We start from the raw sequence: 523,409 nt of genomic DNA on the forward strand, positions 1-523,409 counted from the left end.
GCAAGCTGAGTACATCAACAATACAAACTAAATGCTTCATCTGCACAAAAATAGGCCTTGAAAACTCTAAATTTGCTTGCCTTTTATTCTCCCTGAATTTTACGTGAAATATAAGATGATGATGATGATGATGAAGCCCCAAAAATCTATATTCTCAGGTGTAAACAATTAATTTAACTTGAATACAAATAAATACATGACATCACAGTCTGTTTTACTCTTTACAACAAGGAACAGTCGCCTCACTTGGCTTGTCCTCCATTGCAGAAGACGAGTTGGTAATGACCCGACTGAAAAGTTTCATCCTGTGCGACAAGTCTGCATGCTTTTTCCATCCACCTTGCTTGTACTCAAACGCACAAGTTGCACCACGCTCAAGCAGAAATAATCACGCAAGCTTTGGACACGGCGTGTTCATTAACATCTCAGGATGTATCACAGAGCAACACTGAATTCTGGGTGTAGCGTTCACTGGCCATTCAATGGTGATCCATGACACAGTATATTACTATATAGGCAACTCAATACATTCAGGCGGGGCGTGAGTTTGTGCAACTTCTATCGACTTGTCTTGTTGAACTGTTGGAAGTAGGCCGCCGTCGGGGGGTTGGTGTAGACTTCTTTGTCGAGGAATTCATTGCTGTGAAATCAAGGGAAGACAAATGGAAAAAATTGAAGATTTATGTAATCGTATGCTTCACACATAAACAGAGAATGAGTGTCATCAAAACAAACCAACAATATCTAGGGAATGTTGATTGTTTTTATTCACATGGATCACTATCTATTACAAATGTGAGCGTTTATTGGTTCCGTTGTTTTTATTCAGATGGACCACTATCTATTACTAATGTGAGAGTTTACTAGTTCCCCCAGGAAAGAGTAGATTAAAGCTTTGGACACTGACATCTTTGGTCCATCTTAAGAAAATTTTGGCAGTTTTGCCTTCTCAATGAGCGCAGTTCCAATCTGATTAAAGCAGAAGGCAAGAAAAATGCATGCATGCATGAAGTTTTATCACAACATTAAAATCTCTGTGAGGTATGCACATATTCCAAAAAATATCACAACCTAGATTCAACGGTGAAATGATGACCAACTGGAAGTAGCGCCATCTGGCTTTTGAGTTGTCGTCACACTGTAGTGTAGCTCTAGTATCATGCTAATGATGTCAAGATGATGTGCTAAGAAAAAACTTGAGTACTAGTGTCCCCAACTTACTGTGCCTTCTGCTCCTCTGAAAGCCTGGAGTTGGCCGCCGCCTGCTGCCGCTCCAACTGCTTGCGCAGCCTCTCTTGCTCCCGGTCCATCAGGATGCCGGCCCGTGCGTCTGCCAGCCTCTGGTCGTTCCACTCCTGCTCGCGCTGCGCCTCGTCCTCCTTGATGCGATGCTTCTCCTGCCGCTGCAGCTCCTGGGTGCGTCGGATGTCGGCCACCTGCTCGGGGGACATGCCCTTCCAGCGGTCGGTGATGACGCGGTGGGGGCCGAAGGCGCTGCTGGCCACGTCCGGGTTCTCCGTCAGCATGTCGCTGTTGATCTGGTTGGCGAGCTCAGTGAAGTTGTCGTCGAGATCTTGTTCGCTTCTCAGGCGGTTCTTTTCTGCTTGCTCATCAGCCTGATGAATTTGAGAGCGCACACACAAAAAGGTTCTAATTTAGAGATAAGTAACCTGATAAGTCAATCACTTACATGACAGTCGTCTTACCAACCCTGAGTATACCAGGTCACCATCCTTCATCCCGCTGCTTCAATGGCTATACATACACACGTGTACAAATATGTCAATAGAAGTCACAGTTCACATATACTTCAAAATTGCAAATATTTAGGGTATTGCTTGATTTGCATACAACTAGAAATTTATTCAACAACAGGGCAAACACAAAAATTTCCTTTGGCCACAATGCTGTTTCAATACTGGTTAAATCAGAATGCTCTATCAAACATCTGTACATGAGAACATAGGATCTATCCAGCATGTACTTAATAGACCATCACAAGCCTTGAGCTATTACTCGCATTCACTCACCAGTGATTTGTTGTAGTCCCTCGTGGCCTCATTGATGGCCCTCCTGCAGGCCTCCTCTGCTGCTTGCAGCTCGCAGGCCCTCTGGTCCATCTCCCGCCGGTGGAGGTCGTAGAGGCTGTCGGCCTCCTCCTGCCTCTTCTTGTTCAGCGCCTTCTCCTTGGCCTGCTTCATCGTCCACTCCCGCATCTGCTCCTCCATCAGTTTCTTCCGCTCCTTGCCACCGAGGTCCTCCCCGTCGAACTTCTGGATGCTGGACGGGCCGCATCGCGGGTCATCGTCCGACACCCGGGCGGGCTTGTCCTTCTTCTTGGCCTCGGGGTCATAGAGGTCCCACTCCCGGCGGCCCTCGGGCTGCTGGTGCAGGTCCCGGAACTCGTTCAGGGCTGTGTTGAGGTTGCGCATGTCCTGCTCTTGCCTCCTCTGGAGCAGCTCGGCAATCTTGTCATTGCGGATCATATCAGCGGCTGCACAAGCATTGGCAAAGATGGTAAACAAGGTTGGTATGGCTCTTGCTTTTTAGTAAAATTTGGATACCTGCGTCATTTGATAATACTGTAAAGTTAGGTGTTTTATATAATGTGATAACTCAACTGATTATTCTTTCCACAAAAAGTTACAAACATTGTATGAGACACACAACCTTATTTTACATATCGTCGCTAGGGCGACAAGACCGCGTATCTACAAAATGTCAAATGTTCAGGAGAGCCAAAGAACATGGCGGCCAAAGCACTATACCGAATGGGACAGCTGTTCCTTTGACGTGCCATGGTGGCTTCATTTTTGGGGTAAGACAGCTAGGGTTTGGACAGGACATCACTTAACCGATTATTTGACCATAAATGCAAAAAAGTCATTTTCACAAAAATTGCAGATACAGTGTACAAGGTCTTGTCACCCCAGCGACGATATACATTTTGACAAACTGCGAAATTAATCAAACACAAATTATTTCTTTCGTGCACAATTGATCTTTCTTTTTTCAAGGTTACTGTACATGCATGTTCCATTACTTTCTACAGTCTCATCAGGACATATGATAACTCTAATACATTTACTCAATATTCAAATCCAAATTTGAAGAGTACCAGCAAAGAGAAACAATTACAAGTCAGGGAAGCTGTAAGTAATATAACCACTGAAACATGGAAATCGGCAAAGGACTCAAATGTGATCTCTTGTGTACATCTTTAGCTCCAATATTCAGTACACTTCTAGTTTACAGTTGGGTAATTCCCTCACCAAATGACTCATGTCTCTCCTTCTCTCTCTGCTCCTGTAGATCCCTGTCATGAACTTGTTCTTTGAGTGACTGGACATCAACCTGTGATGGGAAATTTTTAAAATGAGACAAATTGAGGTTAGCATGGGGGAAATATCTGCATACATGTACATGTAAGTACCTGCCAGATGTTTGACAAATTGTGGGTCCCAAAAATCTACAGTGTACATTTTGTGCAAGTGCATCACACTACCAGACATTTTTTGCATTTTTTTTCCACATGATCTAGAACTTGAAAATGCTAGTACATGTGAATTAATATCATTGTACCTACACTGTACTATCTTTCTAATAAATATTGTGATATTGTAACAAACAGTGTATAAGAATCAGACTTTTCTTCTGGTTTTTATTTAGATATACAAAACTTGTGTGCAGGGTTTACCTCCAGTCCAAAACTTGGCTGAATAATCAATTGAGCATCATCAAGCTTTCTTCAGTTAAATCAGTGAATCAATTAGTATTTGATTTCACCACTGATTGACATCATTTTCTCAACAGACTAAACTGGTATTGCAGAAAATAAACACAAAATTTGGCAAATGTGAGCAACAAATGAATTGCTGAATGAAAATCTATTTTAGCATATTGTGTACTCTTAAAATAAATTGGCAAATTTAGACCCGAATGTAGACATTTTCCATCCAAGATTCCCAAAGTTTATTCCATATGCCATGATCTGTAACTAAAACTAAAGGAAGATTGACTAACCAGAAATTCAAGTTCATACAGTAAAAATAGATCTACTCATTCATTCATTCATTATGATCACAAAGAAATTAAAATGAAAGGGAGAACATGAAAGAGCTGACACCCTTAGTACATTTGTACATGCACTTTTAAGACTCCCACTCCCAGTCCTCCAACATTTAAGTTACAAATATGGATTCATGAATTCACAACACAACTTACACATTTATGATGATTATCTATTTAAAATGTTAGTGTTAGATAGACCGCATCTATGGTACGTAGGTGTCCAAAATATGGATTCATGAATTCACAACACAACTTACACATTTATGATGATTATCTATTTAAAATGTTAGTGTTAGATAGACCGCATCTATGGTACGTAGGTGTCCAACACATCAACACTGCACATTGAAACCGACACCCCTCTATATACATGTAGAATCTCTAGCATTGCGCGTGCAAAACAAACATTCCCGCATAAGACTACTTGCAGTGGTACTGCATTCTTCACTGGGGATTTGAAGATGTCCAAATATTATTGTAAAACTCAACGATAAACAAGATCAACAGCAAGACAATGATACCATAGATTAGGAAAAGCATTAGAGTCTACATGCATTTCACACATGTTGTAAAGACAAGGTAGGGTGCGGTTTCAAAATTACGGTGCAACAGAGTGCGTCAAAATAATAAACACCCCACACGTTCAAAGCAGTTATCCTGGACTCAAGAGTGTGTTCCGGTACCGCAAATCCCATAGATTCTATTTGATTAATGTGCGCTTGTAAATTCAAGAGGCCACCATTTCTTTACATGTGCTCAGTAAAATTTCAAGGAAATTGTGAGACAATTTATTAAATTAAAAGTTTCTATTTTGAAAGAAAAACGTCAAATCTGACAAAGGTTGGGGGGGGGGGGTGTCGATGTACTGGACACCCAACCATCCATCCATGGACTTATGGTCATGATAGTAAATTTAGCTCTATTGTACACGACACTGACTGTGTTTAATATAATGATAAGATAGAACGTCTAGTAATTCTAATCAGTTACATTGTCATTCTGTTCGCCATACATAACTGGCAGTCGACAGTCCCACCATTTGATGGTCCTTATCACGTCTAATAATAAGTTCCAAAAAACAAAGCAGTTTCTGGCAAAGAATTAGACCCTCTAGTTTGACTACTCTCTAGTTAAATTTAACATCGACATCATTCATAGAACGGTTACTAGAACCCCCCATGCAACTTACGCCAATCGTGCGGACTTTTGCGTTGAAAATCCTGCTCTGCCTTTCCAACTCCAGATTCCGTCGGCGCTCGATGGCAGCCTGTTCCTTCAAATCGATGGGAAGATCAAGTTTATACATTTTGTGATTTTATTCTGTTCCAAGTCACGTTTCTTTTAGGTTGATATATCAATGTTGCGCGACGACTTGCTGTACGAAAATTGTTCTTGCTGGGAAACCGGCGAGTATTTACCTCGCCTTTCGTTCGCTCGGTGATCTCCGTATCTATTATTGTGTGTTATCCGTACCGCGGGGCACCGTACTTAGATCTACGAGTTGTCATGTGTGTGTCGTGTGAGCCCATTGTGCAAAGCTGTTGTCAAGGTACAAGGCACGTAAACAAATGCGTTCAGCTTGCTCCGGATGATGGTATGAAAAACGGTGCAGCATTGGATATCGCTAGTTGCTCTGCCTTCTGTCGACCAATGAACAAGAGTCTTTCATTCCGCGGATACGTGACGTAGGGTAATGAGATTTTAACCTTCCATTTCAGCATCGTAGATGGCGTCGCAGTGTAAATCATTCTCAATCAAAGAGAATTAAGTCATTTTATGGAGGTTTTTCTTTTTGTCATTTATGTAGGCCTATACTCTCATTAACGATTTTTTTTTCTTTCAGGCAAGTCAAGTATCTTTCAATACGCTAAGAAGAAGAACATTTGGAGTTTTCTTTTTCCGTCGTATACTTGAATAATTCATTGAAAACTTCTCAGCCCGAGAGCGGAGAAAGCGCCAAAAGTTAGCAAATTAATTCATAACTTATGAACGCATCATAATAATGATTTTCCTAAACTTCACTTATCACTATGATTCTAGCGTTCACCGAATTCACACTATGCAATTGATATAAATTAATCTTTACAGATAGCTTTAAAAAAATGGAGGGGAGAAGAGAGGGTCGTAGGAAGAAGAGGGGGAGAAGAGGAGAATTAAAGGTAAAAGCCATAACTTGAACAAAAATATGATGAAGAAGAGTAGATAAAGTTGATTTTGTTTTTTATTCTCTTCCCTGATCAGTTCGCCGTAATTGCAGAATTATCTATTTTAAAAAAATCATCACAGGGAATGAGAATAGTTTAAAGAAAATGACAATAGAAACAACAACTGAGAAACAATAATCACAAACAAAAACAAATGAGCTTTAAAAGTATGATGCACCTTGCCCATCATTAAGATGTTGATGTCTTATGTTAAAGAAATTGAACAACCATGCAGTATACGTTCTTTCCACCGAAATTGAAATATTCAGAGGCATTTGATTTTGTTTTCAATTTAATTCACTTCATTTTAAAGTTTATTTCATTTTTACTCCTGAAATACCTGAGAGAATTCACAAAGTCAATTCCGCGATCCAACGCAGCAAATGAAACACAATACCTGTCATAAATAATAAAAGGAAAGCTTGGCGCAAAATTGAAATCAATGCACGTCGCGTTTTTATACCACTCTTGGAGTTGGGAAGTAGGCCTATTATCCACACTGTGCATCGTTTACGGACGACTTTTAATTTTGCTTTCATGCTGATGGCTTGCGTCAAATTACTGGGAAAGTTACAAAATGAGTCCTTTCAAGACGTCTCAGTTATGTAACTCCGTCACGTTGTGCTGGAAACATTGAATATCTAATTACCATGTTTCATGTCGAGCTCCCCATCAGTGATTGATGGAGAGTTTGGGCGGGCTACGCGAAAGTTAAATTAACACGACCAGAAGCCGTAAAATCATTTTCAAAGTGAAAATATGGCATTCATATACGCGAAAATGCATGCATTTTCATCAAATACAGGATATATTCACTTATAGAGGAAATAGTGTTTATTGCCATAACAGATTGCAATATACACGTATAGCCTACATATCATAACGGGCATCTTACCGTCATAATATACCTAGCGTGAACAACTTTGTCTTTAGTCTTGACCAGTCCCTAAACGATTATGATAGTACAAGCTTTTAAACGTGACATAAATGTACTGTATCAAAAGTTACGTAGAATGGACTACTTCAAAGGTCATCTTTGTTATTTTTTTTTTCATAAGTACTAATTTGTAGGCCCTATCCTGATCCTGTCTTGCTGGATGCGTCTGGTGCGGATCGGGTGCGAAATTGTATCACTGTCAATTCACCAACAGAGGGAGGCCTTCAATGTAAACATGAGCGTACATACTGAAAGTACTGTTAGCTTTCTCTCCACTCGCTGCACACGTACGAACGGACCGATTATTCCCGCCGAGCCGCGAGTACTGAGACTGGTCCGCCGTCGTGAAGGCGATGTATACCGCTGGTTGCCGTTACAGCTACTGGTATGCCGGTGGGTAAGCTGCAGGAAATAAGCGACAGTGAAGTGCGGTAGAGTACACATCACCCGCGTGCCAAAATCTTTCTCTTATCGGGTTCACCTTTGTCCAGTGAAATCATTAAACGGTCTCACGAGGCGGTGTGAGGAGAGATTGTCGTACTGGATACTTTGCCATGAATTTACTTCCTGGAAAATCTCTGTACTTCAAAGTTGTAGGTAGGATATAGAACTGCATTTAATCGCGATCCGTTTCCTGTCAGTGTCCGCAGCCTTCGGCGTGAAGGTACTCTCACTAGCCCGAGAACTGCGGCTACCACTGCTGCCTGCAGCTGCAGCTTCCCGCTGCGCTGTAAACCGCCGACACTCCTCATATCATATCCTACGACGGAGGAAGCCTGATCGCGATCGTAAGGTGGCTTCTGGCAGTGAAAATAGAAGCGCAGTGGTGGAGCTCCCATTATAAAAAGGTGAACATCTGTTAGATCAACAATCTGTTTTCACATTTAGACGTGCTCATGTTTTTGATTACCGTTTTCCAATGTTTTGTTTTTGTTTTTGTGGTCTGTTGGTTTTTGTGTCATCAGCTTTAACTTGTAAGTTGTAAATTTACTGGTACTTGTAAATTGTGAAATTCAGTGCTTGGTGCAAAGGTCAAGATATCTTCCATGACAGTAATTGCCTTCTAAAGAAAGCTTTACTTGTGAGGTTAAAGAAATAAGTTATGAGTTTCTCTTGGTTTGTTTGGTTGTTTTGTTTTGTTTTGTTTTGTTTTTTTTCACCCGACAAGAAATCTTGGTCTATTGCAGTGATTGAGGTTAAAACAGCTTACCACAAGGCACAATGATCACGTGGGAGATTTTATGTAACTATCGAAAAGGGAAACAAAAAGCTGTTTTGTTGCTGTTGTTGTCATCATTGTGTTTTTTTTTTCATACTAACTAGAAACTTTCTAAACTCTTTCAAATGCTAGGGATTACAATTGTAGCTCGCTTTAACTGCACCAGCGACCCCAAAACGTAGTTACAGGCTTACAGCGCCCTGCGCCGGGATTAAGCTCACTTTGAACTTTGGTGTAACTATCGTGTGCATAAGACCTTCATATGCACAATTGTCCAACATTGTTCAAGCATTCCTCGAAGCGATGTTCAAATTTTGGCTCTCTTCTTCCTCTGTCCTCTGTAGGTGTTCAATTCCTTTGCGTGTAGTCTGTAGACAACGTTATCACAACCCAAGAACTGGACTTGATGCAGTAGGGGAAAGTTCTGCATTTGCTGTCAGGGCACACCCACAAGTCATAGCGCTGGTGTCATTCAAGCTGCTAGCTGCAAAGTTCCAGGATAATGTGACCACGCACAGTCATGATGCACCATTGTGCGGGTCGTCTCCTGCGCCGACATGCCCGCAACATCCTCCTCTTCGTCGCCATGGTCACCGTCATCTCCCTCTGCCTGTCTTGCGCTGGCTCGCCGTGGAAACTGGACGTGAGGAGAAAAGCGGTGGTTGTCGTGGGGACAAACCCGTTGAAATATGGTGGCGATTGGGGAGGGGATGTTGACGGGAGGTTGACAGATGAAGACAGGAAGGGAGTAAAGGAGGAGGATGAGAAAGCGTCGGGAGCTTACAGGAACATCCTGGAAGGGGTTGACTACAATGCCATGGATGCGGTTAGGAGCAATGATGAAGAAGGGAAGGCGATCGGAGCGCATCAGGATGCTGCAGAAGAAAATGATAGTGGAGCAAGGAAAGATGACTTACAGAGAAGTCAATTGTACAATCACCTCAAAGAGGTAATTCAGTTCATTATTACATTTGTTAGAGTCTCCTGTCTATAATGGATCCCCATAGCTTCAAATCAGATAAATCTGTAATTGACCCACCAATCAGTACAATTTATTAATTTTCATAATATCAATTAGATAATTAGAGTCTACTTATGAAATATTCAAGAGCATAGAATTATAAGAAGAATTCAAAGTGTATTTGACAAAAATCGGTTTGGGAATGACTGAAATATCCAAGAGCAAATTTAAAAAAAAAGTGATCCTAATAAAAGGCAGGTCCCACTTTTTATCAGGATTGCTTTGTTTTGGATATCTCGGCCATTTCAAAGCCAATTTTCATTAAATAAACTTTGAATTTCTCTTGGAATATTGCCTATATACTCCTTTATATTTCATAAAAGGTTTCTCATTATCTCACAAATAATTACCCACTCCCCCTCATCTTAACCAAAACTATCATCCCCTTAATGGTATAAGCAGGCTGAAGACTGTATACAGGCACTGCAGAATAAATGGCAGTGTCTTCTAGTAAAATTATGCACAGTACATTGTATATCAAATGTTTACTCGGCTAGAACCCCCTGAATCAGCACAAACTTGTCAGCCAAGAATCTCTCAGCCAGCTTGGATGTGTTTGACATTCATAAGTGGTAGAAAGACACAGGTCCCAAACATCAGACCTGGAAGTCCCCTGAAATCCAGTAAAGCTCATTCCCTCAACCACTCCACCCCACCCACCCCACCCCCAATTTTTATGAGTCATCGCCAGGGGGTGTAGAGCACTGGTCCTAAATGCATCCCATGTTGACAGAATCCTCCCCTGGCACCCATTTTCCCTCCCTTTCTCTCTCTTTTTAGTAAGTCCCGACAACTTTCACCCCACACTGATGGTCCCGCTCCATCATCCCAACACAATGATGCCTCTGTCTAGCAATCTAGCTCATCTTCAAGCACACTGGAGAAAGGGTCGCCATTCAGGCCCCACTCTTTCCTGCAAATCCAAACAAATACTTTCCACCACTCATTTTTCTGCTGTAGTATAAGCAAAGAAATTCCAATACAACAAGAAAATGCTTGGTGACCTGAAAGTTTTCCATAAGGCTCTTGTGAATGTTTAAAGGCATGTTGTCCTGTTTGGGGGAGGGGGATGAATCTGAAGCACTTTGTAAATTGTGCCTCCATGATGAAATACATAATTTAGCAAAGTAGTTTTCCAAAGTTATTTTTAGTCTGGTGTACCTGTAGAGTCTTGTGAAGTATTTGTAGCACTGGTGGCATTACATTTTTGAGGGAAAACAAAACTGAAACTGGCTGTATGCTATTCTTTCAAATATCATTTGGTCAGAACCGTATCAGCAAATTTTAATATACCGTACAAATTATTACAGACTTTCTGAAGATCTTGCTGGTCAAGATGAAAGACTGCTGCCATGTGCTGACTATGTGTGAGATTATTATGTACACAGTATTTGTAATAATTTATGTCAATACATACAACCTGTATTTAGGCCCTATAATTTGTAGCTTACTCAATGATGAATGGTAGTGCTACATCCCAAACTGATGGTTTTATCTAAAATCAAACTTTCTTGAAATTCCTCTTCTAACCTTCAGTCTTGATTGTGATTTTTTTTTTACATATCTGCAATAACGAAACACCCAACAACATTTTAAAGTGTCTTTGTAAATATTTGTATTAACTTTCTTGCACCTTTATCAGGATATTGTGAGAAATGAAATCAGATATTTAGCAACTGGTCTGTCAAAGTCTGATCAGGGGTGACAAACAAAAAATGATGCTACCAAGTCTGTCAAATCATACACTCAAGAACAAAGTACACCTGTATCTGATTGTGTCTACGAAGTATATAGGTACCTCCTCATGCTTGTAAATTCATGTGTATGCAGTACTTATGCCTTGTTGACCTGATACACAAAATGACCACAAATGCCAAATATTTGATGCTTAGTTTTCTATGCATGAATTGATTTGATTTACTACTGTCTGTTGAGACTGTATGTGAACATAATACCCTCAATATATCCGGACTTGCTCAGGCAGGAATTTTTTAAAAGACAATTTGTACTTACACAGATTCATGTTCAAATCATGTAAAAAAAAGAAAGAAAAATATCTGGCGACTTTACAGTCGAGAATCACTGCATTTGTTAACATCCACCAGAATATCTCAGATATAAAGGTATTACAAAAAGACATAAATCGGTAGCACAATGGGTAAGACTTGCATTTACACTGTATTTGCTCATGAACAAGAAGTTGAATGAATATGAGACAAATGAATGGAGTCATATTCCTTGCGTATCATATTTCTCAAATAACCTGCGATGGTATTTGAACAACTATGCTCGACAAAGGTGGGGGGGGGGGGGTTGAGTAATAGCATGAATATAATTGGGAAGTTTATACGAATTTGACCCCTTAGTACAAGAGGGTCAAAGTCCCGATGAATCAATTTTTTTTATGCGTCTAATGCTCCGATTTAGAATGGTATTATTTTAAGTTCATCAGTCCACAGATATATCTGTCTGACATGCTTTTAGCACTGAGTTTCCAGATGGCTTGCTCAGAAGAAAGACAATTCCTTGTTTCGCATCTCAAAATGCCTCAGGGGATCCTGTACTTGTAAACATCCTGTATCAAACACCCCATTTTTTTTCTTTTGAATTTTATGCTGTTTAACAAATATTCTTGACTTCATATTTTAGGCAGGCTGTGCATCCTCGCACCTGAGAATGAAAAGTTGGGGCTGTTTTTGTCAGTGTTTTCCACCTTTTACAGGCACATACCATATGCTCTGTTCTGAGATTCTTAATTAGGTTAAATAACGTGTGTGATCGCGGGGGGGGGGGGGGGGGGGGTGAGAGTGTGTTGCTTTGACTGTTTATTAGATCAATAAGTATAAGGTACATTTGTGAGCATGAACAAGATGCAACATAAATGTACTTTTTCTCCATGTATGTGCTTTGAAGTGATGCATTTTGACTGTCCCAAGTACTTCGTTTGATGTGTAAAGATCAAATGAACCCATGCACTGTGTATCATAGTTTTGAGTTTTTGCAGAGTTTATCTGCAAGTTGTTATGGACTTAACGCTGCATCAATTAGCTTAAAGAGAATTCCCCTCTGTGCTTCAAGTTCCTGACAAGTTGGTAAGATTTTTTATCTTTTATCCAACAGCTGGAAGATGCTTCTCTGAAGAGATTCCAGGATGCAGCCAAGGTTGCCGTGGTGAGGGGAGAGGAGGACCTCATCCGGCGAGACCTCCCACTCTACCAGCAGGCCTTGGAGGGGCTCGGCTTCCGGATGAGGGTGGAGAAGATGGAGGAGGAGGAGGATGAAGAGGGGGTCGAGGAAGCTGAAGCAGTCGGTAAGAGCAGAAGCTTTTAATCAGTGGTAGCAGACATCGCGTGATGATGCCAATAAGTGCTAATCTGTTGACGAAGGTTGCTTGGGTGATTGTGATCGCCATGTTATTCTCATCTCCTTTTTGAATTTTGCATTTCTGCTTGTCCATTCAGAGTGATTATTTTCATTTGAGGAATTTAGACTGTACTGATATGTTGAATTCTATATCTCTACATACTGTAGGCTGCATTGCATCCAACAATTGGATGGTTTGATGGTTATATCACAAGTTCACCTGCAAAAAAAACAAAAACACCCTGAACATATTAACTAGAAAAATACAAGCAGATTCACAATGTAAGTGTTACTCTTGTCTTGTATTGATTTTTTCTCTCTCTTTTTTTTTTTTTTTTTTGGGGGGGGGGGGGGGGGAGGGGGTGGTTCTGTCGTTTCTTTAAAGGTAGGGAATCCCATTTGCACGCCTTAAATGAAGAGTTGTATAAATACAGTGGTATGTTGAAGAGAATATCATTTTAGAAACTCCCATAAAGTATTGAAAGTGGAAGGTAACATTTAGTACATTTTTTTTTGACGGTTAGATTTTGAATTGAATTGTTTTCGGGGCTCACCGTAAATTCCAGTACATTACTAGGCTACCTTCGCAGACCCATGTACTGCATGTGTGTCCATCACATTTTGTGAAGAAAGTTTGTCAACACTTACAAACATTTCTATATACATTCTTACCACACACTCTATATGTTATTACATCAATTCTAGTACTTTTAGATTTGTGTTTATAGATCACAAATACAGAAGAATGCAACAAAAAGGCTTAAGTGTGGCTGACACACAGAACTACTGAGTAGTTGAGTTTTGTGCATTATTCAAATTTTAGATAACGGTTGACTTCCAAATTTCTAAGCAGTGGCCTAAGCAAGTCCCCTGAGGTTCATATTTAATGTTTTGCTGCATTTTGGGAGGTCTGTAAAAGGTATCCCCTACCTTTAAGGTCAAGGACATTTACACCGAATTACTTATTTTAAGTTCAGCAATGTTGAAGTCTTGTCTTCCATCACTTCTTTTTGCTGTTAGTACTGAACTAAGTTGTCACAGTACACATGGCAACCAATCATTTGGATTTTCATGCTCAGAAGAGATGATTTAAATCATGTTAGATGTTGGAAATCAGGAAAAAAAAAGATCAAGTAAGATTGAGTAAGACTAGAAATGTATGGGAACAGAAATGATCAACTTTTAATGACAAATCCTTCACATGGTTTCCAGGGAGGAACATCAAAATAGCCATCATTGGGGCTTGGTCATGCATCAATCAGTAACTATGCATAGCATGCTTATTTGTTTAGACTATTAGCAAAGACAATTATTTTGTAATAAGAATTAACAGGATCAACATCTCTTTACATCAGTGTCAGCAACTTTATTAAACAAAAAAAAAATGTGTTCTTTTCAACATAAACTGAACCTTCAAACTCCATTCTTGCTAGCTTCCCCACCCCATTCCAGTTGAGTCACAAAGTTATGGGGGAAAAAAATCATCAAGTGGCTGTGCGAGTGGAATGCTGAGATTTCTGCTGTTGGGCAGTTGCTGTCAGAATCAGATTTCTTTCAACGTTAAAAGTTATGTGGTCATTTTTAAGATATTCAATATTTTGGACAGAGTTCACTGGAAAATTCCCAAGGTGACATTTACGAGGTTTGGGTCGAATTTCAGAAGATATTCGTGCTATAGTATCCAAAACAAGAGTAATTTGACAGCTACGATTTATCATACCGATCAGAAAGTGGATTGGATACAGTAGATTCAAAATCTTGAGAAATAGACCCAACTTCCAATGCAGTGAAGGTGAGCAATTGTTTGAGGAGGGGAGGGGGATTGCTTCTGTTTTATGGGGTTGAGGGTTTATTTCATTTGTCTATTTCAAACCTAATTTATCAGCGTTTTTACATTGTAGATGGATGGATGGATGGATGGATTGAGAGGTGGATTGATAGATGGATGGATGAGTGATTGGATGGATGAGTGAGTGGATATAGAGACAACAAGAGAAAAGAGAAGAGAGAGAGCATGAGAGAAGAGGAAAAATGATTGATAGTAATAGAAAGAACAAGAGCAAGGATAGAAAGGAAGGAGAGAAAAAGAATTGGATGGATGAATTTAGAAAGGTAGAGAGATGTGAGGAGAAGAAGGAACTCCCAATAAATAGAAAGAGGTGTGCATGGATCAAATGGATGTATAGAAAAAGAAGAAGAAAGAAGAGGGGAGGAAAGAATGATAACAAGAGAAAACAGTCAACCTGGATTCAGTAGGCGTGTCATCATCAGACCGAAATTCGTACTAAAGGGCTGTTTTGCAGTTTAGGAAGTAGCCGATATTACGAATGTGTGTCTTCATCAGGTCAAAGACAGCTCATTTGGGAAATTAGCCCGAAATGAAATATACGTACTTTGCATCATTACTCGGCTCTCACACGGTTCGAATGATGGCACAAGAAAATTTCAGGCCGATAAAGATGCAATCTTATAGCACACTAATTCACAAATTAGCACGCTATATCACAAACTAGACCAAGATTTGGAGGGAAATTTCCCTAATCAAATAGTGCTACCCAGTATTTGCGTCTTCATTGTACAAAATAGCAGGGGCTAATTTCATAAGCACATGATAGCAAGCTACTGTAAAACGAGGAATGTTTGCGTGCACTTGTAGTTTCACAAATTTCGCGAGTGCCAAGATTCGCGAAGTTAAAATGCACGCGAAATTTCTTGTTTACACTATACGCATTGAACGCCAGTGGCAGTTAGCAAAAATTTCATGCCACGATAAAGGCAGTCGGCTCCAATTAGCGAAAATTTCGTGCTGCGAATATATCATGTTTTACAGTATTTTGAGACTGTAAGGTCTCGTGAAGACAGGCCTATACAGGGGTTGAAAATCAGAGATTTACGTGTTGGCCACTGCAACACTCCATGGAGTTTTTGTGATCATGAGTCTGTCATCACCACTGTTAACTATTGACCTAGGAGTTTTTAGTGGTACTCTGAAGAAGTGGTTTTGAAAGGGTCATATGGGCCAAGGTCATGCACTTCTTCAGGAAGGTCACCTGACTCCAAATGTTTGGGTCCCCAAAGCTTTCAGCAAGAGTGGTTTTGCTCTATGACACTTTTGTCCTATGTTTGCTTCTACATTTATGATATGATGGATGTTTTCCTTCTTTGGCTGTTACTCCCTTTGTACATCTTTTAACCAGTTATAGTATTAATCTTGTTTCTATAGTAAATTGATTAGTATACAGTTATTAGTCTATGCTGGTGTTTTCTTCCATACAATGTACCATGTTGAAATATGGTTTTTATCATGCAATACATTTCTCCTTGATCCCAAACTGCTTGTGACTTTTTCTCTGTCACATTTGCATCGCTTTCACCAATCGCGGCACAAATAGTGAAAGTTTGTGAACATTTGGGATGGTTGAACTGTGAATCTCGGCAGATGTACATGTATTTGCCGCATGCCTAGCCTGCATAGCAGATGATTCTCGAGCAAAGCTTACCAAGAGCAAGAACCCAGTGAATGGATCATACCTGAAAAGTGATACGAGGCGGTCCCCTCAAAGGAGTTTTGTTGTTGGTGCAGATGGATTGGGAAATGAAGAGATGACTCTTTGCAACCGGCAGAGAAAGAGGGGGGTTTTAAGCCTCCCTCGTTGTAGAGTGAAACCTGCGTGCTCCATTGTGAAACTTTTTCATGTGTTGGCAAGTTGTTCGTGATTGAAATGAGTATTGGCTTTGGGAACCATGTTCACTATCCCTAAACATGTGACACAATGACTTTGAGAATTCATCATCAAGTGCAAACACCAGTCTTTCTGTCAACCAAATTACTTTAGTACATGTTGCTGTAGTCACTTGGGTGGTATTGTAAAAAGGTGCCCATTCATATACTGTACACTTGAACCAATTACCAACACAGAACTTTCAAAAGTTCAAGCCTTGCTCTTGTTTGCGAAGATTAAAGGTGAACCAAGGCTTGGGTAGTATGATGGAGAGAGATGGTGAGAAACTTGCACCTGAGGGGCATTTCATGAAGCGTTTTATCTGACAAACTTGTCAGACAAATTTGCTCTCAGCCAATCAGATGCAAGGATTTCAGTAGCTTATAACAGTTTGCCAAAAAAAATATCTGACAAAACGCTTCATGAAATGCCCCATTGAAGGTTACCTTGCTGTCATGCTTCAGCAAGTATTCAATGTAGCACTGTTACCTGTTTAAATTTTTTTCACAGTTTACATGTGGGTAATAGTACCATTCGTCCATTTCACATGAAAATGGACATTCTGAAGTGGTATCCATTCTGAACTTATAGAAGACTTAGTGCTCATGCCTTGTGTACACAACTTGCAGTTCTTAGCCTTTATACTTTGTAGTTTTGAAAGGGAACGTTGATGCGGAGTGAAACTCATGCTGTCGTGCTTCAACAAGTATCCAAATTCCAATTTACTACTGACACCTATTCACATTTCTTCTGGGTGCATTTGGGTAACAGTTCCATTCATCCATTTCACTTGAAAATGGACATTCTGAATTGGTATCCATTCTGAACTCATACATTTGTAGTTCTAAGATGTATTGATTATGCCTTGTATGTCACACAGCTTGTGGAAGGCTTTATACTTGGTAGTTTTGAAAGGGAATGTTGATGCGGAGTTGATAAAGTACGTTTACAAGATGGATACATCGTGGCCCACACGAAATGCTCTTTTAAAGGGATCTCTGGTCTTTATCAGTGGAGGGGAGGGGGATAGCAGCTGATAGTCGACCAATTAAAGTTCCAGCCATCAGTGCAAGCAGCTGTTTCAGCCAGAAGGCCCATGTTCTCAGGTTGACAGATGACATTAACACGTCCTGGCTTTTTGATTAGCCTGGCAACGACTTAAGGAGCATTTACTCTGCTTAGAACTGAAATGGAAAAACTCAGAGTTTTTTTATGTACTATTCACACTACCAGAACAACCACAAACTTCCAATTTTTTTTCCGGAAAAAGCACACGCATGGAAAAAAAAAAAATCATTTTTTTTTTGTAAGTACAGCACACTGAAGTGCATATGCGCAACTTGCAGCTGTCTTTGACTGGATGTCACTAATTTTATGTGATTCTTACATCGAGATCAGTGGTGTAGGTAGGTGGACAGGAAACCCTCCTCATCCAGGGTGGATATCATGTGACTAAAAACCAGGGAAAAAGCTGGCAAGTCATGATTTTCTAAGCTGATAGCTTCAAGAAATGGTCAAGTGCTTTCAAAACTGAAGTAGGAGAGCTGCTTACAGCTAGTTTGCAGGCACAAACCCTTGTTGGTCGTAAAGGAGTCTGCGCCAAGACTACTATATGCACCACTTCGGCACTGCCCCATAGACCCTGTGTTGTAGCTTCTCCCAACAAGGGAGAGGCTGCAGTGTAGTGGTGCGTGTATTAGTCTTGGCGCATGCAGACTCCAATACGACCAACAAGGGTTTGTGCCTGCAAACTAGCTTACAGCTGTAACACTGCATGTTGCATTTACTGAAAGCAGTACTGATTTTAGAGTATAGGCCTATCTGTTCTCAGGTCTGTGATTTCTCGAGATGTAAACAAACTTTCTTTGCATGATTTGAAAATAATCTAGATGTACATTCTTATAGCTTTCAAACTTGCTCCAGCCCCCTTCTCTGTTCCTCCTCTCTCTCTCCCCCTCTCTCTTTCTGTCCGCCTGTCTCTCTTTCTCTCTTTCTCTCCCTCTCTCTCTCTCTCTCTCTCTCTCTCTCTCTCCCCTTTCCTCTCCTCCATGCATCCTCCTGTAGTGGCTACCATCTGTAAGATAGCTTATCAAGGGATGCGGGGAAATTCCAACTTTTGTGTAGGATGAGTGCAGATGCATTACTGAAGCAGTTTGAGGCCTCCATCTTCGCAGTTGGTTCTTTTCACTATGTTTACAGCATGTTCACACTCCCAGCTAGAACCCGTAAAGAGCTATTAAGGATTTGTTGAAGCTGAACATAGTTCAAAATTCATCTTCCACCTTTTGGAATTAAACTGTAGCTTGCAATATATCGAAAGAGTCTACCAAGAAACTTCTCTGGCTGATGTGATTTGCCAGGATGATGAGCTGTTTTGGAGTATTTTTGGGATGAGATGTATTCAATAATTTAGATCGTGGCACACAGCTTTTATTCCTGAAGCACCCTCACCATTCAACAGAAGGTTGGGAGAACATTACGAGTATGTGATGATCGAATCTTGCCGTAGCAGTAGTATTGAGTGGCATGCAGCCGAGCAGGCCACTGCATGCGATTCACACTTGTGCGATGGATACTGCTATCGCCTGAGAAATTGTTTCTGATGTAATTGAATGTAAAACATCCCCTAGCAAACACAACCTTGGGGTGCTCCTGTAGAAATGGGGACTGTTCTTATGATTTGAGCATACTTCGGGTTGACTGCTAGCCTTTGCAAAGGACCCTTTCATTATAATGATTACAAGAGACGTGAGCAGAGGGTCTCCATGCTAGACTGAGACAAGTCACCATCCAGAGGACCTTCAGAGACCAATCTGAATTTCTAAATTCATTATTAGTGAGGGCCATTGAAAAAGGCTATTTAACTTGAAGTATGTTCTGTTACATCACTGGCGTAATAACCTGTGGAATTATTTCTCACATTCAAAATATTGTGTACAACATTTCTTCCCTACGTGCCCATATACCATACCATTCATAACAAGATAGACCTACAACGTATATGCCTTGTTACATGCAAAACCCATGACTCACAAGTTTGGCAAATTTAGATGAACATCCATTTCTGTTTTCAGAAGGAAGTATTTTATTTCAGCAGAATTTTTTGGCTTTGTCAGTCAAGAACGATGTATCATGTAATGCAGAAGTATGACCCCGTTTACAGTGCGGGGCCGGGCTCGGCCGCGGCTCGGCCGCGGCCGAGCCCGGCCTCAATTGCGCGGCCGAGCCTCGCAATTTTGTCCGTTTACACTGCTGGGCTCGGCCGCGCTTTTGATTCAAACCTTTCAATATTTTGTCGTAGTGGCGCTCTGCTTGTAAACAAATGCAATTTAGTATTGTCTGGTTTTCAGACCCTTTGCCAAATGAATTCCGTGGCGACGAAGTCGCCGTTCGGGCAAAGGCCTTTGCTGAAGGAAAGGATCCTTTGCAGGACAAAACCACCTTAAACTATACTAGTTTTCGACGTTGAGGGGGTTAATATCCTAAATAGCGAAAGATACAGGCAGAGGGTTTGGAAGCCAAACTAAAATTGGCCGCGCAATTGGCCGCGCATTTGGCCCAGTTTGCGTTTACACCAAGAAAAGGCCGGGCTCGGCCGCGGCCGAGCCGCGGCCGAGACCACCTCCAGAGCGAGGCCAAATGCGAGGCCGATTTTGGCCTCGCATTTGGCCTTTTGCGCGTTTACACTGAAGCGGGGCTTGGCACGGCCGTGGCCGAGCCTCGCACTGTAAACGGGGTCTATGTGATGACTGCATGTAGCAAAATGCCATAGGATGCACGAAGTCCTGCATAAGATTGTTATTATTATGCATGCCACATAGGCTTATGACTATTGTGACATTGATTACTGTATCAGCTTTTGGATGGATGCCTACACTGTACTTACCAGTCAGTCTGCAAATTCTCAGTAAACTCACTCATTTAGTGTTAGCTTTTGTTTTAGGCTCATCTTTTTTAAAATCATGTTGTACTGGCTACATTTAAATGCATTTCTTGAACAAATAACAAAGCAGGTCAATCAGTTTATCTGAAAATAAAGTGAAGAAACGTCTTTGTAGTTCTCACTTGTTCAAGTTCAAAGTTCAAATTTATTTTCATATTTCCATTTCTCAATGATGACATTACAAAATTATTGACAACAAAACAAGAATACAAAATATATACAATCATGTCTTTTGATTGTAGAAGAAAATAAAAAGAAAATATACTTGACACAAATGTACAAGGTCATATCGTGTGAAAATGTCACTAGTTAAGTATAAGAAATATGATGGGGCCTACATAAAAGCTTTAAAGCTTGTAAAACTGTAGGTTCCCGAGTTCATAGGCATATAATTTTACACGGAGAACGGATATGTTTGTTTTGACAAACTAAAATTACACGAGTACAAAAAATCAATGAGTAATAAACTAATGAACCACATATAGATATCGCACAAACCAGACTGCATACAAATCTCGCAGTGTTTGAATAACAAAAATGCTATATTATTGAAAGATGTATCGGTACCATGAAATAACTTGAATGACTTGGTGCTGCGGACAAGGACAAAAGACTGGGAGCATAAAAGGGTTGCTAAAAGCTTGGTAGTGTGTATCCACTAAGTAATAACTGTTTTAATTTGCGTTTGAAGGTGAATAAAGATAAGGAAGAAGTGATATCTAGAGGGAGATCATTCCAATATCTGGGTCCAGTAAATATAATTGTTTTCTTTGCAAAAATAGTGCGAGTACGGGGAAGGTGATAGGCGTCACTCTGGCGAGTGGGATAACAGTGGATAGAACGATTCCTTTTGAACATGTGGATAAAAACAGATGGTAATTCATTAGTTGTTAGTTTATACATGAAAATTCCGAGATTGTAATAAAATAGGTCTGGAATTTTCAGAATTCTGTTTTGATGGAAAAAACAATTGGTATGGGCAAAATATCCGGCGTGGTTTATGATTCTTATTGCACGCTTTTGAATACGGAGAAGGGAATCTAGTAATGAGTGAATTGCATTTCCCCATGCCAAAATTCCATAATTAAAGTGTGGAGATATTAAACAAGAATATATACTCTGCAAAATATGAACAGGAAAGAAATGTTTGAGCTTATTCAAAATTCCAATATTTCTAGACAAAATTTTACTTACAAAATTAACATGAGTTTTCCAGGATAATTCTTGGTCAATCCAAAGCCCTAAAAACTTTGTGTTATTAACCTGCTTTAAACATAAATCATTTATTTTGATATCATATGGAACAACATTCAAAGAATTACTGAATACCATATAATGAGTTTTTTCTATGTTCAAGGATAATTTGTTCGCATAAATCCAGGATTGCACAGACCTGAGCTCAGTATTCATCATATTTATTAATGCATTAGGGTCTCGATGTGAAAAAAACAAGCTTGTGTCATCGGCGAAACAAATAAATGACAAAATTTGCGATGATTTTGGAAGATCGTTTATGTATAAGATAAATAAAAGTGGGCCCAAGAGGGAGCCCTGCGGGACTCCACATGAAATCGGCTTTAATTGCGAATTATGGCTATTGATATTAACAAATTGCTTTCTTTCTGTTAAATAACTCTTAAACCATTCTAAGGGGGTCCCGCGGATTCCATAGTGACACAATTTATAAAACAAGATTTCGTGATCTATCGTGTCAAAAGCTTTAGAAAAATCAAGAAAAACTCCAATTGTATGTTCAAAACTATCTATAGCATGAGCTACCTTGTCTATAAAAGTAAGTAAAGCATGGGTTGTGTTGTAATGTTTTCTAAAACCAAACTGAGAATCTGACAGAATGTTATGATTTGTGAGAAATTTTAATAATCGTGTATAAACCACCCTTTCAAGAATTTTAGAGATTGAAGTCAACAAAGAAATTGGTCGGTAATTATTCACCAAATCTTTCTGTCCCTTCTTAAAGATAGGGACAACTTTTGCGACCTTCATCGTATTGGGGACTTTGCCATTAAATAAGGATTGATTGAAAATGTAGGTAAGAGGAGTAATGATTTCGCTTGAAACATTTTTTAAAAGAAAATTTGTAATTCCATCATATCCTGGACTTTTTTTATCGTTCAAATTCTTAATAATATCTACAATTTCTTCTTCAGCAATAGGTTCAAAAAATATTGATTGAGAATTCCTATTTCCTAAGTATCTATGGAATTCAGTTGATGATTTCGGGATTTTACTGGCAAGATGTGGACCAAGAGTTGCAAAATAATCATTGAAAGATTCCGCCATAATGACTGGGTCGTTAATCTGGCGGTCGTCCACTGAAATATATTTAGGAGGATCGGTATTATTTTTATGTTTGAGCGCCTCATTAATCACCTTCCACGTACTCTTCACATCAGATTTATATTTAACAAACTGTTGGGAAAAATAATTTCGCTTGGCTATACGTATTATGGATGTCAATATATTCCGATAACGAACATATCTCAATTTGTTTAAAGGCGATGGATCTTTACGATACTTATGAAAAAATTTATTCTTGCGGTTAATGGACCTGAGAAGAGATTTTGTAACCCATGGTTGTCGTGGCACTTTTTTATAATTAGAATGATGAGGTCTTCGGAGAGGAACACAAGAATCATAATTAGTGATTAAAATATTCATAAAATTTTCAAAGGCTAAATCAATGTCGCTTTGACCGTATACGGTGGACCAATCCTGTGAACTTAATTTCTCCCTAAGTTTATTAAGGTTGGATTCAGACATTACACGAATACTTGGGTTGTGGGTGTGAGAAACATTGAGAAACATTGTACCATCAAGAATATAGAATTTCATAGAGTACATGTAACATCTGCAATATAAATTGACAAGCAAGTACAAATACATGTACAAGTGTATAATGCATTGTGAGACTTATTTTCAATCATCTTTGCACATGAGAACTCAGTATGAGAAAACAGAACCATAACACTTGTTTCAGAAATCGATATATTTCATTAAGCATAATCTGACTTAAAGTGCAAGGGCACACTCCTCTTTTTAGACTCTTGGACACACATATAATTTTGATACATAAAATTTGTGTCCCCTCTTGTAGGCCTACCCCTCAAGAAGTGCGTACATGGTCAATATACAGTCAAATACTGGTCAAGGACAGATGCGGAGCTTGGGCTGTTTATTCATCTTCAAGTTGACAAAAGGATGTGACACTGTCAACTGTCAGTGCAGTGGCAAGGGGTGTGCTTGAAGATGTCGTGAAAGCTGTCACCTTTTATTCCCACATTCATTGCTTTGTTGATGAAGCCCTAAAATATTTGCTTGGTAGCCTGAACCTTGTATTTGGGAGGAAAATTGTTTAGAAAGAGTATCCGTTCAATTTTTACAAAAACAAAATTCCATTTACTGTAATTGTGCTCAAGTACAATGTACATTGTAGACCACCATATGTGACCGTGCACCTCAAAACGAACATAAAGTCGCACTCACTGATCTTGCGTGAGGACTGAAAATAAGTGAAATGGGTCAACCTAGCCGAATTTGACTTTTTCATATTTTCTGAAAGAGCGGGTCTTCGTTTACATTATGCTAAGATTTGGTATCATAAAACGGGCAGGAAAGTGTGTTTTTTAGCAGTTTATCTCGAACATTTTTGGTAGAATAGTGTGATTAGGTGTGTCTTTAGAATCCCTTTTTCATTTCTGAAAAACCTTGTCCACACTCTTCACTTTCAACTCTAATAACTTTTGAAAGGATAGTGCTACTGCTTTGAAAGTTGGCATTAATTATGGACAGAAAGTGTTAATGGTACATGCTTAATTCCAGTTTAATCTGATAATCCCTTCATTGTTGTTACTCTGGTGGTTTACTTCCTCTTTTTTGTCCCATTCATCGCACAGCCAGCACGGTTTGGTAAAGATTAAGCGCTTGAATAGACACTGTACTTCAGAGCCTCTTTTCTCAGTTTACACTTTTCCTGACGTTGTGCTTTCTTTCCAATATTAAGATAGGTTAGGAGAGTCCATTTGATTTGAGTTATACATCATTTTAAAGCTTAAAGTCTGCTCTTTCAGAATATGGTCTTCACTAAAAATTCATGTCTGGCGACTTTTTGTTTGTTTTGAGGTGCAGTGTCACATATTGAAACACACACACACACATTATTATCATTATTATTATTATTATTATTATTATTATTATTATTATTATTATTATTATCATCATCATCATCTTCATCATTATTTGTTTAACATGTAAGTAAAAATATTTTGACATTAAAATGCAGACATGTCACACAGGTATCCATAGGCCTACCCATGATAAGTGTGACAGGAAGAAATGATAATGTCAATCAGTGCCCCTGTCAAAATTGTGTTATCATGAGGCAGTTTTCCTTTTCTTCTCCTCATTCACATTGATCATTGGATCTTTTTCCACCTTCTGTAAACTCCTGTTTGTTTGCATTGTTTCGTATTTGCCCCAAATGTTAGGCCCCCATTTATTATACAGTGAGCTAATGACCATTGCTTGGGGTGCATTTGTTGTTTGTATTCAGTCAATCAAGAGGACAAGGAATCACTTACATAGTTTTGGTTGAGATGGGGATTGAGGTTTGACTTTTTGTGAGATAATTAGAACCCAGCTTATGTAATATTAAAGGGCACACAACTCAAAGAGGAATTCAAAGTTTATTTGATGAAAATCAGTTTTGAAATGGCTGAGATATCCAAAAACAAAACAAAACGAAACAAAATCTTCTTAATGAAAGATGGGTCCCGTCTTTCATTAGGACAGGTCTCTCTGTTTTTGGCTATCTCAGCCATTTCAAAACCAATTTTCATCAAATAAACTTTGAATTCCTCTTCGAATTGTATGCTCTTTAATATGTCATATAAGTGGTTTCTAAAATTTATCTCACAAAAAGTTAAAACCTGAATACCCATCTCAACCAAAACTACACCATCCTTTTAAAGGGAAGCAGTCCTGAGATTTTCACTGTACTGATAATTAAGAAGAGTAAAAAATATAACCTTTCACCAATTTATACGCGTGGACATAAAAAATTGTATCCGTACGCAATTTTTAAAAAATAATTCCTGTAAGCGATCGTGTAAGAGCCTGCCAAAAGGTGCACCGTCATTGATGCCCTACTCTCAAGTTGACAGCCGTGCCTCAGAAAACCAATTTAAGTGTTCAAAATGATCATATCTGATTTTTTCATAAAATGTGACAATCCAGTTTTATTATTTCAAACAAAATATTTCAAGTTTATTTATATATACAATTAATATGAAAATAAATAGTAAACATGTATTTATAAAATAACTAGGGAGCGTACGCATGACGAGCAGAACACCGCTGGAAAGAGTTGTGCATCGATGACGTATGACTCTCCGCCAAGACTTGCTCATTAGCATATTCACCATGCAGAGTCACATTTTTTCAAACAAAATGTACGAGCCTATTTGGTGATTTGAAAGTTTGTTTTTGGTGAAAGCAGTTCATTGGAGGTACCAACAACAACATATTTTTTTTTAATTTCTTGAGGACTGCGTCCCTTTAAGCTGCATTAAAGTTGCCATTTTATCTCTCATGCATAAAGCTATTGATTCTGACCCCACCTGGGAAACTACTGTACATGGACATTGCTTAGGTCAATTGCACAGAATTGTCATTGACATTGTGTGATTGATTTTTTGCTTAATAATTTGTATTTTATATCTATATCAGATATTTTGTCTGTGATTCTGTGGTAGAGTGTGAACATGATTTCTTCATCTTTGACTCACAGCGAGGAATGGTTCCGGGCCGCAGGAGCCGAGGGAGTGGGAGGGCTGGCTTCTCCTCCTGTGCCTGACCTTTGGTGATGCGGACGAGACGGGATGCCTGCAGAAGTCATCGCTACGGCGACTGACCGATCCGCAGAAGGTAGGCCTCCCTCCTCCCTCCTAGTAGCACTTTTTGTTTTCTCATCATCCTCACTAAAGTTGCCATTAACTCTTCCAGTTGGCAAAGATATCACTGAGGTTATCACTGTCCTTGATTGGGTGCAGATGACCAAATTTCTAAACATCTCGATTGGTGGAATGCGGGGGGCAGGCTATTTAAAGAGTGAATGCTATCTTTTTTCCCCCTTCGTTCTTTTTTTTTTTTTCCTCCTGTCAGATTTCGAATGGTTCACTGACATTTTAATTAAGAGCAGGAGATTCCATCAACTATTGGTGTTTGTTTCCATTTTAGGTGATGTTTTTGTCACGATGTACATTTTTATCTCCTGCCTGTTGAGCGTTTGAACCTATCTGTAACCTGCAGGTCATCCCCAACCCCCAACCCAGGGGCGGATCCAGGAATTCCGTAAAGAGGGAGCACCCTAACAAAATTAAAGGGGGCGCACCCACCCCCCCCCCCCCCAATTTTTTTTACTTTTTATTTCTTTCGTTTCAACAAAAAATAAAGGGGGGGGGGACCGCCCCCCCTGGATCTGCCACTGCAACCTCCCCACCCCCCCCAAAAAAAAAGAGATAGTGATAGTGATGAAAAAAAAACCAGCACATACACATTCACACATTCACACACAAAGAAACAGACAAACAAACAAAAATAAAAACACCCCACAGTGTTTGTAATAGATCTATAATTTTTGAAGTAATATGTGTTGTAATGTTTTTACAGTTTTTGTGCCAATGCACGTGGCTGTGGCTTAACTACATTTAAATTTTTGGTTTACTAATTTGTGTTGTATGTAAAGAATGCAGTCTTTATTTCTTCATTTACGTATAAATGCGAACTGGGTACCACGGTATAAAGAATAGATTGTAAACATTTAGGCCTACAGAACTTCTGGATTTAGCCTTTTGTGATCAGTTAATTTTGTAGATGTTTTGGTTGTTCGCTATGATTGATTCAGAAAAGACACTGTTATGCATACATGTACACTGTGTATGAATGGATCAGACTCAGAGGAGATTGAACATGTAGATGGGAACTGTACAACTCTCGGTGGTTTTTCATTCTGTCTAAGAAAAGATAAGTGTTGGAGCAACTCTTATTCTCTGTGCCTTTCTGGAGGATATAGGTTAAATACTGGTACTCTTTTCATATTTTTTTGATGTTGTAGAAATATGTGTGTGTGTGTGTGTGTGTGTGTTTGTGCATGGACCCGTGTGTGAGTGTGTGTGTGTGTTTATTGTGTTAATTTTTTTCCTCAAATATTGTATTATTGTGTGAACGCAGATTGCTGCAATTTTGCACATTATTAGTAGAGGGTGGCACAAGGAATAAACTACAACTTTCAAAATTCATAATGTTTTTTTCCCACAGACTTCCCCCATGCTTGCACTGCTTTCCTGCACTCACTGAATACATATGTGTGTCAGTGTTTGGGGGAAACTTCCCTCTTTTCCTTACATGAAGTATGAGCTTATACCTAGAAATAAGCAAGGAGCTGATGGAGCGCTTCCTAAGTGCAATTCAGCTAGAATCTTCAGACTAGGTTTTATGGAGAATGAGTTCTTGTAAAAACAGTTATGCACTGGAGGACCATAAAGATAATCTGGACGTCGGGGTGGTCTTGAAATCTAGTTTACTCCAGTTCTCCAACTACAACTATACACTGCACACTAGCCCACTTTGCCTTTGTTCACCCTTCAAACTTCTATCCTGTTGTGTTGGCAGAACCATGGATCCTACATGGCAGAACTGAGCCATTATCATTGTCCCTAGATTCTTTAGCTGATTCATTTTGTGTGGTCTTTATCTTGATACATCTAGATTACTTTCTGTCAAATAATGTATGGATCGTCCTTATCCCCACCCACCCCTTCCTATTCATATGTTATAGCCCTGTTCACATGCACACCAAATTTGATACTTTTAAAAAAATCGATATTTTTATTCTTTTCTCGAAGAGATGAAAAAAAAAAGTAATTTCATATGTGTGGAGTAACAGAAAAAATAACCATTTCAACTGATGTAATTCCCACCTCGAAGCAAAAATCAGTCCATTGTTATTATTTTGATTTGTTTTCAAGCCCACTTGCAACCAATTGCCTAGCACAGTGTGTGTGAATGATATACCACACATACACACACAAAGTTTTTAATCCCATAAACCGACTCACCACATTAGATCCATGCACTGTGTTTTCCAGGGTCATACTTTGATCATTGTAAAGGCATGTGCAGTTCAGATATTCAAAATGCTTTGCTTACATCAGGATAAACTTTCTAGGCCATATATGAATGATGGCAAATGAAATTAATTTTTGCATCGCAATGCAGAAACCGATAACTCTTTGGTCTGAACGGGCCTTATGAGGGGTCAAAATGCACAGAGCTGTTTTTTGCTCTCTCTAACCCCATGTGAGGTTACTGCCAAAATGACACATCTGCATGGCAAATTCATCAAAGATGTCTGTTAAAAGCACCCCCCCCCCCAAAAAAAAAATTATTATAACTTATTTTGAATATTAGTATTCATGCTTATGACAAACTGTTCTCTTTATGTTTGTGCCTACTTAGATCGTATTAATGTTATGTATAGGACGACCCTATTTTCCTTTGTAGACAACGTTATATTAAGAGACAACGATAAAATGTGTAACTGCAATATTGCAACAATCTCCACAGTCAAATTGTTCTATACTGCCCTCTACAGGTGCCCTCGTGGACTCAAGCAACGGACAACACGCTCACCCTTTAATACGCAATTCTATAGACACAGCATTCAATTCAATTAATGATGATGACTTTTTTGATTTGGCAGGACCTTCTTTTGGACAAAACGAATCAAATATCAATCAAAATGACAATTTTTTTGATAATTATGTTTCTGACAGTTTTAATTCATTGCCGCAAGAATTAGATTATGATTTTGACACAGAGAACCAATTGCAAAGTCCGTCTTCTGAATATCTTACTCAATCCCAATTTACCAATGTTCTCAAGGAATATGATAGTACTACTTTTTCTCTTTTACATTTTAATATTAGAAGTATCAATAAGCATTTTGAAGAATTGAGGTTATTTTTAAATAGTCCCATCATGCATAATATCTCGGCGGTAGGTCTAACCGAAACCTGGCTCTCTCATGACTCCAGTCTTCCCTTCGCTCTCGACGGGTACGATTTAGTGGTTAATAACAGACAAAATAGGGTAGGTGGAGGCGTTGCCATATATGTTAAACAAAATTATGATTATGTAGTCCGCGATGAGTTCACCAGTATGACTGATTTTTTTGAGTCTTTATTTATTGAAATCACAGTTCCAGGCAGCAAAAATATAATCATAGGTGTAGTATATAGACCACCAAACGCGAATACTAAATCATTTTTAGATTATTTTTTGGATCTGGTTAAAAACCCACTTTTTATCAACAAAAATTGTTTTATAATGGGTGATTTCAATATAGATTTGCTAAAACAGAATAATATGTCGCAAGATTTTTTGGAAATATTTTTGTCTGCCTCTTTTTTACCCTTAATATCTAAACCCACACGTATAGTTAATGAATCTGTTTCTTTAATTGATAACATTTTTTGTAACATTCTTCCTCCTCCTGATTCTTTTGTAGTACTCTCAGATATCACCGATCATTTCCCCATCTCGACTGGTTTTTCTTTAAATGAAACAGTTAATAATAAAAACAACAATATATTTAAACGAAGAATTACTCATGAAAGTATAGCTAGGCTAGGTGCTAGCTTAGACACCGCAGACTGGTCCTGTATCTTTGATACAGATGATGTTAATTTATCTTATGAATATTTTATGAAGATTTTTATCCAACATTTGGACATTTGTATTCCAAAACGTAGAGAAAAATCAGCTAATTACAAAAAAATACCCAGGCTCCCATGGATTTCAAAATCGCTCCTGCGTTCAATAAATAGAAAGAATAATTTATATTACAGATTTAAAATGAAACGTACTGAGCAATCAAAGTTGAAATACACTAGTTACAAAAATACTTTGACGAAAATTATACGAATAGAAAAGAAAAAATATTATACTAATCAGTTACAATTTTACAGGCATGATATGCAAAATACATGGAAAGTTTTAAAGCAAGCCATGAATATATCAAATGTTAAGTCAAATATTACAAAAATTAGATTTGATGGTGAAATTGTTGAAGATTCTCAACAAATTTGTGATGTTTTGAATAACCATTTTTCTTCAATTGGGGAAAGCCTGGCAAGTAATATTCCTCCCTCCACAAAACATTTTTCCGAATTTTTGGGTCCCCCAAATTCTAGTTCAATATTTTTTAATCCAACATACACTCAGGAGATAATTAATATTGTCTCTGATTTCAGTTCCAAAAAAAGTGCTGGACACGATGACATCAGCAATTTTCTTTTAAAGGGGGTAATATCGTCAATTGCGGATCCCTTAGCTCATATATTTAATCTATCCCTTTTTAATGGCACCTTCCCCGAAAGTATGAAAATAGCAAAAGTCATCCCCTTGTTTAAAAAAGGTGACAAATTAGATGTAAATAATTACCGACCAATTTCTTCGTTAAGTGCATTGTCAAAAATTCTTGAAAAAATTATTTATAAAAGAACTATTAATTTCTTTAAATTTAATAATATATTTACGAATTCTCAGTTTGGATTTAGGGAGAAACATAGCACCACACATGCATTATTGAGTTTTATAGAAAAAGTGGCACATGCTATCGATAAATCTTCTCATTTGATAGGTTTGTTCCTGGACTTCTCCAAGGCCTTCGACACCATCAATCATGATATTTTACTTAACAAATTACACCATTATGGAGTGCGTGGGAAGGCCTTGGAGTGGTTCAGGAGCTACCTCATGAACAGGAAACAATATGTTTCTTTAAATGGTTGTAATTCACAAATATTAAATATTAAATGTGGGGTGCCACAGGGAAGTTTATTAGGTCCACTGTTGTTTACTGTTTACATAAATGATTTTTGTAGATCATCAGATGTTCTTTTATTCTTTTTGCAGACGACTCAAATCTATTTTTTTCACACAATAATCTTTTTACCCTTGTTAATACAATAAATTTAGAATTAGAAAATGTTGCCCAGTGGATAAAAGCAAATAAGCTATCTCTTAACCTTCAAAAAACAAAATATATGCTCTTTAGTAATTCTACTGAGGCATTACCTGTTGATATTGTTTTAGATGGTACTCCACTCGAAAATGTCTCCCATATAAAATTTCTTGGAGTAACGGTTGACAATAAGCTGTCCTGGAAATTTCATATTGACAGTATATGTAAAATTATTTCACGTAATATTGGTATAATTAATAAGCTTAAGTTTTGTTTTCCTTTGTCGTCCCTGCTCGTATTATATTCATCCTTAATATTGCCATATTTAAGTTACGGTATTCTCGCGTGGGGAAATACATATAAAACATTCTTAGATAAATTACTTTTATTGCAAAAGAAATCACTCCGTGTTATATGTCATACTGCATTTTTGTCCCATACTGACCCACTATTTTATGAGCATAAAATATTGAAAATTAATGATTTGTATTTGTTTAATCTAGGACAATTTATGTATAATTATAATAAAAATAATCTCCCAAATATATTTGAAACAATGTTTCAAAGAAATCAATCCATTCATAATTATCCAACACGGCGATCAAATGATTTCCATTTGCCATTTCTGAGAACTTTGTTGGCTCAAAACACATTTATTTACGACGGGCCAAAGTACTGGAATTCACTTCCCAGTAACATTACTACTGCTCAATCTCTGAATTCCTTTAAGAATAAATTAAAATCATTTTTATTGAAATTTTACAACATCCAACAGAGTTAGTTTCCCTTTATCATCTCAGTCAAGTCATCATTCTTTTTTACATAAGTCCTCCTATTAAACTATGTCCCTCTCTGTGTTCTAAATATAATGATGTGTTTTTTTTCTCCTGCATTCTTACCAACATAACTACGTAAAATAAATGTTTTGTATTACATTCAATCCAGCTTGTATTTTATCACTTATTTTACATTATGAAATCCAGATTGCTTGCGTCCACGATGGCACATGCTGTAGTTCCCTCTTTTTTCTCCCTTTTTTTCCTCTCTTTTTTTCCTCTTCTTTTTCCTTTCCTTTTCTCTCTTTTTCCTCTTCCCAATCATTTTGATGTCAGTTGACATCGGTTCGTTTATTGTGTTTTATATTGATGTTTTGTGTATTTTTCTGAGGGTCCCATATCGTACAAGCTTTGCTTCTTAGTGGGACCCTCCACTTCCATCCTCATCCTTAGTTGACTTGTATTATACGCTTTATGTATTTAACAAAGATGTAATCACATCTACTTTTCATTTTCATAATTTTCTTATGTACCTTTTCAAGTTTTGTTCTGTATCACAAATATCCCGTGTATAAGCAATGTACATAAATTTCTTTGTTCATTTTGATGGAGGTGAAAATAAAGTTGAAAGATGAAAAGATGAAAAAAAAAAATAATAATAATAAAATAAGAAAATCTTGGAAATGACATTTTGTATTATTATCATTGTGGTCTCTGGAATTCCAATTCACTTTATAGCTTGTTTTGGGGCTTCAGTTCTCTGTTGACAAATTCATATTTGGTTGTTTATGTGTTATTTGTAGTGTTGGCTTGTTTGGACATTTTGTTTGTTTGCAGTAAATATTGACAGACTGTTTCATTATGCAGTAGATATCAGTAATGACAGTTAAGCCAAAATGGTATACATGTACTAATTACTATACATTGCAGCATTTGTAGAAATCAAAAACACTGCTGTGAATAATGAATCATATTGGGTCTGTGTGTGCTAGACTACATTAGAGTGAGCAACAATTTCTGCTTGACTATACTGGACTTATCAACCGTACAGCGTGTACATCTCAATTTCTCTCTATGACCCCGTTTACAGTGACGGGCTGGCCTGCTTTGCGGTCCTCGGACTCGCATTTTCGTGCGTTTACACTGCCTTGTCGAGTAGCGGCCTCGGAGAGAAATCCCCTCCCGCGTGTTTACTTTTCGTCGTTTGTGGCGCTCTAATGGACTGGGACTGTTGTAAACGAAAGGTTACTGTATTCTGTTGATATAGACAACATTACTTCGACGTTTGATTACAGAATTTTAATCGGAAAAATAAGGGTAAACAAATCAGATGTACAACAAAGATCTATACCCGTTAAGAAGGAAATATTCTAAAAAATTATTGAGACAGCAGCCGGTTTTCTATACGCAGGCCACCGGTTCCAGCTGCACAAAATGACACAACAAAATTGAAGTGAACGCAAAATGAAACCAAAGATCGTACATAGTGTACGATCTTTGATGAAACCAAACCGGTGCGTGACGTCAGCGCGATTTCTACAGCCAGCTGAGAGGGCTACTTAGGGCAGGTCGCGCATTAGGGTCCGCTTGCGTTTACACCAACGAAAGGCCGGCCCGAGGCCGGCCCGAGACTACCTCCTCGAGGTAGTCTCGGGCCGCCATTTGGTACCGCATTTCGACTTTTGTGCGTTTACATCAACCGAAAGGCCGGCCTCGGGCCGACCCAAGACCAGCCTTTCGGTTGGTGTAAACTGGGTCTATGATGCTACTTATTCCATGAACAGTCATTGTCATCAATCTTACTTTTCATGTTCAGTGAAGTTCTCATGCAGAATTTTCAGTCCCATGAATACCTGATTTTTGTGCATTTTGATCTCTTGATCAGGCAGACTAGAATAAGCCAATGAATACTTAGTCTCAGGTGACACTCTCTATTCCATGTTTATGTTGACTTTGCAGGAATAGAGGAAAATCAAGTAGAGGAGTAATTAAGGGTTTTTGTATTTGTTTTTTTGTTTTGTTTTGTTTTGTTTTGTTTTGTTTTGTTTTGTTTTGTTTTGTTTTGTTTTGTTTATTAAATCAAAGTTAAGGCCCAAGCATGGTTCTTCTTGTGACAAAACTCATCTGGATGGTTCAGTATAAATTTCTGATGCATTCTCTATATCACGTGCAAACAAATTGTTGACAATAATAAAAAAAAAACTCTAGTCTGTGTCTTGCTTAATATCAGTTCTTACATATGTAATATCAGTAATATTAAATGAAACTGATAAGGGTATGGCTTTACATACTTGTCCTCCTTCACAAGAATCATTCATGTCAGAGATTGGTCGTCAAAGTTTGTCATCTTTACAGCCAGTTTTTCTTGTTTTTCTTGCGATAGCCTGTTTACCTGATTTTATTTGTGATAGCCTATTTACCTGATTTTTTTTTGTGATAGCCTATTTACCTGATGTTTTTTTGTAATGGCCTATTTACCTGAATTGATGCTTATAGATGCTCGGTGATATCTTTATTCATATAAAATGATGATGCGATAAAAAATAATACGATGAAACTTTGCAATAATTCCTCTGGCAGCTTGCCCCATAAATACAGATTAAAGGAGGCACAAGGGAACTATTTCTACCTCCAGAAAGTTGCAAAGGAAAAAGGAAGGGAGCTACAGAAAGAAAAACATAGGCTTGTTTAATTTTCTGGTGAAACAATGCATGTCTGTGTTTCATCATTTTTGTGGTGTTCACAATTTTGAACACCATCCAGTCTCCCCAGCTTTCTTTTTGTTTTGTTTATGTAACCCAAACAGGACACTACACAGCCAAAGCAAACAGCAAGAGGAAGTGAAGAGGAAATTAGGAAATTTATCAAGTATATGGACCTTCTTGTTAACTCTTAATGTGCCAGACCCAAAACCCCTAACGTGCCAGACGTTTTTACCTAACGCCAGAAAGTTTGCGAACTGGATTGACAATGTAATTTAAAACTGCCATATCTTTGAAACTATTGACTGTTTTGAAATGAGTTCTACACAACAAATATCAAGAAATAATTGGTCTTTCGTATCATGTAGTCAGTTTGCTGTAATATCTATCTGAACCTGAAATATTGCAGAAATAATCGATATCATTAAAAGATTAATATAAATTTTTGTGTAGTATGTAAAAAAAGAGTCAGTCGTGTTTTTTTTTTCAATAGAACGCTCCCTTGACTCTGTGAGAAAGTTTTAGAGCTACATTTCCTCTTTCAAATGATAAAAAATTTGTCTCCTAGAGTTGTATAATTACAAAGATATTGGCAGTTCAATTTGTCTTTTCAATTTCTTTTTCTGCCTCGGTAACTCATTCCCAAATCTGAGTCCTTTAGTCCCAGATCTTGTATTTGAAACTAAAGTAAATCCCGGGTCCTGGAATAGTGTCTTTTGTCCACTTGAGAAGGAAGCACCTACTAATCCTTCTTTTGTCTATGTGGACTGCGGGCGGGCGTACTCTATTGAAATCGGCAGACCTTTGTTTACAGGTCTACTTTCCGTCTGCTGTACATGTGCATAGACAAGAACAAAAGCGTGTTCTTCCTTCGTATATGCTAGCATGAGGACGATTAGTGAAGTTCACCAAGACAAAAGGATGAAAGACTTGACCGCAGAAGGAAAGCTTGACCCTCTTTGAGGGACAAAATGAAAGCTGCTCCCGCAGGAGAGCACCCAAGCAGAACAATGCGAGTGGAAATGCATAGACAACACACGCATATATTCAGTAGCATACACACGCGTGGTTTATCAATGAGAATTTGATCTATACACAGCTCGCAGAGGGTGCGCTCTCTGCGGATTTTCCCGACGCGAAAAAAATACATCTAGCTGAAAAAACACATATTTACTCAAAATTTTCCTATGTAAGTATACTCATATTTTTAGTGGAAATGATGGCTATGCTAATCAGCTACTAGTACATATCAGTGGCAGTTTCTTGGTGTAACATATTATGGTACCACAACAACTTAAATGACCAATGTTTTTCTCGCTCTTCTTAGTCGCCAATCGGCGACCATGGCACGTCAGGACTAAGGTCGCCGTTCGGCGACCATGGCACGTTAAGAGTTAAACTAGCAGAATTAATGTCACTACACTTTGGTTTTTGTTTTTCTCACTACTGTAAAGGCTGTTATTTTTGTGTTAAGATATTTTAGCGAATGAGGAGGTCACAAACATATCGCGAGATGTTGTTTTCACGATTTGACACCCAGGCTATTGAAAGTGCACGCCACTGTACTGTTCATGACGATATTTTCGCTTGTTGTAAATTCGCGGCCCAACATGGCATTGCTTTGAGCAGTAACAAAGACACACTATGCAAAACTATCATGAAATCTCAAAGTTAAAATGCAATACTGCTGAAATGTTCATAGCTTTAATCATATTTAATGTCATATCTATTTTTGTTTATCAATGTCCAACTGTTGATGTATGTGTACATTTTTTTAATTTTCATTTCTCATCATGTTCTTGTTTCATTAACCTTTCTCCTTGACGTTCTCTCAGCACCCCTCAAAAATGATGCAAAAAAGGATATTCATTGTAAGTCATTTCTAAATGCATAAAATACTTTGCCTTCAAGTAACAAAATGTTTGTGTTTGCAGCTTTGTTTCGAATTTCAGCTACCTTTTTCTTGTTTCTTGGGTGTTTTTTTTTTTGGCAAAGCTTATCAATGGTGTGAAAGATGCCTTCTATATTTCTGTGGTATCCTTCCTCTTCCAACATTGCTCAACACTCAAATTTCATCCCATTCAATTCTGACCAAGTTTACTTTCTATGTAATTTCTTTCATTCAAGCTCTCCATTTGACATTCAATATTTTGTATTTGTTTTTGTTTGCTAGTCGAGTCGATAAGTCTCGTGAGATGAATCTGTTTTTCTCTTTTTTTTTCTTTTTTCTTTTTTTTGCTCAATAAGTTTGGATTTTTTGTCAATGCTGGTTGTTATGCCATTTTGTCTTCATGTAACTCTGTTGTGTGCTGTGTATTGCCAAAAAAAAAAGTACATGTAAATTGTATCACAGGGAATAATTTTCCTTGTATCACATAGCAATTTGCTATGCATTTTGGTATGTCATTGGTATGTCATTTGCATAGCAATTACATTACATACAATATATAGACTTGTACACCATTTTGTTTAAAATTTTGTTCGAAATGTATGTCCATCGACTAAAACTGCTATTCTATTTCGAGAAGGAAAATTATTCCCTGTATCAAATCATTTACATGGGTATGATTATTAACTCATTTTCTATTCTACAAAGACTGTAAACTTCGCAAATGTCATTGGATTCAAAGGGTTATTGTTTCTACTTTCTTCATTTGTACTGCAAACAAGTCACAGAAATCACTTACCTTTGGTTTCATGCTTGTTTTGTTAATTAATCTTATCAATCAATTCTGGTCTTTTGTTTTAATATGTAGAATAAAAACTTTTTCACTTCAGCTCAATTATTTGTCACACTGCTGTTTATTTTGATGAAAGACTTTACTGTACCGATGCTTAAATATTGGGAACACAGTTTAGGAGAAAACAGTGTTAAAGTTAATATTTCTGTCTTAAAATTTGCATTTCTTTGTGCAGTTTTCTGATTTTGGCAGATTTGATGAATTTAAAGGGACTGTACAGTTCTGGTTTTGGTGAGGTTTTATCTTTTAACGTTTTGCGAGATATTCAGAAACCACTCTATGAGATGTCAAAGAGCATGCAATTCTAAGGGGTATCAAAATTTTATTTGATGAAAATCGGTTTTCAAATGGCTGAGATATCCAAAAACAAGGTGAAACAAAGAGATCCTAATAAAAGGCGTGGCCTGTCGCCTTTTATTATTATCACTTTTTGGATATCTCAGCCATTTGAAAACCAATTTTCATCAAATAAATGTTGGATCCTTCTTAAAATTACATGCTCTTTCATATTTCGTAAGAGGTTTCTCATTATCTCACTTAGGAATGTTATAAACCTGAATCCCCACCTCAACCAGTACTGTACAGTCCCTGTAACAAGATCAATGTAAGATCCTGTTCCAATAAAAGACATGCAGTGAAATTCAGAGTTGCCAAATGGTGATATTTTACGAGATGAAAATTCCTGCAGCAAAATCCCCTACCCCCCCCCCCCCCAGACTAGTACGTTTGTGTGGACTAATGGTGGTTTTATATTTCCTTTCCCTGGTTTATGTAATCATGAAATTCTCCTTTTTCCATAATTTCCCTTTTCAGTCAATCATCTCATTCACGCTTGTCAAAAGATGATTCCATGCTTGGTGCTTGGCTTTGTGTAGTTTTGCAGAAAGAAACTTTGTACTTGTACACTGTGTATATGTATTTTCAAAATAAATGCTACTCAAGCTTAACTGTGGCATAGGAGTGTCACTACTGTCAATTGTCATTCATCATATGGCTGATCAATGATACTGACAGGTGATATTTTGCTTCTTTTTGAAGTCAAAACTAATTTTAGATTTTGTCATCCAAAGATAGGCTAAGCATGCATGGAATCATCTTGCCGGATCTTCTGTGGTTTTCTTTTCTTTGTCGTTATGTGTAATTGTGTGACTTAATATTGCCTGTAATATTTTAGAGCCGTTAAGTGTTATTCATATCTTCTGTATGACAGTCAAAATGAAATTATCTGTTGTGTGTTCTCTTGTTTGATCTTTTCTTGATGTATGTGCAGATTTTGGTGGTAAAGACATTATTCACCAAGCATTTTCCACATATCTTATGTGAAATTTGTGAGGCATACATGTAGGTTGTATGTACTTCTACTGTTTGTTGGTATTTGTTCTGAAATCTCTCTATTTCATGTGAAATGCAAAAAGTCCACACCAAAGATAGGTTTACTCTAAAACTTTTACAAATGTTTGATGTTATTGTTGTTTGTGTTTTATTTGTGATGTGTGTGTGTGTGTGATATTTTTTTTTTTTGTAAAGGTATTCTTGAAAGCATCTAAGAAAATTGGTAAAAGGTTATTGAAAATGCACACCCTTGGAATCCTAGTAATTTTTGTAATTACTCTGGTTTCTTTCAGATCAACAGAATACCGGGACTAAGAAATGTCTTGTGGCGCAAGGATGCCTTCTGTTACACCATGAATGAAGCCAGGCGGATTCTGAGTAAGGATGGATAAATGAGATAATAAAATAGGCTTTAGAATCTCTGCAATCTGATTGGTCAATTATCATGCATTGATTTTTACTGATCCACAGTGAGCCATGCGTCCGGTAAAATCCAAACGCATGGCCCTGCGTCTGGTAAAATCTTAACGAATGGCTCAAGTCTTGTATAGTGTTGTAGGTGTTCCGGACCCATGATGGGGAAAATGGTTGTATTTCATGAATTTATGGGCCCATTTTATAACACAAATGATGCACAGGCCTATTTCGTGGATAATTTAGAATTGGATGCTCTCGTTTAACTTTGGAACAGTCTAAAACCCACTCGCTGCCCTCGTGGGTTTAAACAGTTCCAAAGTTAAACTCGCGCATCCAATTCTCACTGATCCACTCTGTCCTGTGCATCATTTGTATACTAACACATCAATCTAATTTTGTGCCTCCTTTGACCTAATATTTTGTTTTGCTTTTTCATATTGGTTGAACAGTGCGATAATTTCACTTTGTGTGTTGAAAGCTTAATTCATTTTATGCAGAAATCACATCATGGGTTTTGAAAATTGTGATCATGTATAGTACAAATCAGTTTATCAACAGAATCAAAATTTTATGCAAACGTACAAATTTATGCAAACCTACGAATGTTGTTTCTCTCATCAAAAACAGCTTCCCAGATGCTTGCCTAACATAATAATCAACTATGCATACATTGCTGACTGGATTCCAAGCAGTACAAAAGTTTGAAGCCTTTACCCAGCACTTCATCGTGTGGTGCAACTATCTATTACCCCGTTTATACTAAGGAAAAAGCGGGTTCTGAAACCCCCTGTAGCCGCTTCGAGCAGGCTTTCAGCTCAGTATAAACAGACAGAATTCAGACGAGACATGAAAACTCGTCACATTGAGGACGAGTTAGGTGATACGCTTGTGGTCATCAGATGACAGTCATCTGTGATCGACAAAGAAAAGAATGTGATATAGGCACCTTGAAGTTATATTGAGCGTACATGCGAAACCGTTTCTGTAACCACTCGGCCACGGGTCATCCACGGAAATGGTAAGACAAAAAAAAAAACAATGTATAGATATAACAGGGGGAAAGTCAATGCCCACTCAACCAACGTGGCCGTGTGAACATCTATTGCATTGCTAGACGGAAAAGCGGCCTTGTAACGACTGAGGTCGCTATGCCATTTCTGGCAACTTGGGAAAAATACGTCCCGCAGACATAAAACCTATAATCGGCTGGTTTTGATACCTTGCCTTTAATCACAATTTTCAGTGTAATGACGTCATCAAATTACAAAACAATGACATCGTCTTGAAAGACAATTGTTCAAAGTACAACACCTCAGTCGTCGTCATTACATACTATGATCGGTTTGACAAAGTCAACCTGCAAAATTGTGCTGCAGTCGAAGCAATGTGGTCTCCAACACACAAAAAAGAGGGATATGGCGTGTGTGTGTGTGTCTGTGTGTGTGTATAGGTGCGTTTATATACGTACGTGATTTCTACATGGACGAATATGTAATACAAAATTGAAGAAAAAAAAGTAAAATAGCTAAGTATTTTGTTTCGTGATCTTGTGGGGTTCCAACCCGCAACCTTACGTCTCTGAGACGTCGCCTTTAGCCACTCGGCCATACGTCTCGACGAGAAAATATGGGGAACGTAAACTTATGTATGTGAAAGATACATGAGGAATCGTTTTGTCCACATTCCATTTTCATTTTCAGTTTTAAACTGCAAAATTGTCAATCTGATGAGGAGATTTCAAAGAATAAAATGCATGATTACTGCAGCTTATTGTCTCAGCTACAACATACTAAAGTTTCAGAGGAAATGAAGCAAAATCAGCTGAGATAGAGGTGCTTAAACGTTGTCAAGTCAATGCATGGTTTTAAAAAAAATCACCTCCCATAGACATAACACGTAAACTTGTCCGATTTTGTGTCTTTACTTTTATCACAATTTAAAGTATGATGACGTCATCAAACTAGAAAACATCGATATGGATTTGAAAGACAGTTGTTTAATGTATAATATATTAATCGTACGTTGTCAGTTTGCTATTGACATGACGATCAATCACATGAATATGAGGCAGCTATTAGTACCTGTATGAAATTATTATAGGCATGGTTATCAAATTCCCTTAAAATTTCCTTATTATTGCTTTATTTTTACACACAGTTAAGCTATCTCTTTAAACTCGTCACAGTTTAATGAGAATCATGAACATCATACATTAGTACCATATTCAGTTCCATAGCTGATCGCGTTTGCTAATTAATTAAGATTTATTGTCTAGAATGTGCCATATGGCCAACCTGTATACACACGTGGACACACAAACACAATGCTAAATGTATGTATCAAACCTCTGTAACACAACTTTGAAGTAACTGTAGAAAGTATCGCTGCACTTATCATACATACTTTTTATCATTATCTGAAACTCCACAAAAACCACTAATTGACAAATAATTATCAATACAGAAGACTGACTTAAAGGAACAATTCAAATACCTTTTTTTACAATGTATAGCTTCTTACATGTATAAAATCAGCACAAAGTAAATACGACTACATTGTGTTACTGAATTGATATGAACAAATTTCATTTTGTTACAATATACCATGATCATCTTGAAAAGCCCAGCCTGCAATATTTTGCAGCAGTCGAAACAATGCAGTCTCCAACGATAAACAAAGTGATACTGTGTGAGTGTGTGCGTATAGGTGTGTTTACATGCGAACGTGACTTCTACATGGACGAAGGTGTAGTACTCCATTGAAGAAAAAAAGTTAAAAAAAAATTATTATTTTCTTTCGTGCTCTTGTGAGGTTCGAACCCGTACGTGTGCAACCTCACGTTTCTGTGACGACACCTCTAACCACTCGGCCATACGTCTCGACGAGAAAATTAGAGGAACGTAAACTTATGTACGTGAAAGATGAATCAGGAATCGTTTCGTCCGCATTCCATTCTCATTTTCAGTTTTAAATTGCAAAATTGTCAACTTGATGAGGAGATTTCAAAGAATAAAATGCATGATTACTGCAGCTTATTGTCACAGCTACAACATACTTAATTTTCAGAGGAAATGAAGCAAAATCATCTGAGATAAAGGTGCTTAAACGTTGTCAAGTCAATGTATGGTTTTTAAAAAAATCACCTCCCATAGACATAACACGTAAACTTGTCCGATTTTGCGTCTTTACCTTTAATCACAATTTAAAGTATGATGACGTCATCAAATTTCAAAACCATGACATGGACTTGAAAGGCAAATGTTCAAAGTAAAACATATCTGAATTTGGGGTGATATTAAGCTTAAACAATAGAGATACGAGTAAATGAATGTCAGAAAGAGTACCTCAAAAAAATTAATTCTACTTTTTTGATTTCAGATGATGATATGATGACGTCATGAGTTTTCCTGGCAATATTGGTACTTGAAACGTTATTTCCAATTCATATGCTTTTGTAATATGCAATAGAAATATAGGGTCAATGGACGATTTAAAGAGCTATGGCGACATAAACAAAAACATGTTTTTTCACTATATTTGCAGAAAGACGCGCGCGCGGAATTTCAACTTTGACGCCAGTGCATTCCTTTGTTATAGGTCAAAATCGATCGGAAATCAATGGATATTGTTACTCAAAGTATCAGAAATCCAAATCAGTCAAAAAAATTGCATTTTCATGTTGGTTACGCCCTCTGCGCGCGAAATTGCGCGGACGGACGCGCACGCGAGAAAATGTTTGAAACGCTTAGAATTGTCTGAAACTTCGAGATTTCCCATTGGGAAGTCGTTTTGAGCCTTTTAAAATTTTGACGCGCGCGCGCGCGTAATGATGACCTTGGTAACTAGCGTTAAAACGTAAGATAGAGCCTGACCTGAACTTTATGTCCACCGAAAATGATACAGAAATGATATCTAGTTATGAAGTTATGATCGATCATGTGACAAGGTCCGAAAATCACAAAATGGCGCCTAGATGACGTCATAGATATGTTACTGTCATGAAAACCTTATTGTGGCTAGATATTGTTATGAGACATGTTGACTGAAAATGTTATGTTATTCCGTAATGTCATTGTTGAGATATTGACGACACAAATGTGGCAGAAAGAAACAAGAATAAAAAACGAGACATGAAAACTCGTCACATTGAGGACGAGTTAGGTGATACGCTTGTGGTCATCAGATGACAGTCATCTGTGATCGACAAAGAAAAGAATGTGATATAGGCACCTTGAAGTTATATTGAGCGTACATGCGAAACCGTTTCTGTAACCACTCGGCCACGGGTCATCCACGGAAATGGTAAGACAAAAAAAAAAAACAATGTATAGATATAACAGGGGGAAAGTCAATGCCCACTCAACCAACGTGGCCGTGTGAACATCTATTGCATTGCTAGACGGAAAAGCGGCCTTGTAACGACTGAGGTCGCTATGCCATTTCTGGCAACTTGGGAAAAATACGTCCCGCAGACATAAAACCTATAATCGGCTGGTTTTGATACCTTGCCTTTAATCACAATTTTCAGTGTAATGACGTCATCAAATTACAAAACAATGACATCGTCTTGAAAGACAATTGTTCAAAGTACAACACCTCAGTCGTCGTCATTACATACTATGATCGGTTTGACAAAGTCAACCTGCAAAATTGTGCTGCAGTCGAAGCAATGTGGTCTCCAACACACAAAAAAGAGGGATATGGCGTGTGTGTGTGTGTCTGTGTGTGTGTATAGGTGCGTTTATATACGTACGTGATTTCTACATGGACGAATGTGTAATACAAAATTGAAGAAAAAAAAAGTAAAATAGCTAAATATTTTGTTTCGTGATCTTGTGGGGTTCCAACCCGCAACCTTACGTCTCTGAGACGTCGCCTTTAGCCACTCGGCCATACGTCTCGACGAGAAAATATGGGGAACGTAAACTTATGTATGTGAAAGATACATGAGGAATCGTTTTGTCCACATTCCATTTTCATTTTCAGTTTTAAACTGCAAAATTGTCAATCTGATGAGGAGATTTCAAAGAATAAAATGCATGATTACTGCAGCTTATTGTCTCAGCTACAACATACTAAAGTTTCAGAGGAAATGAAGCAAAATCAGCTGAGATAGAGGTGCTTAAACGTTGTCAAGTCAATGCATGGTTTAAAAAAAAAAAAATCACCTCCCATAGACATAACACGTAAACTTGTCCGATTTTGTGTCTTTACTTTTATCACAATTTAAAGTATGATGACGTCATCAAACTAGAAAACATCGATATGGATTTGAAAGACAGTTGTTTAATGTATAATATATTAATCGTACGTTGTCAGTTTGCTATTGATGTGATGATCAATCACATGAACATGAGGCAGCTATTAGTACCTGTATGAAATTATTATAGGCATGGTTATCAAATTCCCTTAAAATTTCCTTATTATTGCTTTATTTTTACACACAGTTAAGCTATCTCTTTAAACTCGTCACAGTTTAATGAGAATCATGAACATCATACATTAGTACCATATTCAGTTCCACAGCTGATCGCGTTTGCTAATTAATTAAGATTTATTGTCTAGAATGTGCCATATGGCCAACCTGTATACACACGTGGACACACAAACACAATGCTAAATGTATGTATCAAACCTCTGTAACACAACTTTGAACTAACTGTAGAAAGTATCGCTGCACTTATCATACATACTTTTTATCATTATCTGAAACTCCACAAAAACCACTAATTGACAAATAATCATCAATACAGAAGACTGACTTAAAGGAACAATTCAAATACCTTTTTTTACAATGTATAGCTTCTTACATGTATAAAATCAGCACAAAGTAACCACCACTACATTGTGTTACTGAATTGATATGAACAAATTTCATTTTTTTACAATATACCATGATCAGCTTGAAAAGCCCAGCCTGCAATATTTTGCAGCAGTCGAAGCAATGCAGTCTCCAACGATAAACAAAGGGATACTGTGTGAGTGTGTGCGTATAGGTGTGTTTACATGCGAACGTGACTTCTACATGGACGAAGGTGTAGTACTCCATTGAAGAAAAAAAGTAAAAAAAAAATATTATTTTCTTTCGCGCTCTTGTGAGGTTCGAACCCGTACGTGTGCAACCTCACGTTTCTGTGACGACACCTCTAACCACTCGGCCATACGTCTCGACGAGAAAATTAGAGGAACGTAAACTTATGTACGTGAAAGATGAATCAGGAATCGTTTCGTCCGCATTCCATTCTCATTTTCAGTTTTAAATTGCAAAATTGTCAACCTGATGAGGAGATTTCAAAGAATAAAATGCATGATTACTGCAGCTTATTGTCACAGCTACAACATACTTAATTTTCAGAGGAAATGAAGCAAAATCATCTGAGATAAAGGTGATTAAACGTTGTCAAGTCAATGTATGGTTTTTAAAAAAATCACCTCCCATAGACATAACACGTAAACTTGTCCGATTTTGTGTCTTTACCTTTAATCACAATTTAAAGTATGATGACGTCATCAAATTTCAAAACCATGACATGGACTTGAAAGGCAAATGTTCAAAGTAAAACATATCTGAATTTGGGGTGATATTAAGCTTAAACAATAGAGATACGAGTAAATGAATGTCAGAAAGAGTACCTCAAAAAAATTAATTCCACTTTTTTGATTTCAGATGATGATATGATGACGTCATGAGTTTTCCTGGCAATATTGGTACTTGAAACGTTATTTCCAATTCATATGCTTTTGTAATATGCAATAGAAATATAGGGTCAATGGACGATTTAAAGAGCTATGGCGACATAAACAAAAACATGTTTTTTCACTATATTTGCAGAAAGACGCGCGCGCGGAATTTCAACTTTGACGCCAGTGCATTCCTTTGTTATAGGTCAAAATCGATCGGAAATCAATGGATATTGTTACTCAAAGTATCAGAAATCCAAATCAGTCAAAAAAATTGCATTTTCATGTTGGTTACGCCCTCTGCGCGCGAAATTGCGCGGACGGACGCGCACGCGAGAAAATGTTTGAAACGCTTAGAATTGTCTGAAACTTCGAGATTTCCCATTGGGAAGTCGTTTTGAGCCTTTTAAAATTTTGACGCGCGCGTACGCGCGCGTAATGATGACCTTGGTAACTAGCGTTAAAACGTAAGATAGAGCCTGACCTGAACTTTATGTCCACCGAAAATGATACAGAAATGATATCTAGTTATGAAGTTATGATCGATCATGTGACAAGGTCCGAAAATCACAAAATGGCGCCTAGATGATGTCATAGATATGTTACTGTCATGAAAACCTTATTGTGGCTAGATATTGTTATGAGACATGTTGACTGAAAATGTTATGTTATTCCGTAATGTCATTGTTGAGATATTGACGACACAAAATGTGGCAGAAAGAAAGAAGAATAAAAAAAAAGAGAAATTTTGACAATCACAATAGGTGATACGCTGATAGCGTATCACCTAAAAAGGCGATCCGGTTGGGTCGGGTCCGGTCGGGTTCTGAAACCTCCTACGGGGGGAGGTTTCAGAACCCGCTATAGCAGGCTTGAGGAGGCTCGACAGCAGTATAAACGCTAGGGGGTTCGAAAAGCCGCTTTTTTGCCGACCTGGAAGTTATCACTGGAGGTCATCGCGCGTTCATGATGTAAACAAGCAACTGCACCGGATCGAGACCCACGTTGTTATAAATTCGCGCTCAGCAGTCACGTTTCCGCGCGAAAGTGATGCCACGAAAGCGCGCGCCAGTTTTTGGAGGGGAATTCGGTTACCATAGGAACGGAAGCCGTGACCCTGCTAAGACCCGCTCGGGCCTGCTTTCGCTCGCGCAGTATAAACAGACGAGAGCCCGCTTTTTCGTAGCGGGTTTTCGAACCTCCTCGAGGCGGCTCGAAAACCCGCTCGCAGTATAAACGGGGTATATGAGTTTGAAGACATGAGAACTAACCTACCGTGGGGGGGGGGGGGGAGAATGGTCTCTTAAAGCAATACACTTATAGAGTGCTTGAAATAAATTATGGCTCATAAAATTACAGATTTATCCTGTAGGCCCCCTAAATTATGATCATGATTGGTATTTACCTCTTGGATGTGACATCAGCAATATTTGCGTAGAAATTAGCACAAAGACATGTTAAGCTCTATGCCACTATCGATTATGTTAACTTTCAAGATGTAAACTTCATTTTTATAGCTAATGGCTACTTATGATTAAAACCACAATCCAAAGAAAATATGGAAAGCTGCTGGGGGGGGGGGGGACATTGTATCAAATTACTTCGTGCTAAATTTGTCCGAATTCACTTCAGAGCATCATTCTAACGGTAGAATGAATATGTGTTTCCATTTAGAAATCCAAGCCTGATATCAGCATTATACATGAGTGGATTGTGTGGAAGACTGAAGACTCTTTCTTTTCAAGCCGTGTATCTTCATGGTGTGCTACTCAAATGAAAGTCACCTCAAAACGAAAGTCGCCAGAGTGCAGGCTTGGTGAAGAAAGCTGTGAGATTAGCTTTATCTCTGCACAAGCAAACATTTGAGTCACTCTAATGAGCTAGGGATGATGTTGAAGTTTATTTGCGAAGGCTTAGCAGCAGCGCACTGTAAAAACTGTGATGGCATGCTGTCACTTCTGCAGTAGCTTCCCTCTTGAGATTCCAAGATAGCTTGTTATTCCATGACAGACAATGCATGATTTGAGTAATTGGGGTTGAGATGGACAAGGCAAAAGGGATTCTTCTTTTTCTTCTTCTCCTTTTTTAGGTGATCCGAGTATCCTCTCGGATCACCTTCTGTATCTGTACTGATTCTTTGTTTTCCTTCTTCTTCTTCTTCTTTATTTCTGGACAAAATTTGTGTATCGGTTAGCTCAGAAAGTCCTCTTCCTATCAATGTCAAAATTATACCATATATGTATCATGTCCCAAAGACGCCATTCGGGGTATGTATTGCATACGAAACGTTTAGGCTGTGCCTATTATCAGCGCTGTGCACGTACAGCTGTCGACGGAGCGGCGAGTAGAATCTTCTCGGTCCTTGACTGCTCACTAGTCCTAGTCCTAGTTCTAGTCTAGAGTCTATATGTACTGAGTGCCGTTTTCTTCTAACTAGGCGTAAACCGTGATTGCCGTTGACTATTTTTTGGATTTAGATTTTAAAAATCACTCAGTCCTCATCTTCGTTAGATAGTTTGAACTGTGATGTCGAACCATTAACTATCGCTCATCATCAATGCATAGTTAGTGCAACGTTACTTTTTTTACACACAGTTTTCTATGGGCAGCACGTTCGGACAATGATGCCAATTTCATTTTGCATATCTGGGATATTCCCCACAAATATTTGATCTAAATAAAAAGCTTTTGAAGAGATTCCTTTTAAAAATTAATAAATATTGTTTAACATGTTTATTTCAGCTCCATATTGCAATTTTACTAAATAACAGTTTTTGCAGTACTTCGTGTGAGATTTCATCAGTAAATTGACATGTGTAGAACCTTTCTAGTTCGTTTTGCTACAGTCAGTACATATTTTCTGTTGGCGCAAAAGGGCCGATAACAATATTTGAATAGCGGAATAGAGATGGCCGTGTGTAAGCAAAGGCTTACACAGAAATGAAATAAAATCACACAAAAGAAATATCAAAGATTCATTTTCTTGTGATCTTTATTGATTGCATTTCATATAAACAGAAAACATCATCCAGGTGAATAGGTACAATGTTCCCAAAAACGAAATATCGCAGACGATTGTACACAGGTAAAATAATGACTTACTGATATCAAAAAGCTTCAATTTCTACGGAAATGTTATATTACTTTGATAATCCCGTAGTTTTAAATCAGAACTTTACAGTGACAGATTTGATTTTACTAAACTTCCGAGTTTCCTGACGATGAGGCGATCGCGAGCAGAAAAACATAGATCTACAGTCTAGCAATGCATATCACATGCATGCAGCTAGCTAGCTGTCAAGCGTGCGCGTGCAGGCTCGATACGGTGACGTCACATTCACAGCCGTTTCCAGATCGACTCGCTCCGTGTCTGGTGCCTGCCCCGAGTTGTCCGAGAGAGGGCGATTCTTTATGCGGGCCTACTTTAATGGAATGGAATTTTTCAATGAAATTTATGTCACGTAAATTTCAATTCAAGGGAATTCTACTCATGTTTTCAAAATTCATTGCATTGTTAAAACGTGCGCGTACGCGCGCGTTGAAATATTCGTATGCTCCAATCGAACTAAAAATTTTTTTGCATACGTTTCAGACGATTTGGAGCATTTTTTGAAAAATTGAAAAAATTGGACGGACGCGTACGCGCGCGCACATATACGCACGCACAGCTCATATGCAATAGAAATTTCCCGTTTTTTTACACTTATCGGATGCCTGAAATGTAAAGGAATATTTCTACCAAGTTTCAAGTCAATCCGACTCAATATGACGTCATACGGGCCCGTCAAAGTTGAAATTCCGCGCGCGCGTCAATGGCGATATACAGTGCAACAATGCCAAAAAAACGCCAATTTTAAATCCGATATTAATCGTCAGGATGGACGGTGACCCTCCATTTTCTTTTTATATTCTGAAAGCTGATGAGTTGTACATGTCATTTCATGGGTTGGCGATGCTGAAAAAAATGATTAAAAGATATCAAATTTCTTAATAAAGTAAAAAAAGTAAATTTTCAAAATGACGTCATCAAGTTTCAAGTTCACTCGAGCGTATCGCACTAATCCTTAGCCAATTTTCACCCAGATTTCAGTATGATGTAGCTTATTAAATACTCTTTCATTAATGTAATAACAACATTTTGATTGCATGACGGCATCACCTCGTAAAAATGGATTAAATGTAATCTTGTCAAATTTGACCAGTTTACATGTTATCTCTATGGGAGTGCAGTTTTTCTGGATATGAAAATTGACATGACTATCTTTATCGAGCACTAGCTCCCATATGCTTCGATGAATTTCTCCCAGATTTTAGTATGTTGTAGCTGAGACTTTGGGCTATCGTAAGTGTGCCCTCTATTTTTTTCTTTGATGTCAGGATCACGTCCAAAAACTTGGTTGAAATTAAAGCTTATCTTCGATGTATTGAGATATTCCTTTCTTTTTCCAACTTTCTTTGCAATAACTCAAGAAAAACACGCTCTATCAGCATAATATTTTGCACATGTTTAGTTCATGTCACGTACATTATTTCATAAGATAACAACTACTTGATCAGACACCATCTTGGGTATGTAAATTGGGGTCAAAGGTCATAAATGTTTCATCTTGTATCTTGGTGAATACATGTCCTATCTTTCCCATATTTTGCACACGTAAAGACCATGTTACAGGGATCATTTCATAAAATAACCACATTTTGCTCAGATGCCATCTTGTCTGTGCAAAGTGGGGTCAAAGGTCAAACCTGTACTTCTTTTTCTATCTTCGTTATGACGTGTTATCTCTATGGGAGGGAATTTTTTAGATGTGAAAATTGACATGACTGTCTTTATCGAGCACTATCTTACTTATGCTTCGGTGAATTTCTCTCAGATTTTAACATGTTGTAGCTGAGACTTTACACTATCAGGACTCGAATCATTGATTTAAAAAAAATCGGATCACCTAATTTGTCAGTGTTGACAAATTCCGGTTCTAGTTCTTCTTCTCCCTTTATTTCTGGACAAAATTTGTGTATCGATTAGCTCAGAAAGTGTTCTTCCTATCAATTTCAAACTTATACCATATATGTATCATGTCCCAAAGACGACAGGTCTAATAAAATCATAGTGATCAGTCGACCGTGACGTCACTATGACGTCATTATATGAAAACACATTCTCAAACATATCTCATCAATGGAATGGAATTTTTCAATGAAATTTACGTCACATATATTTCAAGTTATGCGCATTCTACTCATATTCTCAAAATTCATATTTTCTCTTAAAACGCGCGCGTACGCGCGCGTTAAAATATTTGTATGCTCCAATCGAGCTCAAAGTTTTTTTGCACACGTTTCAGACCATTTGGAGCATTTTTGGAAAAATTGAAAAAATCGGACGGACGCGTACGCGCGCGCACATATACGCACGCACAGCTCATATGCAACTGAAATTTCCCGTTTTTTACGTTTATCGGATGCCTGAAATGTCAAGTAATATTTCTACCAAGTTTCAAGTCAATCCGACTCAATATGACGTCATACGGGCCCGTCAAAGTTGAAATTCCGCGCGCGCGTCAATGGCGATATACAGTGCAACGATGCCAAAAAACCGCCAATTTTAAATCCGATATTAATCGTCAGGATGGACGGTGACCCCCCATTTTCTTTTTATATTCTGAAAGCTGATGAGTTGTACATGTCATTTCATGGGTTGGCGATGCTGAAAAAATGATTAAAAGATATCAAATTTCTTAATAAAATAAAAAAAGTAAATTTTCAAAATGACGTCATCAAGTTTCAAGTTCACTCGAGCGTATCGCACTAATCCTTTGCCAATTTCCACCCAGATTTCAGTATGATTTAGCTTATTAAATACTCTTTCATTAATGTAAAATAACATTTTGATTGGATGACGGCATCACCTCGTAAAAATGGATTTAAAGTAATCTTGTCAAATTTGACCAGTTTACGTGTTATCTCTATGGGAGTGCAGTTTTTCTGGAAATGAAAATTGACATGACTATCTTTATTGAGCACTAGCTCCCTTATGCTTCGGTGAATTTCTCCCAGATTTTAATATGTTGTAGCTGAGACTTTGAACTATCGATAATAAGCCCTCAATTTTTTCATTTGATGTCAGGATCACGTCCAAAAACTTGGTTGAAATTAAAGCTTATCTTCGATGTATTGAGATATTCCTTTCTTTTTCCAACTTTCTTTGCAATAACTCAAGAAAAACAAGCTCTATAAGCATAATATTTTGCACATATTTAGTTCATGTCACGTACATTATTTCATACAATAACAACTACTTGATCAGACACCATCTTGGGTATGTAAATTAGGGTCAAAGGTCATAAATGTTTTATCTTGTATCTTGGTGAATACATGTCTTATCTTTCCCATATTTTGCACACGCAAAAACCATGCTACAAGAATCATTTAACAAAATAACCACTTTTTGCTCAGATGCCATCTTGTCTGTGCAAAGTGGGGTTAAAGGTCACATGTACTTTTTTCCTTTATCTTCGTTATGACGTGTTATCTCTATGGGAGGGAATTTTTCTAGATGTGAAAATTGACATGGTTGTCTTTATCGAGAACTAGCTCACTTACCCTTCAGTGAATTTCTCCCAGATTTTAATATGTTGTAACTGAGAGTTTGGGCTATCGTAATGTGCAATTCGTTTCTTAATACAACGTCGGCATCATGTCAAAAAACTTGGTTGAAATTAAAGCTTATCTTCGATGTTTTGTGATATTTTTTTCTGAAACTTTCTTTGCAATAACTCAAGAAAAACAGCCTTTATCACCCCCATATTTTGCACATGTTTAGTTCATGTCACGTACATTATTTCATAAAATAACAACTACTTGATCGAACACCATCTTGGGTATGTAAATTAGGGTCAAAGGTCACAAATTGTTCATCCTGTATCTTGGTGAATACATGTCCTGTCTTTCCCATATTTTGCACACGCAAAGGGCATGTTACAATAATCACTTCACTAAATAACCACTTTTTGCTCAGATGCCATCTTGGGTGTGCAAAGTGGGGTCAAAGGTCAAATATACTTCATTCTGTATCTTCTTTAGTGGATACGGAATTCGGTACCAAAGATGGCAAGTCTGACTTCTTTTTCTAAATGAGAATCCAAATATCACACGGCCAATGTCTCCTCGACACAAATGAAACCGGTATGGTCATGCCTATTGGGATCAGGACTCAAATCATTGATTTTCGAAGAGATCGGATCACCTAATTTGTCAGTGTTGACAAATTCCGGTTCTAGTTTCTTTTTCTTCTTCTCCTTCTTCCTTGTCTTTCTTTGTTGCTGTCCTTGCTTTTCTCCTTTTAGTGATAGATCAGATAATGGTATGTGTTGCATCCCAAACATCTAGAAGTACTGTGTATTTAATAGGAATGAGATACATTATGCCACTTACAACTGTATATCTGTTGTATGTAAATGATCCCTATTTTATGTAATGATATATTCAAGATACTAACAGTGAATGAAACTGAATATATACATAGCAGACTCAGAAATTTTTGGGTAGATGCATACAAATATTAAAGAATGCAGTGAACGTCAGGACATATTTGTTTCTATACACTGTATTCATCAAATAAATGCTATACAGGCATAACTGTATCAAAGAAGTTTCCAAGGCAGTCAGTTATCATTTATCACATGGCTCACCAGTGAGTGATATTGACAGGGGATATTCTACATCTAACTTATAACTCATCTAATCAGTACCTTGAGTTTTGTGATTGGAACATAATGTATGCATGATGCTCCTTTCATTTGTGCAAGAACAAAAAAAAAAATCTTTTCATGTTTATTTGTTGAAAGATATACACTGTTTCAGACTCACGACATATTTGAGGATACTGTGTGATTATTTATGCATCTTCTTCTGCTGCTCAAATGCTGACTGATGTGTAGCGCATTGACTGTTTTTCTTTTGTCATTGGTAACCACTCTCAATTCTCAGATTTGGTGAGACAAAATTAGCATACACATTTGTCTTGTGACTGTTTTATTACAGCATAATCACGTCTGTTGAGAATGAGAAGGGTGTTAAGTGGTCGTGAACACTATGGGTTTAGTGGCAACTTAACGCCCTTATCATTCTCAGCTGACGATCAGTTTTACAGTAATTGTAATGTGGTGACTGTGAATATTTTTGATGATATTGCTGTCTATAAGAAATTGTAGAGCAATGTTATACACAGATTAAATCAAATCAAATCAAATAAAAAAGAATATTTACAATAATTCCATGAGTCACAAGTTGAAGTGATTATCAGCCTCCTTCTGCTTCGGATTTATCTCCTATACTAGATCTGTATTTTCTACAGAAATAGAATAAAAAAGACCAGTTACTAAAATCTTCAAGTACTGAGAGGTCCTCCTCTTTGAAATTAAATAGGCATTGAAATGTCTTCAGAAACTGAAAACAAGAACAGATGAATTGCAAAGGTTGTACTGGGTCCTTAGTTTGGACACAAGGAGAGTATTCACAATGTTTGAATTTATTCAGCCTACTACTTGATGCTTCCCTATTTTTCACTTTTCATTTCTTTTCTTCCCCCCCCCCCCCTTCCTCTGGTAGCTCTGAGGAGAAGTCAGCTGGCTCCGCTGTGCTGGGTGATGCCTGCCCAGTACGAGGACTTCCTGGCAACAGCCAACGCCCTGGGGACCGACGTGAGGTGGGTGTTCAAGTCCCCCAGCCCCGAAGGTGGGATCCAGGTTCTCCAGCCGACCAGAGAGAGGGACTATGCCAGGGTCATGCAGTGAGTGAACTTTGACCCTTTAATTAGCCATGTATTACTGGTATTGTATCATACTGGTGATGTATTTTTGGTGTAAGGAGGTGATGTTTTTGCCTGTGTGGGTTTGTTTGTTTGTTTGTTTGTTCGTTTGTGTATTAGCGTGGTATTGTTTGGTTTGGTTTAATTTCTGCTTCCAAACGAATGCAAATTCAAACTCAAAGTCCAAATACACCAACAGTGACAAATGCAAATGGATGGGACCTCAAAATAATGGGATTTGCAAAATAACTCCGAAAGTTATGAATGAATTTGAAAAATGAAATTCTCCTGAAAAGTTGATAATAACACAAGGAAGAGATAATCTAATTTTGGTAGTGATCCGTATTGCTGGCTGGATCCAGGAATTTGTTTGAATTTTGTAAAGTATTCTTTATTACTGAAACTATAGTATAGGTTGGAGATAACAATGAGGGTGGAAATAAGGTGCTCGATGGAGGTGTGCACTCTCTGAGTGCTTTTCTGTTTGTTGTTGTTTCCTCACATTTTCATTATTCGTGTGTTTTCTGTCAAGGCTGCTGTTTTTACTTCTCTCAACATCTTCCGATCATTGTAGTGTCGGGATTTTAAGTTTCATCCCAGATCCCAGATATGACAAACAACAGACATCAGCCTGATCCGTGCTGCTACTTCTCAGGACAGAACTTTGGCCCTTCTCCAGTCTGCCTATAAAAGATTCAAATCTCGGAACAAAACAAGAACAGAAAAATAGAATAACACACTGAATTCCAGTATAGTTACGTTATATGTTCACAACAGTTCTCAGCAGGCTTTTTCAGTCACAAGTTTGGCTAGGAAACAAGTCCATTTGTGAATTTTGCCTGAAGTGCTTTTGTAGAAAAGGCAGCATTTTTTTGTCATGACTGATCACTTTCCTCACGGAAATTAGTCATATCAGCTAAACTGTTACATTTGCTTCTTTCTTTGTTTTGGTTTTTAGACTGCAGACATTGAAAATGTTGACAAGGTTTTTTCTTCTTTTTTATTTGTACAATGTCATTTGTTTTCTGGATGAAAACTCTAACAGATGTTTTTCTTCACGGAGCAGCATGCTGTTTTCTCATTTAAAGAAAATAAACAGAACCAGAATGTGCACATAGCACATTAATTCATAAAACATAATTTTTACTTCTTTTGATGTGTTCTTTTTTTTCCACTACCAGATATCGCAGTCAAAGAGCGGTGGTGCAGCAATATTTCCCCAACCCACTGCTTATCTTCGGCTCCCCAGTCAACATCCGGGCCTACGTACTGGTGACGGGCCTGAATCCCCTCAGGGCCTACATTCACTCCCAGGGCCTGGTCTTCTTCCGGCAGGACTACCAGAAGGGCTTCAAAAAGGTCAGAGGTCAACCACGGTCATGGCAAAAACAGATTTGTCTCGTGTTTTTGTATTCTTGTCAGACATTTTCTTCTATGCGTGATCGGTAGAAGTGCTTACTGTTATTGAAGGTATCCCAAATTTCTGTAGCCTTTGATAAAGACTTTGTGGCTGAGGTTTATTTTCCACATTGTACATCTTAATTGAGACTAGATGTGCAGCAAAGGGGTGGAAGTGTAGGGAAAGTGCTGTCAGCCACCTTATTTATCCCTTGCCTCACCTTTTTTCCCCTCACCTATTCTTCACCTTGAGAAGCTAGTCTACAGTAAGTGGTGCAGTGTCGAATGTAAACATAGGCCAGAAGGCCAGACTAAAGACTACTTGCAATTTGCAGAACTGTCTGTCCATAAATAGCATAATCACCCCAAGCATATACTGCACTAGGAACACGTCTTCACTTGCTGCTATACTATGTTGAAATATCTATGGGCTTTCCTTTCGTTTTCTGAAGAAAAAAAAATGACTATTGGGGACTACTGCAATATGCTTTTGTGGAACAAGCTATTTTTTTTTTCCTTGCACAGTTTATATGTCTTTTGGTGATCATATCAACATGAAAGTAATAGTTATATATTACCATTGCCAAATACTGTGACATATTTCCCTGCTTAAGTTGTCAGTGTTTGGTTGATTTTGGCCTTCCTCTTGTTACCCACAATGCTTTGGAAATGAGGGTTATGACCTTTGACAGGTAATGTCACTATGACTGCTAGCAGAGAATTCTTCAAAACACTTGGAACACTGTTCATGTGTCATATATGCAGTACATTGTATCTCTTGGGGCCTTTTCAGAGTATCTAGCTTTTTATATGTGAAGCTATGACATCATGTTTGACTTTCCACAACAGTAGTACACTTAAAAATCTTTGTTGGGAGAGCATATCTACTTTTCACCTATCTGTGCATATTTCAGCAAACTTGACAAGGGTTTAATATAAGAAAGGTCTCAATATTTTGCTGCCTTACTAAGCTTCACTTCTCATCCTAAAAATAATATGCTTCCCTTTTGCCTTCGTGTCACTAACTGTTCTGAAAAATCATTTACGGACTTGATCTCATCTAGATCCCAAGCAGGACTTGGGACCTGGCCCAGTTCCGGCACCACCTGGTCCACAGCTTCGGGGCCCGGGTCGCTGCAATGGCGTTTCGCAACATGGAGACGGTGATTGTGGAGACGCTGCTGGTGGCAGAGCCCTCGCTTGTTGCGGACTTCTCGCAGTTCACTCACCCCTGGGAAGATCCTTACAGGTGATGCCTCCCTCTATCTATCTCTGGTTAACCATTTCTGTGCCAGCGACTTTATTCAGTGTGTACACTACTCTGGGGTTTTCTGTACCAATCAACACTCAAAGCATACAAAGGCTTAAACTTGAGTGTGAAACTTAAGTTTAACACTCAAAGCATACAAAGGCTTACAACTTAACTCGAGTATTAAACTTGAGTGTGAAACTTAAGTTTAACACTCAAAGCATACAAAGGCTTAAACTTAACTTGAGTATTAAACTTGAGTGTGAAACTTAAGTTTAACACTCAAAGCATACAAAGGCTTAAACTTAACTCGAGTACTAAACTTGAGTGTGAAACTTAAGTTTAACACTCAAAGCATACAAAGGCTTAAAGGACAAGTTCACCTTCATAGACATGTGGGTTAAGTGAATGCAGCAATATTAGTAGAACACATCAATGAGAGTTTGAGGAAAATCAGACAATCCGTTCAAAAGTTATGAATTTTTGAAGTTTCGGCTCAGTCACGTCTGGATGAGAAGACTACTATAGCTTGTGATGTCATATGAGTACAACTATATAAAGAAAGTATAAAGAAAATTCAACATATTCTCACTTTTCTCACATAATAAAAGAACATTCGACTTCTCTCTTTCAGAAGTCAGGGGGAATAATATTACCCCTAACATAAGTCAGTAACAAGTCGAGGAAATGTGCACTTTATTCAAAAAGTCAAGTTTTGTGAAATTCTCTTTTTATTTTCCTTATATCGTTGTACATATGTGACATCATACACTGTAGTAGTCTTCTCCTCCAGCAGTGATTGCACAGATATTTTAAAAATTCATAACTTTTGAACGGATTGTCAGATTTTCCCCAAACTTTCACTGATGTGTTCTACTAACATTGTTGCCTTCACTCAATCCACATGTATATGAAGGTGAACTTGTCCTTTAAAGAAAAACACCACCCCCATATCACTTCACTGACTCAAGTAAAACAAAATAAGTAAGAGTTAAACTTTTATCAAAATATGACACCGTTTCTGTGCCAGCGACTTTACACAGTGTGTACACCGCTGTGGGGTTTTCTGTGCCAATCATCACTCAAAGCATAAAAAGGCTTAAACTTGACTCGAGTATTAAACTTGAGTGTGAAACTTAGCTTCAGCACTCAAAGCATACAAAGGCTTAAAGAGAAACTCCACCCGATATCACTTTACTGACTCAAGTAGAACAAATTAAGTAAAATTCAAACTTTTATTAAAATATGACAAAAACAAAAAAGGTTTTAATATCTGTTGCATTCAATATTGTATGACTACTGTAACTGTTCCCTTGAAAACATGTAAAAAGTGTCAAATCCTATAATTTTCTTATTTTTGTCCAAGTTTGAGAAAATTATATACAGTCATGTTAATTTGATATTACTCTTGACATAGATGTCAACGTCAATGTATAATGGAGTTTCCTTTAAATGCTTCCAGGCTCTGATATCCTCCAACTGTTTACACATTCCCAGACATAAAACATCTTTGTTTCAGCAAACCATCCTTTACACTGGCCCTAAACTCTGGAAAAGATTGACAAGTAGTCATATCAATCCTGCACTGTTTCTTTTTTTTTTCCATATGACTTTTGTTTTCATTGTTTATCTGTACATGTATGGTTAGTTGTTAGGCATGCCCAATACAAGCTGTGTTTTTTTGTACCACATCTCTAGCAATGTAGATAAATTGTCATTGTATATACATTTTCATTGTAGTGATTTGTTATAGGAAATCATTTGATCCATCTAATACTGTTATCATAGATCTGCAACTATATTAACTCATTTAGTTGAACACATGAAGAGGTTGCTTGGTGCAATGTGGTTCCACTCTTAATTTTGAAGTGTTATACTTGTTGGAGGCCTGTATGGATTCTACACCAGCATTAGCCTAGATGGCTTTGATATTAGACTGCGAGATCTGTGCTTTTGCGATCAATGGTTCTAAAAGTAGACCAAATGAAACAACCAACGGTAGATAGATACGTGGTTATCTGTTTGCAGTAGAAATGTCGTGTTTTCATCATTATGCCATTTATTGTTCACTGTTATCAGTCGCAGCCTGAATGTCAATATTTACTATAGTTGTTGAGTCGGATATGAAATGATACTTTGGAGCTCTCTGGTGGATTTCTGCTCTTTGATCCCAATGATAAGAGACGGATTGATCATTTAGCACTTTTGTCATTGTTATCAAAATGTCATTCATTGCATATCAATACATAACACCAATCCGTGCTAAAGGTGTGTTCAGTCAAAGACAGACAATCTCGGTGATAAACAGTTTTTCCTGCCATATTTTCGTGGTCGTTGGCAGCGTTTATTAGCATGATAAGACGTTTGTTTTCTTAGCAGCGAGATAAGATTTTCAGAGGAAACCATTTTAAAGGGCAACTTCCCACCAAATTCAGGTTGGCTTAAATTTTTTTTGAAAATAAAGACAACCAAGAAATGATAAAGATTCCATAAAAGTTGGTCATGAGATAAGTTTAATAAACATCTTTTCAGAAAACAATGATGATAGTTACGACATAATATGCTAATTGGAGGAATATCGATGATGTCATGGCTGCGTAACTCTCCAGTTTACTTGCACGAAAACTTCATGACATAAAGACAAAACCTTTTATCTTTTGCATCAAATCAATGTGATACATATTATCACTTGGCAGTGATGGCTTGAAGAGGGGACACAGAATGTAGTTGCTAAATTATTGACCAAAAATATGAATTTTATCCTTTTTTAGGCAAACCAATGAGAGATCTGTTAGGGGATGACTTTATCACCTTTTCTGAATTGCATGCATGGTAGTGACCATCCTCACTTTTTGTGAAAAAACATCAGATTTTGATATCCCGTAACTATTATTCTTATGTATTATTGTGAAAGAACTGCCACCATTGTGTTTATCAGGTTTTATTCTACTTTTGACTTGAATATAGTATGGAAGACCTCTTTTAAGCTCATCGCAATATTCCTCTGAGTCATAGGCTATAAACTAGCTTTAATATTGTTACTTCTAAGCACAAACAAGTTGCAATATGGAGTGTATGTGTGCAATGCTTCAATTCACATGGTACTGAAATAGTCACCTATCATATTTTACCACATCATTTGACCTCATTGTTCAAATATGTATTGGGCAGAACAGTAGTCTATGGTAAGTGATATAACATCCAGTCCTACGCGGTTGTGATGTTTTGACTGTAATGACAAGTTGATCTGGTACTCAAGTGCTATCCCATCATATTTCCCCATGACCTCTGACCTCTTGTATGACATCACGTCTAGGTGTGAGCACTGCTTCCAGCTGCTGGGATTCGACATCATATTCAACTCGACGTTGCATCCCATCGTTGTGGAGGTACATGTAATACTACGTTCTGTGTAGACGGATGAGGGCTGCCAAGTCTTCCTAATTCTGCACACTGTATCTTGACAAGAGAATCTAAAGGCCATACTAATTTGGGGATTATTTTCTGCCTATATTGATCCATGAGATGAATGGCGAACACAAGGATCTCCCCGATTAGGCTTTGGGATCTCCCTGATTTTGGGATGTGTGAATGTGGGCAGCCGTGCTTATGTGTACATGAATTTTTATGAAGGCATACAACATTCTTATAGGGACAGAAGACAGATCACTTCTGTACAAGTAGGAAAGCATGAACATGATTCAATGTGTACTGGACAGGTTAAGTTGCCAGTTAGGACATAGCAACTCTACAGATTCAGTTGCCAATTTAGAGATACATGTAAGCCATGTTTACATGTTTTATACATTTCAACCCATTATGTTGACAGAGAATGCAGCTGTGCTACAACGTGATGTGGAAGAGATTCTGGACTACTTATTTCTCTGTTTTGCTTTGGTTCTTATGTACATGAATCGGAATAGCTGTAATTGTTTTGTGAAACCTGTGAAATATGTTTCAAAAATCATTAGAATAACAAAGAAATGAAGGCTAATGTACAAGAGGGTATTCAAATACTTGTAATGTTGTCCCTCAGCCTGCCCTGTCACTGTCAATGGAACATTCCAAACCAATGAAAAAATAAATTTGTAACCTTTGGATACAGGTGACTGGACAGCCGCACCTCCAGCCCAATAATGCTGACCAGCAGTGGGCGAGCACCAACATCAAGCAAACAACTGTAAAGGAGTCTATGGCCATGCTGTTCTCAACCCGGAGAGTGGCTGGGGAGGTGGCAGACGCTTTGGCAAGCATTGCGCCGGGAGTGGGAATCGAGGTGAGAATCCTTTCCCTTAGATTAACTCCCACATGCCTGTAGGCAATATCTTTATTTACAATACCAATAAGATTGTAGGTTGACAGTCTGGAGAGGGTTTAGTGGGTATCTCATTGGCCTGGAGACTAGGTGGTGCGCTGGTGGTGACTCATGTCTCCACGATGTCTCCTGGAGTCCATCCAGGTCTCCAGGGAGTCTTGGAAGAATTGAATGTGTTCAATTCTTGCAGAGACTTTCTTCCAGTCTCCAGCTGGTGTCAGAGACATCGCCACGTTGTCTCCATCAGTTATTGCCACATTGTGGAGACTGATTATATCTGTGACATCTCCAAGATGTCTCTCCAGCCTTTTGGAGACAGAGGATATGGGTCATATTACTGTTTGATTGTCAATTGCATAATCTAACATAATGGCTGAGCATATATGTTGTAACTGTCATATTTTGGTGTGTCGGAGTAGAGAATAGTGTAATTCCTGCATGTGTTTCTCTTCTCTTGATTATATGAGGGAAGGATTTTGAGGTATTTCATGTCAGTTGTTTCATCAGTGTTGATTAGTTATTCTATTTCATTAAGAGGATGGAATGAAGTAAAGTGAAATTAAAAGAAATAATATGATTGTGTTTCATCAGTGTTGATTAGTTATTCTATTTCATTAAGAGGATGGAATGAAGTAAAGTGAAATTAAAAGAAATAATATGATTGTGTTTCATCAGTGTTGATTAGTTATTCTATTTCATTAAGAAGATGGAATGAAGTAAAGTGAAATTAAATGAAATAATATGATATGTGATAAAGAGAAGTTCATGGTATGCTCTTTTTTTTTTTCAGGGAATAAACTGTGAGGATACAGAAGGCCCTTGTCTGAGTGAAGCTGATCTTGGGTTCCTGCTGTCAGCCAGGAGGGAAAGCCACAGCATGGGCAGTTTCAGACGGGTATGGCAATAGATTAATGTCGATTACGCTGTCATGTGTGACAAGTTTGCAGTGTCACCTTGTAATGTTAGAGTCCCAAGACGGACTTACAGTCTTCCTTCTTGGTAGCTCAAACAAGAGCTAAGCAAGCTTAAAGGGATGGTAAAGTTTTGGTGGAGACCTGGCTTCAGGTTTCTAACTTTTTGTGAGATATTGAGAAACCTCTTATGAAATATGAAAGAGCATGCAATTCCAAGAGGAATTTAGTGTTTATTTGATGAAAACTGGTCTTGAAATAGCTGAGATATCCCAAACAGATCAATCCTATTAAAAGGTAGGACCCACATTTATTAGGATTGCTTTGTTTTACTTTGTTTTTGGATATCGTAGCTTTTTCAAAACCGATTTTCATCAAATAAACTTTGAACTTGGCGTAGAATGGTATGTTCTGTAACATTTCGTGACTGGTGTCTTAGTATCTTGCAAAAAGTTTAAAACTCGATCCTCATCTCCACCAATACTATACTTCCAGGCGCTGAGTAGCTGCTCACGGGGTCAATGTTCCAGAGTGAATTGACTACCCATCATCAGGATGATGTCTGTTAATGATAGTTAGTCTGCTCCGAAACAATTTTTTGAATTTTTCCCTTGCATTAAAGACCAAATGACTGTGCAGCAATCAACTTGTGATAGTTCCATTTCTGCTGTTTTTATTTTGTTTTGTTTTTTATTAGAAAGCTTTGAAATACTGGTAAGTACATCATTTTGGAATTACATTGGAGCAACTGTTTTTTAAATTAAATTCATTATTATCAGCAGCTGTTTAATTAAGTATTTTAGCATTGTGAATTTATTGGTTGTCAACAAAATTCATGGTCTTTAAGTTCCTGTACCACCAAGGCATATCTTGCTTCCAAAGAGAGAGAGAGAGAGATTTAGAGTATAAGGTCTGTGCATCTGTTCGTAGCAGGTGCAGAGCTTGACAGGTGCTTTTTGTGATCAACTGCCATTTACAGCACATGAACAGCTTTGCATTTCATGCATGGCCTAATCACAAAAACATGAGTATTTACAAACATTTTAAAAAGGAAAAAAAAAGTGAGAGTCATGCTATGAACAGGATGACACCAGCAGCATTTTTAGCGATCCTTTTCTCAGTCAAGCAGACAGTTTAGCTGATGTAAAGTCCAGGCTGTTCTTTGCTTTGAATTGTTGACCAGTACTCTTTTTATCCCATGTACGTACTACAGCATTCTTTGTTTTTCATTTATTGTACTGTGTAAGTACATACATGTATGAAAAGAACAAAATTGTGGGAGACCTCCTATGGAAAGGGAATCTGAACTTTTGAGAAAGACATGACTTGATTGAGGTTGTTTTGTATTAAAGAGTAGCTCTTATTCTTATCTCATCCATTCCCACGACCCCATCTCGTTTGCACAAAATTTGTATGAATGTCAAGTGTTAAGCAGATGATGGGGTATTAAGGCAACAGAGGTTTACAAATATTGCGGGACAAGGGTAGATTCTTCATACACCATTACGCAACCTTGTACACAGTGTTATACATGTACTTGCTCTGTGTTTCAAACTTAGATCTTCCAAGATGTCATCAATTCCCTGTATATTCTCTCCACCCCTCCAGCTCTATCCATGTGAAGACATCCAGAAATACACCCCTCTTCTCCATGACTTGGAGCACTTCACTGCATCCCACCTCGGCTTCAGACATGCCATGCCCAGTGGACATCTCCGTGGAAACCGTTCCCCTTCCCAGAATTCCAAGCCTGTCAAACATTCCACGAAGGACATGCACCCGATAGTCATTGCCACTGAGCAGTTTTATGCCAAGAAGGCGAAAGAAATTTATGGGAGCTCCAATCCTGGTATAGCACCGGTGGAGAGAATGGCTGCAGAGGGAGAAGTCTTGTCACCGAACAGGATGACCCATGTGGATGGTCGCCGTGACAACAGCCTCATCAAAAACATCTTTGGCTTGGGCCCTCCCGAGAGACATGGCAACTTGAAGAGACTTAGCTGCAGTGAGGGTACGATTCAATAGTGTCATGTGTATCGTAACAGATGGTCTCAATTGCCGTTTTTTTTAGTGTTGGTGTCGCCATCACTGGATGAGAGGACTGCAACATTTTGTGACATTACACATGGACAATGATATAAAGAAAGTATAAAGAAAATTTGACATATTTTTACTTTTCTGGCATACTGAAAAAGCATTGGATGTACCTCTATCAGAAAGCAGGGAAATTGATATTACCCCTAACATATGTCAGTAACAAGTCAAAGGAACATGTACTTTTCATAGAAAATGAAATTTTTAAAATTGTTTTGGGATTCTCTTTGTATTTTCTGTATATCATTTTTCTGCTGACGTCACAAACGGTTGTGGTCTTCTCATCCAGCGATGGTGGCTCTAAAACTTTAGAAATTCTTAAATTTGTGACTGTATTGTTGAAGCTTAGCTATTCTAATCGTACCATTTGCCGTATGTGGAACTGAATATAGTTAAGTCTGTGGAAAGCAACCACTCATGAGAAACATGAACGGTAGTCTTTTAAATAGGTTGCCACTACAAGCAGGTTAGTTATTAATGTGAGCTTATCAAGTCGTAAATCAGAAATAAATGAGTTTGAAAAGCAGTTTCTTTCATTTATTCACACTTCAATAACTTTGTTGGCTATAAACAAAAACAAAACAAGAACACAGATACTTAGTAGCCTGTAATATGATGTGCAGAAGCCCCAGTAAACGGCATGTTGACTGGTACACCAATAGACAGGGCTCAATCCAGATTCTTGTGGTCACTATACACAGTTGAATATTGCCTAAGGCAGATAATTTTGATAGGTGGCTGCTGGCTGCATTAAAACAAGCGGTCATTGTATACAAGATTCTAGCGCATCATTCCTCTCCAAAAACAACCAATGTATGTAGAATGAATATGACAACTTGCTAGAGGTGATTGCATAACACTGACTGTTGAGCAAAAGGATCGGATGTGGGGATGCAGTGAATGAACACATCTGAATGAGAAAAGGATGAAGGTGATGAGAGAAGTAGAGTAGCGGTCAGTGAGAATTGATGGCAATCTAAAGACCTATACAAACTGAACTGAACTAGATATCAAACCAGAACTGGAAAGGAGTGAACCAAAAGGGAATTCCAGTGTCAACTCGGCTGTCTTGCACCATTATAGACAGGTGGTCGCTCTTTTACACAGGGTGGTCGGCCTTTTACATAGGGTTGTCACGCAGGTTTGACTCTTACCATATCTCCCTTAAACCCTGATTTTACAACCTCCTCTGCCACCACCCACCACCACAGACAGGGACGCCATGCCTTACTTGGCGTCGCTCAGCACCTTCCCAGCTCTGAACCTGACCTTTGAACCCGGGACCACGGAGTACCATTCCTCGGTGCCCTACGGCCAGGTGGTGCTGCAGGTCGGGGCGTTTGCGAGGAGCTGCGACTGCGAGGCCAGGCTGGAGGACAAGTACGGTGTCTCCAGGTGGGTGGGCAGGACGCAAGGATTGAGAGCAGTCCAGAGCTGGGAATGCATGAATCTATAGTGCTTCACCACTCCAAGGGTCCTAGGGTACTTTTTGCAGCAGAAGTTATCAACTTGTCATCATCAAATTGGCACCTCTTATGATTTCACTATATATCTTAACATCAGTAAAAGATTAGTTTGAACTGGTTAAATTCATTTATTGTGAACAAAATTAGAAGAATAAAAAGTGCTTATTTGACACAGGAACAGTAACTTTAAAGGGATAGTACAGTTTTGGTGGAGATGAGAATTGGGCGTTTAACTTTTTGCGAGATACCAAGAAAACACTTATGATATGGTACAGAGCATACCATTTTAAGAGGAATTCAAAGTTTATTTGATGAAAATCGGGTGTGGAATGAATGAAACATCCAAAAACAAAGCAAAACAAAGCGATCGTAATAAAGTGTGGGTCCCACACTTTATTAGAATAGCTCTTTTTTGGATATCTCAGCCATTTCAAAACCAATTTTCATCAAATAAACGTTGAATTCCTCATAGAATTACATGCTCTTTCATATTTCATAAGAGGTTTCTCATTATCTCACTAAAAAATGTTAGAAACCTGAAATTAGGTCTCAACCAAAACTGTACTATCCCTTTAATGTGTTATCCCTAACTAGGCCGGGCTATTTAGGTAGATGATAGAGCCGGGGGGGGGGGGGGGGGGGGCCTCCCAGATCCCCCCTCCAGATCTCGGCCGTCGACCGTGCTATCGTGACGAAAATTGGCACACACATTGCCTATGATGTAATCTAAAGTACCACAAAGTTAATTTATGCAAAAATTATCATTTTCACTAAATTATGCTAATTTATGCATAATGATGCATGAAATCAGACAATTTGGTATAAATCACTAAATAAAGCTTAAAACAGGCACATTTTTTTGTGTAGATATTCTTTTTAGTGTCCTTAGCAAATGTAAGCGAAAAAAATTGCACAATCAGAAAAAATTTCCTAAGTATTTTATTGTTTTTTGAATTTCTTATGTATTTCTTTGTTTTTCGACTTTATGTTTTCCATTGTTTTTTCGATGAAATTTGTCCGGGACATTGTTCCGAACAAGAAAATATGTTATTAATTGATTTTAATCCATAAAACCCTAAAATAATCATGCTTTTATGAAATTTGCCTGTCAACACAGTTTGCATTGAAATTGTACACGAATTCACGTTTTTGAGCAATTTTTGGTCAGACATGCACGTGCATATGTATGTGCAACTTTGAAACCGCGCGCCTGGGTATCGCAAATTTGGTGTCAAAAGATGCGGGAGACTCGAAAGAAAAAAGTCATGAAACGTCGCGGCGATAGCTTCTCGCGATAGCGATACATAGCGCAAAACGTCGAGGGGGGCCTCGGAGGCCCCCCTGGCCTAGTTAGGGTTAAAATATGTTGCCAAGTTGAGGATCAGTTAACAGATGTAGTGATTTTTTAAACTTACGATAACTCTGCATTAAAAAAGAAAATGAACTAGTAAGCAAAGGCATTTCACAAAAATAGGGCTCAAATGGAAGAGAAAGTGTTTATTCTTCTGTACTTTATTTAATACTAACCATGAAGAGTGAAAATGACAATAGGAGGATGCAACATCCCGTTAAAATGCAGTGTCTGGGACATGATGGGTAAAAGCACAATCATGCACCATGTTTCAGCTGGCTTTAAAAGAGTAAAATCAACAATACAGAATGGTAGAGCAATCATAGATATCAGACCTAAAATAAGAAAGTCATGCAATTTCAAAGTATCTTTGTCTTTGTCTATGTCTTTTATTGAAAGAATGGTGTTAGTATTAAGCATCTGTGAAATTAGATGAGGATGTGGTTCATCGACTGTTTTAAGAGAACTTTAATGTGATAGACCCAGAACTTTGTCGTTAGAGCTATGCGTTGTTTACTGCTTTGTAATGAGCCACCAGTTGATTTTTTTTTTTTTTTTTTTTTTGGCGGGGGGGAACAGTATGACAATAAGGGTTGGATATTTTATCAGAACCCCTTGTACAGTTATAAAAGTTTCAATCCAGTGAGCACTTGTATGATACGAAATGTTTTACTGCAGTTAAAGATTGTTTTATCTTTGAGATTTTCTGTGGTCTTAGATCACAGCATGAGCCATTTTTTTTTTAAAGTCATAAAACATTGATTCTGTGTATCAGACTCTTTGATGTGATTTTCTCTTTCCTCCATGCCCTCCCCGACAGACCGGCAAATTTCACTCTCGGACTTGGCCACAATCGCATCAACATCCTTGTCGTCGACATGACGCATTCGGAGCCCTGGGTCCTAAACATGTACACCCTTCACATCCACCGTGCACCAAGGAGCAACCCATCTTTGCTCACCACCGATCAGGAGCACGAAGTCTGCACTCTTGTTCAGGTAAACAGCATCCTTCAGTACTATTAAAAACTATGATCTCGTTGGCTCTAGTATTTCGAATGAAATCAAACGATGAGTATGGTACAGGTTTCAGCCACAATGAACGTAACAATTATAGACCTACACAGAAACGTTTGCTAAATTTTCCCATGTGGCATTGAACGGGCGATAAAGATTTTTGATTGTGCATAATTCATCTACCCATATACATGCACTATGTGTGCATTTTGCACCAAAAAACAACCTGATATTCATTTTGAAATTATCATATTTTTTGTTTTGACTCACACAGATAAATCAAAAGAAAAAAACAAAAAACAAAACAAAACAAGGTGCATCATTTCATTATATGATGTTTTTGACTTTCATTTCAAATCTTCCTTACCAGGATTGTGAGCTTAGATTCCTCCCCACCTACAGCTGCGGACTCAGAAAGCTTCCCAGAGTGAAGTGGGTGGAGGTCGTATCCAAGGCAACCAGTCTTCCACTATGCCACAATGGCTTTGCTCCAGGTGAGTATTAGGGAGTCGATCACAACTTTCCTCTGTGATTTATATAACCTCAAATCATATTTCACTCACGTTTCTTGACCCGTGGAATGATTTGTGGTTTCCTGAAGTGCCCAACTCAAAGTGATTTTATGTAGACGTTCACTTCATGATGACTGTACCCTTAGCAAGAGGTGTTATGCAACTTAGCTTTGTGCACACACTAGTGAGGTATTGCTTTTACTGTAGCACTCCTGTATTTGGTGTTGACATAAAAGTTCTACACCAAGACTGTGATTTACAGTAACATTACACATGAAGACCATCTGTGTAAGTTGCATGTGATGCTTACACTGTGTAATGTTTAAACACATATTGGACCTGATGCTCTTAAGACGAGAGAAGACCAAGAAATCATTAAATGTTGCGAAAATGCAAGGGATACCTGCTATTGAGATGCTCTACATACATACTGTAAAACCATCACGGCATGAAATTTTCATGAATTGGACCCGATGTCCATTTTACCGGCATGAAATTTTCATCAATCTTCGCTGATCAAGAAATTTCATGCACATGAATATTTCTAGTTTTGCAGTACCTCATCATGATTTCTTTTGCGAGGAGGATTTTTTTTTTTCACTCTTCGGCAGGTCAGTGGCTGGTGCCGTGTGCCCAGTGCTCGGACAACGAGTCATGTGACTGGGAGAGGGCAAGATGGCAGCCACATGGCTGTCGGCATGGAGAACTGACCGGGTTGGAGGTCAGGCAGTGCCTGGCTGGCAAGAAGGTAAGCTGTCAGAGGGTAACTCCGACACTTTGATTCTTAGTCCCATGGTATATATGTGCATGTGGTGTTAGCTTTGCTTTATAATGGGTGAACACAAGGTCAGTTTTTATTAACCTCCCTTGAGGTTTGGGCTGCTGCATTAATTGAATTTGTTCCACAATATGTAATGATACTATTTTTGTTTCAAATGCTTTTATTTGTTTTCAATCAATGAAAACATAAAACACAACAAAGTAACATAATATATAGCAAAATTAAGTAACATCAGTATACAAATAATGAATGTTTATGAGTGTAATGGACAGAATATTTCATGAGGTGAAAGATGAAATGATCCATTCAACGAGGTGCAGCTGAGTTTAATGGATCAATAATTTCATCTTTCACCGAATTAAGTATTCTGTCCATTACACGAATGAAAAACATATATTATATGTTTTATATAACACCTAAAATAGATTGATGTTTTATGAATTTAGAAACAAGAGAAAATGTGCGGGGTCTGAGATCAAGAAAGTGCTCACTGAGCGCTTTATGCTAGCTCGCTGTCAAGGTCGCATAAAAACACACTGCAAACGCGAGCATTTTACATGCGTAGTGTGCTGGGCTTTTGGCATGCATGCAATCGAGCAAATCGTATGGATCCAAATTTGCACGGTAAATGGAGCCACAAATGCACGAATGATGAAGTCATAGTGAAATGGGACAAATGATCGATAGCAAACAACCAATCAAATAACAAGGATCTATCTAGGTGTTATATAATATACAATAATATATGTTAATCAAGTACTCAAGATCACGTTATAAAGATAGCATACAATAGATTACAAGTTCAAAACCTGTGTTCTTCAGTGGCAAACTACAGACAAATCACAGAACATTTCATTACCTCCAGTGAAATGTATTGTTAGTGTTTCTGTCATTTAAGAATCTTCAAATAGTGGAAGACATATTCTGTCAGAATGGAAGAATCATTGAGACCTTTTGTCACTAACTGTTCTACCACTGTTATTTGAAAACACATGGAAAATTATTCTCTCCAGTGGTCTTTATGCAAAGCGTAACAATCGAGATGTTGTGTGCATAAATTTTTCCCTGAAATTTATGCCGTCACTGCTCTGAAAAGCTACATAAGAATATATTGGAGAAGTTTATACAAACCGAGACAAGTGTGAAGGTCATATAGCATCTGCTCATCAAGCACGCCATGATGATTTTATTCATTCTCTATTTAATAAATAGCTTTTATTCCTGGGAGATTCGACCAATCGGGGCATGATGTACTACCTGATGGAGCGGATGAACGGCTCCCTCTACGAGTGGGACAAGACGCACGACACCAAGCACTACACCAACCTCAACAGCGGCCGCACCTCAGCCAGTTTCTCCTACTACCCCCAGTTCTGGCTGCCGGCCGCCCACAGACCCCTGTTTGACCACGCCCTCTACCAGCTGGTATCCGATGTGGGCCCCCTGGGTAACGGCTCGCAAATGGTCCTGGTGGTGGGCGGGGTCCACTGGTTGGCGCTGCATCACCTCACGGTATTGGAGCAGGCCCTGAACAGGTGAGGGAAGCAATGAAGTCACACGCTAGACGGATTACTGTATATGGTATATATTTTGCAAGGTTTTTATTTTCGCGAATTTCCCAAGTCGGAATCCATTCATGCATTTTAAAACATTTATTAGTGGAAAAATGAACAAAGTGTGAAAATGTCAGTTCTGATCCTGACATGAATGCGATGTGGACCTGTACATCTCCCCACCCATTGCTGTACTCCTTGATCGCTAATTCAACCACTTGCAAAATTGTCAGGAAGTCCCGATTTGCGAAAAATTAAGACTGGGTATATGTATCTGTATACACTAGTAGCTAAAAAAATCATTAACACTTGGAAAATGTACAAGAAGCAAATACTTTTTGAGAGAATTTAAATGAAAGGTTGTACATAGTTTTGTGTTTTGTTACAATGACATTCTATATATCTCTGTGTTAATGTATTTCTTCCAATCCATAATGACATTCTCTATATCTGTATGTTTGTATATTTCTTCCAGTCCATAATGACATGCTATATATCTGTGTGTGTGTATATTTCTACCAATCTATGAATCTGCCGTCTCCCTCTATTATGTATTTGCAGGCTTGGGCTGAACCAGGCGCGGACGATAGTGAAAGGTCTAGGGGCAGGCTTCCATCAGCCGGTGGATGGCATACACTGCTTGACCCAGGTCAGTTTATCACGGGACAGCTGTGTGCTTCATTTCAGGTCATTGCATTCAGGTCACCTGTCTTGATACTGGTATATTGAACACAGCTTTTTCAGAGGCCAGGAGAATATATTGCTAGATGTAGTTGCATTGGTAATGGATAAGTTCAACATGATCATAGCAAAGGCATTATCATCTGGCTAATTTTAACCCTTAAGAATATTAACAAATAAAGGTGTAGATTTATAAATGTATAAATGAAAAGAAAAATAAGTACATGAATAAATGCATGAATAAGTAAATGAATTAGAAATAGATATTTTTTTTAAATGAAGAAAATTATTTTTGTCATTAAAAACCAATGTGATAATATGAATTAAAGATTGTGTAACAAAAGTATTTACAATTTTCACGCAAGTACCTATGCCTGCATCAGAACTCACAGGAGTAGATGATATGCATGTTGATTGTTCGACATTTCGACATTTTCCGCGACCATTCTGTCGCGCTAATTTTTTTGACCGCGCCACTCCCTGACTTTGTACTTTCAAGTCTCACACATCTTATGACACCATTTTCGTGAAAATCGGACATACCGTTACGACGCTACACGACCTTTTATACATGCTTGTCAGACCGAAAATGGTTCAAAAACATGATTTTGTGTACAAAGTCTATATTTTCTCACCTTATTCAAAAAGATATGATTATTTTCACTTTCAATGGCTGAAATCAATTGATTCTAGCATAATTATGCGTAAAATTGGTTCTATGATAAATTTTGTGGAAAAAAAAACAAAAGGTCGAAAAACAAGGAAATACACAAGAAATTCATAAAACAATAGAATAGATAAGACATTGATTTTGATTCCAGATTTTTTTTCAAGTACATTGTTAGGTATACTACAAGGAATAATGTCACCAAAAATTAGGATGCCATTAGCTTTATTGTCTGAATTAGGGCAAAATGTATTATTTCACGCATATTAATATAAAATATAAAAAATGAAAAATTTAATTTTTTCTTTTATTATTTGGTAGATTACGCGACAAGTACAATGTATGTGCCAATTTTCAGGGCGAATTTTCGGCCACAGAACGCCCCAAAAAGCCCGGCCTGGTTAGGGTTAAGCTTTACCTATATCAGTGATATCCACTTGAATAATATCAGAGCATGATTATTTATTTGACACACTCTCTGTGGTCAGGTCAGTGTAATCCCTTCAAAACTTCACCTGATTTTCCCTCTAATGATCAAAAGTTTTAAATTTCTAAAGATGCAATACCTCATTGCTCTTTTTATGAACTGGTTTGCTAGCAAAAATAATTGAATGTAATATTATGTCATTACCATATTTGAAATGTAGTTTTGCACATGATTTAATCTGTGAAACCCTAGAACCCACATTTCTACATTTTTATGCCTCCGCCAACGAAGTGGCCGGAGGCATTATGTTTTCGGGTTGTCCGTCCGTCCGTCCGTCCGTCCGTCCGTCCGTCCGTCCGTCCCGTTTTGTTTTTGTCGATATCTCAAGAACCGTGAGGTGGTTTTGCATCAAACTTGGTATGAGGGTATATCCTGGGGGGATAATACTTTGTTTGGATTTTAGGGTCACGGGGTCAAAGGTCAAAGGTCACGGGTTATTTTGTGAAAAAAAGGTTGAAATTTCATGTTTTTCTCCATATCTCGCAAGTGGTTCAAGGTATCTTCATGGAACTTAGTATATATGCATGTACCGATGGGCAGTGATTATCTAGGGAAGTGGGGGGTCATGGGTCAAAGGTCATGGGTCAAAGGTCAAGGTCAACTCCTCAAAATATCACTGCTTTCCTTATATTTATGCAATGCCTGAAGGATTTTTTTAAAACTTGATGTATGCATGTATAACCCAATATATATTCTGTGGGAAGTTTCTTGCCAAAAGGTCAAAGGTCAAAAGGTCAAAGGTCAAGTGAAAGTGCTAAATTGCACTTCTTCCTCCATATCTCAAAAGTAACTCAAGGTATTATCATGAAACTTACATATTTATGCATGTTCAACCTAACAGTGATTCTCTTTGGAACTGTGAGGTCAAAGGTCAAAGGCCAGGTTTAGATAATACTATTTTACCATTTGATACTGAAATTATACTTTTTCTCAATACCTTGAAAATTACTCAATGCATAAACTTATAAAAGGGTCAAAAGTTAAGTAAAAATCATCAGTTCCCCCAAATACCTGCACTCTGACGTTTTAATCATTCATCCAATTGAACCTAGTTCTAGGAAAGTGAACATTCAGCACATTTGTGGCAAACCTGTCATTTTAATATTTTGCCAGCCAATTGTATGAAACTTTCATCACACATTGTATGCATTATGGCGGAGGCATACACCAGTCGCCGTAGCGACATTTCTAGTTTGTTTATTTTTTTATGTTATTTGTTTTAATTTGTACTATTCATTGCTTGCTTTGCTTATTAGGTAGAATAACAACTTCTCTTTAATTTAGCCTTAGTTTGATCATACACCAATTTTTGTTTTAGATGCATGATTATCAAAAGCCTTCAAGTTTAAAACTGATCCTGAAATTGGCAGCCCATTGTAGAAGATGAAAGTTCATGTGTTTATCTCAAATTTGGTTTGTTTTTATTTTTCTGTGCAAAATAAATGAATATAGCCAGGTCCATCTTATCTTTCTCTGATATACAAATAGAGGATATGTAGTAAACTTCAGAGTTGCCAATTTGAAGAGGATAAAGTGATGATTTTTGCAGCGAAATAATCTCGGTACTTGATGGATAATTGTTCAAATCATACATTGATCGTCCCCATCCCTTCTTCGTGCCCACACCTAGATGGAACAGAGGAAGGTGTTCCTTCACAACCAGGGCCTCAGGGAGCGCGCCGTCCGGTCAGGCTTCGGGTTCGTCGACACGTTCAACATGACCATGGCCAGATACAGGGACTTTCTGGAGGGCAAGTGTGCCTGCCACTTTCACAAGGTGAGACAGGAAAATGACAAACAAACAAACAAACAAGATGGCTGCTCCATGTCACATGATTTCGGTCTAAGCAGTGTAGAGCCATACCGATTTTTGCAGATCTCAGCCATCATCTCAAAATCTTTACATGCATGAATTGAGTGTTATGTTGGAGTTTACTGAATGTCTCATCCACAAAATCTTATCAGTTAATTGGATGTGCATTTATTTTTTTCTGAAGGCCCTTTTGACCAATGAACACTCACGAAAAGTCCAGAGGTGGATATCGCCTTCACACCCTCGCATAATCTGTTTTCTGATCTAGTTTGTGAGACAAAGCTTTGGTGTTTTGTTTTCTCTGATAATGATCCCATGAATATTTTCTGCGTTCAAATGTTAAATTTTGTGTTTGTTTTTAAATGTGCATTTCAATTAAATGATATGGACCAATTTTCAGCTCATTAGGCATGTTCAAATATTCAAGACTTACTTTAATTTCTTTATATTTGCTTGTTTTTGTTTTACTTGGAAATGGTATTGGCTGGTAGGGGAATAGATATGACTGCAATTTGCAATCAGCACATCCATGCATAGCTGTAAAATGATCTATGGTTGGAGTGTGCCCATTTGCTAATAGTATTGTAACCTGCAGAAAATGAAAAGAAAAAAAAAGTGTGATCTTGATTTCTAATGTAATAACATCATAAAGACAAAAGAGTTTCCATGTTGTGTGTATGTGTGTGTGTGGGGGGGGGTGGGAGATTCTGCCACAGTATTGTCATCCACTCTCACAGATCACATCCAATATGGTATGAAATGAGTATATGATTAGTGAATTACTCATGTCATTTGTTATCACATTATCAATAGCAGCACATCCACTAAGGTTCTGTTTTTGCATTTTATGGCTTTCAAGGGGAACATCTGTGTACTCTTCTTTGCAAATATTTCTGCATCTGGGCAGCCTAGAATGGTTTCTTGGATCTGACATTTGATACAAATCCTTGGACAATATGTTCAATGTTATACTGTAAAAGTGGTTTCTTTCGCGTACAGATACTTTCGCGGTTTCCATCGGTGCCGACTTTTTCGCGTGTGTTTAAATTCGCGGTCGGCAAAATCTGTGAAATCACAGTCGGCAAAAACTGTTTTATTTTGCACATGGAAACCCGAAGTATAATCCAATTATTCTTTTATATTAAATAGAAATTAAAATTAAATGCAGGATTACCTGAAATCCCACCTCTCAAGTACTTTATAACGTGCTTGTACCTATGAATGCGCGGAATCTTCGAGTGTGCATGTGCGCAATAGCGTTGTAACAAGTGGCGAGTCCAAAACATTTCCTTGAGTGGTTAATTTCGCGCGACTTTTCAAAACATTTTTGCGTGATGTTTAATTCGCGGTTCAACCTCAAAGCGCGAAAAGTGCAAAAATAAAACCACCGCGAAAGAAACCACTCTTACAGTAGTTAATGCATCTGAAGCTCATACTGAGCAGCTAGTTTGGTTCACTGAATCAAGATTACCTTCATGAAACGAGTAATGATGGTTTTGAATTATATATTGTTACACTTCATATGCAACCAGAATAGGGAACCGTAAGAATATTTGCTTGAATGAAGTAGTATGTTTATTAAAAGCTGGCATGCTATCTACTTCTTGTTCACAGTATTGGGTTAAAGGTTGATTTATTAAATGTGCTTTCAAGAATGGTGACGAACACACTCACATGGTGTCATGTAAGTTTTTGTCCAAACATTTCAGAAGCATTACAAGAATAATTTGAAATTTAACATAATTTCTTTTTTCGGAAGTGGTGATGAAATCAATGCTGTTATAAAGTGCAGTAGAAAACAGACACCTACCAGGCTTTCCTTTGAACATTGTCTTGTTTGAATTAGATCATTAAAAAAATAAAAATCCAAAATGTGGTTCTAGGAGAGAATATGCATCTCTTGGAAGAAAATATCACCAGGAAAAAAAAATGGACTTGTAAATTGGCAGCCACGATGTTATGATGTTGGATAACTTGACGTGTTGAATACAGAAGAAATAGTATGTAGAAGTTTCGATGGTGAAAAATGGACCTGGTTCCACAGAACTTCATCACATACAAAGCGGAATGGTCAGTGGTACTCTTCCACACAACCAGTTAGATGAAAAGATATCGACACCTTGACTGATCTTTCATAAGTTTCTCTTTTTTTTGGGGGGGGGGGGGTGGAAGTGGATAATAAATAATGACCCTTGCGGTTCACCCAAGATTTAATTCAAATCAGATTTTATTTCCAATATCATATTTCGGGGGGAAATACATCCATTACAACTATTCAATTTAATGCAAAACATATGAACAGACATTTGAAAGTAGAAAAGGAACATGAGTAAGTGCATGAGAAATCACTATGAAGCTCTTTGTTCAAAATCATCGTGCTATTGGAAAAAGAGGCCCTCTTAAAGGATAACAAGTAGTGGTCTCTTAATAGTATCAAACAAATACATTGAGTAGGGAAAGGAGAAAGAGAAAAAGAACCAGAACTGGAGGGAAAAAAAGGAGGAGAACAACAAGAAAAAAAAAAGGAAGAGAAGAATATGATTTTGTTCCTGTTGTTTTATTTTCTGCTTGAAAAACCTCAAATCCACATTCCTATGTAGTTACAAAAATAACTGACAAATGAACTTGTCTGTCATTGGTAGGCAACTGTGACTCATAGAACTGTGTATTCCGTCCCCTCGTCTTGGGAGGGACTCTCGGTTTTGGCATCCCATTTAGCATCTGCAAAGTATTCACAGACGTCGTAACAATTGCAGATGAGCAGAACAAATCAGGGACAAATTTTTATGAAACTCGATCTGCCTTGACTTTTGGGGGAAAGAATGATAACAATTTTGTTTTCGTCTGTGTCTGCCTTCTCCGTGAGCTTCGATGAGAGCTGACGGAGAAGAGTTTGGAGACGGGAAATGGAGTGAATCTTTCAGCACTGTGTAGTCTGGGAATCAGATTCTTTCCATCTTTGCTTCTATAATAGAACCAGCTTTCACTTTTCTCCTCTCCCTCTCCCTCTCTTGCATTCTGCCCCTCCCCCTCTCCCTCACTCTCTCCCACTCACCCTCCCTACCCCTCCCACCATCCCCATCTCCCTCTGTCCCTTCCTGAAGCCCCATTTCAACCCGTTGAGGATGAGTCCTGAGTATACTCATGCAGGGGTCTATGGGAAACGTTTGTTGTAGCAAAATCCGTTTGTCCTCAGTGAGTTAACAGAGCCTTTCAAACTAGAGTTACCACGGCAACATCCGGGTAACATCAGGGTAGTTGTTTTTTCACCCTGCCTGTTAAAATGGTCACCGCAGAATGTTGATCGGACATTGTCGTGGCAACTTTTGCCAAATTCTACCCTAGCATTACCGCAACATTACCCTGGAAACCCTTCTATTAGAACGCAACCGTGGCAATATTCCTCTGAGACACTGTCTCAACTCGCATCCGCAATATTGCAGGCAGAGAATGATTGACATGCGCCAATCACGGGCATGAATTGTAACCACTGATCTCTATGTAGTTGAGATCAGTGATTATATGTGCACAATTGAGAACAATAGGCGGCGATGGCCAGTAGGTGTTGTAGTCGTGTCAGTGGACAATCCCTCACTGTGGAAACCTACCCGGAGAAGTTTTTTGGTGTGTGTCGGCTAAATCGGTACCCTGCTCTTTTCAGCGGTTTTATTAGAATTTTGGAGGAATTTTGGAGACATTGTTGCAACATTGCCACAGTAAGGTCTGTTAAAGCAGGGCTTCAGGCTCAACCTGCCTTCACTCTCATTCTCTCTCTTCCCCACTCTCCCTACCTCCCAACTTCCCTCAACCTCTCCCTTCCCACTCCCCTTTCTCTCCCCATCCCTCCTGTTCTTTCCCTTTCTCTCTGTCCCTCTCTCTTTTCCATATTTGTCCAAATCTGTTTCTTTTACGTCAGCATAACCAATTCCTGACACATACCCAAACAGTGCTCATTCTATGCCTTCTGTCAGCAGGTGGATTATAGGAGCTGGTTTCAGAGCTTTGATATGTAGAGAAGGGGGAGGGGGAAAACTACCATTGTTTTGTGGAATTGAACAAGACCTAATTCTTTATGAAAGAAATGCAAGTGGAGATTTGAAACAATAAATAATTTGCAGGTGGTGAATTGAAATCTTGGTTGAAATCTTTGCTACATTGTATATTGACACAAGAGAAGAATTTGTGATAATTAACATTGACAGCATTGTTGCGTTGCATGAAAAATATTTTGGGAGCATTAATGAAGCAGATGAACGAAGTTTCACAGGGAGATACTTTGTACCTTGAGGTTTAACTCTTGCTGAAATGTGTGGAAGAGAAAAAAATGTGATGAAAGGTGATAAATGTTGCTTATAGTTCGGACTGAACATTTTCTGCAAAAAGAGGGAAGTTGGTTTGTGCATGCTGTGTGTGTGTAGTGTGTGTTAGTGTTAAAAATGAACTTATCAGACAAATTCAGTTGATGTTTACTTTATACATTTTCCAATTTGTGATAGGAGGGTACCGCCATTTCAGAGTACTGTACGCTAACAAATCAAATTACCTAGAACCCCTCAATGTGTGTTCTCGACATGATTCACAGGTGAAGGAGGTTGGTGTCAGTCCACCAAGAGAGGGCAGTGTTCCCGGTCGGCAGGCCACCAACGTGTCTGGCGAGGTCAAGGATGGCGGGATTGACGTGTTGGACCGTAGATATCATGTGACGGGAGGGATCAACGCCATCTACTCGGAGATTCTCCTCGGCCAGATTTGCGGGAGGGACAGCAGATGACAGGACCGGTGCTGAAGAGGAGGGGAGGGTTGGGATGGGGATTAACAAGGGGGTGGGTAACTTTGGTGAGGACGCAATATTTGTTGGTAGGGGTAAAGGATTGGATGGGATGGGGGATGGAAGTGGGAGGAGAGGAAGGGGTGGTCATGGTTACCAGAGAAACAATAGTCTTAAAAGAGGTTTAACTAAACCATGGCTCTAGCGAATGCAGAGATCATGAAGTGCCTTCGGTGTAGCTGGCAGCTTTTGAATCATGAATCAAAATTCACAAGCTCACAAGAGAAAAGTGCTTTTCAGTATGATTGTGCCTTTTGAATGATAAGTTTTTCAGTTGGCTCTTTTTTTCTGTTTTACCATGGACCAATCTGTGATCTAGAGAAACCTTTTAAGCATATTGACCAAATTTGTCTCTACGGAAGGGTAACCCCTATGATGACAGGTCTTCACATACTGATGTTATCTTGTTGTTGAAAGGGATAAGAATCTTCCACTTTCATCGCCTATTACATTGTGATCGTTGTAGTGCAGTATTAATAAATGCATAGGAATGAACCTCTCGCAGAGGCAGAAATCTGAATTTTCTCTGTTGTATGAAAATGAGTTATGTGGATTGACCTGTATCTAAAGAGACTGATTGCATACACAGATAAACACCATTTTCAAAGTTTTTATGCCTCCGCCAACGAAGTGGCCGGAGGCATTATGTTTTCGGGTCGTCCGTCCGTCCGTCCGTACGTCCATCCGTCCGTACGTACGTACGTCCGTCCGTCCCGTTTTATTTGTTTTTGTCGATATCTCAAGAACCGTGTGGTGGTTTTACATCAAACTTGGTATGAGGGTATATCCTGGGGGGATAATACTTTGTTTGGATTTAAGGGTCACGGGGTCAAAGGTCAAAGGTCACAGGTTATTTTGTGAAAAAAAGGTTGAAAATTCATGTTTTTCTCCATATCTCGCAAATAGTTCAAGGTATCTTCATGGAACTTAGTATATATGCTTGTTCCAATGGGCAGTGATTATCTAGGGAGGTTGGGAGTCATGGTTCAAAGGTCAGGGGGTCAAAGGTCAAGGTCAACTCCTCAAAATATCACTACTTTCCTTATATTTATGCAATTCCTGAAGGTTTTTTTTTTTTTTTTTTTTTTAACTTGATGTATACATGTATTACCCAATATATATTCTGTTGGAAGTTTCTTGCCAAAAGGTCAAAGGTCAAGTGAAAGTGCTGAATTGCACTTTTTCCTCCATATCTCAAAAGTAACTCAAGGTATCATCATGAAACTTACATATTTATGCATGTTCAACCTAACAGTGATTCTCTTTGGAACTGTGAGGTCAAAGGTCAAAGGCCAGGTTTAGATAGTGCTGTTTTCCCATTTGATACTGAAATTATTCTTTTTCTCAATACCTTGAAAATTACTCGATGCATAAATTTATAAAAGGGTCAAAAGTCAAGTAAAAATCATCAGTTCCCCAAATTACCTGCACTCTGACATTTTAATCATTCATCCAATTGAACCTAGTTCTAGGAAAGTGATCATTCAGCACATTTGTGTCAAACCTGTCATTTTAATATTTTGCCAATTGTGTGAAACTGTCATCACACATTGTCAAGACATTGTACTATAGACCTATTAGGAGAACCATGCATTATGGCGGAGGCATACACCAGTCGCCGTAGCGATATATCTAGTTTTTTTTTAAAGTAAAGTTATCATCAAATAGAAATAGAGAAAAATATAATCTTTTCAATAATACTACACTCATCACATAACAGGAAATATTTCTGAAGATAGTATTACAATTTTTACGTATATGTGATATATTTTCTCTGTTTTTCAGCAGCTTCAATCTCAAATATCTGAAGGTGATAAAGATGGATTTATCAGTATTTGTATTTAAACTTTTCATTTGCTTGTCATGAGGTCAATTTCAGCAACTGAGAATGTTGCACATACTCGCTCAATTGCTTTCAGACTGATGTTTGTGGGAAAAAAAGCAAAAGAACAGAAATACTCTGTTGACACAGAAAAAAGCAAGTGATATTCTGTGTATTTATTTTTGCCAGATTTTTTATTCTGTGGTCTTTCTGTTATTTTCCTTCAGTCAGTATGTTCTGATGTCTCATGTAAACCTGCCTTATGCAGTATTATGCAAGATTGTGTCGGTACATTACAATGTCATGCTTTACATTAGAGGGGGAAAAAAAGAGCTGCACATTTTTGTGTAGAAGGCAGCTGATGTATTTTGTCTCATTATCAATGATGTAGTACTGGTATGCGTATAGTTGATTCTGTCGTGCAATACAAAGAAATGACACGAAGATGCCTTTACAGTTGTGAATTATGATAATTTTCTAGTCTCAAACAATGGAACCTTGATGATATCCTGTGGGATTAATTTTTTAAAAACCTTGCAAGGACACATACTTTCAAAGGAGTAACAAAGGCTAGATCAAAGATTGCTTTACAGTACAATAATGATGTGACCACGAAGTGAGGAGTTTTCTCCAAGGTCATTGAACTCACAATTATGCCCATTTCATGTTTGACCATTGACCAATGAAGTATTGTGATCTGAATTTGTGTGATCTGAATTTTTGATGTCCAGTTGGTGATTTTTGTGTTATGTATGTGTGCCAGTCTTCACAGAGGTGGTCCTTCTGTTAAGATGCACTTCTGTTCAAACTGTCATTGCAATTTGCCATCATTTAGTACAGTGTGTGTGTGTGTGTGTGTGTGTGTGTGTGTGTGTATCTGTCTGTCTATCTGTCTCTGTGTGTGTGTGTGTGTATCAGTGACTGATTTCTGTGTGACCGGTGAAATTCTAAATTGACTTGCCAAAATTTGAGTAATCTGTTTGCCAACTTTATCAGGGCTTAAGGATGCCTCTCTGTGTAGAGATTTCAATATCACAGAAATGGGGAGGGGGGGGGGGGGTGACATGGGGATATAATGGAAGTCCAATAATCGATTTGAAAAGAAAAAGGAGAAATGCACAAACTTTAATGCTTTCTGTGCTGAACATACTGCTGCAAGATGAAACTGATGTATGAAACTTACCATAAGCATTTAAAATGAAAATAGTGTTCACTCGAGACAAATTATTAGTTTGAAGAAATACACAGTACTTGCTGCATGCTACAACGACTAGAACCAGCACTGGCCGTCTGACAGAAGCTCGGTGATCTAGTGGATAAGACACCTGTCCAGTGATCAGGAGGTCATAGGTTTGAATCCTGCCCGAGTATGTAATGACCTTGATTTTTATTGTGGCTACTACTAAACACTGATTAATTTGTTGCTTATTTATGTAGATGTAGGGCAGTATGTTCATTAGTTGCAATTGTCTTGTTGTCGAAATCGTATGCAAACATGTATTGTGTGGAATGTCCTTGTTAAGATTAAAATGGGCAAAATGACAACTTTGCTATATTTTGGCAAAGCGTTTTCCCAGAATGCATCCAGGCAGTTCAACTTTTCCTTGTTTATTGTTATTTATTGTTATATGATTGAAAGGCTAACCTCATTTGATTTCAATGATACTTTTCATAATGACTCGCTGATGAAGTTTTTAACTGATCTTTGCTGATAGTAAGTTATCTTGAAAATCTCGAGCAAGATGAAGACCTTGTACTCTAAGTCCGATGGTCTCGTATTATTTCCTTCATTATCATTTAACGTGTACCACATTCAAAATAGCTCTATGAGGGTTTAGATAAATGCCAAGGTAGATTGAAGCTAGTTGTCATGGCAACCACATCTCTTGATGCGATCTCAGCTGGGGTCAACCAGCACGAATAACCTCTCAGAAACATTCACAGAACGCGTGATGATAATAGTAAGTTTGTTCGTGGCCTAGCGGAGCAAAATTCTCATTATTTTCCACCGATTGATACCGTTGATAGATAATAATACTTGTGTGTTGCTGGTCGGAGGCTATTCATGGAGGGAGCACAGAAAGTATGCCTTAATTTGGATTACCCCGATAATGGGAATTCATTTAAGATCATAAACAGATTACCCAAGAGCCTATGGATATATTTTAATTCTGTCGTATTTCTTTTCTTTTTTTTTCATCGAAACCTCCAGGCAAGACAAAATAATACGTGCTCCAAATTGCAGCTGAATAATCGCGCTTATCTGGAAATTTCATTCCTCTCCAATCCGCTCCCTCAACCCCGATGTATCCCGCGTTCATCCCTAGCAGTCCGCAAAATGCTCATTTTTGTTGTCCGCTAACAGAGGGCGGGATTATGGGAAATATTTTCCAGGCCACACCAGAAATGCAACGTGAAAACTTTTAAGCCTTCGTGATAGCTTATCAAATATGCGAGGAAATTTTCGATGAGAGAGAGAGAGAAAAAAAAAATCGAATTTGTTTTCTCTGTCTGTCTTTCAGTCTCAGTTCTTCAGTAAATCTCTCCATCGCATACATTCGCCGCATCTCGTATTCACACGTCGTTTATCAACCAACTTCTTTTCCTTCTTTTTTTCTTCCTCCCGAGTTCTTCCTGCTGTTTTTTCCCCTCTCCCAATCCTTTGTCTCTTTTTGTGTATTTTCTACATTCAATCCTCGTCTCATTCCTTATCAAACCTATCTGTTTGTTCGTCATCTTCATCCCTTCTTCCCTTTCCTTCCCTCCCTCTTCTCTTTCCCACCTCTCCCCAGTCTTGTGGTACGTTGTCCCGAGTCTTTCATCAGAACACGTCTCAGAACTCGAACAGGAAATATCCCAAATTGCACTTTGATCCGATGAATGACATCTTACGATCCTGGGTGCATCATTCTCTGCTCAGTATTCCCTCTCAGATTTTTTTTTTTACCTTTTTGCAACATTCGCTGACTTTTCCGTCTGTCACTTCTCTAATTTCAACAACTCTTCCGGAAAAAGAAAAAAGAAGAAATGAAAAGAAAATGTGATCGTAAGGACAACGCCTGTCTGTCTTGTGGTCTTCAAAGTTTCAAAAGTTTTATACACCCCCTCCAAAAAAGGAATGCAAAAGTGAAGTGGTAAAAACACCAAATCGCAAGTGTCTTTGGTTCATTCCATCCCCGATGTCATTTAACCTCGTACTATGTTTAAATCATTGTTTATATTTTTTTTAGTCATTGTTTTTTTTTCATTGTATTTTTACCAAATCGTCTCTCCCCTTTTCTTATCACCCTCCACCCCTTCTTTATTTATTACTATTGAGTACAAAAAATTACTGTCTTCTATGTTTTGTGTCACGAATGTGTTTATTGGAGCGAGGGTAAAGTTGTACATTTCAGGGCGCTCATCACCATCACAATGATCAGTAATTACACAACGAGATCGAACGTTTCTTTGGTTGCGCAAAATGTTAGTTCCTTTAATGTACAATTCTCCTTCTGCAGAATGTCACTATTCTGTTGAAATTACGGACATTGTTGCTGCGAGGGGAATTTCTTGATTTGTATGTGTTTTTTTTTTCTTTCGTATCATTCCCATTTCCAGGGCCAAATCTGGGTCAGGTTATCCGTTCGCAATCCACGAAGATAGATGCGATTTCACGTAGCCTTAGGGCAAAGGGTCGAATTTCTGTTAGGCTCAAGTAAGTCTTCCAAACTCTCCTTTCTTTCTTTCTTTCTTTTTTTTCCACTTTATTTGAAATGATTCCAGTACGTGTGCATAATTCCATTGTTTGGGTTTTTTCGCTTTGTCTAACTTTATCAGAAGAGGAAAGCCCAAACAGCCGCTCTGTCTCTTGAACTTGTCATCTTCGTCTCTTCTTCTTTCAAGGTGTCAATATATACTTCAAATCGTGTTTTCCATGACTAAGAATGTTACTCCATCTTCGTTTGCTCACTTCATGCAAAGCCACATGTAGTATGTTCTGACCGTTAAAAGAAATGCATTTTGTTTAACTTATATATACATCATTCACCATTGTCTTTGTATCAAACGTTGTTTCAAAATTTTATTTATGAATTAGTGGTATTAAGGTACTGTCCGACATTATGTTTTATCAATATCGGAAAGAGATTTCTTTATTTCTTTGTAGATGAGACCCGTATGAAATAAATACCTTCCATGCTCTTACATGTGTTTGTGTTTACGAGCGGCTATTGTAAAAATGATTGGTTTCGGGGGGGGGGGGGGGTAGAAAGACGTACCAGAAGGAGTACATTTTATTTGTAGCATATATTCAGACATAATTTTATACTGATTATCGGCCGCTCGCGTCGTAAAGAACACATTGCATCTTGGCGTTCAATTTGTTTTCTGTACGTGGCATTACTAAGACACGGTTATATGGACTGTCATTTCTCATTGCCCAAAGTGTATGAAGTAAACCATGAAATTCAGCTCGTATTAAGAAGGAAAGCCACGTTATAAATCAATCGCCGACTGCTTCACAATTTGGTACACTCGTGGCTGATCAAATTTGTCACAAGCCATTCTTCCAAGTGACGTTGATTTGTATCGGGCTTTGTACTTGGGTGGCATTTAAAAGAGGGCGCCCTTTATGGTTGGTTGATCATCGAATACATGGAGTTATTATTTTGACCCAAACACAATGGTGCAAGTGAAACCATGGATGATTGTGCTAATGTGCTGAACTTGTTAAGTCCACTATTCCATACAATGATAATGCGTGGGATGTGCATAGTATATTAAGTTGGACTGTAGATATTTAACCATAGTAGCAATTGCAGACAAATTTATATATTTTTGTGTCATATTATTATGTTCAAATCAGTGTCTTGCCAATCTAAAACCACACTCTTCAGGTAACATGATACATCGTATATATACTGCTACAACTGTACTTAGAATCCGATTCCGAATTTATGGCATTAATCCTGTTGATATTGCCGTTACATTGAGATGGATGTAATATCTTGAATTATGCTATGGTGTTTGTTTGTTGTTTGATTTTTTATTGTAGTAATGACATAAGTTGACAGTTGAGGTTCCGCTGATGAATGGAAGGATTAAGGATTCTTTCGACAGTATCGGTCAACGCATTTGATTTTTAACGCTATTCGTCAGGATGTACTATCAATAGCATAAATATTCATACAGTATAATGATAAAAACCTCATTATTGAAATGTTGTCCGAATGTAAACAAGTATCATAATATGACTTGTCGTTATGCATAAGTCAGCAAGTAAACTTAAAAGAAATTAAAAGATTTTGCAAAATCAAAGGAAAAAAGACTGATATTGATAAGGCTCTTGGAAGAGCGGAAGTAGCGCTATGTTACACCACTGTTAACCTTTGCAAATGTCACGACACATAAATGCGGTGACTTTCTAGCATACATCTTTCCCCATTGCACACGGGATTTCGATTCGTCATGTGCAAGTTCTGTGGGGATTACCAGTAGCTCGAAGGCAAAAGGGGTCAAGAAACTACAGCTCGTAGAAATCAAGCTCCTTCGACGCCGTGTAGTCATCAATGGAGTATACATGTATTTTATATTCTTTCGCAAATGTCTGCCTGTTGATGGTGATTGAAGTCGTAATTGGTTCGATTTGTCGGATGCCTTGCCAAGTACACTCGTCATTCACGAAATCAACACTTTCATTTGAGTGTGTTGTATGTTCTCTCGTGTAATAACGTGCAGAGATGAGTGAATATTATATGTGACAATCAATAAACTGACACATTTTCTAGTAATGATTCTCGTACTCTCCGTTTTTTGCCGTCAGTGTTCCTTGGTTTGACATAACTCTCTTTGAAACCGGCTAGAAAAAAAAGATTACAAAATATTGTCCGTTCTGACATGATTGCATATTTCCATGGTTGTCACAGAGCTGGTTTCAACCGGTTAGAAAAAAAAGTTTACAAAATAATGTCCGTTCTGACATGATTGCATATTATCATGGTTGTCACAGAGCTGGTTTCATTTGTTTGTTTGTTTGTTTGTTTGTTTTTATGCCTCCGTCCGCGAGGTGGCGCCGAAAGTTGTATGTTTTCGGGTCGTTTGTCAGTCTGTCCACTAAGATCTTGTTAGCACGAATTACAAGAAAAACCCTTTCATTGAATGTTCTCGACACTTCGCCCAGGTATGCTACACGGGATGTTAATGCACTGACCAGATTATAGGCAAAGTCTCTCTATGCCAAAGATCTATATTACCACTGAACTCTGGGTAGAAATATGAAGATGTAAAGTAATTTGAAAGGAAGAGAAGAAATTAATGATATTTCAATCAAGTGACAGAGACGACAGATCATGCCTTCGTAAGTTCGAAGGTTTCCATGCATTTGTTGAAATGTCATTATCTGGACTGGTCTTCAGGCAGGAACTTCACTGGGAACGTCACTAGTAATTTTGTTCGGACGGAAATACATAAGAGCATACAGCCGGACTAGGCATATTTTTTTCAAAGGGGTTAAAGGTCAATCCTCAAGTACAATAGTCAATATAACAATGCGTGTGAATGAACGACCATACTTGGTGCAAAGTGATCGCATAGTAATGAGAAAGCGGAGGTGCGCGTACCGCTCGACGACGCGCTGTAGGCTTGTTTGCTCAAATTTTGTCTGTTTTGTTTCAACATTTTCAAACGTTCATGATCGAAGATAGGAATCGTCGCATATTAACTTATTTCATTTGGTTGGGAACATTTTGTGGGGGACTTGTAAATATGATCCAAGAAATGTGTTCAAGGACGTCTCCAAGTATTTAGAAGAGCGAGACAAGATGCCGTCAAATAGAGTAGCTTTGAGCCACACCGCACGCCATTACTTGCACCCTGCATGAGACAAGATACAAAAGTTGGCTTGTGTCAATCATGCAAACGATTGGCTGACCCCTTAATGAGCGTCTTGAAACTGTTTCCGTTTTTCAAAGCAACCGAGAACTCGCCAACTATCAAGTTTAATTGCCTTTGATGTTTGGGAACACATTTTTGCAACTAGCCCCTCGCTTGGATGTTCAAACTTGGGCCATGTTCTTCGCGCCATGTGGGTCGGCTTCGTGCCGTCTGTTGTCTTTTGCAACCTGCTGCGCGCGCAGTTGCACACAAAACGCGTGCTAATTCGCCGCCACCACTACGGCATTTCCAATCCTCCATCCCCCGTCCATATCTATACTAGAAAACCTTGTAATATCACAAAGAAAAAGATACCAAGGAGGGGAAAAAAATACCTCCTCTCGATAGAATGGGTGTTGGGTTCCAGCAGATCGAGTCAGAAAACAAACACACGGGGCGTCGGAAACTTTGCCGAAACGGCTACATGTATCTTTACTAAACTGTGCCGGTGTCTTTTATTCAATTTCCACCCTCGCAAAACCGCTTACACGCCAGGTCCTTCGCTACTCAAAAGAGCAATAGACAGAGAAAGGGGGGGGGGGGGGTTAGGAAGAAAAAAAAATGATTGGAATAAACCGAGAAGGACAAATAGATCTTGTGAATTTTGGCAATGTAGCGGATCACAATATCATGGCCACCATAATGCTCTTTGGTATACCCTCCAGCTAAGCTGCTGCCAGACTCGCATAGAAGGTCGTGCGCTCCATGAGAACCGGGGAGTTAATCGACAAAGTTGTGGGGAAAAAAACAGTGTGTTACAGCTTGGCGTATCAACATCGCTCTAGGTCAGGCGTTTTTCTTCTCCCTTTTTACAAATTGAATCCTTTGTGTGGGCAGGGGGAAAAAATCGACTTTCAATGAGTTTCGTGAATAGCGATAGGAAATTGGTCATCGCCAGATTGAATGGTCCAGAGAGGCGGCGGTGTTTGTTCTTGTCAGTACCACTCGAGTTAGGAGACGAGTTCCAGATGATTTCGACAACATTGAAAGTTCACTCACGGACGTGGTGTGAACATTAATACGGGCTGAATATTTACAATATTTACATAAAAAGGATTGCCCTTATGCTGTGTACAAAACGATCAACGTCCAGTTGAGTCCTTTCTGAGGCTTTTTCTCCATTTCATCTAAACTGATTTTGTTTTGGGTTTTTTTTTTGTCGGTTGGTTTGTCTCTAAATGCAATGTATATAATATTGAAAGTGATTATTGATTTGTAGTATTCGGTTATAGAAATGCATGGACGTTGTGATGAATTTACCTGCAGACTTCTGTTTCTCTTATAGGACGGATCTTGGGAAAAACTTGCATATAATTAATTTTTACAGTTGTAGACTTGCACTATCAGTTGTGAAACTACTTGATGAACCAAACTCGAGCATCCAACAAGTCTTATTATTGTAAATCCAATTCAAGAAGCGTTATTGGAAGATCATCCGCGTCGGTAAAGAAGACTTGGTTCTTCCGTACACCTCGAAACAAAACAGTTTTTTTTTACCCTTCCACACTAACCAATCCTTGAAACAATCACGTGGTTTTGTTTTTCAACATGTCCTCTTTAGTATATGCCGCTTTTCCCTGAATACATGTAGTTTTTATAAAGACATCGCAGACAAGCGACACCAACGCCACCCTTTCGAAACTAGACACACCTGCCTTGCATTTTAGGGTGGGTTTGTTTTTCTCCAAAGTGTTAATTGGGTTCAAAATGTGTGACGGTCGTGTCTAAAAAATGAATAATAGATAAAAACGTGACGAGAAAAGCCAGCCATCGTCTCGTCACGCTCAAGTATTCCTTGTAAATTGTTATCTACTTTGAAGAAAGGGGAGATCCGCTCAGCTAGGCTGCTAATTGTTCCCGTCACGCACCAGTAGATATATTGTTACCTTCTTTTAACAATATTTTTCTCAATGTTTAGTGATATTTTTAAAAAAGAGTCCCGAATGTTTAGTTTTTTCTCTATATGTTACGTTTTTGCGTGTAGCAGATAATCATGTGCAATGTATAGGTTATACATTCTGAATGGTTTATTGATTAATCGTTGTCTTTTATATTCATTCGATCATTATTTATTTATAAAAGTCAAATTAGATACATATTCGCGTGGACAAACAGTATTTATTTCATGTATACACTGGCAAGACATTAACAATCATCACACCTTTCCAAATTGTTTATGGGTTTGGTGATGGTTATATTGTGTTCAATGTGGATTCATATTCCATATCTCCATCTTGTGTGTGTGTGGTGGCGTTAACATTTTCTCCCAATGTGAATTGTTCCTCAGATATCTGTCCTTTTTTCTTTCTTTCTTTCTTTCTTTTTTTTTGGGGGGGGGGATGGGGGATGGGTGGGGGAGGGGGTGGGGAGGCTGCTGACGCTCATGTGTTCCTTCGACCAAAAGAGGGGTGATGAGCAGGCCTACAAACGCATCCTGCAAACATGGTTTGTTCTCGCATATGTACTACAGTATTTCTCTGAAAGGCAAGATCTATGACGTCAGGATACGTGTACACTGACTGACTGTCAGCGTGTTTCATCTCTTATTTGATGAGATTTGGTCCATTCGAGTCAAAATTCAGTGTCTCAGTATACATTGTGCAGTCATAATGATACCATCACATTCACGTCGGATTGCTGCTGCTATGGATTATAATCACATTATTCTCTCGAGCAAACATGTTTTGATCTCGGGGGAAAAAAGGCACAACATTTTGCTAAGGCTCAAGCTTATCCGCGCAATCTCCATGCATTCACTCGCGAGTTTTCTCTGCCCGGACCTCCCGGTGTTCACACCTGCAGCAGAGGGGGTCTCACTCGTAGAAGAAGGGGGAAAAAAGAAAAGAGAAGAAAAAAAAAAAATGTTCCGCTTTTGTCGGGCCACAAATCTCATTTTTCCAGAATTGAAAGGGAAAATATGTCAACTGTTGCAACCTCACAATTTTATTAGCACCATTTAGGATCATTTTGAAAATGAAGAATCGGACTAGGCATCTGCCGGGGGAGTTCCGTGGAGCATTTTGACATAATATACCCTGGTACTTTTTGCTGTTGTTGAATAATCGTGAGAAATTATGCGCCTTGGAAGTGGATTGGTGTAGCAAGCGTTTCCTATCACGTCGCAGTGGCCCACTTTCATTTTCTTCCATCCTGGGCCCTGTTTCATATAGCTGTTCGGAAAGTTACGCATGACATTACGAACGACTGGAAATGAAGTGCCAATATGTATGTCCATTTTCTTCTCCTTACGTTTTAACAAGGTACGCCTGTATGTCAATATTTTCATCTACAGTGGGGGAAAATACACTTTCAACTAAAATTGTGTGTTAACATGTAAGAATAATCATTATCATCTGCAAATTTTAACTTTAGCTATTGCAATAAACAATGATTTGGAAACCCACTTGGCTTGTCATATTTAAGTCGTTCGTAAAGTCGCGCGTAACTTTACGAACAGCTTTATGAAACAGGACCCAGGTGTCATTAATCACTTATGTGATAGAGAATGGTCACTGCCAAATTATCGCGCTTTTATGACACGGCAGAGTTAAGAGGTAGTGCCATCGTTCGCAGATTTGTTATGTGGAACAGCGTCACGCACTCGATGACGTCACGAGAAATTGAAATTCACTTTAACTCATCCGCCTTGTATTCGACAAAGTTTTAACCAGTTAAATCCACCGGTGGTTTGTTCTTCTTTTTTTTTCTGACTCGCCTTGACACGCACGCACACACACAATCTATATATAATTAAATCCGCCTCTAGCATCAACTCCGAACACCTGACAATAGTCTTTGTCAATATGTAACTGTTATGACACAATTAGTAAAAACTTTTGGAGGAATCTTGATCTCAAACGGAACTTTCATTCATCAACAATGATTCTCATGATGGAGGCATAGACGTGGCCACGAGGTATATCTGATAAAAAAGGCTCTGAATTCTGATTTCCATACATGAGTAGATGAGACTCATTAGTCCAAAGGTATGAAGGTAGGCAGTTCATCTGGTGCAAGGTAACATTGATCCCAAGAATGTTAAATACAAAGAGACCTTTCCAAAAGTCTGACACTATAATACGATGCTCATCGTTGTAGAAAGGCAGTTATATGATTATAGCAACGGCGTGGCTCGTATTCATGGTAATATGTTTTGATCCCACGCTCATATTGTAGTCATTTGACCGTAGCATGAAGTTGATAGCTGATATGATACACAATATTTCCAGGTATTGTAATGAAAGTAAAGAAAAAGACATACTGTACTGATAGTCACTGACAGTTTGAATTTCTTTGTATCGCCCGTGCCTTGTTACGAACTCATAATGTCATTAAACTTAATTCGTCTAAATGTTTTGACATAATTATTTGCGTTCAACCCATACAAGAGAAGCAACGCAAAATAGAAGATAATTATGTTAATTATATAATTGCAATAATTGTGTTATAATGACTTGAAATCGGATGTACTTCCGTCGTGACCTTCGCTATATACAGGACAGGAAGTAATGATTGCAAAAGATTGAAAAGCTGTGTGCTCCACTTGACTTATTGGTCTTTACAACTTCCCCTGCCCTACCCCTTTTTATCCAGCAGCGAGGGTAAACATCACAGATTGATAATCATAACCATGACCAGGTAAATACTGCCTTTGTTATCGTTATTGTGTCACGCTCTTTTGTTGGGCCCGCATCAAACAGATAATTCCCCCGATGTTTCCATGGCTTTTCAGGTCTCGAGACAATGGCTGTGGTCTGGTGGACTAGAAACAAAAGAAGAGGGGCAAGGAAGGGGGCATGAGAAAACTCCATCTTTTTGTCGATTGATCTATTGGAGGACCCGCGTGTTTCCCAGAGTTCAACCTTTTGAAAATGGTTGCGCAAGGAGCGGAAAGGTTTAATGAGTTCGTCTCATTGTGCGACATAAAGACACGTTTCGAGTCAATTGTCGCGAAGCAAGCACCTCTTTAACCCAAGCTGACTTGGACGCACTTGTTTCCCATCGGATCGGCACATCGCTGATAAAACAGCATGGGGTGTACAGAGAATTGCACAAAGAAGACGGTATTCTTTATACCTCACAGTAGATACTGTCTTGATCATTTGTTTTATTCTTGTTTCGCGCTCGATAATCCATAATAACGATGTTCCCTAATTATTGCTCATTTTGAAGCGAGTTCTCATGACCTCCGTTCAGAGATACATTACGTGTACATCCACACGCAGCCATGAATACTTTTGTGACGAGCGAGTCGTTAGTCATCGCTCATTGTTCATCGCTCATTGGTCGATACTTATCCCCCAGTCGACCAATCACACGAGACTTCGTAAGTTTGCATGAAGTGTTTGTCTCGTGCGCATATTCGTATTTGAACATGCTCGCGAGGATTGGTAGTGTTTGCGGTGTTGTGTACACGGCGGCATAGTGCGCAGGCGGCCAGCTCAAAGCGATTATTTGACACAATCGTCGAGGGATATCGGTTGCAAATACATCTTCGGCCCAAACTCTTTCTTCACCGTTTTGAAGTCACCTTACTTCATTTGTGCACGATAACAGTGTCGCACTTTTGAAAGAAGAAAGGGAGGATAATAATATTTTCGTTTTTGCACAATAAATTGCTGACAGTGTTAAGTGAACTGAACTGCTGTCACAGAGGTGGACAAAAATATCCTTGTTTGGAATTAGGGACGACCACGACATTTTCAGATTTTCCGAGGATACATTACGAGGAAATATCATGGATAGTTCGGTGGAAGCATCCTCGACGAGACTGATTGGGAGCTCAAAGCGAAGGACTGGTTACTGTGGAAACGGAAGAGAGGTCCACAAGTTTGCTTGTCGCATTTGTGCCGTCTGCCTCTTGTGGATTTGTACCTTTCTCTCGGCGCCAACAGACGTGCATGCCACATGGATGTAAGTAGCTACATTTAAAAATGCGTCCTTTCTTCGCAGCGAACTAATGTAGTCAAGAAACGGTTCACCGTCACACTGTGAAAGCACATTACCTTACCTTTAAGATTGATATAGATATACTTATGCGATATTGCGACTCACAGATTGTAGATACACCCACGCATGCTCGTTTTCTTACAAAAATGTATGTTTACTTTGAGTTGTTTTGGCGATGTCAAAGCTACTTATAAGAGAGAGGGGTGCCTGTATTTCGTGACGACCGTAATGGACTCGTGGGGATCTTATCATCATTAAATTTAGTCCTAACAAATACTTCACCTTATCTTAAAGTCTATCCTCCGTTTTACATGATCTGTTTCCTACAAGCTTCTGCTCTGCCGTTCCAAATATCATAAATATCGCATTAATGTTCAGAAAGCCGCAACGATAGCACCTATCTGATTGTATGTTTGTTTGGGTTTTTTTCCCTCTCATGTCGCCAAAGTGCAGCTTGTGCGGAATAAACGAACTCCTATTCCTTAACTACATAATGTGACTCTGCTGTTTTGAAAGACATGACCACGCTCGTTCATTGATCATATTATTTACCTTATCCGGGTCAATATTACAACCACACTTTACAACACATCTCGATATGTTTATCAGTGGTCGAGTGACTGCTGGTACAATCCTTTTACTCTTTTTTTCCCTAAACAGCTGTTGGTCATTTGTTTTTCCTCTCAATTTTCCCCCCAACTTATTGAGATCGATGTTCCTCTCCCATGCGGGATGATACAGCAAAATGCAGTGGTTAAGATTACGGTATCATCTGTCATGTCTTGTGTGCATCGATATACAGTATGTTTTGAAGGTCCCCATTTCCAGATTTTATTTACTTCTCTTCTCTCCTTATCATGAAGAGACCATCGCTATAGTGATAGGTTTGTGTTGTTGTCACTCTTGTTAACCTTTTTTTTTGGGGGGGGGGGGGGCCTGTATACGGGGGATTGTTTTTTTCATCTGTGATACACCTACTCCCCGTCAGTCACACAGATGACGCTGAGCTCTGCGGGTGAAGATGAATGAGATACTTGACTCGACGTTGAAGTTTGCGGACGGACGGAGAAGAAGTCTGCCGCGGAGCGAAGAACCGGGCAGTTCCGCTTCAGCGTATGGGGAGATTTGCTCGAAGCGAAGTATCTCGCCACTTTGTCCGTGACAACGTGAGAATTTCTCCCCCATCGTGGTCCGTGCGTTTTTCTCCCGCTAATCCTGCAGCTAAGCAGAGCTGAAGGACTGGTGACAACATAAAAAAGTAATAATGGAGTCTAACTTCAGCTGCCACTTAACAAAACTGACGGTTGGGAAATGAGTTTCGTGCAGTCATAAAGGATAACCCGATAAGTAATTTGTCCTTAGGTAACGAAAATAATTCCTGACAACAAGCGGTGTGCCGTTCATGGAATTATGCACCTTTAATCTGGAAAATCTTATGAAATCTCATACACCTATAAAGCTTTTAAGCATTGTTAAGTAACAGGATAAACCTTAATTCTTGACACTCATGTAAAATTTAACGCTTATAGTATACTCTCTTTGAAATACGAATATTAGAACCTCTTCTTCCATGGTTCTGGCATCAAGCTGAGAACCACGTTTGATGTACTCGTGTTAAGTTTGTTTTTGTTCGTTTATTTTTTCCCCTGGATGTGAACAAGGCATGCTGCTTGTAAGAAGTGAATGTTTTGAATAATCTGTTGTGTAATATTTCTTCTTCCAAGTAAATTTCTAGCAAATGCCGAGTATTACTCAGCCAAGATGTGATTCATGGTTGTGTGTGTTTTCTTAAGAATTCTGATAAGAACCTTTTAACCTTTCCTGTGTCAGGGACTTTGGACAGTGTGTACATATACAATACTGTGGAGTTTTCTGTGTCAATTGGCAATCAAAGCACACAAAAGGGCTATAAGTTTACAAACTGAATTGTTTGAATATCAAGATGCATGAAAAAAAAAGGACGAAAGTAAAGACGCATTGACACGAGGCTATCATCATGCAGAAATGATTCCATTGCTCCCATGTTATTATTGTCAGGTAAAAATGATTCGATTGAATCTGACGGGAAGGAATGATGTAACCCCAAGACAGCGTCTCCTCAGTTTTTCATCCCGAGCTTTCCTAGTTTCTGGCAGCGTATCACGCAGTATACATCAGGGCAGACTCAACTCCCGTGGTTCTCTGTGTGAAGCCAACATTGTAACGGAGTGAAACTGTACATACATTGCTATTTGCCGTGAACTTTGCACAATTAAGGAACGTTCATGTTTACATACCCACACTTGGACACAATGTAAACGGCGAAATTTGAAAATGCTTATCTAAATTCCGCAATATGTGTAAACGGTACCTTTTGTTTTGTCGATAAACCGATGACTGGATATCAATGTAGGTGTAATTTTCGAACTACTATCTGTCAAACAAGATAAGGGGGGGGGGGGGGGTGGGAGAAGACACGCTTGCGCTGTGCATACAAAGTAGCTGTGTTTACATACGTATCTATCTCCATAATAATACACTCAATGTTCCATTTCCTTTGGGGGGGAGAGGGGTTTTGCTTGTTTTTGTGTTTTTGGTTTTATTTCCTTTCGCCGATGCTCTTCTAAGGAGTCTTGAACTGACATTGCAGGCAGATATATGTTGACCAGTCTGTTCCAAATGAGAAGTACTCACGGACCACGGCAGCGACTTTGCAGAAACGATCAGCAGAGGCACCGCAAGGCGGGGGGGGGGGGGGGGGGGGGGGACATAGACAGGAAGTGACAACAAAAGGCGAACCGGAAGTAAAATCAGCAAAACAACGCGATTGTTCGCTTTCATACCTGCATATTATGGAATGTACGGGACGCGACGAACGTTCGCCTGACGACTAACAGGAAGAATCCACCTAAAAGAAAGACGGTAGGGGGTACCTATAGATTAAAAACGTAAATATGTACTTGGAATTCCTGTAACATTAAAGGAGCGAACATCACTACATCTTAGAATGTACATCCCTCACTTGGCTGCGACGGGACTACTGATGTTTATTACATTGATACTTCTAATTGATACTAATCGTCTTATTGCATCTTCTCAGGGTAGCCTCTTCTCTTTGAGGTATTCTATCCGATGTCCCTGTAGACTGCATTATAGAGTTCTATTATCACTACCTCGGCATCGCCAAGTAGGCCTAGGCCTACCAATCTATTCACCTAGGCCAAGAAGGACAACATGCACAAATCATTTTGTCTAAGGATTAGCATAAGAGGCCTAGATAGGCCTACATGTACCACCTATAGCGGGACTCGAACCTCCGATCTCCTGTTAACGCATGCAGAGCCGCATCCACTAGGCCAACAGTTCCGTGCTCCCGCGGACAACGCGTAACGCACTGTTCAGTTGTGGCTGTCCCGATACTCAACAACCGATGAGTCTTTAGGGAAAGGGGGGAATTTAGAATTACTGGAGTAACGATGTGACGATGTCACAGTCTTTTGTTATAGCTTGGGTCGAAACCAGATGCGAGCATGGTTAGCAACAATAGTGTTCACAAACCGGGCTAGGAAGGTTGACTTTAGAACCAGTTTCTATGGCGAGAAATAGCTATGACATTTTACTTTGATATTCAGTGGAATTGTGGAAATTATTGCAATTGCGGTCATGGTTAATAACTGATAAAGAATAGAAACCCAATTTGTCAGCGTAATGTAATTGGTAATAGGGGGCTTACCTATAAGAGCCTTTTGCTGTGAGTAAGAATATAGAAACATGAAATTAGATTATAAAAGTCGTTCTGCGATGTAAACACGTATATAACTTGTCATTCATAAAGAATTTTGTTGTTGTTGGTTTTTTTTTCACTCCAACAATCAAACTAAAAGGACCGACGCGACGAAAATTACCAATTCTGAAACAAACACACACTGTCAATCATACCATTTAAGACCTAATTTATGAACGTTACGCCCCGCGCTGATTTTCATTGTCCTATGGGAGAGGGGGGGGGGGGGGGGGCACTCTTCACGTCCGCTAATGCCAATGACATTGAGGTAAGTTATACTGAAATTCCTGACAGGCATAAACTGGTCTTAAATTAGGCGATTTATGGTGTCAAACCCTACCTATACGCCCTCGTCACACCTGTGGCATGAACATCAGGGCGAGGATTAAGGATCAGCTGCGCAGGAAATTGGTAATGGTCTTCTTTTCCTTCGCCATAGGAACAATCAAGGGTGAATTGATGGTAGACCTTCTCAGAAGAGGGAAAAGAGCATTCTTTTTATTGAGGAGATGTTCTTTTACACTACATCCCTCCATATCTATCTTGAGCATTATCACATTAAAAAAAAAAGAAGAAGAAGTGCGGTAATAATCGCACCTTGCCGTCATGGCGGTTTAAAGGCACAGTGAAGTTGCTCGAGTGAGTATTCACAGCTCCTTAAAGGACAAGTTCACCTTCATAGACATGTGGATTGAGTGAATGCAGCAATATTAGTAGAACACATCAGTGAGAGATTGAGCGAAATCGGACGATCCGTTAAAGAGTTATGAATTTTTGAAGTTTTTGCTCAGTCACGGCTGGATGAAAAGACTACTATAGCTTGTGATGTCACATGAGTACAACGATATAAAGAAAGAATAAAGAAAATTCAACATATTTCCATTTTTCTCGCATAACAAAAGAACACTCGACTTCTCTTTTTCAGAAGGCAGGGGAAATAATATTACCCTTAACATACGTCAGTAGCAAGTCGAAGAAATGTGCACTTTATTCAAAAAGTAAAGTTTTGTGAAATTCTCTTTTCATTTTCCTTATATAGTTGTACGCATGTGACATCATACACTGTAGTAGTCTTCTCTTCCAGCAGTGACTGCGCAGATACTTAAAATATTCGTAACTTATGAACGGATTGTCCAATTTTCCTCAAACTTTCACTGATGTGTTCTACTAATATTGCTGCATTCTCTCAATCCTTATGTATATGAAGGTGGACTTGTCCTTTAAAATCAATGCCTGAAAGGTACTGTCATCAGGAAAACTCACGTTCAATATTTACCATAACACCAATACAGAAAAGCAAAAATACAATGTTGTGGTCACTGAGATTAATCTATTGTAACATTAGGTGAAGTGGATAAGCGTCCCAACGCCTAAACAGAAAGTCCTGGGTTCAAGTCCCTGCCTCGCGCATTATACGTTTTTGGAAAAGATGTTTTGCCCGGCGTATCCTTCTCGGCCGAATTAATAGTCAGTATTTTTGATTGGTATACCCTAAACTATGTTTTGCGAGTGAAGCTTATGAGTATTTAATGAGATAGGAACAATTGACTCTTTCGTTTCCATGGGTGACAGACTTACGCTTATCCCGTCGTGTTTAAGAGTGTCTAGAGCAAGGCAGATTCGCTCTCTATTGTTTGATGAAAATTAATGGGGATAATCTCTTACAGATTGCTAGAAATTAACTGTTTTCATCGACAGGCACTGGCTGTCTTTACAATTTAACCCAGATATCAGATGTTTTGCTATCTTATGTGCCCTTGTTTTCCTTGCTCCGCTCATCTTCGTAAATGAAATGCCCGTCGCTGCCAGAAAGCGCTTGATCGCTGACACGCCGTTGCGTTTGTGCCCAGCCGATCTTTGACTTGGTGACTTTGATGACAGTTTATGGCAGTAGATTGAAGTTGTCACTCTTTGTTTTGTTCTGTTTGGGTTTTTTTTTTCACTATCATTACTAACCCAAATTACATTCATCTCATTTTATCCCTCCTAGGATGACTCACGGATCACGGTTACTCTATATGCTTCCAAAATGAAAAATACCGTAGGTTGTAGGCGTGTATAAAATTCCAATAAGCGCAGTAAGCCACTATTTACGCAAGGCGAATTATTTCTTGCAAAATGTGTGATAAGTTCGCACAGCTGGTTGGCGCGTGTTTGTAGCCGTGCATGGTTGTTGCAACTCGGACCATCCCCTTTGATTACCGGTATGCAGGACTATAAGACTTTGGCATCCGTTATACTTTTATACAGTAAATAGGTAAGCTGCTCCCGTCATGATGTCATAATATGCATGTGCCAGTGGAAAAGCACGTCACTCTTGTATACGCACGTACATTCCAGGAGCCCCTTCCCCCTTTCCACACGCAAACATATGCACTCAATCAAAATATTCACATCCCTTCATCATCCTCCATGTTCACATAGGCATCCCGGGTATGTGAAGACATCTTGTTATAAGACAAAATAGTACGATGATTTGCTTGACAGTTGATCATCTTTCATTGCCAGTCTTGAGAAGAAAATAGAGCAGAAGCTTTTCCAGCTAAAAATTATTCAAAAAAAAAACAAACGAACAAACAAACAAACAAACAAAGATTAAAATTTACAAGCACAACGCTGAAAATTTGATCCAAATCTGATTTTGATTGGGGAAGTTTGAAATTATGAATTTGAAATTGTGCTAATTTTCACAAAACATTTGTTGAACAGTCAATACGCATATGCAAAGAGTGAGTACAACTTGTCAATATAGTTTGTAAATAAAATCTTGAAATTTCCAGTTGTTGTTTTTTTTATGTTCAAGTGCATTATACGCTCCAGTCTCAAATCCTAATTTTTGTGACTGATCATTATTTGAAGTTATAATTCAGCTAGGAATAACATGTTTTACACGTTTATAGCAGAAGAACTGAATTTTCATCATATTTGGTGGGTTTTTTTGTGCACACAAGCAATGGCAACAAAAATTGTGAGGTGATGACATCATCATCTCACTCATTTGCATATTAATATCAACTGTTCAAGAAGTGTTCTGCAGAATATGAGCGCAGTCTTGAAGAATTCTATACATCTGTAACTCCGTACTTTTGATGCGATTTTCATCGAATTTGCACTGTTGTGCTTTATTATTGTATGCTTTCTTGTCAGACTAGCTTTTAAGTGGTCCGGAATTCCCCCTTTAAAGGCAAAATTACAGCAGGTGATTCTTACAGAGAAAGAACTATTGTACACACGTATAAATCACACCCTATTATGATTATTCATGATTTTTGACATCATATTCGCCCAGAAACGATACCAATATCTTCGGCTCACCTATTCAAAATAGCACTAGAGAGAAAAAAAAAAAACACATACACGTATATACATTGTACGAACGTCTAAAAATGTCATCGACTCCACACAGATCAGTAGTAGTACAGACTGTAGATTCTTCAGTCCCGATCGGTCATTGAAAGATTCCGAATTTACTCGACCTTCCCAGGGGAAACGTCTGGGACTGTCTTCGTGAAATATCGTGATATTGCAGTCACTATGGAAACGCGACGTCATCCACTCTTCCAACCGTGATGTCGAGTCATGTATCCCGGCACAATGAAGATTTTCTCAGATCGTAAGCAATTAAAGAGATGGTATAGTTTTGGTGGAGATGGCGATTCAGGTTTTAACTTTTTGTGAGATCATTAGAAACCACATACCATAGGCCTATAAATATTTAAGAGCATACGATTCTAACAGGAATGAAAAATTCATTTGATGAAAATCGGTTTTAAAATGGCTGACATATCCAAAAACAAAGAAAAACGAAGTGGTTCTAATAAAAGGTGGTACCAACCTTTTATTAGATTTTTTTTGTTTTATGATATCTCTGCCATTTTAAAACCGATTTTCATCAAATAAACTTTTACTTCCTAATGGAATCGTATGCTCTTCAATATTTCATATAAGTGGTTTCTAATTATCTCACAAAAAGTTAAAACCTGAATCCCCATCTCAACCAACACTATACCATCCCTTTAAGGGGGAGGTCTTGGTCCTTATGCGTGTCTGACACCAGATTCTGAGAGAATGATACCAGAATAATATTTTGTTATCTCCTTTGACTATCTCTTCACATTTGTCAACTTGCGACCGGAAGTGCTTATCGTTGTCCCGAAAAGTTTATAAGCACGTGCATGCGATCAGAACGACGATGACTTGTGAAAGCAAGCAAGTCTGGGGATGAGCAGGCCTGTGAGATTGAAACTGTGGAACCTTGATGTCGATGTGATAGATACAATGATGCTTCCAGCAGGTGATGCCTTAAGTTTATGACTTCTTGGAGTTTTTCTCTCTTTTTTCTTTTCTTTTTTTTTTTTTGAGGGGGGGGGGGGAGGTGGTCGTCCCAAAGTGATTTGAAGATGGGACGTGTCTGACTTGACAATATGCTACTCATCTTTCTCGTCTGCTCCAGAAACATCGTCCTGCATGGGAGCTTTTTATTGCCTTGAGTCATCACTTGCCGATTTTTGGGCACACTTTTCTTGCCTGTTGACACATTTTATGCCAGGATTTTCCCCTTAGTGTTGACAAGCTGTTGTCATTCTCATTTTTGTTTTCACCTCGCCTCTCACCCACCCCATACACCCCCTTCCTTTGATCTATCATTCTGTTGTTGTTTTTTGTTTCTTCTACCATCTAATTTCATCAGCTCATTATCAACAGTTCATCCTCTCTCACTTGTTATTCCCGTTACTCACACCCGCCAACGTGCAGCTCGAACCTCTTAAAATCGAATCGTCTACTCTATTATTCAATCTATCAATGATCAACATCACAGAGAGTCGCTATTATCCCCTTTCCGCTCACGTATAGATAGGTCATAAAGATCTTCTTTTCTTTTCTTCTTAAATTCATTAATTACCTGGTAAAAGTTATTGGTCCCTCACACCCTCATCTCCTCTCACTCCATTGTTCTTAAAGTAGTGACGCACCTTTCAACGTTGGGAGCATTAATGAGGTGGACACATCCCCCTCCCCCCCCCCCCCCCGCACTCTTGTTGCATCTCATTACTTCATGCTTTCAGTGACGGACGTTTCCGCCAATTTACGAAACGTGGATGGGGAGTGTCACCTTCTTTCCGGATTGGTTCAAGATTCTCTTTCTCTCCCTCTCTTTCTCTCTGTCTGTCTGTCTGTCTCTCTCTCTCTCTCTCTCTCCCTTTCCCTTTATCTCCATTTGTTCTCTGGAACCCCTTTTTTCAAATTCTTTTCATATTATAGACGAGGAGAACGCAAAGTGACGATCCACGATCAGCTGAATCGTGAGAAAATGGTTGCAGATAGCGCGTCGTTGTTAGATTAGATATCTGTACAGCTGTACATGTGCTATGAAGTGTTTAAATGCAAAACCAGATATATCAATTTCGATCTATTTGAGGTATTTGAGATTATTTACAGCTGCAGAGAAACAAAGAAAATAGTCGAAATACGATTTATGTAGTTATTTATAAATCATATTTAGATTATTTTCTGTTTCTGCAGCGTTATCTTAATACTGGCATATCATATAATAACTTTAATAATATTTTTTAATGCTTGTTATGTAACGAGTGCAATATCATTGACAAGTTTTCATTTTCCTCATTGCTCGTTACCACTGAATGACACGGAATATAATTATATACGGCATCAACCACACCCTCAATTTTACTCAATAACCCCATCTTCACCCATACTACCTCAACCTCCAGATCGTTCGTCTTTTCATCTCCTTACATTCAACCGAGTTGGAATATGTTCGTCAGGACATCCACTTAACTTCTTTGTTTCACAACACCTCCTCATTTGCTCGACTTGCAATATCTTTCTCAATACTCCCAATGGGTCAAGATCTTAAACCTGAGAGCCCATCTTCCGCCCCTGAATACCAAGTTTACACCAGGGAGGTGGATTCTCTTTTCACTTCCCATGGCTACACCATCGTTACCACCTTCTACCAGGGAGGTGGAAGAAAGACCAACCCAGTCTCTCTTCCACCTCCCTGCTTCTACCATACATGCCACCTTTTCCACCAGGGATATACTTTGCCCTCTCGGATACACCAGGGAGGTGGATCTCTCTTTCACCTCCCTGGATACACCAACTCAACCACCTTATCCACAGGCTACCGCGTCACATGAAGGATAACCATCTAGTCCATCCTGGAGAGACAACATCTTACCACCAAGTTACCATCGCCCTTTGGGGTAATATCTCCCCCTTAGATACCAAATTGACTTCGGAATTCTACCCCTTCCAAAGGGACCACCAGGTAACACTCCCAAAGGTAAGATCGCCAAGTAGGCCTACCTCCTTGGTTGTACCAATGAGAGACCACGTCCGACTGCCATACTGGGACACTATCACGGTGACTATAGCATGCCGTTGGACAACGCTCCACTCCAGAACACGATTCCCTTGTTGTAATTTGAGGTTTCAGAACGAATTAGTTTACTGCTTCTCAATCCAGATCAGATGTCAAGTTGCACTCACTAGTGAGACAACTTCTCTGCAGGAATCTATACTAACACAATATTTTCTCCATCTTGCTCCAGGAAAAGTCATTACACTGTCTTGTAGAAGACATCATTTCTTCAACGCGTGTTGATATTGATGTTGCTGTCGTCGCTGTCATTGTAATGTAACGCAATGTCACAAGGTCAAAGGTCTAGAGACGCGTCATAACATCTTATTATCCTTGTCGTCGGGATCATGCCTGTATACATACAGTCAATGTAGTTTCTACACAGTGTACTCAACTTCACTCCTTTGGCGGCAGTCCAATGCTCGATCTAACCATGCTGGTACAACCCTAATCCGACCTCAATAATCGTGTGATTAGTTTCCTATTGGGTGCCCATAGCATACACTGTACATCGAGGTGGTGATGGGAACCGTTGCGGATACAAGATGCACCTCTGAAGAATACAGGTGCCCTGACACTCCGGACCTTCATGTTGAAAGAGCAGAGCGCATTCTAGTACAGACCATGATATATTACCATAATTTTTATCAAGATTTGTTTGTTTGTTTGTTTTTAAAGAGAGAAGTTTTCCCCAAACATAATTTTATAGGCTACATGTACAGGTGTATGTGGATTCAGCAAATAGGAAAAGATAAAGGATGCACTGGCAGGGAATGTTAGATGAGAATTGGACAATCCCTGCGATTTTTGTAAGTTCTTATTAAATCCAAGTGCAGCTCCGTGGTAACGCTACGTTTATATCATATAATTTCACAAGCAAGAAAAAAAATGTACATGTATATAATAATAATTTCTCTAGGACATCGTGAAGACACTTGCCTATACCTCTTCCAGAAAGTATAGTGGAGGAAAAAAAGTCTTCACATATCTCTGTTAGGACCTGTAAGTTGGGAAAATGAGCACCTTCATTAGAAACAATGAATTTTATCTATTCTATACAATTAGGTGACATTTTTAACGGACTCTCCTATGTTACTTTTGTATCTATAGACGTTCTAAGAGTCTTTCTTCATACATTGAATCCACATGATAATTCAAGTTTACTTCTGGGAACACTTCCATCTAATTTGACACTTAACCATTACGACACCGTCTTCTTTTCTGAACAGCATCTCGCACTTGGGGGACCACTTTCCCCTCTGCACATGACATCACTCTCTGGGTTTTAACTGTAGTGTATAACGAAAGTTCGTCAGATACCAGTCGCAGTACGTGCATCCGCATACTCTAAAACGTTCTCCCTTCATCTCCTAGATAACATGCCTCTTCTCTAACTGCAGTGTAGATGTCTTCTATACCAGCCAGCTACATACCAATAATCTTTCGTCGTATAGCCCCCACCCCACCCCAACCTCATTAGATACAAAACCTGTACCTGCATACTTAATGTTGGATACAATTAGGCAGGGTTGTTTTATACTCTCGATTGTACTTCCTAATCCTTGGAGCCATTTTGTCAAGTGATTTCGAAGAATCACCTTACGAACAGTTGAGTGAAACGATCAGGGCCCTGTTGCATAAAACCCTTACCGTTGGACTTACCGCTCCTTTCTAGCGGTAAGTCTTCAAATCAGCGGTAAATTTTATAATCCTTGATGCTGATTGGCTGTGATGCCTAATTTTGACGGTAGTTACCATTGAAATTCAATGGTAAGTTTTATGCAACGGGCCCCTGGTTGTTGATCCGAAGAGAGTCCACCGTGCGTCAAGAAACTTACAAATTGTTAAATCTCCGTACTTATCTATCATATATGGCTAAATAACACGCAATCCTATCATCCACAAATTATAAGATGAATTTAGCCACCTGTATGTGTTTTTTTTCTCCTGTTTATTCATCGCATAGAAATATTTCATTATGGGGAAAGATGGAGAAGACACATTGTTAGTGCGCGTGCTTATCCGAAGGGGCCCCGCAGTCACGAAACACTGACTTTTTACAAGTTTTAACAACCATCTATTGCAACACGAACAAATGGGGGAAAGCCAAGGGAAGAAAAATGCGATTTCATAAATGGGTGGGGGCTTAAATTTGTTTCCGCTTTATGCTTAATTACGTGAAATTGAGCGGAACCACATTAAGGGTTGCTCCGACAATACCAGCGAGGACGATGATATGATACAGTCGACCCTATTTACGTCCAAATATCTGCTCAAAACTGACTGTCCTTTGTCATAATTGTCTCGTGAACAACCTGTACCTTTGATCGACTGGATGAATTCCTCGCACCGCAGCGCGTTTAAGAACACCAGTCCCCGCCATTGAGCGGGGGTGGATCTCTGCACCCCTCCGTTCATGCAAGGGGGGAATATCTGCTGGTATGCGTGTGCATTGTGGTGAGACCAGAGGCTAAACGACGCCCTTGCCTTTTAGCCCCGAGGTATTTCGTCTTCGTAAATATCATCTTTTTTTGAGAGAGAGGGGGAGAGATTCGCCTGTGAGCAATTCGCTTGTGAAAAAGTACATGTGGCACCCGCTGAAATTTGTCAGGCGATTGATTGTCTGTCCGTGTATACAAGTAACATCCATTAATACCCGATCGAATCGTAAATGTTGCTAATTTGACAGATGTTATAGAGACTTTAATGAGGCATGGAGTTCATAAATTTGAGCAGACAAGACGAGGTCGGGGTGAGGGGTGGGGGAATCGTCATCCACACTATAACGCTATCTAAACAGATCTACAAAAGTGTCTATATCGATAATGTACGTGGATTTTCTGGTTGAACATCCCAACGACAATCATGAAGTTAACAAGAATCGAATACATGTAGCAGGAAAAGATGCAATTTTGTATCGAGGAAACAAATCTCGTTAGCTAAAGTGAGCTGACGTGCCTTAAACTTTTGGAGCAGATAAGGGAAAACTTGTTTCACTGAATTTATTATTTGAAACGTTGGGTTTTGAGCTTGGCACAAGCACATTCAATGATGTAATCCTCCTCGCTGAGTACACGCAAAATGGAATCTGCGAATCCCTTCCTCAACTCCTTCGCACTAACCTCTTTCCCCTCGCCTTACAAGCACACTTTCAAAATCATCCAGTTTGTTGTGTATGATTGAACAAACGTTACCTACTCAACTGTGTAGGCCTAATTCACTGTTTGTGAGTGTCTGTGTTTTCTTGCCCTTTTTTAACAATGGTCATAATATTTCAACTGACTCTCAAGACTTGTAAACAAGTTTAGCCAAAATATGTGGTTAACTCAGACCTACAGTATTTCTTACACACTTCTTCGTGATGATTTTATTAGTACTGTTAATAGCTTTTGACAAAGTTACCTCAAAACTCAGGTTTTGTCAAACCCCTCAGGCGTTTTGTAATCCCCCCTACCGTTTCATCAAGCAAACACGCACGCACAATAACTTGTCTATTCCATTTTGAGTTTCTTTCATTCCAGAGGTATTTATTAGATGCAAATTTAGATAAATATCCTCCATTAAATTCTGAATAATACTTCATGCTCCTACATATCGTTTATTCGTAATCGAAACTCGATAACTTTATGACTGTATTTCCCCGTCATTTGGTTTAAGATTTAATAGGGATTTCTGTCAGAAATTATATTACCAGACCGCCTTCGGTTCTCAATATAATCACAGGAAAATGGGGTTAACAGTCATCATAAATGTGCATTTAATTAACCTCCCGTTTGTTGAATTTTCACCAACTGTATTATTCTGTCGATGTTGATTCTGGTTTTAATAATTATTTCGTTGCGTTGGTTTCTTGGTATACAATTTCCGGTCGAATGGTCTATCACCGAAATAGTTATCATGTAAAGCTACATTGTATATTATCGTGGAATGGAGACGAAAATGATCTTGTTTAACCCAACAGGTACCAAAAACTATTTTTTTTGTGGTTTTCTGTCGTATTTGTTGTAATATCTCATTTAACATTCATTGTTACTTTTCATAAGGACTTGCGAAAAATATATTTCATTGACCCCTTTCTTATTCTTATATGACTGTTTGATTCGATCGCAGAATTAAAACGATAAACTTTTCCTTGTTAATTGTCGTATATGGGCAACACAGTTTCGAAGACCGAGTTTTCTGTTTGTCTCTCAAACTAGCAAATGTTTGTAAATTTCTTTCTGACTTTGGTGCATATCAAAAGGCTGTAATCAATTCCTTCCGATCGCTCTCCGATAAAGATGTTATGCAGAGGAATTCCGTTGTGCCAATTTAATGACGATAATTTCTGCGACAAAAATTCTTTCAGGACAAGAAAAGTAAAAATTGAAAAGTTGGGTTTGATATATTTCTCTCCCAAAATGATTTAAGTGTTCCAACACCCTTTATCTACAGGAAGGAGGGAGAAGGGGTGGGGAAGACTACACTCCATCTCGCGACTGAGAATGTACCCTCACAGACGCTTGACTTCGACCAGAAAATCGGATCCGTACAGGCAGGGAGGTGGAAAACAACTTTCTTCCCACCTCCCTGGTACAGAGTACATGTGGTTTGGCGCGTGCGAGGCACGGATAGGGAGACCTACGCCTGCGAAGAAAGCATGAATAGTTTGTTAAAGCAGGGAGGTGGAAGAGAGAACACCTCCCTGGTTAAAGCATGGAGCTATAAACGAAACATGTAGCACCGTGGTTAAAGCAAGACGAACCACCACTCTTCAACAATAATGATCCAGTGGTCCATGCTCTTCTAGGTGTATCATATTCATTTTCTTGCTTTTTATTGCTGCACCTTTCAGCGTGTGCAGTATCTTTCACTGTCGGTTTATTCTTTGTGTAGTGTATGTTCTATAAGACAGTCCGTGTTTCATTGGATTAGCCATAATGATATCGCCGAAGTTGTAATAACAGCGAGTGGTTAATGTCATTCCGTGGTTTGTTGATCCTGGGCATACACACAGTAAAGTCGAGGCTATCGCGACTCAAGTACCAGTATTGACATCATTGTCGTGAAATGGCTATTATCCTTAACCAGAAACTGTATAGTGTTCTGCTCTATACAATGGACTCGATATCGTTGTTACAATGAAGTGCCTTTATAAGTGTCTGCTTTCATTCATGAAGTACATCGCATTTTTTTTTTGCTTTGTTTTCTATTCCTCACACAAAGCCCTGCTTAACAGCGTAAATACATAACTTTAATCTAGGCCGCACGAGTAGACAATAAACACTCTTTAGAAGGTGGAGATAGTGTACATAACTGTTTAAAAAAGCATGTAATGTTCCCGTTGACCAAGAAGAGTGCACTTTATAGTCGAGAATCGTGGGAGACAGCCAGAGGCATGCAGTATGCTAACTTCGTAATCTCCAATCTCCACTTACGTACACCAAAAGATGGAAAGAGATACGATTGAACGTGTTTATTAAAGCCGTTATTCGAAAGAAATGAGGAAAATGCTACAGCTGTCCTCAGTATAGGAACTTTCAAACACAGCTCCATGATCAAAAGTGTACTCGGTCTATAGGTAAGCCTATGTGTTGTGTGTAGAATATTGGTCCTGGGGGTCGTAAACTGTGGTTGCGCGTCCCGTGGCGGCCTTCGAGAGCCTCTCAAATCGAAGGATAATGATTCGACTCCCATCTCGAGGTGCCCCGGTCTCTCACCGGAGCATCTCCCAGTGGAGAGTTCACTGCGTCCTCTTCTGTCAACCACCTCTCGGGTCCCTGTGTCACGGGACAAGGGTGCAACGCACATCGACAGTTAATCATCACCGTGGGATTGGGGGGATGTTTTTCCCCCCTCCACCCATGCATCAGAATGTTCTTCAACAGGTGTACCGCGTTGACAATGTGTATCGACTCCAAGGAACTTTTCTTCTTTTCTCTTCGTTCTCCTTTGTACAAAAAGAAGAGGGTAGCAAGAGTTGTCGACGCTGCAGCGACCTCGCACACAGGTAGTCGCTCCGTCATATTCCGCCCCGCGAGGCTGTATATCTCTCTTTTTGGAGAGCCCTCCCAATTTGCACAAAACATCGGCGTTCTAAATGCCAGTTGGTAGCATGATGGTCTTAAATTTTGCACTAATATGAACTCTCGACGGAGCAATGGAGAAGATTAAAATGCTCAAAGAAATATCCATGCGATTTCCTTGAGCCCTTATATAAATGAATTCCTGCCTCCATTAGACTGTTAAGTTCAATGTTTAATTTCTCTTGTAAATATGGTTTCATGATCATAAATCGACCGCTGTCCAGCGTTCATCATACACCCAGTTATTCCAAGTTTCGACAGGGTTGAATTCTTTTGTTTACACCCCCCCCCCTTGTGTCTTTGTATCTGAAAGTGGGTGCATGCAAGTAGTCGTCCGAAGGCGACTTGCTCTAACTCGTGAGGCGAGAAAGCGACTACATTGTGTATGTACAAGAAGGCGACTTGTTTACACTCCGCAAGGCGCCAAGGTACCGCCTTAATTGTCTTGAGCCTTTTTGCCTTTTCCCCTCGACAAGGTGCCTTGGCAAGCATGAGCAAGTCGCCTTCTGACTTTCTTGTCGTGACCAAACGCCCTGGCGAGTTTTCACCTCCTTGTTTCTCCTTCTTGTTCTAAAGAAGGCGTCTAGAAGAGTTTTCCCTCCCATGCCCAAAAGAAAGAATCTAGTTTAGTTAGAGCCTTCTTGTCCTGAAGAACGCGTCTAAGATGAGTTTTTCCTTCCATGTACAAAAGAAGGCGTCTAAGTTAGTTAGCGCCTTCTTGTCCTGAAGAAGGCATCTAGAAGAGAGTTTCTTTCCATGTCCAAAAGAAGGCGTCTGACGCCTGACGAAGGCGTTTAGATGAGTTTTCCCTGTCATGTCCAAAAGAAGACGTCTAGGTTAGTTATCGCCTTCTCGTCCTGACCAAAGCGCTGAGAACAGTTTCAACAAGTCTCCTTCGCGTTGAACATATACAAATTGTTAATATCACCATTGTCGTAGAGCAGCAGCTTCTGCCCCGGCTTGTACATCCTTGGACGAAATGTTCTTCCCATCTTTTGTCCCTTTTTCACCCAGGTGTATATAATGGGTACCTGGCAATGGTGGGGTGACAATATTAAAATGGCAAGATCCTCTGGGAGACCAGTGCTTACACCAAGAGGCTACACCTTGTGCAAAGAAGACCGTTATTTTTATTATTGTGGTGATCCCTCGGGTGGTGTGGCATAGTGGATAAGACTCCCGACTCCCAACCGGAGGACCCGAGTTCGAATACCGCCCAATGCTTACTTTCTTGGACAAGATGTTTTTACCCCCCAAGTCCCTCTCGACCCAGGTGTATAAATGGGTACCTGGCAACGCTAGGGTAATAATAATGACAGTGCCCTCTGGTGGAGCAGTGGCAACACTGAGGAGGCTACCCTGGATAAATAAGACCTTATTATTAGTTCTTATTATGATACTTTTACTAGATGTAGTTCTTCTTGCTTGTTCTTGCTATACTGTCATTATTTGCTTTACTGGCGTTAGTATTGACTTGTTACTATTATGAGAGATTACACATTGTACTTCTACGTGTTCTTGAGGATTAAATCACTGATTAACATTCTAGCAACCTTGTTCGTACAACTTTTCCCACACCCTTCTCCCTTGCAGGTGGCTTGGCGCTGCGTCGCTGGGTACAGTGAGCGTTGGACCGGGTTCGAGTCCCCAGCAGCGGCCGGTTACCTCCCCGCCAGTCACCAACATCATGGTTGACCCCGGCACGCTCTGCAGACAGGTCCCTGGTCTCACCACAGAACAGGTTTGGACACTCAGAAATGACCGTTTGATTATCCAATTAAGGAACTTTGAATGACAGAGAATGGTTATATTTCCTGGCTTAATGTTTGTAGAAATCGAAAAGAATATTAATTTACAGACATCTAGGACTGTAAGAATTGTGGATATATACATTTGTACTTCTGACGATTAAAAAAATGGCGATCAAAAATTCTTAGCAATTTGGCTATGCTAATGACAGACATGGGAAAATCACCATATACATGTACTAGTAATGGTCATCATGGCAAATATACAGATACCCACAGAGCAGATGGATTAATGAATGAATAAAGAAAAAAAAGGAAGGAAGGAAGAAAGAAAAAAAAACGATAACACTCCATTTTAAGGATGTAGCGAAAGTAAAGCCAGTGAGATGATACGAAAATAATGATTTCGAAATCGACGTTGACGACGATTGTGACGTTTAAAAACAATGGTAACGAAGATGACGAGAATGGCAATGATAATGATGTCATCTTCGATAATACGTTGTCAGGGTAATGACAATGTGATGATGGCGGTGGTGATAACGGGTTGAACGATTCTGGAGATGGTTGTCATAGTGATGCAATCAAATCACTATGGCAACGGCCAATGTTATGATGATGACACAGATAATAATGATGGTGACGAAATGTTTTGGTGTCTACTCCAGAGTGGATATAATGTAGGTGGTCTCAGCTTAGCGGTGCAATAAAACAATATGAACAGTAACAACGCCAACGACCAAATGACGATGTTCATGATGATGATGACGATGATGATGATGGTGGTGATGATGATGATGACGATGATGATGACGATGATGACGATGACGATGTTTAGGAAATAGACTTCACCTTCAGTCGTTCATTATCACGTTGATGACCATGATGATTGTAATCAGCTCCCATATCACTGCTGCGTCAAAATGACGACGCTAGTGGCTATTATCAAAATGACAAAAACTCCACAACGGGAGATTTCTTTGTTCTGGAACACGTCAAACAAACATATCAAATTAAAGAGTTAATCATTGAAATAATTGATGATGATGAATAACTATGGCTGCTGACATGTGATGTTTACCACTCGATACATCAAATATTGTAACTTTATTGCAGAGAATGAATTCCGAATTCTCTGCCCACCCTTCACCCCCTCTCCTCAATCTAATCCTTCATTCTCATCTCTTCCACGGCAGATCCGAGTCTGCGAATCCACGCCCGACATCATCAACATCATCAGCGAGGGGGCCAAAGTCGGCATCATCGAGTGCCAGCGTCAGTTCAGCACCGAGCGGTGGAACTGTTCCGTGATCGGTGACGCGAGGAATCCGTTCGGGCCAATCATCAGCACAGGTGGGTCCAAGTTCAATGCACTCTCCAACAGACACACATCCTCACTCCACTCAGTCCATCTTCGAGTTGATTTTGATTTTTGACTTACAGTAACGTCACTCAAATCAAAGGAGTGAAGGTCTTAATGCAATCGGACGAAATATTATGCGAAAGTTACAGAATTTCAAGGTTTCACTTCTTTTTCTACTAAACATTGATGCGCAGGTATGATCACATTGTAGTTGATGACGTCATCACCTCACATGCTTCCCACTGACTTACAAGCAAATCATTAATATTACATTTCTTTCTCTCTTTTTTGTTTGTCGTGAAGACTAACCTTACGAAGAAGAAATGTATTGCGTTCCTCACATAAAATGCCTCTAAAGATAGTTGCTAATTTCATAATGTATTATTCAGAATGTGCATGCATAATTACGCGGGTATGCGTGTGTGTGTGTGTGGGTGTCTTTGTGTGTAAATCACTGTCACAGCTTAAAGTGTGCACAATCAAGAAAAACTGTAAAATTTGTGATGAAGCCTTGAAGAACAAAGTTAGCTGATGTCTCGCTAGAAATTTCTCTCTATCTACTCTACATAGACATTAGTTGACATGCGGTCTGACCGTGTCTAGAATTATCGAAATTTAGAATGCCTGTTTCTCTTTACCTTTAATTTATGTTTATGTATTCAGCATTACGTTGAGTTGTTGTAATTATATCTGAAAGAATTTATGATACTAGAAATAAGAGTTGATTTGAATTCAATCGGAAATTAGAATTAACCTTATATTAAACGAAAAGCCGCCTGTAACTACATGTATCTTATTTCAAAGTTGCCTACGCCTGTCCATCCAGACCCAGCCAGCCAGCGTTCCTTTTATTCAGACGAGTACATACACTCGTCCTTAGCTCTTTTTTTCGCCAATGTCATCTAATTACGGTTATAAAAACTCCGCTTATCTTAAGGCTAATTACAAGAGCTCACTGGGTGACGGGGCATCAAATACTGACATTAACTGTTATCTTATCGAGACAAGAAAGAACAAAATTTACAAGTTGCACTAAATAAGTATTGCAAATGAAATATAACGCGCAACAAAATTATTACCTCAAAATGTTTACAATACAAGTGAAGCTATCATAGTTTTACTAGTACATGATGTCTGTGCTGAGAATGTTACCCTTGAATTACACAATGTTCAATGAGATTTTTGCACAGATCGACAAGGTTTTAAAGGGCAATGACTTTTTTTTTTTACCCGATGAAATCAGACAAGCAAGGTCATTTTATTGGATGCCAGAGATTTGCATATATTTCAGTTTATGACCCGTTCCGTTTGCCCAGATCGTCCGAATTCGGTCAGAACCTAGTAACCTTTGCTCTGTACCGTGAATATCACAAGCCCATGTCGCGACACTTCATCAATACATAAAATAATGCCACCGTGTACCTGTATATCGTCTGGATGACGACAGTTTGAACGCGCAATCGCGAGACGATATTATCGTATCGTTGGGTTATCGATGTTCGATTGAGAGGGCGCTTCACAATCAATAACTCGCTGTGATGAAAATTTTTTCCACACTCACTACCAACTGTCGCCATACCGTATTGTCATACAGGTTTATGAACATCATGTTCATGAGTCTTAAACCTTCAGTGTTGAGATTATATTTATACCATATGCGTGTGTAATTATGTGGCATTACACGCACAATGAAAATCACCACAATGTAACACCGTGCACGTCGAAAATAACACACAAAAAAGACCGTTCAAAAGCCATATAACGTGCAAGCATGTGCAGAATAATGGTTCATTGTTCCACGTCTACTTCCCCCTCCCTTCTGTGCAGAAAGATGTTTAAAATCTCTCGGAAAAATGTAGTTGCCTTGAGGCCTGACATTATTTCAGATCGATTATTGGTCGGTGAGGAATTTGATTTCTTGAATATCGGTGTGATATGTATTTGTCATGCGATATAGGAGCTAAATGAGGCGTTACACTTCGGTTCAGACCTAAGCGCAGTTTGCTACACCACCGATAAAGGAAACGATTATCATGTTTCAATATATGCTCTTGGAATTAAAAATATCTCCGGGCATTTTTCCGAAATCCTCCTTCGCCGGGAGTTGCGGCGTCGCTGCAAAATGTATCAAAGCGGCCGGCGAAAATTCCTTACCCCTTTTTTATTCTTCTCCTTGAATTCTGGAATAAGCATCGTCAACAAGGAAAAACTGATATTGTAGAACATTTTTGGAGGGCAATTTATGATTCCTGAGCAATGTGACACGGATTGTATTCACACTGTACGATCGAATTTGTTGTTTCTGGTTTAGATCTCGACAATATTCTTCGAGAGTCAACGTTATTGAATATATCCACACAAGTGGGGCTTTGTTCTTCGGCTTAGACTGGTGTTATACAAATGGACGTCCGCCAAGTAACCACATCGATGAAAAGCGAACTCAACTACACTTACGAGATTTATTGGTACAATGTATCTGGTAATCCGTAATAGTTTCTTTCTCGTTTCTTTTTTACGGACCCGCTACTCTTTAAATGCAGTATACTAAACAATGTTCAAGTTGACGTTATCAGAATAAACAGAATGGAAGGCGGGTCATTAAACTGAACATGAAACCTAATGAGCACAGTAATGTCTCCCAAGTTTCACATCGTAGCACGTTAACAGTGAGGTCAGTTGCAACCGCACAATTCTCTCATGGGTTTGTACAGACGGACAGACACACACACACACACACACACACACATAGGAACTTCTACCCTGTAAAGCCATCGTATTTAGATTATTTCTATATATTCTACCATAATTTGTTGAGGATGATACAAGTTTTGTTATGATTTCATAAAAAAAATACGGAAATTAAGGGAATATTGGTGTGCAGATCTGTGTGAAACTGATCAGGGAGATGAGACAATGGCGGTGAAACTATCACATCATTAATTAATTGACATACATGTACCAATATCACTTCTATGAAAACATGTGAAACTTTTCGATTCCATGACCTCCTCCCGTCATATTTTTTCGGAAACTTTTACCACTCCGTTCGTTTGATTTCCCTCTGTCTATCAAATTTATCGTGAACATGAAATAGAACTGAATTGTACTTTCCCCAAGTCCCTTTCTGGATTCCATGTGAGCAGACGACAGAGCAGTGTCAATGTAATATTATCGTCATGTAGGCCCTATATGTATGTATTCCTGTATACATAAACACGGTGTATATAACAGTTGGAGTTGCATGAGCTGATAACATTCATATTTTGAATATTGAAGGGAAATAGCAAAGAAGCGTCAGACGATATGAGACCCCCCCCCCACCCCAGCCTATAGTTTTTCCCGATTTGAGAATGAGGAGAAAATAAATCACCTCGTGCTCTATACTAGCTAGGTCTTTTTTTCTTTTTTTATGTTTTTATTATTAAAAAAAACATGACGTACAAACAAGAATAAAACAATACATGCATTATAATTTGACACAATCAAACAAAGTATTACACATTAAACATAAGCTTATTAAAATAGATGCCAAGATTACGATTTTTAAGGAAATGTCGGTTGTTTTTTTTTTTTTTTTTTTTAACACGAATATAAGAGAGCAGTAAAGGGAACGAGGGTTTAACCTTTTGGAATTTACAGCGATATATGAAAAATTTTGTGCAGAGCAAAAAGAAATTGATACAAGAGGAGTGAGGTTGAGAATGGTTGACTCCATAATTATTGACTAGGTCTTGTTCGCACTATGCTGCGAAGGGGTAGAGTAGGCTCCACCATAAACCTGCACACACAGACATCGCCATTAAATGTGGCGCTGACAGGGGAACACAAGCTTTTAATGGCGACCAGTAAGAATCCTAATCTTTAAAGACAGAGGAAAAAGATCGACATTGTACTTATTAAAGGTCCTGGACTGCTTTTGTTAACTGGTTGCATATGAAACACGTTGTCCTATAAGAGAGAGGGAGAGTGGAAAAATACTCTGTATAGAGGAAAGATTTTGAAGAAAAGAACTCATAATATTACGGCTGAAGGGTAGTGAAAGTAGGGGGAACAAACAAACAAAAATAATTAATTGATGACCATTTGAATGTCTGTATTTTATACAAAGCTATGCCCTATGCGGCTCTACAGGCTGTCATAGATTTTTTATGATAACCTCTTCAGCGTCATCGGCAACCTGCTTTTTGTTTGTTTGTTGTTGTTTTTTGCATGTTTTATTGAAATCAATTCAAATCAACAAGATTTACATGCGATTATAAATGACTGGAACTCACCTAATTGCACAAAACAACAACAGCAAAAAAGAAGAAGAAGAAAGAAAAATGGGGGGAGGCAACCTTTTTTTGGCAACGTCCTTAGAATTTCAAGACAGTGGTTCTGAGAATTTAATCAGGTGACTCATATATGTCTTGCTTCATGCAAACAAAAAATTAAGAACCTCTCCCCCCGCCCCAACCCCCCCCCCCAAAAAAAAAAAAACACAGGTAAAATGTTAAAAATTTTGACTTGTAGAATGCGGAGGAATATCACACTTCTTTCTCCTAGAGGAACAAAACACAAAAGCATGTGCAGATCTTTTTAAGTTCTCCATGATTTCGTTTTTGGAAGAAAAAGATTGTGATAGCTATATGAGGTGCACTGCAGTTTCAGTTTTCCATTTTTTGGATCTTCAAGGAATATTCTTACCGTCTGTATTTCAAATGCACACCACACTGTACCACCGTATAGATTTCAGAATTATTATGTAATCTGTGCCTGCTCCAAGCCAAACTAGTGTACACAGTTGCAACATTCACAGATATGGAGACTCGCCCGACCCTGCAAGTCTACAACTTGTACGTGCCAAAGACTGAAGAGGTGTCGAACGTTAGCTGCTGAAGAAACCCCCACTCTATTTAACCCTTTACAAAACTCTGTCTATAGAAATTGCACCTGTATGTCTTGTCCTGGATGTGGGAGAGTCAAGCGTAATACGCTTTCAGCTGGTAACCTTTATCAAAACTCGATCTTGAGACGCGCGCAGACATCGAGCAAACAGCCATGTCGTCTGAGCCAGGTAACGGGCGAGAGCGGCCGAGTTTCGTTACCCTGGTAACTTGCAAGGCTTTGAAAATCTCAAGTCGCGAACGGATTTTGTTTTTCGCCTCTAATCCCACTCAAATTGAAGAGGATGACTCACTAGAAGGACCCCCATATAAGTGGTGAAGCGTGTCTGTACGCTATTTTTGTCATACATGTGTGATTGTAACACCTTTAAGTACCCTTACGTGGTCAATTTAAAAGATTTACAATTTGAAAGGACAAGGTTCAGGAAGTGATGGTGCACGGTGATGGTCCCGATGTACCACTTAGAGTGCAATTCGTTCCATGCAAAGTTAAAATTAGCTTTAATGAATAAAGTCCAAACATGTAGTACAGATTTCATCTTCATCGGACCCGAGTGAAGAAGATTTGAGCTTACGAAATTTTGAAAGTTTCGCATGTTTTAAGGAAACAGTGACATAGTATTGACAGTGACAACCATGTAATTACATTAATGAGCTGTAAATGAATAGATGAGTGAGGATGCCTGTGCTTGCTTTAAAACAGATGAGTTGATTTATCTTTCATGCAGAAGATAAACCAACGAAACAGAACTGAAAAACAGTCCTTGAACAGAGTATAAATTGCCGCACGATGAAGGGAAAATAATGCATTAATTGGTGATGAAATAAATTGCACGTCTCGTAATAATAATGTGACCGTCTGAATAGCTGATTAATAGCTGAAAGCTGAATTGTCTTTGAAGAATTAGACTCCTCGTGTTCCCCTGGCTTGCGTTCTGTTGGTGGAAGTCCGCAGAAATTCGTTGTCAGGACCAATAGAGTTTTTGCACCTTGATCCACAAAGTTGTGTAGCCTACGTTCCTCAATAACGCGCCATCATCATTATCACTCCCCCCCCCCCCCTCTTTTCACACTTACACACTCCCTCTCGTCCACTTTCCTCTTCTCTTCTTTTACTTTACTCTGCTCTTCTCTTCTCTCGAGGAAATTTAAGGTAAACAGCGCCGCTGGTTACAATTTTTTCATAGCTAATCGTGCACTTTGCATTCCTCGTTTGCTTTATTAGGTATATACCACAGATTTTTTCCCCTTTTTTTCCGGAGCCCACTGTTTGTTAGTGCTAATTCTAAACCAACACCGCCGGCTATGATTTCCTTATGCGGCGATTATAATTCTGACATATTGCAGAGTCAACCGATGTTGTGAAACCAAATGATAAATATTGATCGGGAACAAGGTCGCCAAAGACCAGAAATTGATATGTCTTTGTCGTAAAACGCGGTTGTACTTTATAATATGATAAATTAAAGCGATAACCTACTCTGGAGTAATTGCGAAGCTCACGGGTTATATAGCTTCGGGAATGTTGATTTTGTCGAATTGGAGAGAGTCCGAAGCCCAAGGTCGCCATCTTGACGGTCATCAAAGTTCGTGGAGGGCGCACTAACCCGACCTATTTGATGTCTGGACTCGGGCGACAAGGAAATTGAAACATACTAGTACTGTAAATGACTCCGTGCGTGGTCTTTGATGCGAGATAAAATTCACCATGAAGTCCTGAGCAATATTTTGTGTGCTTCTGCTAACCAACGATGCCTTGATGATAATATCCATGTATTTGGTCCACGTCTTCTTCTTCTTCTTCAAATTACTCCTCAACGTTCCATTTGGAACCAAACGAGGAGGAATACACCTACACGTGTTCCTTTCTGGTCCGCACTCCGAAGTGGTTCTGTTCTAAAAGCGCAGTTCCATTTCGGGTCCATTTTGAACTTTAAGGCCCGAATTCACGAAGGTGGTACAATTGAAACCATGGTTTAAACCATGGACAATTTGTACGAAGCGCCAAGTGTCGCATGGCCGATTTCGTTAAGAAATCAGTCATTTCGACCACAGAATGACCATTTCATTGACGAAATGTTCATCTCGTTAACGAAATAATTATTTTGTCGACGAAATGTTGTCATTTCGTTACGAAATGGCTGATTTCGTAACGAATTAGGCCATGCGACACTTGGCGCTCCATACAAATTGTCCATGGTTTAATCCATTTGTTTCAATTGTACCACCTTCGTGAATTCGGGCGTAAGAATTCAATATCAAGCGTAAAAACAAACAAAGAAAAAAATCACCGAAAAAAAAGGTCTAAATTTACGGAATGATAATGTTGTGAGCTCATGTCCGTAGTATACACGTGCCATTATGACCAAAATCATCGTCTTGTGGAAAAAGAAAACTGCTTAACTTTCTCAGTGTCTGATTTGAAGATTGTATACTTGTTCAGTAAAGTCAACATGACATGAAGTGTAATTTTGCTGTATGTTAAGAACAACAAAAGTAACCAATGTCGATATTAGAAACGGTTTATTTCGTAGTTTAAAAAAATAATGTAAGTTGAAGACATCATCGCCTAGTTCAGTTTGCATGTATTCGATGAATTATGTGGGGCGGCTGTGGCAAGGTGGATAAGTCTCCTGACTCCCAATCGGAGGACCGCAGTTCGAATCCAGTCCAGTGCTTTTATACGTCCTTGGACAAAATGTTTTTAACCCACTAAGTCCCTTTTGATCCCAGCTCTCGACCCAGGTGTATAAATGGGTATCTGGCAACGCTAGGGTAATAATAATGGCTGGGCCCTCTGGTAGAGCAGTGACAACACTGAAGAGACTACCCTGGATAAAGAAGACCATACTGTTATTATTAGGGCCTATTACATGATTTTCTTTTTAACATTCAAGAACTTTCTTATTCTATGACCGATTTCGTTTCAAATTCTACCATACGTTTCGTATGATTTTACTCTATCGGTTGTTAAAGCAACTCGAACATCGTGTAAAATTGTACCTTAAACTCCACTCTCTTACTTCGCAGGTAACAAGGAGACCGCGTTCATCTACGCCATCACCTCCGCGGGCGTCGTCTACTCCGTCACCCGCTCTTGCAGCCTCGGCAACCTGACGGAGTGCGGGTGCACGGTCGCTCGTGGTCATCCGGGTGACGACGTCCTGGACGATGCCGAGGAGTGGAGGTGGGGCGGCTGTAGCGACAACGTCGATTATGGAATGGCTCTCTCAAAGAAATTTGTCGATGCGGCCGACCGATCGTCTTCATCATCGTCGTCATCCAGGTCGTCTTCCTTGTCGACGTCGGGGCCGCCGGCCGCGCCCACAAACAGTCGGAAGCTGACGAGAGAATCCGAAAAGCGTGTCATGAATCTTCACAACAACGAGGCGGGTAGACAGGTAAGGTCAAAGGTTAATATTGTCAGGGACTAAAAGTCACATGAATGTTTTCAACGCTGACAAGTGATTTTGGAAAGAATGAGAGATATTTATGTGCAGTGTACTGATGGCAAGGATAAAGCAGAGATAAAATATGCGTGGCGTCTCGTGTCATCCCCGGAGCGGTTGTGCTGTTGCGTATACACCTCTAATTCTCTTAAATACCGCGTAACAGCCTCAATGTGTCTGACATTGCTGACATTGTCTTTTCTCTAATTATAACTTCTGATTTATTTTCCTTCAAACTCTTTTCTTTTTCCTTAAATTCTTCCCCTTCTTCTATGAATGTGGTACCTTTCTTTCGTCTCTTTCGTCTTCTTCTGTTGCTTCTTTTCTCAAGTTCTTTTTTCCCTTTTTTCTCCTTCTGTATCCCCTATTTGTGATCCTATTCTCCTTTTTCTTTACCGTTTTCTTCTTTTACTGTTATCTTCGACCTCTTCTCATTCCTCGTCCGCTTCTCACTTTCTTCTTCGAAACTGTTTCTCCTAACTCTTCTTCTTCTTCCTCTTCTTTTCATTTTTCCTTCTTTTATTCCTGGCTCTATCTCTTGATGATGGGGGATAAGTGTGATCAGTTGCGGGCCAACAAAGGATGATGTAAACGCAATAAATTGGCGTTTTAACCGAATTTCGTGACCTCATATTGCACTCACGAACTCATTGTCAAAGACAATTTGCGGCTTGTACAGGATCGCGCGTAATTGACGGAAACAAACGGAGCACGTGCTCGCTGTTTGCCGTGCACAAGCGGTTTTACGCCGTAAAGTGATTAGTCATGCCAGTACAAGACGGTTTAGTCCGTGCGTATGTGTCGACTACTATCACGTCTCTGTACTGGTCGTTTGTGTGTATAAATTTTTTTTTAGTATGTACTGGATATTTATTGAGAACATGGTATAATGGAGAATACCTTGATGACACTTAAGTCGAATTAGAATCTTCTTGGGTATGATGAACAGATTATTTTCGCAAATGCTAATTTGAACGCAAAAAAACCCATGTTGAAACAAAGCATGATGTGTAGCAGTGTAAAAGTAACTTTCATCAGACAACATGTGTTTGGGTTTTATGAGAAACTGCTTCAGAAGTTTGGCATGGAAATTTACTAACTCAAATGAATAGATTTTTAATGTTTTTTTAAACTCATTTTACCTAATACCCGCAGCCAAAATTCATAACGTTTTGTTGAAATGTTATATCATGCCTGTGATTCAGTTCTTGCCTCGTTTTGACGAAACAATGCGACAAGGAGCGCAAATTCTTATGATCTTTTCTTAAAAGGCCTTGAAATGACTATGAAATTGGACTGAAGTTTATCAAATAATGTTTATGTTAATATAAACAATCTTAGCTGCATGGCCCTACATTAACATCCATTGTCTGTGTTGGAGTGAGAGCATGGACTGGTTGCCGGTGAAAGTAATCGTTGACTATTCAAAACAAGTCAAAAATATCTGAGTGACACGATTGGGTGATGTTTGTCATTCCATAGGTTAGTTTATCCGAAAATGAAATAAGACTCGCTATTCCGAAGCACATAGATTCCATAATTATCTACCTAGATCATCTACCTAGTGCATCCGAAAATGGAATAGGGTTTGTTGCATTATACCGAAGGTTCTTTAATCCGAAAATGAAAATGAGGTCTGTTATTCCGAGGGTTCGTTCATCTAAAAATAAAGACAAGGTGCGTATTCACGAACCTTAGGAATTCTGAACCTTATTTGGTTGTCCGATCAACGAACATTTGGAGTAACGAACCGTTGTTTGTTTTTTTTTCGGATTAACGAACCTTCGGAGTAACAAACCTTCGGAATAAAGAACTGTATATAATTATAACCGACAAGATTTACCGTACTTTATTTTCTTCTCTCATTGATAGCGGTGTTTGAGTAAACTATTTCGGAAACGGTCTACTTGCACGATGTTGATGTTTATAGATATTATGACGACAGCATGCTATGTTAAACTCTTGCAAGTTGAAGCGTTTTGTCGTCATCAGAACATCATTTCGAAACAAAAAAAGTCGGCAAAAAGTTGACGATGGTTCGATTCGAGCCACGACAATCATGTTTAAACCCGCGTCTTTAAGCTGCACGTCACTGGCCAATAAAACGTCATTTTAAGACTCAGGTGATTATGTAAGAACATCTGCATGGTGACGCTGGAATGCGAGATAGTCGTGTTTTTCCTTCGCTTCCTCGACGTTTTCATGAGAATCTTCGGTGTCATTTACGACATATACGAATATTTGTCCACTTGGATGACACCACATAATGTACTGTTATACTGCAATGTATAGGCGGGCCGTTTATCACATGTTTGAAATGACCGGGACAAAAAGAAAACACCCATTGTTACCATTTCTCCAAAAAAAAGGTCGCCGTTGAACCCAACTATAACTGATTGGTCAACTTTCTATTCTTATGTGCGAAATGAAGATAATTATTCAAACCATGCATTGGTCAACTTTCTATTCTAATGTGCGAATGAAGATAATTACTCAAACCATGCATATATCTATATCTATATCTATCTATATAATGAGAAGTTGAAAGGAGCGGTAGGCGCAGCTAGATGTCAGTAGGTTTAATGGCCGAGCTTTCGGTCCGTCAGTGGACCTTCATCAGGGCTGCTTCAACAGACAGGATAAATTAAATGACTCCGTACAGCATCACTCTGCTTTAAACATTTTGTGTGTGTGTGTGTGTGTGTGTGGGATGTAGGGTTACAATATGTGTTGAATACACTTGAAATCATGGACTTGAGTTGACTTTGAAAAGAAAATCATATCTTAGTATCACACAGTAATAATGTATTAACATATAATATATAACATACACAACTTACTATGATATTATAGGAGACACATTGACATAATATTATTCAGAACAGATTGATAGCCTAAGCTATGCAATATCGTCATACTGCTAGGTCAGTAATCGGCAAAGAAATGTTGAAAATACGCATTACATACAAATTTTATCAATAATTTCAGAATTAAATCAATGTGTAGCACTCTGACCTTCATATAGGCCCAGTCCTGTTTATTTGATGGAAATGAAATAAATTTGAATCTTGAATCTCCTTTCAATACAAAAAGCAAATACGGAATATTACAAATTTTAATCTACAAGTTCCAACTTACGGTCATAGTGATGAACTCTTGAGTGGACTTCTAGGATATTTAAAAAGAGGAATTCATAAAGAGCGTGGGAGAAAAAGAGGGGGATGGGGGGGGGGAGGGAGGGAATACCTCTATAACAAATTCTCAAAAATATCGTCCGATTCGCGTGAAGATAAAAATTTGATTTCGGTTTGGACAGTTGCACCATCCGCCAGTTTTACGGCGTGACTGAATGCTCGCTCAGATGTTGCCGATCCGGCAACCAACGGCGTTGGAATCTCTAATGTGTTTGTTGTGGTTGACTTATTATGGAGCAGTCGCGTCACGGATGAAGTACTCTAATACAAGTGTAGTATCATTTTCAGATTTCATAAACAGCTGGGTGAAGGAGAGTGGTCATGACGTCATTCTGACTGTCCCACTTCCGGTGATGATTCGTTTTAGTCATATTTGTTGGGATATTAATTGTTTCGTGGAAATTTGTAATAGGCGTACCAAAACTATTTCATCGCATATTTTGGTCATTGTACATTCAATTCCTCTTCCGATATTCGATGCCACAGTCGCGACACAGGAACAATGCGTCCCTATCGTATGGGAAAGAGTAGGAAAATAAGTTTGAATCTGTGTTTAGATATTGAACAAGCCCCCCTACAAAAATAGAAGAGACCAAAACAATGCAATACAAAACAAACAACACAAAAAACACTGTTGTTAATCCCGTTTCGTTTAGCATCTGCGCGAGGATATCTTTTGCGCTGCACGACCGGGGACCTACAGGCGAGTTTTGGCACCGGATGCCCCATGCCGATTTTAAAGTCGCAATTGACATACTAGTCTTGTACTCTACGGTATCTCAGTTCTATCCATTAATGTTCATTTTTTTTTTCATGTCATTTCGCTGCATGTAATAACACGACAAGAACTAGGGTTTGTTTGGATCAAAGGCTTTTGCCGCCAATCGCGCATAAACAGGATAGCGGGTGAGGCCGTTAAACGCGCGACCAAGGCCAAGCGTGCCCGAAGAGAACGGCTTGCAGACGACACGTTTATAATGATATTCTGCACATGCATCCTTCTTGCTACCATCACGCCATTTTCTGGTTACAGTACCCTTGCCGTTAGCTACAGCTTTGCACTTAATAAGAAGGTTATCGCATGTTAGGGAGCCGTGTCACGTTCAGAACCTATTTTAGCATTCCGCTTCCTCTTACGGCAAGAGAAACGACCCCCCCCCCCCCCACACACACACACACACACAAAAAAAGATGATAAATTATTGATGGTGATTACGGGAAACGGGTGTTGCTTTCAGCATGTTGGTCAGTTGTACATGCTATGTGCTAAATAATGCCGATGTAATTTTCATTTGCATTAGAGACCCATATGACTGAAGTTAATGTTGAGGGATAACACAACAAATGAATTATCATCTGCAAGAGGGTTGATGGTCTAATATATTATAGTACAAACTGAAGCTGATTGTATGACTGATAGTAATCTTAATTTTGGGGTTAACCGAGTGCCTCCCTTACTCGCAATAATTGAATGTCAAACTCTTGTTGCTACAGTTCCTGGGAAAGATAGAGTTCTGGAATATTGCCGCGAGATTCTAGGAAGTTTTTCTTTGTTTGGTTTTTGTTTTGAATCCGGTCATCACTACAAACTGTATCTCTGTCTACATATCGATCTCCGTGATAACTATTTGATCACAGGATTTTCAAACTAGCAGTTTGTCGGAAGAGATGAAACTATGACCTATCAGTAGCTACATCATTTAGTGGCATGCTTATTGATGAAGGGCACGAGCGTCAAGATTATTTGGAAATCTTGACAATTCTTCCGTCATGATCCTCTTATAATATGTGGTTACCTATAATGAGGGTTATTTCATTGAAAAGAGAATACCTCTGCCCATTTCTGACTTGATTAATCTCGGCTTTGGACAGCGTCCGTTCAATTAATCATAGCACTCGCATTCTTCGGCCTTTGTTGGTCGAACGGTCGCGTGAAAGAAAAACAAAACAAAGCAAAACACTGGGGCAAAACAAAGCCATGCAAGCAAACAGTGAGATGTCCCCGTTTCGGCCCAACGCCAATTCAAAGGTGTGGGACCCGCTGACTTAGCGCGTCATTAAACACCTTGTGTCGGGAAGGGTAAACAGGGGCGAAGTTTAATGGCTTGTACAAATCCTCTTACAAGGCGATGTAGAGAGCTAACGTTCCTCGTAAATTGGGTGCTCAAGTGTGATGTACAAGAAGAGAGTAGGGAAGAACGACAACTTAGTTAAAGCAAATTCTCCACACCTCCGTGCCAAACGATGACGAAGATGAAAAACTCGAAAAAGATGCATTTTATGTTCCGACCTCCCACGAACTCATCCTTAGTGCTGGTTATCTAGTGACTACACTCAGCTCCATGATGACGTAGCTCGTATTTAATGAGTCATTGGTTTTTGGAATTAATCAGGTTAAACTCATCATCATTTTACCTACATAGCTGCATTAAGGAGTACATGTCGCATAAGACAGTGTCTAAAAGTTGCGTGAAACATTATAATTCCAATCTGTAAAGGTAATCAAATAAATAGAGACTGTCGGTACACACTCTATCTGTATTGTTTAACTTGTATCTTAGCGACAAAATAAAATGTTTCATTGCATGAGACAGTGACTCAAATGTCATTTTACTATAAAAAAACCATGTGGAATTAACATTAAAGTTTCATTGACTTTGACTGAAATGTTTAAGTATATTGAGTAGCAGATATTTCGTCATTCACCATTCCATTAGTTGGCACTGATAAAGGAACTGTCTCTTAAATTTCTCTGTAATGTAGGTTGAGCCTCTCTCACGGCTCGGAAAATGACATCCACTCCCACCCCCACCTCCCCCACCCCCCCCCCCCAAAAAAAGAGAGATGATATTAACAATCAATATGCCTTGCTGATTGATAGACAAAATTCATTCTGCCGGATTGGTAAACTTGTATCATGGTGCCTAATTTGCTTCGGCTATTGGTAATTTATACTTATCTTTTATATATTTTTCTACATAAATGATTTTTTTTTTCTTTTTCATGGTATCATCAGCATTTTGACAGAAATTTCCACTCACATCAGTTGATTATTGCAATTTTAGATATCTTGAATCCACAACCAGGCTTGTCATACAGTTGCGCGTTGTACCGACATCACGCTCACTTGGCGTCTGGTCACAACGTTGATAACGCCAGGACGCCCTCCAACGTTTGAATATTCCCATCAGCAAGACACAGGTGGCGCTCTAGCATAATTTGCAACAGTCGGGAGTACCCAGGTTGCCAACTAATTTGTTGGGTGCCTGGAAATCGAGAATCGGTTGTCGATAGAATTGGCATGACCGTGACGTCAATCTACGAACAATAAAATTCAATCAAAGCTTTGTTTAAACCTTGAGTGACCTAGTAGGTAAAGCTATAGGAAAGTTATGATAGAATTTTGGAGGTTTCGGAAAGAGTGGACTTTTAATTGTAAGTCCACTTGTACGATCAGGGGATGCCAATTCAAATGACAGCCATAAATAGTACTTGCATTTTGTGTACATTTCTTGTCTTCTTTGTCTGTATAGTTATATCAATATGACAATCATATTCACATGCTTGTTTGTTCGTTTGCTCACTCTGTTTGCACAGATAATGAAGATCAACATGAGAACGCAGTGTCGGTGTCACGGCGTATCGGCCTCGTGCTCGATCAAGACGTGTTGGCAGACGATGCCCACTTTCCTTGAAGTCGGCGACATCATTAAAGAAAAGTACCGCTACAGCTTCGAGGTCATCGTCCGGAAGAAGAAGAAGCGCCCCCAGCTCCGACATAAGGCCAAGCGCAATCGACGATACCCCATCGCCGACGACGACCTGGTGTACATGCAGCGCTCGCCCAACTACTGCCGCCTCGACCAGGAGCGGGGCATCGTCGGGACGACGGCCCGAGAGTGCAACCGCACCTCGATGGGGTCCGACAGCTGCGACCTGCTCTGCTGCGGCCGAGGCTACAACACGCAGGAGATCCGGCGGGTGGAGCGCTGCGACTGCAAGTTCGTCTGGTGTTGCAAAGTCAAGTGTAGGGTGTGCGAGACGGTGCAGGACATCTACACGTGTAAATGAGACGCGCAAACTACGCGCGCGCCCACCACAAAATCTGTTACACCTTTTTACACTGGCAATTAACCTGCTATCCAACACTCAGTGACTGCTGTTATACGCTGGGAAGCCATGGAACATTTTGTGTAAACTCGTTGCGTTGACTCGTGAGTAAAAGAAGAGACACACAAGTGAAGCGTTTGCACACCAGGGGCAAATCTGCAAGTACTGGGCATGATGGTGGAATAAACTCTAATAGGCATATTCCATGGTCAAATCTATAATCGTCCTAGACTTTTACTTATGTATATTGTGTTGAAAACACTCCTTTCCAGTTGTGAGTTTTTGTCTTATAGTTATTTTGGTTTTGCGTTTTCCTATAATCATTGATATGACATCAACGACCGTCACACACAACTGCTCTTGAAAGATGAATCTTTCTTGTCTGTTAAACAAGAACACTGCAGAAGAGTATTTATTCTGTAGATTTTCATTTCATATGCTTTATCATATCACTGTCATATATACGAGTCATGTTGTTTGCAGACAGTCGGTAGTCCACATTGAAGAAATGGAAAGATGCCATCAGCGATAAATCGATTGGATCTTTTTGTCCATGGTTCTACAAGTACATAAATAACATACAATAATGCAGAGCAGTGTAGCAAAGACTTGATATATCACGTCTGCTTGTTGGACGAAAACTCATACACTGTCTGACAACCTTTGCAAGCAATCACTCGATAATTTTATGCTACACTAAGGTTGCAGGGGTGACGCAGAGGTCACATTTTGTGCGACGACAACCAACATCTAAAACGATTCTGATCTCGATAGCATGCTGGACGAAAGAACAATCGGCTCCACTATCGATATTATCACAGTGCTCTCTGCAGATACCGATGGATAACGATGAATCGTTGTTAAGTGTCGTTCAACAGAGATTGGTTTTCTTTCAAAATTAGATGAGTTGACTTTGAGCAGTTTCACTTGCTCTTTTTCAAATGATAATCTATGAAATATACAGCCAGTACAACATGATATATCACAGATTAAAAACATGAATAAACCGCAAAACACTATCATTAATCGCAAACAAAACAAAAAGCAACGGATGTCATTGACGCAGTCGTATTGTTTCTCGCCTTTGTCAAAAACAACAACAAACAAATTTTGTTAAACCTTATGAAATCTGCGATAAAGTCATATAAGGAGAGACATAATTCAGTTCAGTTCAGTTCAATTCAATTGACATTTACGTCAATTCGTCCACAAAAACCGTAACAAAATACAAAGTATATATTAAACAATGGTTATTCTAATTCTCATCTACTTCCTGATTTCTTTATGTCTATCACATAGTAGTGATGCAAGCTTCCTTTCTACCCTGTGGAAAAGCTGTCAGGGGTGTGGGATATGAAAGTTAGAAGGCAGTATGATATGGGATTGCAAATAAACAGAAAGAAAAATGGGCTGAATGATGAAACTCAAAGATGAGACTATGCCCCTGTAGTGAGAGCATGCGTAAATGACGTTCGTGTACGCGGTAATCGAATGTTGCATAGCGAATAATAACATGATGCGAAAGGAATTTTGATTACTTCTCCACATTGACAATACGACGTATATTCTAGGTGTGTATGAGGTACTCGTGTGAGATGATATAGCATTTTGTTATTTGAAGATTTTATTTTAATCCGTTAAGCATTATGGTTCAAACGCTACTAGTGATATTTGACTAATGCTTTGTATGACACTTGTAACACGGTGCTTCGGAGATTGCGAAAGTACTTCATAATGCAGTGTCAAATCAATAGTATGATAAAACAAATAATATATTCGCCACATACTTGTGTTGTTTTACTATCTATGTAAAGAAATAGGAAAGTAGTAATCCAATTCTAGAGGAATGGGGAGATATGGAACATTTTATTGAAGTATGTACTGCCAAATGTGCAGTTGTCAAGGTTTGAGTTGGTATGACCATTCAGGGCGTACCTGCTGAACGAAAAAGGTATTTGTACTCTCTGATTACCCGTTTGTTATCGCGTATTTTTCTTTTATTCGTTTACGCTTGATGTCGTGTGAAGCATACAAGATATATTGATCGTGTGTCAACTTCAATATGTCGTCCGCATTTTCTCCCCCCCCCCCCCCTCTCTCTCTCTCTCTCTCTCTCTCTCTCTCAATATGCATGTACATGTGACTTGTCCTTAGCTCTTTAAGTCCTCTGCTCGCGCTTTATGTTGGCAAAGAAAATGCTGTGTTAGAGAGAGAGAGGGTTGACGATATGACGTATCAGAGTAGAGCTACCGTATAAACTGTTGAGACATGCTAGGATTAGAAAGTAACCATCAAGGTTTCTTTGCCTTTTTTCCCCCCAAGTGCTTGTGCTTTTTAATGTTGTTGCTTTCTGATAATATTATTAGCTTGACAGAAAGAAGTATTGTTTCTCTTTGTAGCTAAGTGCTTGCTCATTCTAGCTATACATGCTTACTATTAGTGAAATGCTTAATTTGATAGATATCTATATCTGCATATATGTGTTTCTCGCCTTAACAGAATTCTGCATACGCGAAGCATTATGCGACATTATACTGTACATGTATATGGTTTATGTACATATTACATCTAAATGATATGCATTACTTTTTTTGTCCTTACGTGTAAATTGCCAATTTCATAATACGTCGCTTTTTTGTATCAAGAATAAATTATTTTACCTAATTTTGACTGTCTATGAGTTTTTGTGAGTGTGTGAAATTTCTTCTGAGCAAATTGTTATATGCTTTATAATTTGTCATTTATCTATGGTCTGCATCAAAGTTGATAAAAATAATGTGATGGATGAGAAAAAATATTAACAATGAAAGAAAACAATATATATATATATATGTACAGGGCCAAAGGTCATACTTTTGATAATGGTGTCTTGTGTGTGGCCTGTGGGTTGCGTTCCTTGACGGACTTTATTTATTATATATATATATATATATATATATATATATATATATATATATATATATATATATATATTATATATATATTATTATATCTTATTGGCAATATGCCTTTGATAATCAATTGGTTTTGTATATACATATAATTTTACAACAGCACATAATGAGAGCGACTGCTTAATTTCATTTAATCACTGTGCTTGCTAGAGAGTACTTCACAAAAAAAATAGACCGTACTTTGCAAAAGAGATAGTGAAATATTTCACGTGTGATGATAACAAACAATACCAAAAGAAAACGTTTGTTATATATAACCTATAAAATACTTAGTTCAGGCAAAACATGTGCAAATGGGCCAACTGAAAGTTAATTGACATCTGTGAAATTCATTCAAAAGCCACTTCTGACCTCTGTGCAGTGTTTGTAAAAATATAGATAATATTTGATTATTATTAATATCATAATAATGTAAAAATAAGTTACACACAAACTAACAAACGAAATATTTCATCTAAGCTATCAAATTCAAGATACAGATGCTTTCAAAATCAGCTGGGAATAACAGTCACTTTGTAGGGAGTTACAATCTCGAATGCTGTTCATCGTAGGTTGGGGTTTGAAAATGAACGATGTATTTGTAGTTTGTTTTTGTTTTTTTTTTTTGAAATAATTTTAATCATCATTATAATTTTGAGCGTCTCAAGTAGACGAATGTTTTCAAGTTCTCCAGCCTGCAATATTATTGACAATAGAGGGAGCTGTAGTCTTTAAAGTGGAGGGGAAAGGAAATAACCGCCTGCTGCTCTCATCTCGTTTATTTTGTGGCAAAATGGGAAGGACAGCACATTCAGTTCAAATTGATTCAATTCAATTATACTTTATTTCCATCAAACAAAAGGTAATAGAATACATCTATCATTTCATACTGTTCAACAATTTGAAAGAAGTGTAAGTCATAAAGAATGATACGAAATCATGTAAAACACACATTTTATATTATTGTACAAATGATTATATGAAGAGAAAACAATGCACACTTTACACTGGTGACAAAACCTAATAGCGATGGAAAAGGGTGATCTAATATCCTTATACGGGATAGTACATTAGAAACATACTATTCCGAGCCCCTTCAATTTATACTTCCAGAAATATAAATTGGAGGAGGAGGATAAAACAAACATTCTAAAATAAGAAATGTGAACTTGACAGCAACAATAGGTACTACTACTACAACAAAAATACAACAATAACAGTTAGCTGTAGGTTAATGAAGGTGAGATTCCTCGATTAAATCCTCTCCCATTTAGAGGCTTGACATTCTTTCCTTCAGATTTAGGGAGGGGAATATATTTCAGTGGTGAAACCGTAGACTGTCCTTACGGACGTCTGGCCTAGGTATTAACAAGAAAACAAACAAACTTTCCAAAAAAAAAATTCATCAATCTGAAACAAGATGGTTCTATCAAACATAATTTGTTTTAAATCTTAAGTACCATTTAAAGATTTTTCCATTACATTTCCAACACAGCAATGAGATATTACAAGCAATAAAGTTGTGAGGTTTGAGCGCAAGTTTATATTTGTGACGGACAACGGGATACGGATCTTGAGAGTCCGACCCTCATTTTTTCAGTCAACACGCCACTTTTACGGTTTTCACGACTCGTAATCAATCGAAGTATGCAAAGAAGGGAAAAATCTAAACATTGACCAAGTGATTTGAGACAGGGATTATCCCTTAGATTAAAAGAAAAACAGCAAAATTTGATGATGAGAGCCTTGGTCGCGGTACGTCACATTCAGGCACTGAGGGCGCCCTATATAAATTGTTAGAATCTACATTGCTTCGCCAGACCGGTGGATCGTGAAAGGAAACCAAAGACAAAATATTATAAATGTTATAAGTGAAAGCAGCATTATTAGGAGAACGCATCATTGAAATGTGTGAGGAAAATCGGACGATCCGCTCAAAAGTTAAGAATCTTTAAAGTTTCGGTTCCGTCATCGCCGGATAAGGAAACTACTTCATGAAAGGAAGAAATCGTTAAACAGAAGGGTGAAGATATTATGAGGTATGATTTTCCTTAATGTTCGTCTCCCTCTGTAGATCGCAACTTCTGATCTACATTTTTAACAAAATTGTCTAAAAACAAGGAACAATATACAAAAAAAAAATAAGGAGAATTCCACAAAATGTAATTTTTCTTGAATAGAGCTACTGGCATAATGTTAAGAGTAGTATTATTTCCCTGTTTTCTGAAAGAGGTAAGTCAAGTGCTCTTTCATAATGCTGAAAAATGAAAACAATGTGTGGAATTTACTTTCACTTTTCTTTATATTGTTGCCCATAATGACGTCATGAAGCGTAATAGTCTTCTTATCCAGTGATGACGGCACCGAAACTTAAAAAGTTAACTTTTGAATCGATTGTCCGATTTTTCACAAAACTTTTACTGATGAGTTCTACTAATATTTCTACTTTTACTCAATCCACGCTCATACTTCACAGGCTTTGGTTTCCTTTAATGTGCATGACAGAGGGTGATAGTAACAAGGTAAAAACAAAAAATATTCGATAGCAGTTCGATTCGGTAACTTTGGAACAGTTCCGAAGGTACGCAGGATGGGCAATCTGCACTGCTTTTTAGCATTCCTTCCCATTTCCAGCTTTTTCGTATACTTAAAATATTCTGTAAACTTATCTTGTATTATGTATTGTGATGTAATTTATGTATTCAACTTCTGTAAAATATTCACATGTTTCTGTTGGATATGTAAAATAAAAAAAGATAAATGAATGAATGAAATGAATGAATCTTACTTGCACCCAACCAATTAACGTGTATTATTTGTTTTATAAATGGTGACGTAGATCATTGTCGTTTGATTACTTACACTATACCAAGACCCGTCATAATCATTCGCGTTGTATACAGTCCAGTCCAGGCCTGTCTGCTGCAACGGTCTCAGGAATCTCTAGTTATTTCAGGCGAGTAAACCGTAAAACATGGCAAATCCATACTTGATACCCTTCTTTGTACTAGCAGAATTAGTTACATTTTGTCATCTATTAATAAAGACTATCATTTCCATTTGAAACACGATAGAAAGTGCAACAATTGAATTGATAGGAGAGCAACAGAGTTATAGTGGTAGAGGTATCATGAAGATGCAGGGGGAAGTTGCAGCGAAGCTTCAGGCTTCTCTTGGGCACGAAACTTTGTTCCATTAGGATGGCTTGAATTGTTAACAATTTTCCTCGCTTTCCCATTTGCCACTCATTTTCAGATTTTAAGTATCTTTTTTTTTTCTGTTTGAGCAAAAGTGATGTTTTCTTACTCACTCATGTCTGCGTTGTTACTGGCATTCATTCATCCTCACACGCTACGTGACTTCAATATTTAGTAGTGTTTGTTAATACACATTGATTGAGTACACTCTCTCATTTAATCATATACTTTGGGGTTTCCAAAGCTCGATTATAACCAGGAAGGAAGATATGAAACTGAAGTTCAAAAATAATCATGTATGTTGATGAAAATCAAACAAACAATATCAGGATGTGGTTTGGTGTCTTTTATCAATATCTTCACTCGTTCCCTTGTTATGTGTCCGTAAAATGAATGATAAATGTTTCACTCTCTGCCTTAGAATTGAACGTTTTACCATTGCTCAGCTGGAACGTTCCCTTGGGGATTCTATTACTCGATAATTGTCTGTGGCTGCACATCATTGCGACAGAGTGACTAGCGCTCGAAGCCCGCTGATGCTGATGAAATAGCGCCCTCTTTTAACAGAAAACCACACTCTGCAAATTGTCTGCCATAAACGCCAGCGATCTACTTCGTATCGAATTTGTGGCCGATATTCAAAGACTTCATACCTTCGCTATCCCGCACCGCTTCTAGCAGTCCAAGCGATATCGTGATTAGGCGCAAATACGTTTGTTAAGACTATCTACGTGATAACCGCACGGCACGCCACATGGCTTCCGAAAATAAGAATTGCTCTTTTAGGAAATTTATCTTGCAATCTATTTCAGATTAGCAGAAACGTGCACAGAATCAACTCATAGGCACATCGTCGGCCACAATGACAAGTTGTTTTTGTTTTTGTTTCTTTATTAGCATTTAAGTTTAGAATATTTGACTCAAATATAAGGGGAATCCCATGAACGGTATGACCGAAACGGTTTATCAAAGTTAGATCAAGTACTGACAACCAAGCCATCACAACTTTCTCGCTAGCAGTCCACCCGTCCTCCAGAGTTTAAGGAATCTGCTCACCGAGTTCAAGAATTGCTTGGGATAATGAAGTAGGAGCCTACTTTTCCATCCTAAATAGGCATTGCCTTATTAAGAAAACATAATAAAAACAAACCAAACAAGCAAAAACAATAAAACAAAAAAGTAAATACAATCAGACGATAAGAATCATTGGGTTGTGTTTTGCTTCTGTATTCCAAGAAGGACTTTATTTCTGCACTTTCTGTAAATAATAGTTTATGATATTATACAAATGTACCGAAATGACAAAAATAACTAAGTACAGAAATAAACGAACAAATAAACTAAAGTATGATCCTGCATTATGACGGGACATAGAATCGGTATGACTATTGTCTATAACAGCTAGAAAAAGTACAGATGGTCGCCATATAAGCTTGACCTGCAGGAATGTTCGGCCTTATTCAGTAGATAGTCACGTACAAGGGGACTGTATGTATCATAAATTCTGCTTGAGGTTGTAAAGTGTAGTAAAGTACATGTGGTGCTTATTGTGTGTGACTGTGCTTGTGGAGGCCGCATTCGAGCCTCGGACATACACAACACAGTTATATAGATTATATAGCGATGTATCACCAGCATATATATACATATTTATATATCATACGTACCGATGTGTTGGCTCAGTGAGTAGAGCGGCTGCCCTCACAATCGGGAGGTCGTGGGTTCAAACCCCGGCCGCGTCATACCAAAAGCCGTTAAAAGATGGGAGTTGCTGCTGCCTTGTTTGCCGTTCAACAGTTGAAAAGGTTAGAGCAACGTCGATCTGGCGCTGCTCAGTGGCTGCCGGGCCCACGATCAATTGGGCAAAATGAATTTCCATTCTTGGACAATAAAATTTGGAGTTTATATCCAAAACAATTATTATTATTATTATTATTATTATTATTATATTTGAGATTGATGTAAATGATTTAACAAATTATTGTAGGAGTTTCACTAGAATTAGACATGAAATAGGAAATTCATGGAAATTTAAAGTTTAGCGTGTTTGTTTTTTTACCGACGTGATATCAGTCGCAACCACAATCGCAAATCATCAGAAATGATGATAACATAGCCTAACAAACATTTCCATTGGTTTGAACACAAACATATTGTTTGTGTTCCTTTAATCAATAATTTCTCAACTACAACTCCGTTACACAGTAGTCTTCGTTGCCAGGTCATTACAAGAATGAGATAATTTGATTCGAAGGATACAACTCATTCTCATTGATTTTATGTCAAAAGTTGAAATGCGGTGCATGAAGGTTAATATCCGCATCTCAACGGGGAACGTAAAAGGATGAATTTACCCAAAGCATAATACATACGGATTATATTGCAGTAATATTATTATATTATGTTGCAGCTGTAGGAACTTATGTAATATACTGTCAGATCGTGTGTTTTGTTTTGAACATTTGATTTGATTTTGATTTGATTTTATTGTTCCACATTTCAAAACATCAAACATGATACGATCGATTGAACATAAAATTGAACATAGCGTCGTAAATTACAAAAAATACAAGAGAAGACAATTTAACAAACATGAAATGTGGGGACCTACTAAAAAGCAAAGCTTGTAATGTATAGGTCCCTGTATATATGAAAGTGTTGGTCTTCTTAAACAACCTAGAAACGAAAACTATGAAAGGAAGGAAAGGGACGTAAAGAAAAGAGAGCAAAAAGAGCAAAGGAAAGGAATAAAATATACGAAAGCATAGCGAAATACAAAGTAGCCACCTGTAACGCGTTGACAAGACTCCTTGTCACCCGAGCAACACAGTTACGTAACTGCAAGAATGCGCAAAAACGCACATGATACATAATGATTCATTAATTCAGGAATAGCCTTGACATAAATGACTCAGTAAAAAAAAACAAAAGGCAACCATGGAATACATATGATAAACAACGAATCTGATAAAGAAGAGGGATTTCAAATAAAATTGCATGTTGTATTATTAGATATAAGCCTGCACAAGGGATTTTTTTTAGTTTACGTTTAAAACAGTTCAATGACAACGATTCAATAATGTCGGAGTCAAGGCTATTCCAGAATGTTGGACCTGTATGTACTATTGTTTTAAGAGCAAATGCAGTTCTCACGGGAGAAAAGTGAAATGAATTTTCCTGTCTTGTAGGGTAGGAATGTATAACATTGTGAGTGTCTTGAGCACCCATGGATGGATATGCTGCCTGCTATATGTCTATATTACTATTATTGTCACTATTGTTATTATTATTATAAGTAGTAGTAGTAGTTGTATCATTATCATTATTATTATTATTATTATTATTATTATTATTATTATCGTTATATCATCATCATTATCACCATCATCATCACCATCATCATTATTATGATATCAGAAGAGCATTATTTTATGTGTATTGTAGTGTATTTTGTGGACGATCTGTTGAGAAGTTATGACTTTGTAAAAATTCAAAGAGCTATAGTAATGGCGCCTGACGATAGCACAGTATGCTGAGATTTGAAGAACAAACATTTGGCTATCGATAGGTCTCTGTACAAGCTTTTTCATTGCATAATGAATAATGCACGTATCTTAACATCTGATATTTTGAAGAAACGGAGGAGGGGGACACGGGGCATCAGAGGGTCACTACCATAGGGTTTCACATTAAAACAAAATGGCTTGCAAATATATAATGATCGTGGGAATTATGTTTCAAAGTAATAGATTACATATTACAAATCATTAAAAGTGTAGCTTTTAACCATAGAGTTACATACTGTGTGTTTGGAGAATACTGCGTGTCTTGTATACATTTCATTTTCATTTCATTTCATTTATTTCATTTCCAACAACATTTTCATACACAAAATAACACAACATCAATGCAATGTAGTAACAAAGAAAAATACGTGAAGTTGACAATACTACGCATCACAAAAGCAAAGTAAACAATGAAAATTGAATTGAAACTAAAGTTGCAGGAAATGGAGGAGACATGCTAAAAAGCTAAGCTTGTATTTTGCAGTCTCCTCGTGGACAAAAAGACTAAATAACATCAAAAAGCAATTAGCTAGACATAATATATCGGTGTACAACACAACAGACCTATACATATAAACAAACAAACAAACGAACAGACGGACAAACAAACACAAGCAACCTCTCTTGTAAAGAGAAAGATAGAGAGAAAAAAAAAACAAAACACAGTAAAGGAAAAAGAGGAAAAGAGGAAATTATTTTGAAAGAAGAAACAGAAAGAGACAAGAGGACAGGGAAAGGCGAGAAAGGAGAAGAGATGAAGGGTCTGTACCAGCACACGCGAGGCACATGATGCGGTGGATCACCGAGGTATATGTACATAATGTAGGAAAGGAATAGATAAAAGAAAAGAGTGAATATAACGAATATAAAAGAGAGCTCAGAATTAAGGCTAATTAAAATATAACTCATTCAACTATATAAGAATTTATGAACAACTTCTTCAGTTTAAATGTGAATGTGTTTAAACTTAGAACTTGCTTCATACTATTATCGAGAGTGTTCCAAAATTTGGGGCCAGTAAAAGAAAACATGGATTTAGCAAACATAGTCCTAGTTAATGGCAAATGAAATGAGTTGGATTGCCGGGTAGGATAAAAATGAACAGATCTATTTTTAGTGAACATGGACTCAAACACAAATGGGAGAGAATTATTGGTGAGTTTGTACATGAATTGTCCTAGGTGTAACAAATACAAATCCTTAACTTTTAAGATTTTGTTTTCATGGAATAACACATCAGTATGACTTCTCCACGATTCATTACAAATAATGCGAAGAGCTTTTTTCTGTAACAAAAGTAGTCTTTCCAAATGAGAAGAATGTGTGTTTCCCCAGGCGAGTATACCATAATTCAAATAAGGTAAAATCAGAGATGAATATAACATTAAAAGAACATTTTTGGGTAAACAAAATTTAACTTTGTTTATAACACCTATATTTCTTGAGATGATACGGCTTATGGAATCAATATGTAAATTCCAAGTAAGTTTACGGTCAATAATCAAACCTAGGAATTTGATTGAGGAAACTTCTTCAAGAACTGTATCATTCAGATATACATTTCTAGGTACATTTTCTAAAGAGTTACTAAAAATCATACATTTAGTTTTTTTAATATTTATGGACAATTTATTTGCTCTTATCCATTGAAGTAATTTATCCAATTCAACATTTAAAACATCAATTAACATATTAGGATCAGAATGTGACAAAAAAACATTAGAATCATCAGCAAATAATAGAAAGGAAAGAATACTTGATGAATTCGGCATGTCGTTAATGTAAAGGATGAATAAAAGAGGTCCAAGCAAACTTCCTTGAGGCACTCCACAATTAACATTTTGCATGACAGATGTATGCCCATTAACATAAACAAATTGCTTACGGTTAGAAAGGTAACTTCTAAACCACTCCAAGGCCTTTCCTCGGATACCATAATATGATAATTTATAAAAAAGTATATTGTGGTCAATGGTATCAAAGGCCTTGGAGTAGTCCAGGAAAACACCGATTGTATGATGAAATTGATCAATAGCTTTTGAAACTTTATCTAAAAAGGTAAGTATTGCGTGGGAGGTGTTGTGGTTTTGCCGGAAACCAAACTGATAATCAGAAATTATTTTATGAATATCCAAAAACTTCAATAATCTAAAATGAACAACTTTTTCAAGTAATTTCGAAATAGAAGTCAACAAAGATATAGGTCGATAATTGCAAACATCTTCCCTATCCCCTTTTTTATAAATAGGAATTACTTTAGAAATTTTCATATCTTCAGGGACAACTCCGTTACACAAGGACAAATTAAAGACGTGTACTAATGGATCAACAATAAAATTGATAATATTTTTCAAAAGAACATTATCAATACTGTCATGCCCGGCACTTTTCTTGTTTTTCAAATTCTGAACAATATCTAACAATTCATTTCTCTCTAAAGGAACAAAAAACAGTGAGTTAGGATTACGAGTTTGTAAAAAATCAAAAAAATTCTTTTGACTATCCGGAACATTGTGAGCAAGATTATTGCCAATTTGTAAAAAATACTGATTAAAAATATTTGAAATGGATGTAGCATCATCGATAATCAAATTGTTATGTTTGATTGTGGTAATACGCGGTTTCTCCGTATTTTTATTAATAGCTGTATTAATAATTTTCCACGTATTTTGAATATCATGTTTAAACAAAGATAACTGATTAATAAAATATTTACGTTTCTCGCATCGTATTACTTGCGTGAGAACATTCTTATATGAAGTATATTTATAATGAGATTGCTGAGTGCGTTTAAGTTTATCAACATAATACAAATTATTCTTACGGTTAATCGATCGCAACAAAGATTTAGATATCCAAGGCAGCCTAGGATATCTTTTGTAATTGTTACATTTTTTTCTAACAATGGGAACATGTTTATCCAAAATGGAAATTAACCTTTGCATAAACAAATCATAAGATTCAGTTGGATCCTCTTTATCATATACATCAGTCCAGTCCACTCTGTTTAGCTCGTCTTGTAACCTAACTATATTGTCAGGTGTTATTTTCCGGAAACTTACCATAGGAGGCTTTAAAGAAATTCTACGGTTAAGGGGTATATAAGTGAAGATGGGATAATGGTCAGTTAAATCTGATAAAATAATTCCAGAGACAGGTAAAGGGCTGATGTTACAAAATATATTGTCGATAAGTGTTGCAGAATGATTGGTAACACGAGTTGGTTTTGTTATAAGCGGTAAAAAAGACGAAGAAGTCATTATATCCAGAAAATTTTGGGCATTGTTTAAAGTCTGAAACTTTGACAAATCAACATTAAAATCTCCCATAATAAAACAATCTTTATTATTAAAAGTTGGGTTTGATAATAAGGATTGTACGTAATCAAAGAAATCACAGATATTTGAATTAGGGGGCCTATATAATACTGACACAATTATATTCTTTGAATAAGGGACCTTAATTTCAATAACAAGTGATTCAACAATTTCACTCATACAGTTCAATTCATCATAAATAACATAATCCAGATTTTGTTTTACATATAAGGCAACGCCTCCGCCCATTCTCTGATTTCTACTATTATGTATGAAATCATAACCTGGGAGTGAGAACATAGAAGTAGAACCATGAGTGGTCCATGTTTCACTAAGACCTATTACATTAAAAAAGGATCCATGAGTGCCATCCATAAATAAGCGAAAATTATCAAAATTATGATTCAAACTCCTTATATTCAGATGCATTAAAGACAGATTATTGTCACAATCATTACCTTCAACGAAAGATTTGATATTGTTAATAGTGAAATATTCTGAACTTGGATATTGTTCATTGTTATTCTGACATTATTCTGACATTAGATGATAGATTAAATTAAAGAAATAGGGGGAGGGGGAGTTTAGGAAATAGTGTAACTACCTTGACAGGTACATACTGCTTGTAGAGTGTGTAAGTCTGTGAATGTTTATTATATCAACCTCACATCGGAGCAGCGTGGACGCTGGGTCGGTTCGATGTAGAGTCGATGATTCCTGTAGTTAATGAATATAGGATGGGATCAAGATTGGCTGAGGGAGATAATCATTGGCAACCTCCATTATTTCCTTTCTCCGTGACCCTGGTGCGTCTCTTTCGCACTACTTCATATAATATTAGCCTTCCTTGAGAGTGTCATGGTCTTCAAGCAGTATTAAATTTCGCGCTTAGTCTTGGGTACAGCCTGTCTCAGGAAAGGCCAAAATTTTAAGTCGAGCTTGAATCTTTCTTGAATTAGTTATTCTTTAATACAGAACTGGTAGATGAAAGAAAAAAAAAAGCCTAAAGGTATATCATTATTCAAGAGCAAAACTGGGAAGTCTCAGCCAAGAAACAGCAAGAGAATCTGCTCTGTGAAGAAAATTAGAATTACATTACAAAAATAATGCACTATGGACCATTTAAACCATGCTGAAGTTAACAATATTGAATAGCAATTCGTTTGTGAAACATGAAAATTGATGACGTGGTATATAGTCCTTTTACATTGCTCGTCCAATTACTTGAGCATTATGGATGCTTATTTCTAGTAAAATAACAGTTGCCGATATCATCATGAATTGGCCTCCCGTCTAGAACGGCCACCATTTTGTCTCCTTTGTATTGTGTGGTTGCAGAAGGTTTTTTATTGATGTAATCATACATACACACACACACACACACACACACACACACACACACACACACACACACACACTCACACACACACATATATATACATATATATAATACATATATATATATATCATACATAATATATGTGTGTGTGCGTGAGTGTCTGTGTGTGTGTGTCTTTCTGTCTTTGTGTCTGTGCATGCGTGTGTGATACGTATGTATGCATTCGTGTTCATACACGTCTCCAGTTCGTCTGAGGAACGAAATGTCTAACTCACTGCATTTTTCTTCTTTTTTTCCTTTGAAACGTGACCAAGGGTTTGATGTCTTGATATTGCATGATTTGCTATTGTAAACTGGCTGATTTCTTTTCTAATGAGGTTTATCATTCTATTACCTTAAATGATTGTGATTGTTTGATATGTTGAGTTCTAGTGTGTCTTTAGAACAACAATGTACAAATCTGGTATATATCTCCTTCGTACAAAATTTTCCATTTGTCTGTCCATCGAACAAATCAGTCAGCGTTTTTGATTAATGAACAGTACTCCCAGCGATTCGCAACTATAATACAGAAACAGAATGGCGGATTTTTTTTTTTTTTTTTTTTTTGATTCGCGCGTGATTTGTCTGGATGGTAATGGGGATGCAATTTCTGGCATCATACCCACGTGGCCACTGTAGACAGGTGGTCGCTATATGACTGTTTTACTGAAATTCTCCTTAGCACCCCATATCCCTTCCAGAACCGGCCAGACTGAATACGAAATACGAGTATTATTCAGATTCGAGTCGAGGAGGTATATCATGACCGGAAATACTTTCGTTTGGGAGACCTATTTCACGGTTTACTATATCAAGACAACAGTTTCGTATGTCTGTCTGTCACACACACACACAGACACACACACACACACATACACATACACAAACACAGACACAGACACAGACACAGACACAGACACACACAGACACACACACACACGTACACACATACACACACGTATACTATACATTCACTGTCACATGTACTTTCTGTCTGTCTGCTCTCTCTCTTCTCGACGAAAAAAAAAAATGACCTCCCCCCCCCCCCCCCCATGAGATCTTCATGACGCCAAAGAGTTGGGGTAGGTTGTCCCGAAGTGGACGCTCGTTGCGCTTGGTCAGAATTTCAAGTTGAAGGGCGATCTTGGGGGGATCGATAATGCTTCGATCTAATTACGGGTGTCCATTACAAACAACAGAGACAATCGTAAAAGGACGTCTAGAAGGCTATGAATATCGGTCAGCGTCCTTCTAGACATCTTCTTCTCGAAGTTAATTTTTTTTTGTCTATGGTCTTCTTCACTCTCTCTCTCCCTCTCTCTCTCTCTTTCTTTCTCTCTCTCTATACTTTTTTCCTTCCTTTTCTAAATCATAGAACACTTTTATGGCGAAGAATAGAAATATCCCTCAAGTTTGGAGAGTACTTGATGTCGTCTACCGCTGACCAAGTCCGGTTTCAGTCGGGCTTGTAAGTAGCAGCCACCGTGTCCTTTCTGCTCGCTGAGTGAGCTTTTTTTTTCCCCTTGGCGCCACTTCAACCTAGGTAGGCCTTCATGTATAGGAATACTGTCTTATCAAGACATTTGGTCTGCGCGTGCGCAAACTGCGAAGCTGTTGGAGATACAACCTGATACAATGTAAGCTCATCGTTTCAACTAGATGAGATACGTTACAACTTTCTAAGGTGTCATCCAACTTCGATGTAAGTGGATTTGATTTTAGGAGTGTATGTGTGCGTGCAGTGTGTGTGTGTGTGTGTGTGTGTGTGTGTGTGTGTGTGTGTGTGTGTGTGTAAGCAAATGCGCATGAAAGAAATTTACGTTTTTTATTCGCTGTTTTTGTGACCTCAATAAGGAGGTGCTGCACGATGATACTTTTTTTGGTTTTACTTTGTTCTTTTGAAAATGTTATACGGCAAAGCTTTCACTACACACACACATATATATATATGTATATATATATATATATATATATATATATATATATATATATACATATATATATACATATATATATATATATATATATATATATATATATGTATATATAGCGTACAATTACTCAGTATCATAACGCATAGAGGCAAATGAAAGATAGATCATCCACTTTCAAGATAACTGTTCCATTATTTTCATCACAGGCACCTCTCATATCAAGAGAGAAATTAGTTGTGATCGAATCAAGTTACAAGGGAATTTAATGAAAGGAAAGAGGAATATTATACCATTCACAGTTACAGAACTTTTCTGCAGGCAACGGTGTATTAAATTCCTACTGTCAAGTTCTGCTGCGGCTTGAACCATGAAAAAGCTACTCGAGGTCATTGCTGTATATCAACAGCAATAGGAAAACGTCTTGACTTCCGGTTCCACTGACTTCCATGCATGGATCGTTTGACTAACAAAGTAAACTATATAAGCCATAAAGATTCTGACGTCACATTCAGTGTCCGCCCCATCCCGGCATGACCGGTTAAGGGCACGACAAAACACTCACGTGACATGCTTCATGCTACTCCCAAACATTGACTGATTGAACTGGACAAAGATCTGGAGAGTGTACCAAAACAAAATGCCAGAGAGAAAAGAAATCGCGAATGACCATGCAAACTCTCCAACTGCACAAGGGAGTCGTTTTCCTGGACTTGCACGAAATAAAGACTCCCGCCATCTTCGATCAAAGACGTGAGAAGCATTGTGATTTCGAAGAGAGAGGGGGTGCGGTATTGGAAGGGGGAGAGTGTGTATTATGTGTGAGTATATCCGCCATTCTATCTCTTGTCTGTCTGCCTTGTGTGTGTGTGTGTGTGTGTGTGTGTGTGTGTGTGTGTGTGTGTGTGTGTGTGTGTGTGTGTGTGTGTTGTGTGTGTGTTCTTAGTTGGTATCATGTCCAACATAATACTTGTTTCCTCCATCCAGGTATACCTCCCGTCTAATTAACATCCAATGAACAATGGGTACCAGATCTCCTGGAAAACGCAAAGAAGTAAACTCTTCGAAATTCCTAGAAATGTGTTATCGCCATCATCTTCACCATCATCACCACCACCACAATGATGATGATGATGATGATGATAATAATAATAATAATAACAGTAATGATAATACGGTCTTATTTATCCAGGGTGGCCTCTTCAGTGTTCCCACGGCTCTACCAGAGGGCCCTGCCATTATTATTACCCAAGCGTTGCCAGGTACCCATTATTACATGTAAGCACTGGGCGGGAATCGAACTCGGGTACTCCGATTGGGAGTCGGAGTCGTATCCACTAGAGTACCTACAATGCCACAGCGCCCCCACAACATCATCATCATTATCAACACCATCAGCATCATCAATACACCTGCATAATAATCATTATATTTGTCGCCATGGTACACCAGTACCGCCATCATGTTGATTAGGATGATGAGTTGCCATGGTAACCATCACCGTCATAATTGCCGTTATCACCTCAATCTTTGTTACAAACATCGCTATCATTGACATTATTATACATTAGGTCTCCTGACTCCTATCGTTTTGCTGTTATTATTCGTGTCATTATCATCATCGTCATCATCATCATCATTTTCATCATCATCATCTTCATCATTATCAAGTTGTCACATTCATCCTTAATCAGAAAAAAACAGAAATGTGGTCATGGGAATGATATGCCAAAATCTACGTATCAGGTGGGATGAAGAGCATCGCCATCATAATTGGAGTCTGTTTTCTTTCATATCGGTCCTCCTCCTCCTCTCTCGCTCTTCTCATTTTCACCTTTTAACTCTGAACCTCATTATATACCAGTCCCTTCCACTGCACTCCTCATCACTGCCTGTCACATTACCGTCACCATAACGAGGCATCACCTTGGTTTTACTACCACCACCATCACCACCACCACCACATCATCATCGTCGTCATCATCATCATCATTTATTGCCTCCGCTTATATCGTCATGCAGGTAATATCTGTAGAGACCCAAATTACTCGTACCCAGCGTCACTCCTCATGCTTTATACCTCCACCATCAGGTTCTCATCCATATAGCGCCCCTCGGTGGCGGTCGAAATGATGTATGATGAACATCAATCACGTCACCACCGGTGGATATCCAGCCAACACCTTCTGTCCTCATCGTGACTTCTCTTGTCAATCGCTCGACTCGCCCTATTCAACGCTTTTCATGCCAAACAAACTCCACCCGTTACCATGGCATCCCATCCGAAATCAATCTCAGACTACATCATTCCTTTTGTTTGTTCGATGAAGCTGGAGACCCAGTCATTGTGCGAACTAAACAAAACAAAACACGGGGCGTGACTCGAGATGTGCGTACATCAATTACCGCGCAGATGGGGGAACGAAAGAATAAAAGATAGCGATGTGCGCCGCTGCCATGACTACAAGATATCGGGGAGCGCTGGGAGAATGAAAGCGTTTCCATTTCAACTTAAATATACCAAACACAGTGAGCTCATAATTCCAAAATTCGATTTACGAGCATTAAAGTCGCAAGGTGATACAATGAGAATGTAAAATGGGCGAGGCGGTCCTGCTTTCTTTTTTTTTCTGTTTTTTTTACTTCTTTGCTTAGATTTCCTTAGACTCAAGTCGATCGTATCATTTCGGCGGCTTGGTTCTTGCGTGATGCATTAATTCATCAAAGAAGTATTGTAGTCAGAAGCCATTCCATTAACTCGATTGCTTGCGAACTCATTACTCGTCGTTGATTCAGGTTAATTTTCTCTCGCAGTGATGCCTTTTGTGACATGACAGCGAGGTCAGACAGAGTATGCTATCATATACTACACCTCTTCGATTTTTTCGAGGTTGTTTCGCTTAGAGAAAAGTAATACACACCTTTGAATCGACAAACCTCGGCGCAGATTGTTTTGATTTTACTGCGCGCATCGTAACTCAATCTAAATTTGAGCTTGCGCACGCGGAGCACGGAGGGAGCGGGCTCGCGCGACATGAGGAAAAAATGGCGTAAATCCGTTTAGCCGCAACTCAATATCAATCGCACTCGCGGGTCCTTTAACGCGGTTACGATATTGATGTTTCGGTTCACAATATCTTGTTTAGTAATTTACTCGAAGCAATACATCTATCCGTAACAGATTGTTTTGAATATCATCTCAGTTACAGCGCTATCCATCACAGTCTTTGGTAATAAGCATTAGTCATTTCGTTTTCTTTTAGAATGCTGTAATAATATGATATACCAAATAACGTCCTCTCTCTACCTGCCTCTTGTCTGTTTCAAACGAGCTTCATGAAACCTTGATTGTAACCACAAACTTTTTTAAACATAAAATTTACTTTGACGTAAGATAGACGATAATGTTGAGCTTCTATCAATGATTCACTAGTCCTACCATAGCAAGATACTGTATATTTAGTTCTAACATAACCCGTCCTTACAGCCAAAATTAGTGGAGCATTAATAAACAAGTCAAGTTTCTTCAAGACAATTGACTGAATTCATACACTCTTACACCTCCTTCACAAATGTAAAATACGCTAAATAGGCGGAGATTAAAAAAGATGATTTATTCATTGTCATTGGCAGTTGCCGAGATTAGAAACAAACGTAGGCAATTTTGTTCACGTTGCATTCTTTTATTTTCTTGTTTTTTTAACATTCTTTGTGTGCTTTTGTCTTTACGGATACACCACAATATTACTAGTAAGCACGACTTGCTCCTTATCTGTACCTGCACCCCCCCCCCCCCCCTTTCGAAAGTCATCTCCACTCCTGTGGGCACTGTTTACTCCAAGGTTTAACGTAATTAGTTGTTTACTTTTATTGTTTCCGTTCGTTGTCTTCTATATTCCATAATAATATGATAACATGATAATATCGCTATAACTAAACCGCCATGCCCATGGCGGATTGCCACTACTCAGCGAGAGTCAACCTCATTCAAAAGCGAAGCCACTGGAAAAATGAAGACAGTAGGCGCGAATCTTACCCCCTTTTGACGGTGATCTATCAAGCGGAGCCCGGACGTAATAGGGGCAATAATGTCAACAAAAAGAGTGTTTACACAACTTCATTGTGCGGTAGGCGTGTAGCCGTAGACAGACTGCACGCGTATTGTGCGCCGTAACACCCAAATTAACTCAAGCGCTACACGTGTTGTATGTGTTATGCTGGCGGGTCGTAGAAAAGTGCCGTGGTGTGGGTAATCAGCGGACGAGCCGAGAGAAGGATCTATCAAGCGAACAGCAAGACCATTGGCAGTTACTTGAGTACTCTTACTTATGTCCGAAAGTTACATTTTCTGCGAGAACACGTGGTAAGTTTGACGTGTGTGCTGTACAGCGATTTTGATTACTGTTGATGTCAATCATAATCATGTCGACTTGACATGAACTTGGCGGGGTGACCGCATTTTCGTCTACGTGCGTTTACCCCCTACGAGCCATTCAGCGGGTTTCTTGTGCACACCCTGCCTTACTCGCCCGGGCGTACCCACCTGCTTTTGATGGGTATTGAATAGGGCAGGCGAAGGGTGAGTTTAGTGCAGTGGTTTCACGCTTTTGCTGGTGTCGAATGACATGTGACGTGGCGTTTTAAACAGAAACCCTTCTCACATTATTCATTTTATCAAGTTATCCGTGATGTTTCCATGACTTTCGACTTCAACAAATTAGTAGGTATAGGTTTCTCTGGTGTAATTACAAAAAAGAAAAGAGCTGGTGTCTGCATACATTACATTGTTGCATCATCAGAGACAGTACTTTGTGTTTTTGTGTTGTGTGTGAGTAAAATGTAGTACACCGTACACTGTAGTTCTGTAATTACTATGTTAATGGTCCCAATTATAAGCCGTGCTTCGTGGGGTCCATAACTATCATTCACGTATTGTCATGTAGACATGCATGAATTACAATCATTTTATTTTCACATCAATTTGTCAATCAACAATATTAATCAACAACATATTTAATTTATTTAATCAATTAATGATTGGTTCAAATGATTTGAATTGAATTTGAACTTCTTCTCCCAGAAGGTAGCCACCTGGTATTTAAACAGTGCTGTCCATGATGTACAAGTATTGTATCAGTAATATGAAGTAATAATAATAATTATAATGATTGCAATACAGTAAGTCTGTGATGATAATGATAGTAATGATATTAATATTTATGATAATGATGATATTAGTAATAATGATATTAATATTCATAATAACAGTAATGATGATGATGATAATAATAATAATGATAATAAAAACACAAATAATACCAATGATGATAGTGATAAATGTCAAATATATTGTGCACAAACACACAGAATACATCGTACAGTATGTGGTAGTCATGACCCATAAATGATTTGTTTTGACCATTGCCACTTGTTACCAAAGTGCCCCCCCCCCCTCCCCCCAGAAGAAAAAGAAAAAGGTGAGCAAGATGTGAGATTCTGGGTTATTGATATCAAACATTTTGACTTGAGATTGGGAGTATCCCTGTGCTCTGAATTTCAGGAAAGATACTAACATTGTCGCATATTGAGTATTTAGTATCCATTTTAATGTTTGAAAATTAGTCATTCCCTATTTACTTTGTGAGTGAATAAAAAAACAACAACCAACAACTACTATTTGAATGTTGCAAATACAGTGTTGGGTATCCCTTGTTCTACATGTAGGCCTACTTTTACATCTGAAGGTGTCAAATTTTAATCTACACACCTAATATGCAATGGTAGATGTAATGGCGTCATTGCTTTGTATTAAAGTCACCCATTGACCTGCATTGCAAATCTTCACTACCTGTATTACTTTTTTCTTTTTTTTTGTAAATTTATTTTTGTCATTGTTGCAATGTTGTATTGTACCTGGCCATGTTCGTGATGTTGACTTCTTGGGGTTAAGGGGTAATGTTTGGTAAATCAGTGATCAGAAATACAATATTTGTAATTAAAATCCCAGACACAAACCTGTGGAAGAGTAGTAAGATGCAATGACATCTTCTTGTCATATCATTTGCATATTTTGATTGATTAACTCTTCATGATGAATTCCACATTATTTTTGGTATCCTTCTGCAAAGCTTCAAGGAAATCTCATGCAGCGAAATGCATTATATTCCAATGCCAAACATTGAGCCGTAACATTTATAACATTTTTATTTAAATCATTGATAAGCATCGTCAATGATGATTTGAAGTACTTTGTTGTGGAGTCATCCAGACAAATGTTGCCAGCGGGCAAGTGCAATCAAAGGGTTAGAGTTTTCCTGAGGCGGAGTTTAAATTCTGTCCAATGGCAGGGGGTGGTTATTTGTGTTCCACATTTCACAAAATTGCCAATTGCTAGACTTGGATCAGCTGTTGTGGAAATGAGTCAAATTGTTATGAGTTGGATCCTGCTTTTCAACTTCGCAGCATTCATTATCCATTCATTCCATCTTTGAAAATCAAATTAATTTAGTGGAAATTAAACTGAGACAGAATGGGAGATCAATATTGATGCTGCATAGATTATTTAAGTGCATGAATATTGCATGACAAGTGACTGATTAATTATGAAGTATTTGTAGCAGAAATATGCAGGAGGCCATTGCAGCTAGTTGTGTTCAGTGTGGATGGTGGCCTTAGAAGAAAAAATATAGGAGGAAAAATACCTGTTTATAGTGTGCACATGTGGGAATGCCTCATTTGGATGGCACAATCTCATGAATTTGCTTGTGTTGAAATGAACCATAAAGGTCCTGCTTACCTTTGGAACAGTGATTTAAAAATGTTCAAGATATCACTTTTGATGCATATGTGTACATCAGTTGTATCACAAAACATCCTACCATATATATATATATTTGTGTGTTTGTGTGTGTGTGTGTGTGTGTGTGTGCAATAAAGCCTAAATTATAACCTAGATATCACTATTTTTCTCATTAAACCATAACTGTAGACGGTTTAGTCCAGAAGCCTTTTTTATTATAACTATTGTTCACATTTTGTATATTTAACAATACGTAAAGGGCAAGTTCACCTTCATAGACATGTGGGTTGAGACAATATTAGTAGAACACATCAGTGAGAAATTGAGAAAAATCGGGCAATCCGTTCAAAAGTTATGAATTTTTGAAGTTTCTGCTCCATCACGGCTGGATGAGAAGACTACTATAGTTTGTGATGTCACACGTGCACAACAATATAAGGAAAGAATAAAGAAAATTCAACATATTTTCACTTTTCTCGCATTTCTGTAACAAAAGAATACTCAACCTCTCTCTTTCAGAAGGCAGGGGGACTGATATTACCCTTAACATACATCAGTAACAAGTTGAAGAAATGTGCACTTTATTCAAAAAGTAAAGTTTTGTGAGATTCTCTTTTTATTTTCCTTATATCGTTGTACGCATGTGACATCACACACTGTAGTAGTCATCTCATCCAGCAGACACTGCGCAGATACTTTAAAAATTCTTAACTTTTGAACAGATTATCCGATTTTCCCCAAACTTTCACTGATGTGTTCTACTAATATTGCTGCATTCACTTAAACCACATGTATATGAAGGTGGACTTGTCCTTTAACATTGATTATACTGGTTCAAATTTTTACATTGGTTGTTTCTATCCCTAACTCACATTTTAGAACTATTTTGAAGCACTAATGCTGGCTTTTTGTTTCATCTGAAAATGGAAATAAGCGTATTGAGATAAATGTCATCTGGGCTTGATGACAAAGAAAGAATACATGTAGTGTTCTCTGTATTACATACATATTGTAAGTCGCTTCATACAACTCATCAAGGGCACATGGGGGGTGGTTGGAGGGGAAGGGGGGGGATCTGCATACACTGTAAGTGGTTGATATGGGAAGTTTGTGTTGTTACCTTGGGACTGCACACAGTTGATAAATCCGAGACCTGTGTTTGAAGGACAAAAAAATTGTCATTACCCAGAAGTAGGTGTCGCCCAGGTAAGTGTTTTTTCGCAGACAGGTAGGCTGTGTTGGATGTGAAGAGATAAAAAAAACAAAAAAAAAAAAAAAACCCAGTCTGATCCATGCAATTTGTGTTTGAAGTGGAAGGGGTGGAGCATATTGAGCATATTGAAGCCTTGAGACAGAATCCATCAAAGAGATTTGTAAACTGTGGGAAAATAAGTATCTTGAAACAAATCATCTTCAGTACAGTTGGTCCTTACTAATTACTGCACAATATTTGAGGAGTAGCAAAGTCATCCTGAAGAAATCTGAAGTACACATATTTTGTAGCTTTATACTTCCATGATTTCACCTTCAGTAGACCTCTGCATTCCTGCTTGGGAAATTTTTAAATACTCTTGTTTCAATGATTAAACAAGGGAGTAAATGTGACAGTGCACCTCAAAACGAACATAAAGTCGCACACACTGATTTTGCGTGAGGACTGAAAATAAGTGAAATGGGTCAACCTAGCCGATCTTGACCTTTTCATATTTTCTGAAAGAGCGGGTCTTCTTTTACATTATGCTAAAATTTGGTATCATAAAACGGGCAGGAAAGTGTGTTTTTTTAGCAGTTTATCTCGAACATTTTTGGTAGAATACTGTGATCAGGTGTGTCTTTAGAATCCCTTTTTCCTTTCTGAAAAACCTTGTCCACACTCTTCACTTTCAACTCTAATAACTTTTGAAGGGATAATGCTACTGCTTTGAAAGTTGGCATTAAGTATGGACAGAATGTGTTAATGAGGCATGCTTAATTTCAGTTTAATCTGATAATCCCTTCATTGTTGTTACTCTGGTGGTTTACTTCCTGTTTTTTGTCCCATTCATCGCACAGCCAGCACGGTTTGGTAAAGATTAAGCGCTTGAATAGACACTGTACTTCAGAGCCTCTTTTCTCAGTTCACACTTTTCCTGAGTTTGTGCTTTCTTTCCAATATTTAGATAGGTTAGGAGAGTCCATTTGATTTGAGTTATACATCATTTTAAAGCTTAAAGTCTGCTCTTTTAGAATATGGTCTTAACTTAAAATTCATGTCTGGCGACTTTTTGTTTGTTTTGAGGTGCAGAGTCACAAATAAAAGATTCAACAGAAGCTTAAAGGGATAGTATAGTTTTGGTTGAGATGGAGCTGCAGGTTTCCAACTTTTTTTTTGGTAAGATAATGAGAAATTTCAAATAAAATATGAAAGAGCATGTAATTCTAAGAGGGATTCAAAGTTTATTGAATAAAAATTGGTTTTGAAATGGCAGAGATATATCCAAAACAAAGGGATCCTAATAAAATGGGGGACCTAGCTTTTATTAGGATTGCTTTGTTTTATTTAGCTTTTGGATATCTCAGCCATTTCAAAACCGATTTTCATCAAATAAGATTTGAATTACTCTTAGAATTGTATGCTCTTTAAACATTTCATAGAGTGGTTTCTAAATATCTTGCAAAACGTTATAAGCTTAATCCTCATCTCAACGAATACTATACCATCCCTTTAATCACACTTTTTTGATGTTGAAAACATGAATGTTTCTGGACTGCCTTTAAAGACTTCTCACTCACAAAAGAGAACGTTCTCCAGTGACATGATCTAATGACTAGGATGCCATTTTGATATTGGGTTCCCATTATCCCATCAGTTTGGACACAACATTATTTATTCAGTACACACAATATGTCTGATTTACCCAAATCTTCACTGAATATTGTACTTACTTCACTGCTTTCTTTGAAATTTGTTGTTTCTACTTTTGTGGGGGGGGGGGGAGATGGGGCTACCACTTTTAATTTGCCAAGAGGACCCTGTGGTTCCACGAGGGGCATGAAATATATTCCTCTCTTTCAACCCCCCCCCCCCCCCCCCCCCCCCCCCCTTCAGAGAGAGTTAGATAGTTTAGAGTCCATAGTCCACTTCATCTGACATTAAATGCATCATGACATGCAATATGTACATATTCATTGCGTGGAACACAAAGACGCGGACTTGAGTTTCGCGCGAGGGATGATGACTTGAGGTCGGGATTTAGCCGGCAAGATTCGGTTTCCGGAGCAGAGACTATCCTTTCAAATCTCCGGCCACATACTGGAGCCGTGGTCTGAAAAAAAAAAGAAGAAGAGAAAAGAAAAAAAGAAGGAAAAATGAAAGCGGCTCAGATTTCTGATGAGGAATTTCTCACTCTGAAGAATGGCTGATTTCCTCCCAGAATTATGCGTATTTGAATTTTGAATTTCAAATTTGCTCTTTGTTCGGGTCGTATGACTGAATGTTCAGGACTGAATGTTCATGAGTGACACGTCCAGTGACTTTGGGGTGGAAGAACACAGGAAACATTGGTGTTGTTGAATTGATACACATATTGCTTTGTCTTGTAGATGTTGTAAAATCAATGTTGATATTGTTTTTGTTTTTGTGGGTTTTTTTTTTTTGGTGTGTTTACAATAAAGGGACACATTAAAGGGACTGTACAGCATTGGTTGAGGTGGGGATTCATGTTTTGAACATTCCTAAGTGAGATAATGAGAAACCTCTTATGAAATATGAAAGAGCATGTAATTTTAAGAAGGATTCAACGTTTATTTGATGAAAATTGGTTTTCAAATGGCTGAGATATCCAAAAAAGTGATGATAATAATAAAAGGCGACAGGCCATGCCTTTTATTAGGATCTCTTTGTTTCACCCTGTTTTTGGATATCTCAGCCATTTCAAAACCGATTTTCATCAGATAATTTTTTGATGCCCCTTAGAATTGCATGCTCTTTGACATCTCATAGAGTGGTTTCTGAATATCTCGCAAAACATTAAAAGCTAAATCCTCACCTCAACCAGAACTGTATACACCCTTTAAGATGGGCAGGAAAAATACCTTGGTACAATGCATAGCAACCTGACAGTGTAATTGGAGAATTGAACAGTTTGCAGGTGTTGTGGATGCAATAAGATACACTTTATATTCACAAAGCAAGGAATGTGCATATGTGCATGTTTGTGTCAGATTTGTTAAAGATATGTTTTAGTCCAACATTACATTGAATTGCGAAGGAAAGTTTTCCTTATTCATAGAAATTCAATACGTGATGCTACAATGCTGTACATGTATGCCTACAATGTGATGTTTATTTCAGCCTTCAGTAAACGAAGAAGATGTACATATAACACACAAACTACAGTAGGAAGGATAATCCTTACCCATATCAGGGTGCTACATAACATAAAAAAACAAACAAAAAACACTTCCCCAGTTGGGCAAGCAGATCTTCAAATTGTTGCAGAACACTTGCCTGAACATGAATTTTATTTGCCTGAAAAGAAAGCCCCAAAATATAATAATAATAAAATGATATAGAAAATCATGTGTAAGTCAAGGGCTTGATTATAAAACACAATCATTTGAATGCACAGCACACATTGATTCACATATACTTAAACACATTGGAGTAACAAACTTGATTCGATCGAGTGTTGGTGTTGCATTGCATTGGGGCTTCTTCATCATGCAAGTGTTGGAAAGTTGCTGAAATGAAATAAAAATGCATTGCATCACTAAATGGTCCCAGGAATGGATGACTTGTGGGCTTGTAGGGGATGGGGGTGGGGAGAAGTTAAAAAAAAAAAAAAAAATTGGCTTAAACTTTGTACCAAAACACTTGCCTGACTTTGATTTTCTCTTGTCCTGGGCAATCAGGCAAGCGCTTACTGGTATAGCACTTTGCCCATATAATACCTTTTTTCTTTTTTCTTTTGGTAAGATCAGCGTCTATACTTTCATACTTGCCATTATTACAGACTTTTAATGGTTTTGAGGTGCGATGAAAGGTAAATTCCAAATTATGAAGTGGGAAAAAAAAATACCATGACATCAGCCAACAAGAAATTGTGCACCCATGCAGATTGTAATCAAACTAGCTTTTTCGACGGCAGGAGCATGCCATTCATTCATGGAATATGTGTAATGTTCATGACAAATCAATGATATCTAGACCTCATTCACCAGTGAGAGAGAGAGAGAGAGAGAGAGAGGGGGGGGGGGGGAGAGGGATAGAGGAGAGAGAGAAAAATGAGAAAGTAGTAAACAGAACAAGGGACAAAGTAAGAGCAAAAAGGGAACATCCCTCCCCTCATCAGCATAATCTATTTGGCGAGTGTCTCTTTCACAGGGCCATCTGTTTACTGTAATCACGTAATGGTGAGCATGTAGCACCCATTCTACCAATTGTGTGGTGCTGAGAGGCGGTATTGATCCCCCCCCTCTGTACCACTTTTTGTTGCCCACTTCGCTCGGCAGCCAACAACGGATCGATTACCCCCGACTGGCTCGTGGCCGCAGGATGGATGGAGATGAACGGGAGGATGGTGCCTGGCATCAGATGCAGGCCCGCATCATTTTGGAAATATGCATGTGTAATGCAGGGCGCATGCTGCGGAATTATTGATGCCGGTCCTCAAAATGGGGCTTGATGAACATACCCCTTCGCCCCTCTCCTTCGTGAAATGGGAACTTAATAGGGTATTGCTCAACATAGTATGACACCTTCTGTGTTTTGGAATGAATTGCTGGCTCCGATGTGCGAGATGATTATCTTTTCGAAAAAAAAAAATCCTCCATCTGTGGATGAGGTATCTGTTTTGAAAAAAAAAAAATTCTCCATCTGTAGATGAGGGGGGCATCGTTACTCCCGTGTGTATTTGTGCAAACTTGTGGTATCATTGCTTCCCAGAGCCACTGGAATAGAACCAATGAGCTGCTCTACTGGATGCGGACTGTGCAGTTCGCTGGGTGATCAATAAGAATTCAGCTCACGGAGGCAGGATTTCAAGGCCATCTGGCAAACATGATATCTCTCAATATTCAGAAGGCTCGGGAATGGTTCTCTGTAATTCGGCTCCAATCCTTTGTTCATTTGGGTGGGAGATCAGCTTGCTTCGTGCAAAATTTATTTTTCTTCAGAAGGATGCAGTATTCGATTGCATATTAACGAAGGGACAGGGTCATGCCGTCTCTAATAAACTAACGCAACTTTGTATCCGGCAACTCCTCTTCCTTCGCGAGTCCTTGATTCCGTCAGTCTCTCATTTGTTCACAATCAATGTTTGTGACAGTAACCTGCTGTTTAATACCCCCTTCTTTCCCCTTTAGTACATTTGCAGAGAGTAGAGCCAAGGAGGTATACCTCCTCAGTTAAGCCAAGCTGCCTTAACCCATTGAGGACGGGCTGATTTTGCTATCACACACATTTCCCATAGACACTTGCCCAAGTATACTCAGGGACTCGTATTCGATGGGTTAAAGACAAGCTTTTAAATGAGGATTAATGCGCTGGTTCCTACAATATATGTGATGGACTGATCCAAGCCTGTTTTCTAATGCATGAAATGGACAGTTGTATTGATTGTGACATACATCAAGTGGGTTCAAATTAAGTAGCATGTATATTTGGCAGGGCACATTGTCTGTGGGGTTTTGCACACCTAGTTGAGTTCTTTTTGTCAACATAGAAGGCTTAACCCAACCCCCCCCCCCTCCGCTTCTGTTTGTGAAGTAACACCAGTGAGTGAGTGTGTGTGTCCAAGACAGGATCCATTTTGGCCCTAATCTATTTACGAGCAAGTCCTCAATGGGAGCTTGTAAATTGGAGCAAGGAAAGAGAGTTGTTAGGAAGAAGATCTTAGCAGTATTGATGATCTGTTCAGTAGAGAGAGCCGGGGGGGGGGGGGGGGGGGGGGGGGAGGACAAGATACCTGTATACCTGTGAAGAAGGTGCTCCTCTACAATTGAAGTCCCGCTATTCACTAGCAAGTGGTTCTTTTCTTCCACTAAAGTCCAATCACAGAGTGTGGCGGTCGTGGTACCTTTCTTTGTGTCCATTCACCTCGATGCTCCTGTATTTAGAACTCCTCTCCCCCCTTCCCCACCTCTATTCTTTTTGCTCTGAAAGTAACTGGAAAGGAAGCTTTCAGTGAAAGCCACTTATTGTTTGCCAACACTGCATGAGGGGGGTTGTTCACACTGATCTGTATATGACTGCCCTGGGAGGGTGAGTGACCAGTTCACTATCATTGTGTGAATAGCACCTGTGCTTCAGGAGACGGAGGCTATTTGATGAGTAGACCAAGTGCCAATATACACCTGTAGGACAGATCATTGCAGTGGAGTCCTATGTCCTCCCTTCCTCATCCCTTGATGATGTACCCATGTAAATCTAGTTCACATGCATGATTTTGATAGCTATGACATGACTGTTCAAGCTGTGGATATTGCTATTACAAGTCAAATAACTCCAGTGTCCTCTCTCAAGTATGAGCAATCTTGGATAGAGATTTTGGTGTGAAATGCCCCCTTGCTCTAAGCTGTGCCTGGATTCTGATCTGTGAGCAAACAGCCAAATGGGATTTACTCTCTTGTTAAAATGCTCTATATAAATCACCCCCTAAGAGTTTACAGTAGTTCTTATCCTAACACTTACCCCCCCCCCCCACCCTTTTGACAGGAGATACAAAGAAGGTATCCCTTAAATACAAGGACATTGTAAATTCCTACTACTGATTTACTTTGCAAGAAGTAAAAGCTCTCAATCAATCAATTTGTATTTCATTTCGGGCAGCAAAACACACTTGGCCTTATTTCTAGGCTAAATTGACATTGTCACAGCACTTCAACATGGTGATGTTTCAGTCTGGTTTTTATTGGTTAGAAAGAAACTTTACCTTTTATTTGTTTCTGCCTGTTACAAAGGCACTAAACCATCAGGTAATTAGAATTTTAATTTCTCTCCCACACTTCAAATTTGAGATGCCATCTCCAGGTATGATATATATTTTTGGAGGATTGGGTAAGTGGGACCTACACATACAATGTTCATACCTTCAAGCTCAGTGATAGAGCAATAGATTGAAGATTAATTCTCTTGGATCCGTGACTTCAAAATGCCATTGACACTGTGCACAGACAAGTTGCCAACGGTGGTGACAAGGTTAATGGAAGGAATAAGTGAGGAGTACTGCATACAGAGACTTCTCCAACCTCTACGTTTTCTAGCAACTGGATATTCTCCGGAGGGCCTGGACCCCCTTGCAAATGCATCACAAGCACAAAGTTGGACCCTGGGGTCTAAGCTCTGAGGTTACAGATGCTGTCTGGTGCTGTCTCAGCCTTATTTTGGAACATAGCAAAACTAGAATTGGGCGGAGAAGGCTAAATTTTAGGGGCAGAAAATGCATCTATCTTAAAGCAGGAGACATTAGGAATAGGAGAAAGTCAAACTCAAGCTTGAGATTTTATGCTATTGGCCTCAAAGTGGGAGAGTTGGAATCTCTGTATCACCATCTCTCTCTCCCAAAGCAAGTCATTTTTATGTATACACCAGTGTCTCTCAAAATGACTCTTGGCTGGTATCAATGATATCCCTCACAAGCAAAACATTTGTGACAAGAACACCTCCTTTTTTGTGAGAGGATTTGGGAAAGGGGATGGAGGCAGTGGGGAACCCATCCAATACCACCACCCTTGCATTAACTCATCCTGTCTTCTCCCAGTATGACCATTCATTCCTTGACATCTCAGTGAGAAGAAACCATTCAGGTCCTGACATGGGGAGGATTTCTTCCTTTTGTTGCGAGAACAAAAAAATGGATTGGTGGGGGGAGGGGTGGGGGTGGGGTTGGAAGAAGGGAGCGAGGCACAGAGGCGGGAAAGGAGATGCCCAGTGCCTTTTAGGCCACCTACCGGTTAACATGCTTTCTTATTTCTCCTTTTTTCATACATGTGGATTCAGGGGAAGCAGAAAGATTAGTGGAATACTGGCTGACAGTTTTAGGAAAATTGGACTGCGAAAAAGTTATGAATTTGAAAAGTGTTTTTTTTTTTTTTTTAATTCAAGCTTCAATCTTTAGATTCTTGGAGGGTTCCTCCTGTAGAATATCTAAAAAGGTAGGGGAGAGGGCCTTGAAACTGTAAGGAACTTCGTGTGACTGTGAAAAAGAATCACAGATCAAAATGACATATATCTCATTATTTCATATATGGCCCAATTTTTAATGCAGGCACACAAATCTTGAATGTTGTTGTACCTTATGGAGACCTTGAAGAGTTGCCTCAAGAAATTGAGCGTACTACAAAGTGATATTTCAGTGAAGAAAGGTCTTACTGAAAGCTGGATGGTGGTTCTAAAGTGCATTGTCTCTCCATATTTCTCATGACATACTATGTTGTGGTCTTCATATGATTCTTCATTGTAGAGTAGTGGTAATTTAACAATGATAAATTCCAAGTGGAGGGATTGTACTGTAGTTGCCAACAATAAGTAACCCACAATTTAATTCTCATTGTTTTTAAAGTCAAACCAGTGAGAAGTATTTAGAGTGATGATATCGTAGCCTCATCTTCTTTGCATTTATGTGGTCTGTGACCAATATTTCTGTTTCATGAAAAACATGTGAAATCTCAAATCTCTACAAAGTCATTGTCTGGTGTTTGATTGAAATGAACTGTTTCCTGCTAGTCAGTTTGGTTGACTTTACTGTATTGTTTTTGCAAAGAGTGACATGTTCCCTTTTATCTGTAATTGACTATTGGCAGGACTAATGTTGAATGCTTTGTTTGTGAAGGAAAGTGAAGATGAAAGGTGTTAAAAAAAGAGTTTATACAATGAATAAGGCTGACACACATTTCTCTGACCCACTCCCACTGTTTTGTTCTGGGGGGCATTTCATGAAACATTTTGTGCGACAAAGTTGTCGGACAAATTTGCTCTTAACCAATTAGATGCAAGTATTTCTGTAGCTTGTAACAGTTTGTCAGAAAAATATCCGACCAAAACGCTTCATGAAATGCCCCCCCTGGAGTGTTGGGACTGAGGCTGGTTTGAAGTCCTGTGGTTTCTACAATTAGAGTATCCCATGTGATTAGTACCAGTGGAGTTTGTTTGGTATATCTTTTTATCAGCTGGGAACAAAGAGGGGTGTTTGAAGTTACTGAATACCAGGGAGTGTCTGTTAGTAGACACAAAAGATTTACCATTATAATCCTTCTAAATAAGTTCCCTGGTTGTGACAAGAGTGGATCAGGGGCTTGGCTTAGCGTAGCGCAGTAGCAGGCCGACAAAGATTGGTTGTAGTAGTGACAAATAACTGCAAATTAACTAACAGGCTTGTTTACAGCTGGTTGTCAAATTTGGGTTAGCCTGGCCTCCAAGCTTTAAGAGACAAGTAAAATTCTTTGCTGTTTGTCTGTAGTATATTAGTGTAATATATCCCTACATTTGCAATGTGGTTTCATTGGGGCATAAGTATTATGTGCCACATATTCATACTGCTCTCTTTCTCTTTGTATAATTTATGTATAATAAAATTTCTGCCTATGTGTACAGCATTTAACTTTATATTCTGTATTTTTTCTGATTTCGTGACAGCAGCTTCATCGAAAACAGATTATGTGTCATATGCCAGTTAGTTCACTTAATCCCAAATTCCAGATACATACTGTACATCCCTTGCATGTAACGAGGTGGAAAACAAAACCCTTTGTTGCTATAGAGAAGAAATCACAAGGATAGACTGCTCAGGTGGGCTTTTAAATATCTTGTGCAGGGCATCTCTCACTTGTGAAGGCAATGAGGAAAGATAACACACACACATACAAACACAGGTACAGTATTTTCTCTCTTTTTTAGTACAGTATTCCCATTCATCAGGCACAGATAACCTGCCAATGTTGCACATTAGCAGTGCCGGAATGACGCAGTAAGATCGGGTTGACGGCTAAGACTGGCTTCATCCAAGAAGTCAGTGACCCGGAGCATAACAAATGACTCCTCGTAGAATCGTATAACGACTGTCTGTTGCGAGTCCATGATGTGCTAATGTCCTTGAGTTTCACCGAGCACATCTATAAGAGGAAGTGACTGGAATAATTTATCTTCTCTGCATGCCACAATTATTCCATGTTGAATTAATGTGAGGAGTATAATGCATAGGTCCCATCAACTTCTTTTTGTGTGGGTATTGTAGGCGAGGGGGTTGTCTTTGAAATGATCCCTGCATGATACATTTGTGAGCTTTGATCATCATTACAGTTTGTTTGCGTGCTGCAGGGGATGAACGTATAAAGAGAGAACGAAGACTATGTACAAGAATGAATGTTGATGTGAAGGCTTGTAGCAATCGTGTGTGTGTGTGTTCGTGTGTGTGTGTGTGTTTGTGTGTGTGTGTGTGTGTGCGTGTGTGCTGGTATACATCTAGAGTGTACACCCCTCAGAAGATGAAGAAGATAAATGAAGTCAAATTAAAAATGAATGTTGATGTGAAGGCATGTAGCAAGTGTGTGTGTGTGTGTGTGTGTGTGTGTTAGTGTATGTATGTGTGCATTTGTGATCAAATGACAAAAAGATTGACAAAAAAAAAAAAAAAGTGTGCCGGAATACATCTAGAATGTACACCCCTACATATGAAGAGGAGAAATGAAGTTGCATGTACTTATCAATAGTATTGAATTCAAACAGAGCCTAATACGTTTGTTGTTGTTCATGGGACACCGTGGGATGCTTTTGCAGATGACACTAAATCTATACCACTGGCTTTTTCATCAATACAAACGATTTTACTTGGCTTCCCCAATATTTGAGGCCCCATTCCTCCTCAGTCAAGTACCATGAGGAACATTCCTACTTGAAGCATCGTCGCCATGGTAACAGTGCGGCAGCTTACGAATTGGAGATGGCCCTGACCAGATCGTCTGTATCTGAATTCTTTTCTCTCTTTTTTTTTCTCCCATCCAGATTGTGTCTTTGAAAGATAGAAAGACTGCGAAGCATGTATTCCAATTAAGTGTGCTGATGATGTGCCAGAAACAAATTTTTGCTGGGATGTTTTGTATTAACTACTTCATCTTTTTTAATACAAAGAACCGTCAAATTGTAAAAGACATATGTACATTTAAAAGCATAACATTATTCCCCTTACCTTCCAAAGGAGGTACAAATCAAGTGCTCTCTTTCACTATGCTTGAAAAATTAAAAAAAAAATGGGGAAATCTCTGTATACAGTGTATGTTCTTTGTATCGTTCTTCTCATGTGACATCACAGGGAATACTGTAAAACATGATATTTTCGCGGCATGAAATTTTCGTGAATTGGAGCCGACGGCCTTTTTCACGGCATGAAATTTTCGCGAGTTGCTTCTAACATTCAATGCGTATAGTGTAGACAAGAACTTTCATGTGCATTTTAATTTTGCAGATCTTGGCTCTCGCAAAATTTGCGAAATTGAAATGCATGCGAACATTCCTTGTTTTACAGTAATTTTCCTGGTATCACATTGCAATTTGCTGTGCATTTTTTATATGACTGCTATACAAAATTTCTTGTGTGTAGCAGGTTTTTTTTTTCTTCTTCTTTTTTTAACATAGGACTGTACAGAACTTTGTTAAAAGTAGTTAGCCATTGATCAAAACTGCTAATCAAATTTGAGAAGTAAAATTATTCCCTGCACCACAAACTGTTTGAGCCTTCTCATCCAACAATGATAGCACATGAATTAAACCCAAACTGTGGGAATTTCATATTATTTGAATGGATTGTCCAGCTTTCCTCAAATTCCATGGATATGTTCGACTAAATAATCCTGAATTTACTGTATCCACATCTGGACAATTCTGTGATTACAGTAGGAAGACATGACATCAATAAAAGAAATGTTAGATATCACCTTATGACATGGATGTTCAGAAATCATAAAGGTCTTTCAAATTCGGCACAATTTATTTTTCATTTTCGTTGATTTTTGTGAGATCTCAAACCATCATTTAAAATGTACCTGTGGAACTGGAGTTACTTTAGACAAATTTCACATTACTCACCATGACATGACTAGCAATGCTTTTTGGGTCTACAGCTAAAGAATTATGGGTCCAACTACCAGAAATATATTTGCTGGAACATTTGTCATGATGCTATAATTGAAATTAATGAAACACTTTGTATGAAGTATTTTACATTTTAGCTAACATGTCGTCTTAAAGCAATGATTTTTCTTTTATGTCCCTTTTTTTTTGTAACATTACTAACCGACCTTTTAAGTTACCATGGCAACCCTAATATTTGTTTAACTCTAATCATTCTTTTCTATATCATAGACCTGGGAAGGGTGAACATGTTGTAACATGATTGTGACTTAGTAGGTGGTGATTTTGTAGTAAAAGTACATACAAAAATTTGCTCAAATGTAATGTTACTAACTACAAATTGCGTATATGTACACAACTGTACATAGAGGGTAAATCCCCCCCCCCCCCCCCCCCCCCCGTCACATTTCAAGAAAGACTTTTGTCTCCTCCTCAGGTGACTTATTTCTGAAGGTGGATATTTTCTTTTTTTCCTGGGAGGTGGCCAGCATGACTAAAGATTCAGGCAGGGCACAGTTAAGGTTACAGGGGCATCCTTTCTTCAGGGAATGTTGGATAACTGCAAAATCTCTCTCTCTAAAAGAACAGAATGCAAGCACTCATCTTTTCCGGCAGAGAATGAGTCGATGCGTGAAGGGAATGCTGCAAAGAAAGAGCTTAAATTTTTGCAAAGGTCAATTTGTGGTTTGTCTTTTTTTCCCTTCTTCATCTTCTTCATACTGCATTTGTCTTTGTTTTGCTAGTAGACTTAAAAAAACATACAAGTTCACACACCAGGCGCAGACTGCGACTTGGGATGGTTTGTCACGCCAGAACATTAGCCTTTGTCAAAGACCCTCTTGGCTACAGTTGTCACGAGAGAAGCAGGATGCTACATAACTTTTTTTTTAACCGATTGCCAGGACGATCAAGCAGATATTCAATTGTTGCAGAACATTTGCTCTCGCAGAGCATGAATTTCACCTGCCCGAAAAGAAAGTCCTAATATATGAGAAAATGCTCCAGAAAATCACTTGTACGTCAAGGACTTGATAAAACAAAATTGTTTAAAATAAACAGCATGCATTGATTCATACACTTAAAGGTCCTGTTTACCATTGGGAGCGGTGATTTAAAAAATGTTCGAGATATCACATTTGATGCTTATGTGCAGGTCAGTTGTGTCACAAAACATCCTACCATATAAGAATTTTGCAATAAACCTAAAATATAAGGAGATATCACTATTTTTCTCAATAAACCGTAACTGATGCAAAAATCAATGTTGTTTGCCACTGTTCACACATGGCTATTTGATTACGAAGTCAAAAGGAAAACCTTTCAGCATCGGACTTGCATTTAAACGCAAAGTAACATGCGATTTGGGTGACTTGCATTTAAACGCAAAGTTTATTGTAACGGGGCCCAGGTCACCTATTCCGCTCTCTCAAAATCGCTTTATTTCACTAGCGTTTCGTTGCTACCTGTAGCTCGCGCTTGATTATGCATGAACTTAAATATGATTGTTGCTATTCAAGATAGAGTAAGCATGTACCAACAACAGAAAGAGTGAGATTTTGATTGCGATTTGAATCACGATCCAATTGCGCATAAGATGACAAAATGTCAACTTACGCATAAGTCCACACATGTGATAGACCCCGTTTACAGTGCGAGGCTCGGCCGCAGCCGTGCCCAGCCCCGCTTCAGTGTAAACGCGCAAAAGGCCAAATGCGAGGCCAAAATTGGCCTCGCATTTGGCCTCGCTCTGGAGGTGGTCTCGGCCGCGGCCAAGCCGCGGCCAAGCCCGGCCATTTCTTGGTGTAAACGCAAACTGGCCCAAATGCGCGGCCAATTGCGCGGCCAATTGCGCGGCCAATTTCAGTCTGGCTTCCAAACCCTCTGCCTGTAATATTTCGCTGTTCAGGATATTAACCCCCTCAATGTCGAAACCTAGTATAGTATAAGGTGGTTTTGTCCTGCAAAGGATTTTTCCTTCGGCAAAGGCCTTTGCCCGAACGTCGACTTCGTCGCCACGGAATTCATTTGGCAAAGGGTCTGAAAACCAAACAATACCAAATTTCATATGTTTATAAGCAGAACGCCACTACGACAAAATATTGAAAGGTTTGAATCAAAAGCGCGGCCGAGCCCAGCAGTGTAAACGGACAAAATTGCGAGGCTCGGCCATGCAATTGAGGCCGGGCTCGGCCGTGGCCGAGCCCGGCCCCGCACTGTAAACGGGGTCTAAGTCAACATGTTTTGCACAGTCCTGATAATGGTGACTTAGGTGAGGTTGACTGTATGCAGAAAAAAGATATTGTATCCATGACATCAAATTGCAGTGGAGTTGTCTAGGTTTTGAAATGACGGCTCTTTTTAAAGGGACTGGTGTAAATCAATGATGAATAACGGATAATTTTTTTTTTCAAGTATGTTTGTACATAGCAGTGGGAGCATTGTAAAATCAGGTTCTCCTCTCCTTTCATATAATTTGCATTGTAAGTGTGTCATATTGACCAATCTCGCCACTCTGTGACAAACATATTAAAGTTTAAACTTGCATGACTTTCGTACTCTTTAGTGTAGTTTAATGAAACTTTAATACACCACTCACCTCTTGTGTCTCGGATCCCTTAAGAAAAGTTGCCCAACACGGAGTGGATTTCCTCATAAGCGTTGCCTTTATTCGTCTTCATTATGACACCCCCTCACAAAGACGGGAAACAATCAGTCCTGTGGAGTGCACTTTAAAAATGTGATGCAAAGAAAGTGTGTCCTGGGGTGGAAACAACATGGCTTTCATGAGCTTGCATCTTTATTAGTGCATCAAATCCAAGCTTTATATTGATGGCTGCTCAAATTAGATTTTTTTTTTTCCCAGGGAAGGAAAGCAATGAAAATTCATCCCCATGGTCTCTGAAGAATTACCAAAAGAAGTCAAAAAAAAAAAAAAAAAACCTCAACCAAAAACTAAAACAGAAAATTGCAAGCAAAAAGAAAAAAGCCTGGTAAAGTCAATTTCATATTTCCCTGTAAATGACATATGGTGCATGATATGTAAGGATGATTTTTGAGCCAACTGCTGGATGATCAAAGAAAAACTGCAGTTTGCTATTTTGCTTTGTAAATTGATGATATTCTGATCCATGTTAACATTAAGTCCATTTTGTTAACAAGGCTCAGTGGTTTGTGATCCGTGCCTAGAAAGTGGACCGACTTTAATACAGACTTCAATCCCAGATTATGTGGATTAGTTAGCCATTTCTTCAGTGGTGAACAGCTTCACTTGTCACGAATGTTAGCAAGTTTTAATGACCAGTGCAATATATGTGAGTCATGAAATAACTGGGAAAGTATACTTAATTTTTGAGTGACATCAAATACTCAGCAAAATTTGACCAATTAGGAAACTTGGAAGTATTAACATTTTTTGTGACATTGACATTGACATTGACATTGACATTGACATTGTTGGCACAGGTTTTTGTCTGTATTGATTGATAATTTTTGTATTTTCAAGCTAACAAGCCTACCTTTTTGTTACACATACACACCTGCGCACCCAGACACATACCCCCTCTTTCTGTGTATATTATGTGTACCCCTCTCTCTGTTTCTCTGCTTTTTATGATATATGTTTTACTTTGTCTGTCTGTCTGTCTGTCTGTCTGTCTGTCTGTCTGTCTGTCTGTCTGTCTCTCCCCTCAATTCTCTGTGTCTAAACTTTTTGAGGTAGTGTTGCAAGTGTACACACAATCAATAAACTGGGGCAGCAAACATGAATTTTGAAGAAAGGTAAACAATAAGTGAGTGTGGTGTCTGTGTTGGTGTGGTATGTGTGTGTGTGTGTGGCGGGGGGGGGGGGGGGGAGGGGTGGCTTGAAGATAGCTAGGGGAATGGAGAATCTGAACGCTTGTCCCTTGGTGTTTTAATGAATGAGTCACTGTGCCATGGCGCATTTTCTGAAATATAGTGACCAGACTCTTTGTGCGGATCAGAAATTTGGGGACAAGGTGTGAAGTGGACAACGGAATCGTGCGTGGAAGGATGGAGGTACGCGTGTGTCCTTTGGAGCGGAGATGGTGTTAGTTTGCTCCTTTGTCATGGAAATTTTCCTTCGTGAATACCGAAATGGCAAGTATTGTAGCAAGAATAATTCTCCTTTTCTTGGGGGGAGGGGATAGGGATAGTATGGTTGAGGAGAATGCCATTCATTTGCTGTAAAGTAGAGTGTGTTTGCATTCTGATTGCAGTATTTATTTTTGTGGCAGGTGCACGTTTGCTTTGCTGTGTAATAACGATTTTGCTGGCTGTCATCTAAAAGAATTAAAGAATTTACAACAACCACACCATGTCAAAGCAAAGAGGAATTACAAATGGATACAATCACTGCTCCAAAGTTGCCATATATTGGGGGAATGTTACCCTTACTGCCACGTCAGACAACATTTTGCTACGTCCAACCTCTGGCCGATCTGCCAGTGGAAAAGAAGACCATGCAAATATGTGTTCTGCTTCCACGTGTCTGTTTGTCACCAATTCTGTCGACCTCTTTTGTTCGGCACAGACTGAATTCAGCAGTTTTCCGTCCCTAATATGCGGGGATGAAACAACTTTCTGTCATATGGATGGGGTGACCTAATTTTTACAATTTCAGCAAGATCCGCAGAGCTCTGCAGATCAGGTTTCTCGAACGCTTAATCTTCCTACGGGCTGCATTTTTGCTCACTTGTGTCGGTCGCAAAGATTAGCCGTGTCGGGGGTCATCCCATGTGACACCGGTTACACACTCTCGCGGCGAGTAAGAAACGCTCACTATTCTGTGGAGCTTAGGGTGTACATTGATAAATTTGCTCACTCACTCATGGGGATTGGAGACCGAAGTTGGGTTTGGTTTTTCGGGAGGTGTAAAAGACGCGTGCCCGGCTGCAAGGACGTGCGGTAGTTGGTTCCCCGCAAATATGGACATTCCTTTCTTTGATGGAGGGGGGGGGGGTGGGGGAGCGGCAGTTAAGTAGGATGTTTGACAACTTTCAACATATTTGATCAGGCAGAGTTCAAATTAATCAACTGTTTATCTGACGCGGTAAAACATTAAAATTCGGTCAGCTGATATCCTTTAAAGGGTAGATCTCTTTTTCCTTCCGTGCCACCTTGATGTATGGGCTGTGGGAGTGATGTACCAGTCATGGCCTCTTATGGTGCCGTAAGGTATTGTATATTTCCTGGAGAAAATGAAATTTTCTTTTCAAAGTTTATAGTTCTAGTTTTAATCTACCAGATTTATGAACCCTTCAGTGAATTGATCTTCTGAGACTTGGGAAGTGATTCTGTAAACCAGTCTTTGAGAAGGGGATGCCCATCTTTTTATACCCCCTCCCTGATGACATTATATACTAATGATTTATGTCGCACATGCCATTATTAGGGCTTGCTCTTGGTTAATGCAATTTTTTTTTGCTCAGATTTGGGGTACAATAGAAAAACAAAGAGGCAATTTACTGAATTATATGCCCCCAAAAATCTAAAGATTACCAGGTATTCACAAAACAAATGTAATTTGTGAGCAATGACACGAATCTTGTTTGTTCAAGGGATGGTATAAGTATTGGTTGAGGTGAGGATTCAGCTTTTAACGTTTTGCAAGATGGAGAAACCACTTTATGAAATGTTAAAGAGCGTACAATTCTAAGGGGAATTGAAAGTTTATTTGATGAAAATCGTTTTTGAAATGACTGAGATATCCAAAAACAAGGTAAACCAAAGATATCCGTGTAAAAGTTCTGGCCTGTCACAATTTATTTGGATTGCTTTTTTTGATATCAGCCATTTCAAGACCAATTTTCATCAAATAAACTGAATTCCTCTAAGAGCTACATGTTCTTTCATATTTCATATGAGGTTTCTCATTATCTCACAAACACACACACACACAAGTTGGGGTTCGCTTGGATGTGAAATACAAGAGACATGTATGATATAGATTTTTTTTTTATTTCAATTTTCAAATGTGTCTATGGAGAATTGTTTAATGGTGTGAGACCTTTGTTGTTGTTGCACTAGATTGTGAGGTACACAATGTCACCTCTTGTCAGCACCTATAAGTATAAGAAAAGCAAAATATGGATCTAGAATGACTTTATGTAATGAGTGTAGTGTGAATATCTAAATTCTATGCAGACCTTTATATTAAAGTTTGTTCCTGACAAGCAGAAGCTGGCCCCAAGACTTGCCCAACAGGGCAGCAACTATATAAATGCTACTGGACTTCTAAGTGTAGAAGTGTATGAATATTGAGGCTCGGTCACAAATACCATTAAGAACTGCTACGAACGCCATACGAACGATTTGTAGACAATTTCGTAAGATCTTCTTAAGAAGGCCGTACGAAACCAGCGTTCGTAGATCGTTCGTAGACCGTTCGTAAGTTCGTAGCCTGGTCGATGGTCTTGTCCAAGATTTTTTTAACTTCTTACGAAACCCTCTCCTCGTAAGGTGTCGTACAAACATTGTAACAACTACGCAAGATTTTGCAGGGTTGAGAGACAATTCTTGAAGCCTTAAATTCTTACGATGATTGTAAGAACGCCTTAAGTTGTTCATAGAGGACTCTTACATCTTTCGTAAGAATGCCTTACGAACAGAGACTCGTACAGCGTCCTTACGAACAACTCTTCGAGTTTGTAAGGCGTTCGTAAGGAACTCGTAGGGTGTAGGTACACAATTTGTTCTTGTGAATTAAACAGCGTTCGTACAAAATTCGTAAGAAGGCCGTAAGAATCTGTGCCCCATCTACGAATCTCTAAGAACTCCAGAATTTGTACGAACAGTGACATTCGTATGAACGCATCATTCGTACGAACCTTTGTGACCGTAGCTTTAACAAGCTAACTGCTCACAGCCTCTGACTGTGTCCACTAGGGATAAATAAAAGAAAAGAAAAATGGCCATAAACCTGAATACCCTTGTGAACTGGGTGAACTAGCCTACTTTAAGGACTGCCTAATGGCATGAGACTGCTCATTTTCAATGCAAACCATGCTTTGTCAGTGCACCAGTCTTGAACATGAAACAACTACTGTAAAACAAGGAATGTTCGCGTGCATTTTAATTTTGCAAATTTCGCGAGAGCCAAGATTCGCGAAATTAAAATGCACATGAAAGTTCTTGTCTACACTATACACATTGAATGTAAGAGGCAACTCACGAAAATTTTGTACCGCGAATAAGGCCGTCGGCTCCAATTCGCAAAGATTTCATGCCGTGAAAATATTGTGTTTTACAGTATGTCAAAGAATGTCCGATGGCATGAGGCTGCTCATTTTGAATGCAAACCTAACTTTGTTCATGCACTGCCCACTGGTCTTGAACATGAAACAACTGATGCAGAATGATATTTTGAGATCTATTTTAACACAAAACAGAACATATCTATGAATTACAAGTGAATGAAATATGTGGCACACCGTCATTTGCTCTGAACGATGAATGACTCTGAGTACTTGTGGCTTATAATTTTCTGAGTTGTTTTAGACAGTAGGCTGATTTTAATGGATTCATTCTACAGGGTGCCAAAAGACATTGAATTTTTAGGTTGTCTGCCTGTCTCTTGTTTTAATGAAATTAAGGAAAAAGAAAGAAAGAAAACAAACAAACAAACAAAAATGTCCAGTGGGTTTCTTGGTACCCGATCCATGAAATGTTGATGTGTGCTAAATTTAGTGCGAGTAAAATACCCCAAGGGGGTCTCTTAACTTCACTTTAAGTAAACATTCAATTTTTCTGTTGTAACTTTATCTTTGAATTTCTTGTGATAATGTCATTTGGTTAGAAATAAATATATACTGAAATGAATAAATTGACAATTAGATCTTTTTTCATAATGTATGTGTTGAAAGGTCAAAGGTCAAGGCCAAAGGTCTCTCTTCTGCACAAAAGTTATTTCCAGTCATCACTTCAATTACCTATACAACTTTATCTGGTATTGATGTAATTAGCAGGCAGTGCAGAAGTATATTAACAATCATTTCATAAACCCAATAGTGGTGATAGATCAAGGGTCAAAGGCCAAGGTCACTGTATTTTGATTATTTAAGCATGTCTTTCTCCAGCCACAAATTCATCAAGGAATGTCCAGTGCAGTACTAATAGTGTCTGGCAAGAAGGTTAAATGAACAATTTTGCCTAAATAGATGGAGGTGAAGAAGTAAAGGTCAGAAGTCATAAATATTCAGCAAAAATCTTTTTTTTTTTGTTAACTGAAACTCTACTAGGAATAAGTCCAGTGACCATGTTGTTTGGTATTGGACAGAGATATAGTTGAAATAGTTCCCTTGTGCAGATAAGGGTTTTCACCAATGTTTGCTCCATGGTTAAGATCAAGGAACTTTATCGAAATATAAATAAAGAGTGCGAGGCAGGGGAATCAATTTATGCCAGTGAAATATGAAAGTATAAAAGCAGTTTAAATATTAAATGGCCTTGGTCTTTTATTAGGTTAATGTGTGAAGAAGTGTGTCTACAAGTGACAATGTCTGATGCCCTCCAAATATTATGCCCCAGTTGCTGCCAAGTTGATTAAATATGCTTTCATATGTTTAGTTTAGGAGCAATATGAAATAGACTTCATGAACAGAATCCTGACTTATCTCCTCAGAACATTGATGTATTACTTGCTTTGTCCAGTTGGTTGGTGAAACACATGCAATTTCTTGATTCCTTTTACTCTGTTTTTTAGAGATAGAGCAGCATCCATGGATTTGATGGTGATGATCCAACGACCTAGCTGCACTGCAAATACTTGCATTACAGAAAACCTTTAGTGTCATCTCGTTGCTATGGTTTCAGCATCCTGTAGCTGCGGTCTCCCAGAAGTCGAGCCTGCCATTTCCCATTTATCCTGTCTCCCCTCATCGGCCTCTTTCAAATGAGCAGGGATAACTCTCAGGGTGTTAATGTATGCGGTCCCCTCCCCCCTCTCTTTCTCTCTTACTCCATTTGTGGTATGGATTACTGTGAGCACCTCCCCCTATAAAAAGATTATGTCACTCGTAACAAAGATGTTTGAAAAGGTAAAACTATTCACCGTGGTGCAAAGAGTATAATACAAGGGGAAATGCAATTCACTGATGTGTAACCCACCCCAAAGGTATCAAATGCATTCAACTCGGCAAATGCAAAGATGCATCAGGACTTTTGTTTTACATGTGAAGAGGTTCAATTATAGCCGCAGCCTATTTGGAACGTCTGCATTTCCTGTTTGAAAAGTCTCGTTTCTGTAATTTACTTTTTTTTCCCCTCCCTCTCACACCTGCGACTAAACTCCCAATTTTGGTGCCTTTCACTCTCGGAACTGTATCCCCCCCCCCTCGGATCTGGGTCAGCGCCGACGGCCGTCGTTTGTCACGGAAGAGGGACTGGCATTACAGACTATCTCTTGCACCTGAGGGATGAGGTGTTGGTTGGGTCGGTCGTGTCGCCAAGGGATGTCCTCTTTTACTCCCGTTTCGCCCCTCGGGGGCCGAGTGGGGGCTGCCCGCTGGAAGAATGCAATCGATTCAACAGCGCACATGGGTTGCTTGTTGCTAGGGATGTCGCAGAGGAAGGATGAGGATTTGGAGGAGGAAGGGGGAGGATGTGAGATGGGGGTTGGGATAGAAGTAGAGAGTGGACGTGGGGGTGGTGGTCATGGGGGTGGGGGGGGGGGGGGAGTGGAGATGCTGTGGTGAGATGAGCATGTCAACCTGAATGACAGGTACATCGACCCAGATCCAACACGAATGTAGCCAGGCAGCACTCCTCACCCTGTGGATTTGGGTTAACGAGGGAATTTGTGCCGGAGCGGCACTGGCGGATCGTTCACAGCTGTCTTACAGCGAGGCGGGGGCCCCACGTGGGCGGCGGTGATCATTTAGCGAAGGGCGCGGCAGGCCCCATGGCACAGATGTCTTTCATGTACTGGCACAGATGTTTTGCTTTCATGTCCTGCTGCAGATGTTGTCTCATTCTGTTCCAGGCGAGACAACATTTGTCTAAGATGTTTACTCTCTTTGTGCGATCAAGGTCACACATCTGTCTCTTTCTGCTTGTGGGCTGATGGATAATTGGTCAGAATGGTGAGACATGTTCATTGTAAGGCTATTGCTGGCAGAACATTCTCCCCTTCTCCCCCTCCCTCCCACCCCCCCCCCAAAAAAAAAACCCCTCACAAATGACCAATGCAAACAAATTAAAGGTTGTACTGTAAAAGTGGAAATTTTTGCGGTGTTGAAATTTTCACGGATTTCGCGCAACCAGAAACTACCGCGAAAATAAAAGCACGCGAATATTTTTGCTAGCCATCTGTTCGTGTGCATGATGTCTTGATTCCGCGGAATTAAAAACACGCGAAACTCTTCTTACCCGCCCAAGCGCGAAAAATTAGTCGCGCGAAAATATCCACTTTTACAGTACTTCAGTGAAGCATTAGTAGGGTAAGGATATACATGGAAAATGTGAAACTTCACATTTGTACGCAATATTTATCATATCACGGTATGTTGAGATGTTACATGGTATGTTGGCCGTTACAAGGCAGAAATTTACATGTTAACCACATCATAATGATTTCATGATAAGATCTACATAGTTATAGGATCTGCTTGAAAGCACTGTTTTTGATATATTAATACCCATTTTTTAATAAAATAGAGGCTGATAATCTAAACAAAGTAGAGATTGGATGATTATGAAAGCCAGCTTGTGAGAAGCTATCTGAGTCTTACTCCTGTCGTTGAAGAAGGCCATACTCTTGGCTTTTACTAGCTGAGCTGTTTCATTGGAAATGTGGCTGATTCTCCCTGGACTTGAACTTCAAGCAAATTAGACAAACCCACAAAGATGGAATGATGCCACGGTCGCATACAAGGGTCATAGGGTACATTTATCAACTTGTTTCTGGTGCAGAATTGAGGTTTCCAAACAACTTTCAGGGAGTTTTGGGCAGTTGATAAATGCAGAGCTGTTTTAGTTATGGGGTTAGACATGCATTTCTGAAATGCCAAAAAAAAAAAGTGGGAATGCTAATGCATTTGAGCCAGAAACACATTTCTGTAGAGTTAATAAAGTCATTTTGAAATGCATTTATAGCTCAGACCTGCCTACACCAACCACTGCCAACTACACATCTCCACTCCTCAGGTCAAACTGCGCAATGGAGCTGCACAGTGACAAGCCTCCCAATCGACTCATGACAGAATTGATAAATGCAACAACTCGAGAAATGTACAATCCAAAAAGCGTTTGCATATGTGACCGTGCACCTCAAAACGAACATAAAGTCGCACACACTGATTTTGCGTGAGGACTGAAAATAAATGAAATGGGTCAACCTAGCCGAACTTGACTTTTTCATATTTTCTGAAAGAGCGGGTCTTCTTTTACATTATGCTAAAATGTGGTATCATAAAACGGGCAGGAAAGTGTTTTTTTTAAGCAGTTTATCTCTAACATTTTTGGTAGAATGGTGTGATTAGGTGTGTCTTTAGAATCCCTTTTTCATTTCTGAAAAATCTTCTCCACACTCTTCACTTTCAACTCTAATAACTTTTAAAAGAATAGTGCTACTGCTTTGAAAGTTGGCATTGATTATGGACAGAATGTGTTAATGAGGCATGCTTAATTTCAGTTCAATCTAATAATCTCTTCATTGTTGTTACTCTGGTGGTTTACTTCCTGTTTTTTGTCCCATTCATCGCACAGCCAGCACGGTTTGGTAAAGATTAAGCGCTTGAATAGACACTGTACTTCAGAGCCTCTTTTCTCAGTTCACACTTTTCCTGAGTTTGTGCTTTCTTTCCAATATTTAGATAGGTTAGGAGAGTCCATTTGATTTGAGTTATACATCATTTTAAAGCTTAAAGTCTGCTCTTTCAGAATATGGTCTTAACCAAATATTCATGTCTGGCGACTTTTTGTTTGTTTTGAGGTGCAGGGTCACATATAGATAATGGGTGTTGAAATGCATTTCAAACATAGGAAAGTTGATAAACACAGCCATATTTGATTCAGTATGAAATGATGGGATCATCTTATTCATATTCAGTGACAGCTTACCGTCTAGACACAGTGCCATCTGCAAAGACAGAACACCAGCTGTGGTGTTGATCTGGGAACGGAGCACTGTGAGGGTCTAATGGGTTGGAGGAGCTCCGAGTGTGGCCCTTTAAAGGGACTGTACAGTACTGGTTGAGGTAGGGATTCATGTTTTGAACATTCCTAAGTGAGATAACGAAAAGCCTCTTATGAAATATGAAAGAGAATGTAATTTTAAGAAGGATTCAACGTTTATTTGATGAAAATTGGTTTTCAAATGGCTGAGATATCCAAAAAAGTGTTAGTAATAAAAGGCGACATGCCCCAACTTTATTAGGATCTCTTTGTTTCACCTTGTTTTTGGACATCTCAGCCATTTCAAAACCGATTTTCATCGAATAAACTTTTGATACCCCTTAGAACTGCATGCTCTTTGACATCTCATAGAGTGATTTCTGAATATCTCACAAAACATTAAAAGCTAAATCTTCACCTCGACCAGAACTGTACACACCCTTTAAGGCTCGCAAGACAGTTGACAGTCACGTGTATCTGCATAAACAATGTATATACAAACAAAAGGAAATAGATAGCAGTTGATAATGGTGTGTGGGATGGGAAGTGGTGGTTAGCATTCAAAAGGGCAGCTGCTGGGTATATATCTAAATGTTTCATGTTTAATACATTCACACATCAGTCTTCTAGAGTGACTTTTCACTTCTGTCGGAATTAATTTCTGGTTTCTCTTGATCTGTTCATCTGCTTTCCTTACCAAGTTCCGATTTGTACTGGAAAACCAGAAGTTATCGCATGCATTTTAATTCCAGGAATTTTGCAAGAGCCAAGATTTGCAAAATTGAAACGCACATGAAAGTTCTTGTCTATACCTCATGCATTGAATGCCAGTGGCAATTGGCAAAAATGTCATGCCACGAAAAAAAGCCATCGGCTCCAGTTGTTTAAGATTTTATGCCGTGAATATTTGGTTTTACAGTATTCATTTTTTTTTTTTCAGAAACCAGGGAAGGGTTGGGGGGGGGGAGGTAGGGGAAGGAGGGTGGTATGTGGGATTGTGTGTGATGTAAGTTGTCAGTAAGTTTTATCTTTCATGTCATATTCTGAATGAATATTAATAATCACCCTCTCTTGCTCTCCTTCTCTCTACCCCTCCCCCTCTCTCTAGCATAAGGAATCTGCAAACAAGGGAGATGTCCCTCAGATATTCTATGTGCTAATTTTAGCACCTTTCTCGGAGAGGAATTTCTAATGCTTGAAACTGACCTTTGAGCAAGGAAAGAGAATGTGAGCAGCCAAGTTTAGAGCAAGGTCCAGTACAGTGTGCACATTGGGACTTCCAGGGGCCGGTGCTGAGAGATTTTCTTGTATATATATCTTATTCCAGTCTGTCTTGTTCTACTCCTTTTCTCCATCTTCAGCCCCCATTTTCTCCCCCTCCACCATCTCTCCCCTCCCCCCACTCGTTCTCCCTCTCCCCCTCTCTCACTCCCCCTCCATCCCCTTGCTCTTTCTTCCTTTCTTTCTGTCGATCCCTCATTTGCACATCCCCTTCTTGTGAACCAGCCCTAGTTACACCCCACCCCTACCATTCCTTGTGTCTTTCTTGTAACACTCTCTTGTTCATATAGGTTAAACCCATTGAGGAGAGAACTCTATCTATCTACAAACTCCTCCTCTGGTGGGTTCCCCCCCCCCCCCCCCCCTCCACCAACCTCATTTCCTCCCCTTCCTACTGTCTCCCCCCTTCCATTCTAGCATCTCTATCCCCCCCTTTCTCTTAACCCATTGAGGATTGGCTGATTTTGCTACAACATGCATTTCCCATAGACACTTGCCCGAGTATACTTGGGTCTCGTCCTCAACGGGTTAAGCACACAGTTGTACATCTTCGTTCCAGTTGGAGATCATTCTACACGACCCCCTTTTTTGTCACTCAAACCAGCTCCTGCCACGTATCTCTCCCCCCCCCCCAATATTTCTTGCTCATGTCATCATAACCTTTCTCTCAATGATGCTCTTTTCTTTCTCACCTTTTTATGTGCATCTTCATTTATGGAGATTCTCATGTAAACCTCTGTCAGTCAACTACCAATCCTACATACTGATCCCCCCTTCCTATCTGGCCACCCATCATTTCATTAATGTTGTCATCCAAGAGAATTAACTTGGCTTAACCCATTCTGTGTCAGGGACTTTGGGCAGTGTGTACAATTCTATGGGTATTCTGTGTCAATCAGCACTCAAAGCACAGTAACTGTTAACCCTCTCCATGCCAGATACATGTACTTCTAGGTGATGTGTACAATGCTATCGAGTTTTCTGTGCCATTCGGCACTCAGAGCACAGAAAGGATTAAACATCACCTGTGTCACTCTTCTCTTTCCACTCCATCTTACTGTGACTACCTCGTTAACATCTCTCGTGTCATTCACATGTTTCTTCCCTGTTTAAAGGGGGAGTATAGGTCTACCCCAGAAAACATAATGTTTGATTTGAGTTAATGCAAACGCTTTGCAGGAACACCTTAGTGAAGTGTTAGAAAATGAAGACAAGCTGTTCATAAGTTATAAAGATTCAGGTGAATCCATGTATGTACCATCATTTGCTGAATGAGAAAACTACAATGATATGTGATAGTTCTACAAAATGTCACCTTTGTCATGACTAGTGCATATTCCATTGACTAGTTACTAACATGTTTAGGCTAATAATTTAAGATTAGGATCAAGTGTTTATTGCTTGTGATAAAAAATGCTTATACATGGAATTGTGCATATGTATTTTCTTTATATCATTCCACTAATGTCACATTATAAACTTGTGGCCTCCTTATGCAGCATTGATGATGCATGTATGTGAGCAAAACTTTTCAACTTCATTATTACCTTTGAAGGGATTGTCCAATTTCTGTAAACTGTAAAATGTCTTCTAGATCTACTGATAGGTCTGCATTCACAGACTTCACATGTATTTCTTTTTATTTGAGGGGGGAGGAGAGGGGGAATAGTTAATCTTCCTTTATACCTTTAATCCCCTAATATTCTCACATCTTCCTCTATACTGTATCCCACATGTATGTCCCATTCCATAACCTCAGCCCTGTCCTTCATCTTACCAACATAATCTCTTCCTCTCACTGCGTTAATCCTTCTCAGTAATCTCCCCGTTTGACCTTTATTCCAGACCAGTCCCCCTTCCTGTCTTTCTTACCCCGCCCCTTCTCCCGCTGCCTTTACTCGGTACTCTCGTTACATTCACGTTTCTCCCATCTCACTTGGAGTGCTCTCTACCCTACCTCTCTCCTCGATTGCATCCTCTTGTATCCCATGGATACCTCCATCTTCATCCTCCTCCTCCTCTCTCTGTATTTTCTGCATCTCTCCCTCCCTTTACATCTCCATTCACAATCAGAGAAGACCTCCAACCCCTTTATCTTCTCTAGCTGCGCCCCTCACCCCATCCTCCTTACCCCAACAGCCTCCAACATCCCCTCCGCCCCACCCCTCCTCCTCTTCCTCCTCCTCCTCCTGCTGCTGCTCATCCTGTTCCCCTTTTCCCCTCTTAACCAAACTCATGTCAAGAGTCTTCTAGCTACATCATGTCACTCGGTAATCACATTAAGAAGCCGGAGGGTCCTTGGGGGTAGATATACGGTTCGCTGCGCTGCCCCGCGTAGCTTCAATAATTTGCACTGCTCAGTATGGGGGTCGGTTATGTGATTCGTAGCCAGAATACTTTCAGCAAACCCCCCAAGTCTATACTCAACACATTATGGCCAAATTTTGCCAACAACGTTCTCAGCGGTTTGCACCTCCACAAGCATTAAATTCGTTGCTGTTTGATGTGGTCATCATTTTGCAATTTCCAAAATGTCAGTACATACATTGTACTTCTTGTTGCTTCATGGCAAAAGCAAAAGAAAAACTAAAACCACAAACACTTTAGATACACTTTTCGTAATGGTTCATATACATACTTTGCTTAATGGTCAAGATCTAGAGCCATATCAATTGGTGTCCATGGTTTGAATATAAATTCAAATTCAAATTCAAATTCAAATTCAAATACATTTATTCCACTCAGATCAGACCAATCACAAAGATATATTTACATGGAACACAACAGCTATACAGAGATCTGATGAGGACGTGTCCCGAGAAGTTACACCAACATGTAACTTGTGTTGGTATGCCCTGATATAATATAACAGTGTGAATACAATTGATACAAGAATAATATACTTACACAAACAAAAGCATTAAAAGAAGAATTGAAAAGAAGAAAAACATTATACAAGTTCACAGACTCCACAATGAAAAAAAAGAGAAAAAAAAGTAAAATAGTCCACATATGTATGCTGGTTAATCTACCCTGGATCAACAATTCTGGCCAATCGTACTTTTTGATGGAGGGTCTATTATCAGCATTGTATGCATAGATAGTATGAAGTGTGTGATGTTTAACATGCCAAACAAATACAAAAACAAAAAATGAATGAATGAACTAAGAACACTGTACAAGTGGCTTCACAGTCATATCATTGGGATGGCTGTTACAATGTAAAAAAAAAGGACACTCTGATATCTAATTAGATGACATGGAAATGATGACAGCATTTGTCTTTCTAGTCCTTTCTGGTAATGCTCCAATTTTTCACTTGTCAGCTATGTGGCATAGCGGTTTTTAGAGAGAATTAACCTGCCCACTGCAGTGGAGTCAGCTTTTGAGTGCATTTTCTGAGGGATTTGTGGAAGAAGGTACAGATCACCATCCAAAGAACCGCATTAGGTACCTGACATATCAAGGGAAAAATCAGAGCCACTACTCCCATCCAAGCTGCTGCGGACCATACCTCAAGGCCACCTCAAGTGATTATCACACCAGTGATGTTATCTCAAGTCTCTAGCGAGTGGAAGGAGTGCGAATTCTGCAACATCAATTCTTTAATGCTACTCCCACATACAAGTCCATTTTGTTTTAACCCTGTATATTCTCAGGCACTTCGAAAACTGAACTTGCCAAGTTCAGTAATCTATCCAGACTTGACCTGGTTGTAAAGTTTGGTGAGTCCACTCCTGTGTAGCAATGAGCCTCAGTCCAACAGGAAGACCATGGTGACACAGTAGGGATTAGGGGCATAAAGGATTAGCTAATCTGCATTCATTGATAATTAGTTCAAGACATCTGTGCCAGTTGTAGAACAAAGCATTAGAGTTACATTGCAGACGGATTTCACCTTAAACCCTTTCACTGCCATGTGAAACTAAACTGTCTTTGCTGTCAGTGGTAATCTATAGCAGCAGTGCGCAGAGACTTAAAGGGAGCCCCAACCAAAAAGCAGCAACATTAGTAGAACACATCAGTGAAAGTTTGAGGAAAATCAGACAGTCGATGCAAACGTTATGAATTTTTTAAGTTTTGGTGTTGGAACCGCTGGATGAGGAGACTACTAGAGGTTATGACGTACCATGTGTGGGCAACAATATAGAGAAAAATAAAGAACATTCCACAAAAATTCACTTTTCTAGCATAATGAAAGAGCGCCTGACTAACCGCTTTCAGAAAGGAGGGGGAATAATTGCTACCCTTAACCTGTATGTCAATATCAAGTTGGAATGTGTAATTTTCATGAAAAATGAATTTTTGTGGAATTCCCTTTATATTTTCTTTATATCGTTGTCCACACATACGTCATAACCTCTAGTAGTCTCTTCATCCAGCGGTTCCAGCACCAAAACTTTAACAATTCATAACTTTTGCATCGATCGTCCGATTTTCCTCGAACTTTCATTGATATGTTCTACTGATGTTGCTGCTTTCACTTGATCCACATTTCTCTTTGGGTTTTGGTTTCCGTTAAATGCAGTACATGTGGGTCTTCCTTTAAAGCATTACTCTATATTATTTTGTAGATGGTCTGATGGGAAATAGAAGGTGAGAATTAACTCAGCCTACCTTCTATTGATGACAAGTGTGTTGAGTGTATGATCGCTTTACTGAAAGTGTTATTCATCATCACATTCTGACACCTGTTTATGCTGATAAAATTGTGATTTACAGTTTCCATAAATAACCAGCATTCAGACTGTTTTATTGGTATTTTTATATTCAATTGATATTCCCGAATGATAATTCTGGTGTTAAAAGTTTTCAAATGGTGTCTGATCACTGATATACATGTCTCTCTGCATGATTTGGCGAATGTACGAAGGTTAAGAACTGAGGAAAATATGTCAGATTAAAACCATGCCTTTGGAACATTAATTTTTCTTCTGTTGTCCAGATGTAGGGCGGTTTAAAACAAGTTGCGACAATACAATTGTATGTAGAATTTTTGTCTTCAGTTTCATGTTTGCTTGCTTACTTGCCCCATGGCCAGTGTGGGTTGATTGATTCAGATGTGGTTCAAAGTGCTTTTTGTGTGTGTCCGACATCAGAAAATATACAGCATGATTTTAAAGCAGTGGTCCCAGGAGGGATAGAAGCTGCATTCCCTCACAGGAGCTTCAAGTTTTTGCATCATGATGTGAAAATCAATTTTGTTTGCCAGCATTTGCACAAGGAGAAAAAAAAGGCAATCAGTTGCAAAATGAAGAACTTTGAATCTCCAGACAGACTGGGCATGCCTGAAGAATGACCAGAGCTGGACCACCGGCACCTGAGTGTGTGGACCTAGTGTGGGATTTGCATTGTGGGATTAAAAAACAAAGGCTGATGGTACATGTACATGTGCTGTTGACACATGTCATTCAAGCATATTATCTGGAGAGTTTTCTAGAAGAAATCAAGCTGGACTTCTTTTGCATTCAATGTGTAAAAAAAAAAATCAAATTATCACAAGAATTTTCCACAGGAAATCAAGCTGGATTTCTTTTGCATTGCAATGTGTATTGTGAGAGTTCAAAAACATCTTTTATGTATCCACACACAAGAATGAATGATTTTTGCATTGCATTAAAAAAAAAAAAGATTTTGAAAAACTTTTTTGAGTTGTGTGTGTGTGTATGAATGGGGACTACTGAGAATGCAAAATGTGCTGTGTTTGTGACTTCCAATGAAGAATACATTTTGTCTGTTAGGTTGCTTTTCTTCACTTGGCAGAGCTGCTATAAATTCTCCCTGGTTCGGCAGAAATTTTTTTTTTCTCTGAAAAATTGAATACCACAACAAGTCCAGACAAGAGAACACTGAACGCCTTCTTGCTTCCATAGATTTATTTCTGCCGATTTGAGATAAATGCAACACACAACTATCTCCCCAGTTGCTCTTTGGAGCCCTCCCAATCTTAAGGTAGAAATGTATGCAGCCCTCAGGGCTGAGATCGGTGAACGATTCTGAAGGGTTATGTAATGTGCATGAGGGTTGTACCTTTAAGCCTGTTTATGAGATAATCGGGCCATCGCTTGAGCATTCTCTGCGGGTGATGCTGAAGTAATGTTGATGGGTAATGGGAGGACGCCCGATTGATCACTCGGCGCTTTTAATGTCATTTTTTTCCTCCTCGGAATGATGTCGTTGGCCAGCGCCTGAGGAAGGCAGAATATATATGCTTGCTGTCAAGCGTTAATGCAGGGATCGTGAATTGAATTTGGGGCGACTGCTTTGAGTAGTTGTTTTCATCTATCAGATTTTTGAAAACAGCAAAATAAGACGCTGATACAAAAAAATAGACTTGTTTGGTACAAGATCAAACTTCAGTGCAGGTGTGATTGGTTATGGAAAATGCTTGCATAGTGGCCCAGGGCAACCTTTAGAATGTGACTGGTGGGACAACTGAATTAGTATGAGCATGGTGCTTGGTAATAGCAGATGGGGAAAACAGAATCTGAAATTTGTGTTGTTAAAAAAAGTGGTTCCTATACACATAGAAGTCACAGTATTATTGTCATTTTTAATGTTGTTGGGGGATTATGAATTGTTTTCTAGACTTTGTGAGATGTTCTACGTTACCTTTGAGTCATATCTTAATGCCAGCGCGGAATAAACGATCACATTTATTGCAAGGAATCTTGAAATGCATTTGATAACAAGTGTACCATGTAGGTCCATGTTCGCAGAGATATTTTTTTTTTCCTGAAGTTGGGGGGGGGGGGGGGAGGAGGAGGGAGTAGTAGGGTGGACAGGAAGGATTCCAAGATGGAGGAGAATGTTGTATTCTGGAAGCTGAGTACTTGAATTCCAATTTGATTTTACTTTATTTTCTCCATTTTCAAACCATGTGAACCTTTGGGGGCTTTTACACATGATTTTAGTAAAAATACATGATATAATGCAAATCATATCATTGATCAAAACATCTTAAAGGGACTGTACATTACTGGTTGAGGTGAAGATTGAGCTTGTAAAGTGTTGTGAGATATTTAGAAACCACTCTATGAAATGTTAAAGAGCATACAATTATAAGGGGAATCAAAGTTTATTTGATAAAAATTTGTTTTGAAATGACTGAGATGTCAAAAATCAAGGTAAAACAAAGAGATTCTAATAAAAGTTGTGCCCTGTCAATTTTATTAGGATCACTTTTTTGGATATCTCGGCCATTTCAAGACCAATTTTCATCTAATAAACATTGACTCCTTCTTGAAATTACATTCTCTTTCATATTTCATAAGAGGTTTCTCATTATCTCACCAAAAAAATGTTATAAACCTGATGTTAGGTCTTGACCAAAACTATACGATCCCTTTAAAGGTTTCAGTTAAGAAGGTCTGCTAATATCTCCCTACAGTAGAAAGAAAAGTCTATTTGAAAGATAGTAATGGAGTGGAGATGTGAAACGAAAGAGAGCTGAAAAGTGACAAGGGCGCCAGGCTGTAGACAGATGTATCAATGTTGTAATTTTCCACACTACATTATGCATGTTATGTGCTATCAGGGTTAGATGTGAAATTGTTTTGAGAATTGAGGCTGGTTCAATATTCATGTGCGCCTCAAGGTTATGGGGCTATGTTTGAAGGACATGCTGAAATTAAACTTGTATCTGTTTGATCTGCTGCAACACAACGAAGTAGAGATCACACAATTGGAGGGTTGAGGCAAATTGAGGCAAAGAAGCATATTGCTACAAACGTTTGTGTCTTGACTTACCGGCCCCTGTGGCCACAAGCCAATTCGCATGTGCCGATGACTCTGTTACTGGCTAAATATTAATGATGTTATGCTGACTGCCTTTAGTGGACAACTTATTTCATCACAAGTGAGTGATTTTTGTGTCTTTTTTTTTGAAAGGGGGGGGGGATGTCATGTTGATTGCAGCCTGTATTCAAACTGTGTGAATTTGTTGAGCAGACACCCTTAAGTACATTCATATTTGACTTATATTATGGCATGAAATACCTCAATTTGTTGATATCTTCTCATTGGCAAAATGCCATGGTAATACTGCAATAGCTCGCTTACCATTCTAATCCATGAAATACAGTGGTGTTTCTGGTAAGCACTTCTCATGTGCATATCTCCGAGGAGGTGGGGGGGGGGTGGGGACAGGAAGCATGTCGGGTCACATGACAAACACTCCCCTGTGTGTTTGGTAGTATCTTTCAATGCGATTCTATCTCCGATCTTGCCTGCGTATTACCCGAGAAGTTTGGATTACCACCATAAAGTTTTAAAAGAAAAATCCTCAGTTCTCCGTGATGTGATTTCATGTGAAGCTTGAAGCAGTATTGTATTCAAATTAGGTGTGAAGATAGATCCTTGCTCCATCTTGTCACATGGGATGGGATGGCGGCCAAGTTATCGATTATGAATTCTATTCTCCGTCTGGCTCCACAGAGCAGCATCTGACAAGGGATGATTTTTGTCTGTGGTGGGTGTGTTTGAGATGGAGAGAGTTCTTAAAAAAGCTTGGTTCAATAGCGGAGTTTTAAACAGAATTGTCTGCGTAAAATCAGGCTTGATTTTTTTTTTTTGTTAAATGACTGCATGTCACTGTTATCTTTTTATATCTTATGATGATTAATTTTCTCGAAAGATTAATTCCAGGCCCAGAGAAATGGTTGGAAATAACATTTGAAAATCAAGTGCTAAGGTAGAAAACTAAATACTCCTTGCTAAATGAGGCAAAAATGTCTAGAGAAGTAAGAGTTCTCAGTTCCAGATTATTTGAATTGAAGAAAACTCAGTGTTCCATGTAAAGAAACATCAATAATTGTGACTGGTGTTACAAGGCTTTTGTGAAGTATCCTTGCAAGTTAAGTATGATTTTTAATGTGTTACATTTTAGATGAACATGGGCAATATAATTTTGAACAGTTACATGGGCAATATATTTTGAACAGTTATAAGAATTGTTGATTCTTTATTGGTTGCAAAGAAGTGTAAAATCCAACCTTATATTCTATTGGAATTACAGCTAAGCGGCTCCATCCATCCACTACCTCTCGTGTCCTTCTATTTTTTTTTTGTCTCTTATCTTCACACCACGCATTAAGCTGCTTTCTCCCCCCCTCTCTCTCATACACACACACACACACACTCACACACACACACACACACACACACACACACATACTATTTTGTTTCTCTCCTCTCTTTTCCGGCATGACAGCGACTTAGTGTAGTGTAGGGATTTGTTCAGGGTTTTTGTTTCGGATAAGTTAGGTTATAGGTCTTTTTGTCTTAGTTTCTTTGTTTCATCCATTTTCAATGCTTATCAGTCTATCGATCATATAATTTCTTGTATTACGTGTGGGGGGAATGCAGCCTACAAGCTCAGCTTTTTAGCATTCCTCCCCATTTCCAACATTTTCCTATACCTACAAGTTTTCTGTAAATTTATCCTTTACTTTGTATGATGAAATTTATGCACTGTATTCAATTTTTGTAATATATTTATATGTTTTTGTTGGAAATGAAAAATAAATGAATGAATGAAATGAATGAATAATTTGCTCATCAAGCAATATTTCCATATCTAGGCGAGTATGCATCTAGATATACATTCATGCATGCTTCACTTGCATATACCAACATACCGTGAGCAAGTTCTGTGTACTTTACATAAGAGTGCTTACCTCATACCAACAACCTTGATCACCTAAGCCAACTCCAAAGGAACCAAAGGGAATCTGTTGACTAATATGCATTGCAGCATACATGGTAAAATAAACACATATTTATGTCCATGATGCGAGTTTGAATTTTTTCTTTGACTTAGCCAAGATTTCAGTTTGTGCTAGGTTGACTTGCAGTGTAGGTGAAGTTAACTGTTGTAATTGCAATAATCTACCATAGCCAATTTGATTTATTGCACAACATATTCATGGGAACTGAATTATGCAAGTGACATCAATCGTGATGTTGTAACCCTGGGCTGAGTAAAAGGGGCTTGAATTGTAGGGAGGAAGGGGAGGAGGCTTACACAGAAGAGGCAACAACAGGCTTTGTACGATTTGAAGCCTATTTTTCTCAAATCATAATCTGTATACTAAAAAACGAGGAATGTTCGCGTGCATTTTAATTTCACGAATTTTGCGAGTGCCAGCATTCGCAAAATTAAAATGCACGCGAAAGTTCTTGCCTACACAATACTGTAAAAGTGGAAATTTTCGCGGTGTTGAAATTTTCGCGCATTTCGCGCAACCAGAAACTAGCGCGAAAATAAAAGCCCGCGAATATTTGTGCTTGCCGTATGTTCCTGTGCGTGACATCTTGATTCCGCGGAATTAAAAACAGGCGAAACTCTTCTGACCCGCCCAAGCGCGAAAAATTAGTCGCGCGAAAATATCCACTTTTACAGTATGCATTGGATGCCAGTGGCAACTCGTGCAAATTTCATGCTGCGAGAAAGGCCGTTGGCTCCAGTTCGCGAAATTTTCATGCCCCGAATATATTGTTTTTTACAGTAATATTAGAAGTCCTACATTGTATGGGGGATGCTGCTTTGCTTTCAACTTAAAGGGAAGATAAACCCCAAGAGCAATGTGGATTGAGTGAGAGCAGCAACAATAGTAGAACACATCAGTGAAAGTTTGAAGAAAATCGGACAATCGATGCAAAAGTTATAGATTTTTAAAGTTTTGGTGTTGGAACCGCTGGATGAGGAGACTACTACAGGTTATGACGTATGAGTGGACAACAATACCAAGAAAATATAAAGAAAATTCTACAAAAATCCATTTTTCATGAAAATTACAAATTCCATCAACTTGATATTGACATATGTTAAGGGTAGCAATTATTCCCTCTGGTTTCTGAAAGCGGTTGGTCCATTACTCTTTCGTAATTCTAGAAAAGTGAATTTTTGTTGAATTTCCTTTATATTTTCTTTGTATTGTTGTCCACTCATACGTCATATCCTCTAGTAGTCTCCTCATCCAGCCGTTCCAACATCAAAACTTTAAAAATTCATAACTTTTGCATCGATTGTCCGATTTTCCTCAAACTTTCACTGATGTGTTCTACTAATGTTGCTGCTTTCACTCAATCCACATTGCTCTTTGGGTTTACCTTCCCTTTAACTGGTCTGTCAACTAATGGCATGTTTAATGAAAGAGTCCCTCTTCCACTCTTTCAAATGGGGGAGAAAAAACCCCATGAGTGTTTATATTGGACTTGAAGGCCACAAGCTAGCCTTTAACTCATCAGTATTTTGGTCGGCTGGGAAGTGCCGATCACTTTGCCAGGCTGGAGAGTGGGCCCCCCCCCCCCCACATTATGTAACTGAAGATGCAAGCAAGCGTGTCCTCAAGATGCGCTAGACCGAGGTCACTCTGCCTGGCAATGTGCAAGCCGAGATTACTTCAGGGCATATATAGTACTCCTTACGGAGACCTCAGCCTGTTCCCAGGAAGGACAGACTCAAGGTCGGAGGTCAGAAGTGAGGTCAATACTATAGCAAGGATGGAGCGAGGACAGGAGCAAGGGCAGACAGAAAGTTCGATGAGATTGAAGAAGACCTTGGCATGTATTTTGCTCTATAAGCAATAGTTCCCAATAAAATGAGAGCACAACAGTTTGTAAACTTTACAATATTAATTTAGGAAAAGGATGTATCTTAAGACCTTCTGCACAAAAGTTGACAGATATTGTACTTCTGATATGATTGGTCTTATTTAAGCTGAAAGAGTGGAAAATTGTGTTGTAAAGGGCATTATGGATACCCCCTATTATTATTATTATTGTTATTGTTATTATTATTCTTTTTTATTATTATTATCATCATTATTATTATTGATATTATTGTTATTGTTATTATTATTATTGTTATTGTTGTTATTATTATTCTGAATAAGTTGCCAAGTAAAGAGGAAACCCTCTGTACACCAGAGATGATTTAATGAGGGCCTTGTTTTTATCTGTCGCATTAGTGTGTGAAGGAGGACTCATTTCATCAAGAATGAATTTGTGCATCTATTCGACTTTGCAAACTCTTTGGCCCGAATTCACGAAGGTGGTACAAATGAAACCATGGTTTGAACCATGGACAAAAACCATGGAGCGCCAAGTGTCGCATGGAATATTTCATTATGAAATCAGTCATTTCATCAATGAAATGATTATTTTGTAACGAAATGACAACATTTTGTAACTAAATGAACATTTCGTTCATGAAATGACAATTTCGTTAACGAAACGGTCATTTTGATGACGAAATGACCAATTTCGTAACGAAATATTCCGTGCGACACTTGGCGCTCCAGGGTTTTTGTCCATGGTTTAAACCATGGTTTCATTTGTACCACCTTCGTGAATTTGGGCCTTTCTGTTTTTACCACACTATGAAGTATAAAATAGTTAACATGTAAGCCTTGTTGACCCTTCTGTGTGAAAGTTCACGTCTTGTAGAGATTTTGTATACCTTATTGTCTTTTTCCCCAAAGCATATAATATAGATGTAAAGTCTGGTAATGAGACTAAGTGGGCTTATTGTTGTTTATTTTGTTTTATTTTTTCGGGGGGGGGGGGGAGGAGGGGGAATGATGGTATAACATCTTACGTAAAAAGCTTGGTAATTGCCCTGGACGCACGCAGTATTGATGGAGGGCTTGCTCTTCGTGGAGTAATAATAACCGCTCACAGGAGCGATGAAGCAGTCGTGACCTTTACGAACTTTGGAGGACCCTCAAACTTCTGAATGATTTATTGGGAACGGCGCTGTGAAAGTGGATCGTGGGGTTTACCCGACGAAACGTGTATCGCGCTTAAGTGGATGTAACCCACACCCTGTGACTGCCAAGTACAAACCTTGTTTGAATTTCCTAGTGGCCCATTTGTGCCCGTAATGTCATTAATTTTTCACATTTTCAGTGGCCTGGAGTGAAAATTTACATGCCTTGAAGATGGAGACACAAAACTATGCAAGATGTTCAAGTTTTTCTCAGTCCTACAAATTTTAAAGATAGAGCAACATCCTATATTATCGATGTTTTTTATGAATAAACTTTGGTCTAGAGCTCTCTCTCTGTCTGATCCATTATCTGGTGTAAATTTTTAATTCATTGAAGTTAAATTTAGATAGGAAAATAGGTTTATTTGATTGTACCAGAAACCTGTCTACTACTGCAGGAATTCCCTTTGCAGCAAGGCAAGGCAGTCTGAAACTTTAGGTTGATTATTTATTATACCAATTTAGATTTATTAATTTCATATGCTTTGGCTAAGATTCCGTGTCTTTCAGGGGACATGATATGACAATGATCCTTTTCATTCCCTCATCAGGAGAGATTTCTTATGTGGAAGGTGCGAATTTGCTTTGATATGCTAAGTACTGCTTTTTATAACAAAGTCTGTGAAGGGTATTCTGAAGAATTAAATTCTGTCTAGAAAGTGGCGTAATGTTTATACTGCAGGGATACATCCTCTTTCAAATGCAATTCCAGTCCAAAACTATCGTTCCTTGACTAGCAATATCAAAATCTGGTGTTTTTATGCATATTACACACATACACATACAGACAGACACAGAAACATCCATGCAGACATCTTACCAAAGCTACCTGTGTCTGTTTACTTGTTCTAATAGGCCCAAAGTTTCTTTAGGAGCTTTTTGAAATATGTCAAGTGGGAGAAATTAGCAATGATTGGTTTGTGGTGTGTCTTTAAGAATGAAGAAATCAAAAATGTTTTGAAACTGTGTCAGCTTTTTGTGATAACTTTTCCTCTAAATGAGAGGTGGAATGTAAGAGTTTCAACAGTGTCACCATATCAAAAAGTTAAACATTTTGATAACTAAGCAATTTGAAGTTTCGTAGGTCAGTATTTTGGTTAAACTTGTGACCTTCTCTTTCAGTTCTTCAAGCACATCGTATCTTGAAAATTCTGTACAAACACAAAGGACACACTTCATTTTTTTTTTCCTGTTGCAAAGTTGACAAAGACTTCTGGACTGGTAGAATACTTCAGACTCGATTTGTGGCCTTATTGCGCACCATTCAGCACAGTTAGAGAATGAACTGAAGAAGAGTTTGATTGCGAAATGGGTTATGTGTCATTTTTAAACATTTTAAAAGTAAATCCCTCATCAGATTGAGCAAAATAAAACATTTCCTGTGATGGCAGCGAACCTCAGATGTTGCATAACAAGGAATATTCTTGAAGCTGTGATTAAAAATATCCCATATTTTCTTATCGTTTACTTTGTCTGTTAGCATGTTCTAATGCAAGCAAATACCTGGGACTGACAAGGATGGAGTTAACTTGTCTTGTGATCAAAACACTTTAATTGATTGGTTGATAAAGTTGTGGGCGTGGCCAGTTTCCATTTAATGAATAGTCACTTTAGGCACTGGAAACGGTTAGGACAAAGTGTCTATTGGTACATCTTTGGTTGTTACACAAATTGCTCTCTCTTCCTCACCTAACAGCTTTCCTGAAACATTAATGAATGCTCGTTTCCCAAGCGCAGGAGATAATATGCGACCAGCGTGCCTCGAGGACGGGGATTATCCGCTTCCTCCGTAAACAGTCTGGATAAAGTGCGCGCCAGTCTCCAAACTCCGGGTCTGTTACGGAACGGCCCAGGAAAATGTGCTCGCAGTTTTGCATTCTAATTAGCGCCGTTTCGAGACGTGTCGCATCCACTCCGATTTGCCCATCGACATCGACTGCCAAGCGGCAGCCGCAGCAGCAGCAGCAACCCAAACTGCGCAACGTGGAGCGGGAATGAATATCTGATGCGTGTGATCAATCCAATTCTCGTTTCATAAATGTTTCATATCTATCACTCTGATGACACGAGGAGAGAATTCTTTGCAAAGGATGAGGGGAAGGATATCACCGCTATTTGAGAATGTGAGTGATGCCTCACTAAGCTTTGATGACACAGTCTGCACTTAATCCCATCTTCTTCTTTTTTTCTGTTCTCTTTTTATTTCTCGCTTACTTTTCAGTTGTTCGAGACAAACAACCTCCTTCAGAAGTATTTGGAAGGCATTTGTACCTCAATGAGGAATTGTTTACCCATCTTTACCGAAAGTGTAGCTCAGAGGGGACACACATGCAAATATTGACAGGGAGTGTCAAAAGGGGGAGGGGGTGAGAGTAAGTGTGTGTGTATGTGATGGAGAGAGAGGAAGCTAGTGAGATACAAGTCTACCTTGTTTTGATTAGAATAGAAAAGGCCTTATAAGGTAGAAGGGAAAGGAAGAAAGAGAACAAGCAAGGTACCTTGTTTTCCAACAATTTTTGCAATAAGTATGGAAATTCAAATTTGAAGTTTACTTGCCATAAAACTTTTAAAATGATGTACAGTATGTGGAAAAAATGGATCAGCTTGGCCTTTTGAAATAGTTTGCTTTGTTGTTATATTCTCGGGTTATGTATTTTGCATCTGAATTATATAAAAGCCCTGTAGACCAACATGCCATGTGTCATGAATCATGTTTGTCAGCGTGAATATTTTGATTCCAGATGTTAAAGAGAATGTCACAGTGGTGGATTATGTTGGCATTTCCAGTTTAGTAAGGTGGGGGGGAGAGACCCAAAGTACGGGCACCAATAATTTTGGTTTTAGTTCAAGGACCACTTTCACCAAATACTCCGTAGAATTTGAAGATATTAGTCATCGCTAAGTGGCTGCATCATAGATCCTCGTAAGAGAATAGTTAGAAGAAAAAGAATCTTTTAAATGCAAGACAATTATTTTTTCCCTGTTTAGTGGAAATAAAAAATCCCAGGAAAAGGACAACAGGGAGAGCTATAAAGGAACAAAAAAAAAAAAGAATAAAAGAAAGGAAAGAAGCAGATGAAGGAAACTTGGCCAGGTGTCATATTTTCAGGAGATAGTAATTCATTCTTGAACCCCTGTAATTCTCCAGTTATGACATGCAATTACTCACCAGGGATAAGCGCGAATTTGGGAAAGAGTCCGGAATGCCATGTTTCACTTTCAACACATTTTGATGCATAAAACACTTTCTAGAAGGACTAAACAATAGCTTCTTCTTTTTTTTTTTGGGGGGGGGGGGATTCATAATCTACAAACTACTGCTGTATCCAACTTTTAAAGGCATAATTTACCATTTGCAGATGAAACAAAAACCCAGCATTAGTGCTTTGAAACAGTTCTGACATGTGAGTTAGGGATAGAAACAACCACTGTAAAAATTTGAATTGGTAAAATCGATGTTACGTATTGTTTGATATACAAGATGTGAACAATACTTATAATAAAAATGTTTCCAGACTAAACCATCTACAGTTACGGTTTACTTAGAAAAATACAGATATCTCCTTTGAGGCTTTATCGCAAAAATTTTATGTGATAGGATGTTTTGTGGTACAACAGACCTACACATATGCATTAAATGTGATATCTTGAAAATTTTTTAGATCACTGTTCCCAAAGGTAAACAGGACGGGTGTTCTCCTGGGAATTCTTCCACAAAGTGAGAGAGATAGAATATTCCAGAGATGTTTTCCATTTTCATTGTTGTAGCTGTTTTTCTCTGTGAAGATTGCATGCGTGATCTGTATTATTATAAACACTTCGTGAAAAAGGGAGAACTAGCTTGGGATTTGAACCCGCATCACCTTCTGCTTACTGGGCAGGTGCACTACCACTGAGCTAGAGCCAGTGACATGATAATGTTTGAATAAATACCCAAGGCCTCACCGCTCTTTTGTTCTCTCATGATCTTTAATTTATCAGCCTCCAGTAACAGGAGTTATGAGAATTAAGAGAGAACATATTGGCACTAAGTGAAAGTGAAGTGAAATTAAGTGAACAAAAATTAAAGTGAAATTTTAGAGTAACATTGAAAATTAGACCAGAAAGTCTGTCATCCCCAATTTTTTGCCTCCTCTGTCACTCCTAACTCTGACCTCCTCACTAAGGAATGCAGCCTCATTTTGCTTAGCTTGATCAGCTAAAGGGCTTTTTACACTTGTAAATTTTTGCTTAGTCCCGTACCAACGGTGGGGCTAAGGGGGGGGGGGGGGCCTTATTCCCACCGTTGGTACGGGACTATCCTTAGCCCACTTTCTGTTTATACTCGTTTTTGCCAAAGTGGGCTAGCCCTACCGATAATCCCGTACTATCTGGCCCTGCAAAATAGCAGAGTTAGCACTGCAATTGCGGTGCCAAGCATGTGAGTGTAAACAGAATGAAAAAATAATCCTGGGGTAAGCGACGGAGACGAAGTCCGACCCTCACTGACCAATCAGAAATGAAGTACAGTCAAACCTGCCTTAGCGGCCACCTGTCTACAGCGGCCACTGAAAAATCCCCCCGAGAGAAAAGCCATGTTAAAGACCCTGTGTATAGCGGCCACCTGTCTAACGCGGCCAGCGGCCACAAATTTTGTTTCCCGCGGTAGATTTTAACCTGTCTATAGCGGCCAAAAACCCGATGGAGCCGTAGCCGAGCCGATAATTCAGCGTGTTTTTCTGCTTTTTAGCCGTGCCAGTCATTCCTGGGCAGCGTTCAGTGATCGCTACCGCTGCATTCATCACTTATTCAGTCACAATAATGCACTAGTGTTAAGCTTTCTTCATGACTGTGCACATGCTACATGTATACTACTGTGCGACAATTTCATAAACACCGGCATTGTTCTACCATGATACACACGTGTGCATACGTACACACATACATGTACATGTAAGTATAGATGTAGGTATGTATACAACGATGATACATGTACATGTAGGCAATGCACACAAAGTTGGATCACCTGTCTATAGCGGCCACCTGTCTATAACGGCCACTTTTTCCGTATCCCTTGGGTGGCCGCTATAGACAGGTTTGACTGTAATCAAGTGCTGCCGGTGCGTGCGTGTTGGTGTACAGTACATAGCGTAATCATGAATATTCATGTGGTTTGGAAAGTACCGGACTAAGAAATATGAGTGTAAAAAGGTCAATTTTCTCCTTAGCCCCAAACAAGAGCTTAGTACAGGACTAATTGGCGAGTGTAAAAAGCTGAACAAATTGGTACGGGACTAACGATAGTCCTTGGTCAGAGAAAGTACGGGGTTAAGAAACACAAGTGTAAAAAGGGCTTAAGACTGCTAGAAAGCACTGGGAAATCTGGTTTACATACATTTTTCTCCTCTTGAGTCGGAAATAAGGAAGATGTAAATCTACAAATTCATGTATATTTTGTCCTGTATGCTGCATAACCCAGTGCCTCTGAGATGCGACAGAGTCCCATAGTGTAGATGCATGGCGCTTGCACTTCTCATAAGAGAAGGCTCAAAGACACTGTTGTCATTATTCTGGCTTAGTTTTGGAAATTGTCAAACTTTGCTCACTATTAAATGTGTGTTATGACGTTTTGAGAATTTTGCTGCCATTACCAAGAGATCTATGAACCAGCATCACCATGCCGATTAACTGTTCACAAAATTAGATTTTTAAATTTTTTTGGTGAAATTCTTGGACTTGTTACTGACATGATATGTTAAGGGTACTATTGATTCACCCTACTTTCTGAAAGAGATATGTGAATTGCTCTTACATTATGCCAGAAGAATGGAACTTTGCAGAATTCTCTAAGCAGTGTTTCCTTTATACTGTTCTGCCATGATGACACCAGCTGTTGCAGCCTTCCCCATCCAGTGATAGCAGCACTGAAACTTTACAAATTAATATCTTTTGAATTAATTGAAGGGGTCGGTGCAATATTGTGCTAACCCACACTTTTGCCAAACTTGAGTTACATGCATTTTCATAATCCTTATCCTTCACTCTAACCTCTGTGAAAATATCATACAGCTGTATTTGAATTCAACCAAAAAGATGGTAAAAAATGCATGCATTCATGCTTTATTAATGTACAATGTATGGACTTTACAAAGATTCAACAGCGATTATCTCAAAATGACTATTGTGTGGGTTAGCACGATATTGCACCGACCCCTTCAATTGTCTGATTTTCCTCAAACTTTACTGATGTGTTGTAATTTTGCTGCATTCACTCAATCCACATGTATGTTTCAGGGAAAGAAGAAAATGTCTGTCTCTGAATCAAAGAGGGAGAGGTGGAGAGAGATTTATCATATTTAGTCTATGTTCTGGAAGGTAATATATTGTGCAAGAGATGGTATATAAGTAGGTAATATATCAAGTGCGCAAGAAATTTGTTTCGTGCAGATGCTGCAACATGCTCGAGGTAAGTACTGTAGATCTGAATTTCTTTTCTTCTGCATCAAAGGATTAAGATGGGTGATTTGGAAATATCCGAGCAATTTCTGTTACCATCTACTGTAAATGCCAATATATTGTCTACACTTTAAAGGGATAGTATATAGTTTTGGTTGAGATAGGAAATTCAGGTTTTAACTTTTTGTGAGATAATGAGAAAGCACCTATGTAATATTAAAGAGTGTACAATAATTCTAAGCTGAATTCAAAGGTGTTTTTTATGGAAATGAGTTTTGAAATGGCTGAGATATCCAAAAACAAAGTAAAACAAAGAAATCCTAATAAAAGGTGGGTCCCACCTTGTAGCCACCCTTTATTAGGACCTCTTTATTTTGGAGTAACTTAGCTATTTCAAAACCAATTTCCATCAAACAAATTTTGAATTCCTTATGGAATTATATGCTCTTTTATATTTCTTAAAGAGTTTCATTATCTCACAAAAAAAGTTGGAAACCTGAAGCCCAATCTCAACCAAAACTATACTATCCCTTTAAGCTCTGTGTTTTTCAAAAATGCCAGTGAAAGATATTGCACTCCAAGGAAGCCATCAGCTTTTAGCTTTGCTGCTCATCATCTATCATTTCATTTGCAGAATACATTGAAGATGATAATAACAACATTGCCATTTTTGCGATGCGCATATTCATATCCATCAGTACGACTTGGCTTGGGGCGGTAAATAGGCACGAGGGTGTGCTAGCTTCCGAACAGTTTAGCTCCGAGATGGGTGCATATTGATTGTAGGAAATGATCTATCTTGACAATGATGAATGGAGTTTGCCGATCCTGCGTCAACAACAGAAAGGATATTTTCATGCGTTTGCACCGCCCGCTGGTTTCGGGGTATTTCAAAGTATTGATATTGTTGCAAGATTTACATCGTACACCCACTTTAATTTGCCAGGAAAGATGCTTTGCACATACTTAGGGAGGCGTGCCAGAGAAAAACCTAGCTGCAAGCAAAAAGTTGATTTTCACAAGGGGAGTAAAAGCAAAATGTGGTTCTGTTGAAAGTTTTACTAAAATTGGACAAAAATTGAAGAAAGTTGTGGAATTTTCAATGTTCACATGTTGTCAGTGAATTGGGCACATATCCAAATCAGATTAGACCATGATGCTATCATCTGGGAAGTGTTCTATTGGCTTAAATGTGCAAATCTTCACTGAATTTCAATGTCTGCTTTAATTCACACTAAGAAGTGATACTCTTTGCATCAAATGATTACAGAGTTGTTGTGATTTAGTTGTAGTTCCTGACTTTTTATTCTGATTAAGATGATTTTTTATTGCATGAACCATGTACATGTACTGTCAGATGATAGGAGAATTTGTGAAAGGCAAAAAAACCCCCACAATTGTCTCATTAACTGTGCACAGGTCTGTCATTGTCACCAGTTTCATTTACCATGAAACTGAAGGATTCCATAACTTTTTAACAATTATTCGTCTTATCTGGAACTCACCTTTTTCTGCCTGTGTGACATGGTACTTTCCCTGCAGTTAAAGTTGGACGATCGTCATCCCTAATGGTACGTAAACTCCGAACGACCGAAGTTTGTGCATGCAATTGCGCTATGCCAGACTCGGTGCTATATCCATAAACGTGTGGGACAATGCTGCCACTGAGACACGTGTGTGTGTGTGCGTGTGTGTGTACGCATTATACACAAGCATTGTGACCGCGAGCTGCGGTGATTGGAGGAGAGAGGCCAGAAGACGCGTGGCTCTTTTGGCCTCTCTTCATGCGCATGCGCACTGAGAGTGTACGTCCATTCGGAAGCTCTCGTGGCTCGCTCGGACAGCCATTTTGGGTCAGGAGATTTGTAGCACAGAACTCTTGTAGTCTAGAGTGTTGTTCGCTGTGACCCATTGAGCCAGCGCTATTCTCTTTCGGGGTCACTACATTTGATACAGAATGGGGGAGGCAGCGTGTTGCGTTCGTCTCCGTGCCGCACAAACCACTCGCCACGATTGTATGCCTTTAACTTGACCACTGAATGAACTGCTGACCACGTGGGGGGGGGGGGGGGCGCCATGGGTCCCCAAGAAATCAAATTCTTTGTGATTCTGTGAATTATGTGTCTAGAACTTCATTTTTTTTTTGCTCTCTGATTTCATTCGCTTTTCAGTAGTTGATGACAACAATGTACATTGTGTAATACCGAGAATTTTCTGAATAATTACAGAAAGTGTTGACTGCAGAATTCTTGTTTGCTAGGGTATTATTATCATGCAAGTAGTATTTCAATTTGTACCCTCAAGTTTTAATAGCTTTTTGAAGGGAATTAAATATGTGCATAATGATAGTGAGTATTCTGGGGCTAATTGGAAATGGTAGAACTTTGCTAAAGTGCTTATCCAGTCTGATTGCAGAGAGGACTCTGCCTTGTAGCTACAGCTCAAAAGCTATTTCAAGCTGTGAATTACAGCTGGCTTTCTCATCTTTTTTGGTGTGTTTGTGTGTGTGTGTGTGTATGTGTATGTTTGTGTTTTTGATGGTCTAATTAACGTTCACTGCCGAAAAACAACACGCCCTTTCCGCTCTGCTGAAATTCAAATTGGAGCTGTCACTGAAGCAACCAAATTAGGATTTCCCTTTCTCAAATCATTTGATATATCCTCTACAGGCAAATGCAAGAGAAACTTTTCCTTTTTTGTTTTCTCTTTCGGCTCTCGCGAAATTCGTGAAATTAAAGTGAGCGCAAACATTCCTCATTTTACGGTAGCAAAGACTTTAAATTACAAAAATGGCAAAACTTGCTGAGACAATGATGTAGTGTTTTGATGCTACCTAAAAGTTAATTGACATTTGGAAGAGCAATTTTGATGAACGGCAGCAATTGTATTTGAACAGGGTACGTAATATTTGCCGCCCTGCCAAATATCCCGGCCAAATCTCTCTGGTTCCGTGTGAGGCTTTCTTAAAACTTCACTCTTCACATTTTATGTCTAGATGAGAGAAAAATGAAAATCTCTCTGCCGCAGTACTCTAAAGCAAAATGTTTTCATGCCATGTAACATGACAGAATGGATCATTTCATCAACGAAATGATTGATTTCATTGATGAAATGATTTATTTTGTAACAAAATCAACCATGTGACACTTGGCACCCCATAAAGCTTCTCCTCAAAGTTAAGGATCATCATCTGAACGTAACTATTGAAATAGAGACACTTAATGAATGCAGAGACTCCAACTCTCCCGTTTTCGACGGGAGATCTCCCGCCGAAAGCCCATTTTTGCACAATCTCCCGTTCTCCCATTTGAGATTTGATTTCTCCCGCCCTGGCTCTGTGTCTCCCGGTGGAAAGGATTTCTTACTTATTTCTATTGTATGTTGAAAAAATAAGCCTTAGATAGCACCAGAGAACATCTAGAATCCTAGGAACTTCGCGCTTCGCACACATCAACTTGGAGTCTCCCGTTTGCTAGGGGTTTCGGGCGGGAGAATCTCCAGATCAGAAGGTGGTTGGGGTTGGAGTCTCTGTGAATGAAACATAATGGTGAGGAACTGCTTAGCATGCTGCGTCACCTGACACCAGGTACACAATCACGTGACACAAGTCACACAGTCACATGACAGTATGGGCTATTTGTATGGCACTTATATGATCAAATGAATGTTAACTTTAATATCAATATCCAAATTTTCATATTCATCGAGAAGATTTGCAGGATATATGTCAAATTTATCCTTATCCATAGCTTTTACATCACTGTATTCCTTGCAAGAAATTGAAATAAAGAAACAACCTGCTGCTGTAAGGATGAATTTCTTAAAAAAGAACACAACTTTTTTTTTACCGTGCCTTTATTGATACCTAGTCTTTCTAATCTTGACTAGTTTAGTAAAAAATTTGGGATAATTTGTGTAATGCATGATATAGTGGCATTATGCCTTTTTCATCCTTTACTGTTGAATTTTTTTAAGTGTTGCAGAGAATCTTATTTTGCACAAATGTTTAAGATTTATTTTCATGGATGAATTCTAATGAGAAGATTTAATACACTCTGGTATGGATGTAAGTGTGATGATGTGGCAGATGTTCCATGTGCCTTTAATGAAAGGTAGAGTTATCTCCAGAGGGATGTGAACTTATCCTAGCCTGCCATTTCTGTCACGGACACCAGACATAACTCCACACCACTGCTGAGAGCGACTGCCCTTGTCCTTTAGAGGAAGGACATTGACAGTGCATGTATCAGAAACAACAAGAAGTCATGTAGCAACAGCCAAGACGATCCGGGGTATGCTGTGCCACAGCGGTAAATATTCCACTTACCTTCGGCGAGTTCCTGTCGAATAAAGTTTTAGGTTCGCTGGGCAAGTGCAGAGTGAACCAAGTCACTTTTTTGGGGGGAGGCTGTGCCACTTGCTATACATGTGCACACGTGTGCATTCGTGTGCTTCACGTCTTAGCAGTACCACTGCATGTCATTCCGTCTTGCCGGGGTCTGGAGCCCGCGTGTGTGTCAGATTACCTATAATTTTGCACGCCCCACTTCCTGCCTGGGGGAGTGAGTCATCCGATGGGCCAACCAACCTCCACCATTCGGACGAAGCGGGAGACCAATTTTTCTCCGGGTACAGACCATCTCACCACCGGAATGGGAACGCGATGCGGTCGATTCCAAATTTGCGTGTGATGTCGCCGGTATTAGCGGGCGTTGCAACAGTGCATTCATTGGGAGGCTTAAGGAGTTTGCCGACACCTCTTGTGTGTGCGGAGGCGGAATAGCTCAGAGGATTGTCTGCTCCGAGAGCCGGTAGATGGGCACTGCCACTTGGCGGGTGGATCCGCAGTTAGTTTTTCCAAACTCTGCTCACATGCACCCCAAGGAATAAGCTTTTGTCGAGATTCTGAGATGCATGCAGTGTGCCCACTAAGTCTGTGTTTGCTACGGTGTGTTACAAAGCATTTTTAGAGCAAATAATGTGAACTGCTGTGGAATCTTCTCTTGTCATTTAATGGCGACTGTAACTTCGGCTCTGGTTAGTCTTCTTGTTCTAACTTGCCCTTCTTCAGCATGTAATCCTTTCAGGCAAAGGTCCAAGTACTTTTTTTTTTTTGCGACATACAGACCATGATAAAATCATTAGAGAAACATGGTGAATATTGTGTAATCCTTCCAACAAAAGTCTATCACTGTTAGCCTACTTGAAAGTATGTCTATTGAAGCAATAGAAAGGCACTTTAATTAGTCTTTTCAACAAACAAACAATAATAAAATGTGATAATCTTGAAATAGGATGTATAGTAATTATTGTTATGTTTTAATTTGTGTGTGTGTGTGTGTGTGTCTATGTGCCTGCATTCACTATTATATTCGTAAGCTGTATCTTTTTATTGACATGCTACTTTATTGGCTCTTCTATATATTTGTGTGTGTGTGTGTGTGTGTGTGTGTATGTGTGTGTGTGTGTGTGTGTGTGTGTGTGTGTGTGTGTGTGTGTGTGTGTGTGTGTGTGTGTATGTGTATGTGTGTGTGTGTGTGAGTGTATTGACAAATGTCTTGATTGTGTGAGTTATGATCACTCTCGGTATATCAAGTCCTGTATAGACAATGATATGATATTATGAATGTGTATATCAGGTCTTGGGGATGATATGTTATATTAGTCTAGTAGGAGAAAGGGGTTCCCATGCACCCCAAACATATATTTTTTTAATCTACTTCATCTAGACCAGTTTTGTGCGTAGATTTCAAAAATGCAATGTTAACAGGTCAAAGCATGTCCCATAGTGGTCAAAAATCCGTTTCCATGGTAACGCATGGTGAAAATGTCAGTATCTCATAAAAATACATGTAACCTTTGATAAAATTGTTCAATTGTCATGGCTTTGGTATCAAATTAAAGACAATTAAATTATCTATATGATGATACCAATTATGTAGGGGGTTATACCAACCTTCATCTTACTTTTGAGGCCAGAATACAATTTTTTCACATTTTTTAGCAAAAATGCAATTTTACCATAAAACTTATCTATCTCTAAACCATACCAAAACATATTCAATTTGTTTGAATATTCTTCAAAATTATACTAAATATGTATGCAATACAGTGTGCAAATTTCATAGATATTGCTCAAATAATAAGAAAGTTACGGCCATCCAAAGTTGACATTCAAGCATGTCAAGAATGTGCAGGTGGGAGTGTGATGTACGCCCTCTATTGTTGAATAATCTCATTTAAACATTTCAGTCATCATAATTTGGTTCCAAAAGCATGAGAATGAAGTTGGATGTGATAAAGGGGGTCATCTAGACTAGTTTTGTGGGTAGAATTAAAAAAAAAAATGCATTAACAGGTCAAAGAGTGTCCCATGGTGGCAGAAAAATTGTTACCAAGGCAACGCATGATGGAAATGTCAGAATCTCCTTAAAATGTAATATTAGATACAATTGTTCACTTATCATGATTTAAATGTCAAATTTAAATGAAGAGTATTAAATTCTTTGAATGATATACCAATCACACGGAATTTATACTAATCTTCATACCAATTTTGAGGTCAGGGTAGTAGTTTTAGCAGCGCGCTCCTGGGGGGGGGGGGGCGAGAAGAAAAAAATCATTGGTTCACATAGGAGTACAGTACAGTACTAGTATACTATTCGGGTATACGGTGCACGTTTTCGATCGAGGGCATGCAAATAGCTTGAATCGAACAATAGGATTTCGTAATACCGGGGCCCTGTTTAAAATTGATTATATACTAGTAGTTGATTTCAACTGTAAGTCTATAGGCCAGGGAATTGAGGCTGAATTTTGGGGTCAACTGACAACTATCGTATAACAAACAAATTTTGTATTTGAAAGTATACATGTATGTCTTAACAAACTTACCAGTAAAATTTACCCAGAAGTTCTGCTTCAGAACATGCCGAAATGACGTCATCAACATGACCACCCCACAAACCAGATACTAGTAAATGAATGGGAATTTCAGGATACCTCAAGTGTTCATTATACAACTGATACAACGAGATAAGTTTCTAGTGTATGTATTTCTTATTTCCTGCCTTTCTTCAAACAAAATTGGGCACATTTGTGACCTCTTTTTCAAAAAATCTAAGCCCAAATTAGGTCATTTCTATGGAAACTTTATGCTAAAAACAATGTTTTTCTCAAAAAAAAAAATGCAACACCTTCTCAACGTTAAACACCATTTTAAATTTACATAAGTATGCAAATTCATAGCTATTTAATTGACTGGAGTTGAGACCTAACCTGTTAGAGACCATAGCTACCATGGTTACACTCAAACTTGCATGTAACCATTATAACACAGCTGTCCAGAAATCACAATTTTCATCATTAGTGGTGTATTATATTATATATTCCATCCCAGTAGCTGGATTTTTTGTTTTTTGTTTTGCATTTGGCACAAGCTGACATTTCGTTCAAGTCAATTAGGCACAGAACATAGATTAAGTCAATTTCTCATAAAATGAGACCCTCCTCTACCTCCGCCCCCAATCCCAATAAAAATGGTTAGTTCATGTCTTTTCATTTCTTGCAGTCCTGTAGGGTGTTTCAACAAACTTTTCATTGGTTTCAGTTTCACTTCACTGGTTTCAGTCTCGCTATCTCACTTTTCTGATTGGTATGTTTCAGTCACGAGGACTTGCTAAGTGAAACTGAAAACACTAAGTGGCACTGATCTCACTGAAATCAATGTTGGTGAAACGGCTCCTGCATGAACTTCTGTACGATACCAGAGCAAGTTCATTATATACTCGATGGACTACTACAACAAATACTGTACTTCTGAAAGAAATGACGCACTGTTAAGAGACACCGGATACACATTTTGTCATAGATCACATTAGTCCAGTCAAAATAGGGTTTCACCCAACACTAATTGCAACAGTAGGAATTCCACTGCAGTGCTATACTATACATGGGCTCCTAAACACCGTACTAAAAGTTCCAAGAAATCCAGTGGGGCAAAGTGGCTAAATTCCCATGATATGCAAATTAGCTCCCATTATGATAAAAAATACAGTGTTTCCATGAAAACTAGGTTTCTAGTTTTCAGATTGGAACACCGAAAGTGTTGAAACTTACGTTTACAATGTCACTAGTGCGATGCAAACATTTCACCATGTACATAGTCTGGGCCTCATTTGCATAATATGCAAAGGGTTCCGAGCCAACGGAATATTCTGATGCATCAAAGTGCCCGATATGAGCATATCAAGAGTGTTCAAATATGATATTTCAGTTTCTCTTCACCAAAAACAAACTTTACAGCATTAGTAAACTAGAATGAATTATTATTATAAGATTAGAGTTTGTTATCAGACAGATAATGATAGCTTATCCATTAATATTACGTAGAATCAAAGTACGAAATTAAACAAGTGTCAACATCTACATGTCTACGGTAATTTTGTAATGAATGAACTCTGTTTGGAGGGTGGTTTGCTCGAATTTTGATGATTAAGCTCTTGCGTCCTTGAGGGTTTTGAGATATTGAAGATGGCACAGTCAAAGGAAACCCTGTGGGTAGTGCCCAAAGTTACCCCTATCGAGCATATTATCCCACGACCATTAATTTACAAAACATGCATCAACCAACACGATTTCCGTTGTTCTAAGCGTACAAGATTTTATTCTAAAGTCGTTTCGCCGTCTAGCAAACACTTTGTTATTTCCATGAAATACAATTGGCATTGACAGCGGAGACATTTTTCTACAATGTGTACATCTTTAAAAAGTGGTGTACAGTCAAAGTGGCTCGCATGCAGGGAGGTACCCGAATTTATCCCTATACCCTCACGGCCCGGTACAAAACATATACACACGTGAATACAGCTGTTTGAAGCGAAAAAAAAACACCTCTGTGCATAACGTCCAATTCATTTCATTTCCATTAAAATTCAGTGGAAGTTCTCGAAAAATTGTTGTTCTACAATATTTTGGCATAAGGTGAAAATGGTTCACATACGAAGACAACCACGTGGAGGGTGCCCAAACTTACTCCACCCAAAGACAGTCTAAGACATGCAATAATCATGTACCAGCGCAAATACATGAATATGTTCTATGGATACATGCCTTTAAACACTCCTTCTGGTCCTCTAGCCCAGAAACTTTTATTTAATGAAATTCAATGGCGTCAACAGACGATGTATTGCTCTGTAATTTTTACTTACACTGACATAGTTAAAGTGGTTATCATTCGAAGGGAGCCTACTATATGGGAAGTGCACAATTGCCTCTATACATGACCTTTGTAACGCAAATATCAACGCAATTATAGTATATACAGTCGTTCCAAAAGCGCATGTCTCAAAAAAAGGTCGTTCCTTGAGTTTTAGGACTATCACTTGAGTTTTGTGATTATGTATAATCATCGTATGGTGCTATAATCATTGTACATTCTTCTCATTCGACATAATTTTACGCACTTCATTTTCTGTTACAAAGAAAGTGATGTCTATCTGTTCTTGTCGAAAAATGAAATAGAAATTGAATTGAATTCTATTGAATTGGATTCCTGCCATATCAAGACACTTTTTTTTTCTATAAAAACTGCCGGGGTAGAGATAAAATAACAACATTGATCCATAATATCTATGCAGTCCAAAGGGTTCACTTGCAGAGACCACCTTGTGGGAGGTGATCAAACTAATCCTAAAGGCAATGAAAAACATGCAGTATACACTGTACAACCGCGAAAAATGTTCCATGGTTACATGCCTCTGAAAAGTTCTTCCGCCTATGTAGCACATACGCTTTCGTAAAATGCAATTAAGGTGATATAGGAGACGTTGCTTTACAATATCTATTTTGTCAAGCCCTTGGGAAGTGCCCAGATCACCCCTGCCCTGACCGTGGTCCCAAAACAGATTAACAAAACATACATTATATGCCACAGTAAACTCACTTGTACATGCAGGTAAAGTCGTTGCCGAGTGGTAAATAAAGACACTTTACTTTTCATGATTTTTAAATGGTATAGAGACACTGCTTTACAATCACCATAGTCAAAGGGGTGCACATTCAAAGGCAACCGAGTGGGATTTGTTCAAAACCATCCAACCCCCAGGGCAATATAGGAAACATGCACCAGCATATAGCACAAATATGTTTCAATTTACCATGCCTTCACATTGTTGTTACGGTTGTACAGCGATTGCTCTTTTGTTTGTATGAAATGCAATATAATTACAAAAATTGAGGATGCTCTACATTAACTATATTGTTAAAAGGGTCAACATTCAAAAGCAATCCCCTGGGAAGTGTCCAAAATAAACACTGCCGCTCAAGCCCCGTAATTACATCACACGGATACTATGAACGCAAATACCGACGTTCTTTCGTGCATGGTTTTAGAAGTAGTTCCAGCAATACTGCTACACACTTTTATATCAATAAATGTCGTGGAAATGATAGGAGAAGCATTGCTTCAAAATATCTATTTAGTGAGAGGATGTACAGTAAATGCAAATCCTGTTGGATGTGCCCCATCCCCCCCCCCCCCCCCCCCGATCCGCCACCTTCAGTGCAGAGGCATGAAAATATACCTCATGAAATATTGCAAATTTAGATAAAATTTGGGTGCTTCTGTTTACTTTTTGTTTTCACCATCAATTAATTACATAGAACTAGACTCTAACATTACAGATCTATTGTAATGAATACAAAATTATGTGGAGTCTACAGAACTAAGGTCTACACCAAAACTAGTATTATGTTACAGACAGTAACATTCCATCAAACTAATCTTGTAATCTGTTACTTTCCACACTCAGCAAAGTGTTGACAAATAACAATCTATTCATAGATGTTCTCTTTAAATATTAGTAAATTCAACTCAATTCAACACAGCACATCAACAAGTTCTGATTTCATGTCATACCTAAATCCTAACACATTTTTAAACGTGTGAGACTGAAGTTGAAGGAACATAAACTTGTAGTGGAAAAGCTTCAGTAGATGAAGTTTTTTGGTACTTTGCTTTCAGGCAAAAATAAATGTATGTTGCAGAATGGTTTTAAAAACAATAATATGACACAAAATGTAATCAAATACAAGGGTCAGAGGTTTGATTTATGGCAGATTTCTTTGACTGATCCGGGTCTGATCCAAACAATAAAGCTTCTCACCAAAACGTTTGTCCTATCACAAGCAAGCTATGAGAGAGTCACAGCTCATGCACGTAAAAGATCCCGCTTCATTCATTCATCGAAAAGAGCAGGGTGTCTAACCCGGTGAAGTGGTCCCACCGCAAATCCAACTGGACCCCATGGAAGACCAGCTTAGTGTAGCTGAATATGGGCTATCCAGCCATCTTCACAGATGGAAAATGAACAACAACAACAACAACAAGCTTGCTTATTTCTCCACAATAGAGGGCGCATATCATCATCCATCTGGAAATTCTTGACCAATTCTTGACAGGTGTCAATGTCAACTTTGGATGGCCGTAACTTTCTTGTTATTTGAGCAATATCTACGAATTTTTCACATTTTATTACATACATATTTGGTATAATTTTGAAGAATATTCAAACAAATTGAATGTGTTTTGGTATGATTTAGAGATAGATTAGTATTATGGTAAAAATGCATTTTTGCTAAAAAATGTGAAAAAATTGAATTCTGGCCTCAAAATTAATATGAAGATTGGTATAACCCCCCACATAATTGGTATCATCATATAGATAATTTAATTGTCTTTAATTTGATACCAAAGCCATGATAATTGAACAATTTTATCAAAGGTTACATGTATTTTTATGAGATACTGACATTTTCACCATGCGTTACCATGGAAACGGATTTTTGACCACTATGGGACACGCTTTGACCTGTTAACATTGCATTTTTGAAATCTACGCACAAAATTAGTCTAGATGAAGTAGATTAAAAAAATATATGTTTGGGGTGCATGGGAACCCCCCTTTCCGACTGCACTATATACTGCTCTTTGTACAGTATATCAGTTCTTGATGACTTGAATACCATGAATGTCACACAGTTTTCCTCTTCCCTCTCCTCAGGAAAGGAATCTGATCTCAAGCACTGTCTGTGACTGAGGAGCTCAGAATAGCTGTTCAAGTCAAAGGTAAGAAAACTACTTTTACTTGCACAACACTGTATGTTCGTCTAAAAGGTACACGGACCCAGGATTTCAGAGAGCGCTATTAGATGGTGTGACAGTTGTGGCCATTGCCATTTCGAAGATTGACAGTATGAATGCTAGCTAGCAAGCAGACATTGTCTTCGAAGGATCCATATGTGACCGTGCACCTCAAAACGAACATAAAGTCGCACACACTGATTTTGCGTGAGGACTGAAAATAAGTGAAATGGGTCAACCAAGCCGAACTTGACTTTTTCATATTTTCTGAAAGAACGGGTCTTCTTTTACATTATGCTAAAATTTGGTATCATAAAACGGGCAGGAAAGTGTGTTTTTAGCAGTTTATCTCGAACATTTTTGGTAGAATAGTGTGATTAGGCGTGTCTGTAGAATCCCTTTTTCATTTCTGAAAAACCTTGTCCACACTCTTCACTTTCAACTCTAATAACTTTTGAAAGGATAGTGCTACTACTTTGAAAGTTGTCATTAATTATGGACAGAATGTGTTAATAAGGCATGCTTAATTTCAGTTTAATTTGATAATCCCTTCATTGTTGATACTCTTGTGGTTTACTTCCTGTTTTTTGTCCCATTCATCGCACAGCCAGCACGGTTTGGTAAAGATTAAGCGCTTGAATAGACACTGTACTTCAGAGCCTCTATTCTCAGCTCACACTTTTCCTGAGTTTGTGCTTTCTTTCCAATTTTAGATAGGTTAGGAGAGTCCATTTGATTTGAGTTATACATCATTTTAAAGCTTAAAGTCTGCTCTTTCAGAATATGGTCTTAACTAAAATTTCACGCCTGGCGACTTTCTGTTTGTTTTGAGGTGCAGGGTCACATATGTAATAGGTGGAACCAGCTAGGAATAATGGCTGAATCAAGATATATGAAGAATTTTATTGCAAAATGGGCTAAGCGCCATTTTAAACATTTCAAAGTAAGTCCATCCTCAGGTAGAGCAAAATTAAACCTTTCCAGTAATACCTCACTTGTAACATAACAAGGAATATTCAGAAATTATTATTGAAAATATCCTGTATTTTCTTATTATTTTTGGTTTTTAGCAGCTTTTATCACAAATACCTCAACTTGACAAGAACGGATTTAGCTTGTTTTGTGATTAAATTCTTCATATTTACATTATTTTTACTATTTTTGACATACAGCTTAAATTGATTGTATTTGGATGCTCAGAAACATGGCAGATACATAAGTGTAGGTCCATGCAGAAACTCCCTCTCTAGTCCGAGGTCAGTGTACCTTTAAAATTATGGGAAACTTTCAAGGGAATCGGTGAGTGTTTGTGCAATATTCATTTTGTCGTATAAATATCCCATTTTTAGCTCACCCGAGCAGAATGACTCAGGTGAGCTATTGTGATCGTTTTCAGCCAGCCATCTGTTGTATTGTCTGACAACTGTCGTGCATCGTGCAGCTTGCCTCATCCGTCATGCGTTATACTTGTGCACAATCTCATCTTCTTCTTGAAGACTGGTACCTGGATTTTGACCAAACTTGGAAGGAGAGGAGACGTAGCTTGTACAAAAGGAGTTGTACCCACATTGGTTCCTCACGATGAGGCCCAAATATGATGCAGTTTCAGGTACCCTGGGGTACCAATAATAGAAATCTGCCATTTTGTTAGAATTACAGTGTATCTATTTATTTATCTTTAAGTGGTGTAGCTGTGGTTACAACAAAAGTGCAAAAGTTATTTCTAGTGCTTTAAAGGGATAGTACAGTATTGGTGGAGATGAGAAATGGACCTTAAACTTTTTGCGAGATACCAAGAAAACACTTATGAAATAGTACAGAGCATACCACTTTAAGAGGCATTCAAAGTTTATTTGATGAAAATCGGGTTTGGAATGACTGAAACATCCAAAAACAAAGCAAAACAAAGCAATCGTAATAAAGTGTGGGTCCCACACTTATTAGAATTGCTCTGTTTTGGATATCTCAGCCATTTTAAAACCAATTTTCATCAAATAAACATTGAATTCCTCATGGTATTACATGCTCTTTCATGTTTCATGAGAGGTTTTTCATTATCTCACCAAGAATGTGAGAAACCTGAAATTAGGACTCAACCAAAACTATATGACCCCTTTAAGGAAGAAAATTTTGGGGTAAAAATAAACTCAGCAGTGCAGCAGCATCATACATCAGCACTCATTACACACACTACACCAGTGTTAACCTGTTGAAGACGAGTCTCGAGTATACCCGGGCAGGTGTCTATGGGAAATGCGTGTTGTAGCAAAACCAGCCCGTCCATAACGTGTTAAGTGTCACACACAGAGAGCTGCACCTCACTTTGCATTACCAGTCCACGGAAGACATAAAATTAAGTTATCATAGGACAAGCTAGTGGAATTAAACTGATATTATGTTGAATTACTGTTCAAAATTGTTATAACATGCTTTGAAAAGGCTATAAAAAGTGTCATCATTATCAGTATAAAACTTCATAACAACTAGGACTGGATTGGCATTGGGATCCTTATTGCCAACTGGTAGATTTTGACCTCACTCATTCATACATTTATTCATTCATTCATTCATTCATGTTTTATTTTCATTTCCAAATAATATACGTGGGTAGTACAAACATCAAAATGATGGTATATTCTTGTAACATTTGTTGTCACAGGACCTCCATGATGGCAGTGTGTAAATATGCTGTAGATGTTACGAACATGAGACAGGGTACCCCAGGATACTGCGTGTTACCTATCATACACAAAATAAGCTACATTTCATTATTTTCAACATTTTCATGCTCCTCGTGAAAAACAAGTGGCTGAAATTCGATCAAAAGGGGCATGCAGCATTCCATGAATCTGTAGGGTTTTTAAATAATTTCCTTCAGGTATTGTGCCATGAAGGCAAAATGCTATTTGCAGGTGAGTACTACAAACGTGTAGGCTCAGCGGGTCTCTTGTTCGAAATGAAAGATGAAAAATATTGGAAATCAGCAACGCAACATCTGCAACTTACTGTGAGACAGTATCAAATTCTAGTTTATCTGAACATGAAACTAGTTTGATTTGAAGAAATTTTACTTCATATTTGCACATTTTTTCATCATATTGTAGTAAGTCCTGTAAAAGTGGAAATTTTCGTGGCGTTGAAATTTTCGCCCATTTCGCGCCACCAGAAACTAGTGCGAAAATAAAAGCGCGCTAATATTTTTGCTTGCCATATGTTCCTGTGCGTGATGTCTTGATTCCGCGAAATTAAAAACACGCAAAACTCCTCTTACTCGGCCAAGCGCGAAAAATTAGTCATGCAAAAATAACCACTTTTACAGTAAGTGAATAAATCATACATAGCATTTGACACAAGTTCTGGCATTAGAAAAGAAAGAGAAAAAAATCCCCAATCATTTCCTCTATTTCCTCAAGAATATGCCCTTATTATCTGTGGTCATGCTGGCAAAACATCACAAAGTTTAATTTTGAGAAGTCTTCGCGAAATTTGCTCGTCCGTCCTCACTGGCAGCGAAACTTTTTTTGTTTTTCTGTCTCAGTACATATAACGTTTATACTCTTCAGTTTATGATATTGAATTAAAGTCATACTTTAGTCAACAACAGCAACAAAATTCTGAACATTCTTACATGTACGTGCATGTACCTCATGATTTTTCCTTTATTTTCCTGTGCAAGCTTAGCCCATTGAGGACGAGTCCGGAGTGTACACGAGCAGGTGTCTATTGGGAATGCTTGTTGGAGCAAAAGCAACCCGTCATCAATGGGTTAAGATGCATCTTTTTGTTTGCATCGAAATCTAGGGTGTGATTTGTGAGGTCGTTGTAGCCTGCAGACCGTAGATTGAATGTTGAGCTGGAGGAGCCCCATGAGATTTTGTGCTGTATTGATATCATGTCTGTTGGGAATCCCAGTTTTGTGTGTACCACATACAATCTATCCCCTCTAACTCTAGCTAGAAATGATTTTCTAGCTAGAAGTGATTCTCTTGGGAATCCATAGGGATGACCATTTCAATTTTCTGAGATTTACCTGAAAAGATGACAAATTGGTAGCCAGCACAGCTTCATGGATTGAATTTAAGGTTGCAAACTTTTGCCCTCACCTCAAAGCAACAAACATATTCATTTTGTTTCCTTCAGTTTTTATATTTTTGTTTTCTCTTTGACTGACAGTTGCTGGCCTAGGACAAAATTATTCTATTGCCAGGATTTTGCATAATATAAAGGAGCATGATCCTACTGCTTTAATTGTCAGCAACAAGCATTGCTATTCCAAGCTATTGTGTTTCCCGTCCTCCCTGGGACCCTGCACAATGCTTTACAATTTCTGCTACTGCTGTCTTTAAAGGGGAAGGCTAGTAACTGATCAGTGGGAATCAGTGGAAATGCTGGGAGATGATTGTTCCAATCCTTATGGGATTCATTCAAGAGTTCATTGTATATCTATAGTTGTGTGAAAATGATTTGCTTCAGAACAGTCTCATATTCAAGTAATGTGCAGATTAATGCTCCGTCACTGACCAGGGACGCTAACCTGGAAGCATTAAACTGCACATTACTTGAATATGAGACCATTCTGAAGCAAATCATTTTCACACAACAATAGATATACAATGAACTCTTGAATGAATCCCATAAGGATTGGAACAATCATCTCCCAGCATTTCCACTGATTCCCACTGATCAGTTACTAGCCTTCCCCTTTAAACTGCTCGCATTACTTCAGTTTCCCAGTGCTTGGCAGCCAATTGTTGTTATGGTAACAAAATCTGGGGATGTCATGTCTGGTAAGGGCTTTCTGACTGCCACAAACTCCCGAGGGTTGTTCAATTCGATAGCACGAATCTCTTCAGATCTCACGAGGAGTTAACTTCATTTTGCTGCGCCTAAACTGGCCACAAGGGGGCTCCCTCCGACTGAGCCAACACGTTGCTGCTGTCCGTCCACACAGACGGACAGACGCTTCCAGAAAGGCCGTGTGTGCCTGGCAGATTAAAATCTTGCCCTCTCCAACCTCCCTATGCATTGGAATTGGGATATTGCCCAGCGATGCAAGGTTACCACTTATGAAGAAAATTCTTCTCTGCGGAGACGGGAGTGAGAAAAACTTTTGCCCTCCATTCACAATCTGATATAGGATGTCAAAACATCCACCAAGCTCTTCGGTGACCTCCTTCTGAATCCACCTTCTGAATCGGGAGGTGCATTGACATTCCCCCTGATGTCGGATTCGGGCTGTATTGATATTTCCGATAAGTCGTTGCCTCTGTGGCCAGGATTTCTGACGATGTTGGCTTTGAATCCGTTTGCAGACTTATAGATACCCAAAGGCAGGGGGGAAAGAGACATGCCCTTTCCAGTAAACACGGCTGGCTTTACATGAGCGATCTCCGATTGATACGTGAGCCCCATTTTTTTTCGCTGGCTGCAAACCCCCTCCTCCTCGGGAAGGAGATTCTGACCGCGCTTCATTTTGCCGCGGCCTCACCTGGCATTTCACACGCTAATCTTATGGGATGAGGGGAGGATTTTATTTATTGAAAAGATTCATCCCGCAATTTCTCATGAAGTCTTCAGAACAAACAAACAATTCCATGTCTGCAGTATCTCCAGGGTATGAGGGATTGAAGTTACCCGCCTTTTTTTATTTATTCCAAAATCTGAATATAGCGAAGAATTTATTTATGTGCATATTTCTACTTTCAGAGATAAACTCTTCTTCATGTCAGGCTCAATGCCAGTCGCATGCACTTCTACACGTGCCGTAATAATTAGTTTTATGTTAATGCAGTATTGGATGGCTGCCTTTTACTATTGGGGATGCTCGTTATTCAAATTTCATTTCAATTTACAAACCATATAAACAGTTACTCCAAAATAGGTACTCCACTTATTAATGCTACTTTAAATGAAAACTTACTGTATGTTCACACATTTATGTACATCACATATTGTTGCATTCTTATGTGACATCACATATTGCGGAATAGCTCCAAAAAGACAGAGCGTGAAATTACTCAAAACCTTCAAAGATCACTACCCCAAACTTTCACTTTGTGTGTCACCAATGTGCCTGTATATAACTAGAATTGCCATTCTACTTGTGTGTGCATGTTTATAAAACAGCAGCAGATGTATTTCACACTAGCATTAAAGGGTACGCTGGCCAGCATGCATTTCTTTCATTTCTTTGGACTGACGTCATGGGTCAGGAGCGGTCATGCTGACCATTGTTTGACAGGGAATGGGCATTTAGGAGTGGATTTAACTCCGATTGGACAGTTAAGCAAGGAATTAGTGCCCTGTCAAGCGAATCATTCTCCGGAGACTGGGTGTATGAACACTGCGACTAAATCCGATTTATATACCCTCTTGTATTTGTGGGTGTGATGAGTGCCTATCCAATCTCACACTGATGCATCCTTACAGTCTTGTATTCCCCTGTTTGTGTAAATAAGCGGATAAAGAAGCTACTCAGCCAATTTAATGCAGCGAATACATGGACTTAAACCTGTTGTGGAAGACGAAAAGAGCAAACTAAATAATAGTCTTTGTCAGAGACCCTCTCTCTGTAGTATCGTAAAACCAAACATTTTCGCTTGCATGTATAAAACTTTCGTGAATTTCATGAGGAGCCAAGATTCGCATTTGATAAGTAAAATGCCTTCAAAAGTTCTTGTTTACACAAAGCATTGAATGCCAGTGGCAATTTGTGAAAGTTTCATGCCACGAATGCGTCTGGTTTTACAGTAATCATGAGAGAAGTAAGCATAGGGTCATCTGATGTGACAAAGTCAAGCCACCAGGGGAGAGGCAATCCCCAGTGGGAGGGCCTTTTGAAGGGAGACTAGTCGGAATTTTGTATCATTTGCCTCTGAATTGTCAAATTTTGCTACCAGCATTTCGTAACAATAATTGCAACCAATCAGTACAGTAGAGGTATGTTTGAAGAAGTTCATGGATATTCATTTCGCACTTGATGGCAGATGAGTGGACCGAGCAAGGATCTAGCAATTCCATTGGCCAGAGGAACCAGCTTTTAATTATTCATGACTGAATTATTTAAGAAAAGGGGTGCGCCAGTTAGGTTTTCTCCGAGCTCACAGATTATGGTCACAACTGCAAACCTCAAAGGGCCTTCACACTGAAGTGGTCAGTTTCGGCTCACTTTACTCACTTATTGTTGTCTGCTGGCATCCCTGTGTGGGACGTTAGACCTTAAAGGGGATGGCTAGTAACCGATCAGTGGGAATCAGTGGAAATGCTGGGAGATGATTGTTCCAATCCTTATGGGATTCATTCAAGAGTTCATTGTATATCTATTGTTGTGTGAAAATGATTTGCTTCAGAATGGTCTCATATTCAAGTAATGTGCAGTTTAGTGCTTCCAGGTTAGCGTCCCTGGTCAGTGACGGAGCATTAATCTGCACATTACTTGAATATGAGACCGTTCTGAAGCAAATCATTTTCACACAACAATAGATATACAATGAACTCTTGAATGAATCCCATGAGGATTGGAACAATCATCTCCCAGCATTTCCACTGATTCCCACTGATCAGTTACTAGCCTTTCCCTTTAAAGGGATAGTATAGTTTTGGTTGAGACCTAATTTCAGGTTTCTACATTTTTTGATGAGATAATGAGCGACTTCATATGAAATATGAAAGAGCATGCAATTCTATGAGGAATTCAACGTTTATTTGATGAAAATTGGTTTTGAAATGGCTGAGATATCCAAAAAGAGCGATTCTGATAAAGTGTGGGACCCACACTTTATTACGATCACTTTGTTTTACTTTGTTTTTGGATGTTTCAGTCATTCCAAACCCGATTTTCATCAAATAAACTTTGAATTCCTCTTAAAATGGTATGCTCTGTACTATATCATAAGTGTTTTCTCGGTATCTCACAAAAAGTTAAAAACTCAATTCTCATATCCACCAATACTGTACCATCCCTTTAAAGGAATGATATAGTTTTTGTTGATACCTAACTTCAGGTTTCTAACATTTTGTGTGTGTGTGTGTGTGTGTGTGTGTGTGATGATGAGAAATATCTTGTGAAATGTCAAACAGCATGTAATTCCAAGAGGGATTCAATGTTTATTTGATGAAATTTGGTTTTGAAATGGTTAAGATACTCAAAACAGAGCAATCCCAATGAAAGGTGGGACCCACCTTTTATCAAGGTCGCTTTGTTTTACTTTGTTTTTAGATGTCTGCAGCCATTCCCAAACCGATTTACGTCCAATAAACTTTGAATTCCTCTTAGACTGGTATACTCTGTATTATCTCATAAGTGGTTTCTTGGTATCTTGCAAAAAGTTGAAAGCCCAATTTTCATCTCCACCAATACTATACCATCCATTTAACAGAATCAGTGTATCAACTGACATCCAGAAATCTGACTTTTTTCTCTTTTTTTTTGGCTTACGAGTATGAAGCAATAGTAGAAAGCTGTACGCTGCAGGAAAAACTTGTAGGTCTGTTTATGCCTAATACTGGTATGTGCGGCATATATTTACAAGTATATTTGATTAGTTTTTGATCTGTACTAGAAATGTTCTCAGCAGGCTGTCTGAAATGCCTACTCATCTTGAAATGATCAAGAGCATATTTTAGTATTAGCAACATAATGAAAGATGTGATCACTACTCATTACAGGTTAATCACATGTGAAAGTCATTGAGCATTCAGTTTTCTAATTTCCCTTTGGCTTGACGTGTGTTGTGTTCAGTGTGTGCTGTATAATGGTGATACACCATTGCTCTGTTTCATCAATTATTTCTCTGTATTTATGTTTTCAAATTCTGCTGAGACGACGTAGATGACACATAATTATAGCCACTTTCACACCCGAAAGTTAATCTATAGCTATGTACTGTACTCATGGTGATTCCATCGGTGATGTAATTCCTCCACCTGCGAAAGATTGTTTGAAGCCCAGTAAGAATTGCATCAATAAAATGTGAACTTCTCATATCACCTCTCTGTTTCATGAGATCACGGTTCTTTGAAGTTTGTGTGTCCCCTTTGCAACCCTCAAAATTAAATTGCTTTTCATTGGGTGGTATTGAAGAGGTAGGTAATTCAGACCTTTCCTCAGAATGATAAAATTTGAAACTTCTTTATAATGGAGGGGAAAACAATACTATAGACTTCAAGCAAATTTATTTGGACCCCCAAAATTCCAACTGTTTTTCTTGGTACAAAAGGGGAGCATATTCTCAAGTGACATGAGGTTAGTTTTTTATTTATTTATTTATTTATTTTTTTTAACTTTTGAGGTGTATGACCATTCCATTACCCAATGATGGGAGACAATGTTCTTCAACCATCCACAATTTTGTGATGTTTGCAAAATGGATATTAATCAAAATGAAGTTAAAATACTGCATTACACTCCTTGAAACTAGGTAGCATTCCCCCCTCCCCCCCCCCCAAAAAAAAGGGAGAAAATCCCGTGGTGTTTAACTAGAGATCTTTCCAGACTGGAGGCCCGTGGTCAATCACCATTTGACATGTACACTAGTGAAACTAAAGTATGGTTGAGATAACTTTTGCTCCAATTTTCATTGGTAATTTGAACGGGAGTCAAATGGTGCATTTATCAACTTTAATACTTGTGGCACAGAATTAAGGTTTGCAAACATCTTTGAAGGAGTTTGGGCAGTTGATAATCGCGTATCTGAAATGTCGAAAAAAGTGTGATCGCAAATGCGTTTGAGCCTGAAGAGCGTTTCAGTACAGTTTTGGTAAACGCAAAGTCGTTTTGAAATGCGTTTATAGCTCGGACCTGCCCATGGCAACTACTGCCAACTACACATCTCTGCGTCTTGGGTCATTGGGTCAAACTGCGCAATGGAGCTGTGCAGTGGCAAGGTTTTCCAATCGACTCACAACAGAGTTGATAAATGCAATGACTCAATAAACATGATGCAAAAAGTGTTTGCTAACACGTTTTGATAGTGAGTTTTGAAAAGCATTTCAAACATGGGAAAGTTGATAAGCGCAGCCTATGACGGTTTTCAGAACAAGCGAATGCAGCATGCACCCCATTGAACACTGCTTAGTCTGAAAGGGGCATACCGACTGCCTGCTTCACTACCCCTTCCCCCCCCCCCCCTGGCATTATGCATGAGTGACCACGCCCGGTCAATTGCTTTCCCCCATCTCTCAGTGGCACTCACCATAAAGTGGTCAACTCCCGCTCCGCCCGGCGACCCGTCCAGTTTCTATCCTTTAGTCCGCCAGAGCCCGATCCGTTCCGGGTGACTCTCCGGCCGAGTTGCTGCAGGCAGAGACCCCATCTGTCACGTTTGCCCGCAAATTTGCGAGTTTCTATGTGTGTGTGTTTCTATGTGTGTGTGTGTGTGTGTGTGTGTGTGTGTGTGTGTGTGTGTTTGTGCATATGTTTGTGGGTGTGTGTTTGTACGTGTGTGTGTGATAGATGCCCAATTCTTGGGGATTTCAAATCTTTCAAAGTCATCAATTTTTTTCCCCTTGCTCGGTTCATACTCATCAATCTGATTGTCGCATGGCCAATTCGATCCAGATTGCGGTGTGTCTTGTTATGATGTATGGCTGGATGAATGTGGGCTTCAGTCAATTTGTTTTTTCCCCCCTCATCTGCCTGGAATTTCGACGGGCAACATCCCCCATCACCATGGCGATCACCATCAGTGGGCTTGGGTCTAAATCTGACAGAGATTTTCAGTCTGATGTTACATGACATTTATGTCAGATATGCTTGTCATAACTGTTTAGTCACGGCTGTAATGTGCCATTTCCAAAAGCAGTCGAGATGGGTGATATTGCTGGGATGTAGTTCACATTTGGGAGCATTTAAGGGGGTGGGATCTTCAAGAATAGTAGGCTTACTGTGAGCATAAAAGGATGATTCACCTACAAAGAACATCATATTGCTTGATTTATGTGCCTATTGTCACAATAGACCAAGCCATTAAAGGGCTGTCAATGCCCTGAAGCAAGGAGCACACACCTCATAACGGGCATGATAGCCCGCTAGTCTAAATTCTCAATAGGATTTTGCCATTTTCATCTCACATGTTATTTTGAAAACAGTGTAGCATGCGTTTTTCAGGGCAAGGCCGCTTTTCTTTTCTAAAATTTTCTCTTTTTTTTAGGCATATTTGTTTTATTTTTCACAAGTGTCTTTGTTTTATTTTTCTTATAGCATGATTGAGAAGTTTTAAAAAGAACATCTGAAATGTGTAAGGCCACACAGTTACAATGTCAGATGGATATTTACATTTGTAGATCGGCTGCCCTGGTGTAGGTCCCTAATGTGCAATTTTATAATAATGATGATGGTGATGATGGTGATAATGGTGATGATGGTGATGATGATGACGGTGATGATGATGATGATAACAATATATAGGCCCTATATATATTTTTACAAGAAATTTAACATTACTTTTGTCACTTCTGTTTTGTTCTACAGTGTAACAAAATGTGGATGACCGTGTGATTTCTGTCTGGAGATGTGTATGGTGGTATGTTTGTGTGTTTGTATGTTTCTGCTCTATGGACAACAGAGGCATTATTCACACATGCTTCATTTCTATAGCAGTTCTTGCAATCACATTCCAACAGAATATTTTAGAAACATTTTATGCAAGATGGACAACATACAGTTACATAGTGGAGATGAAGGGTATATACAGGGTTATATTTCATCATAATATCCGTAGGCCTAGATCCTGCAGATCTGTTTTGCAATGACATGATTGAAAAGGCTTTTTTTTTAGGGGGGGGGGGGTGGTGGTTAGGATGGGGGTAGAGAATGAGGAATAAGAAAAGCCATGTTTCCAAACATTATGCCACGCTCTGCTGGACAGAGTCTTATTTGGCTGTATTGGTGGCCTTGACTGCTAATGAATAGGGAAACATTACCTCCTTCATCAATTAAGACTGTGTCTAGATCCCCGGGGTTTGTGGTATCGCTACAAAATCTCATCAGTATGCCCAGTTGAGAATGGGAAAAGAGCGAGAGAGGGGGAGAGAGAGTTCCTCCTGTATGTGGATTCTGGAAGAAAATGACAGGAATTAGGCCGCTGAGGACGAATGGATCACTGGAGTGGAAACAAAGACGACCACACTTGGGGGATTCCAATAAGGACAACGTGATGAACGTAGGAGTCTACCGCTGCCTCTGAGTCATCGCGGCTGAAAATTTCCGAAGCGTAATCACCTAGATGCTTCTTTTTTTTTTTTTTGGTCGTCTTTCTTCCTCTTCGGCCGTTGCCAAGATGCCCGAGATTTCACTTGGGGGCGTAAGGAATCCCCCGTTGTGTCTGGAGTTGGTAATGAAAAGCAGTTAATTTCAAGGTCGATCATTGCGCCACCCCGAAATGATTTGATAAAAGATTTGCATCGTCGCCGCCTTGCCGTTGGAACGGGCGTGGGGCTTCCTGCTGTGCCAGGTGAAAGGAAAAGATGCACAGTAGCATTGGGGAGAATGAAGCGTGCGAGTTAAAGAAAGCTTTCTGAGAGTAATTTCTCCAAAAAAGACTCAATTTTTGAAAGGCTGCATTCATTGTAGCAGCAGCGCTGGTCGGGAAAGACTATTTTGTATTAATTGTGAGGTAGAGACCACCCTTCTGAGGCGTGCCAGAGATAAGAGGATTGAGCCGTTTGCCATGAATGTATTGTTCTGGTTTCAGTTGTGATCAGTTGAGACAGAGGAACACATACCACTTGACATAGAGAAAGTTGGATTAAAGGGATGGTATAGGTTTGGTTGAGATGGGGATTCAGCTTTTAACTTTTTGGTAGATAATCAGTAACCACTTACATGAAATGTTGAAGAGCGTACAATTCTAAGAGGAAAAGGTGGGAACCAGCTTTTTATTAGGACCACTTCGATTCGCTTTGTTTTAGGATATTTCAATCATTTCAAAATAGATTTTCTTCAAATAAACTTTCAGTTCTTTAGAAGAAGTCACCAATCATCTCAATTCCATTGTGTTGGAAATGGAACATGGTCTTGTCTTTACAGTTAGGCCAGCCAGAGGGGAATTAAACTAAGAGGTGTTTCATACTGCAGAGATGTCTGCATTGTAATCGGGTTTCTGAAATGCTTGTCTCATACTGTATCATTTAACCCGTTGAGGATGAGTCCGGAGTATGCTCGAGCAGGTGTCTGTGGGAAATTCGTGTTGTAGCAAACTCAGTCCGTCCTCAACAGGTTAAAAGTTCAGACTCTGAAACAAGTCTCCTTGTCACCCACTCGCTGCAAATGACATTTCCGAGAACAGACACGTCACGACTTCAGTAGCCTGCTAATGAAATGTGCTAATCTTAGTACATTTACATGAAAACAGTGTGAATGAAAATAACATTTCTAAAAGATAGATCTCTACATGTACAGGTGTTTTTGTACTGTGGTTATCTTCAAATATGTTGTCAATGATTTTCTGTTGTTTGTAAAGAAAATCATCATGCACCTGCATGATTCAATATGTCTATTAGACTTTATCTTAGATTGTCTCATGCCTATTGCTAGTAATTTTGTATCACAATCCATCAACAAAAAAATTGATGGGTTTTTGTGGTAAATGATGGAAATCAAATGAAGATTTTTAAAGAACGGATATTATGCGGTGCAATTTTTGTGTGTGAAAATTTCACGCAGACTGAAGAAATGTAAAAAGGGGTTATCTAAATATTATCGTGAGCCTCAATCTCAAATCTAATCAAAAAGCGATCATCCCCAGGCATGCAGACGTTTGTTCCGACATCATCTTTCTCCAGAGGGAGGCAGATCGCATTAAGATTCGAGAATCTGACAAAATGCTAAAATTTTAAAGAGTTACAGGGCAGTCTGGTGGGTATTCTGAACTATACATATCCCGCAGAAATATTGTGATCATAGCAATTTCCTGAGTGCTTACAGCAACGTCGATCCTTCAATACGTCTATTAACTTGTTTGGCTGATGACATTTTTTTTTTCATCCAGTTCTGCCCTTTCTCGATAGTAAACACAAAACAGGAGTTTGCAGTGGAATGTGCTAATGCAGACGATGTCATAACGTATTTCCACAAGTGCCAAGACCAACAAGAAATAGGAGCTGTTTCCGGATAACTTGAAATGTGAGATGTAAGCAAAAGACAACGTAGACAAAACACAAACAACTAGGCAAATGTACTTTTATGCACTGATGGTTTTTTGCTAGAGCAAAAATAAAGTCGAAGAGTGTGTTTGAAAGGCTGAAGGGCAGTGGCTTTACAGACTATGATATTGGTGTTGTCGTTCTTGTGGATGTCATTTTGGTACCATGCCATATTTTTACAGTAGAGATACATGTCATAGGGAGGAAAGGAAGAGTTCAAATGCAAAAACCAATATTCATTTTGTGATACTTTTGACGATATCTTAAAAAAAAATGTTCCCTGTTATGTAATAAGTGCAGTGTCATTGGAAATATTTAATGATTATTATTTTAAGTTGTTTGATGATGACCATTAAAAAAAAATGAAAATGACATTTGCCTATTTTTGCATGCAAATTCTTCAACTATCTTTCTGTCATTTAACCTTTTCAGCATTGCCATCTCAAAACACCATGGGTTTTGTCATACAGTCAGGTTGCCAATGGTATAGCACCAGAGTTAATCTTCAGGTGCCTGAGTGAAGGGCCTTTGACCCTCATCATAAAAAGTCATTCATTTTTTTTTTCTCGAATTTGGAATAAAGCAATTACACCTGGTCCCACACACCTACATTTGTGTAGGTACATATAGCGTACAAAGTCTCTAGCAAATTTTGATGTCTTTCTACAACTGTAATTCGACAACTTGTCTTCACTTATAAATAGCCAGTATGTGTCCATGAAGTCACTTACATGCTGGGATTTGATCCATCAGTTATTCGGAAATTTCCAAGTGACCATTCTGAGAAAATTTTTTTTTTTTCTTCTTAAAGGCACTCAATCGTGGCGAGTGGTTTGTGCGGCACGGAGACGAATGCAACACACTGCCTCCCCCATTCTGTATCAAATGTAGTGACCCCGAATGAGAATAGCGCTGGCTCAATGGGTCAGCGAACAACACGCTAGACTACAAAGCTCTGTGCTACAAATCTCCTAACCCAAAATGGCTGTCCGAGCGAGCCACGAGAGCTTCCGAATGGACGCACACTCTCAGTGCGCATGCGCATGAAGAGAGGCCAAAAGAGCCACGCGTCTTCTGGCCTCTCTCCTCCAATCACCGCAGCTCGCAGTGACAATGTTTGTGTATGATGTGTACACACACACGCACACACAATCACACACACACGTGTCTCAGTGGCAGCATTGTCCCACACGTTTATGGATATAGCACCGAGTCTGGCATTGCGCAATTGCATACACAAACTTCGGTCGTTCAGAGTTTACGTACCATAAGGGATGACGACCGTATGCCTTTAACCATGTTTAAGCTTTTCTTCACTTGTGCTATCATCATCCCAATCATATGGGAGCTTGCACTGACTGAGGTACTTCCTGTTTGTGTTGGTCATGTCAAACCTCTGAGGATAGAAATTGGACTGGCCTGGGAGACTGACGACTGACCAACCCACTTCTCCCACTGTGATGACTAGGTGTCAGGTGCTCATCAGCGTCAGTCATTGTTGGTAGTCAAGGTGATTGTCAAACACCTGTGTGGCCCACTGGTCCCAGACTCCTGGTCCAGGTGTGTTCCGTGATAAAGAATGCAGTGTCACTGGCTGCATAGAGATGATAGAGTACCAAAGTGATGATGTCACAGTCTTTTGTTATAGCTATTGTTAGAACCAGGTGCAAGCATGGTTAGCATCAATAGTATTCACAGATATTCGGGCCAGATGAGGTTGTTTAGGACTATATCCACTGTATACTCTGTGCCAGCATGTCCATTTCAAGTTATCTTATGTTTTCAGGTTGCCACACCCCCTTTGTGTTGATTTAGCCTGCATTTGCCATTGATACAAGTATATCATGAATGAATAGACGGTGGAAATAATTAAATATTGATGTAAACTAGGACAAAGAGACTAACAAACAAATGAACAAGTAAACAAAAACCCCTCGCAAACCAGAAATGTCAGTAGAAGATTGGTGTTATTGTTACTGAAAGCAATGCATATATTTGTTTGTTTGTTTGTTTGTTTTTTCACAGTTGTACTATTTCAAACTAAAAAGATGATTTTGTGATTTTGTACTGCCAAGTCTGCACAAATTGTTAATATTAGAATCAGATGTCGGCTTGGATATCCATAGTTTTAAAGGAATGCAGTGGTACTCATCCACTTTTGAAGCACAGTCACACTCCTCAATAAATCAGCACAATGTCCTAACTGTTCTGGGGGTCTTGACATTGACCCTTGGGCACACCCCTGAAATTTTGTAATCTTGCTTTTTTCTTTCTACCCCTTTCTCTCTCTCTCTTTCTTTCTGACACCAATGGAAATTGTCATGGAATTCTTACATTATGCGGCAAGTTCAGTATGGATATCATTTCTTCCCAAACCCCCCTCCTGTACCCAATCATCAACCTACACCAAACCCTCTACCCCCCCCCCCCCATCCCATCCTCATCAATTGACCTTAGTAGCCATTAATAGCATCTCAGAGGGTGGTCTTCCATGAGCCCTGTCACAGCAGAACCCCTATTCCTCTGATCTCTTCCCCTCCTCCCTGATTCCTCCTCTTTCTTCTCCTGAAAGATGACTTGTTTATGTGATTGAGAACTGGACTGACAAGAGCAGCTGTCTATGGAATGCCAAGGGTGATTAGTTTGTCTAAGATTATGCAGTGATAATAAGTGCCATTCAGAGCTTCTGACATTTCTCCTCTATTTGACTGCTGCCCTCATCGCAACCATTCACCAGGGAGGTGAGACGAAAACTCACTCAGGAGCGTGGTACTGTAGCTGCTTTGTTTGCGTCGTTTGGACATTGTGGATTGGACTAGACAACTACTTGCTATTCAAATTCATGGAAATGTTCTCCTGGGGGACCTGATCGTATAGCGAGCTTTTTTTAAAAAATTTATTTATTTTTATTTAAATGCACCTGTTTCTATGAGATGTCATATCAATGTATGTATGAATGTACATATAAAATATGTGTTTATATGTGAATGGTACAGGTATGAATGTATGCGCACACAGATATTTCAGTTCTGGAAATATTGTTTGCTTGATTTATTGTAGTACTTCGTGCTATGCAAGTATTAAAAATGAGAGTGAAGACAAATTTGATGAGCTTTTGGTTTGTCAAGACAAGGTACAATGTATGTCTTTGTCTTAAGGTATTCGTGAGCTTTGAAATTGGCATGCAGTAAATAGGCTTAATGACTTGGTTTAAAGCTTGCACTTTACATAAGTTTACCCTTTCATAGTTCAGTGCAACTGATCTTGAAGAGATAACATAGGAATGGTAGGATTCAGTCTAAGTACAGTGTATAGTCAAATTTGTTCTTAATTTTTTCCTTTTGCAAGAATCAGATCATTGAAGAGGTGCAAGCAGTGGTTCTGCAGTTATACTGTAAAAGCGTGTTTGAAGAAATATGGGATGGGAGTTGGTGCAATACTGACAAAATGGATGCTTTTGCAGTCTCACATTCAATGCGCCAACCAATGAGAGAGCTGTGATGCAATGACATCATCTCTTGTTCTGATTTGCATATTTGTTTATGGCTTTCTCATGGAATGGTACCTCCAAAATTTCATAATATTCTCAAATTTTTGTCCAGTCTGAATGAAATGTGTGCCATAGATCTTCTGTTAGTTGTCTTTTCTTCAAACTGAATTTTAAGTTGAGTCCCCTTCAAGACCTCACTTCTTCGAAGGAATTTTTGCAATGTTTCTGTCTGCACACTCCTACATTGTACTGTGCTTTAATGCATTTGTTCCTGGGGTGTGTACACAACCTAGGCAAACAATACATAAAAAATGGAGTGCTGACTGACTTAACTGTTTGCGCGTCATTTTTATCACAAGTGCGTGCCAACGGCTGCTTCGAGGTTCAACATTGCTACTAAAAACTTTAGAATATTTACGGCAGGTGTGAAGAACATTTTGAAGTGCTTAGTAGTGGCATGAAGATGGAATATACTGCATGATGATGTGATACCAGTGACCTGGAGTCATGGGGTTAAAGGGGTATGGCATGTAATGACGTTCTTTGGTGACAAAGCTGGTTGGGAGTTTTGGGTAAAGATGAAAGTTTGTAGTTTTTGAAATGTTGTAATGTCATACTAGGTCTGCCACGAATTGTGAGTTTGCTAAATCAATGTGTGCTTAATCAAATTTTATTCTGTGTAGTCTTTATTGATATCATATTTAGATAGATGCAAACTTTGTTCGTCTTTCTTTGACCATTGGATACCCCCCCCCCCCCCCCAACCACCACCATCATCATAATAGTGTTCAATGTTTCAGTCTGGGATTTGACAGTAGTAGGTGATCACACATAAAGAATGAAATGTCAGCAGGCAAAGGAGTGGCATGAATATCTCTTTCTGAACCATCCAGTAGAATGTTTAATTGTTCTGAAACAAAAACGATCAGGACCTCTTGATATTCAAGATAATTGAAATAATGGTTGCGTGAACTGGAAACCGTTAACATCTGCTTGTTCAAGACAGTTTAGAATCTCCTTCTGCAGTTCAAGACAGTTTAGAATCTCCTTCTGTAGTTTGGATCAATTCAAAATCAATTAAGGGGTTTCCCTGTTACACCAGCCAGAGTGTAAATGTTTAATATCATTTGCCATTTACAGGAAACAGAGTTATAGCATCTTTGAATGTGGCTGCTGCCATTAGCAAACCAATGTAAAAGTTTGTGGAATCTACTCGTCGTTAAACACAATGGTGGCTTTTAAAAGCCAAGAAGAAAAAACAAAACAAAACAAAGTGTTTTGGGGATATAATTTTCCACTGAGTTAAAAGCATATGGCACCATTTGCTAGCCCAATTTCCTGCCGGCCCATTTAGTCCCATTAAATGTCACCTCCTGCATTGTAGTAAGGGCCAAAATGTGTTTTATTGTTCTCTAATTGGACTCTTCTGCCTTTTGTGATCCTACACGTCTGTGTGATTTCGTCAATAGTGTGCATGATGGAGAAAGAATTGCGTGAATGCATTACTGTAGGGGCAAAAGCAAAGTGACAACACTATGTCATTATGGTGGAAAGAAGAAAGATGGTTGTTGGGTTGCCCATAGGACTCCCATTTGTGATATTTTTCTTGTATGCGAGCGGTCACAACTTTTCAATAATTTGCTCCAATTTGTTTTACCCATCTGTTCTGCTATTTATATCGCTGCTTTCACTCCAAACAACATACTGGCCAGGTAAGTTCTCCACTCTCCTGGGAGAGGGACAGGTTTTTCAGTGTGGGAGACCACATCTACTGTGACACGGGGAAACACTCTCCTCTCCCCCCCCCCCCCCCCCCCCAAAAAAAAAAAAAAAAAAAAAAAAAAAATCTTGGGTTCATGAGAGGCAGAGATGGCAGGCCCAGCTGCCCTTGCGGTATTGACTTTAGTGGAAACTCCGGGGACAAACACTGTCTTCTTTTTCTGCCAAATTCAGATCCTTCGCAGATTTTTCTTTGTATTCATTACCTTTCCCCCTTCATTTCTTGTATCTTTCAACGAAAAAAAAAGAAGAAAAAGCTACATTTAGCCTTTCTCCCTTATCCATTTTCTTGATTTTTTCCCCCTTTTTTTGTGAGGGGGAGGGGGAGATGGAGGCTTAAGGAAGGAGGTTGGGGTTTTGGAAAAAGTTTTGATTTTTTTCTCTCCCTCCTATCGACTAGACAGCACTGTTTATCAACCCTGAGGTGCTGACTGCCTGCAGTTACAGCAGGGTGTTTATATTCGTCCCCTTTTTTTTTTTTTTTGTCATCCTCCCAGATTCTCCAGAAAGCGAAGCGGAATGGTGGTTGAAAGATGAGGCGATTGTGTAGTTCTGAACAGTGGCATAGCTCAAAATATCTATCATTTCCCCTTTATCGCTTTCCCCTCATCGTGTTGCGAATATCTGGCCAGATTGAGTCTATTCGTTGTTGTTTTTCTAGGTCAGTGCCATCTTTGATTTTACTGTTGTCATTTTATTTGCTTATCAGTTACAACAAAGCATGAATGTGATCATGCTTCAAGCATGTTCCATAGTGCTTGACCGAAATTTTGTGGCTGTTGTCATGTTTTTAGAAAAGCTTTCTTTCTCTCATCTGCTTTTCCCCAGCGTAAGCTGTTCATCTGTGGGTAATAATGATATCGTAGGTGTGTCATCAAGAATTGCTAGGAGATGATTTAGGTAGATTCCTTTTAATGAAGTAAATTATGTTAATTCTGTATTGAAAAGGCTACAGATTTTTGCATTCACTGCTATCCTTTTGATGATTTATCACAATGTTTTGCATTTGTTGTATATTCTGTTCATCTCACAATGTATCATTTACATAATTCCTTTGCGATGAAATGTGTGAAGTGTATACCAGTATGTTTTGTCAAAAAAGAAAAAAAAATGAAAATAAAATATGAGTGATAAAGTGGAATTGAATGTTTCCCCCGTCTGCACAGGTATTTGAAGATCAGCATAAGTTAAAGTAGCATTTTTGCAAACTGAGTTTGGCAATTGTGGATTGTTGTACAGGAGGCTCCGTGGAAGATTTAATTGTGTGTGTGTGTGTGTGTGTTTGTGTATCCTGACAGGAGACTAAGAAAGCTTTTCTGTATTTGGATGAAATGGCCACCTGTGGAAAAGCATGGTGCACACAAATCCCCCCCCCCCCCCACCCCATGCTCTTTGAAACGTCCCTTAAATCAGCCGTGGTCCCTACGGCAAAACATTGAGAGAAGTTTAAGGTGGCAATCTTTAAGATATCAAGTTTTGTCAGTGTGATCGCAAAAACATCCCGCTTAACTTGTCACAAATCTAGTCACAAAACTAGGGATTTATTAACGCTCGTAACTAAAACTTCGCGAAGTTTGTCATGTGACCAGTCCACCACCTGTTTGCGGCATTGATCAATAGTTTTCGGGCGGTGCCTCAATGGGATGCACCTGTGTGCATTGTAAAGTCACAATTATTAGCTGTCAGACGGCTTACACTTCCTTCCTTCTTGCGCACGTGCACTACTGACCCAAACTTCGAGAATTTAAAGATCGAAGAGTGTGGCTGCCGGTGTGGATGGACGACCAAAGATCGCGAAGACTTTGCGATCTTAAACTTTGCGATCTTTTGCCAGCGTGACCTCAGGACCTTGGCTATTGATGTGTGAACGTTGGTAGCCATGCATACATTGCAAATGTTATGGCTTCGCGTTAATGTCAGTTTGTGACAAATCGTGCAGAACATTGCAGTCTGGAAAATGTTTGGTTTTCCGTTGCAATGGATGTTCTCGAAATCATATGCCATGGAATGTATGAACCTAGTTTATAAAGACATTCTTTCAACTTTCCGTTACAGTCACAAAGTTGCTCAGCAATACAGTGCCACGGTAATGTTTTCAAACTGGGTAATGCTAGAGTACCATCAGAGTGAGTTTGTATTTGTATCTAAGAAGTTATTTCGTCATCCTTTCCCCCCATTAGAGGAACCCACTGTACAGGCTATATGTTTCTTTAGCTTAATTGAAAAGAGCCGAGTGCATTCCCTTTCAGAAAAGCACGTCAGCAGCATACCCCCATCATTAAAGTTTTGGATGTGAACAAGGCTCAGACAGTGTGGTTGTGGGGTATTTTGCTTGCCGAGGGGGTGTTGTTTCTCTTCAGCGAACGTTTCAAATCTTTAATGGGCAGTCTGCCCAAGAGGTGTGACTGTGTAACGCGGTGAGAAAACAAAAATCCCCGCGCTCGCGCGACTTTTATGTGCGATAATTTTCCAGGCGGTGATTTGTACTCTCAGGCGCACTTTTTGCCCTGCTTTATAAAAATCCTTCTCCCTCTTCTTAGAGATGGATGCCCCAAAAACTTTGGCTGAGAAAACATGGTCCAAATAATGGTCAGATATCGGTGGGGTCTTTCAAAGGGGAAAATAGCCGCAGAGTCAGCAAGCTGTCAGTGACCACACCTGTGTAATTTTATTGAAAGAGTTTTGTTGTTTTTTTTCCTACCTCAGAACACAGTTGTGAAGTGTGGAGGCGGGATTGACCACTTCAGTAAACCATGTTGAAGAGAAGACGAGCAGTTTGAAATTTAGTTAGCAGGCAAAGGGGGGAAGCTTTGAAAATGACCAAGAAAACAAACAGGAAAAAATTCTGCCCCATTAACTTCTAGGTCAGTGGAATGACCTTTCGAATGAACCATGTCTTCAAAACAAAACGGTTCCTTTTTTTTTTTTTTGTATGGAAGTGCTTTCTGTGAACTAATGCGATGGCATTGTTTTGGTAACTCTGTGATTTAAGCAAAGTTCTTCCTCCTCTGACAGTTTAGTGCTGCGTTTGCCATGGGCAGCAAAGTTTTGGTTGCAGTCTCTGTCAGCAATGGAGAGTTTAGTGATATCTACTGGGATGGGTAGTTGGCTTGAAGTTACAACCATTATTGTACACTTGGATGCACTCTTCTTTGCATGTATGCTTCAGGGCTTATCTAAGGAAGATGTGTACTCATAGGCAGCCACATCTTTAGTCTTGTCAGTCCACATGATTTCTTGCTAAAAAATAACTTTGTTGGACAGATGGAAATAGTGCTACGGCTTTTTGCTCATCATTTTTTTTTTTGTTGTTGGTGGTGGTGGTGGTGGGGGAGGGTAGGGAAGGGGAAGGAGAAGCAGAGGATATGACAAGTTTTGTTTTTGAGGCTTTCCAATATCATGCCTTGCGAAGCCTTGCACTGAGTGATGTGATTGGTTTGTTGTAGATGGCATGCAGACAAAGTGATACTGTTAAACATTTAGTAGATGAGTGACTGGTGTAGGAAACTGAACACAAATTTGGGTCCTGTAGATGTCAAAGTAGTTACAAAGGCTGCTCGGAGAAAAATCAATCATTGAATAGCACTTAAAGTTCAGGTCTAGAACAGTCTAATCCATTCTGTCTATATCTGGAAAAATGATCATTATCTGTTGTATGTATGGGTCAGTTGAAGTGCTGTGAGAATGCGTCTCTTTGACTTTTCATTGTACCCATTTTGATGGCATCAATGCCTAGCCCACCTTACGCACAGAATACAACATTTTTCACACATTGCTGCGCTGCAGCCTTCCTTGAGCTACTTTCAGTGTGACATGCAAATTATTAGCTCAGCCTGTAGTAGCAGGGAGGTGGAAAGTAGGGTGTAGAATACAGAAATTATGCTATTTATTGATTGTGTGAACTGTCATCATTTCAGCGATTGAAATTGCATTCCATTTGTTTCCACAAACATGTTCCCGTATGAGAGAACACCTCAGAATGTTTTACCCGTAGGAGCACATCACAAATGGTCCACCATCATATAATCATCTCTAGGCTATCGCAGAATTATATTTGACAACTCGTAAAGTTTTGTAGAATGGTATGACCTTGAGTAACCTGTACATGCTCAGTTTGACAACTGGTTTTGGGAACAGTTTGGAAAAATGTATCAAGTAATTCAGCAGTGATATCAAACATGTATGTTTACATACAGAACTGTGTTTGTTGATATTTTTGTCCTTTACTGTGTTTTATGAAGTATTGACTAGTAACAGTGGTTATTGCAGTCGTTACTATGACGATAGTAGTGAGATCGCTCGAGGCCTTCTTAGTTTCAGACTTTGTTGACAGAGTAATGCAGGAGATGGGCCGTATGTGTCTTCATGATGATAGCTTTCATTTCGTGACAGACGGGACAGCTGTCGCCTTCAGTGGCACGGAGTCCTCCCACAACCGGTTCATTCCAGGGCATGTCAGTGACCCAGGCAGTCTTTTTAATCTCCACCTCAGCTCGGGCGGGACTGACAGTGATTTGAGCCGATGATGAGAAGCGGGGACAGATAGAGATGAGGTTTTAAGGGTCCACGGAGCCCCGGCGAACCACATCGGCTTGATGGAAAGGGGCACAAGAACTCCATACCCCGCATCCAAGACGCTTTTTTTGAGGGCTGCGCATTTTGCAATCCTCGGCTTATACGCTTCGCATCGGATATGCGTGGCGCGCTTGTTCCCCGTAAGCCTTCATTACTGTGTACATTAGCAAATAGCTTCATACCGCAAATAGCGGAGTGCACTGCCCGGAGGGTGGGAGAATGAAGGGGGGAAAAAAAAGTTGTTATTGTGGCCGAGTGGCTGTAATATGTCTGGGGAGAGTTATTAAGCAAGGATTGCCTATAGGTCTTTTTTAAGCTGTTATTAGTGTCATGGGGATGTATATGCCACTAACCCTGTGTAAATAATAGTTTGCAGGGGGGGGGGGGATGGATGGGAGGAGGAGTAAGTGGGATGGGAAGGGTGAGAAAGGAGGTGTTGTTTGCAAATGTTTGGCTCAAAAAGATTCACGGGATGGTCCAGCAAATATTAGATAATATCTGTGGAAGAAATGACCCCTAGGGCAAATAACATTGGACATATGAATGCCTAAAGCGACGTACGTTTTGTACAGAGATAAAAAGGGAGGAAGTATATTGAAAAAGAATTTAAAAATTACCAGTTTACGGCTGTGCTATTATTGAACCCTTGATAAATTTTCTAATAAAAACGTTTATTCTTCTGTTTTGGGGAGAGATTTGTTAGGCTCATTGTTTACCTTTGCAGATGATATAAATGTATTTGTTCTTCAGCGTATCTGCCATGTCAACTCTGGTTCCTGAGAAAGTTTGGTGTATCAGGGAAGCTACAGAATGTTTTGGTGGAATGGTCTCGAGTACGAAGAGGAAAAACCGCTTATGTTTGGGATTTCTGAGTAATTAAGTCATTGAATTGCAATGCATGTTATTGGTTTTCAGTTCACAAAAGGATTCTTGGTTGGTAGTTTAAAGATATTGGAATTTGCATCAGCATTTACCTTTGATGAAGAAGATATACAAAAGGTTTGCCATCTAAGCAAAATGAATATGGGTAGAAAGCTAAAAGTATGTATTCATTAGTGGCCTTTGTTATCTGAAGCCAAGATGACATGAATTCTCATTAGGGGTAGATCAGCTTAAAAAAAGAATTGAGTAAATACTGAGGATTTTAATAGCCCAAGAGTTGTTGCACATTAGCTTCAGCCTTTAATATGTATTCAATGTCAGTATAGGGGCAAACAAACGAGGGCGTTATAACACAAGAGATTTTCAAATTCATCATTTTCAGGCCAGGGCAATGATCTTTAGTCATATTGCAGGGGAAGATGCTGATAGTGCTTTGGGTAAGTCACGGCTGGGCGCTCATGCACGATTTCGGAGAGTGCAAATTACGCCATGTGGTCGCACGTATGGTGCAAAGTGCCGTTTGATCTGCCGACCCCGATGGATTCCAAGCCAGTAGGCATCCTCGTGCAATCGTGCTGTGGGATGCTCAAATGAATGTGTGCATTGCCAAGCCAGCTCACCAGCTCTCATATTATGTCTATCATGTGCTTGTACAACATTAAGCTTAAAGGTGTGGTCTCATTAATCTCTTTTTTGTGTGTGTGTGTGTGGGGGGGGGGGGGGGAGAAAGATGAAGATTCAAATGGGATTTGAACAGACATACATGCAGATGTTTTGACATCGTCACCTGAGAACAAGGAGGGCGCTATCGCATTCTAAGATTTGAATGCAAATAAAAAAGAAACCATCAAGTTCCATAAACTGAAAAGTTTATTTAATTAAGCAAAAGTGGGTAGATTTATAAGCATTGTTCCAAATATAGAGTAGAATAGCACCCTTGTAGTTTAAATGTCTAACATTTTACTGAAAATGAAAATAATTTGAAATTGACACTGTAATGTAGAGGAGATCAAGCTCTACAGCATAATACCAATAGCTCAATACCCCCCAAAATTGCGTTAAAGCCCTTCTGATTCTCAGACGACTATTTGGTGTTCAGTGTTGTGTTATAACAACTGCAAACAAAATGTTGGATTACCTCATGTATCATACTGAATTCATGAGATGCTACAAGTCCAATTTCAGTAGGAAATGCTGAGGTTTTTTTTTTTTTGGTTTACTTGTTTGTTCATATCTTTGCAAAACAGAAGAAGTTTAAAATATTGACCCACGCAATTCTCCAGCTAAAAATTTTCTTCATGTTCCATTCCACAAAAGCCTAGATATGAGGCATTTCAGAGAGGGTATTTTCATCTTTCAAGAAGATGGGAGATAGGATTGTTTGAATGGATCCCACACTCGTGTCTGCTAACAAACAAACAAAAGAAAAAACAAAACAACAACACCACCAAACACGTCATTGAGTCTTTGATCATTATGAAGTCTGATTACGTACTCACCGTGCCGATTGAAATGGTCAAATGCTCCCTCATGTGGGCACGTGGTGTAATTGAGGCGGGCCGGTGATGGCCGTGTGCACAATGACAATTAGCCGATAAACAGCTGTCCGCTGTATTTGCGTTAATGTGCCAAAACAATGATGGCCCTTGCAAATAAAAATGGATTGCGTGCTTGGACGTGTGATTAAAAGGTGTGGATGTGTTTTTAATCATCACGGTAATGATTGAAAATTTGAGAGAGCCAATTATGAAATGCAGAAAACGACTGTCGGGCGCAATTACGTCTGCCGACCATCTTTATTGGGAAATGGTGCAGATTATTGAATCAGGGAGATAGTCTGAGTTTTGCAACATTATGTGAAAATGACACTACATTAAAATTGGACAAGTGAAAGTTTATGTGCATCAATTAAGTAATGCCTATGCATATTCTAATGACCCTCACAATTTTTTGTTGAGTAGTACAGGGAAAGAGCAAAGAAGAAAATAACCTTTATAAGAGTTGAGCAAAGAGAGTAATTGTGAGTGAAAAGGGGAGAAGAGCAAATGTGTACATAGAGTGACAGGGGGGGGGGGAGGGGAGGGGGGATGGGGGAGAGACGGGGAGGGGGAGGAAAAAAGAGGATGGGGTGGTGCAAGAATTAAAGAAAGAATAGGGAAAGAAAAAGAATAATGCTCAACCCGTAGCATGCGATCTGTTGATCAATCATGATTCTCGCAGACTCTCTCTCTCTTGTCTCCCTATTTCTTCCCCTCTTCTTTTTCTTTCCTTTTCTCACTCTTGTCCTATCTCTCTCTCTCTCTCTTTATTTCTTTTTCCCCTGTCTGCTGCGGGGGTTCTCAGTTCTTGCCTCGCAGCTGATGAATGAAACCTGAATAGGGGAGATGAATTGAGGGAAGAGGCAAGAAAGGTGGGAAATTGTCAATGAAATGAGCCCCATTTGTCAGTTTTTCACCCCGAAAAAGGGATGGGATTATGCAGAATTCTCCATGTCTCTGCGACGTTCGAGTAGAGCACAAGCTTCATTTGACACTGGGATTGAAATATATATATATTTGATATAATTCTCGCTGAACTATGAATTACTCTTTTTTTAGAATTGATTTGTAGCCTTTTCTAGTGTGTGGGGAAAGAAGGCAAGGATGACTTTAAATTTTGCTGGTGATTGATTCATATGGCACCTCATTGATTCTCGTATTTTGGAAAATATCCACCTAATGAGACACACACAAAATTACTTTCACTAAATTCAGTAATGAGATGGAGGTGAATCTCATAAAATATCACTAGTTAAAGGATAAGTTCACCTTAATATACTCTTGGATTGAGTGAATGCTGCAATATTAGTAAAACACATCAGTGAAAGTTTGAAAAAAATTAGACAATCCGTTCAAAAGTTGTGAGTTTGTAAAAATTTCATTTCCGCAATCACTGGATGAGAAGACTACCACAGTTTATGATGTCATATGCGTAGAAAACTGTAAGATACAGAAAATATTTAAAGAGATTCAACATATTTTCACTTTTCTGGCATAATAAAAGAACACCTAACTTTCCTCTTGCAGAAAGCAGGGGAAATAAAATTACCCTTAAAGTACATCAGTAATAAGTTGAGGGAATGTGTACTTTCTTTCTTTTTTAATGATTTTTTGTTGTTGGAATTGTTTGCATATTTTCTTTATATCATTCTATGCATGTGATATCACAATGTGTAATAGTCTCTTCATCCAGCAGTGACTGTACAGAAATGTCAAAAATTTGAAATCTTTTGAATGGATTGCCTGATTTTCCTCACACTTTTACTGATGTGTTCTACTGATAATGCTGCATTCAACTCAATCCACATGTATATGAAGATGAACTTGTCCTTTAATCTCTGAGGTTGTCATTTGCAATCAAGTGACAAACCTCAACAGCAGTTAGTAATGGCAGTAACCATGGCAACGAATAAGATGCTCACAGCTCATTGGCGGTGATCTAGCTGCTGCCATGGTAACCCCACTGATTTACTGTCTGTCACGGTTGCTTGGAGGAAGTGTGGTCTGATACCGATGGCCAGGATCGCATCAGGATGAAATCGTCCTCTTTATACAAACTCTAAATTCAAGCCGCCATTTGAGGAATTGGCGTAGGATTTGGTGATGCCGTCATCGGAATGGAGATGGGATGAGATTTATATTCCATCTGACTTGTTTTTCTCCAAATCTCACAGAAAGAGAGAGAGAGAAAAAAAATAGCTTGCAAATCTGCTCTCTTACAGTTAGTACCTGTTAGAGCTATTGAGAGTCATGATTGTTTAATGGACTGCACGTCTTCATCGATTTATCGATTATCAGCAATTCGTGGGGAGGGTCACTTTTTGTTTTCCTAGAAAGATGGGCTGCTAACTGAATGGAAGTGTATTATGCTGATGGAAAGATATTTTGTTTGATGGATAGTTGAATGGGTTACATGGACAGATAGTGTAAAAGATGGAGAAAGGGTTAATTGATGGGTAGATGGATGGAGAGATAAATGGAACGGTGACTAGATAGATGGAATGGTAGATGAATAGATTAGTAGAGGATGAATAAGTTTGAAGGGTAGAGAGATGCTATACAGAAAATATTTCATGCCAGGCCAATATAAGTAAACTAAACATACTGAGTCTTTTTATTTATTTATTTATCTATTTATTTTTTTTACATGAGAGTATAATATGTTTCTGAACTTATGATGATATCTTTCTCTTTTCTCTCTTCATACCATTCTCTTTTCTCAGTTCACACTTTTCCCGAGTGCGTGCCTTCTTTCCAATATTTAGGTAGGTTAGGAGAGTCCATTTGGTTTGAGTTATACATCATTTTGAAGCTTAAAGTCTGCTCTTTCAGAATATGCTCCTAACTAAAATTTCATGTCTGGCAACTTTCTGTTTGTCTCGTGATGCAGGGTCACATATAGAAATCAAGGATCATAGAACTATGCAACTCTCTCCCCCCTCTCTCTCTCTGTCTTTCTGGAAATGAGATTAATGCATTTCAGTCATCAGGAGCAAAAAACAAAACGAAACAACAACAACAACTAGCATAATGATGTTGGAATTGGAAAGGAATAATTACATCTGAGCAGCTGAGGAAACCTTGAGCTCCAAAATGTGTAACGTAATAAATGCAGTGACAAAATTGTCGAGGGCTCCATGTTTATTGCATGGGCACGGCAGTGGACCAGCGCTAGCTGCAGAATCTGATTCATATCATTGTAACAGATACCCATCAAGAAACTGGAGTGGCATACACTTGATTTTCTTTTCCTTTTTTTTTTTTCTTCACAGGAAGGAAACGGTTGGGGGGGGGGGGGGAGAGGTAGAAGAAGTGGATGAGAATGGAGAGAAATTCCTGGGGAATATGATTTGTTCTGCTATCATGGCAATTTTTACGTGAAAAAAAAAAGAGTATGTGGTATGCAAAAGAGACCAGCTCAGTTTACAATGGGGTATCTCTTACATCTTTTCATGCATAATGGGCAAAACCATATTCCTTTTAGCTATGACAGTGGGCTTGCAGTCCCTTTTGAGGGTTGATGACCTGATATTAGCCAAATTGGTTGCACGTTTGCATAATTTGCAAATTCCCCCATCGTCGTGGATGTATTGATTTTCAAATTTGCACCGCAAGACATTTCACCAGCTATCGGTAATGTATCGGCGACATGCTTTCGGACAGCACAGAAATATGAAACTAATATGAGGCCTTAAAAATGAAGTGCTAGACAGATGTTTGTGCCTTTCTGTTATTGTATTGTCATTCTTCTTTTGAAATGGTCGTGAATCTATGTTATATGTATTGTTTTGTGGTTGTTTTGCACATAGTTGTAGTCCCATCAATCCCTGTAAATGTATTGATTTTCACACAGTGCTGTGTCTCGCATGATGGATGCCAGCAACTTTTAATGGCAATGTTTGTAAATACTGTTCATGCATTACAAAATATTCCTTTATTACCAAGATACACTGGACCTTTTCGGATGGTAAGTTTTAAAAGTACTTCAAAGGTACAAAGGTCAAGAAGATGAAATGGTAATAAAACATATAATGCAAATGCTTGTGGCAGGTTTAGAATTTGGAGGTTACTGTAAAAGTGGAAATTTTCGCTGTACGGTATTTAAATTTTCGCGCCTTTTGTGCAATCAGAAAGTAGCGCGAAAATAAAAGCACACAAATATTTTTGCTTTACATATGTTCCAGTAGTTTATGTCTTGATTCCATGGAATTAGAAACTCTTCTTGCCCGGCCAAGCTCAAAAATTATTCGCGTGAAATATCCACTTTTGCTGTATGTTGATGACAAAGCTTTCTTGAAATTTGTTTCTATTTTCCTGTGTGGCAAATAAGATTGTTTTTCTTCAGGTTCAAGGGGTCTTTATCTAGGATTTCTAGATGCTGAAAATATGTTAGGGAAATATTTGAAACCAAAATAAGAAAGAAATAGGACTAAATTTATGTAACATTACTGAGAAACGAAGTTCAAAAATTCACGCAATCAGTGCAATATATATATATTTTTGTTTATCTTAAACTATGTCATATCCATTGCATGTCTCTGTTGGATAGTATATGGGACTATTGTGATGACATCTCTGTAATCATATTTTGTTTGCAGTCAGTGTAAGCGTCAAAGAGCATAGACACATATTTGTATGTCTCCATGAAAAGCCATCTAGAAGTAGTCCGTCTGTTACGTTTATTACAGAAGAAGTTTATGTGTGGGTTGTCTGCTGTGTATTGTGAATTTCCAAGAAGTGCAAGACACTTCTTACTATGAAATCTATGCACACATACACACACACACACACACACACACACACACACACACACACTCACAGATGCACATAAACACACACACACACAAACATATGCACATAAACTATCCTTTCCTGCTCTCGAACTGCGTGTTTGGGTCCCCCCCCCCCCCATCCCCCGCGAGTGCTATTTGCCATTTACAAATTTGCAAAATCATGACTGATGAGCAGGGGTATTAATCCCAGCTTTGGTATGAATCATTCACGGCGAACTGACTGGTGATGCTGTGTCGAGAAAAATGTTGTTGAATCATGCCATCAATTTATTAAAAAACACAGGCGGGGGATCATCGTTTTCTCCCCCCCCCCCCACCCCCCACTGGATTGGCTCTGAGTTTGTCCTATGAAACCCAACATTTTTCCTCCAGGGGTTAAATTCTCCCTCTGCTTTCTCTCTCGTTTTTTCCTTCTCTAGATATATTATCTGCCTCACTTCTCTCTCTCTCTCTTGTGCTGTCTGTCTCTAACCATCTTTCTTAGGTTTTCCTTGCTTAACATCAAACTTTGAAAACCAAAAACCTGTCCACTGAAGATGGTGGTGGTGGGGGGGGGGGGGGGGGGTAGGTTAGGTAATGTGCCAGTATAGCCCTTTCTACACTTGTGTTTCTTAACCCTGTACTTTCTCTGACCCAGGACTATCGTTAGTCCCGTACCAATTTTTTCAGCTTTTTACACTCGCCTGAACATAAGTACCTTAGAGCTAAGTTTTTCTCCCCCTCCCCCAAAAAAAAAAAAAAAAAAAAATAAATTGAACAAAGGAAAGAAAAGTTGTACATTGCATACACAGGTATGTGATGCAATACAATATAGGCCTAGTGTGTTATGGTTTCAAAAAATGTGTTATGATTTCAAAAAATGAATACAGTAAAAAGTAGAAATGATATGTAGAGCACATCAACATTGTTTGTTGCCGAAACATGCTGAAACATACTAGTACCCAGAAAACACTCACACACAGTACATGTACCAACATACGACTGTGCAGTACAAGCACTCTGAGAGGCACTGTTTATTTTTATCCTTTTGCTCAAAGAAGAAAAAAAAAACGTAGAAAGGTGAAAAGAGTATTCTGTCCTATGGCAGAAAAATTTTTGCTTGCACACTTCCGTGCATAAAATGCAGACTTGAGTGTTTTTCTATAGAGTTCTATTTGATTTGAGCTCTTTATGGATATACATCATTGCGTAGAGTAGAGCAGAGTTCTGACAAACTTCCAGATAGCATTTTCTCACTTCTGAATTAGTGATGGGGAAAAAAAAAATAAAAAGAAAGAATTAACTTACAACTCCCACCCCACTTTCCATCTCTCACCGTTTGTTGACATCCAGCAAAATTGACGTAGTCGGGCACGGGGTTTGCTGATCAATGCGGTCCGTGTTGAAATTCACGACTAACTTGACACTTTACGCGCAGTGCGAGCTGCGCTCCCCAACGCTGCTAACGACCCTTTTAGCATTCTGGACACACCTCAGACGAGGGCAGTATTTACCAGGGCCTTTTGACGCGGATGCGGGCAGACTGTTTGGTTTATTCATTGCTGAAAGTGATGCTCACTCCGCACAGGTTTCGTAGATGTTTCTCATTCGTTTTTACATCCAAGAGGATATACTTTATACCCATTGCCTCCCCCCCCCCCCCCCCCGAAAAAAAAAAGATGAATCTGACTGTGTGAAGAGTATCAGCAAGTTTATAGTGTATTCTCTCACACATGTCAAAGTTGGACCATCAATTTGGAAACAAACATTTTCAAATAATTTATTTTCTTGCTGACATCTTTTGATTATATCTCTAAATGTTTCAAATAAGTGAGCCAACATTTTGTGATATTTCTCACAACATACCTTTGCAAACATATCTTTTATTCATTCTGATAAGAAGAAAAGTTAACTCTGATCGATTGATATTGTGGTCATTCAATATCTATTAACCCGTTGAGGACGGGCTGATTTTTCCATAGACACTTGCCTGAGTATATTCGGGACTTGTCCTCAGTGGGTTAATTGGTGTAGGGGGGAGAGTGTGAATGAGAGTAGAAGGGGAACAAGTCTGTAAAGTTTGAAACCACATCAATACCCTCTTGGTTTTGAAGTTATGGAATAATTTGAGGCCACATTGGTTGTTACATTCATTCCATAATGGGGATGTCCTGCTCAGGACACAGCTACATTGTACTAAAATATGTCATTATAATCACTGTTTCCTTTAGCTTTTGCAAGGCGCTGCTCTACCAACAAGGAGTATGTGCGCGGTTGCATCAGAAGGCACCCCCAAAACACAGCCAGACAGACTCCCTCTCCACCCCCTCACCCCCCCCCCCCCCCCCCCCCCCCTTTAGAGGTGCATTTGACATTGTGGCTCCTGGTAGTGACAGTGTTTGCGCAGCTTGTTAAAATGTTCACAGCTAATTGGAATTATGCCTGTGTTTGCCACACTGTACATGTGTGCGAACAGACCATGCGAACATTTACTGTTAGCTCATGTCACACAATATCTACAGGCTAGTAGTCTGACATTCTAGACCTGGGTATCAGCCCTGGAGATTCCAGGCCTTGTTATCAGTCTTAGAGGTTATTAACCCTAAAATCATTCTTTGAGATTCTAGACCAGGGCCCTGTTTTATGAAGAGTTATAATTCATTGTATAGTTGATTTCTATCATAAGTCTATGGCAGCCTGTGTGGGAAGGGAATTTACAATTGATTTTATCTTTTGATAGAATGGGGCCCTTGTTGTTATTCATTGAGAAGCTTGATGTAGAAAGCACCTTGTATTTCAGACCTAGAGTTAGTTTTAGAGATTCTAGACCTGTGTGACATCTAGATATATCGAGATCTGAGTGTCTGTCATGGAGATTTTAGACCGTCAAATTGAAGATTTGTCTTTAGAATACCTCAAAGTCCCATACTATTTTTTTTTTTAATGTCCAGCTCATATAATGTAGGTTTGTTACTCAGTCTCCTTTAATACCTTAAGTGAGAGCAGAGCTAAGGAAGCCCTAATATATATATATTTTCAATGAGAACCCCCCCCCCCCAAAAAAAAAAAGTATTATCTTTAGATCTTTAAAAGATTACTGGTTGCCACATGCTACATCATAATTCAGAAATGATGAAGTACTATAAATGCGGTATATCGCATGGTGTTTTTATTTTGCAAGTCAACGGATGTTTGCAAAATTAAAAACTTGTAAACGTGTTGCCTCTAGTAACACACATGCGTTGTACAGTGTACACTGTATCAAAAGTGGTAAACTGCCAACTTAGTTCATGAAAAAGGAAAATGCTTTTTTATATCATTCTGTTTATATGGTTCTCATTCACACATGTGCAAAATTTTCTCTCAAGTCCCAGTTTGCCAAATATGCTATTTAAAGGACAAGTTCACCTTCATAGACATGTGGGTTGATTGAATGCAGCAATATTAGTAGAGCACATCATTGAGAGTTTGAGGAAAATCGGACAATCGGTTCAAAAGTTATGAATTTTTGAAGTTTCTGCTCACTCAAGGCTGGATGAGAAGACTACTATAGCTTGTGATGTCACATGAGTACGATATAAAGAAAGAATAAAGAAATTCAACATATTCTCACTTCTCTGGCATAACAAAAGAACACATTTGACTTTACTCTTTCAGAAGGCAGGGGGAATAATATTACCCTTAACATATGTCAGTAACAAGTCGAAGAAATGTGTACTTAATTCAAAAAGTAAAATTTTGTAAAATTCTCTTTTTATTTTCTCTATATGGTTGTACGCATATGACATCATACACTATAGTAGTCTTCTCATCCATCAGTGACTACGCAGATACTTTAAAAATTCATAACTTTTGAACGGATTGTCCGATTTTCCCCAAACTCTCACTGATGTGTTCTACTAATATTGCTGCATTCTCTCAACCCACATGTTTATGAAGGTGAACTTGTCCTTTAAAATATACCTGTGGGCTCGTTCTGTTTAGTTTTCATCGTCATGATATGATGAGACAGTTTATCCAATGGTTTTCCCGCTTATGCCAGTGAGCTTGCTTATGAGCTGCTGTTGCTCGTGTTTGTTGATTGCTGTGTTGTTTTTGCCAGATCGTTTGTGGGAGCCATCGCAAGTGAATGTGTTCTGCAAACATACAGTGCATATTAAACTATGTGCAGCTTAATCTATTAACCACTACTGCTGACATGCATCAAACAGACCATTATTGCTCAGGAAAAATCCAGTACGGTAGCGACGGCTTGTTTCAACTTTGAGCAAAGAAGGGGATATTACCCCAAAGTTGTTGATCGAACTACAAATCATCTGATGCCCTGATCAAAATGCAGGAATCGTCTCTTGGTCTGAAAGCATAGCAAAGCAAAGCCAAGCAAAATGAAGCATCATGACAGCAAAGTGTAGGAAAAAAAGAGCCTTTCATTCCGTCCTCTTGAATTGAAAGGGGTATAAGGTGGCTTATGTGAACTGCATGAAGGATACCGTTTGAGATGCCAAACTGAATTTCATATGGACACAATATTTTCCCCCTCATTGTATGCCCATAAATATCTTCCAATTTCCTGCTGCAAGGTGACGGCTTTCGTTCAGACAAGTTCTCTCTTCGGGCAATATCCTCTCAAAAGGGTCTTAGTGCATCCCGATGTTTCCAACCAATAGTGGGTGTATGCATGTAAGGTTGAAGTGGGTTGTGACCATAGTTTTTCGGTGAAAAAACTAAGTAATACTTAGTTAAATAATCGGTTTAACAACACCATGCTTGAGGGTGGTATACTTCAATACCATGAAAGTAGAGTAGATAAAAGCATTAAAATCATTTCAGCTCGGATAATGAATGTGTAGATCGTCCAGACCTGGGGAGATATTGTGAACTGACTACTAGGGGTGCTTCAGTGTTAGCATCTTTCGGTTGCTAGGAAAATGGAGAAGACTTATCCAAGATTGGCAAGAGTGCTATGGATATCTGTGGGGGGAAACTTTGCTTATCATCTCAGGATCTCGAATCTCGAATCTTCCCCAACTTGAAAACGGGGCACATTAAGAGAATTAATTCACCTTGCGGAGTGCGTTGACGGGCGTTTCATCATCTACCCACGAGCGGAGACGGCCTGATTTATTGTCATCATTACCTGGGCTTTTGGAGGGATGGAGCCCTCTCTTCTACCGCTTAATATCCGAAAAGCATTTCCTCCAACTTTGTTCTTCCTCTCTTGTTCTCAAGCTCTCTACCGCCCCCCCCCCCCCCCCCCCCCCCCCGCTCTCTTTGCATTTTGTTTGTACATGAATGTTTCAGAAAGCAATTTCCTTCTGATCTTTCTGTGCTGCAGTTCAGGTATTGAAGCATAGTTCATGTTTTCTGTGTACGGTCATGGCTGGTTTAGATGTCACTTTGGTGAGCATGTTATTTGCAAACCCTACTATTTTGAAAAGGCACGCAGCATGAATTTATGAAAGTATTTAGTCGTAATCTCGTGCTTTAGTGCATTTTGCACCTGTGTCAGGTTTTTTCTCCCTTTTTTTCTTTTTTGAAAAAACTGTTATAGTGATATTCTGAGATGGATTATACGATTTTGAGGAGATTTGGATTGCAAAATATGTGACATGAATACAAGAATGTTCCTTTGCACTTCCGGAATCATGTTACCATCTTGAAGATCCTACACAGGTGATCTAGATTTCTACTCAAGTTGAGTCTGCGGATGCATTGTTTTATTATGAATACCAAACACCAATGAGTGTCAGCCTGCCAGCAGATTTACATTCAAAATGGTATCAGGCTCTGCTAAATTTCAGTTAACTGATGTGGTCCAGCCAGCCATTACATCGGAGACCTAAATATTTCTAAAAATTTAAAGGTCATGTATCCTTTTTGCAAACATCACAAGACTATGCATTCTTGAAGAAGAATTTTTGTCAACATTGCAAATGAAATCTTCCGGTAATACGCCTCAGAGTATTTAAAAAGAAATGAAGATCTAAATCCATGTCACTCAAGAATAGGCTCCCCTTTTGTACAGAGAATAATGGTGGGAATATCTTAGGGGTCTGAATAAATTCACCGAAATTTTATGGTATTCATATTCCCTCTTAATCATAAAGAAGTTTCTGGTTTGTCTATATGTGGAAGAAAGGTCTTAATTACCTACCTGTATGATATACCAGCTTATGAAAGGAATCTAGTTTTCAGGGTTGCAAGGGGACACACAAACTTTGAAAGCATTGATTTGAGTGCTGGATGACGGTTCCACATCCTGTTCAAAATGACACTAAGAGGAACAGGTTGATTGAATTTCATTCAAACTTGGCATGAAATGAGGAAGTAATTGAATTGTAATTTGATAATCACACATGTTTTCACTAAACACAAATATTGGTAGAATCTATGATGTTATCAAATCACATTCTCCCATTGCTATGAACATGAAAATATTATCACAGTCCTTGTTTGTTTGTTTGTTTTTTGTAATCTGTGATTAGGCAACCACAAACTTTTTTCCCCCAAACAGTTGTCCTTGCCAGGTAATTAAGAGTACAATAACCTGATGCAAAGGATACGTCTTATTTTTATTGATTTTCAAAAAGAGGAAATATAGTGAAGATTTGTATTTAGTTGAGTGGGAAACTTGTGTGGTGGTGACATCAATACTTCTGCCAGTTTCTTACATGGTTTGCAACTGATGTTACTGATTTTTGAAAACATTGGAAACTGTAGAATCCCACAATTTTCATATTTTGGGTTGGATTTTGATAGAAACCTCAATAATGCTGCTCTTGGTCGTGATCATTTTAGTTTACTCCAATTAAAAAAGCTAAATTTATTTTTTTGTGGATTCAAACCATAAGATCATCATTCAAGTTGCATCATGGGCAGCTATGAGAAGTTTTGGTGGTGATGGATTTCATGAATGTGGGCTTCATTTGGTGATAGATGGTGATAGATTTTGTGAACTTCATTCAGCCCATATCTTTTCAAACTCCCTTTACAAAGGGTCATTTCAGACTGACTGAAGAACTTGTGTGTGAATGGATTTGAAAATCATGTTACATTCCAATTCTGTGATTTCTCAAAAGCGCAAAGACAAACTTGTGTCATGTTTCTCATATCACATTCAGCCAAATAGGGGTCTTGAATTGGTTTCCAATCAAGTTTTACTGGATCCTGGGTCCATGCTTGTAAAGTCCGAAACACCTTTACGGAGACAGAGCTTCACTCAATTCTACTGACAAGCCACACACTCTCAAATATTTAATGTAAATGTGCAATGTATGTACCCTTTTGTACTCATGCAGGGCCGGCAGAGCATTTTCAAAAGTAGGGGTGGGGGGGGGGGGGGCACTTCCGGGTTTCATGAGCTAACAAGCAAAAGAAAAAAGGTCTTCAGCTCATCTCTCCCTTCTACTTCCGGCTTTCTTCAGCTGACAAGCAAAAAAAAAAAAGGGGGGGGGGGTCTTCAGTGCAAAAAACATAACCTTACACTTCAAGATCTCTATCTATTTCTTTTTAGTGCCACTTACATAATTCCGGGTTAAAAAAGAGTGGGGGACCCCAAAGTGATGACACCTTATTTATTCCTTTGTATGGTGCACAAAAAGTGGGGGGGGGGGGGCGCCCCCCCCCCCATTCCGACGGCCATGTCATGTAGGACCTACTGCATGTGGAAATGTGATAGAAATTTGCAGCACTGCTGTTGTATGGAATGTTGTTTGCAGTTTTTCATTGGTATCATATACATGCCAGTGCCTAAAGAGCCTGTACATTGTAACTACAATTGTACAGTGTCTGTTTACAGATTAAAAAAAAAAAAAACATGATAACAAACAAGAGTATTTTGCAGTCTGAAATAGGGGCAAAGTTTGCAAACACAGAGGCATGACCTCAATAGAACTTGGATTTCAAATATATGGACGCCCCCTTCCCCCACTGCTTGTGATTGAGGGTTATTGTCTCTACAAGCGAGGAGCGAGAGCATGGGACATGGCAATTGTGTCAACCAAAACATTGAGGTGATGAAGTTGGTTCTGCGATAGTCCCTCGTTTGCCAATTTTCATCGTCCCAAGTAAACACAAACGAATCATAAGGATGTGAGATGGGTACAAACTAGGCCAAACAATAACACTTGCCTCCGCCAACAGTGCCATTGTCTGTGTTTCTCTCTCTCCCCCCTCTCGACAAGAAAATGTGACAAATTACATTTGTTCATACAGCTGCTGCTGATATTTGTTTGCATTGCGATACCTTTTTTTTATTCTGTTGGGGGGGGGGAGAGATACTGGTACAGAGGAGGAGCACAAAAAGATTAGGGTTGGGAGGGAAATGGAAAAGGTGGGGGAGGGTATTCTCAGGTACGTAAAGATGCTCTTTGGTACCAGCACTGACTTCTAGATAAAAACATCTGTATTGCTAACCAATGATCCGAAGGAAGGTGGGGGGGGGGGGGGGAAGGGGAGGGAGGAAGGGGTATGGGGAGGGGGAGAATTGGTGTCACAGTGAAAAGCGCAGATGTGTGATGAATCGCAAGAGGAGCGAGGTGCCGATAATGGGGACTGGATTGGTGTGTAAAAGCGTCATTAGGTGATGGATGCCGGGCGCGCGGTGATGTGAAATGTCAATGGGACGCGGGCGCTGGAGAACAGCTCAGCCGCTTCAAAGCGTGGGAAAAGGCGCCCTTTGTCAGACCTGTCTCGCGGGGTCAGGAGCCCTGATTTTGATGGCATTAGCCAAACAAAGAGCATCATTCATTACCTTGGTTAGTTGATTAATGCCCAGTGCTGGAAAAGTGCACTTCATTTTCCCATTAAAGGATAGTCCACCAGACTCCCGACAGAACTGATTGTCAGTATTGTGGCCATTATAAGTCACCATCCTCTTCAAATAGCAGAGTCTCAGACTTATGACTCTGATGCAACTGCCAGGTGCTCGATATACCATCATTTTTCTGTATTTGCCATTCATTAAGATCATTGTCTTTAATGACAGACTATAGCACCTTGAAGTGATAATGCAGGGTAAGCAGCTTGCTTGTAGTGCATTCTATTGCAAGGGGGGGGGGGGGGAACCCAAATGGAATGTTATTCAAGAATAATGTGGAGAATATACCATCACAGTCTGAAAGTCAGCCAGAGCTGTGCATATTTATTTAAAAATATACTGAAAAAAGATGGACATGTGGAAAATACGATCAGAAATATGAAGGCCATTTTATTTTTCCACAAGGTATTTTCCTTTCTTTGCAACCGAGTGTTTATACATGTACAAGATATGAGTGGCTGACATAATGGGGTTTGTTATCAACAACTCATCTGAAGCTTTGTCCAGTTGGTTCTGTAGGGTCAGAACTGACCCTTCCATTAATTTAACAATAATTGATGAGTTATGAGAATAATGCAGCTGAGTGCAGTGATGATAACAATCGGTCGATCAGAAAGTGCAATTTTGACAATTGATTAATGTAATCTTTAAGCATATTACAATTACTACTATTTATCATAATTATGACTACAATAGTGATGATGAAAACTATTTTTGTTCTTCATGTTATTACCTTTGTAATCATATATTGTATCATCGTTATTATTTTTATTACGATTATTATAAACATAATTATTATTCATCCTTTCATCATAAGCCTTATTACAATTGTTACTACATTATCAATCATTTAGTGTCATGTTGTGATTGTTGCTGTTAATCATTGTTGATTATTTCATATCTATTATCAGTTTAAGTCCAATGTGTACATATTAAAATTTATCTTTCTTTTTCTTTTGCACTAGTGGCCATTGAGCATTGTGTTGATATCTATATGTATTCTGTGTATAAAACAGTACGTTACGTTACAGGCCGTTAACGATCGCCTCGTCACTGTGCAGGCATGCTCACCTGGAAACATTAAACTGCACATTACTTGAATATGAGACCATTCTGAAGCAAATAATTTTCACACAACAATAGATATATAATGTACTCTTAAATGAATCCCACAAGGATTGGAACAATCATCCCCCAGCATTCCCACTGATTCCCACTGATCAGTTACTAGCCATCCCCTTTAAGAAGAAAATACCATGTTTCAATCTTACAATTAAGGAGACACCCACCAATAATCATTACGACCAATGATAAACGATTGTTTGGCCAAACATTCACGCTATCCCTTTGTGCTAGGTGCTTCGTTTCATGCTTCACATACTCCCTTACAACTGGGAAGTCAACTAGCTGCATTGATTGAATTGTGTTTGACTCGCGGGATCCATTACGCAGGGAAAGCGCGAGAGAGAAAAAAAGGACCATTTCAGATTTTGGATCCCCCTACCCCACCCCTACCCCCTTCCCCCAATCTTTTAAAACACCCTGTCTACTTCTGCTTGAATCTGAGGGACAGACATTGCAGGGAAAGGAATCCATCGAAGACGCGCTGATCTCCCCCGGCTTTCTCTCAGTACTTGATACCATGATTTCCTCCCCTGGAGAATGAGAATGTATCTCCGTCAGTGAGAGTGGAGTCTGTTACATACGATCAGCATCAACATCATCTTTCCATTACGCTAAACCCCGTGGACTTTTAGATAGAGAACATTATCCCCGAATGGAGCAAATGGCATATAATTGTCATAGTCTTTCGCATTCAAGAATGTTGGGTTTTTTTTTTCCATCATCTCATTCTTTCTCTCTCTTTCCCCATTCCCTTCCTGCGCCTTCAACTTATTCACAGACTGCTTGATAGAGTTACTGGTAGGTGAAGTGAATGGAAGTGCTCCTTTATGGAAGCCACATTATCTCGATCTTTAGTAAGATGTATATCTGACTGTTTTTTCGCGATCAGGGGAAATTAACCTGGAGTTGTCAATTACATCTTTGGGAGCGCAAGATGTTAAATTTAGGCATTGGCTTGAGATGTGTGCTCAAAGTATTCTCAGCACCGTTGATATTGAAGTCAGAAAGATAAAACCTGCCAACGTAATTGTGAAATGAGGAGGACTGTGTTGCTAAATTGGCTCATCATTCGAGAGAAACGATTTGTGATCATCAATCATACCTCTTATAAGGTTGACACATGATATGCTAATCTCTCTGTAGTTATTATGGTCTAAGTATAGGATAGTTTATTCGATGAGTTTAGAAATAATAATTATAGATAAAAGGATGAGTTATTTTTTACATAACAGGTAGAAGTTACTTAGCCCTGTTGTGCCTGTCATAGATTCCTTTTTTTTTCAAAGTCCTTGTGTCCCTTTTGCAACCATAAAAATTTGGTTCCTTTTCTTTAAAGGGAAGATAAACCCCAAGAGCAATGTGGATTGAGTGAAAGCAGCAGCATTAGTAGAACACATCAGTGAAAGTTTGAACAAAATCGGACAATCGATGCAAAAGTTATGAATTTTTAAAGTTTTGGTGTTGGAACCGCTGGATGAGGAGACTACTAGAGGTTATGACGTATGAGTGGACAACAATACCAAGAAAATATAAAGAAAATACTACAAAAATCCATTTTTCATGAAAATTACAAATTCCATCAACTTGATATTTACATATGTTAAGGGTAGCAATTATTCCCCCTGCTTTCTGGAAGCGGTTGGTCCATTGCTCTTTCATAATTCTAGAAAAGTGAATTTTTGTTGAATTTCCTTTATATTTTCTTTGTATTGTTGTCCACTCATACGTCATATCCTCTAGTAGTCTCCTCATCCAGCGGTTCCAACACCAAAACTTTAAAAATTCATAACTTTTGCATCAATTGTCCGATTTTCCTCAAACTTTCACGGATGTGTTCTACTAATTTTGCTGCTTTCACTCAATCCACATTGCTCTTTGGGTTTATCTTCCCTTTAAGCTGGCATATTGTAGAGGTAGTTAATTCAGTCTTTTCCCCAAAATAATACAAATGGAAACTTCTTTGTAATGGAGAGGGAAACAATACTTTAGCTTTCCAGTGAATCTATGTGGACCCCCCCCCAAAAAAAAAATAAAAAAAATAAAAAAAAAAAATCAACAGTTATTCTCGGTACAAAATGGGAGCATATTCTCAAGTGATGTGGGGTTATTTTGTTCATTTTTGTTTTTTTTACTGTGAGGTTTATTACTGTAAAGTTTCATGCACGATATTGGGAGACATTGTTCTTCAACCGCACAAAATTTGGTAGCATTTACAAAAGGGATATTCAACCTTTAAGAGATTCAACCTGCTATAGATGGCCATGGATGTGATGAGTGTCACACATTATGGACTTTGGGTGGAAATCATGAATCATCAGTAGGAGATGATTCATTACAAAATGACATCATTGATAGGACTATGTAGTGGGTATCGAAACAGGTATATATGGTCAGGTTTTTTATGTTGCCGATATCTATAAAAAGAAAAATGTTGTTTGCGCAGCTGTCCAGTATTGATGCAGACGATTGGGCTGTAGTCAGCTACTACCATGGAAGCAAGGAGCTTCAAACACATGGAGATACAACGCTCACTTTCCTTTAGAAGTAAGCTGTGATGCCGCCGTCGTAAAACAGTGGGTGGTTGACCCTTATCTAATCTACTGGAATGTCACTCTGACCGCAATTCGAAAGCCCCGCGGAAAAATACGTCATCGGAAGTCAACGCTCTCGCAATGCATTGTGGACAAATACGTCATCGGAAGTCAACGTTCTCGCAATGCATTGTGGACGCGAAGCGATATTCGGTGATGTTTAGCCATACAGCTCTATGGCGATACTGTACTGTAGCGTGTATTAGCTAGCTAACTCATCGCGCTCGTTAATTGCTTGACAAGCTTCCGTAATTCCGTGGCGGACAAAACAAAAATGACTTCGTCTTCACTGACACTGGATGATAGAGACGTGATATGTATTTGTTCCATCCCCAAAACATCTAATCTCATATCCTGTTCTAATGTTTCGTGTACAATCGGTATTTACCACTCCGAATGTGTTGGACTGCAGCTGCACGGGCACGGGAGTGCTGGAAAATCGGATTGGTTTTGCGAGTTATGCGATGCCGATGAGACAGACGACGTATTGGAAGGGGATGTTGAACTTAATTCGGAAACTAAAAAAGGTACCGTTGAATTCATTGTTCTTACTGAGTGATATCATTACAAAAAAAAAAATAAAAAATCGATAGGTACAGTCAGTGTCAGCATATGCAGCTGCAGGAGGTGGTGGTCTGGATGATCGCTGAGCAAGTTTTTTTTTGAACACTGAAAGTTGGATCATTTGAGCTGTAGACTTTACAATACGAAAACCAAGGAGCTTCAAACACACTGTTTGAAGCTCCTTGAAATGATTAACACTCAGGCCCTGTCTGCCACAGATAATATTTTCTGATAATTGATAGTACTTCAGAGAGGTATTAAATAGTAGCCAGTTAATACTTGATTTATAATAGACCTACCACGTCACTAATATTAATGATAATCATTTCCATTTGAAAAAAAAAATAATAATGTGTCTCCAAAAGAAATAGTTACACTTACAATAATACAAATTAATGGTTACAGTAATCAAATAACAGTCGTGATGCAATGCTGATTAAAAATAAAAATGATAAGTAATTTACCAATGATAAAAATAATTTAAGCGATAGTCATAAGGATACTGCAGTTACTGCTGCTGCTAACAAGAAATATGATGGGGGGGGGGGGGTTGGTGTCGGGCTTGTATTCAGGGGAAATTTGATATCCGAGTATGTCATTGCAGAATCATTGCTACAGTACATGGCATGAACAAGTCTTAAAATGAAAATCCCATAATTTTTATTGTCAATAATGATCTACCTACAGCGTACTAGTAGAACAGTATTTGACTACTAGTATGTCGAAGTGGCTTTGCACCCTCAGCCTGATTTTGTTTAGGAGCTGACGGAGGGCTCTTGAGAAAAATTAATAAAATGACAAAAATTCTCTTTCCTTTTCTCTATAGTTATACTTGCTGCTTTGTGCTTGTATGTTTTATTTGCATGTATCAAAATATTAATAGGTCCAATAGGAATCAAGCTGATTACCTCTTCTTTAATCCTCATGTTCAGATGACCATATGGAACAATCATATGAACAGCATGAACCAGGATCTTCGTCTGATCAACAACCGAAACTGCCTAAGCAACAACAGAAGGTGATTCCATGTAAGTACAAGTGTATACCCAAAATTGGGTCCAATTCTGGTCATTTAAGGAAGAGCAATTTGATGAATTTTAAAATCAAAAGGCATACATGTAGTTCTTAAATGTAACATTGAAAAAAAAATTGAGGAAAAAATAGAAATGACTGGTACTTCACAAATTTAGTTGGTGAATTTAAAAGTACATGTATATGAGGTTTCATTCTTTTTTTCCCCCATTTCAATCTAATTTCTCTTTCATCAACAACGTAAACTATATATGTACATTTCTTAATGAAGAAAATTTTTAAAGCCTGTTGTCCTTTTTCTTTTCTAGTGCACGGCTCCAAGGTCGTTAAGAGTGTCATGGAAGCAGGGTACGACATCTATAAGGAAGCACTTGAAAGGGCACAAAAGGATGATCATTTAAAAAACTACCCTACAGGCCGAGAAGTCATTAGAGTTTGTGAACTTTTGTTAAAGTCCCCGACCGATGAGAGCAGGAAATCAGCCCTTGGACTTGTTGAGAGCGTACATACTTGTGCATGTGCTGGTGATGCATTTCCTGTTGGACCAGCAGCCAACGAGAAAATTTGCAGTGCCTTTCACCGCCTTCGAACGCAGACATCTCTACAACATACCTGGCAGACACTTCTTCTTCAGAGCAACATAACATCCTCACCCCAAACTTCACATCTTTCACTTCAGTATATACTGCGCCAACTTCTTCACATCATCACACACCGGAGACTCATTCAGCCCGATGAAATCCAGACTGATGACTCAGCAAATCTCACAGAGCACGATGAAAATGTCTTGAGATATGTGGCTGGCTACATCCCTTTCGCATTAAGTAAAAGATACACCAAGACAAACTCCAAATTCTACAGGACTTTACAATCTTGGAGGGGTTCAGATGAAGACATTGTTGCAGATACATTTCTTGAGTACACATGTACTTGGACGAATCTTGTTAATAGAGGGGGGCTTTTCCGTGTTAAGGACAATGTTTACATGCTGTTCCGGGCCATGGAAATTCAAACAAAAAGAACACTTAATATGAATCTTGCTCAATCTCCTGACCTTGGAGGCTTGTTGACCAAAGCTTTACTGCAAAGTGAACATGTTCTACATTGTTGGACCTCCCTCATTGAAGATTTGACTGAAAGTGAAGCACAAACATTGCTGCTTACTGTTGTAAGATACTGGGTAAAGATCAGGGTTAATGCCTTTGTACGAGTGTTTCTAAATCTACGCAAAGAGGAACAAGCAAAGAAAAAAAGGAGTAAGAAAATAGCACGCAAAGGAGAAAAGAGTTTAAGGAAAACTCTTCAGAAGTAATGAGCGAATCATTTGTGACAATCAGCAACATTGTCCTTAATTTCTACCGGTAGTATAATCTGGGATCATTGATGTCAAAAAAACAAAAAATTTTTCAGTTATACAGTTTGAAGTACAACTTTGGTCAACATTCATTCCTAAAATTAAGAACAGATGGAGAGGAGAGCAATTGTCCATGTATAACAACTGATGAAGCTAAATGCTGTAATGCTGTGATTATTCATGGAATCTTTATTAATGGTGCCTGTCAGTATTGTACGTTGTAACATTGTACATCCATCCTTCAGCAAGCTTTGTATTTGGCAATACACATATTAACAGAAAAGAAGTTTGTTAATGTATACATTAAAAACAGCTAGCACAATGAAATAGATCCCTAAGTGTTCATTGATTAACCATTCTGGTCACTTCATCTACAGGTCCATTCTTTGCTAGAATACAAGTTTCATAAATTGCTATGTTGGGCAAGCTGCTGCATTATATCGCTTTGAATTGAGTTAAGTGCCTAACCAACGGAGAAAAATGAAGGGTCGTTTGTACCCATGTGCACATGAGATATCCCCGATCTGGCTTGGTCCGTACGCTGATACCACCCAGCAGTTACCTGGCAACAGGGTGAATGCACCTGCAATAATGTTGTATTTGCATAGTGTGTTATTTGTACAGTGAACGAGGAGTCTCTCTATTTCTCTCTCTCCTGTTCTTTCTCACCATCTTTCATAATCGCTGCCCCCTTCTTCTTTGTTTTTCTTTCTTAGCATCACCTGCGTTCCTGTCCGTGTATGTTTTGTTGTGTAACTGTTTTTGTTGTGTAAAATTAGGTTGTCTTGTAAAAACTCTTAATTTATTTATCTTTGTATGAGGCCCCAATATCAAGTTCGGCTTACTGGGGATCCTCCTGTATGGTACCTTGACTTTTTTGTTTGTTATCATTATGTGTTCGTTCTTTATCACTATGATTTGATTACCTGTCATGTGCAAAATCAGCCATAAATTATTATAAATCATGTGTTTACATCTGAAAGTGATCAGAGTTGATTATGTTGTACCATGCAGAAACAATAAAATGAAATGAAATGAAATGAAATAGTGTTATCGCTTACAATGTTATATAAATTATCTACAAACGAAACAGAATATGACCACTAAAATAATGATGATACTGATGATAACAGCTCTGATAAAGATGCATCAATTTTAGATGTAACAAAGATATATTTGACAGCTTGTCCAGTCACAATGCAGGTCTCAAGTAACAGCTTTGCAGTTGTATTGCTAGACCTTGCCAGTATGTACTAAATGTTGACAAGATACATTTTCATTTTGCAAGTGAAAATTGCCATAGATAATACAGTGCACTCCCGTTATAACGAACACGGTGATAATATTCCGGTCATAACGAAGTAAAAATTTGGGCTGCAATGTCATCCACTGCATGTATTTCTATTGTTTATTTTCGGTTATAATGAAATTCCGATAATAACGAAAGAAAACTGCCGGTCCCGAGGACTTCGTTATAACGGGAGTCCACTGTACTTAAAAAAAAAAATACTTGAAAAAAAAAATTCTTAAACCTCCTTCAGACACGATTTGCAATTATCACACAGGTAGCTAAATAGACAGTGACATGAATGTGTAAGCTGATATAATTCGAAGACAAAGTAAATGCATCTTTATCAGCAAATTTTGCACCATTCCTGTTCATCTGGAAAAAATAAATAAAATGTGCACATGGTGATGTCAGGACTGTACAGTGTTTATATTGATCATGATTTTTTTTTTTTGGTATGAAAGTTACATTGACAGAGCAAGAAGCAACATTCAAGTTGTTATTTATGATATGAAATCAATTATGAAATATACAAATGCATAGCATATCACGACCTTTATTTGCTCTCGACAAGGAGCCTGAATAATGGAGAGAAAGAGAGAGAGAGAGAGAAAGAAAGGAAGAGGAGGGAATGAGGGCTAGAGAAAAAGTATCAAAATGACAGGACATGAAATTAAAAGAGAAAAATTAGCATTTTCTTTCCCAACAAAAAGTAACAAGTAATCAGGGTCGGCGAAAAAACATAGCGTGTTTTGACACATGTTTTAAAACATGTCTTAAAACACCTTTTTTTTTTAGCAAAAAAAAAAAAAAAATGTTTCGAAACACCCAATTGACACATCTACTAAACATATGTTTGTCTATGTGAATTGTAATTTTCATTTTTTCAAATGCTTTTCTCCTGACCAGTGCATGAACATAAATCCAAAGAAAGTAGGAAATCTCTATCTTCTCCTGTATATCTCCCCTCTTTCTTTCTTTCTCTCTCCCTGTATCTCTCTCTCTCTTCCTCTCTCTCTTCTGCCTTTCTAGCTCTATCACTGACTCTCTTTTGCTCTTTCTCTTATATTCTCTATCTCTCCCCCTCCCACCTCTTTAACATTAGTTCTTCTCACATAAAACCATACCAAGGAGATTCAGAAGCTCCTTGACCATACTAATATTCATATGAAATGTGATACAGTGTATGATTATTTTACAACTCTAGATCCCTGTAACACCTCCTCAATCATGATGAAAAGCAGCACAAGTCAATTTTTTTTGGTGATAAATTTGTTACTTTAATAGCATGCAACGCGATATTTCATGACCGTATACCCAGATATGCAATTCGAGAGTCATGCAACATTTAACAAGTGCATATCAAGCCCCAAATTTAAAACAAACAAAACAAACCAAAAAAAAAAAAGAGCTTTCACCTACAAATCCAATGCAATTTCTGTTGTTAGTCAGAATTCATAAAGAATTATTTTCTTGGAGTAAAAATAAAAATTATAGATTTGTTGTTGATCGAAAAAGCGTTACTGACGATTACCTTTAAAACAACACTAATAAAAGTTGAAAACAAATAAATACAGCTGTATACAGTATGAGAAAGTTATTTAAAAAATAAAATACTTGAGAGCAAGTGGTGGCCCCGCCCCGCCCATGTTTACTTGCATTCAGACTGCAATGTATTGTGTACAGTTTTGTTAGGTTTCTTGCGTGGAGAACTTACACAAATCTGTACATGAGGGACCAAGGAGCTTAGCTTGGTGATCATACACACGAGTCAATTTTCATCCATTTCATCTAAGTCAATATAGTAAAGTATGAAGTGAGAACATTCAGGATAGGGATTTCAACATCTTTGAATTCTGTGAAGGGGCATAGATCCAGTGATATTGGCCTCATAAATGAACTGTAAGTACATGAACATTGCACATTCAGTGCAGCAGTTGTAGCTGTTTATTCAGCACTAACAGCGGTGCAATGGGTCTCTAGTTAGCCGGAGCTAGCGGGGCAGGGTGCTAGGTATAGGACTAAGGAGCAATAAGGTGACAGTAAGGACCTTCAAACAAAGCTCCTTGGTTACAGTAGCCTCCTACCTGAAGCTGCACAGTTTCGGTCTCGAAGCTGAGGTACATGTATGTTTGACTGTTGATCATTATCATCTAATAAACTATTATGATTTGAAACTTCGCATGTTCAATGTAGGTTTATCATAAAGCAAATGACTACAGTGATAGTTCAATTCTGTTTCCATGAGGAGCGTGCAAATAGAAGTCTATAGCATACTCGACGTGATGACAGGAATGGACATTCTGAAGACTGAAAATGTGGTCTAATAACCTCAACCTATGTGCAAATCAGCAAAATTTCACATCAGAGATATGACCAAGATCTGAAGGGGGGCAATTTAACAATTTAAAAGCTGATTTCAAAAAAGCCTAGTTAAAGTAGGGTTAATCATCCTTTCAAAAGAAATGCATCAGAAAGGTCAATAACCGAGCTCAATTTTTTTGCCCATTGTATTGAATTGCACTTTTGTTCCGATTTCACACTGACTTTCAAATAAAATGGAAAATTTAAAGAACTCTTAGAATATACAAAAGAGATGCACGCTTCCATTTACAATTGACTAATTTCACTCGTGAAATACAGTAAACGTTGCACAAGGTGACCTTCAAATCAAGTCCAATAGGTCTGCATGTAAGTCAATGCAATAGACATTATGTACGATGTGTCATTTCCTCGTACAGAAAAAGTCAAATCTTCTCTTTAAATTGAATAGATTTCTGTGATCCCAAGAAATGGATCGAGGCGTGGAGTTACTCGTATAATATCATTTGTTGAAAAATAATTACTGCTGCATACTCCATAGAAACAATCAGTTGAAGTATTATCAGTTTTTTTCTCCAACATTTGTTTAGTCAAAGGAATAAGACTTCATTAAGCAAACCAACCAAAAACAGGTTAGAGGAGTTCAAACCTTAGACTTAACATGCTTATTGCCGATTATTGTGCATGCCATGTGCTCGTGTAAATCTGGCTTCTTATTCAAGAAATAAATCAAAACGTTATTTCACATGTCGTGAAAACAAATGAGAATCACAGGCAAATGTCAAGATTGCAAACATTCAATCGCTTTCTCTTTCTACTCTGCAAAGGAGTAGAATCCACAGCAGTTTTTTCGTTTTGTGACTTCACATTAGCTTTTGCTGAGACTGCAATGCTTGAACCTGCTACATGCAGTGGCAGAATGTTTGAGCCAAACTGATGAACATCAGGGTTGTCAAACCGTCCTCCAACTCCTCGCTGACGACTGAAGTACTCTTCCAAAGGATCTTGGCTGAATTTTTCTGAAAGAACAAACTCCACACCATCCTCCAAGAGAAGCTCCTTTGGCAAGTTGAACAAATGAGCGCACTGTGGTATTAACAAGACACACACACACAAAAAAAATGTGAAAACACTCTGAAAGAAATGTTTTATGGCAAAATAAAAGGGAAGAAAGAGCATATGATCATGGATGTTGTATTGACTAAGAGTAATAAACCTGTAAAAAAAAAACAAAAAAAAAAAACACAAAGTACAAAATATCTTGATAAGTTCATGCAATGAGCTTCTTTTTTAAGTTCCTTGGTTCATGCATGAAAGATAATACAAATCAATATACAAACCATGAAAAAATCTCCAGAATTTAAATAACCACGCGAATATTAAGTGCAGGTAGAGAAGAAATGGGAATAAAACAAAACATGTGAGTTACTTTATTGCACCTAACATTAGAAAAATGCAATGTCTCTTATCCATACTTTTTCCTTTTCTTTTCATTTTTTTATGAAATAAGGAATAAACAAGAAATAGGAAATCATGTTTAGAACTACGTTATAATCACCCGTTAATCTCAGGCCATCAAGAGTTGCTTTACTGAGACACAGCTTCTGGCGATCAGCTGCCTTAAGACCGGGGACAAGCATGCCTTCAGACTCCCACCTCATCCAGTAAGCCAAGGAAGTCTTCCTCTAGCCACTAAAAGGAAATAAATTAGAAGGAAATCAGATTATTAGGAATTAACCACAGTCTGAAAGCTCCTTGATAATACTCTCATATTAAAAAAATAATAATAATTTATGCAAAAGCCTTTCCCCCTTATTTTAAAAAGGGGGGGGGGGGTGCAGCAGAAATTTTTCTTGTAGCTTAATGTTGGCCTAATGGAACACTGAGGTCTAGTTTCATCTGCTGAGGTCAATTAAAATGTGTACTTGCACATGTATACCAGACTCCCTTTTGTCTTGAAGGGTTAACAACAAATTTTTAATGGATTTGCAGGTGCATGTGTTCCCTTCTTAATACACGCAATGTACACATTTCTAATACTGTCTGAACGATATCATTGCTATTATAACTATATTAAGTCATATTGTATTGCCAGAACGACAATGGTTCATCCGCCTATATACAGCATGTGGCTTTTCCGATCCCTAACCTGCACTAGAGAAGAATTTGTTATATAACTGTATATTTGTACTTTTTTATTTTTTTGTTTTTCTCTTATGTTCCGGTCATTGTTGTACCCGTGCTCCCCTTCTCAATCTTAAACTCGTTTTTAACCGGGACCTACGCTCAACAAGCTCGCTTTTTAAGTAGGTTCCTTCATATTTCTTTAGCATTCATTCACAGATTCCAAACTGAACAGATCGACCACTATTATGTTTACATATTTGCAATATTCTATGTATGTCATGTATTTCATTTAATTTTGTTATATTTGATGTAATTTTTCATCGAGAAATATCAAATAAATTGAAATTGAAATTGAAATTGAAATGTGTCTAAATCTCCCAATTTTAACTTCTTCATTGTTCATCTACAAGTACATCACAACATACCACAGAGCTTAAAACTGTTTTAAGCTCCTTGAACATACCAACAATCTCCAGTCATCCACAGATTTGTAAGGGGCAAGAGCTGGATTTCGGGATTTGATGTGCTGGGAGATGTTCGACACATTCATGCAGTCAAAGAACTGGTTGAAATATTCTATGAATGTGATGGTGCTGGATGTCTCCAATGGTTTACTGCTTTGCTGTTGTTGCATCTTCAGAGCACTAGCCATAGATGTGCTGAGAACCTGTAAATAGAAAAAAAAGTTCAGATACATTCATGAACATTCCACTATTTCTACAGACCCTGTGTGAAACAATTGGTGTGGGGTGTATGTGTGCAGGTGTATGTGTTTTGATATCGATTATCTAAAGATAAGAGTCTTACATGTACTATTAATGGTAGATTATTTGAACCAAGGAGCTTAATTGTAGATTATCTGAACCAAGGAGCTTAAAACAGACGACTACTGTTTGAACATAAATGCATGTTCTATAATTGAATACTTTGGAAAAATAAAAAAGCACTCAAAATAAAGCTATGATTTCACATAAATAGGACAAAAACACAGAAATCAATGAAATTAGATTACATGCACAATTTAAGTTATTATAAGTACACATATTTTTAAATGCTTCAAGAGAAAACTAATCCACATTAACAAGGAGCTTGTTTGAAACTCCTTGACATTTCTGAATTTTGCTATTAACCCATAGAGGTACATGGCTTTGCACGGGTATAAATCAATCAGCTTTTTTACTTGAAATCCAATTTTGATGAGATTTTCAGCATTATGCTTTTTTTATTTTTTTATTTTTTTATTCAAATCAACTTTTTGCTGGGGTGGACTTCCCCTTTAAGAGAAACTGCAAAAGTGTCTCCTCTGTGGGTTAATGGATGTAGTGACAACCTTGCTTTGCTGCTATATGATGTTTACAGCAATTACATAATATTCTTACCTGTGCAGCAAGGGAAACTCGCATGCGTGATGAAGGAGTCAGGTTAAGATGTTCTGCGGTGATTTTGTTGAGCATTCGCAGTCCTTGTGCTGTACCATCTGGATTGATGTGCCCAGTGTCCCAAGCGTTGACATCAAGGATATGTCTCCAGGAAATTGGAGCACCTCTAAGCTACAGAGAATAACAAGTAATATTTAGAATTACCATCAAATGATCTTACACAAGAAACATAATGCTACACTAACAGAAATTGTCAAAGGAAATGATTTAGCACTATAATTAAGGACTAATAAGAGGCTACTTGGTGAATTGAAGTCTGAAACATTTTTTTTTTTATAAAAAACAAACAAACATATATATATGAAAAAAAACAAACATATATATATGATATACAAGAATTCTTAAATCTACATGAATATCAAAAGTAAGAAATGTAAGACCAAGAAGTACTTTAGAGACATTACCTACGTGTACATGATAATCTGAATAACTTTTCTACTGACACAGCATCATTACTATTTTGTACTTAGAGGATGAATCAATTCGATAATTCCAAAACTATTTACCATCATATTTCTGGTGTTGTTATGGCTGCCAGAGTTTTCGAAGTTGTTTCTTGTTGTTTTGATCAGGTGAGGGACATCAGAGATAAAATATATCTTGTGGTCAGGGTTGAAGGGGTTTATTGTGAAGTGCTCTGAACTGCACAATTTGTAGAATTTCCTGTTTGTGGTGGCCCCATCTGACACAAATGCACGAACATGGAATCCTGCAAAATGCAGTCGCTCCACCCCCTCCCAGATAATGTGGTACAACTGATCGGCTGTCATGGCATCACATGGAAAAAAACCAACTGGAGTGTGAAGATTATGAAAGATCCCTCGGATCATGATGGTAAGTGCATGTGTTGCAATGTTCTGCGTAGTGTTGTCTTCTGCCTCTTTTCGATACTTCAAAAGTTCATTGTTAATGTCTCCAAGGTCTGTAAATCCGACCAGTTTACCTCTTGACGTGTAGACAAGGCCTGATTTCACCTTCATTTCATCAAAGACGACCGATACATTTTTCTGATGGGGTGGCAGAGACTCAATGTTTATGTCCTTCGCAATCTTGGAAAGGAAGTCTGAAGAGTATCCAGGGTTGATGTCAAAGCAGTGTGTGTAGTTGAAGAGTGTGTTTTTATGGGGAAGGTGGAGATACCCGGAAGACCGAAGAAGGTCATATGCAGCAGGGCTTTTGGAGTGAATTGCAATGCAGAGGCGGAGAATTGAAGGATGCCAACGCATCTGGCGGGGTGGCTTTGTGAAAAACTTCTGTTGTTCCTCCCACAGAAGCTTTGCAGGTGACCCTTCTGGGAAGTCGGCATTGTGGGCTTGAAAAATATCCTTGAATGACTTGCTCACTTTCTTATCGATGATTTCCCCTTCCTTTCGGATCATCTTGTGCAAGGACTTGCGTAGCCGCACTAAGTTCTCCCCCATGGCCTTCCTTTCCTTACTCATTTTTTCCAAGCGATTACGCATCTCCGTTTTTGACAAGTGAGCATGTGGCTTGAAGCTTGACGTACTCGCTGTTTCTTTCTCCTTCTTTAACCTTTTGCGAAGAACGCCCAGATCCGTCCTGTAGATGGTACAGGTACCGCACCGTCCAACATCACCTTTGAGGATGGGGCAACTGTTGTGTCTCAATGACACATTCAGAGAGTCATATTTACTCGGATGATGGTATACAGGACGGTTCATAACATCTTCTGGGCTAATATCACCAAAGTCTTCATTGCCTGGGCAGACATGTGACTTCATGATTGCTTCTAAAAACTCTAGAATCTGCGATGGAGACAAATTGGGCGGAAAATCTTTGAGAATGTCAATTCCCGGATCTATTACCTTGCCATAGTGGCGAACCCTCCAACTTCCGTCACAATTAATGATGCAGCATTTCTCCGACATGCCTTCATCATCCAACTCGACAATGATCACCTTCCCCTCTCTCTGATTGAACACCATCTTTCCTTGGAGCACATCCTGCGCATTCATCACTGCATCTAGAATGCCACCATCTTCCTCTTCATGCGAAACACAATATTTGCAGTCCGGTGCATGAGGCTCAAAATCAGGAACAACAATGCTGATACTTGCAGTTTGCCTCTTTCGTTGCTTCTCACGCCATCTCGATAACTTCTTCGAGCAAAGCCCACAAACCGAAGGAGGATGAATATCATCAATGTCGAGAGAAACATCGATGTCAAGAGCCCTTTTGATAACAGCAGACCATGTTGACTTTGCTTGGTGTCGCTTATTTGGCAATGTGATACCATCGCTACCACACAATCTACAGATGTCCTGAAGTTTTTCCTTGTGTCTGTCCTTGTCGTCTAAGAAAACAATAATAACAATAACAACAACGATAATAATAACAGTAATAATAATTCAAAAAAAATAATTCTATAATAATTCGGTGATACTTAATCACATCAGTTTTCTAAAGCTCTATGAAGCTGAATATAATGTACACAACAAAATCACATATATTTGTTTAAAAAAAATCTTTTATGTGTCATGTTGTTTAATAGTATTTTATAAATTCACATGATAAAGTAAACCTAATATAATAAGAAAAGTAACTGAATGAAATGAACATATAAAATTTCACATTTACACTTTGGTCACTATTCAATTATTTTTCAATAATCTAAAGCAAAACAAGCAACAAAATACTGGTTCAAGTGAAACATGATGTAGCTCACAGGATATTGACTGAAATTATGCATGGGATCAGCGCACGGGATAGCCATTAAATTTACAAAGTTAGAGCGTCGATTCGGGTAAACATGCAGTCATTTGTACATCCACAAGAAGATTAAGATCGAGAACCTTGTCGGACTACAGTACGCCTGCTTGTACTTTGTTTTTAATGTTCTGAATGGAAGCTATGAACATGTAAATTCCAGACCATGCGCCACATAGGCAGGCTGGAGGATTCAACTACCGATGTCATCTCAGTGACACTTTTGTACAGTCCCATATATAAGACTTTGAGTGATAAAAAAAGCTACTTTCAAATAGACGCTACGTAAACATCACACCAAAATGACTCACAAATATCACTTCTTCAACGATTATTTTCAATTGCAACAACATAAAACATGAAAAAAATGTATGACCTACGGATAATTTTCCATAACTCGAGGAATACGAAACACAAGAGTGGAAAAAAAAGCTGAAAATCTCGGCCAACAAGCATTCGAAACTCGGCTTTCCTGAAGTTGGCCGCTGCTGGCCGCAGTGCAGATGAAAGCGTTTGTAAAGACGAGACTTCGATCTTCAAATTCATATATTGCGCATCATGTGGATATTTGCGGAATTTTACTTATCATAATCATAACTTAGCTAATTAGATATTCATAAAAACACATGATAACATCATAACTCACCCATTTTTTGTCCGATTTTCGTGATTTTTTTTGGAGAACGAAGAGAAAAGCCAGCAGAGTCGATTGAACATAAATGCGCATGCGCATGGGATACCCCTACACACTGCGCAAGCATCGACATGCTACAGCTCCCCAGCCCACATCATGCTAACACGGTCGAGTGAGCAAACACTACAGCACCGAGCGGCATCATACCTCTCGGATAAAGGAAGGGGAAATGGGACCCAGGGGACCAAGGGGACCGTGTTATCAGTGAAATATCTTTACTTTCTCCTCGCGCACTAATCCGCTGGCATGCTGTGCATTTTTTCCTGCTCCGGCGTTGTATCTCCATGTGTTTGAAGCTCCTTGATGGAAGAAACCAGGGCCCTGTTTCACTAATGTGGGAACTATATCGAGCCAAATCATGAACTCGAAAGTTGGGACAGATTCAGATCAAATCTAGGTGGGAAGGGTACAGATATTCAAGCTGCATTTTAGAAGATGGCAAGTTGGGTGGAAGATATTGTTCACAAGTGGCATAGTGAAACAGTTTTTTAACTCTTGAGGACTGATTGATCCCATTATCATCCCTAAGATCAGGTGAATTGAACTTAGGATTGATTTTAGAGAATAGTGAAACAGCCCCTAGCAGAACACACGTGGTAGGTAAATTTACTCTACTTGCTGTTTATTAACCATTCATTGTACCAAGATATTCTGTGGCAAATTTTATTTTGCATGCATAACTATATGATATGAATTATCTCTTTATTTTATTTTTTTTTTAATTCTCAAATCAGAAATGGTTCAGAATTGATTTTTAACCATCAGAAATTTGTTGGTTTGCAAACCGAATGATGAAATGTCGTGCAGTATCATCGTCTGCTATCTGCAGAGCTGTATTTGATGTGACGATGGGTAAGGCGTGAAAAATTCAGTCATCTTACTAATGGCGCGACCTTTATCTGTGGACGAAAGAGCAGTTCGGGTTACCGTTGGAGGGTCCTTCATGCTGCCTTTTCATTTCGATCGCTCCAGCCGTATGCATCTGAAAGCAGACATGGGCACAAAAAGGAATGGAGAATGCCATCGGACATATCCATGGGTTCACAGAGATAATAGGGGATGACAAATTGGACTATTGAGGAACCACCTGCCCGAGATTCAGTGGGATCATCAAGTGATGCTTGACGAGGAATAATTGACCTCGGGAGTGCTTGACCTCAAGATTTCCAGCTTCGCGGTGTGTGTTACATGTGGCATTATAGACAGGTACAGTCGGCAATACGCGCTGGATAGTTAGAACTTTAGCTCAAGTTTATCATAGATATGGCCAGTTTTAAGTAGAAAGGTAGCCAGTGAATCACACTTTAAAACCTAATGAATGCATGATATTGATATAATAGTCCCATATATAGACCTATTTGTGTGCTGTCTCATCATGGAACTTGATTGTCTTACAATATTTAGTGTGATTGTTTGCTTTCAAAAGCCGAGTGTAATACCCCACCCCTCCCCCCCCCCCAAAAAAAAAAAGAAGAAGAAAAATAAGGAATATCATAAGTACTTACCCTACTCTTACTTCTGTTTTCTGAATCAATAGTGACTGGTACCCTAAAAAAAGAAAAGAAAAAGAGGATACGCTTTTGAGACTACGACTGAGCCGAAGCTGAAATTGAATTGAAACTGAAAACATCATAATGGGAACAGGGAGTAAGATTCCTTCTAATCTCGCTATCAGATTTATCTGGGATTTACTCTACTAACCTCAAAAAATTTCTTGTGCACCTCCGTATTCTGTGCAAAATGAGCACAAAATCTCACACATCATACCTATACACACACACTAAAGCAAACCAGAAGTTTTTATTTTTTACTTTCTATGTTTAACACCATTCTGTGATCAATTGAAATTTGATTATCTTATCATGAGAAATTGTAGAGTTGAATGTGACACCTGACACAGTACTGCAGTGTAATTCTTGAAACTATATCTTCAGTACTGATCTCTTTATCAGTATTTTCCAATATTTAAAAAGTATTGATGATGCCTCTACCATGTTAAAGCTTGTCTTAGGCAATCTGAAATCTAGTTTCAAATGGGCCATAGGCATATGAAACATCTTTAAGTCTGCATTTCTCCAGTTTTCTCCCCTCCCCTTTTCTCACATGTTTCAGATGTATACATCTTTGGCTATATGCCTGGAACTTCCTATTAAACTTTGCTGAGGTAGGCCTATATGAATCGTAGATTACCGTCTACGTATTTCCCTCAAATATATCTCCGCAATAAGTTGATGGCGTGAACTTTCAGAGCGTGGTAGGGCATAATATTCTCATTCCGACTAAAAAGCAAGCCCATATGGGGTATCTTCACAAAATGCATGATGTCACACCGGTCATACAGCAAGTATGAATAACATCTTTCGTGATGAATTTTTGCCCATACGCAAATAGCAACTTCCAATCTGCGAGATTACGTCTGATGATCTGATTTTTTTCCATTACACTTTTAATCGTGGGCCCGATCTCATTTCCTTCCAGGAAGATTAAATAGGAAGTAATAAAATCTGTTGCAGGGGAACGAGTGGAAAGGAAATTTCCATGGGCCCTGCCTCTTGCGACAGTTTAGAATTCAAGCTGTCACGACCCCATTTTGTTTCCTTACTTCTCAGAAGTTGGCTGGGAGTTCAGGTAATCCATTGATCGTGGCATTAGCCAGTGATCCAGCATGAAATTCTACACATGGGACTAGGTCCCCGCAGACATCAATTTTTGCCCCTGTCGTAGCCACTGGAATAAGAAATGAAGATTTAGTTCTGTTGCCTTTTATCCAGATGGCTTTTCTCATTCCTTCTTTCAGTTTTTTTTTTCCCTTCGGTGGTAAGATCTGCAACTATACTCTTCTGAAACTTTGAGTCTTTTTTTTTTTTTGGAAACTCAAAGCAAGTGGTCAAACCTCCAAGTTGGTGCAGATTCAATGGCAAATCTTGTAAAAGTGCAGCAACTATGGAATAACTGTAGGCTTGTAAACTTTACTTAAAGGCAGACGGAGTACCAGCGGTATCAAGTGTTTTACCCAATACAAGTTTAATTTCTGTCTTCCCAATGTCTCCCCACCCCCCCCCCCCCCCATCTCTCTTCAAGTTTTCTTGAGTGTTTTATTTGTCCACCCCCAGAGGGATTTTTAGGAATGATCTTTTGGGTTGTAAATCATGACACATGATTTCACAAGCCAGCAAGTGGCTGATGTGACATAGTTGGAATCAATAAGCAAGACAGCATGTGTGACATGTGAACCAATGCACTTTGAATAGTCCCATAGATTGAGATAGAATGCATCTGTTCATATTCATGAATATAATGTCCAAACTGACATGGGTGATATCACATTCTGCTGAGGAATGTTTTCATTCTACTTCAAGACAATTCATCTCACTTGAAAAAGGATTGACCCACGACATGCCGCAATCAATCCAGTTTTCAAATGCCACAGTAGGTGGGAAGTGTTGAATGTCAAGGAACTCATCCGCTACATTTCCAACCTGTCAGATTTTCTATCGAGCCTGCAAAGATGTAAGTGTGAGTGCAATATCTCAGCACATACATTTGCACGTAATTTGTGGCATCTGAAAACATGACATTTTTTTTTCTGGTAAAGAGGAATAAAAGAGAAAACATAACTGTTAAGAGGAGTTAAGATTTCAGGGTGTATTTTCCAAGTTGTGAAGAAAGTGTCCAAGCGACACTGGTGATATCTAGTGGGCTGCTCTCATTGTGGTGTGAGAAATGTGGATGGGAAGGTGTTGATGCCACCTCCCAGCTCACCCAATCTCCTCTCTCCCGGTTGCTAGGTGTCGCCTCCCTCTATCTTCATCACCTCCTCCGTCCATATTTCCTATCACCTCCACCTCTTCCTCTTCCTTCTCCTCCTCCTCCTCTTCCTCTTCTTCCTCCTCCTCTTCCTCTTCCTCCTCTACCTCCTCCTCCTCCTCCTCCTCTTCCTCAACCTCATCTTTGACATACCCTTGCTCTTCTGAGGTACGCTGGCCGTCGGTCTTTCTTCTTGGTACCTTCCTCCGTCTCCGCTGCAGAATGTTGCCGACATCTCCGTGGAGACGGAAACCAAATGGGTCCGGGTTAGGACCTCCCGCCTTACAGGGGCAGCAAGTTGAGATGCATTTTCGCGTTATTTGGAATTTTCGCAGGGAATAAATCACCATTTTTGATGTCCTGTACCCACCTTTTCTTTCTTTCAATTTGTAGGCATCAGGAGGAGACCACTGCTCAGCCACGTGTTAACGCTCTCGAGAGAGTTCGAATAGACGAGATGTGAGCTCCTTTTATGGATCTCGATATGTGTGAGATGTAACACAGTTCCTGAGATCTCTTTTTATGAATTTGAATAACTTATAAGCACAGGGAGGTATATACACTGTTGTAGTAGAGAGTCTCTTTCCTTCTGAGGTTGCTAGAACTTGATATGATTTGCCAGCAGGGGCCAAAGTGTTTGGTACCTGTGTCATACCGTATAGTCCCATATTTTGCCCACTTTGTCCACTCTAGGACATCTTGCACTAGTGAAGAAATTATACTATTCATGAATTTGAAATTAAACCTCCCTGTGCCATATCACTTTTTGGGCCTACTTTCATGGATGCTCCTGCTCATCATGTCAAATCTTGATTTAAAAAATAAAATGTTTTTTTTTTTGCCCAGGCACCAAGAATCACTATTGCTATGCAAAACTTGCCTATCTTAATTTAAAAAACTAGTCATAATTTGCCTGATGCTAACAAAAACATACTTTAACACATGGAAACAAAATTGAGCTTTGTTGACCCCAAGGATCTAACTGGAAACACTAAACCCATGTGAGGGTGCCCAAAGTCATGTATTTGTCATTGCTTATTCATGCACTGTTCAAATATCTAAGGTGCTTTGCCTGCAGCCAAGTGATTCTTTATAGATATGTGAATGGTGGTTAATAGAATTAATTTTTGCTTATGGACTTACATTCGGAAATCATCAGTGCTAAGGGATAGATACTTTCACATCTTTTGCTTCAAAATGAAGTCTAGCACAAATAATATCATTGTAAAACAGTATCATTGTAACACCGTAAAAGACACATGCCTCTTCAAATACTTACTCTAGCTCTACCTTCAGTACTGAAAAAACAACAACAAACAAACGCACCTGCAACTATAAATGCGTTCTGGAAAAAAAAAGATATTTGGAAATGCACATTTCACATTCATATAAGTGAGATGATCTATAAAGCTTCGAATTATTAAACATGATTGAGAATTCTCAGTGACAATCAGAGTTGTAAATGTCATATGCCAATTCTTACTCATGCTCATGATTTGATACTGATCCTTTTAATTTGGCAGCATGACTCACCTAATGAAAATTCTGCCAAACTAATTCCTGGTCTTAATGGTAGTTTAAAGAGAGAATTAAGCATTGTAATTTCATAGCATCCATAATACAGGAATGAAAGTGACATCCGATGATTGGTTGCATTTGCAGCGAAATTGTTCATTTACCACCCCTGTAAATGTTTTGGCCTGTTGTTCTCAGCTGAAATATTGCTTGAAATTAATGGGTCATTTTCTGTCAAATACAATACAACTATGTATGGCAGTGAATAGTTTATAGTGCCAGGTTTTTTCATCAGGGTCCTCAAAAATAACACCATAGATGCAAATTCTTTAATATTGCTCATACCCAATAGCCAGATATAAACATTATGATGGGACTATAGTCGTTAATATGCCTGAACATCAGACAAGGACTGCATTGCATTCTGTGAAGATAGGAGCAACTCAACCACAAGAGGTTTTGAGAACCAAAGATTAGCGTCAAGCATCCTTCCGTGCCTGTCGTATTTGAGTGTACATCTCCATCTGTATACAAAATCTATCTCCAGACTATACGTTGTTTTGTTTTTTTGAAGAAAAAAATGTTTTCTTAGGCAATATTCAGCATGAATAACTGAGGTTCCTACCTTCTCTTTGGTATCCATTCATTCTATCACAAGTTTGCTCCAATCCAGACTTTAGAGTGATGTCCGGTCATGGCCAAGAAAAGACAATAAGTTATTATGATTACAATACAAACTGATGTGGGAATTGATTGATATTCGCTGTGCATGCATTTATTTCCTTTTTTTTTCATTTTATGCAATAATTGAAGAGTCTAAGTGCAAAAACTTTTATATCCATTTTCATCAACTTGAGATATTTGAGACTGAAACTGCTGAAAAGCAAAGAAATTAAACATACATTGTATGTCGTAATTTTTGATAATATCTTCCCAAGTATGTTTTGTTATGTAATGAGTGCAGCATCATTGAAAAGTTTCTTTTTTCTCTATTTGATGGTGAGCTTACTAAAAACAAATAAACTTTGAAATGACATTTATCTGTTTGCATTCAAACTCTTTAATTATAAGAGTGTAAGTGTATTATATTGTTACAGGTGTTATTCCTTTGAAAAGTATGACAAGTGAACAAATTAATTTAAATAAGCCTGAATTCATGCGGTAGTATACTTCAGAAAAGAACAATTCAAACTTTCCATGATTCAATTACATATTGATCTCAAAGTATTTCTAAGGACTCCCATAAAGTGTGGGATTACAACCTAACTTCTCTCTCTCTCACTCTCTCTCTCTCTCTCTCTCTCTCTCTCTCTCTCTCTCTCTCTCATTGCTTGTGTGTGAAAAAGAATTATTTTGCATGATGTGTTCATCTGAAAAAGTTACATTCTGATATCAGTTATTATTCATCCACATTGGTTGACCTTTAACATTCAATATTCACTTCATTTTTTAACCAAGAGAAGAGGCCTTTGCTAATTAACTCAATAGTGAGAGCAGGTTGAATAATTCATTACTAATTTCAAGGTTAGTAGAGGGCAACATCGGAACGTGCAGGCGTGGCTGTAGGTGCATTGTGTAGTTAATGGTAAAATGTCAGCCATACTTAGGCACATGTTAACAGCATTGTGAAGTACTGGGTGCGATACAGGAATCAGTTTACTGGACTGTTGGAAAAGGACTATTACAGATGTAGTCAAATTCATGACATGTAGGTTGGCTTACAGCAAATGCTCTTTTATGATAAAAGACACTCACTTATGATGATAATAATAATAGTACCAACAATGCAAAGGGTAATATTAGTACTCATAACATAATAATGTCCAGGATTAGTTTAAATCTGTTCTATTGATAGATTGTAGGTGTGTAATAGACAAAAGATGCATGATAAAATGCTGTATTGATACTAGAGAAAATTCATGAAATATAGCTTTTTTATAAATTGTGACGTGTGAGGTAATTGTAAGTAGATAACACATAGTCTTTGGTCAAGGTTCATTGACTGAGTTTTGATTCCACTCCATGTGACAATTTCTTGGAGACTAGCTTGTGTTTAAACAGATAACCCTCTTTGCACCATCATTGTAAAATACCATTGACATCATACATAATCATGTAGCAGATAGGACTCAAAGAGTTAATATGAGGCAGATGTGAGCAAAAAGGAAGCAGTGTGCACACTTGCCAGTGTGGAATATAAAACTAAACCACAAGGCCTCAATTTTCAAGAGCACCAGTGAGTTGTAAACTGGAAGTTAAAGGCTTTCTCTAGTCTCTCTCCTCTAGTACTTAAACTTAAAAGTGGACAGGAATATATGGAGTCGACTTCTTCCGCTCTAATGTTGATGAGGCATCTAAAGTGATCTTTGAATTTCCGGTATGTTTGCAGTTTAAGCCCCTTCCTGCTGAGCGTCATTCTTTTATAATGAAACAGAAGCAGCTTTACCTGATGTTGCCGTGACGATAGCTGTGTTGACATGATGCATTCTGTATAGAGGTTCTCCTCCCCCGCGAGAATCTCCCCTGTCGAGATAGGTCTGCTAACTAGCGCCGGGCACGCCAGCAACCCCGGTGATTATCTTTGCGAAAATTGAGACATGAAATTTGCAGGCAAATTTTCGAACAGGGTGACGAGCATTGAGGACGAGATGACTTCCGAACAGTTCCCGGTGCCGCCGGAATACTTCCACCTTACACGGTGCCTGGCAAAGTGCCGGATTTCGTATTTGTATGTATAACGTCTGCATTCTGAGCGTCAAATCATTGCTCAGGGATTACCTTATTACAGCGAGGTGTAGTAATAAAGCCTCTTTCTTACATGCTTTTGCTCTTTGCCACCTAAACTGTGCACTGCATGCCAAATGAAAAACCTGTCAAAAGTTCATGCATTTGCTGGACAATGATTTTGTAGCCTTTTTATTTATCAGTGCTGTTGCCCATTTTGTGAACAATTGAATACTTCTTATTTCAAGTTGGAAGATTTGGAGAGATATTCTGTGATTTTTTTTTTTTTGTCATTTAAAAGAAAATGAGTAAGCTTTCAAGATGGGGCAATATCTATGTTACATTGAAATTTTACAATTATGGAGGAATCTGGAATTTACAAAAGAAAGAATATAGAAGTATTGTTCAGCTTGAAAGCAGCAGATCTCATCAGGTATAGTTGGAGGATAGGTTACAGAAAGTTTAACTCACTTTTTGAACCAAAATTCAGACTTTACTTAAAGGGAGGTGAATATTTCTCAAAGCTTTTGTCAAGACACAACCGTGCAAGCTGGTTTCTTTTTTTTCTTCTCTTTCATACTTCGTTACAGGAGACAGCAAAGGCAAATACAATGTAACAACGACAAATTGATGCATCCACATAGCTTCATTGCCACCCCTCCCCACTCCCCCTGCCCGCCCCCCAACGTTGTGACGGAAATGAGCCAAATGATCGTCACTTCAGAAACCGCATTGTTAAAATACTCCCGGAAAGTAAGTAAGTCAAGGATTCTACAGTGCTGCCGGATAATTTGGTACTCTTGAGAAAGGTTTTGTGGTGACTTCCTTAATGCCGCGGAGAGAGAGCCCGAGCGAATTCGGCAAAGCGGAGAGAGTGGCGCTCGTTACTCGTTAAAAAGAAAAAAAGAAAAAAAAAAGATGAGAAAGGAGCACCACTAGTACCGATCCATTTTGGTGCTAAGTGGGCTTACGGTGAAACCCATTATGTTCCCTCAAAGAGAGCGGGTTTTGCGGTCTCTTAATTCCTGTATTGGCTATTCGTGCTAATCGGATCCGGATTTTGAGCCTAGTCGAGTCTTGTATCTTTATCTCTTCCAGCTCTTTTGGCCTCTTTGAATTACGTTTGTTGGTAGACTGGTGGTGATATGCGCACTAGTGCAGGATGAAGCTTTGGAGTGTGTGGCTCTGGATGAAAGGGAAAGTGTGGACGTGTGCCGATGAATATACGAGCTTGATTAATTGTCAAGTGTAGTGAGGACAGCTGCATTGTAGTAGGACTCTCAGGAGATGTGAAAAAATGGAGAAGAAAGACAAGGAAAGACTCTCATTGTTCCATCTCCCTTCAGTTGTCATTGAAAGGAAATATAGATACAAAAGATGAATCATGGGGATTCAACTACAGTTGTGCATGCAGATCAGGTCATCAACCTTTGACCTTATAGCGGAGTCATTTCTCCGCAGTTATGATGGTTGTACAGAAAGTTGCACAGTGTGAGAATCGTTGTGAGTATATATGTACGAAAGAAACTAACAATAAAATAGAATGAAATACACCATATTTTATGTACTGGCTGAAAATTTGTATCCATACACTTGCATCTTTGCTTCTCGCAGCTAACAGCAACAATGACCCTTTCCCGTTCAATGCCATCGTACCATATGTCCCGATAAGATATGAAAAAAGCAAATGGAACCCTACAACATCTGGATGAGGCTCCAGGTCTGCCTGTGTCTCAGAAGGTAGTCACAACATTTGAAATACAGTCACAAATCTGTCATAAATATGTGCAAATTTTGCTGATGGGCGGCTCTCGTAGCATCATGTCAGATCAAATTGATGTCACCTTGGACGAGCTCTCAAAGAATGTGATCTTCCTTTCATTTGTTCGTCATTCATTATTCATTCATTATTCATCAGTGTTTTCCTCCTAAAAAAAGAAAGAAAGAAGAATGGACTTCTCAAGAGAATTTTCCTATGCTCTTTGTGCTCGAGAGTATGTAGTGCGACAAGATGTTTTTGCACATTCTTCAAGTCGAGAGTTTTGATTGTGCCGCAAGAATTTGAGGAAAAACAAAATTTCTGCTCTTCAAACTGTCTCCAGAGTGCAAAACAAACACAGAGATTCTAAGCAAGAAAGTGCTTGTGATGTTCATGTACCTATGACAAACCATGTGTCTAGATTTATCATAACATAACATCTGCACGTAGCACATCCAACGTTCCTTTCACCTGTATCAACCCATCTAATATTTCCACAATGATGTATTGCCTTGACGATATTTCAAAAACACTTTTCAGATGACTTCGGTATTTCATATATCCAGAAAAGTGAACATTACAATTTGCGAAAAATCTTCAGTGTACTCAACTTTGAGATTGCTGTCTGTTCATTTCACGAGTGTTGATAGCGCCAGTCACTCTGGCTAAAAAATCGAAAAGTTTCACCCGTTGAGGAAGAGTCCCGAGTATACTTGGGCAGGTGTCTATGGGAAAGGCGTGTTGTAGCAAAGTCGGTCCATCCTCAACGGGTTAAGATTGCGAATTCTTTACGATCTTTGGTCGTCCGTTCACACCGGCAGCCAAACTTCGTGATCTTTGGATTGAGAAGTTTGGGTCACTAGTGCACATATGCAAGGAAGAAGAAAGAGTGTACCATCTGATGGCTAGTGATTGTGATGTAACAATGCACACGGGTGCATCCCGTTGAGGCACCACCCGAAAACTATCGATCGATGCCACAAACAGGTGGTGGACTGGTCACATGACAAACTTTGCGAAGTTTCAGTTGCGAACATTAGTAAATCTCTAGTTTGAGTGGAAAGTTTTGCAAAATGTTTCGAGAGAAGTTTAGCGCAAAGTCTGCAGTCACACTGGCAAAACTTCGAGATCCTAAAGATCACGACCTTAAACTTCTCGATCTTTTACCACTGTGACCACGGCTAGTGAGTAAAATTCTGTCTAACAGTGATCTAAAGATTTGTACAGGCTGAGTGTTATGAAGAAAGATGTTATCTATGATAAACTAGACCTCTTTTTTTTTTTCCTTGGCTCTTTCTTCTTATTCTCTTGCTTTATGTGACACCTGTATGTCTATTTGCATGTACACTGTATCATGCATCCAAGTAAGTAACCTGCTTTGTGCTAAGTACTATATATCATTTACATGTACTAGTATGATTTCATTGATGTGAATATATCTTGACTCGTCATAGTAGTTAAGCATTTTTTTTTCTTCCCAATGAATAAGAGCTCCAACTACCAGTACATGTTTCTTTATGGGCATCGTGGGAGCAATTTGAATTGTCCTTTAAAGGGAAAGTAAACCCAAAGAGCAATGTGGATTGAGTGAAAGCAGTAATATTAGTCGAACACATCAGTGAAAATTTGAGGAAAATCGGGCAATCGATGCAAAAGTTATGAATTTTTATAGTTTTGGTGTTGCACCTGCTGGGTAAGGAGACTACTAGAGGTTATGACGTATGAGTGGACTACAATATAAAGAAAATAAAAAGGGAATTCAATAAAAATTCATTTTTCATGAAAATTACACATTCCCTCAACTTGATACTGACATATGTTAGGGGTAGCACTTATTCCCCCTGTTTTCTGAAAGCGGTTAGTCAAGAACTCTTTCATTTTGCTAGAAAAGTGAATTTTTGTGGAATTCCTTTTATATTTTCTTTATATTGTGGTCCTCTCATACGTCATAACCTCTAGTAGTCTCCTCATCCAGCGGTTCCAACACCAAAACTTTAAAAATTCATAACTTTTGCATCGATTGTCCGATTTTCCTCAAACTTTCACTGATGTGTTCTACTAATGCTACTGCTTTTACTCAATCCACATTGCTCTTTGGGTTTGTGTTCCCTTTAAATTTTCATACCAAGTAGATGATTGAATCAACAAATATTTTCCATTCGTTCCCCTTGTTGCATACAAGACGTCTTTTGTGTGGAGTGTACATTCTATCCCAGCGATTATGTTCTTTTTTGTTTTGGGGTTTGTTTTGTTTTGTTTTGTTTTGTTTTCTTGATGGAGAAATACTTAACACTATTGTGGCTCAATTGTCAGAAACTGAATTTCCGGACTGAGTCGTGTGAGTTAGAATTGCATGAAAAAGAAAATCATTTCAGAAACTGATTTTGTGGACTGAGGCTTATGATTTTGAAATGCCTGAAAAAGAAAACCATTCCAGCATTCAAAATTTTAGAGGATTATGTTGTCTCTATCAAGAGATGTATGAATAAATCATCACCGTGGATAGTGAATCATTTACTACTGCATGCTAAGCAAGATATTTTTGTGGCGTGATATTTTTGTGAATTTGAGCAAAGGACCTTTTTCGCATCATGAAATTTTCATGAATTGCCACTGGCATTCAATTCATATAAGGTAAACAAAAGCTTTCATGTGCATTTTCATTTTGTTAATCTTGGCTCTTTGCAAAATTTGTGAAACTAAGATGCATGTAAACATTTCTGACTTTACAGTACACAGTTTAATCTAATACAACTGTTAACTGGAATTACTGAGTGTGGAAAATCTAGTCACTTCCAGATTTATCCAATTTTTGGAGCATTTAGCATTCATCTTTCTCACCTATATCTTTTTTTTTCCAGAGGTCTTTATTTACACAATATATCACAGAGTTTTTTAGCATGCAGCTCAGATTTTTTCTACCATAAAACAATGTCAAATAGTGCATTTGATCACGAGTGTAAAGTGGTGAATATTATCCTTACACGACTGCTCGCCATGCCTCAAGGATGTTGATACAGCCATCATTAATTTCAAGTGGAGAATGATCGATAAACACATTGTTCCTCTCATGTGTGAGTCAAGAGCCGATATCAATTTCAAGAGAATCGAGCAAGTTTGGGGGCATCGTACAAAAATTCATCGGGCACCCAAACAACTCGACAGCCAAGCACCAGATATGATCTTTTATCACAATATTGACACTACGATCACTATATAGGAATAAAAATAACATATGCATGTTGGGACGAGACCATATCGTCTGTCCGAGAAATTGATGCCATGCATAAAGCAGTGTTTGTCAGGTGCAATTAAATCAGACAAACTCTTCCCATTCACCCCCCCCCCCCCCGTCTTGAAATCCACCTTTTTAAAGTGCAGTTATCATGACAATCACAGCTACATATAAATATTTGACACGATGTTCCATGGGAAAGTCACAACACCGAAACTAACTCGCCTTATGAGAAACTCTCAGCACTCATGTATCAGCTGTAGAAACATGAATGTGTGTTTATAAATGATACAAATACTCATGTAGATGATTTATAAATGATACAGATACTCATCGAGGATTCATCTTTCACTTCTGTTTGTCCTTTTTTTTTTTGCAGGGGTAGGTCGACTGTCTGACCGTCATAGCCCATAGATAGATCCAGCGGTCAGCTTCGGACCACAAAGTAAAAGGAGAACCCTGCTGGTTGCAGCTGGACGTTCAGCCCTCTGTGATGTCACTTCCAAGTATCTTGTAAGTTTATCTTTTAAGACCTTGATACTGTAAAACAAAAACAAACAAAAAATGCATGAAACTTTCACATGTTTTAGAAAGGAGCCAAGATTTGCGAAAGTAGAATGCATGTGATATATTTTTATTCCTACACAATGCATTGAATGTCAGCACAAAGCCGTACCATAACCATCATGGTCGGCAAGTTGCAAAAGTTTTATGCCGTATTTCTGGTTTTGCAGTATTTTTCTCTTTAACTCTTTCAGCACAACCAGGCAACTTCTGCCAACTCAATAAAATTGATATAGTGGCAAAGTAAAAGTCCTATGAAGTGTTTAGCAGGATTTTAGCGCAACTAGTTCATTGTGTCTTTTTGGTTTTATTTTGTCATGACATTTGTCAGTGGTATAAAAAAAGATGGTCAGCAATCACGTAATTGATCATAAACTCCTTACATGTGTAAGTTGTTTTTCATCCTCATTCTTTGTAAGTATCATGTTTTCACAAGTTTTCACGAGAATATATGCCCAAATTAAAATCTTTGGAGCTGTTGGATTTATTTTTCTGTCACCTAAGAGGTCCTAATAAAAGGTGGGTCCCACCTTTTATTAGGACCTCCTTGTTTTTGGATATCTCAGCTACTTCAAAACAGATTTTCATCATGTAAACTGAATTCCTCTTAGAATTGTATGCTCTCTGATATTTCAGATAAGTGGTTTCTAGTTACATGTATCTCACAAGAAGTTAAAACCTGAACCCCCCATCTCAACCAAAACTATACCATCCTGTTTTAAATCCACATGATATGCCAAAAACTTCACCACAAATTTTCTGGTGTTTACAAATGAGGTTTGGAAAATGTTTGTTCATACTACCTCGTCGCATGCTGGGGCCAGTGTGCTTTCCGCGTATTTCATTTGTATTAATATTCATAACATTTGGATCAATCACAACCCATCAAAGAGAGAAAGAGAGAGAGAGAAAAAAAAAATGCTTTGTGTGTTTTGTATGAACCAGATTGTGCAGATACCCAACTGAGTTTCAGGAGTGTACCGAAAAAAAACGTTACATTTAGATATCCTGTGTTGAGAAAAAGTATAAATAAAACCCTCAAAACGTCACTCTCAGTGGAGGGTGCAGAGGATCGATGATCGATGGATGATCGGCGAGAGAAACAGTAACTCTCGCCAACACTTCAAAAGTGGAAACCTCCGGCGCGGAATAATCAATACTTTGCCGGAGTGGCTGGCCTGGAGAGGAGTAGGCATCTCGCGAGGATGCGCGAACACGAGCGCTCGCACCTGTTACCGCCGTGACGCAACATCCAACCGCATCTTCACTCGACGTGTCCGCGGGATCTTGTTCGACTTCATTTATGGCCTTGTGGTTAAGTTACTTCCTGTTAATGCATAACGCTGTATTCCTCAGACTTACAGCAAGCATGCAAACAATTAACCATCTCTATTGTTTTATTTATTGTTGTTGTGGTGAACAAGACAACAACCTAACAATACATTGTATATATGAGAGAATTTGTTCAGCCTCCTAGCAATGAGCCAGTGCTATCTTTGGAATTACATATCTCATCTTGAAAAATAGTTTTTTTTTTTTTTTGGGGGGGGGGGGGAGTGGAAGAGGAGGGGGTAGAGTTTGTTATGATTTTGTGTTCTGATGCCAGGTCTAGTTGTGAAAACTTTTGGCCATTGGTGGTTTGGACCTGGTGAACACCAGCTGTCATGTAAGTCCATTTTCAACCAGTGTTTACATTGCTGTCTGTGATATACGCTGTACCAAGTGTGAACATGCCATTTTATAGCTTGTTTGTTTGTCGTTTGTTTGTTCATTTCCATCTGAGAAGATGGCTGGATAGCCCATATTCAGCTACACTAAGGCCGTGTTTATGCTTCCCCTTTTCGGGCCAGAATCAGCGTTTTGAAACATGATTAGTGCAAAACGCTGTTGTGTTCATGCTCACTTCGATAGAAACGCTGATTCAAAACGCCGATCCAAAACGCACAAAAAGGTGGGTTTACGATCAGCGTTTCTGACTAATCACGTTTGATGGGGAAGCATAAACGCAACAGCGTTTCTAAACGCGTTTAGAGTGACGTCATCCAAACGCCTTTCCGGTTCACGTGAAAAAGCGCGCGCCCGGCCAGCTAGCTACCTTGGCCTGTGCAGTTTTCCCACCTACTGTGAACGCATGTCTTTCCCAGCTGCTCTCCCAGGCCAGGCCACCGATTGCAGTGTGCGCCCCAATTTGACCTGCCTCTGCTGAGGTCAGCGAAGCAATCGCAAACGCTCTTTCCAAGGCTTGAAGAAAGTGAGCATAAACAGTGCTCCGTGAACGGCGTTTTGAATCAGCGTTTCGAAATGCTGATTCTGCCTTCGCAAATTGATCATAAACAGACCCTAAGCTGGTTTTCCACGGGGTCCAGTTGGATGTGAGGTGGGACCACTTCACCGGGTTAAACACCCTGCTCTTTGCGATGAATGAATGAAGCGGGATCTTTTACGTGCATGAGTTGTGACTCTCTCATACACAGGACCTCCATTTTATGTCCTATCCGAGGGACAGAGTGTTTTGCCTCTTGCTAGAGGGGACGGTATGATTACAGTATGATTAGCTCCAGTATGGTTGTGAATACTCACTTGATATTGCAAAGCCAGAAACATTTGCAAATTCTTTAGTAAGTCGCCACTGGCATTTAATGCACTGTTTAGAAAAACACTGTTACAGAGTGTACATGCATTTTACTTTTCTATATTATCTTGGCTCCTTGCGAAATTCGCAAAGGTTTTGTGCATGGGTAACTTTCTGGTTTTACAGCAGTCCAAGATGAGAATACAGGTTAAGAATTCATAAGACAATGCTCCTTTTACAGCAAGAAATATTTGTCATGTTTTCTATTGTTCTGTTACCTCTTGACTTGTTTTTTATTTTTTTAAAACAATCTTTTGTTTTGTTTTAGATTTTAGTAAGTCGCTCTCAGTAATTGATAGCCATCCCGCCCTGCACGCAGGGGTAATTTACCTATCACCTTTCCTCCATCAAAATATCAGGTGCGTGTATGGGAAACCAGCAAAAGTTTCAATTACAGGTCCCTTGCTCTTTCTTTTTTTTTTTCATTTAGACATATGAAAGAAAACAAAAACAAAATCAGAGTTGGTTTTGGTTGAGAATAGAGACTTGTCCTGGGAGAAAATATTGACGATTGCAGTTATACACCATCATGAATATGAAATTTTTAAGTGTGTTTTTGTGTGTGAGTGTTAGTGGTTAAAACCACAACAGAAATGATACAGGTAGTACCTATCCAATATCACAGCTTCCATCCTGTATTTTTTTGCAATATTTACAAAATTTTTCTTCATCCAAAATATGAAAATGTGTTATTTGCATTGAAACATGTTTTTCAGACATTTGATGTGGCATGATTAATACATGCAGATTCCCATCTATTTATAACTTAAATATCTTTTAGTTTACATGTATGTTTTTATTGTGCATCAGGTGCTAAAATCCTTTTTATACATTTTGATCCTAGCAAACAGGAAGCATACTTTAGAAGGCAAAAAAATGGTGTACTACTTCCTGGTCACCCAGATAATGCCTAATATTGCAGTGATGGTGGAAAACAAATTCCTCCCTTTGCAGTTGAAAAAGTTGGCATGAAATTTCTGAGGTGTCTTCCACATACTGCACAAACATGAAGCTCAAGAGCGAATTGGTGGAAGTTACTCTATCTTGCCACTTCAGAGTCATTATTGTAGTTCGCTCTATCGAATATATGGCACACTCAATTCTGGAAGCAAAGGTAAATCAGAGGTATTTCATTAACAGAGGCATTTTTTTTTTTTTTTTTTGGAGGGGATTTTCTTTGGTACAGTTGTGTAATAATTCATATGCAGTTGGCATTAGGTCCAATTCTGATGAAACCTCATTTCTATTGATAGAGTCGATTGATTTTGGGTCGACAGCAAGAGGTGATTCCTCCCTTTAATTGCCAATGATTGATCAGTTGCCAGAAGTGTGCATTCCTGGTGTAAACTAACTGGCCAGTGATGGCCGGTGGGCAGATACTATGGCAGGTGTATTCACCGTCGGCTTGGACCACTTCACTTCTAATCCTTTCATCTCGTCAAGCCATGATCAGGGACATCAATTACCACACCTTTCATATTTTTTTTTTGGCAATGCCCATAACACCCCCCCCCCATGCTGGTTTTATTTGTTGCTCAACTTAACTAATTCACCGCTACTGTCGTGTGTCGCACTTGCGGCGATGTGCCGTTGCATTGCTGGATATATTACAAATAGAGCAGGCTCTAATCACTTTCAAATTTAAATGGACCGCTCATCATCGCCGGGGTCGGGGAGCGAGACAACGACAAATTGTGTGTGTTTCGAGAGCTGTAATCAATGAAATTAGGAGGGTGCTGCTCGGCTAATTGCTGGGATATAAGGCTGTAATAATGAGCATTCATGAGCCAGTCCAAGGCCAGTGCTGAATGGGAGTAATATATTCTCTCTCGCTCTCTTTCTCTCTCTATATATGTATATATCTCTCCCTCTCTCACTATCGATCTCTATCTCTCACTAGCGATCTCTCAGTCATCACATATCGAACATTCAGCAAGTAGTATGTAATCAAGATATTTGATATGATTGCTTTCCTTTCTTTCATATTTGTCTGTCATTGTGAGATTCTTCCCTTTGTTGCCATCTTCGCTTCTAATCATTTCATTTCATTTATGAAGTTGTCCACACAGATCACATTTGTAGCATTCATCTCGAGATCAATGACTAATAACAAATATTTGAAAATTCAGTGTATGCAAACTGTACTTGAAATAGTATTTCATGATACAGAAATAGTATTTCAATAGTATTTCATGATACAGAACAGGGTCGAATCATTCAGAAGAGTATATCATATTCAAATTGGAAAATTCAGCAATGTGCGGGGGAACCTAAAGAAAATCAGATGCTTGTGGGGGTACTTGTAGGTCCCCAGAAAAGAAGTTCAGCACACTCACAAATGCATATAGGTTTATATACTTTCGATTCTTGTGAAGTAGCCTGGTATGAGCACTGAAATGATTTTCATATAAATGCAGTGAAAAGTGCAGGATTAGAGACGACTGATCACTCTGTCTCGAATAACGAAGCAGTTCAGACTGTGACTGAGGTATTTTGTCTCCCTGTAGAATATAAAGTGCAATTTCATTGCGAGGACAGGTGAAAAGTAAATGCACGTAAATGCCGTAATTCTGTTGAGCCTTCCAAAAATACTCTAGTGTGTATACTCAATGTTTAGAGTCACCTGTGTGAGAAAAACAAAAACAAAAACAGAAAGGAGAAATGTAATCAATCACTATTAACCAGCTGTACATTCGTGAATATTTTATCCGCATTCCTGGAGAGCTAATTTCAAATTCTTGAGCTGCGTGTGTCTTCCAAAAGTGTGTGTGTGTGTGCGTGTGTGTGTGTGTGTATGTGTGCTCGTATTTAGCTCTGTCTGGCTCAGTGAGATGTGGATGCATCAATTTTTAGCGTACCACAGAATTTGGATACCCTCAGAATTTTCAGTGCCTCAAGAGTCTTTTTTTTCTTTCTAGCATCGCCTGCTCCCTGCATTTTAGCTCTCTTTTACCGCACAAAGCTAGACGCCATTTAGGTCCAAATGAAGTGATCATCGGCTTGTTATCGTGCAACAAATCTATGTGTGCGTCAAAATGAGTGCCCGCGGGGCATCCAATTAAAGTGCAATTAATCCGGCAGCTCTGATCCATTGGTTGCTCACTCTCAAACATGAATTGGGATAAGCTATGGTGGGGGAAAAAAAAAAAGATCTAGCATGAGCACGGTTAAGGATGTATTCTTGTAGAGAGTAATCAATGTGATGGAAAATGTGGTTACCTGTAGATTCTGAAATCGACACCATGTGTTCCTGTTCACGAGCCACTATCCCGTGGCTCCTTTTGAGTTGTTTTTTTTCTCGACGACGATGATGGCCGATTTTAACTGCATGTTGCAAGTGCATTGTGGGATAGCCCTCCATTATCCATTAAAGGTCAGTGCCGTGGGCAAGTGCTATGATGTTCCATCATCCGCTTTCGTTGAAGCAGAGCAAGTTTGCTAATGTGAAACTTCCTAATGGTAATGCGCGGTATGCCGATATTCTCCCCCCATACATAAAAAGAATACGCCATGAGGTCATGTTTTATTCATCGCCATGGTATTCTGAATATTTTTACATGTAATCTAAATCTAATTCTCTCACTTAAAAGCATGCAAAGGGTTTCATTAGACAGGGGAATTCATGGAGCCGTACTCCAAGGCAAGGGGGACGGAGAGATATATCAGAACGTGAGCACAAAGAGAATGATAATAGGATGATCCACATCAGAATCCATTTTCTTTTTCTCTTGTTAGTGGTCAGGAGAAATGCCTAACATATATACTGTCCAAATTCAAGTAAATAGGTCTTTGTGTTTTTTTTTTCTTAAGTGAAGTTTTTTTCCTGCATAGTGCTTTTTAAAGGTACTTTTTATCATTGGGAGCAGTGATTTTAAAAAATATTTGAGATATCACTTGTGATGCATATGGTAGGTGAGATGTATCACAAAACATCCTACCATGTGAAAATTTTACAATTAAGTCTAAAATATGAGGAGATATCACTATTTTTTTTCAATAAACCATAACTGTAGACGGTTTAGTCTAGAAACATTGTCACTTAACTATTGTTTACATTTTGTATATTTAACAATACTAACATTGACTATACTGATTAAAATTTTTACATTGGTTGTATCTATCCCCAACTCACATTTTAGAACTGTTTTGAAACACTAAAGCTGGGTTTTTGTTTTATCTGCAAATGGTAAAACATGCCTTTAAACAGATCTCATTTGTGTACCAAGTAATGAAATCGGCAGTGAATTTTTCACACCTGCTGAATAAGGAATATTGAAAACACACATTGACCATAACACTGTTTGGAGCAGGTTGATTTAATTTTGATTTCAATTTGGCAAATGCTGTCTGGTTGTTATAAGTTTAGTCATATTTATTGGATGAATGTATTTAGCATACATTTGTGCAGTTTGTGAATATTTCTTTTATATCACATATTTAGATGAATTCTTAGTGAAAGAATGAGAAGATCCATTTTTTCTGTTTTTTGTTGTTGCAATTATTACAAATATCTTCTGCTTATACATTGTATATAATTTCTCTGTTTATTTGATGGAAATGAAAATAAATTTGAAACTTTGAATCTAGAATTTCATTTTTTTTATTTTTTTTTATTTTGAAAGAAAAAAACCAAAATGTGATAAACCATTTTTTGTGTTTGTGTCTTGTTAATTTGAATTAGAATTGCTTTATGAACTTGTTATTTCTGAAAGGTTGTTTTTTTTCTTTGCAAAAAAAAAGGAAAGAAAAAAAAGATGCTTGCTCATCATACATGATGTAGGTGCAAAGATGGCATATGTACATCCCCCTCCCCCCCCCCCCCCGAAAAAAAAATCCACCTTGTCCCTGGAATGCTGTGAAAATTTCTTGTAAGAGAGTAGAGACTGTCCCCACCAATTTCTCCATACATCGCACCGCACCTTAAGCAGAGCAGAGGTGTCGCGAAAGGTGAGTTGAACGGCAGGCGGGACCCAGGTGTGGAAGCCATTATAGCTGAGGAGAAGTTCGTCAGGGAAACCGGTTCGCGAACAGGCGCCTAGGTCACTTGGGGCACCTTAGTTGATGTACACGCTGCCATCCGTGATTGAGTTTTAACTCTTTGCGTGCCAAGGTGTAAAGCCCCCAGTGTGTGCCCCATTATTCTGAGAGAGCAGTGCATGAATACTTTTGGAAAGCATTTTGTCTTTCAAAGCCATGTATTAAACTTTTTAGAGAAGCGATTATGCTGGAAATGCAGCACGGCAAAGTTGTAGAGAAAATTGCAGTCTTTGATGGGATGTAGATAACAAAGCTAAGGCTGTTTTTCTTGCTAATGAGTGGTATTAAAAACATTATCCCCCAAACAGATTGCAAAATTGTATTCTTGGTCAACTCTACAATACTTTTATAAATAGGTCCCTTGAGTCGTGACTTTTGGAATACACAAACATGCAGGTATCTGGACCGCATTTTTACCCCCTCCCATCTCCATGTAAATTGTAGTTAAAAATATATGGGGAAAAATATGTTTTTAGAGAAACTGGCTAGTATATTGTTCCAACATTTCAAAATTTTTGATGAAAAAGCTACTTTGCATGTGCTGTAACAATAATAAAAATGTACCCAAGAGATGACGTTTGGGATAAATCAGGGAACCATACCTTTGTTCTTATGGGGAGCCTAAAGTTGCTGAGAATTTGACAAAAACAACACAAAACATGATTTTTAAGAATATCTTTAGTAAAAAATCAATGACAGAGTTGTGAATAAGAACCAGTACACTCTTACTTCATTTGCATATGTGACTGAAATTGGTATTGCTGTTCTGGGGTAACGTGAAATTCTAAAATTCTATGACTATTCTGTGTGTGTTTTTGTGTGTTTGTCTTGTTTTGTTTTGTTTTGTTTTTCTCCTCTTTTCGGAAAGTCAACCCTGAAAACGGAGTGACACATCACTCGAAGACAGTAAAGTCGCACAGTCTCTTTGTGGGAAGTTTATATTTAAAAAGACTGCTCAGAAAGAACACCGTACACACGCCAACCTCCCCTTCTTGAGGGATATGACGAGGACGGCTCATGGAGCACGTCCCAGATTATGAAGGGGCTTGATGACCAGTATAAACAGTTGACACAAAGTGATCCTCTTAAATCCCCAAGATAGAGCCGTATTTGACAGTATCCCTTGCAGTAGGCATCAACCAAGGGAAGGAGAAAGAGGGTTGAAAAATCACTCTGAAAAGTAGAGAGACAGATTTTAAAAGAGAAAAAGGAGGGGGGGGGGGATGGGGAGGGGAGAACTTTGTAAGCTTAGAGCCACGCCTCACTTATGAAAAGTGCTACCATTTCCTTTTTCCATCAAAGGTAAATGCTTTCGCAGAATGGAGGAGATGAGCATCCGACTTGGTGATTGCCGCAGTCACCGCATCATCCATCCTGCCCGTCGCCGTGGCAACGGAGAATGGCTGTTAGTCATAACCAGGGACTCGGGAGTATTTTATCTTTAGAACAGTTTGCGAAGAGTGATGATGCATCCTGGATATTGTTGTTGTTTGATTTGTAATACCATATTGCCGCATTCTTAGACAGTTGCCACATTATGATTCAAATATTTTAATTATTATTTCAGCCACTTTATGATATCCTCTGATACAACAACATAAATCTGGGGGTTTTTTTTGGACAAAACCACATTTGCACAAAGATAGAAACAAACAGAAAATTCAGATGTAGTTTATACGAGAAATATAGTTTGATAATAGTTGAAATATAATACAATACTAGAAACATGATACAATATTTGAAATCAATAGTTGAAATAAAATGCAATAGTTGAAATATAATACAATACTTGAAATATATACAAAGAGGTATATAAATATATCTCTCTGTCTGTTTGACAGTCTGTCTGTCTCACTCTTTCTCATACATTGTATATCAGATCTTCAGCTAAAGAGGCAATCTGCTGTGTTTACTGTATCTTGCTTATTCAGAGATGTGTGCATTACATTAGAGATTACTTTGCCATTTAACTGAGTGAAGACATGAGGGGGCACTGGAAATGAACATTTAAGTTTTTCCACTTATAGTTTGTAGGAACAATGTAAGTTTTCTCAAAATGCAGCTGCAATTGGTCAAGAGTCAACTGTTATGTGCCGACATAGAATCTACATGAAATCAGACATGTAGTTGTGAAAAGAAATATAATGCACTGATGCCTTTTAATGTGCTACTCAGTTGCTACTCAATGCTTAATGACCCTGTCATTTTGCAAATGAATTATAATGAGCATATTTTGTTCTTTACTTGAAAGTAAGTGGGATTATCTACAAAAGGAATATCTTTTAAGCTATGCAGATTTCAAGGGCTTACCCAGAATCACTCAAAACTTGATAGAAACTGTTTCTGATTGACAACCCCCAAAATAGATGAACTTCAAAAGAAAGAAAAAATATTCCATACAGAAAATACAAAATCACAAAAATCAGATTAGAAATAAGAAAGATATGACATTTTGTACTTTCAATTTTTTTGGAAAATATTTCTTGACGAGTCCTTATGAATATTCAAATGAGTGACTTGATGATGTCATACCCTCACAAATTTTCATGTATGTTATTTGTGAAATGCAGAAAAAAAACCACTAATACAAGTAAAAGCATGTTCTCATGCCATGATATATTAGAGTTATCATTTGTACTTTTTTATTATTGGTGGATTTAAGGCAAGTTTTATATTCGTACAGCTGAGATATGAGATTTTTGTCATTTCTGTATATGAAATGAATAAGAAATTATGAGAGCATGACATCGTCAACTTGCTCATTTGAATATTCATAAGGACTGGTCAAGAAATGTTTTCCGAAAACATGTGAAATTTCAAAATGTCATATCTTCCTTATTTCTTGTTCAAGTTTTTGTCATTTTTGTATCATCCTGTAGGGAATATTTTCATCTTTCCTTTGAAGTTTATTCATTTTTGGTAATGGATGCATTTCGAGATTACTTCCAGACTCACAAAAATAACTGGGTCAGTGTGAAATGTGTTTGTAAACATGTTTACAAGTTGGTTCTTTTGTCAATCTGGAAGATTCCATTATATCCTCTTTCATCATGTTGTGTGCTGTTTTTTGTTGTTTCCCCAAAAAACTTCAGAGACTTCTTGAAGAAGGGATGTTGTTGTTTCAGTTTATCTCGTCATTCCATGCAGGCATGGTTGTGGTACTTACAAGCCCAGTACACTGCTGATTTAGGTATGCCTGCCATGTGCTTCTGTGTTGATGTCGTGTGCTATTACCACAAATACTGGTGTGTATTAACTGGTGAGGATCACAAAATCCTTCAATATTAGTCATCATTCTGTGGTGGCTTAGATCAGTTTCTCCAATGTATGGGTTTGCCTAAAGAGTCTTGAGCTCTTTTTTTTTTTTTTTTTTTTGGATTTATGCAACATGGTTTACAAGAGGGATGTATGACCAAAGATTTTGCAAATATTCCACAGAACTCTAATCAACACGTGTGAATAAAGGTTTGCACAACATGGCTAGTGTGTCTTTCCAAGCAGGAAAGCAGACACCAAAACCAGCGAATATAGGCAAATCAGGTTGTTATTTCAAAAGGAAAAATGAGACTGAGCCTGTCTCTCTGTGAAAGCTAATGCACAGAAGCCAAGCTACATGTACTTGAGCCAAGGTGAATATGTTACAAGGTGGAGTGTAACTCAAGCTTGCAGGTGGTAATTGAATGTTAATCACAAGTGTAACCTTCTTCCTCTCCCATGCCCTCTCCACCCCCATGCTTATCCCTCCCCATGCCCCCCCCCCCCCAATGCCCTCCCCTCCCCCCAATGCCCTCCCCTCCCCCTCCCATCATGCCTGGAGTTCCTGTGGCAGTATATGAAGGGGGTCTTCTTTCCCCCTTCTCCCCCAACAGGGTCAGGAAATGAAGAAGTCCCAACCTGCCAACAGGGGCTTGCTTCACTAGTCTTCTTTTCTAGGTCCTGGTGAATCACTGAAATAGCACCCAGACCATGGTGTGGTGAAAGCTAGCACTGAGTTTCCTGCTCAAAAATTATTTTGTAAGTCTGATTTGTGATTATCTGTCAAACTGTGAATAACTGTTTGATTTTTCTTTTCATAAGTAACTTTTTTGTGTGTTTGTACTCAAACTTGGAGTAAATCTGGACTTGGTTTCTCGCAATGTACTTCAACTAGTACCGGAACTAGTCACATAGGCCTATATCTGTATATGCCCATAAACTTTGGAAAGAAGAGTTAGTCCTGACAGCATGTGGACTTGATGTATAAGATTTGTTGGATATAAGATATGAAAGTGCTTCGTGGTAGATGCAATGCAGATTTGTCAATGTTAACTTTTGATGTTACAAACAATGACTTCTAAAATATGTTGCAATGATGTCTCATTGATGATTAACTTTTCTGGATTTGATAACAGCGATTCAGTTAAATCTCACCCCCCCCCCCCCATGCCTGACCTTGTTTTCATTTTGGCTTGAGTTCATGCCACATGGTAAATTTTCGACCAACAGGGGATACAATCCAACTTGGAGCGAGTCTTCTCAGTTTTCTGGTGCCAGGTTCACAGTCCGGGGTACATCTTCGTCCTTGTGGGACTGGCAATAAAGACTAGGTCCTTTCTCCAGCAAGTTCTGCCGTCCCCACCCCCCATACTTAGGGGAGGCTGTGACTTGGCATTCAGCAATGCCATCCTATCAGGGGGCTCACACAGCCTCGCCGTACCCTACCACAGGGGCGTGCTGTCTTCCTCTAGCGCAGTCCTATGCACAGGCCGAGCACTGAATCATCGTGGTCTAGTTACAGTGCAGAACCACTCGGCATTCCAAACAGTTACACTCTGAAGAGCTATGCGCTGGATGTACAGTGTGTAGCAGGGTCCATTCTAAAAGCCGCTGCATGGTCGAGTCTCGTGCAGAACTCTTGCCTTTCGTATTCCGGACATTACGGGACTACCCTTATATCTCTTTTAACTCCCACTTCTGTCAGTGAAGTCTTCCCTGAGTGATAGAGCCGTTCCCGGAGCATTTGGGTGAGTTGTTGACTTTGTCGAACTGCAATAATCATGCCGGATTAGAAACAGAATTTGGAAGGGTACAAGTAGGTTTCTCTTTTGTTTTTCTGGAGCATTTTGTGCCCCTCTATGGCAAAGTTTGATGGAACTCTCTTTTTATAATGCTTCTAAATTTTTTTTTTTTTTTTGCAGTTTTATGTTGTCTTAAAACAGTCATGCCACTATTGTATTCAAATATATATATATATATATATATAATAAAGGGAGTGGTTATGAAAGAAGTGGTTATGAAAGGAGCGATTATGAAATGGTTTTGGGCATGCGTGTTTACTGACACGTACCTGTGCGAGTGTCTTGCGGTACACTTGTCTCATTCAACAGCAACAGAAATGTTGAAGAAGAAGATCGTGTTTGGGGATTTAGGCCAACAGAGTTGGAAAACATTTTGATAAAAATACATTGGTGTATTGGAAAAACCTTTCTGAATGGAAGCGCACCATATGTAAGTACAGGTATACTCATTAACCTATTGAGGATCGGCTGATTTTGCTGTAACACACATTTCCCATAGACACCTGCCGGGAGTTATACTCGGGATTCGTCCTCAACGAGTTAAAGGGGTATTAGGCTATATATAGCTTGATGAAGGAATCCATTATCAATGAGATTCAATACCTGTATTCCTTCGCTACAGATGGACTTATGAGTGCCGTCTTCAGAATATTTGTTAGGATTTTTAATGAAGAAACATCAAACTTTAATTTCTTGCCAGTACAGTATTACCAATATGCTTGCTGAGAGTGCTATTTTCTTTGCCGGGCCTTAGAATAGATACGTCTGTTAGAGAAAACCTCCCACTGAAATGGTAGCATGTTAACTGGCACAATGTTTTATGTACAATAGAGTATCATCTCTAGAATGTCCTTGTACATGTAGATAGTTATCTGTGATTTGATAATGAAATATTCATTGTATGATGATGAAGGATTTTCATTTCCTACAGTATCTTGTGACCTGTGGAGATGATTTGTTTACCCATGGCCATGTTTTAAGATATGCAGATGAGGGTTGTGACTTTTTTTGCTGCTGTTGCTAAGATTCAGTCACAAAATGTCCTATTTTTTTAAAACCAAATAATTTTGAGAAGACTCACTGTACAACTAAATACAAAGGCTGCTACCTTTCATGTGTGGAGTGCATATTCTGCAGTGTTTAGTCTGTGCTCGCACAAATATGTGGTGTTAAAAAGTTGTGAGTTGTTTGTGAAGAAATTTGCCCCCCCCCCCCAAAAAAAAAAAGAAAAAAAGAGAGAAAGACGAAGCAAAAGAAGATACATTTGAAAGTTTGCACCAAGAGACAATTAGTGCAGGTCTCAATAGTATCTGACAGACCTTTTAACCCCCCCCCCCCCAGCTTTGGCAATTCTTTTTCTTTCTTTTTATAGTATGTTGATTTGATTTCCAATGAACAGATTGTACTTGGAGACATTGTCTGTCTCCAGCACTGACTGTCTCATAAGGGATTCAAGTCTCGAAACAATTAAAAATAACCTTTTTTTTCACTCAATAAATTCAAAGTGGAATTTGCGGTATATGATGTTACTCTTCCTCCAGGTACTTAGAAGAGGAAATACTGTTTGATATTGTCCACTTAAGAAGAAGAAAAAAAAATATGTTAGTGATCGCTGTAATGAATCTCTAGCGGAGATCATGGCATTATGGCGGTGATCCATCGGGGCTGCCTGGCGGGGACCACTTTCTCCCGAATTTCGATGCCCTCGTCAGATGAGTTGATGTTACTTGAGGTTGATGGTGCAAGTTTTTTAGTGTGTTTTTTGTTATTACTATCTTGTCTTTGTTGATGAATGCAAACCTGGATTTGAATTGATTTGCGCGGAGATGACTTTATCAAATTATGCCTCGACACTTGTCTAGTTTGTCTGCATCCGGTGGAATAATGAGCCAAATAAGTTCTTCTCCCAAGTTGAAAAAAAAAGAAAGATTGTCTTCTAGATGTTGTGAAATGTTTTAAGAACAATAAACCCAAGCTAGACAAAGCTTTTATTCTTCTTTACAGTACAGTCTTCATACTTAGGTCCGAAGTCTTCATTAATGATACTTGATGTGTAATATGTACATAAGTTTGCCTTAAATAATGCTGAAGCTCTTCAGTCAGTGTGACTTAAAAACTTTTGTAATTTGTTGACTAAGCTCATATCTATTTGAAGTGACAAATTAATAAATAGTAAGGGCACCTACAGTACATTGTCCTATACATCCATATTAGTGTTATCAAACTCTTATGAGTATGTAGTTATGATGATTCATGTTCACCAGTTATCCCTTAAGGCCACACTCCCTATATTGTGGGGATTTATGAATTATGATTTATGAGTGCTTAAAGCCCCTTGCTAACATTTGTAGATGAAAATAAAAGCTTTAGTGCTTCAAAATAGTTATAGGATGTGAGTTTGGGATAAAAATAACCAACATGAAAATGTTAATCATTATAATCAACATTAAGTATTGTTGAATGTATAAAATGTGAACAATGGTTTAATTTAGTTAAATCCCATCTAGAATAAACCGTCACTGTGACAGTTAATTGAGAAAATTAGCAATATCTCCGTATATTGGTGGCGTTATTGCAAAATTTTTGTATGGTGGGGTGTTTCATAATACAACTGAACTATACATTTGCATCATATGTGATTATTCAAACATTTTTTTAATCACTGCTCCCATTGTTAGAACAGTTGTTTTAAAACAAATAGCAGAGCATTGTCAATTGCAAGGTAGCAAAACTGCTGACAGTGTGGACTCATTTATGCGTTGAATTTTTTTCTTTTTTAAAATCTGAGCTGGGCTTTTCATTTGTCTGTGTGGGTATGATTGTTTTGTGTTGTCCAAATTTGCACAAGATTTATAAGATAAAAGAACAATGTGACCATTGAATGGAAAATGAGTATGAATAGGGCAAGTTGGATTTAAAAAAAAAAAGAGGGGGAGGAGGTAAATCAAAAGTAACAGACAACATACTGTTCTCTTCCCTTTTTATGAATGGATAAACTTTCCCTATTCTACTCCTCAAGTGAAAGTCATTGACATGGTTGTCATGGCGACTGCTCTCTTTTGAGAGCCATGCATCATTTATGGCCCGTCTCCAGGGACATTAAAGTATGCATCTGAAACTTCTTTGTCCAGAAAAGGGTATGCATGTTTTGCTGATGGAGGGGTGGGGGGGGGGGGGGGGGGGGGAGGTGGGGGGAGAGAAAAAGGGGGAGAAATTTTAAAGAGGTGAAGGTGCTGGTGGACAGTCGGGAGGACAAGTGAATCTTCCATTCACTCTGTAGCCAGGTGAAACTTGAGGAGCGAGTGGATTTCAAGCCCGAGTGCTCGTTGTTACGCATCATTCATGTTCTGCATTTTTAAACGAGTGAAAGCAGATATGGAAACTCCCGCGACGGCACCTTCGGCTCGCGGGCGCACCGAGTTGCGCCTTGTGACACCCGGAAGAGGCCCGAGACATTTTCATGTTTACCTTGTGAATGAAAGTTTCCTGATTTCCGTGGAATGAGCATCGTTTAGATGTGTTCAATTCTGTTTACATTGGCCATGGTGTACAAAAAGAATAATGCAATTCTCCAGATCACGGCTGAATTTCATGGCATTATGGAGTGATAGACATATCAATTGATTGATGTCATTATTTGCATTTTGTATTTATGGGATATAGTCTGCTGAGAACCAGAAGGGCGCTATTGCATTGTCAGATTTGAGTTACTGGATTTAGGGACCTATGTCAAAGGTGTGAAAGTGATGTGTGGCAGAGTGGTAGCCTAACTTCCAGGCATCTTTGGGTATTTGCCTTCTGTCTTCCGTGATTGCTTCTGTCGGCAAGGTCTCAGAAACATACCTTGTATCAGCTGGCTTTTAGAACCGTTGCCTAGCAACTTGCAGATTTTGTGTTTTTGTTGTTGTTTTTTTGTTTTTTGGGTCAACTCGTGATGTTTTACTTGACGGTATAAGGGGTCATCCTGAAGGGGGGGGGGGGGAATCGGGGAAAAGGTGGGGGGGGGGGTTCTGCCGCAATTATGATTGATGGTCCATCACACGAACCGGACAGGATGACAACACATGTTCTCCTTGGTCTCCTTAATCTCTATCTCACCCCCCCTTCCTTTTCCTCTTTCAGCTTGGTGCGCTCGGATCTTGAGAGGACCGCATCCATTGACCCAACTTTGCCTTCCCTCTGTCAGCCGTATTGATATCCTACCTCCATGCATCCTGTTCCCCCCAGCTCCACTACCATTAAGTCACACCCACCCTATCCATCCCCCCCCTCCTCCTTTTGTTTATCCGCAAATATGCAGGTTTTAAGTTCACTGGTGGGGACAGACGTGGATTTGCTCGAGTGACGTTGATCTTGGTTCGCCGCGACTCCTCGGCTTTGGCGGTGGACTTGTATCATCCAATTATTCTTTCCATTTTTCCAGGCTCGTTGCTAGGCGGGTTGCTAGGCAAGTTCAAGGACTTTTTTTATTTCATTTTGTGACATTTCTATTCCATCTAATAGATACACGTGTCTCAAGTCATCCCTACAAGCACTTACATGGGATTATACACTGTTTGCATTGAAACAAAAGGCCCCCACCCCCTCCTCCCTTTTCAACTGTTACTGTTCTCTTTTGAGAAACATTGGGAAAGCGGCCGTCTATGTTTATAGTCTAAGCCTATATATCTGATCTAATTTCCAGATGTACAACTTCTAACAAGGAGTGGGCCTGAAAGTGCAGGACACTGCCGCCGAATAGGAAAGGTGTGTATTCAGAGATGTGAATGCAAGGTGCCAGGTGTAATCAGGATACTCCGCATTCCATCACTTCCTCGTGGGCTATGCTGCTCTAATACTTGTGATGGATCTTGTGTCAAACACAAGAAATGTTTACAGCTGTACAGTTATTCCACATGAGAGCTACTTTTTTTTTTATTTGTCTCTACTATTACACCTCTGTCTCATCATATTCAAGAAGAGAATCAGAAAATGAATTGTCTTCTGTTTTTGAAACTATAGCTGTTCCTCTTTGCCAATAAATGAAGCAGGAGATTAAAAAAATCTATAACCTAATGCACTATAAGATAGTTATTGTCCTGGTACATTCATTATTCTATGTAGCTCAAAAGATAATTGCAAAGGATCATGAAAAAGAAGATGATGCCAAAAAAAATTGTGCCTTCAATGATGAAAAGCTTTAGTATGATATTTATGTTATGCCATCACTTAATGTAAACTACTCTCCATGCTTGTTGTATTGACTATCAAAATAGATGGACATCTTCAATATAAATGACACAGTTATCCTTTGTTTTCGATAATTATGAAAAGACACTCTGGTGGTCAATACTGCCTCTACACTCGGGTGCAGTCGATCATCTTTAGTTTGAAGCCATTTATGTCCTGCTGCGGCCTGCATGAAACCATATTCATAGCAGATTCATCGATCAGTTACCGAGTGAGAGAGCACGCAGTCCTCGTCTCACTCTGAAAAGTACTGACGGGGATAAAAAGAAATAAAAGACTTTAGACGAAGTAAATGGGGCATAGAAAATGCTACATCTTTACCTCCATGGGGAAATCCTATTATGTTTTGTTTGCGCCCGCATCATAACGATGTGTCCCTTTTTTTTTCTTTTCCTGCCCGACTTCTGAAGAGATACGAACAGTCGACAAAGATAGCTTGGGCTTTTGTTGGACGAAAGGTCAGGGCTGGTATGTTTTCCACCCAGATAATGCCACTCAAGCCCGTAGATGTGTATATTTTTCCTTCGGCCAGACTTTGACTTTTGAAGTCGCATGATCGATTGCCAGCAATGATGTTATGGTAAATGTTGGCCATTTCCACCCACTCTAGCCAAGGGCTGGCTTATAGTCGTCTCCCTCCTCAGAAAAAGTCAGCTGACCCCTCTTCCGTTGTCCAATCCAACCGATATCTTCATCCATCAAAATCGGGATTCATTCCACGGCGGTTGTCTTCTTCTTTGCGCACATAGCGGCTCAACTGAGTCCCCATCAGAAACAAGCTCTTTTTTGTATTTCTTCCCTGCAGGGTGATATGGACTAAACTCTTGGTATAAATGTGGAATCTGAAAAGACGGGTTGTCATGACGATCCAACTTCCTAACTGATGAAGCCAACAATATCAGATGACAAATCATGGGATGATTATTTCGTGATGCTTGTTTCACTTTCATCATGTAGTAATATTTGCATGCTAAACCTGTTAGGGATACAAATTTATTTCTCTCACATCATGTAGAGTTACCCACCCAAAGTATCCAGAGATATTGACAGTCATGACATTGAAAATGATTAGGTCAAAGGTCAAGGCTAGAGTTACCCACCCAAAGTATCCAGAGAAATTGACAATCATGACATTGAAAATGATTAGGTCAAAGGTCAAGGCTAGAGTTACCCACCCAAAGTATCCAGAGAAATTGACAGTCATGACATTGAAAATGATTAGGTCAAAGGTCAAGGCTAGAGTTACCCACCCAAAGTATTCAGAGAAATTGACAGTCATGACATTGAAAATGATTAGGTCAAAGGTCAAGGCTAGAGTTACCCACCCAAAGTATCCAGAGAAATTGACAGTCATGACATTGAAAATGATTAGGTCAAAGGTCAAGGCTAGAGTTGCCCACCCAAAGTATCCAGAGAAATTGACAGTCATGACATTGAAAATGATTAGGTCAAAGGTCAAGGCTAGAGTTACCCACCCAAAGTATCCAGAGAAATTGACAATCATGACATTTTTGAAAATGATTAGGTCAAAGGTCAAGGCTGAATTTTTCTGAAAAAAAAAAATCCCACCGTGACTCTAACTAGGAATGTCCAGTGATGTCACTTTGCATGAATGACTTAATTGCAGGTATAATGATGAGATTTAAAAATCTCCAAGACCAAGCTCAAATATGATCTATCTATAACTTCAACAAACAATATCTGACATGGATATGATTTTGTGAGAAGGATTCTCATGTTAGCATAGAAATGAAATTTCAGTGATGATGGTTCAATTGTCAAGATCAAAATGTCAAAATTCAATTTCATTTTAGTTGCTGAAGTAATTTTCATCCAGCCATAACATGAGCCAGGTATACAGTAGGAGAGTGAGAGTATTGCTTGACCATGAGGATGAAAATGCATTGGGGAAAAATGAATAACATATGAAAGAGGTTATAAGTCAATTTCAAGGTCAAATTAACATTCAGGTAAATATCATCTGACCTTAGTTAACGGTCCACACTCTTGTGGCAGAATATAGGCATTGTTCTTGTATGAGAGGGTAGACAGAACCACCTCAGTGGACGATGCACTGAAGTCAAGGCGTTCTAGTTTTCTGTGCTGGTATTTACCTTTAAATGAAGATGAGATGTGTATCTGTGTGTCTGTGTGTGTGTGTGTTTATGCATGAGAGACGGAGAGAAAGAAATTTGAGAGTTTGTGTGTCAGGAAAGAGAGGAAGATAGTATGTATGTGCCTCTGTGTGTGTGTGTGTGTGTGTGTGTGTGTGTGTGTGTGTGTGTTTGTAAGAGATAAAGAAAAAATGACAGATAGTGTGTGTATGTATGTTTGAGCTGAAGGTAAAGGAAGATAGAGAGGGAGAGAGAATATATATATATATATATATATATATATATATATGTGTGTGTGTGTGTGTGTGTGTGTTTCTGTTTGATTTGGCCAAGATAACATAAGCATGACATTTGGTGATGAGGGGCACAATGAGTCTCCCTGCTTCTACGGTTACATATCAAGAGCATCCCAACCTCCTTGACATTTTCTTCTTCCTCCTCCTCCTCCTCCTCTTCTGTTTTGTTTTCCTGACTGCGATGAGAGAGGGGTATGGTCCCACGCAGTCTGTCTGAAGTGGCAGAAGGCAACTTTGAAAATGAGGAATCGTCAATTTCGTTTCATTTCATTTCATTTCTCAATTCTGCTCGGAAGTGAATACATGAATCGCTATCATGCGTAAGTTGTAATAGATACGGACGTATGAATATCAAACCGATGTAACATATTTCGTGAGAACATGTTGGAATCGTGAATACCTAATTTGATGAGAGTATTGGGGCACTGATTTGCAGCGTATAACATGCAAGCGGGAGTCTCTGCAGCTGCAGAGTGACATACCACAATCATCTGTCCGATCACTGAGTTGACTGAACTCTAGAACTGTTTTATGGCATACTTCTCTCTGGTGCATTGCAAAGGCAAAGTTGCCGAAAAAAATAACAAGAAACTTTGGTATATTGTCGGCTGAAAATCACAAAGGCGCTATTGCATTTTTTTTTTTTTTTTTTGGGGGGGGATATTGAGTTATTGGTATCATGTTGTAGAGTGTGATCTTCTCTAAAATGTTTAAAATCAAAACAAGGGCACTATTTTACATGATATCTGGAACAATGCTTACGAATCTACTCACTTTTGATTATTAAAGTAAGTTGTTAATTTCATGAAAATTGATTGTTTTGTTTTTATTTATGCTCCAATCTTAGAATGCAATAGTGACCTTCTGGCTTTCAGCTGCCAGTATGTCAGATGAAGCTGTGCACTGTGCACAGCTTTGTACCAAGTTTGCAACAGAGGCTTGTTTTAATAATCTCTGGAGTTAATACATTTACCTCAAAGATTGAGCTCAGTTTTGGGTAAAAGTTCATAGAGAAAGCCACATGTAATTTGATGCAGATGATGCTAAATTTCATTTGAAATACACTGCCGTGCATGAAGTGTGAACTCTTCAATCTTGCATGTTGTGAAGTAAAGTATGCAGTATCAGTTCATCTCATGCATGCAGTTAGAAAAAAAAAAGTTATTCAAAATATATCTTGAATAATGCAAAGATTGTGCATTCCTTCTAGCACATGTGATCTGTTTCTTTACGCATTCTGAAAATTGTTTGTGTCAGTGATTCAACCTTGGGACTTTTAGACCCCGTTTACAGTGGGCCGAGCCGCGGCCGAGCCCAGCCTCAATTGCGGGGCAAAGCCCCACAATTTTGTCCGTTTACACTGCCGGGCTTGGCCGCGCTTTTAATTCAAACCTTTCTATATTTTGTCGTAGTGGCGCTCTGCTTGTAAACAAATGCAATTTGGTATAGTCTGGTTTTCAGACCCTTTGCCAACTGGATTCCGTGGCGACAAAGTCGCTGTTCGGACAAAGGCCTTTGCCGAAGGAAAAATCATTTGCAGGACAAAACCACCTGAAACTATACTAGTTTTCGACGTCAAGGGGGTTAATATCCTGAATAGCGAAATAGTACAGGCAGAGGGTTTGGAAGCCAGACTAAAATTGGCCGCGCATTTGGCCCAGTTTGCGTTTACACTGAATAAAGGCCGGGCTCGGCCGCGGCCGAGACCCCCTCCAGAGTTTTGCCAAATGCGCGGCCAATTTTGGCCTCGCATTTGGCCTTTTGCGCGTTTACACTGAAATGAAGGTGGGCTCGGCCGCGGCTCGGCCTCGCACTGTAAATGGGGTCTTAGTGCGCGATATGTATTGAAACGGAAGCGTTGTGAGGATGAACGTTTTAAAGTATCAATCATGCAAAACATTATGGTTTTACCTACCTGGGGTAGCCTCCTTGTTGCGTACTATCACGGCTCTTCCAGACAGTGACTCTTCCAGAGGGCCCCCGCCATTATTATTATATTACCCCCAGCGGTGCTGGATATCCATTTTTAACCCTGGGTCAAGATCAAGGAACATCATGAGGAAAGACATCTTGCCATCTTGTCTGTCATCTCCATATGTACGAAACAATTGTTTGTTGTTGTTGTTGTTGTTGTTTCTTGTATTTGTGATGTAATGTATTTCTGTTAGGCTGGTCACCACAAGCTTTGCTTTTTGGAGGTTCTGCCTTCTTCCTTTGTACACGTATGATTTCATATATGCAAAATTCAATGTGAAGAACACATTGGAAAATAAACGTTTTAACAAACTTGAACTTGAAACTATGTAGCTTTACTACTTACTAGCCCTTGAATTCTTCTAGTAAAAAAAACAAACAAATAGCCAAAACAAATGTGAACAAAAGAACACCCCCCCCCCCACACACACACACACACACAAATGAACAGGAATCATTCTTTATTAGAAACATCCCATGCAGGAGAGTATGCCATGCCATCACTCTGGTCATACTCCAGATTTGAGAATATACACTACTCAAAAAAAGTTAAGGACCACTTTTTAATGTGTGTATACAATTTTCAAACCGGGTGTTGTATTTCTAGAAATACCCGAATATGGCTGTCTTGAATCTCCTCAAACACCCTGTAACAATTTCACACATGGGTGGTTTCAGTTGTTGCATGATGTCTCTCGCATTATTGCATATCCTGAAAAGTGGGCCCATTGTGAAGTGGTACAAATGTGTACAAATGTGTACGTTTTAAAAAGTGGTCCTTAACTTTTTTTGAGTAGTATAATTGGACTGAATTGTGATCATTTCTTTCGCAACAATAACTCTTCATCATCCGAGTCTGAATCCTTATCCTGTGCCCCACCCCCTTCTCCCTCCTCTCTTTGTTTGAAAAAGATAGAAAGCCCTGAAGAGATTTCAGCCTCGGTAAATAGGAGGTATTTAAACATCTTGGCTTGTTTTGCAAAACATTCTGGAATGTTAATTGTTGTCATAATTGTTCCGGACTAAAAGGAAAAACGTTTTACTCTACTTTTATTCTGCCTCTCTGTAGAACTCACTAGAATGAAAAAAAGGAGTCTTTGTGCAGTCTTCCAGAGAAAAAGCATCTGCAGGTGTTTCTATTGATTGTTTGCCAGATAATATGGGAACACTTACGAGTTAAGTGAATAGTGCATCCCTCATTCTATGCTTTACTTACACTATAAAAGTATCAGGAAGTCCATTTGCAGAGTCACATGAAATTGGGATGGGGCATTATTTGTTTTATAAAACACACTCATATTCAGGAAGAATATATAAATATCTACTTTGTCTCTGTGGCTATTTTCTATTAAACTTTGTTGCTACATTCTTCAAATCATACAATGAAATCCTCTATTCTTTTGTCTGTACCTGAGTGCCATAAATAATTGGAACAAAACCAGAAGTTTTTTTTTGCATATTTGATGAACTCTTCTCTGCTTTTCGAAATACCTATATGACAATTTAAACAACATCCCCCTTGTATGACATATATGTATTTATAATATTTACATTTATATAAAGATTTACAGATCATATGTTATTTGCAACTTTGCATGAGGTAAGGAAACAGTGGCTGACTTTCACATGGAAGACGGTTGGAGAGAATGCACAGAGGATAATGAGAATGTTTGACCGCGATGAAAGTAGGAAGAAATTATGGAATATATGCAATGAGGCGTCGATGATGAAGGAAAGAGTGGTGGGGTCGTGGGTATGCTCCATGTTTTTCTGTTTTTGTGGCCAATGTGTCCTTGTGTGCGGCATACATTATGCATGGCAGTTATCATCGCGACCATCTCTTTCGATGATGGATGCTGATACCCAACCCTCTCAGTCGGCGGCCGAGCGAGGGAGCGTAGCTCGTTGCCATCCACCGACAATGATGCAATCAATATTGCATCTATTCGTTTCTCGTTTCCTATTTACCTGAGCAAAGCGTAGAGATTGCGTCTGTTACTTTTGTTTTTACGCCCTGATCGATTGACAGAGGTTGAGACAAGTGGCAATGGATATGATTTCATTGGGGCAGCAGTATAGGCACGGTATAAAGAGTTGGTATGAACGCTATCGGCAGAGACAGAAGACCTGGCGCGGTCTGTTTGTCGCTGGGTATGTTTGCACTGTTTCCTCTTCGTAGATGGAAACTAACATCGCTGAGAGCGCAAAGTACTCCTTTAACCGAGAGTATATCCGCCGGTGGCTTAAATCATCTTGAAGTTAAACCTGCTCAATGTGAAACTCGTGATGGTTGTGTGGTAGCAAGTCCTTGGTGGCATTTCATGAAGCATTTTGTTCGACAAATTTGTTGGACAAATTTGCTCTCAGCCAATCAGATGCAAGGATTTCAGTAGCTTATAGCAGTTTGTCAGAAAGAAATCTAACAAAACCCTTCATGAAATGCCCCCCCCCCCCCCCCCAAGGGTGAGTACAGGTGCATTCACATTGGAAGTACTGTGATGATGAATACCAGGGTAATTTTTTGGCATCTTTCTCATTAGTGAAAAACCATAGTAATCGATATAACTCACTTAGTGCCATTCTTACAAGCGTAATACCGTAGTATTTCTGGTAAGCACTGCACATGCCCACATCTCTAATGGGAAAAGACACAAAAGTGTGTCAGGTCGTGCGAGAAATGTACATTGCGATATGATAAGTGGCGTTTTGTAGCACGACCCACACTCAAATTCTGCATGCATATTTAGTGCAAAGTTTTAATTACCAACATAAATATTACCGCGGTATTTCGCAATGCATTTCATCATGGATTTTCTTTTAAACTATCGCTATAACTTGCCCTGTGCCTTATGTCTGAACAGCACATGGAGGCTTACCAATTTATTTTTTTCTGTAATTCAGCTCCTGGCCACAGTCTGTGACTGTTTCTGGCTGTGCCTCGTTAGCTCTGCTTCATCGTATGAGGAGTATGAGTAACCAAACTGCGTTCCTCTATTCTGATGACATGTTTTTGTTGTTGCTGTTGTTGTTGTTGTTTTTAGTAATGCAGTCCATGGCATTTTATCAAGTAAAGCTTGTCAGAATCACCACTATGTTCCACCACCAAAATACAAGACATTAACATCTTGAATCATCTTTATTATCTCAATTTATCCATGGACAAAGCAATACGCACCTGACTCACTTCATAACCCATTGAATCATCATCTTTTCTTCTTATGTTTGGAGCCCCCCAGTTATGGCCGACATTTGTGCGATATAAATCAAAATTCTCATTGTTATTTTTGCATCCCTTTGCATGGCTTATATGTCAGTGATAGTTGCAGTTTATCAAACCTTTCCAAGGAAAGAAAAAGAAAGTAGTTAGTGAGAAATTGATCATTATCTTCCTCAAAAAAAACAAAAAAACTTTAAAACTGTGAGTTTCCTTTGTCCTTCTGCAGATTGTGGGTGAATGTCCGGTCAATGTAGTATGTGAGATTATATTTTTTATCTCCCCCCCCCCCCCCCCCCACTCCACAGAGGAAAAATGTTGTTAAAAGAGAAGTGGTTGTTGTCATAGGAAGCATCAAATGTTGTTGTTGTTGTTGTTAGGTGACTGGGGAAAGGATGAGTGTCGGATGACGCGGGTAAAACATTTCGCGCAAATTATCGTGTCTCAATTAGCTGCGCATATCAAATTGCCCATCTCTCCGAATTGGGGAGAAATATTAAGCTTACCTGAGGTTGCCAGCTAATGTTACATCCTGCGTAATGCCCGCTATCGCAGTCATTGTCTTCGACGAGAAAGATTATCGGTTTGTATCAAATTTTGTTTTTCATGTGCCATTCTTTTTAATACTCCTTATTTATGGGTTATTTATTGTGAATAGTACGGAGGTGGCAGAGTAAGCTGTGCTCTGATGTTTCAAGGAAGCCCCAAATGTTATTTTAAGAAGTAAACACTAGATGCCAATTTGAAGGCAGTCTTCAACATTGTTTTCAATGTGAAATCTATGGACCTGTAGCGCAATTAATTTTTTTGTATGTTACCAGTGTCTTTGATGCTTCAATGAAATGAAGCAAAAAGCAGAATTGTGGTTGAAAATAGTTATTAAATGCTCTCAAAAAGTTGAAAATCTGTGTGTCACCAGATTTTTCCTGTAGACAGAATTATTTTGAAAAGATTTAACCAGCATGGCAATGTTTGTTCATAAATCAATTTCTCATGATAGTTGTTCCTCAAAGCATAGGCCTAATTTACAAGACCGTCGTTTGCTTCATTGTTTGTTTTTCAGTTTAGAAAAGCGATATCTGAACTATTCAGCGAAGTTTCACAGATTTCCACAAAACAGCGATATCCAATGCAAATCAGATTACTTGATGTTATCACCTCCCAACACTTTCTTTGACCTGTGAAGTCTTTAACCCGAACTCCCCTTTTATTTCAAAGAATTAAAGGACAAGTCCACCTTCATATACATAAGGATTGAGAGAATGCAGCAATATTAGTTGAACACATCAGTGAAAGTTTGAGGAAAATTGGACAATCCGTTCAAAAGTTACGAATATTTGAAGTATCTGCGCAGTCACTGCTGGAAGAGAAGACTACTACAGTGTATGCTGTCACATGCGTACAACTATATAAGGAAAATAAAAAGAGAATTTCACAAAACTTTACCTTTTGAATAAAGTGCACATTTCTTCGACTTGCTACTGACGTATGTTAAGGGTAATATTATTCCCCCTGCCTTCTGAAAGAGAAGTCGAGTGTTCTTTTATTATGCGAGAAAAATGGAAATATGTTGAATTTTCTTTATTCTTTCTTTATATCGTTGTACTCATGTGACATCACAAGCTATAGTAGTCTTTTCCTCCAGCCATGACTGAGCAGAAACTTCAAAAATTCATAACTTTTTAACGGATTGTCTGATTTTGCTCAAACTCTCATTGATGTATTCTACTAATATTGCTGCATTCACTCAACCCACATGTCTATGAAGGTGAACTTGTCCTTTAAAGTAGGAGGAACTTTGTTGGTGACATCAGGGCACATTTCATGATAAGTTAATACAATAGCAACTATGGCCGGAATGGCAGTTGTCAAGGTAATGATAAGAATCTAGCTTCCTGATTGGCTGTTGCTAAATTGGAAGTTGCCATTTCAGCAAGAGTTGCTATCCAAATATCTTTTATGAAATAGGGCCCGGATCATTATGCGGTTGTCATGAATGTCAAATGATGAGCTTGTAAGGGGAAGAATGGTCACACTTGTGCAATTTTTGACTAACAGAATGGTATGACATAGTCACAATTCACTCCTAGATGATGACATCGTAATATACATACCAATGAAGTACTTGTGAGTCTTTAAATGAATGTGTCATCAACTTACACACATGGATGCACACATTTTTTTTTTTTTGAGGGGGGGGGGGGTTTAATGATTTTAATGAGACCTTCATCAGTGTCTTTAACATTATTCTTTTCATCAAAATCGGTGAGTACCGGCATGTGATGTCATCACCATTCATTGCCATGGAATCTGGTTCTAAACAATGGTTGCTCACCATGCTCGTCCGTGCCGGTTCTAACCCACTGCCATTAGCCTCGTGCAAGGATATCTTGTTTGGGACCAGCACTGAACTGTAACAAAAGACTAGTGTGACATCATCATGTCAGTACTCTCATGAGTTATGTATTGTGAATGTTCAATGCATGCTTTGTCAGTTTAAGGCTCCATGAGCTTAGTCTTTACCAAAAAAAAAAAGGGGGGGGGAGGAATGGCCAGTACCATAAGACTAATTAGAATGTTATGAGTGGAGGAATTTAATTTGGAATTTAAAATGACATGGAAATGAGCATTTCTGCCCCTCTGCTTATTGCTTTGGCTGTGTTTGTTGTTCCTGGCAGTATTTTTTTTTCCCTGTAGGCTGAGTCTAAACAGCGACATTAAACACACATACAAGAGAATGGCAGAAAGCAATGTTGTACTCACTTGACAAGCATGAGCGATGGAAAGTCGAGCGAGGTATCAATTTAGGATCCCCCTCTCTTTGGCGAATTGGCGCTATCATTCCCGCCCGCTCGGCAGCGGCTCGGAAATGACACTCGGTGACCCGCGGAGCACCCCTGCATCGCCGAATGCCAATTTGATGCAGGGGAGCCGTCATTTGCGTGCCAGCAACCCGCCGCTTGGGAAAAACAGCACTGTTAGTTACGTCCAATGCTCCTTTTTTAAATTTTTTTTTCTCTCTGTCTTTGGTGAAAAAAAGAGGGAGCATTATCTTCAGCCGACTTGATTGTCGATACGTTCGGACTCGTTGCACTTCTTCGCGGCGAGACGCACGCGACGATGATTGAGACTTCTGATTGATATGATGTCTCGTCTCATGTTGACCGCTGGATGACTCAGACGAGAAGATGTTTTGGAGCATCCCTTTGTAGTGTCGCCTCGTTCTGTACAAATTTACCGACGATGTAGTAGCCATATTGTGAGACATTTCTGTTTCATCAGGGTGTATATTGAGCAATCATCATGACTTGCATTGATTCGTGAGCGCCGTTTATGACATATTTCCCTGCCGTAGCTTTGATGGGTGTCCTTGCTTTATCGAACATGGAAATATTAATTCTGATGCACAAATGGAAACCTGCAAATAGTCAAAGTTCAATAGTGCCTTTTGTAAAAGCCGATATGGGCATCTGCATCATTGTCACTCTTGTTTGATGCATATAGACTTCTGTTTTACCCTTCTTCAAGAGTCATCGTTCAATTATGTCCTTTCTATTGTCCTTTTTAACTTTTCAAATACATATTTGAAATCTTCCCAAATATGGTGGCTTTGAATGACGAGTGGAATTGATTATTCATCAATAGTGTTAATCAAGTCTGAGGTTACAATGTATATATTGTGTCCCTAATAGGCAATTTTTCTACACAGACAATCAGTTTGGTGTGGATGCTGCCTATTTGCATTCCCTCCTGGACAGACAATGGGGGAAAGCGATGGGAGATGAGAAGGATTGGGGGGGGGGGGGGGGGGGGGGGGGGGAGGGGAGTGGGGAAAAGGCGAGAATGTGATGTGGTGATTTGAAGCTCATCCCTGGTGGTCAAATGATGGGTGGTGATTGAATCTCTTCCCCCATTGAATTCCAGGCAGTAAAAGTGCAATTCTACTCCTTGTTCAAGCTTACTTTGATAAGATGAGGGGAAATTAGTGGATTTTACGATTGGTAGAAGTTTCATCGAAATTGGACATGGTATAAAAAGTAGATGAATTTTAAAGTATCCCATGTATTTGCAAGTCAGTGATCTATCGTCAGTAGCAACAGCATACTCAAATTGGCAGCAGTGATGATGTCATCATCATACAGGCCTCCCATTGAATTATATCCTAATCTTCCCTGAAGCTCTTCTTTGACATGATAATAATGAGAATAAGGTATACCTTTGGCATCAGATTATTGAAGTCTTTTAAACACCTAGTAGCGATAGTGTTAATGGAGAAAGAGGCTGCATTTACCAAGTCATCAACTGCACACATTTCAGTTACATTTTAATGTACTGTAAGAGCAAATTGCCTTGCACTTTCAAATGAGTATACGGAGAGATTCCCATTGAGCTAGCTCGTGTAAGTATATGTGTACAGTATATATATGATATTATGGGGGAGGGGAGGAGTTGTGCTTGTTGTAGGGGTAGGGTATGTCTTCAGATGAGGTAGATTCTGGCCCCTCTCTCGTCGGAGGTATTGATGACAAATACAGGACTCATCCTTACTCTCTGAAACAAAACACTTTTCTCTCTCTCCCTCCTGTCCCCTCTTCGTTGGTATGGCCAGCATGCCTCTCTGTCTGCAACCTCACCTTGTCGTTGAGTCGTCAAGTACGATTCGGAGCTCCTCGTAGTCTCGTCGCCCCGCTCCACATGTGCTCTTTCTCGACTTGGCACGGCGGTATTTTGATTAGTATCACGTATGCGACTATCAAGTATACACCCTAGGAGCGTGTTTCGGAATTGATTTTGGTAGGCAGCTGGGGCAACAGAGTTGGCTACTTAAACCTCCTCTCTGGATGGATTTCGGTGGGGGTGAAGATATTTGTTGGAGTGCCTATGACCCCATCGTCCCCCCTCTTCCCCCCCTTCCACCGCCCCCTCTAGCCAGCGAGAGATGGTCTCAGTAAACTAAGGAGAGAGTGTGTTTGATCTCTTCAACAGTTAACCCCAGCGAGAGGCACCCCTCCCCTCCCCCCTCAAAAAAAAAAATAAATAAATAAAAAAACCAAATCACGATTGACACATTCGTAGGAGCACACGGGCCATTTGCTCAACGTGAGCCGCCATACAGACAGACGCTGGCGCGGGGTGTGTTGCTGCCGCCGCCGCCTTGAGAAGATGATCTCGCGCGGCTCATGGCAGGTAATCAATGCAAATGGGGTTTACTCCCATGGTCTCCGTTCAGGGGAATCGCAACGAGGAACTCCGCAAGAGTGTTAGTGGGTGTAGTGGCGGTGCATTGACACTAATCTAATTGACTTGTTCTCTGTGTCAAAGCTGGTGTGGCAGACTACAGAAGGTTATCGTTTGCTCTTTCTGTCCGTCTGTCTGTCACCTGTCTCTCTGTCTGTTTCTCTGTCACTTTGTAACTTTCTCTTTCTCCCTCTGTTGTTTTTCTCTTTCTCTATCTCTATCTGCCATTCTTTGTCTGTATTTATCTCTATCTCATTTGTTCTTCTTCATTCTCTTCAAGTGCTTGCCATGATGCGTCCCGTGCTTCAGTAACAGATGTACGTAGATGCAGATATGGGGTGGGGGGGGGCAGCCCGGTTGAAACTGGTGACCACTGTCCAGGGTCGAGGGACAGAGGAACAGAAGTCACAGGTGCATGTTTTGGTGCATTTGTCAATGCACTTCTGGTGCAGAATTAAGGTTTCCAAACGACTTTCAATCAGGGAGATTTGGGCAGATAGTACACGCAAAGCTGTTTTGATTTTGGGGTTAGAATGCCTCTTTGAAATTTTCTAAAAACAGTGTGATGGCAAATGCATTTGAGCCAGAAACCCCGTTTCTGCGGTGATGATAATCGCAAAGTTGCGCATTTATAGCTCAGACCTGCCCACACCAACCACTGCCAACAACACATCTCCGCTCCTCAAGTCAAACTGCGCAATGGAGCTGTGCAGTTACAATGCCTCCTTCTCAACTCATGATAGAGATGAAGAACACAGCAACTCAAGAAATGCGATCTGGGGACCATTTCATGAAACTTTTTGTCAGTGATTTACACTGACAACTGTTAAAAGCTACTGAAATCCTTGCGTCTGATTGGCTGATAGCAAATTTGTTGGTGAAAACCTCCGACGAACTTGTTGATGAAACACCCCCCTGAAAGGCCTTTGCAAATGCATTTTGATAGTGGGTATTTAAAGGACAAGTTCACCTTCATAAACATAAGGATTGAGAGAATGTAGCAATATTAGTAGAACACATCATTGAAAGTTTGAGGAAAATCAGACAATCCGTTCAAAAGTTATGAATTTTTGAAGTTTTTGTGCAGTAACCGCTGGATGAGAAGACTACTCTAGTGTATGAATAACTTAGATGTCACATGCGTACAACAATAAAAGGAAAATACAAAGAGAATTTCACAAAATGCCATCTTTTGAAAAAAGTACACATTCCCCTGACTCGTTACCGACAAATGTTATGGGTAATATTATTCCCCCTGCCTTTAGAAAGAGGCAAGTCAAGAGCTCTTTTATTATGCGAAAAAAATGAAAATATGTTGAATTTTCTTTTACATTTTCTTTATACTGTTGTACGCATATGACTCACAATCTGTAGTAGTCTCCTCATCCAGCGGTTCCAACACAAAAATTTAAAAAATTATAACTTTTGCATCGATTGTCCAATTTTCCTTAAACTTTCACTGATGTGCTCTACTAATATTGTTGCATTCTCTCTATCCTTATGTTTATGAAGGTGAACTTGTCCTTTAAACATGTTTCAAACATGGCAAAGTTGGTAAATGCAGTCTTCAGTGTAGTACATGTACTAGTAGTAGGGTATAAAAGAAGTCAAATGCATGTGGCTGTTTTAGTGGTTTTGTGTGCCATTAGAAATGTCTGATTATTTCTTGGTATGCTGTTTCCAGACACTAAGATTCTGTCTGAATATAAAAACAATGACAACAACATGGAGTCTGTTTGCAGGGCACTTTTTCTTTGGGACACTTTTAAATGGCTTTCTTGTGATTTTCAGATGATAGTAGTGTGTATATTACCATCTTAGAAAAAAAACATCAAAACGAAAGCAAAAGTAGATACTGATCAGCAACAATTTGGAGAAAGGCTGGAAATTTGTTTGTATAAATAGAATGCAAACTCATTCTGTCCTAAGGAATCTCAAGAAGTGCAAAATGTTTGCTCTCTGAAAGTATGTGGATATGAAAAAAAAAATTGCTTCTTTTTAAAACATTCCTTGCATTTCAATTTAGTGATATTTCCTTTGCTCCGGGAATCTTGTGTTGAATAAAAGATAAGAGTACTTTACAGGGAAGGCGTGTGCAAGCACATAGGGCCCTTTTCCTTCCTTCATAGTATACATTCAGTCTCAATGTGAAATAACTGGTTTTGGTTTCTGTCTGTTTTAGGGATTGTTTTTCTTAGATGCCCCAAAATGTTGTAAACTGTCCCAGTGTATATTTTGGGTCGTATAGGACCTAATCATTTGAATTTTTGTCCTTATTGTATTATACTACCTTGAGCGTGGGACTGTGCAATTATTTCACCCCGTTAAGAGTTGCCATGGTTACACTGCCGATGAGAATTCTTCTCAAGGACCTAGTAACTATTGTAAACGGGGATTTTTTTTGCGGTGTTGAAATTTTTGCGCATTTCATGCAATAAAAAAACTAGCATGAAAATAAAAGCACATGAATATTTTTGCTTGCCATTATGTTCCAGTAGTTGGTATCTTGATTCCATAGAATTAAAAGCATGCAAAACTCTTCTAACCCCGCCGAGCACGAAAAATTTGTCACGCAAAAAATTAGCCGTGCAAAAATATCTACTTTTACAGTTCATTAATTTGTAGCTATCCTATCTGCCTGTGGATAATCAATGCATTGTAATACTAATTCGAGTCCAGTTTGCAGGCATTGGTAGTTTGCTATGCCAGACAAGCCTCCGACGAGCTTTCTGGATGGTTGTCTAGAACAAGCAGTATTGAAAAGGCATACATGAAATTTGCATATGTTGGTATACTGGTCTGCTGTGGTATGCTATGACAGTAGTCTGTGGTTAGTCTCGGAATGCTCACATGACTGCCTGCATTCCATCCTGTGCTATGGAACTCAACTGGTCATGACCGGAAAGTGACCTGCATCATTTCAGCCTGTGATGTCCTTGTAGGGGGAGTTCATGGGGGGGGGGGGGGGGGATGTGGGGGATTGGGGGGGGGGGGAATTCCTCTGCCCTGCATATTTCATTGTTATGGCAACACTCTTGTTTGTTGAGTAGTTTACAACAAAAATATAAAATGGCAAGAAAGAGGCTTAAAGGCTCTGTTTTAGTGTGCTGGTGTTTCCAGCTTGAGAAGTATGAGCTGCTTGATCCTACACATGCTACCAGACTGTCTGGTACTGTTGAAAATAAGTGCTAAATGCTTCAAAGAAGTTCACATCAATGAGTGAGCAGATTTACCATTCTGTAGGCAGTAGTGTTTAGAATAAACTATGCATGGGATATTAGTAAGATGATAATTGGTGTATTAGTAAGATGATGTCTTTTCATAGCTCTTTTGATAGTGACAGCGGAATTCTCAGAGCGTTTGTATGCTGGAGTGTTTTGTCATGCATCTGAACGTTTTCATTCAGCACAGTCAGCATAGTTTGATAACATTTTCCAAAATTGAGCCCCAAGAATATAGACTAATACCTTTCATGTGGGCTGCAAAACTTGTCTGTATATCAAATGGATTAGATGTATAGTAGCTGTTTGTTTATTTTGTTTGCTTGCTTGTTTGTTTATTTTTGCCATTATATACCACACCCAGATTTCAGGCCCGCACTTTAATAGCCCTGCCTCTCCCATTTCATACCAGGGTAATACTGTCATTACTGATTAGGAGAAGGATTAAAGGCATTGTTTACCATTTGCAGATGAAACAAAAACACCAGTTTAGTGCTTCAAAATAGTTGTGAAATGTGAGTTAGGGATAGAAACAACCAGTGTAAATAAGTTAATCAGTATAATCAATGTTAAGTATTGTAAAATACACAAAATGGGAACAATAGTTATGATAAAATTGTTTCCAGACTAAACTGTCTACAGTTTTGTTTTAGTGAGAAAAGTAGTGATATCTCCTTATATTTTAGGCTTTATTGCACATTTTTTATATGGATGGTAGCATGTTTTGTGATACAACTGTCCTACACATGTGCATCAAATGTGGTAACTCGAATATTTTTTAAATCACTGCTCCCAAAGGTAAACAGTACCTAATTAACTATTTCTCCGCATTTTCTCTTCATTGCAATATGCTATTCTAGGCCTGCTGTGTGGCAAATTAATGAATGTTGTACAATATATCTCTTGTCCACCTTGTGAGCTTGCCAGCCAAAGTACAACTATTCCTCTTCTTGGATTTGCTTGAATGTTCCCATCTCCGAACGCTTCCCTCCCCTTAAGATACACGTTATGATTGATATCCTGAAGAAATTTTACAAAATACGTGTAGATTTCTCCAGGGAATGGCATTCTCAAAGTGCACTTGGATATTTGTAGGTACAGACAATCTAGGCAACCTGTTTTCCTGTGCTTGGCCTGTCCGTCGTCATCTGTTTGTCTGTCTGCCTGTCCAATGTCAGTTGTGGGACCAGTATGGAAAAAAACAGCTGGCAACAATCTAGATTTACAAACATGGGATCGGTTTACTTTCAAATTCCGGGCTGAAATGGATCCATGGTGACAAATCCAGTTGCGTGTTTATTGAATTACTCCAGAAATTTCAGTCATTTCATGTTTCATTTTCAAAGACCTGTTCTTTCTTCCTTTCCTGCAGCAAAAATAAAAAACCAAAGAAGATGTGAAAGGTTGGCAGGACGAAGTTTGGCCCAGAAACCGTGATGTCACAAGGATCGTTTCAGTTATTATTTTGCCAAATGTCCCGTGATCGAGGGACTTTGTCTTCTCGTCATGTGCCGTGACGAGGTGCCTGTTTGTACTCGTCATGTCATACCTCCTCGTGTCGCAAAACGCAAATTCTTGCAAAGTGGGATCTCTTATTCCGCTTGCAAGGGAGTTTGGATGTTTTCACACAAACAGGGCCACCATTCTATGCTCTTTCAGAATACCAGAAGTGCTTTTTTTTCCCCTCATGACAGACATACAGAAATCGATGGAATCATAACAAGAGCATTGTCTGAGCGGGTCCCACTGGGGGGCTTGAACCAGGGATGCCTTGTTTATGCGTTGAGACTCCTGCGCCAGCTCGCCATGACATTAATGCCGTGTCGAGGGAGTGAGTGGCTGCAAGCAACAATTTGCAGATTTTTGCAAAGTGCAGATCTATTTCATTTTTTTGCTTGTTCAAGTGATGGCAGCTCATACTGTTAAGATCACAGCTAGCAGCACTTACATTGTAGGCCTCCATGTACTGATCTGCATCCTTGAATGTACACTATGCAGACCTGTTAAAGGTCCTGTTTACCTTTGGGAGCAGTGATTTATAAAATGTTCAAGATATCACGTTTGATGCATATGTGTAGGTCTGTTGTATCACAAAACATCCTACCATATAAAATTTTCACAATAAAGCCTAAAATATAAGGAGATATCAGTATTTTTCTCAATAAACCATAACTGTAGACGGTTTAGTCTGGAAACATTTTTATTATAACTATTGTTCACATTTTGTGTATTTAACAATACTTAACATCAATTATGCTGATTCAAATTTTTACAGTGGTTGTTTCTATCCCTAACTCTTTAGAACTATTTTAAAGCACTAATGCTGGATTTGTGTTTCATCTGCAAATGGTTAATTATGCCTTTAAGTTTGTAATGATTTTTAGTTTTTCAATTTTTCATGTGTAGTCTTGATGGCAAGGCAGATCAAAGATGCATTGATTGCAATCAAATGTCTTTAGCATTTACAGTGTGAAAAGGATGTGGCCATTTGCATATTGATGTGGTGTCCACACTGTTTTGAAAAAAAAAATGACCGTAGAGGACATACACAGACAGACAGACAGACAGACACGCACACACGTGCTCAGAATCATCACTGTAAGTGCAGTTTTTGTGAATTGTGTGATCTGCGTTCACGGAGAAATTCAACAAGGAGGCCCAATTGATTACCCTCTAGAGAACATGAGTTGCAACTTCCAACATCTGTTCCTTTATTTAACAGTGCTCAGTCCAGTAATGTCACCTGACGTAATGACAAATAAATTGTTGGCAAGTCACCATGATATCTCTATACCAATCTGTAGTGTAGGGCTTTTTTGCCACACAAGTGTGTTCATGCATAATTGTAGGTAATCTTTCTTTGTTATTTGTGTCATGTGTTTAAATAGAAAAACACAATGCATACTTTTTTGCTTGACTTGATAAACCATTAGTGGTTTTGTTGTTGTTGTTGTTATCAAGACCACTCCTTCAAAAACGAAAGCGTCATTAAAGTGCTTCATCTTTACTATCCTCAAGACAATTTCCCCCGGCAAAACTTGTTTATTCCTTGTTCTTGTTTATATAGTGTAAGTATTCCAGCATTCAAACACCTCGCCTTTAGTATTACTTCGTCATGTCAGGAAAGTACACTTTTCAGCCTTCTTATCGACAGAGTTGTCCTGCACGAGTCCATTAAAAAAGCCATCAGTCCCGGGAAGGTGTGTCACGTTTTCGTGAAGTGCAGCCACGTCCTAAGGCTGATCAATTGGAACAAGATGAAAAAAGCAAAACAAAAACGAAAACAAACAGAAAGGGGTGGGGATAAAAGATTAGGAAATAAAATGTTAAAGTGGAATCCAGTCATTATTCGGAGCACGTTTTCCTGCTGATCGAGAAAACAGGACAAATATTTTGGAAAGCCCTTGCATTGGAGGGTTGGTGGTGGTAGCAGTAGGGACCCTGGGCCTCATGGCCAGAAAATTGAAAAGTCCGTCACCAAGTTTTTGCCCCCTCTATGTCCCGAAATGTTCGCTCGCTCACTCCATCCTTGGCAGGGAACCGTGGGAAGACCATCTGCTTTCGGAATCACGGGCAGGCCAGGCTAGTGTGTGAGGGAGGGACGCCTCGATGGAAAGTCGTAAAATTATGATCCATTTTCATATCTGGAATGCTTAATCTTTTTCTTGTTGTCCTTGCTATTTTTTTCTTCCCTCGTGCCATTCTACCAGATAAACGGATAAATGATCTTGCTACGGGAGTAAAAACTTTCTGGTCATTGTACTCTAGAAATGAAGTGAAACGTGAGGGGGGTGTTGTGTGTTTGTTATTTGAGAAGACATTTGCTCTGTCTGCGGTGTGCAGATCTCAATTTCTGGACACTTTTGCTTTCCCTCGGAGTCCTGCTTACCCTGCTATTGACCCCGGAAACGAGGCAAGCCGCGCTTTTTCGGCGACGATCATTGTATAGCTTCCTGGCAGCTGTTGTCGCGGAAATTATGAAAACTCTCCACCATTCACATGCAAGTTTCAATCAGAAACATAACAACTTTACAACACTGCATGTGAGTTTTTTCATATTGCGGCATTAACATACTTCCGATCTGAGCAGAGTGTGACCAGGCAGTGTCCATTTTTCCCATGGAACTCTTCTCTTACAGAGCGGATATTGTCATAATTTTTCAATCTCTGGAAACCAAAGATTGGTTGTTTACATAGTCAAGCAGTTGAATGGATCAAAAACCAATTAAGCTTGCCTGAGTACTGGGGGAGTTTGATGTCAATCAATTGCACGTCTGAATAGCTTTCTTTTTTTGTGTAAATTGTATATCATTGATCCATTATATCATGTCCCGGTGCTATTGTCTTCATAGGATTTGAGTACAGCATGAATTTAATGACTCTCGTTACTGTTGATTGGTTCTCCTGATTTAACTCATATGACCTATGCAACTGTTCAATGTGACCACTTCATATCCTCTCTGACTCTTTTCCCTATGGAAATTGACCATTCAGTAATCATGGTGGTCATTTCTTAGGGCAACTTTTCTTTGTCTCTAGAATTAGAGAAATCAATATCATCCTTCCTGTCTTTCTTCAAAAAAAGAAGAAGATATGCTTGATAGGAACTGATAAAATATTATCTTGTAACTGAATAGAATTTTTCCCCCTCAAACTTAAAGTGCTCTTCAGTTGGCAGATGATATGAATAGTTTGCCCATTTCATTTGATTTTTTTTTTTTAAATTTAGCTTTGGTTGACTCAGATTGACCAACTACATATGATAACTTCAATTTCTCACATTTCTGTTTGTCTTCCATGCAAGATGAATTTGTTAGTTTGACCCCATTTCTGCTTGTGTAAATGAAACTTGCTGATTTGCTTTTAAGCAATTGTGACATCCATACGCAGCCCCATGATATCGCATGGGCTGAAACTATATTTCACTCTTTAACTCTTTATGTGCCATGGTGGAAACCCCCCTGTGTGCCACATTATTCTGAGACACCAACGTCGTCATACGTTGAAAAAACAATTTCCTTTTCAAATCAGTCTAACATTTATAAATTTCTGTTAAATTGTAGGCGAAGTTGTAGAGCAAATGCCAAGCTTTGCATTGATGTAAATTCTATGACAAATCTATAATTGCTTTTCTTTCAAATGCCCGGTAGATACATTACTGTTAATGTATGACTTTTGCACACAAAGCAGAGACAGAAACACTGCTTGTTAGTCATTCACAACATAGAATGCAAGCTATAGACAGAAAGAACGGAATCGTGTGAAACGCTTTCATCGTACTGTAGCATTTGGCGATTTATCGATGGGTTTGGGCCGGTTTGTGCGTTTGAGCAGAATATGCAAAGTTGGCACGCCGTCGACCGAGTCGGACGTGCGAACGTGGCACATAATAAAGAGTTAAGAGAACTCTTTTTATAGTATTGCAGCTTTGATTGTAGAATCTTCCGAATGGGGTAGAATCCTGACAAATTTATATTTTTGTCATATTTAACCAAGCAGACCCAATTTTGCCCAGAAGGTAGACATAAAGTACCCTGTATTTGTGTGGAGAAGTGGCAAATGAGTGTGAGTGAATCATCGTAGCAGCATGCCCATCTACATTGTGTACTTTTGATGCCAGTTAGATTTTTTTGTAAAATGATCATTTCCCAGTTGTTGTTGAACAAGGTCGCAGAACTTCATTGATCAAACACAAAGCAAGACTTGATGATGTTATTTCGCAATGTCTTCAAATTCGATACTCCTCCTATAGTATTTAAGCATCAAGGCAAGAACATGTGTCAAGCACCCATTCTAGGTAAAGTGTGATGTATGTGCAATTGTATTTGATTTTCACATTTGCAACGACCCTGAATGGAAGAAGAAATTGATTTATTGAATGTTCCCCCCCCCCCCCCCCCACTGGGGGGCTCCTGGTATCCTTTTAGATTAGGAATTGCAAGTCGAAAATTGCGGTAGGAAGGAAACGGCGGGAATTTGTTAAACACAACCCATTGTAAGTGATAGATGGATTATGTGTTGATTTTCGTTGACTGTAAGGACAGTATCATCTCTGCACAACCTCCTCTCTCCTTTCCTCCTCCCCCCCCTTTCACCCCCCTTTTTTGTGTACTCCTAACTTTCATGAAGGAAGAAGGTGATTCATACTTGCGATGAATCCCTAGCGGCTTTAACAACATGATCCATGAGCCACTTATTTGGTTTTCTGAAGACCTGTGCTGGGTAAAAACTTGCATTCCTGGGAGCAAAAAGAGGAAACAAAACAAAGGAGATGAATGAGACAGTGACACATGCAGAATATCTGTAAATGAAAAAAAAAAATACTTAAATGTCCAGGAGAACAAATGCAAATTGGTAGTCTGAAGTTCTATCACCCCTTTTTCATTTTCATTAGAAAAAAAAAATAGTGAGAAGGTGTCCTTTTCAAAAAGAGGAAGACAAATTTATGAAGAAATAACATCATCAGTCTGCGACCTACATATCGTTTGAAAATGAACCAAGATTTAGATGATTTCGTACGGTGAGGAACCATTTGCCGCAGCAACTCGACTTAACTCACTCTCTCTCTCTCTCTCTCTGTTCGGATTCCTTTGCTCGTGCCCGACAAGTGAACTTTCTGCTGATAATGTCTTTTTTTGCATGTGGGACTATATAGGAGCAGAGCTGTTTAGCAATCAACTCGTATCTCTGGCTCGTCGACGTCTTCTGAGGACGTGATGAACGTGGCGAAAGATAACAAGTGGCAAAAGCGTTCAATCTCTGGCCCATACAGTCCTGTCATTCAGGTGACATTTCTATGAATTTGCAATGGACATTGCAGGTTTCGTTGTGGTCTCTCATGCACTGACCTTTATGTTCAAACAAAATTGGTTTTAATAATTCAGGCCTCGGGGGTGATTTGAGACGTTTGGGCTCTGAAATATTTCCCCATTAGGACAGGGTATTGTTTGGTTTTTATCGATGCGCTTCTCACCTACAAGTGCGAGGACCACTGTTGGGTTGACAGAGTGTACATTTACAGAGTGTTTGTGAGCCTTTGCGAGGGGCCCGTCGCGAGAATAGGAGGGTTTTTTTTTTGAGGGTGCTTGCGTTATTTGCAGAATGTGCCGAAAGTGATCGTCACAGGTGCTAGCTCGTGTTTGGATCGCCAGCGACACGGGATGCGTATGAACATGGAACGTGACTTAACTGTGCCTGTCATTTACACTTGCCGTTCCTAATCGAATTAGAGGAGAAGTGAGATAACACATACACACATTCGCCCACCCATGTACTAAACACACGCTCTCTCTTTCTCTTTCAGCCCTTTACCATGCCAACGTTTCGCGGCAAGAGCAAAGTTAAAAGTTTTTGCTGCTATGCTGACACGTCGATCACGACGAAAAAGAAGTTCAAGTTTGTCTCTAAACAAACTCCGAAACACCCAGCAAAGATGTTCAAAGCTATCTCCGGAAAGAGAAAAGGTGCTCTTCTCGTGTTTGTTCAGACCGGCTCTCAATTTCAGTCCACGACATAAAAAATTGACGAAGCCATAAAAGAAAAGGGGGCGCCTTTGTTTGTCGTTGCGAGGATCGTGCCCCTGCAGTGAAAGTGTTGAAAATGAGACAGAGCATCGCGTTTCGCTCCAACTAGGTCATATGGAGGAGGTTGTGTTTGTCCCTAGACCTCTTAACTGATAAGATTTTAATTGCACTTCCTGTTAGCGTGGTGTTTTTTTTCTTCTATGTCCAAGTGGATAATTGGGGGGGGGGGGGTAGTATAGGATAATGAACTCCACAGAGTAGTTTGTATAACTCCTTAACCAACTTATGGTTCAAAATGAACAGTGCATTTGCCCTTTTTCTCCTAAAAGAAGTTTCTTCTGGAGAAACTTGTGAAAACTCTCTGCTCAAGCCAGTCCACTCCAAACTTCTTGCTCGTTAGTCACACATCAGAGAAAACCGAAGTGCACTTCTTGTTAGCTGTGAAATCCCATTCGTAATCCCTACTGATGCCTGCAATACCTTACGCTGAAAAAAAAATCCTTGTGTTTACACTGACAATGTATATATTTCCCCTCATAAATGCACATTTAGATTGAACTCTAATCTTTTGCAGGAGGAGATTGTCACCTTTACCTACTAGCGATCATATAGATGATGCCATAGAATTGCTAACTTTTTAATGCAATTTGTTTTATTTTATCTTGCAGGGCCAATTTCACTGAACATCAGTTTATGACATATAAAATGGAGATGATAGTATTTATGCACTTATTTCAGCATCTCACTCAAATATGTGCATGTTCTTATTTCGGCAGAAGTTCAAGAGACTTTCATGAAATTCATGGAAAATTCCACTCTGCAAATTACTTCACATTTACAGCATATTTTCTGTTGGGGGAGGGGGGAATGGGATGAGATTTGGTACTTGAAGGGAGATTTCAACTTAACATTGCCATACAGGAGAGCATATGAAGCAAAAATTTGCAACATGTTTATCTGGCACTGAGTGCCATGTATGAATAGAGTTTTGTGGACATTTTTAATGGGGGCTTGAATTCTTTGCCAAGGTGAGATGGTACTTCCATGAATCAGTGCTGACGTTGAAAGGTATTCTATAGCCCTTTTTACACTTGTGTTTCTTAGCCCCGGACTTTCTCTGACCCAGGACTATCGTTAGTCCCGTACCAATTTTTTCAGCTTTTTACACTCGCCAATTAGTCCCGTACTATCTCTTGTCCTGGGCTAAGGAGAAAACTGACCTTTTTACACTCGTATTTCTTAGCCCCGGACTTTCCAAACCACATGAATATTCATGATTACGCTGTGTACTGTACACGTACACGCACGCACCGGCAACACTTGATTACCTCGTTTCTGATTGGTCAGAGAGGGTCGGACTTTGTCTCCGTCACTTAGCCCAGGATTATTTTTTCGTTCTGTTTACACTCACTTGCTTGGCACCGCAATTGCAGTGCTAACCCTGCTATTTTGCAGGGCCAGATAGTACCAGACTATCGGTGGGGCTAGCCCACTTTGGCAAAAACGAGTGTAAACAGAAAGTGGGCTAAGGATAATCCCGTACCAACGGTGGGGCTAAGGGGGGGGGGGGGGACTAAGCAAAAATTTACAAGTGTAAAAAGCCCTTATGTTTAAATTGACTTTGATGTGGGGATAAAAATGAAACAGATGTAGATTGGTTGCAATTTCATCAAAGTTGGCAGTAAGATGGGATTGCATCAACACTTTTATGGTTTGCATGTTTTTAAAGGACCGTGATGTCATAGATCTGCAAATAAAATGAAGACATGATTCCATTCACCCATTTTTTGATGACTAGTCCCAGGTAAACTCGGACAGGTGTCTGTGGGAAATGTGTATTACCGTAAAATCAGCTCGTCTTCATTGGGTATTTACGGTTTACAACTCTCCCACAATGTATTTATACCGAAGTGCATTCTTAATGTCATGTTTTGGGCAGATTACCTTAAAGGGATGGTACAGTATTGGTGGAGATGAAAATTGGGCTTTTAGCTTTTTGCGAGATACCAAGAAAACACGTATGAAATAGTGCAGAGCATACCATTTTAAGAGGAATTCATTTGATGAAAATTGGATTTGGAATAACTGAAACATCCAAAAACAAAGTAAAACAAAGCGATCGTAATAAAATGTGGGTCCCACACTTTATCAGAATTGCTCTGTTTTGGATATCTCAGCCATTTCAAAACCAGTTTTTATCAAATAAATGTTGAATTCCTCATGGAATTACATGCTCTTTCATATTTCATAAGAGGTTTCTCATCTCACCAAAAATGTTAAAAACCTGAAATTAGGTCTCAACCAAAACTATGCGATCCCTTTAAAGCAGACATCTCCTTTGCCTTATAAGACATTGTTGCCTAGGTACCATGAGCTCTACAATACTAGTAGTTTCATGAGACAAAATTTTTTTTTGTTATGCCTCCGCCAACGAAGTGGCCGGAGGCATTATGTTTTCGGGTCGTCCGTCCGTCCGTCCATACGTCCGTCCCGTTTTGTTTTTGTCGATATCTCAAGAACCGTGTGGTGGTTTTACATCAAACTTGGTATGAGGGTATATCCTGGGGGGATAATACTTTGTTTGGATTTTAGGGTCACGGGGTCAAAGGTCAAAGGTCACAGATTATTTTGTGAAAAAAAAGGTTGAAAATTCATGTTTTTCTCCATATCTCGCAAATGGTTCAAGGTATCTTCATGGAACTTAGTATATATGCTTGATCCAATAGGCAGTGATTATCTAGGGAAGTTGGGGGTCATGGTTCAAAGGTCAGGGGGTCAAAGGTCAAGGTCAACTCCTCAAAATATCACTACTTTCCTTAAATTTATGCAATGCTTGAAGGTTTTTTTTTTTTAAACTTGATGTATACATGTATTACCCAATATATATTCTGTAAGAAGTTTCTTGCCAAAAGGTCAAAGGTCAAAAGGTCAAAGGTCAAGTGAAAGTGCTGAATTGCACTTTTTCCTCCATATCTCAAAAGTAACTCAAGGTATCATCATGAAACGTACATATTTATGCATGTTCAACCTAACAGTGATTCTCTTTGGAACTGTGAGGTCATAGGTCAAAGGCCAGGTTTAGATAATGCTATTTTCCCATTTGATACTGAAATTATACTTTTTCTCAATACCTTGAAAATTACTCAATGCATAAACTTATAAAAGGGTCAAAAGTCAAGTAAAAATCATTAGTTCCCCAAATACCTGCACTCTGACATTTTAATCATTCATCCAATTGAACCTAGTTCTAGGAAAGTGAACATTCAGCACATTTGTGTCAAACCTGTCATTTTAATATTTTGCCAGTTGTGTGAAACTGTCATCACACATTGTCAAGACATTGTACTATAGACCTATTAGGAGAACCATGCATTATGGCAGGGGCATATCAGTCGCCGTAGCGATATATCTAGTTTGTTTATGAATGTTTCTGGATGAAGGAAGTCTTGTGAAAGATTGTATTCTACATGTACATTGTAGGTCATGAGAGTTTCTTGTACGGTCATGAAATCATCCCTTACATCTAAATTGAATGTGTATCTATATCCAATATCACTGTTTTGTGAAAGTATTTGATGTGAAAGTATTTGATGTAAAACAACAACAGATCTGTGTCGAGATCTAATGAAAGGTTGATCTTTGTGATTTTTTTCCTATTTTACCTGACTTTATTATCGAGTGTTTGTTTTTATGTTTTTATTGTAACTCCTATATTTTCCTCTTTAAAGAGCTGATGAGTAGTTTGCTTCAATCCTTACTGACCTGGCTGTTGCTGTATTTTGGGAGTGACTAGAGGAATATCTCTAATGGTCTAGGGGTAAGATTAGGAGGAAGAGAGGGGGGGGGGGACCATTAGGAGGAAGGGGGTGTCAGGGGGGTGTGGGCCAAGGTATAGTGGTGGTGATGGTAGTGGTGGTCTTGAACTAAAAGGAGGATGACTCACAGCTTGGGTCTCCTGTTAAGGTCCCCCTGTCTAGCCACTCAGTGGCCTTGGACCACCCCAAGTCACTTGTTGACATGACCTTATGGACCTTGTCAGGACCGAGGTCAAAGACTGACCAGAGACGGTGAAATGGTTTACTATCTCATTCATTCTCAGAAGAAAGATGGAAGGGGGGGGGGGGGGGAAGGGGGCTGCATGAATAGTCTTGAGAAACAGACCCCATTACACATTGATGCTGTATATCTCTTTGACTTACGTATGCATTCATTTCATTTTCTATGGTGATGAATTCCATATGTCATCATCTCGTATCGGCATAACGAGGTTAGAGTAAAGAGTAGGGTTAGAGATTGGGTTTAGGGTTAGGATTAGGATTAGGGTGAGGGTCAGGGGAGGGTCTGAAATAGTTGCCCAAAGGGTAATTATCCCAGATCCCATCATCTTGTCTTGGAGCAGTGATTGGGGATTCATTGCAAGGGAATTTCATTTCTTCATCAAAATATGAGAGATGGCTTGCACTATATGTTAATCAGGGTTAGCAAAAAAAAAAAAACAAGAAGAAAGATTGCTTACCAAACAAAATGAGCAGTTAGGAAGAAGGTACCCTTAATGTTTTGATTTATGCTGCCCAGTTTGTATGGGAACATTATTTTTTTTTAGGAGACAGATTGCTTCTCTCTGATGAACATTGAACAAACAAAGATATAGATACCAGCTGCTATCAAATGTAGATTAATAAAACCTGAAGTGTCATCATTTCCTTTATGAGGTCATTTCCTTTTTTCGTAATATGATTCATTTCTCAAGTCAATTTTCATTGTGTTCATGAAATGTTATACAGGAAAGATGTGAGATTAAGACTACATGCATGGCTAGCAGGTAATGTCCTTTCACTTTCAAGAATGCTGATAGCTACTCTTTAAAGGGTGTGTACAGTTCTGGTCGAGGTGAGGATTTAGCTCTTAACGTTTTGCGAGATATTCAGAAACCACTCTATGAGATGTCAAAGAGCATGCAATTCTAAGAGGTATCCAAAGTTTATTTGATGAAAATCGGTTTTGAAATGGCCGAGATATCCAAAAACAAGGTGCAACGAAGAGATCCTATAATAAAAGACGTGGCCTGTCGCCTTTTACAATGTATTAATCACTTTTTTGGATATCTCAGCCATTTGAAAACCAATTTTCATCAAGTAAACATTGAATCCTTCGTAAAATTACATGCTCTTTCATATTTCATGAGAGGTTTCTCATTATCTCACTTAGTAATGTTCAAAACATGAATCCCCACCTCAACCAGTACTGTACAGCCCCTTTAAGACTCCCCAGGCCAAAACTTCTAAAGGTTTGTGTGCTATATACATGAAAACTGTACCATTCTGCAGTCTGTTTGACTTAGCACTGTTTTTAGTAACTAGTCATCGTGGACAACTGCACAAGCATTTTTACCTCGAAAGTTTACTTTTGTCGCGTTATCACGTCCAATGACAGCCATTGTTTGAATGTGGAAAAGTCGCGTTCCAAGGACTGTGATAAAGAGACTAAGCAGGTAAACAAGGGTAGTGATGTTTTGCACATGGGTTGTTGGTATGTGGACCCCCAGCTTCAGCACCATCAGGGGAGAGGAGCCCAGGCTCTGACAAGTCCCTCTGTTCTGGGAGGTCAGCCTCCAGCCACCTTTTTTGGAAGTCAATAGCTTTCTTTGTCAGGGTTCGGCCTCCTGGAACTCTTGTGAAAACAAGTCGCTTTCCACTAAAATAGTACACTAGTCAGAAAGTGGCTTTTGGAGTGAGAAATGAATGAAAAAAATACACACACCAAAGCCGAACAAGTTTGAATTCAATGGATTGTGTGAGTGTCGGAATTCAATCTGACACGAATCGGAAATGAAGTTGGAGGAGTCTGTCTAGGGCTTTTATTCCTGCGTGGGCAAATACGCAGCACAGTGATATGCATGCACACCTGTACACTGCATTTTCTGATATTGACTAGTGTGTGCTTCGCTTTTCCCTGTCCTTTTTCAACAGATTCTGGATTATATTTGTGTGATTCCTGTGCTGGGCCTGTGATTTATATAAACTGTGGATCATCTGTATGCTGCTGGGGAATGAGGCACACTGACTACTGCACATGAAGCAGGTAAGCTTTTGAGTCCATACATGTATGTATTAAACAGAGGGCAGGAGGGAAAAGGAAAACTGATTCCTGGTTATCCTCTAAAGAAAGCCAAACATAAGATATGTTGATTGAGTGAATGTAAATATGTTTGGAGAACACATTGTGAAGTTTGAGAAAAATTGGACGATCAGTTCAGAAATTATGAATTTTTAAAGTTACAGTGCCACCATTGCTGGATGAGAAGACCTTAACAGTTTGTAACATCACTGCAGGACAACGATATAGATCATTTCTCTTTAAAGCTCGATATTGGAGAGAGTCGGTTAGTGGGATGTGTTCTGACTGAATAAAACCAGGGCAGTTTCAATCCTCCGTGGAGTTTTGCTGGAGGTAGTTTCTATTGGAGGCGAGGCAGTATTACTATTAGCGAATGATATTTAGACCCTGCTTGGAATATACCCTGTAAACTGCCACATCTACATACGGGAATGGACAGCCCAGCCTGAAATATTTCATGTCATGATGGCCATGATTTGAAAAAGGCCACTACCGCCAGGGTGCAGCAGGTTGGGGGGGGGGGGGGGGTGTGTTGGTTTCCTCGGATGAGGAGTCTGGAACAAACATTGCAGAGAATATCTGCCGAATCAAAAGTAAGGTTAGGTTATGGCCGATAAGTTTGGACAGACGCTAGTTAAACATATTTCAGTTTCAGTTTCAGTTTGAGTTTATTTCCGCGTTTTTTCAATGAAATCAAACATACATAAAATGATAACACGTGTATCTGACAACATAATAGAGAAAAAAAAACAGTTTTGCAATCGTAGTATAATAATCATAACAATATTTAAAGCTTAAACATAACGACAATAATATTAAAGGAATCGACGAATATCAAATTAATATCTCTTGAAGATATTCAAAATTGTCCTGTGTTTCAGACAAATGATATTATTAAGTAGTTTTCTATGTCTTTGTAACCTTTTTGCAACTTTTCAGTGCAGTGGGATGACAGGTCAAATATTTTCATCTAAGCCATGCCAAATAGGCCTACTCCATGTTAGTATCCATGAGGAAATGGGTCAAATGTTAACCAGACAACCTCATGACAGAAATCAGTTTCTTGACTGCCTCACAAGAAAGGCTCGTTTATGCAACAGATGTGGGGGCGGTAGACGGTTTGCCTATTCCCGAATTCAGCAGCCGCGGAGCCGTTGGATTTGTTGGGCGGGAATGCACTCTCCATCGAGAGATCCCGGCTTCCCGAGTGACAGTTTCTGAGCTCAAAACAATCCTCGGGGGAACAAGAATGTAGATTGTGTTTTTATGATCAGCAGCCTCTTCGTATACCTTCTGTTCTTTAAGAAGATATTATACAAGCCATTCTACAATTGAGCATATCATCAAGCTCTTATGCATTCATAATCCTGCAGGAGTTTCTTCCCATGTGCAAGACGGTTACAGCAGAGCTCATCAGTTTTTTGAAAGATTTTTGAGAAAGAAAAGTGATTAAGGTTGCATTATGCACCTTTCAGCCAGAATCAAGAGCTTTGGCGCTGGCTTAAGAGAATCTATTTGTAATCATTTACTTGGAGTCACACCATATTGCTTTCCTCGAGAGAGTGGAAAATCCTGCTTGTTCAGAACAAGTCCATCTCTCTTTTTTTTTTTTTGTATGCAAAAGTACTAAGGGTGGGGGATATGGACTAGAACTGACAAAAATTATCACTCTTTCACCACGCTGGGGCATTATTTCATAAGTCGGCAGGATAAGCCTGGTTTGCGGTCAAAGTTTCGCGTGCCATAATTTGCTGGCCTCTCTATCTGCGCTCAGGCACTGCCCGCAGATCTTTGAAATCTTTAACAGATGTGCTTTTGGGCCTAGATGTGGCTCGAAACCAAGGCAAGTCAGCACATACAATTCTTACTTTTTCTGCAACCTTTATTCCAATTGGTACTGCAGCCATCTACCGGTATTTTCATTGGGTAGGGCGTAAGGTTCAGCATAGTACACTTGACTCTCCACTCCTTTCTGTGAGCAGGTGTATGGGGGAAAAATACAATCAGCCTGGTTCACCATAGGTCGTTTTCTGTTAGTCCCTTGCCATGATATTTCATGTTTGTGTATATCAGTGGCAGGTGCAGGAATGCAATTAAAACTGGCATGATTCTTGAAGGAGGTGTAAAAAACAACAACAACAATCTAATGCCTTCCATGTGTATGACTGTCAAATTGAAAAAGGCATCTGAAACATGCAAAAGTTGAGACAAGTGGAGATATGATCGCAATACATTCTGGCAATAAAAGTTTGATTAGACAATTAATGTCCAAGAATATGGGGGGGGGGGGAGAACGTGGTAAGTTAACCCTGGACATTAGCATTATTCTCTTTGATGCATCTATAGGAAAGAGACTCATATACCTCCTTCTATATTCATTTGGGAGATAAAACAAAACCAAAATGGTGGCATTGACTGACTAGTCTAGCAGTGATGAGAAGGCCTGGACTTGGTTTGTTTTAAACAAATATGTCACACTTTCGTTGATGGGAGTTAATGATCATGAGGTCATTGTCACATTTGGAAGACATATCTGCATTCCACTTCCTCTGCCCAACCCGTGAAAACATGGGCGTCATCCAGAGTGCCGTGTTCGACCGATCGAGTTCGACAGCTGGGTTGTGCGGAGAATCTTTATGTTTGGCTGCTGTGCAGTTAATGCTCCGTGCCATAACTAATAAGGAATATATGTGGCAGCAGCCCCAGCACAGTTGTCATGAATGCGTTTTGACTGCTGGAAAGGGCATGCTGCATTAAATGGCCCACTCAGTCAGGCAAGTTGAGGGGATAGAAACCCACCAACATGTCACATACCATGATACATATTTATAGCAGTGAATGTCTTTTTGCCCTGACCCCATTGATAGATCCATGCTCTCTTGCCAGGCAAAACTACTCCCACTAAAAGCAAAATGTTAGTGTTTTTCAAGATCCAACTGTTTGCCCCAACCTATTCCCCCTTCTCCCCCCCCCCCCTTTTTCCCCACCATTACCACCTCCACCCCTTTTCTACTTTCCACCTTTCTGCCACCCTGCCAATTTTAGAACGAGGGGGCAAATTTTTTGGACAGCTACTTCCTGTTGATGGCCTCGTCACATCCCGGTATTTTGTCGGCGGCGAGGTTCGGCTGTCGGGGAGGGTCGCAAGACGTTGCCCGACACGACCGAGGCAATTGTGTGAATGAATGATCGGCAGCAGGCAGCGTGGCACGCAAGCAAGCGCTGTAACGCTCAAGTTGCCAACCCCTACAGGCCCTCGACATCCCCAACAAGAGAGGTTTAATTCAGCCTGGTGTTCTGTTACCTTGGATCGGTAATCGGAATATTTTTGTTTTTTTTCAAAGGAGAAAACTAGAAATAGTGAGAGAAAGAGAGAGCCCCAGCAGGCAAGTTAATCAGTTTTGACTCTTTACTCCATCATTTTGGAATCCATTTTGATTTCTTTTCTCTGCGAGCGGAGCGTTGATGGTTTAAGACATAGTGCTATGTCCTGTGAAAAGAGGAGAGAAGGGAAAAGCCATTCAGGATATATTCATATGTCGGTGAGTAACCTTCCGTTCTTGCAGTTGTGAGTTCCACTCGAGATTCTGCCTACTTTAGATTCAACAACAATAAATGCCATTTGTTGCACAAGATGGATTAACAAGAGGTAATTACGCTCAGGAAATGAACTTACTTGCTCTCAGATTGAAGCATTTTTAAGAGCCCAGCAGCTATTTTTTTTTTAGCACTTTGTTTCTTATTATTTCAAATAACAATGAAAGAAAAAGAAACCCTGGATTATATGTGCTATACCACAAGTCTGATAGTGTATTTTAACTAGATGTTAATGTTTGTGTGTCCCTTTTGCAACCCTGAAAATTACTTGAATAAGCTTGAAAATTGTACAGGTAGGTAATTCAGACTTTTCCTCAGAACAATAAAACTGGCAACTTCTGTATGATTGGGGGCGGGGGAGAGGCGCGGGGGGAACGATACCATAGATTCATAGTGAATTTATTCGGACCTTGAAAAAATTCCAATCATTATTCTTGGAACAAAAGGGAAGCATATTCTTGAGTGATATGGGAATTCTTTTTGGATTTCTTTTTAAAAACACGGACTTGGATTACCTTAATATTTCATACACAATGTTTGGAGACATTCTTCTTCTACCATGCAAAATTTTATGCCATTTGTAAAAGTGATATGCATAAATGTATTCAACCTTTTAGAGTTATCACAAGTTCATATCAGTGTTCCAGGAATCATGAATATTGTGCATACATTGTACTTATGCTAGGCTGATTTAACACTGATGCATGAGTATTATATGTGATGTCAGCACTGTGTTTACCTAGACCTGGGGCCTTTCAATTCTGCCATTGAATCACATGGACTAGATACATGGTATACGTGAAGCAAAATTATATTAGTCCCACATAACGATTTTGGTGTCTGTATCTGAACTCTGGCTCTCAGACTAGATGTAGTGAAAGTCAAGATTTCGTGGTTGATGCTCTTCTTGTGTGGACCATTTGTTCTTGAAGAATATTGTTTCTTTGTCATTCTTTCTTTGTATTTTCTTTGTCATTCTTTGTCATTCTTTCTTTTTACTCATTTAACTCCGTATGTGCCCAGGCATTTAAAAGCTGTTGCTTGCCATGCTTTTTCATTAGCATTCATATTATTCCTCCAGGCTTGACCAAATTGTGAGTTAGCCAGCTCGCTCGGCCGTGACAATAATGTGCCTCAGTCCAACAGGGAAGCCATGGTGACATGATAAAGATTAAAGGGATTAGAAGATTAAAGGAATTAGGTAATCTCTGTTCGTTAGCAGCTAGTTTCAAGACATCTGTGCAAATTGGTGCACGCAAGTTCACCTTCGTAGACATGTGGGTTGAGTGAATGCAGCAATATTAGTAGAACAATTCAATGAGAGTTTGAGGAAAATCGGACAATCCATTTAAAAGTTATGAATTTTTGAAGTTTCTGCTCAGTCACGGCTGGATGAGAAGACTACTATAGCCTGTGATGTCACATGTGTACAACGATAAAAAGAAAGTATGAAGAAAATTCAGCATATTTCTGCTTTTCTCGCATAACAAAAGAACACTCGACTTCTCCCTTTCAGAAGGCAGGGGGAATAATATTACCCTTAACGTAAGTCGAAGAAATGTGCACTATTCTAAAAGTAAAGTTTTGTGAAATTCTCTTTTTATTTTCCTTGTATCGTTCTACGCATGTGACATCAGACACTATAGTAGTCTTCTCATCCAGCAGTGGTTGCACAGATATTTTAACAATTCATAACTTTGGAACGGATTGTCAAATTTTCCCTAAACTTGCACTGATGTGTTCTACTAATATTGTTGCATTCACTCAATCCACATTTACATGAAGGTGGACTTGTCATTTAAACCTCATATAAGTACGAAATTGAAATTCATGTGCTGTTGAATACAGCATGATTACCAGAACTGGCTGTGTCCTCATAGAGAATCCAGGATTCGTAGCGAGTCGGGGTCTGGAGGCAGGATGAAAATTAGGACGGATGTTTTCTGCTCAAAGTCAAATTTATTTCCTTAGTCATAGCAAGTATTATGACAGAGCTATTGTGTGCCTCTGTAGGGCAGGGCATGAAAAGGGCAAGCCAGACGAGTGAGTATTTACTCAATGAATCCTGTGTTTTATGGCGGGAAATACCTGTGGAATGATTCATATTTGCCGAGGATTGCTTCTGAATCTGAATTGACGGCCGCGGTGCCCTCTTTGGAAGTCGAGCCGGTGGAATGGCTTTGCGCAGGTTAGGGTCGATCGAGGATCATATTTACTCAAATTGGGTCTGTGATAGTGCGTGCTTTGTTCTGACAGACGAGTGTGGGGGGGGGGGGGAGGCTGCGTCGATCAGGCTCGTTTCGTGGCTTCCAGACGTCACGTCAAGCAAGTTGGCACACTTATTGTGTGTTGTCGCGGCCGCAAAGTGACGAGGAAATCTACAAGAAGGGAGGGGATTGGGGTAGGGAAATGTTTCATATCTGGAACATGAGTGCTTTTGTTGACTTTTACTCAATAGCTGCTTCTTATTCCATGTGCTTTTGAAATGTGTAAATTGATAGGAGAGAATGCCCTGTGTGTTTTAAGGGAAAAGAGAGAGAATCTCATAAATGTTCAGCATATTACAGTTGTTCATTTGTCAGTGATGTATGTTATTAGCCGCCTGAGCTTGTATCTGTGATATAAGGAAGGGGATACGAAGAAAGAGAGAAAAAAAAAGAGTTAGAAAGCCTAGATCTCAAAAGAAGAAAAATCAGGCAAAATGTATGTTGGGGGGCACCTGTTGTAACTGTGCGTTTTGCCTCCAGCTGAGACTGGAATTACAAGTTGACAGCCCGATTTAGTCGCCATTCATCAGATTTGTATCCCCCTCTTCTCAGGAAAAATATGTCCAATCAAGGAGTCGGAAGTAATGCGCTAATCCGTCTGCCCGGGTGGTATATGAACGAACGAAGAAAAAAATATAAATAAACGAGGGGACCCCAGAAATGCCTTTGATTGTGTATGGTTCCTTTGTTGTGAGTTCCCACTGTGATCAGTCGTTCCCTGGTAAACAAGGGGGAAGAAGTTTGGTCTCTGGGAGTCTCGTGTTTGAAGCGACACATTCTTGTCGACGGCGAGTCTCATATGAAATCAAGAATTCCTTTGCTTCAGCAGTCACTTACAAATAAAATGCAAAAATTGTTTTCTGTTCAGAAATAGGGTGTGGGTTTGCTTCATAACCCAACCTTGACATGGTTTTATAGCAAATATTGTGTGACAGTAACACCACGTGAAAGTGGAGATATTTGCCCTTTTAGAAAGACCCATAAACATTCATTGAAAAGAATAATAACTGTAATGACAGGAATGACATACAAGTAAAAGGTGCAAATTTGGTGCATGCCGTATATTTAATGGCCTCAGTCTGCCAAAATGATATCTAGTTCAAAAGACATGTCCTTTGCTAAAGTGGACTGAAAGATCAAGCTTGTAGTATAAAGTAGAATTTGTTTCTGTATTCCATACACTGTACTCCAGACTGTGTGTGCACTTCAAAATTGAAACTTATCCCCCAAAAGCGTACTTGTAAAAGGATATATAGGCTACAAATTGTTAATCACATGCTTGTTGCGCAATTTGTGCCGGCTACATGATCCTAAGCAAGCTCTTTGTGTTGTTTTGCTTTCGAAAACCTGTCAATTAAATCTGTATTTCAAATTTGTGGTTTTTGTGGACTACGTAAGCAGTCATTTAGAACAAAATATTGCAGGAATGTCTGCAATACTGAGACTTTTTTTTCCTAACCAAATCTATTCATAGACATTGAGTCTGTGATATTGCTTACCTCTTTCATATAGGCCTAAACTCATTACTAATGATTCAATGCATGGTTTTGCCACATGAATATATATTTATATTCATTTATTGCTGATACAGTAATGCATATGAAAGAGTGGTTCAGAAAAGAGATGTTTGTTCGAAGTAGTGAATTCTGTGTGCGGAGTTCATCATTTTGGCTGTGTGCTCTATATAGACCTCCGAGAAACTGTCGGAGGAATTTCCTTTCCCACAGCAGCTTCTGGAACTGGAGAGAGGAAGTATTGAATTATTCTGGAATTTATCTGATTAATGGGCATTTCTCTCTCCTCATGGCATACAGCTGAAACATTTTAAATGGTCGAATTCATGCATGTGGTATAGTCTCCCTTTTCCGACGCATGCCATTTTATACCAAAACTCGATAACGAAACGACGTATAAAGAATCATCGTATAGCCGACAGACCATTCAGACACTAATTTCGACCGTTCTGGGAAACATTGTATAGATGTGCAGTTTCAACTGCGCATGCTGTTATAGTCGTGAGTGACAGCTGTGGGGTCGCCTTTCGTGCGCGCTCCCATTAAGCCCCGCCAAGTTATACCGTTCTATGGTCGCCATACGTTCAGACGCACACAGAATGCTGATTCGTTATCGAGTTCTAGTTCGAAACGATGCTCTGATCGTCGTTTCGCTACACGTCGTTTTGTTATATTTTGTTAATCAGGGTTCAGACGTATAAATTCATCGTATAGCTATACCGTTTTGGTATAGCTATACCGTTCTAGTATAAATTTTTTGCGTCTGAATGCCCTGTAAGAGAGCTGCTGTGCAGAGTATGTGCTATTGAATTTATGCATCCCCAGTAAATGTGATCAGAGAGAATATCGCTGATCGCGAACATGATTTGCATTTATGCCTCCCCAGTAAACGTGATTAGAGAGAATCGCTGTTCGTAAATGCACCCTTTTGTGTATTTTGAATAGGTGTTTTGAAACGGCATTTATATCAAAGTGAGTCAGGGTGCAACTGTGTTTTGCACTAATCATGTTTCATAATGCTGATTAAGCCTTCCAAGAATTAAGCATAAATGCACCCTAGTCTGGACCCGGAACAAAACAGTGGGAATGTTGGTGATAGAATAATTCACACTCTTCAGTTGTGGATCACTGTTTGTGGGGGATGACTAATAATGCCACATATAGATGAATGAGTCTGATAGATTACATTTATCATTTAAAGAGAATACATGTAAAACATCATCACTGATTTGGGGTGTATTTTGAGCCCATATATGTTTAATCATATCCCAGTGTGTAGGTTTATTGTTTAATCATATTTGGCAGGCAAAAGCTATCAATTAAAAATAGAAAGTGAAAGTTACATAAAAGTTGTGGTTGTAAACTACATAATGTTGTTAACATGATTTGACCACTGATGCTTATTAAAGAAACCTGTGATCAACCGCACAATCAAGTGTTTTCTTCCTGTCTTTACAGAAAAAAAAAAAAAATCAATGATTTTATAAGGGTGAGGTGATTGCGATTTTATGATGTACATCCTTGGGTTACTTTAGATTGTCACGCAAGCATGCAGGAACAATAGATGGTGTGTAGGCCAGAATATGTCTCTAACTAGTTGGAAAAACAGTTCCAGGGAACCTGCCCACAATGTGGTTTTTTCCCTGAAGCTATTCCAACTTTTTGATTTTTTCTTTTCTTTTCTTGTAAATATGAGATTCATCAGCCGGAAGCTGTAAACCTGTTGAGGACGAGTCCCGAGTATACTCGGGCAGTGGTTAATGGGAAATGCATGTTGTAGCAAAACTAGCTTTATATTTTTCCCGATCCCTCATTTACTTCCAGGATGTTTCCATCGTGTCTTAAACCATCAGTTTTTACCTGCACCAGAAAAAAAAAGAGATTCACTGTGTAGGAGGCAAATTTGTTTGAATTTGATGTAGTTGAAGAGTACTGTCACATTCCATAAATGTTCAGTGTAGAGATTTTTGTGCAGAATATGAAAGTTCACAGGGAATCAAGATATATTCCATCACTTGACATGGTACATTCTGTTGTAACTACTCATTGACGTGTTGAAGATGACAAATTTCAGTTGATGAAATTTGATTTGATAAGAGACCCATCTCATTCTGTAGGGACCCTCTCTCCCTTTCACACGACTCCCAAGTTCCTCCTTTGCCTGTTACACCTTTTTCAAGGGCACACACGATTTTAGCACCGACATGTGTGGATGAAGAAAGCCGAGCAGATTTGTTTGGGGACCTTTTGAGATCTACAAAACTGACTGATATCATTTTTGATCGGATAGAAAGCCTAACCTGAGCACAACTACTGACCAATCAAATTTAGTCGCTGAATGTTCCAGTTAGTCACCTTGACCAAGGAGATAGATACCTTCTTGCTTTGACAGTGGAATTGTTGCATCTTCCCATTGACCGCGCAAAGTGCTAAATGTATTTTAATGCATAAACTTCTTTGAACAGAGCTCTGCATATTGGATGGGTGTGATTTTCTACCAAAAGGGAGTATACGAATCTCATTTACAACTCAAAAAGGCGTAAGGTGAAAAATTTGGGATGGGTCTCCACGGGCCCTCCTGGTTGGGGCTTGCTCCTCATTGGAGGAGGGACTTGCATCAGTACCCTCTGCTTGCATCTCTCATTATGTATCGCTATGGCAACGGGGCCTTTGACGAAGGCTACTCCCATGCCGCCTCCATCGCCGCCACCACCTCCTACGGATCCACAGGTCTTTGCCATTAAGCGGAAATGACGGGAACAGTCCCCTCTTCTGTCTGGGCCGGCCAGCCATCGACTGACTCATGCCGATGCTATGTTGAGTGGCAGCAACATTAGGTTGGAAACTCCTTTATGGTACTCCTCCTTCTCTTGGAAAATCAGCCGGATGGATCAGATCGGGAAACCAGATATAGGGCGGATAGAAAGTTGCAGTCAAGTCATCATGATGTGTTTCAGTTGTTATTGTTTCTCTGAGCTATTTTTTTCTTTTTGTCTTTCATAATAGTTAGCATGTGTATATTTCTAAATATTTTCTTATTTACTTGAGGTATTATGCTGGTTCTTCTACCCCTGCCAGAGTATGATACATGTACATTGATATTTGTAACTATGATAAATGATTAAATATCTTTATCTCTTTCTTGCTTTCTCTTATAAATATGCATTCAATGCATTGTGTAGACAAACACTTCTGTGTGCACTTTACTTTACAAATCTTGGCTCCTTGCAAAATTCACAAAAGTTTCATGCACATGAAATTTCTGCTTTTACAGCATCATAAGAATAAAAAAGAAGAAGATGAGTATAGTTGTACAATCTAAAAAGAGAAAGTAACTTTTGTTCCTCAGCTTGCAACATAGTTACTGATCGTACATCACCAACACTCGTGTTGTTGCTTTATTTTTCAGAGGAAGATATCTAAGTTGCTGACAAGAGCAGTGATATTTCAATGAGGCCCTGCAGTAACCTAATGCGAAACCACAAATCCCATGACCAGAGCTAGTGACAGACAGTTTTCTCAGTGTCAGAACAGCCAGGATCTGACTGAGAATAAAGAAAGTGCAGAGGAAATGGGATAGAAATCTCCCATCTGGGTGCAAAGGAGGTACTGAAGGGGAGCTATAAATATATAGGCGACTGTGAAGGAAGTATCTGGTTGTTCGAGGCTGAAGGAAAGATGCAGTAGGATGGGGGTGGGGGGAGGAAACGGAGTGAACAGGGCTGCGTTTATAAGGTTTGCGTACTGAGAAACACGGTTTTGAAACATGCTTTTGAAACACGGTTTTTAAACATGGTTTGACAGAGGAGAGTTTATCCCAACCGTGTTTCTGGCTCGCTCGGATCGTGCCATTGCTCATGTCATTATGCGCAGCTTATCCCTTGGCAATATACAGTGTACATTAGCCAAACAGGGCATGTGCAACTTTGGAGGCCTAAACTGCATTTCAAATCGTGGTTGCATGTATAGGACTTTCCGAACTTTGTTTCTAGTGAAACGTGTTTGTGAATCGCATCTCCACAGTGCCTTTCAAAACCGTATATTCAAAACCATATTTGTAATCACGACTACCATCTGTAGCAAAGTTTTGACACGACAAAACTCGGTTTCAAGACCATGTTTCTACTCTGAAACAATTGGTATTAAAAGGGTGTTCAGATGCAAAAAAAAAATTATACTAAAACGGTATAGCTATAAGATGAATTTATACGTCTGAATGCTGACTAACAAAACGATGTATAACCAAACGATGTATAATGAAATGATGGTCAGAGCATCGTTTCGAACCAGAACTCGATAACGAATCAGCATTCCACAGGCGTCTGAACGTATGGCGACCATAGAACGGTATAACTGGGCGACATCATGACCATAACAACATGCGCAGTGGGAAACTGTGCATCTATACAACATTTTCTGGAATAGTTGAGATTAGCGTCTGAACGGTCTTTCAGCTGTACGAGGGGTTAACACACACTATGGGTGGACTATAGTATAGAATGGTGATGGGGTTCGATATATAGCAAGCATGGGATGGGAATGGGTCTGAAGTGAATTTCTCAGATTAGGAAAAAAAAAAATGCATCCCTCCCTTTGTCATTCATCATGAGTGTCTCAAGAAAGAGGACTGCGGCTTTGGAAAGACGATACTGGTGCCGAGAATACTAGTATATAGAAGTGTTATTTCATTTCTATGAGGTATCTATTTCGTTGTGTATCTTGTAATTCAAACTTCCAAAAGGAAATCAGGGGAGTGAAAATTGTCTGAAGGTTTGTCACGCTGTCTGGCTATCTGCCGCATTTGGCATTTTTGTTGCGGCTTCCAGTTATCCAATCATATTTTGAAATGCCAGTGGGTTGGATGAGGGGGGGGGGGGGGGTGGTGCGGGGGGGGGGGGGGGGGGGGAGAAGGGGGGGGGGAGGGACTGACTGAGTGACAGAAGTCAAAACTTCCATGGCAAGGCCCATGTGTAAACACCCGGCTTCCAGCGCACCAGGAATGTCAGAACATTCCACATATATCGCAAATAAACACTGTCCTCAAAGAGACAGTGAGTTGATAGTCTCAGTACAAGACCTTTGCAGAGATGCCAACTGGCACTTTTTTCCAGTAATTTGGATTCTTGTTTTTTTTTTTTGTTCCTGAAAATACTACAGTTTGCATTGAAAATACTATTTTCCTCAAATTACAGGACATACTACACATAAGTCTATCTCAGGAAAGGCAAAGATACACCAGTGTACTATTTTTCCACCAAATACTGCATTTCAGCCCTCAAAATAGGCCTACACTTCTCCATGCTGTTCACAAGGTTGGCATCTCACCCTTCCTGTGCCTCATTTCTCTGACAATGTGGACGAATTTGGATATAGTACAGAACTCGCTCTGCAGTGTTTTAGCTACATGATTGTAAGTTGATGACTGAGGTATCACCTTGCTTCCAAACTAAAAAATGCACTTTTCGAGCTGCATGATTTTGAGAAGTGAAACCCGAAAAGTCGGAAAGATGGGCTAATGTCACATTTTGTAACGGTTGGAGGGGCATTATTGGTGGACCTTGGTCTTTGGCATGGTGTTGAATGTTCTGTCAAGTGCCTCTGGAATCCATGACTGTGAGTTGAGACTGGGGGAGAGGGGTGCAAAATAATGCAACACAGTTGGCTGTAAGAATGGTAGCAACTTGGCTTGATTTGAAATTACAGTCATAGCCGAAGGGAGATTGCCGATTACGACCTAGATATGACAGCACCATCAAATTGCATAGAAGATCTTTGCTGCCAGTGATGTCTACTTGCTTGTAGGTGATCCAGGTTTTCTGTTTTCTCCTTGTCGTTGGTGTAAAAAAAGCGATTGTCGCTATTTGATATCAAAGATGATCATTTGGCTATCTGACCTCAAATACCAGTTCACGATCAAAGTCGTCTGCATTGTAGGGCTGCTCATAATGTGGTTTCTTTTTACAGGAGAAATTGAGTCGCTCTTTCACAGTGATTCACTCGGAAAATTGCCATTGAAAGAGAGAGGGGGAGATTTGTCCTTCGTATGAAAGGAAGAATGGACTCAATGCTCGAATCAGAGCACGGCAGGTTTTTCAAAGATGCTCTATTTGTTTACTGGTCATATATTATGAATGAAAGATGTATTTCTCGTCTCCGAAATCCACTCTGTCCATTTTTCTTTCACTCCTCACCTCGGCCGTGACATCGGTCTCGGCTTGGAAAGTGGGGAGAAAACAAAAATGTGAGTGCTGCATCTTTTGAATCCAAACAGCTACTCACACTTTGGGGAGGAAAAACTCTTTAATGGGTGTCGTGTTTGCTATCAAAGAGGTCTGTTTCTGTTTGAACTCTTGGTGATCTTCAGGGTTAAAATATATGCTCCCCCTCCCCCATATTTTTGTTTTTTTCTCTCGGAATTCAAACGTGCCATCCACAATAAGATCCGTCTCTATCGCTTTCTGGGCGACCCACAAACAATGCTGCATCTCCATAGCTCAGAGTGACTCTTGATTTATGGAATGGTTTGCAATCAGTGATCTGTTTAGTCCACGGTCAGTTCATTCCATAACTCTTCCTTTCCCTCTCCCCTGCTCTCTTGATAAGAAAGTGACCATAATTTTACTTTTCATTACTTCCGCATGTCTGGTATCCTTGTTTTGTACAAATCAAGTCCATTTGGAACCATGGAAGCGTATGTGTGTGTGTGTGTGTGTGTGTGTGTGTGTGTGTGTGTGCATGTATGTAAGCTTCTTATCAGTGACAAAACTCTTTCTCATTTGGGGAGAGGGTGCTGCCATTTGTGAGAAACAAATGTTGCAAAAAATCATATTGATCATTGTTCAAACAATCGATGAGTGTTAAGTGCATGGAGTGTTTCTTGCCAGCTGAAAATTTCTGAAGTGTGTGTGTTTGTGGGAGTAGAGAGGGAACTCCAAGTGTAGGGGTTCCTTTTTTGTCCTTGTTGATGTGTCTTCAGGCTGCAATGGACTTCAATTTGGCATGTTGACATTTCATTGATTGCTCACTTGTTTTTGCCGCCAGTATCGCTTCTTTGTTTCTTTCTGTGTTGGTCTCCAACATAGGTTTTCCAAACTTGACAGATAAACAAGGTAAAACAAAAGCAAAGCATTGTGTGGTCTGATGTCATTTAGTTCTATATTTACTCCATGGTCCACCTCCTTCATTCTGACTGCTAAAATGCACAGGGCATTGCCTTGAATGTGAGATACCGTAAACAGGGGTCTCTCTCATTCCCCCCCCCCACCCCTTTACCTCAGTTTTGTTGCTCCTATGGTACGTTTTCCGGAGGTTCTCCTGGTAAAAGGTTCTCAATAGAGTATGAGACAGGGCACAACCTCTGGAGGTTCTTTCATGTTCAATACTTCATTCGTAAGCAGTATTGTAAGCCATATTCGACCAGAAAACCATCCACCAGTGCAACACTCGCGATTATATGATGGTTAGATACACACCGCACCTCAAGAATTGCGTTTCAAACCACCTTTGTTACCGCCATTCGAAATGTTTTTTGAAAGGTAATTTCTCCTCTCTTGAGTTAAATTCAGCTACAGTTTCTTGTGCACTGTTCACCTACTGTATGTATCAGACCAGACATGCTCTGCTTCACTTTTGGCATAGAAATTATGTGTGAATGTGTGTGTGTGTGTGGGGGGGGGGGGGGGGGGAGGAGGGAATGGATGAATGTTTTTCAATTCTTTGCAGCTGTGCTCATTACATTGTTTACTTTCCATATGGTTCTGCCATTTCCTTATTCTGTTCCGATCAGATGTTCCTAATATTCAGCAGAGTGCAAGTTAAAAATAGAGGGACAAAAAGTAAGTGCTGCAAACAGATCATAAAGTTTAATGCCCAGAAGCCTTCTGCCATTCCCTTGAATTGAAAGGAAAGCGGAAGGTGTAAGAACAAAGAATATTGTTCCCCCCCCCCCCAAGCTCTGAGGGTTGGACATCTGTTGAATACAGTGATTTCATTCCCTGACACTGCCCACATGCTAGGATACGTACGAATGGGGTGACAATGAACGGGGATCAAAATCATAAATCTGGGGCGGTGAGCGAGGTATGGGGAGAGATAAGCCCAGAAAATAGGATGTTGCTGTCTAGATAATTCCTTCCACATTTGGCCACGGCCCATTTGCAGCCATGCTGTGGTCATTGCTGCGACCCCAGGTTGGTTGGTAGGTCGCGGGCTGTGGGTTGACGACCCAGATCAGGTTTGGGCAGTACTAAGTTAGGACAGGTTTACTGCCCAGGTTTCCGTTTGTTGGAAGGTGATGACAAGTTATTCGATAGACTTGAGGCAGGTCGGAATGTGATGTTGATAAGGTAAAACCCAGTGTATGGGCTAGAGACGCATTTTAATCAATCAAAGGAGACTTCCACAGTGTGTATTTAAGTGCTCTTTAGGCTGCGTTCACATAGAAGTATACTATTTGGGTATTCGGGCTCGTTTTTCGAGGGCACGCGAATAGCTTGAATCGAACGATAGGATTTCCTCACACCGGTTCACATAAGAGGGCACTATTCGAAAGTACCGAATACCTGCGAAAAGTATAGCAAAGTGGGAATCAAGCTTGTTCGATTTTCTTGCAGCGTATACCGTCTCTAGTTTATGAAAGAATAACAATTTTGGTCTGGCTTTGCCCGTTAGCAAATATAAGCATGTAGACTGACATTCTGATGCAGTTTAGAAATTGTTAATAAGATTTGCTGCGATGTAGGAGGAAGAAATCCTCACTACATGGGATGGTGAGTTGACGGTGCGGGTGATGGTGTATTCGGTGCTCGAATAGCGAATAGCGAATAGCGAATAGCGAATACCGAATACCGAATACCGAATACCGAATACTTCGATGTGAACGCAGCCTTATGGTCTCCATGTCCTACAGAAACATTAAGCACATTTCTGAAATACATGTAGGCCTATGTGTGAATAGTCTTGTCCCATTTCTTGATAATTTCAGTAGGTAGATGGTGTGGAAAACATGCTTTGCATTTTTGGCAGCCATCATCTGGAGAACTTGTTCAGGTCCAGTACCACTGAACTCTAGAGTGGAAGTGACGTTACGCGCAGTGCTTGAAGCCAGCGCTTTGCTTAATTGGCCCTGCCATTTTAGGACTCCGCCTTTAGGCCCCGCCCACTTTACTATACGCTACTGTTGTCCAGAGGGTACGCAGAAGAAGCGTGCGTTCCTCAGTGGAAAGTCACTGTGGTTTTAATGATGGGGCGCCAAGTATCGCATGGGCTATTTCATTATGAAATGGCTCTTTAGTCAACAAAATGAACATGTCCTCGCAAAACAACCAGTTTTATGACAAAATGAACAATTTCTTAAATGGAATGACTGATTTCAAAATGCCATTTTGTAGACACAAATTACTCCTTTCGTAACAAAACAGCCATGTGACACTTGGCACCTTATTGGTGCCCCATAGCAAAGTCCCAAAATGGCCGCCACCAGCCAGCACTTCAGGTGACTTCAAAACTTGTACCCACAGTGCAACACGAGCGTCGTGGCTTTTCGGTGTGTAGTGCGCGCTAAGTGTGCACAGCGCCCCTTCCACTATATAGAGTTCAGTGTCCAGTACAGGTTAAGGCAAGCACCTCAGTATTTTCTTCTTTTGTTGTTGTTGTTGTTGTTGTTGTTGTTGTTGTTGTTGTTGTTGTTGAGATTTCAGCAAGATGTTAACCTTTATGGTAGATATAAAACTGTGATCCTGAGTGAAATGCTGCCTGGTCTCATTTGAGTTTCACTGTTGGCAACAGTGATGAAAAAAAGAAAAAACAGTCTCAGAGACTATTATGCAGCCTTCATGAGTATGAGTAGGGCCTTCAGGTACGTACATGTATAGTCAGATAACACAGCTTGTGCAAGAATACTATACCAGAAACATTCACGGCATGAAACCTTTGTGAATTGGAGCCAAAGGCCTTCTTTGCGCTAGAAAGCCTTCGCGAATTGCCATTGGCATTCAATGTATTGTGTAGACAAAAATGTTTGTGTGCATTTTACTTTTCCTAATCTTGATCAGATAACTCGATCTTCATAGAATTTGCAAAATTTTCATGCACGCAAAAATTCCTGCTTTTACATCATTGGGTTTTCATACCAGCTGTGTATTCCCCCCCCCCCCCCAAAAAAAAAACAGCAACAAACAAACCAATAACAACAACAATGGCAACAAAAAAATCTTTCCTTATTCTCTCATCAAAACTTTGTCAATGACACAAATGTCACTGAACAAGGCTTAAAAACATTTTACCCACCATTCATTTTAATACACTGCTGTTTAGAATATGACCTCCCAGAGAGCAAAGTCTCAGGTTGTGAGTTTTTCTGGCAATTGTAAAACACAACTCGAATGAGTATCAAGTTAGCACGACTTCCATGGCGGTCAAGGAGTCAGAGAATGAAAAAAAAAATGTGTTAAGAAGGATTTTACATTTTCCTGTAGACAGGATAACTCCTTTGACCTCTAGCCAGCATTTTTTCTTTTTTTCTTCCTCAGTCATTATCAGGAAATTCTTCGCAAGCTTTCCAAGAATATGTTTCAGTCCCCACAGACACACACACCAGAAATTAAGTTGGTTTTTTTTAATCAGTTTTTGCAGCATGACGCCAAAATTGTTAACTCTTGTGTGTGGACGAAAAAAAAAGAAAAAAATGTAAAGCTGGTAACTCCTGTGTATCAATGGGGCTATTCATCCTTTAGTCTATTGTTTTGCCCGTCAAAAGTAGTTGTACAAACAGCATACTTCAGATATATATGAGAGAGACAGAGAGGGAAAGAGAAGAGAATATGAGTAAGCATATGGAATATATTCATTCAGATGACATTGAACTCATCCTCCTGCTTGTTGACTTTTGCAAGTTAGTATGAAGTGCCAAGAAGAGCGAAATGATTTACATCTTTTATGGAGTGGATCCCAATTTACGATCTTGGTGCTCAACCTCTCAGCATATTCACCCCTCTGACATTTCTGCATGCGGGTGTGATATGAATGATTTGTGTTCCATGCTATAACCTTGTCCTTTAAATCTCAGGTCTTTGCATTCTCCCATCTTGGGGTTGGGGTTGGGGGGGGGGGGGCGAGGGGACGAGGGGGGGGGGGTTCATTTGCAAAGACGTCTGCACAAGATTTGAACTTGCGAAGTTTTTCCAGCACTGTCCATGTTGAAATTTTTGGTCAATAATCTGCGATGCCTGAAAGCCTTGTGGGTATGTTGTAGCAGGCAACTGTGCTTGCACAAATGACTGTGATATTCTTCCAAGCTGCAGCATTGAGTTTTCGTTGAAAGCTACCTGTGTACAGCATTGCTGTGTGTATTTACAGCCTGCATGAACCAGCAGTCAGGGTGTGGTACTATGTATGAAGAGAAAACTCCAGCAGAGATTTCAAGCCGCAAAACTCACACTTATAGAAAAATGCCATGAGTGGATATGTCCGAGTTTCAAAAGATGCAAAAACAAACTCACTCACAATTCGGTGACAACTGAAGGAAAAATCTCCGAGCAAAATTTTGTGAAGAAGTTTGGAAACTTAAACAATATTTTCAAATTTAAGTCTGAATGAGGCCATTTGTGAGAGGATTAGGTACCTAATATTCTCCGTGAAAGAGGGAACTAAGATATGAAACTAAGAGATGAAATTACGGAAAGTGATATCACTTTTCAAATTTGATAATCCTTTTTTTGTTACTACACACAAGGGTTATAAATCCTGTGCAGTTCATAAATACATCACCTTCTTCACGCAAGAGGCAATTTCAAATTGGGTATCAATGTGTAAGAAATGCACAGAAAGTTGCACGTAAGAGACTCAGTAAGTCATCCCATGTTGATAGGCTACATCTTTTTCATTCCCTTTAGAAATAAAAACGAGACAGTAGATAAAGAGAAATTAAAAAGACAAATTGAATATAAACATACGAAAAAGTAATGAAAACTTTGTGCAGCAACGTGTGCCTACCTGCTCAGTGCTATGAAAAGATATGGAATTACACATTTTTTTCCTGGAGCTTACTGTGGCTTGTGAAATCTTATGATGGGCTTACACACACTGCCTGAGATTACTTAACTGCATGAACCATTCCAGAGAGGGAATATTCTGATAATTTACTCCCCTTTCCCCGTTTGAAGCACAAAATAACAGAGCTCAAATCTCTGTGGATCGTATCCAATGCCTCCCAGCCTCAAGCAGGCATTGTATAAAGGCTTAGAAGAAAATGAAAGGAATTTCGCCCTCCAAAATAGAGAGAAAGAACACAAAAAGTGTGGCCATTTCTTATTGCCAATTGACAAACCTCATCAGGGTAAGATTTGAATGCAGGCTGGCTGGATATTTGCAATATCTCGGGAAGAAATCTGCGGAAACCTGGGAGATTTGGTTAGCAAGGGTACCTGCAGTCCTACCTACCCACCCATGAGTTTGGCTGATTTCACAGCCATGGAGGGGGTGATTACTCCTTGCAGTCAGCTGATGGTGCTGGTGTTCTGCCTGGACACGTACGTTAGTGGGATTCACACTCATGCAAATTTGCGGGATACAAATCTCAAGATTACTGCGAAATCTTGAGATTTTTGCCTGTGAGAACATAAAAATCCTAATAAATAGCGTGATCATTGCGATCCAAATCCCCCAAAATTGTGCAGTTATTTTGGAATTATCGTAATAATTTGAGAAATAGTGTGATAATTTGTGCTGTGGTGAGTGTATGAACATTGGAGGGAAAAAAATCTGGAGATTTCTTACCTTGTCATGCAAAGCACACTTTGTAACAGTGCATGAACACAAGTTCAAGGGTCACCATTTCGATAGATTTCAGGCATGTGCAGTTCGGTCATCAAATTATTGCAATCAGCAATTAGCGCAAGAAGGAAAGAGGCATTAAAGATTTTGCCATGATAACCTCAATGCCCAGTATGTAGGGCAAATAGGCTGACTTCAAGGGCTTCCAAAAAGTTCAAGCTATAGAATTATATACGACTGGCTGAAAACTTTTCATGTCTGAGATTTATGTCATGCATCCAATTTTACACGAATTATTACTTCCCCACAGCCCACAATGCAGAATTGATCTGTTTTGACTATGTCTTGACATTGAGAATTTCAAAGCGCTGTGAGTCCAAACCAAATGCTTTCTTTCCCAAATTGTAGGAGTCTTCTCTTACATTTCTCCTCGTCTTGTACCATCTTCATTTTTCAGACCTGTAAATTTCACAGCTGTTGAGCTGCGGTAATGACTTCAATTAACCCCAAGTGGAGGAAATTTATGACGCTCCCAAGGTGCGTCCTTCCCCCCCCCCCCTCTCGTCTAATCAGTCGAGGAATTCTCATTTTCGTCCAAGTTGATTGCTGTGGGAAATAGGGGTGCACCTGTAAACACTAGCAATCTCCATGTGCCTTCTTCGACGGCGGGCCGTAGCCAGCGTTGGAGCATCTGAGAGTAACCTGTGGATGAAAAGTCAACTCGTGAGAATCCGCAAGCATCGGAGATTTGATTTCCCGTTTTGATTACGGATTGATTTCTATCTATCTCGGCAATTTAACTTTTTTTCCCCCCAATCTTTTTTTCCTTTTTCTTTTTTTTTTTTTTTTTTGGTGGGGGGGGGGGGGACGATGGAGCAGTGAGGTTTTGCCTGCTGAGTGTCGTATCGGGCAGCCCAGGAAAGAATTCGGCAGTCACTTTGGAAATATTGAAAGCATATTTGTGTAGGATAGGGTGGGGACTTGATTTGCATCGATTTGCAGCGGATAGGTAAGGCGTGCACTTAGCTCGTAGGGGGTAGGGGATGGGGGATGTATGCTCAAGAGAGGAAAAGTTTGAGATAAATGATTCGTGAAAGTGACTCATTCAAATTACCTTGCCTCTGGAATGATTTCCTCTTAATTTGAATGCGAAAGGAAACAAATTATGGAACATTTTTTAATGGACAGTTTAGCCCAGAGAGAAAGTTGCTCCAAGTGAATGAATGAATGAATGAATGAAAGAATGAATGAATGAATAGATGTAACAAAGAATGAATCCAGTATGGCAGATAAAGCTGCATGAATATCAGTTAATCATGTCTTGTGGTGCCCTGTAGGCTGTTCATATGAAGTCTTCTCACCAATTCCATACACTAACCGCATTCACACACACAACCGAGTTATCAGGTTTTTGCATCACGATGCGAAAATAAATTGCATATGCCACCATTCACACATTCTGCGCAGGGCAAGTTATTGCAAGAGATTTTAAAAAATTTTAATTTTTGGTGTGTGTAACTGCACCTTCTGTCACCCGTTGGTTGGAATTTCTCTCATATTTTGGTCCTACCAGCAGAGGCACAAAGCCAACTTTGTTGAGAGGAATAAAAAAAAGAAACAAATTCGGATTTCTTCACAGCTCTGTAACAGAGATATTGAGGATGCACTATCCATTATAGCAACTCAGAAATTTAATCCCAGTTTCAGTCTCTTTGTAGCTATATAAAAAAATGAATTGAACATGACATTGCAGATGATGTCACAACCTTAGAACCAAGCTGGCTAGATAGAGGTTACCGTGGGATGTATGCTTTAAAGAATTAACAAACGCAAACAGAAAAACTGACCAGAAATGTATATTATTTATTAGTGGAAAATTGAGCAAAGAAAATGGGATTCCATTGGGATCCCGATGGAATCCCATTTTCTTTGCTCAATTTTGCTTTAAAGAATTATTAATATTCAAATGGTCATAATTTTTTTGTTTGACTTTTTTGTTTGTTTTGTTTATCTTTTTAAACAAATGCTCATCCACCTGTGCTCAAAGTGTGCAATGCTCTATTGCTGATATTTCTCCACTTTTTTTCAAAACAGCCTTCCTTTAGGGGTAAAACTTGGCTTCAGTCGGGCTTCAAGGTTTCAGAATGTATGGCGGTGGAGATCTGCTGTGCTAGCAGGCGTGGAGTACATCAAAGAGTATATCGCAGGATTTAATTACAAGATTTTATCTCAATCATGGGTATACCAAATACAGATTATTGATCAAAGTGGAGCTTAGGGACTCCGAAAGGGTTTTATTTTTCTGTTCCAGATTTTTCTCTTGCCTTTGATTCTTTTTCTTGAGCACGGTGGTCTTGAGGTTTTCGAAAAAATGCGGGAGACGGGTAAGTGTAGCCGACAGAACAGATTGGAACGCAGAAAGGTCAGATCGGAACCTGTTACCGCGGCAACAGTTCCGAAGGACGACGAAGATGTTGCATCTGGTTTCTGATGCTATCAATACGGCATTAGGGAACATTAGCATGCCCGAAGAGAACTACACTGCCAATTGAGAAGGATGGATCAATGCAATTCTTTCTTTTTTGGGGGGTAGGTGAAGGCACTGGAGGAGTTGTCATGGCAACCATATCCAGGCAGCTTGCTTGCAAAGACTTTGCCAAGCAGTAGGGGAGCATCCAGGACAGGTGCTGAAGTCTATTGTGCTTTCATGTGGTGTTGTATTAGTTTTGTGAATGCAAATTTAAGGAGTTCAGAAGAAACTAAGGTTGGAATGTGGATTATTATCTCCCATGTTGTACCTGTCTCATTGCATCTCATTTGAATTGAGCATAGTACACTGCACTTTCAAACTCATGATCTGTTCTGCATGATGTTCTTCTTCTTCTTGACTGTAAAAACAGTTTTGAAATTAAATCTGGCTACCAAGTAGATGTTGTACATATGATGCCATTGTATTGCTTTGTGCAGAAAACAATGTACATTTTAAGCAGAGAGGTGAGAATAACTGTTTCTCCAAAATGTGTGAATTGTGTGATGAAAGTAAAAACGGGGTAAGGGATCTTTTCAGGGCAACTGAGTTTAAATGTATGTACATGTGGGCATGGGAAAAGAGACGTTGGCCAACCTATTCATTCAGAGTCCCCAATGTATGGTCAATACATGGCAGGGAACAACTGATTTTATGTGTGTGGGAGAAGGGTGAGGGGGAGGGGTAATGGAGGGAGGGGTGTATGACCCTGCTCTGTTAACATCTACATGAGATGTGATGAGATATCCGTCTCTCTGTCTGGTGTGCATCTCAACCTCAAAGCATCAGAGAATGTGTGCAGTCAAGCGTGTCAGTCATCAAATCTTGACTCTTTGAATGTCTTCTTGAAAGCCCTTTGTAGGGTATGGGCCCATGTAGGCAATATGGAGTGATCAACTATATGGTATTGTATGGTATGGTATGGTATGGTATGGTATGGTATGGTATGGTATGGTACATGGCATGATGGTGGGTATAATTACAGTATGACATGGCATGTTAAATTATAGTATGTCATGATGTATGATGATATATATTTATATATATGATATGACATGAAATATGATACATATCATATATGATATATCATATACTCTAGTATGATATATGATATATGATATAATATGATATGATATGATATGATATTGTAGGCTATGTTTTTTATGATATGGTATGATACGGTTTGGTATGGTATGGTTTGGTATGGCATGGTATGGTATGGTATGGTATGGTATGGTATGGTATGGTATGGTATGGTAATGATGTGGTAGATTATATAAACTTGATGCTGCTGTAGACATTAAGGAATTATGCTAATTTCCCAAGGTACTCCTAATTTGTACAGTCCTAAAAATTGCAGTGAATCACAGAAACTCCGATTGGGGACTATCTGACTGCAACTGTCTGCAAAGACCTTTCTCACACAACATAATCCCCTTTAAACTCAGTGATGGGGGGGGGGGGGGAGGATAGCTTAGCTTGAGAGTCTGAAAACTACAATATTGCAGTGCTGAAATGAAATTAGAGCCGATTTATGAGAGAGTTTCTCCCGGTGAGTGAAATCTTGTCTTGCCCCCACTGGGCATCCCGACAGAGGCTCATGGAAGATGGAGTGTCCTTTGAGAGCGGTTCTGGGAAATCGCACAGATTTGTTTCTGCCCTATGTCTGTTTCACAGCTCTGACCATTCTTTTCTACCCTTGGGGGGCAGCGTTATCTCTCCCATCCTTGTGCCTGTTTACCCTGTCTCGAATTTCTCTATCCCTGACAATTTCCCTATACCCTATCAGTTTGATACAGTCGTACTTCTTCCCCATCCCCCTCTTCTCTCAAACAAAAGGACAGGAAGGACAAGCTATCTAGTTGAGGGAAAGTCCTGACCTCGTTCCACAGAAAGTTTCCCCATCAACAATGTTGTTTTCAAACTTTGTAGATATCATTGATAAACAAAACGGGTATGTCAATTATAAACTACAGAAAAAAAAAAGAGATGGTCTCATAAGTCCCACACTATAATATCTGTGTTGGTTCTCTTTAGTAGCTGTGGTGGTCAGGAGCAAGTTTAACTTATACCCCAATTAAGTCCCCCCAAACACGTCACAACCTCCAAGATTCGTGCCGTATTCACTCAGATGATGGGGACTGTTAACAGTCACAGCATGCATGACTCGTAACAGGGTGTTACAAATTCTAAAAAGTAGTCGTGGAAGTCTAAATATAGCAAACCATGGCAAACCGTTCAAAATGAGTGAAAGGCAATATCTCTCGAAGTAAATGTAACCTAGAACACTCATTTTACACATATTATTCCGGGATAAGAATATGCCAGTGGAATGGCACCATGTTCTGATAAAATTACTCAGTTGCAAACAACTCCGAGATGTGCTATATTAAACCTTTTTCCCCTCCATGTCAGACATTTTTTGCCCGCAGTATGGTTGAAGATAAGGTATAGATTATTTTAAGCAACTAGGAGAGTTCATGAAAGCCAGTATTTACTTGTAAAAGGAGGAATGTTTGCATGCATTTTAATTTCGCAAATTTCGTGAGAGCCAACATTCATGAAATTAAAATGCACACAAAAGTTTTTGTCTACAGTATATGCATGAATGTTAGAGGCAACTCATGAAAATTTCATGCCGTGAAAAATGCCATTGGCTCCATGCCGCGAAAATATCTTGTTTTACGGTAGTCGAAGAATCCACCGTAAAGTTCGACGTTGTGAAGAGATGTTGAAGACTTATTCTAATTTAGATATTTTTAGTGGTACCGTACATCACAATTTCCGCAATATTAGCTTAAGAGCATATGTTTTCTATTGAAATAATTGAATTGTGATTTTGGCAACAACAAAAAATAATAAAATGCTGTTTCATGATTCATTGTTGCCCAATATCGATGCAAGCAATTTGGAGATGACATTGGCTTCGACAAGCTTTAGTTCATTAACCTGCTTCCGTTAAAAAGAAAACAAAAATCAAAACAGACAAATCAAAACAAAGGATGTAAATATGGCAAAAATATTTCCAGCAAGGAATAGGTCTTCTGCCTTTGCCCATGAATTGTCAACTTAATCCAAAGCTGCATAGGAATCGATATCAAAGCAAATTGAATTTTGAGACGGAATCTCCAAAAACATATTTTTGTCATAAAAATTGCACTGGGGACTATTGACAGTCCGCCCCGCATACACTACGGCCTTAATTATTCATCAAAATATGATTCATTATCCCGGGATTGGGGTGACTGCACTATTTCATGGTAAGTACAAGACACTTTTGTTCATGAGCTGAGGATGCTTCAATTTTATGCCTCCCTCCCTCCCCCCCCCCCCCCCCCCCATTAAAAAAAAAAATGTCATGGATGTTTCATTTAAATATTTTTCTCCAATCCTTGAGGTTAAATTGATTATGAATAATACTACATAGTAAAAACTTGGTTCAGAATGGAATATATGACCCCCCCTAAAAGAGCCTCAAAAACCAAACAATAGAAACAAAAAAGAAGAAACTCTAGGCAATGGTTTCAAGGTTTTAAAAAAAAAGAAGAAAAAATGTAACTCAACATGCTACACATTTCTCAGCTGTAAGTTCTTTTAGTGAGATTGCAGTGCAATGTTTCAAGGTGACTTGAATGAATAGAGCAAAAATGTGAATGGTTCATAAATTGAATGGGGAATATGAAATTTACAAAAAGCCTTCACCTGATTTACATGCTCGTGTTAGTGGATGCATCCATACGTGCAAATTGGAAGAGACAAGTAGGCCTATGTCATAACCGCACAACTCTGCTATTGATTTGTGCAGAGCACATCTCACAGTCTCGTAACCTGTGGAATTTATGTTTCATGTTGATGGATTGTGTACCATTCTGTTTATCTATGTCTTAGGCCTATGTGGTATAATAGTCAGCTTGAATATTTTATGTTTTAATGACACATTCAAATGGATTTGATAGAAAAATGGCCTTATTCGTAGTTGAAAAAAGGGGCTCCATAAACCCTGTCTATGCCAATGCCGTCGTAGTTGTTCACAAAGTCAATGGTATTTTGAAATGGCTTTGTGGAGAGGGTTCAACCCAGTGCAAATGTATCCCAGAGTTGGACTTTCGTTCGTAGAGCAGTTCAACTGGAGGGCCCTGCAGTGTGTTGACTCTATGACCAATCCAGCCATTAAAGGTCAAGGTCTATTTTGGTGCCCAAACTGTGGAGTGCGCTGTGGCGTTTTCCCTGGTGTTTCCATGGCAACGAGTCCCTGGCACCGAGTATATTCACATGATGCCGTGGTGATGGGGGTCGGTCGGATCTCTGTTCTTTTTGGGGGGCATTCACCAGAACTGCACTCCCGCAACCTTTAGCTGCATATAATCACATGACTTAAAGGTAGTGATTGAAAGTGCATTGTGCGAAGACTCGAACATAAATAGGCCCATCATTGCTCAAAATAGAAATATTTACTTATTTGTAGATGCATGGATTGTATCATGTCACTCATTGCCAAATCTTAGCATGTGTTAGCAGCATCAGCCCAAGTAGAGATTATGGTATCCCAGTTCTTGCATAAAGGCTGGATTTTTATTTCATCTACACCTCTAGCGTATTACCATTTCATTTACTGTTTTACTTGCCCTCATAAAAGGAAAGATAAAGTGCTAGCAATGATAATAAGACAGAATAGTAAACTTTTATTCTAAAGGTCATGTACTTCTTTCTATATCTCTGTCACAAAATTTTTCTTGATTGAAGAATGATCTCTCCCAACATCGTTTATGAAATCTCACAGTAACCCACATCAATAGTTTTGTGTTGTTTTTGTTTTTTTATGAAATGAAAAACTTTCCCCATGTCCCTCAAGAATATATTCCCCTTTTGTACCGAGAATAATGGTTGGATTTCTTTTTTTCAAGAGGTGTAAATTCAATGGAAATTTATACTACTGTTTTCCCCCTCCATCATAAAGAAATTTATGGTTTGATTATTCTGAGAAAAAGGTCTGAATTACCTACCTCTACAATATACCAACTTATGAAATGAATCTAAGTTTTTCAGGGTTGGAAACGGGCCACACAAGCTTTATGTCTACCATGCCAGCTGATATGCAGTTCTGAGAAACTAGTTATCAATTTCCTGTTCCAGTGATTTCTTCTTTGTTTCATCTATGATGGCCTTATTTTCCTAGTCCTTGACCGTGATTATAAATTTTCTGTACTATTTTGTCCCTCTTTGAGATGATTGCAAAATAAAATGGAATATTACACCAATTGCCAGGCAGTTTACCCAGGGAATTCTTTACATTCAGCCCAGAAGGTGACTGTCACACCCTGAACCTTTCCCTGTATACCTGTACATATACTGGTTTTGAAGGGTCCTGATAACTCCATACTGTATCAGGCATAAGTGCCGTCGGGTTAGAGCAAGAAGGGAGTTCATAATGTGTGAAACACTGCCTTTCTGCCTTGTACCCGACAGTGAGCAATCCAAGGGCTGGAAAAGCATAGGTAGGCAGCCCTTGCAGTAGCAACCAATCGTGAAGACTGGGTGTATCTAGATGGAACTTTTGTGTACTTGTATGATGCATATCCATACAGCAAGTGAAATGGTTGATGCTGCATGCAAAACTTTGGTTGCCAATTGTGTGATTGTCACATGCTTAACGTAATGCTAGAATTCAGTTTCACCAGAAATGTTACCAAACTCTGGAAATAACCTGGAAGAAAGATATATATCTTTTGAAAAAACTTTTCTTTGATAGAAGGGGGAAAAAAGAGGTCATTGATTGTATCCTTTCCTTCCCCCGTAGTAACAGAGTGGAGGAAGGAGGAGGTGGAGAGCCATGTACGAAACGAGAAATCACTTAGATTGTTGGTGATAAGCCCCTTGAAGTGTGTTTGCAGAACAGCGAGTGCAGACCCCGTTGATCGTGGCCGAGGGCCGATTTCGGGATGGAGTTTCCTCCCCAAAGTTGAGCGACCCTCTAGTAACGAGTGAAACCCAAGCTGCCGCTGCATATCGCCGCCGAGAAAAGCGGCAGGGAATTCTGCGCCCGCTGATCGGCAAGCCCCTAATTCCAACAGTGATTCGAGTTGCTCAGTCATTCCACAGCTCTCTTACATTACTCTCCCTGCCCCCATTTTTACTTTTTTTCTTTCCTCTTTTTTTCCCCTCCTAGTCGCAGTGGTCGTTTCTTCGATTGAAAGAGATATACGGGGTCCACCGCGAGTCGCAGTGTGATTCAATTATGACAGACATTAGAGGTTTTAAATGGTAGCGGAATGGGGTGTAAGAGCCGGCGGGCGGGGAGAGTGGCGGCGGAAGGGTTTGATAAAGTTTGGAGTCAGCGAATATCTCCTCAAACAATGTTGGGCTACAGAGGGATTGGATGGCGGCAACACAAGACGAGCCGTGTGTATTCGGTGCTGTATCGATGGCGGATCGCTTGCGCGGCGAGCTGCGGAGAAACTGTTACACTCCCAGTCCCAATTTACCGTCTGATGTGTGTCACACATGATGAGGCACGACTTGAATGGACAAATTCCCTTCCCCCCAGGGGCGATAAAATGCACCCCTGTTGTTACCATGAACACGGTAAAACATGGGTGTTACCAATCGATCAATAGCAAAAGTGTGTCTCTCTGGAATATCAAAGGACAAGCTAAATGCAAATTGAGATAGGGTAGGGCTTGACACATTGAGTTTTGTGGAGCAGACAATTTTTCAGGTCAGAACTGGTACAAAATGGGGTGACCCTGCTTTGTCGGAACACGCTTTCTGCCTTTCTTTATCCATTTCATGGATTTGATGAACCTATTTATAGGTATCAAATTGTCTTTTGACTATCATAATCGAGTGATACAAACGAGGGCAGCTTAATTCAAAGGCAATCATTTTTCACACTGCACTGCCACATTTATATCATCTGTAGGACCTACCTCATGTTGAATACATCGTTAGCAACTTTTGTATATCTGTGTTTGAAAGTGCTCTTGCTCGTCACGCGATGCTGAATCAAATGTATCCAATGAACTGGAGGGCGGATTCAGTGTACAAAGTGTTCATCATCATTATCAATGGACACAGAAATTGAAACCACATGAATCACAAGTATGGCTATTTTGAAATCAAAAGTATTTCAGCAGTGTATGCATTACCACAAATCAAACATAGATTAGAGATCATGTGAGTTTTTTGATATATTTGCAGTCAAATGTAGTTTCTATAGGCCGTTAAAACATCTTTAAAATCTATACTGTATGCTTTGTTTGCCAATTGGCGTAGATGTCTAGAAACTAATTGTTAATTAAAAGAGATTGCGTAATTCTCCTCATACCTACTGTGTCACTCTGGCCTTCCCTCTAGACTGAGGCACATTGCTGCACCTGCATTGACTTTGCTGATTTACAACTATGTCAGGTTTCGATGGCTGGAAAGCTTGGCAAGTGCCTTGGAAGTGCCTTGCCACTTACAGGATGGATTAGTTTGTTTGAACAGTGAACACTTGGTGGATTGATCAAGTTTAAAGGACAAGTCCACCTTCATATACATAAGGATTGAGAAGATGCAGCAATATTAGTAGAACACATCAGTGAAAGTTTGAGGAAAATTGGACAATCCGTTCAAAAGTTACGAATATTTTAAGTATCTGCGCAGTCACTGCTGGAAGAGAAGACTACTACAGTGTATGATGTCACATGCGTACAACTATATAAGGAAAATAAAAAGAGAATTTCACAAAACTTTACTTTTTGAATAAAGTGCACAGTTCTTCGACTTGCTACTGATGTATGTTAAGGGTAATATTATTCACCCTGCCTTCTGAAAGAGAGAAGTCGAGTGTTCTTTTGTTATGTGAGAAAAATGGGAATATGTTGAATTTTCTTTATTCTTTCTTTATATCGTTGTACTCATGTGACATCACAAGCTATAGTAGTCTTTTCATCCAGCCGTGACTGAGCAGAAACTTCAAAAATTCATAACTTTTTAACAGATTGTCCGATTTTTCTCAAACTCTCACTGATGTGTTCTACTAATAGTGCTGTGTTCACTCAACCCACATGTCTATTAAGGTGAACTTGTCCTTTAAGGTAGAAAGATAAATAGATAGAGTGATGGATGGATTGGCTGAATGTAGACTGATGGATCGGCAATGAAATGATTAGCTTATGATTATTAGGTAGGGAAATTTCAGAAGGACTTTGATATGGATGGGGAGATGGGAGGATGTGAGAAGGGAATGGACTGAATGCACAATGAGATAGCGAAGAAAGGCAGGTGTTTGTTTGTTTGTTTGTTTGTTTGTTTGTTTTCGTTTTCGTTTTCAATCTGACGACATGGCTGGATAGCCCATATTGAGCTGGACTAGCTGGTCTTCCATGAGGTCCAGTTGTGAGTACAGTATTTGCGGCGGCCCACTTCACAGGGTTATGTACCCTTTTCTGTGATGAATGAATGAAGCGGGATCTTCCACATGTGCAGTTTGTGACTCTTGCCCACACAGGGGACCTCCACTTTTCGTCCGATCCGAGGAACAGAGTGTTTTGCCTCTTACTAGAGGGGACGGCATGATAACGCGCAACATTGCTCAATAATACTCACTTGGTGGATTCGAACCTGCACCCAAACCTGAGCCATTCGATTGGAAGGCTCATACACTACAGACTGAGCCCCCTGGCCGCCTCCGATAACTTGCCTTCAGATGATTTGCCCCACATATGACTTGCATGAAAGTGGTAGAGCAGAAAAAGAATCAGATGGTACAAAGAGAATTAGAGATTCAGAAAAGAAGTGGACACGAGAGACGGAGAGACAGGTAAAAGAAAGAGAGAATTTCAAGTCGAAGATGCACAGACATCAAAAACTCAAAACTGGACGAGGAGGGGGGGGGGGGGGGGACCCTGTGTTAATAGACACAGCTAGCGACATACAGCAGACCACAGCCGGCGAGGCAATGTACACATGCACCATGCACACGAGGGGTTGGTTCAATGTCAACATTCCAGTCATGTTTCCTTTCACCGCGCATCTGTCACGAAGCCGTCATCTGTCCACGGATGCCCTCCCTCCTGTTCCCTTCCCCCACCCCCACCCCCCTCCCCTGCCCCACCCATGGTGGATGCAATGGGTCTAGAAATACCTCCCCCTGGTATCGGAATACCCCTTTATGAGATGGAGGAGGGCTGAGGAGGCGGAAGAGGAGATGGAGAAGAAGGAGGAGGAGAGGGTCATGGTGCACATTTCCGTTAATAGTTTCTCACTAGCCTGTTAGAGGGGGATGTTCTACAAGGATCTTTCTCTTCACTTTCCTCCAGTGAGGCAGACACACCAAGAGACAGACTGACGGACAGACAAAGTAGGACAAGGAGGAAGAGATTTGATCATGAGATGTGAGCTGGGGTGGGGCGGTCAAGGATGAATGATTCAATTTCGATGATTAGATTTCATATTTCTCTGATGCCTCCTTGGGTCCTTACCTGCGTTCTTCGTTCTTCGGCAGTAGGAAAGGGGTGGAGGAGAAAATTTGGGGGGCATAATTGCATTTGGGTAAAAACCCCAAAGTGCAGATGACGTGTCACTGATGGCTGGGGCAAACACGTGCCACTCCCCTCTCTTCTTCCTTCTCTCCCCCTCTCACTCTCACTCCCTCTGATTTTTCTTTGAGTTTTCTATCTTTTTACACACACACACACACACACACACACAAACACACACTCATATAAACAGACATGAGCATATATATTGATACATACTCGTTATTTCCTCATATTCAGCTGCCTGTAGTGTAGTGTTCATTTTTTTTTTAAATCTCACTGACTCTATCTGGCAATTTGCTATGATATCTGCAGGTTTTAATGTAGCTATTGAGTGCAGTTCTCAACTTCTCTGTTCTTTCCTGGTATCTCTTCTTTGCATTTCCCCTCCAGCTCTCTATCTCTTATAATGATATACATTTCTATATGATATACATGTATATCAAATATATCTGTCTTTCACAATATATTGTCTCCTGTGTGTCTACATTAATTGCTCTGTGGTACTGTCATATTTCTTGTTTCATGCAGTGTGTGCACATGGTGCTTAAGTCTTCCCTCTTCTTTTCATTTGTATTTCTGCAAGTCTTTCTTTGTCTTCCATGCGCCAAATTCATATGCATTTCAACATCCATCGTTACTGATGAATAGCCATGATATTGTCTTCCAGAGTTTTTCCCATTTTAGCAAAATATTAATAAGTACACCATGAACACAAATTATGGAATTCTTCTCTGTTCCTTGCATTACTCCTTATTTTCACATTTCTCTCCCATCCTCTCCTTCTCTGGCTTTCTTTTTCTGTCTTTAATCGTACATCCTTTCTCTATTTCTGTCTTGTCGTGTCTTATCTCCCCTATGTCATCTCTCATCTCTCATTTTCTATCTATTCATATGTGACCCGCTACAACAAAAGGATCCTAAAGTCACTGACGGGCGCGCCAAGCATGGCCCAGAAAAATGTTATTTTCAGGCCTTTCCTTTGATCATTTAGCTTCGAAATTTCGGCAGATGATAGAAGATATATTAGACTACAAAATTATGTAAAAACAGAAATCCGAACGTTTTGACAGATTTTGGCGATCTGACTTCAAACTCAATTTTCTCGGCTCACCTGTCAGCGACTTTAGGATCCTTTTGTTGTAGTGGGTCACATATATTTATATCCCCCTCCCTCTCTTTCTTCTTTTTTTCATTGTTATCTCTGTTCCTGTCTTGCTATGTTTTGTATTTCATCATGTCATCTTTCCTTCTATCTCTCTCTCTCACTCATCTCTGTCTCTGTCTGTTTTGTTGATGCTTAGTTTCTCTTTATGTTATCCCCATATATATATATATATATATATATATATATATATATATATATATATAATGTATATGTATTTTATATTATGTATTATAAGTAGGCCCTATATATATGCCCTTCTCTATCTCTCTTTCATTTTTGCCCCACTCTGTGTCTTATCTTTCTTTGTGTCATCTCTTCTCTCTCCCTCTCATCTCGCTTTCATCTCTCTCTCATCTCTCTCATCTATCTCTCTCACCTTTTCTCTTCATTTCTGTCTCTGTCTTGTCAAGTCTCATCTCTCTTCATGTCATCTCCCCCCCCCCCCCCTTCTCTCTCTTCACCCTGTGATGGTGTGAAATGTGATTCCTAGCCAGGTGATCCATCACAATGCTCCTGCCTTCCACAGTGGGGCCGCCTGCCCAGCGAGTCAAGTGTATAGTGATAATCAATCCATGATATCATCCCTTAGAGTTACCATCTACCAGTCTTTATCTAATATGAGTCTGTTTGTTTGTTTGTCTGTTTATTTGATTTTTTTAGGGAGGAATGTTGGACAAAGGTAAAAAAACAACAACAAGAAAAGGAATGACAAGAGATGAAGATAAAGGTTGTAACCTCTTTTAATTACTCTATATGTCGCAATCCCACGGAGTTCGCAACGTTTTATCATTGAAAAGTGAAAGTCCACTAACTCTGTGTAAATAGATATGGGTATCAAATAGCTGATATATAAATATTAATTAATATTTGGGTGAGAGAAATCACAAAGTACTTTCATGTGTAGTTTCACTATCTCTCTTGGCACAGATTGGAAGTATGGCCCTAGAAACTAACAACTACATGTAGGGGGAGGGAGACAAAACATCTCTGGTTTGCATGAGGTTGGAAAGAGGAGTATGAAGTAACAGTACTGCCTTTATCTGATTCAAGTCATCAAACAGATATTTCTTTTATAGAAAGGCTTATAACTGCAGATTAAAGTCACTAGAACTTCTCACAAGGTGTGACTTTAACCCTGTCTGTGCCAGGTCTTTGGACAGCGTGTGCAACACTGTGCCGTTTTCTGTCCCAGTCGACACTCAAGGCAAGGAAAAGGGTTAAAAAAACTAACTCAACCTGTCATGCTCTCTTCTCTGTGTACTGCTGTGACTGCCAGTGATGGTAGTGTGAATTAACCATTTGCATTCAAGATAACGCAATACACCATGCTATAGTATTTTACATTCCTAAGTTCCAGTAAACCCCCGGTTTAATACTGCCATGAATCAACATCACTTCATAGTCCAGTCAATCTAGCGATTTTTAGGGGGTAACCCACCACTAATTGCAACAGTAGGAATTTTACTGCAGAGCAAGTCGTTGAGGCCTCCTGAACACCATACTAAAAGTCCCAAAAAATCCAGCGGGGCAATTTAGTAAAATTTGCATAATATGCAAATTAGCACCTGAAATGAGAGGAAATTGACAGATCTCAGCTTCCCGTTATCCAATTTTAAAGATTTAAATGTATAAACTTATATTTTGTAGGTCAATGAACACGATAGATGCCTTTTCGAATTGGTCGTACAAAAATAATTTACATAAAATGCAAATTAGCGGTAACTGTAAGAGTACATTCATAACAACAGTACTCACGTTGGCACAATGCACGTTTTGCATATGGGGACGCGGGGTTGAGGGGGTAACTTTGGGCGCCTCCCAAGGGGCCGCTTTAAATGTGCATCACTTTTAACTATATAAGTATTGTAAAGCAATGTCTCCTGTATTGATTACATTGCATTTCTTGAAAACAAAAATACCCTTGCTGTAAGGCACGATCGAATTTTGACAGTATGTACTTTTGGAACATATATATTCGCGTTATATGATATTATATGTTTTCTATATTGCCAAGAGGATAAAGGGCATTTCGGGGGCACACGCCACAGGGTCGCCCTTCAATAAGCACCCTTTTTATTGTGTAGATCTTGTAAAGCAAATCTTCTTCTATCATATTCATGACTTTTCATTGATATAAGAGTGTATTTGCTGTATTGCTGGACCTACATTTAAAACCATTCACACTAGAACAACTGCATTTGCGTTGCTAATATCCGTATCTTGTCATAAAGGGCGTGAGCGTAGGTGTAAATTCAGACACCTCCCCAGGGATTACCTTTGGATGTCCACCTTTTTGACAATGTAGTTATTGTAGAGCAATGTTTCCTCTACTAATTAGTTGCATTTTTTGGGGGAAACAAAAGTGCCTTTGCTATACGGCACGATGGAATTTCGAAAACATGTACGTTTGGAACATATATATATTCGCGTTATATGATATTATATGTTTTCTATTATTGCCGTGAGGGTGGAGTATTTTTGGCACATCCCACAGGGTTGCCGTTTGATGCACACCCTCTTAAGTGTATAGATCTTGTAAAGTTAAGTTTCTTCTATCATTTTCATAACTTGTCATCGATGAAAATTGTATTTGATGTATTGCCGGAACTACTTTTACAACCATTCATGCTAGAACAACGGTATTTGCGTTGCTAATATCTGTGTTTTGTAATAAGGGGGCGTGAGCGTAGATGTGAATTTGGACACTTCCCAAGGGATTACTTTTGAATGTTCACCCTTTTGACAATATAGTTATTGTAGAGCAATGTCTCCTCTATTAATTAGTTGCATTTCTTGGAAACAAAGGTGCCTTTGCTATTCAGCACGATGGAATTTTGAAAACATGTACGTTTGGAACATATATATATTCGCGTTGTATGATATTATATGTTTTCTAAGTTGCCGTGAGGGTTGAATATTTTTGGCACATCCCACAGGGTTACCATTTAATGTGCATCCTCTTCACTGTATAGATCTGGTAAGGTTAAGCCTCTTCTATCATTTCCATAACTTTTCATTGATAAATAGTGTATTCGCTGTATTGCCGGGACTACTTTTAAAACCATCCACGCTAGAACAACGGTGTTTGCGTTGCTAATATCTGTGTTTTGTCTTAAGGGTGCGTGAGCGTAGGTGTAATTTTGGACCATTCCCAAGGGATTGTCCTTTAATGTTCACCCTTTAGAGAATATGGATATCGTTAAGGGATGTCTCCTCTCTTAACTACAATGTATTTTTGAAAACAAAAGTGCCCATGCTGCATGGCATGATCGAAGTTTGAAACATGTACGTTTGGAACATATAGTATATTCGCGTTAATGATATTCAATGTTTTCTATATTGCCGTGAGGGTGGGGTACTTTGGGGCACATCCCACAGGATTGGAATGTAATGTGCATCCTCTCACTGAATAGATATTGTGAAGCAATGCTTCTTCTATCATTTCCACGACATTCATCGATATAAAAGTGTGTAGCTGTATTGCCGGAACTACTTCTAAAACCATGTACCAAAGAACGTCAGTATTTGCGTTCATAGTATCCGTGTGTTGTAATTACGGGGCTTGAGAGGAGGTGTAATTTTGGACACTTCCCAAGGGATTGCTTTGAAATGTTCACCCTTTTGACAATAAAGTTAAGGTAGAGCAATTTTTTCTTCTTTCAATTATATTGCATTTCTTGAAAACAATAGGGCACTTGCTGTACAACCGTTGGAAAATTGGAACATATTCGTGCTAAATGATAGTGCATGTTTCCTATATTGCCCTGGGGGTTGGATGATTTGAACACATCCCACTCGGTGGCCTTTGAGTGTGCACCCCTTTGACTATATGAATATTGTAAAGCAGTGTCTCTACCATTTAAAAATCATGAAAAGTAAAGTGTTTTTATTTACAACCCGGCAAAACGACTTTCTACGTGCATGTACAACTGAATTTGCTTCGGCATATAATGCATGTTTTGTTAACCTGTTTTGGGACCACGAAGGTCAAGGTATGGGTGATTTGGGCACTTCTCAAGGGCTTGCGTTTGAATGTCCAACTTTTTGACAATATAGATATTGTAAAGCAACGTCTCCTGTATTACCTGAATTGCATTTTACGAAAATAAAAGAGTATGTGCTAGACAGGCGGAAGAACTTTTCAGAGGCATGTACCCATGGAACATTTTTTTCGCTGTTGTATATACTGCATGTTTTTCATTGCCTTTAGGATTTCACCTTTTCATCTTATAGATATTGTAGAACAATAATTCTTCTATAACTTCCACTGAAATTTAATGGAAATGAAACGAAAAGGACGTTATAGAGGGTTATAGAGGGTGTATTCACGTGTATATACTGTGTTTTGTACCGGGCTGTGAGGGTATAGGGATAAATTCGGGTACCTCCCTCCGAGTCGCTTTGACTCATGTGCACCACTTTTTAAAGATATACTTTCATAGAAATAGTCTTTGCTAGACGGCCAAACGACTTAAAAAAAAAAAATCTTGTACGCTTAGAACAACGGAAATCGCGTTGGTTGATGCATGTTTTGCAAATGGCCGTGGGGATATGATCGATAGGGGTAACTTTGGTCACTACCCACAGAGTTTCCTTTGACTGTGCTATCTTCAATATCTCAAAACCCTCAAGGGTGCAAGAGCTGAATCATCCAGATTCGAATAAGCACCTCTCCAAATAGAGTTCATTAATTACAAAATTGGACAAGTTATAGATGTTGACAGTTGTTTATATTATTTGATTCTACGTAATTAATGGATAAGCTATCATTATCTTTCTGATAACAAACTATTATTCGCTTAAAATTATTCATGCTAGGTTTCTAATGCTGAAAAGTTTGTTTTTGGTGAAGAGAAACTGAAATGTCACATTTGAACACTCTTGATATGCTCATATCGGGCACTTTGGTGCATTTGAATATTCCGTTGGCTCGGTACCCTTTGCATATTATGCAAATGAGGCCCAGATTATGTACATGGAATTGTTTGTATCGCACTAAGTGACATTGCAAACATATGTTTCAACACTTTCGGTGTTCCAATCTGAAACCTAGAGGCATAGTTTTCATGGAAACACTGTATTTTAATCATTATTGGAGCTAATTTGCATATTATGCAAATAAGGCCCAGAATATGTACATGGAAATGTTTGCATCGCACTAACTTACATTGCAAACATATGTTTCAACACTTTGGGTGTTCCAATCTGAAACCTAGAAGCATAGTTTTCATGGAAACACTGTATTTTTATCATTATTGGAGCTAATTTGCATATTATGCAAATGAGGCCCAGAATATGTACATAGACATGTTTGCATCGCACTAACTGACATTGAAAACATAAGTTTCAACACTTTCGGTGTTTCAATCTGAAACCTAGAAGCATAGTTTTCATGGAAACACTGTATTTTTATCAAATTTTATGGGAGCTAATTTGCATATTATGCAAATGAGGCCCAGATCATGTCCATGGAAATGTTTGCATCGCACTAGCTGACATTGTAAACATACGTTAAAACACTTTCGGTTTTCCAATCTGAAACCTAGAAGCATAGTTTTCATGGAAACACTGTATTTTTATCATTATGGAGCTAATTTGCATATTATGCAAATTTAGCCACTTTACCCCATTGGATTTCTTGGGACTTTTAGTATGGTGTTTAGGAGCCCATAACAAGTTGCACTGCAGTGGAATTCATACTGTTGCAATTAGTGGTGGGTGAAACCCTATTTTGACTGGACTATCAATAATCCCAGCCATTTTCTAATGAAGCAGGAAGACAATAGCTTAAAGGCATAATTTACCATTTGCAGATGAAACAAAAACCCAGCATTAGTGCTTTGAAATAGTTCTAAAATGTGTGTTAGGGATAGAAACAACCTCTGTAAAAATTTGAATTGATAAAATCAATGTTAAGTATTGTTAAATATACAAAATGTGAACAGTAGTGATAATAAAAATGTTTCCAGACTAAACCATCTACAGTTTATTGAGAAAAATACAGATATCTCCTTATATTTTAGGCTTTATTGTGAAAATTTTATATTATAGGATTTTTTTGTGTGGTACAACAGACCTACATATATGCATTAAATGTCATATCTTGAACATTTTTTTTAAAAAAATCACTATTCTGAAAGGTAGACAGGACCTTTAACCCTTTCTCTGCTTTTGACTTTGGGGAAGTCCAAGTGTTGCTATGGGGTTTGCTGTGCCCATTTGCACTCAAAACAAAGGATTAATTACCCGTTGATGACCAGTCCCGAGTATACTTGGGCAGGTATCTATGGGAAATTCATTTTGAAGCAAAATCAGCTTATCCTTAATGGGTCAAATGAGAGTTTTGTTTCTCTCTCGTTTGCTCATCTTGGTTCTGAACCATTACCTGCCATGAGTTTAGCCCATCTTGGACCAGCTCCATGTCTGGAGGAGCTAATGGTGTCAAAGAAATCTCTGTCGAAAGTTTGATGTCCTTGAGTTGACCTCATGATGAATGCCTACATAGGGACAGACCTGTACTGAAGTATTCTTCGACTGTATGTGAGCAGACATTGTGTCAAAAATGTATGATCCACATAATGATTACTTAAAGGTCCTGTTTACCATTGGAAGCCGTGATTTAAAAATATTCAAAATATCACATTTGATGCATATGTGTAGGTCAGTTGTATCACAAAACATCCTGCCATATAAATATTTTGCAATAAAACCTAAAATATAAGGAGATATCACTATTTTTCTCAATGAACCGTAACTGTAGACTGTTTAGTCTGGAAACATTTTTTATTATAACCAATGTTCACATTTTATATATCTAACAATACTTAACATTGATTATACTAATTCAAATTTTTACATTGGTGTTTTCTATCCCTAACTCACATTTTAGAACTATTTTGAAGCACTAATGCTGGGTTTTTATTTCATCTGCAAATGGTAAATTATGCCTTTAAGTAAGAGTCAGAGTAGGCTTTTATGAAAACGAAAAATATTAAAGCTTACCCTATAAAATATAATGATTTAGGTTTTATTTGTACTTGCGCACTAAGATTTCTGTATGATTGTTTAAAAGGATACAGTAAATGGCTTTGCGTGTAGTCAAGTGACATATGAGTGTACTTTCACATAATATTTGATAGAGGTTTTGTCATTCTCCTTTTGCGTCTTGTCAAACTGAAGAAAACATTTTTTCAACCCAAAGGAATTAGGGGGAAGTGTGTAACTCTTGAAGGATCCAATGCCAAGATTTTCAGTAATAAGATCTAGTAGAAGATTTCTTGTAGATCCATTCTTTTCTTGTTTTTCGTTTTCTCGTTCCGATAACCCAGTTTTGCGAATACCACAGGGAAGAATCAATTATGCTGGCCATAGAGCCGCAGTACCCTAAACCGCATCTGTGTTGCTTATTGTTTCTCGTTGGATTGAGAGAGAATCTTGGTCACATACACCCCCTTCCATGTTCACTTTCAAAATCGTAAACCCACTTTCACCTCTCTAACACCCCCTCCCTACTCTTTTCCTCTTTTTAACCCCCCCCCCCCCACCAAAAAGAAAAAAAGATAATGGAAGAAAGAATGTATAAAATTAAATGCAAAGAGGTTCCGTGAGATATTTCATCACCCTTTCTGACACAGAGTGTCTTTAATAACTCGCTCTCTCTCTCTTCCGCGCTCTTCCTCGCCTCTCTCCTGCTCTCTCGCTCTCTTCTTCCGCTCCCCGGCACTTGTGCACGATTTGCCACTCCAGCTGCAACGCGAGCCTGGAGTGTTGTATTTTTCGCGGTGTCGCGTTTCAGGCGGCAGAACAAATGAGTGCGCGCCCATCTCTGACTTAAGGGAGGGATGAACTTTTTCCCCCCATACCCAGTTCAGCTCCGAGAGGATAAAAGCCCACTTCTCACTTTGCCCTTGCCCATTTCGCATCTCGGAAGATGCCATATATAGGGAGAAGGGTAGCACAGTACAGGTAGCCCCTCCACATTTTTTTTCTTATTTTCAGAAAGCCACCTGACATTGATTTATTGCATATTGTATAAAAGGTGGATGTTGTAGTGTAGCCGCTGATTACGTGAGACCAAGAGCGAGAAATCAAAAAGAAAATAATAATAATAATAGAAATATCATTTTAAAAGCATCCTATGTGAAGCAGGTAAATTTTTGCTTTATTGATTATTGAAATGTCTTGACAATACGGACATATGAAATTCTTGTTCATGTGTTGAAAAAAAGATAAATGAACATATTTATCATTCAGGTTAGATTTCTGTTTAAATAGAATACAGTTTTTGAAAGTTGACTGTCCCTTGAAAAGTTGATGCATGGCACACAAAAGAGTGGATTCTAGTTCTGCCCCCCCCCCCCCCCCAAAAAAAAAATATATATATATATACATGTATATTACCATGAATAATGCATGAGAGGTATCACTGTCACAAAGAACACCTGAGGTATTTTTGCTTTCTTTGGAAAATTATATAATTGTTAATTGAGACCAATTATGTCATGTGGTTAGTGTGTGTCAGGTTGTACATTACATTTTATCAAAAATCAGGAATAGCACCGAATTATTGAAAAAAACCCAGAGTGAATTGCATCTTCGCCAGTCATTCTTCATGTTCCTGAAAATTTCCGTTGTGACTAATACAAAAGCTTTGATTTCATTTGAAATTGTAAAGGTGCCTTTAAAATTTTATTTTGTAATTCAAGAACTTTAATTGGATAAGGTTGGGGGAACAGTTGCTGGTATGTAATCGTGCGATATTTCACAAGTGCTGGAGATTTTGTAACTGAAGATTCCTGGCACATTCTTGTTTTTTGTTTTGTTTTGTTTTGTTTTGTTTTGTTTTGTTTTTATCGTGGCTCACCAGATCAAAAACCTTACTGGGATGTCTCGCAAGTACATCCGGTACCAATTGCAGCCGCTCGTTTCCCTGCTATCCTCGTACGATTGTCCAAATATCGAATGGCAAAAGGCGAGAAGGACAACATTTGAAAGCGATTCGACTGCAGATAGCAGGGACTTTGCACCTTTTCTCTAATGGCCGGCAGTGATCCGCCAAAAGTGTAGTTCTCTCTGAAACTCACTCCCCTGCCCCTCTGTCTCTGTTTGACACTTGTTCTGGCTCTTTTTTTTGGGGGGGGGGGGAGGAAATAAAAAATAAAGAACCCAGTATCCCGCAAGGCTAGTATTTCCCTTCAAAGAATTATGCACATCTCCCACATTCACATGTTACAATGTAAAGTTATCACCTCAGTGCAAAAGTATGTCCCCAGGTATACTCTTTTGCCCCGAGCGGGTGACTGATCTTGCGTTCTCCAGCACCTCGCATATCCAGCGCCTTTTCCGACTTTCAGGATTATGTGAACTGTTCCTCGTGAAGCGAAACATATATCCCCAACCAAGAGACACGGCCATTGGTTTATTTACGTTGTCGCTTCTGCCCAGGAGTTTGTCCGCAGTGCTCAGGTCTCGTAGAGCTGTCAGTATGAGATGTTTGTCACTGATCAGAACGTGAACCTTAACCTGTTGAGGACAGCTGATTTTGTTACAACATGCATTTCCCATACACACTTGCCCTAGTATACTGTATACGCTATATATTTCGCAGGGGTTTTATTTTCGCGAATTTCGCGAGTCTGGAGCTATTCGCGAAATTAACAACACGCGAAAATATTACCTTCCAAAATGAATCCCTTGCCTTGATGATACGAACATTTCAGCACTAGTATACCATGTCACGGCTTACCGAACAGACCATACTGGCTAAGCTTGTTTACGCACGTCCATGTCTACTTACGAATACTGTAGAGAGCCAATCCATTATAGCAAGGGGACCACTCGTCAGAAATCTAGCGCGATGGACTCATCACTTCAAAAATGTTGAATTCTAACTTACTAGTTCGCAGAGTTTGGCAAGTCTTTTTCATGCAGTGTATAACTAGTATCATTCATATTTGCTAGTAAGTTGAAAATTCACACTTTCTTTGCCACTTCATATTTTCTCTGGTCCCCCAATCGCGAATTTAACCACTCGCGAAAATGTGTGACAGCGACAATTCGCGAAAATGTATGTATGCGAAAATTATAGCGTATACAGTATTCGGGACTCGTCCTCAACGGGTTAACCCGTTGAGCACAAGCTGATTTTGCTTTAAGTCTTTAACGCGCATCTCCCATAGACACCTAGTTGAGTATACTCTGGACTAGTCTTTTCACAATTTAAAGGAGGATGAATTGGCCATCATCAGAATGCTAAGATTCTGGAACATCTTGTTAATACCAACATCAGAATGTGTTGGTGGTTTTCACTGACTTTATTAGGCTACTGTATTGATAGGTCACATCCATATAGAGAATCTTTTTCTCCAACAAATATTCTGTGATAGAGAATTTATAGTCTGTCCTCCCCACAAAGTGTTTGAAAAAAAAATCTATAAAAAAAACCATGAAAATGTTAATTCTTTGTGTGTGTACAAAAGCAAAACTTCACAATACAGTTGTACACTGTACCTCTGCTGCCAATGCACAAAGGACTTTTATATCTTGTTTCAGTGAGCGAGAGCAAAACCCAAGCCTGGCAGAGCTAATTTCGTAGAACACGGAGATACTTGCCCTTGGAAGTGCGTAGATTTTTTATCGTACAAGTGACCTCGTGAAAAGTGATATTCGGCTCTTCAGTAGTTCTTTCATTGGAGTGGAAGCGATTATTAAACACTCGAGAATATGAAGTGGGCAATAAAAAGGAGAGCAAGTAATCAAGTAGTCTATGTAATTTGAACCAGGATTTTTTTTTTCATTTTTTTTTAAAGGTGCACTTACTGCCATTTTTATTTGGTTCACTTCAAGAAAATAGTGGAGGTTAAAAAGAGGGGACAAAGCCCAGAAAGTAATATATGGTGAAAGTAATACATAATTCAAGTAGGTTGAGTGATAAACAGGACAGTGTTCTGGTCCATACATTTGAAAGAGTTTTATAAATCTTCCATATGAATGAATTGAGGGATTGCGTGAAACTTACAGGACTATACCAAGCATCACCAAGTCTCAAACGGAATTGGTTTCAATTTGCGGTGTAAAATGAAGCCCAACATCACTCTAGGGTTACCCAAGCCTGGGCTCTCACATGTCACATGTCAGATTTGCAGTGTGTGAGGCAAATATCAGATGATAGAAGATACTGTAAAACATGATATATTCAAGACATACAATTTTCGCAAAGTGGAACAGACGGCCTTTTTGGCGGTATGAAATTTTCGAGAATTGGAACCGACAGCCTTTTTAGCGGCATGAAATTTTCACAAATTGCCACTGGCATTCAATGCATACAGTGTAGACAAGAACTTTTGTGGGCATTTTAATTTCGCGAATCTTGGCGCTCGCAAAATTTGCGAAATTAGAATGCACACAAACATTCCTCGTTTTACAGTATTACAAACCATATCTCTACTTCTCAACCAAGTGATTATTTGAGCAATGAAGCCCCTATACTTTGTAACAGACACCCAATTTTATACTTGCCCAACAGTTACTTTTAGTTGTACTGGGCAAGCGGGCAAGCTGGTGAATATGGCAACCTGAGATGCCTCTGAGAGCCTTACCAAAAATTCAAGAAACTGATTTGTGTACTGATGTTTCATTAGATTTCTGCAGACCTTTACAACAAATGCTTTTTATTTTCTTTTACAACCAGAAAGCTTGCTAGGAACCTGCCCCCCCCCCCCCCCCCCGCAATGCATGGTAACTGTTTTCCAAGTATTGAAATATGCGGAGTATATACATCAGTGGTTTGGATGCCTTGTTAATGTTACGTTCAGGTCCGTAAGAAGGCTGTAAAGTTGAATATATCAGAAGAGTGGTCCATGGAATTGATTCCTGACTGCTTGTCCAAGATGTACTGGTAAATAGAAAGCTGTACTAAAAGTGGGGGGAAATTGACATATGTCCTGGTCATACCAGATGCCAGCTATTGATTGATTACAAAAAGATGCCAAAAATTCTGAATACTTGGAAAAGAAAATCATAGCCTCTGAAGTGGGCATGACAGCATAGCTTGGTGTGCCAGCATTTCTGGTGAAGATGCTAAAATAGGAAGCAAAGCCAGGTTGATTGTAAAAAAAGAAGAATTTGGTCTAGATGATGAATTGGGATCAAACCCATTACCTCTACTGCGGCTTGAAATGGTTCAACATTTTACATTTATAAGTAATCTCTTTGTCCATTTAACTTTCCTCTTGGTCAGAACGGTCAGTTTCTCACCAATAATAATCAAAGAGAAAACTGTCCAAAAGAAGGTGCAGAATCAGATGATCGGAGGAAGAAGGGATGGAAGGAGGGATGGTATTGGTATAAAGAAAAAATCATCAGAAAATTAATACAGAATTTCAGTTTAATTTGACAGTTGAAGGTAGATCACAAACTGAGCTCAAAATGTATCAAAGTAAGATTAACCTGTTGAGGACGGACTGATTTTGCTACAACATGCATTTCCCATAGACACCTGCGCGAGTATACTCGGGACTCGTCCTCAAAGGGTAAAGGCCCAAAACCCTCACAAACAAACTCCACGTATACATTAAAGGACAAGTTCACCTTCATAGACATGTGGGTTGAGTGAATGGAGCAAAATTAGTAGAACACATCAGTAAGAGTTTGAGGAAAATTGGACAATCCATTCAAAAGTTATGAATTTTTGAAATTTCTGCTCAGTCACGGCTGGATGAAAAGACTACTATAGCTTGTGATGTCACATGTGTACAACGATATAAAGAAAGAATAAAGACAATACAACATATTTCCATTTTTTTCGCATAACAAAAGAACACTCGACTTCTCTCTTTCAGAAGGCAGGGGGAATAATATTACCCTTAACATACATCAGTAACAAGTCGGAAAAATGTGCACTTCATTCAAGAAGTTAAATTTTGTGAAATTCTCCTTTTATTTTCCTTATATCGTTGTACGCATGTGACATCGCACACCGTAGTAGTCTTCTCACCAGCAGTGACTGCGCAGATACTTTAAAAATTCATAACTTTTGAACGGATCGTCCAATTTTCCTCAAACTTTCACTGATGTGTTCTACTAATATTGTTACATTTTCTCAATCATTATGGATATGAAGGTGGACTTGTCCTTTAAGAAATTGACTGCCAAAAGAAGAAGAAAAAAAAAGATGGCAAAAAAGGTCCCTCCCTACATGTGTCACTGCTCTCAATCTGTGTAGTAAACATTTTCAAGCTTGTTTTGTAGCGTGGTAGAGTAGGTTTTATTCATGAGGTTCAAACTATTAAATCAGATCGATTATATACAACCTCTGCTAACCTATTGAGAAGATTTGTACAGTTCCTCTCAAAAAAATACAAATTCATCTCAGTGCCAGTTCATTATCATTTGCCAGTTTTACAAAATGTTTAGATTTAAAAAAAAGAGAAAATGATACAGGATTTTACCAAATTGAGACCAATATTTTTATTCAATAAGAGTATGAGAAATTTTGTTATTCTGTAGCATTCTCATTTCATGTTGGATCTTGATGAAACTTGTACCATTGTGTTTGTCAGATTTTGCTTTGTTGACGGAAGTCAATGCGAGTGTGATGCGAAATTGTGATTTCAATACATCGATGGAAATGTAAGAAGAACCGTGCCAACGTCCAATGCGATGATATGTTTCGTATTGACACAAGGTGTAATTTGTTAAGAGACTTTCCCTCCGAATAAACAGACTGGGTGTGAGAATCCGATGCCACGAGTATCGCTTTCAATTTGGCTGCAACGAAAACAGGAAGGTATGGTGTCTGCCAAGACAGGATGTTATTCATATGGGAGAAGGAGATTTCTTGATTGCTCGTCAGCGAAACGAGGATGAGAAATACAGGAAATTTGATCACGGGCAAAAGACAAAGAAGGCGTTGAGGGGCTTCTCTTTAAGAATATGCCGTGGAGGGGGGTGCATTGGGAGATGATTTTCTGGGTTGCATGTTTTGTTTAATTGAGCTTTCCTAGAATGCACATTTTCTGCATCGCTGGTCATTAGTTTCACCGAACAATTATGTGTGGTCATTCACTGTGAGTGAGGCAACTGCTTCATCGTACTAATACAATTTTGCACTCCGTTACGACACTCTCATAATTTGATCTTAATTCCTGCCCTTGACCGTGAAGTGCTTACTTCGTGGGACCGTTACAATACCTGCATGCTCAAAGTCGTCCTCCTTCTTTCTGATGCTGCCGAAATGAGACGACCTTTCTTCCCCCATTCTCATCCTCAAAATGACTCCACGTGCAGCAGCTCTCTCCTGCTAATGTAACTGCCCCATTGTTGTCGTCTTTTGTGCAGGGTCGTTCCTTCCGCACGCGTGTGCCCGTCTCCCTAATTGCGCGAGTCTGTCGCCTCCACTGGCCCAGTTCTCTTATTCTTCTTTGGCATCTCCGTCCAGCATCTCTGCTCATTTTTTCCTATCCTAACTTCTTCCCTCCTCCCTCCTTTTCTTCCTCTGTGTTTCCTTTTGAAACTCTTGCTACCAGGTTTTTAGGATTCTCATTTAAATGGACCAGATTAACTGGGTGCCGGGAGTGGGCTAGGGTCGTCTCAAGGTCACCGAGAAGGTCTCTTTCTCTATCAATATTCCAGCAATTTGTTCCACGCGCCAACGTGGATGCTGGCCCTTTGTCTGCGGAGTGGCAGTTAATTTAGTTGAGCACCACATTACATCTGCCTTTTTTAATGTCGCCTTGGGGGTGGGGCATGGTATGGTAGGGAGGGGTGGGTGGGGTGGGGGTCCAGAGGTAGTGTTCGTGGGCATGAAAGTGAAGAGGAGACGAAGATATAAGAGTCATGTGACCCTGTGGTCTTGCGTTCTCCATTTCCTGGGCAGTATTCATGGGCAGGCATGCATTCACGGCGTTCAGGGAGCCGTGTAGAAAGTGGTCTCAGAGCTGTAAGTGTTTCCGTATGGCTCTTTTATGAGGTAATTGGAAAAATGAAAAAAGGTATTAGAGAGAAGTATGTGCAGAAAAAAAGATGTGGTGAAAAAATAAAGAACAGAACCGCAAACATCAACAATAGTTTCAGTTTGTCTATTATGGCAAATATAGAAAAGAATTCCTCTGGTATCCGTTAACCTTGTGTGTGTTATTTATTTTGATGGGGGTGTGTCGCGTGGTAAACAACTCTCGTACGTACGTCAACGCACATTGACAATACGTAGAATGGATAGAGGATACCTCAGGTAGGCTCTTGGCTGGCTGCCTCGCCGCCCGCGAATGATCTTTGGCGGGATGATGTCATCAGCCCTTTTGTGGCAGGATGAATAGTTGATTATAAAGTCAAAGCACTATTAAGGCAGAATGTCTCTACAGCTCTTCATAGTGCCTCCGTTTTGATTTTGCAAACAATGGATGTTGTCGGCGGCGTGGCATTTCATCACCTTCACGGCGCAGCATAGTTTGGATAATTATTCAGCGTTTTGTGGGTAACTAACTGCCTACATTGTAATTCTGGTTACATGATTGGTAATTATACAATCTGTCAATAGTGTCATTGTTCACAAGTAGTTTGTAAAGGAGATCCAGGTAAAGCAAGAAAAGGTAAAAACTTTCTGCCATGTTGACATAAATTGTCCTTTGCCCGTTTGACATTCTGACATTCAGATCTTAATCGGCACTTAATGTCTTGTACATATAGGCCCAAATTCACGAAGGTAGTACAAATGAAACCATTGTTTAAACCATGGACAAAAACCATGGAGCACCAAGTGTTGCACAGAATATTTCATTGTGAAATTTGTCATTTTGTCAATAAAATGCACTTTGTTATCATCAACAGTTAAGTTTTCGACCTAAACTTCAAGTTTGGCAACTACGTGTGAACGTAACTATTGGTGTTCTCAACCACACATGAAATGAAAACCCCGTCTATTTTTCAGCTATGAGGAAGCTGACCTCAAACAAGGTTTGAGCAGATAATCAATTCCGATTTAATAGGGATGGATATATAATAGTGGTTGTAAACTAAATATTTGAATGGTCTAGTATACAATATCACCTGACTGAGGTTTAATTTCTGGACCACTTTTGTCCATTGAATTGTGGTAATAGGCCGCTATTCATCTTGTTATCACATCAGCAGTCTCGCCCCTTTGATAGCATCAAAGAAGTAGTTTTGTCATTGTATTCTTTTTTTTTTAGTGTATGTGCTTAGAATTAGGGTAGGAAGTATTGGCAGCAGAATCCAGTCTTATGATTGGCTTTTATTCTTCTCTTGAGGATTTGGCAATCTCTTAAACTGCTTTCACTGCTTTCATCGCATAAAATCCAGGTTTTCCTGCTGCTGTTCTGGGTCTTCTGTTGTAGAACTGTTGTAATCTCGTCCAGATTACAGGAGCTTAGGTTTTGTGCGTGTGATCCGCTTAAATACTTACCACAGCACAGAGCTTTGTCTCCCAATAGAAGACCATCGTATTGTCTTTGAAGTAGGTGAATGGGTCAAACTCTAGGGGTTGTTGTTGTGTGTGTCTGTGTGTTGAAATCTATAAGAATCTTACTGGAGATGCTTAGCATGTCTGTCCATGTTGTATGGCCTCTATTGACAGGTACTGTAAAACCAGTCAGTTTTGTGTGCCTGAAACTTTTGTGAATTTTGTGAGGAGCCAAGATTTGCAAAAAGAAAATATTCATGAAAGTAAAAAGCATGTGAAAGTTTTTGTCTGCACAATGCATTATATGCTAGTGCATGTACATAGCATACAAGTTCGCCGTTGGCAATTGGCAAAAGTTTCATGCAGCGAAAAAAGGTAGTCGGTTCCAGTGCTTTTGATTTAATGTTTGTGGTTGAGCATTACCATTTTGTGATGTGGCACTCTATCTCTTTGTGACAAACTGTTTACCTTGATCTTCGTTCAAAAAGAGTAACAAACTAGGCATAATTGTTTGTGGCTGAAAGGGATAACTGTTCATTTGGAGGTGCATTCACATTTTGTCGGTACCATCTTGATGTGGATTTACCATGGTAATAGATATCACAGTTATTAAGTTATTGCAGTTCTCATTCAGGAAATACCATGGTATTTTCTGGTAAGTACTCCACATGGGCATATCATGTGCAAAGACAGTATGTGTGTTAGGTGATGTGAGCGATACCCCATTTTACAGATTTCTGCAAAAAGCAATAACCCCCCCCCCCCAAAAAAAAAGAAGCAAAAACAAAAACAAAAACAAAAAATATTTTATGCAATATGAATGCACCTTGGGACATTATATGGAAAAATTTCAATATGTGATAGTTTAATTCTTCATCTGTATTTCCTCAAAGTTGTACTCTCTGCTGTCTTCTATTTGTCTTTTCTTAAAAATCTGTTTGTCTTGTTTGATTTTAGCCCCCCTTCCCTCACCCTAGATGAAGTTCAAAGTATTCAACCCCCCCCCCCCCTTAATATATCACCATCGTCGGACAGAATTGTTCATAATTGCTTGTCAAGACTTGAGGTTTTTAATCAGTCGCATGATGTTGAGATAATTTCCCAAATCAGTAACCATGCGTTCAGGGAGTCCCTTTGTCCTTGAGAAGGTGTGGCTCCTCTTCAATGTTGAGAGCACTCAAATCTGTCCCCTTTTAGACTAAAAAAAAAAGAAGAGAAAGTTGTATCTGTAATCTTGTTTCTGTAGACGTGATTGTAGTCCTGCTTAACATTGAGATACTTAACAAGTGTGAAATACGCTATATAAAAACCAGCTATTATTATTATTATAAACATGGCGGAGTTTTCAGACAGTGACATGAATCAGATGTCCGTGGCCAAACTGCAAATGCCATTCCATGTGATGAAAGTGTCCCAGAGTCTATTACCTGTCAGTCAAATGTAGAGGCGCAGTACATATTTGCTTAGCATGCTGAATATGTATACTCATGTACGCACCCGTCATACACGTCTAATGAGCATGCTGTTTGCTTTGTCTCCAGAGCAAAAGGCAAGGACCATCAAGGGAAGTTCTACCTCCTCCTATTAGACTTGTTCTGTTGGTCAGAGTTTTTGTAGTTATTCTTGTAACTTGTCCTTCAGAGAGATGATATATCACAATTATTTTTATCATTAGTAATTTTACTATTATTGCTGTCATTGCCATCATTATTATTATCATTATCATTACTGGTAGTGGTATTATTATCGTTACTGATGCTATCTTACAGATTACTACTACTACTACTACTACTACTACTATTCTTAACCCGTTCCCTACGAGAACGTGGTGGCCTGTGTATTAAGTCTATGGGGATTTCAGACTTCAATATGGAATGGGTTAAGATAAGACTGCAAATGCACACTGAGAATCAAGCAAAACTCATTCAGATAATTTTTCAATACTTGCAGATCATGATTGATCGAACATGATTTGCGACACATGTTTTTGAGACAAACAAGTTCCCTCACCGGTCTAAATGGGCAAAATATCGCGTACGAGAAAAACAACTGCACGGTTGACGACTCCATGATGGATTTTTGCTCAACCCTCTTACCCTTTTTTCTCCATCTCTCTCTCCCATCTCTCCCTCTCCCCCCCCCCCTCTTTTCTTTCTCTTATTTCTTTCTCTCTCCCTCACTTACTCTTTGAGTAGATACAATTACCTTTCACATCTATTCTCAGTATCAGGTTCTGAGCCACAAAAAAAGAGGAAAAAAAGGGCCATTGAAATGAAAAGCTTCCCATGAAAACACCTTGTGGTCTCTATTCTACTCCTTTTCAGTTCCTCCTGCCCCTGACTCCGGCTGCTCAGCGGTAGTGGTGGTGGTGGTGATGATGGTGGTGATGGTGGTGGTGGTAGTAAGGTATCATCCACACGAGGCATTATTAGGAGGGGGAAATACACGAGCAGAGCTGATGATGAAGGGGGTATTGAGGTGGGCTAAGCAACTATGTATAATGGAGCCTGAGCACCACGTGATGAAGGTCAAGATATTTTAAACAGAATTGAGGCACTTGTGTCGTGATTTCTGTATCAATCCGATGGGAGCCCCTCAACCTCTCCAGGTTCAAACCTAGAGTGTATTTTTTGTGGGGGGGGGGGGGGGTGGGGGGAGTGGGAAGGGGTTACCAACCATTATAGAATTTTTGTATTTCATGATAATGATGATAAAGATATGATATGATATGGTACAACATTTGAGTTTAAGACACTAATATTGCCACAAAGACATGATCATAACAGTCGCATTAATGGCATGTAATAAACATATCTTCATGTTTACATTTTTTTTTTTTTTTATGAACCCAGTGTAACCATAGTTGTCCTACTTATTTACATCAATGATGACACTCGCTCTCACAGGTAATGCAGTGGAGGCTGTTGTATTTTCACTTGGGTTTAAAAGTTGTCTAGCTCCAGAATGTAAAGATATGTGTTTTATATAGGCCTGTGTAACACGCCTGCTCAGTGATTTAATAAAGAATTTTACTAACTTTTGCAGTGACGAAATTTGCAGTGCAAAGCTATAGTATGTATGTATGACCTCACAAAGAAAGGTCAGCACCTGGTTATTTAAAGTACAAACAAACAACCCAATTTCACGTGCAGAGAGAGTTTCCTTTCACAACCTTCAGCCAGCTATACAGAGTAGGTCATATTGGCCTACAGCGTACATTGTAGCTTATGATACTGCCAAGTTTCATGGGAGAAATTAATTTTCTTCAGGCTTGTTTCCTCTTTCTCCCCTTACATGTTTAGATTCTTCGAAGTGGCGGTAAGTCAGTAGCATTTCAGTGATTTTTCAGACCAAATGCAGAAAGAAATATGTTCCTGACTTGCGTTTTTTTTTTTTCGGGGGGGGGGGGGGGGGGTGTCAGGGGAAAGGAGTAGTAGGTGGTTGCTTGGAGCATGGAGGTAATTGTGTCTTTAATCATGGAAAGCAATCTGCTCTCCTCGTTATATCCTCTGCTGCCTACCATAAATCAGTGAACCAGAAGGAATTGGTTTGGGAGTGTGTATAACACGCGAGCCGTGTTCTCATAGCGCATCATCGCCATCGCCAGATTCCGTTGGTAATTCCCGGCAGCATCCATATGAGCCCGAGTTGACATCGTTCAAGTCACAGTGAACTTCAGGAAGAGGGAAAGGAGAAAAGAAATATATATTTGTGTATATTTATATTTATAATATATATTGTATTATATTTTATATATGATAAGTATGTATATATTATAGATCTATATTGTGCAAAAATGCTTCAGAACTGTTTCAAAGAAATATTGTTCTATATTCGTATATTGTTTTATGAGCTGGATGTCACTGTAAAGATGGAATGGCGATGTATAAGAGTGAAAAATGTATTAAGGTTTCATGAATTTATTTTTTTTTTCTGTTTTTTTCTGTTTTGCTCACCAGTCTTTAGGAGCAAGATGCTACTTAGTGGGGTTTCCATAGCTACATCAGGTCATCTAGAGATTCCCTAAATGTTACACTTGTTATCATTTGCATATTGTTACCCTTTTATGTTTCCCTTAGAATATGATCATTTGAATAATACAGTGTGGTTGCCATTGGTAGTGCAAGGAATAATGGCCTAAGAGCCAAGCCAATGAATACCCAGCCAAGTTTGATTAGAATTAGCACCATTTGTTTGGTTCAAATTATCATCATTAGAATTCAGTTTGAGGGCATCGTTCAACGATGTTGCAAATTTGAAAAAGCTGAGCAGCATGGTTCAACATGCTGGGAGTATCTCTAATGTTTTGTTGAAATGATGCTACGAAAAAAAATTGTGCTTGAAAATGGTTACTAAATGCTTCCATACAGTGAATATCTGTGTTGTGAAAAAAAAAGTGTGTAGGAAAAATGTCAAGTAACAGTTTACTAGTACAGTGATGTCTGTTCTGTGATACAAGGACATTTTACAGAATCATCTCTTTTAATGATCATCAACGGTAATAGCTTTTCTGGGAAACTACAACTTACAAGATGATATCCAAAGACCTTGTAACCACAGCAACCCGACTGAGTGCTTCAAACATATAGAGGCAGGTTTTGTCAGGGGAGAATTTACCAAGAAATTTTTGAAGGGGGTAAGCTAGGAGGAAATGACAAGTGAACAGCATGTGACTGTCTCTGTGAGGTGGGCTTCAAACTTGAGTGCATTTCTGAGAGAGAGAGATTCCTCATTAGCAGCGCTGTGTCAATTGCATGTGACTTTGAAAGCTTTGGAGAGTGACAGCACACACACATACACACACACTCACACACACACACACACACACACACACACACACAAACAAATGTCAGGGGGGGGGGAAGGATAGAGATATGGTGTGAACCAGATCCAAACACAGACAGACGGACAGAGAGACAAGATAAGACAGAGAAGACAAGATAGACAACTAACCGTGCTCCTAGAATCCACATACTTGCAGATGAGATGGCTAAGCATCCCAGTCATTCAGAGTTTGTTGGAGAAAAGGAGTGAGGGAAGGACTGGGGTTGGGTTGAGGGCATCCTCCAACTGATGGGGGGGGGGGGGTGGTTAGGTTCCATGTGACATTATTATTATTGCGGACTTAACAGTGGCTCCCCGTCTGTGTCGCACCGAGGCTTTACTATACCTGTCTCGGAAGATTATCGTCTCTTCCGCGTCTTTGACGCGATTTGCGATGTGTCTCAATTGATAAAGCGTCTTCGGCCAAGGTTTCTGAGCGAACCTTCATTCCCACTCCTCACGAGTCCCACTTCCTCTTGTGGGGAAATATTCTGTAAAGGAGATGCCAGCCACAGAATAAGTGAAACACACAGAGTTTGACGCTCCTTTTAACATTGCAGTACAGAAAATGAAAGTAGCAATAGCACTTCCTTTTCCCTATTACTTTACCAATGCTCAAATTTGAGAATTCAATTTTGGACTTCAGAGTAAAGCTTGTTTCCAAACTTTGCTAACGTTGACCAGCTAACTGCCATGTAGTTGAAACAGGCATTCTAGGTTTATCAGGCAAGGATACAGAATAAAGTCGCTGTGTGTCTGATGATCAAAATCCCAAAGTAAGATGGTTTATGTAGTTGTGAGTGCGCTCACAAGAATAACTACTTATGTATGGCTACCACATATAAAATGTGAGAATGAAATGAGTGACTTAAGCAAATCTTAGATCAGAGATATCAGCCATATTAACCCGTTGAGGATGAGTCCAGAGTATACTTGGGCAGGGGTCTATGGGAGATACATGCTGTCGCAAAATTAGCCCGTCCTCAACAGGTTAATGTGATGATGAGATGAATGATGTTAGAAAATCATAGATTATACTCAAGATCTGAGGAGTGTTATGATGTTGCGACAGTACAAGCACAAGATGTCGTAAGCTATATTGTACATGTATGTATGATACTCGGCCTAATTAATCACATCTTCAACTCAATGTCCCTATAGCTACTTGCTTTATAGCATAAGGTACATGTAGGTGCGTATGCTACTGTATGTGTGCGAGTTTGGAACCGATGATATGAAAAGGACAGTTGGCCATACCATCTGGTGGGTTGTATGTGGGTACTATAGTGAATGTTATCATGAAGAGAGGGTACAAGGAACCTTTTGCCTCTCAAATATGGCAATTACTCATAGGCTTTGTACAAGGTACCTATGGTCCCCGTACGCAAGGGGTTAATTTGAGTCTGTAAGGTTGTTTGCATCGGAGCTTCTGCAGAATTTCTCATTCTCTCTCTGCCTAGATCTCTCTGATTTGTCGGGGAGCCAGCCCCTGTAAAATGCATTGATCTCCTGACCCCCGACAGGTATTGAAATTAGCTCTTGCTGCTAGCCCAAGTGAAAAGTCGTCGCAAAAAGATGGCATACTGGTCTGAGTTTCTCTCAGACTCTAAGAGAGATGTCTTCACCAAGTTCAGTTTGAAGATGGTTAACAAGTACAAGGATGTGATTCGACAATGGTATGGGATTTTTTTTTTTTTTTCATAACCTCCAAAATGCATGGATTACATGAGTGGTTGCAAGTACAAATAACAATCCTTGTCAATATCCTACAATAAGTCTACTTTGAAATGAATAGAAGATGGTTCAGAATGGGGGGGGGGGGATCATCGTTTTCAACCAGAAGTGTGTAAATTGATGTGGTATAAATGATTTCTTCTCTGTCGAGTGGATTTATCAATGTACTAAGTAGCAGTGTCTCTGATGTGTCTGTAAAGCCAAGCCTACATTGCAGAATGATGTCACAGGGTAATGTAAATACAAATCTGCAGCCAAACACTATATACTGTAAGTGGACACTGGAATGTGTGTGGTGTCAGGCAAGGACAGCTAATTGTCGATATTTCAGACATTGCCAACTTGAGAACTTAAGACTGAGTTTATGTACTTTCTCATATTTCCAAAGCTAATGTCCAGCCATCTGTTATTGTTAAGTTCTCTGGACCTAAGTGGCTGCTAACCTGTTGAGGACGAGCTGATTTTGCTATAACACGCATTTCCCATAGACACCTGCCTGAGTATACTCAGGATTCATCTTCAATGAGTTAATAGTTAATTGAAGGGGCTATCACAGAGATGTACATTATAACTCCATGGTTAATTCCCCCTTAACCCGCTGAGGACAAGTCGATTTTGCTATAGCACACTTTTCCCATAGACACCTGCCCGAGTATACTCAGGACTGGTCTCCAACGGGTTAAGTGCGTAATCTCCTCCGTACGCAATAAGGGGAAAGAAACATTGGCATTTGAATGCTACACCTCACTTGCAGTGAGTCTGATAGGGGGGGGGGGGGGGGTTGGGTGCTTACCACATAAAGATACCCAAGTAAGACAAGAGATGACTCAGGTGTCAAGAACACACTGAGTTGTCCATGTTTTGTGCCATAATGAGGGAGAAGACTCAACGCCCACACTTTCCTCTTGCGAGAGGGTTATGATTGAGTCATGTGGTCATGAATTCCGATATGATTTGAAATTACCAGACAGTGCAGAAAAAAAAAGCTGTTGTAAAATGAGCCAGGGCAGTGAAGGATTCTGTGTTCTTATCACGTCTAAGGAATTATGGCCATATCCCCCCCCCCCTCCACACACACCTTTCTTTTTTTTCAATCTTCCTCCACCTATGAAACGTAATGAAAGTGTTCCCAGAGTTCCATATGAATCAATCGCAGTATACATCAGGCTTCGGTGACTCGCATGCATGGATGATTGTTATTTCTGCCGATAAGTCGCGTATGAGCCATGAGGAGTGTTTTATGCTGATTTGAAGTTTGTCTAGAGACTTCTTACGAGGTACATCACTTTTCTTAGCGGAAGAGAAGAGAGAGCCTGCCAGAGAGAGAGGGTTGCAACAATCCAATTCGCCTCCCGACTGTCAGCTTTAATTTCCGTCACCCAGCTCACTGCGATCAACCCCTGCTGTACACGCGTCTTCGTGCGCGAGCCCCCCTCGCTGGCACTGTATGACCCGAAGAGAAGTGAATAACGCTGGAAGGCATGCAGGCAGAGAAAGGAGACAGAGGCTAGATGTTCGTCACAACAGAGGGGAGGATGGTATTTTAGGAAGATGAGGAAGAGAAGAAAGGAGGAGGATGATGAGGAGAAGGAGGAGGATGATGAGGAGATGTGGAAGAGAAAGGATGGATTAGGAAGAAGAATATACCAGAAGGAAAAGATGAGGGAGATAGAAAAGATGAAGAGGAAAGTGAGGAGAAGGAGATGTAGAAGAAAAAGATGGAGTAGGAGAAGGAATATACCAGAAGGAAAGGAAGATGAGGTAGAGAGAGAAAAGATGAAGAAGAGGAGGAGTAGAAGGAGGAGATGTAGAAGAACAAGATGGAATAGGAGGAGGAATATATTAGGAGAAGAAGATGAGGGAGATAGAAAAGATGAAGAGAAGGATGGAGAGGAGGAGGAGATGTCAAAGAAAAAGACGGAGTAGGAGAAGGAATATACCAGAAGGAGAAGAAGATGATATACCAGAAGGAGAAGAAGATGATATACCAGAAGGAGAAGAAGATGATATAGAGTGAGAAAAGATGAAGAGGAGGAGGAGGGTGAGGAGGATTTGTAGAAGGAATGGATCGAGTAGGAGGAGGAATATACAAGAAGGAGAAGAAGATGATAGAGAAAAAAGATGGAAGATAAAGAGGAGGAGGAGGAGATGTTGAAAAAAAAAGACGGAGAAGGAGGAGGAATATACCAGAAGGAGAGAAAAGATGAAGAGGAGATGTAGAAGAAAAAAGATGGAGTAGGAAGAGGAATATACAAGAAGGAAAAGAAGATGAGGGAGAGAGAAAAAAAGATGAAGAGGAGATGGAGGAGGAGGAGGAAGAGGAGATGCAGAAGAAAAAGATGGAATAGGAGGAGGAATATTTATACAAAAAGGAAAAGAAGATGAGGGAGAGAGATAAAAGATGAAGAGAAGGAAGAGGAAGAGAAAAAAAAGAAGAAAGTAGAAGGAGGTATACTGTATATGCCAAATATTTCCCAAGGTTTTTATTTTTTTTTTTTGAATTTTGCGAGTCAGGTGCCATTTGCAAATCTAAAAGCATGCAAAATTATTGACTCTGATCCCGACATGAATGTGACGTGCACCCATATATTTCTCTGTTCGATACTGTACTCCATGGCCGTGAGAAAGAAACAGAGAAGAAATAAGGAAGAGATAGAGAAGATGATGGAAAAAAAAAGAGAGTAAAAGTGATCAAGAATGAGGAGATACATGTACCAACAGAAAGTGATTAGAGAATATTACTCGACAATAAAGTTTGATGTCCATTGGAAAAGTAAAAGATATATCTTAGAGTGAAAGAAATGATACCAGCTAAAATTTAAGGTCTTTGGGGCAAGTACTGTGACATGAAGTGTCATGCCACTCTAAATCTAAGGTGACTGTGCAGTGAGTAGAGAAACAGGACAGAACGGTAGACTTTTCACTTAATTAGACCTAAAATTCGACAGTTTCTGGATTTAGCACAAAACTTTGACACGTTTTCACAAAAGTGATTGATAGTGATGGCAACCCCATGTATAAATTAGTCACTCATATACACTTTGGGCAAGAAAGATAAACTTTGTGTGAGTGAACAAAATGTGTGAGAGAGGTGATGCCAATGGGGAAGGATTTTATTTACCAGAAGGAAGATGGTTTGAGCTACAATATTTATTTCTATGAAAAATAGTACAAAGTGGCACAAAAAATCCAAGTGTATGTGATATCAACTAGTCATATCAGGACCAAATACAGTGTTTGGAAAACAGGTGGATAGCTTAAACAGTAAGAAAGACGGTGGTATTGAGGAGAGAAATATATGATTAACCATCAAAATGCACTAGGAGAAAGGATAGTATTGTGTGTGTCAATCATCGAAGGTTGAGGAGTGGATTTCAAATGAAAAGAAATATATACAGAAGAAAAGGAACATAAACATATGGATATATGGGAAAGAGAGTAGGGTATTAAAGAAGAGTGTTACAGGAGCAATTGGCCTGTCTTCATCAGACCAAAGTCCAAACTAGCAGGCCATTGTGTGGTTTGGGGAAAAAAGCCCAATACCATGAAAGTGCATTTTCATTTGCTTTGAAGAGAGCCTGCTTGTGAAATTAACCCAAAGTTGACACATGCGTACTCTGCACCGTTTCTTGGCTCAGCTCAGTACCAAGTTTGAAATGTGATTTCTCCAGTATGATGTGATCAAGAAAATCTCGGGCTGATGGAGACGCAACCCAATAGCACGCTAATTCTCAAATTTGTGCGCTGTTTCATGAACTACACTGAGATTTTAGGGGAAATTGTTGCGATCAAAATAGCATGCTATTTGCATCTTCATTGCACAAATAGCTGGTTAATTTGACATCGGGCTTATTTCCTAACCACAAAATAGTATGCTATTTTGAAACTTTGGCCTGATGAGGGAGAAATTTGACCCAAGAGTGAAAATTGTTTTGACTAGAAGCAGCTGACAGGCAAGTGACATCGTTTTAAAGACACCCTTGAAAATTGTACCTCTTAGTTTGTCAAACTGTGATGATTAGGCTGTACAGTGATGTTCCCATCATTGACTGTAGAAATACTTGAGAATGCAAAAGTCTGGAAAACTCTGTTTTGAGCAACAGACATCTACATGTACATCCCCAAAGCTGTTAAGAAATGATTTTGAAATGGTTTTCTATCACTGAGCTGTGTATTGGAAAATGGAGCATAATTGTCACCGAACAATAAGAGGCTTTCGTGCTGTCAAAGCACCTAAAAATCACTTTCAAGAGTACTTTTTGGTTTTCATGGGTAGGTTGATAAACACACACTTTTTTGCTTCAGATCTGTGTTGAGTTATATAATGTGACATGATAGAGTGAGTCAATATCTACATAAGTATTTATAGATTGGGGAAAAATAGTGAAAAAAGGGACCTTTAGTCAAAAATTTTTGTACCATGAATATGTTGTAGTTACATATAACACTTCAAAGCTGAGGTTGTATCAGCTAGCCATAAACCAACATGTTACATATGTGACACCATTACTCTCCGGCTCCTTGGAATTCAAGGAAAGATGGAAGTTTGTGGAGGAATGGCCGACTGCCATTTTTTTTTTTATCAACCGTGAGACTTTCAGAGTTCCCATACCTCTGGATTATCAGTGCCCAGGCAAGAAATAATGAGTTTGGGAATCACGGAAACGAAGGGACGGAAACTTTGGAATAATGTCAGCGGTAGGAAAATGTTCTCTTCATGTTAACTCTGTCAGAGCTGCAACCTCAGAGCATCATCGCCGTAGTAAGCAGCATAGTGGCCCACGGTATTTTTCGGGAGTTTTAACGCGGAGCCGAAGAACACATGGTATTCAGCTTGAGGCAGAGGTTGGAAATGCCGACGGTGACTCCTGGGTCGCCCTCATTCACAGCCAAGCGCTTTCTCAGACTCGCCAGCTAAACTGTACCCGCTCTCTCGTCTCTGTTTTTATATAGAGAGGGATAGGGAGAGAGAGAGAGGGAGAAATTCTCATCTGAGGTAGACGTGGGACAGATACACATAAACACACACAAACAACATGTGCACACTCAGACACACACACACACATACACACACTCACACATAGAAACATACACTCACACTTACACATACACACACCTATGGACATTGATACACACTCTCGCCTCCCGTGCACACACTCGGGTAGACAGTGGGTGCACGCACCAGTGCCTCAGCACTCACAGTGGAGCGATCAACCCAGACTCCAAATTCTGGAGGGGGGGAGAGATCACTTCGCAGCCCTCATTCGCCGCACAGCCGCGGTGTCAGCCAGTTCCCTTGCGTGTTGTCGTCTCATTCGTCCCTACCCCCTCTCTGTATGCCTCTCTCCCTTTCTCTCTCTGTTTCTCCCTTCTCCTATTCTCTGTTGGCCACAGCACCATCCAGCCATACGCTCCGTGTGCGCATCCGTGGCGGTGCGTAGGTATCGAAAACGAGAACCCCCCACCACCGCCCGCATTCTCACAAGTCAGTCAGTGTTTGTGAACTCCTTAACGGCTGAAGGTCTTGCGCGGGGGTGCTGCACACACGACGGGCAAAAAGGCATGCCGGGGACGAGATAACTACTGAGCCAGCCAGGCTGGACGTGGAGACCCGCGCACCTTGTCGCTCGCCCTCCCGAAGTATATACACAGGTTGTAACCAGCTGCTGTAGAGACAGTATCTGTTTGGACCAGCTGCTTGTGCAGGCAGCAGCCAGACACACTGGGGGGAGAGCCATTTGTGTTTGGGTCGACCGGACTGTGCTGGGGTGGACAACCGGACTCGTGCTCAATATACTACTGTCTGTCTGGGAATTATAACTTCTGTTGTCCCCGCTCCACTTGTGCGTCCCTGAGATGTCAAGATTTATTTGTGGATCAACATCACCACGCATGTGGTAGCCCAGAGTTGGATATATATATTTTTTTTTCTTTCTTGTGTGTGTACCTCCTTCATGTGTGTGTACGACGGCATGTTCATATGGCTTGCTGCCTAATTGGAATTTAGGATTGCTCGAAGCTGAAACCCTGGTAAGCACACCCTTGAACTAGAACTAGTGCAGTTGTACTTCACAGTGACTGCTTTGGGGGGTTTTATGTCCCTTTTCAAATACTCTCTGTGTGTATTTTCAAATCTCTTGCCCTGTCATGGGTGTACACCATTTGGGCTCTCTCTACAACTCATTTCAGACTTCTTTTTGTTTTATTTTATTTTTTCTTATGTGATATATCTTGTCGTTCTGGATTCTTGTGTCAAGTTTAGTTTGTACTGTTTTTTCATATTGCATATCAAACTGTTAGGCATGTTTATTGATGTTGCATGTTCAAACTGTTTTTGTAACCTTTTTTCCGTTTTTGTAATAATGGGTCATGGTGGGGTGTTTTTTTTTTTGTCAATGTACATGTAGAAGTAGAAATGCTGTTCTTTCCCTTTAATTTGTTTTCTTTTGTTTTCTAGGGTTTTCTAGGGTTTTTTTTTTCTTGGTAAGGTTTTTGACCGTTGCAAATGACTGAGGCAAAGTGCAAATAGGTTTCCAAAACATATGAATGAATAAATCCCCAATGGCATGCGTGTTATCTCTATAATAGGAGAATGATACATACACTGTACATAGCATGACATGTCCAATGTGAATGCTGGATACCAACCAGGGAAGCATGGGGTCTTTGACATTATTTCATATTAAACAAAATGTCATTTTGTGTGAATTTTTGACAAAGATTGTTTTGTTTCTGGGTTTGGCTCAAGGTATAAATCACTCACTTGTGCTTTTTTTTTGTGTAGAATGTTGTTATTTAACTGGATACAGATTCTGCAATATGATGATAGTACAAGTGGAATAATCAAGTAACCTGCCTTTTGTTTTATCTACATGACTGTTGGCTATGATCTGTATCATAGTTGAGTGTGATTTGTTGTCAAAAAAAAGAAAGAAAGCCATATCAAAAGCATTTTTTTTTTAACTCAAGAGATGTTTTCCTTCCCTCCAAAACCCACCAGTCATAATTGTACAAATGTACAAATAGTATTAATTGATCAATAATATTTATTTATGTACGTTGTACCATGTGTATAAATTTCATGCTTCCTGGAATGTCTTATTTTCATAGAATGTCAAGAGTCACATCACCTGCTGCCTGTGGGGTGATCAGTAAATAATGTAACTATTGTCAGTGTACTAGATGGAATACTAATGATCTCATGAGATTCGCGTAGATTTGATTTATTCTACTTCAGTTTGATATGTTTTGAGAAAGCACAGGAACAATTGTGGTCAATAAATTCACCTATTCAGTTTGAGTCCATTTCATACACAATCTGGTGATTAAAAAAAAAAATGCCTAGGACCCTATGTAATGAGGATTGAACATTAGTCAATACATCTTCTTTTCCTTTGCTGAGCTCAAGGCCGCCATGCAAACAAATGCATGCCTACACATACATGTATTCCCTGCATTTAGTGAGCAAATGTTTGTACGATGTAATCGGGCATTGTAATTGCAGTAATTGTAATCCAATCAAGCGCTGTCGACATCATGTGCTTGACAAAACCCCTGCCAACGCTAAGCCTGGTCCTTTCGTCAGAGGGTGGGCGTGTGTTTGCATCAGTTCTTGGAAGGTGATAGTGCAACTGTGTCTGCATCATCTGTGTACAGAGTCTTTTTTCCGCCAGTGGGTTCTTGAAATTTTGTGTACAGCGCGTGTAAATATCAATGAGAAAATGCTGGCTGTCGAAACAAATAGTGCACATATTAGTTGTTTGTTTGTTTTTTCCCTAGACTCTTTTCACAGTGAGGTTTCTGTGTGTGTGGGTGGGGAACCCACTTGGATGGAATTCTTGAAAGGCACCGAGCCGTGAATATATTTGCTGCCACCATTTAAGCAGCTTTTAAGCAGCCTTTAAGCGGCTCGAGTTAGTCCAATGACTACTGAATCACTGTGCATATGATCGCCCAAAATGTATTTAAAGGTGGAGATCTAAAGTAGGCACTGTCAGTAAATCCAATTGTTCTGTTATTCTTGGAATGTAGCAGTTTAAAGGGGAAACTGCTCTTGTCTGTTCATCATAGCATTTTCTCAGAACTGTGTAATTTTCATCTGTAGGTCAATTGATTGTCCATATCAAATTTGGCAGCTTAGTTAAAAACCAACCAGTCCTGTGATTTTGTGTCTGTCAAAAATACAGTGTTGTCAGACTCCAATTTGGTCTTTAAATTGTTAGTGTTGTGGTTGAATGACTTATTTGTCACTTTTTTTCCCTGCTTATCACGATATGTACCTGTGAATTCAAGAGAAACATCAGAAAGTATAAAACAAATCAGCAAGATGTATGATTATGTTGGCATTAGCATTATTTATAAAACATTGCCATAAGCCTTAATGGACATTCAACTGAAGGTGCACTAATCATATCATGCACTACCTAGAAAAAACTCAGATTATAAACAAAATATAGAAGAACCTTGTCGTCTTACAATTATAGACCTAAACCTTAATAGACGATTGCAATCCATTAAAAAAAATAAAGAAAATTTAATACATATTTTCACTTTTTTTTAGCATAATGAAAGAGCACCATGCACTTACCTCTTTCACAAAGCAGGGGAATAATATCAACCTTGACATTTGTCAGTAACATGGCCAGGGATTGTGTACTTTTCATATGAAATGGTATTTTATGGAATTTTCTTTATATTTTCTTATATTATTATTGTCATTATTAAATCATAGTGCATATGTGATGTCCATGGTCTGTAGTAGTATCCTGATCTACAAATAGCTGTCTCCTCTCCAAAATTTCAACAATTCATAAACTTTTGGGTGGATTGTCTTATTTTCTTCAAACTTTCACTGATGTGATCTACTAATAATGCTGCATTCACTCAATCCATATGAATATCAAGGTGCTGAACTTGTCCTTTAAGAAATGATAAGGATTGTAGCATTATTGCAGTCTTGTGCTATTATGGAGTGAAGTTCACTAATGACAAATACACAAAGTGCAAAAAGATACATCTTTACAAATGCTAGCATTTATTCCACTCCTCTTGCCACCATTCTGTGTTCTACACAGCAGCTCTCTCTTCTACCTGGGTGAATGAGTCTTCCAATCAAAGATTATTCTCCCGGTGAATGGAACACCATTGCCCTGAGTGGTACCTCCCCTTCCCCAAGGGTACTGGATGTAATTATATCTGGTATATTAGCATTGCGTTGAAGAGAGGAAAAAGGGGGACAAATATTGCAACAAAGACAAGGGAAGACATGGTGTCGGTCCAGAGAAAGTCGGCCCTTTCAATACGTCTTGATTGGACCAATTCCTCTTTACCCCCTCCCCCCCCCCCCCCTCCCCCTCCAGTGAACACCCCGTAGGGCTACAAGGCGTAGCTCCCTTTAAACCCCCGGCACGCGGGGCATTACCAAATGAAGATAATTGCCCGGGCATACAGCTTGCCCGCTGCTCGTGCCGAATATCACTAGCTACTTTTTTGCAGTCTCTTCTCCTCCTTCTTCCGAGATTTCCCTTTCTTCTCCATCCCCTCTTCCTCGCAAGTTACGGGTGTCTTGCGATCCCAATAACGTCGTCCCTCACATGCACAAAAAGGCTGTGATTCAGAGAGGGGCTCTCACACAATACAAATCGTAATTTTCCAATAGACACGCTTGACTTGCCGTTATTACTTAAATGGCCGTGCATTAGGTCGGCCATTGAGATCACCTAGGGCACGGCTCGTGCCTCCCCTAATTCCTTTTTGTCCATTTGCGCACGCTAAAAGCTGCCACCCTCTCTCTCTCCCCCATTATGCATGTATGTATTCCATTTTGGGGGCTCTACTCTGCGAGGATGGGGCAGGGTCTTGCCACAATGTTGGCCAGCCACGTACATACACATGTGCAAATCTTTTGGCTGTGAAAAGCCGCACATATCGCGGGTGGAGCAGCCGTATTCCTGGTAATCCCGCCCCTTCAGGTGAATGCTGAAGAGATCCTTCATCTACAGTAGTGAGGTCTTTGATTCCTCTCTTAAGTACCTGGGCTTACAGAGAGTCAAAAGATGGATAGGGGGAGGGGGGGGGGGGATAAGCCCACGAGACAGGTGCTCAATAAAAAGAATGCACAGGTGAACGAAACTCCAGAAATCACTTTTGCATGCGCTGCTTTGTGTGAGAGAGAGAGAGGAGGAGTGAGAGGGTGTCAGTGTCGCTAAGCCGATATCATCGTTTGCTCAACAAACAGTTTGCTGAGGCTGGGGATGACTTGATTCTAATCCTCTTACGTTCTTAACTCAGGGAGCTTCTTGTTTTGTGCCTTAATCAAGGCATGTCATGACTTGACAGTAACTCCTTGTGTTGAAAGCATGATTGTAAGGGTAGCCTGAGTGAAGGACCCTCTACAAGCACACTACCATAATGGCTCCGAGCAGGCAAAAGCTGTTTTGATGTGTGATTCCCTAAGAATATTAGCATTTGCTGGCCAAGTGTAGTGCGCAATACAAAATATAATTTGACTTATAAGGAATGAGTCTCCATAATGAAACAAGAGTAAAAGCAAATTTAGACACACATTTGCCCACCACGTTGTTATTGCCATTTACTTACTTATGCATACTGTTTACACCATTTATTTCGTAAGAGTATATTCTGTCAAATTTTGTGAATCCGGTGCTATTTGCAAATTTGACGGCACATGAAATTATTAACTCTGATTCCAGCATTATTGCATTGTGCATTTACATACATCTCTAAATTTATCATTTTACTTCACAACTGCTGTTTAGACCACTTGCAAAAATGTTGGAAATCCTGATTCACAAAATAGTTACACTAGCTAAATAGATGTAAGCAGTGTAATATACATGTACCTCAAAAAGCAATTGACACACATACTTGCACACTATTCATGCATCATAGAGATAGATTTTACTGGACTGGTAGGGATAGATTTTACTTTATATCTTTTATTTGCTCAGATTGGTTAATACATTGCTTGGGTCATTTATTTTTTTTTCTGTAGTACATATTGTCAAATATAGTTAAGGCCAGGTAAAATAAAAGAAGAGTAGTTTCTCATTCCTGCGCCTTGCCCGAGCAGAGCACGCACTTGGGTGCTGTATGCAAGCCTCAAGTACGCGCAGCTCCCACGTTCATTGACCCTATCTGCCAAAAGATACAAAATCCTTTAAAAATTCATTAAAATTCCTGGATAACTACCAAAATTTAATCCTCTATTCCTTGTGTCATTTTCAACATTTCCTGCAAGTTTCATTCAAATCTGTACACAACCTCTTGAGTCATTTTGCACGCAAATAAACAAACAAACAACACCGGCAAAAACATGGGCCTAACCTCCTTGGTAGAGGTAATAGATTATGCTCTTGTTCAAAAGAGCATCAATGTGTCTAAATGCACTTCAGACTTTATTCTTCTTGTCTGGTGATTTGTTTAGGGTGTGTGGTATTTATTTTTGATTGCACAGAGGCTAAATTGCAATTATTATTTTTTTTTTGTCTGCTACCTTCCAAGAACCTCCCCCCCAAAAAAAAAACTGTTGTGAATGCATGAAATTTGGTGATAAGTTTTGATGCAAGAGAGGGTGCAGTTGTGTCATTGTGATTTTTTTTTTTTACATAGCTTGATGCACAGCTTCAAGAATGGGACAAATAGCTCAAGGAGAAAGGAGATCGAAATGAGATGAACAATGGTTTCTAAATTTGTGGTTAAGATTTTTTTTTTGGGGGGGGGGGAGAAGAGCAGGTTTGTTACACTAAGTAGCGAATTTTCCTTTGTGTGGTCTGAACCAAATGAAACTGGGAAAGAATAGTTGAATCAACCAACCATTACTTTTCAATAAAGGCCAGAGTGGGCAAAAGCCCCGGTATTAGTAAACAGCTGGTTTGAGCAGGGACCTATTTGTCATCAAATTTTGCCACAGAAGGGACTTACCTATTGTTCACAACCTTATCAAAGGCGATTGTTTCTCTGTTTCAAACATGCTTCATGGTCTGTACCATCGGAATTCCGGGTAACTCAAAAGCAACTGTGTGTTTTGTATATGAGCTTTCTTGTTTCTTGTTGTTTATACAAAGATTAAAAGAAAACAGAGAGAAAATGGCACTGTGATATGAAAATGCAGTACCAGTGTAAAAGGAACGAGTGTACAGAACTTTGGGTGGTATGTATGCCATCGTCATCAGCACGATTTACATGTAGTGAGAACTCCTACACTGTGAGTTTCATGTTTTCATAGCATTTACTGCATGTTCAAAGCATAGTTTACAGTCCTCCAGCAGTGAGGCTGTTTGAGGGGATAACACAACTAATATTTACAAGAAAGACACACACACACACACACACACACACACACACACAAATCGCTTGGAAGGCCTGACTATTCCCATGGAGAATTTTTAAAATAATTTTTCTAATTTGATTCCTCCCATCCTTCAATTTGAAAGGAGGAATGTCAGTTTTGCCAGATGTACATTGTACATGTAATGTATCGATAGTGACAGAGACTCCAACTCTCCCGTTTTCGACGGGAGATCTCCCGCCAAAAGCCCATTTTTGCAAAATCTCCCGTTCTCCCGCTTGAGATTTAATTTCTCCCGCCCTGGCTCTGTGTCTCCCGCTTGAAATGATTTCTTACTTAATATCATTGTATGTTGAAAAAATAAGCCTTAGATAGCACAAGAGAGCATCTAGAACCCTAGAGCAAGGAACTTCGCACATATCAACTTGGAGTCTCCCGTTTGCTAGGGGTTTCAGGCGGGAGAATCTCCTGATCAGAAGGTGCTTCGGTTTGGAGTCTCTGTAATGATGTTAGTGGTGACAATGATGATTGTCAGTGTCATCAGTAGTAGAAGTAGAAGTAGTAGAGATATTTGTTGTAGTAGTAGTAGTAGTAGTAGTAGCAGGGTTATGAATCTGTGAATCTAAATGCATTTTGAAGTGATGACATCTCACAAGTTGTTGGCAAAATGATTGGCTGGTAGTATTTCAGAGTGGTGTTGTAGCTGACACACAGCAGTAGAACAATAATCATCAGACATGTCACCCTGTAGCATGGAGAATTATTGTCCAAGATGTCCACATATGGAATGGTTTGAATGTTGTTGGGCAAAGATGTACCTTAGGTCTCAAAGAAGATCCAATTTTAATTTGTAACATTTATATGTATGTGCAAAATCATTTTCCCCTTTTTTGGGTAGATATCTTGAGATGTACCTGAGCCCTTTCTGTTCTGGGAACGTTTGACAGAGTGTACAATAGGCGTGTCTTCATCAGCCCGAAGTTTCAAAATAGCGCACTATCTTGCGGTTACCAAACTAGTCCGATGTCAAAATAGCGCGCTATCTGTGTAGTGAAGACGCAGATAGCGCGCTATTTGATCGGGAAAATTTCCCCCAAAATCTTGGTCTAGTTCGTCAACTAGAGCGCTAATTCGTGAAATAGCGCGCTATCTTGGGTGCGTCTCCATCAGCCCGAAATTTTCTCGATCCCTCCACGCTTCTGGTTAGCCAGCTGGCAATGGAAAGGGCATGTACAAGCAGCTAGTGATTGTGTATAGTACGTTGCACGCACGGTGTATTCAAGGATCACATGTGTGTACTATAGGCCTACTGTTGTTGTCATCTTTAAAACCAGGGAGGTGATTTCTCTCACCTCCCTATTAAAACTCAGTGCCGTGCATGCTAGCTGTTCTTTTGCAAACTTCTTCTTCTGGTCCACTCTACCTTAGCTGAAGATTCTTGCAGATTGTGTGCATTTTGGATTTGTTTAAACATTGCAATTCGTTAATTTCATATAAGATGCCTCACTGGACAGAAGAAAGAGTAGCGTTATTAATATCCCTTTGGAGAGAATTTGCTGTACTGCTCACCTCCCTGGTTGTAGAATCGTACATACGGTGATATAGGAGATTTTGAGCGGGGAAATCCACTTTCGAACCGCGAGCCACGCAGAGTAATATTGCAAAGTGCGCATGCGTCAATTTTCGGACTAATTTCCCGAAGCAGGCTGTTCGAGCTGATGAAGACGCACATTCGCTGTATCGGGCTATTTTCTAAGACCGCAAAATGTCCCGCTAGTTTGAACTTCGGGCTGATGAAGACACGCCTAATGCTGTATGCACTTCTCTGCCAAACAGCACTCGGAGTGCGCAAAAAGGGTGTAACACATCATTTTATTCATGCTTGAAAGGCTTATAGCAAAGGAGAGCACTGTATTGATATATGTGTGAATCCCAGCATGAATTTGGCATGAAATGCTTGTCACATGATGAATGGTAGCAGGTAGAATTATGTTACATGTTATTACCTATACGTGCAGACTGTCTTGCCGAAAGGACAGTGGACTACAGAGTTTATATTTCCTCCCCAGTTTGAGATCTGGACTGCAGTTAGTTGTCCCCGCCGAACGAGTTCGAGCAGGGGACTATGAAACGGGCTCCGTACGTGTGTGTGTCCGTGTGTCCGTCCGTCCGTCCGTGTGTCCGTGTGTGCGTCCGTGTGTGCGTCCGTGTGTGATCAAAATCTTCAATTTGCTACTTCTGTCATTTATGAGCCAATTTTGATTCTGTTTGCTTTATATGATAGCACTACATGGGAGCTTTGAAACTTCTACACAGAATTTCAGTTGTGACCTTTGACCTTGACCTTTGACCTATATTGTACATTTTGCTACAAAATGCTACTCCTTCGCCATTTCTAACCCGATTTCGATTCCGTTTGCTTTATGTGATGGCACTAGGTGAGGGCTTCAAAACTTCTACACAGAATTTTGACCTTTGACTTCTTTGACCTTTGACCTTGATTTTTGACCTGTATTGTACATTTGGCTACAAAATGCTACTCCTTCGCCATTTCTAACCCGATTTCAATTCCGTTTGCTTTATGTGATGGCACTAGGTGAGGGCTTCAAAACTTTTACACAGAATTTTGACCTTTGACTTCTTTGACCTTTGACCTTGATTTTTTGACCTATATTGTACATTTTGCTACAAAATGCTACTCCTTCGCCATTTCTAACCCGATTTCGATTCCGTTTGCTTTATGTGATGGCACTAGGTGAGGGCTTCAACACTTCTACACAGAATTTTGACCTTTGACTTCTTTGACCTTTGACCTTGATTTTTTTACCTGTATTGTACATTTTGTTACAAAATGCTACTTCCGGCGGGGACATATATTACGCACGGCGTAATTTCTACTTTTCCTTGTTTTTATTGGACCAAGAGAGAGAGAGAGAGGTATGAACTTCGACCTTTGTGGGGCTATTACCAGAGGTCAAGCTGTGATAATGTAATTTTGCCTCTCTTGACAATGAGAATCCACTCTCACTTATCAGCAGTTGCAGGCGTGCATGCAGATACAGAAAAAATAAGTAAGCTGAATCTAATATATGTTGCACTGTTTCTGCACTACAGTTTCAGTCTCTACAAGACAGAAAAAAAGTAAACGCATATCTCTGTCATTTGTATCTTATCATAGGTGATGGAGCAGAATCCTTGAGGTCTTGGACGCCTTTGCTAGAGAGACGGGTGGTTTGGAGAAGAGGAGATTTATATTTGCGATCCTCCCAAGTCGCTCCGCTTCACAACACAATGGCTCTGTTGGGGAGGATTTGCCGAGCCGTACAGGAGGCCTGCGTGTCTCCGTGGCTCCTGGTGTGCCTACACGTGGTCTTATTGCTGGCATCCTCTGCCTCAAGCTATGTGCACTTTGTGGAGGAAAATCTCCCTGGTGACAGCTCCATCACGCTGCAGAAAATGACTCTGGACCCACGGACAAACACAATCTATGTGGGATCTGTCAACCGACTCTACAAACTCAACAGCGATCTCGTTGAGGAGGTGCACTTAGACACCGGTCCTGTGCTGGACCACCCGATGTGTTTCCCTCCTCCAGGCGATTGCCTGGATCCTTCGTACGAGAAGGTGCCCATGAACAACATCATCAAGATTCTGCTCGTGGATGGGGATCGTCTGATCACGTGCGGCAGCATCTTTCAGGGCATCTGCCAGGTTCGCAGCCTGGACAACTTCTCACTGATAGCCAACAATACGTCAGAGGAGATAGTGGCCAACACTGTGATCGGCACGTCCGTAGGCTTCATCTCCGATGGGCCGGACAACGGAGAGAACGTACTGTACACAGCCACCTCGAATGCGGCGTGGCTCGACAATAACGTCCCCACGGTGTCGGTGAGGACTCTCCATAAGACCAGCTCGATGGAGCTGTTTGGTGTGTTGAAGGTGGGCTTCAGGGCCGTCAGCCAAATCATCATTCCAGACGGGACGGTGTCCGGGTCGCCCAGTGGCTTTAACATCACGTACATGTACGGGTTTTCCAGCGGGAATTTCATCTATTTCCTTGCGGTGCAGCCCAGAGATCACAGAGACCTCCCTCGTCAAGTGCAATACTATACCAAGATAGTGCGGATATGTAAGGCGGACATCAACCTGCACTCATACATAGAGCTGCCCCTCGAGTGTAGGGTCGGTTCGACCCTCTACAACGTGGTGCAGTCCGGTTTCATCGCCAAGGCAGGCAAGGCGGCGGGCGCAACGTGGCAGAACGAAGACGCGCTCTTCGTCACCTTCTCCCAGTCGGAGGAGCACTCGCGTGACCCACAGCGCAAGTCGGCCGTTTGCATGTACCTGATTTCGGATCTCAATCAGGCATTCTTTGACCGGAGACGTGAGTGTGTCGCGGGGCTTTCGGACGATACCGAGATGGAGTGGTACAAGAGTTTGCCGTGTTCACCCAAAGGCTCAAATCCAACGCTGGTAGGTTTGCAATGCATTTTTCTAGAAAAAAATTTTTTACTTTTTTTATCATATTCTGGCATTTTGATTGTAGTATCATCCAAAGAGGGACTTCAATGCAAAGTTAACCTGAAATAGATTTTACTTAAGTTTAGATGAGAGAGTGGAAATTGTTATTTTTTTCCTGAATTTATGTAACAATATATCAATGATTACACTGTTGCCTCGTTGGGAGAAAGATGAAATCTGATAGTAGAACTCTAATAATGATATAGTGACTAAGTGATATTCACTTTGGGATCTGAGATTATGTGTTTGTTATACTTGATGGCCATCGAAAGTTCTTTGTGATGGAGAGATGTTTTCCATGGTGTCTTTCAACAGGTGCAGCAAATGGACTTGAATGGGCAAAACTACTGCCACACAATCGACTTCATCGGTCCAATGGGGGGAACCAATAGCCCCATCGAAGCTCAGGCGATCTACACCGACGACTCCGCCCTCTTCACCACCATCGCGGTCTCGCACAAGCCCCGCGATTCGGCGGTCTTCATTGGCGACGACAGGGGTCACCTACGAAAGGTAACGTCTGCAATCCAATGTCCGCATCCTGTTCTGTTGTAGATTTTCATGTGATGATGAACAATTTACGGTATGCGAGTGTGGAGCCCAAAATGAAAAAAAAAAAGTGTTGACCGGCAGTGATCTCACAAACCTTAACGAGACCCAGTCGCTGGAATGGTTGCAGGCGCAAGATTCATGCCTGTAAGCCCATGGCTTGCCTGTAATTGGATATGTGCTTCTCAGCACATCAGCATAATATAATCCCAAATGTTTATCGATGGCCCCCAGCCATTCTTATCCCAGATTCCAGCCTGCCGCCAAAACGAGCCAGGGGAATTGGTCATTAAACTGTGGCAGGTGCAATATTTTGAGGGGTCTTCTGCGGCCATGATGATGACCCGTTTCTTCATCACTTAAGTTTATTTCAAACATCCCATCTCATCCTCGGGCCTTCGATTCAGCTCTGTGTGTAACCGAAAGAAAATTTCTTGTCACATGATATCTTAGCCCAGACTGAGCGTGGAAAATGTAATCAATGAATTCAATTCTAGTCATTGTGAAAGTGATGTGCACCTTTTTTTTCCTGATAAATAAAGATAAAAACAGCTGTACTATACACCATCCCCCCTCCTTCTCCCCCCCTCCCCCCCCCCAAAAAAAAAGAATAACATAAGCAACCAAACAGACAGCATATCACTAATTTAAAATCCCAATCATTTGTGAATGAAAACAATAACTTGATGGTTGTGTGTTAGCTAGCCATCCGTGTCCAAAGTTTGAATCACGCTGGTAGTATTTTGTTTGAAAACATATCAATGTTTCATAGATACATTATTTCTGTCTGCACTTACATACTCCCTTGCACTAATGGCTTGGGTTGAATGTTTTTATGGTGTTATCTTCTTGAAGATGGAGGTGACAAGGATGACGACGATAATGACGATGCTGATGATCGATCTTGATGATTGCAATAACTGCCGTGATTATAGCAACCACTTTTAGCAAGGCTTATTTCCATTATTTGCAAAGTATTATCAAGTGCATCATGTCTTTAAAAATATATACTTTTGTGATATTATTTTTAACAAAAACTTTCTGTTTTTCCTACATTCTACATTCCAATCCTCTTCTTTCATTATTTCCACCACCACAAACACCACCACTACCACTACCACCACCACTACCACTACCACCACCACTACAAATACCACCACCACTACAAATACCACTACCACCATCATTACCACCACCACTACCACTACCATGACCACGACCACCACTACCACAACCACTTCCACCACTACCACAACCACCACCACCACTACCACCACCATCACCACTACCACAACCACCACCTCCACTACCACCACCTACACTACCACTACCACCACCACCACTACCACCACCACTAATACTACCATTACCACCACTACCACCACCATTACCACCACTACTACCACCATTACCATCACCACCACTACCACCACTACCAACCACCACCACTGCTACCACTACCACCACCACTACTACTGTCACCACTACCACCATTACCATTACCATCACACTGCCACCACCACCACTACCACTATTGCCACCACCACCATCACTACCACTACCACTACCACCACTACCACTACCAACAGCTCATGATTACATCGCGCAGTGAGGCCAGACTAAGCAAGGATATTGTGATCGTGGAGGGGAGTTCAGTGGTGCAAAACGGACTCATGTTAAACCTGGATGAGGAATATATCTATGTCATGACGCAGCGTCGGGTAAGTCGACCAATCTGTTGTTACCCTTTCCTTATGACTCTTATGTTTAAAAGTGCTCTTGACAGAGAGATATGGTGATGAGTCTGACATGAATAGCATGGGGTTCTTACCACGTCTGTTGCGTGATGTCCAAAGTGTGATTGGCGCGACTGCGGTTAAAGAAGTCAGTGGCGGGGTGATTTTGCGAGGTTGTCGCATTCTGTGATATTGCCACTTTCCCCAAATGAGAGTGTTGAAGTGTATGTTGCGTGCCTTAAAGTTCTGGTATTCTTCCTTTTTTATATTCTTGACTTTTCTTATAAATTTTTGTGCAACTGTAATCAAGCCATTGCCTATGGGAACCTGATCTCTTCCAAATGAAGTCTGGAGAGATATTAATTAGTGCTTGACATGGAATGTGTTATGATGATTAACAGTCATTTGAGTGGAATTCCTTAAAGTCATTATACAGAGAATTATATAGGGGGAGATATTATTGAGGTGCAATGGAAATTCCTGTGTGATTTTTTTTTTTCAATTGCAATAAACCATTCAAGCTATGAAGGTCAAATTTGGTGTGTATGATATGGTCTTTAAGTGTAGTTATGCAAAATGTCCCTTGTATTTGTATCAGACAATGTGTTGGCCATGGTAACCACACTTTTTACCCAAACCATGTGGAACCAACTGTTGCCATAGCACTCGACCAACTGTGGTCACATTTTGTTTGTATGATTGCCCTCATGACATCACATACTATCAAGCAACACTAGGGGCGAAAGTATTAATCACCTTCAGTGATAATTCTAGTTTTTGTGGGGGGGGGGGGAAATATTTTGTTGGTACCTTCCAGTTATAGAGTTTGAGGAAAATTTGATCCTACTGCTTCAGTCTTCAGACTTTGTACTAATGACCTTCTGCAATGAAAGCATTCTTGGATGCAGAGAGAAGGAAGAAAGCTGTATTAAATAAAAAGAAGAAAACAAAAACATCCAGAGTGTTTGTAGAGGAGGTTCTAGTCCAACTTGAAGAGTTTTTTTTTAGTCAAAGTGAAGGTTTAGTTCAAGCGAAAAGATGGATGATAAAATGCTGTGTGATGAAAAGCTTTTCTTCCTAATCATCATATCTCATCTTACCCATTCATGTTATTATATAAATAGCCTTGTTGTCTGGAGTAAATGATATGCTCTTAGAACGTTTAGCCGCTACAAATCTGTGAGAGCTCAAAATCTAAGCTTTTTATCAAATGAGGAGCCTGTGTGAAATGTTCTGCATCCATTGTCAGAGTCATGCTGATGACTGGGGGGAAAATGATTTTAGCAACTACGGTATCTGGTTGAATGTGGTGATGTTGCTACAACTGCATTAGCGTACTTCACGGTAATAGAATGAGCACAGAGATGTATTTCCCAGCGAATGTCCCAAGTGTCGCGCTGAAATTCAAACAATTGAAAGCCAAGAATAACTGGGCAGATGTTGCCTACGTGCAATTCTATCTGATTGAATTGAATTGATTTTTATTGTGAGTCATTTACTTCAGTTCTTAAAACCTCCTTGTTTTATCATGGGCTAATACGGTTGTGAAGCAAAAGCGCCAAAATGAAGCCTGGAAAAATGAGGATTGATACTGTCTCTGCAAGCTGTCATTTGAAATACAAGGGAAATATATTTTTGACAATATGCAGCATTTTCGATAGAGCAAAGCAGCATTGGCTAGGCGTGCCATCCTTGCTGTGCATGCCTTGGCAAGCATGCAGGGCAGATACATTGTTGAACATTCAAAGATCGTTACCTGCAAAATATGATGGATGTACTCAGCGGCCTCTTGCAGCTCCCAGTCATGTGACGGACTTCCTCAATGAATTCGGAGCGGCATTTTCCGCCCCGCCATGAATGGATCACCTGGTTTCACGGAGCCAATTCCGGTTCATCCACTCGCAGGCGGGAGGCTCGTAGTAATAATAAAAAAAACAAGAACTTGTCTCCTGTCTCTGCATGGGGATCTATTCACGTTTACAGGGGGAAGAGTCATTTACATTTCAAATCTGGGACGATCCTCGAAGAGATCTACCTGTTGACGTCAGAAAGGAGACGTTTGTTCATCTGCTTCCCCCATTTTACGGGTTCAACTGCTTTTTAGGATATGTAGAGGGGTACGACAATGTAGAAAGCAGAGCTCTGCAAAGAGAGTAGCCAGGGTTTGTGCTGCTTGTAATTTCTCAATTTCAAGTGGTTAGGTATACAGTTATGAGCATTTACCAGGACATCATTTCATTCTGTAGCCATTGTGGTGTTTTTCTAGTTTTGGGATCATGTGTACCCTTTTACTGTACAACCACACACAAGTTAATATTGTAAAAGTGGATATTTTTGCGCAACTAATTTTTCGCGCTTTGCTGGGTAAGAAGAGTTTTGCATGTTTTTAATTCCGCGGAATCCAGACATCAACTACTGGAATACAGTATATGGCAAGCAAAAATATTCGCATGCTTTTATTTTCGCGCTGATTTCGGATTGCGCGAAATGCGCGAAAATTTCAACATCGCGAAAATTTCCACTTTTACAGTAGTGGCGCTGTAAACGTGTAGGCCCCAAAGAATGAACATCCTTGCATGATGCTAAGACACAATTTGGAATACTTCATCAAGCATCTCTTATATTCCATCAAATACTTTCAAAATTATCCTACCAAACTGCCTGTATTGTATCCATTTTCTTAATAAGTGCAGAATATGTAATTTAGCTGTCACTTCATGCACCATGAGTAAAACTGCAAAGTCTACCAGAATGTCATTATGATATTCTGACTTTATGGAATGTTATTTTTCAGTTTCATATATTTATTTGGTTGTTGTTACCTTTACAAATTAAGTCCTGTGCATACCTTGAAATGCACTTTAAGAGAATATTAAATGAAGCGAAATTAAATTTTTGTACAATGCAGGTTTTGAAAAACATATTATAAATGACATTTGGTTGATTTGACTTTTTTTTTTTTCATGTAGAGCAACATTGACTATCCTTCAGAATATGAAAGGGGTTGGTTATGTTGTCTGGCTTGTCTGATTGTGATAAATGGTAGTTTTATGCAACATGGGGCCCATTGAGGCAGTTGTTCCTCGACTTGTGTAGATTGCAGATTGCATGGGAAATGATGATCTGCAAGCCAGCTGGCCAAAAAAGCAACTGCGATCTGCATGCAGCCATACTTGACCTCAATTAAGAAGAAGAATAGAGGTATGATCCACATGTAATGACAGTATTCCATGGAGTAACATCCAATTATTGCCATAAACTGTCTTGGGGAAGGGGGGGGGGGGGGGAGAGGGGGGACTCATCACCACCTAGATTTCTCCTTGGTGTGACTTGTGGTGGGCAACAATCTTTACCCGAAATGAGGTGCATCCACGTCTGAGCTTAGTGGGTTAGAGATCGTTATCGAATTTATTGTGGGGAAAGCACTCAGAAAGATCGTAAGCGCGGAATGAAGAGGAAAAGTAGGTTATATGATTGTTTTTGTCGGATGCAGTGCTCGTGGCTTGTTGGCTCCTGTGGCACAGTGTCTGCCATGTTGTGGGAGCGATCATCGCTTCTTTGCTTCGCCAGAGATAGAGAGAGAGATAGAGATGTCCTCGATTAGGAGGAATTCCTCGCCTCAATTTCACACTGTTATCCATCTGCAATGCTCCGGGACAGATCATTATATTGAGCCTGTTGCATGCCCAAGAAAAAAAAAAAGAGAGAAAAGAAAAGGAAGCAAAAAGAATTTAAGTGTGCCAATACATGCGGCAGTGGCAAAGATAGCTCAGCTCCATTAAGGGTTCTTTGCAGAAGGCAAGGCCTGCTATCTCATCCACCATGATGTATTTAGATTTTTTTCTTTCATTTTTTTTTCTCTTTACAAAAGATCTTTACTTCCTCACAAACGGCGTGGGATCAGCCCTCTGCTTTTCGTGCGGTCGCGGGGGATCGTACCGTGTGCCGCCGCAGCGGATAGCTCCCCATCTCTCTTTCTCTCCCCTAGGCCCTGCCTCGTCTGACCCAGAAATTTATAGAGGGATGGAGATGGTGGGGGGGGGGGGGGGGTAGGGGGGTGCTGCTGCAAGCAGCTGCTTCAATGCGGAAAAAGTTGGAAAACATATTTGTGACTTTGCTCGCCGTGATGTTGCGAAATGGAGATGGAGAGAGATGGCAAATGTACAGAAAAACGGGCTGCCAGTTTAGAAAAAAAAAAAGATACAGGAAACGTATTCTGGAGAGATTGACAACGAGAGAGAGGTAGAGAGGAATCAGAGAAAAACACCACCACCAAAACATACTGGAGTAGATGTATAGAGGTGGAAGATGCAGCTTGAATGTAGGTCCTGGAAGATTGAGAGGAGGAGGAGGGGTGGGGGAGAGATACAAATGGCCAGATGGATAGAAATAATGATGCATTATGCATGGAGCGAGGGAGAGCTCGAAAGGAATGGGCAGATGAGACGGAAAGAAAAGAGCTATTTCTGTCGAGCAGAGTGTTGTCGTGGCGATCATCGCGTCCACAGACTCTTGTCAGTACATTATGAAGTCTTTCGGGGAAGGAGACTATTTTGATTTGTAGGAGCTCCCCCCTAAAGTGTTACAAAAGCTAATGTAGATGATGGATAAGTGCTATCTCTTGGTTTAAGGGGGAAAGAAAGAAGTCTGAGGATTTCCTTTTTCATTTTGTAAGTGGTTACAGTATTGTCTCAGTTGTTTTCTCTGAGCAGCAGTCAATTATGTAGCTATTGATCTTTTCCTCTGGTTGACGCATTAAGCCCCAAATTCGTCATGACATCAATATCTCTGATCGCATCTCAACTACCCAAATTAAGGGATGTCATCTCTGTGAGTTGTGAATTACGTCAAAGCTACAGTTATATGTAGCTCTCTGAAATAACGAGACTTAAAGCTGAGGGGAAAAAAAAAACGGAAGGCTTTTTCTTTATGGGAAATTTTGTCTGCCACAAGCAAGCAATGTCTCGTGGAAGATAATGCAAGAAGTCATTGAGAAGTTCGCTATGCAAGGAGAATGAAAGCGAAAAAATGAATTGGAAATGGAAAAAAAAAAAACCTCCCCCTCTCAGAAAGAAAATGTAAAAAGGACACGGTGATCGAAGCACTAGTCAATTTAAATTATAGGGACAACAAAAAAAAAAGGAAAAAAAAAAGAGAAATATATGAATAAAGGAAGATGGAGAGAGCGGTGATGGTGGAAAATACAAAATTGTAGGAAGCCTTGATGCGGAGCAAAAAGAATTGTGAGTTGCAAGGTAGAGAGGAACGGAGGCGTTTTGAGGTATAGAACGGAAGCTGGGGTAAGTTCTATTGATCAGCTGTGACCTTGATTGATTTGAAGCCTGTTGCCATGGCTACCTAAGAGATCTGGAGCTTCCTATCAAAATCTGATCTGGCGTAGAAATTTGTTCCGCTGCATGGCTGCCGGCCAAATATGGATCGGGGACATTTTGCTTTTCAGGGAAAAATGCACACTGGAGCTTTTTTTTTTTCTTTCTCTCTCTCTCAGCAACATCCCTGCTAAATGCACCCCTCCCCCTTTTTTCTGCTTTTCAGTGGAACATTAGCTTTGCTCTCTGTTTGTGCGGAAATGATCGAGCAGTTTCTTCTGTGAACTGACTTGAGTTTTGAGTTTAAACCATGTAGAAGTGATGACTGACAGATTGCTTTTTAGGGATGGGGGGTGGAGGGGAAGTATTTGGCCAACAAATTATGGGGCGAACGCGTCATCTGCAAACACGCACCTTGGTGCCGTCAAGACTTTTTTGGGTCTCGCTTGTTACGGAGCTGGCCGCGTGAAGTTGCCGTCGAAAATGGGATAAAGCAGTGGACAGATCTGGCTGAACTGAGTTGGCAACGTGAGGCGATATCTGTCCATTTGTCCCTCATTCATCCTTACCTGGGATGCTGGTGTTGGGGGATTCAACCACCGCTGCTGCTTACAGAGTTATCCTTTCATCAGTCATTTCAGGCACGATTTCTTGCAGTCACAATTCATGTCGGTATCTGCTGCGTCTGTACTCAGTGGTCTCTTCTTCCTTTCGTTGTATGTCAAAACAGCAACTTCTTTTGATTACAAACATATTTGTGTCGCTTTAATGATGCAGATGATATAAATTTACATCTCATTAAACCTATTGTAAAGCCCTCCTGAACGAGGTCTTCTGATTTTACAATTGTTAATGATTTTGCTTAAATGGTGTTCATCTTCATCGTTGCAACAGATTCAAAAAAAGAAAGAAAGAAAGAAAGGATTTTTTCTATACAGATCGCAGTGGTTGCTCATTGGTGTGTATGGAGTGGGTAGGGATAGGCAGAACAAGAGAGCCTCCCCCCCCAAAAAAAAAGTAATAATAATAATAAGTCACATGACCAAGCAGCAACTTTGAGCTGAAAACAACTAACATCATTTTTTTCAACAGCTTAATTACCAATATTTCAAATTCTTTGAATCATTCTTAAGTTAGCGAACAGCGCACACCAATCTGTTGCGTCTGTTTTCGCCGCCTGCATTTGAAGCAGCATTCTATTTGCGGTCGAACTTCCACCGCATCCTCGAGTCATGTGACTATGCGAGATCCAGAGAACTGAGCTCTCTGAGTAGTAGCAGCAGCGAGTACCTCATGCATGCACTGATGAAATTTGCATTCGCTGTGGGACCAAATTTTGTTCAATTGCCAATCTCCATTGGACCACGAGGTGATGGACGACGAGCTTACGCGCAGGGTAAAAATAGGCATCGGAATCGGGCAAAGTAGGCCAGAACTAATGCAAAATCATTTGTGACGAAGCCGGTTTGGCTGTTGTTGTTGTTTTCTTTCTCTCCATACCCTCCATCCTGGGCCTGGTTGGTTTTTTGTTTTTGTTTTTGTTTTTAAAGTTGCCATCTTTCATTCTAGTTCCAGACCGAGTTTCACTTAATAATGGTGAACTTAAAATCATGAAATATATCAGAACAACAACAGCAACAAAGAGATAGATTACTATGAATGTTTTATCCATAAAAACGGCAAACCTGCTTCAGCTTCAGATAGGTTTGGAGTACCAAACTGTCCTCCACTGTGGAACACGAGAGTGATGCGTTCGCCCTGCAGAGAGGTCGGAAGTCATGGTCAAAATGCCGTATTCGGGTCACGGTTTGACCCCTGTCGGCCTCTTTCTTTGCACATGGGTCAGGTTATCAAAACTAAAAGCGTTTTCCCCCTTAATAATAGAAAGGTACGAGATCACTGTAGAAACCATCCAACTTTGTGAAGACTTGAGGTGTGATGTGCTCAGAGATCAAATATTTGAGACACAATTTTGGCCGACATCTTTTCTTTTTATGAATAAATGAGCTTACAGATGAAATATAGACGCCGTCACCAACACAATACAAAAGAATGGCAGTGAATAGTTCTAACTTGGCAGAAGAATGATTTCTTTATTAATCTTCAAGTCAAGTCAAAATACCGAGAAGCATTCAGTTCATTTGTTCATTTTTCAAAATATACGTTAAAGATTAGCTTGGTTCTTAAGGAAGGAACATACCAAAACTTTTAAGTCTTGGTTTTCTCTTTTCTGCACATCTTCTCAGCAACTGTTAGCAGTAATCCGTGAGAGGAATAAATTATGGTGGAGTGTGAAATATTACTTGCAACATTCATCAGCTTTTGAGTATGGAACAGGAAAGAAAAAGGGACGAGAAAAAGAAATAATAGAAATACAGAAACGAATGATTAAGATATGTCGGCTGTAGTTTCCACTCAGAATGACTCTGCAAAATATATTGACTTGGCTTGCCATAGTCTTGGGCTAAGGATATTCATGGAGGAAACAGCAGAGAGTTGCTGCCTTGCCGTATTTCCGTACCCATGCCCACGACTGCCCCAGCAAAATGCCCCCCCCCCCACCCTTCCCCTGCTGAGATACGTAGAAGGGAGCAGGCAGGGCACTCGCCGGCATAGCTGTGAGACGAAACTCCTTCAACGGCGCTGATGCATTTCGCCGCGATAGCTGTCACGCATAAACTTCTCCCTCTCTCTACACACACACACATGAGAAGTCATCGTGTTGAACCCTTCTTACAGGAAAAGGGGGATGTCGGGAAGGGGGGGGGGGGAGGGGACTTACAGGACTTCTGAGACGTCAAACCATCGCCTCCTGTGTATCCTGTTTGGCTTCTAGATGCTATCTCGGGTTAAAGAGAGTTCCCCCATTTCTTTGTATGTGTTTTTTCTTCTTTGTCCCTGTCTATCTCTCTGCCTTTGTCGCAATCTCTCTCCTCTGCATTAGTGACGCACGTATGTTGTCAGAGGGCAATTAATGTTGGGGGTAAGGGGGGAAAGAAGGAGGAGCTGTGCAGTAGAGTTCGTTGCGTAAGGGAACGACCCCTTTTATTTTCAGGACTTTAAACACCTGCCTTCTTCATTTAGATGCAGACCCGAGCTACTGATTTCAATCCCACTTTTGTTTTAGTTTGGTTTGGCTTGAGTTTTTGTTTTGTTTTGTTTTGTTTTGTTTTGGAGGGTGTTTTTTGCAAGAAGCCACATACACACCAGCTGGCTATTTCCTTGCTCATTTCGATTACTACAACTAAAATAAACGTGGGGGAAGGTACATTCACATTGACGATAAAATACCATGGTATTTCGCACAATAATTCGTAATGCGAATACAAATATTCCTCGATAAACACCAAGAAACCTGTTTAGAAAGACCAAGGTACTGTATATATATAGGCAGGTAATCCAAACTTTGCACAAAATATGGGTGTGCGATTTGAGTGTGAATTGTGTCACAAAATACCACAGATTGTACAGGGGTGTATTTCTCACATGGCCTGGTGCGCTTCCAGGCTTCTTCCCATAGGAGTTATGAACATGCTCATTGCTTACCAGAAATACCACAATATTTTGAGAATGAGAATGGTACCGAGTGGATTACCACGGTATCTGTTACCATGATATCATGCCAATGAGAATGGTGCTAATACATTACTGTGGTATTTAGTATCACAGTAATTCTGGTGTGAATGCACAGAGATACTAGCAGAAGACCACATTGAAACACACCTATACAGATGCAGGAATAGAAAAATGAAATCATTGATTTGTTTTCTCTGCAGTGAAGCTGGGGCATTTCATGAAGCATTTTGTCTGATAAAGTTGTCGGACCAATTTGCTCTCAGCCAATCAGATGCAAGGATTTCGGTAGCTTGTAACAGTTTGTTAGAAAAATATACGACCAAAATGCCTCATGAAATGTCTCCCAGATGTCATTAATGTCCGATCTATCGGTCCTGCAATAATCCTTTTTTTTAGTTTCCTGTATACACATCGTTTGCACGCACCTGTTTTCAGATGTTTTCCATCCGAGAGAAGGTCGCTTGAGAAAGCGCTCAGGTGGTTTTTCTGCGTTCATGCTCGAGCTGAGAAGGAATTCTGCATATCTCGCAGCGATACCTCTGCACTTTCGGAGAAAAAATAACCCCAAACAACATCGGTACTGAATGTTCACTCAGGCACATGCATAGCCAAACCCTTCAGACATTCCTCCCCCTTCCATAGAATGACTTCAAAGGCTTCCCACTTCCGCAAACGTAAAAAGAAGAAAAAAAGTGCCATTCAAATTATATGTTTACAATTTCTTTCAAAACCAGGGCAGACGAGTGATTGTATTCGGGGTAGCTAGCGCCTCCTATCAACCATGTACCAACTAACTGTATTGCCAGACCATGTCTCGGGGAGAGTTTAACATGTCTAGAGGGAACATGCCAGTGCGAATGTTGCAGTGTTTGTACAGAGATCTACACAGCATGGGAAAGTGAATTCTGATCGAGAAAATCATCAATATTATGCTTGTGCTTTCAATGCTTTTGGTTGGCATAAGGATTTAGTCAAAAGAAAGGGAAGAAAAGACAGAAACATTGAAGAGGAAGCTGTAAAACCTTTACAAGATGAAGAGGACTATGTTATGAAAGCTTTTGATATATTCCAGACGTAATATGCATATCAATTTTTTAAATAAAAGTATTACATATTTATGTGGATTGGGGAATTTGTGTATGCCATCAGAATGTCAGTATTTGTACATTGCTGATCAATTCTGAACACAAAGATTAAACCATCAAGTCATGTATAAATAAAACAAAAATTCAAAATGTAATATTGCATGTGAGCGAGTGAAGCATAAATTGAACGTTCTTTCACCTTTTCATAAATTGTCTGTTCTAGTGTATGGTTTCATAGACAGTTGTTGAAATCTTGTTAAGATATGACAGTGAGAGTTGTATCTTCTGGTAGTTAAAATTTGTAGCAGTGTGCATTCCTTCCCAAATCTGTTGTGTGCTGAAATATGTAGAGTCCATGTGCAGTCCCTCTCAGCTCGCTGCCACAAAAATGAAATCTGAGAAGTGATGATCCCCCATAATCCAAGCGACATCGCAGTCGGATATCGTTCCTTCATGTGGTCGTTACTCGGAGAAGCAGAACAGTCATTGAAAGATGGGTCTGGTGCTTAACCCCGCTGTTTCCGTTTGTAACCTGTTTATGCACAGTGTCGGTGGAGTTTTCGAGCTGGTCGCCCGTAAGAGGGTTAACCCCCCATTTGTGCCTCGTCTGGCAATTCACCCCTATCATGAGAAGGCCCTGCACTCTCTAAAAGCCACTTAGCCTGTTGATCAGTTTTTGCGAGAAATATGTTTCTCTGACTGTTTTGCTTCGTCCGTGATGTTTTCTTTCTTTTTTTTTTATTGCGATGCGCGGGTAGAGAGTGCTTTTAGGGTTTGATGTCTTCGAGGTTCTGAGAGGAGTCACTTTGTAAAGCGTGTGTATTCCTGAGAGAGAAAAGTTCATTTGCACTTTTTTGATGGTGGGAGTTGGGAGGTATCTTGTCGGGGATGGTGGGGGATGGGGGGAGGGACAGTCTGGCTGTCTGAGGTAGTAATGGTAAAATAAGGGTTAAATAGCCCCCAGCCTCTCCTAACTGGATCCGATGTGCAGTTGGCTGCGCACCACGCCCGCTGGCAAGTTTCTTCCTCGTCGCCTCCGTCTCTCGTTGGCCAAGCATATGGCTCTCCTCAACAGGTACTGTATGCGTGTGTGCTGGATTCGTCGAAGTTTTTGGTCTTCGACGCGCTGGGTTTGATTGAGTGCCGGTCTGGCATACGAGCCTGCCTCAATCCGCAAACACTCAGTTGACACAGTCAGCTCAGGTAGCTGGGGAAAATATAAATGTTATTGCTCCATTCAGTGGCATTAGCTATGTGTTCAGTAATGTTTGGAAAAGAAGGGGGGAGGGGTCTTTTTCTTTTCTCATTTTCATCCTTCTTTTTTTTTCCTTCTGTTTGCCCGGGGTAGCGGTGTGTTTGATTTTACCCAGCGTAGTTTCTCCATTGTAGGAGGGTACCTGTAGGGGGGCTTTGTTTGACGTTCTGTCAATTCTCTCATGTTCTCCAGGCTTTGATCTGCAGCCGTGTTCAAAAGATATTTGACAAGCGAGCAGAAATAATTCGCCTGTTTACACCTTTTCGTGACCCAAAGCTCCCGGCAGCCTTGAGTTCTAGCACCCATTTGATAAAGAACGAGTGGAGGGAAAGGTGTGTATGTGGAATCCACAGTCAAAATATTAATAGAAAAAGTAATATGGAGTATAATTGTGGAAAATCAAGAAAAAAAGAGCGGTTGTGTTCATTCCCAACAAGCCGTGGAGGGCACCCATTTGGCACATCCTGGGCGGGGATAGACCTTGAATTGCTCTGCTCGTTTTATTGAAGCTCCGGCATAAACGGTTGGTTTCAGCTTTCCAAATTCTTCTCGTCAGATAAAGGGGAGTTCAAGAAAACCCTGCCAGGCACCTCCAAACTAACATGGGATTTTTGACTACATATGTTTGCTGAATTTTTCTGTTTAAATTGGCTTTGTGTATTGCCAGCAGGCAAACGAAGAAATTCGATGGGACAGAAAATGCTTTTTTTTTTGGGGCTTTTTTTGTGTGTAGACTTTCAGAATCGGCAAAGCCAGAATTTGCTCCTTGACCCTAGCATCTTAGCATCCAAGGTTCTGTTTGACACTGTCAGTAAAGTGTCGAAGCTTCTGTCAATATGAATATTTTTTTTTCTTTCTTTTTGTTCCATAAATGCCTTCTCTCAGAATAAGTTTTCCATTAGGAAGGATGTGCTGTACAGTTACCTATTGATTTAAAGTAAACATCTACTTCAGGTTCAAGGAAACTTACGTGAATAGGGCAATATCAAACAGAATGGCAAAAGGTTTACTTGTAAAGTCTTGCACAAAATAAGGGTGTCTTGGAATTGGAAGAGGTCGCCTGTTTTTGCAATGTAGTGATATTGGTGACAGTCACAGACATGCAAATTAGATGAGGTAATTATGATGTCATGCCTTAACAAATCTCTCCATTTTTTTTTTTGTTGCACACAAATCTTTGTTAAATTTCTCTTTGGCTGGCACTAATTCAAGACAGAGAGGGACTTTATCCATGGCACCAAATTTGTTGTAGAGTTTTAAAAGTTCAGTGGTTATTAGATTATTTGAAGGGAGGGATCACAGTCAGTTGATTATCAGCACAAAGGGTAATTATGTGATATTCTTACATACAAACCAATGAGAGAGTTGGCAGGTGATGAAATAGTCACTGTAGGCCTGTACTGTAAAACAACATTCTTGCATGCATTCTTATTTCGCAAATTTCGCAAGATCCAAGATTCATGGAATTAAAATGCACACGAAAGTTCTCGTCTATGCATTGTATTCATAGAACGACAGTGGCAATTTGCGAAAATTTCATGCCTGCGAAAAAGGCAGTTGGCTGCAATCGGCAAAAATTTCATGCCTGAGATATTTCTAGCTTTACAATATCATTTCTGTATGTCATTTAGACAAATATTACATTCTCATGATATGGAATTTCCGTACCATTTTTAATTTCTTTCAAATTTTAAGGAACCTCATATTGTTCTTTTTTATTGGGGGGGGGGTGTTCTCTTAAAGTAAATGCCATAATGGAATGGAGTTTCCCATTAGAAAGGAAATCGAGAAAGAAAGAGGAAGAGGGAAAATGATTTCTGGTGTTAAAATTTGCAGGGTAAAGGTGATAACCTACTGCTTTGCACTAAAGGATTTATAGTATAGCGAAAGACTACAAATTTTTCAGATGCTGTCCTTATGATATTGGCAGTCTTTGGCATTGGTAGTATGTGCACAAGTAAAACATGATTTTGATCATCATATCTATGTCATAAATGGGTTTTTTTTCATGTCCAGTCATTCTTAGTCATGTTGCTAGGTTTTAGCATACATCCAGATGATTTTTGTCACATTTTGCTCCATGTTATGTTGGTCCTCATGATAGTGCATACATGGGAATCCAGGAAATCAGCCGTTTTGGGGCACAATGTAGACAGTTTCTGTCCAAATACCACTTCATTGCCAACTTTCCATGGCCAGTAATTATGAATGGGTCCTAGTTCCGTCTGTTGTCGCAAGATATTAGTCACTGCTTTCTGTTTGCGGAGCCAAAGACCATGGCACGCTGCTTTCAACATTCGTAATTCAGCTCGTGCTAGGGTACGCCGGCTAAGAGTGGATTGAAGTTCCGTGTCAGGCCAAAGTGTGAAATTCTGCTGTCTCCCCACCACCCCGTTTTCAAAGTAAACCTGCATTCCTCTGACAACCTGGAGTGTTTGGCAATGTAGGTAAATGAAAGGTCAAGTGATTTAAACTTGATTACACCGCACCTTTCCCCTCGAGAGCTCATTTTGAGATGCGAGGAGTAGTCAAAACCTTGAAATAATGATTCCTCTCTTTACAGCAAGCAGGCTGACAGGGAGAAAAAGAAGGGTATCGATCGCAAGGCAAATGATCACACTGCCACCGGGAAAGGTCTAGCAATTTTGAGACTAGGGTTTCTCCGCCATCGATCAGCCGTATATCGTGGATAGATGAATGCCTGATACAAGACAAAAGCCGACTTGTGGAATATACATCGCGATCATCTGCATTCACCGTACCGGTGAGGTGTCGAAAACGGCGTTATATTACGGCCGCCGCGATCTTCTAATACACTGTTGGTATTGATTTATTGAGCGCCCAGAATAGAATTTCATTCGCCCTCGTAATATTTGTGATGTTGTCATTTTAGCTCGCCGTTCTCCAGCTGGGGTTCTCTTGGAGAGAGAAAGAGAGAGAGACAAACACGAAGCCAGTATTTTTCTCCTCACATATTCTCTTCTTTTTCCAACCTATATATTATCTTCTCTCTTCATTTTTTTTTCTCTTGCTCTTTGATTCTGTTTAATTTCTGTTAAGATCTCTTGTAAGTCCCCTATATCTCAGAGGTTACAATTTGTTTTCAAATGGCAGAAAAATGAAATCTGTATCTCATTTGCTTTCGGAAAGTGTCTTAAATTCTGTTAAAATCACATGTAAGTTCTCTATATCTCAGAGATTATAATTTGTTTTCACGTGGCAGAAAAATGAAGTCTGTACCTCATCGCTTTTTGAGAGTTTGAATCAAAAAGCCAGGAGGTCAGTTGATGGCTCCCAGTCGGTCAAAGTGGCATTAACCCATCTTTACCTCCACACGTTTATTTCGAGTGAGTAACCCCTTAATTCCATCAAGGCAGGTCAGTCAGTTTCAAATCGATAGCTGTCTGTAGGCTATATGTTTGCCAAAGTCCGAATGTCTCAACATAGGGACAGGATTTTCTTCTTTTTTTTTTCTTCTTTTGCTTGTTTCCTTTTCTTCCTCTTTTTTCAAGCCGGTGGCTGCATTGCTCGATGTTAAAAGCATAAAGACGATGGAAAGCTCGCTCATTTGGCGAGCCGTTTCAGATTTCCTGCTCCAGATATTTTTAGTTTTCCCCCCTCTCCCTGTTTTTCTGCGCCCGCCACATCCAGAAATGAGTTGGAAATAGCATGGGATCTGAAGCGGGAAGTGTAAATTTAGCCACTGGAGGGACGGTGGAAGGAGCGAACGCAGTTGACTGTGCTCTAAATGCGCGGAAAAAAACCCTGAGACTTTGGTCGGAGATGGGTGTGCGTGTGTGTCAAGAATTTATTGATTCTGCAGACGTGAAATGAAATAATAAAAAGGAGAACTCCGCTGAGTGTATGTATATGCTACCACTGAGAGACATACATGCACATCACCTGTTTTCAAAGAAGAAATATCCCAAAATATAGCAACAGAAGGCAGGCAGCTTTTTGTTTGGTGGTTTCATCCCCAAAATATAAATGTTAATTCAGTAAATTCAGCAATATTAGTAGAATACATCAGTGAAGTTTGAAGATAATCTGTTCAATTTTTAAAGTTGAATAGAGCCATCACTTATTTTCTGTAAAATTTCTTATTTGTATGATCCTATTGGAGATAGAAAAAAGTCAGTGAATGCATGAATGAACATATTCCACCAATATTCATTTTACAAGTATGATGAAATAGCACTTGACTTACCCCTTCAGAAGGCGGGGGCAATGATATAATACCCATATAACATTGATCAAGGAATGCGTACTGTAGATTTTGTGGGATTCTCTTCATATTTTCTGTAAATTGTATGATATCACAATCTGTTTTCTAACCTTCTTATTCAGCAATGGTGTCATATGGACTCTATAAATTTATAACTTTGGAATGATAGTCCATTTTTGGTTTGCAGTTTAAAGGGATGGTACAGTATTGGTGGAGATGACAATTGGGCTTTTAACTTTTTGCGAGATACCAAGAAAACACATATGATATAGTACAGAGCATACCATTTTAAGAGGAATTCAAACTTTATTTGATGAAAATCGGGTTTGGAATGACTGAAACATCCAAAAACAAAGTAAAACAAAGCGATCGTAATAAAGTGTGGGTCCCACACTTTATTAGAATCGCTCTTTTTTGGATATCTCAGCCATTTCAAAACCAATTTTCATCAAATGAACGTTGAATTCGTCATAGAATTACATGCTTTTCCATATTTCACAAGAGGTTTCTCATTATCTCACCAAAAAATGTTAGAAACCTGAAATTAGGTCTCAACCAAAACTGTACGATCTCTTTAATGGGGAACTTATGTGAAGTGAAAGCATCACCATAGCTGCCCATCTGAGAATGAGATTGCAACTAACATCACTGATATGTGAAGGCAGGGATCACTTTATGTCCGGTCCAAGTTTGATGGAACTTTGACCAAGCTTTTCCCATTTTACTCTGGTGAATGAAGCCAACTTGAACATGCTTGAACGTGCTTGAACATGGTTATAAGTTCTTTTATTTAAGTTTGACCAAGGAGACAGCTGCATCGTGATTCACAGACAATTAGATTTGATTTTGGTGTCAAACCAAGCGTCTGTGAGGATTTAAACTTGGATGATATATGGTGGATACCTCTGTTGATATTTTTTTTCCCCTGTGAAATTGATGGTCATTGAAAAACAGAAGGGAAAAGGTCTGGGGAGGGGGGGGGGGGAATGGGTAGCTTGCTGGCATCAGACATTACCTGCGCCGGATGAGTTCTGATGAGTCATTAGACTCATCAACAGTCTCTTGTTTAATGCAGCATGAATCGAGAGTGGGGTGAATGTGTGTCCCTTCGGTGAGCAGAAATGGACCCCGAGGCTGGAGGCGGGAGACAAAGTGCAGAGAGCACAATGGTGTGATCTGGCAGCAGTTTGGGTTCATCAAACTTGCTGACAATTGGGTGTGGATGAGATATATAAGATGTTTCCCCAGACACATCAAGCAATGATCAGTACAGTCCTAAAGTTATATTGGAATTCAAAAACTATATCACAGTTATAGTACTTTTTGACTTGGCAGATTTCAGCTGATATGTATAGTGATATAGGATATATAATATTCATACGTATTTATACATGAATACTGCCCGGTATACTGTGTTTTGGTACTCCCGTCAGCTTTTAAATTCAGGTTAATGATGTTATTATTGCTTTCAATAGCTGCTGATATCTTTTTTTTTCTTCCTTTTTTTTGTTTGTTTGTATGTGTGTGTTGTGAACCAGTGGATAATGGTGATTTATCAATCTCTTTTCAGAATGTAGTGCATAGCTTTAGCTAGGAAATGCTTTGGGCCCCAAAATCAACAAACATTTTGAACCTAACAGAATGGTGATGTCTTCACCTGAATCGTTGTTCTTCCTCTTCAATCATCTTTCAGAAAATGATCATCCCCCCCCCCCCACCCCATTGGCTGCTTTACTTTTAATATCAGTCTATTGTATGTAACTGATTTATACATTACTATCATAAAAAATGGTGTTGATATGTGAAACAGCGGTAGACAGGCTCATCTACGCTAAGACTTATGATATGCCGATGCCAACTGTATTTTGTAGGTAAGAACATTTTGAATATCAGGAAGGGCTGGTCTTGGGGTTTGGGAGAGAATAAAAACCAAAGGCACCCTGCTCTTTGCAGTACCAACCCAGGGGAAAAGGATCAGTTAGTTGCGCTTGGTGCAAATGCATTGAATGTCATCAAAAAAAAAAGAGAGAAAATTCATGTTTTATACAAAAGAGATGGGACATCTGTGAGGTGGTATAATTGACTGCTCTTCCGATTAGCATGTATTTGTTGAAAGCTTGTGAAGCTTTTGATATTCCGCAGCCCTCTTATTTTATTCCCGATTTTTATGGCACATCTATCATTCTATTTATTGTTTTCTGTGTGCCCCAAGAGTTTCTTTACAGTTCTCGTGAATATGATATAGAATTGCATTGTAAAGCCATAGAACCGTGCCCAAGCTTCCATGGAATGTATATGTGCATTGCCAGCCTTTTGGCTGTTAGGAGAGACGATAGTCGGTTACCCATGGCTTGAGATGTGTAACGCCTCCCAAAGGCCTGGTGCTTCATTCGTTTGGAACCCTCCTCCGTACCCCCTCCGCGTAAAAACAGAGGAGGGGAAGTTGACACAATTCTCTTCACCTTGCTGGAGAAACTCTGTATATCGCAGACAAATATTGATCTAGATAGGCATGGCTTCAAACGCACTGGTGAGCCAGCCATTAAACCAGAAAGGGAAAACTAAGGCAAGAATATGTATGTATGTCACGCCTTCGGAGAGAACCTCAAGTAGAGAGGGGGGGGGGGGAGGGAAGTGGTAGATGTCTCATTTATCATGGATGAGGCGGAAAGGAGTTTGTGTGTGGGCGTATATATATCTCACTGAAGCCTGTCATTAAGCTTCAAAATCTTGTCCGACTCCACACTTGCCAAAAGACCTTTGACACACATGTATACACACACACACACACACACACACACACACACACACACGCACACACTCGCACTTGTGCTTAAAAACTCGCAAAGTTCACGTGCTTTCTGAATCACAACACATTAAAGAATCTGTCAGTATGGAAGGTGCAAATAAATTGGGTCAATCTCTCCCTACAGTCAAAAGGCAAGCGAGGGATGTGTACCAGTTTCATCTCTTCCCTTCATCTTTCTCTCTCTACCTGAGCAGAGAGAGATTCCCACTGCCGCACGATTTCAAAATTTCGTGATTTTACAATATGTGTATTAATTAATATGTTGTGTAAAGATTAAACAAAAAACGTTTTATTTTTGTATTGAGATATCCTGATAGAGATGCAGAGACTCCAACTCTCCCGTTTTCGACGGGAGATCTCCCGCCGAAAACCCATTTTTGCAAAATCTCCCGTTCTCCCGTTTGAGATCTAATTTCTCCCGCCCTGGCTCTCTGTCTCCCGTTGGAAAGGATTTCTTACATATTTCTATCGTATGTTGAAAAAAATAAGCCTTAGATAGCACCAGAGAGCATCTAGAACCCTGGGAATTTCGCGCTTCTCACATATCAAATTTGAGTCTCCCGTTTGCTAGGGGTTTCAGGCGGGAGAATCTCCAGATCAGAAGGTGCTTTGGGTTGGAGTCTCTGGAGATGAAAGCATGGTAAGGGACGACTAAGGGCCGTTGAAGGGTAATGATGATAGAAGGATAGTAGAAAAGGTAATGAGAGACAGAAGGAAGAGGAGGAGGAACAGGAACAGGAGAAAAGACACTAGGTCCTACATACAGCGCAATCTCATTATGAAGGGGTTGGCTATAACAAAACCCTTGATATACACATGGGAATCTTGCACATCCCACCTCTTTATATTTCTTCATTTTTGTTCCCTTTTACAATCAGAAAGCTAATATAACAAGATCATTGTCTTGGTTGATAGATCGTCATTTTAAGGAGGTTCCCCTATGTGGAAATTTGGCAAGAACATAGACCTTGATGTGCAAAGACTGCCAAACAAAGCTCATGCATGGGAAGAAATCCTATGTAGAGGCTTGGCAGCATAATTTTTTTTTTTTTTTTTTTTTTTGGGGGGGGGGGGGGGGACAACTGGGCTCCAAGATCTGGAGGGTAGGAGAGAACAAGAATGGGGATTGATGAAAAATTGCCAAGACCTGCAGGCACAGGTGTGGTTATTAGTGTCTACTCTTTCCTCCTTGCTAAAAGGGGATCGAGGGGGAAGGGGAGGGGGGCAATTTCACGCCCTCCTACCCTCCCCAAAGTGATTGGTATCAACAAGCCAGCCTCTGGAGAAATGCACTTTTCTGTTCTAGAAGGAATTCCTCTCTTGCTCCCCTTCTCCTCCCCCCCCCCCCCCCTCACAAAGTGAAGCTACAAAAAGATGCCAAAAGTGGGGGAAAGAAAGAAAGAATAATGTAGTAAAAGTGCAAGAATGGGAAGTTGGCCCACAATTCCGGCCGACCCCCGAGGGGATGGGATGGGACAATCGTCTGGGACAGGTGGATGAATACGTAATGAGTGGATGGACGGATGGCCTCCGAGAAAGACAAGAGGATGAGCCAGGCTGTGGGAGGAAGAAGAGAAGGAGGATAATGAGAGGAAAGTGATTGGCACATTGCTCCACCCTTTCTTGTCCGCTGAGGCACAGAGTCACATGTGTGAAGAGTATGGTTTGGCGGTTTTTAAAGAGATCGTACAGTTTTGGTTGAGACCTAAGTTCAGGTTTTCAACATTTTTTTTGGTGAGATAATGAGAAACCTCTTATGAAATATGAAAGAGTATGTAATTCTATGAGGAATTCAACGTTTATTTGATGAAAATTGGTTTTGAAATGGCTGAGATATCCAAAAAAGAGCGATTCTAATAAAGTGTGGAACCCACACTTTATTACGATCGCTTTGTTTTACTTTGTTTTTGGATGTTTCAGTCATTCCAAACCCGATTTTCATCAAATAAACTTTGAATTCCTCTTAAAATGGTATGCTCTGTACTATATTATAAGTGTTTTCTTGGTATCTCGCAAAAAGTGAAAAGTCCAATTCTCATCTCCACCAATACTGTACCATCCCTTTAAGTACTGTAACACAAGAAATGTTTGTATGCATTTTAATTTCGTGAGAGCCAAGATTTACGAAGTTACAATGCATGGGAAATTTTTTATCTACACTATATGCATTGAATGCAAGTGGCAATTCGCGAAAATTTCGTTCCGCGGAAAAGGCAGTCGGCTCCCAATTCAAGAAAATTTCATGCCGTGAATACATCTTGCTTGACAGTATGCCTACTAGACCATGCAAACCTCCACAATAGCATGTAAATGCTTGGGTTCCCCTTCGTGAGCTTTGCAAGTGTGAATATTGTAATGCCTATCACATATTTAGGTTCTATGTGTATTACATTTGAGTTAATGATACCAGCAACAACCAGATTTTGTGGTCATCACCTCCACTATCGTATGGGCACTTGTAGTGTACTGGGGAAATTTTATCAATATGCCAGCCCTTCAAGTATTTTTATTCATTTATTCATTTACCTATTGACAGAGCATGTTTGTCATAACCTCATTAGCATGTTAGTGTGGAAATCTATTTAAAAAAAGTGTAACTGAAATAGATTTTGCATAACCGTGAGTCTGACGCTCACAGAAATTCCCTCGCCTGTTTATCAAGTTCAGCTGCCCATTCGGTGGAGCAGAGGTTTATTTTGTGCGTAGGCATCTAAATTTGGATGCCTCCCTCCCCTTGCACTAGCTATATTTTGATTCCGACACCTTCCCTTTCGGCCACGTTGTAAGTTGGCTGTGAATTCAGAACAATAGACCTTGACCTCGCAGCATTCAGTGCTCCAAAAGGAATGGTCACTCTCCCGGCGTTCATACATAGCTCAATAAATGATATTCACAATCAAGTGTTTGGGTGCAAGAGACCTTCTCCCCCCCCCCCCCCCCCCAAGTTCTGTTACATGTAGTCTTTGCCTCAGACTCTGTGAAGTTTGCCGCTCTGGCTCGTGCTGTTTAAAGTCATTTCCAGATTGACCCATGACTGTGAAATGGCAGGTGTCATAGTGCATCTTGAAATTGTAAAGTCAGAGCATGGTTGTGGCATAGCAATTCTTCAAATTTAGTGATGCTGTACAATGACAAAGTAAATCTTTGAAAGAATCTGTTGCTGATAATGTTTGTGGCGTCATATTTCTAGAAATTAATTGTTGCCGCTGCTTCCCATTGTTGCTGATACAATTGGATATCAATCATATTTTACAGAACAAAGGTATTTGCTGTCGAGCAATCAATGTCTGAGACGCCATCATTTGGCAAGTTAATCTATTAGGAGTAGACCGAAACTACATAATTGTTGCCAGCAGTGAAGTCTGTGTTTTGATTTTCTGATAGTCTTGGGAGTGGTTCCATCATCAAATGTCACATGATTGCCTTTCGGCAGGTGGCTACTTGAATGGAGTATGCCTTGGTTAGGGAAAGACAGATTATGGATAATTTTCTCATCAGCTATTTTTCCCCAAAGATTTTTATCCAATTTCTTTTCTTTCTTTTTTTCATCTTTGGAACATCCAGCACTTGTTCATAATAACATCTGTGTTGATCTTCCAAGCTATGATCAACAGAAAGGGATGATTTTTATTCCCTCCCCCCCCCCTTCACCTTTCGTACAGCCTATCGGGATGACTGTCCCATCTTGAATGCCATGTACAACAAGCATGTGGTGAAACATGATGCGACATGTAGTTGGTGCCTCCTTCCATCCCAAGTTGCCTCCAAAAAAGTTTGTGCTCGACCTCTTACCTGCCATCATCTCTCCACCGTGACTCTCCTCCTCCACTCAGGTCCTATCTCACCTCCCCCCCCCCCCCATCTTCAAGCCCTGTCCATCGAACTTCTGTCCTGACTGTATACAGTAGAAGAGTAGAGTGTACAAAGCACTTGTTGATGCACCAGTAGCACTTCTCTCAGTCGGGCAAGGTGCTCATCATTTCCAGAAAGCGAGTGATTCACCACCCCTGCCATATATTCTTTCTCTTTCTACTTGAAACATCCCTTCCCCCCTCGCCCCCTCCCCACTCCCTTCCATCACCCCCTCGCCCCCTCATCCCCCCCCCCCCACGCACGCGGGCGCGCACACACACATTCACTCTCTCTTCTCTGGGGACCTTTGTCCTATTTGTTAATCATTCATCCCTTTTTTATTAGCATTTTTCCCTTTTTTAGAATTTTTCCCTTTAATTTTTTTTTTCCCCCAGCATATGAGGGAGACATTACTGCTTCTGTCTTGCACAGACGTGATCGACTCCCAAGAAGTGTGTGATTCACCACCGTTGCCTTTATGATTTCCACCACCATCACCACCAACTCCCCTCCTCTCCCCCCCCCCCACCACTGCCACAACCCCATGGCACCCTTTTCACCCTCTTGCGTTTGCTTCATTCCAGCCCATCGCCTCGTATTATGTCCCCTTCCATGGAAGTGTGAGATGATCGTAAGAGCCAAGGAAGACGAGTCGTGCACACGTTATGTTTCGAAAAAAATTCCACATGTTTCCCCTGAAGCCACCGGGGAAAGATTCGGGTGGGGTGCAGGAAAGGGGCAAGGGGAGTTAAGGATTCTGTCTAGAATGTGAGTAATGACCCCAAAATAGCTTCACCCCTCCTCTGTCTGGCATTGATCAGCCTAAGTTGTAGACTTCCGTGTGATTGTTTCATTTTCAGGCACTCATTTTGCCTTCCTAATATCACTCGGAGTAAGTGTCCACGAAAATGGCTACATTTTTGCCACAAATTTATGATGAGAAAAAATGCCAGGATGTGAGTGATTCCTAGTGTGCAGGGATGGAATGAGGAATACTGGCTATCCTTTGTACAAGACCCTCTCCTTGGAGTAATTACATGAGAAGTGAGCTGAGGCTCAGTGCGCGAGACATACTGTAGCAAAGTCACCAGCGGGAGGGTTCTTTAGGAAACCTATTCGAGTTTCTCATCTTTAACAAGCCATCGAAATACAGTATTTTGATATCAGTGACTGGTAGCACTCGAAATTCACAACTAACCCACAGAGCTCCATTCATAAAAGCTTATGTTAATATATTTCGAATTTGCAGCCGGTAGGCAAATGTAGGGCAGTTCCACTGATCGAAGTGACTAAATGAGTCATTCAATGGCTAATTATGCTTTTTAGTAAAAGTACAGTTACATATGATGTGCCAGTAATACAGTTGTGAAAATTAGTCCTGTAGAACACATAGGCCCTAGATACTGAAAGAGACCCAGCTGTCTAAAAATATGATTTGAAGAGCGACTTGAAGAGCTTGATAGTCATGTTTATTGCTCTAGATGACTTTTAAAAAGTCTGAAAGCAGACTGTGGTAGCTCAATTATCTGTTGTTAAAAATCAGAAAGATGACTGTATGAGCTTCATAAGAGTCAGGAGCATGGAGTCACAATAAAGATTTTTTTTTTTTCCTGAAAGCACATTATACATGCAATATGACTAATTGGATGGACCATTTCTTCTTGTAAGTGATTCTTACAAACATGCAAGTCAATAAGTCCCCATCCCTTCATATGACTTTCTTCAGTTATCTTCTGTTTGGTCAGATCATCTCATCAATCCACCATTTCAATACAAGCATTCCATTTCAAAGCAAAGCAGACGACTATTCTATGATAGACTGTAACGCTCTGGAGAAACTGAACTTACTTTGATTCAATTGTGATGCAATTTGTCCTGTTGCCATACGGTGGCTACTATGGACAAAATAGATAATAGACGAAATCATAAAATCCATCGACAATATGGACTTTAATATCAGAAAGGAGGTGCAGTAAAGCCTAACCACTGTATGAAAGTTTTGCAGAGCTTCTGAATGGCTCTTGAAAGATCCATGATGGAGAAGATATGCTGGCAGTCTCTATATATGGGGTATTTCCGAATAGATCGAGACACACCAGCAAGTAACCAAATTACCGTAAATGGCTGTGGCTGATTTTGGCTTTGTTTTCCACGCTAACCACGGCGCCTCACCTGTTTCATGTCGCCTTTTACTTTCTCCCATTGGAATGCTCTTGAGGCGGAGTATGTTCTGTCCCTGCATTCCCAATCATGGACGATTTTTTTGACGTCTTTGTGAAAATAGCAGATGTTGATGATTACCATAATTTCATACACAGGTGGGGCTTGTGCATGCAAGATTCCGACCGAACTGGAAGAAAACATGCCGGTACTATTTGCAAAAATACACTCTACCCTGTGGAGATTGTAGTCAACTAACAGAAATTTACAAAAGAAAAATACAAAATATATACATTACAAATTTTGGTGAAAGATGTTAAAAAAATCAGTATGTATTCTTCAATATCAGTTAGAATACATCCATTATATCCCAGCCCCATTCAATTGCCATTTTGGTAACAAAAATTTTCTCTAATAACAGTAATGATTATAGTTAAAGTCATGATAATAATGATAGTGTTGATAATCATGATAGCATTAATAATGATAGTAATGGTCTAGAGATAAACCCAATAAATGCCATCTAGAATGCTTCGTAATGGAATTACTAAAATATTTGAGAGTATATGGATTTGTAAAATTATATTGAAAGTTGTTGATGGTAGATAATGACCATTGTACAGTCCTTTCCAGTTACCATTGAAGACATGAAGCAGTTAATATCAGTGACTTCACCACTCAAGGTTTCATCTGTAATTGACTTATTTTTTAATGTCAGTGTTTACACAAAAGTGATAATAATGTTTTTTTCTATTACTCAAAATTAAAGCTTTTGACTGCATCTTCGAAGCTTTATCAAAACTACACTCCAACTGTAATTTTGCATAGATAGTAAGTGTTGTATCGGAGTTTAGGTGGATTAAATTTATTAGACACTGAGAATTTGTTGAATTTCACAGTCTGTCTCCATTCTGTGATGCTGCTTGCTTTGCAATTTATGCAAAAGATAATCATGTTTTTGATGCTGGGGAAACTGCCATCTCTAGAACAGTTTTAGGATTCTGATATTTGCTGACGAATCAGGATCTATAGGCTGTGGCATCTCCCGCCACGGGAAGTCAGTGCTGCGTGAAGTCTGTTAGAGCTCTCGTATAGCAGTACTCAATCCTCTCGCGGCTCCGGCCGCAGAATATTGCTTTTCATCTCGCGTCTGGTAAACGATCCCCCCCTATTTGTTTTTTTGTTGTTGTTTTTTTTTTAATGAAACCACCAAGTCTGACTGCTTCACGCACGAGTTGATTGAAGTGGCAAAGGTGAAGGAACAGCTGAACATTGTAAATTTCATCTGTTGTGGAATGAGTCACGACTTGTTTTCTAATTTTCCTGTGTTTGTGAAATACGTGCACTTTCTTCAGTACATGTATTTCCGTGGTATTATGAATACAATGTGTATGTAGAGAGAATGATACATAGATAGATTAGTATGTGTGCTTGTATGTAGATAGATAGATCAGATAAATATATGTGTATATTGATAGATATAGCATGTGCCAGCAATCTGTGAAACAGCTCTTATTTTTTTTCATGACTTATCCAAAAAAAAATTTGCAGTTGGGAGGAACGTCTGTTATTTTCAATCTGCTGTAGTATTTCAAAATATTTTTATTATGATTTCTGCCTTTTTTTCCTTATGTCTGTGGCCTTAAATCTCTTGCCTTCACATAAGAAAGCAAAATCTTGGCAGAGACATCTAGAGGAAGTATTGTATGACTTCACTTCCTCAAAGATGAATTTTTAAGACGAATCAGACGACTTACCAGTGCATTACCAGTGAGCAAGGCAAAGACAAGCTTTTTTTTTTTTTTTGGGGGGGGGGGTTGGTGGGGGGGGGGGGGTGTTAAGCAATGTCATGATGGGATCACATGTTATCATTCTTAACCCGTGGTGAGGAAGAGTCCCGAGTATACTCGGGCAAGTGTCTATGGGAAATGTGTGTTGCAGCAAAATCAACCATCCTCAACTGGTTAACAAAGTCCATAATTCATGGGGGGGGGGGGGGGGGGGGGGGAGGGGGGAGGGGGAGGGAAGGGAACCAGAAACAAACAACCAAAAACTTGGCCGAGATAGGAAATCACAACTAGGCAAAGAGAAGGCTCCCTTGTGTGTACATTGCATCTTGTCTTTGGCTTCTGAATATTCCACATGAACAGTCCCATCACAGCAAAGACGAAGAACACAGTCCCACCCACAGGGAACTGTGTGGTGGGTGACTGCAGAGCTCAGCTATGAGTGGAATGGGACTATTTGGGTGGACTGACTCGCAGTACCAAAAGGTCAATCTTGATGACCCACTTTCCCCATCCCCATCGGACTCACCTGCCGAGGGACACGAACTGAAGGAGGATTTCTTTTCGCTTGACACACATTCCGGGAGGATTCCAAACTTGGTTTCTGGGAGAAGAAGATGAAGAAAAAAAAAAGAAAGTGCAGTAGGGGTAGACTGCGGCCTGCTCAATCATTAGGACCAATTTTCAAAGATCAGATTTGAATCATGGGACTAGGAACTCTATCCTTCAAAGTTTGCCTCCCTTCTGTTGTTGGATGGGATGTGAAAGGCCAAAGATCCACTTTTCTTATCACAGTAGATCTTACATCTGTCGACCGACTCTCTTGGTTTCAAAACTTCTGCTGAAAATTGAAGTTGAGTCGGCTTGCCGACACATGTCAGATGCTCAGAAGTAGTCAGAAGTTTTCCAAGTTTGTGGTATGTGAAAGGAATCATTTTCACCTGTTGATTGAAGTCGCTGGTAAATTCTCTTTAAGTTTGTGTTTCCAGTAACATCGGTGGCTTGAATACATCCATTTATTGTTTATGCATCATTAATTCATGCATTGTTATCAAGAAAGGGAGATTTGGATAAGATATCCCAATTATGTTTGGGGGGGATCAAAATGTCACCATGTTGCCATGGTAACTGCCATAATCATTTATTGCCGTGTGGACAGATGTTAATGGCTAATGTGCATATTTCTCATCAATGGTTTTTAGTCTGAAGTGAAAGTCAGCTAGTGGCAATAGATGACTGCAGAAATGGATCGAATGCTGCCTGCTATGTGTACAATCAAACAGGAACGTTCAATAATATATTTCTCGAGCGTGCGTGGGATATACAGAGCACTGGCGGCCTTGGCGCACAGACGAAATCCCCGGCCTTTGTCGCGCAGGAAGTGGGGGAGCCCCCCGTGGAAAAGGGCAGAAGGAGCATTTTGCGAAGATTAGCCTCCTTTTGTAATCAGTTCGGGGACAGAAAGAAGCCATCCGGGAGAGGAGGCAGACGCTAAGTCCATCACCCCCCTCACACGGAGCCTCAATCGACCCAAGATAAACTCTCTTTTAATTGCAACGTTTATGTACCCTTGGCAGTGGGGAGGGGGGGGGGGGGGAATCACATTCCTCCAAACGAGTTGTGGGATAGGGAAAATATTGTCTCAATTCTTATGAGCAGTTGCTAGGGTGTTAATTTGCCAGAAGAAAAAAAAAGAACACGAAGGTGAGTGTATATTGGATGTAAATCGGAGAGAACTGCTGCACCACTCAAGATTGTAAGGAGTGTTGTATGTCCAATAAAGATGCCTCTGTTAGGAGAAAGAGGTCAAACTTTTAAATAAGGCCTATGTGTTGCATACTGCCCTCTCCTCTCTCCTCCCCCCCCCCCCCCCCCCCCACTCCTCATGGTCATGCTAGTATCTGCTCTGGCATGATAGGCAGAGCTTTGCCTAAACAAATACCCCAAGGTGTTATTGATACCTGCCTGTGTTGTGAATGGAGGGATGGACGGAGAGATATCGACACTCCGGCACACGCGTGTGGGGCAAAAGAAAAATAACCGAAAATTCTCCCCATCCCGAGCATCTTGGACGAATGCCGTTGATGCGTGGGATGATATCACCCTTGTCCGGTTGGCATGTAACCATTTTTAGTCACACCGGGATCACTTGTGGGGGGGTAGGGGTTGGGGAGATCTTGACATTCCACAATTTGCCTTGATCCGTGATGACCGGGAGTCATCAAAAGCACCAGGTATGCACTTGAAGGAATCCTCACGACCGTGACACCGTGAAGCGTGCTAGTCGTGTGTGTGTGTGTGTGTGGGGGGGGGGGGGGATTGCATCTTGGCCAGGACAGAATGCTCTTTGCTGCGATGCTGCGATATTGAGCAGACAAGAAGACAGGGGGTGATCCCTATCCGCTCTGTGTTTGTTTGGGTTTGGATTTCGGCAAAAATTCCCACATTTTTTGTCGCCCTCTTGCCACTCACCTCTGCCAGGGTCTCTGTGAAGAGGTCCAAGAGTCCTCTCAGTGACTAAAAGACTATTACCATATATGGTATCCTCCAACCGTGTGCCCAGGTGATTTATTTCAGTTTGGTCATAAAAATAAAGGAGGGAAAAATGAGGGGGCAGTGGACATTAAAGGACAAGTTCACCTTCATACACATGTGAATTGAGAGAATGCAGCAATATTGGTAGGACCCATCAGTGAAAGTTTGAGGAAGATCAGACAATCTGTTAAAAAACTATGTGAATTTTTGAAGTTTCGGTGCCGCCATCGCTGGATGAGAAGATTACTATAGCTTGTGATGTCACCTGTGTACAACAATAAAAAGAAAATATCAAGAAAATTTAACATATTTTCACTTTTCTCGCACAATAAAAGAACACTTGACTTGCCTCTTTCAAAAGGCAGGGGGAATGATATTACCCTTTTAATACATACTATGTACGTCAGTGACAAGTCGAGGATTGTGTACTTTTTTTCAAAAATTGAAATTTTGTGAAATTCTCTTAATACTTTCCTTGTATTGGTCTATGCATGTGATATCATAGAGTGTAGTAGTCTTCTCAACCAGCAGTGACTGCTTGATTAGAAACTTATAAAATCAATAACTTTTGAATGGATTGCTTTTCCTCAACATTTCGCTGATGTGTTCTACTAATATTGCTGCATTCACTCCATCCTCATGTCCAATTTGTATTTCATAAAGGTGAACTTCTCCTTTAACCTGCAACTGCTACGATACTTTGAGTACCGTACTGTCTGTCTGTTTGTTTGTGCAGCATCCTTTGCTGCATTTGGGGAAACAGTTTCAATCGTGGCGGAAGGAAATAGATTTAGGAATTATATGGTCCTGTCATAGCGTTTTTAAGATTTTTTTCTTTACTATGGGAGATTTTATGCGACACCTATTTAGAATGTAGCTATCCGATTGGTCGATTGCCCATCACGTGACATTTAGTAAAAAGTTCCATTGCACGCTCTGGCTGTCAGCCGTGCAATTCTGTTTGAGCAAAATGTTCCATTGCACGGCTCTGATGTCACAATAAACAAACATGTGCGGCGCGCACTCAACAATTACAAGCGCGCTTACAAGCGCATACTTTTGTCACTCATTTTTGTAAACAACTTTGTTTCGCATACGTACGTACACGGTGACTGCGACTGTAAGGCTACTCATTCGTCTTTCACGGAAAATGGTTGCCATTTCTGTGCTAAATTCAAGAATCTGTGAGTACCAAATCTGTTGATGTTCGAGGTGTTGTATAAAACAAATAGTGTATGGTCTTTACTCGTGCAGTGGAACCAGATTTTGCACTCAGTGAAAGATGAGGCGCACTATTCAACTCGGCTTCACCTCGTTGAATAGAGCGCCTCTATCGTTCACCTCGTGCAAAATCTTGTACCATCACACTCGTGACTATTCACTATTTGTATAATAACTCATAATACCTCAGTAAACTGAGTCAGTAAACTACGTTTACTGACTAGCTCAGCATGGCAAATATTGCAGGACAATTAGAGAGTAGAAATGTGGCCAAAAATTGTTGCCAATATTTACTGTTTACATCCATCGCGCATTGCGGAACTGGCCCCTTGAACTTGAGTGTCATCTGAGCTCATCACGTGAAGTATTGCAGAGACATCCTTTGCGCTTTTCCACCCGTACGCATAAATCGTCTCTGTCAATTAACAACAAAGGACAGGAAATATTTCTGATGGGAGGTATCATCTCATCTGAAAAAGTAGCCGAAGTTTCAATCGTCAATTTGGTCAATGGCTCATTAGCTTTGGCGGTATTACCGTGGTTGGGGGGGGGGGGGGGGGGGGGTGCAATTCAGTGCCCGAATCAAGAAGAGAGTCTTTCGCTGCAGGGATGGTATAAATCACTCGGGGGGCCAACGACAAAAGGTGCACCTGGCAATGAGCTATGAGAGCGGGCTAGCTGCTCAAGCCTTCTGGTGGTGAGTGCCTGAAGAGGCATCTCCTCCACCATTCATCTTGACTCTCGGTCTTCTCCATCCCAAAACTCATCCGACCAACTCCCCCAACATCCCTCCCCCCCCCCCCCCCCCCCCCCCCGAATGATACGATGGAGACAAGACTCTTCGCAAAGCCTTTGAGCTGAAATCTAGCTTTGGATGTGGTCCTGCCGCTGATGCTTTGAGATCAGTGGCCATTTCCAGGACGACGACAACATCTCTCTGCAAGGCAGCCATGGTGTCATCACCAATTTTGACACCTTCCGGAAATATTAGCTCGTCTCCCATACGAGCCCATCGTGATTGTGTATTCATGGGACTGAGGGAAGTTCGGCATAATTTTTGTGTAGAGAGAAGCGAGAGGGGTGGGATTGAAAGGGAAAAATATACTCCGCATGTACATATGTAATAGTATTTATAAATAACTATATAAAATGCGTTTGTCATGGTTGAAATTGTGGGAAATATAATATATACCAGTCGGTTTGAGCAGGTTTTCAATAATAACTCTGCCATTGATTTTGCCAACGCTATTTGCTGTAGACAAAAATGGTAGGAAGATTTGTTTGTGTTGTTTTGTTTATTAGAAGTAACTGTAATGCTGAAAAATGATGGCCACTTCAGCCCAAACAAATCATCCAGAGTAAAGCTGAAGATGAATTTAGGTACAGCGGTTTTGCTGCTCACATGAAGAAGAGGCTACTTTAGTGTGCAGCATCAAATACAATGGCAGGCATTTAATGGTATCGTTCGTGGAATAGTAGTTGATAATCAAACTTGACTGAGTTCAAATGTCTTCCTGACTCGTTTCATGGTCATGTGATGGGACGTAAAAGGCCAATCCATCAAACTAATGCGCAGAGCAGGGGCACCCCCTTTTGTTATGTCAGTGGCACGAGTGAAAATATTTCTTGCGCATGTGTGTCGTGTAGGGCATTTCCAAAGGGGGTATGGCCCCGTGTAGCAGCAAGGCGTATACTGTCAGTTGACTGGTGCGGAATATCATCTCTTTGTTCTTCAAGACATCATGCGATACATAACATCATTAAGACTTCAGGAGGTAGAGGGGAAGAGATTTTTTTTTTTTTCTTTTCCCGATGCTTCCCGTGGGATTTTGGCTGTTTTTAATAGTCCCTCCCTGTGCTCGGCTGTTCGTCGCATTTCCCTATACCGGACGTCATCGGCGTATGCATTATCAAATTACACCTCTTCTTGGGGCCCGGGCGGGCAAGAGTCCACAGCCAATAGCCCCGGTCCTGATCCAATTCTAGCCTCTCGACCAAAGAGCCCTAATCCATCCTGCCACGCTCGGGATAAATTCATTGCTCTCGCACTCGAAGATGCTGATTCGCATAGGAGGAGCCATGCAAACAGGATTTTTTTTTTTTTTTTCCGAGGGGGGGGGGGGGGGGTGGGGTGGGGAAGGGATGGGAGGGTTCGAGGGCAGTAGGATAAGAGATGAGGAGATTCCAGCAGGAAAAAACGTCCACGGGTGGAAAGCAGCAAGATGGCTTCACGCAAATTTAGAGTGCGGATACGGGGGAAGATTAGAGCATTAGATGTCGAAATTAAAATTCTCGCAAGAAAGCTTTTCCACGGCAACGCTGTCTTAAACCAGACAGTTAGGGCAGCCCGGGAATAATGCCTAGGCAATTTACGGAGGAGCAGAGGCAAGAGAGATAGAGAGAGAGAGAGAGAGATGGAGACCGAGAGAGAGAAAGAATTATTTGGATGGCCAGCCTCCACAAACCCTAATGCTCTTTCCCCACTAAGCCTCTTCAAAGCAATAACTCACAAATTGCATAGTCCCATGTGTGGATTAATCTGTAGTCTCTTGAGAATGTGTGTACTACCAGTGAACTACTGCCTATGCCTGAGGGTTGCACAGCTTGATGTTGTATGGGAGGGGGAAGGGTTAAACTAATTAGGTAGTTTTTGTTTGTAAAGAACATTATGGTGATCAAATTGGAAGAGAAATATGTCCACACATAGCATTATCTCAATCTTTCATGTTTGTTTTCCAAAGCATATACTAACTGTCAAATAAATTATGTAATTTTTCAAAGAATTGAAGCGTAAAATCTGCAATGATGAGCAAATCATTGTTTATTATTGAAAAAAAATTCACACAGTGATTGGTGAAGCGATTTACTCCGTGATTTTTATGGACATTACGTGAGAGTAATAAGGACTGGATTTTATAGTTGTTATTGTTTTTTGTTCAAAGATAACACCCTAATTGATCTGTCTGTAGCGTTCATTTACTGGTGTCTCTAGGGTCCCTAGCCATGCCACAAGTTAAACCATGCATTGTGTCATGATTGCCAATAAAACGTTAATCATGCAGTTCTCCTGTATCCACACAAGCCGCTTAGCTGTTTTATTAGGACCGACCCCCTCCCCCCCCCCCCCACCGTCGCTGTGTGTTCTGTCCGTCAGTCAGCTGTTAATTCGTGCGTCAACCAACGTGCGGATAATTGAATTCCGCACAACTGTTTTTCCAGACAGAATTGATTTGATTTCGGAGTATTCTGTTGTCACAATGTTTTGCACGCTTCTCCCTTGTCGCGCGTGCTCTTTCCCTCTTTACAAACATCAGATGAAGGCCCACTATAACAGAGTAAAGAGAGAAATGTGTAAATGTTATCGTTACAGCATGATGTCTATCCTAGAGCTGAAAGTTTCCCTTTCAAAAATACAAACAAGAAAACATTTTATCCGTATGAGATCCTGATATCGTCACATACTTTGTTCAAGACTCACAAGGTTCATTTGAGCCATGGGATAACTTCTGTCTTGTGTGATGTTCTCTAAAGAATCTATAAAAATACAAACAATGCGCATTACAGAGGGCATTTGTGAAGATTATCTACCTGATCGTAACTTTCGAATGGTCAGAAACATGTCGATGAGGCAAAACCCAGTGTGTGTTTTGAACTACTCAAAAAAGTTATGGAGGGTGAATGATTTTGTCAATGCCCAACCAAATAATGTGCATTATTGTTTTATAAAATGGTGACATAATTTGAATTCTGTACGTGGCAGCCTTTTTCGCAAGATTCCCAGGCCAGTGTCAGCTTCAAGCTAACTGGACTGTGTACACAGAAAACAATGGCATTGCATAATTTGTGATGCAATGTAGCTAAGCGCAGACAAGGAGTTATTAATATAGTTTATCAGTACACCAACGACCATTGAAAGGTATAAATGTAAGTGCACACAATGTGGTACAAGGGTATGTTAGATTGCATCAGCACTTCTATCATTGCGAGAAAAATCTCAAAATGGAAATTGCCAGAATGTGGTATAGTGGAGAAAATGTTGCTTTTTGAAGTCCTGTCCTTATCCTTGTGTAAAAAACTGAGATTCCAAAGCATTCCTTGGGTTCTTCAGAGTCAAGTTAGACACTGGAGTCTTCACAGCCAGTGTCTTTCTTTTTCCAGTCTTGATATTGTGTAAAAAAGCTCAAAGCAGAAAGGTGAAAGAGTAACCTTAAGTAAGCATTACCTTTTACCCGATGACTGCCTTCATCATTTGGGCGCAAACCCTCATCAAGACTCAATGATGGCAGGTTGGGCCAATCTCCCCGTCTGCATGCTGGAATGCAGATGGCGAGAACATCGCATGAAATCGCACGAAGGTTAATACGAAAGAGGCAGATGTCAGTGGCTGCAAAATACTCATGACCTCCGGAAAGGCCACTGGCCCTTCTGGACTGGAAAAAGATTTTGTTTGTCAGCTTGTTTACTGAACAACGTGTCCAATTCTTGTGTAAAGGGGCTTTCACACAGGCTGAAATAGTCCGCATATGCAAGAAAAAAATGAGATGGAAGCAAACAATCGCAAGAATAAGAAGAAGTGATAAAGCAAAAGCCATAGATCCATCCTCAGAGGATTTTTGTCGGACTGGCGTAGGCAAGTGTAATACTGCGTAGTCATTGGCATACAGTAGTGTAGTAATGTAATACTACTGCGTTGGCGTGGTGTGCAGGAGTGTAGTGTTGTATGGACTTACTTGTGAACTGCATATTTTTGCAATTATATACTCTGGTATAAGTATGCAAAAGAAAATTAAGTATATTTAATTTTTTGCACCATCTTGCATACCCTAGATATGTGTCGTGCGGTATATTGTTATGTAGACCTAGTGTAGGCACATCATAGGGTAGCATAAGCTCTGTGTAGTTGGTACGCAACACTACACAACTTTACACAAGCAAACTTGAATCACATCACTCCCAAACACATTTTTTTTAAATACCTTTTGACCTATCGTGGTCTTCCGGTGTTTCATATAGGCTTAACAGTAATACGTGAGGTTTTTGCAAGCATCAAGTTAGCATGTTGCATTGAAATTAGATTTTTTCTTCGAAGTCTTGATTCATTGCTCTATTAAAAAAATCATTTTGTCATCTTTACAAATCCAAAAGAAGAGATAGATTTGATTGCAAAGAAGTCTCAAACATGATGGATGTCAACCTTGATAATTTGCGGTTGCGAGAGTGATGAGTTCCGCACAAAAGCCTTCTCTTTCTCTTCCCAGCTAGTTTATAACCACAGTTGCGGTGATATCTGTGCGCCCAGGGACGTTGTGTGTGTGAGTAGTGTATGTGCCGTCATGAAGCAAGTGCACTGATGCCTCGCCTTGACGAAATCATATCTGACTTGACATGTAATGTTGGCTTATCGTGATTTTCTAAAGTGTATTTTAGGAGGGAGCCGCTATTAATACAGTGTGCATCACCCACCTGCTCTGCCCCTTCCTTCCGTCCCACACGTGTTGCATATTGTCAGCGCCGAGCAGGTCAACACCAACCTGCCATAACGATGTCATCCAGAGGATGACACGTCGGTGCAGAGACGAACAATGGGAGAATGGCATAGACTTTCAGATTCTAGAGACGTACGAATTGGGCTCTCTGCCGCTGTTTGGGGCCTGTCAGAAGACGCAAACCAGCAATAAAATCTGGCATGTCTCTCCCGGGCAGCAAACATCGCGAATTAAGGTCGACTTCCTTGGAGATGTCATTTGAGGCTGTCACAATAGAAAACGTGAACAATCACGATGATTTTCAGCATCAATTGATGAAAACCTTTGTCCAAAGATGAGCACTTCTTTCTCTCTTTTCATCATCATCTTGTCTTCACTGACAAAAGTTCTCCCCCAACCTCGCTCGGTGAATCACCTCACCCTAGCTTGGCAGATGTAAACAGATCACCTCTATTGTTGGACAACATCATAGTGTGATATATCAGACATTTGTCATAGGCTGTAGAACATCTTTTTTTACATATTCCCATGAGATGTTGCTGAAAAACGTAGTGTATCAGTTTTGTTTGTTTGTTTGTTTTTCCGGGGGGAGGGGGGGGGAGGGGGGTTCAGATTGTCCATATGTTAATGATTTGATGTCACTATTGTAAATTTCAAACTCTGCCAGATAAATGTTCAGAAAGTCAAGGGCATGGGCTATAATATCACATTTCAGATCAAATGCTTTCAATAAGTTGGTATATTTGAAATGAAATGAAATGAAATGAAATGAAATGGCAGGGGTAAACCAAGAAAGACCTATTCATACGCTTGATAACTCTGGCAAAGTCGAATCAGGTTAAATATCTGAACTCTCTAATTTTCCAAGAATTCAAGAACTCTATGAGAACATTCAGTTGTATTCCTATAATGCCAATATTGAGAGTATGAGTCTGTTTTGGGTGTTTTTTTTTTTTTTAAGTGGAGGAGGATGATCCAATATCCACTTGTAGATGGAGTGTGGGAGACGAACCAGGCTGTGTTGTGACAAGTGGCTAACTGAGATTTAATGGATGCTAATTTGTTCGTTGCGTGGCTGGTTGAGAGATGGCGATGCACTCTTTACATATGTCAATGTTCTTCGTGATACAAAAATTGGATTTTTTTTTTTCTGCCGGAATACTAACAAGACTGCCTCAGTGTCCCCCTTTGACACGCCATGGCGTGCTTGATTGGATTAAGGGAAGGTAAGCCTGTCGCGAGGAGGTAATATGGGATGATGTACACAAACGGTAATGACAATCAATACGAACCACACCTGCCCTGCGATTGCTCGCATCTCGGATCGTAGTTTAATGCCTCGGTGGAGATGCACCATTTCCGCACGTGCAAGGAACCGAGTGTTTTCTTTCATGATTGAGGTCGAAGGGGTACAGGGATGGTGTGGAAGGGGTAGATAAAGAAAAGATGGACCTCTCCTTTTTTCAATTTTGCCCAATTTTGTGATGGCTGCCCCCCCCCCCCCTTTGCTACTTCCAAATAGATGTATCTGTTTCTAAATTAAGTTTGTCAATATGTTCTTCGGAGAATGTTGAATAATAAATTCCCTTGAGTTATCATATGATTTATGAATATGTAAATTTGCATTTGCAACTCCCCTCTCTGATACCACTGATTCATAAAAACATGGGAAACTTCTATATTCCATGGTATTTCTTATTCTAAAAGGTCTGATTTTTATGCATACCTCTATCACTGTCTAAATGTTATTTTATTTCATTTATTATTAAAGCCAACCTGAAAACGATGTACATATTGCCATTAAACACCCAAGATCACTGTTTCTTTTAGAAGAATGGTTTCTATTGCTGTCATGCGTGTTGGCACTGGTTACTCAAAGAGATGACAACATGGCAGGTTTTTTGTTCACTGCTATTAAGATGCGTCCATTTCTGAAAATACCTACGAGAATAGAATTGTAAGTTTCTTTCTCTTGAGAGATGAAAACGACATTCGGGGGGAAAATCAAATCAGCTATTGAGCTGAAATTGTGTGAAGGATTCCCGTAGCCGTAGATTGCTCTGTCTCGTCGTGTTGACGTCGTAATCAAATTAGGTTAACAAGAAAAGTCAGCGTAACATCGCGAGTGCCCTGGGCTCTGTGGGCATTTCACGGAAACATCTGCACGTGTCGCTTTCGTATTGTCTGAGCCGGCATCTTCGAGGGTTTTTTGCAGTCTACAGGCGTCATTGTGTTATCGCGCTACACAGAGTTCAACGTCTCGTATTCATCCAGTGACTTCACGGAGCATCTGCGCCTGTTTAATTACAATGGGAGTCGCAGAGTAAGAGAGAGCGGACTTTATTGAGAAGCAACGTGAAAAAAAAAAAAAAAGTTTCCCCACTCAGATCCTTTCACTCCCCTCACAAGTCTTGGTCAAGATTCTGTTGTGAATGTTGAGCACGCAACAAATTTCTCAACGAAGGCCGTCCTCAATACCTCCCTGGGTAGTATAGCCTCACCCACACGCACTCACCCACACACACTCACACACACACATGCGACAGTAATACAATGAGTTCATTGCCGATTGAAGTCAATGCGGGTATTGGCCCTAAGCATTACATGAAAGGAACTGCCTCGTGGGATCGGACAATGTGGCAGTTTTACTATATTTTTTTTAAAAAAGAGAAATGGTCAAGAATTCCTATGTAGGCCTATAGATACACTGTATGTATGAGTTATAAAGAAAGAGGGGAGAGAGAGAGAAGCGAGAGTACTGTAAAATGAAAGGAGTAGGGAAGTGAGGAGAGATTGAGAAACAACAGGTAAAACAGCTGCATCCTTTCATGTTTGCTTGCTAAATTCCTGGAGGATACACTTGACCCTAGCATGTTAGGTACATGCATCAGAAGTATGTGTGTATACACATCTCTGTTTGTCTGTTTGTTTCCTTGTTCGTTTGTCCTTCTCTTCTTGTCTATTTGACCATTTCTCTATCTCTGCCATTTTGATTAAAAGAAAAAAAAATGGGGGATGGTGGAGAGATTGAATGAGACGAAAAAGGAGGAGAAAAAAGAAAGCAAGATGTCCCTCTGAAGAAATGTTGCAGTGTTAATGGCAGTTGAAGAAAATCATGGACTTTTTTTGCCATCATAAGTGTGCTTGTCTGAATGATATGCAGTCTGCTCCATGGGACTGATAAACCAGTAGCTTGGCCATGCTGCAAGATGACACATTTCATGTGTCGCCGTGGGGAGTATTCTCAATATTGAGTCGAAATCATGTGACCAAAATCATGATTTTTTTTTTTTTTTTTTGTCCTTTCCAATGTGAACATTCTCATCGCTGATGGTCGCAGCTAACTTCAGGCGGAAATTAGCAAAATTGCACTCCAGCATGCAATTTTACCGTCGATGATATTTTGTGTTTGCATTCTGGTGCAGTTGCCAAGCAACTTCCAGCATAAAATTTGTGCCATTTTTCCAGTGTCATGGTATTTTCTGTAGGGCTGGATATTCTTCATTAGCTCTGTCTGTTCCAGTCATTGATGTTCTGTTAATACCAAGCAATTGATTCAGGAAAAAGGAAGAAAGCATAGCAAACACAATAATGGTGGTCTGTATTGATTTCAAAAACAATCCAGCGATGGAAATCAATTTTCAACCTCCTATCCTCTCCTTTTTTTTTAAGAAAGAGAGAGAGAGGGAATTTATATATTTCTCTTCCACTGGTATGAAAATAACCTTTTTTTGGCACTGCTTGCCACATTCCTTGACCCCTCTGTACTCACCCATCATGTCTTGATGTGCTATTAAAATGCTGACAGTTTTTCTGCAGAGAATGTAGGCCCAATATTTTCATTAGCAAGTGTGTCACAAGCAACTGTATCTGTCTCTACAGATATTATGGCTTTGATACTTTCTGTCAGGCCAGTGCAGAATTCGAGCTCCATGTTTACCATTTTCGGAATTGCTTTTTGCCACGTGTAGGTTGAATAACAAGAGGGCAGAGAATATGTTTCAAAATCAAATTGATTTCCCCCAATTTTAATTTCATTTGAGAAAGAAACTTCGGTGTCAGTAGGCCCATTCACACAAAAGAGTTAGTGGGCTTTGCATCGTGATATGAAAATCGGTTTTATTTGCCACCATTCACACATGGCAAAAAAAAGTAAATAATGAATAATTCAGCTGCTAGTGAAGGCCTGGAACCTTTGATTCTCCAAACTGTACATGGCTAAACAATGACCGGAGTTGACCCTTGGAATCCTTCGTGTGTAGACCTAGTGTAATTAGTTAGCATAATGGGATATGGAAGAAAAAAAATCAATGGTTTCTTCATGTATTTTTCACACATATGATGGACCTATTTTAGCATCACAGTGTTTATGGCGAGAGTTTTAGAAAAATAATTACTGTTAAAACGAGGAATGTTTGCGTGTAGTTTAATTATGCCAATTTCGCGAGAGCCAACATTCGCGAAATTAAAATGCATGCGAAAGTTCTTGTCTACACTACAATGCATTGAATGCCAGTCACAATTTGTGAAGATTTCATGCTGCAAATATGGCCGTTGGCTCCAATGCGCGAAAATTTCATGCCGTAAATATTTTTGTGTGCATCTGTGTAAATGGGACTCTATGCTCTCAGACCCCCAGAGAGAAGAAGAGACCAATGGAGTGCAACAGTTTCCTGTCTCAACTCATTCCTTTGCCTTGTCGGTCTGATAAATTTTCGCAGCTTGTGCTTCTCAATAAAAGCTCAGAAAAAATAGTCGGAGAGATTGGGGAAATTTCACCTGATTTATTAGTTTCATTGATTCCCATTTGATTGTCTGGGGGCGAATGTTTTCCTCTCACGCCGCCCTGCGGCACGTCCTAAGCCTGCATGCCGCACTGGCGCGGCGTGCGTAATTCCATTTTAGAGCGCCATACAAACTCTGGGACGTCACACTTTGAAATGAACCAGCCCGTGTCAGCGGAGGTTGCAGAGTCAAATAGAAAAGTTGTGAAAATTAAGAAGAGGCTTTTGAGAGAGAGACAGATAGACAGACAGACAGACAAATAGACGTAGAAACAGAGAGATCTGCATTCCCATCTCATCTGCCTTTGGTTCAAGATTTGTTTTTATTTTATCGTAGAAAGATTTTTTTTAGCTTTTATTTGTAAATACCATTATCCATCCTACCCAGTTGATTAATGATTTGATTTGATATGATTTGTGGGTGGGTTTTTTTTTTCATCTTCTGGCAAATAGAATGTCTTCCATGAACTTAAGAAACTTTGATTTCACTTTTTCAACAGAATGTACAAAACAGTAGGTGAAATTCGACATGAACTTTTTAAGTGTGAAATATATGAATATAAAAATAGAAGTTTTGAGGATACGCCAATCAGTAAAAAGTAATTGGAACATCTTGAACAATGCAAGTGGCTGTTGATTGACAAATGATATTCCTACACTAAATTTTGATTGTGACTATACAAGGTCTTGGTAGGAGATGTGCTGAGGGGATTTTTATATCCCAGTTCTGTCAGAGGCCCTGTGTTATTGAGGTCAAAAGTTATGACATGTCACACATTAAAGTTTACCTGCAGGACTATTGTGATTATATGTATTTGTGTATATATGTATATTTATATGAAGATAGATATACCTGTATATATATATATATATATATATATATATATATATATATATATATATGAGAGAGATATATAGATGTATATTATAATAGCCCTTATCTTATATTCCAAGATTAAATGAAATCCACTGCCTTTAGGACAAAGTTGATCAGGTTTCCATTATTTTTTTTCTCTTACTCTCTTTTTTTTTTGCTTGTTGCTAGCCACAAGCCAGTTTTACCCTTTCTGCCAACTGAGCCCCACTTTTTTGCGCTCCCGCCACCACGAAAGGAGAAGAAAAGGAACGAAATAATGAAAGCTGCTGCACCTCCTTGCAAGATGAAATGGGGCAAGATGGAGATTAGAATTTGATGAATGCATGGCACAGTGGAAATAACCTGATCAGTTTCATCGGGGATGGCGGAAACACCCGGCCCGAAATTCTAGATTTAAAAGATTCATGGGTTTTTATCGATCTGGTCAGGGAGGGTGTTCTCACCCACCCCCCTCTTCCCACTACCCTCCCCCCCCCCCCCCCCACCCCTCAGTCTTGCCAATTTTCTTACTACGGGTGGTTTTTACACCCAAAAGCTAGATGATGATTGATTCGAGTCGCTACCACGGTCTGCCCATCCATTCTTGTAGCGCGGATGACAAGTCCAGTGCCGATAATGACTGTGATGAATTAGGCTGCCATGTACATTTCGGGAATCTGTTGAAATAGTGCAGCAGTTTGCATTGCAGTAGTTTTTTTCCCCTCCACCCTAGAAAATTAGACTTGGGATTTGCTTAATAGTATCATTAATAATGAATGAAATCCCATATCTTTCTGTATTTTTCACATGGAATATGACAACTTTATTGGTCCATGTGCTGTTTGTCCTTTTATACCCCAAAAGTCTGATGATGAAATACTGCACTAAAACATTACTGCATGAGTTTATGTCTTTTGTTCGATGGTTTCTACCAAAGTATGCAATTCATATCATGTATAAAAGTATTGTTGACATTCTTGTACATGTGGGCAGGAATGAGTTTTGGGGAAAATAATTACTGAGTCTGAGTAAATGTAACCAACCTCCATAAATATCAACCCAACATGTTAGTAAAATATGTTTCAGTCCTTTGTCTGTTGATAGAATGCAATTTGAAATGCTCAAATAGCATCTTGTATCGAAGGCGTGCTTTACTGAAAGTAAACCCAAACTGTCAAATACGGCATGGTATGTATTTTCTTCTGTTTCTTGTGTATATTAAACTCAGCAGCTAGCCCTGCTTGTGTATCTCCAATGTCTATTCCGCCCCCACACGCCCCCAAGCCTCAAAAACCATTCATAGTTCATTAACATTCCCAGGCCTGAATGAGTTCATTCCTGGAATGTTTATCAAGTAAACATTGTGGAATGTACAGAGGAGAATGCGAAGCAGGTGCAGTGATGGTCGATTTGGGCAGCAGTTGCTATGATTGATGTCAGGCCAAATCTCACCCATTAAGTCTTCTGTATTTTTTTTTTCTGAAAGGCAGACTGTTAGCATTTAATGAATTGACTCTTAGCTGCAGATATTGATTTTTTGTTTTGTTTTCTGTTGTACCTGATAAATAACTGTGTTACAAATCGCAACTCCACATTTTAAAGGTAAATACATGTATAAGACGGATGTTTGTTTTTCAATTTACATTCATATCATATTTGGGCAACTTGTATTTTAGGGGATTTGTGGTTCTTGCAGATTACAGTTCATTGCTATATTTTTGTATCATCTGTTTGTCATTTTATTAGTGTGTATTTGTGATCTGTTGCTTTTTCAGTAAGGATGTATAATTCAGTTTGTGAATTTCATATGACTCTTTTTCATTAATGGCAGATTTTCTCTTTCGGATTTTAGAATACAGGCTTCCATAAATATGTAGGAAAACTTTGTACAATTAGGCCCTAATATATTTGTTTGATTATCATCATCATCATTGTGAATTGGATGAGTAGTATATCGTTTGAAATGTTATCAGCATTCTCAACAGTATTATTTTTATTACTTCTGATTAAAAATTTGTCACTTTTTTATTTTGTTATCTCTTTTTCTCATTAATGGCACTATCACTAGCATTGGCATTCAAAAAAAAAAATGTCCAGCTATGATCTCGTTGCCCTGAATATACTCACAACGGTGTTAATCACCCGCTGAAATGACCCAGAGTAAATTTGATGGCGGTGTCAGGCCTTTTCTGCCTCCGGTCAAGCATGGTATTGCAAAATTTCACACTGCCCAAATGATATATATTTGGCCAATTTAGAAAGCTTTTAGTTCCCCCTCATACCCAAATTCTAGTTGGGGAAGGCTTCAATTATCAAATATTCAGGAGAGATCAAGTAAAATATTCAGAAGATAAACCTATCGTTTTCATAGACCGCTATGTGAAAGTGAGCATGCATCAGTAGCTGGAAGTGACCGGCATTAAGATTAAATTAGAATTAATTAGAATCTAAAGTTTGTTATGTTATTGCTTGTATGGCAAATCTTCAATTTTGCATGTGAAAAATCATTCAATCATATGCAGCATGGCAAAGGCAAGCGTGGCAAAGAAAGAACAAGGAAGATTATAGTTCCCTTTTTCTGAGGGTGTCTTCCATCTTAGTGGTTGGATGTCAGAATATTTGACGTTCGAAAATGATGTCAAGGCTGAAGCATGAAGTAACATAAGCGTCATCCTACATATCTTCATTGATGATTCTTCTTGGTTTGAGTGACAATGTCATTCTTTATTAGTGGAAAGTGTTTAAGTTATGTTTGCCGCCAGGAATTAATTTTTGGATGGAAGTCACAGCTTACAGATCACTCAACAATCTGTTCCAAGCTGTATTTAGGCGAATATGGGTGTACACAGCACAGATTTATAAGCTTACTCTCACCAATGCATTCCTCATCCAACCCCCCCCCCAAAAAAAAAAAAAAACACACACGCATGCCAGTGCTTTACGCTGGCAGTTTACTGTTTCATCCACGAAAACCTCATCAGCAAGTCCCCGGCGAGGATTATGAAAAATACGGAGTGACTGCGATGCAAATCCAATCAGCCACATTCTCCCCTCCTCAGCCCGGATGTCTTCTCTCGGTTGGTTGCCGTGACGACCGGCCCAAGATGGAGGCCACTGCAAGATCTGTGTCTCCAAACGTGGATCATGACCCCCCTTGTGACCCAGTAGCTTCCCACACAATGGGAAAACATCCGGATATTGCGCTAGAACTAGAGCACCCAAACATGTGATATAAAAGGGGGGGGGGGGGGGTAATACGAAAAGATCAAAACAATGCCAAAAGGTTTAGGATGCAGGATATTGATCATTGAGAACTCTATGGTGATCGTCAATGTAGTTGTGCATTGCTGAGAGAAATTCCTCTGACCAAACTTTGGTCAGTCCAGTGTCAGACCAGTGGGCAGTTTGCAGTCATCAAACAGCATCCAAAGTATGACAGGACTAATAATTCACAGTATGGCTGTCTTTCTGGTTACTTTGTCCATCCACGCAGCCTGGGTCTTGATTATAATGATGTATTGTTCTTGCTTTGGATATTTACTCTGATGTCATTGTTTGCTTTTTTATGATATGCATTTTTGCTTTCAGTACAGTTTGCTATGCAGCAAACATTGGTTTGGTCGAGTTTTGCTGATAACTAGAAGCAATGGTAAACAACAAGTATGCAGTATACGATGTGGCAGTAGTGATAATTCATTCAAACCATGGAAGGGGGGGGGGGGAATGTCAATATTTCCATGGAAAGTCAGAACTATCTCTTACGCAGAGCCAGGAGATGGGCAGATCACTCACGTAAAAGCCATGGATATCGAGGACTGTACGTTTGTTTTCTTTCTATGGAACGTGTTTGCTGTGAGCGTAGATTTCATCCAAAGAATTCTGATGATGTAAATATCACCTCTCTCATGAAGGCAGGGTAAAGGGAAAGCTTCCGAGAGAAAAGCAAATAAACAAGTTTTGCAGGTCTTTCAGGGGCAATATTTGCAACAACAATTTTTTTTCAAAAACAGGGAAAGTGTACAAATAAAATCAAGTATTATAAATAAAAATTGAAGAATAACAAAGAAAAGTACTATAATCTAATGTCAATGTATCCTACAGTGTTATATGTTATGTGCACTACTAAAGAGCTAATTCTACCTCACACCCATTTAGTGCTTTACCCTTTGCTCATTTTTGCTCTTGGAAAGAGAAATTATATTAATTTCTTTTGAATCTGAAAGAAAGCCTGTTATTTTTCTCTGTCCTGAAGGAATCAACAGAGCTGAGGTGTGGTGCAAGAGAGAGGGCAAAAATACCTGTAAATCTTTTGTGATAAAATGTGATATCTTGTAATTCTGATAATCATCTTTTTGAATTTGCCAATAGGATGAGGTGTTGTAGATATAAATGGTACATGTGTTCAACATGACTTGAAAGAATAGAGCAAAAGCGCATCAAACAGCCACAGTTTTGTTAGAAATGGACATAGAATAAGAAAGTTCTTAAATTCTACAGTTTCATGAATCTTTCTTCCATAGACAGCATTGTTTCTAAATCGCATCTATGCAAATGAAATGAGGTGATAATGACATTACCTTACATATCTCCCACTGACCTTCAAAATGGCTCTAGAGTTATACTGTTTGTTATAATACGTCTCAAGTACAGGCTAGTAATTGATGTTCAGGCAGTGACATAATAACCTCATTTGAATGTGAGGTCATGACTGATGTCATTGGTCAATGAAATCTTTTAAAACTTTATAATATTGTACCGTCTAGTCTCAAGACTCATTTCAATGGAACTTATACTCTCTTCTTGTTTGTATTTGGCTCAGTTTGTTCAAGCACGTTTGAATATCGAGTGGGTTTTGAGTCCGCGAGATTGCCATTCCACAGCTTTCTTTACAATAAAATGTTCTCTTTCAGCTGAATTCTGTACCCTTGACACATTCCAGCAGCAGTGCTCAGACTATATTGTGTGGGGAGAAAATTCTCGAAAGCACCAACCATTATGTTCCTGCTGTTCTAAAGTGGTTGTCACATCGTGAGGAAGGGTATCGATTTTCCCCCCAATGAAGTGCGCCCCTTTTAGATACTCACTCCACCATGGGGGGGGGGGGGGGGGGGAAGAGGGAGATTATCCAACATCTCCTTCCCCCCTTCTCTCCCATTGGCCCCTTTTATCAATGTATCTGAATCTCTCCCCCCCCCCCCCCCCTTCCATCTTGCTCACTTTTTTGCCATCATCTCAATGAAAGCCTGCCAGACCTTGAACTCGGCTCAATGAATTCTGACTCAAAGGAGCTCCGTTTTCATGCTAGCATCATTCAAGGACAACACGGTGCAAGGGAATCGATGTCTAGCGTATCCAAACGCAAACGCAAATGCAAACTCTGCACGACTATGAAAGAAGGGGGCATGACAGGATCATGGGAAGGGAGGTGGGGGGGAGGAAGTAAGTATCCTCCATGAGTATGTTGCCATTAGTCATGAAACTGAAAGGAGGCAAAGAATCTTCTGGTGACCTCCTCCTCCCCCCCCCCTTCCCCTTTTCCCCTCTCGTTGAGGTGCTGTGATCATCTCCAGCAATTGCATGAGGGAGCAGAGTCTACAAAATGCGAACTCTGGCCACCTCTCTGGTGACATCCTCAAGAACATTTGACTCTTCACAGTGATGTTCAGGGGCGTTCAGAATGGAGCAAGGATAACTGTGGCAGGAGCCCTTATCAGCTGATGGATATGACATGTGCGGAGATTCTTCTCAACCCCTCCCCCTTTCCCCATGGGGCGGTTCTCTCTTTAGCAGAGTCTTGTCTCTCATAATAGTTATGTTGACATGATGTTCCTGAACTTAAAAGAGTTGCTCAAAGTTCCATTCTTCAATGTTTAGCTAATAGTTTAGCCCTTTGTAGACACACTCAAAAGTTAGCAGTTTTAGAGATTAGTCGATGAATAGAATCACATGATATCTTGGGCTTTAACGCTTTATCCATGGGCTGCAGGAGCCCTGATGTACGCAAACATCATTTGGACATAACAAACTTATGCTAGATCATCGCACATTATCTGGTATGTCACTAGCACTGTAATTACTATTTCTTCGTTTCTATTCCGTTTCTGTAAAACGACAAATGTTCGCAAGAGCTGAGTTTCGCGAAATTAAAATGCATGCTATAGGTCTTGTCTACACTATTATATGCATTGAACGTTAGAGGCAACTCCCGAAAATTTCATGCTGAGAATAAGGCCGTCGGCTCCTATCTTTGCGAAGATTTCATGCCACAAAAATATAGTGTTTTACAGTATCCATACACCTAAGTTCTGTCTCTGTCTCCATCTCTTTCTCTTCCATTTATTTTCTCTTGTTCTGTCCATCATTTGTTCTCCCCTGCGACATTGGATGTTAATTGTCTTTAACTATTAGCGCTCTGCACCAAAGTTCTTAAATGTAGGTTATTCATATTCAGATTTGCCAATTGCACCTTTTTCCTTTCCAGACTATAATCTTTTTTCCTATTTTTTTCTTTCCCTCTTTCTTTCTTTCTTTCTTTGGTCACAGGAAATTGCCATGTCAAGAATATTTCACTGGATATAAAAGTGGAATTAGGGAACAGAAATGCATATTTACCTCTTGTTCAAGTGCGATTGGGAGGAGAAAGAGACTGTTATCTGACATGCAGGGCATCATGCTAGATCTCACCATGAATAATTAGTGTGGAAATGGAGCTCAGGTGCTTTAATTGCCTTGGCAGTTTCTTTTATAAAAAACAAAGAAACAGACAAACAAAAACTTCCATTAGGATAATACACATCCACCATCACTGTAGATCTGTTCCCCCTTTTATGCCTTTAGAAATTATGGTATTACGAGGTTACTCTCAACTTGAACAGTTTGCTGTCAGTTAGAAGCAGAAAACTAATAACAGGAGAAATAACTTATCTTCTTCCAAATATATATAAATATATATAGATGTATAGTACTTCCATTACACATAGCATATTTCCTGTTGTAGATAGACTACTCCGTTGGGACACTCGAGCAATCGAAGACAGTCATTATGGACGATTATCTATTCCATTTAAAAGTAAATGTGTTCGTGGCCGCACACTTGCGAAATGTCACTTATGAAAAATTGAAGCGGTCCATCGTAACAGTGAAAGGCCCAGTGTGGCTCAGTAATACAACTCAATTTCTTTTGATGAGCGGTTATCATTATTTTGGATATGATGTAAACAAGCAGTCAGCTGTGCAAATGGCTGCATTTTCTGTGTCGTTATGACGGACAAAGCAGAAATGAATTAGAAACACTTGCGGCCAGTTATGCCCTCTAAAACTGTCGATGTAAGTACTGCTGCCAAAATTGTATGTGCTGTTTGGTAGCGACAAAAAAACTAAAGGATCATGTTTGTCATATGTCTCGAGTCCTCCGGTGCTCTCTCTTTTTAAAATCACCTCAATCTGACTTGGTGTTTTAGTCCATTGGTGACAGTCAGACGCAATAGAAGAAGCAGAATTTGCTTCCTTGTTTGACGGTAAGAGTTTGTACGAACTGCACTTCGCCTCCAAATTATAGATGATTCTCAGCAAGTGCAGGTATTTTTCCTTGCCGTAGTGATACCACTCTTTGTGTGCCTTTGGTTGGGTTCTTGCAAATTTATTTGGGGACAAGCCTTGAAAAATATTAAGCTTCTGGTGGCCTTGTAGTTGCGCAGGATTTGGAAAAAAAAGAAAGAAGGAAATGAAGCAAAGAAGCAAGGAATATCACGCTAGATCAAATTACACGGATGATTCGTGTACTTCATAAACTCCTCCTCTCAACCATGGAATATGAGTGAGACTGATGCGCTCCCGGTCCATGTCAACTCAACGAGTGGGTAAACGTTCGGAAGCACAATAAAAAGAGCCGGCGACACGCGCACAAAAGTAAATTTCCCCGAGAAAGACAAAACTTCCCCGCCCATCGAAGGCAGACGTCAAAGATCGCATTTCTCCTCGCGCGAAAACATTTTCTTTTGCCGGCCCCTCCTCGTCGTGCCTCAGCCAACTTCCTCTCCGACGCTATCCAGCGTTACGCTCCTCTCCGCGTGGCCGTGTCACCCTATCTTTCTCCGCCCTTGTACTTCGCTCTTCAATTTCTGGCTCCTTGTGTTTCAATGCCGCGTTTTTCATTGCACCTCTGCGATTTCATTTCCTCTTCCTTTTCATTTCCAGCGAACGGGCAAGATAAATTCCATTATCTCTGTATCCGCCTCCTCTCTCTCAGTGATACAGTGATTCAACAGAGCTGACTCCATCATAACATGTGGAATCATGTCAATAAAAGGGGAGAAAAGTCTGCTTTAACCCCCCCCCCCCCCACGCCTCCCCTCCCCACCACCCACACACATAAACCATTTCTTCCATAGCCTTGAATATGAAAGTCAGTGCATTGAAGGGTTTAAACTTTGAAACTTTGCTGGGGTCAATTTCAAGGCATAGGGAGGGGGGAAGTTGGAGAAAGTTTCCTGTGTAAACTTTTTTGAGAGAGAGTTAGCGAGAGAGAGAGAGAGATATTAGGAGGATGTGATTGGAAAGAACCAAATCGGAGAGGATAACTTTATGACCATAGAATGAGAGACAAAAAAAAATGTGATCGAGCTGGAAAAAAAGAGAGAGAGAGGAGGCAAGAAAGAGGTCCGTTTCTTTGAGTTTTCAGCTGCAGGCTGTAATTTTATATTTTGTTTTTCATTCAGGGATACATTGCTGCGTCGTATCGATTTTTCTCCACCTGAGAATATTATCCTGTCACTCATTCTGTTTTGTCCCTTCGGCAATATCTCTTTTCTTGCCAGTCAGCATGGAAGACAGAGAAGAAAAAAGAAACGAAAAAAGGTGAAGAGTATTTGAGTTGGCATACTGTTTCATTCTCACCTAGAGATCTCAGTGTTTCTTTGTGGGCATATCATCTTTCAGAAAGCACGTTTGTCTTTTTTCCCTGTCATAATTCATCCATTCTATCACCATTTGCTTTTGCTCGGTGTCCAGATTTACACAAATCTTTGGACTGTAATGTAAACACAGGCGTATGGCATTACAAATGGCTCAAAATGGAAATATGAGAGCTCTGGATACTTTTGACCAAATGCTGATGTGAGTAGACACAGATTAAATTGTTTTGCTCCCTCGTGGCAGTGATGGCATAGCTTTTTTTGTGTGTGATATTAATACATAGATCATATTTTTGTGCTTGGTAGTAATTGTTTGATGAAGTATGGTGCCCTTGCTTGAATAAGCCAAAAAAAAAAATGGTAATATATACATCTGCAGTTCATATGAGTTTCTCTGTGTCATTTGCAGAAATATATAAAGGATGCAAGGAAATTATGCAGAATTGACATTTTTAATCCCATGTAATGGGTGAAGAATAAAATGAATCTGTTTTCACCCACCAGAAGCAATTGCCACACATCAAAATCAAGTGCATAAAGCAAGGGCATCAGAATGCTCCCATAAAAAAGCGGTAGAGGTTCGGATGCTCGTCTTCATAGCTGACTTAGCCCTCCAAGAACAAGTGAGGAAGCACTCTCACTTTCGCCTTCCTGACAACAATTGGTGGCTGTAAATCAAGATATTCTCCCCCCTCTCGCTTTAATTACCAGCGGCAGCTACCAATCAGTCCGACAGTTTGGATGCAGCAGACACCCTCTGCTCATCTCATCCAGAGACCGGTCTCTTTTGGGGGGCCTCAGATATAGTGAAGGACAGTGGGAGGTCGTTTACGTACAGGAAGCCTTCTAATGGTCATATATAAATGAGTGGAATATAAACTTGTGCATATCTCATTTGTCATTTATATACTCTCCCTCTCTCCTCCCTCCCCAATCTCTCTCCTGTGTGTATGTGTTTCTCTCCCCAAGTAACTATCTATTTTATCTCTCCATCTCTCTCCCCTCCTTCCCATCTATATATCTCTCCCTCTCTCTCTCTCCCTCTCTCCCCTCCCTCCTATCTGTATATCTTCCCCTCTCTCTTTTTTTTCTTAGTTACTATCTAATATTTCTATATATATATATATATATATATATATATATATATATATATATATATATATATACCCCTCCCTTGTCGATATATATATCTCCATCTCTGCCTCTCTCTCTCTCTCCATCTGTGCTTATGTGTATAGGTTACATATTGCAGGCACGGTGGCCTTGTCCATTTCTCATAGCCTATCCACCATCCGTTCAAAAGGGCGATGTCCTTCTCAAAACATTCTCCTGGCCAGTGCTGTTTCCCAAATCTTAAACACTTTCAAGAAGACAAGCCCTAGATTATTTCAGTGGGACAACATTTTTGAATGCACAGGAATTGTGTCACAGATGAGACCTTAACGATTTCTGTACTGCATTTCTGTCAACCCTACAAAGTATTCATGGTCGGTATTATTTATTATTCAATTCATTTGTAAATAATGATAATTTTTTTTGTAATATACTCTGTGATCACCTTGTACTTAACAAATTTCATATGAATTGTTAAACTGATGATTTATGATTTGTGAAATGTATAGCTACTTTGTAGTATGATTTAACCCTTCAGTTAAATGAAAATAAACTGTGATTGAATGGAATTGAATTGAAAGTGCTTAAACTCAAAACAGTAGTAGAAATGCAATTAAAAAAGGTATATTCTGTTTCTTTGGAGAACCATTAGCTTGTTTTCTTAAATTAAATTTAGGGTTGTAATTGTGTCATAGATTAGGATTACTTTTTCCATATTTGGGCCTCCAACCCTGTTTCTTAAACATTGCAAATATCTCCATAAACTTTGTACAGGAACCAACCAGATTTCTAGCAAAATAGCAAAGATCTTCATTTTTCCATCAATTGTCCATCATGCTGATGGCAAAATGTTCTGTCGGACATTAGTCATCCCGCTTCTCTGTAAGAGTGGTTGCTCTACGTCATTATTTTCACACCAAAGTGACCAAACGCGGCTGACTGACTGTCTTGTGTGGTTGCAAGAGAAGTTTGATACAATTTTACCACTGCCTGCTGTTATCTGACTCTGTGCGGTGTAAAAGGACCAGTAGAAGCCCCCCACCCTTGGTTGTCGTGGTGACAAGAGTGAGTCCGGAGGACTGTGGTATAGCGAGGAGACAGAACAGTGAGCTTCTTAGGTCACTGCAGTATGTATGACTCACCTAGTGTGGCATCCCTACACGTCTGTTCTGTTGAGCTGAAATATGGCAGTGGGTGGACGAGTGGGTTATATTTTTTGCATAAGTGGGTAATGGGACAGAGAAAATAGATTGGGGGGGGGGGGGGGGAGAGAAATGGACCCTGGAGTGAAGTTTTGTGAAGAACAACCATGTCACATGGAAGTAGAAGGAAGTATTGATGTTCATTGCCTTCAAAACCAGAAGACTGGTAGTAAAACATTCTTATTGTCCTCTGAAAGAGAAAGTTTTCTCTTTTCAAATTTTGTTTCACTGAGTTTTCATTTCTTCCCTTCACCTTTTCACTTCTTCTTTCCCCTTCCCTCTTTCTCTCAAATCAATCTATTTGCCCTTCTCCTTTTTTTTTTGTTTCTTTTCTTTGTCCGTGTTGTCCTGTCCCTCGTGTTATGATGACTTTTCAGTGCTGTCTTCTGTAATTCTTTGTTCTGTGTTTTTATTTGTCTTTCCGTGTCTCTTAACTCATCTTTATCCCTCATCTCCCACCTCCTCCTCCATTCTCTGCTTTGTGTCCTCCATAACTTCCCTCTCATCACTTTCCCTCATCTTTCATCCGTGTTGTCACCCCCCCCCCCTTCTCTTTCCCTCTCACAGGCTCACTGGTTTTCTTCCTGTCTCTTCTCTCTATGTAGTTTTCATTTTATTCTGTTATATATTGTTTTCATCTCGTCTTCCTTCTTTTCCATCCTTTCTTTTTCTTTCCATATATCCTATTCCTCTTTTTCATCCCCTCTTCATCTTTTTTTCTCCTCTTCCTCTGTTCTATCCCTTTCCCTAATATTTCATCTTGTCTGTCTCATTCAAATCTCATCTTTCCTTTTGAAATTCCTTCTGTCTCTTTTCCATCTCCTCTTCGTCTTTTTTTATCCCCTCTTCCTCTTTCTATCTCTTCTTTCTTCCTTTTTTTATATCCTCCTCTTTTCCATCTTCTCTTGGATTTTTATTCCCTTCCTCTTTTCTATCTCACTTCCTCTAGTCCATCCCCTCTCCTCCTCCTCCTCGCCACGTTCCTCTCTTTCTCACTGGGTGGCCAGCCTGCCTCCTTTTTCCCCCTCTTGTTTTGTGTCTCTGGAGCATGATGACAATTGGGATTTCCATCTTAAAATTGCAATAATTTGGTTGTTAAAATTCCAGCTTGGGCGAAAATTCTATTGAGGTATGACCGCAGCCACGGTCGAAATAAACAACCCAAGTTGAAAGCCAACATTGATTGCAACAGCCTCCCTCATCCAAGTTTTGAGCCCCTCGATCCCGACAATGGAAGTTTCTGTTTTGGCGTGGCTCTCACAAAAACAGTGGGGATTTTTCTTCTTCTTCTTCTTCTTCTCTGCCAATTTTTGTCTTATTGGGCATGCGATGAAATGTTGATAATTACACCAGTTTAGGTTTCTGTCATTGGATGTAGGAGTGTGGATTATGTGGTAAGCTATTGGGTGGTCTCATTAAAGGTAAAACCTGGAAAGATGAATTGACTTTATGCCAATGGCCATTTCTTATCAGTGATTGATGCAGCTGATCTACAGTTTTTATGAGGGATCTGCAGTCGACTACGGTACATATATGAGCTTTTATGCCTGCCTCTTGTGATCGTCTTATCTGTGTTTTTCTGAAATGGTTCCTACCCCTCATGTCATCAACTCGGATAGAGTGACGTAGAGAGACCCTGTGCCTTTCCTGCAATTTCGAGCCATGACAGAGATAGAGCATGGAATCTTTCGCCTGTTTTGTGTCATAAACATATCGGTTTGGAACCAGAAGGGTGCTTGAGCACTGCAAAGTGTACAGACTGATTGCCACTTTGTTCTGAGTGATGAATATCCATTTGTTTAGATACTTCGAATACATGCCACTGAGGACGAGTCCTGAGTATAGGCCTACTTGGGCAAGTGCCTATGGAGAATGCGTCTTGTAGCAAAACCAAACTGTCCTCAACGGGTTAAGTGACGCCAGAGTAAAAGGTGATGTAAAGGATGCCTGTTCTGAGAAAGCAGGTTGAAGAAATGCAGAATGAAGCAAACTAGCTGTATATTGCTGTAGGAAGTTACATCTTGAATGTCGTAGATAATCTGAAAATGCAAATCCATTGACTATTCTACTTCTATGTGGCCTGGTCATGCGCGTATGACATCTCTTCTGTTCAAAATCCATCTTACATCATGAACACAACATGATTCCCCCCCCCCCCCCCCCCAAAAAAAAAAAGAAAAGAAAAGAAGGTATATTCAATGAAATGGCCATTTGTCATACCCTGCTGCCTTTGAAGATATACAGGACAGTGATGTTCTAGGTGAGGAGGGAAGCATCTCCTCCCAGAGAAAGTGACAATAATAAAGTGAAAGTCATGTGAAGAACATGGAGTGTATGTGAGATGTACTACACTAAATGACATCACAAAACCACAGTGAGCAAGTTATATATTCTTGCCATGAGATTATGCTATTGGTTTGATTGTGCACAAATTTTTACATAGTTATGACAATTGTGTTTTATATGGGGGCTTTCTGACAGAGAGAGGAGAAAAAAAGCCCCTTTCCGTGTATTCGAAAGGTGTGCAAAATGAAGATTAGGCATTGAATATCAATTTCATATCCTTGACACCGGTGTTAAGCCCATGCTGTTTTGATTAAGTGTGCATTAACACTCTTCAAGGGACTACACGCGCTAGTCGCAACTATCAAAAAATGTACATATGAGTGTGATGTGATTCAATGTGTTCAATTTTTTCATTTATGTATAATCAACTGACATTTTGGCAACTGTGAATTTTGTATGGTAGCAACTTTTAAATGTAATAATAATTGCCCAGTCTCAAAATATTTATTATATCACTTACCCAGAATGGACCAGGTCTTGACCTTATCGCATCGTTTAAAATTTATCAGTCATTAATCCATGTAGAGCGAGAGAAGGCCCCTCACTCGAGTGATCAGTTTTAGAGGCAAATAGTGAATTTTGCATGAATGTCACTTGAAATGTAATACCCAGACTGTTGGTGGCTGTAGATACATCTCAGCGTGGGCATTGGAATGCCCTTGGTATGTCTCGATGTTAATGGCTGGCCAATTAAAGTGGCGCTATCTTCAAAGGGATGCGATCACCTCTGGTAGCCTCGATCTATCATTAAAAGCAATTATGAATAGCGCCACATGAAACATACAGTGTCGGCGTAGCTTTATTTGAGGTGGACCCCTCAAGACCGTAATGCACCTTTAAAAGGCTTCGGAGAGTATACGAGCATCATCCTTGTGTAGCAAGAGGGAAGAGATGGCCCAGGAGTCTTTTAGGAAAGGATGCGCTCATTACCATTTAATCGCGCTCTGCCAGGAGAGCTAGAGGCCTATCAGACGTCAAAGCCTCGGAACTCTCCCCGTACGCCTGGGCAAAAGAAGAAGCGGGAGGGAACCCATGTTTATTTCATTCAAATGCGATTCGCTTTCATTCTCACTTACCCCTTATTTCTCTCTTCTCTCTCTCATCTGATTCTACCGACAGATCACCAAGGTACCCGTAGAGGAATGCGGTAACTACACGACGTGCGAGGAGTGTCTAGGGGACCCGCACGGGGTTGGTGACCCTTACTGTGGCTGGTGCACGCTGCAGAGAAGGTAAGATACGCTGGATTCGTTTTGCTTGTTTGTTTGTTTGTTTGTTCATGTGTTTGTTTCTGTTGAAGCATAGTCGATGGTTCAGTAGGGAACCATGGTGGAATGCCTCTTATTTCTGGCGCGAAACCCTTAAGCAATTGCTCCAAAAAAAAAAAATCAATCACGTGTGGTGCTGATGTTTGATGAATGTAATGGCTTTGTTGAAGATATGTAGTTGTTATTGCGTCAAAGCCATCAACAGAACAAACGAGCCGAATTAATGTGTGATGAATCCAGCATGCCTCAGCGCTCACATGCACATCGATTGCAGAGGCCTAGTCGATCCAAGGTCATAGTAGACTTTTATCACACGGATGCAGAACTTGTTGATACATGGTATGTGTGTGGTTCACATTGCATGCATGAAGAGTTAGTTCTTTCAGCTCAGTGTACCGTGCTTCCTCTTCAGTAATCCTACTATGAAAGGAAGGAGTGATATGTACATGTAATCCTATGGCAATGATCTCTATAGCTAAACTAAATCTAGCGCTCGCAGATAAGCACTGTATCAAGGGAATTCAACCTGGTGCATGAGGGTAGATTTTCGGATATTTAAGTGGAGGTGTAAGATTTTTCTTGAATTCTGAACAAAGTCCAAGCACAACTGCAATGTATGTATATGCACAAGGAGGCTCATGCAAAACATTGCTCCAAATGACAAATAGAATGTAACAAGAGACTGCATTTTTTTTTCTTCCTCGTCGAGTCATCGAGACGTGTGAATGGATTGTAACCGAGGAATTACGATTGGCAGAAAGTCATGAAGTTGTCTCTCATTAAAAGTCAATGACATGAATGCATAATCATTTGTGGAAGCGTCAAATCTCATGATTATACAACATTCACTATTAGCTGGTGCCTGGTACATCGCCATCACCTGCCCGTCCAGAGTCGGCTTGTGCGTTTGCTAAGTTTCTCAGCATACACAGCACTGGGACGATGTAATTGTCCACGCGTGACTTCAGGTACAAGGATCGAAATGTGTGATCTCTGGAAACCATTATACCCGTGTTGTGAGAAAGGTGCGAGCAAGCGCATTTGAGATTCGTTGTTAAGACTAAGCAAAGGCCCGACCCCCCCCCCCCAAAAAAAAAGAAAAGAAAAATGAAAGCAAGAAATAGCTAGACTCCATGCGAGAGCACACATTATGCACAGATCGTTGAAGCGCGGCGGCATTCAATGCCCACATGACCGGTTATGTTGCCGACTGCCACCAGATCAGCACGTGAAATTTCACACTCGCATGGAGATATTCTCACTCGATCGTCGCGGGTGCTTTGCATGCCGGCTTTGACGAATATTATGCCGTGCATGATGTGCTCTCCCCCCCCCCCCCCACCCCTTTTGCAGGGCCTCAAGTAGAGGCGCAAATCTTCCCTTATCAGTTGTGACTGATTCTTTGGGATTTCTAGCATTACTGCATTTGTAGATACACTGTACACTAAGTGAGAGAAAATGCCAACAACTCGATGAAAACAGCCACAAAAAGAGGGAAGGGAATTGGGACTGAAATGATGACAGCCCCAAGTGATGAAACATGTCTCCAGATCTCTCAACTGATGATTTTATATGTGTCTTTCAAGTTCAGGGAGCTATGTGATGCTGTTCTGTGATACTGAGTTTATATCGGGAGAGATTTGACATTTCATTGGAAATGAGGTGAAGAATGGCCGGATGGCAGTCTTGTGCAGGTTTAATTTATACTAGCTTTCAGTTTGAAGATGTTCGTGTAGTTGGCATTAAAAAGAAGAAGTGATTCAGAAGTGAAAGCCATTTGGCACAATCTTTATCAAGATACTGCTGAGGTATGATGTGCAGTCCATTTTTAATATGTGGGATAGTGTGAGTGTAGAAAACACATTAAGGATTGAGATATGATGCCGTTTTAGACGAGTTTTTCAACGTACCTTTCCTCGTTTGTTAGATTATTTCAAAGATCTAGAGTGGTGCTGATGATAATGAATGTGTTTGTATTCACATGGATGCTATTCATGGCGTAAAATGAGGCATACGTAATGTACTTTGGGGAAACATAAATCTTGCGTGGAGATGAGTGAGTGGATTAATGAATGCGCAGCCATCCTGACCCACGCGTAATGACATCCCGCCGACACCCGATATGAGCCACAGGTGAAACTTGGCGCCAACACGCAAGACGGGGGCCGGCGGAATTTTACCTGGTACACACGTGCTTGTGTTGCTAGTAAGACAAATGATGACTCGTCTCAAATTCTTTGTGCCTCGCCATTATGAAAACCGCTCGGAAATGTGCACGGGAGCGTGGACGAGAGATCTCGCCCGCGTGACCCGATACTCCCCGCGCAGCACAGCGCAGCGCGGAGGAGGCATGGTATAACAGAACGAAGCAGAGCTGTGGCTCTGGAACTCCCAGTGAACACATCAGTGTAAATCATCTGAGCATGACACATGTTTCAGTCAGGCTGCAGTGGTGGATCTCGTACAAGTGAAGCCAGAAGTTGATGTTATAAAGTTCACAAATCAAACCACTATCATCAGAATCAAGGTGTGTCTGGAAGAATCAAGGTGTGTTTATCACTCTCAGTATACTGTTATATATTCCTAGAGCAATATATGTAGTGCATCTTTTAGATTGTTCAATCAACGCTAAGGTTTCCAGTCTCATCCAGAGCTTAGATTATGCATGTAATGTAAAAGCATACCACAACTAGAGCATGAATGCCCAGCAAGGACAGACCATTATCCACAATACAATGTACTTAGGAGCTGTGTATATATGATGTGTCAGTTGCACAAAGCTGATCATTAGCTCAGATGGAGTTTAAAATTCAATCAGTATTGAAAAAGTCTGTCATGTCAATGAAAATGATGCAAGAAAGCTGCCAAGTAGGAATTTCTCAAAGGGAGTTGAAACTTTTACAGAACCTATCTTTTACTTGTAGAGAGATCCACCACCATCTTTTGAGCATATCACCAGCGTGTCATCTTTTATACATCGCCAAACTTTATTGCCATTTGATAGTCATGCTATTGTGTCCCTTTGTCTGAAATGAGCTCAGAAAGGAAGCGTACCATTAGGTTTATTGTAAGACATTAATCCCCACCCCTCACGTATTGGCGGAGTTTCATAGGAGAATGCATTAATTGTACTCTCTTCCCTTGCAGCTCCCAAACAAAAGAAAAAAAAATTACACCCAGCCAGCAAGTGTAAAGTAGAAACTGGGAGGGTTGATTCATTGCGATCAGGTGGGCTAGACGCAAACTTACGAGCAATAAATCCAGAAATTGAAGTTCGATCCTCCTCCCCACCCCCACAGACCGTAATGAGAAAGAACTCGCGCAGCAAGACAAAACTCAAGTTCAATCCATCCGCAGCCATTTTATTTCATTCTATTTTGTTTTATGTTTCTTGTCAGGAGCAAAAAAGGACCCAAACGAAAAAAATACCTCAATCCTCCCGAGAATTCTGACTCAAAAGATTTGGATGAAAGAGAATACTGAGATAGACTTTTTTTTTCTACCCCACCGCCAGATTCAAGTTTAGTGTTATTTCCCTTGGGTGTCGGTCTTTGCAGAAAGAGTTTTCAGTATCCACATCATTAAAAAGAGAAGTGATTCAGAGGGCTGTCTGTGGACAGGTATCATGAAATATGTCAACAGGGAGGAAAAACTCAACAGATTTTTCTCTCTCTTTTTTTTTTTTTTTCTTCTTCATTTCCGCTTGTGTGGTACGGTAGATGCGAGCATTTTGCCTCTATGCTGCAACAGGCTAGCCAAAGAAAGAGTAACATTAGAATCACTTTGTTCCACAAGGCAGGATTTTTCTTTATCCCTTTTTGTTCATATCTCTCTCCCTGTCTTTCTCATTCTCAACCACACTGTGTATCTTTCTATCTCCTTCTGTCACACAACACACACATCCCTTTCACATTTGCCCCAAATTAACAGTTTTAGACAATCAGTTTTTGCTACGCAACGCAAATATTGTTAATTCTCATTTTTGGACAAAAAAAAAGAAGAGTTAGCTCTCATGATATGCATCGTGATGCCAAAAATCAGTCCAGTTTAATTTTTTTTTTTGAATGCGCAATAATTTGCTAGCATGGTGTGTTTGAATAGCATGCAAAGAAATTATCATTGCTTATTTCAGTTCAATAAATCCAATATATGCCGCATTTTGTAGCCGAGTGATTTTTTATTTTTTTTTAGCCGTGTAAGAACTGTGACAGTGGCAAATAAAATCAATTTTTGCATCGGAGAGAAAGACCAATAATCCTGTTTGTGAATGCGGCTAACACACAACATGCAAAATACGAATGCTCTTATAATTTGTAGTGAGCTGCTCAGAGTTAACCATAATTTTAAACAGGTTCAATATTTGTTTTATAAGTCATATTCTCTTCCTGCATTGTAGCCTTATATTATGACTGAAAGAGAGGATGAGCCTAACCCAATTTATTAGCCCTGGCAGAATTCCCCATGGGGAGAGCTAGATGCTTGGCAAGAGATTTTGAGTTTAATTATTGCAACTTGAGTGGGCCTCAACCGGGGAGTGAAGTGGGCATTTCATTTAATCGAAGACGGGGTATCCCCTTCAGATTATTTTGAGCACCATGTTAACCAGAGCACACACATACCCACACACACACACACACACATACTCACTGATATTTGCTCGAGTTGAGCACCAGTGACGTATATACTTTGAAAGTCCTGCAAGCATCACATGTTCCCTTGCATGAAAAATGAACTACTCGCGCTCCTTTTCATCCTAAGCTTGCACGGAGACGGCATTCCTGAAGACTAACCATCTACGTACTGATTCACTGTAATTTCTGCCATATAATACAGTTTACATGATTTCTTCTTGTTTGTTTGTTTGTTCTTTTTCTAATATTTTGTAAAATGATTTTGGAGTAGGGGCTCAAGGGCTTAGCATCATTTTGTTCACGTTTCTGTAATTTACCTTCAATTTTGTTTAATTTTTTTTTAGGGGGAGTGGGGTACGATAGAATGGATCAACTTGTGTATTAGGCTGCTTGCTATTTTCAGTTTTATGAAGTTTCTTATAAAATGCTCTCTGTATTGTGTTCCAAGTTGTTGATTATCTAAACTCTGCTATCTATCATGTATTGTTTTGCTGAAACATAAGGAAAGAAAATCAAACACAAGCTTTGACTGGATGTTTTGTACATTGAAAGCCAACCATCATCACACAGATATGTAGGACTGTCAGTAGCAAATTCAAGTCCCCCCTCCTCAAGATATGAAGCATTTTTGTGTGGGTATAGTATTGATTGTCCAGCATTCTTTGAAGTTTCATGCATCAACTTTCCTTGCATGCTTGTTATATGATGTCATAGGATGTGCAATCTATAGCCTACAATCTTTTAGACTTTTAGTTAATTCCATGTTCTCTCCTTTCTAAACTGAAAGTCTGCTGTCGTGTGATTTCAAAGTAGTAGATAACATTATAAAATATTTTTTATATATATTTTTGTTAACATTACATTAGAAAATGTAGGTAGAAATTCACAAATCCTATTTATCTTTTTCATAAATAGTACACATTCCCTTAACCTATCACTGAGATATTTGTGGTCAAGTAAATATATTACTCTGTCTTTTGAAGCTAAGCAAGTTCAAGTACTCTTTTCTATGTCCAGAAGGAAATGAATATTTGCTCACAGCACTCGATGCTCACTTTATTCCCACTCCCCCCCCCCCCCCCCCCCCGTGACTGTGTGTTTGTAGGTAATTACTTGTTACATGGAGAGAGAATGTGGGCGGAGCTTTCACAATTGCACAACTTGCCTCTGTGGTGAACTCACCATTATCAACGCTCTTGTGGTTTTCAAGGTCCTAAATCAGAACGATAGTCGTGAAATGCGTACACAGCACAACAATGTGGTGCCATCAATCTTAGATAGCCAGGATGGGCAAGATCATAAATACTGAATGAAGCGGGGGGTAAAGAAATTTGTTGTGTACTTGTTGTTCCTGGTTCACCGTGGCGTGTCTAATATTCGGTTTAGCCGAGCGTGTGCTCGTCTTGCCTCCGTGCAAGCGCGGGGTAGGTTATTAACTTCTCCGCTCGCGAGATATGACGAGATCCAATGTGCCATCTCTATTACACGGAGAGCATGCCCCGACCATGTTTGACATGAATGTGGCTGTAATCAAATTTTGCCGTGAAGGCGTGCAATATTCGAAATTTTCCTCGCTCCCTCCGCTCTCCCTCCCTTTTTCCTCGGTGGTCTTCTTTCTCATAAAGCATCCCCATGTAGCTTCTTACAAGGAGGAACAGAAATGTGAATCTAATGAGGGATACTACTATCAAACTATTACTTGTAGGGTAATTTACTGCACATGCCAAATTTGATAGGCTCATATATGAGCAGCCAACTATCTGGGGTCAACTGAGGCTAGATTATTAAAGATATTGCAACAAGCATCAAGGTAAAAAAAAAAAAAAAGAAGATAAAATGTAGATTCATTTTGGTGATGAAATCTCAAAGCATGACAAACTTGTTTGCTAAGAATTGCTATGCTTTGGTCAAGCAGTGTGTGAGGGCATAACCCCATATTTTTTTTTTGTTGAAGGGCAAGAGATAACAAAAATAACATGTTTTTGTTCACGTGGACAACTTTAATGAGAAGAGTAGCTCTTTTGTTTCGAGGGCATACAGGAGTCAGCAGGAAGTTATGGTTCACTCATTGATAGGCGTCTGAAATGACACCCTTGGAGTCATGTCGGCCGCTTCCTTGCTACGAAAATACAAATCTTAGCCGCAAAAACAAAACAAGACACATTAGACACGCTTGCCTGCTCCTAAAGCTGTGTATCTATTGGGATATTGCAAATAAATGAGAGCCAAATATGATATAGAGCAACAACCAAAAAGAAGAAAAAGAAAAAGGGAATGCAATTCCTGGGTCTAGTACAGTAGCAATGCACTCAGACACACAGAAATGTAAGCCATTCGATAAGGGATGTGATGGTTTGGGGGAGGGGGGGGGGGGAGGGAGTTGGGGAGGAAGAGGAGGAGGAGGAGCGCACTAGCTTACGTTCATCAGTCAACTTCAGCCCCCATTGTAAGGATGAGTTCCCAGTTGATGGAATGTCAACATGCCGTGACTCACTGGAGCTGAGGTTGCACCCTGGTGATCTGGAGCTCACAGGGAGAAGTGATGATGCTAGGAAAGAGGTTATGGGGAGGGGGGGGGGGGGGAAGAAGGAGATGGGGGGGAGGTAAGGGAAGAAGATAAGGCAAGGGGAAGCAATGGTTTTCTTGGGTCACGCAGACTGGGAATCAGGAGGGGATTGGCCCAATGGCATTGACACCATTACTTCCATTCAGGTAGGGGCACAAACCAAGTGATCCCAGTCTTCTCGTACAATGGAGGCAGGCGAGGACAGCTGCTGTGATGGCAGAGTGATACAAACCCAGTCTCCAATTTGGATAAAAATAATACTACAAACGATTTGCTCTCCTGCTGGTAAATGTAGGGAAGCTGTCCGCATGGACGCTGAGATATTCGGTCGTATTGCATCGTAGACGGTTTCACCATTTGGTGCGGTGAAGATTCATCGGATTATATCGGCTACCAAGTGCAAATTTTGGTATCTCTTTTTACGTCAACTTTCCACATGTAAAAAAAAAAAAGATAGAGAAGCAAGAGTGTTTTCTCTACAAGACCGTGACAGAGATTAATAAACGATGCACTTCTGTGTGTTGATTGACTGTAGCAGAGAAAATGATAGCGTGATCCTTGTACTGAGGCTAAGTAGCCATATAGCAGTGAACTGTATCTGATGTACATGTGGAAGCTGTGAATGACTTATTACATTTAGCACGGTTATTGGGCTCATTACATATTCATCTATCATGTAGAGATCTCAAACATCTGAAGTAACCGCTGTCCTACTAAATCATATTTGCATTACTTGCAGTGGAATTTTGATTATGAGTAGTCACCTTCCATACATTGCACATAATACATAGGAATGGAAAGTCACATACATTGAAAAGCTATGTTTCATGCTGCCCTCAGAACTGACTGATATTGATATGTTGTAAGGATTTGGGACTTTCATTTGTGTTACGTGATGCAGCTCTGTAGAATTAGTTTAAAAATGAATTAAGCCTTTAAACTATACAGGGACCCCATCTGTATCTCGATGACAAGCTTCAAGTCACAGTGGATAGATTCATCCATGATGCATTCCATGGATAAGGATTTTCTAGAATCAGAGGATAATTATGAGTTTTTATTCCTTTCCCATCCTCCCATATGGTTTAACTTTATGCCAACAGCCCAAACTGTCTAGTTTCACTCCCTTTCCCCAAAGTCCCAAGTCGTGGTATTTATCAGTCAAGTTTAGAGCAATGTTTCAGATGCAGACAGTTGATGCTATTTTTTGTTTTTTCTGCCCACTCCTAGCCATTTACTTCATCTCAATCAGAAACCTGTGACCCTTGACCCCCAGACTAGGAGCCCTACTGTCACTGCCATTGATTTGTTTTATTTGCATTTCCTAGGAGGAAACTACAGCCCTGCATGGTTTTTGTCCATTGCAACCAAAAGGGCTTCTGCATTTTCTGAGTGACCTCAGCCATTAAGAATTTGTTTTGTTTTGTTTGCGTGGGCCACTGATTTGTCGGAAGAGAAAAGAAAGAGAGAACAAACACAAATATGTAGCTGTATGTACTGATCGTAGGTTGCTAGGCATGCTTGATTTGCTTCCATGTAGATTTCGTATTAGTGAAATTTTAATGACACTGTGCATTCTGAGATGTATTTGAGCAAAGAAAAGTGGCAGAATATACAATGTACATTGTACTTTGTCACGGAATTTTTATTTTCATATTTACTGAGGAATATTATTTGTGGTGAATGCAACTTGGAGAGTCAGTAAAAGGCACATCCACACGTATAGGCCCATACTAGTATGCAATGAGTCAAGCAGAGTTACCACTGCAAAGTTTGCATTGTTTGTTTTCATTCATTCATGCGCCTTGAGCACTTTAGCTATGTGGAATTGGCACATTATAAGCACCCTGTGTTGTTATCATTATTATTATTATTATTATTATTATTATTATTATTATTATTATTATTATTATTATTATTATTATTCATATATATATATATTTTTAATAGTATGATCTGCATCACTTACAAATTGTTAACAATATATGATGTAGTACTGTATACTTTGTATTTGTGTTACTCTTATTTTGGATGGAAATGAAGCTCAATTGAATTGAATTGAAGCGGAGTCCATACCAGGCCCATTTGCAATGGCTGAATATACTGCGTGTTTCTTTGTGAAAGGAATTTTCATCAGGAATTTTCATCAAAGAAATGGATTAGCCGTTTTTCTTCCCTTGATCCTAACAGGTCTGTCATGCTGTGTGTACATAGTTTACTCACAGTGTGGCCATATATAATAGAGAAGGTGTTAATGTATGTAATGTATTTTTGTGGCTTTTTTCTCCCTTTTTTTTTTCTTTAAAGTCGCTGGAAACGAACTCCATGGGATGCCAGGCCGTTCATTTCATACCACTTAACCTTTGCTTCTGTTTGTCTGTCTCTTTTTTACTGTGCAATTTCAATGAAATGAGTGTGCAAATATTTTGGAGATACACAGCACACGGGGCACGAGCTTCCCCAACTGCATGCTCCATTTAGAATTTCATCAAAGGAGTGCCAGGTTGTTCCAAAAAAAAAAGGAAGAAAAAATGGTCAAGAAAAGAGAAAAGCAATCATCCATAATTCAAAAATGTAAGGAAAGAAGAACAGGAAGTGGTTCTGCTTTCTGCCCCCCCCTTTTTTTTTTGGTTCTTTTTTTGGAAGTCTCTTGCGGCAGGCATATTTTCTACCATCCTTTGGAGATTCAGGCAAATTATTCAGGACTGCTTCCCCGTCTGGAAGGTCAAGTGGCCGTGGAAGTAGGTCTGAAAGTGGCTGGGGAAAGTGCATGAGACGTGATGAGCCAAGTATGGCTCCATTCACACCAAAAATAAAAAGTACAATAAAGTTATTTTTTTTTAACCGTATCAGTTTTAGATTCAGAAAGAGCCATCTATCTGACATACATGTATATTGTAGTCCTCATGAGACCTGTGGAATCGGCGCGAGTCGGATACGTTTTTGTCTGACGTGAATAGATGATAGATTTCGCCCTCAGAGCTATTCTTGTCATGTTCGCATTGCGTTTGCTCGTACGCTGTTCTTGTGGGAAGTATTTTTGAAAGTGTTCCAGGAGTTCTTGAAATAAACAAATTGAAAAACAGCCTAGCATAGAAATGTTTGACAGACTTGTAGATCCCCCCTCCTAAACAGAACGACATACAGAAACCAAACAAGCTATTTTTGGTATGTCACTCCCTACTACCGAACTGCTTTTATCAGTGACTGTCTTCTTGACGCTTAGTTTTCTTTATTTTTTGCTTTGTTTTGAATGAGCATTAATGTTCTATTTCTGTGCACATGGACCATTTAGCAAACTGGAGCAATCAATTTTTCCTCCTCTCTTCCCAATTTGTTGGACGAGATCGGAATTACATGTTTACATCAAGTTATAGAGGAGGTGCCTTTTTGATTCATCGTATCTAAAATTTTGTATCCATATATGTTCCTTTTTTGTCTATATTTGCCCCTTTTTCATCTCTCTATCTTTTTTTTTTTCTGTCTCTCTTTGTGGTCCTTAGAGGCCCCGACATCAGAAAGCCAGTCACGTAGAAAACTGGGTGTGCTCATATTTTCCAAAACAACCCCAGTAACTCAGGTGACCCACATAGAGATGTTGTCACATCATCTTGCCGCGCAAACCTTAAAATTGTATTTTTTCAAAATATCAAATAAAAGGGGAGGAGAAGGGAAAGTAAAACGCCTGGCTAGAAAATCAACCGCGATGTGTGCTATGTGTTTTCATCATTATTATTATCATTATTATTTGTTTGCTAGTGTGGTTTTAAAGTTTGACCGTGTTCTGTTTGTTGTGGGTTTTTGCAATTTTCTTAGAGCATATTTGTTTGTTTTCGTTGTGTGTGTCTTGTGCTTCTTTATCATAATTTCTTCAGATGTGTACACCCCGGCCTACTTCCAAGTCTGCAGGCCGTGAGAATGGTGGCTTTCTCGCGCAAAATTTGGAACAAAAATATCTTATTAGGGGTTTGATGGATGATTCTTATGTGAGCAAGCATGTAAAAGGCAATTAGAGGCATTAGACCTCCCCCGATCTTTCTACTCCTCTTGATCCATCTCCCTCTTTCCTGATCTCGCCAGAACTCATCGATTCTCTCCGCAAATCACAGTCGATTTCAAGCTCGAATGAGTGACTCGCTTCCATCGAGGCAAACCGCACAAAAGACAGACACACTTTTTTGAAATCCTAATTAAACCTCACAAAAGGAAGGCCTACAGCTAACTTTTTCTCTTTTTTTGATTAGTGGGGAGCCTCAGATGCTGGCAAATTCTCGACTCTCTCGGAAGAAGAAAAGAGGCGAAGAAAAAGACACAAAGTGAAAAAATTTATTGTAGTCTTGAAAGAAGAATCACAATTGAACCCTGGCTTTTTGGTTGGAAAGACAAAACGAGCAAGACTCCTTTGTTTCCACTTAGTGCTAATTCTACCGCAATTTACGAACGAAAAAAAGAAAAGAAAAAAGGGAAGAGAAGGAGGGAAGGGAGCCCTCGTGACAATTCCCTGCATGCCCGCCCGATATTGGCAGCCGCGCTGACGTTATTGAGCGCAAGCTTCGACGTGGCTCTCATTAGAGCAGCTGACGGGATTGGAGACAAAGAGACCTCGCTCTCAAGGATGCGCTCGCTGACCTTGCAAACCCGAAACATTCGAATGCAGATAGAGGTCTAATCTTGTCCCAGTGTACTTTCACTTCATACATAACGTTTTTGAGATGGTGGTGGGGGGCGTATGCTTCACTAGCTGAGTGGATGTCATATCATTATTAAGCTTTGCCCAGATTTTTACACTTGTTTTTCGATATTTTTTTTTTTCCCCTGTCGCTACTGATGCATGTTTGCTTGATGATCTGAGATCCAATGTGTGATCAATGTCGCAAGTGTGAAATCTGCAATTGTCCCACCGGGACCATCTTGATCGAGAAGAAAAGGGGGGCACGACTCCGGAGAAGTTAGGTCGAGTGGTAGAAAGTCTCGCCACAAGAGCTGTTTTGCATTGGCCGTGAAGGGATTCAGCCAAATGCAGGACTCTTTTTTAAAGAGTCCGTGCCGAATCTTTCAATTTGATTTCTGCGTTTTGCTTGCTTTGATTGAAAGGATAGTGGCCGTGACGGGACACAAACGGCGCCATCAAGCAAGCGATAAGGTTTTTACAGGTTTTGTTGCACCTACCACTCTCTAGGGAAAATGAAGTAGTTAATTAGTATAAGAGAGCAAAAGAAGAAAAATAGGAGCCATCTAACAGACAATGAACACCAGGTGTTGAATGTAGCACAGGTTGAATGCTGTTCATTCCATCTGTGCCGATGATGCACAAATGGATAGCCAACCATCTCAAATGTTGACCTTCAAAGTAGTGTGTATGTACTCACTATCTCTACATGGAAGAATTGGAATTTTTGAATATTTCAGTTCAGTTTATTTCACCTTAAATAAACAAAGAGAGATGGAGAACAAACACAGGCAGTAAACAAAAGAACACAACAGCACAGGCAAACATTAAAGGACAAGTTTACCCTTCATAGACATGTGGGTTGAGTGAATGCAGCAATATTAGTAGAGCACATCGTTGAGAGAGTTTGAGGAAAATCGGACAATCCATTCAAAAGTTATGAATTTTTGAAGTTTCTGCTCACTCAAGGCTGGATGAGAAGACTACTATAGCTTGTGATGTCACATGAGTACAACGATATAAAGAAAGAATAAAGAAAATTCAACATATTTTCACTTTTCTCGCATAACAAAAGAACACCTGACTTCTCTCTTTCAGAAGGCAGGGGGAATAATATTACCCTTAATATATGTCAGTAACAAGTCGAAGAAATTTGCACTTTATTCAAAAAGTACATTTTTGTAAAATTCTCATTTTATTTTCTTTATATAGTTGTACGCATATGACATCATACACTTTAGTAGTCTTCTCATCCAGCAGTGACTACGCAGATACTTAAAAAATTCATAACTTTTGAACAGATTGTCCGATTTTCCCCAAACTTTCACTGATGTGTTCTACTAATATTGCTGCATTCACTCAATCCACATGTATATAAAGGTGGACTTGTCCTTTAAATGAATGGTGTGACCCTTGAGAAAAGCCATTACAGCTTAGGACTAAGGCCCATAAAACGGAATAAAACCAAATTGTCTGTACTAAGTAAGATGTAACTTTGATTGCTCATCCATGGCCAGTTGTAGCCCCCTGGAATTATGTCTCTCTCTCTCTCTCTGCACCAGCAGTGTAACATCCCACATACAATTAATGTTTTGACATTCACATGTGTGCGCACTTACACTAATCACCTTAATACATTACACAGACATCGGAGCTCACCTTGAAGTACACATCAGGGAAGAACAGTCTCGGGGAGAGTCTAAGCGGACAGAATTTAAACTGCAAGCATAACGCAGATGAACATTTTTGAGCTCGTCATGTAAAATGCTCATACACGGAACATCTGGCCGAGGGGAATACTTTTATTATGGTCACGTCCAGTCTAAGGAGTTTCAGTTCAGGCCCTTCTGTGTCCCACCCAATATTTTGCCCCCTTTTCTGTTTTCCTCTACGTTTGGCCCCCGTGGCAGTATAGCTAATCTACCCAACATCTCATCAGGGGGTGTGAGTTAAATTTGGGTGGACAGGGTAGGAGCCCCTAAATGGAATAACATTTGGATGGGGACTTAATGACAAAAGGTCGCCCTGACAGACATTTAAAGAAGCTGCTCCTCTTTTTCTCATTGATGTCAAGTTATCTCCTCATCCGTCCATAAAGTCCTCCAGGCTTGCTCTTTAAAGACCGCGTCCTTATGCCCCGGAGGAAATCTAATTAGTTTTGGCAAAATGCTGGAGCGATTAAATCTACGGCTCAAGCAGCTCCAATCGTGCCCAGTGTTGGCAGGGTAATTAATGATCTGAGAGGATTAATTGCCAGTCAGGACGAAGAGGCAGACGAGTGTGCGTTTCATCCTTGGGAGCCATCGTCATGGCGATGAGATGCCCTCTTCCTCGTCGATTTCAGCACCAGCCATGCAAGAGCCCACTGACTTGGAATGGGAGCAACAATGCAGGGGTACAATTTCTATTTGCTGTGAGCAGGAATTTTCAAGATACAATGTCATAGACAGTAATCCAGGGCAATGCGTGTGAATGATTTAGATCGCCTTGTGGCTCGCGTGGACATCAATCAGAATCGGAGTTCAATTTCAGCGGTGGCCGTCATCTTTTGCTGATTGAGAAATCACCCGGCTGCAAGCTGCAGGCTCTCCGTTTTTTACATATATCTACAAAAAGATGTGGGAGCGCACACACGCACAATCTCATCAGCTATATTCCTGATTTATGGGCAAACTAGCAGCTATTGCATTCCGACAATGAGTTGCGCTTGTTGGCGAAACCCCGCTCTGTTTGGGTGCAATAACTGCGAGAATTTGCCAATTATTTCAAAGAATAACAAATTGAGTGGATGTAATGCTGCCTGCCGAGGGGATGCAATGTGCCGACGCTGATTTATTGGTATCAATCGACGAGCTCTCATAGCCCATTTCCAGGCATGGTAGAATATTATGCCTCGATTCAATCGGTTGCATTCGGGGCGCAGTGTAGGCATAAAGCGGCGGAGTTTGATGTGCCCTCCTGGCCGTTCAACAATTTTTTTTTTCAGACATTTCAGATGCAGAGTGGAAACTGTTAAAGCTAAAGCATAGTTCTCAGAAGGACTCAAAATTCATCTTCCACCATCTGGAATGTTCTTGCAATATATCGAAAGGGTCTCCCGAGAAATTTGTCCGGCAGATGCAATTTGCCAGTATAATGTAAGATGTATTGGAGTACTTTGAAATCATAAATGTAAAATAATTTTGATCATAAGTACACAACTTTTATTCCTGAATCACCCTCCCCATTCAATAGCAGGTTGGTTGAATGTTACTGGTACATGATGATCAAATCGTGCCCTAGCAGTAGTATCAAATTGCATGCAGCTCACACGCATGCGATTCACTCTTGCAGGATGGATGGCCGACTCTGACCCGATAAATGTAATTGATGTAATCGATCATAAAACATCACGAGCAACCACGATCGGAATGCTCCGAGACTGCAATACTTCCGATGTGCCTTTCAATGTAATATTTCACGTTTTCATTGTTACCCAACTGAAATTGCGTTATCACAGTACTATATTTCACACACATTTCTTAGGCATATGTCTCCATTTTAGAGCAAAAATTGGCAGTTTATGCAGTCGTATGGGAAGTACGTTTGTACCTTTAAAGTTTGATTTTTTTGGCAAGAATTCATCCCAGCATGTAAAGGTTAATCTTTTCCACAGACCTGAGGTATGAGAATATGTCTTGGAGGCCATGCAAGAAATATGTCACTATTCATCAGAGAATTTAGACTGAGACACTCACATACTCTGCTCCCATTTTCTTTCTTTTTGTATATCTTTATTTAATGCAGGGCTACAATTAATGAAATGGCCTGCAGCAATGAATGCTGCAGTGACTCTTTGGAAATAAAAACATTCACGACGATGATGCATTCAGATTTCCAGTTTTCTTAATTGAAAGAGGCATGATAATGCTCATATCAGTTACTTTGGCTATTTCTTTTTTTTCTCCCCATCTTCAATTATGGGAAAATGAGCGTATATCACTTAGATCGGCTTCACTGCCAACGAAAGTGAAAGGGAATGGTCCGTTGCTTTCGGTCATTGTCATTCTTAGGGAATGGCTGTTGTCGTTGTCGTTTGCTGCTCATCTTTGAATGCATGACGGGAGGAGAGCTTGGTGACTAGAAAAAGCTCGTCACACTCACAATTAGTCACCGCCTGCTAAATAGCGACCTCCGGACGGATGTACTTTCCTTCATCCGAGCAGCATTTCATGGGCTGCCATGTTTCAATGTCCTGCATATAACCTTTGTAGAAGAGGATAATGTTCCTGGTGTCCCCCTCATCCCCCTCCCCCCGGGGCAGCGGAATGTATTCACGTAATAGATTACCCCCCATCAAACGCCCCGCAGTTGATCGAATTGTTGTAAAAAATTTCCTGACCAGAATGATTCAACCAGTATGCCAGCTTTTCATAGGATTTTCCCCTCTGTTTTTCTTTTTTTATTTCTCCAAGCAGTAATGATGAAAAATGAGCAGTACAAACAACAGAAATTTACATTCCTTCCATGAATATGTTTCATTTCTGTGTAATATTTCATGACTCACCAGCTATATATAAAAAAAAAATGAACAGATCGTATCAAATCAAAATAAGTTCAGGGACTGTGGCCTGAAAAAAAAATCTATTTCTCAAATTCACAACCTGAAATCTATTTGAACTTGTTTCTAAGCCCGAGTACCTGGAGATGGCTTATCTCAAGTAAGCCCTTTCGCTTGTCTTAAAATGCACCACGCCAACATGTTGTTGTCAACACTGCGTCTGATAGTTCCAAAGTGTGTACATGTGGGTGTGATATAATTCTCATGAATGATTTTTAAATCGAATCTATAAAAAGAGATGAGTTTATTTACAGGAAAAAAAGGGCATGGAGCTAGCAATGTCCTAAGCATGGTCGCACGATTCTTCAAAAAGGACAGCAGTATTTTGCATGTTATTAAATCCCATGCTACAGTTACAATCCTTTGGTCGAGGCATGTGATAAAACTGCTCTGGCTCCATTCCTGTTTTTGTTTTTGCCCTGTGGAGCTGATTTATAACAAATTTGTCACAAACTGGGGTGGGGGGGGGGGGAGACAAAACAAAACAGAGTGCAAGAGGGATCATTCCCTATTTTCCTTGTCTGGGGTGATGTAGCTTTCCAACATCATGGTATCCATCATGCTCAGGTTGATCAATGTCTTTGGTCTATGTCTTTATCCAGGTGTGTGTTGTGCAAGGCTATTTTTGTGTTTGTTCTAATTTGTCAGTACCACACTGGGGTACAACCTATTTCCCCTCAGATGCAGTAATGCTACACAGCTTGAATTTGCAATTTTTCTTGCCAGTTCCTTTAAAGGGGATGGCTAGTATAACTGATCAGTGGGAATCGATGGGAATGCTGGGGGATGATTGTTCCAATGCTTGTTGGATTCATTTAAGAGTACACTATATATCTATGGTTGTGTAAAAATTATTTGCTTCAGAGTGGTCTCATATTCAAGTAATGTGCAGTTAAATGTTTCCAGGTTAGAATGCCTGTACAGTGACGGGGCGATCATTAACGTTAACGATCTGCACACTACTTGAATATGAGACCATCCTGAAGCAAATAATTTTCACACAACAATAGATATATAATGAACTCTTAAATGAATCCCACAAGGATTGGAACAGTCATCCCCCAGCATTCCCACTGATCAGTTACTAGCCATCCCCTTTAAGCAGTGGGTTTAAAAAATGGGGGGGGGGGTGTGGCTACTAATTCTGACAGTAGAAGCACTCTTTTTCATAGCACAGTCAGGATGTGCTACAATTTGTACCTTCAAGTAAATGCATGGCAGGTACTCATCTATATTCAGACAATGGTCAAGAGGGACATACATGTAGTGGATAAATCATTCACGGGGATACATCATGGATTTGCACTGAGAATCCTCAGTCTCAGTGCTCAGAGCCTTCTCCACTAGATCACAGTGCTCCCACTTCATCTCCATGATTGCAGCTCATCAAGATGAGCTGGAACACCGCAGCAGATTCCCTGGTTTCCATAGTGACAGGCTTAAAGGGGATGGCTAGTAACCGATCAGTGGGAATCAGTGGGAATGCTGAGGGATGATTGTTCCAATCCTAGTGGGATTCATTTAAGAGTACATTTTATACCTACTGTTGTGTGAAAATTATTTGCTTCAGAACGGTCTCATATTCAAGTAATGTGCAGATTAATGCCCCGTCACTGACCAGGGACGCTTACCTGGAAACATTAAACTGCACATTACTTGAATATGAGACCATTCTGAAGCAAATGATTTTCACACAAGAATAGATATATAATGTACTCTTAAATCAATCCCACACAGATTGGAACAATCATCCCTCAGCATTCCCACTGATTCCCACTGATCAGTTACTAGCCATCCCCTTTAAAGGTAGTCTAGAGTGAGCTGACATCCATCTTGCTCCAAGGGAGATGGCGATTTCACACATCGCTGCCCGATTCCCCCTCCCCTTCTCGATGACCTTGGAAACGGAAGAGCGCCACCAGATTCTCTCATTAGCACCACATTATTGGCAGACAATTGGCATTGTATTCAAGTTTGACTGCTGGGGAGGTGCGGAAAAGTCAGCGACCGTATGTCTGCCGAACGCGCAGAACAGCTCTCAGTTTCTGCCTCGCAGGGCAAACCTTTTCTCTTCCCTCTCTTCCCTCCCCCCCCCCCCCCCTCCACTCTCTTGTTGGAGCCATTCTGGAGAACTGATTTATTCAGTCATGCTGTATTGAGTGTCTTCGGCCAGGGGACAGAATCCCCCATGCAAATTGGCAACAAATTAGAAGTGGCCATAACTGGTAGACAGGACATGATCTCTCCCTGGGGGACTTCCCCCATGCAGTATTCATGAGCTGCGGCCACAGTCCCCCACTACTCCTCACTAGATGCAGTCTTGTGAATGGGCCGCTGAAGAAGGGGTGTTGATTAAAAAAATGGCCGCTGAAACAAGTTTAGACGCTGTCCCTGGCTTGCAAGTTTCATCCCTTGCGAAGAGGGCTGGGGGGAGTTGGCACGGTCCAGCAATCAGCATATGGGAGCTTGTTTGCTTGTGTGTGCTTGTTTGTTTGTTTATGTGGATGTTTGTTAAGTTCGTGTGTATGTGTGTCATATGTTTGCTTAAATGTCTCTTGTATGTGTATGTTTGAATCATGATAGGGTTTATGGTTTGGCTTGTGTGGGCATTAGTGCAAGTTGAACAGTTAAGTCAAGTGGTAAGAATTTCATTTGCTGCATACATGTATATGCAGCGATGATTTTGTTCTGCTGTATGGCGGGAAAAAAACAACAAAAAATACATTCAAATTGCTAAAGATGAGCCAGAGGCAAGTAAAAGAAGCATTTGCCTGCCAAATGTGGACACTGATGAGCATTGTGTGCAAGGAAGGCATTACAGTGTCTTCACATCAGCAGTAGATAAGCCCATTTGCACTTGAGGGTCAATCCAAAGGCTTCCAAGATATCTGTAGCTGTCACTTGAGATGTAAGAGGGCGCTAATCCCATTAATTATGTGTGTAGATGTGACTTTTGGGGGGGGGGGGGGTCAGGCAGACATCTTCCTTGCCTCATACCCCCATTGACAAATTTTTGCCGGTAAGCTGTTGGCAGTTGGACCTGATTGTATGTACGTTCATTCATCCTGACATCAGTGTAGAGCTGTGACCATATTCAACATAATGTATACATGTACATGTGTGCATGAATGTACATGTACAAGTGTTTGTATGAGTGTGTGTGTCTGTGTGTGTGTTTGTTTTTTTGCGGCTATGTATTGATGGGTATGACAAGAATAATTTGGGAGTGCGAGGCTTGATAAATTGGAAAACATAGTCTCCACAAAGACTGATCCATTTATTGAATGAGACCAGACATGGGTGGTAGGGCTGAAATCGCCTAAAGTCTGCATGTGTCACTACTAATGCCAGTGCACCTACAACCCACCCTACCCCTCCACTCCCCCACAGGGTCCTCCCCCCCCCCCCCCCCCCCCCCCCGCTATCCTCTTAAATTGTACATTATTCAGACCTTTACTGATGGCAGTGGGAGGTTGTTGTTTTTTTTGGGGGGGGGGGAGATGAGCAAGGTCCATATTTTTCTCAGTTCCTCCCATCTTTCCATTTTATGTTGATTTTAGCCGAGAAGAATACGACACTGATATATTTGATTCCCCACAGGCAACCAGTCTCTGTGACAACATACACGCAGGTATATGATTTGTGGACAACAGCCTGAATTTACACAAGGCACCGAATCCTGAAAGCATTAATGACTCAGGATGTATAGTTCATTCTCCGAGGGTGAATTCATAAGCAGTTCTGAAAATAAAAATGGATGGATGTGCAGGAAAGAGCAAGGGGGGAAAGTATAACAGTTTTCTGTATGTGCTTCAGATTTGAATGAAAGCTCCCAGCTACACTTACGGCAGCGTCTGCGTCCCCATCCCCCACCCCATCCCCTTTAACTTGAACCTCCCTTCCTTCTTTTTTTTTAATCCTCTGTAGTCCATTGAATCAACAATTGACATTTCTGCTGAGCTGGAGCGATGGGTCGTGTTATTTGAAAAGTTGGGGCGCCCTGCCTCCGGGACTAAACCCACTTCCCATTCACTTCCTCTGCCATCTTTCCCTCTAGTCTTTTTAATTCCCGCCGCAGACCCAAACCTTTGCCTCCATGGAGGCATTTTTTTTCCTGTCTTGACAGTTTCGCTCAAGGATCGGAGAGGGCAGCTGAGGGGTGATTAACAATTGTCCGTGTCTGGAAAACGGTCACAGTAAGATGAATGCCCCTCCTTTTATCAGCCGTGCAGAAAGTGAACCGCATTTTACACAACCCAAAGAATTTACCGTTCTGACCCTCATCAATTGCTGCAGCTTCTCCGGACAAGCAACGCTGTTGTCAAACATGAAAAATCAATGGCTGTTCTATCCATTGCCGCTTTGAAATGGTTTTATTTCTATATACACATACCCTCTTCTGCTACGGCCAGATTAAGAAGAAGAGGGGGGGGGGAGGAATTCATCGCATTTAGGAGCGAGATATGACTTTGGGTCGTGTGGATGCTAAAAAGATTTTACAGTGCGAGGTTTGCCAGAAGAGTTGGCAAAAAGAGAGGAAGAGAAGGCGGAACAAATAAAAGGAGCGGGGAAAAACAGGCGAGCAAGAGAATGAAAAGGCCCTTCATTGACCCTAACATATGATGGCTGTTGAGTTTTTACCTTGAAAGTTAATGGCAGTATGGGTCTGATTCTTTGTAGGAAGGGTCAACACCGACATGGCCCCGCGCTCCTGAGTTTAACATGAAGAGTTCAGATTAGTCATAAACTAAAATGTACATTCCAGCCAATCAAATTTGCCGTGGTGGGTGATGGTGGGGGGGGGGGGGGGGGGGGTTCAGGTCGGAGCAGCGAGCCTTACAAAAGGCATCGCCTTGAAATGCTTTTAATCGAAGGTGCGAGTCGATTCATTCTGAGCCGGTGCTGCTTCGACTGTTTGCCTGTTGAGTCTTTTTTTTTTCCATCACATCACAAGCACAATAACTCCTCTCACCACATACACAGAGCAACTACAAGAACAACTAGGAAGAAAATGGAAAATATTACTTGGCCCAGCTCAGTATATTTTTTTTTCTCTCACTCTCTCACGTTCTGTTTGATGTGGGAGAAATGAAAAAAAGAAGAATGTTGCAATTACTGGCAGCAGATACACCACATATTGAGTAACTCTTTTCTATTGATGTCATTTGTTCTTGTCAGCAGAATTCTGTCAAGTCGATGTTGATTCTTATCAAACACTCTGGAAGTAAGTCAAAAGGAGATTTTTATATTGCTCATACGGTGTATGATTGTGGTGTGCAAATGGCCCTGATGTGTCAGGTTTTCGCTGAATCATGCTGAAAAAAATATATAGATTCTGACTCTCACATCTAAGTCGTGGTAAATGGAAGAAAATGATGTGTGTCACTTTTGGCGCTGATGAAAAAAAAAGGGTAGTGCAAGCAAATTTTGTCCATTCTTCTGAAGTTGGATGATTACAAGATGTAAGGCTTCGGCAGGAGTTCTTGCCACTTGCCCGGTCTCTCTCTCTCTCTCTTTCTTTTCCTCTTTCTTTTTCTTTGTCTTTTTCCAGAGGCCAGCTGTCAATCTTAATGTTCTTGCCTTAATAGTTTGATGTGCCTAATACTATTTGCTCGGGATGGCTAGACGGCTGAAGCGAGAAGTGTATATTTCGCTGTTGTCAATGGCAGCACGAGCAGAGAGAACTTTTGAAGGAGGTTATTTCAACACCGAGTCAAGTCACCACTGAAAGTTCCTGCCTCCCCCTCCCCCTGGTGTGTGTGTGTGTGTAATGGCGTGAAGACCACTAGTTTGGTGCTCCTTACCCCAAAATAAACCCCGTCATTGAATTAACCAGGGCCCTTGTCACTCAGCAAACTTTAGACCGATGCTTGGATGCGATAAAGACATACACAGCTTGTGCCATGATATATTTTGGCCCCAATACTGGCTGTTTTTCAGCTAGAGTCGGTCTCATCCGGACACTGCTTCCTATACCTGGAAGTAAAGATTGCGCTCGCTTCTCGCGAGATGTTCATTGTCCCCCACTTTTGGGGCCTGTTTTCTTTGGGGACTGTGGCTCTGGCAGCGGGGGGAGATCATATTGCAATTGAAAAGGTAATTCAGTGTTTATTTACTGTCGCAGGAATGGGGGGGATTTGATGCGGAGAATTATGGAAAGCCACACTGCATTGTCAACAGATTGCACGCCAGCTTAGCTCTGGTGAGAAAAAGGAGAGGGGGAAAAAAAGACCCGAAAGAACGGTTACCATTATTTCATTTCTGACTCGGATGTATTATTGGCTCGACTGCAAAGCCTTTTTTTTTTTAAACTCAAGTTGGTAAGACGATACGGCCGGGATTCAATTATAGGTCTATGATAGCAGCAAAATGAACTGGAAAAGTCAAGTTTTGGTGACAGGCAATGGAAACTCCGCCAAAAGTTTATTCATCGTTGCAACACCGTCTGGAGGTGAAATCGATACATGGAAGCCGGCACTTTCTTTCTGCGAAGATGTCCGTGGAAAGTTTTTTTTCTTTTTTGTGCTTTTCTTTTCTTAGGTCACATCATCACGTTTATTGAATTTTATGGTGGTGGCAAAGAAGAAAAAAAAAAAAGGAGTATTCTTCCCCTTAACTTGTAGATGGGTCAATGTAGAAAGCTGATATGCCATCTCCTGTGTGTGTGTGGGGGGGGGGGGGAGCCTGTTTATGTCCAGCCAAAGAGGGCATAGTCCCACAACAATAAAGAAAATGGAGCTTGTTTCAAGCTCTTTAGGGATGCTAGATGATATTTGGCCTAAGGTATGGCTCTGGGATGGCAAATCTAGCGGAAGCAGCGGAATTGACTTTCCTGCTTGTGCAAGAGAATAGATTTGAAATACCAATCATCGAATCCCATAAGAACAATTATTTTCCTGCTAATGGATTGCATGCTAAAACTATACATGTGTAACCAGTGTTCCTTTTTTTTGTGTGTGTTTTTTTTGTTCGTGGAATAGAAGAAATTTGATGGTACTGTATCCCATAAACAGCAATTGTTGGTTTGGTTAGGGTTTTTTATTTGTTTGGGTTGTTTGTTTGGTTGTTTGTTTGTTGTTTGGTTTGGGGTTTTGTTTTATTTTGTCTTTTTGCTAGTGGATTATACATAGGAATTACAATTCTTGTGTATATCCAGTGTGTAGAACATCACAATTAGAATTCACTAAAATTTACATTAATTGAAGAGGAAGAAAGGCAATGTTGACATGGTTTGTTTTGTTTGTCTGTTTATTTGTTTGTCTGTTTGCTTCTTTTTTTTTTCGTCTAAGATAATTCACATATCGTGAAATGCTGCCATCAGTTAAGTAAAGGAACAACATTACTTGATAAAAAGACGGGAAGGTGATGAAGGGTTATTGCTGGGCATAAGCAAGTATTGATCGCAACAAGCTGAAGAGATTTGCTGTAAGAACAGAAGACTCTCCCTTTTTAGGTTATGCTGTCGACGAGTTTAAGCCAGACCAGCAGCATCTCGCTCAATGCGAGGATTTCGAGACAAGGTCCGGCAAAAGGAACATGGAGGGTGTCATTGTCCGACGCGAGTAGAAGGGGACAACGGTCGCAGCTGCTGCAAGTTCCTGTCGTTAAACTCCCGACCGCGAAACTCCACCCCCGTGAGCCCTGGCGCTGGCAACGAGACGTTTTCTCGTGTTGTTTCATGCCATGAATCTCATCCTTTTTTTTGCAATCCCTGAATATCGATCCGAAATGTGTGCTGAAAGACAGGGACAGCTTCAAATTCCTATGTGCACAGTCAAAATATGGAGTCGGGGGAAAAAATAGGGATCAAGGGCTAATTGCACAGCCTTGTGTGTGTGTGTGTGTGTGTGTTTGTGTGTGTATGTGTGTGTATGTGTGTGTTTTCCGGTGCATTTGTCAAATGTGGAGATGTAAGTTGAAAGACCATAAGTTTGTCTGCCTCAGGGAAGAAAATGTGTTTGCTGATGCATATATTTATGTGCTCATTTATGAGTGTGTGTGTGTGTGTATTTGTGCAGGCATGTTGTTCCAAACTAGATCTTATCATAGATCCACACTAAATGAGCAGATGAATAGTTTTCTGCTCTTTTGTGCTCCATTAAAAAAAAAAAAAAAAAAAAAAAAAAAAAAATACATGAAAAAATGAAATGAAATTGACTGCATAAAATGGTCAGATATGGACAGACCCATGATTGCAGTAATGCTGTCATGTTTACATTTCTTTTGCTTTAAGCATTCAGAAGTGCATTGGCATTCTTTCTTCCCATAGTTTCATTTATGCTGTCTGAGATGAAAACAAATGTTTGAAATGCTCTCATTACAATTTTTTCATGACTGTATGATGTTTGATTTCTGAAATGTTCTCTCCAAGTGGTGCTGTTGTTGTTTCTGTTATAACTTCATTGTTCCAAAGCTGAGAACAGTGAGTGAAAGCTTTCACTACAGTTTACTTGTTCTGAATGGTTTAGAAATTCATTTTGGATGGAAAAAATTTTCTCTCACATCAGCTCCTCAGCTCCGACTTGACGTTTGGCAGAGACTTCCTACACACATTTGGCATCCAGTCATATTCACAGTTTGGGTTGATTTTGCTATGCTCTTGGTTTTCAAATCCACAGGAATCGTTCTCCATTTGTGCATAGGCCAATAATCAGCTGCAAAATGTGCATGAATGGGATAGGGAAGCTGGCTGGCTATGCTTCCAGCATTAAAAGAACACTTGTCTCGGGGTTAGGGTGACAACTGTTCGTAAAAGCATTCGATCTGCAGATGAATAAACAGGGTACATTAGCGACGGAAGGCGGGGTGGGGTCACGCCGGCCGGTTCATGCATCTTGCGCCTTCACACACGTGAATGTTAAGACTATCCTCGGGTCTGTACTTAACACCAAGCTTCCTGTGCATCCGAGCACTGGTACGCCTTTTCTCGGGATCATGTTGCACGTCCCAGGCCAAGAAAACACACTCTTGACTTGTACCTCCCGTACTCCGCCCCCCAAACCCCGGCGATAAGGAGAGGGATTTGAAGAAGCGCACGAAGAAGAGGTGGGAATGAGGAGAATAGTAAGGAGGTGGTGATGTGGACGGAGCAAGGACTGAAGGCAGAAATGCGATGGATCAGGGTCGTGTGTGAAGTCTAATGCAAATAGTACATTCCATTAGGGACTATTTCAATATCCCAAGTAATTTGATCGGCAAGATTTACTTTCGGGGCATTCTCGTCATTGGACGGAGCTGTCACCATCCCCTCCCCTCCCCCTCTCCCTCACTGAACGGGCTGCTCCAACGGTGCCTTCCTCTGTGGACAGTTTACCGCCACAACATTGTCTAATATCATCACCGCCTTGTCCGCAACGTTTGCTTAGAATGCCCAACAGAATGAAACTCTGTCTGCATGCACTTTCTGACAAAAGGGGAGGGGTGTTCTGTAAACACCCTCTCTTTCTTTCCCAGGGTTTAGATTCCTTCGCCCATCTCTTTGTTTGGTCTGCCTGGGAGTCCAAATTGACGTTCATTTACGATTCTAATTCGTCACACGTCTGTTTACAGTTGCGTCCAGACTGTGCGCTCTTGTCCCAGACTGTGAAATGGATGTGACGGTTTTGCGAGAGTGAAGCACACTTTTCTTTTCTTTTCTTTTCTTTTTTTCCCCGCACTGATGGAGGTTGTAATCTGTAAGATGCTTGTCCAGCATGGGCAACTTCCAGAGGAATGCTGTCTCCTAAAACTTTACAACGTCTCCCGAAAAGATACATCAAAGAGGTCACTCTCAGTGCACTGCATCCATGTGACTTTGTGACGAGAGGGGCAGTGTTTGAAAAAAAAAAATCACAAAACATACCTCGCAGCCAGCAGTCTTTATCCCTGTCTCTAAGTTTAACAGATCAGAGTTTTGCTGTGGCTACCTAGGAATTTTTCGAATAAAGAGATGAAACCACCACTGCAGTCGGTGCACCCATTTTGGCAACTTTCCTAACCTTTAGTTGATCCCCCCCCCCCCCCCACCTTCAAAAAACAAGAGAAGTGAAACTTGTATTCTCACACCATAGATTGTCACTGGTACAGATGATAGCATATATATATATCACTTTGTTTTGTCATTCTGCATTATTGCTCAGTCCTGTGCATTCAAATCCATGATGGGTATTCACACAAGGTTATTACCATGTTGAGGTGCACATCATCAAGTCATTGTTCTTTCAATTTTGGTTTTCTTCAATTCCAAGGCCATTCATTTACATCAGGTGTGCCAAGTTTCAAAGTCTGCTTCACAAATAAATCAGGCCTTTAATTTACACTTTCAGGATCCAAAGTAAGTTCAGGTCACCTCTCATTCTCAAATCACAGTTTGTGTAAGTGTTCAAGGAGAAAAAAAAAGATTGGTGTGCAAACTTTAATTAGGTTACTGCGATCATCCGTGCGGACTTGCAAAGCAAATACCGCTCTGTAGAAATCCTCGCGGGTCCTCATCGCCATCGCGAAGTGAGGAGGGGTCTCGAGGTGCTCCTTGCCCCTTCTTTTGAAGGCGCCTGCAGCCCCCCACTTAGCCTGATAGATTATTCTAATCACCCCGCTCATGCACTGTGCAGCCTCTTTCTCCTGATGAATTATACGAAATATAGAAGAGGAAGAAGGGACGAATAAAAGTGGATATCTTGTAAGAAGTCCGTAGGTGGAGGCTTTGTGGCTTCAATCACAAAAAGTCCTGTGTCCTGGCCATCATTCAATAACAGTGATTACAGACATCGGTGAGGTAACCATCCGTAGCCATGGCAACCGGAGAAGACCTCTGTTTTTCAGGCCACAATAATACGTGTACCATATATCCAGCTAAAAAAAGGGTCTTGTGTAGCGATGGAAGTAGAAGAAAAATAAAAACACGGCTAGAAGGCACCAGTGCCAATTTGCATAAGTGCTAGCTTCTGGACAAGTAAAAGCAACAGCTTTTGAGAGTCATCTTCTACACCCCCTTTTTCTTTGTATATCTTTGTGTAAATTAAAGCTGGGATCTTTCATTCGTAACACTGCCCAGGTTCGTAATATTCCAGTTGTTCATGTTCGTTTGATGAGGAAAACAGTGCGATAATGTCTAACTTGATGTTTGATGCATCCCATATCCTTCACGACTGATCCAACTGGTTTTATCACTTTCTTAGAAACCATGGTTTCACTTGGTCCACTTGGCTGTACATGGGTTCATTTTAATGATAAATAGACTTCAAGTGAACAAGTGAGGGAATCGGCTGTTCAGTTAAGCAAAGTTTGGACAACAGATATGCCATAAGTGATGTTCAGGAGTCAGTTATGTGATATTTACTGTGATATTTACCATCTTTCTTGGAGTTGCACAACTCAAGAGCAATTATTGTAGAAAGCTCATGTGAAGGATAAAGAATATTACAGAACGTATACTCTGACAGATACAGGCATGCTGCTGTGTGCGGCCAGTGCGCCGATATTGCAACCGACTTTCATAGTGATTCCCCTTCTTCCTCCCTCTCCCAATTTGAGTTGAAAATTGATTGTCTGTCACTAAGATCTCTCTAGATTTTTTTTTGGTTATTGTTGTTGTTGCTTCTCACTTCATGATTACCTCTTCATATTCATATTCCCATCTTTTCTGCTTCTGGCCTTTCCAGAGCTTTCTTTCTTGACAGAACACCATAGTTTGATTTCTCCGTACCATCTTCCAGTCTTATGAACGAGTTTGCTGTGTCGCTGTATCAGGGTATCTACCCCCCGATGCATCTATCCCTTGAAATTACGTCAATCTTAATTCAGTGTTGCAAATTATGTTCGGGTTATGAAAGCAGAAAGAGCTTGTGGCACCCAAAAACGATTTGATCTCTTGCAAACATGTTGCTACGTGTGATTCATAGGAATAGTTTAATTCTCATTACAAGAGATAGACCCAGTAGACAAGTGGGACATGCGATAGGTATTTGGAATGCTTTCATTCATTTTTTTTTTTTTTTTTGTGGCTGATGACTGCATATGGAGCTGATATTTGGCATGTACTATTTTGATATCCAATTCTACCTTAAGAAGGAAATTGGGAAGACATGCATAGTAACAAACAATTCTGCAAACAAAGTAATTGGCAAAAACAGTGAGCATTCCTCATCTCATACTCCTCCCCCTCCCCCTCCCCCTCTTCCTCCTCCCCCCCCCTTCCTCTTCCTCTTCCTCTTCTTCCTCCTCTTCCTCCTCCTCCTCCTCCTCCTCCTTTCCATAATACCATGTCCCAGTTTACATGCTGCAATTTCTCTAGGAACCACATGTACTGTACATCACTTCCGAGTAAAGCAAATACCAACAGATGTTGTGCATGTGTTTAAAAAAAAGTTACTGTATCTTCATGCCTAGCTTCTCTTTCAAGAATTATGTTTCATGCTTTTTTTTTTCCTTCTAGCACTCACTGTCATTTTCTCTTTAACAAGAGTAAATTGGGAGAATCAAGTTTGCAGCAGGTGTACATACTTGGAAGATATCCAGGGGAAAAAAAATCTGGGTTACTGAATTCGATTATCAACGACACCAGGTATGAGAAATAGATCCAGTGCCTATTAAAGGCAGGCAGAAGGAGTAGCTAGCTCATTGTGAACTTGACAAGAGTTGTCGTCCGAAGTATTTTCATGTGCTGTCGGCAAAGATGTTTATCCGCTTATGTTTCTGAGCACCTCACTTTAATTTGCCATGCTGTCCCATTAGTGTTCGGTTAATCCGTGCAAAAACTTGGGCATGCCCAAAGTCAGACATTTTTTTTTTTGCAGTCCCACATGGAGGCTGCTGCGATGCACTAAAGATGAGCTAATTTGCCTTAATGTTTATTTTCTAGACATCTGACTTTCAGATGTGTTGAGCATCAATAAGAAGAAGGAATTAAAAAGGAAAAAAAACACATACTCACAAATACAGTATGAGTTTTTGGAAACCAATGTTGATCAGACATAGTCTTATGTCTGTGGCGCAACATTGGCATGTCAGGTTTTGCAGCCACGGCGCACCGAAAAGAGAAGCACATCCAGTCGGCTGCCGCCTGCACCAAAGTCGCTTCGTAATCACATGATTAACGCCCGGGTGCTCATTTGACTTGGATGAAGGCGCCCCTGATCCCTTAAATGGTGGCTCATTCACTCTATCAATGCCTGACCCGCTATATTTCCCTTTTAGCCTCTTACGATCGTCATAGTTCTTGTAAATCGGGAGGTTTGGGAGAATTTTTTTTGTTTCTTTCTTTCTCTCTTTACCTCCACGGCAGCATTTCGCCCCCAAGAAGAGTATTGATCCCGGCGTGTATGCACCTGCAGGATACGAAAAAATTAGCAAGTTTTGTGCCGCTAATGTGATCAGGCGGCCATCTTCGACCCCTTTACATCAGCTTTGTGCCATTAGTGCCATTGACACCTGGTTTTTTTTTTCTCTCTCTCTCTCCTCTTCTTTTTTACCCCTTTCTTCGTATTGGTATATATGTGAGACCTTCCTTAGGGGGGTTCTTAATTCCTATCTCTGCGAAATAGAGAGAGACAGGCTCATAGATGTAGGGAGAGAGAGAGAAATGAGCTATTCTTCTTTTGTCAAATTGTTTTTGCATGGTTCACAGGCTACATTCCCCCCTTTTTTCCCCCTTGTATCGCGGATAAAGATTCGCAGCCCCCGATCCGCGGAGAGCCTTGATTTTTCCGTCTCGTTGGGCGCAGCCTTAATGCCGTAGGTCAGGCTATGTTCCCCCGCCCGGTCTTACGACGCAGGTGCTCATAATGTCTGCTTTTGTGCGGCGATAGTTTAAAAAAATGCTCGCACACGCTAACATCGCTACAGTCATCACAAATGTTACAGAGCATGATTAATCCATGGGAGGAGGGGGGGGGGGGGGATGGAGGAGGAAACACTTACAACTTCTGAAAGTTTTTGTCGTCCTCTCCCTTTTTTTCCCCTTTGCCTGTTGATAGTAGGTTTTTTTACCCACTTCAACCAGTACAAGTGAAATCATCTTTAGAAATGCCAAACAGAAAAAAAAAAGAGTCATTGGACTGGAAATAAGCGCTTGCAAACATCGGGGGCATCTTTTCTCGTGATTGGCCTTGGCTTTGTAATTGCTTGCGTGCTTGTGCGTACTCGTAGGTGAAGATGATTATCGGAATGAAAGCGTTCTTTTTATACATCAGTTGATCTTGTCTCTTTTTTTTTTATTTGGTGCACTTGATTTCTTTGGATTTGTTTTTCTGTCACCCAGCAAACAGCCTCTCATTTTTTTCCATATATTTCGTTATACAATCAGGAGTAGATGTGAATGTGGTGGAGATTGAGTGGTCGTAGAGAATTGTTTTTAAGGGCAATCTTGTTTGCCTGACAATATAAATCTCCATCCTCGTTCTCTCTTCCACTTTTTTCTTAATATTTCATCATTTGCTTTTTTTTTTCCCCTGCTAGTTGTAAGATCTTGGTGAAAATATACCTGCAAATCCTTCAGTCCTCTTAATGGTCAAGTTTTAGAGTCTTGAATTTCCTTGGCGACGGGGACGAAATCCCAGCGGATGAAATTGAAGCCGCCATTTTTTCTCCGCGCGCCCCTCTCCATCCCTTCATCCAAAGACGCTCCTTTCAGGGGCTCATCTTTGATGATGGTTGTTGCCACGGTGACGTGGCGGGAGAATGGTCTCACCAGGATAATGTTACAAATTAACAATTGTCCCGGTGCACGGCACGGGTATTCATGAAATTACAGCGAGAAAGGAAAACAAAACTGGTAGTTGTTCGATTCCAGACCGGATTGAATCGGATGGGGCCAGCGTCTGAAATTAACTGCCTATTTCCCGGCTCTTGACTATTTTTTATGAATTCTCTGATCATCTCTTGAAAATGTTACAAAAAATCCATCAATGGTAGATGTTGATGATAGTTTGAATGCGTGGATGAACAAGTAAATATATGTGCAATGGTATTTCCATAAGTGACATTCACTTTATTTATTTTTACATTAGAAATACATTGATTTATTTTGCTTTGCCTGACTTGCTTTTTTTTTTTGGGGGGGGGGGTAAGAACAGGGTATTAAACAACTCTGAAGACTGAAAGAGTCTGTAGAGTTTGAAGACTACCACTCTTAAATGGTCTGTCAGTACGGATTCCAGTCTTGATTCAGAGAAAGGGACCGCTCCGCCAATAAGCTAATGGTGGTCTGTAGCAGCCAGTTCTTCCGCCCCCACCCCCAATGGCTCTTGACTTGAGGAAGGGGGGGGGGGGTCCTCAGGGATCTGACCAGACCTCACTCGAACTACCCACATTTCTCTACTGTTTAAACCTGAGAGTTACCTGTTAAGGGGAGGGCTTGAACAAAGGGGAATTTTATGTTTGTACAGCTTTTTACCCCTCTGTGATAGAGATCCCCCCCCCCCCCCCCCCCCGTTATATGAGGGTTAGGTTTTGAGATAAAATTGGTCGTAGAATACTCACCCCGAGAGCTCTTCTAACCCACTCTCCATCTGCTTGCTGGAAGTGGTGGATGCATCATTTTATTCCTTATTTGGTCAGTCCAGAATTAGTAACAGGCTTTTAATAAGGACAATGAAGAATTCTGAAGTATGTCATGCCTATCCATTGCATTTTGTCAATGTCTTTTCACGCATGCCGCCAAAACCGGCAAGATTTGATACCTTCAGACACACAAACAGGTGCAATAAAGATCACACACAAAGACAACTGATAGCAGAGCTCAACAGTGAAGTCTACAAATGATTCTGGGAGATGGAGAGAAAAATATGATGGTAATATCGTGGTTTTTTTTTTCCTCCTTCAAGTAATCTGTCGGAGATTCTGACTATACATGTCAGTGATTCAATATTGCTGGGCTCAGAAATGACTGCTAAGATTACAGTTTGATCAAATGCTACAAGAAGCAAAAACAAAGAAAGGGAGAGAGAGAGAGAGAGAGCGAGAAATAGATTATTGATTTCAGGGTGAAGCAGTTTCTTCATGAGCGCAAAAGTGTCTGTTCAAGCGCTGTCTAAACGAGCCCTAAGTAAGTCAACTGTTACCCAAGCAGTGTCAACTTTTGGTATTCATGTCACGACCGAGCCTTCTTGTGCCAACAGATATATGTTACGAGACCTGCAAGATATGTCGCCGTGCCAGGAAGGGAGAGGGGAAAAAAAAGAAAAGAAAGAGAAGCTAGCTGAAAAAAAAAAGAAGAGGAATACGCTAGTGGTAGTGCATTGTGCGAGATTCGAATTGTAATGTAATCGCGTCCCCTGTGGGTGCGTTACGGGGGGGATGTCCGGAAAAGTCGGAAATGCGATGCAAAATAACGATTAGGCCTAGAAGGGCAGCTGGGAGAGTGAATGGGACACTGGTAAGGCTCTCCATCTCTTGTCTCCAAAGTCAGAGCCAGAGTAAGAATCGGGAGAAGTTTTCTGTCGCGGAACTTTGGTGCTCGAGAGACGTTTTGAGCATGACACGGCATAGATGCGTATTAAATCGTCAATTACTCTATATATTTTGGGCTCTTGTTCTGCAGACTTGGACCTTAAAAGTATGTTTTGCCCTTGGTGCTTTAGAACACCCATTCCTCTCATGGCCAATTTTTGTATTTTTTCACTCATTTGAGTAATCTTACTGAGTTGTGTCTTGTTCTGTGTTCCTGATTTGTTTGGTTTTTTTTTAGTCAGCTCCTTTTCTTTTTGTGTCACCTTACATCATTGTCAGAACAACACTCCCATCAGAGAAACATGATGAAGACCTAACACCAAAATGCCTTCACAAAACGGGTGTTTGCAATCAGTGCAGTTGCCGTGGCAACAGATATTGAACTGCCCCGTCACCTTTAACAATACTGAAGGTCAGTCTTTTGCCATAGCAACTTAGGTACTTCAACATAATGATTGCAAAATTCTGTATGACACCATAGGCTCAGATGTGATATTGCCACACCCCAGTTACTTGTGGAGGTTGAATTCTGTGTAATGCAAATGCGCTGTGCATTGGGTTGTCAGACTCTTGCTGATCGGAATCTTTAATTTCTTTAATTAAAGTATCAAGTCTCCTTTCGGCCAAATATCTCATCTGGTCGGTTGCTTTCTTCGGCACTGTTACAGCAAGAGAGAGCGAGACAGAAAGCGGTCCGTAATGAGCTCTCTGTTGCTGAAAGTGGCAACAAGTCTTACCGTGTGGCGCGCCACTGCATACAAATCAGGTCCCAGAGGCGAGGAATGAATTGGGAGGGGGGAGGGATGGGTTGGGGGTGTTTTCATGGTCACATTCTAGGCACGTTTACCCCCCTTTGGCTACAAATCTCCACCGATTTCTGGCCGTGGAAGAACGGGGACTGCGTGGCAGTAAGCTGTTTTCTCAAAAGGTCGACTCTTGGCTGATTGCGTCGGGTCAAGTTTCTCTTGCCAAGGCAGGTTCACCGCCATGAATATCTGAATTTGTGGCACCGATAAAGGATGTAAATAATGTTTGGGCTGGTCCTGGTGTTATTCAGCTCTAAAGGGGAGAAAGTCTGCTCAGTCAGTGTGACTGCAACGAGAGTCGTTTGTTCCACAATCTCTCTGGATCTGAGCGATATGAATTGAGCGTTTTCTAGTTGTGATGTAGCAAAGAGAAAATTGATTTTCTTCTCTACTTCGAACTCCCATATGCCTCCCCCTCCCCCCCCCCCCCACATTCTTGCAGTAGGCATCATCTTGTTCATGTTTATGTGTACCTCGCTTGGCATTATAACCAATAAATAATACTCGCTCTTTAAATTTTCACCTCATTATTACTCTGCTTGTGATGCATGGAAAAAGCCTCACAGTGTGAGTGTGTAAAAATGGGGGTTGGTGGGGGCTGATGGTATCATCGTGACTTTGTGGCGGACATATTTCCACTTCACTTTTAACCATACTTTTAAGGTCAATATTCTCTAATGAGAGATTCCTGCAATGTGGCAAATAATGTAGCCCATCTGGCTTTGCGTTCCTGCCTAATCAGAAGTTAAAATGCTCGCCACGTGTTCCTGCAATTCCCACCGAATCATTTCCCTGCAATTCCCTGGAAGAATCGTCGGGCGCTCGGGGGAGTTCACGGGAGTTCCTTCCTCCTTGCGACACATACATGGTGCATTGCCTCCACTACAAGAGAGCATCCTTGCGCAAACAAGATTATGAACAAACCTCCGCTCCTCCTATCCTAACAGAATGTGGAAGAATGTGTGAGTTTCATGTGTGGTCAATTGCAAGTAACTCCTGTATACGCCAAATATTTTGCGAGGTTTTTATTTTCGTGAATTTTGCAAGTCAGGTGCTATTCGCAAAATCAAAGACACGCGAAAATATTGATTCTGATCCCGATATGAAAGTGACGCACACGTAGATTTTTCTCCCTTCAGTTGAGTACTTCACAATAGCAAATCTAACCACTCGCGAAATTGTCGGGAAATCCTCATTCGCGAAAATTTAGACTCGCTAAATATATGGCGTATACAGTACTTCTACGATTGGGACAGTATAGAGAACCAAAGTGGTGATGTCGCAGTCTTACATTCAATCTTGGATCGGAACTAGGTGTGCTCATAAACACTCGGGCAAAGTGAGGTTGGTTTAGAACCAGTTTCCATGACGATAAATGGCTATGACATTGAACTTTGGTACTCTATTCATTTATTTGCACACTATAAGAGGTGCTTAGAAGCGTTTTCTCAGTGATCACGCATCATATTTTGTGTTCATATTTTGTTTACGGAGAAGAGTTGTGCATATGTCAGCTGGCTCAGGAGCTTGCCCATTTAATTCCTATTGTGAGGGACCTCTGCTTAGCAGACTGTGAAACGTTTTATAGTTCTTCTTGAGTTTTTTTTTCCTTTTGTACAATGTACATTGTACCATTTTTGCAATTGTTTATTCTCATAGGATATATCAGATTTGCTCTCTTTTGTGCATACAGTCGGTATATCACAGCGATATTTCAGTATATGTTACAGAAATATCATCTTGAGTATTCCGGTGTATATGATATCTACCAACACTTACGATGTTGTTGTTTAAATGAAAAAGTATAGAGATTTGTAGAAGTCTTATTTCTTCGAGCATGTCCCCGAGAATTCTCGACATTTTTGCAAAATCACTGTACACCTGCATGTCCTTCGTCCAGACAGGATGGTGCTGACCTATGGGAAATAGACAAGGGTAACTCTCCCCCCCCCTCACTTCTTCCACACCTCACCACATCCTTCCCCCAGCTCTTACCAACCCCTCCCCCCTCTCTTTTCTTATTCTGCCCATCTCAGACGGGCGCCTCTTTCTACACGGCCATCATTGATGAATCCAGTTCGACCCATTTTTCCTCCCATAGCATTCAAACTCGAATGCCATTCATACTGTCGTTGAGTGAAGCCTTCCTGTCACACCCAGACATAGGTAGCATCTTTTAATGCCTGCGGGACTCTGTGTGCTTTTTTTTTTTTTAATCCCTCACTGAAATACAATCTATCATATGGAAGACATACTGCAGATGCACAGGAAAGACAAAATGACAAATGATGGAAGAAAGAAATGCAGAAATGTACATGTACTTAAATGTTTGTGCATTTTTTTTTTTCAATTAAAGGGATACGTTATACCTATCAGTACCTTGCTTACTTTGTGGTTCCGTCCTCATTAACCTCTCAACCGGATCTTACATTTCTTAAGAGTGATTTTCCTTCTTACTTTGATGACTTAATCATTGAAGAATCCTTTTGGATAGAATTTCCTCTGTATTTTAGTATTCTAAAAACTGTGTTCATGTATATTTTGTAGTTGTTCCTCAATATTGATCTTTATAATGGCTCTGTCAGTGATATGTACATGTAACGATGCATATTAATTGCAGAGATGTCAAGTACACTGGATTACATATCAATACAGGCAGGGAAGCAACTGATTGACAAATTGTCCTACATCGACTTAAATAAGCACTGAATTGATCAGTGTTTTAGTAGTAGCCATGATAAAAAATCATGGGCGTACATATTCCAGCAGGATTCGAACCTACAAACTCCTGATCTCATTTGTAGTTGTTCCTCAATGTTGATCTTTATAATAGTTCTGTCAGTGATATGTACACATTATGCATTAGTTGGAGAGATGTCAAGTACACTGGATTTCATTATCAAATATAGGCAGGGAAGCAGCATTGCATGTTGCTACTCACTCTGTCTCTCTGGAATTTAGAAGAAATCTCCCCAAAAATTGTTTAAAATTCCACAGATGAGCATATGTATATGTTCAGTGGGGTATATGAGACTGGATAAGAATGAGATATCAGGTGGTATACAGTCGCCGGTTGAATTTTGCTGGAATGAAAGTGAATAGTACTATCGGTGATTGGTCGTTGTTGTTTTTTTATCGAAGGCATAAAAGAGTCTGGAATGGGAGACTAGCCGGTGGAAATGTGTGCAGCAAACTGATGGCAAGCAGGGCAAAGCACACACTTTGCGAGAAGGCAACTGTTTCTAATGTAAACGCCGATGGCACTCTATCCACACTTATTGAGGGGACCCTCCCCGGCCGCGTCCTGTAGCCACAGCATGATGCTGCATTGAGCGCAGAGTGCAGGCCACCCTGTTGTATATAATGTAGCTGGCTGGCTGGCAGCCGACACGTTTTATCCGACACGTGTGTGCATTTCTGTCGAGACGTCGCAATGTTTGAACTGACAGTGCTGTGTTGACCCCAAACTCTGCCGTAAATGGCAATAACCTGGTTTGTGTACTCTCCTTCATTCATCTTCACATTGTCACTATTGGTATTGCTAATAGAACTGCTACTACCATTGCTACTGCTACTACTTCTACTTCTACAACAAGTAGTATCGCTATGATTGCTACTCTTTCAATAGTGCCACTGCTGCTGTCATGGCAACTAAGAAACTCTAAATCTAGTTCTGTTACCACCACTTCTTTCACTTTACCTTGACATCGAAATTCATCACAATTCTTTTATATTCATATATGCATAGTATCTACATGATATCGGTAAACTTGGACTCAACACTAGTGATAGATCACTTTAGAATTGACATTTCTTCATGAATTGACCTCTTGCGTTTTTCAGTGATGTTTCCACATTGACATTTAACTCTGTCTGTCTCACTGGCCACTTGTTTGGATGCGATCTCAGGTAGCATGAGATGGTGGTCCTGGGAGAGTTAATTGGTCATTTCCCTCTGTATACTGTCCTGACATTTCCTTTTGTTCCAGAGGACATTTTCAGATTGCAACACATTGACAACGTGCAAGTCATGTCACATCACGGCTTTAAACTGCGATTTCGGACAAGTCGCAGTCTGGGCGCCGAAGACTAGTCCAATGTCTGGATTTGCATTGCAACGCAAACCAAATTAAAATTCCTAAAATCAGTGCCAGATCGGCACAGATTACCATCAATTAGAAACCGCCCGAGTCCCGGGCGCATTTCTGCGTCTGTCTGGTATATTTGAAGAGACATCTTGAGTTGACGTGTCTCAAATTGACAGGAGATTATTTGTACACGACAGGCTGGGATGCGAGAGCTGCGCTGGGTCTCTGTTCACATCGGGGAAGAACATCGCGACGAGATAAAGATTGTGGAGATTAAATTCCTGTGGGAACAGGTGACCAGTAGAGAATGAGGTGTATGATAACACATGGAAGATTTATCCTTAATACTTTAAAGTGTAGACACTCATTTGTGACTTCCTCAGGAGAAAAGAAAAATAAGTAAAAAGCTGCAAAACCACATTTTCGAAGTGTTACAATTTCAATTGTTTGGCTTATAAGAAAAAAATATATATGTTATACCAATATTTATACCCATATCAGTATTGGAACCTACCATCACAGACTTATTTTTTTGAAAAGAGTTAAAGTTGATGGATGTATTTGTCCACCCTATCAGAAAATATGCTGGAATTTGTATTCTTGCCTGTATAGAATAAAATATGGCAGCTTCCACTCTCGGAATATTGAATGAGAAAAACAGAAATGCTATCATCCCTTCTTCAACACCATAAGATTGAAAATCAGAGGCATTATTCTTTAAAAAGAGAAAGGAGAACATCGCTATGAACCTCTCTCATCGCGGTTTCTCATATGGACCTGATATCCTCCGTCTTCATATTTCTACGCATCCATGAATCGATGTCTTTCGACAGCGCGGAAATGAAAATGATAACCGTCAGTATCATCTTCACCTGTGTTTGATTTCCCCATCTAGGAACCTTGGGTGGTTATTCGTGGCATTAGTTCAACAGTTTGCCAGTGGTTGATTTAGAACTAGTTCTTTCAAAGCCCACTGGTGACATTTTTGTTAAGTTTGTCAGTTTGATTGTTGAACTGACAACGGAAAGCAGATGACTTCCCTGATGTTCCTAACTGTCTTTATACCACATGAGCTATGTATATGTGGTCTCGACTTAGAAAGGGTGTGTACAGTTCTGGTCGAGGTGAGGATTTAGCTTTGAACGTTTTGCAAGATATTCAGAAACCACTCTATGAGATGTCAAAGAGCATGCAATTCTAAGGGGTATCAGAAGTTTATTTGATAAAAATCGGTTTTGAAATGGCGGAGATATCCCAAAACAAGGTGAAACAAAGAGATCCTAATAAAAGGCGTGGCCTGTCGCCTTTTATTATCATTACTTTTTTGAATATCTCAGCCATTTGAAAACCAATTTTCATCAAATAAACATTGAATCCTTCTTAAGATTTCATGCTCTTTCATATTTCATAAGAGGTTTCTCATTTTCTCACTTAGGAATGTTCAAAACATGAATCCCCACCTCAACCAGTACTATACAGTCCCTTTAAAGGGATGGTATAGTTGTTGCTGAAATAGGGCTTCTGGTTTCCAACTTTCTTGTGAGATAGTGAGAAACCTCTTATGAAATCTTAAAGAGCATGTAATTCTAAGAGGGATTCAAAGTTTATTTGATGAAAAGTGGTTTTGAATTGGCTGAGATATCCAAAACAAAAGGATCCTATCAATAAAAGTTGGGACCCAACTTTTATTAGGATCACATTGTTTTACTTTATTTTTGGATATCTCTGCCATTTCAAAACTGATTTTCATCGAATAAACTTTGAATTCCTCTTAGAATTGTTTGCTCTGTTACATATTGTAAGTGATTTCTTAGTATCTTGCAAAAAAGTTAAAAGCTCAATCCTCATCTCAACCAATACTATACCATCCCTTTAAAGTTGTCAGTCTGTCTTAGCAGGTAAGTAGAGATCGGTCTATTGCCCTGTGTAAATTATATGAAGAAAACTGTCCTACCGCCAATCTGCATACTTCCTTTGAGGACTGCTAGAATGAAAGTGGGCCACTCTCTTCAGTTTGATTGGATATTAGAAGAGTTTCGTGATATAGCTAAAATTTGCCAGCAGCATGCAGACTATAGAAGCAGGGATGGGAATATCATTTAGGTATGCATAATCTCAATTACCTCGTAACTTTCAATCTTGACACTTGAGCCATCACATTGTTTGTATTGAGCACGCAAGTCACGAGTAACATTAGTGTTCTTGCACAATTTTGAAGGACAAATGTTTATATATATATATATATATATATATATATATATATGATGGATGGGGCTTTTATTCAAACATTTGCCAATTGTCTTGAGAATGATTCTTAAATGTCTTTTTGCTCATGGCAGAACAAATCTTGATGCTTAAGTTGTTTGTCGACAACTCGAGTGTTTGTTTTTTTTTTGGGGGGGGGGGTTTGGTTTTTTAGGGGGAATAAAAATTGCCATTAAGTGATTACACCCGATTTGCATCTTCTGATATCCTTTGATCAGTGGAAGATATTGGCCATCAGTGAATAGGCAATTTCTAAAAAAGTCCATTTGTAATGCATCAGATTTCAATCTCTGATGTAACAAGCAGTGTCTTTTTACAAGTCTTGCCATGGAGACTACCTCCGCACCGACTCTGGTAACCATCGTTGCCGTCGGCGATGCATCAATTGTTATCCACGCAGACAGAGATGACTTTCTATTCCCTGCACATTTTTATCTTTCCCAAATTGTTCATCTCTTTGTAGTTTTGACAGCAAATTTTAGTTTGTCGTAGACACAGCATAGATGCACACACACACACACACACATACTCACATGCACGCATGCTCATGACAGATTCCGAGTATGCTTTTATGTTATCTTCGATATCTCGCAAAAGTTTTCGTCCTCAATGCAGTCGCGGTTTTTTTTTTTTTCCAAATAGAATGAAGGGACAGTGAGAATAGCAAAAGTTGTGAGCCCCCAGGGAAATGACGTGCGGGCAATTACACTCGGGGTAGAAATGAGATATACCCTGTGCTGTAATTGTATCAGTGACTGTGATTTACTTCAGTCGTGTTTCTATAACTCTCTTTTTTTATCTACCACTTCTTGTTCATATCGAAGAAGAAATCAGAAGCGAAGAGAGGAACTCGTGTCTTTGAGTGTGATACTTTCTAGTGTTGCATTTAAGTTTGCGTGTGATGATGGCCGGAACTTTTTCAGTTAAGTTTCTCCTTAGGTTCCTTTTGCTTTATGTTTCTTTGACACTTTTTTTTTTAGGTGCCTCATTTGCATACATTCTTGATGGTGGAAATGAATTATTGTGAATCCAATTAAATCTTGCCACAAAGTTTTTGGAGTGGGAGGCATTACTGATAGAGGGAGAGCAGGTGAGAGAGAATGATTTTCCTTTTTTGTACATGAAAGAATGTAATCAAACATTTATTGTAGGAGATTGATGGATGGGGTGAAATTTACTTTTAGGTGAGATGTGCAAAAATGGGTCAACAAAGAATATTCAAATTCTTTCAGAGAGAAGAGTTGAGTCTGGCACTCAAGGGAGACAAATTTGAATTTTAATGAAAAATAGCAAAAAAGGGGGGCACAATTCACCAAGCAAAAGAGGAAAAAATGAAACACAGAAAGAAATGTACCATTAGCAGAATCAAGTAATCATGTTAATGCTTATGTTGTAAATGGCCATCCGCGGACCTTTTCCGCCGTGGCAATGATCGTTACGAATCGCATTTGTTTTGTCTCGGTAATGCATCTAATTACACCTGACTCACCGGGGCCAATGTCGGAATTGGCGGGGATTGCCGCTCATTTCATGAGGCAAGACCCGACGGCCAACATTCGTCGCGTGCAGCAATCCTCCAAGAGCATTTATGTGAATGCGATTGGCTTGACGCTTCAAAGCAAGCCAGTACACTTCAAGGGCAGAGAGAGGAGCAGCATACTCTTGAGTACTTGCAAGCAAGAGTGATCTGTCAATACATATGTCCAAGTCATTTGTGCAAATGTTCTTATATCGTAAGTGGATGATTTTTTTTTTCCTGAGGCATTATGGCATTTTTTTTTGGGGGGGGGGGGGGTTCTCTTCTCTCCCTCAAACTTATGGACATGTCATTTTGATCGATGAGCTACGAATGTCAGGTGGAGTGTGGCTTTGGGAGGTAATTCTGTGAGATCATCCCCTGTGACCTCCAGAATTGGCCAGCGCTGGGGTTGCCGTAGAAACGAGAGCTACAGACTGTGTGTAAAAGGATGGAGGGAGAGGAGGGGAGGGGGGATAGGGTGGATTTGGGGGGATGGGGGAGGTCTTGGGAATTAATTAAACCGCATTGAAGGGGGAAGGTTGCTGGGATTGAAAAGGGTTTTGGGGATGTAATCAGGATAATTGGAGATGCATCATTACATTTCATCAAGGCAAGGATGAGGGGGGAAGGCAGCGGTAATGAGAAGGTCACATAGCAGATACCTGGTTTTGTTTTGGTATTGCGTTCTCACATCTGTCTTTTGTTGTTGTTGTTGTTTTTATATTGTATTGACGATGTTCAAAATCAATTTTGATCCTTGTAATTTGTGAGATTGCAATGTTTTACACGCATTGCTGGCCATAGTCACAGGTGAGCGGATTGCTATCAGATGAAACCAATCATTCTTGTTAGCATGTGCCGTACTTACTGCATACGCCTTACCTGATTTCAGTTTGCGTGACTGGTTCAAGCTGGACCGTGTGATCGCTCGTGACGGGCATGAGAAACGGGACTGCAGGATACACACATGGAAAGCTTAATTCTGTGTGTCTCTATGTCGATCTGTTCTTTAAAGGGGATGGCTAGTAACTGATCAGTGGGAATGCAGGGGATGATTATTCCAATCCTTGTGGGATTCATATAAGAGTACATTATATATCTACTGTTGTTTGAAAATCATTTGCTTCAGAACGGTCTCATACTCAAGTAATGTGCAGTTTAAGGCCCCGTCACTGTACAGGCATGCTAACCTGGGAACATAAAACTGCACATTACTTGAATATGATACCATTCTGAAGCAAATAATTTTCACACAACAATAGACACGTACTCTTAAATGAATCCCACAAGGATTGGAACAATCATCCTCCAGCATTCCCACTGATTCCCACTGATCAGTTACTAGCCATCCCCTTTAAAAAAGAGAGAGAGAGAGAGGACGAGAAAGAAGGGAAAAAATAAATGTGCATTTGTGGTTGCATTTATCAACTTTTCCATGTTTGAAATGCATTTCAATACCCACTATCAAAACGCCGTTGCAAACACCTTTCAGATTGGGTTTCTCAAGTTGTTGCGTTTATCATCTCTGTCATGAGTCGATTGGGAGGCTTGTCACTGCACAGATCCATTGCACAGTTTGATCTGAGGAGCGGGAGATGTGTAGGCGGCGGTGACTGTCATGGGCAGGTCCAAGCTATAAACCCTTTTCAAAACGACTTTGCATTAATCATCTCTACAGAAATGCATTTCTGGCTCAAATGCGTTTGCCATCACACTTTTTGGGGGGCCTTACAGAAACGTGTTTCTAACCCCTTAATCAAAACAGCTTTGTGTTTATTATCAGCTGCCCAGCACTCCCAGAAAGCTGTCTGTTGACAAATGCACCCTCTGAAGAAGGCTACAAGGGAATGATTGATTTCAAGCTGTAGAGCAGACAGCCTCAAACTGGAATGTCATATGTGTGTGACCGCTGCACATGCAACATTCAGAAGGGTAGCCATGATGGACTTTGGCTGTAGGACTAAAGCGTAAGAATTTCAGTTACCAGTGGATGAAGGTACTTGTCTCCATTAATGGCGATGTCTGCAAGGAAGTCCAACCTGCCCCACCCATTCGTCCCTGCAACACCTGTAATACAACTGGCTGAAAGACGGGTTGAGTCCCCACCCCCTTTATTTTTCATAAACAGAGCACAATTGGTACTTGATGAATATCCAAGATGAAATCGCATTAGGGCAGGGTTAATGCATGAATTAGATCATCAATTACTGAAATTACAGGCAGGGACCGAGTGTGAGTAGCATTTCCGTGTTCACATTACACTGGCATTGCTTTGCAACAAGACCAGGTTCATGAGCCTAATAGGTTTAGTGATTAAAAGGTGCTTATGTAATCATTCAAATCACTTAAGGGGGGTGTGGCACCTAATTGCCTCCATTTCTCTGGCTGTTTGTTTGTGGCTGCGTTTATCATCTTTCCCCTGTTTGAAACATTTCCAAAGCCCTTTCCAAAGCCGTTTCCAAAGCCCTTTAGAAACAGCTTCCAAAATAGTTGCGTTTATCAACTCATCGCGAACACGAAAATTGGCCTTTGACTGCGCAGCTGCATTGCGCATTTTGACCCGCATGGTTCGTAACCGCAGTACAAAGCCGTTTAAAAACAGCTTTGCGTTTATCTCACTTCAAAGGGCTTCTAGAAACGGGGTTTCTGGAAACCTGTTTCGGAAAGCACAAAGGAAAGCACAAATTTGAGGTTTTCAAAAAGGCTTTCCGAACCCCATTATCAAAACAGCTTTGCGTTAATCATCTCGTAAAAATTCCCTGAAAGCCGTTCTGTTTCTGCTGAGAAAAAGAGTTGATAAACGGACCCATAGTCTCAGCACTGCCTTCATACACACCAGAGAACAACCTATGAGCAGTAGGGGGAGGATGTGTGTCTAGCATATATAACATGGCGTTGCCATCCAAAATGATTCCATCAGCATGGAGAATCGGAGACGAGACAATTTAATATGTCGACATTTGACAGATGAGGAAACAGACAGACATGTATACAGAAAAATAGACAGACAGACAGATGCTTTGCTGATGTCCGGGTGTTACGCTGCACCCGAAGTTGTCAGCGCATTGGTATAATGCCAAACCAGCATCCCTCCACTTCCACCACCACCACCACCACCACTACCAGGGCCCCGCCTTCCATCTCGACACCAGTCCCCCTCCCCTTCCCCCCTCCCTATTCCTCCGCTTTATACTGAGTGATGATGACATCCCACCTAATCACCGCACTTTCAACGCCCCAAGCCCCAATCGCTTTTAACTCAACCGGCTGGCTAATTCCCCCGCAAATTTGCGACCTTGGACTTGCATATACTGTAGTGTGTTCGCGCTGGCTTGGAGAAAATTGAAAATGGGCTTTCCTTTCAATCCACTTGTTGCAACTCATGCTGATAGGCAGGTGTGGAATAGACGAGAAAGAGAGAGATATATTATGTAGAGATAGAGTGAAAGCCAGTGAGATATATATGTAGAGAGAGAGAGAGAGCAAAAAGGAGTAGAGCATTGGCCATGGCCTTGAAATGAATGCTTCATCAAACTCCGAAATGTATGCAATATGTTTCATTTGACACTATGGATGGGAGTTAAAAACCTTCCACAAATCTTGGGCCCGGTCCCCTGCAGCGTACGACGATCAGCAAGGACAGCACTCTCTTGAGGCATGCAGGTGCGCCAAAATCGAGTCCAAATCGAGAGGGACGTTGACAGAGCGAATCCAATATACCAAGTTACAAATTACGGGATGATGGTGTCTGGCCGCAATCGGAGTCGACATGTAATATTGTTTTGGCATTAAACTGCAGCGTGCGCTCGATCTCCCTCAGCCAGGTGAAAAAGACACAGTGCTCGCACCGTGCCATACTTGTCTGCTGGTGAGCCTCCCTCATTTCGTTGAGTTGCATGAATTGGATGGGCTGTGAATTAAACATGCGCTGCACTGTTTTCATTGTCGCCGCCTTGTCGGGTGATGTGATATTTCTCAGGCCCACATGCATTCCTTTCCACGAAGTAAAAGGATCGTTTGAGGGCAATGATTTCACCGTGCCGACACAATGATAGGCATATTTTTTTTTCTCTCTTCTGCTGCCGGCAATGTTTCTCCTCACAAGAAGGATCTTTCCCCTTAGCACACTGTCCTCATTTTCGCTCCCTAGCTCACTCGACAGGATTGTTGTGAAAAAAGAAAACAACAACAACAAATAGAATGAAGTTTTGTCAAGGATGTGTCTATTTACAGGCATGCTGAAAGTCTAACGCCAAAGAAGACACGCACAAAAGCAGTCTATGGATGATTGACTACGTGGAATGGCAAATCAACATAGTTCTTTAACATTTTGTTTGTGCATTTGTGTTTATTTGTTTTTCTATCTTTCTGTTTTCATTGTCTGTTCATTTCAAGAGTCATTGTGTAGACACCTCATACAGAAACTAGTTTTGAGGGGTTTTTTTGTGTGGTATTTTTCAGAAAACATTTGTTTCCTCTTTCTATAGAGACAGTCAGTGTGTGGTGCAATATGCAGAGTGGTGTAGAATAATGATTGAAGGTGCTCCATTAACACACTTCATAGCTGTTCCAGTGCCAGGAGCTGTGTAGTCCCATATGTGTATTCCCGTGTTGCTGGGGAAAAAAAAACAGACCCTGAGGACTCTTGGGGATACCAAAGTGCATTAGGGTTGATAGTAATCTGTTCAGAAGAGGTCTTTGCCTGTAGCTGTGATCTCCCTCACATTGATGAAATGATAAAAGTAGCAGAGGGATCCGCTAAAAAAGCATTGGCCTTAGAAATTAATGCCAAAGGGTTATGAGTGTATACTTATCACACAACAAGCCCCAGCAGCTGCTGTATTGTTAAGTATTAAAATTTTCTGTGATGTATTAACCACACCAGTGCTCCCAGAAAGCTGCAAAGAGCAAGTACCGTGGCAGGTCACCAGTGGATGGAGCATTGATTCCTCCCATCTGCATGCATCGTTGAAACTTAGGAGGCAGTTTGAATCGCTGAAAGAATTGTCCATTCCCACCCACTCCCGCAGCTCTCTCTCTCGCAGCATCACCAGCTGAAACGCATACCCAAAAAAGAGCTGTAATGACCACCAATGAAACGGCACACATTTCCCCCACAAGTGTGGTGAATTTTGGGTCATGTGTCTTTCATTCCACATGGTTCTTTTTTTTTTTAAGTTATATGATGTCTTCCCCCCCCCCCAACCTCTTTTTAACCTGCATGCATTTGCCAGCCAACTCTTGAAGTAGCAGTAACTCGTGACCTGGCAGCAGTGTCGGTGAAATGGGGCATGAAGTCGAGAATTATCGACTGCCCGCTGTAGTTGAGAGAGCGCGCAATTAGTGGCTCTGTCCGGCCGACACTACCCGCCAGTCGTACCTATCAGGTGACGCGTTTTGCATTGCCAAGTAGCAATGTTTGTCTTGACCCGCATCTTGTTATTCTCCTTCTCCCGAAGATAAGAGAAGTGATGCAGACACCCATCCCTCGTCCTCCCAACCTGCTCCCTGCTCCCTCCTCCCTCCCCCCCCCCCCCCCCATCCTCTTCCAACTAGGCTAAAAGATGACACTTTTCATAGAGCGGGAAGTCAGGCGGTTCGGCTGACATAGTTTAGAGATATGGATGTGTGTCAGGGCTTTCGCGAACTTTTCCTTTACAGTTGGCCACGTCCACTTGAAGTTTTGCAAGGATGCCATCCTTGGCATGTGATGGATGCACCACCGAAAGGGGCATCTGTGGTCCCCTGCCAAAAGACCTCTGGTGGAATAGTCGGTGTTCAGATTTTGACATTGTTTCGTTCACCCACACATACAAATTCCGGACATTATCTCCTGAATTTTTAATGAATAGGAATAAACCGGAATTTAAAAGTGTACAGGTGTTGTACGGGTGTTGTAATTTGAGCAGCTATAAGTTCACCTGTTGAGCTCTTTCAACAACTTTATTTCAAGACACACCGTATACTGTAGTTGTTTTTACAAAGTTGCAGCACCTTGCAATCTGTGACGTTGCCATCGAGCGACCATCGCCGCATCCTAAGATTTCAGTTTTACGTGCGAGAAAAATTGTCTGTGAACTCAAAATTATGGAAATGAAGTCTGGACTGTTGGTGCACCTGTAACCATAACAGCATAGCTGGCTGCCGCGTACTCCATTCGTTCGATTCTGTTTTGGCAGCCGGGATTTCGGGTTGCGGCTTTCTAACCCCAAAGACGTGAATGTATTCATGAGCTCTTCCCCTCATGTGTGCCCACACTGTGGTCTGGTCGGTTGCTTGCAACGTTGCACCATCCGTTTTCCAGCATCGCGTCTCTCGGTGTCCATAAATCGTCAACCACGTGCAGTTTTTCCTTTTTATTCTCCAGAAGAAAGGCCCGCTACTGGTAGTCTCTGGTGATATTGATCTGTTGACTATTGGGCCCAACATCCCAGCAAATATCGTCCAGCCGGCCGTCATAATTGATCTGACGCCCGCGTGGAGGAGGGCATCGATTTTCCTCCTCCTTTTTTTTCCTCGTCGATGCGGGGAAGCGTAAGAATCCTTTGCCTCCTCCTCCTCACACATATCAACTCCCAAATCCCAGATTTAATTCTGCTACGGCGGCTACCAGTTTGTCGCGTCCTGTGTTTATGCTTCTCAACGTTTTTTACGCTCCTTGCCATACAGCCTTCTCTCAATTTGAATATTTTTTTTCTCACTCTTCACTAATGCCAGGAGTAGTAACAGGGGCTTCTCCTTCCTTTTTAAACACTCTACTTGCAGAGAAAAAATGTTGATGCATCCGTGCAGCTGGGCCAGACGTTTCATTCCTTTAGCATAAAGTCAATACAGCCCTACAGAGCTGTTCGCAGCTTAAGAGTTATGAATGCATCAAAGCTCAAAGATCCATGTCTCAGAGAGGAGCTTGAGAGAGGAGCGAGTTACTCTTCTTTGCCAGTGGCACGCCAGAACATTTTTTTTTTTTGGTCTCTTGCTGGAATATAGTGGTCCCCGCTAAACACTCCCGACGCGCAGGAATGCGTCACCCACGCGGGCTTTTTGCCTTCCTTTTTGGCTACACACAATAGAGCTCATCATCCGCCAAGTGCCACCCTGCGAGGCATTTTGCTCAATCACAAAGCGCTTGCCTACACATCCATCCATTATGGATTCCTCAAAATCAACGATGCATGGCGCCATGGCGACCGAGCGAGCTTGTACAAGGCGGCACCCTCTCCAAGGGACACCTCAGAAAAAAGAAAGGAGGAGGCGGAAAGAAAAATGTTTTATCATGCTACTTCCAGTGTACCCTTCTCATAGAGAGACACTAGGCTTTAATACTGAGGCAGCTGACCGAAATCGCTCTGCATTATATGCACACTCTGAGCCAGGGTCTACTAGGGTATCACGAACATTAAACATATACAAATAGTCGCCTGGGTAGAGTCAAGTAGAGGATCTTATGGCTCACCTCCACAGCCGTTATAGTTTTTATATGTCTGCTAAGTATATAAGTCTTTATATGTGACATTGTACCATTTATTGCCATAGAGGACATCTCATTTCTGTGTGTGACTTTACTGGACAGCTCATTTTCAATTAATGTAATCATTTCGATCATTTTTGCCCAAAATTCCGTGGAAGGGCTAGCTACTGCAGATGTGAATGTTGCTCATTTGCAGTGTACGGCAGTGAATGGAAATGGACTATGAAGAACAAAAGTACGATGTAGTAAATAAAATTCTAAATGAAATGAGTCACTGTGATAATCTGCTGCGCTCAGGTTGATTTTCCACTTAGCATCCTTTATCATGAGTATTCCTTTTATAAGAAAAGTATCAATGTAAAAAGCGTGATAGAGACGTCTTGCAAATGCCTGTAGCCCAAGATTTTGTAGCTTGTAATTCGATCGCAGTGTTCTCCCACCGTACATATCTTGGACACCATTGTTCGTTCTCTGCATGACTGCGTCATGTATGCAGTGCGCACCAGAGTGAAGACGACTTCACGCATGCAATTTCTTCACCGACCATGTTGTAGCCTCTTTACAGACTAATCGTGACTCCAATTATTTGCCGCACCTTCGGACCTTGTGTGTGTGTCTAGCCAGACGCCCAAAAGTAGAAAGATATGCCCAAATTAGCGATCAAAATCATGCAAAACTCTTCAGATTGATTCCCCCTCCTTTTCTATTCTTCTCTCTCACTCTTTTTCCCTCTCTCCTCTCACTTCATCTCCCATCCCCCATCCCCCTACCCCCTTTCAGCCCATCAGTCAATCAGTAAATGATGAGGATTCTCTCCACTTCTTTCTCCTCCTTTTCTTGCTGTTTCCTTCTCCTTCACCTCTTCCTCCCATTTTCTCATTGTCTTCGTTTTCCTGTTCTCTATTGCTGTTCCAGTTTCTAGCGAGGGGTGGACTGAGGGGGGAGGGGGGTCTGTCCGCGATTGCTGGCGGTGCATCCCTTCCGCCCTTCATTAGCAATCGCAAATGGAGATGTAACGAGATTGCGCGAATGATATTTCATGACCGTCCGTGGCCTGCATGTTTGATGAGTTTTTCATGTGGATTGCCCTTGCGTCGGTGGACGAGAGGGCGCACGGTAGGAGAAAAAAACACCTCAGCGTCTCTTGGTGTCCCGATGCTGTCACGGATTGGAATCTTTATCATAGCAACCATCGCGTCGACGCCAGATTCGCATGAATATATTTTTTTAAACGCTTCCTCCAACCTTCTCCATGCATGAGATGCTTAATGGGCTGTGAATTGAATATCATTCTCTAAAACCTTGTTTATCTCCTCGGCTCATCGCGGAGAGAAAAAAAAAATCTCCCCATGTGTTTTTGTTGGTGTTGTTGTCGTTGTGTGCATATGTTTTGTGCGTGTCAAAATACCTTGTAAAGTAAAGGAAACTTTGAACCGGCAAATTTTTCAGATCATTGTGATACAATCTGTGGAGAAATACACTGCGTCGTCGCGAGTTTCTCTGATGCAGGTATCAGATCGGGGGTGTTGTTGCCTTTCTGTGAGATTTTGCCGTGGAAAAATAATCTTGCTGATGCATCGTGGATAAAACCCTGAATTAGGAAAGAGTTGAATCATTTTCAGATCTGAATCTGAGACACACCACGGAGTCCATGAATTCTGATACATGATTTTATTGAGAAAGCTTTGCATGCCGAATGAAGGGTGACGGATTCTGGTGCTCTGGTACTCAAGAAATGATATTTGATCGCCACATATTAGTCACGAGCACAAATGAAAGTTCGAATTGTTCGATACATGGAACATTTTTTGTTGTTGAAATGATGTTGTTGCCGCAAATACGTATAAAGTTTTTTATCTGTTTGATATTGCATACAAGTAGGAGGAATTGGGACAAAATGGACATGACTTATGGGGTGTATTTCATCAACCATGATAGAATAATTTTGTATTATTAGGACACAATGTTTTTTTGAACAGAGGAAAAATTTATCCACCTGTTGTATGCTTTGCCTACCTCTGCCTTTCTGTTCATGTTTCTTGTCTTTCGCTCTTTCTTTAGTCCCACATGCTCACAATTTCTGCTGCTTCCCCTATCCTTGCTATATCCAATTCCAATTAATCTTCCAGCGAGTTGAAGCAAGTAATGTTTTTGATGTGAAGTGAATGTTAGTGTATTTTCAAATCTAAGTTTTGAATGTCCCCTTATACCCTAAGGTGCTATGCAGTTCACTTTTTTATTTATTGTGTGTGTGAATAAGTTATTAAATCATCTTTTCATTTAACGACTTTATGGCCAGTATCTCAATATGTCATGGATATTACATGCAATCTGGTCACCAGAGGTAATGACAGGCTTAATGTGTGTTGCGTCAGAGCGCTGATGATGAAAGTGCTCCAGCCGAAAGTGGGTTAAGGGTGCTTCCTCCCCCTCTCCGTCCGTCCCCGATCTCATTGTCTCCCGTGCCCCGCCCGCGCACTTGTTTCCTTCTCGGAGCATCTTCCTTTGTTTGACGAGAACTTGTGCAGGCGTCAAGAAGTTGTTTTATGGCACAATTAGAAAGGATTGTCTGAAGCACTCCCGCGGTGCGAGCCGAAATGACGTAAATCGAGAGGGGACATTAGCGCAGAATGTTCCACGGGTGAAGGATTCTCTCCCTCTTTATTTTTTTGCCTCCACTTAAAACAGAAAAGGTGCCATTTTTGACTCTTCACACAAGCCCCTGACATCTTATCTTCTTTAGAACCAGCTTCTTTTTTTTTCTTGATATTGTTGCTGAAATGGTTTGAAGCTGGTGGGATGGCTAAGCCGCGACTCGGATCCCAACGGTACATTTGCTCCTCGCCTGCTCCATCTCGCGGAGACGGCAAACAACGCGGAGGCCTGTCAAGGAGTGAAGCGCAAAGTGGAAGGACCCCAGGGGTGCACCTGTTAGATGAGCCTGTGCGATAACGCCCGACGAAACATCAAAAGATGCCTTCTTGTGGCGCGGCATTGTTCTGCGAAAGATGACGGCAAGTGCACTGTCCAGCCGTGAACCTCTCCCCGGTGAATTCACCTTGCAGGTACAGGGAGGGTTGTGACATTTACCGTGCATAACTTTGATGGGAGACGGGGGGGGGGGGGGGGGAGAACCAGCAGACATAGAAGGCAGTGAGGAGTGGAGATCAGGTGGGGGTGTCACATGACTGCAACCTTGTCCCGAGCCAGGCTTGACTGGGTAGCGAGCTCGTAGCGTGAAATCTGGCAGCAGTGGAGAAAACAACAACAACAGAAAAACTTGCAAACCCCGCAGCCTGCATTCTGCCACACGTCACCATACACTGGGGTGCGACGCGCTGCTAATCACATCACCTCCCCACAAGCAAAAACTTGTTTGGCTCACAAGCGTTTCTCAGTCGCCATTCAGCGAGCAGATGACGGCAGGTTCGTATTACCTCCGGTGCCGGTCGTTAACGTGAAGACTAGAAAAGTAATGTGTTTTACAAGGAAGGAAGTGACATCAACAGCTTTTGTATGATTCAGGAATGTTTCATCAAGATCAAAGAAGGTTGTTGAACCCCTTTCCATCAAGAGAATGAAATCCTTATCAACTCGAGGAGTAGGACCATTCAGGGGTCTAGTACTTCAAGGATTAGGAGGGAAGTAACTAAACATTCAAGTGTACAAATACCCTGGAAATCAAATTTGTGCACAGCTAGAATACTCAAAAAACAGCCATAATTCCCCTGTGATAGCCCTTGAAAGTACAATACATATATTGATAAATCAGATCATATCTCTATAACAATTTGACACTTGTACTCCCCGCATTTAAGTTTTGCTCCTTAAGCGCCAGTACTGATGTGTGTGTGTTCTAGCTATATGCATACATTTTTATGAATAATGTTGAAATTCCATGTCGATCGGTTAGCTGATAGCACACACTCAATGCATATCACTGTCGTTCAAGACATATTTGAAGAAAAAAAGATAACGATAGCGCAATAGTTCAGTTGAAAGAATCGGGTGATCGACCAGTCTATTCAAGTCATTTTTGTTTTTGTACACTCCTTATCAAAACATTCTAATATTTTGCTGAGGGCATGTCTCAAGTATATTCTACGAACATAGCAAACATGATGCTAGGGGTCTTAATACACTTTAAGTCCACCTGTTACATTGCCAAGGATATACCTTAGTATATCTGTGACTGTGTCATATTGAGAGACAGAATAAAAAAAGGGGGGAAGAAAAAAACATAAAAAGGCACCTGTGTGCAGACATTTTTGCCTGAGTTCATCCACAGCCACATCAAGCGTAAAAAGGGCCAGACAAGAGCTGGCGCCCTGAACTCCATAGCTGATGTCCGCTTGGGGCAAGCCGGAACACGCAGAAGGGCATGAGGAACAATGGCTTTGGGGAAAATGTATGGGGGAAGGAACTGACAGCAGGGGGGGGCTGCTGACGTAGGGGACTTGCCTAATTTTCAGCTGGTTACACACGGCAGGACGAAAACAAGCTGTCCGCGTGTTGATTTTAGAGTTTGATACAGGGTGCGCGTGTTACTCGGGGGCTTGGTTGCATATTTCCCTGTCGCAGTATTTTGACGGATGGTGTGTCGCGTGCGCCCCTACGAATTCTGCCGCACGCAAGGCTGCCGTGCAGTCTGGGGTTACCGCGGGGACACAGTGTTGGGCTCGATCAAAAGGTTATCTTCGGCAATCCGCAATCCTTTTTTGAGCATCTGATTGAGCTTCCGTGATGCATCATGCGATACATGAGCACCCTCTGCACCCAAATGCCCCGGTTATGCATGACAAAAGTTGCAACGGCGATGAAAGGTTGACAAACACCTCCATCGCGGTGGAGAACTTTTAATGTCCGACAGGATGATTTACAGAAGTTTAACGCTGAAGATGTGCAGCTGCTCCTCTTCTCCTTCTCTGCTCCTCTTACCAATAAAAGTCCGTCACATTTCTTGTTGATGCAATCTGCAGCTTTCTCACTTGACCTTTTTCACGAGGAGATCATGCTCCATCCACTTTATTTCACTTGCTATAAAATTTTGTGCCCCTCTTCATCTAGATTGATGGTAGAAACCATACATCGAGTCTCTTTGAGAGCAGTAATATGTCATGCATTTTTTACAGGATTTATTATTTTTTTTTTACAATTCATATTTCCCTCCTTCACATAAAAGAGTTTCACAGATTTTGAAACTCTTCAATTACAAGTTTTGAAGGTTAATATGCTTAAGAGTCCTTTTTTTTTTCCTCACCAGAGTTCCAAGTTTTCCAGACGGGCAGAGTTTCTTTCCCCTTATGGTTGAGACAACTCTGCAATTGGAGCAAGAGCATTAAGGGCAATCATCCATGAAGTCGACAGAATCGTCTGTGACACGGTTACAGCAACTGCTCAAATTAATGGGGGGCAAATTCTCACGTGGCATTTCAAAGTACACGTACATTTCCGCAATCCTTGGATTGGGCAAAGCAGTCCTCTTTTTCGCGCTCTTTTCAGCGGGAAAAAGAGAAAATGCGACTGCCGGCAATCACACACTCAATCTGTTCTCCTTGTCGCAGCCACTTGGCTAATTCCTCCATTGGTTCCTTTACGGCATGAGCTGTGATGGTGTAGAAACTTGTGGTGTTTGTAGTGCAGGTCAACCACTGTGATAGAGAGCTAGTGTAAAATGGTCAGGGATTCCGCTTTTGAGCCATCCGATATACCTTGGAGACCTCCTAAATACTTAAGTGGTATTAATTAAGTAATACGGGGGAGCGTGGAGCTCGCAGTAAGTCTCCTGAGAGAAGTTTTTTGTTGTTGTTTTGGTGCTTCTTTACTCCGTGCCATGAAGACGAGCGAGCGAGACTTGAGAATAGAATTGTTTGGTAGTTGTGTCATTGAGCAAACCACATGAAATATAAAGAGCTCGAGTAGTCGGTATCTGTTACTGCGCGAGAATGAAGAGTCGCCATGGCTACCGTTGCCTCGCCATGCAAGGTCGAGTCTCAGTTTGGGTTGCCATTTCCCTTGTCCCACATACTTCTCATCGCGTCATGGTTTTTCCCTGCCCTCCAGCGGCATGTTTTTATTACACGCTCTGCTGGTGCATCTCTTTGATCTAGCTTCGACCTGTTACTAATTAAGGCATTTTCTCCTCCACTTTTTGTTGCATGACTCTCTTTTCTGCATTTCGTCCCTCTCTTGGTCCTCTCTCTAACCCTCTCTCTCTCTCTCTCGAATCGTGTTCACGTACAATTTTTATCATAATTGTTTGGTGGAGTAGAGCATTATCCTAAATTTCTCTATTTCTGCCTCCTCCAGATATGCACCTCATCATTCCGTCTTAGCATCTCTTTCTCTGAAAACGGCTCAGTGTCCTCTTAATACGGCTGCCCTCCTCCTTCTCTGTTGTCCTTTTTCTTTCTTTTTTTCACTCTCGCTCTTTCTTTCTCCCTCTTTTTAACACTGCTTGTCTCTCTGTCTCACTATCTCTCCATCTATGTATGTTCCGTTTCGTTCCCTCTCGTCCCGTCTCTAATTTGTACACTATAAAATTTTGACATTTCTTCCTCTATTCTTGTCTCGCTCATCACCATTCTCCCATGTCCCTTCCAGTAATCTTGCTATCCATCACTGGTTCTCTGTGTCCCCCCCAATGGGAAATGGCATCGTTTGACATTTAGTACTGGCGTATTTTCAGGTATCATAAGTGTTTACGGTGCCAAACGGGAACGAAACCCATCCAGGAAGCCTTGTGCCGTTGTGTTGCGTCGTGTTGTTTTTGCGAGCCGTTTACCGATGCTTATCCACTCCTGTAAGGCATGTATAATTCAGGGAAAGTAGTCAGCGGCTGAGCCGAGCGCTGGGCCACGCAACCCTTTCGTCCTTGTAATCAGTAGAGCTTTTGAAAAGATACTTAGGAAGAATTCGTCATAGATAGGCGAGCAGCCGTCAGGGATACGGGGTGTTGAGACACGTCACGTGGGATCGTGGTCGTAACCTTTTATTTTTCAGTAACTGCAGCCACTCCTGGTGGCCCCGATCCCGACCGGGGCAATCTTGCCTTCCAATCTGTAAATTGCTCGTCATGGTATCGTACCAATAACAATCTGAGAGGGGGATAAAAGGGAGTGCCGTGGGTGTTAACGATATTGAAGCATCTCACTTCTCTCTCAATGAAGGAAAAAATCAACCTTTACGCATATCCTGGCTCCTCGGAAGAAAAGATGAGTGATGCTTTGAACACAAAGAATCAGATCGTGACAAGAATTAAGAACGAGAGGATTTTAGGCAACCTGCAGCTGTCTGATACTCACGTAGAAACTTTACTGGACCATACCCTCCCCCACCTTCCTGATATTTGGTAGTATGCATTTGTGTAGTTATGTTGTGTGTGTTTTTTATTTCCATTTTTTTTTTTTTTTGATGGGGGAGGGGAGGGAGGGATTTATGTGTAAGTTTAGGTGTTGGTTTCACAAACACTGAAGGATGACTTGAAGTATTCCAGACCCAGGTTACTACAAATCTAGATGTACACTGAGGGAACGAGATAGAGCATGCAGTGAAAGACTTTTGTCGCTATTTTGTTCATCATATGAAAGGATGTTGTTCGATAAAGGATAATTTACAGCAAAAGAAGCAGATTATTACAATGCCAGATATGAAGTCACCATATAAATAAATGCATGAATTCTAGTCTGTGGAAATAAGAACTCGTTATCATAGAGAAAAAAAGAGAAATGGCCATATACCATCCGGAAGAACTTCATATCTTCAGTAGATAGTAAATGTAGCCAGACCATTAGGCCTATGTAATCATAAGATATTGATACCTCAGGGCCATTTTGGATCAGACGTGGCTGCTTGTTGTCAGAATATGAAACCTATATCCAGGGTCACCGATGGGAAAAGTGAAACACTGCTGCTAATAATTTCAAGATAGAGATGGTCCAAGAAGAATAGGAGATCTTTTATTTCAATCATTTTTGGCGACCTGGAAACACCATATTATGGATATTTATGGAATATTGAGGGTTAAGCTCAAAGGAATAGGCAAGCACACCATCTCCCTCCACATCCCCTCCCCCCCACCCCACCAACCCAACCGCCAGGGGGTTTATTTATCGGCCCCTCGCTCGGACATACCTGTTGGCGAGGGAGTGTTCGCATTTGTAATGGGGGAGCAGCCACTCCGAGCATCGCAGGCGAGTGCACTCGTGTGGGGACTAATGCTCGTGAAATAATTCATGCGCAATGTTCTCGCATGCACGACCGATAAGGAGCCGGAGGATGAGCGTCCCCTTCGTACGTATTTCCTCTTTCTTTCTCTCTCTCTCTCTCGCTCATTCTGTCCCTCTCGGCTGAAGACGAGAGAGTATAGAAAGAGAGAGATTGTTAAAGTTTGGCTTCATGCGACTGTTTTACTATTCCAGTTAAGTAAATAAGCATAAATGTTGAGAAAACAGTACTCCAACAGATCTAGCTTTTGTGTTGGCTCCATCTTCAGATATCTCTTCGGTTATCCCAGCGTTGTGCTCACTCGGCATTCTCTGCGGTCCTCAAAAGCATCTTCGTGGCTTCCACGAATGTCTGCCGGTACCTCCTTTTCCACGCTTGACTGTCCCTCGGCAAACCAGTACTCTCCCACTTGCAACTCATTCAACTTTCTCTTTGTTTTCAACTTTATCACTCTCAGCCCGCTGTTTTGCCAAACATGTGTCCCTCTGTTTAACTTGCCACTCCAGATTTTTCGCTTTTTCTTGTTTTTCCATCTGTCTCTTTCTGTCTTTATCTGCGTTTTTATTAATCCATTTTCTCTTTTGTCTTACATGCAATTTTTTTTTTATCTGTCTAAATGCCTCTTTTAAATCGAAATCCCATCTAAGATGATGTTTGCATATCTTTTTTTTTAAAGCCGTGCCGCCATCAACATTTTCATCATTCTCTCCCCATTTCTTTTCACTACTTTTTCTCATCTCTCATATCTTCTCTTCCTCTCTAACTCTCTCCCTCTCTCTCTCTCTCCCTCCTACTCACATGCGTATACTTTCTCTCTCGCTCTCGTTACCGAGCAGCTCTGCCGTTCCTTGCCGCTCTTCCTCGCGTGGCGTGCTTTAAGACGTCTCCGCCTCATGCACTCCAGAAAGGCATCCCTGCTCTTTGCTCTGTTTTGTTTCAACTCCATCCCTCATGGGATACCCACTTACCGCTTCAGCAAGCACGTCATCGGAAAGGTTGTGAAAATATTTTTGAAAAAATATATATGTACATATAGAGAGAGGGAAAGAAAAAAAAAAAGATGCAGCACAATGCCCTGGAGTTATCTAGGGGTTAAAATTCCCTGCAAAAAAAAGAGGAGAAAAATAGAGAGATAAGAAAAAGGAAATTGCAACGAAGAAAAAAGCGAGACAAAAGTTAACTGCTAGCTTTCATTGTAGTAACACCTGTCCTATTTTTCGCTCGGGCTGCGGCGTGAAAGGGCAGAGGCAGAAATACAGATCTCAATTAGCCTTACCCGTGAAATTCTCTCTCGCTCCGAAGAGAGAAAGAGCGAGAGAGAGATAGAGAGATTAAAAAAATATAATAAAAAAAAGGAAAGGAAGAAGAAAAGAGCGAGAAAAGAAAGAGAAAAGTAAGAAGCTGTAAAAGCCGTGCCTCTTGCGGATGCAGAGAAGCGAATTAGTCGTGTCAGTGAACTGTAATGACCACGTAATGGCAGACAGTTCGGGGCGTAAATGCACGTCAATCTTGTCCGTAATTAGACTAGTGCCAGCACTTCCGAATCTCTGAACTTACCGAAGCAGAAGATACCTAGTGGGCTTCCTTTTCTTTATTCACTTTTTTTTTAGGACACAAATCATTTCAAATCTGGTGCGTTGTTGCAATATGCTTACAATGCAAAAACGTTGTATGATGTTGTAACTCACAAGCACTGATTTACATTTCCCAATGAAGATGTAGGAGTTTTTACATCTAATACTAGTTTTACATACGCTGTAGAAATGCAAGACAATTATTTAAGTGTAGGACTAGATAATGTAAACGTGCAAAATTTCAAATCTGGTGCGTTGTTGCAATATGCTTACAATGCAAAAACGTTGTATGATGTTGTAACTCACAAGCACTGATTTACATTTCCCAATGAAGATGTAGGAGTTTTTACATCTAATACTAGTTTTACATACGCTGTAGAAATGCAAGACAATTATTTAAGTGTAGGACTAGATTATGTAAATGTACAAAATCGAATCATTGCATCTGGGCGTAATACTGTTTTTAATTCTGAGAACGGTTTCACGTCTGATCCTGGACACTTTTCTCGGAATTAAAAACAGTACCAGTAAGTCCAGATACAATGTTTTAATTTTGTACCTTTATTTAATGTTACCTTAATGAATCAGAAATTACATCAATTGACTAGATTACCAGTTTTATTTTTATTAGTAGTGAGTAGCCTTGATTTCACTTGATAACAGATCATCAAATTTAAACCTAAGGGCTTGTGGGTAGTGGTCATCATTAGCAATCGGAAGTACAGACTAGAGTATTGTCAAAGGTTTATTGAGATTTTGCCTTCACCCTGTTGTAGATGTTCAATTTTTGTTCAAATTTGTGAGTTGAGGCTTACAGTTGTATTTCAGCTCAAATTCAGATTTCAGGCAAGAATCAGGGTGATATTACAAACGTACAGAAACCTAAGAATACACACAGTACCAGCACCCCATTGTCTCTAGTACCAATGAGACAATTTACTTCAACAGTAGTCTTGTTTTCTCAATGGATATGGAAGAATATGTTGAGGGAAATCCATAGAATGCTTGGCCTTTGAGCCGTGAAATACAGGTGCGGATTGAGCTAAACTACTATTGATGCTGTTCTCGTCCAAAACAGCACTTGTCAGACATCATTCGATGAAGAAAATGTGAAAGCCATTCCACCAGACTAGCTGTGACATGTTACTCATGTATGTGTCTGTTAGCGCAAATTAAGATCGTGTTAACAGTCTCGAACATTTTGAGTGAACCATTTCAGCCGCCAATCAGGAATCATCTGTGCGGAGCATGTTCCTGTTTTCCACGCTCAGTTAGCTGCACAAACTTCAACAGAGCAGTGACGGTTTCAGTCGCTTGTGGCTACAATCGACGGTGAAATGCAGTGCAATCGCAAGCAAGCGTAGAAGTAGGCCACAAAAATATTGGAAGATTTGGGAGTCATCAGCGAGGTTGCTGGGGAAAAGGCAGAATGAAGACATCAAGGCAGCCATATTTATTTGCATGATGTAAGGAACTGACCCAGAATTTTTTTTGCCGGATGCAATGATATTATGCTAACGTATTTTGCGACTCTATCGAGCGTAATTTATAGTCAATCATCCCCCGTCTGCACCTGAACGGGGTGGTAACCATCCATTTTCCCCCGGCAGGGGGAAGGATCGTGTAGTCTGCATCGCCAGATCCAACCAGACTCCTGTGTGTGCCTCAGCAATGGCCTCAGTGTGTGAGCAAGCATTGTTGTGAAATCATTGAACCCTTCTGATACAGGTAGATTGAGTGCTAGACAATATTCACTAGTAGTAGCCCTGTAGCCGAAAGATGGCATGCCAAACTGTTAAAGTAGACATGCCGCAACATTTACTTCGCGATTACAGTGAAGCGGTTACGCACTCTTGCCGAATCGTCATCTTTATCTGTACGTCTGTGCGTGTGTTTTCGTCAAAGGGCAATCAGAACAATTTATGCCTCAAGCAATTTAAAGTTGATATGTATGTAAGAGGACAGAAATAGCCTCTAGAAATTGTCCAATGCATTTGCCAAAGCAACCACTGCCAAACTTGACCCACAATATTCATGGAAAACTGGCAAATCTGCAAATGGAAATTGCATAGGAATATTACAGGCCTTGACAAAAATGTAGCTGCAGGATTCCATGGTTATTCCATCTTACAAGCTGCTGTCAACTTAGATTAGTCTGTTTGCGATGATATATTGCAACTGAGACATAACCGTTTAGGTAGCGCTCAATAAATATGAGGTCATCGTAAGTGGTGAGAAGTTGGGGCATTGCCTAAAAAATTTAGAATCTCATTATCGTGGTCCAATATATCATAGTCCATATATTGGACCACGATAATTATGTACTTCCATGTGAAATGAAGCTAGAAAGACGATGAAAATGACATGGTCTCATTTCCGACTCATGAACCACGTTTGACCTTTCTCTTTTGCATTCTTTGGAGGTGGTTTGTTTTCACAGACTATCATGCACTGTGCGATCGTCTGCTTGCTCTTTCGTTGCGCATCACTTATTTACGGCTTCAGGTTATGGGCAACGTGTCGACAAGACAAAACTCCCAAATTGCTTTTGGGAGTGTGAATTGTGCGTTTGCCTCCCGAGTAACCTTTCTCATGAAAAAAACAAAAACAAAAAACGTTTGTGCTTGTGTGGAGACAGAGAAGTGAGAGAAGGAGAAAAATTGCTTAATTTGTTCTATTTTTTGTTTGTTTGTTAAGCCATGGTTTTAATCTCTTGATGATGTTATCAGAGTCAAGCGATGAATAGAGATGTGCATTGGTGATGGTGACATGCATGTGCAGAATTCCAAACTCTGGCCGCTGCTCTCTCTCTCTACGTCCTTGTTTTGTTCAATCTCGTAATCGCGCCGCGAAGGGATCGCTCGCTTTGATGAATGATGATCGCCATGTGGTGAGAAGGAGTAAAAATTGCAGTGCATCATAATTCAACGGGAAGGGGGGAGCCATCCCTAGTACCAACAGTTTTTCCACCCAATCCCCGGGTTTTATGGCGCATTATTCCGCGAGGTGACTGACACGTTCCTGTCCTCTCGACTCGGCTGTTACCAGAGCCCTAAGAGGCCCATCAATTTCATTGCCCTCGCAAAACAGGCAGGAAGCAAATCGGCATCTTGATTTGTTAGTATGGAAATGTGTTGCACCGAGGGGGCCCCCCCAGCTCAGCTCGCCGCGAGTGGAGCGCCAGCTAAGTGCGACAGATAAAGAGCTGTGATGAATGGGAGTGTGTGTTAGAATTGATCAATAGATTTTTGTTTCCATATTCCCTTGCAGATATTGCTTTTGATCTCCATACATATCTGCCGTTTCACGCAACACCTCCGTATCTGTCATCTTCAACAGAGATACAGAGCATGCTTGAAAACGGAAATGGATGCCACCTCACTATCTTTAGGGGCTGAAATTCCCCACAGTTCTTTGGAAGTGTAACAACACACACACCGTAATACATCTAGGCACAAACTACAGTTATACTTTTTTTTTCCTGTCTTTCTTTCAACCGCTGTCTCTGACTTAGGATTGTGACCGAAAAAAAATCGATGGAACTGTAAACTGGGGATGGAGGCTGGTTTAATGGAACACCGGGGACCTCTATAGGAGATAACTATCAGATGGAGAAGTGGGGGGATGTACACTTTGCACTGATGTGTTCTCTCGCGAGCTGCCAGTTTGTGTGCTGAGGGAGAGAGAAAGAGATATATATATATATTTCACATGTATTTAGAACAGAAGCACTCCCATGGAGATAGAGCATGTGGGAATGGATGGAAATAAATGTGCTGATATGTCAAGGGGGGGGGGGGGGACTAAAACCCAAAGAAGACAGAGAAATTTTAACGGGCGCTTTGAGTGAGAAAAAACTTTTAATCAGTTTGTCAAATCTCTGTGTCACCGAGATAGAAATGCTGTGCTTGGCAGCCTCTGTTCTCTGGGGAGCCATTGAGAGTGTATAATTCCCCCAGATGTCAGTCAGCCCTAATGCACTGTGGCTATCAAGGGGTTTTGTCTGTTTGTGTGCAGTTTCTTGTATTTGTTTGTTTGTTTGTTTGCTTTATGAAGGA

At 39.9% G+C, this 523,409-nt stretch overlaps 4 protein-coding genes across 4 annotated transcripts; 3 read left to right on the top strand and 1 right to left on the bottom strand.

Moving 5' to 3' along the window:
* Positions 1–240: 240 nt before the first annotated feature.
* On the bottom strand, positions 241–5,494 carry LOC139718616 (RIB43A-like with coiled-coils protein 2). The gene is made up of 5 exons (XM_071630075.1): positions 5,261–5,494; positions 3,273–3,354; positions 2,031–2,494; positions 1,222–1,616; positions 241–640 (listed from the first exon to the last, which is right to left on the bottom strand). The coding sequence occupies exons 1-5, from the start codon at positions 5,375–5,377 to the stop codon at positions 559–561; spliced, it is 1,140 nt and encodes a 379-aa protein (XP_071486176.1). The 5' UTR covers positions 5,378–5,494; the 3' UTR covers positions 241–558.
* Positions 5,495–8,827: 3,333 nt separating this feature from the next.
* Positions 8,828–80,050, top strand: LOC139718647 (cadherin-like and PC-esterase domain-containing protein 1). Its single transcript, XM_071630106.1, has 20 exons — positions 8,828–9,380; positions 12,573–12,762; positions 26,287–26,423; positions 36,838–36,873; positions 39,369–39,453; positions 54,784–54,964; positions 56,164–56,341; positions 57,445–57,629; positions 60,946–61,018; positions 61,735–61,905; positions 62,735–62,839; positions 64,464–64,866; positions 66,161–66,344; positions 68,587–68,764; positions 69,153–69,276; positions 69,906–70,042; positions 71,288–71,610; positions 72,190–72,277; positions 75,094–75,240; positions 79,859–80,050. The coding sequence occupies exons 1-20, from the start codon at positions 8,952–8,954 to the stop codon at positions 80,045–80,047; spliced, it is 3,543 nt and encodes a 1,180-aa protein (XP_071486207.1). The 5' UTR covers positions 8,828–8,951; the 3' UTR covers positions 80,048–80,050.
* A 14,525-nt stretch (positions 80,051–94,575) lies between these two features.
* LOC139718648 (protein Wnt-16-like) lies at positions 94,576–129,711 on the top strand. The gene is made up of 5 exons (XM_071630108.1): positions 94,576–94,751; positions 112,594–112,741; positions 113,945–114,101; positions 122,028–122,398; positions 129,238–129,711. Exons 1-5 carry the CDS (start codon positions 94,576–94,578, stop codon positions 129,709–129,711), a joined length of 1,326 nt encoding a protein of 441 aa, XP_071486209.1.
* Positions 129,712–150,314: 20,603 nt separating this feature from the next.
* Positions 150,315–461,374, top strand: LOC139718677 (plexin-A4-like). The gene is made up of 8 exons (XM_071630135.1): positions 150,315–150,438; positions 210,659–210,723; positions 281,417–281,550; positions 329,106–329,217; positions 401,082–402,379; positions 402,743–402,940; positions 404,566–404,697; positions 460,366–461,374. The coding sequence occupies exons 5-8, from the start codon at positions 401,195–401,197 to the stop codon at positions 460,480–460,482; spliced, it is 1,632 nt and encodes a 543-aa protein (XP_071486236.1). The 5' UTR covers positions 150,315–150,438; positions 210,659–210,723; positions 281,417–281,550; positions 329,106–329,217; positions 401,082–401,194; the 3' UTR covers positions 460,483–461,374.
* The last annotated feature ends 62,035 nt before the right edge of the window (positions 461,375–523,409 follow it).

Source organism: Diadema antillarum, unplaced genomic scaffold, assembly GCF_040938485.1.
Source record: "Diadema antillarum isolate AM-2024a unplaced genomic scaffold, OU_Dant_1.0 scf00000098, whole genome shotgun sequence".
In the NCBI taxonomy this organism is placed as follows: domain Eukaryota; kingdom Metazoa; phylum Echinodermata; class Echinoidea; order Diadematoida; family Diadematidae; genus Diadema; species Diadema antillarum.

Excerpts from the sequence above, each read along its gene's own strand:
- LOC139718647 (XM_071630106.1), top strand. The coding sequence starts at position 8,952 with ATGATGCACCATTGTGCGGGTCGTCTCCTGCGCCGACATGCCCGCAAC. Across the intron at positions 61,019-61,734 it reads TGCATCCCATCGTTGTGGAG|GTGACTGGACAGCCGCACCT; the intron begins GTACATGTAATA and ends CTTTGGATACAG. Across the intron at positions 61,906-62,734 it reads CGCCGGGAGTGGGAATCGAG|GGAATAAACTGTGAGGATAC; the intron begins GTGAGAATCCTT and ends TTTTTTTTTCAG.
- LOC139718648 (XM_071630108.1), top strand. The coding sequence starts at position 94,576 with ATGGATAGTTCGGTGGAAGCATCCTCGACGAGACTGATTGGGAGCTCA. Across the intron at positions 112,742-113,944 it reads CTGGTCTCACCACAGAACAG|ATCCGAGTCTGCGAATCCAC; the intron begins GTTTGGACACTC and ends CTTCCACGGCAG. Across the intron at positions 114,102-122,027 it reads CGGGCCAATCATCAGCACAG|GTAACAAGGAGACCGCGTTC; the intron begins GTGGGTCCAAGT and ends CTTACTTCGCAG.
- LOC139718616 (XM_071630075.1), bottom strand. The coding sequence starts at position 5,377 with ATGTATAAACTTGATCTTCCCATCGATTTGAAGGAACAGGCTGCCATC. Across the intron at positions 2,495-3,272 it reads GGAGAGACATGAGTCATTTG|CCGCTGATATGATCCGCAAT; the intron begins GTGAGGGAATTA and ends ATGCTTGTGCAG. Across the intron at positions 1,617-2,030 it reads GGGACTACAACAAATCACTG|GCTGATGAGCAAGCAGAAAA; the intron begins GTGAGTGAATGC and ends CAAATTCATCAG.
- LOC139718677 (XM_071630135.1), top strand. The coding sequence starts at position 401,195 with ATGGCTCTGTTGGGGAGGATTTGCCGAGCCGTACAGGAGGCCTGCGTG. Across the intron at positions 402,941-404,565 it reads ACAGGGGTCACCTACGAAAG|CTCATGATTACATCGCGCAG; the intron begins GTAACGTCTGCA and ends CACTACCAACAG. Across the intron at positions 404,698-460,365 it reads ATGTCATGACGCAGCGTCGG|ATCACCAAGGTACCCGTAGA; the intron begins GTAAGTCGACCA and ends TTCTACCGACAG.